Source organism: Lepidochelys kempii, chromosome 7, assembly GCF_965140265.1.
Source record: "Lepidochelys kempii isolate rLepKem1 chromosome 7, rLepKem1.hap2, whole genome shotgun sequence".
Taxonomy (NCBI): Eukaryota; Metazoa; Chordata; order Testudines; family Cheloniidae; genus Lepidochelys; species Lepidochelys kempii.
Genome location: NC_133262.1, coordinates 76,213,366 through 76,672,754, shown reverse-complemented (window position 1 = coordinate 76,672,754; position 459,389 = coordinate 76,213,366). Strand labels below are relative to the sequence as shown.

The window sequence follows — 459,389 nt, the reverse complement described above, 5'->3', positions numbered from 1 at the left end:
TGGGTATAGTTTGGTTATGGGCTGGTGTAATTGTGCCCCCAGTAATATGTACATTCCCAGCAAAACACCTTATACACAGTACACCCAATTGTCCACCCCTTGCATAGGCCATTGATCCCGCTCCTCTATAGTCATAGGAGAGGGGCACATCCAAACATCTTCTATTAATTTACACTATTTTACACACACCCCCATTGATTTCCAGTGAGCTCCTCCCCTTCTCATTATTTCCATAGGGCTTGTGGGGGCCACCTTAGTTGCCATTCCATTTCCAGGTATCACGGTAGCTATTACACAGGTGCTGGCCTCCTAGTTGAGAATTTGCATTCCCATACACATCTTCCCCCCCAAGGCCAGCCTTTGGAAGCCATCCCCCACCCACATCATGAGGTTTTCTGTTCATTAAAACACAACAATGCTAGCAACAAGACAAACACCACAGACAAACAACACAAAACATAGATCCATGGTATTCTGGGTTATTTTTCCCGCTGGCGCCAGCTTGCTTGTAGAGTGTCTGAAAAACAAAAGAAACAATTTCCTTCTCCATGGTGGGGACAGATTATTGCTTAATAATAATACCACTTTCTTTTACAAATGTCCTTGCTACTTGCAGGAAAAACAGAAGAATTACCTCCAGACTGTCCTTATTTTGTTCTATAGTCAGGCTAGTGAATTACCTCACTCACTGGTCATTTATGAAATTTATGAGATGGTGTACCTCAGTTTCCCCTCTTGTACAACAGACCAAGTTTGCAATAGTTTCTCTGCTGTACCAAGCTTTAAGTTTATTCTCAGGTAATAGCTGAGACACAGCTTCAGATTTTAGCACTGTACACACACACACACACCCCTTAAGGTTAACCTGTTCCCCTTATTTTCAGGCTTGACTTGTATTTTTCACCTCCCTTTCCTGAAGGGCCATAATCTGAGTCTTCTAGTAGCTTGTTTGCTGACTGGATGTATTCATTATTTGCAGCTCCTTTGTGCCCATCAGCTAGGTAATTTGCATTTACACACAGAGGCTTACTAGCTTGCTTTTGGATCCAAAGCTGTTAGCAGCTCAGACACTGTCTTAAAAGGGAAGCATTTTACTTCCACCAGAGTTCTGATTACTTTCCACTTTCATCTCCTGCTCCAAAACACAGCGATCTGAAAAAGAAAGCACAACCTATTGTGGCTCCTTTTGGAGCCCTATTAGGATTTTAATGAAGTACCATGTTTTATTTGCATTTCTTTTACTCCTTTTCCAATATACACTGCACATGTCCTGGGAAAATGCAAATTCCTTCCATATAGTTTAACCTCCATAACATCATATTAGCCAAATTAATTTTACACAAGGTATAACTGCCTCCCCCATGCCTACAGAGTTTTCATGCAGAACCCACCAAAGCAACAATCTGATCCCCCAGAGCCATCCCAAGGTTCAGTGTTCCCATCATTCCTCCCCTTTTCCTTTTCTTTTACCTGTGCACACATACACACAAAATTCTGTTTTGCCTAACATCCCTTGCACTGTAATTACTCTTTTTACATAACTGTACCCCGATTACACTTCCATCTTGTACAACTAGACACAACCAGGGGCAGCCAAGTTAAGTTCCAAAAGAAACCTCTTCCATCCTTTAGTGATTTTGATTACATTACCCAATAGTCAAATAATTTTGCTCAGATTCTCTCTCTACCTGCTGCCTGCAGCAGTCCCTTATAGACCATTTCTGTGGGAAAAGGGCCCATTTTCCCTCAGAATAGCTATAAAGGCTTCTGTGGACAGAAGCATAGTGGTGATAGTAGCCACTCTACCTGACCCCCTTGGATAATTTAATTACCAAGCTTCCATCCAATGTGACTGCACAGAGTTGCACATACAGTTACATGTATATAACTGGGTTTTATCATTAAACAAAAACTTCCTTCTTGACATCTCACATAAGTATCCAAAGTACCCTCCATTAAAACTTCAGAAAAACAAAAGAGTGTGGAAAGGCAGGTTGCACTTTGAAACTTTTATTTTATTTTTTTTTTCCTCCACTCCCCCAGGACCAAGTCTCAGATCCAGTCTCTAAAGGTGGTCTGTTAACTCTGCTTTTGACCTTAAACCCTTTTGTGCCAAATCATCTTTCACTACCCCTAACTAATTTACAACCCTTCAGCAGCCCTTGCTGAAGCAGCACCAAACTTGAAAGATTTCTGGCGGCTTCCCATAATACTGCCCTTACTTCAAACCTCTCAAGCAGACTGAAGTGCCTCTTTTCCCTGGGAGGCATTCAGTCCTGATGGGCAGGGACCTTCTTCCCCTACCAGTGCTTTTCAACTTGCTTTAAAAGGATTTGCTTAGGGTTAACGTTATCTACTAGGTCAGAGGAGGATTACATCAATTATAATTCTTAAACTGTTTTCATGTTCTTTTTTTAATTGGGCTGTGGGGTTTTGGTTTTTTTTTTTGGCTGAACCCCTGACTTCCCAAATCTATAGATAGACTTCACAGAACTCAATTTTTTAATGTAATTTTGATGGATAATATTTTTCCTATTTTATTTATTTAAACATTCAGTTACAGAAAGTCGTGGGTGGCTCAGACAATAATTATTGACACACTGAGAAGCAAAAAGCTAAAGCTTTATAATTGGTTAAACACATTGTTAACATCACATGTCAAAATATCCTAAGCAAACATTAAATACATTTTCAAGCAGCATTTTTCTTGCTTTGCCCATCTGTAAGTTTAGATTATCTAGGGAAATATTTTTTCATCAGTTTGTGTGTATGGTGAAATCAATATTTCCCAACATTTACCTCTATAAGCCTATCTCTGGAGCATGAGAGAAGCTGTTTCTAACTATGGTTTTAAGAAAGCTTTTTGTATTTTGGAAGTAGTAAGAGATTGGGAGAAGTTCCTCCAGTGATTCTAGCTCTAGACAAACACTGAGTAGATACACATCTTTCATTTCACAGACCTCCCCCAAGAACAAGTCTGTCTGCTTTGATTTCCTGATTGGGGAGCACAGGGAGACAATATACCCAGGTACAGGAGCAATAAAGATCTGTCTCCACCTTGCAATCAGGTAATTTACAACATGATAATAAGCAGAGCTGATCAAATAACGAAACACTGTTCAAACCCTGAAGGCTGTTTGGTTTGATTTTGTTTGGGTTACTTTTTATTTCCTATATTTACAAATGGATTTTTGTTAATACAGTGAGAGTTATTGCTTTTCTTGCAGACATCTGTATTTGCAAATGAGCTAGAATGTTAATCAGAGCTTGAATAATCCACTAACCCATGGCAAGAGCTACCACTTTCCACAGGATCTAGGTTTTCATTTAAAAAAAAAAAACAACTCTCTGGGCTCCTGGTCATGAAGAAAACCTTGCAAACATGAGGTAAGTGTAACCAATGTTAGAGATCTTTCTTATGTGCTGGTTGGGGAAAAAAACATTTCCCATGTCAGATTTATGAAAATCAAGAAAAAATGTTTGAGTCAAAACCTTTCTTTTGATATCAAACTAACCCCCCCCACACACCCCCCAAAGCAAACTGTTTTTGGCTTTCAGTTTTGGATGAAAGTTTCAGATTTTGGTTGCCTAACAACCAAAGGGTGTGTTTTGTGGAAGGGGGAGGGCTTTTGGATTTTTTTATGAGAATCTGAAAAACTTAGTCAAAGACAGACATTTCCTGCAGAAATTTCCATTTTGATAATAAAGCCATTTATTGGGTGTGTTAGGGCAAGTGGGGTGAGGGGGGCCTAGCCCCTCCTTCTTGGCCACCTCAAGCCCTGGAACACAAAATTGTGGGGTGGCATGTCACTGCCCAGAGCATCCCATATATGTAAGGAGGCTCATCCTTACCCTACCCCAGTAGAAAGCTGTGTTGGGGTAGCAGGAGAGGCTCATATGGGCAGGACTTTCTGCTGGAGTGGTGGGGGGGGACAATCCCTCACAGAGCCTTGTGTTTAGTGGGATAATGTCAGGATAAGATCTCCATATACATGAGCCCCCAGCAGGGTAAAAATATCTTTGTTTCTCTTTCTTTGAGTCTGCCTGTCACAGGGTAACTGGTTTTTGTCAGTAAACCAGGCCCCCTACTCTGTGCAAAGCAAGTGGGCCCAGCTGAGCCACTTAAAAAGAGCAGGGCTACGCCTGGGGCTATAAAGGCCTGTCAGAGGGCAGTAAGTGGAGGAGTTATTGGGGAAGACTGTCTTTGGGGAGGAGTCACAGGTGGGGAGCTGGGTGGGTCCCCAATGTAAGTGGCTAGGTATTCAGGGGGGTAGGCCTGGTGATCAAAAGGAGAACAGCTGGCTGACAGCAGATCTGATGGAATGAGAACTGGCTATGAGAAGGGAGTTAGCTGGGACTGAGAAACTACTAGAAGCAGAGCCCTCATATCAAACCTTATGATAAAAAGTAAGCTAAGGAACTGTCTTAGCTATTATGTGCAAAGGTTTAGATAAAGAAACCTATTTAAAGATGACTGGGCATGGCAGTGAGTGCTTGTTAGGCTGGGAAGAAGCCCTGCTGTGTCCCATATGGCTGAATATTTGAATGTCAGTGGTCCCTGACATGAGGGGAGATTGAGATGTATTTTTAGTGCCCTGTGAAAAGAAAGAAAATAGAGGTAAAGTACTGCAAAGCAGCCTCTGGCCAGGAGGAGTGCTTGGATAGTGGCTACTGTATTATGCCCCCCTGTCCTTTTCTCTCCCTGCCTAGCAAAGGCTCTTCATGTTTTTGTTACCTGTCCCACCTAAAAATCAGAAAAAACTTCACAAATTAAATGAGGAATGAAAGCACTTAACTAAAACTCTACATGTGTTTTGCCCCCTGCTTACTCCATAAATTCAGAATATGCTCTTCACCATTGTTTGCGGGTGGCGAGGACAATTGGTCAATGAGTTTGTTTTGTTAACATCTTGCATGTTAAAAAGGAAACTGAATATCAAATAATCAGTCTGAGTTTTCAGGAAGCTATGACATTGTGTGGGCGTTAGGTGCCATGGAAACATCTTTTGATAGTGCACTTGAGTGAGCTTTTGCCATATGACGCTGTAGCAGCAAGTGTTTACCATAAGGAATCCATGTCTACCAGCACTCGGTTTCTACCTTCAGTAGAAATCTGTGATATTCTAGACTAAAGTTAGAAATAGCAAATTAACTATCATCACTCTCCACGTGAACATTCTGAATGGCTGTGGTTAAGTTTGCATGAATGAACAGAAGCAATGTCTTCTGAGTGGGACATCTGAAAACGCAGAGCACACCAATGCAGGTCTAACATGGGAACAAGTGCCTCTCTTTTGGTTTGTGTAAGTGGATTTTCATTGGCTTATTTATTCTGTTCTGTGTCCTAGCTGCATTCACAAAAGCTGCTGAGAAATATGCTGGTTCCACCCCCCCGCCCGCCCAACTGTAATATGCAGCAGCATGGGAGGGAGAGATTGTTAGATTTGTAGGTTTTTTTTTTTTCAATACAATGGTTAATCTCATTCACTTTAAAGTCATTGTAGTGTGAATGGAGCACAAAATTATGGTTCTTTTTACATGTTAGTATTTGCTTTTTTAAGTAGATTGACACCAGCTCAATGCGACAGTGTGATTAAACTTGCTAATATACTTGTGGTAAACCCATTTTGTGCATACATGCCATGGCAACAGAATTGAACACAGCCAAGTCAAATAAGTCTTAACATCTGGCATTGTTAGAAAGTGAATTTGTGAAGTGAGAGAATGGCATTGCTAATATAAATTTTTATGGAATATTTTTTTAAAACATGGTAATAAAATAGTTGAAAAGATATTAGTTTTAAAGCCTTTTGGGATGAAGCGATGAAAATTTTAAAAGATTTCCTTTTCAAACAATGAAATATACATACTACATAAATTGTTCTGACCCATATCTGAAGCATTAGGATTTATAGCCTTTATTTTTATTTTGAAACGTGCCTCCTACCTAACCTACTGGTGATCATAGTCTGAGATAAGCAATTATGGTTTATTGCTCAACTAGCTAATTTTTGCCATCTCATCACCATCCTAGATCTTGCCTAATATGGATCACAGGACTACTGGCCAGTGGTAGTTCCCTCTGGTTAAAGAGGCTGCTGTTGATTGATCCCACTTCTCAGAAGTGCTGGTGCATCGATAAAAGGCCATGCCAGGTGAAACGGCTAGTGGTTTTGCCCTCCTACTATTACAAACATGCTATACTTTCTCCTAAATCTTATTCTTCCTTGTTACTCTATTAATGTGGCGTTACTGCTGCAGTCATCAGTTTGTGCTGATATCCCTTATTTGAAGCTATGCAATATGATCATGCTGAGCAGGTGTAATCTACTTGCTAAAGATGCATGTTTTTCTTAGGTCACAAAACGTACGGCTGTATAACCAGGATTACAATTTTGTATGGAAGTTCTCAGTAGCTGAGGTTCGATTTGCCTCGGTAGGGATACCATTATTGGGTTTCCTGACCTCAAAGGTTGGAAGTTGCAGTAATGTCCCTTTCTTGAAAACTTGGCATTAAATGACCTTCTATGCAGAAGCATTTCCCAGGGAGACCTAAGCTTTTGTGGCAATACTCAGGAGTTTTCTCATGTGCGGTAGCTTGAATGGGGCTGCAGATTTTCATTAGGTCTTAGAATGATTCAGACCTTTTAAAGCCTGGGATTTATTTGGGCTGGCCACGCCTAGTATGTTGCATTACTTGGATATGAACACTGACAGTACGGAAGCTTGTGTCAGCTCATGTTTGCTTGTGTCAGCTCCTTTCCTTACTACTAGGATAGGCTGCCTTTGGGAGTTACCTTGTCTGAAGTTTAACTGTTATAATGACGTTGCAGCCACTTGGTCAAAATTCCAATTGCTTTCTTTATTGCACCTCCCTTTTTATTGCAACATAAACTCATTCAATGGGACTTCTTCTGTAAGAGTTATATTAGTGGGCTGATCTCTAGTGGCTGTACACTTCTTGCAATAAATTTGTGTACAACGGTCTTTGCAAGAACAAATGGATCACCAATTTAGTCCAAGATCTGACTCCATCACAAATGGCATGTGAGCTGTAGACATGCATTACTTAGTCCTGCCATGAGTGCAGGGGACTGGACTTAAATGACCTCTCAAGGTCCCCTCCAGTCCTACAATTCAATGATTTCAATATACAACACTTCCTAACATCACTAAAAATCAATGTCAGATGAATGTGATATTGGAATTGTTATACTTCATCTATTTTATGCAAACCATGCCAGAGGTCAGATCATTCAGTCTTGGAAACTACCCACTTTCAAAAGTTCTCACATGAGAATAAATTTGCTATTCAAAAATAATAGCAAATTAAGCAAAAGTGGTACAAAAATGTTTAGCAGTTCTGGCAGCAATGTTCTTTCACGAAATTTGTAGCATACACAGGGTTCTTCAATGAATAAAATAGTTTGCAAATGATAGATTTGGGTTGGTAGAAAAATAAAATGGTCATTTTAAACTTTTCTAGTTAATTGTATAAATGCTATTTGTGTGTGTGTGTATAAAGGAGAAATTATTTCTGACCTGGAGTCAGGAGAACTCATTTTTACCATACATTCACTGTCCTCTAGACAATGGCGTTCATATTCATGGTATGAAGAAGATAATATGAGCAATTAAAACATCCATCTTCCTATTGAACAGTATAACGTGTTAACAGTAAAGAGAAAAATCTCACCTCGTACTGCACTTTTTAATAGTACCCATATGAAATATGCATCACACATCATTTTACTACAAAAAGGATTGTAAGACTCAATCGACACAGTTTAACTGCAATGCTATTTTCACTGGTTGTTGAACAACAAAGCAACTTTAAAAAGAAAAAAGGTTTGAGGGTAATCCTGCTTGTTTTACTAACATGAGCTGATCTCATTCTCAACAAGTAGTCTTTAGTAAGATAACTGGTGAGGAAGCATAGTCCAGTGGTTAGGGCTTGGGAGAGGTGGGATTAAATACCTGGTTCACCACAAACTTCCTACGTGTTGCTGGGTGGGTCATTTGGCCTCTTTGTGCCCAATTTCCGATAAGTAAAATGGACCTGATAGTACTTCCCTACTTTTAAAGGGGTTCTGTGAGGATAAATATACACACAGTTTGAGGATCTCAGATACTATAGCAACGGGGACCATATTAGGGCCTAAGATAGGCTTTCCCTGGTTCTAACTTGCTCAGTTCACAGGTAAGGTTTGACTGTTTGTAACCAATATCAGTTTTATCAAAGAAAGATGGTATGGTAGAGTAGATCAAACCCTCCAACAGATAGATAGGAAAGGGCTAAAGTGTATTTCCTGGGCTCAGTTAGCCCTACCTCACGACACCTGTGCTGAGTTCCCAGCAGGGGATAGCTCTCTGAGAAGGGGAGCAGACAAGCTGCTGCTGTGTGAGTTAAGGAGCCTGGCTGGGACCAGAGACTGCAGATGGTTTGTAGCTTGCCTTGGGAGGAGCTTGGCTTTTCCTGGATGACTGATTAGAGAAGAGCCATAGAGTTGGGTGTTAAATGGGAAAACAGGCTGTTCGTGGCTGGGATCCTGCCTGTGAGAAGGGGGGGCTGAAGTCTGAGCCTGGTAGGGCTGAGAATTCTCTTGTTTGGTATGTTTATTGGATTTGGACTAAGTGACTCTGCTACCCCAGAGAGGGTTGAATGCTTTAGAGTCAGGACTGGTCTTACCGTGAGGCAAACTGAGGCGGCCGCCTCAGGTGCCAGACTGTGGGGTGCGCGGGGCGCCACTAGGACCCAGAGTGTAGAAAATTGTCTGCTGCTGGTGCACATGTATTCTCTCCGCTCGAGATGCGCAGAGATGGTGGAGTGCTGTGCAGGAGGAAGGAGGGCACAAGAGACAAAACAGGCAGACAGGCGAAAAGGTGAGAGGGAATAACAGAAAGCTGCAGGGAGAGAGAGGAGGAGCTGCCTCTTATGTATCTCTCTAGCACCCCCAGGAGCCTGGACTGATTAACACCAGCTTCTCAGGGAGCTTCCTGTTTCCTGCAGCTTCCCTGAACCCACTTGAGGAGAACAGTCAACTGAAGTAGTAGCAGCCAGTTAGGCCCTTCAGATGCTGATATCTTCCCTCACTCAGGCCCTGCTACCAGCCTGCTTATTTGTCCCCCTCAATTGAGTGTTGAAAGCCACTCTAGCTGGCACAGAACAGCAGTCATGAGTGAAAGAAGAAAACGCCCCTCTGGGGCAGCATTCAGAAAAAGAAAGCAAGCAAAGGAAGCTTTTCTATCTAAGCAGGAAGGAGCTCTCAGGAGATACATAGACATACATGTTCACGGTGAGCCTTCCGTCCTAGTGAGGATGTGAGTGATGAGGACATGCCTGATCTTCCAGTTAGTCAGAGTGCAGGTGACCTGGCAGCTACTGCAGCATCCGTATCTCCATCTCAAATGGATGTAACCGTGCACATGCCTGAAGAAAAGTGTAGATCAGAGAAGAGTGTATTGGAGGCATAAAAAAACTGCTGCTGCTGAGTTTAGTTCCTTAAGTCTAGATGATCCAGGACTGTGGACCCACTTAAGCAGTAGCCTGAGGGACTTCCTTGTACTGCATGGGCCACAGCAAGTGAAAAAACTTCATGTTCCCCAAAGACAATGAAAATAGAAGTTACCATCCAACGCATTATTGGCATGAAATCCCTAATGGTGACAAAGGGGAGAGGCCATGGCTTTTGTACTCGAAACCACAGAATGCTGCATACTGTTTGTTGCAAACTCTTCCAGTCTAATGTTCCAGCCACATTGGGTTCTACAGGAACAAAGGACTGGAAAAATCTGGCTAGAAATCTGGCATGCCATGAGAAGGCAGCAAACTGCCAGAGAGCATTCCATAGGTGGAAAGAGCTTGAGATGAGACTAAGGTTAAAGGCCACCATAGATGATCAGCATCAAGAGAAGATTGCGTTAGAGTCTCTTTACTGTTAAAACGTTCTGAAAAGGCTCATTGCTGTTGTGAGAATGCTTGCTACCCCAAATCTAGCACTGCGTGGCACTTCAGATCAAACTGTATGTGCCAAACAATGGAAACTTCCTTAAAATTGTGGAGCTGATGGCCGAGTTTGATGCTGTACTCCAGGAGCATTGAAGAAGAGTCACCACCCAAGAAATGTATACACAAGATTGTGGCAGATCTGAAGTCAGCAAGATATTACTCTGTTGTTCTGGACCGCACACCTGAGAGCAGCCATACAGAACAAATTACTTGAACGGTGCATTTTGTAACAACAACAGAACCTAGTGAAAATGTCCCTGCAATGGTGACTGTCAGAGCATTTTCTAGAATTTATTGACATTGATGATACTACAGGAGCTGGTATGACAAATGTGCTTCGTAAAAAGCTGGAAGATACGGGAATTGCAATAGCTGACATGAGAGGTCAGGGCTACAATAGTGGTGCCAACATGAGAGGAGAAAACAGAGGAGTGCAGACATGGATCCGAGAGTTCAACCCTCAAGCTTTTTTGTCCCATGCAGTTCTAATTCATTGAACTTGGTGGTCAGTGATGCAGCATCAGCTTCTAGTGAGGCTGCTGAATTTAATATAATTCAAAGCATCTATGTATTTTTCTCCGCATCAACTCATTGATGGCAAATTTTGAAGCAACATCTGGGAACATCTTCTCTGACACTGAAACCACTGAGTGCCACAAGTGGGAAAGTGGAGTGGAGACGATAAATCCTATCAAACACCAAATTGGGAAGATAGATGATGCCATAGTTGCCATTATGCAAGATAATGCTATGACAGGAACTGTTTGTGGGAGAACAGTGGCAGAGGGACATGGAATCACCAGAAACATACATAACTTCAAATTTCTGTGTGGCTTAGTGTTGTGGCATGATATACTGTTTGAAATGTTGTAAGCAAGAGACTCCAAAGTGTTGACCTTGATATATCTGGAGCAATGGAACAATTGGACAAAGCAAAGTCATACCTACAGTCTTACCAGTCAGATGAGGGATTTCAAAATGTTCTGAAGAGTTCACAGAAGTTGGCAGAGGAACTTCACACTGAAACTATTTTCCCACCCATTCAAGAATACAGGAGTTACCGAAGAAGATGACATTTTGATTATGAGGCACAGGATAATCCCATAAGAGACCCCAAACAACAATTCAAAGTTGAATTATTTACCCAGGTGCTAGACTGTGCAATACAGTCAGTTGAACGTTTCATTCAGCTCAAGGAACACAGCAGTATATTTCGGATGTTGTATGATGTTCCAAAACTCCTCACTATTCCCAAAGAAGACCAATACCAGCAATGCAGGGCACTAGAGACAGTGTTGACACATGATGACGTGCGATATTGATGCGAGTGATTTAGGTGATGAACTGAAAGCCCTTTCAAGATACATTTCAGCAGGATCAACTTCAAAGGCTGTTCTAGAATATATGTGCACAAATAAGATGACCACCCTCTTTCCAAATGCTTTTGTTGCTCTGCGCATGCTTCTAACACTTCCTGTAACAGTTGCCAGTGGAGAACGCAGCTTCTCCAAGCTGAAAACACCTCTACACTCCACAATGACACAGGAGAGGCTGGTCGGCCTTGCAAACATCTCAATAGAGCATGAGCTGGCCCAGACTGTGGACCTTCAGGAAGCAGTCAAATCTTTGCAATCGAGAAGGAACAGAAAGCCCCACTTTGGTTATTCAAGCAGATAAAAATGCCAGTGTTTGCTGTGCAGACAAGAAAAGTTACATTTGCTGTTCAGGTGTTTGAAAGTTAAATGTTACTTAAAATGCCTTGTTCAAAACATTTTAAATTTGTTGGGGTAGGTAGGAGAGCAGTACCATGAGAGGAGTAGAACAGGAAGAAGGCAGAACTGAGACCTTTCAAAGTTTTGGCCCAAGCGAGGGGGAAGGAGGCGTCATTTGAGCTCCCCGCCTCACGTGCCAAAATGTGGGCCGGCCCTGTTTAGAGTGGCTTGACTGGAGGGCCAACTCATTTCTATATGGAAGGCGTAGGCTGAAAAAGTTGTGTGGAAACTGAAGCAGAGCTACCACATTGCCATGTCCAGCCCTGAGGAGGTGCACAGTGATAAGCAGCTTGTATTATCACAAAGGGGTTCTTTGTTTTTATTTTGCAGCAATCGCTGTCTTCAGTTAAAATTAAGCAAGGCACAAATAAAGTGGCACCAGATTTCCAGCTCACCAAGAGAAGAAACAACTTTGGTGTTCCCCTTGAGATTCTTGCACAAGAGGCAACACAATGCCAAGTTCCTTTTGTTGTGACACAAATGGTGGAATACCTAGAAATGTTTGGTAAGTTGATTACTTGTTCTGCTTTCTAGAAACTTTTAGTCAAAATAAAGAGCTATAATTAATTTGCTTTGGGTAAGCAGGACCACAAAGGAAAATTGCAGCTAATGGGAGAACATGTAAATTTCCACTCTTTTTATAAACAAGTCTAAGTGGATTTTGATTGGGTTGGTTTAGAATGAGGAAAAGTGACCTGCTGAGTCAAACTCCCTGGATATCAACCAAACCAGAGTTGAAAACTCCTTGTGGAGTTAAAGGGTGGTAATGAAGGGACAGTAATTAAAAACAAAACCAAACAAAAAAACCCTGGAAATACTGAATTAAACAACTCTCTTTTGGGGTGTGTGAGATTGAACAATTAACTTATTTGCTTCCAAAATGCAGTTTTCAGGTCTCTGGAGACACTATCTATAAACTGTGTTTTAATTTTCCTCCTTATGTATTTTATAAAAAATGGTTATTTCATTTTAATAGGCTTGGATCACGTAGGTCTATTTCGAATCAGTGGCTCAGTGAATAAAATCAAAGCACTGAAGCAGAAGTATGATCAAGGTGAGAAGGTGGACCTCATTAATGATGGTGACATTGATTCTGTTGCAAGCATCCTTAAACTTTTCCTCAAGGAGCTTCCAGTGGCTGTTTTCCCAGACAACTTACAGGCTAACCTTCTTAAAACCTTTGAAGGTAAAACAAAGGCTAAATTAATTTGAAACTTCCATGGTATTGCACCTGGGATTACTTTTTTTGTCCAGAAATGGCTGACTAGTGTACACACAGCAGAATTTAAACACTGTAATCAACAAATGTGCGAGTGTTTGCATAACTTCACACCTTAAAGGGTGGTCATTTCGTGGATTCTCCTAGTCAGTGTGTCCAATTGACTTACAATAGAACCTCCGTTTTGAACACCTGGGGAATGGAGGTTGGTTGTAACTCTGAACAAAACAGTATGGTGGTTTTTCAAAAGTTTGCAACTGAACGTTGACTTAATACCTATTTGAAACTTTATTAGGCAGAAGAAAAATGTTGCTTTTAACCCTCTTAATTTAAATAAAACAAGCACAGAAACGGTTTCCTTAGCTTGTCAAATATTCTTTAAACTTTTTCCCTTTGTTTAAAATAGTATATGCCGTATTTGCTTCCCTCCCATTGCTGCCTGATTGCGTACTTGTGGCTCAAAATGAGGTGTGTGTGGCTGACCAGTCAGTTTGTAACTCTGAGGTTCTAGAGTATGTTGCAAATGGCGTTCAATTTACAATTATCCAAGACCATAGTTATTGCCTTAGCTATTGCACAGTATTGAGCTAACACAGCTAAAGTATTTAGGGGTTTCAATCATTCTCATCCCATCCCTCCTATTAAAGTGAGTTGTGTTTGTGAACTCATATTTACCATTAAAATGTTCATTTTTGGTGCAGGGAAAGTGAAAAGATGAATGTCATTGGACTTGGAATTTTAAACCTTTTCTGTAACTGCAGTACTATATTTATGGTGGAAAATACCCTGAAACTGTAAATGTTACCAATTAGTAGGGAAATGAAGACTGATATGGTGCTGAAAGGGTATAATTTCCCAGCCTTTTCTGAGCATGAGTCACACAGCATGTGGCAGATCTCCAGCGAGAGTCACAGCTGACAATCCTCCCACGGCTTTTTCCATAAGGTCTTTGGTTATCATGTATAGCCAGTTGGTAATGTCTTATACTCTCCACTAGAAATAACAGGAAACGCTATATTTTCTTGCCAGGAGAGGAGGACTGCCACAGATACAGGATAGAGTCCAAAGACCTAGAGTGCTCCATAGGAAACTCCAGTAACTAGGGAAATGTTCATAGTTTAAAGCTAATGTGAAATAATTAGAGGATTAGTCTGAAAATTACTGGCTTTAGGCATATATGCTCTTTTTTCCCTTAGTATCTTTTTTTTTTGTTGTTGTTGAGGGAAACCTTTACAATAGAGTAAATTGTGTAGTAAAACTGGTATATACCTGGTAAGCTTGTATATATGTGGCCATGCTGGATGCTTAGAATACCCATCTGTTAGTAACTGAATTAAAACTTAATTCTTCACAGATAATAAGAACCACATGGCTGAGTGTACACAATATCTGAAAAGGTTATTAAGCAGCCTGCCTAAGGCCCATTACAGCCTTTTCCAGTTCCTCTCTACCTTTCTGTTGAAGGTGGCATCACACAGTGAAATGAATCACATGACCCTGGAAAACCTTGCCATTGTATTTGGGCCCACCCTTTTCCAGTAAGTATTTTACTTATTTAGATTTATTTTACAGCTGTTTTTGCTTGTATTCTTGGATCCCTCTCTTAAAAACAAGAACGGCAGTCATCAGAGATATTGATGAAAGAACCTGCTGTACACTGTGGAATGAATGAAAGAGAAGCAGAGCTATACAGAATGTTGATATAGAAGCCTCATGCCCACCCCAAAATCTGAGTGCATCTGCCTGGAACATCAGCACAGGTCCAAAGGCTCAGCTGACGTGGCTTTACCCTGCCCAGCATGGGCACTCTTCATTTGCCTCCTTGTTCTCAGGCTGGGGGTGGGTAAGTGGCCTATCCCACCTCTTCAGTGCCCTCATGGGTGCTGGAAGTTCCCCTTTTTCTGCAGGTGGCACCAGCTTCAGGGTAGCCACCCATTAAGGGTTCACTTCCCCCTCTTCTGATCCCAAATGTCTTCAGAGGTGTTAGGAAGCCACCAGACCCCTCTTTCCCTCTGAGGGCAGCAGAGGTGAAGAAACACCGACTCATGCCTCTAATTTAAAAGCAGCGGGTGTGGACATCCCAGAAACCTTTAGTATTGTAGTTAAGGAAACCTTAGTTGGTTCCCTAGCAAACGGTGTTAGTCACCATGGGGTACCTAAGAGTGTAAGGTTGCTAGGGAACTTACCTTAGTGGTTTACTAGCTACAGCATTAGGAATTCTGCAAAGTCCCAGGCCCAGCTTTCTCTGGGAGGAGGCAAAAGCTTCTGAGGAAGCCAGCTGAGGCTCTTCTGTGCAGAGTGATTCTCAATGGTACTGCCTGGTGTGGTAGATCAGATCCTAGTTGCCTTGGGGACGGTAGGGAACTTAAACCATGCACTATTCCCTGTATATTTCTCTGAGTAATACTAAGGCTTGACTATTAGTACACTCCACAACTGTTCTATAAACTGTCAGCCAATCAAGTTTCTGGAAGACTGACACTAACTCCATTTGGTATAACAAGGAGATCTTGACTTTTTTTTTTTTAAAGATTAACATTTACTGATTTGAGTCAACATGAAGATTTGTTTTCACTACTGTGTGGGTGCATATATCAGTCAGCTACTAAAAACTTCTCCCCTCTGGCCTTCTGCACTCCCTTTCCCCGGCTTCCTTTCACCTGGTACACAGTAGTTTTGCAAAACTGTGTGTAATGCTTTTGCAAAAATATCCATCTTCCTCTTTCTCTAAGAAAGTCCTGACCCTGTTTTGGTTCTCTCCATTGGTTTTCCTTAGCTTGCTGTATGTGACTTAAGCACCTTCTCCCCTTGCTTAATGGACCCTGCTTACCTCTTCCCTCTACCTACTTTTTTCTATCAAGTTCCCTATGGTTGGAACCACCTCCATAACCCCATCCTCTCCTCCCAGTCCTCTTCTAAAATAACTTTATTTCCAGAGGCCTATAAATCCTGGCCCTTTTCCTCCAAGGGAGTGGAAACTACCTTCTCACAATGAAAACTAACAGGAAAATAACTCAGGCTGTGAGACCCTCAAGCTTTATCCCTCTGCTTGCTGCTGCATTATTTGCTTTGCATATGGGCTTGAAAGCTCTTCAGGTATGGATCTTCTCTTGCTATCAATAAAGCAGAAGATACACTGATATTATATGAATAATAGAACTGGTTCAAAAACATGCCAACTGTTCTTCACAGGAATTTTTTTTGTATTGAGTGGAAAAACTAAACACAACCTCTTCCCCCAGCAACTTGCAATGTTTAATTGGTATTTGTGTATTCTATTGGATGCTTTTCTCTGTTTTTCTTTAGTTCATTAGTTTTTTAAAGGTATTTTAGTCATCTAGCTGCAGATGAGCACCTAGCAGCATTTTCAAAAATACCTGGGGTCCAGATTCACTGCAGAACTGCTAGGGGCCTTGCCACCCAGTGTAATGGAGAGCCCTCAGTTAGGTGCCTAGATTTCTCCAACAATACATGTGTGTGGGGGGCATCTAACAATGGGATCTCCAAAAACCAGCACAATTAGAGGGGAACTCCTAAGTTCATCTCTTGCAAATGTCTAAGCCCCACCACTCTGAGGGACTTAGTCCTAAGCCACTTTTCCAAGAGGCACCAGGGTGGGAGATGGTGGCAGACACCTCCCTTATCTTGCCCAGGATGTGGGAAATGCATTCGACTCCTTCCTCTGCAAAATGGCACAAGGATGTGGACTTGGGTTTACCACCTTACAGGTGACTGCCCTAACTACTGGGCTATGGACTCATTCTCACTTTCTCTGGCCCAACAAATATTTATACACCTTGGAAGTGCTTCCATAGGAGAGGATCACCCCAGACTGTTCACAAACTGGAGGCTAGGGCACTCACCTGAGCAGTGGGAAGGCTACATTCAAATTGCTGCTTTTTGGTGGGCAGAGTTTGAACCTGGGTTTTCCAGAGTCTGTGAGTGTGCTAACCAGCAGACTCAAGTTATGAGGGAGGCTGCTGCCTCCTTAATCCCCAGCTATTTTGTGAGGGTTTAGGTATATACTTAAAACACCTACCAGATCAGTAGTTGCAGACAAGAGGGATGGGGGAACACCTAGTACAGGATCCTTCTGGGGTTTAGGTACCCAGCCAGTGCAACTGAGCTAGCTGTGCCTATGCTCACTGGCAGAAATTCAGGCACCTCCAGTATTGGGCAGCAGCTGAGCAGGGCTTTTGGGGATCTCAACAATGTCTAAATGTTAGACTTAGATCCTTTTATGGATCTGGTCCTAGGCACCTATGTGCTCAACTTCATTGATTTTTAGGTGCTTTGAAAATCCCACTAAGTGCCTCTGTACGTCTTTAACCCTAAACACCTTTAAAAATCTGGACATGAATGTCACAGCATGAACTGGCCCTTTATGAGGATTGGGGCTCAGCTGCATATGGGCCATGTTTAGATTGCTTCTCTAGTGGAGTGAGTGAATGCTTACATCACGTGATGGTGTGGGGGAAGAGAAAGATGTGCTTATGATCAAAATGTGTGGAGAGGAGAGCTGGATGTCAGTGCTCTATAAAGAGCAGGAGAGGGGGGAGTACAGGAAGAAGCACTGGGAAGAAGCAGGGCAGCTTTCAGAAAGCCTTTGACGACATCCCTCATGAAGGGCTCTCAAGCAAAGTAATGGGGTCCTCTCATGGATCAGTAACTGGTTAAAAGATGGGGGAAACAAAGGGTAGGAATAAATGGTCATTTTTCAGAATGGAGAGAGGTAAATAGCAGTGTCTCCCAGAGCTCTCTACTGGGACTAGTGCTGTTCAACATATTCATAAATGATCTGGAAAAAGGGGCAAACAGGTGGCAAAATTTGCAGATGCTAGGAAATTACTCAATATAGTTAAGTCCAAAGCAGACTGCAAAGAATTACAAAGCAATATCATAAAACTGAGTGAGTAGGCAGCAAAATGACAGATGAACGTCAATATTTATAAATGCAAAGTAATTCAAACTGAAAAACATAATCCCACCTATACATAGACAATGACAGGGTCTAAGTTAGATGTTGCCATTCAAGAAAGATCTTAGATTCATTGTGGATAGTTCTTTAAAAACACAGCCTTTTTGGACTGCTGTTGTACCTTGAGCAAACAATGTTAGGAACCATTAGGAAAGGGATTGATGATGATACAGAAAATATGACACTGCATAAATCCATGGTACACCCCCACCTTGAATATTGCATCCAGTTCTGGTTGCCCCATCTCAAAAAAGATATATTAGAATAGGAAAAGACACTTATTTTTGTTGCCCTTCTCTGTACATGGAACAGTTTCTAAATGAGGAGAGATTAAAAAGACTGGAATGTTTCATCTTGGAAAAGAGAAGTGTGGGGTAGGGAATATGACAAAGGTCTATACAATCATGAATGAGATAGAGAAAGTAATAAGGAAGTGTTGTTTACTCTTCCCATAACACAAGAACTAGGGCTCACCTAATGAAATTAATAGACAGCAGGTTTAAAACAAACAAAAGAAAGTACTACTTCACACAACACACAATCAACCTGTAGAACTCCTTGCCAGCGCCTGTTGTGAAGGCCAAAACTATAAAGGGGTTCAAAAAGGAATTGGACCTGTCTTCCATGGACTTATCTATGAATGGCTATTAGCTAAGATGGTCAGGGATGCAACCTCATGCTCTAGGTGTCCCCTCTGATGGGAGTGGGCGCCAGGGGCTGGATCACTTGGTGATTCCCTGTTCTGTTCATTCCCTCCAAAGCACCTGGCATTGGCAGCTGTCAGAAGGCAGGATACTGGGCTAGATGGATCATTGGTCCAATCCAGTATGGCTACTATGTTCTTAGCTTGAATTATGAGGTGGAAGAAACCAGTAGTTTAGGGTCCCCAGGACTGGGAACTCATAGTGGAGGATGGATTTAGGTTTTTCCTACGCTACCACCCTCTGAGGAGCTACAGCAACTTATGCTACTGATTGGAGGGGGAAGGGACTGACTGACCCCCCAAGAGGTTTGGAAGCTGAGTGTGGGAGAAGGAGAGTGATAAGTGTGCTGTAGAAGAGAAGACCCTCACCAAGGAAAGGGTGGTCCCGGTGAAACTGGGGTGGAAGGTGTTTGGGTTTCTACTGACACTCAATAAAGGGTGGACCTCTGACTAAGTCACTTCAGCAGCCTGCGTGTACTGAAGGCTGAGAGAACTGTGCTGAGAGTGAGAGTAAACTGAGACTGTGACAGGCTCAAAGTCAGGCTGGGTAGATGCCTGTTCTACTTCCCAATGTCCGTTTCGGAGTTTCTTCTAACAATCCCAGACTGATCGGCAGAAATGAGCAGCTGATATTGCTGAAAATGGCTTGTGGACCCCCCTCCCAATTTTTAGTTAGTTAGTTAGTTCTTACAGTCATGCAGCACCCCATGTTTTCCTTCTTGTGTGTTTGAAGTTCTTCCACAGGGTATGGCAGAAACTTCTTTGTTCATCTGCTTTACTATTAAATAAACTAGATAGTTTACAAACTCTCCTGCTGCTTACAGTGTGCCCCACTTATGTTCCAGGTGCAAATTCTTGCCATGATGATCGCCTGTCCTAATCTAATGATTTCTATGGCTATAGACACCTGTCACATGCATAGAATCAATGGTGGGAGTTGGAGCTTAATATTCAGAACATGGAACGGAGGACACAGAGACTCAGAATATAAAACATGCCACTGTGTTTACAATTTACAATGTATAGAATCTGAACTGTATATCCTTAGTCACTGTGATCTAGTACAATTCCACTGTGGAAAAAGTAACACTTTGTAAGACTGATATTAAATGGGAAGACAGTCCCAGGATCATTAAAAATGTATGAACATCATGTGACAACATTGCACATTAAATTACAGGAAACTAATGTAATGATTGATGTTGAAACCCATGAATACTTCATAGGCTGATTTCTTCCCGAATTTTTTTTTCTCATAGTGCTGTAACGAATAATGAATTGACATTGTCTCATAATGCTTTGATGGTATTTGGCTGAAACGCTTTTCAAGTCACAATCTTTATATACAAATGGCAGCGGCTCCTGTACTTCCTCCCACTGCGCTGTCTGATGAGGTCCAAATCTGGGAACAAAACAAAAAAAAATTAAAAAAAATGGGAGGGGGGCATGGGGTGTGTCTGAGGGAGAAAGTGTAGATGAGAAGAGTGCTCCCAGTCTTTGTTTAGTCACATTGACCTCTCTGCAAAATCTGTCTCCTGCTTCTGTCACTCCTGGCCTTTTACTCCACCCGTATACCACATATCCTTCATAGAAAAATACCAAATCAGACTCTTCTCTGCTTTTACCCTTCATATAGTTATTTTACCACTCCCTGTCTCCTCTCCAACCACTTTCCTCTCAGCTTCTGACACCTGGCTTTGCCTCATCACCCTCTCCCTCATCCTTAGCGACTTCAGCTTTCCCTTCTGTGTCCTGTCACCTTCTTGTTTAGTGCTTGACGCTGGTCCAACTCTTCCATAGTTCAGACTGGCCATTCACTCAACCTTGTTTTTGCTAAACATTGCTTGTTCTCTGATCTTTCCCTCCCCAAGTTCCCTGTAGTCACCCTCTTCCCCCCCCCCCCAATCACCTAGTAATATTTCCCACTTGCTTTCATCTCTTCTCATCCCTTCTGTGTCCTCCAATCCATCCATAGCAGCTGATCGAAACAGTAGGTGGATCTCTCACTCTGCTTTTAGGAGAGAAGCATTCCTACAAGTAGCCCTTGACCTTAGCTCCTGCTCAACACCTCCAGATTTCTGGACTGGTACCAAGCCCTATGCCTTTACAAGCAGGGCTTGTCAAAATCTTTGCAACTTTCGTTATGAATAAAATTTCTATGAAGACTCTCCAAACAATTACCAGAGTGAAAACTTGTGAGGTTTAGTTGCCAAAAAGAAAAACTTCTCAATGTTGTGGGGCTTTTTGGTGTGTTTTGTTGACAAGAAGGAAACCTCCCAATTTTATGACCAGTTCTAGTTGTAAGATTACCAGTTTAGCACCTTTTACTTTTTGGCTTGATATCTAGGCACAGTCTCCACAGACTCACTAGGTTAGCACCGCTTCTAGCTTGTTGGGGTGATAAGGCACAGGGCTTGGTAAATTTAAAGACTTTTGGGTTCAATATGGCACATTTAATTTGGGATAAAACAATCTTTAATGATTCCCATGGATCCCTTTTTAATTGCCTCCAAACTATACATTGTAGTGGTGATCTCCTCCTAACACCATTTGTCTTCAACACAAATTGATAGTTTAAAAAAAAAAAGTCAAAGGCCAAGGGAGATTCTTAATCCTGTTTACTCAGTAGAACAACTTTACAATAGTTGTATTGTCTCTAGGAATATGTTCCTGGATCTGATTTGTTAACTAGATTCTTTTTATAAAACATGCAAATTTGCAGGTGTGTCATGGCTCTACTACTCAGCAGCAATATCTGAAAAGGAGTATTTTGTTCTTAAGCTACTTAAAAATTAGAGCTAAATAAATATCTTCCATGAATTTTAGAGTTTGAACTCTAGACCTGAACTAAGATTCACATTATGGGAATGTGGGAACTGTGAGCCTAAGAACAGGGTCTCCTGAGAAATAAAGTGGAATGGACACAGGCTTTTTCCTCTCTGTATGTGAAGAAACTGGACAAACTCAGTGTTGGGGCTCCTAGCTGAGGGAGTGGCATAGGATGGACTGTGGGGAAAAGAAGTTTGGGAGGGTATGTTTATGCACTAATAGCAAAAGCCTGGCATGGACTTTGGGCACGTACTCGACAGGAGTAGGAGCGTAAGGTCTGATCTACACTATTAAAAATTAGATCAACTTAGCTACGTTGCTCAGAGCTGTGAAAAATTTTGCACCCTGAGCACTGTAGTTAGGCCTATCTAACCCCTGGTATAGACGTGACTAGAATTGTTCCATCAACTTCGTACCGCCTGAAGGTGATGGAAAAACTTTCTATATCTATGGAAGAGTTAAGTACGCTACTGTGTAAACATGGCTTAAGTCTAGACAGGAGTATGTTCTGTGTTAGAGAAAGGGCTGCTTGTGTGGGCTGAACCATGCCGCAGCATGTGAAGGTTTTGGTGTTTGGATGGACTCTTTGAGCCCTCACAATCTGCAGAGAAGAATGTGGCCCAGGCACTGAGGACCTGGGTGAAGGACTTCTTTGTCTGAGGTAATTTTGGCTTGTCTGTCATCTTCTGGACTTCCCCGCCCTCCAGAAGGGGAGGGGCTTAGTTTGGCCAGAGGACTAACCTACCCAGAGTGAGGAAACTGAAGCATGGCAGTGTCCTGATAGTGAGAGGTAACGGGTCCCCCCTCAAATCCATATAGCCATTGTTGTTCAATCCTGAAGTTTTTCTAAGACAAAGTTCTCAGAGTTCAAGGGGAGTTTTACCGCAGGTAGACAGGAATTAGGCACTGGAACTAAGCCCCAATATGTACATTTGTATGTTTAAATCACATTTGAATAATCAATGTGCTTTCTGATTTGCCAAACAAAAGAGTGGTGTGTGTATTTGTACTTAATTCCCAAGAGTTTGTGAATTTCTTGTTGAAATATTAATATTTAGTGGAATCAGGAGTTGGTTTAGCACAGTGCATGAAGCTGAATTAGCTCTAGTGCTTATGTAAATGCCCATACCGTCTCAAATACTTTATGGGGAAAAATGTACAGTTCCTTCAGGAAACAAAATTACCATGGCACTAATAAATCCCTTGATTTTAATTAAATGATTCAGAGAATTATCTACAAGTAGATTTCTGCATGTTTCCATTATGTTTAATGATAACTTTATTACATCCATTATTAATATAATGCAGCTTCAGAGGATGCATTGGAACACAGCTTTTTTTTCCCTCATGCCACTTTTAGACTGTGTCCTGCATTGTGGTGCTTCCATGGAAGTTAAGTATGATTTGACAAGATTGCACAGGGTTGTTATCCTATGGACCCTCACAGAAAGATGTGTAATATGACTTTAGTGAGAAAAATTTGAAATCACTTTTTAAAACATTAAAAACTTAGCGGTGGTGGCTTTCTATATTTTGTCCTTTTAACAGTATTTTCATGAACAAGTTGGTCAGTGCCAGGCCCCTGCTAACAGGTCCCACTACTTGTTTCTTTGTACTACTGCAGTGCATAAAGGCCACCGATTGAGGATCAGGGCTCCTTTATGCTAAGCATATACATGCCTGTAATTAAAATATAGTCCCGGTCATCAAGAGCTTTTTAACCGAGATCATGTCCTAGAATATGTTGGAGAACTGGATAAAATCACTTGCTTTGAAAAATTCTCCAGACCACAAGAATGGGATTCGTGGATAACTGATCAATAGATCATAGTCTGAGCACTACGAAACTTAATCTATTTACTTTTCTCCTGTTTAGAATTCCTTTCAGTCCTTTGGCTCATGAAAAACAAATGCTTTGTAATGCACTCCTGCTGCATTTGCTCCAGAACCATGAGATGCTATTTGCAGACTCTGACAGCCATTTGTCACACACACAAGGAGACAACACTGAGGTAGGAAGATGATGATTGATTCTAACAGATAATCAAAGGTGCTTCATTAGGTTGTAATGTATTTCTACCTTAGGCTTGTATACAAGCAGTAATAAATCACTATAGCTATACCCTGACAAAGTGAATATCAGTTGCATGTCTAATCTACAAGGGAGACTTTATATGTTTGTTTTCTAAAGAATGTAAATGAGAGTTAAAGCTCAAGTATAAAAATCACCACATTTTTCTACTTGAAATATCCTATAGCAGCATTTTCTTGCCCGCAGAATTTTCATAGGTAACTCTTTTCTTTTATCTCCTATACAGTGATGACAAGCAAAGGCAGAAGAGTAAAAATGCCTTTTCAGAAGCTATTGAGTAAAGACTCACTTTGACTGTCCTTAGGCATGCACTGCTATAGAATAATATTGGTTCTTCAATGTCTCCTTGTTGCATTGTGTTTGTCAAAACAGTTATGATTTTGCACTTAGTATGGATGACTTTCCTTCTATAATAGTACTGGTCTATGTGGGTAGTTTTTTTCAAGTTCCTTCCATTATGTATTGTTGCTGTTCAATATAGATCTTTTTAGAAATCCATTGTAGGAGGGTAGAGTAGCCCAAGGTGTTAACATAGTGGTGAGATCTAGGTTCATAACCTAATGTTAAATCATGAAATTACTATACAGCGTGACACATCTGGCTGCTCTGGGCTGGTTTACCAGGGGCTTTGCAGATTAGGACTGAATCTTGCAATATAAGATGTGCCACACTATGAGAGATGTGTTGTCCAAGAGGTCTGCATTGTGTCAGGCTCTAGGCACTGCTAGAGATTCCTCACTTTCCTGAGCTCCAGCCATTGCTGGTATTGAGGGATGGGGGTGGAGGGAGGGCTAGAGCGAGGGCACCTAGCAGACTTTTACTTTAAAGCTAAGATTTATATTATTTTTCACATGTATTGTACAGTCCATCTCAGCACTGGAAGCATTAACTCTGGGCAACTATCTATCTGGGAATAATGTCACAGGGCATGTTAATTACTTGCTGGGGACAAAGGAAAGGTGAATAACAACATTTTAAGTTCTGTGTTTCCACGCTGTAGGACCTGGGTCTTAAGACCTCAAAATAGAATTGTTGCAGTCCAACATGCAGTATTCTTAGGCCCCAGCCTGATCCTGCCAAACTTTACTTCTGAAAGTAGCCCTTATTTACATTGCATTTCATTTCATCAACGTCAGTTGGGAATTCTTGCGTGAATTTGTACGGGATGCAGCATTAGGCTAATAGCTGCCTAGTTGTCTGCCTCTACCAACCAAAAGTGTCAAGAAGATAGGAAGTGCCAGCAATCAAAGCAAATCTGCAGTGAAAACACATAAGAAACAAGAGGCACTATAAAAGGCAGCTCTTTTGCTTTAAAAGTTAATTTGTCACCCCACCCCTCACTCCCCCCAAAATGTCTAGCAGTCACTTCAGTCTGTCTAGGATTGTGATGACAGGGAAGTAGGTCCACTGAAAGATCCTTTTGAGTTATTTAATGAAGCCCCAAAATAGGGCACAGCTGTAGGGTTCTCTCACTCTGTCTGAGGTGAGCCTCTCAAAGAAAGTGTGTGTTGGGAGTCGACAGAGTTTGTTCTGTGGGTGATCTAATTTTATTCTCGTAAGTTATGGCAGGAGCATGTAGAGTTTTGGATAGGCATCCCTTCATATATTATTTGTCTAAATAACTGCTTAAAGTTCTTTAGACCTAAAACCAAACCCGGTAAAAGTCCATGCACAGGTCTCATCAAAACACTAATCGGCAAACCAGGTACATTTCTTGGAATGGAACTTAACTTTCATACCTTCTCTTGCAGAAAGGATTTCTAATGCAGACTCTTTCCTTACACCAGTTACTCTCATAGAGGTTTACACCAAAAGAAGGGGAGGGTGTGGTGTGGTGTGGTGGGGAAGGGTTTTGTCCGCTCAAGGTGATGCTGCTAGTGTTTCTTTACATACCTATATTAATAGAGTTTTAACGAACTCCTACCACACAGAAATTCCAGACATAGGCATAGCTTTCTCCAGGCCCTGATAAAGAATCTGAGATAAGTAAAAAGGACTTGTCACTCTTTGCCTGGAAAAGTACTTAAGTATGCTATCCAATCCTATAACACCCTTCCTCCAGAGGAGTTCTGTATGGGCAAAAGACTCCCACAGAGTTCCAGGGAACTGGTGCAATTGGGACTGTCTGGAACTGGATGGAATGACATGTGAATCCAAGTGCTCTCCCACCACAGGCTCTGAAGAACTGATGCATAGAGATGACAATATTTTTAAAACCTGAAGAAACTTTAAATAATCCAATTTAAACAAAACATGTAGTTGCAAGTGTCACTAAACATTCCTGACCATTTCTGTTCACTGTGGTTGCCTGCAGGCATGGTGATGGTGTTGCATTACAATGTGCTGCCTGGATTGCATGGGCACTGAGTATCGGAAACCAAAGCTTTATAATCTTCGTCAACACTCACAAGTTGCAGGGATACTGAGAAGTCACTTCCTCTTCCTCACAATATTTTAGAAAGGAGACTGGACACTTAAGTGTGTGTTTAACCGGAGGCCTTTCAAGCCATGTCTTTGTTTTACCATATAGCATATCACTAGCTGCATGGGATGGACAAGATTAATTTAATTTCACTAGGTAGAATAGCTACCAATCCAACCTTGTTACAGCACTTTGTCATGCTCTTTTGTCCCCACTTCTCTGTGTGGGTGTCAGATTCTACTGCAATCTCTTTCCTACCCACTGCTGCCCTTGACCTGTCTAGAATACATCTCAAAAATCTAAATGAAGAGGTGAATTGCCAGGCTTGCTTGCTTGCTCTCCCTATCTCTGTACAACAGCCACAGAGATTCCTCCCCCAAAATAGTGTCAGTTAAGCTTTTGCTTAGTGACAGTGTCAGTTAGTGTCAGTTAATAGCTTTGGCTAGCTGGCAAGTATAAAACTGAGCAGAAATGTGACCTACCTGTCTGTCTTTCTGCATTCAGGAAAGGGAGCAATTGGAGGGAATGACTACAGCACTAGTAACAGGTTTCCTGGCCAGATTTTTCTCTTATCTTCCTTCTTATATATGTTTGGCCTCCTTTATCCTATGTTGGTAGAGTTGAATGTTGAGGGGACTGCATGCTGAGTTGGTCAAACCTCACTCATCGCTGTCGCGATTCCAGAACTCGTTACATGCCTTCTAGGAGACTATATAGACTATGATGATTCGAGCTGGTCAGAACGTTTTTGACAATATTTCACAGGGATGTATTGGTTTCAACAAAGTTTGGTCAGGAAGGCTTTTTGTGGTCCAGAACTCTGGTCAGAGACTGAAAACCTGAGCTGCTTGATCCAAGAACAGACATTTTGACATCATTCATTTATTTCATCCACTTCAGGAAAATGTCCAAAAGGTGTTTTCCTTCCAGTGCAGAATAAAACAAATGTCAAAACCTCAAAAATTGCCATGAAACAAAAGCTTCAACAATGAATCTGACATACTGCTGTGCCACCAGTCCCGTGGCAAGTTAAATACTCCTTTAACTACAAAATGGCTTTGAAAAAAGTATCTCAATTTTCCAGTGGATTGAATTTGTGGAGCTTGGACTCAAAACGCTTTTGCCTATGTCTCTAGACTTAGAAAGAGGACCTCAGAGCTATTCCGATTGACAGCTATTGGAAATGCTCTGTTAGTTTAAATGGCTAGAGATCCTGATCATGAATGAATGATCTCTGTATTAATGCTAATACACATCACCATGGGCTGCAAAGCAACCCACTAAATATTTTCATAGGGACAGCTGATGTGGTGTTAAGGGACTTAATTGCACCAGCAGTGATTTTTTTTTGTGGGGGTGGGGGCAGGGAGGAGCGAAAGTAAATTCTAGATGTATATTTCCTCTCACAGCTTCATTAACATAATTGCAACCAGGAATCATTTAACACTGATTAATTTTGTGTTCTGCCTCAACCAAACCACCAGATACAAAAGCCCTGAATTTGGGGGAAGGTTTGATCCTGAGCTGGATCCAAATTTTTTGGCCCAGTTCCATCTCTAAGCTTGGTTGAGAACCATACCTGTTGAAGTGAACAGAGTTCTTTCTTTGCCTATTGCCCAGGCATCAGGTGTTCGGTGGTATTGTGACCAGGGTAGGCCAGGCTGCAGAAGCTGCTCTGGAGGTGCTGCTGGTGGTGGTGATCTTTCAGAAGATTGGATCTGGTGTCCCCCATGAAGCTCTTAGATCTGTCTGAGGCTTCCTTCAATTTATGAGGCACTAAAACAGCATTAATTCTATTGCCAAGCTAGTCTCTCAGGATATATGTATATATATAATATATTTTTTTGTGGTAGCAGGAAGTAATTTGCCAGTATTTGAGAGTCACTTTGGTTATATAAGCTACTGGGTTTCTTGTTACTTGAAGGTACAAGTAGGCAATGGCTGCAGTGTGAGATAATGAAAAGGAAATATTGTTTTGTTTACACTTTTTTTCAATGGATGTCTGCATGCTGCAGAATCCGCTGCAGCTTTGTGTTCCAATCCAGTTGCAGAGTGGGACAGGAAATTTCTCTCTCTCTCATTGACTTTCTTTATATTTGTCCATTCTTTGACTTATTTCAGGTTAAGGAAAACATTTAGTCCACTGGGGGAGGGGAAATGTATCAGTGAAACCTACATGGAGGAAAAGTCCTTTGCTTATGCAGATCTATGGGGCATTGGGTCTTTGTTTGTTTTTCAAAGGTAGGAATATGTTTCAGGTAAATAATACTTTAGCTTGTGCAAGTGAGATTCAGACAGTAACCTGAATGTGTTGTCTTGCTTGGACATTTAAAATAAAAACTAATGCCTAATTTGTTCTTTCTCTCTGGGTGGAAAGGAGGGGAAAAACTCAGCCAATCCTTGTGGAGTGTGTGTGTGACAGGGAAGTGCCAGTTCAGTGGACTTATTCCTACTGTGCCCCTGGAACTTACAGCTGACCATCCTGTGTAGTGGGGTTGTGCACTCTGGAAAGGGGCAGCGCTAAAGAGCAAGGTGATTGGTGAGGGAAGACAAAAAGGCGACCACCTCCTTGAAATTCCCCAACTAAATTAATATTTCACTTCATCAGTACTAACATAGGTGCTCTCCCACTCTTGAGGAGGACTGTTGGGTTTCTCCCGCCTCAAAACATGATGATGGAGGATGAGAGGGAAATGCATGCTGATACAAACTGCTCTGGGAGGAACAAGAGCGGGGAAGTCTTGGATATTGGGTTTCATTTCATAGTATGTGCTTCACTTCATAAGCATGTATATTCCCCAAGCACAAAAAGGGCAAATTGTTCAAAATGGAATCTTGTAATTTTGTAAGTAAAATACTACAAAACTGATCAAATACATCAGACCAATAACTAATTAGGCTGACCACTTTTGTATCTGTCCTTTAAATGGTGATACAAAACACTGATAGAAAACGGGAATGAAAGATCCCTATGCAGGTCTGTCCTTTGGGGGACAGATTTCTGAACAGGACTTCTTAAAATATAGACATTTTAGTCAAATTTGGGGAGATTAAGGGCTATGTTGTGGCTATAGGTGCTGCAGAGGGGGTTGAGAAATAGAGGATCTTCATTTTCATTTTTAATTTTGTTTAATATTTCCCAGGACTTTATCAGTGTTTATTACAAAAATTAAAACAATGAAAGTTCGTCCAAAAATTAACTTTGCAGTTTTATGGGTAAATATCGCTCTTTTCTCCTGTTTTGTTTTGTTTTGTTTAAACTTTCAGAAAAACCCTTATGTTCTGAAATGTAGTCAGACACAGTCTTTGTTGTTCGACTTTGCTTCTGGAAACTCTATCTTGGTGATTACAGGCCAGTAAGCCTAACTTCAGCACCAGGCAAATTGGTTGAAACTATAGTAAAGAACAGAATTATCAGTCATACAAATGAACACACTATGTTGGAGAAGAATCAACATGGCTTTTGTAAAGGAAAAATCTATGCCTCACCAATCTGTTAGAATGCTTTGAGGGTGTCAACAAGCATGTGGACAAGGATGATCCAGTGAATATAGTGTACTTGGACTTCCGAAAATCCTTTGACGAAGTCCCACACCAGGTGACGTAACTGCCATCTCTCCTTCCAGAGCAAGCAATTGGGTCTGGGGTGTTCCAACACTTCAAAAAATTTGGGTGATGATTAGTGTAAAAACCCAGTCAATGGCTTTTGTAAAACCCAGGGGTTGTGTGTGTAAAAACATAAAATGAAGGCACTTAGGTATATTAGAATCCTGGAATGAAACTGACAGTTTTCTTCCACTTGGTGTCAGCATAATGTTCTTTATCTGTCCTAAGCTATTAATTGCATGTTAGCTTCAGATGGATCTTAAAATGTCAGTTGTGGTTCTGAATACCTGACTGAAATGATGCTGACTATATTTGCTCCTCATTTCAAGTACTTTATATACTACAAATAACCCATTTTTTTTTCCACCTCACCGCCAATGATACCAGAGTCTTACTGAATGGTGATTAGAGCTGTGCAAATAACTGACTTCATTTCTCTAGCAATTCTGAAAAAGTGAGAATTTCAGTTCAACCCGAACTGAAACCAGTTTTTTTTTTTTTTTTGGAAAATCGGAATATTTAGTTTCATTTTGGATCAAACAGAGTGTTTGTTTCTCTTGACATTAAATGTTTCATGTTTGGAAATTTTTAATAAATGTAAAGGAAACGAAAGGGCTGGACTCTCCACCATCAAAAGTGGCAGTACTCTCTTCTATAGCTCAGTGTTATGGCATTCACCTGGGATGTGGGAGACCCAGGGTCAAATCCCCACTCTGAATCAGGGATTTGAACCCAGGTCCCCGCTCACTAACAACCGGGCTATAGGGTATTCTGGTGTGGTCTTTCTCGATCTCTCCTACTGTGCAGAAATAAGCATTGGGCCAGAGAGAGTGACTATAGACCAGCTGTAGGGATACTCATCTTGGAGGGTAAACATCTGGGTTCCTGAACAGGGATTTGAACCTTTGTCACCTGTATCCCAGACAAGTTCCATAACCACTGGGCTATTGAGTATAAGGTGGTGGTACTACCACGGTTTCCTTGAATGCTGCCTAAATCCCTCTGTGAATCTAGTCTGAATGATTGTAACAGGTGAGAAATATCACAATAGTTCATTTTGATACTACCCTTTTTTTTCCCCCCTTGAAACAATTCACCATAACTTGACACACACCACATTTTTCAGAGTGTGTACGTGTGTGACAAATTTCATCCAGTTCTCTGGCGGTGATGCATTATCTTTCCAACAGTTACAAAATAAGAGTTCTGCCACTTTATACCAGGGTCATTACCCCTTGATTTTATGTACTTTCTGTGATGCCACCTGGAACTGGGGTACCACTGAACCCTCTGACCCACCAGACTGGGCTCCCTCTCACACTGTGCTGCTGTGACAAGTTGCAAAGCCCTCCGAGCTTGCATTTTCCCCAGCATTCACAATAGTGAGTTTTAATAGATACACCAGGAATCCTCACGTCTGAAGATTGAATTCATGGCCCATCCTGTTCCTTGCTGTCTATACAATTACTAGTCCTGTCCTAGATGTTTCTTTGCCCTCAGTCCAGATCACATTCAGAAGAAAATCCCAATGCAGTGACCTCTATTTCAGTTGCTCATCTGTCTCTCATGTTACTGAAACTTAACTCTTCTTCTCATTTGAAATTTCATTTGAATCCTGCTCTTCGCTATATGCCTGATGGTGGTCCTGAAAGAGTCCAGACGATCTGAGTCTAGCGGATGAGCTCCTCAAATCACTTGGATTTTGAGACAGCTCTTCAGCATGTGACTTTTAACGGGTTCAATAAAGAAATATATACAGATAGATTTAAAAAGGATTGGTAAACTTCTGCCAGTTCATTATGATTTCTTTATAGCCTATTGCCTGCAGTACAAACCTTTCTTTGTGTGTAGATTGTCTGTTCTGTCTGACTGCTTAAAACAGTCAATAAATATTCCAGATTAACTGAGAGTGAGAGGAATCCCTTACTTTTTCTGACAGTGGCATGGTTACTGTAACTAATGACTGGCATTTTGTGTACATGCATGCCGCTGGACAGCTGCCATGCCCTACCTCCTCCAATGATCCTGTGAAATAGTTGCAACTAAAGGGTTTTTGTTAATACAGTTTCACAATTTTTCTCCTGCCACAAGCACAAAGGTCCCTTTTCACAAGTTAATGGCTATGAAATTTGCAAAGTTTTGTCAGTCACCACATCAGTGGCAATGACCATTGTACTCCTGCGTGAAGTAAGGCAGTGGAGATTCTTACGACCATATTAGTGTTCTGAGGCTCAGCTTGGCAGCTGAAGCAGTGTCTGTTTTGATTTGTTCTCCACTTCAAGGCAAAATGGACCGTGTGCGCTCCCAAAACTTAAACTACTCTGAGTTTGAATTTCTGTCAAATAGCTCATGACAGCTCTGGAAATGTAAACAATAACTACCAAAATTCAGCGATCAGGTATTAATATGCTGCAAATACAAACAGTCCTAGACAACACATGAGGAATGGTGAAAGGCTAGGGTAAAGAAAGAGGAGGAACTTCTTTGTTTCTCCCAGGAACACGAGTAGCCCTACAGCTGCTGATTCCTGGGTTGTGAAGTGCAGCTTTAGTGTTGCTGATTCATTGAAATATTCTGCTTTCTTTTCTTGTATAGTAAGGTCTTTCTTCACTCTTTCCTAGACTTATTTTTCCCAAACATACATGCCTATGAAAATGACCTTTTAGAGGTGTTGGATAAAACAACACAAACTTCCAGACGCCCTTTAATAGAATTTAGGAAGGAAATGTGCTTCCCACTGAACAAAACAAACTCATTAGGCCATGATAACTTAAATACACACAAAAGATGGAAACATCTGACATTAAGGTTCTGCCAACAGCTTTAATTCTGACCTTTAATTTCAGATGGCCATCCATGTAATGAGTATTCTAAGTAGTACAAACACTTCAGAAACTTTTCATCTAGGTGATTAGAAATGAAAATGTATCACATTTGCTATATGCTGGCTACTGTCTCTCTCTCATCAGTAATGAAGCCTCAACCTGTTTAAGAATTACCAGAGAAATATGAAGGTGAATGAGTTAGAAACAGTGCGGTTGCCAGGGAATGATCTAGACTAAGCAAGTTCTAATACACCTACTGGAACACTAAACTGGGTACAGAGACAACATCTACCCCTATGTTAGAGATAAGAGAACCACGGCAGGAACATGGGTGGGCTTGACCCCTTAACTGATACCCAGATACTTGCCTTTGTATTTGTAAAGCACCTTCCATCTTGGCATGAGAGTGCTTTACAGAAACTAATGAAATGTGCCTTAAAACACCCATGTGAAGTAGTTATTATACCCTCTCTGCAAGAAAAGATTTGAGGCATAGAGGAGATGGTGTGAAATGACAAAGGTCAGACACAATGAGCCATAAACTGAACCCAGATCTTCTCAGTTCTTGCTTTAGTCACAGATGGTTGTTCCCCTGCTAAGAATTGAGATGCTGATCTGTGGACCACAGTGGGCCTGGGTCTTTGATCAGTATGTGGTCAGGTAGTGGCTTGTAGGTTGTCATGAAAAGTGAGAGGCGCAACATTAGACTATAGGATCTCTAGAGCATATTGGAAGAGTAGATGGATTAGAGTAGAAGGGGCTGGAAGGTCAGACAGGGTCATAGTTAAGTGTGTTTGTGTAGAATGTAAACTCCATAGTTCCTGACTGCCAAATATTTTAGGATTTTTGCTCACCAAAACATTCTGATACAGTTTTCTGTTTACAGTGTCAGAAATACATCTACTTTAAGGGACAGGAATATTTTGATACACCATTATGCCTAAAGGACTGTTGGTGTTAATCCTATAGATTTACCACGGATGGCAAAACACAGAAAAATGTCGATTTAGGACTCTCTATTTCTATCCTGTGTCTCAGCAATTGGATTTCTTAACTTTTTAATTCTATTTTAATGTTTTTGTCTGGGAATTAAATGAACAACTTTGAGATTCATAATCCTTTTCATCAGTCAGTGCAGGGGAGCCATTTAACAATAATAAACAGTGAGCTGAACTTACATCAATAAGTATTGCTCCTGTAACTCAAAACCACAGGGCTTTTTATATAAGAAAGCCCTAACTTTTGCATATTTCACTGTGTGTCTGGCAAGAAATCCATCAAATGAATCCCTGAGAAGTGACAGATGAACAGAGTATTTTCTTTTTTAAATGCCTGACTTGCTTCTTTATTTGTGTTACAAGTCTGGCTTTCAACAGCCTTTATGTTCAAAAGATGAACTCTGTTCATCTGTCACTTCTCAGGGATTCATTTGCTGGATTTCTTGCCAGACACACAGTGAAATATGCAAAAGTTAGGGCTTTCTTATATAAAAAGCCCTGTGGTTTTGAGTTACAGGAGCAATACTTATTGATGTAAGTTCAGCTCACTGTTTATTATTGTTAAATGGCTCCCCTGCACTGACTGATGAAAAGGATTATGAATCTCAAAGTTGTTCATTTAATTCCCAGACAAAAACATTAAAATAGAATTAAAAAGTTAAGAAATCCAATTGCTGAGACACAGGATAGAAATAGAGAGTCCTAAATAGACATTTTTCTGTGTTTTGCCATCCGTGGTAAATCTATAGGATTAACACCACAGTCCTTTAGGCATAATGGTGTATCGAAATATTCCTGTCCCTTAAAGTAGGTGTATTTCTGACACTGTAAACAGAAAACTGTATCAGAATGTTTTGGTGAGCAAAAATCCTAAAATGTTTGGCAGTCAGGAACTATGGAGTTTACATTCTACACAAACACACTTAACTATGACCCTTTATGTTCAATATAAGCAAATACATTCCCAGCTATTTACCCTCACATTTATATTCCATAATGGTTTAGATGCTTTACTAAGATGCCTGCAAGACAAATTTGTATTTAAAATAATATTAACAGTTTGTAGAACTGCTACAATGCAGTATCTAATTGCCCTCTTTAACCATTAGACATGGCACACTAGTACATGTATGAAGTTTTAAGTGAATTAAGAAAGTTGTGCTGTTGACAATTGAATAAACTGCTATGCACTAGATAATCAGTGAACTGTGTTTACCTTTCCCTTCACGTGCCCTTAGTAATTTTGGATATTACAGACAAAATAGGTTTTTTTTTCCTCCTCTCAGTAGATCTAGAATGAGGATACTTCTAGCAACTTCTCAATTACCAAGAGACTTGTCAGCTAAAACAATCTGTCTTTCGGTCTGCCTAAAATTTACTCTTAGCAACAGAAAGCTGCATTCCCCCCTGAGCTTCTAATCAGCTGGAGTTATGAAGCGATGAATGTCTCATGTTTTCGGACCACAGACAGCATAAATGGATTGAGACTTAACTCCAATTCCATGTAATTATCATTCCTTATGAAGCCTGGTATGTTTTGCTAGGAACATGAAAATACAGTGCAGCTGAAATGAACCACACTCAAATAAACCTTCAGTAATATGCAGTGTCTAAAGCGAATCATTAGGGTTCTCCTATGTTCATAATGACCTACGAGGAAAAATTAAGAGGGATTTTTTTTTTAATGTCACAACAAAGGTTGCTTTTGCTCTAATTTTATTTTAACACTTTGCTCTGACTTAAAGACTGAATTTTTAAAAAACTTATTGCTGCTTTCTCCTCCAGCAGAAGTTGCTGTCGGCTACATTTGTGTAAAGGAGGAAGGAAAGTAGCAACAGCAGCTGAGACTGGATCAGCATCAAGGATCAAATAAATCTCTTGTATATCATGCATTGCAGCCTCTTCTGTGTATAAGTAGGAGAGGGCATTTTTGTATTAAACTGCTTCTCTTTAGAGGTTCGCCATTGCCAATATTACTAGAAAAGGCAACTTTTCAGACAAAGTAGGATATGGAAGGTCAGGTCAGACTGTGGAAAGGGAGGAAAGAACTCCACATCTTGGTTTCTTCAGATGAGTGAATTCTAATATAAGCAGCAGGATCCTTTTTGAAAACTAATTACAAGCTGTTTAGGGGGAAAATTCTAAGCTAAATTTGAAGTCTAATCTTAGTCCTGGATTAAAAAAAAGCTTTCCATGGCTGGCATGCCACCATTGTGCTGAAGGCTTTAGGATCAATGGGGTATGTGTTTAAAGCCTCCAGTTGGGTTTTTAATTTTTTTTAAAGTAAATTGAAATGGGGGGAGGGGGAAATCAGTGGGTAAATAGTAGGGATAAAATTGTGCATATTAACTCTGTAACATCAGCCGACATATCAAGTAAATGCAGAGCTGAGGGTTGCAGTATCCTTAATTAACACTGCTGCAGCACATATGTAGTGAGCTGAATACTCAGTCTGGAGACTATTGAAATACCCTTATAGTATTTCCATTTCTTCTCTCTCTCTCGCCCCCCCCCCAATTCCTTTCAATTTTGTCACAATTCATTCTTCTCCCTCTTCTCTGAGCCTCTTTGGTAATAAGTAAAAAGTAAACTAGAGTTTTAGGAAGGAAAGATTCTCCCCCCCCCTCCACCCCAATGGAAAACAATGGGCCAGAACTGCTCCATTGAAATCAGTGGCTCCACATTGTTTTGCACCAGTTGAAGATTTGACCCATTGTTTTTCACTTTAGTGCTCAAGAAAACTCAGATCCCCTATCTGCTGACCAGATATGGTACAAATTTTGCCACTTTTGAGTTCTGCTTTACATACTCTAACAGCAACTTGGGTGAATTTACAAAAAGCAGCTGCAGAGTGACTCAGATTCAAGAATCTGCAATAGTTCCCGAAATAGCCAGAATATCAGCTTTGAAAGTCAATTGCCTTTTTTTTTAAACACAACTTTTGCGGGTGGGTGGAAGAGAAGGTGAGCAGGGAATGGAAGAGTTCTGAGAGAAAACAGGCAGAGTTCAAGCCAGTGACATTCCAGGTAATAGCAATTTATGAGGGCAAGCCTCCGATATTGAAACTAGAATGTCTTTTGCTCCTCTTGTGGTGGTCCTCTCAGATAGCTTGAAATCCAATGGCTGCTGAGGAACTCAGCATCCCAATGGATTGAGCGCTTAGAGCCTGATCATAAGGCCACTGAAGTCAATTTGCTTTAGATCAAATTCTTTACAAATACAGGTGTGAATGCAACATTTTCTTAGAAGGCTGTTTGCACCAATAATTGCAAAGTGTTTTAAAACACCAACATAATTCCCCAGCTTCTCTCCATGTACCCAAGTCTGACAACTACTCTTAAACAACTGAAATTGATAGTAGGAATGACCAATTCACTCAAAGTTCTCCAGAAAGGGCAGATGTAGGAGAAGGGGAAGATCCAGTTGCACCTCCTTCCATTATTCATTAAAATCAGTTCACCAGTTTTATTCTTTATTCATAAATTAACTTTGAGATTCAAAGAAGCAAATTGAGCTATTGGACACTGTCATTCTAGTGACCGCTATCACAAAACTTACCATGATGTTTTATGAAAGGCAAATCTTGTTCTAAACTGGCAATGCCATTAATATCCAAGGTGTAATACAGCAGCGGGAGGACTTTGAAACATAGAGGTGATAGACCACTGGGTTATTAAGCTTGGGCCTATACGGATGGATTGGATGCAGAGTGTAAGGATACTCTTCCTACATCTACCCTAGCTCCTGTTTCTGTTGTCGCTGGGCCTGCACCATCTGTTCCTGGCCTTGCTGCGTGGTCCTTTTAAATTTTAGCATCTGGATATTTTGAAGGGATTTGGGGGAGGGTCTTAATTCTCCTTCTTCCTTTTATTCACTTTTAATTTCTACATTTATATCTGTAACATTTTCTCTCCTACCACACAATCACCCACACAATTAAAAAAGGTTTCAGAGTAGCAGCCGTGTTAGTCTGTATCCACAAAGAGAAAAGGAGTACTTGTGGCACCTTAGAGACTAACAAATATATTTGAGCATAAGTTTTTGTGAGCTACAGCTCACTTCATCGGATGCATCACTTCTCTTCCCCCCCGGCCCCGATTGGCTCATATGATTTCTTTCCTTCCCAGGTTTGGGATTGAGGGCTAGATTCATAAGGACTTGATAGGCCTAATTTATGGTCTCTCTTGCTAAAGATTTACATCAGTGTAACTTTTCTAAATCAATGGAGTTATGCTGATGTGAATAGAGAATTGGACTCATGGTCCTTGTGACAATGAGTTGACAATCTAAGAGATGGACAAAGATCAAGCAATAACACTCTAGGAAACATACAGGATCGTGTTAAATTATAACTTAATTTTTTTTAATAAAGGGAAGTTGATGTTGGCTTAGCATTTGTAGGTTTCCTGGAAGAAGTAGGCTTGAATTCCAGGAGATTGAATGAAGAGACAGTTAAAGAGATTTTAGTGTCTGTAGGTAGGAAGGAAAAGTAGAGGGGGAGAAAGAAACTAACTGGAGCAGCGAGGTTGGCCTCCTGCATGAAGCAAAGCGTGAGAGAGCTGGAATGAGAGAAGAAACAAGAGCAGAGACTGAAGTTGTACAGAGCCTTGATGTGAGGACAAGAATCATCCCTTTGATCCCACAGAAAAGATGGAGCTAATATCACAAATGCAGGCTTAGTGAGACGGCACAGCCTTTACACAAAAGCTGTTAGTAGAAACTTTTTAAAGGTGTATTGTGACCATTGATGGCAGCAGGAGTTGCATGCAGAGATGAAGGGTATTAAAAGATGGGCCAGCATGGGAAAACAGATTTTAAAAAAGAACAGTTTCTAAAAAACAGTTTCCATTGCTATTAACTGTCTGTATTCTTTCTATTTGTGCAGAAGTACCTTCAATATAACAGGCTGAAACGGTAGTCTGGGGAGTTCTGTTGTAGTAACACAGTCAGTGTTGCTACAACATTTTATCCACCGATTTCTTGTGACACATCACATAATGCTTCACTGAGTTCTAGATAATGTCTTTTGACTTTCTATGTTTCCTCACTCTTTCCCCTGCCAAAAAAAAGCCTCAACCAGATTTGTCTGACAAAACTTACTCTAATAAATGTTTATATCCTACCTTTTGACCTCAAATGATTGACTTACATGTCTTGTAGGGGTGAAAGTAACTTAAAGGACTTACCAGTATGCAGGGTGGCTGGGGTCCTGGGCAAGGTTGTGGGGGGCAGCTCTGGGCCCCCGGAAGGGGTGTGGACTTGGGCAGAAGGGGCGGGGTTGGGGCCAGTTTTCCCCAGCCAGCCCTTCAGTGCCACCCGGCCTGCACCACCCGGGGCTCCGGTGGCGATTTAAAGGGCCTGGGGCTCTGGCTGCTTGGAGCCCTGGAGTAGCGGCAGCAGCTGCTGCGAGCGCTGGGGCTCCAGCGGCGATATAAAGGGCCTGGGGCTCAGGCTGCTGTCGGAAGCCCTGGGCCCTTTTAAGTTGCTGGGCCCCGGGGCAGCTGCCCCTTTTGGCTCCCTCCCCGCCCCCATCAGTGGTCCTGCCGGTACAGTTGGCTGTGTACTGGTGGCCACTTTCTTACTGTTATGCTGTACCGGACCAGCTTACTTTCACTTCTGGTGTCTTGCCTAGGCAAGAGGGTCACACTTACAAGGTCATAGTTACCAACTTTGCACCCTACCCCCCTCACTTTGGAAGAACTGGCACTATATTCTTGCCTGAGCTTAAAAATAATTTCTAAATTTCAGTGCGTGGTTCTGATAGCAGCTTACTGAGTTCCCTCATATTCCCTCAGTCTTGGGTTATTCTTCTCTGATGAATGAACATAGATCACTGCAATCAAACATAAATTTAATAGCATGGCTAGAATAAGTGGTTTCCCTCCTAATTTTAATCGATAACTCCTGCCCTCCCCTGTGTACTCAGTAATTATCTCTACTAGAGTGAAATACACTTACAAAGTAAACAACGTGCCTCTTAATTTTTTTTTGTCTCCTCCTCAGGATCCTGTGCCATACTTTAGAGATCTACTTTATTTTTAAACTTTCTCTCAACCCTTATGTTGTGGAAAGATTCTTCTGTGCCTACCCCCCTCCCTGCTGCCAAGTGTTGCGTTCTTTTTTCAAACATCCTCCCCCCAAATGAGGTGATTTTGCTAAAAAATGATTGATTCCTACTAGGAACTAGCATGCCAAGAAACGTTTTGTATGTAACTGATTTCAGAGATTTTTTCTGCTGGAATAAACCTCTTAATGAGCTTCATTGTCTTCCTTGGTCCATTAGGTGCAGTCTATTTGCATGTGACTCTGTAAATCTTCCACTAGAGATCTAAATGGAAGAGACAGCATTCTGGAATATCCTATGGATTTGTGATGCTCTTGAAGGACTTTCAGAGTAAGCAGTTGTGTTAGGCTGTATCCGCAAAAAGAACAGGAGTACTTGTGGCACCTTAGAGACTAACAAATTTATTAGAGCATAAGCTTTCGTGAGCTACAGCTCACTTCATTTGTGTCCATAAATCAATGAATGGGTTATACTTATCCACATACAGCAAGTAGCTTTTTCTTTGTGACAGAAATAAATGGATAATCTTTGATTTTTAGTAATTAATGACTTAATATATCTTTACTGAACTGTTTTAGAACAATAGAAGAGAACATACAGAATGGGAGAAATGTGATTTCTCAGTCTCACACCTTAAGATCAAGTAAATTGTGTTGCTTCCAGAAGCCACGGGTACCAGAACTTTGTAGGGGCATGTAAAGTGTTCCCACTGGAGCAAAGATAGCTGTAGCAATGCACTCGCTGTAGGGTACCATACCTGAAACTCTCCTGTCTCTAAATGTGGAGTTCAAAATTGGGACCTCATTCTCCCCTGCAGGACACAACTCCCATTGAAATCAGTGGAGTTGCCTCTGTGGCAGAATGGGGCCCCTGATGCCATCTCAGTCCAGCAAAGCAGCAGTGAATAGTTTTCTCCCTCACCTTCCACACTGCGCATGAGGGTTGGAGCTGACTTAGTCTCTTTTGTATTTTCAACAAAAGTTGGACATATTGGGCAGCAATCAAATCCTCCATATGTTCAACACATTGACAGAAAACTATAAATTAACTTAATTTCCACATAGATTTCTTTCTGGTTCTGTTGGTTCGTCTCTGCTCTGTCCCATTTTCTTTTTCTTTCTTCAACTCATTTTCAGTTAAAGATTCTTATCTTTTATTCAACATCCTATTACATTTCTTTCTCAATTCTTCCATGTCTCTCTCCCTTTCATGGTGGTCAGTGTGCTTTCATTTAACTTTCTTCAATTTTATCCTCATCCAGCTATCCAAGCCTTCCTTTAATGACAATAGAGCCATCTTTGTGAGTGCTGCTTTGGGGACAGTGGATTGAAGTTGTGGTTGGTTCTCGGTGCTGGTAGTGGTTTCTGTGTGGTCGTACTTTCCTGCAGGGAGGGTTCCACCATGTGGGATCTCTACAGGTGTGGTTCCTTTGGCTGTACAGGTGAAGGGAAGTCCATACATCCGAGAAATTCTGAAAACTATATGACTTGATGAAGAGCTGTAGAGAGTGCAAGAAATGCGTAAGAATGCAGAGAGTCTGGTGATGCTCTCTAGAGTAAAGCAGGAGGATGCCTAAATAAATGAATGAAAAATCAGCTTAAACAGTAAAAACCTACTTTAGGCCCTGAGTCTTGAATGCCTGTCTTTGGCTGACAAGTGCACAAATTCACTTGATAGCAGAAATAGCCTTGGTTCTTTAAGAAAACAACTGCCATAGAGTAGAAGACAACTGTCTAAATTTTAGAGGGAGTTGCACCTTCAGAGTGTAAGTACTTGAATGAACATTCCTGAAGAAAAAGTTAAATGGCTTAGCTCAATTAGTTGATTAGTTTACATTGTTAAATCTGGTTTGGACAGCACAAAACTGAGGAAGCTTTCCTCAAAAACAGCTGCCAGAAATATTGTAGCTAATTGTGACTAAGAGCTATAGGCAGTGATGAGCTGCCAAAAGCTAAAGAACCGGTTCCTTCACTCGCTCCGGGTCTTCGGCGGCACTTCAGCGGCAGGTCCTTCACTCGCTCCGGGTCTTCGGCGGCACTTCAGCGGCAGGTCCTTCACTCGCTCCGGGTCTTCGGCGGCACTGAAGGATGTGCCGCCGAAGACCTGGAGCGAGTGAAGAACCCGCCGCCGAAGTGCTGCCGAAGACCCGAAGCGCCACCGGGTGAGTAAAAATTTAAAAAGGGATTCTCGGGAGCCTCCCCAGCTGAGAGCTCAGGCAGGCCAGACAGGATGGTCCCGCAGGCCTGATGTGGCCCACGGGCTGGAGTTTGCCCACCCCTTTAACAACCAGTTCTAAACCGGCTTCAAAATTTAACAACTGGTTCGTGCGAACCGGCTCCAGCTCACCACTGGCTATAGGATCACAATCAAGACTCGAAAGTACTAACAGACCTCTGACACATGCAGAGGTCTGTTACTACTCGAGTAAAGAGTATGCCAGTAGGGGATGGCACTGTGAGTTTTACAAGTGTGTACCTTCAATTTGGAGCTGAGAGGGGAGACTCCTCCACCTTGTTTCTATTGTCCAGTTAGAGCTTGCCTCTTTTGTCAGTGTAACTTACATCGCTTAGGGGGATGGCTTTTTCACACCCCTGAGCAGCTTAAGTTATACCAAAGTAAGCGCTAGTGTGCACAAGCTCCTTATGCCACTGAACAGGAATTTCTTGCCACCTATCGTTTGTGTAGAAGACAAAGGAGCAGCTAAAAAGGAAAGATTAGATGTTCAGGATGAGGTCCCAGCATTATGTTCCCAGATGCATGTTTAGTGCAGTATCCAAAAGAGGTGCAGGCTAGTGAAAGATTGCAGGAAAAAAAGGAAAGTGTGTGTGTGGGGGGGAAACAAAACCCACCACCACCCACAGATTCACTTCCACTGTATTTCTGTTGTGATTTTTTGTTCACAAGAATTTTCACAGAAAGCAAAAGTTTCAAATGTTCAGACAAATATATTTATGCAAGAATTCATGCGTCAAGTTCTAGCAAGGCCATCTTGATTTTTCTCCTAGTTATGAAAGCTTCAGTTATCTAGTCGGAGCAGAAACACCACTACCACACAGCACAAATAGTGAGAGCAACAAAAAGTTATGAACCACTCAGAGGCTGAATCATGTTAGCACAATAGGCCAGATTTTCAAAGGTATTTAAGCAACTAAAGATGCAGATAGGCACGCTTGAAAAATCCCATGAGGTGCTTAAATACCTTTGAAAATCTGGCCCATAGGATTTGAACAATTTGGAACAAAGAATCTGTGAAACTCAAAGTCTTGTCTTGTATGTCAACTATCCATAAACAGAAAGCTAGCTAAAACCATTGTATCATTTGGTTTTCCCTGCAGGAACAGGGCCTAGTTTTCTCATGAAGCCTAGGACACTATCAGTGTTGCCAACTCTCAAATTAGCATCACAAGTTTCATTATATTTGGAGGTTTTCTTAAAGCCCCAGCTCCTGGATTCATGTGATTAAGTTAGAATCTTATCTTTCATTTAAAAAACCCTAAAAAAGAAATGTCTAGCCCTTGTGGTTTCTGAGGCTTGAAAATGTGTCTTGAGTGTACCCTAAAGTCTCAAACCAGAAGACAAACAAAAATTAGTCAAATTTATTATCATTTAAAAAAATCTCATGATTTTGAGGCCTGACTGTGATTTTTGAATGCTTAGGGTTGCAGATCCTGTTCTCTTTGCAAGAACTAAAGCCTATCTCCTATGGGCTAGGGATTAGTAGCATTGGAGCTAAGATTAGCTTTCTCTGTTAGGGCCTGATCTTGTGTCCTTTGAAGTCAGTGCAAACTCGCATTGGACTTGAGTGGTGCAGGATCAGACCCTTAGTTCACTAGTTTAAATTAGAAGACAATGCAATGAAAATCGTTTTCACTTAAATGATTCACTCTTTAATCTCACCAAGAGAACCCCCATGGCCTATACTGGGCAGATAAGGAATTGATGCTCTTTACAGCACAAGCTTACTGTAATTACCAAGGTACTCAGCAGAAATGCACCTCCATACAGAGCCTTAATTCGGAGACTTCAATGAAGCAATGACAGTTTACACCACATGAGGATCTGCCTCAGATCAGTGCCCCTTTAAAAATAAAGTAAAATAAAAACACAACACACAATCTAACCAATTCTTGTGGCTATTCTGATTACATAATTTTTTTTTACATTTGATGTTTTCCAAACAGAGCAACACACCCAGAGTTTAATTGACTGAAAAGGGAGATTTGACACATATGAAAAAGTAATATGGGAAGAAAGCTTACATCATGTTAGACTATTAATTCAACTCATTAGTCTGCAACATGCTCGTATCTGCCAGGCCATGGTTAACAGACAGTTTATGAAACTCGGAATGCAATTAAGTTTCAGAGGAAGCACAGTTGGAGGCTGTGGCAGTTTCTATAGCAACCCAAAGGCTCAGGACTAGGAACAGGAGATTAATTTAAAGACCAGATAAGTACATAAGTACAGCTCTCATCTACCATTTTTTTTTACCTCCAAACGTGCAACATATTATACAATTAAAAACCAAGTAATATAGTAATGCAGTCAGAACATCTTTCTCATGTTCTATTTGTCATTTTCTAGAGTGACAATAACCATTTGCAACATGCTATTTTTAAAATAAAATTTTGACTTAATTCTACAATCAGCTCAATCACCTAAAATTCATTAATTAGTTCAGTCAAAATTCTTCAGAAAAGTTTAGAAGGAAGCTATAAAATATGAAACATGACACATAATAAAAAGGGTTTGCTGATGCCAACGTGTTGTGCTTATGAACAAACCATCTTGACACATTATTCTGGATTATATTTTCAGGTCATGTTTTGAAAGCCTCAGGAAGGGGAAGGGCAAGAGAGAGGAAAATTTATGTAATCACCAGACATTTTTTATGCTCTTTAAATGTCTTGTTTAATTTAAGGAACCTCATCTAATCTTGCTTGTGTCACTTAAAAGCCCTTTTCAAACAACCTGCCATTACGACAACTATTTTTAAACACTTACTGACTCACTATAGAAAAGTACATCAACACAAAACTTTCTTCTTATCATAGAGGTTTGTTTTTAACCAGCTGGAGATAAAGCAATATCATCCCTGTGAAATCTTATTAATGCACCAGTAATAAATTTGTCATCTTCTGCTACATCCTCCACTTTGTCCAAATAAACTAGGTTGCATATCACTAGATCTGCATTTAAAAAAAACAAACAAACTACCACACCTCTTCAGCCAATCAGTGAATTTATATTGTTTATAAGTAACTCAGGAGGATATTCTCATGCAGTCCTAATATAAACTCTCCGGGGCTATTCCAAAAACCATTCAAGTCAATTTGAGTCTTTACACCAACTTCAATAGTCTCTGCATCATGCCCTCTACAGGTAACCACCACTTACCTACTTTGTTCTGTCTGAATATTTACAATTTGTGGGTCTTTGAAACTTATACCCAGTAGAGTTGTTTTTGCTCTTCTTTAAAAACAGTAAATGGGAAAGAGAGGTGTATCTCTATGCATGCTATGACAACAATGAAACTGCTACCATGTACTATACTGTTTGCCCCAATGTATCTGTGTCTTGCAAGTGGACTTACTATATTATACACCTGGTCAGCATTTGGCCCATATTTGTGTCTATGTATTAGTCTCCTCTGAAACATGTTTCGAGCACGTGCTTTGATTTGGCTGTCCAATCCAGAATGGGCTTCCTAATAATTGATTTCCTCACAGGTGGGCTAGCATGTAAACAATGTTATGTGAGCCATAATCGCTGTAGCCATTCTAGTATGGACTAGCCGTAAGTTTCAGCATTTGGTTAGGTTTTTGACTCACTCTACGGAATGTCACAGTGAAGAAAATGTCCCAGTTACTATGACTTCCGTTTGTCCATGACTTCCACGCAGGAAGGTGTAGCCATAGGTGGGTTGCTGGCCTAGTGCAGAGGGGAGGCTCTGTAGGGTGACTGTCAAAGAGTGAGCTCCCACTGCAGCAACAGCTCCTGTCCCCCACAGAACTCAGCCTGGCTTCCCACTTCAGGTGGTGTGAGCTGGTGCACAAGGTTGTAGTCCCACACAGGTTTCATGGATTCCAAGGCCAAATATTAGCAAGTAGCACTACAACCATTTGTACCAGGTCACAAAGCCATGACTCAAATTTGTCCCACTACCGCCCCGCCCCAAGCGCCTGTCATGATGATGGTGTGGCTGGGCCAGACCAGAATGGTGCTATGCTCCTGGGTGCCAGGTAACAGTGCCAGAGCGGGGAGCCATGAGCCAGCCCCGTGGAACACAGGAGCTGCTGCTGCACAGGGTGAATGTGGGTCAGGCTTGTGCTCCGGCCAGCCCCTCCCCTGAGGTGTCACCTCTTCCATGTGCTGGGATGAGGGTCGCAGTGCCAGGCAGAGGATGCTGCTGAAGGTGAGTGGGGCGAGGAGGTGATGGTGGTGGCAGTGTTGAGGGAGAAGGACATGGGGCTGCTAGGATTTTAAAGAGATTTTGTTGAATTTCATTTGTCAGGGCATTTTTTAATCAAAAATCACAGAGCAGGCACAGTAAATTTAGTACAAGTCAAGGGTTTAGTGACTGCTTCATAAGTTTTGATTGAAAAAAAAATGCCCCGTCAAATCTGCAGCCCTACTCTGAGGGTCAGTGTCTGCCCTATTTCTGTCTGGAGAAACGCACACGAAGTGACAGCGCTTTGTTTGCAGGCTTGGGCTGTATCCGTAGGGGCTCCGAATGAAGGCCATACCTACCTGTTTCTGGATGTTGAGAGCTGAACATCTGTTTAAATACAGTTGCCAGAATTCATAGAATCATAGAATATCAGGGTTGGAAGGGACCCCAGAAGGTCATCTAGTCCAACCCCCTGCTCGAAGCAGGACCAATTCCCAGTTAAATCATCCCAGCCAGGGCTTTGTCAAGCCTGACCTTAAAAACCTCTAAAGAAGGAGATTCTACCACCTCCCTAGGTAACGCATTCCAGTGTTTCACCACCCTCTTAGTGAAAAAGTTTTTCCTAATATCCAATCTAAACCTCCCCCACTGCAACTTGAGACCATTACTCCTCGTTCTGTCATCTGCTACCATTGAGAACAGTCTAGAGCCATCCTCTTTGGAACCCCCTTTCAGGTAGTTGAAAGCAGCTATCAAATCCCCCCTCATTCTTCTCTTCTGCAGACTAAACAATCCCAGCTCCCTCAGCCTCTCCTCATAAGTCATGTGTTCCAGACCCCTAATCACTTTTGTTGCCCTTCGCTGGACTCTCTCCAATTTATCCACATCCTTCTTGTAGTGTGGGGCCCAAAACTGGACACACTACTCCAGATGAGGCCTCACCAATGTCGAATAGAGGGGAACGATCACGTCCCTCGATCTGCTCGCTATGCCCCTACTTATACATCCCAAAATGCCATTGGCCTTCTTGGCAACAAGGGCACACTGCTGACTCATATCCAGCTTCTCGTCCACTGTCACCCCTAGGTCCTTTTCCGCAGAACTGCTGCCTAGCCATTCGGTCCCTAGTCTGTAGCTGTGCATTGGGTTCTTCCGTCCTAAGTGCAGGACCCTGCACTTATCCTTATTGAACCTCATCAGATTTCTTTTGGCCCAATCCTCCAATTTGTCTAGGTCCTTCTGTATCCTATCCCTCCCCTCCAGCGTATCTACCACTCCTCCCAGTTTAGTATCATCCGCAAATTTGCTGAGAGTGCAATCCACACCATCCTCCAGATCATTTATGAAGATATTGAACAAAACCGGCCCCAGGACCGACCCTTGGGGCACTCCACTTGATACCGGCTGCCAACTAGACATTGATCACTACCTGTTGAGCCCGACAATCTAGCCAGCTTTCTACCCACCTTATAGTGCATTCATCCAGCCCATACTTCCTTAACTTGCTGACAAGAATACTGTGGGAGACCATGTCAAAAGCTTTGCTAAAGTCAAGAAACAATACATCCACTGCTTTCCCTTCATCCACAGAACCAGTAATCTCATCATAAAAGGCGATTAGATTAGTTCTCAATGAAGATTAAAAAAATTGCACTGCAGCTGTACAGCACACCCCACCCCACTGTTGTTTAGCTGCGCTATAGAATGTGGAGCAGCCCCTGTGCTTAGACTCCCCTGCTCCATCTTCTTGGGTGAATGGGGGTTGTCTTCCTCTAGCTAAGGCTGAGAGGCCTGCTCCAAAGTTGGTATCTCCATGTGGATCCTGGGGAAATCTACATGGCTGCACTGGAATTTTGGTACTAGAGAGATTGCCCCTGGGCAAAGAGTGAGGAGGAAGGAGTGGGACTGCACTGATAAGAGAATACAGCCTGTGCCTATGTTGTCTTTCTGACCCTTAGTCACACTTAATGGGGCTGGTATGGGAACTCCTGGTGAGACACACAGGTACAGCAGTGACTTTATGCCATACACTCACATTCTCTGCCCTAAAGGGCATGGCTAGGGTGCCTCTCTGCTAAGGCTATTTCTGCAGGCTCAAAATGGCTTTTTGGGGTTGTATGTTAGAGCAGTCTCAGAGCTGTTTTAACTTCTACTGGGGTTAAACTGGCCCCAGACTGCCACACAATGCAGGATCCCTAAGAAGCTATGAATTATTTATTTGTATTCCAATAGCACCTAAGAGTCCTAGTCATGCGCTGGGATCCCATTGTGCTAGGTGCTATACCAATACAGAACAAAAAGATGGTCCCTGCTCCAAAAGCCATACGATTTAGGTGTAAGACCAGAGACAACAGTTAGATACAGACAAATGAGGGGCAGAGGGGAGAGTACAAGGCAACGCCCCAGGAACCAGAACTTGGCATTTTTCCCAAGATGCAATGGAATTCTGTTTTAGTGGCAGAATTCACCATTTTGTTGCAACAAAGCACCTGGCATGGTTTTCCTTCTCCCTGCCTCACCAACCAGGACCTCTCTTTGGGTGTTTCTTGCTCTTCAGCTTTCGCTACCAGGGGAACTGATTGGATCACCTGCATATACACCATGTCTATTACCAATAAAGGGGCAGAGAACCAGTGATATTTCTTTTCTAAGGCTATCAGTCTGCCCAGAGGAAACCCAATAACTCTTCTTTGTTGTACCCACTCTGATACTTCTTTAAAGAAATTTATGTTCAAACCTAGACTCTTTTTTTGGGAGTTGGAAAGATGATCTATAGAATAGTCAACATTAATATGCTTTTTAGAGGAACCAGACCTAATTTAGTTCTTATTGTCCCATTTTAAATATTTATTCCTACTTCTTTCCAGTGGCCATTAACTGAAGGTTTTGACCCATGCTCTAACTAGGCAAGTAATTTTACACATCCTTAGCAGGGTACAGTGGAAATGAGCATAGACTCTCTCTATTAATATCTATCCTTACACAAACAAAATGTATTTTCAGTTCTTCAGTTAATGAAGCACTGTGGGAACTAGGCAGGGAAGGGCTTGGGAATAACTCTACAAGGAAGAAATCTAAATGTTTGTTGGCAAAAGCTGCATAATGCAATAAGTTTGCTTGGTAAGAGCCAACAATAACAAGGACCTGGACAGCTTAAATAAAAAGAGGCACTGAAATTTTACATGCTGCCTGGATACAGAGAAATCCCAAACATCATTTCAAAGAATGCTTAATTTTTGTTTTATTGCAGTCAAAGTACTTGGGGAGAGAGGAGGGGAAGAGGAACTAGAATCCCAAATGGACTGTGGGAAAGCTCTTGTATTTCTCTTAGTTTAGTTCCAAATTTTCAATAAGAAATCTATCCTTTTCTTGCTACATCAGACTGCAGTAATAATAATAATAATTAATAAAGCATGTGTTGGCTCAAAGTCAGCAAGAATCAGTGTCTTAGCATCTATCACTATCAAACTTTAATAAAAGTTGCCCTAGAAGCAGCTGAGTATCGTTATAAATTGAGACTGCAATCAAACTTAATGTGCATCACCATTATAAGGATTTCAAAGGAATACATTCATTAAGGAGCACTAATTACTTTTACAATATATGTTAGAATTTTTTGTGCTCAAGGCAAGAGTTTTACAGGATTAAATGTGCTCGTCTGGATAGAATATGGACATTTAAACTGTTATATAATAGGGGTGTTGCAACTTGTGGACTTCTAGTACATACTAAAAGCAACTGCATACAAACAGTGTTGCCAGGTCCATGAAGGCAATGAACAGTTTTTTTTGGAGAAACTACCAAAAGGGAAAAAAAGGCAATATAGTGACGTAGCGCATTCTCCTTTCAAAAAAGGACCTTTTAGTTCTGATCCATAGATCGGTTTCAGAGTAGCAGCCATGTTAGTCTCTATTCGCAAAAAGAAAAGGAGTACTTGTGGCACCTTAGAGACTAACCAATTTATTTGAGCATAAGCATAAGCTTTCGTGAGCTACAGCTCACTTCATCTTTTTTCATGGTCTGTGTGTATATAAATCTCCTCACTGTATTTTCCACTTTATGCATCCGATGAAGTGAGCTGTAGCTCACGAAAGCTTATGCTCAAATAAATTGGTTAGTCTCTAAGGTGCCACAAGACTCCTTGATCCATAGATCAACGCTTTTCACTTACTTGTGACCTCTTATTAATCAGTCCCATCTCAAGCCTTGCAGTATCAGTCCTTATGGAGTCATAAGGTGATCTTGAGTATACTGGTGAAAATCCATGGGGCAGTCGAGCTATGGCAATTTACACCAGCTGACTATTTGCTCCATGGAGTTACTCTAAATTTATACTGGTACAAGGGAGCTCAGAATCTGGCCCAAGATTTGTAAGTGAATTAGATCTATTAGAATTGTGACTGTCTTGTGTAAGACTAAGAACACTCAAACTATTCCTAAAGACCTTGCCATATATAAAACTGTCATTGGGCTACTTGAATACTATTAGATCCTAATATTTCTGCCTACTTAATGGAAACAAAGATGGGGAAAAAATGAAGACACTTAGTGTCATTGATGGTGCCAATGGAAAGATACCTATGTGCTTCAGATCAGCTCCCAAAAGAGGAACTGGAGGAAATTTGGGTTTAGGACTTGCAATGCATTATATACGCTGAACACCTTGATGGAGGAGAAACATAACTAGTGCACCTTGTCTTTTGAATGTTAAATTAAAACTAGCATTGATGCCATCTGGCACTGTTGCTTTAACTCAGGAGGTGCCACTTAAATAGGCTTCTTCAATTTTTTTAATGTTGTCTGGGCCAGAACAAACATTTTAAGCATAACAGGGATGCAGCATGAGTCATGTTTGTACATATGATTGATTCATCTGTCTACATCCAAAGCTGAAACAGGAGAGTTTGCTTTGGGAATGATTTTTGTTTCTAGACCATAAAACACTTATTTAAGGTTACATTCTAGAACTATGTTCAGCCTTAGAGTACTCTATATTGCTACAAATTAACTAAGGAAGTCCAGGAATTCATGCAGTTTGCCAGTAGACAGTAGAGCTCTTTGCCTGACGATTATCTTCCACTCTCTCTTTCTTTGTATTTTATTAAGTAAAAGGCTGAGCTACACATTTCAAACTCTAAGAATATATGTGACCAAGTTACCTTTGCACCAAGTGCTAAGTACAGCCTTGTTTCTCTTGGATTGCTCTTTCCAAGAACCAATTCATAATATGTGCTGATAATATAATAATATAAGTTAATAGGGAGCAAAGAAGTTGCTAGTACATGCATTAGCCTACCCAATTAGACTTGAAATAAGTCTAGATAGCTAGCTGGGCTTTTCTATTCAATACACTTTACAACAGTTAATGCTCGTCAAGGTCAATTTGTTAAGTCCGTCATATGAATGCAACAATTAAATATATCAATCTTCATACCTGGAAGATAAAAGTGAAGAAAATTATATCATATGTGGCATTAGGAAAAATGGTTCATTTTTGGTTGCTGAGTCCAAAAATAAATCAATAATGCTGTCATGAGTTGGTTTTGCTGGGTCCAAACATAATATGTATCATATTTTGTTAACTGGTCACTTTGGAAACATTTTTGTGGTATTGGAACAGTGCATAAAAACCTGAAATACCCACAAAGGTAGAAAAGAAATATGAATACAAATAAAATTAGTTTAGTTAAGAAAATAATCAAATGAAGAAACAGTTATCTTACTATTTCATGGTGATGTGTGGTATGTTGAGTGACATAAAATAACAAATTAATATCCTAAGAAGGAACAACTGTGATAAAGTCCTTTAATTAAAATTATTCAGATAAATTTAATCAGAACACATCTTTAATGTAGCATTACACCTTTTCCTACACAATACCGTGTGGGACTGATTGTCTTTCTTCTCCCCTCCCAAGTGTCTGGCAAAAAATAGTAACAACTAGATCAGTATATGACTCTAATTTTCTCTTATCTGATCTTCAGTAGTGTGTGCTTCAAGGGTGCATATAAATACGGATCAGGTCTTTCACTCTTTTCCCTACTGCATTAAAAGAGGAAGTGCTCTCATTGTCTGATACTGGTGAAATTAGCTAGTTTTTTAAAATCTGTGATGGTTTCTGCAAAATGTGAAATTGGTTTTGTTTGTCTGCCAGGAACAGTGTTCCACTGAGACCCTATTTCCCTTCCATTTTCTTAAGCAAACTGATCAAATAACTTGGTTACTTCAGAAATCTGTTTTGTCCTTTGATTTAACGATATTCACTCATAATTAGTTGAACACCACACCCGGTGCTCCTGAGAGTAAATATCAGATTCTCTGGACTGTGCACAATTTGATACTTGACACTAGTGCATAATGAGGAAGTAAATATGTGCAAGCACGCATGGACACACACACACGCAATCAGTGGCAGGTACAGTAATGTGGTGATCAGAAAATCCACTAAATTAAAATAATTTCACATGAAAGGAGAAACTTCTTTAGTATTTCTTGGCACAGTTGCAGAACGTTGGCAGGCTTTTATGCCTTTCTGGTAATTTAAGGAGGGGAAAGTTATATATTGACAATATTGACAGTTGAGTCACTGAAGCACATCTAGGTCTGGTTCCTGCTGAGGTGAACTATGCAGGAATAACATTTAAGCTTGCAGTCCTGAAATGTAATGAAGTAGAAATTCCTGATAGTTTAAATACAATAGGCTAGCACTAATGTAGAACCTTGACCTGAATGTGACTTCAGAGTTACTGTGCCTTTTCTATTAATTTGTATGAGAGATGGGTATACAGTATGCCAGTACACACATTCATGGTATAATTCCTTCACAATAGATCCTGCTGCTGGCTGGAAAAGTAGCTACTGAGCAACACACACAATATTGGTTTCTTACACAATGTTACACCTGCCATGTGGTATACTGATGAGTTCACATGGCAAGTCTTCTGAAGTTAAATGCAATTATAACATAATTGGAATTACAAAATGTGATTATACTGACAAGTCTATTTTAAAACAAACAAGCAACCTTGTTAAATGGAGTCAATATTCATCAGATGTAACACTAGTTTGTATTTAAAAAAAAAAAAACAGCTAAACCAAAGCATTTCCGTAAAAAACCAAACACTTTAGAAAGCATCTACATTCATAGTTAAGGTACCACTTTGGAAACTATGGAAAATGCAGTTAATATCACCCAAGCAACTTTAACTGTGCCTTCAGATCTCCATGGTGAAAGCAATCAGAGATGGAAACAGCCTTATCCATCCATTACACTAGTTCCTCTCTTCCATGACTAGCAAAAGTTCAACTCTTTTAACTAGTTGAACCGTGTGGTACTTGTGCAGACTCCAAGCTTTTTCTGGTAATACACAGCCTGTGGAAAGATATAAGTTTACAAATTCCTGATAAGACAACCAGGTCTACTGTTCACAAAGATTCCATGTGCTACTAATTATGCAAGTGTCATAAGGTATAGAGTTAATGTATCGGGGGAGATTCTTGTGGCACAAAAGGGGGTTAGGCACTCAATTTATGACTTTCCATTAGGTTTTGATGCCAAACTCCCCTAGCCCTTTTGAAAAATCTCATTCCCTATATATGTACAAACCTTCTAAGGGGCAATCATGACAAGAGATTTATATGGAAAAAATAGAGCTCACTTTGGAGACAGTATTGGAGTAATGTACCTATGAAAGCATTAATTTGCTTTCCCACAGTTTCAAATGCTTTGTTTTGTTTTAAAGTTGATGAATTTCTGTGCTTTCATGAAGATTTTTTTTCCATTTAAATATTCTTAGGGTTTTCTTTTGCTTTTTTCAACAGAGGTTGCTGGCATATATGAAAAATTAATTCCAATTTAAAGGGTTGTGTTGGTTTTTTTTGGCGGGTGAAGGGGGTTTGGCCTGGGAACTTTTTTGTTTTTCAAAAATAGTTTACGAATTTCTCAGTAACAGAAGAGCTGGCAGACATAAATAACACAGGGACTCTAGTGGATCTCAGAACTGGAAGCTGTGCAGGGATGGAATGTATTCCAATCCAGACTGCTTCCTCTCCTTGCACTCTCCCAAACATTCTTCCCAAACCTGTGTAGTTTTCCTAGTTCTTCCAGACAGGAGTCCCTTGTCTCCAAAGTGATTCCTTGTCTGTCACTTCTCACCATGGCTATCCTCACCTATTCCAAGCAGATTTCATACAATTTTGTTGGTTACAGGCATACCAAGCAGTGTATGATACATATCGTATATCATGTTCTTAATTTTTTTCTTTAAATTGTGCTTGTTTTGGTATTTATGCAAAGACCTGTTACTATCTAGCTTCTTGCTGTCACCCCTTGCCCCCCTGCCGAAAAGTCAGTTATACTCCACTAGTGTAGCACAGCGAGATCAATTCTTGATTTTATAGGTGAAGCATTGTGAGAGAACTTCTCAAAGGTAGGTAACAAGAAGAGTTTGAATTCCCATATCTTCAAAATACCTTGTGTAATTTGTTTGAAACTTACCAGAAACATTCTATCCTGAGAAAGGGTCTGTTGTTTGAAGTTTCAAGTAGATGGGTCTGATTTTGAGTGGATTGAAAGTTGGTTTTAAGATGAAATTAGCTTCAACCTTAGCTTAAAAAGAGCCTAGCACCTCTCAACAGTATGGACTTCATGATAATGTTGCATATTTGAAATTTGCCTCAGCACAATTCTGTGGAGAACTAGGGATCATATTGTTGTTATGATGATACAATCTGAGTTTTCTGTACAAATCTCTGAAGTTACAATGAAATGAGATCCATGTATGTTATCTCAAGGTCTAAAAAGTATTTTTTTTTCTGTTTGCGGGAGTGGGGAAGGAGCAAGATGGAAGGAAAATTTAACACAAAGCCAAAGTATATTTTAAAATACATCCCCCAAAAAAGGGAATTTAGAATGAAAACAGCCCCATTTAATTAGGTCATTACAACAAAGCTTGTTTTGAGGTTCATAACAGTGTTATCTTGCTTATGTGCAGCAACAGTGAGACAAACTGTGCTCACAGATTTAGCTCAGTTTCAAGTTCTCTCTCACTTGGCACAATGCTGTGATTCAATTTTCACACATTGGATGGGTACTTTTTTTTAATTTAAAAACAGTTTCCATTAATTAAAAAAAACATAGATTTTTTTTCATTTTTTTTTTAAAGCTTACTTTTACAAACTTTTGGCCAAATTCAAACTGACAGTATCTCACTAAATTTCTTATGAACTTAGACATTTTATGACTTGGCAAGGTGGCATTGTATTATGAGAAGTTCAGAAAGGCTGTCCGCATCAAGTCTCATTTAAATCAGAAGGGAAAAGATGGCAAAAGCAAAAATACTTTGCGAGTAACAATTTGTAGTAAACTTTGACAACTTCAGTGATACTTAAATATCTTTTTCTAATCCCAGTATTTAATTGTGGTGGTAGATGCTAAACATCTATCTTTGAACGTTTGGTTATTTTTTATAAATCCATGTTTTTTCAGGATTGTAATTATAATGTCACCCTCTTCTCAGTCAAACCAATATAGACCTCTGCTTAAACTCTCTCAAACTCCACTTGTTTAATAACAAGTAATCCCAACAGCTAACGGGTACTCCTGAATTCTAATGTCACTAATTTATAATGCAAGTAGAGCATTGGCAAACGAATTTACACATTTTGGTGATGCATGACTTTCTTCTGCATCGAAATAATGCATCACAAGAAAACTGAGTGATAAACTAGAGATATTTGCCATGGGTGACTTAGTCTGAGATCATATAACCACAAGACTGCACTGACTATTAAATACCATATTAGACATAGTGATGAAATATTTTAAAGAGATCTCTAAAGGTACCCATCCATAAAAGATGCTTATGAGCATTATATAATTATATTCATAAAATGAAATCTTAATAAGAGTTTGTATTGATCGTCATCAACTACCTCCCATGGAAAATGCCTGCTGTTTTTGCAATACGAATCTAAATATTTGAATTTTGTCTCGAACTGTGAATATGAATATAAATTCTGGTTATTTTCAGTTCAGCAGTTTAGTAAATAAAGTGATGTGTTTGTGGATGACTGAATGTCTGGAGAGTAGTTGAACCAAGTGATAATTGCTAGTTAACAAAAAGAATACAAAGTACTGATTCAAAACATTGTGGAGAAGGTGGTGGGTAAACAAGGTGTGTATCTTTAGAGTGTGTTACAACTTCTCTAAAGATCCCACTCCTGCAGGTAAATTCATTAGCGTATATGATGGCTCTTGCTGGTGCAGATCCTGGCAGAGTGCATCAGTGGTGAAAAGTCCCCCTAGTTGCAACTCTTGGAATACTGGGATGGGGCTGAAGAGGGCCAGCACAACCATAAAAGGTGAGAGGTACTTGCTGGGGAGGGGATAAAGCTAAGGCAACTAAGGGAGGTTGCTAATTCAGCACATCTCCACTGTAAGCTCCAAGGAGGCTCATAAGGAAACCTTAAACTGGGGGTGAACCTTCCCTTACAGACCCTGCTATTATCTGATCATTTACCTCAGATTTAGTCTTCTTGAGATCCACACTGAAAGAAAATAAAACTCTTCTGGATCTTTTAATACCCTTTCCCCACAAGTGGGCAGACTTAGGTTTGTGCTGGTGGAGCAATCACTCTAGTTGTGCTTGACACCTCCATATGTAAATAAAATTTCAATAAATACCTGTCCTTAAGGGCAGATTTACCCTGTATTCCTGTGCTTGACAACACCAAACTTCATACACTGGCCCAGTTTCCTTCCAGTCTTCTTGGAACATCAGGATTCCTTCTCTGTTTCAAGGACTCCAAACACACTGTATTAATATACCATGTTCCAGCCAGAATCCACTCTATCACACAGGGATTTTCAAAAGATCCTAGAGGCTTTACTCATTCATTAGAAATGTTAGCTACAAAAAGGGCAGAAGGTTTATCTTGTGCTATTCAATACTAATAAAATAATAGTAATGACTGAAAGTAGCCCTTAGTTTTGCATTCTTACTTACAACAGACTGATTGCATTGAACATAGCTGAAGACTTGTCTTCAGCATATATGATTCTCAAATCTAATACTAAGCCGATCGCAAAACTATATGGATGCAAAGGGATTTTCCAGTTGGTTTCATGAACCGCATCCCTGATGGTTAACAGTCAATGCAAGAGGTTAAAAAAGCCTCTGAGCCGAAGCCTAGTTTGAAATGGGCCTGATAATGCAACTCTTTGGAAAAAATATTGTTGGACACAGAATATCATTTACTTTCCAAACAGATTTTAATCTGCAGTTAGTTCCAGTAAAAGAATGTGATATCTGTTATCTTGGCTTCAGAGAACCCATTTTTAAATTCTTGGAAGCAATCACTAATTGGCACAATTTCTTGCAACAGTTGCCAAGATCCTTGGAGAATCACCACTTTTACTTAGAGAAACCCATGTGAAATAGTAGAACAATTCAGTGTACTCAAGTTGATATGAAGTAAATGTTGAAATTGTCTGTTCTAATGATATATTGTTTATATACCTGTTCTAGTCCTACAGCAGAAACACAGTGTATTAATACATATTTCCAGTGTGGTCTGATTCCAGGAAGAATCTGACAAATAACTGCTCCAGTTCAAGAAAGTACTTATAACATAAGTCCATTTTATTAATCATGTGCTGAAGTGCTTTCCTTAATAGGAATGCTTTCCTGAATCAGGAGCAAAAAAGGTTTTGGTGAAGAAGCTGCCTGTGAAGCAACAGACTACGAAGGGGGCAAAGGCAGCTATTAAGATCTTTTGGGGGTATAACAGAAGTTGACGTCCTGCTTAGCAATATCATCTGATGTTCCATTTTTGGTCTGACCCGTGATAGCAGTTTGATTTTCATTGTTTTGGGCTTTTTTTTGGTCTCTGAGTTTAGCTGGGTCTTGTGGGTTTTCTTCCCTGGGATTAATGTGAAGAAAAGGAGCGGAAGTGTATGAACATAGTTTCATTTTGGCTGAAGGTTTGTTGGCTGTTACAGCTTGCATTCTCCAGCTCTGAAAAGTCGCAAATAGTAAGGTGTGAGGCTGAAATTTAAACAAGACAAATTGACAACTTCCTGTTTACGGTCAGAGGAATCTTTACTGTGGTTTTCTTATGGATGGACCCTGGCTGTGGCTTTAAGAAAGAAAGGGGAGGGAGGAAAGAAAATATGTAGTGCTGTAAACTTTAATTTCAAAGCTGAACATAATCAGTGCTCTAAAGCATTGAACTAAATGCTGTATTGACTACTGGACTCCTTATCTTCCTCTTTATCTGGGCATTATTAATATAACAATATAAATGAATGAAAATTGGATAGGCTTGTGCAATGTGTGAAATTCCTCTTAGCATACATTGCCTGGTGCGTATAAATCTAGGACTTGATTCAGCAAAGCGCTTACGCACGTGCCAGTCCAATTTAGCAAAGCACTTAAATGTGTTTAATTTTAAGAAACATGCTTCTTAAATTCTTAAAGATCAACATGTGCTTAAGTGGTTTGCTCAATTGAAACCTAAAGTAGAGATTTTCCGAATCAAAAATAAATTGTGTAAGATTGATTCACAGAGATTAGGATCAATTATATTGTGATCAGTCTCTTCTATACATATATGATTAAGTTCTTCCTGTCTTGTCTCTGCCTCACTAATAATGAGAAAGTTACGTTAAAGATTCTGTGATCATAGAAAAAATTATTGGAAAGAAATTGTCTGTATGTCCAAGTTATAAAATGGTAAATTGTTTTGGTTTCCTAACCTCCTTGTTGTTTACCTCACCAGGGATGGGACCCCTGGACCACCACCAAGATTTGCAGGATACAGTTCCAGCAATAGAGATATGGCCAAACCAGAACCGTTTATCCAATTTTCTGCCTTGCCCCTGAAAGTTGGTGGTTCAGGTGACACAAAATCTGAGTCCAAACTATACCTGCCTTTGGTTATATGAAACCAAAACTCTACTAAAGATGTTTAGAAAACAAAAACCTAGCCTAGCTATCTTAAATGGCAGAACATTCCAGCTAGTTTAGAGACTGCCATTGCATTGTCTTGCTTATCTACAGTTGTTCATTGGCCCTTCTCACAGATGCTTCCCTCATTCCCCTAAGAGTTTTTACATAAATTCAAAGCAATACCTCCAGTTTCTTACCAAGGTTACCAGTTATAGGACAATCAAATCTATTACCATTGAGAACACAAGCCTAATTCATGCAGGCTTTTACAGATTCCATGACCCTCTGGACATGGAACAGAAGAGATAAATGTATGTTATAGATGGGACTGATTTACCAAGTTTTGAATCTAGATTCAAGCTTTCCCTATAGTTGAGGACGATTGAATACAGGGTTTTGGCTCAGTCCACTAAAGGGCTAAAAGCCTGTCACAAATGCTGGACCTGGACTAAACTTTCAATATTGAGGGAAGTTCAGAACGAGAGTTTTAAAGTCTGAGCCATCTCTAATTTACTTAATACTAAAATGTAGACTAATAGAAAAAAACCTCTGATTTTTCTAATAAATAGGGCTCCATTCTATATTATTACTTCAATATAGATTCCATACAAATGCACTCTAATTTTCCGAGCAATTTTCTTGCACTTCTATTATTGTTGAGTTAATGTATTACTGTTCCATATGTAGAAATAATGCCATTAATAATAATTTGGTAGAGTTATTAAAATATATTTTAATATTTAAAATGTGATTGCTTTCCTGACCATTTCTATTGAAATGTTGTAAATGCGTTTTCTGTTCCCTCAGAAGGAATGTGAACTAAGAAAAGGATAAGGTGCAATCTTAGCTATTACAAGAAAATTACAAGCACTTGAATGAATAAGGAATGTTTATTAAAGCATTACATTTTCTCCTAAAAATGGACAAGACCTCAGGCAAGGTGGTCTCTGTCTGAAAGCGTATGGGTTCTGAATGTTCTGGTTTTTTTTCAGAAAAATAACCGAGAGGACGCAGAAAGAACCAGTTACAAGTTAAGGTAAGATGAAAACGCCAGTTATCTAAGTGTTGTTTCAATGGTTTTGGTACCATGCAATGGTGCATTGATTTGGGCCGGGGGATAAGCTGTTGGCAGCTGCTCTGTAACTAGGAAATTATTCTTAGTCAAGGGATTTACTGGTGATCGGCTCAGCATGAGTGTCCTAAAAATCAGGCTGTGAAGTCAGTTTCTCTGTCTCTGGCCTGGTGACTATTTATACATACAAAGTGGAACAACTGCAGTAGGAGAGGCTGAGTGAAATATACCCAAGAATAGTGAATAGCCTGGTGGTTAGGGCACTCGCCTGGGGTTTGGGCGTGACATGGACTAGATGGCCTCCTGAGGTCCCTTCCAACCCTGATATTCTATGATTCTATGCCACAATATGCAATCTGGACTGTTGGATTGTTGTTCCCCCTTAATTCTCCATTCTGGTGTGCACTAGGGTCTGCTTTGCTGTGTGAGCGGCCAGTCACCCCCATCCTCTAGTATGCAAGTTACCCCCAGCCTCTAGCATGCAAGTTACCCCCCAGACATATACCATATACCAGCCACTCTTGAATTACATATGGGGTAACCTCCACATCCCTGGTCCCAGCCTTGCATCCCAGAAATTACTTGTGAGGGCATTCTGCACCGAAAAATTAAAAATACTCCACTAAAAAAATTAAAAATTCTGTGCACAATATTTTAAAATTCTGCAAAATTCTGGAAATTTTATTTGTCAAATAAATGTGGAGGTTCCAGCATGGCATTGGGCAGCACAGGCCACTGGCTGCACAGAGGTAGAAGATCACTGTGCAGTTCTCTTCCCCCACACTGGGACATGGACTCAGCGATGAGGCTGCACCCAACTCTGATACAACGCAACACCCCAGGGCCCTGCCCCTCCATGCCAGATGCACCAGGTGTGAGCAGGCAGGCTCAGCAAGGCAGGATCCAAGTGGGGGGCGCAGGTGTGGGTTGAGAGGGTTCTGTGTGGGGCAATCTGCATGTGGGCAGCTCAGTGGGGGAGTGTTGAGGGGGGAGGAATCTGGATGCACAGGGGTTTGTTGGAGGGTGGTTCTGGGTGCAACAGTAATGAGACTCTGCAGGGGGTCCAGGTGAAGGTGATTGGGGCTCAGCAGAGGGAGAGCTGGGTGTGTGTGGGATAGAGCTAGGCAGGGGGGTCTGGGTGTGGGGAGCTCGGGGAGGGGGGGTTCCAGATGCTGGGGGAGTGGGGCTCAGTGGGGTGGGGATCCAGGTGCAGCTGGTTGTAACTTGGTAGGGTGGGGATCTGGGTGCAGGTGGCTCATTGGGGTAGTCCAGATGCAGGGGTAGTGGGCCTCGTGGGGGGGTGTTGGTGTAGGGGTGTGAGGCTCAGTGGGAGGGTCTGGATATGAGGAGGTCTGGATGTACGGGGTTGGACGGATTCAGGAGCAGCTCCCTGTAATGTGATCCCTCCACCTGCAGCTGAGGAGTGATGGGTGCTGGATGCACAGGGTGAGGGGGAGTTTGCAGAGCTTCCTACAGCTGGGGAAGAAATCTAGGGGTGGGTCTGACACAACCTGGGATGCTGTGCGGGGGAAGACGAAGTCCCATCCTCCCCAGCTCAACCAGACTAGCAGCTGAGCCTGGCACAGGGTAGGAGTCACCAGCCAGGTCTTCCCCAGCCCCTCAGTGATTTCCCTTTCTGCCAGCTGCCCTGGGCACCTAAAACATACTGCTGGGGAGGGTCGCATGACTGCTCTTGTGGCTTCCCTTTGCTTCCCCATCAGAAAATCATTTTTCTGCGGGAAAGCAAAGAAATCTGTGGGGCACATAAATTCTGCACATTTACAGCAGCGCAGAATCCCCTCAGGAGTAAGAAATGTACCATCTTGTACTGTTCAGTTACTTACTGAACAGTACAAGCTCCTAAGGTTCATCAGTTTGACAAAGAAATTGATCGTACACCAGTTCTGGTTAGCCTGAGTAGATTCCCCAAACACTTTAGCCAGAAACACACTGGTTTTAAATTAAATATTAAAAGCAGAAGGATTTCTCTCACCCCAAACTTCACAGCAGTTCTTTCTAGCTGGAGCACCTAGTTAGGATCAACCCCTTCCATAGTGTCAATGGAGTTTCTTTGTCTCCCCAGTGATCTGGCTTCCTTGTGTGGAATTGGAGGAGGAGAGGCAGGAGAAGTGATGTGTCTGCCCCTCATTTATACTTTTCTACAGGTGCTAGAAAAATCCATGCTGCATCATGGAGTTAGGCAGCCCCCATGGCCTACGTGAGCTTCCCATTGTCCTTCACATGAACAGAAAATTCTTGCTCATATCTTTTGTCCACTTGAGGCTTGGCGTGTAAGGCCTCTGTGTTTACAGTTTCTTTGCCCTCTCTGAGGGGCTAGTCTGTGGACATTTCCCAGACTCACAGTATATTTCAGTGACAAACATATAGCAGACTCTCATAACTCCATATATAATGATGATAATACACACATTTTGACAGAACAAGGATGCACAACAAATTATAACTTTCCAAATGATACCCCAGAAGGAATACTTTGTACAAAACATGCCATAATCATATCACAGTGGTGATTATGAAGGTTTTAGGTGCTATGTTGAGATAAGTGCATCACAGTGGGAGACCTGGAATCAAGTCCCTATTCCAAATTAAGCCCTGCTCTGCCTGAATGTGGGTGGCCAAATCCAGGGGAAGTGCCCTAATCACCAGCTATTAGCTATTCTGGAGTCTGTGGTGGGTGTCTCTTGTTTTTTATGACAAATATTGAAAGGTCTCAGCATCATCCTGAAGTGGTATGGGGAAAATATTTGAAAAATTTTGGGAAGAGAAATGCTTTTACAACAAATACACTGAGTGATGATTTAGCCACTGAAAAATTATTGTAAATGTTGCTTCCATTTTTGTTTAAAAATCCATTAAAGCACTATAATGGATGCCAAACTTATTATCCTCTATAATGAAAAACAATGGAAGATCTTGTGTGGTTTGGGGGCTGCAGATTATTTCCCAGAGTGCTTTGGAAAACCTGACATGCTGCTGCTTGCTATGCCAAATATACAGCACATTAATAAACTGCATTAGTTTGGAAATGGATTTGAGTGAACTAGGAATAATATGAGCTCTTAGAAAAAGCAATTAAAGAGAGTACAAACCAGCATCTCTCAAAAGCTATGGAAATGCTAATGGAGCAATGAGCAGATACAAAATTTCATTTGGTAGATAATAGGAGAAAAAATTCAAAGGATATTACCTCCAATTACAGAGCATAGTGCTGCATGTATTTAATCTTTAAATTGGTTTTGATCATTTTTATGGAGATAAATAAATCTTTGTTCACTGAGACCATATCTTCTAACTAATGTTTTTGTAGCCTAAATGTGTGGACTGTGTTTAGTAGGAGACTGTGGGAGTGTTCTTCTAAGGTTCTCCTTTAGCTCAGGGATATCCTCACTTTCATCTCTCCCTGCCCATCCAAAGATTCAATGGGACCTTTCCATGTCTCAGACACAAACACAGCTGCTGATTTGAGAGGTACATTGGTGCTGCAAACTCATATCATTTCATATCAGTCAGTCAGGCCTGTGTAAGAATGTACATGTGGCTGGAACAATCTAGACAGTTCCAGATTTGTAGTGTTGAGTTCTACCCAAGAGTGGGAACCTACAGAGTCAATTCTTGATGAGGAAACTGTAGATCAATTTTGAGAGGCCAACATTGAGTATGCCTGTTTATATTATTAGCAATCCAAAGTTACATGCTTAATAATTATTAATGATTTAACAGGTTGTTAGGTTTCAGAGTAGCAGCCGTGTTAGTCTGTATTCGCAAAAAGAAAAGGAGTACTTGCGGCACCTTAGAGACTAACAAATTTATTTGAGCATAAGCTTTCATGAGTGCATCCGATGAAGTGAGCTGTAGCTCATGAAAGCTTATGCTCAGATAAATTTGTTAGTCTCTAAGGTGCCACAAGTACTCCTTTTCCTTTAACAGGTTGTGATACAGTAAGAGCTGGCCTGAACATTTTCCCCTCTTGAGAACAAAACTAGAACTATGAAAGTTTAAAAAAGAAAACAAAAACAGAAAACCCCCACAAAGGCATCACATTAGTGGTGTCCACACATACTCCAGTTGAAATCTTTCTCAGGAGCCACCTTGTGGCCAAATCCTTGAAGATGACACAGTTGATAAGTACCAGTGGGTCTTAGTAATCTTTCCAGTGGGCAACAGTGAACAATAATGTCAAATGTAACGGCACCCTAAAGCTGTCCCACAAGTTACTCCTGATAGTACACCATCAGGTTGTAAAATCACAGCTGATCTTAAAGAGAAGGGGTGTATCATGAGACTAATTCCACTGTACAGATAGCAGGGAAGATCCAGGGTGCACTTTAAACTGTAAAATACAGGGCCCATGTGAAAGGACTATTGGGTCTGGTTGACACCTACCTGCTGTACTGGAGATGAGGGGTCAGCTATCCATCTGGCACTTGGTGGGACCCACTACTCCATGTGCGAAGCTGGCTATCTATCATACCAACTGCTTCACAGAAGAGACCTGTCACGTAAAAGTAAACTCTCAAGGAGTGAATTGTGTGGCAAGGGAAAGTTTTGTGGTATGCATCATTAATATTGACAACAAGGGGGAAGGAACATAAACCAAAACAGGGAAAGATTAGGTTAAAGGATTTTTTATATAAGTATTAAAGTCAGCAGGGCCTAATGCAATTCAGCCTAGCTAACTGAAGCAATCTCGGAAAGGTGAACAATTATTTTTGAGAACTCAAGGAAGATGGCTGAGGTCTTGGAGGACTGCAGAAGGGAAATCATAACACGTATCTTTAAAAAGTAGAACAAAGAGGACCCAGGGAATTAGAGACCAGTCATCCTAACTTCAATATCTGGAGAGATAGTGGAACAAATTATTGAACAGTCAGTTTGTAAGCACCTAGAGGATAATAGGAGTATAAGAAATAGCCAGCATGAATTTGTCAAGAACAAATTGTGCCAAACCAACCTAATTTTCTTCTTTGATGGGCCTAGTGGATGGGGGGAAGCAGTAGATGTGATCTATCTTGATTTCAATAAGACATATCTAGTGGGATCCCATGGGGTCAGTCCTAGATCTGGTGCTATTCAATATTTCCATTACTGATTTGAATAATGTAGTGGAGAGTTTGCTTATAAAATCTGCAGATGACACCAAGCTGGTAGGGTTTGCAGGGATCAGATTAGGTCTCAAAATGACCTTGACAAACTAGAGAACTGTAAACAAGATGAAATTCAATAAAGACAAGTGAAAATTATTTCACGTAAGAAAGAAAAATTAAATAAACAACTACAAAATGGGAAATAACTGGCTAGGTAGATAGTACTTCTGAATAGGATCTGCAGGTTACAGTGGATCACAAATTGAATGAGTCAACAATGTGATGCAGCTGCAAAAATGGCTAATATTATTTTGAACTGTATTAAAAGGAGTTTCATATGTAATATACAGAAAGTAATTGTCCCACTCTACTCTGCACTGGTAATCAAATGTGTTGCGGACACACAATTAAGTATTCTTAAAAATAATTATTTTAGTTAATGTCTAATCTTTTGATAAATACTGTGACACCTTGGCACTCCAATATTCAGCACTGTCATGTAATTAGGATATGTTTTGTATAAAGTATGCCTTGTGAGGTATCATTCTAAAGGTCTTGATCTGCTAGACATTAATATCTCATTGGATTGTATGTGCTTCCATTGTGTGTGAAGTTATGAAGTTGGCTGTGTATGTGCCACTGAAACATGTTGTGAGGTTGAAAACACCCACAAGCAGCCTTTCTGGTACAACAGTAAAGAGGCCAAACAATGTTAATGGCTTACTGAGGAAATGCACGCAAGCACAAGGATTACCCCAGGAACTGTATACAATAGAAACCTCTCAGAGATAGCACTACACAATGGGAACTCTTTGACCCAGGTCACAGTAAAAGAGCTTTCCAGCAAGTGGGAAGAAGAAATAAAAGGGGGACAATGACATCATGTGGGGACCTCAGTCTCCCTACAACAACACACCTGGAAACACTTGAGGAATAAAGACTGAAAAGGGGGGCAGTGATGGTCCCAGGCTAAAGGGATTTCTAGCCTGTGTATGAAAACCTGAGGAAACCCAAACTGAAAAGCCACGGCAGCTCATGTTTTAAGAATCTGCCAGCCTGTTTATCACTCAAGGTGAGAAATTTGCCAATTCATATCCTACCTATCTAGTATGTTAAGCTCAGCTTGCGGTTTTGTTTATTTGCTAGGTAATCTGCTTTGATCTGTTTGCTATAACTTCTAATCACTTCAAATCTACCCTTTTGTAGTCAATAAACTTATTTTATGTTGTAATCTAAACTAGTGAGCTTTGACTGGAGTCCTTGGGGAAAAGCTGTGGTTGGTTACCACAAGTGTGCATTGTTTTCTTCACATTGAGGGAGAGGCGGACCGGGTATTTAACCCATATACTGGCCAGATTTGACCAGGGCAGGAAGGTTCTGCTCTGGGGTCCCAGGCTGGGAAGCTGGTGGTTAGAGAGCCTACATGTAACTGCACCTGGGTGTGTCCCTATCTGTGTGAATGCTGGTGAAAGCTTGGAGGGCTTTGCAACTTGTCACAGCAGTACAGACTAAGAGGGAGCCCAGGCTGGTGGATCAGAGGGCTCAGTGGTACCCCAGTTCCAGGTGGCACCCCAGGGGGAATCAGTAACAAATACATCCATAAAAAAGAAATTACAATGGTAACCCCATTACGAAGATCAATTAATCACCTTGAAAGGGAAATACACCCGTTTCGGCTTCTGTGTTGTACAGCTGCCTCTGAGATTGATAATAGGGCTAATTATTGTTCACCTAGTTTCAGGACAGTGATACAATATGGCTACGTGTAACTTATTATATAATGCATTCATGTAGTGTCTGGGACAGGTTCCACAGTGCAAACCCATTGAGAAGAAACACTGTATGAGAAAGGCATAGCTTTCTCTTTTATATTCCTGTTAGAATGCTGCCTCTTTTTTTTTTTCCAGTTGTTACCCTAGTGGTCTGCTCTGAAGACATAAAGTTGATGTATGTGGCTGGAAAATAAGATTAGCAAAATGATATTTTCATTTTTGTAAATCTGATGATGAGTCAGACTGCCAGTTAGATAGCTAATGATTTCTGTTATTTTAACGTTATATAGCAGGGAATGTTTTTCATTAAGCTAGTATAATGTAATGCCCTTTAAAAGTGCTTCCATATACCGATTAACTGATTTTCTGTTTTACTCCAATGTGACTTAACTTGACTGCCTGTACAAATGGCATCGATTTAGGAATCTGATTTACAAAAAAGTGTTTGATGTCTCCTAGCATGCCTAGCTGGACAACTTCAATTGCTTTAATTAAAATTGTATACTGAGGACAAATCAATCAAGTGGTGGTGGTTGTTTTGTTGTTTGTTCTGGAGGGATGAAATATTCATGCACAAGTTCTACAGCACTTCTAGAAGTGCTGCAGTGTTTTCAGAGAGAATTCGTAGCAGCAGTTTCATTTCATAGGCACTAGATTGTCAATTTTTACTTGCTTATACATAAATATGAGCTGATTGGATTAGTTGCGCTGTCAGTTAAATTCAAGGGCATTTGGGGGAGTGTGCATGAAATAGTGCAACCAGTGTTTTTTGGAATGGTGGTGAGGGACAGGGATATGGTTGTAAAACAGCACAAAAATGGTGAATAAAGTAATTTGTGTTACTTCCTCTGCATCCACCATGCTTTCTGCACAGCCACCACTACTCCATGAATATGCTGTCCTAACTCTGACCATTTCCAGTAATCTACCAGGTTACAGCTCCAAAAAGTATCCAACAAACCTGCCTTTCTCATGGCTTCTGGTGAACCAGACAACCGTTTCTCCACTCAAGTCCTCAGATGGCACAAAGCACTTCTTGAGCATTGGCCTGCTAAACCCAGGGTTGTGAGTTCAATCCTTGAGGGGGCCATTTGGGGATCTGGGGCAAAAATTGGGGATTGGTCTTGCTTTGAGCAGGGGGTTGGACTAGATGATCTCCTGAGGTCCTTTCCAACCTTGATATTCTATGATTCTACCTATCACAGCTCATATTGAGAGGAACTGTCCAAGGAAATAGAAAGCAGACATAAGAAATCAAATTCCAGACATCTAACAACTATACATTGCACAAGATCTAGGCACAGGCCGAAAGCAGTCAGTAAAAAGCAGCACGAATTAAAGTTAATGATGATGAATGCAAAATCTGCCACTTACAAACAATACACAACCTTATGAGTAATGAGGCTAGATGACACCATGAGCCCTGTGCTACCCAACCTCATCCAACCAGAAATGGATATCCTGTCTGAGTTTGTGATGGGTCAAGAAGACAGACAGTGCTGCATTCATCTTTTCTGCAAACATCAAATCCAAGAGAGGTGCCTCAGGGAAGACAACTTTATTCAAATTAATTCATCTAGCAATAGAAACAAGCTAAAGCTAACAGATTTTTGTTATTATTTATGGACCTCCACAGACTAAAGGATTCATAAGAGTTCACTGATATCTTGTCAGCAATGGTGGTGAAATACCCTAGACATATTGTCCTGGGAGAATTCAAAATGCACATCTACAAGGCTGCAGATGCAAACACCATAAAATGTATCTCCACACTTACATCCGTAGGACTTTCACAGGTCATTGCTAGTACAGTCCACAAAGCCTGTCACAATCTGGATCTGATCTTCACAACCCAGCCACTGGTTTGGACAGACCATCGCTTCAGTGAGGCAGTGGTCAGAGATCATGTACTCCTAGGCAACAAGAAAGACCAATTACCCTGATTTGACAAGACTCATGGAGGCCAAAAAAATTCCAAAGCCTGCTAAAGGACAAGAGCATTTCACCTACAGAATGAGGAGTTGAGGACCTGATAAATCATTGTGCTTGAATGCTAGCCTCCACCAGCAACATGGTGGGCCCCAAATGGCCCCTTCCTCCCTATTGCCCACACAGATTTCCTTGATTTTCTGATATCCTGCACCTGATGAAAAGAAAGGGGCAGAAACTTCAGCACTGATGGTGGAAAAACAAAGGATGGTACAGACAGGATGAAATATAACAAATTCCTCCAACCCTATGCCAAGGCCATATTACAGACCAAAAGAACATTCTCATCAGCCACAGCTGAAGCTTACAAATCACACCTCAAGAAGCTATCCAATCTTGAGTACCTATATCAAAACCAAGCATCAAGTGCTGCTAAGTACTATCCTTTCTTTTCACAGAAAACATTCTAGAAGTCTTCTCAAACATCATGAATCTACTCTGCCTGTACCCATCAACTAACCAACAGCCCACATACATTCCTGGAGTTCAGTATATTCACTCATCAGGAAGTTCTGGACATCCTAAAAGAATCATGACCTAAGATTTGTGAATGTGACTCAGGTCTTGCCTGTTTTATGAAATAGAGTCCTAAACTCTTAACTGAAATAGCCAATGTGCCTCACTCAGAGAGAGAATCTTCCTTTACTCCTTCAAACACACAATAGTCCAACAACCAGCACTGAAGAAACCCACCTGGTTCTAGCCAGCTACCACCCAGAGTCAAACTTCCCATTCCAGAGCAAGCTCCTAGATAAGCTACCCAAAGGCTAACTCCAAGCTCATCTAATTGAAGCTAGACTAGACACAGTCTAGATTCAGACTAGGACCTAGAACTGAAACCACCTTATTGGCACTGATGTATGATCTCCTCCTATCAATGGTTAGAGTGCAGACCTCTAATCATCATTGCTTTGATGTCAACAGTCTACTGTCTCAGCATTTAAAAAACAACAATAATTGGCAATTGTCACTCCTTTGGTTTCTGAGATACCAGCAACCCTCTATACCTACAATAGGAGTTAGCCATGGTAACTATAGGGCCAATCTGTGGTAATAGTTGGTAAATGTGGACTTTTTAAATGGCTCACTAATACTGGACATTATCTTTTTTAGTTCATGCTTTAAACTTAGATTTTTCTCTCTCTGCTTTCAGGGTAAACATTGAGTTTTTTGAGACCTGTGATAGTAATGTCGGATTGGGTGCCATATCTTTTCTTTAATGCCTTTGGTTCAACACTAAGTTCTGTTTTCAGCGTTGGTAGCGTTCCTTTCACGCAGGAAATGTTGGAAGCAGAAAATCCAGGTTTGAATAATTTCTTGATAATGTGAGATTACTATTACAAGTAATTTGGAAATCTGATTTACCCTTCCCACCACCAATACCCTCTGTTACTGGTTTTAGTCTGAGATTTTCAAAGAAACATAAAGTCTTGTCTACACACATGCTTGCACCAGCTTAGTTAAAGAAGGCAAACCCTTACAGGGACACTTTTATTTTGATTAGGAGTAGCTTACTTTGGTTTATCTTCAACTTGCTTCTAATAGATTTATACTGAACTGAAATAAATCTTGCTAAACTGAAATAAATGCCCACACAGTCTTTTGCACTGATTTAATTAAAGCCGTTTTAAATTGCCCCATATGTTAAACTGATGCAAGTTTTGTGTGCTGACAAGGCCTTCGAGAGTTAGGTGCTCAACTTTCAATGGGAGTTGGACACTTAAATCTCTCATAGCCCTTTGAAAAACCCAGCCTTAATTGTTTTCGTTGTCCAGATTTACTCTTTTTCTATATTTGCTAGCCCACCAGATGTTCAAAGGAGACAAGTCAGGCAACTTTGAGGCCTAGGCATGTTGACTTACAGATCTTAACACACATGTAAAACTAGTCCAGCAGAATTAGGTGACAATGAAGGGGATATCATTAATTGTATAACTGCACCCACTTGCAAGAAATACTGTGCAAAATTTCTCGGTTTCATGTTTCAGTCTCAGGGTAAAAATGGAATCTTTCAAGCAAGTCACAAAATGAAAACTGAGAAACTTTCCCCAACCTTTTTATTTGTTGGCACTGAATATGGCAATGCCACCCTTTGAGAAGTTTCTATCAGCTCTCCTTACACAAGTGTAAACCAGTTAGTTCATTTTTGGTAGTGAGAGAGCAGAAGGGTACAGGTCTATCAATCCAACAAGTATAAACCTGTTGTGCGAGTATAGACCTCCATATTTTCCTCCACTCTCCTTGAAAAGTAGATAGTAAAATTTGCAGATTGATTCAGTCTAAACTTTCACCATGGCTCAGGTTAACACAACTTTCTTTGCAGAAAGCATGGCAAAATGTTAGGATGAGGAAAATGGGATTTTCCCAGAAATTTTGTCAGGGCAAGATTTTACCATAATTACAGATCCCCATATAATCAGTGCTGCGGTGGTATCTCCAAAAGCAAAAATAACTTTTTTAGGAGGTTGAGGTGTATCAACTGTGTAGGTGAGGTTGAAGGAATAGAATAACATGGACTATTATTTCCCTACTGATTTTAGTGTAATTATACTATGTTTTCATAAGTGCTTCAGGTTCTGTAGGTAGAGAGAGATACTAATCTAAATTGAAACTTACACTATAGATGACCTTGAGCTGCAAAATTCAGCACTTCCCCAAAATCAAGAGGGAATTGGGCTTATCTCTAGTTTGCATAGCACATTTTATAGCTTAGCACCCACATTCAGTCCTGGCGTAAACGGGCACCATTCTATCGACTACAGTGGAATATAGGAACTGCCATGTAGTATCAGGCCATCTAAGACCATTATGTTGACTCTGACAATGCTGAATACTAGATACTTCAGTGGAAGGTGTTTAAAAGAAACACCCCACCATTGTGAATAATTTCTTCCTAACCTCACGCATTTACTGATTGTCTTACGGTGCTGAGTATTATTCTAACTAGTGCAATTGCAGATTATATTCTTATTCAGAAATGTATTATAAATGGAATTGCACCTGTTTATGCCAGGGCTGCATTTTGTCCTTGGGTATCTGCATAATAAGTTGTATGCTGCTAGTACTGTGCATGAGCCATTTGAATTTTCTTCATGAGGGCCCCCCCTATAATGTATTCTCAATAAACCAGTTACATTTATTCTGTATGTCAAATCTTATTTCTGCATCTAGGTGTCCAAATAGTGTTAATGTTTGTGGGTTTTTCTTCTTCTTGTATCTTTCAGCTTTGAGCAAAAAATTTCAAAGCTATTTATGGATTATAGTAATTTTGAGGAAATCTAATTCCATCTGATTCTGACAAAACAAGGAATTTGCGGGAATTGACAAAAAGCTCTATTTGTTAAACACAAAAGCTGATTGAACACTGAAAATATGTCCTTTCCAACCCGCTCTACTAGACAGTAGTGTGCTCAGAATTTAAAATTAGTATGTAAAAGCATTCAGAATAAACTGCCAGAAGGAAGTGGCAAAATTATTCAAGTTCAGTCTTATACCAAGAGTATTGTCCAAAGTGTACTCTGATCTATTGGAAGTATCATAACTTTAAACTTGCTGCATGATTTATTTAGGCAGGGACTTTCAGATATGTCTAAGGGAGTTGGCACCCTACTTTATTTGAATTGCAGTGGGAACTGGGCGCCTGATTCCTGTAGGCTCCTTTGAAAATTTCAGCACTGTTTATTTGCACTTGTACTACATTCATTTCATATGCTAACACTAGAGCTGGGGAAACAATGGGTTTTTTGGTTCTCTGGCAATTCTGAAAAATATGTTGGGTTGAACAAATCCTTCTTCTTTAGCAAAATTAAAAAGTTTTGTTTCTATTTCTGCCACTTTTAAACATTGTTTGTTTTAAATAAAGTTAAAAGAAATTTTGAAATGAAAAGTCATTTTGAACGAAAAAATCAAAATGTTTCTTTAGAAACAATCAAAACAAAATGTTTTGATTTTGTCAGAGTTTTTTTTGTGGGGGAGAAAGGGGTTGTCCGAGCAATTTGGCAAAATTGACAGAAATTTGCAGGATGTTGTGATGTAGCTAATGCTGCATTATTCACTGAAGAATGTAATGAGAATTTTTTTCCCAGCTCAAGCTAACTCATAATATTCTAAAAGAAATTAAAAACAAAATAAAACTGAAAGCAAAACTCCCAGAGGCCTTCAGACCCCAGTCTAGGCTCTCTGGATAGCATTATCTCTATTAAACAGCAGGACTACATAATGCAGCCTCTACTAACAACTCCCTTATACTTCCCAAGCCAGTCTCCCTCATTTCTAACTCTCACGGTCTGTCTTCTCCAGAAAAAGCCTAAAAACAGGAATAATTCTGCCGTCTCTCCTAAGGGCATCCAAACCAAGCTCTGCTGAATTGGGGTAGGAAGCAGATTTCAAAGTTTAGACTGTTCTACAACCAGTCTCTCCTGTTTATACCAAGAGAGGGCTGATAGCTCAATGCCTTAGAATCATTACACAGGGAGACTGGCAGACACTAAGGTCGTCAGGAGGATGCAACCTATTAATCATTCTGTTTATTAAAAACTACACCTGGAAATGAGTTGGCAGCTGGTACAGGTTACAGAACACAAGCTTAATATGCTCTCAGCAGCAAACACCTGAGCAGGCCACCTCATTCTACGTCAGCTACAATTTCCAATTGATTTAAGGTGTAGAGCTCATTGCATAAACTAATTTTGATAGTACAGACTTTACCAGTCAGTGTGGCTGCAGTGTACTTAGAATATATGCTACATATACTTTTAAATTACTCACATAGGAGCATTTTTGTTTTCACTGTGGTTTATTGAAATGGGCATCTCAGCAGCATCATTCCTCTTCCTCATTCTAAAGTTCACTAGCTTTCCAAGGCAATTACTGTATTCCTGGGTTTGTGGAAACTTCATGCTGAGCTACTTCAGACTGGCCAACTCCACATATCACCTACATGTTTCTCTTGGCTGGCAAAACTGGCTGATTTTTTATTTAACCAGCCCATTGAATCTCCCTTTGCATTGATGCTAACAGCTTCCAGGTGGAAGACTTCAAATATTATTGATGTAAAGGATGGCTGATAGAATTGTAAATGGGACCTGGCTGCATCCAGTGCTAGAATATTCTTTTATTAAATCCAGTGTGATGTCTCATTTGTCTGCCTTGGTTAGCAATTCTGAGAAACATTTCTGTAACTTGGGTGATGAGTTGATATGAGTGGATCAAGAGGATGTAAATACAGAGGAGCAAACATATTACATGGCTTGTCTTCACAGTTCTATGAAGCAAAAATTAATATTGTGCAGTCTTAATGGATTAGATTAATCAGGAAAAGGACTAATAGACTTTTAGAGAAGGCTGTGAGAAAACTGCTGCCTTTGCTCACAACTTACTGTACTTAAGAGAATTTTCAAAACTGACTGTTAAAAACAACATCCAGATTGAAATTCAGTGTGCAGGCTGATTTGTCTGTTTCACTAACGTGCATCCATTTTCTGAAAAACCGCATGCTGGGTCACCCATGTCACTTATAAAGTGCAGGTTCTCATTCTTTACTTCTACAGAGTAAAAATGTAAAATAATAATGTAAGATGCAAAATTGCATTAAAACTGAGAGTACAACACAACTCCTGGAGCCTTAAAATTCTTCAGGGAGTGCTGTCCCCTCCTTGCCCTGCCTTTTTTTTTTTTTTAAATTAAATGGAATTTACCATGAAGGGCAGGAAATCCTCATTAGGTCAATTTGTAAGATCCTAGAACTCTATATACAATAAAATGGTAATTTAGGGTGTTTTTTTGTATAGTGTGATGGTCCTTGAGAATATTTTATGCCTTCAGGTTGGTCAATCTGAGAGATGATATAAAGGAGGTCAAATATTGAGAGTAATTAGCAGGATTGAAGATGTGGTATTACAGATCTTAAAGGTAATGCTGCTTGTAATACAGATATTGTGAAGAGGCAGACAGTGAAAAGTGTGAAGTGGGTAGATTACTAGAATCCGTCAAAAAGATTCTGTCCCCAGGTGCCATAAAGTTCTACATGAGAGACATAGGATGGTTTTTGTTTCTGTTGCTCTCTCAGTGAGTTTTAATTTTAAGTCTATGTTTTTGTCGTCCCTGTATGGATTTTAAAGCATTTTGTTGAATTAAATATTTCTCTTGGAGAGCTAAATATCATGTAATTGATGCAACGTTCCATCACGGAATGGCAAGATTTACAAGAGCAGTTAGATGCTAAGAGGACTGAATGCTTCCTTATAAATTCAGAATGTTCACTTATTAAATTAGAGAGTACAGGCCAGATCCTGGCCCAGGACCAGCTCTGGAGGAGTAAAGGTACTATATCATTGTCCTAACCCAGCACCTGTTATAGGGGAATCCACAGGTGGTGAAGACAGCACAGGGGGCTCCATACCTCCCTCTTCCACCCTCCCCACACCTCTTTCACTGTAGTGGGCACACTGGAGACATGGCCAGAACTTTGAAAACCCCTGGCTGCTGTAACAGTCCCTTGGAGGCAATGACCAGATGGCATAAATAAGTAGGTGTGGGGCTGCTCTAATTTATGCTGGGAGGCCAGCCAGACCCTGTCAGATCCAGGGACTGGAGCTGCACAAAGATTTACAGTCAGCGTTTCCTTACTCTGGGCCAGATTCCAAAGCTGCAAACCAACAGGAGAAAGGAAAAGGTACTCCATGTCCTGAGTGATTGTGTAGTGTAATTCAAAGTGTAGAGCTAAGCCAGATAATGTTGATATGCTAGCCAACATGTGGCTCCCCACTGCACACTTAGAGCATACCATGTATCAGCACACACAGTTGCTACTGGCAGCATGCAGGCTATCCCATCACCAGGTAGGTTGCAATGGCTCTGAACAAGGCGCATCATTACTCTGTGTGGGATTTTTTGTCTTGGGCTTTTTATTGCAGCTGGTCTGCATGTTTTGGGTTAAATGACGTTGATATATTTTACTAATTATCTTTTTGTTAAGATTTCATTTTAGCCTAATGTTACATTAACTTGCTTCTGTTTGTATGCTTAGATGCTTGCAACAATCACATCATCAGGTTGTAATGCTGGTCTTTTTGACTGGTCAATGGCCTATATGGTTCATAGGCCTTTAAACATTTAACCATTGCTGTCACATATTTTGTGTTCAGTACAATAGGCAGATATTACGATACTCATATTGTTGATTGTGCTCTCATTGTGCCTGACCAACCTGATTGCCTTGTATGATGAGATAACTGGCTCTGTGGATATGGGGAAAGAAGTGGATGTGATATATCTTGACATTAGCAAAGCTTTTGATACGGTCTCTCACAGTATTCTTGCCAGCAAGTTAAAAAAGTATGGACTAGGTGAATGGATTATAAAGTGGATAGAAAGCTGGCTAGATTGTTGGGCTCAATGGGTAGTGATCAAAGGGTCAGTGTCTAGTTGGCAGCTGGTATCAAGTGGAGTGCCCCAGGGGTCAGTCCTGGGACCGGTTTTGTTCAACATCTTTATTAATGATCTGGATGATGGGATTAATTGCACCCGCAGCAAATTCGCAGATGACACTAAACTGGGGGGAGAGGTAGATACGCTGGAGGGTAGGGATAGGTTCCAGAGTGACCTAAACAAATTGGAGGATTGGGCCAAAAGAAATTTGAGGAGGTTCAACAAGGACAAGTGCAGAGTTCTGCACTTAGGAAGGAAGAATCCCGTGCACCAATATAGGCTGGGGACCGACTGGCTGAGCAGCAGTTCTGCAGAAAAGGGCCTGGGGATTACAGTGGGTGAGAAGCTGGATATGAGTCAGCAGTGTGCTCTTGTTGTGAAGAGGCCAACAGCATATTGGGCTGTATTAGTAGGAGCATTACCAGCAGATCAACGGAAGTGATTATTCCCCTCTATTCGGCACTGGTGAGGCCACACCTGGAGTATTGCGTCCAGTTTTGGTCCCCCCTACTACAGAAGGGATGTAGACAAATTGGAGAGAGTCCAGTGAAAGGCAATGAAAATTATTAGGGGGCTAGGGCACATGACTTATGAGGAGAGGCTGAGGGAACTGGGGTTATTTAGTCTGCAGAAGAGAAGAGGTGGTGGTGGTGGTGGTGGGGATTTGATAGCATCCTTCAATTACCTGAAGGGGGGTTCCAAAGAGGATGGAGCTAGTCTGTTCTCAGTGGTGGCAGATGACAGAACAAGGAGAAATGGCCTCAAGTTGCAGTGTGGGAGGTCTAGGTTGGATATTAGGAAACACTTTCACTAGGAGGGCGGTGATGCACTGGAATGGGTTACCGAGGGAGGTGGTGGAATCTCCATCCTTGGAGGTTTTTAAGGCCCCTTGATACAGCCTTGGCTGGGATGATTTAGTTGGTGTTGGTCCTGCTTTGCGCAAGAGATTGGACTAGATGACCTCCTGAGGTCTCTTCCAACCCTAATATTCTGTGATTACATGGCAGTGTAACAGGGTCTCCTCGGTCCTGCTTCTGTCTCCATCTACAAACCATGCAGAGACCCTTGTGCTGGTTCAACACCTTGTGCAGTTTATTTATAATTGAGTCCCATGACCTTCACAGCATATGTGGCACCTTTACAAGCTGGGGGAGAGCAACTGCAATCTCCCTCTCCCTCTCTGCTTTCCCCCTTTTCACTTCCTTCCTGTGCCTATTGGTGGGCTCTGCCCAATGGCTTAATTAACCTTTCTGCCCTGTCCCACCCACAGATTAGGCACAGGTCTTCCTCTTCAGCTCTAATCTGGTTGGAGCTGCTGTGAACAGAGTCTTGGATGGTGAGCACCACTGTAAAACAAAACAAACTTTCAATGCGCCTGTACAAACTGTGATCTCTGCCTATAATTTGAAATAAGAGAGACTGTGGAACCTCCAACATTGCTGAGGAGAGAAGGTTGAGCTTTTACTGTTACCCACCGTATAGCTATCAAAGTGGACTGACAATTCTCATACAACATATTGATATTCCATAAGCTCTTCAGTCCAGGTCTGTCTTTTTGTTGTGTTTGCACAGCCCCTAGCACAGTGGGACCCCGATCCATGATTCTACCACAGTAGAAATAATGTATCCTTATCCCATGGTGAAATAAATTACAAAATACTCATGCAGAGATTAGATACATTATAGTGACTTAATATTACAAATGAATTCCTACTGTAATTGCAGTCCTTCTGACATTAGCATACACTTGGCTATATACTCTGGGTTAAGGGTCAGCAATATCAATCTATCTTCGTCTGTATTGGAGTCACTTAGCTCCCCTCTGGTAAAAACAAAGGGGCTAGCTGATAACTCCTGACAAGTTGGGGTTTCCTGAAAATACCACAATAGAGGGAAATTGGCAGCAACTGGACATCCTTTGTTTGACCAACTGCAGAACTGAAATAATGAAAGAGATGCAGAACAGGAGAACTGGAGGAATGACGGCTGCTCAGAAGGCAAAAGAGAGCAGACTGATTGGTTGATTTATAATTTATCTTTTTATAATTTTTTTGTTTTGCTGCTTAAAGGGCTTAGAATAGTTTGCCACATCACAAGATTATATCTATTTTTGTGCACAAGCTACGGGACTAATAACTAATGTATTACCCACAGCAGTAATAGGCAACCATGTATTTTAACGCAAGTAATATGCATATAATGTTACTTCAAGTAATAAGATTTCCATAGAAATGTAAAATACAGTATGTGTCACCAACGGTGATCCCCCTCAGAAGCAGTATGGGAAATCTGTAACAAGTCTTAACAGCTATTTACTAGCTATTGTCCTCCCCGAGGCTAACAACTTAAATCCCATCATGTGGGGATATGTTACCCATTTGTAGGGTTTATTTATTTATTTATTTTAAATAAAATTTAATAAATTTTAAAATCCCACTCAAATTAAAAAGAAACAAGCCTGAAAAGGCAGCTTCAAATAATTTCCAAGATAAAAAAGCCAGAATGAAATAAGCACTTATATCATTATATTTCAATAGTTTATTAATGCACAGTATCATTAGCATACCTTGGAGCATAGCACAGTAAGTGTTATAGTAAATGAGGGTTTATTGAATCAGGTCTTTGGCAGTGAATGCAGCCCATCTCCAGTTAGCTGTAGCTCTTTAACTTTGGAATATCACCAGCTCCAGAACATTGTATAAAACATTGCTGCCTCAGTATGGCATCATCCAGAGATTTAAATTCACTCTGTCTGTGATAGAATAAAGTACAGTAATGAATCATTGTAAAGTACGGGCTTGAACCAAAATCCTTTGAATTCAATGGATAGACTCCCATTGACTTCAATGAGCTTTGGATCAGTCCCTATCTTCATTACATGTGTGTATTTCTGGATATATATGCACCAGTGTTTATGGTAGAAGTGAAATCAAGCAGAATAATGTGAGACTTAAGTATATGGATCTGAAGAGGCCACCTTCAGAGAAAATCTGTGTTCAGTAAATGGAAGAAAAGAAAGAACACACAAGTAGTTTAACTAAGCTATTCCTGTCCATTACAGAGATTTGTTGTAAAGTGCATTCATTCCTTTGTATTTTAGGAGGGTTTTCAATGTGTCTCTAATCATACAACTCAGTTAATATACAGACTTCAGTTTCAAGACAGAAACTTTTTAATGTTTTAAGAGGTGACACAGAGCTACCTCAGGATTTTTGAAAGGTTTGCACATTTTAAATATGGCACAGGATTTTCCTTTGCACAGAGGAAAGTTGTTTGTTTATAGTATTACATTTCCTGATCTCTGACACAAATGTGATTGTCATCAAGTGCCTTGTTCAGGATAACACCCGTTTAGAATTAGATTACAGTGAGAAGAAAATAAAGGTTGATAATCACATTAAGGTCAGCCAATGGAATAACAGGTCTAGGACAATTCTGAAGGTCCCATAATGTTGACATTTGTTCCTTTGTGAAAGGGTATAGATACTTTGAATAAACTCTGTAGCTGCAGTTCAAGGGCTTTTGGTTGTCTGTTTAGAAAGAACAGATTGTATGTTTTGCACCCTTTCAAATATTAATGTAAAGACAAATGTTTGAGTAATTTGGGACATAAGTTTAGACATTTATGGTATGTTGGGAGTTCCAGCATTCAATAGGTTCTATTATTAAAGCTGGCACAAACCCTAGTATCTGATCTATGTAGTAACACAATGTCCTTTGTGACTCAATAAACCTCTCTATTGTTTAGAAAATCTGGGATTTGTGTATCCCATAACACTAGTGTTTGCTTACAAAGTAGGCTATACCATAGATCTGAATCTTGAAGCCATAAAGGGGGAATTTAGCTTCTCTCCTCTCATCAGCAGTGCAGTGTCTTGCAGAGGGTGTCGGAGGCAGTTAGGTACAAAAGTTCTGTTTGATGCCCGAGTAGCTTTTCAGCCTTTCACCATTACAGGTATTTGTATTTTATTCATACTTCCCTCACTTCAATATGGGTGGAGCCCTTTTTCCATAACGAAAGGAAGTTTCCAGTGAGAGAATGATGGCCTGTGAGGTTTTATCAATTCCAAGGTATGCACTCTATATATTATTGCATTTTGTGTGTGTGTGTGTGTGTGTGTGCGTGCGACTGTTAAACCATCAACTTTCACACACTGAGTTCCATTATCCATAGAACAGGTACAGAACGTGCTGCAGTAGTGCAAGCTTTCCCATAGCACTCCGACAGAGTGCTTCAGAGTCTTCCAGAGGGACCACTTCCGGGGCTTGGAGGGTAATTGCGTCTCTGTTCACAATTAAGTCCTTAGCCTTACCTTCAGGACTTTGAGAAACAATGCCAATTAGTTTGTCAAATGTGGTGCTGGTTTTGCGATGTGAATATTTGCCTACCAGGAAGTTGACATAGGGCTCTGTCCTGCAATGTGCTGGATGCCAGAAGGCCATTATGGGTAAAAGTTTTCATAAATGCCGAAGTCCCATTTTCAAAAGTGAGGTGGGCGCTTAGCTGCCTTCAGCTCATTGAAAGTCAGTAGGATTTAGGCTTTTAAGTCATGAAGGTGCTTTTGAAAATTTTATCCCAGGCTCTTGTAGGATCAGGCCGTTTGATCAACAGCTTATTTCACGTTGCCCATTAAGCACCCATTAATTGCTTATGAGCTTCTGTTGTGGGCAGGATTAGGTCCAAGTGGTCCAGAGGGCAAGACTTTGTGACATATTAATAGATGTCTGAGCCATGGCAGGATACATTTTCTTCAAACTAAACGATAGTGTGTCCTCTATTAGTTATCCTGAGACTTTTTTTATGACAGTAGGTTTGTGGAGAAAATAATTCTGTTATGTCAACTCAGTTCAAAATAGAAAAAAAATATCAATGGGAATAAATTAAATTAAAAACCTCTTGCTGTATTTGATAGAATATCAAAACAAATGATAAAATGGCAGTATACCTAAACGTTTCAATAGTGTCTCTCTCAGAAGCTTAGAAACTTACATTTTGTTCTTCATTTGTCATTCTGTAGTTAGCATCTTAAGTATTTTGGTTTGTATTTATTAAATTATCTAGTTTATTTTTTCTATTTGTTATAATTTTGTTCCCTTTTGAAATAATCCATCAGAGTTTCCATTTCTATATAACATCTGCTCAGATTTGCATTACTGTGTATTCATTGTTTAAACAGCACAGAGCCTCGAGTGGAATAACATTGGGAATTCTGCAGATTTCTGAATAACAGGAATATTTGATTTATACCATTCATATACTGTTTGTTATTTAATGGTAGGTTTTTATTTGCAACCTGTACATTTATAACCTGGTGAAAGGATTTAATTGCAATGTTTTTTGGTGCTAGAGTCACTGCCAAGAAAAGTGGCCAAAAAAGGAAAAAAGGGATATTGTAGTCTTTTCTGAGGTTTCTTTGTGGAACACAGTGAATTTCTATCTGGGACCAAAATCACACACATTCATGATGTTGGGTAATTCTGTAGTTTGTCAGTTGGAAACCAAATTTATTGGCAAAAAATGTGATTTTTTTCTTTTTTTGGAGGAAATGTGTAAATACTTAGGAAACTCAAATATATAAAATAAAAGATGTTGAACATGACTAATCAGAAGCAAACTGATTAAATACATTTTATGGCTAAGAAATTAAACCATTGAATTATTTTATATTGTGTATAGCAAGCTGCCTTTGTTTATTTTAAACATTGATGGTAGAACTGTAGAGTCTTCAGCTGGTGTATGGAATTCTACTTTCATTCTTATGAATTATGTTTTTAGTAAGGGGTATATGGTGGGGTGGGGGGTGTAGTTCATTAGGCACAAAAGTACTGTACTCTAGAATTAAGATAGTTTTTCAAAGTTTTAACCTAGATGCACATTTTAAAATCAGGATAATATACATTTAAGTAATATTAATGTTAAGTACTGTTGTATTAGTTTTGATGGAATAAATGGGTCAAAGGTGTTTAACGTAACCCCATCACTGTCCAACATCAACAGTGATAAACAAGGTACAGACACCCCAGCCTGCTCAGTACCGTGGCAAACACATCATTAAAAATTCTTTAAACCTTTTATTAAAGATACATAAAAGAAGGAAAAATATCTAAAGCATTTAAAATGTACAGTATTAAGCAAGGCTTTTATTTTAACAACATCTCTTGTTCTCTGTGCCTTTAGCTGGAGAGAGGTTTTTAGAAGGAAAAACCCTTGTTTGACATTCGATGGTATTAAATATGGTAATAACCATCATTTTGGGGAAAAGAGAAGTTAGTTGAGCTAGGCTGCGGCTGGCATTGTTATTAAAGTCTGATCTCGTTTCCTGTGATCCCATTTCCTGAAAAAACACACATACACACAAAGATAGAAAATGCAGCCTGTGTCCCTCTCATGTTGACTTTCATTTCAGCCACGCTGCTGGAGAAACACGGGCGCAGTACATTGTCTGACCAGCTCCTCCAAGACCTGGCAAACTCTTACCAGCGTTGGGCTCTTTAGAGCATTGCTTTTAGCTGCCTGTCTGGTTAGAGGCTTAGAGCATTGTCACGAGATATGCAGTGTTGACTGACTAAGACAGACTATTATTAGACAAGGCAAAAGGAGAGATTGGAAAGAGAAGAAATAAGATAGGGAAGGAAAAGGACACATTTGGGGGTGAGAGGAGACAAAGTCTCACATCCCAGGTGGTGGTTGGGATTCGGACAAAGCCAGTAGAAGTGGCAATGTCATCTGAGTCCCTCTCTTGGGTCAGGTTGGTCAGGACATCTTTTAGGATGAGGACAAAAATATGTCTGGGGCCCCAGGAGCAGTGGGGGTGGCAGTGATTGTCATGAAGCTTGCTCCAGTGTCATATTTTTCTCCCAAAGTCTCTTCCTTTAAGCACCCTAACAGGGAGAGATGGGCAGAATAGCCCATCCCCTTATTATCTTGTCAACCAACTAGGCCTCATATCTGACAAGCCAATTTTGGTTCATTGATTTTTCGGTCTCTCATTGTTCTTGTTAACAGGCATGATCTTAACACAGCCCTTGTTGAACTCAGTCTTTCTACTCCCATTTTCTACATTTTTCCATTAACAATTTTTGTTATGTTATTGTGGCATCTTCTCATAGAATCATAGGACTGGAAGTAACCTCGAGAGGTCATCTAGTGCAGTCCCCTGCACTCATGGCAGGATTAAGTATTCGCTAGACCATCCCTGACACTTATGAACTAATCTTACGAATTTACACTCACTTTTTACAGTTGAGCTCACAAATAGGGTACATTTGTAGGTCCAATTATCACAGCAGTGTTAAGGGTGTAACCTCCCTAGTCACAGCAGAGTTTACTATTATGTTATCTCAGATCTAATCTGCTCTGAGGCTCATGCTAAAAGAAGAAAAAAGACTTCACTCTGTACTGATAGATACTTTCTGTGGTGGTAGGTAGTCTTGTCTATTAAATTCAAGCATTACTTTAAATATAATTGAAACATAACTTCAAACTAGACTGAAGCTTGTTTTACCTAAAAACCTCTCATTTATTTCAAGACACATCCAGTGTTACAGTGTCAATTACTACTTAACAGTACCACAAGATATCTCCAGATTCCCAACTAGCAAGATCCCTGGAAAGCCTTGGATGTGAGCTCTCTCATTGGATGCCCTTTTCCAGTAAGAGGTAGGCCTATCACCCTTGCCCAAAAAAGAAGATACAAACCTGCTCTGGAAGCTGCACAGCTATTTGGACAGTGGAGAGCTGATCCAAATGAACTACTAGCTTCACATGCTCCAATTTCCACTCCTCAGCAATCACCAAGCCACTCATAACATTGAAATGATTATTTCCAGTCTGCAGTGACTGTCCTGTATGGTGGCTAGTGTTTGAGGAGAGTGGGTGGATGGATACACTCAATGGATCAGAATAGATTAAAATATAAAATAACCTCAGCATCTTGGAGGGGGGGGTGAATATACAGTAGAACCTCACAGTTACAAACACTTTGGGAATGGAGGTTGTTCATAACTCTGAACAAAACATTATAGGTATTCTTTCAAAAGTTTACAACTGAACATTGACTTAATACAGCTTTAAAACATTACTATGCAGAAGAAAAATGTTGCTTTTAACCATCTTAATTTAAATGAGACAAGCACAAAAACAGCTTCCTTACCTTGTCAAATCTTTTTTTAAACCTTCCCCTTATTTTTTTTACTAGTTTGCATTTAATACTGTACTGTACTGTACTTGCTTTTTTGGGGGTCTTTGCTGCTGCCTTCCACTTCCAAATGAGGTGTGTATTGACTGGTTAGTTCGTAACTCTCAGGTTCTACTGCAATGCCTGCCACTTACACTGCTGTCGTGGGAGCTCTTCAACCCAGATTGTCCTTGAGGAGCTCCCAGCATCTGGAGACTCACAGATGGCTGTAATCTACTTCCTCCCACGCCCCTCAACACACTGTCCTTTTTCTACGGCTATTTGAATGTCATGACCTCTTTCTTTCTTCTTCTGGCTGACCGCTGAAATTTAAAGCAAATAGTCAGGGAGAGCTCAGTAATTTCAAAACAATGCTCTTTTAAAATGCCTTTTGCGAATAAGTGACATACAATCATCTGAGGAAGAAACGGACTATGTGTTAGCCTGCCCAGGATCTCTGGGCAGTCCTCATTGACTCTGCCTTTCAGAAGGAGCTGATGGAGGGGCTTGATATGGTGGTTGTAGTAGTTGTTCTTCCTCTTCAGCACTGGGGGAGCAGCTGTGAGAGCTGCGGTGTCCGTGGAGGTCTCCTCTTAGCTGAATCAATGATATGGGATAGTCATGATACAGTCACCTTGTGCTGTGTTTCTTGTCTTCTATTATAGTTCCCTATTTTTTGAGAAACACTGATTTGCAGAATTTGAATTGAAGGAAACTAGGGGGATAGAGCTCCATTAGCTTATATAAATTAGTTTTACATCTCAGCAAAGACCGAAAGGGAAGAGAAGTTTCTGTTGTTTGTTCACCAAAATGAGCTGTGCTTGAATGGAGAATGGATTAAATAAAACCATTTATCGTCTAACTGTATTTTGCCTAAAGTAATGTCTCTGAAGCACATCAAGTTGAATAATTTAATATTTTTGGGACTGTTTCTTGTACTTTGGTGTATCACTGGGGAGATTTATCATTAGTTCGCATAGAGCCTTTCTGTAATTTGGAATGGAATGTATACAGTACACTAGCAGATAAATAATGTATGCCTGATGAAAATAATCTATCCAAGCACTAGCTGCTTAGCCTAAATAATAGAAGCCAAATCTTATACTCAATTTGTGTTTCAATGAAATTAGTGGGCCCAATCAGTAGCTTTTATAAGGGCACTTTACGCTTCTCTGACAGTGTAGAGTGCCCATAAACTAGCTGAATTCAATCCCATGGTGGAAGTGAATTCCCTGCACAACACACAGCCAGCAAAACAGCTCTTTACTGCTCCCTCGTGCAGCCCCCAGCACAGGGGTAGGGTGACCAGATGTCCTGATTTTATAGGGATGGTCCCGATATTCAGGGCTTTGTCTTACATAGGCTCCTATTACCCCCTACCTCCCCCGCATCTACATACTAATACAGTGGTCCCCAAACTTTTAAAGTTGCAACCTCCTTATCCTTAATCTAACCTGCCCGTGCCCCACCCCCCCAGGAGCCACGGTCAGGAGCAGGGGCCGGGAATGAGGCTGTGGTTGGCAACGGGGCCACGGACAGTGGCCAGAGCTGGGGGCAGAGCTGCTGCTGGAGGCACGGCAAGAGCAGAGCTGGGGGCAGAGCGGGACTGGGTGGCACTCCATCCCTGCCCTCCGTGGCGGCTGGTCTGGGCCCTGCCACACCCCCGGACGTTCCTCTGCCCACCCCACAATTTGGGGACTACTATACTAAGAAAATCCCTTTCTTTAATCGCCATTAAATCCACATATTTTGTTAATAAATGGAAAACAATTATGTACTTTTTGGCCAACTGCTGACAAAGCTAATAGTCAAAGGCAATAAGCAGTCTAGAATGGAAGCTGGGGGTATGAATGTTACCTGTATAATCTTATTTGTTCCTGTTTTATTGAACAAACACTCTAATGTGGAAATATTTCACTTTAATAAGGGTTATTTTGGTGTGTGTTTGCATCTGGTTACCATTCTTCTGCTCACGACTGGAATTTATAATTTTCCCTAAAATAATGCACATTGGAAAACATAATCCCAACTATACATATAAAATGATGGGGTCTAAATTAGCTGTTTCCATGATCTCTTCCTTGAGTGGTGTCATTGTAGATAGTTCTTTGAAAACATCCATTCAGTGTGCAGAGGCAGTCAAAGCTAACAGAATGTTGGGAATCATTGGGAAAGGGATAGATAATAAGACAGAAAATATACTGCGTCTTTATAAATCCATGGTACACCCACATCTTGAACACTGCATGCAGGTCTGGTTGCCCCATCTCAAAAAAGATATATTGGGATTGGAAAAGGTCCAGAAAAGGGCAACAAAAATTATTAGGGGTATGGAATATCTTCCGTATGAGGAGAGATTAAAAAGACTCAGACTTTTCAGCTTGGAAAAGAGACGACTAACGGGGGATATGATAGAGGTCTATAAAATCATGACTCGTGTGGAAAAGTAATAAGGAGGTGCTATTTACTCCTTCTCATAACACAAGAACTAGGGGTCACCAAATTTAATTAATAGGCAGCAGGTTTAAAACAAAAGGAAGTATTTCTTCACACAACGCACAGTCAGCCTGTGGAACTCTTTGCCAGAGGATGATGTGAAGGTCAAGGCTATAACAGGGTTCAAAAAGGAACTAGATAAATTCATGGAGGATAGGGCCATCAATGGCTATTAGCCAGGATGGGCAGGGGTGGTGTCCCTAATCTCGGTTTGCCAGAAGCTGGGAATGGGCAACAGGATGGATCACTTGATGATTACCTGTTCTGTTCATTTCCTCTGGGGCACCTGGCATTGGCCACTGTTGGAAGATATGATACTGGGCTAGATGAACCTTTGGTCTGACCCAGAATGGCCATTCCTATATTCTTATGTTTATACAAATGACCATGGAGTTCTGTTAGATTGACATATAGGGAGACTATAAACATTTCTTCAAGTGCTCATAAATTGTTTTGAACAAAACTTCCAGATTCTTCATCCCAGAGTAGATGTTACTTGGAATGAGAAACAGGAGAGAATATACTAGATAAGAAATAGAAAATGTATAGTTGGGGGGGGGGGAAAAGCATATTCAGTGCCTAGGGATTTATCACTGTGATGTGTTAAACATAAGTTTCTAAGAAGATGGTATTGGATGGCATTCAAACAGTGTTGATGCACTTCTAATTTGTTCTTTTTCGGATGTAAGCAGGAAGATGCTTTTATTTCATATTAAATAGATTTTTGTCTGCTTTTGATATTGCTTTGGGTCGACCTCTTTGAATTGACTATGGCTTTAAGACTCCGGAAACTGAAATATTTAATCCTTTTGGATGCTTTGCAGTTTGATGACTCCCCTGCACTAAGAGATGTGCCTTGTTAACTGAACTGATAGTGCAGATCATACTCTAAAATCAGCGCACTAGAAATACACACGACAGGGTTGGCTTGTTGCTGTGTGTTTGATTATGGAAGATTCCTGAATCTATTTGGGTGCATCACAACTTGATGACAGCTCTGTACAAAGAAATGGGTCATGCTGTCCACGCCAATAACAGAAAATGGTAAAGTAATAATCAAGTTGGCTTGTTGCTTTCTGAGTTATGACAAGATCTGGGAAGTTTGTAAATCTTAGAAGCTTTGGGATCCTTTCATAAATTGTTTAAATATTTGGCAGTCATTTTAAGTAATATCTCCTAAGGTGCACTGTAGAGGAACACCTAGTGTCTCCCTTCTGAGAACCCTAGGAGGCAAGGAACTTTGAAAGGCAGAGCTTGTGGGGATGTACGAGGCAATATATGAAGAAGTGCAGGGGACAGTGAGGCAACTGGAGAGTGTTTGTGTAGAAGAGCAATAAGCTCCTGGCTGGCACCTAATTCAGCTGCTGACTTACGAGGGAGTACCGGAGTTGGAAATCCCATTCTGTCTCTCATTAGTAGCTCTGCAGTTACCTAGATATGCTTCATTAACCCCTTGGGCATCCATAGTGATTTGTTCCAAGACGCAGCCCCCTTTCATTGCTCCCACTGCTCTCTTGCCTCTGAAGGCAACAATACATTGCAGGCTGGAAATTAGGCTGCTTGCCAACAGGAGACACAAGGGGTTATTGATGTCCCTGGGCCTCAGCCTATTTGCATCTAACAGAGTGTGCAGCAGTTGAGAGAAGGCTCCTGTGCCCTTCCTAAGGCATGCCGGGGGAGTCCTGCTCTGATGTGCATTACCTGGAGCTGTGCATCCGGAGGAGCTGTAATTGTATTATGTTGTGTTAGCTGAGTAACAGCATGTGATGGTGGAATTGAAGGCTGTACCATAATCTATAAACACAAGAGACAGTTAGGGATGTATTTAACTTTGGAAACTGCAGACTTCTTTTAACCATGCAACCTTAACGTTCCTTTATCATTGTTTACATCACCCTTCAGGGCGTATGCCTGGAATAACATTGGGGCACATTCCTGCATTATATTTAATTACATACACAAAACTAAAGACTTTGTTAATGGAAAAACTGGTTTGCCTAACTTTAAAATGACAATATTACTTATGCCATGTGGAGCTAGTGAGTTTGGGTTAAATTTATTTTTGGCATTGTATATTAATATACTAAAATACTTATTTTTCTAATGGATTAGTTTCTATACTAAGAAATTTAGTTCTCCTCTTCCTTTTTTTAATACTGTAGGCTGGTTAATGTATATTAAGAGCTGGGCGCACACACAGAGGATGTTGGGATTGTAGAGCTTCCTGTTCTTATTTTTGAGATTTTGAATGCCTGGTGCCTGAGGCAGACTGCTCCAGAGTGCTTAAAATAGTGAAAGTATCCTCTTTGGTCACAATTTTAATCAAAGAGAGCTATCTAAATTCAGTTTTAATTGTGCCCAGCTAATCAAAAACATACAAGCTATTTACCAGCTAGGCAAAAGTCAGTGGGGCATCTGTACTAGGGACAAAGCTGGAGGAGATTTCAAACCATCAGGATATCTTCTATCAGTGAGATTGGAAGGCCTAAACATAGGGACCAGATTTAACTAGATTTGCTTGGTAGACTTGAGTCTTTGTACCACACATGAATATTAAATAGGCCAATGGCCAGTAATAAATGAAGTGACAGTGCAGATGGGTTCTATGCTGGGGCCAGAGAGACATGGAGATGCTTCAACTAATTATTGACCTTCCTGGCAATGAAAAAAAGGCACAATTATATTTACACAAATACCTGGTATACAATTTTAATATCAACTGTGTCATCTCAATACATGATAATACATTAGTAGATAATGAGGTTAAAACTGGGTTTAGTCAATACATTAGATATTTCTCAATATTTATGTATAATAAATTAAAAACATTTCTAAAACTATATTTGGAAAACATCTTATTATAAAGGATAGTTACTTTTGTACGTATCGGGACATTACAGAAAAAGGATTATGATTGCTCATTTCAAGAGGCAGCAATGCAGTGACTCATCCTTTCTACAGGCATCATATTCTGCATCTACAATGTACTTTGAAAATAACATTACAATAAGAAATTTGAAAGAACCTGACCGTAAACCAGGAGTTAATGAAATATGTGATTGGTAAAATATTTGCATAATTGAATTCTCCCCAGCAAATAAGAATGACCGTCGCCTAAAAAATAATCTGATAAATATCTAATACTCAAATTTTGTTCTGAGCCAAAAATTATTTGGGTGGGAAGCTCACATATATGTGTAACAATGTAGTTGCACAAAAATAGAACAAGGTTTTTAAACCAGTTTAATTGTTTTCTGGAACCCTGCAGGGGCAGGGATTGAAGCATGAAATGAGAATCCTGAAGCCTCACATGGTTTATCAGAATTGACAAACACATTTAATTCTATTCAATTTATCATATTCTTTAACAACTAGAAATGTGCTGAGATCTGCAGGGTGCACAAGCAAGAGAGAGGATGCTGAGGATAGCTAGGAAAACTCAGTTCATCAAAACACACAAATACACTTTCACTGATCGTAATCAACTAGAAGTTTTCCTCCTGGAGAACGGGGGGAGAGAAATGTAACTTAAACTGTGATTGTTAAAATAAACAACCCTGGTATAAACAACTCCCTCCTCTCAGGGTGTGACTGTAGTCTCCTTTCCTGCAGCCCCTCTTTGCTACTTGCAGCTCCTAGGCTTTATACATGACCCTTACCTTCCTGCCCAGCTGAGCCTGCTTCTAGTTAGTGGCCTCCTTCATGCTACATCTCTCCCCTACTTGCAGCACAATTGGCTGATTAGACCTGCCTGGCCTAATTTACCCTCTCAGGGCCAGTGTGAGGAATACAGCCCATCACACTCCTGGTGACATCACAGCTTCTCCAGTAGTTGCTACTGACTGTGGATGGACGACTCTCAAGAACCCTGCAAAGGACTAGTGGACAATTTGTCAAGGGAGCAGAAATTAAATAGATTTTTCCAGAGATGATAACCTGAGAACAGGCTCTATTATTCCATAGGACAAGCTTGTCCTGCTTGATGCTAGCTAATCTTAGCTGCATGACACCCTCTGACCCTGGTACTGTCTTATCAGGCTATACTTAAGAAGGCAATTCTAAGTAATTTACTATGTGGTCCAGTACAGGCTCTTTCAAACAATGGGGCCTGGCTGGGGCACACCGATGGGGCCTGGACAGTGTCTGCCTGGGCTCTGAAAGTTGTCGTCTTATTGTAATTGCAATATTAAAATTAAGAAAATGTGACTCATTGGAAGGCATTTTCTGTTAATTTCTCTGTGTGATTACTCCACAGAGTCTAGTTCCTGCCTCATCACAAGCTTCCATCACAGCAAGGGACCAATCAGCATTTCCTTCTTATGACAAAACGAGGCCTGCTGGGGTTCTGGCACTGAGGGCAGGAATGCTATCACTCCCATGCTCCCCCAGCTGCTGCCAAACCAGTATGTGCCTCTATTGAGTGGATGAGCAAGCAGCAATGTCAGGGCCTTGCCAGCAGCAAGGTGAGAGGGACAGAACAGAGAGACTATGACTTAAGGGAGAATGGGCTGGGGACAGCCTGAGGGAACTGGAGCTCAAAGGAAAATGGGCTGCCCTTGAGCTTTTGTTCCACCTCCACTGTGTCCCACAGAGATCACTCTCCATTGCAGTTTGGGCAGCCTTTCTGCATCGGGATACGCTTTGCACAGTGAAACAAGCTTCTCCGTCTCACTGAAACACGTCCAGGTAAAGCTATGAGAGCTGTACTTTTGAAAACCACATTAAAGAACATTATTTATGTGGCAAAGTCTAGCACTGCAAACGTTAGGAAAAGCCAGAATTCAGGTTGCCTGTGCAACCTGAATTCTGTCCCCATTGCATATGCATTCTGGTACAGTCTTAATTACATAATCACACATGTGGTGCGCCCAGACGGGATGGAGGAAGTGGGTCCATACACTGATTCCAGAGTGAGTGAGGGGTTTGCGGGAGAGCCTGGCTCAGTCCCTTGCCCCAGTTATGCTGCAGCATTTGATTAGAATGTTTGTGTTCAGTTATTGCTTTGCCATGCTGCCAAAATGTTGTTGACACAAGCAATAGAAGGGAAATGGCAACTTTCAATGGTTTATAACTTGGCTAAGTCTGACTGGAATTTTCGAAGGAAAAAGCACTGCTGTTACCCTATTGCCAATTTGGTTGGACTTATTCCTGGAGGTGTCATCACATGACATAATCTTTAATTAAAGATTAAGCTTTAATTCCTGGAGACTCCAGGGCAATCCTGGAGGGTTGGCAACCCTAACCTGAGGGCTTTCTTCCTATTGAATTTCAGAGGCCTGCTGTAAACAATTGAGGTGTTACAGTCTTTTTATGATAATTTCTAAGAATCTTTTATAATGAAAAATGTTAAGCAACCTAAATATAAGGGACACTATGAGCTCTGCCAATAGTACTTTCATATCCAAGTATTTTGTTGAAAGTTGGTATGTATGTACATTATCTCCTGCATTAGGGAAGATGTGGCTGAGATTGTCTGTTTTGATAAAAGTTGGCCTGATGTTAAAAACTTTGAGAAGTTCCGGTCCATTGAACAGAGTATTGGATCAAGAGACTTGAGTTCTGTTCCCTGTTCTACCATTTACCTTCTGCTTGACCTTGGGCAAGTGACTTCATCTCTTTGTGTCTAAATTTCCCTCCTTGTAAAATGAGAATAATAGTAATTAGTCTATTCCACAGCCTATTCCACAGCCAGTGTTTCTATTTTTACAAACTTGTAAATAGTGGATTAATTTTACTGGTGTATTTATGTACTCAACTCCAAACAGAGTATACTCATAATGTATTAGACCAAACTCACACCCCTTCCATGGGTTCGATATTAACGGGAAATAAAATAATAGCATAAAACACATTACTGCTTAAACTTTCTCCCCAAGCTTAGCTGTTCCTAAGATTTGCCTGGAGGGCCTCCCTGTGCCGGACCTTAACTTCTGGGTGAGGATCCAGTTGCCCTTATATTTTGCTTGAAAGTTACTAAGTCAAACTAATATCGTGACTCAGAAGTGATTTACAGTGTACCTTTGTGCAGGGTTCAGGCACCTGATAATGGGGTGACTCATGAAAGTCGCCCTGCATCCACAGAGTCTGCCATCCTAGTTACACTTGCCTTTTACTCTTGGTTAAGAATTAAAGGGTTTAGTAGGAATCATTTTATGAATTAATCATAAAGGCATTTAACTAATACTTATTGTCCATTTTATGTGTTTACTTTTAAAACTTTAAATATATAATGTGCTACACTTCTGCTTTGCTAATCCATCATAAATTGTGTAGTAAACAGAGAGTCAGAGATGACAAACAAAATAGACCTCAATTTAAAAGCTGACATTTAAAAGAAAGCTATTAACCTATTTAAGTCCCAGCTTTGAGTCACTTTTACTGAGTCATACATTTCTACTATTTTTTGGTAGCTATAGAGAAGAAGTCTTTTTATTTTGTTGGCACATGCAGTTATGCATAATGTTATATCAAGAACTATTGGTCCAGCCCTACTTTGCATTGAAAGTATTTTCTCCAGTATCTAGGATGCATTATCTGAAAACATTTCCAAGATGAGGAAATCAGTAATGTCGCTGTTTGGCCCCTACTTTCAAAACATCGAACAATTGATGGAATAAAACAGTAGCAGTAAGAGATGTTCTAAGTCTTACTGTCTCTGGGTAGAGGAGAAAGACAACTAAGTTGGGGCGAAATTCATGACTGTGCAGAGAACCCACACAAAACCTGGTCACCATCTGCACAGGGATGAGTACCAGGTATTAATGCCAGCAGTAAGTTACTCTTGTTTTCTTTATCCAGCCTCAGAGAAGGAGCAGTCAGTGGGAGAGAAGTTTGTGGGGGACAGTGAGGTGGGAAGTGGTTAATGTGGGGCAGTACATAGAGGTGGGGTAGAGACTCCACTTGGGCTCTGCAAGCCCCACTTGTTCCCTCTTCAGACTAGCAAATTACATACCCCACCTTGTTACACTTGAGTGCTCAGTCCCCTATCTTCTGGGCACCTGCAGTGTACACTGATCTGCTGCCTCTGTGGAAATGGTTCACTCCAGTTCACTGGTTTCACTTTCCTTAGCACAAGGCACTTAGACAGGTTTCTAATAGAACCAAACTGAAGTGTATTTAACAGAGCTTGAGATAAAGATTCAAACAAAAGCAAGTGTAAGGATTTGGAAGCATTAGATTATAGCTAAAAATGTAAATACCATATATAGCTTATCCTTATTAACAAGTTACTTTCCTGTTTAATAAGATACATCTCACCCATCAATGTGTTCTTGTAGCATTTGTCCAATTCAGAGAGCTGGGACCCACTCTTCATGAGATTCCCCCAGCTAACAATCTCCTCCTCCTGTAACGGATAACCGCTTGGGCCATTTCTTCGGCTCTTAGCATAAGAACGGCCATACTAGGTCAGAACAAAGGTCCATCAAGCCCAGTATCCTGTCCTCTGACAGTGGCCTATGGCAGGTGCCCCAAAGGGAATGAACAGACAGGTTATCATCAAGTGATCCATGCCTTGTCACCCAATCCCAGCTTCTGGCAAACAGAGGCTAGGGACACCATTCCTGTCCATCCTGGCTAATAGCCATTGATGGACCTATCTTCCATGAATCTATCTAGCTCCCTTTTGAACCACGTTATAGTATTGGCCTTCACAACATCCTCCGGCAAGGAGTTCCAGAGGTTGACAGTGCATTGTGTGAAAAAGTACTTGCTTGTGTTTGTTTCAAACCTGCTACCTATTAATTTCATTTGGTGGCCCCTTGTTCTTGTATTATGAGAAGGAGTAAATAACACTTCCTTATTTACTTTCCCTATACCACTCATGATTTTATAGACCTCTATCATATCCCCCCTTAGCTGCCTTTTTTCCAAGCTGAAAAGTCCCAGTCTTATTACTCTTTCCTCATACGGAAGCCGTTCTATACCCCTAATCATTTTTGTTGCCCTTTTCTGAACGTTTTCCAATTCCAATATATCTTTTCTGAGATGGGGTGACCACATCTGCCCACAGTATTCAAGGTGTGGGCTTACCATGGATTTATATGGAGGCAATATGATATTTTCTGTCTTATTATCTATCCTTTTCTTGTTGATTCCCAACGTTCTGTTCGCTTTTTTGACTGCCCCTGCACATTGAGTGGATGATTTCAGAGAACTATCCACAATGACTCCAACATCTTTCTTGAGTGGTAACAGCTAATTTAGACCCCATCTTTGTATATGTACGTCAGTTAGGATTATGTTTTCTAATGTGCATTATTTTGCATTTATCAACATTAAATTTCATCTGCCATTTTGTTGCCCAGTCACCCAGTTTTGTGAGATCCTTTTGTAGCTCTTCGCAGTCTGCCTGGGACTTAACTATCTTGAGCAGTTTTGTATCATCTGCAAATTTTGCCACCAAACTGTTTACCCCCTTTTCCAGATCATTTATGAATATGTTAAATAGGACTGGTCCAGTACAGATCCCTGGGGGACACCACTATTTACCTCTCTCCATTCTGAAAATTGATCATTTATTCCTACCCTTTGTTTCCTATCTTTTAACCAGTTACCAATCCATGAGAGAACCTTCCCTTTTATCCTATGACTGCTTATTTTGCTTAAGAGCCTTTGGTGAGGGACCTTGTCAAAGGCTTTCTGAAAATCTAAATACACTGTATCTGCTGGATCTCCTTTGTCCGCATGCTTGTTGATCCCCTCAAAGAATTCTGGTAGTTTGGTGAGACATGATTTCCTTTACAAAAACCATGTTGACTATTTCCCAGCAAATTATGTTCATCTATGTGTCTGACAATTTTGTTCTTTTACGATAGTTTCAACCAATTTGCCTGGTACTGAAGTGAGGCTTACTGGCCTGTGGTTGCCAGGGTCACCTCTGGAGCCCTTTTTAAATTGGCATCATATTAGCTATCCTCTAGTCATTTGGTACAGAAGCTGATTTAAATGATAGATTACAGATGACAGTTAATAGTCCTGCAATTTCACATTTGAGTTCCTTCAGAACTCTTGGGTGAATACCATCAGGTTCTGGAGACTTGTTACTGTTTAGTTTATACAATCACAAGTTGTTGTCACTTAGCCTGCTCCCCCTTTCCCTTCTGAGACCTCTTCAGGAGTTTGTTTGTTTGTCAATATAAATCTCCAGTATGCATCTAGTCCAGTCTAGTAAACTTCTGCATCTAGTCCAGTGAACACAGGCTGTCTCCATGGATGTCCACAAACATCTCATAATAACGACAGTCAGCTAGTTCTTAGCTTTCAGCAGAGACCACACACAACCCTCCTTTTGTGAAATATTAAGAAGATGTTCAGACCTGCCTGGGTCTGTCTGTAACACCTAGCTCCTGGGGTCAATTGATTAAATGAGAATCTCAACTCTCATTTTTTTATTCTGAAGTAGTTTTCTAGCCCTTCTAGTTGCAGAGGAAAGCTTGGAAATGTGACCTGAGTACACCCTAAGGCTCAAATACCAGGAGGCAAAGGAAACTTTAAAAATCAGGAGGATTTTTAAGCCAATCTCATGATTTTGCTGCCCTGGCTCATGATATGTGGATGCTCTGGGTAATGGGGAAATAGCAGAGGGTCTAGGTGGAAGAGGGGTGGAGAGGGGTTTCAGGTACCTGTTGTGCAGAGGAACAAGAATTGGACCAGATGTGGCCTGGAGGGTGATACTGATTTCAGAAAGAGGGAAGAATTGCAGGGAGAGTGCTGTTCTGAGCAGCTGCTAGTTGGCAGACCTGGAAGGGGAGTCAGTCCCCATTGTGACTGCCTGCTTTGTTAATTCCTTTCTGTTCTATTTTTGTAGCAGATAGAAGCTTAGGCGTAACTGTAGTCTGTCTCAGGCAGAGCACCAGGGGCTAAAAACTATAATTACAGCTCCAGTTATGACCAAATAAAAATATTGGGACACAAGGGACAAAATTTTCAAATTTGGATGTTTTAAAATCTATGGATCTTCTTAACTTTAGGCACCCAGATCTGACAATGTTGGCCATTGCTCTTTAAATACTAGAGAACAGAAATGTGTTCCTCTAGTTCTGAACCTTTCTGCACATTCCTACTTTTAGATTCCAATATTCAGTACCAGTTTCTAAAAAGGATTGGAGGTATCTCCAGAAGAACAACAAAAACAAAAAACCCAATCCTCCTTTCCCTCCAATTTGTATAAAAGAAATAGACACCGTCCTTGCAACCTTGACTGTAATTTATTGTTTTTCATTGGCTCTGTTATCACTGTCTGAGTGTTACTGAAAATTGTGACTGTACCCAAAATTAAAAAGCCCTCCTATAAATTAAATAAGACCATCTGTCAGGAATGATCTTTGGCTGGTTGGTTGCAATACTGGGAGATGAAAATCATTTTTAAAATTAAGAGCAAAACTTTCTTGAGTTTACTTCCACACATCATGATATGAAACTGAAAACGAATTTCACAGCACAGCGGAGAGATTGGAGGGTCACAGGGTCAGCAGACACTGAGTCAGAAAATACAGTGTCACAAACAGCAGACAGCATGATTCACAGCAAATAATTCAGTTGCTCAGAAAAGGAAAAGTGATTTTCATATCGCTCCTGACTCAAAGCTAGGAGAACTGATAAGAAAGTGGCTCTACCACTTCCAGCACAAATATCTTTCCCATATGCTTCTGCTTCACTTCAAGCAGATCTACATAGGAAACAGCTGAGTCACAAATAGTTTTCATGAGACACAAGGATTTATGTGAGAAGAAATAATTTGCCCCAAATCATCAGTGGTTATGAAGCAATACTAGATCATGGATGAGAAAATTCTTATATTCCTTCATTGTTGTATGCCGTGTTTTTGTGGCTGTGTTGGTTCCAGGATATTAGAGAGACAATATGGTTGAGGTAGGGCCCTATGAAATCTTCATTAACGAGAACATGGATGGAATCGCGGAATCAAAACAATAACACAGAATCCAGTGCTTAAAAAAACAACAAACCAACCCAGCACAATACAAAAAATAAAAATGTCTCCTTGCTGCAGCCCCGGTGCCAGAGGAGCTCTCTCTCCCCAGCCCCTGTCCCAGGACCAGAGGAGATGGAATTAATATTTTTTTTAAATGGAAAAAACCAAAATCAGAAAATAATAAATCCAAAAATCCACAATAATGTACTCAGAGTGTCACAGCTAAATACAAGGTGGAACAGATGTTTAGCATAAGTAGTTAAAACATATTTCAAGGGACCAGGGCTGAGAGGTCAGATATAGAGTGATCACTTTGTGAAAAGTGTTCACCTGCAGGTGATGTGGTATTTTTTGTCTTTTATCATTTTTCTGTGTGAGTTCATTTGAGAACATGTCATGTTCCTGTTCTAGCTATGGACTGGCTAGAGCTTGCTTATACACACCAGATGTGTTTATCATAAGACTTTTTTAATGGTCTGCCAGGTATGGCCGAGGTTCATTTAAGTAAGGTGGTTTTATAGACAGTGCTTCCTAGTGGCTAAACAGTATAATAGTTTAGCATTCCGTTACATCTCCGCCTTTAAGTTCTACGTTCCTAACAGTTACAATATTTACACTATCAGGCTGTCTTTGAGGTTCACTAGAGATCAGTCTAAGTGTCTCTGAACAGTACGGATTTTCTAATTTCGTGACCCAAAAGCATAAAAGCTTGGTCATTTGACCATCTATTAGTTGTAGTGACCAGCTATGGTTGGTTTGAAATCCTTGAGTCGTCTTCTGCGTTGCCATGTGCAGAGTTTGCTCTGTTTCTGAGGAACAAACTGTAGATGTCAATGGTTTCTGCTGAAGTCTCCACTGTTGGTGTAGTGGGGCAGTCACCCTGCTCCGGCTCAGAAAGGGTTAAAAGCCAGCCCTTGGAGAGGGCTGGGGCAGAAAGCCAATAAGAAAAGGCTGGGAGGCAGCCAATCAGGGCCAGGCTGGGCCCTATAAAAAAGTTGCAGGGCCAGAAGGCAGTCAGTTTCTCTCTAGCTTTGGAGAGAGATGGATCTAGCTGCCTGAAGGAGCAAAGAGTAACTTGGACAGAGCGGTATTGGGGAATGGGTTGGCTGAGCTGTGGAGCTCAGGCCTGGTGACCTCCCAGGCTAAGGCCTGACAGAAAGGCCTAAGGAGGTACTGGGGCTGCAGAGGTGCAGCCTGGGGATAGGCAGAGGCAGCTGGTCCAACCCGCTTGCCAATGATGACTGGCCAACACAGACTGCAGTTTGCCCCAGAGAAAGGGGGCTAGATGACGACTGGCAGTAGCCACTGAGGCAAGGTGGGCATAGGGGGAGGGGATTTCCCTGGGAGGGAAGACCTAGAATGTGGGGGCACTGCTGTGGGGCAGCACCCCAAGATAAGAGGGTCTGGGGGGGATGCAGGGGCCTGAGGCAGGAGAGACACCAACCAGCAGGAGGTGTTCTGAGTACTGGAATTGAGCTAATTCCTGGGCGACCAGCAGGAGGCGCCACGCGGTGAGTGCTCAACCTGCTACAGCTGGTCTTGGTCACAGGTGATCTGGGTGCGAAGTTCTTTTCCTTTACAACAGCTGGAGTTGTCCATTTTCTCCATCCAATTTGTCATGAACATGGTCACCAGGTTCTGGACCTGGCAGCTCTCTAACTGAGTGATGTCTGTAGTAAAATTGTTCATAAGCTCTTTTAGCCCTTTTATCCAGTTTGTCTAATCGCTTCCTGTCTGGCCACTTTGGAAATTTGTTCTTTTCCAAAGCTGGGACAGTAGTTCTGAGTTGTGCTGGACTATATCCAGTAGCCACTAATGGTGTTGATCTGTAACTCAGAAGAGCAAGGAATAGATCTTCCTGCTTCAGAGGCAGCTCTGGGGGTGGGGGGGCTTGTGAAGGCTATTGCCATTCCAAAATTTACCTTAGTGCCCTCCCCCCCATAGCAGAGCAGAGAGAGCGAGCAGTGGCTGCTAGCCAGGTGCCCAGCCCCAGCAGCAGCGCAGGAATAAGCCTGCAAATGCTCCTATAGATATCACTGAAACAGACACACTAGAAAGGCAGCAAAACAGAGAAGGCCCAATTCTGCACTCAGTTATGCCCATGTACCCCTTGAAGCACAATGGCCAAAGTTAAATAGGCCGGATTCTCCAGTCCTCTAAGACCACTTTGCATCACATAAGCATAATCTGTACTATGTGACTTTAAAGCAGCCGGAGAAGGCCTGTGAACTTCACCACCTCCTACACCAGCATCTTCTTTAATCCCATCCAGTATAATGGGCAAAAGAGGACGTGTCAAGGGCCTGCTGGGTGTGGGCCATGGGCAAATCAAAGCCAGTGACTTTGCACAGATGTAGCTGAGAGCAGCATTACCTTAGTTTATTTCCTACATGGAAATGGAAACAAGCGAACTGGCTAGGATATAAACATATATTTTCAAGCTTCTAAAAGGGGTTCTCCCTACAAGGCAGTGGTGGAGGGGAGTTAAAATAAAGAACAATACATAGGTATGTAGTTACCAGGAGTGCCTTTTTAAATTTAAACAACTGAAATTAGTTAATCCCCTGTGTTCCAATGCATATCATTGCTTTCCATTGGGTGGGTCTCTCCTGAAATAACTAACTCACAAAGGAAAATGTTCGTATGTAATTAGGAGGCTAGTTCAAACATATCTAGATAAGAGATCACCACATTATTTACTTACACTGTCTATAGATTCCCTTTTTTGTGCTACAAAAATGGAATATTGTTTGAAAGGACTGTGCGCAAAGTTTTTATTTCAATAATGTGTTGTCTCTTATCCTAGTCATTTTACATTCTCTTTATAAGTAACTGTAGAACATATCCTGCTAAGAACCTGCCTTTGGGTGAACCAGAATTTCCTTTTTAAAAAAGTATTAGTTTTTTTGTTTTTTTTTTATTAAAGTGGGTTAGACACATTTTCAGGCTTTTCTGAAGAGCTAACTGATTATCAGTGCTAAACTGAAATGCATCTTCTTACTGAGAAACTGGATAATTAGTTGGTTTAAAAAAATAAACAGGCAATAAAAATAGGGATAAATAGAAATAGGAGAGAAATAAAGAAGGACAATTTATCATAAAGAAAATAAACCATTGACAGGATCATGGGAAAAAAAGTATTTCAGAAAAAATATTTGAAGACTTGCATAAAATACACACCAACATGCTTGGTTTAAAAAAAATATGGACATTTGTGTAGCCAGGGCTAAACCGTGGGTCTGGGTCTTAACTGAGTTTTATTCTTTACACAGAGTGAGGTCAATTAGAATGGATCTGACTAAAAACAGTATACGGGTCTCAGGATTTGTTGCTCAATTAACACCTTTAAAAATACTGTAAGGATTATCACCCTCAAAATATTGAAATACAAATATCTCCAATATGAACCACAACTACCAGATTCAATTTCTGATGACACCATGAAATATGTGAACAATCAAAAGCAGAAAATCTGACATGCTAATGAGAATTAAATAGTCGTAGAAGAATCCATATTTTACATGTGTAATCTCATAAACCCACTTACCTTGCCCAAGACTTTCATATTTTCAGTCACCTCATAAACTTGAATGAGTTGTCTTAAGTTCAGATGGATCAAAAGTAATAAATAATGAGGCCGTGATGGAGACAGGATATAACACGCAAGCAGTTGTTTGAAATAGCAGTAAGTGTGTACAGGGAACTTGACCACAAAAAGGAGAAAACATGTTGTCCCAGTGATAGGGTAAGCTCCCAGTTAAGTGGTTGAAAATATTAGTCTTGGGCTAGTGAAGAGGGTGTACAGAATACAAATTCAAGCCATGAATTCCACGACAGCTGATTATTTCTGGTCCCAGGTTACAGAAGCGAAATTGCCACAGGTTGTTTCTCCCAAATGTCCATAAAGGAAGGAAGAGCTGTCATTGTCACAACTCCCCTGGACCTGCTTGTGACTCCATGAACTAAATCCTTGGCATAAATTGAGTGACTTATTTAACTCAGTTTTTTTTTTTTTTAAAATCTGCGCACCAAAAGAGAGGCTTACTAAAAGGATGAGCAGGGTGAGACAGCAAATGTGCCGTTCCCAAATAATAACTTATTTGCTTGTAAAAAGCAAAACAAAACACAAAACGTTTAGTGCAAGCACCACAACAATTGATTAAAATGAATTATGGAAAGTCAGACGAGATAAAGCAGATTGAGCAGGACGTTAAACAAAGCAGTCAGTTGTTTGTGAACTCTGTGGTTCAAAGCATATAAGCTGTAACAGTGCCTTGGGCCTTCAAAAATGTATTAATTATAATGGAATCATTTCATTTTGCTGATATTTAGTAAGCAGGAGTTCACAGCTATCCTGTACAGAATCTGCACACACCTTTGTGTACATGTTTGTAGTCCAAACTTATACCCTTTTCTAGGGTTTGGCTTTATTAGTAACTAAAATAATAATAGAAAAACGTTAGCTTAAGCCTTTTCCCTGCAGGACCACCTGTGTCCCAGCCTTTAGTTGCTTCTGCGAGAGAGATATTCTGACCCTATCAAAGCCAGGTTGGAGTTAACAAAATATATTTACCACTCTACCTGAATCCTGCACTTTTATGTAGGGTTCAAGCACCTGACCTCAAGACACAAAACGTTCCTTCATCCCTTGGCAGGGTTTTAGAACCTATTTCAAATTTGCTTTACTAAAAGAAAACCCGAGAGAGCTTTTGACGCTGGACCTGAGACTGGTCTCTTATGCTGATTTTATTGGAACTACTGATTGTAGTAACTGAAACTGCATAATACTTCTACAGAATGGAGAAAGTAAATCCCATGAAGGTATGAGCAGAGTAACAGCTGACCACTACCCACTGCTAAAGATTTGCATTTGTACCTGAATGATGCACTAAAGCATATGTGATAACTAATTGAATTTTTGTTTCATGGGATGAGTCTCTGCAAAATTTGAGAAACTGATTTAGACCCACAAACTCCAAATACTATTTGAACCATACATGGTATAAGTTTAGTAAAAACAATTGAGGATAAGAATTGTGGTACTCATGAAATGTCTCTGCTATTATTGTGTCCTGTTTAGGGTGGGAGTAAGATACTCCGCGTATCAGGTATGGCCCAGCTGAGGGGCTTTTTTGTTTCTTCCTAGACCGTGTCAATAGGAGCAACAGTCTGTAGTTTACTGTAATTCATGAACAGGAAGGAGATTGTTACAGTACTGTAATAGCATATTGCAATCTAGCATTAAATGTATAGTCTCTGATTTGATTACATGCTGAGACGTTTAAGGTCTATCTTCACCAGCCAGCTATTATTGCTTTGCATCAAAGAGCTCTTGGGAGGAAGAGAGAAATAGGATAGTGAAGGGAGAAACTCTCAATGTGTTGGAAGATCAGTCTGACTTGCTGCTCTAAACTGTGAATGTGAATCAGATGGCTGGGATCAGCTAACTTAAGCTACAAATGTGGGCCAGATCCTCAGCTGCTGTAATCTGGCATAGCTCCACATGGAGCTACACTGATTTACCCTAGCTGAAAATCTGGCTCTGAGAGAATAGTCTTTCTTAGTATTTTGACTCCTCAGTTTCTGGTCCCCATCAGAACCAGGAAGGCTAGAGGTAAGTGAATATGAACATCAATGGAAAAAACAGACATCCGCAATTTTTCTGAGCTTAAAAAAAGGTTTGGGTTGAATTTTGGGTGAAGGTCTGCATCTGTCTGTACTTTATCTGAACTAGTTTATAAACATCCCTAGGACAAATCCAAGGCTGGAATGAGAGGGACAGTGGGGAGCAGAGGAGAAAGTCAAGTGCCCTTTGAAAATACACAGATCACTGGTACAGAACCACTAGCACATCAGAGAGGTTCTGTTTATACGTCACTACAAATAAACTCTGACAGTAAGCAGCAATTGTGCTAAGTACATATTGCTTTCTGTGCATAAGTTCTTCTAACATCATTCTTGCATTTGACAGGATTTATTGGTTTGTTCTCCTTAGAGTTCCTTTTATTGTGGCAGTTTGTCATGTACACTTTTAAGGTAGGTGAAACTATTGGTTGAGCAGCATCTTATTGTTCGTTATTTGCAGTAGTGGCTAGAGGCCCCAATTGGGTATTGGGGAGGTCTTACAAAATGCCTGATCCCACATAGGTCTTACCCTGACCCACTATGAAGAAAGGAAAATGTCCACATGCATTTTGATGTTTTTCCAAGTAAATAGTTTACTCATCAGTTCAGATTCTCAGATAACTAATGATTTAAGATCTGCAATGGGGCACCCAAAAGCAAAGTCTACCATTTAAGTAGGGTGGATTGTGTTGCGTTTTTTCTTCATAGAGAAAATTAAAGAGGATCTGTCAGCATGACCTTTATTTTGGATAAAGAGAACAGCAAAACATAAAACAACAAAAGTAAAGAGCCAAGAGAGAGCACATAGTGTATATGCCTCCTCTGTGCTGGTCTGCATTGAAATGAACACAAAATGGGTGCATGGCTCTGTAGAGATTTAAAGGTGCAATGCACTGAAAACAAAGGCATTAACGTTGTAATTATAATATACCAAGATTTACTTACGCTCTTTCTTGCTCTCCACCCTTCAATTTTTGAGAGCTTGAGTGACTAAGAGTTATCAGTTTCACTATTACTTTCAATTTTGCATTTGAAAATATTGGAAAAACCTGAGATACAAACTTAAATCTGGCATCCTTACCATATGGTTTCTAAGTACATGACAAATGAATAAATCAGGTGATTGCAAGAAGAAAAGGGATACTCTCTTGTGTTTAAGGCACTGGACTGTGCCCCAGGTGGAGAAATGTTTCTGTTCCTGGTTCTGGCACAGATTTTTCTGTAATGTTGGTCAGAACTATCATAATGCATACACACAATAAAGATAAATTAAAGATGCATGAGCAACCTTAATTCTGGCATGTCTTAACTTCTGACTGCTTGGCTTTCCAATTTTAATATATTTAATATATTTTATATAGATATTAATAATTTTGGTATTCCATGTCAATGTAATTTCTTTGCTCTTTTATGAAATCTGTAGCCAAATGTTAGTGAGAGTGTAAGGAAAGCATGTGTGACCTGTACCTTCACCATCAGAGACATTGGAGAGAACAGAGGGATGTAAATAGCTCTAGTGGTTTCCAGCAAATGCTGGACAGACGATAGAATAATTTTAATATTCTGATGTTCTGCTTGGCCGTCACCTGGGAAGAGCAGCCTTCTCCTCTTCTCTTCCCAACACACGCACACACATGAAGCGAGAGGGCCGACTGATGCTTCAGTCAGAGGATCCAACCACACAGAGTGGTTCAAAAAGGTCATTTCTACATCCTGTGATGATTTCTTTAAATGAGTCATGGAAAAGATCAATACTTTTCTGCCTTAAGTAGTAATCCTTTTTTCTAATGTTGTACTGATCTGCTGAGGCATTCTGGGCACATCACACAGCACTTTTACCATTTGTAAAGCACTGATCCAATCAGAAAAGTTGTTGGGCTTAAGCCACCATGGCATTAATCCAGTTTGAATTTGGTGTATCTCCCACACAAGCAGTATTGTCATATGTGCCTCCCTGTCGGTGACCACACCACAGCCCCTTTTGGGATGACTGCAGTCATGTTAGGGCTATTGGTTTGACCAGCATCCATTGTTTATCTGGCACAATGTGGTTTGACTAGAAACCCAATGCATGGTGCACTGGGATGCTTTGGAGTTGTTTATATGAGATATTTAACTCTTCCAAGGTTAAAGACCCATTCCCACAGTCTTGAGGTAGACAAGACTCCTTAGCATGTTAATTCAAGGCTCCAAATAATACAGGAAAAAGCATTATTTTTCTGGGTTTAATGCTAAGAATTTTTTTGCATCACCAGTGACAACATTTCAAATTTGTGGCAGTTATTTTTATATTTATTTGTATTGATGTAAGGTCTAGGAGCCCTAGACATGGACTGGGACCCTATTGCACTTGGCACTGTACAAATGCTGCTTCTTAGAGGACACATTTTCAGCTTTGGCCTCTAAGTACACAAAATGTTATATAAAATGTATATGCAATCCGAAACTCTGCAAACTGCTTAAGCAAACTTCAGGATGTAAATGTCCAAAGAGCAACTATGTCTGCTTCAAAATGTGAAATGCTTAGTAAAGTGCACATCAAAAGACCTTATATGTAAATGTACAGGCCCGGATGGTAAACCTTAAAGTCGCACACAGAGGTGAGATTTCATCCCTCCTGTATGGCAGAGTTGGGCAGCTGACTCCATACCACCTTCCCCCATTTCTATGCCATTCTAGTAGTTGACGGTTCAACTCTACCCCAGGCAGAATGATCTGAAACAAAAACCACAGGGGAAGAATGCTCTGGACTAAAGTCATTAATGACCTAATGAAACCTAAACCAATTTAATTAGGGAATGTACTTTGCAAACAGTGACTTTTGCTCTACAAAATAGGTTTATGCATATTTTACTCCAATATCTGTGGATGCTCAATCTTTAGAATTTACTATGCAAAGTCTGTTGGGGGCATTCTGTTCTGTGGAGGACCATTCCAGCTAGAACTGGTTGAAAATTTTGCAACAAAACAGATTTCTTTCTGAAAATGCTGATTCAATTAAATCAAATGTTTTGATGGAAATCAGGTTTCCTGCTCACCTGCATCCCCAGGCTCTACAGCAGCCCACTTGGTGAGGAGCTCAAATGAGAAATTTTCAAAAAATTCTATTTTCAGTTCTTCCAAACCAGATTTTTTTTTTCAAAAAAATATCCTTCATGTGAAATATGTTGCGTATCTGATTTCTTGTTCCATTTGGAATGAAAGTTTTTTTGAAAATGGAAAATTTCCCACAGAATGGGAATTCTGGTTCTTGCACGGTTCTAAGTCCAATACTTTCATACAGGCAGGTGTTAGATTATAAAAAATGTGTGCAGATATTGGTGAGCTGGCAGATGGAAAGTTCAGTTTCAAGTATGTGCCTGTATAATTTTTCATGTTCACTAAGGAAGACAGTAAAACACCCTGAGAAAATGTGCCCCTAAATTTTTATGGGATTATTTCTGTATAATTTTATGACAGCAACTCCACATGTAGGTTACACAGAAAGCTTGACTGTGTATCTTGTTTGAAGTGAGACAGCAAGAGCATCTGAGTGCTGTCTTCCATTGCTATTCACATGATGTGCTAATTAGGTCACTGATAGAATCAAAGATACAGAAAACTGGAGTCACTGCTCAAAACTGGCTTCCTTGTATAATCACTGTGTTTTGGTTTAATTTGTCTAAAAAATGTTCTCATGTCTCTGCTAACATTATCCCTGCAAAGCCAGGCTGCACATCAAGAAAGCAGAGCGGTGCACATATGAACGTTTTGTGCAGCTGGCAGAGTGTTCAGTATTTATCACTGCAGAAAACTGGCGTGTGATTGCTTACTCCCAAGGCTTTTGCTTGGTTTATACCTTGAGTGACTGGGGAATCTATCAAATTTGTTTTCTATTGAAACAAATATATTCTGTCATAACCATGACTAAAGAGGGAGGTAGCAAACAAACTGATATTAAATCTGCACCTCTGGGTCCACAAAAAGTATACTGTGTAGTACAGAAAAGTGCCCCACCAGTGTGATTTGAGGGACATAAGAGTGGAAGTAAAGACTTTGCAGGAGCATGTGGGGTTGGAAGCTGCTATTTGGCAAGACCTAGTGCATCCCAAAGGCAATTATTTGCTCTTTAGTATTTTTATGAGGTTCAGGGATAAATTAACTCTGGCAGGGATTATTTGAATCCAGAGGAGGGGAGGGGATCCATCAAAGACAGGGATATCATTCCAATTTCCCTTTAGTTTGACGATGGGATTTTAATAAGGTCCTCCCAGAAGCCCCAGGGAGTTGTCTTCAGTGCATCATTACATACATCCTGTTAGTGAGCATTTGAAGTGTTCTGCATTCTTTTTAACTTCAGTACAGTTGTATGTTATAAAATAGAGTGCTAAATGTAATTGCCATTTATGCAGCATTTCAGTAGGAGTAATCTTGGGCTGTGAGGAAAATCAGATTTTAAAAAAAGACTGCAATCACTGCTAATCACACTCTATAGGACTGTGCCGTACTTTGCATCATCTGACAACAAATCACCAAATGGAGAAATACTAACTCTCCCAGTGCACCAGAGAATTCAGATTTCCCTGTAAATATGTATGTCTCCTTCAAATGTTCCTGAAAAAAGAGTTTAATTCCCAGGACAAAATTGTCATTATTACAGACTTAAAGTTGAAATATTTCATTATTTACTTCAGGCAAAAATCTGTGGTGAGAACATGGTAGTTTTCTCAAAACACAAAATCATATCCTGGAAATTCCAAGGTAAGGTTCCACTTTGTAGAAGAAACCAAACCATTAGAAAGTCTGCGGATGCATGGTTAGTCACTTCGACAACCACAGCCTTGCAAACCAAGCACAAAGGAAATACATTCCTTCTCCTCACAACCTGTAGTTTCCATATGCTTTCATTCTTCCCTCCCATTTCAGATGATGTGACCTCCATTGGCTTTCCCTGTTCTGCTCTTCTCAGACTGAATCCACCTTATCCTCCACCTATGTCTCCCTGCCTCCCCTTGTTCCATCACAACCTGGGCCATGTACTTTTTGCAGAGCAGGCATTGGACTGCTGTGTGTTTCTAGTGCCTACAGATGACTAACAATGTTCATAATGTGCACATTGACCATGTGGCTTTATTAAATATATGAAAAGTGTGGTTAATATCTAAATAATTCCCAACCCGAAAACAAGTAAGATCAACAGAATAAAAATGAGGCTGCATATCGAGAAAGCAGAGCTCTGCACTTGCACACATGAATATTTTGTGCTTCTGGGCTAGTGTTTAGTATTTGTTACTGCAGAATAATCATGATCAACAGAATAAAACAAATATGGAGTTTCTAGTCAAAGCTGTTTTAGAGCTATGATAGGACAGAAATATATGAATGAATTTTCAGAAGTAAAATCTCATTTTATTTTTGAATACTCATCTCTCCAAAATGCACAAACTTACTTGCTTGAAAATTTCCAAAACCAATCCTCTGAGTGCCAGCATGTGAGATTTTAGATGGTTTGATACTATTTTGCCAAAATTGTGGTGGAATCAATAGTGGGTATTTAATGGGAAGGGTTGGCTTTTTTAGAGAGAATGTGTCTCTCCAAAATTATGATTTTACAAAAATATATAGAGCAGCGAAATTGTCTAAAGCTTGAAAATAATGCAACACAGATAAAACTTTACTTGCAAATAACAAGATGAATATGAATAATTTTAAAAGTTGAAGTTATTAAAAATAAGTCTTGAATTCTGTGCTTAAATCCAAAGCTGCATGTACAGTAGCAGATTTTTTTCTCAAAGCTTGAGAATGATAGGTACAGTGCCTTATCTATATGTTGCAGTGAAATGTACCTGTGTTTTAGTACATTGAATTGCCATTGTATATAATTCAGACCAAAACAATTCAAATAGCTATACTGAAAATTAGGAAGTAAGGTTTGGATTGTGACTAGCCATTCAAGGGACTAATGGAGAATAAAATCCCCACCATTTTAGGTGGTCATGTTAGTGCTCCACTCTTTGACGTTCCAGATATGGAGGGGAAAGGGGAATAAGAGCAGGGGCTGCATGCCCAGAGCAGGGGGGAGGGCATGGATGGGGGGAGAGCAGAGAGAAATTGGGAGAGCCAGCAGAGAGCCAGAGCCCGTAGGAAATCTAACGAGTAGAGGTTAGTTATTTCCATCTGGGAGCAAGGGGAGATCAGGGAAGGAATTATGAATCTGTGAATCACATTCCCTTCCTACAGTGGCTCCTGGGCACAGTGCAGCATAATCAACCCAACCCTAAACCTAGCCATAACACAATTAGTGATCCAGTTTTCACTAGAATCATAGAAATGTAAGTCTGGAAGGGATCTCAGTAGGACATCTAGTCCAGTCCCCTGTACTGAGGCAGGACTAAGTATTATCTCGACCATCCCTGACATTTGCTTGTCTAACTCAGTGCTTAATTTGTGCCAGGGCTTGCCAGGACTGAGCCCCGGCACCTCTAGCCGTGACGGTTTGTAGCCCCAGCATCTCTGGGTTTGCTGCATCAGTTATGAATGTAAAACAAATTGTTTTAGCCCCAGCATCTTTCATTACAAATTAAGCATTGTGTAACCTGTTCTTAAAAACCACCAATGACCGATATTCCACAACTCCCTTTGTAATTTGTTCCGTTGCTTAACTACCCTTACAGTTAGGAAGCTTTTCCTAATGTCTAACCTAAATTTTCCTTGCTGCAATTTAAGCCCATTACTTCTTGTCCAGTCCTCAGTGGATCTAAAGAACAATTTACCAACCTCCTCTTTATAACAGCTTTATAACACTTTTTTGTACTTGAAGACTATCATCATGTTCTTTTCTCCAGACTAAGCAAACCCAGTTTTTTCAATCTATCCTTGTAGGTCATGTGTTCTAGACCTTTTTAATCATTTCTCCAACTTGTCCACATCCTTCTCGATGTGTGGTGACCAGAACTGGACACAGTACTCCAGTTAAGGCCTTTTCATATCTTGCTTACAAACAGTCCTGCTACTACATCCCAGAATGATGTTAACCTTTTTTTGCAACAGTATTATATTGTTGACTTATATTTCGTTTTGATCCACTATAATCCCCAGATCCTTTTCTGAAGTACTCCTTCCTTGGCAGTCTTTTGTATTTGTGCAATTAATTATTCCTTCTCAAGTGCCCATTTGTCCTTACTGAATTTCATCCCGTTTATTTCAGACCATTTCTCCAGTTTGTCAAGGTCATTTTGAATTGTAACCCTGTCTTTGAGAGCACTTGCAACCCCTCCCAGCCTAGTATCCTCTGGAAACTTTATATGTGTATTCTTAATGCCACTATCCAAATCATTTCTGCAGATATTGAATAAAATTGGACCCAGGACAGATCCCTGTGGGACTCCACTTAATATAACCTTCCAGCGTGACTGTGAACCATTGATAATTACTCTGAGTATGGTTTTCCAACCAGTTGTGCATCCACCTTATAGTAGGTTTCAGAGTAACAGCCGTGTTAGTCTGTATTCGCAAAAAGAAAATGAGTACTTGTGGCACCTTAGAGACTAACCAATTTATTTGAGCATAAGCATTCATGAGCTACAGCTCACTTCATCTTTCGTGAGCTACAGCTCACTTCATCTGATGAAGGTGTAGCTCACGAAAGCTTATGCTAAATAAATTGGTTAGTCTCTAAGGTGCCACAAATACACATTTTCTTTTTGCACCTTATAGTAGGCCTTCTCTTCTGTGTATTTATTAATGTGGCTCTTTTTTAATAACCTGTTTTATAAGAGAAAGTTTTTACCAAATGATTTTTACAGCAGTAGCTTTTTCATGGAGAGTCTTTCCAGAAACACTGGCTAAAAGCATCCTCCAGTCCAAAATAAATTAAATTATGCCTGCAAATGAGTCACAAACCAGTGTAAAATATATGCTTGGAAAGCAATTTAGTAATAGAGGTTTGACATTAAAAATAGTTTGAGTAATTTAAACAGTTGATGGTGCCTTTCAATGTAGGGGTCCTCCAATCCAAATCACTGCGAATACTATGCTCCTTGAGGAAAATCACTCAGAACTCCATATTAAGGTCAAATTGTGCCTTAAGTAACAGCAATGTAATCCCATTTTATTTTAGTGGATTTATTTAGGGTATGAATCAGCAGGGAATTTGATCTAAATTTGTGTGTAGGAAAGCAGAGATTATATTTACGAGACCATTTTATGCCCATCCCCCCCAGGTTGTGAAACATTTTCAGCATGTCTGCGAAATACATAGGATCTGATTTTTAGCTCTGCCTCAACCAAGCATTTGTTTTTGTTGATGCAATTTACTGTCCATAAGTAATGGCTCCCACATTAAATTCAAATACCAGCAGTATTGTCAACGCCAAGCATTCAGAAATCAAGTCAGGCCCCCAAACACCATGAGATTGATTTAAGAATCATGGGATTATTAATCTAATTTAAAATATTTAAAATAATGCATTTTATGTTCTTTTCTTTTGCCTGCTGGTGCCTGAGCCCTTAGGCTCACAGTAGCTTCACATTTTCAAACTTTTCTCTGGAACCATGAGGCCTAGAAACCAACTTTAAAAAAAAAAGAAAAGAAAAAGAAAACCTGAGACTCTTATGCAATCCCTTGATTCCAGTATCTGGGGCCTTAAGAAAAACACCAAATACCATGAGACTTGTGATAAAATCATGAGAGTCGTAATACTCTAGTGGCTAAGCATCTAAGGCTGTGTCTACACTACAAACTTTGGTAGACGCAAGTTACACTGACATAAAACCACAGTTCGTATATCACTTGTGCATTTGCATACTTGGTTCTTTGCATTGTCACTGTGTGCACTCACCAGGAGTGCTTGTGTCGATACACAGTGTGGAGCACCATGGTAGCTATCCCAGTGTGCAAGCCGCCAGCACACTGTCTTTTGGGAAGTTTTGGCAATGCGTGGTGGGGCAGAAACAAGACATGCAGGGGTGACTGGGAGCAAGGGGTCAACTTCCCAGCATGCAACTGTCCCCATCACATAATGTCATCTATATCCCATAATTTTCATGCTTTTTAAAAAAAATCCCAAGAACCCACGTGACTCACCACCCCTTGCTGTCTGCCACCAGTGACAGAAGCATCTAACCTGCACAGCTCTGCCCTATTGTGAAAAGAGTTGCAAGAACGGAATGCATAATCCTCTGGTATTTGCAGAGTCGTAGGAAGAATGGCATCATTGGGGAACTTGACAATTTCTTGGAGGACAGATTGCTGTGGTGTTACCTGGGGTTCTTTCAACCCAGAGCTCTTGGTAACTTTTACTCTGTGTGAGGTGGTGTCAGGAAATAAATCAGGGGAGACACGACCGTCCACGATAGACGGCTGACACAAACAGGACAACACAAGCATGCTTTCACTTAAAGCTAAACTTTACTTAGTCTCAAGCACTTATACACACGTCTGCAACAGGTTAGTAAAACATCCCCAACCCTTGATAATTACCAAAGCTGAGTGTGGCTCTCGAGTGGCACAGCGGTAATCCATCTGCCAGTGGGAAACACAAGAGGCATCCAGAGAGAGAGAGTCCAGTCCTGAAGAGTCCCCCTACCTCAAACTTTTCCCCCTTATTTATACGTTAGTAATAGAATGACATGTCCCTTAAAGCAAACTTGTTAAGTAAGCAGTTTCAATGGTCAAGTGAGAGGTTCCTTCTGATTATCAATTAACCAGGTGTGGGTTTTTCCAGAGTTTGCAGCCCTGAGGCCCCAGTAGACATTCCTGGGGCACATTCTGCTCTTCTAAGATGCATGTATCAGCAACTTCAACACAATTCTTATCCGGAAGGACGCGGGGTCAAGCTGCCCTCTCTGTGGCACCCACCCCGCTTGGTTAAACTGAGACTGCTGGATGGCCAATTTACAGCCTGCTGACTTGGCTGCTTTTAGCAATAAGCCATAGTGATTTTAGGCACTTTACTGGTTTGCCAAAGTCTCCCTATACAGTGGGACACATTTGGCACAAAAAATGAGTGTGTGCTAATAAGATTTGTGTAAGACACAAAGCTGGGAAGTATTGCCAGCATGGCATAGCCAAGATGATCTTGAAACCTGGAGTAACAGAAATGGAATTAAATGTAGTGGTGCAAGGTACAAGATCATGCACTTAGGTACTTACGTTCTGGTTTATAGCAAAAATTCTTGTTTTATCAGTGACTGTGGCAGAGAAAGACCTGGGTTCATTGGTCAATGACAGGATGACTATGAGCCATCAATGTGAGGCAACTGTGAAAAAACCTAATGCAATTCTAGGATGCATGAGGTGAGAGATTTCCAGTAGAGACAAGGAAGTGTTATTACTATTATACAAGGCACTGATGAGACCTCATCTGGAATACTGTGTGCAATTCTGGTTTCCCATGGTTAAGAAAGATTAATTGAAAGTGGAACAAGTGCAGTGAAGGGCTAGTAGGATGATCAGAGGAATGGAAAACCTATCTTCTGAGAGGAGACTTAAGGAGCTTGGCTTGCTTAGCCTAACCAGAAGAAGGCTGAGGGGAGATACAATTGTGTTCTATAAATACATCGGAAGGATAAACACCAGGAGGGAGAGAACTTATTGAAGTTAAGGGTCAATATTGGCATTAGAACAAATGGATATAAACTGGCCATGAACAAGTTTGGGCTGGAAATTAGACAAAGATTTCTAACCATCAAAGGAGTGAAGTTCTGCAACGGCCTCCCAAGAGGAGCACTTGGTTCAAAAAACTAACTGGTTTCAAGACTGAACTTGATAAGGGTATGGAGGCCAATGGCATGTGGCCTGTCTGCGGCTGCTAGTAGCAAATATCTCCAATGGCTGGAGATGGGGCACAAGATAGGGAGAACTCTGAGTTACTAAAGAGGATGCCTTCCGAGGTGTCAGGCTGCTGGGTTTCAGGGTCTGACTAATCACCGTATATAGGGTCAGAAAGGAATTTCCCCCCAGGTCAGATTAGAAGGGACCCTGGGTTTTTTTTGCCTGCCTCTGCAGCATAGGGCACAGATCACTTGCTGGTATGAATTAGAGGAAATGGTGGATTATCTGTAACTGAAAGTGTTTAAATCATGATTTGAGGACTTCAGTAACTCAGCCAGAGGTTAGGGGTCTTTTACAGGAGTGGGTGTTTGAGACTCTGTTGCCTGTGATGTGCAGGAGTCCAGAATATAAGATCATAACGGTTCCTTCTAGCCTTAAAGTTTGAGTCTATAAAACAATATGCATTGGGTGAGTGAGCTCGGAAGAGACAAGAATAAGAGACCACGTCAATATTATTTAAGGGAAGGGGAATTCTAGCTGCCTTGTCCTGATGTGGCTTTGGATCCTCATTCGTGCTAACCATGATTGTAAACTGTGCTCACACATCATGCTAGCACAGGCTGCTTCAGTGAGTGGGAAGCCCCGCCTCCGAATCTCTGCTTGGTTTCTTGCTGTAGTCTGTGCAGTACCATCGTCACACATCAAGAATGCTCGTAATACTCCATTATTTGGCAAAACATGTAGCAGCAAGAATATATTTTTCTACTGTAGGATGATCTAGCAGTATATTTATCAGATTTCTAAGATGCAGGTAGACAGGAAACTCCAGGTTATCTCAGAATCAGCACATTTAACTGTATCCTGATCTGACCTCTCTAGATTTATAAAACCAGGTTTGCAGACACTTTACTACAGGGTTAATCTGGATTTTGCTATCCATTCCTCTTTCGCAGAAGCAGTTTCCATGCCGCTCATTTAAAAATCCTCTGTTCGTTTAGCACCCCTTCCTTCCAATTCAGATTAATTTTTTTCACAACTTCCCTTGGAGTTTGGCTATCAGCAGAATTTGTAAGAGACAACTGAAGAAAAGTCTCATGAGAACCTTAATTGGTCATCCCTATTTGAAGTAATAAACACAACATAGTGTATAAGGAGCAGACTGCTAATAAATGTTTAAAGAATCAGAATACCAAACACTTGTATCAATGTGCTAGAAACCCCAGTTGCTATTTAACAGCATAGTTGTAACTGCAGAGTGCCTGATCCCTTTCTGAGACTCTCCTGGCAACCTGTGTTCATATATTCAAAGCACTGCTGGATGGGCTTTGTGGTTTGAGAGTGTTGCAGGGCTAATCCCTCTGGTTCTTTGATTATGAGCATGTGCAGAGCAGCCCAGCGTACGGCATGTGCATGTAGAGCTAACACAGAGCCTTGTGTTGCAATGCCATGTTTCCGTATGTGTTCCAGCAACTGAAAAACATTTGGGGAGGCTGCCTGCTTTATTGACTATCTGATGTTTTCTTGTTTCTGTTTCAGCATTCAGGATCATTCCTTCAACAATACAGCATTAGCAGAGTAAGTGAATAAATATATATACCTGTACCATTAAATAAGAATATGTTAAGCAGGGCAGAGAATAATCTTAAATACTATTTCCAAAGTGAAAAAGCTTTTTGTAACATTTTATGGGGCACGGTCTTCTGTGATTTTAATATTTATTGAAAATATGCTGAATATGATATAAAACAATATTTACATATGGTTAACTATCCATTAGCAATGGGGTAGCATTATGAAAGAATATCTTTGTTGCTGTTTTCTGCCTTATATATCTTACATGTGTTTGAATATATGATTGTATGTATACTGTACATCTCATGAGAAAATATTGCTAATTCTTCTTACTGATGATCATGACAAGCAGAAGTGTCAGTTTTCTAAGAGCACATGGGCTATGCTTACTGTCAGCATTGGCAAAAAATATTTGTTAAGCATGTTTTGAGCAAAACACTACATTATTTAGACAGGTTCAGTATCTGAATGCAGTTTCCCTTTGCAATTAATGCAGTAAACTTTTTACACGCACTTTCCCCCCACTTTGGTTTTAAAGAAATATGTTTTGGCTTTTTATCTTAAGAAGGTGGACAGACAGCAGAACAGTAGAAAACATCGTAAAGTTACAAACACTGAGATGCCATTAACAATTTAAAAATTAAATATACTTCTGGTTTTCCTTAAAGGAACATGCTTTAATTTCAGATGTGATTATTCTGTATTATTCATTGACATTAGTATAGCTCTTTTTGGCTCTGAAAAATATGCATTGTGACCCTGTTTGTGTATTTTATCCCCAAATTTCACACACACTTGATTATATTTCAGAAGACTGCTCAGCTAAATTGTGGCCAGCAGTTTGTCAGAAGGGAGATAATTTTATAGATTAGCTTGCATGTAAGGTACATTTCACATTGCCGAAATGCTGGGAATAAAAAGCCTAAGTTGATTATGAGCTGTTTGCTAAAATGTTGCAGGGGATATTATATATTTTGAAAGCAGTGGAGGTTGTAACTCAGTTTGAGCAATCCATACGTGCTGTCAAACTGACTAGAGAAGAACGGATGTAACATTTTTCTAGGGGTCCAAACACCTTTAACCTCCTATATACCTCTCTCTTTGCTTCATGTATGTATTTTATCCCATTTTAGTAGTGCTACAGTAATCAGCATGAAATTAAATGGCATAAAAATCAGAAAATGGTTTTTAATATTATTTTTAATTAGTTTTGCCACTATACATTTCTACCTTTAAATGCTGTATTGTGGGACAGCGAGGTCTAAAATGAAGGACAACATGTGGGACTTTCCAAATGAGGGACGAAGTAGGACATCACATTTTTAATACTTTCCCCACCCCTTCTCAACCTCAGTCCTTCAACGGCTCCTTTCTCTTCCTCAGCCTCAGGGCTTCCCCCTGCCTGTGCACATCTTTGCCTTTCCCCTGGTCATGCCACTAGGACCAAAGGTGCAAGTCTTTCTCTGCCAGGCTTCCTGTCACCATCTAGAGGAAGCATTGCAGAGAGGCCTGCTTTGTAGTGCCAGTAAGCCCCACACCTCCTGGGTGTGGTGTTCTGTTCCATCTAGTGGGGGTGGGGGAAGAGACAGAGAGAGAGAGATTGATTTGATTGAGCTACAGCCTTCGCTAAGAGCTGGTTGGCTTTTAGCTCATGTAGTAGAGGCTCTTGCACTAAGCTCCAGAGGCCTCAGGTTTGATCCCGATGACCAGGGTCTTGTCGGCGTTACAAGCGGGGGCTTGTCCGGGATTTCAACTGGGAAGTCTCTGAAGCTCGGAACGCGCTTCCTCAGCTAGGGGAAATATGTAACCCACACACCACCTGGGTGTGGTGTTCTGTCCCATCTAGTGGCACCGAGACCACTTAGAGGTTGAGTCTGCTCTACAGCCTTAGCTAAAAGCCAAAGAAAAGGACTACTTGTGGCAGAAATAAATTTGTTAGCCTCTAAGGTGCCACAAGTTCTCCTTTTCTTTTGAGAATACAGACTAACACGGCTGCTACTCTGAAGCTAATAGTCAGTTGCCTTTTAGCTCATGTGGTAGAGGCTCATGCACTAAGCTCCAAAAGCCTCAGGTTTGATCCCGCCCGCCGACGACTGGGGTCTGTTGGCGTTACCCTTCCTCCTCCTTTTCCCTATTGGCAGTGCTAGTGTATGTGCACAGCAGCCACTACTGCAGTGGGACCTGGTGGCAACCGGGCGGAATAGCAGGTCCTTGGTCCAAAGGCATCTGAGAAATGGTATATCCCACTTAGTGTGGGGCACTGGAGAAGTTTGCTAGAGCACAGTAGAAACAGAACCCTGTTTTCACATCGAATTTGTCCTTTTTTTCTTTATTTTTAGCAAGTTGATAAACCCTGGGGGCTTGAAACATTCTTTTAAAAAACCTGCTTGGGCCAGAATTGTCAAACTTGGGTGCTAAAGTTAGACGCTTTTATCCCTACTTACGCATTGAAATAAAAGATGGCAGATTTTCAGAGGTTCTGAGAACACACAGCTCCCATTGACTTCAGTGCAAATTGTTCATGCTGCGCACTTCCGAAAATGAGGTCACTTCTATTTAGCAGAGTAAATGAGGATCTAGGTACCTAACTTTAGGCATCCAATCTTGGTCTTACACTCTGAAGCACAATTCTGTTGCAAGGGGCAGATGCTCCAGAATCCTACAGTACACAGGACCTTGATATAAAACATCAAATTTCACTTTTTTCCAGGGACCTTTCTCAAGATAAGCCAAAAGTCCAGAGCTGCCAGTCTCCTTGTGGACTATATGTGCATCTGGTGAATGAGAAGTTACTGTTTATATCGGGGTGGTCAAACTTTCTGGCCCAAGGGCCACATCGGGGTGCAAAACTGTATGGCGGGCTGGGTAGGGAAGGCTGTGCCCCACAAACAGCCTGGCTTCCACCCCTGCACCCTATCCGCCCCCTCCCACTTCCCGCCCACTGACTGTCCCCCTCAGAACCTCCAACCCATCCAACCCACCCTGCTCCTTGTTCCCTGACTGCCCCCTCCTTGGACACCCCCCCCCGCCACTCCCTGTCCCCTGACTGCCTTGACCTATCCACACCCCCACCCCCTGACAGGCCCCCTGGGACCCCACCCCCATCCAACTCTCCCTGCTCCCTGTCCCCTGACTGCCCCCCCGGGACCCCCTACCCAACCCCCCCACTGCTGCGCACCACCGCATCATGCCACTCAGAGTGGCAGGAGCTTTCAGCCCCACTGCGTGCGTGGCGACGTGGCTGCAAGGGGGAGAGAATAGCAGGGGAGGGGCTGGGGATTAGCCTTCAGGGCTAGGACCTCAGGGGTCGGGCAGGACGGTCCTGTGGGCTGGATGTGGCCCCCAGGCCGTAGTTTGCCCACCTCTGGTTTATATGCATGTCTTAAATATCATAGCCCCAAAATAGATACAGCTTTCCAGGTCCTCGGAAAGGACAAAGAAGGAACAAATCACAATACATCCACTAAATCCCACATTCTTTGGAAAAACAGTACATAGGAATTGCCATATTGGATTGGATCTGTCCATCTAGTAGCTCTGCTGTCTCTGATCATCTGGTGCCAGATGTGTCAGATGAAGGTCATTAATGGAATAACCTACCATTAAGGGACATCTCCCTGCTCTTAAAAAAAATGCTATATAGTGTAACAGTGGATATTTTCATTTTCCATGTAGTGCAATGCACTAATCCTTTTTAAAATCCTGCTAGGGTCTTAGCCTCAAGCAATATCTTGTGACAGTGCATTTCACAGATTAACTTGGTATTTTTTTTTAAACAACATTTTTATCAGTTTTAAATTTGATACCTTTTAATTTCATTGCCCCCTTGTTCTTATGAGCTGAGTAAATAGAAACACCCAATTGTCTTCTCTATGCTATTCATTATTTTGTGTATTTCTATACTGTCCCCCTGGATTAACAGTCCTCATCATATAATGTTCACATAGGTGTCTTATAATTCTGTTTTTATTTATTATTTCAACCAATTACCTGTACTGAAGTAAAGTTCAGTGCTCTGTAGTTCACAGGATCACCCCTGAGCAAACTCGGTGGAACCAACACACAGGGGATTTGCTTAGTAGAGGGGAGAATCCCCAGGGCGTTCAGTTGATGTATGTATGCTGCATCTCTCACAGTCCCTTCATGTAGGGGATGTTCCTGGTGAAGAGAGCCATGGCCATGAGTGCCTACATGCTCTGACTATTCTTGGCTGTCAGAGTGGTCCCTTAGAGCCACAGAGAGCCAGGTATGAGTAAGAGCAGCTCAAACTGGCCACCAGAACAGGAGAAATGTAAAGATGGTATAAAGCTACCTTTTCCTCTGGGTCTCTGTTCCCGTTACAAGCTTAGCTTGGAATGGAGAAACCAGGCCAGTGTAGAGCTTCTATTCAAAGCAGGGTGGAAACCCTATCTACTGGCATTCTTAATTGATTCAGATATGCCCCAGCCAAGCCACACAACCTCCCCACCCAATAATTGCTCCTCTCCTAAACCGGTCCAGGCCTCTCACTTATTTTAGTCTCCTGTGGGGAGCTTTGGTGGCATTCTGCTCCCTTCTGGTGTCTTCACTGGGCTGATTAGCAGGGCCATTCCACCTCTGTCAAGGAACATTATTCCTCTCTATCTCCTCTCCTTGTGTTCTCCCATCTCTTTCCTTTCCCTGATTTTCCCCTTCTAAGTTCCCAACTCCTATCCCCAAATTTTCCAACTGATTTTTCCCTTCCCAATTTTAGATGAAGATTTCTTCTGGCAAGTGGCTTTCTCCCTTTAACACTGGTTAGCTGGAGAGTGGCTCTCAGGGCCACTCCCCTACCAGTATCAAACCATAGGAGAATAGAGGAGGCAATACTCCTCTGACAACAGGAGCTCTATGGAGAGGCTTGCCATTGGAACTGTTTCTGCAACTGCAATGTATTACTCAGTATACATTGCTTCTCTTCCTTGTCTGCAGTTCTATAGGCAGAATCCAAGCATGGGGGTCATACTCATGCCCAATCAAAGGCGCTCAGTAATTTTAAAGAGAAAAAATATTTTTTCCTTTTAAAAGAAATGCACTCAAGGCATCCTCAGTGGGTGCGTTTATTAACTCCTCCCCCTCTCGCCCCCCCTCTAAAAAATAGGTAGGTCAATGTAGGAAGTGTAAACAGCTTGAGAGAGTATCCCTTTAAATAATTTCATCATCAGCTTGCCTGTTGATAAAGATACCAGCAGAAGACTGGCAGGGAGAGGAGCATATTAAAATCTTACCATCAAATTGCCATGCGGGGATACACGTTTATCATTTAACGTGTTCTTTCCAGAGCCAGGCGGCTTTCGTCAATAATTAATTAATCAATTGAATTACAGGTTGCTTCCCACATAATGAATAGATTCTTCTGCCAGCTAGCATCAAGTAATCCAGGCCTGTTAAGTGTTTGTGCAGTGTGAGTATGAGCAGAGGGTGAGGAGAAGGGAGTGGGGGGGCTGGGAGGGGCAAACATTTGTCCAGAATTAATAGAATGGAAGGTAGAATCTTCTTTATATCAGGGTCTAGATGGGAAGAGAAGCCCCCATTGTGCATTGCAGTTTGGATCAGCAGATTGTCTTGCACTGAGCATTGCAAAGTTAATCTATACTTGATGTCATTCTGAATCTCTGGTCAACAGTTGGGTATTTAACTGTTTTTAACTGTTTTTTCGGCATTTTCTCCTTATTATGCTAGTTTTGCTTTAGGAATACTTAATTCTATTGAGATTTGATCTCAATGTTTTGGATTATTTTTCACCTCAGTAATTTAATTTATACTGGGATTTTTTTCCAGTAGCATTACAAAGGCCAACTGCTCTACAACTGTTAATTTCTTTAATAGGTCTTGGAGGAAAAACTGCACTGGTGTGTTAATTACTGTTTATAATACTTTGAGCAAAGTAGGCTATTAGCAATTAAAAAGGAGGATGTCTCCTTTATTTTCTACAATTTTTACAGTAGAAGCTGCATTTTATTTCTAGTAAGACAAAGGAGAGAGAGCAAATGGTGTATCTAATTCTGTAGAAAATCAGATTTTAAAATATCACAACAAACTTTGCAAACAGAGAAACTATGCCATGAATTGACTTCAGTTAAAGCTTGAGAAAGAGGAATGTTTAGAGAATTGTACGTGTCACTTCAAACTGACCAGTTTTGTTACTGAAAAGATAAAGTGTACAACTGGCAGAAAGTGAATAATGATTTTATATCCATTTTCAAGGTGTGAAGAGGATACAGAGTCTGTACATGAAGACCAAGCAGCAAACTCCATCCACAGGTATTTACTCTATATCTTATCTGAAAACCCTTGGCAAGGGATCTGACTTTTCTCTTTCATCCCCATCTATCAGGGATCATCTGTTAATGGTACCCAAAAACTCAAGGAACATCATCGCTGTGAATAAAAATTCTTCTAAATTACAGAATAGTTTAGTTTAAGTATTTTTGCGATGAAAATCACCCACGGTATATTTGTGTATTTCTGCTTTTGGACAACACAGCTTAACATTCCAGACAATTTAAAATTTAGACAATTTAAAACCAACTGTGTTTCAATATATTTATAGAACTGTCCATACAAGAGAGAGCAATCCACCCAGTAACAATAATAGCTACCCTGGACCAAACTTTCTATCCACAACCCATTTCCCTGGGGGAAAAGTTGGGGTTCGCACTGTGCCTACAAGGTTAACACATCCGGGCTCTAGTGAGCCAAGCAGGGAAAAGCTGGTTCATTAGCTGGGGTCCCAACACAGAGAACGCTGTGTCAACAGACTACTCTCTATTAAACTCCTGAGGGGCTCCAACTGAAGCATCTCTGATAATCTCAGCTCTGGGAGTTCAGACAGGGAAAGAGGTGATCTCGCAGGTAGTCAGGTCACAGATCCTAGGGCTTTATTGGTTAAAACTGACATCCTGGCTTCTATCTGAAAACTGGCAGCCAGTGTAGAGTACAGAGCATGGCCAGTAACCTATTCTCTCATGATGCACTGCTTAATAGGTGGGCAGCCCTACTCTCTCACTAGCTTAAATTTCCGAATGGTTTTGATGTGTAGTTCTATACAGAGTATATTAAAGGAGTCTAACCTCGAAGTAACAAAGGCATGGATAACTACAGCAAAGTCTGCATCTGGGTAGAAAGGTTGTACTCTGCTTGCCAAAGATGGAAGACTTCTGTCCTAGCCCCAGCTTTTACCTGAGCTCTCAAGAGTGTCCCAGGGTCTAATTAAACCACCGAGACTGTGAGTTGCTGTTCTGCATGGTAACCCTTTCCTGCAATCGGGATTCTGATATAATTTTCACCAACTTATCCAGCTGCCTCCCACAAACTACCAACCTTATCTCATTTTTTTTTCTGGACTAAGATACGGGGTTGGGGTGGGGGAAAGGAGTGTGAGTGGTGGATGCCTTCCTCTAGGGAGTGACAATGACTGCCTGTGAGGGAGTGGAGGGAAGGGCAGCAGTATGGCTGGGAACATGTCTGGAAGCCCACGAGGTAGGAAAAATGAGACTGGCATGCTTTCCCGCCTCTCAGCTCAAAACCTAGCCTACTCTGGCTGTCCAAATCCTACTTCATGTGCCCTTCTCTCTCCCTTATTTCAATAGACATGGAGGAAATCTAGTAGCCCATAGGAAAGGTAAGAAACTAAGTGGAAAGAGCAAGAAGATATGAAAGGAGGGGGCAGGGAGTTTGCAGAAAGAGGTCATGGATGTAGGAAGGAACGGTTTGTGTGAGAAGAAAGACCAAAATACTAGAAGAGCTACAGCTCTGCTAAACTAATGGCTTCCGAAGCCTGTGGCATTAGGTGATTATATGGGAAAAGATGCTTTTGACTTTTAGTAGGGAAGGCAAAAAGTAGCATCTCTAAGGCCATGTCTATGCTACAAACATTGGTTGATGCAAGTTATGTTGGCATAAAGCTGCCACAGTTAGTATATCACTCATGCATGTGCACTTGGCTCCTTGTGTTGGCACTGCATGTACTCATCAGGAGTACTTGGGTCAATGTGCGGTATCTTAGTGTGCAACTCACCACCATCTGGAGCACTGTCTCTTGGGAAACTTTGGCACTGCATAGTAGGGCAGAAGTGAGTTGCATAGGGGTGACTGGGAGCAAGGGGTCAAGTTCACATCAATCAGCTTTCTCCATTCTATAATGCCGTCCCTACCCCATAATTTTCAGGCCTTTTTTAAAAATCCCACAAAACCCAGCAGCACTTCTGTCTGTCTGCCATCTCTGACAGAAGCATGGAGCCTGAGCTCCCAAGAGTGTCTCAGGGTCTAATTAAACCACTCTTCACTATTGCACTATTGTCATGAGAACTGCAAACACAGGACGAATGATCTCTGGTATTTGCAGAGCCATAGGAAGAACCTCAGCAGTGGGGGGACATGACAATTTTGTGGAGGACAGATTGCTGTGGGACATAGCAAGAACCAATTCAAGGTTGTTGGTGGCATTCACGGGGAAGCTGCAGACAGTAGAATGCTGCTTCTAGGCCTGAGAAACGATCTCTGACTGCTGAGAATGCATTGTAATGCAGGTTCAGGATGATCGGCAGTAGCTCTAGAATATTCAGATGTGAAAGGCTACGTTCCTGGATCTGGATGCTGAGCTCTTCCCAGCTCTAGTGCAGGGATACCAGAATAAGATGCACTGACAGTTGACAAGCGAGTGGCGATTGCACTGTGGAAACTTGCAACTCCCAATTGCTGCCAGTCAGTAGGAAACCATTTTGGAGTTGGAAAATCCACATGTCATACAAGTATGCAGGGCCATTAATTGTGTTGTGCTACGCAAGACTGTGACTCTCAATAATGTACGTGATATAGTGGGACTCCCGAACTGCGGTGGTGCAATAGATATCACGTGTATCCCTATTTTGGCAACAGACCACCTTGCCCCAGAGTACTTCAACAGAAAGGGCTACTTTTCTATGGTTATGCAACCCTTGTGGATCACCAGGGATGCTTCACTGACATCAGTGTGGACTGGTCAGGGAAGGTTCATTACACACACATCTTTGTGAACATAGGACTGTTCAGAAAGCTGCAAGCAGGGACATTTTTTCATGACCAGCAGATTACCGTTGGTGATGATAAAAGCCAGTAGTGATCCAGGAGGACCCAGTCTATCCCTTGCTTCCTTGGCTTATGAAGTCATACACCAGCCACCTGAACAACACCAAGGAAAGATTCAGCTACCAGCTCAGCAGGGGCAGAATGGCAGCTGAATGTATTTTGGTGGCTGAAGGGATGCTGGTGGTGTTTATGCACAAGACTGGATTTCTGCAAGAGAAAAAAACCAGTGGTTATAGGTACCTGTTGTGTCCTGCATAATATCTGTGAAACAAAGGGGGAAAAATTGCTGCCATGGTGGAGATGGAGTGTCTGTCCCCTGAGTTTGTACAGCCAGCCACAAAGGCTATTAGAGCTCAATGCGGAGCTGTACAATCAGGGGAGGCCTTGAAAGAGCACTTTAGCAGTCAGCCTCAGCAATGCACTGGGTGGACTGTGCTCTACGTGTCCTGAAATTTTGGGGGCTGTTAGGAACTGTATAGTGCTTGGTGTACATTTATTAATATAACACTGTCTGGTAATGTGCCTATTAATTATATGGTGCTTGCTGTGAATTTATAATTATTACACTATGTTTGTCACTGATCCTATGAGTTTTTTGACCTCTACAATAACAGGTAGTGGGAGCTTTCAGTAGTGCTATGCATTCTTCAGCATATGTTATGAAATAATACAGATCAATTATTTACCAAAAATAGATTTTTATTACATAACAAAACCAGTGCAAAAAAAGTGCAATTAAAAAGACATTCAATAAAAACTTCTAAAATAAATTAATGGAACAGAACTTAATAAGGGGACAGAACATTCATGTCCATTTCAGTCCATTTTGGCTACCCATACAGCAACTGTGACTCTCACAAGCTATGGTTTTCCTACTGTCCCTTGATGTGCTCCCTGTCCTTTTTCTGCTGGAACTCCTGGGCCTTTCTTCTGTCTGCTCTTTCTTTCTCCAGGCTGTCTGCAATGTTCACCCACCAAGTACTCTGTTCACGGTCCAATGCAGCACTGGTTTGCATGATCTTGATGAACATCTCCTCCTGTGTCCTCTTCTTTCTCCTCCTTATCATGGTCAGGCAATCTGTGGGTATGGAGGAATGCACTGGCAGCATCTATGGATAAACACACAGAGGTTTCATTGTATGTATAGTGACAGCAGAAAGCACAAGTTAAGTTTCAGAACTTCCTTCCCTTTCTCTCCCTAACATTTTAAACAAGACATGCTTATTGCTACTTCCGCCTTGGAGCACCTGTGCACGACATGGCTATCCAATCCCAGCCATGGTGAGTATGGCCAAGGGCAGGTGTAGGGAAGGGGGGGATATGAGGAAAGAATTGTTTGGTGGCATGCAACAGTAAAATTTTGGCCCTATTTCTATGTATATGAGTGCATGTTAATGGTAGTGAGCACCAGTGCTGTTCTTCCCAGGTGATGGTGATTTTAGCTATCTCACTCCTGAGAGTAACGAAGGCATAGAGAGCACAGCAGCTACTTGTGTTCCTAAGCCACCTGGACCCATACTCTGCTAGCCTGTTTACTGCATTGGTACCTGATGAAGTCAACAGAGACCGGTGTGGGAACGTGTCCTATCATGGAGCAATAAGGCTGTCAATACTAGAAACCTTCAGAAGAAGATTGCAGAGTACCTCCAAGAAAGTTGCAACAAGATCTCTCTCAGGAGAATTCAAGGCACATACCTGTGTCTATAAACCAAGTACTGCTCATGGGCAGCCCAGCTAACTCTGCAGGGAATGAAAAGCAAATAACAGCTCCGCCTCTCTTAGTTATATTGTTACCTCTTCTAGTATAAGTCAATACCTGTGTCCTGCTATGCTGGGGTCAGGCACCAACTTGACATTTCAACATTACAATGGGAAATGCCTGCATATGCTTACCTGAAGTTCCTTCCCCTGAATAGGGCTCACCCATAGGAAGTTACTGGACTGTGTGGAGTCTTGGGCAGATTCTGGCTGGAATCTGGATAGCTTAGCTGGACCCCACAGCTAGCATAGCTGGACCCCACAGTTGCTTGTCCCCCATCTTCCTCCTCCTTGCCATTCACAACAAGGGGTCTGTGTCTTGGGCTCATTGGAGGGATCCACGTCACGCTGTGGGATGCTGGTGGGGTCTCTGCCAAGTATGCAGATCATTTTAAAAACAGCAGGTCTGTGGCACCAAATCGACTTTTGAGCTCCCTGCCCTTCTGGCAGGCCTGCTGCAGTTCCTTTGCTTTTACGCGGCCTTGCTGCTGATCCCTGATGTGCCCCTTCGCTGCCTGTCGATGTCCATGTTTCTACAACTACTCCGTAGCTATGCTTGCACAGCCTCTTCTCCCCACAGGCCCAGATGTTCATCTAAAGCATGGCGTGGCGTCAGCATGGTCAGTTGGGCAGTTGCACACAAGAAGGAAGAGCTGCTAGATGTGCATGTCGAGCTGCTAGATGTGCATGTCGAGTTGGGCAATCGGGAAAAGGCATTTCAAAAATATGCAGGGTTTATAAAGGGAGGGGGGCTGGCTTCTGCTCCCCAGGACCACAGGGCTATAGCGGTCAGTGTCAGGCATTGTGGCACAGCTTCTGGACGACTGCTAGGGTTGGCATAGATCACGGTGTCTGCACTCACACTATGTCGAGCGCAGTAGATCGACCGTGGCTCAAAGCCATTTGGGGAGCTGGTGTTACTGTGTTGCTGGAACAGGACGCTTACATCAGCGAGAAACACATTTGAATATAGATGTATGCACAACTAGGTCAGTGAAAGGCAACTTATGTCGACTTACCTTTATAGTGTAGCTCAGGCCTCACTGAGGCCACATAGTTTACAGGCACCTAAATTACAGTTGCTTAAGTTACTCTGTATACAAATGTGTACTAATGCATTTAGCATATGGTCGGATAATAAACTCCAGACTATAATGGAGACTTGTTTTATTAATGTACACAATGTTTAGCTCGTATATGTCCTTACCCTGGCAATGCTAACATATCAAAACTGAGACTTTGGCACCAGTCCTCCTCAGTATTGTTCTGAGAGATGGCTAAAATCCTGCCTTACACCTTTTGGTTTTATTTTCTTCTAGAGATGAAAACAACAAAGAAAACTATCCCAACAATACTACAGTCTTAGAGGACAGCCAACCAGCATTACAAGACACCCAGCAGCACGTGGAACAGACAGCCCATGACTGCACACTACGGGTTGGAATGGGCAACTTAAAATTAAGAAAGCCCAAAACCATTGCAAAACTAGAAAATGGGAAGAACCATGAAGAAAGTCAGGTAATAAAATAAAGCTGATCTGTTTTTGCTAGATATTTATGGTGCAGTGTCATAGCAGGAATATGTTTTAAATGCAAAGTGATGCAAATGATAGCATTATTAATCCCTGCTCTGACTCACCTCCACAATGATTTGGGCCATGTATCTGGTACAAGTGACACTGCAGTTGAAGTAATTCTTTCACTAAGGGAATCATGCAGAATCAGTGAGAATTCCCTGACATAGTGATTGTGAATCCACAACTTCTCACTGCTGTGAATAAGGTTGTCACAGTATGGCCCATAGTGAGGATGTGCAAATTATTTCTCCTTCTGAGTTATCTTCTTGTATTTCCTGGATGTGCTGGAATAATGGCAAGATCTTTCTCTTTTGTGGCTTGTGCTAGAGATTTAAACTGGGGTCTATGTCAAACCTCTAAATGCTGTAACGTTTTATTAATTCTTAATTATTAGGAGATATTTGGTAAGGTGGCTGGAAGATGTTACATCTCATCCCTTTATCCCATTCAGTAGTATGAAAAATTAGTGAAAATAATATACTCGGGGTATGTCTACACTACAGCTGAGAGTGACTCTCCCAGAAAGGGTAGACAGACTCTCACTGGTGTATCAGGAAAAGCAGCTCATCATGAGGGCATAAAGTAAGGTGGAGAGATGATTGGTCTCTTACCCTCTTGTTAATGATTTTTCTTGCTACCCTGAGTCTGGAGGGGAAACCCCCCCAATAAACCATGACATTTTCCTGTGATACAGTGCTTGGATTGGGAAACAAAAAAGTGATGAGTTCCACTCATACCTGCTGTTCCCCAGGTCCTGTTTCCAATCAGTGAGAAGCGTGGGTACCATTCTGCCCCCACCTCTGAACTGAGCACTGATGCAGTATCTCAGCGAACAGAATTAGCACTATGAATATGATTCGTCCCCACATAAAATAAATGTTACTTCATCACAGAAAGTTAAAGTACGCTCATCACTGATTAGGTTATACTTTGGGCCCTGATCCAGCAATGAGCTCTCCAGGGGCAGACCTCTTTGACTCATTGATTTCAGTGGAGTCTGCCCACATGGAACAGTTTGCTGGATTGAGGCTTTCTGGGAAAAAGGCGCACATTTTACAAACTCCTAGTTCACTCTCATATAAGAGAATATGCATTCACTAAGCCCCATCTGCAGGCCCGGTGTGGCTGCATGAGCCTCTAGATTCGTTTTGTTGTTTTCTTGAACCAAGTGCACATCTGGCACCCAGGCTGTTGTTTAAAGTGCTTATGAAAAGTAAGGGCTCTGCTTGTAGAAATGTTCAGGGGCAGGTTTTCAAGTCAAGAGCTCCAATATACTATAACCTTCAAACTCTAAAGCGCTTTGTCTGTTTTACTAACTGATTGTATCTAATCTGCTTCTTTCCATTCTGACTCTCTGCTTTACTTGAAATTGAAAACAAAGTGTTGTTGTTTTTCTAGTAGCTGCTGATTATATGGCAAGTTGTCATTATCTTGAAAAAGGGGAAGAGACTGATGCTTTGAAACAGTGTGCTACTGTGCACGCCTGGGCTCCTTCTAAACATATTGCCACCACCAAGCCTCTCAGCAAGCTCACAACTGTACACATAAGGCAGCCAATATGCATCTGGCTGGCTCTGCTGCCTAATTTTGTTCATTTGAAAATGAGAATGCTCTCCACAAAATGATTGTCATTCTAGCTCAAGTGATTCCCTATTTTTATTGACACAGAATGTTCCTTTAATGACATCCTCTCCCCAATTTCACTCCTACAATGCGTAAAGAAGCATTTATTCAAATCATGACAATATCTAATTACAGATTTTGCTTTGACATACCAGAGATTTGATGATTATTCACATCTCTGTGTTAGTAGCTACTAAGCTCTGAGCAGTTACAACACCTTGAGCTGCTCCTGACAGAATTTAGCTCTTTAATAACAGAACAAGTATTGAGCTATTGAGAGTTAGGGACAGAATTGGTGCACTTGTTTGATACACAGCAATCTGTGTGCATAGGGCCAGAGTCTATAAGTTTCCATCAGTGGAAACCCAGATGCATGGCTATGGTAGTGGAAAGGCTGTGTAGAGGGAGCGGTATCTCTGTATACATAAAAGAATAGGGCAGAAATTACAGGTGAACTGGTGCTGGGACATGTTGCAATGGCAGAGGTAAATCCTAGAAAAGTAACAGGATGTCAGACTAAAGATCAAAATAAAAATAGCACATGGCCAAAAATAAATCTATAAATGTTTATATGCCAATGCACGAAACTTACAAGGATGGGAGTAGGTGGGAAAGCAAACTAGAATACCTGGCAATGGAGCTTGATACGTGATCACATTTCGAAAGACCTCAGCACTCAGTTCCCGTTCTTGCCAGTGGGAGCTGTTTAGCATTGCGCACTACTGAAAATCTGGCCATTCATTAAGATGTCCAAAAGTGAGCCTGAGTTCTTTTGAACATATAGCCCATAATGGGCATTGTGAAACTTGAACAAATTTCAGAGATCAGTGGGATACTGGGATATGTGGCTATGAACTGAACAGGAAGGACAGATGTGGGAGAGAAGCATGAAACCTAAAAGATTCTATAGAGCTAGGGCTGGTCAATTTTCATGACATTTTTTCTAGGAAAAAAATGGAAACAAAGCATTTCAGAGTGGAGCCCTCTGATTTTTATTTTGAAAGGACTGTTTTAAAAATTATTATTTTATATTGGTTTGTAGTTTGTATATATTAATTTTTATTTTATATTATATGTTAATTTAAAAACCATTATTAAGCCCTTGTTTTAAAATAATATAAAATTATATAATACAATAAAGCATGCAAATAAAACAAAAATGTAAAAAAGCCAAACATTTTTATTAACCCAAAAGAAAATTTTTCAGAAATTTCATTTTGTGGCAAATATTCAAACTTTGATTTTTTCATTCTGATAATTTTGAAATGCCAGAATTTCCTGTGGATAGAAATTTTGACCAGCGCTATATAGAATCTAATGTGATAACATGTCTGAGTGAAGAGGACTATGTAGTTGAATCTGTACAGACACAAATACCATGTGATAGACACAAATATACTAGTAGGGAGTATTGTAGCCTGCTATAAAGATGATTTAGAGACAACTTTGCACATAACGCAGAACTAGACCAAAGAATTTAATAGAGAATAATAGCCTTTCCATGGGCATTTTGAGCTGTACTGTAGATTTCAATAGCTGGTATATAATTCTCGATTAAATCCTAGTTGACAGTTCACAACAGTTATACAGAAATTATCATCTTCTGTTTAAAATCTATACATGTTTTTCTGTAAGGGTATGAAGACCTCGCATAAACCCCACCTACCAGAAAGGCTAAGGGGCGGGCAGAGTGGCATCACAACCTATCCTCCCTTAATGCGAATCCATTCTAGGGAATATGGGCAGGGGCATCAAGCACAGGGAGGTGAATTTACATCTCCATCAAACAGTTTGAGTGCATCAGGGAGAAGGCTCAGGGGAGACTTGATCAGACTATAAGAACCTACACAGGGAGCAGAAATTTGACAATACAGGGCTCTTCAATCTCTCAGACAAAGGTATAACAAGAACCAAAGGCTGGGAGTTGAACCTAGACAAATTCAGACTGGAAATAAAGTGCATTAATGGAGAGGGTAATTAACTATTGGAGAAACCTACCCAGGGTTGTGGTGGATTCTTTATGTCTGGAAATTTTTAAATCAAGATTGAAAATTTTTCTAAAAGATATGCTCTAGCTCAAGCACAGCTGTTGGATTTGAAACAGGAATTAATACAGGGAAGTCCTATGGCCAGATTTCAGCAGGAGGTCAGAGTAGATCATCACAATGGTTCTTTCTGGCCTTAAAATCTGTGGATCTATAAATGGTTCCTATGGTCTATATCTGTTTTGTTTCCCGGAGCCACTTTAGTGATTCTGAAGTATTAATCTACTATAAATCAAATGTTATGGGCCATTGGAATACCAAAATCAAGTATGTACAGTATATAGTCTGGAGAGACAATATAAGAAGTGAGGTTTTGGAATTCAAAGTCTGCTTTTCTTGATTAATCCCCTTCCTCTGTAGCTCATCTTTGATTCACATTAACATGAATTTGGATTATGAAATGATTCACCTTTAAATTCTTTACTGATTCTGAGCTCACCAGCTAATAAGTAGAGCAAATAAGTCCTATTTCTCAGTCTAATCACCAGGGTAAAGGACTAAGAAAAGTAAATGGTAACTTGACACAAATCCCAAGAAACAGAAATGCAGATGCTACATGAAATTCAGTACTTTGGTATAAATTAAATGGAAAAATACATTAATACAAAAGCACCCCTATTAATTCAACATTAAAGTTATGGTTTTAAACACACAAGAGTCAGAGAACTGAGTAATGCAGCTGTGTCAATATACACCGGCTGTGGGTGGCTTAGGCATGAAATTCTCACCAAGGTTTTAACTCTGCATCCATGCATAGATATATTTTTAATAGCATCTTTCATGACTCGATCATAGCTATTGATCAGTGAGGTAAAAAGAAAACTGGGTGCTCTGAGAAGGAGAGAGCATGTGGTTTCTGTCTCCGGCCAACCTTTTCTATGGGCAGGGCACCCTGCCTGTGGCCTTCTAGGACTTGTATGAAGTAAAAATGTTGCTGGAAGGAGTCCAGGGTGATCCTTGCATTGTTGTGCACCCCCAACATTTTCACTGTTTGATTTCCATATAAACCAGTTGCAGCGATTTGTAACTTTTTAAAGGCAATACTATAATGATACCTATTGGTACACTACCTATTTCTTATCCTGTTTGGAGTGGCTTGCATCCCAGGGGAGCTGCCAGCTTGGACCAGTCCCACGTTCAGGACTCAGAGCGAACAATTGCAATTGTGCCAGGTTTCTGAGTGGGAGAGCCAAAGAAGGAAGGCCTCAGCAGTCTCCCGCTTTGTGTACGGTACCTGTGCATGGGCTAGGAGTTCTTTGCTCTTTGGGCTAGGAGTTCTTTGGTGTTCTCACCTTTTAAAGAGCAAACAGTACTTTAACAGGGTACCATGTAGGCATGATTTTGCTAGTGTTAAAATTCACCACAAGAATGCAATTAAATAAGTGAATGTGGTATTCACTACTGATTCCTTAAATGAGCTGATGAGGATGAGGCAAATGAGTTGAAAGGTTCAGAAAACACCAAGATGCACTATTTTATGCATCCATTAACGTTTTAAGGACCTCCTCCAGTGCCTGGCTGTTTTTATCTTACCACCTGTGACATTGGTCTGGGTGATCCCCAAAATAAGAGGCCTTCTGTCACGGTCTGCTCTGTAACCTTGGGTGTGTTAATGCTGTGCTGCTATGGATCAGATCCCTGACATCAGCAGCAAAAAAGACTCACTCTGACATATACTCTCCTCATAATTTGCACACCAGAGACCTGCTTGGGGTAAAAAAAACACAAACCCTAAAAGCTTATTTGAGAGAAAAAAATCATAGATGAAATAGCAGGGGAAGCAAACATACAAGTTGCACAGAAAATAAACATAAAGACACAACCTCAGGCTTTACACCTCTATATTAGGTAAAATCTCTTCTCTAATACAAGTTACTTATTGCCTTTGAACAGTTTCCCAGTGTACCCCCTAATGTATAGAGGGGATACAGCATTTTACAGGCTCCTGCCTGACTGCCGACCACCCCACTGTGAGAAGGAGCTGAATGTTACAGCACAAATTATGAGCACCATTTATATATTCACTAATATTTTAAATTCATAACCACAGTCTGTAAACATATCTCATAATGATTGTTAAGTTCAGAACATTACCTGCTTTCATAAAAGGCCTTAGTTGACATATATTTATAGCACAATGACATTGTGTACGATCAGTTGATTCAACTGCTTTTTGGGGGAGGGGGGTTTCAACCTGCCTGTTCTCCCCATGGGGTGTCTGGACCCTGACTGACACTTAGCCATGACACCTTGTGCTTTGATACTATCAGATTTCATAAGTCAAAGAAAGTGGGTCCAGTTCAAGATTTGGATGGGAGATCTGTGTTAAATTGTACATATGGTTCAGCAGAAGACATTCTTCCCTCCAGGTCTGTACAAAACAGCCTCAGCATAATAGCAGGAAGGGACACTGCACTATCAGAGATGCTCTCTTTCAGGTGAAATGTAAAATCGAGGTCCTGAACACATGTGGTTTATAAGGAGCCAATTGCATCTTTCTAAGAATAGTGTACATCATCTTAGGATTATGGTGTAACCCTAACAGAAACAAACTTGATTTTTAGGCAATTTTGTACCAGAATTGTGCTTTTGTAGTGCAACAAAATCCAACCTTTGTGTGTCAAGGGCATCCAATAGTATTATATTTCATTGTAATGTATTTGTTTCTCCTTATCTTTGGGTTAAGATTTATGAATGTTGCGTGTGGTAAATGGCATGTGAAAAAGAGAAATCTCTGGTCACTGCCGAGAAGACACAGTGCTGTGTAATCACTACTGTGGTATTTGCTGTACACTTGACACACTATTCAGGCAACAAGAAAATTCAGGCAACAAGAAAACACTATTCAGGCAACATTCTTCTTAAAAAATCTGAAGATAAATCAGTTTGGGATATTCCTTTTTCCTTCCATGAGCTAAAACTTCTGGAAGAGACACACAAAACATCCTGATATGCTGGGTCCCCGTTCTGCCAGTGCTTTTTAATTACTGGGTAAAAATGAAATAAATTCTAAAAAATAAATGTGTACATGTTTAAGTGAATTAAGTTGGGTTTCTGTTGCCTTTCAATTCATTGCCCCAGTCACAACAAACTGAAACTGATGGTGGTGGTACCAGGAAGTCCGAGAGAAGATTGCATGGCTGAGGGTTGCTTATGAGAGAGAGGGAAGCCTTTTACAATTATACAAGGGGACAGATTTTGCTCTTCTTTACAAAGGATCTTCCCCATGTGCTGAACTCTTATGGTCCAACTCAGCCTTGGAAGGTTGAACTAGCTAATCTAGTGGTGGAGCATAGACAGTGGAGGACAGAGGGTTTTGTGACTTCACTGGAACTTAGGAGATGTCTGTGTAAGTGCAAATTCTGCTACAGACTTACTGCATGACCTTGGGCAAGTCACTAACTCTCACCAGGCCTCAGTTCCCCTTACGTAAAATGGTGCTGATAATACTTCCTTTCTTCCACACTTTCTCTTGTCTATGTAGATGGTAATCTCTTCGGGGCAGGGACTGTTTCTCACTACGTGTATGTACAGCATCTAGCACAATACAGTCCTTGTCTCATCTGGGGCCTCTCACTGCTGTTGTAACACAAATAATAGTAAAATGCCTATTCTGCCCAAGGACTACAAAACATTCCAAGGTTTGGGGGTAAATAGAGTCAGCTGAACTGGTTCAGCCTGCTTTTACCTTGAGCTTTAATTAAAACAGTTGTGTTGACCTATTCTGTCTCCAAGAGTATATCATCATTTTATATAACCCAGGGAAAATCTTGTTTAGCTAATAATGGAAAAACTGGAACAGCTGCAAAAAGTGCCAGTCACTGTAATGTGGATCTCTGTTACCATTTTTGGATAAAATATTAGTCATTCAATGCTAAACTAAATTAAATAAATACAGGGGGATCTATGTCATAAAGCTCTGAAGGACATTTTTTTAAAAAAAGGAAACTAACAAACAAGGTTTCTTAGTAACCCCATGAAAGTCAAGTAGCATATTATCTTGCCCAGAACAAATGGTAGTTGGCATGCACCAAAGCCGTCTTATACATGAATCAAAAATATTGTTATAGTGTCCTAGGCTGCTGCGGTAAACATAGTGACAGTAGATCTTGCAGGTTCTGAACGATCACTTCTTGGACTTGAGGTTCTATCCTGAAGTAGAAACCACAAGTATAATCTCTTCTTATTAGCAACTTGAGGCCTGATTCCTGTCCCACTTACTCCACTCTGAATCAGGAATAACTCAATTGAACTCATCCCTCAACATAAAAAACTTCAAAGGGACATCCACTGAGAGTATCTCCTAAGCAGAGACATTTTAGAAATTGCCTTAAATTCTGTAGTTTTTGAATAGGCAGCAGTGTGAACAGAAATGTGTTCATGTAAAGATGGGTTCCCAATATAGTGCACATTTAAACAAACCTCATGGGTAATGTGTCAGACACAGGACAGACAGAGAAGCAAATGAAAACAGGCATTTTTGCTGTTGAAGCAGTAGGGGTCTCTGAGGTATATGAACCCTACATGGCAACCACCAAAAATAGGTTGATGACAGTGCTACATTTGTAATGAAAGAGTTGCTGGGACTCCAGCAGTTTTTTTTTTTGTTTTTTTTTTACTTTTATAACTGATGAGGCAAGCCTAGAGGTGCCAAGACACCTGGCTCAGCCCTGGAACAAATTAAGCACTGGTTGATGGACAGAGTGTCTACCTCCACTCCTGTGACTAATTGCCTGAGTAGCAACAGCTGGAGTGAAAGCCTTCCACCTAGGCAGAAGGAATCAGCCGACAGAGTGGGTGAGGAGTACCCTGAGAAACTTCTCAGCAAGGGTTGGCAATGAACCACCTAAGGTACGGACCCAGCAACTCCCGCAGAGGGTAGGGTGAGATTGCTGGGAATAGCAGCTAGGTGTATTTCTTTCCCTCCACCCTACAAAGTAGGGGAAAGGGTTGGACTTAGAGGTCTATGTAGTCAGGCCCTTAGCTTAGGACAGGGAGCTAAAGAATAGCCAACATTGGCCAGAAAACTAGGAGAACAAGATCTTAAAGGGCCAGAGTACCTTTTCGTTGCTCCTGGACAGAGAGGAGGGGGCTTCATTCTGCAAACTCTTCCATGAGTAGTCTCACTGAAGTCATTCGGTGGATTTCTAGGGTTGGGCCCTAAAACAGCAGCAAAATAAAATACTCTAGCAGTGGAAACAAACATGTTACTGTGCAAAGTACATTTATTTTCAGATTTCTAAATTGCTAGCATAATAATGGAGAAGAAAAATAATAATGGAGAAGAAAAAATTTATTTGCCCTTTTAAATTTTCAGAACACTGTATCAACTTACTAATCTTTATAACACCCCTGTGTGATAGGGAGGTATTATTACTCCATTTTGCACATAACAAAACTGAGGCAGAGACTGTTTGAGTGACTAATTCAAGTCCACAGGGCTAGGTTTCGAGACCCTGAGCTAAAATTCAAGCCTTCCTAATTCCCAGTCCTGGATTCCATTCACGAAACCAACCTGGCTTCCCCACCCCCCACCCCCGACACACAGCATCCCCATGGCAAGGTGACTGAATCAACAGATTCCGTCCCACGCACCTTCCCTCACTCTAAAGTAAGATTTTTTTAGTAAATAAAGTAAATTAGTAAACTGAAAAAATCAGTTGCAAATTTGAAAGCTGATCCTACAAACCCTTACTCATATGAACCAAGATTACTTTTGTGAGTCAGGGTTTTCAAGATGGGGCCCATACTAGAAATCTTTCTCGTTATTTGATTGAATGATCTGGAATCAAATATAAATATTTATAGATAAACATATTGAGCAGTAAGTGTAGGACACACATTGATGTCTGCTGTCTAAATAATGAATGAATAGAAACAGAAGATTTGTCCCATTGGTTCTTTTTGTACACAATCTGCTTTCAGAAAACATTGTACAATGAAGAATGACAGTGGTTTGGGACCTTTTATAGTTATTGCTATCCATTTGTTATTACCATAGTCAGGGGAATAACTCTTTAAAAAATCAGTATAGAGCATTCTCTCCCCCTGCCTCCCGCCCCATGAGCTTTGTTTCCTTCAGCTGTTTTTTGTTTTTTGGTTTTTTTTTTAAAGCAAAATGTTCACATCAGCCAGGCCTGTGCTGACAGGGTGCTCTGTTGGTTTCTGCAGGAGAAGGAGAATGTATTGCCAGGATTCTCAGAATGTCAGGGGAAAACAGGAATGTCTGCTAATGACTACACCCAGAACGTGGCTTTCAGATGCCAGGAAACAGTCGTAAACCTTCAACCAAGGTAGGCTTTAACTGCAAGAAATGCCAATGTGTATGCTGCCTGCTGTATAAAATATTCAAGTTCCTGACTTTCATTGGCAGTTGTATTCTTTATTTAGAGTCCTAGAGCTGTTCACAGATAGTAAAGCGGATGGAGATAACATACTTCTTTAACTTTAAATTTCCAAGCAAGATGAACATCTGTTCCCTCATCTTAATTCAGAACTTTCAATTCCCTTGGGCCAGTTTCAGAAACATCCTGTCACTTTCCCCTCCTCCCTTGCCTCACTGATTCTCAGATCTGTGTTTCTACTGAGAAGTCAGGGAATGGCAAGCGCAGGCATAGTTTTGATACTGTGATTCACTTAGGGATAAATCAGGCCCTGAATGCAGTGGAATCAGTCTAGTTCCATCAGGGAGGGTCCCATGCAGTGCAGCCCCACCCCCTGTTCACCTCAGAGCTCAATGGGGATTCCTTGGGCCCTATACAAGAGGTGTTTGCAGTGCAGGGGACTACACAGATTCATGACCTAACTCACCCCCATTTAATGGGGCACAGCAATTTGGGAGCTACTGTAGCCAAAGATCCATAGCAGCTATGAAGCAGCCTAGAGGAAGGACTCCTTTCTGTTTCAGCCTACATAGCCTCCCCAGTGTCCAATGTGTTCACGTAGATTATGTCACAAGGAGAAGATTTGGCCCTTATTGACAGGATTGGATTCAGTGTTGAAGATTACACTGTGCTGAGCCTGCAGTTCTTAAGTCACCACTTTAAAAATCAGTCTGAAACACCAGATCTCTTACAGGATGGCTCAACACCACTAAGCTGGATATAATGGTTCTCTTGGGTGAACGTAGGAGGGACTGTCTTGTATATTTTCTTTTTTCACTGTCTCAAGTGGCACCCCGCGTTTAGTACTTTTAGTGCCTGAATCAGGAGAGGGTACCAACCCCAGTCACTCTGAAGTCCCTAGTGCCAACTGTTCATAAAAACACGCTGAGTAGTGTCCCTACTGCATCTTGCTGGAGAATATTATCCAATCTATGCAAGGGGCCAAGTGGCAAGAGGAGTCAGGAAAAGAATCACTTTTTAGAGGGCCTGTAGAAGCAGCTTTCTTCCCCAGAGTGCTGGATGGGTCAGGGGACAGCTCATGGAAATATATAGTGCTTTTCCCTTCTCAGGCACTGGTTCAAATTGGGACTAGGTTAGTAGTGACAATTCTAGTCTAATGGCAGTTTGGTGCTTTATGTGAAATAAGCTGATCGCCTTCAGTTATGTTTTTTAGTAAGCAACCATCCCAAATGACACTAATTCACACTCTTGGGCGCAGTCTTAATAGAGTAGCCGAGGATTTAATTGGCTTTCAAAGTGAACTGCTTTCAGCCTCTACTGCTGGTATCCCCAGTATAAGTTGATGCACAGTAATGTGGGCTAGATCCATTCAGGCTTCTGCAGGTCTAATACCTGAGGGAGGGCACTAATAAATTATCCAAGGGACAGTGGTGCAAAAATGCTGCAACTGGCTTATGGCAGGGTGGACGTAGAGGGCTAGCGCGGTGAGTGCTGCTGGTCAGTGGGAGTATGTGATCGTGACAGAAATCAGGGAGGGTGCTGATGTCAGCGGTACACCCTGGCATAGGCCTGGATCTTAAAGCTATTTAAGTGGCTAACTGCCATTGATTTCAATGGGTGTTAGATAGCTAAATACATTTGAAGATCTGGGCCACAGTTCCCCTGGCAGGAAGCTGCTGGTTGCCTTCACTGTGCTAGAAGGAGGAACTCAAGGAGGTTAGTCGCTAGAAGGAGGAACTCACTGAGGTGAGTTCTTGGGACTTACCTATCAGAGAAAGGTGTAATTCATAGCTCCCTGTACTACATTAAGTGAATCTGTCCCCTGGTATCTAACTTGTATAAGTTTTGCGAGCTCATGTTCAATCTCCCAATTTGAACCAGTGTCTTAAGAGTTGAAAACTACTATGCATTTTCATTAGGTGTGCCCTGACCCATGTCCTAGGTAGCTAAACGACGCTTAGGAAATTTTCTCTGACACAGAAGCTTAAATGAACATACCATAAGGCAGCAAGGCTAAGAAAATGACTTGTTATGGTCATTCCTCTTGTTAAAGTTTACTTAAAATACTGAGCACAATGGCATCCCTCATTTCAGAATTCAGATACTTATAGCACAGCATTTCTAAAACTCGGGTGCGTAGACCCCTGGGCTGTGGCTTCTAGGTGGGGGGGCAGAGGGGTCTCTGCACACTGCCCCTGCCCACAGGCACCCCCCACCCCCGCCACAACTCCCATTGGCCACAGTTCCTGGCCAATGGGAGCTGCAGAATCGACGCTCAGGGCGGGGGCAGCACGCCCCCCTGCACCTCCCCCCCACCTAGGAGCCACAGCCAGAGGAATGTGCCGGTTGCTTTCGGGAGCATCCTGAGGTAAGCTCCTCACCCTCTCCCACAACCCAACCCCCCTGCCCCTGCCCCAGCCCAGAGCCTGCACCCAGACTCCCTCCCAGAGCCCATATCCCCTCCTGAACTCAAACCCCTTCCCCAGCCTGGTGAAAGTGAGTGAGGGTGGAGGAGAGGGAGCGACAGAGGGGGGGCAATGGAGTGAGCAGGGGTAGGGCCTCGGAGAAGGGGCAGGGTTGGGGCACCAGGGAAGGAGTGCGGAAGGGGCCAGGCAAGGGCTGGTGCGGGCGGTTGGTGGTCCCTGAAAAATTTTTAATCAAAATGTGGGTCCTTGGGTTGCTAAAGTTTAACAACCGCTTAATATAGCCAATATTTATAGCTGAAGGCAATTACTCAATCAGTTCTGGATGGGATGAAGGAGGGGTCTTGTGATTAAGGCACAGGACAGGGGGTGAGGAGGTGCTGGCTAACTATGTCCCAGACTTTCTGTGTGTCCTTGAGCAAATCATTTACTTCCTTTGTGTCTCATCTTTTCTATCTGTAAAATGGGGATATTAATACTTACTTTCCTAACTTGCAGTGGTGTTATGAGGGTAGCCTCTTTAATGTTTGTGGGCAGGCTGAGGTCCTTGGTCTGAAGGTGCTGTAGAAATTCTTATTTACTTTGTTCTTCTAAGAAGATTCCCTTTATGGATGTGATATCATAGCTGTTCTTTAAAAAAAGAAGTTAAAGTGAGAAATGGTAATTGCGGGCAGAGCTGATAGCACTGCCTCTAGTTGTTTGCATAACACTTTCCACTACAGTAAAACCCCTATTTTATTAATTAACTGGGAATTGAGGTGTTCATAAAATTAAACATCTCAAAATTACAGTATGTACCACGTGTAAGTTAATTTAATATAATGATAATGTGTATATTTCTTACCATTCAATGCATACAGTGTGCCTATTACAATCTTGCTAATGGATTGCACTACATCAAACAGTACTATACATACATACCGTGCTGTTAGTGTCCCTGTAGTCATTGGTGAAATAAATTACTGAAGGTCAGTACACGCACACTCTGAGTGTGTGGCACCTCTGCTCACTGCTTAAGCACATACACATGTACCTTGTAGATCAAGAGATAAAAATGGTTTATCTAACGAGTCGTTCATATAATGAGAGTTCTACTATTTAAGATCCTGTTTTCAATTGTTTATAACTTTGAAAAACTTGAAGCATCTGGGCTGAAATATTCCATCGTGGATGGTTGTTCCAGGCCGAAGAAACAGTGGTGGTTTTTTGTTTGTTTTAACTTTCAACAAAATCGGTTCAGAATGAGGCTAAATGAAAATATATTGTATTTGCCTCACCTCAGGCAGCTCCTGGAAGCAGTGGCATGTCCCCCATTTGACTCCTACATGGAGGCGCAGGCCAGGCTGCTCTATGCAGTGGCCCGTCTGCAGGTGCCACCCCCGCATCTCCCATTGGCCATGGTTCCCGGCCAGTGGGAGCTACGGAGCTGGAGCCTGGGGCGGGGGAAGCGCGCGGAGCCCTCTGGATGCCCCTACATGTAGGAGCCAGATGGGGGACGTGCCGCTGCTTCCGGGAGCTGTGTGGAGGCCACAGCAGACAGGGAGCCTGCCTTAGCCCTGCTGCGCCGCTGACCGGACTTTGAACGGCCCAGTCAGTGGTGCTGACCAGAGCTGCCAGGGTCCCTTATTGACCAGGCATTCTTGTAGAAAACCAGACACCTGGCAATCCCACCTGTCTACTGTTTTCCACTAAATCCTTTCTCAAAAATCTTGTTTTATATAAAGCTATGTAAACATTGTGACTCCATGTGACTCCATGATCTTATTGTCTTTACCCTTATCCTTCCTCCACTCCCCAGTGTATGTCATCTCTTAATTTTTGCACTAAATTAGTACTTGATCATGCAATAGGAATCACCCAGGAGGACACTTACACTTGCATGTTCACAGTTCCAAGACCAAGAGCCTTAGTTTATAAACTCTTTGGGGGAAGAACTAGGGGTGAGATCTGTGCTGCATCTCTGAGCAACCCTGAGAAGTGGCTTTTAGCCACCTTTGCTGCTCTGCAATCATGGGCTGCTCCAGGAGCTGAGAGGCCTCCAGTATAATTAAGATCGCGCTTAGGTCCTGTTCAAGATATGGCAGACTCCCTAGAATCTCTTGCAGTTCTGCCTAGAATCATCACAGCACTGTTCTCTGTGGTCCCAGCCTGATATGCTCCTCCCTCCTCCAGTCCCTCTCCCAGCACACCCATAATGGCAGGGCTTGTCAGAGGGTCCTCAGAGAAGGCAGACTTATGCCTGCTTTCTTTAGATCTTACTGGGAAATCCTCCCCAGCAAGTCCTGGGGTTTGAGGGCCCCTTTACACTGCTCTGACCCTTTTAGTAAAGGGGCCAGAGCAGGGGTGAGAATCTCACTCTGAGCCTTCATCTGTTTTGTTAAGCAGCATGCATATCTATGATGTTATATAAATAATATGGTCATGTAGCACAAACGAGCTTAAAAACAATGACACTACCAACAGGAATGCTATAAACAAGTCATGGTAAGGAACAGTGGTCTGGACTGGTGATTGACTGATATTATAGCCATAATAGCACCGTGAGTCAGGGAAAATATTGTTGGATTGTATTACATTGCTTTGAGGGAATCAATTATAAATTACATTGCAGTTCTCTAAAATCCACTGCTGTGGATTAGATTGTCAGAGACAAAATTGCCAGAGTTAAATTTCCTTTTTGAGTCTTTGTTTGAGGACATTCATTTATCCATGGGTAGAGGAAGAGGCAATTCCAAGTGTCTGCAAATAGGTTGGGTGTTTGATGGAGGTATAGTCCTTGCTCATCTGAAAATACCTGGTGCTTTCTACTTGCAGTATTTTCATTCATCATCATTAGCAGAAAAGAGGTGGAACACCTTTGCTTGTGCAGGGTTGTCAACCTAAACAATCTGACTGAAAATATAAAAAACGGACATCAAATTTATAAATAACTAATTGAAACACATTGCAAATTCTGCCTCATAAAAATGAGCTGCATGTAATAAACACCAAACTAGGAGATATCCCTTTTCCAGCATTATTTACTCCTCCTTTAGTCAAAATTCAAGAGGATTTCTGCCAGAGAGGAGAATGTTATCAGTGGTTCACAGTCATGTTGGAAGGGTATAATGAGTGGGGTCCCACAGAGATCAGTTCAGGGTCTGGTTCTGTTCAATATCTTCATCAATGATTTAGATAATGGCATAGAGAGTACACTTATAAAGTTTGTGGACGATACCAAGCTGGGAGGGGTTGCAAGTGCTTTGGAGGATAGGATTAAAATTCAAAACGATCTGGAAAACTGGAGAAATGGTTTGAAGTAAATGGGCTGAAATTCAAAAGACAAATTCAAAGTACTCCACTTAGGAAGGAACAATTAGTTGCACACATACAAAATGGGAAATGACTGCCTAGGAAGGAGTACTGCGGAATGGGATCTGGGGGGTCATAGTGGACCACAAGCTAAATATGAGTCAACAGTGTAACGCTGTTGCCAAAAAAGCAAACATCCTTCTGGGATGTATTAGCAGGAGTGTTGTAAGCAAGATGCAAGAAGTAATTCTTCTGCTCTACTCTGCGCTGATTAGGCCTCAACTGGAGTATTGTGTCCAGTTCTGAGTGCCACATTTCAAGAAGGATGTGGACAAATTGGAGAGAGTCCAGAGAAGAGCAACAAAAATGATTAAAGGTCTAGAAAACATGACCTATGAAGGAAGATTGAAAAAATTGGGTTTGTTTAATCTGGAGAAGAGAAGACTGAGAGGGGACATAACCGTTTTCAAGTATGTAAAAGGTTGTTCCAAGGAAGAGGAAGAAAAATTGTTTTTCTTAACCTCTGATGATAGGACAAGAAGCAATGGGCTTAAATTGCAGCAAGGGAGGTTTAGGTTGGACATTAGGAAAAACTTCCTAGCTGGTTAAACTCTGGAATAAATTGCCTAGGGAGGTGGTGGAATCTCCATCGTTGAAGATGTTTAAGAGCAGATTGGACAAACACCTGTCAGGGATGATCTAGATAATACTTAGTTCTGCCATGAGTGCAGGGGACTGGACTAGATGACCCCTTGAGGTTCCTTCCAGTTCTATGATTCTATGTTGAACGGGACCATAAGCAAGTGAGACTTGTGGCAGCTGTGCCAATATCCGTTCGGTGCACAGACAGGTAATGAAGTCCCAAGTAATTACCAAAGATGTTGAAGGTAACACAAACCACGCATAACGTCTAAAGATATAAAGAAGAGTGAAGTGTACATGATTAAGAATACCAAGCAGACCAGGGATCCCCAACTAGCTAAACAATTTTACAGTTCACTTGTTAGTTCACCAGCTTTTACATCCTGGGCCTGATTCACCGCTGCATTTCTTCCAGTTCTGCACTAGTGTAACTCCAAGTCAGGCCCATTGTCCATCAGTATTAAAATGTACTAGAGCATTTGTTTTAGGTTTATTGCTTTCACCATTTCCAAGTGCACAGTGATTCCAGCCCAGCACTCACTTTTTAAATGAACAACAGACAGATTTTAATAATTCCCAGCTCAGTTTTTGCCAGACTATTGGTAAAAAGAATGAATGCTTAGATAAAATGAAACTTCATGGGCTGTCCATCTGTTGGACCAGGAGATTTTCCTGTCACCTGGAGCATGGGACCGGAACCTCAGACTGAGGGCACCCCTTTGCTTCCCATTGCTGGGAGACCATTGGACAGGCTGCTGTGTAGAAACCTTGGTGCTTTCATTCTCCTTATTTACAAGCACAGAATGGCACAAGAGTTGATGGTGTCTTGTGCTGTCTAGTATGGCTGTGCCACTAACGGTTCCTTTTTTTTATTGAGTTTCTTCTTTATGTTGTATCAGTTGTTTTCATTTTGGGTGGAGTTAAAAGTCTACAGAGTTCTGAATTGTAAATGTTTTTTCGTTACATATACTACTAGTCAATGGGTTGCAGATGCTCAACACTTCTCAAAAATAGGCCATTTTTATTTAGATGCCTAAATATAGATTAAAGAGCCATCCAGATTGGAAAGTTTGGGCTCAGTCCCTGCTCAGTAGAGAAATCTAAATTCATCATGACACAACAAGTGAGGTTCATATACAGATAAGCAGTAGGAGGAACGGGAGAGGGATGATGCGGTGACAATAAGATCACCTGTTAGCCCATGTATGCATCTTGATGGTGTCTGTTCCTTTACTGGGTCCTTTCCTCCCACTCATTTCTCATAGGCAAGACAGCAGAGGGTGAGTTTTAGGAGGTATTTGAATGCAGCAAGAGAGGTGGTCTGGTGAACAGGTTTGAAGAGCATATTCTAATTCAGAGTTTAGAGAAATGGTTAGGGTGATGGAGAAGTACTATCCTGTTGTAGCCTTTGCATATCTGCTCAGTCTTCAGAGCTGTCTGTCCAGCATATTTCATGAGCATTAAAGTCACTTTAAAATATTAAACACCAACTGCCTTGAGGAAACTGGTGCACCCCCATTAAAATTGAGTTTCTAATACTGTTAGTAATTACATTGAATACTATTCTACCAGCCACAAATAATTGGATTTGGATTACTGTAGAGTGCAATCTGCATCTTGGGGAGATAAAATGTATAAGCCCTCCCTAGCAGCAAATGTCGGGATTAGGGGATTTTCTCCTTAACCAAAAGGATGGGAAAGCTGTTGTGTGAACGCTGATGTACAATCCCAAAAATGTGCTATTAAAAATATTCTTCACATATTAAATGTGATTGGAAGTGTTTTAAAAAATGGAGAGCAATTGTAGAGTTATGTGCTGCATTTCTCAAATATGAGGTGGCACTTTGTTCTTCCATTGTTTATTACACCCTCTTTTTCAAGCTAAATAATATTTCACTCCGTACGGACCTACAGTTCTTCTTATCCTAAAGAATGGGAAAAAAAACCTGGGAAAACTTCGGGCTTACCATGTATTTAAAAGATCTGACTTACTTGAGCAGTTTGGGTCTGAAGCTCGTGGATCATTACCACTTTGACCATGAAATGTTTCCTCTCCAGCCAGAGATGCCTCTTTTCTCAGAAGACAGTGGGTGTGAAACGATGGGTAGCATGTGAATAGGGTCTACATATGCCACTGCAGTTTACGAAGTAGCTACTGCTACGCTGGCTGTGCTGCTTGCACACTAGAAATATACACAAGCAAGCTGTTTTAGGGAACGCACAAAGTCTAATCCGAAGCTGCAGTGGGCCCTTGAAAGCAGCATCAAGTCTAATATTTGAATTCAGATATGTATTTTTTTAATCCATCAATCCAGAGAATTTGCTTCATTAGTCCTTATGCAATTTTTCAAATTTCTCCAGTGTTTACAGCATCTACAATTAAAAGTCTGATTTTATTTCAAAATATGACATTAAGAATGACTTCATGCGTGATCTTTAATTCACCTCTTCTGGCCTTGTTCTTAAACAACTGCTCAGAGCTGTTACAAATTGACTCCACCCTGGTGCTGGTAGGAGCTGTATTTATTTTGATGTGTTTATCCTTTTTTTTTTTTTTTTTTTTTGGGTCATGCCCACAAACTTTGAAGATATTCCATATGGGCCTTATGTCATCTACACCATGATGTAAACCAGGAGTATCTCTGCTGAAATCAGCGGAGTTACACTCCTGTGAAGTGTAAGTGAGATCACTGATCAAGCCCTTTAAATATTTACTCTGCCGCTTTATAAAATATGAAAAGTAGCAATAACACAGAGAATTATATTTTCTTATTTTTCATGACCTAGATTACGTGGAAGGCAGAGTTGTCCCAATTATTTTAAATTTCTGTTAGCACTTAAAGCAATTTTAATATGTCAGCTCAGATGGAAAATAAGGGTTTCATCCTGCTGCTTTTGAGGATAGTGGTTGCTTTGTAACTCATTTAAATGAGAGCAGGGACAGGCTCTAAGTTATTAAATTACATGTACACTGTTGCCAGGTTACCATCAGTCAATTTGCATTTACCTAGCAGAGTTATTAAGCTTAATTGTAAAAAAGGACTATGGGGTGTTTTTAGCTCAACATGCACATGAACTACCATTTAAGTAAGTGGTCTTCACAGAGTGGAAAAAATATTTTGCTGGCTAGAGAAACTTCAGGAAACATCTAGTGTGTGTGAGGGTCTGAGGAACACAGCAGTGAGAGAGTATTAACTCCAGTATTATTTTGTACGATACAAACAGTGGAATGCAAGACCATCACACACCAAAAATGCAGACAATAATAGCAACTGAGACCGACAGATGATGCTTTAAGGGTGCTAGAAAGTTTTTTTCCCCCATGAGCTTAAAATAACTGTGGGGCTCATTAGAGGTGGAGCCATGAGTGAGCTAAGCAGGTCAGCCAACACAGAGCCAATACAAACTTTATAGAAGTCCACGCCACATCAGTTCCTCTCATGCTTCTTTTGTTTTTGACCTATGCCTGCCTTTTCTGTTTGAGACATTATGGAAGCAATGGAGCAATTGGTATGAGAGTAGCTTGTTGAATTCACAAGTGCAACATTAAGTCAATAGGCCAAATGAATTTGTCTTGTGGGGGTACTGCTCCACAGATGTCCATCAAGTGGTGCTCACTTGTACCATTGGTTAACTTGCTCAATGTATCTACTGGTTTGAAATTTCTACAAGAATCTGTACACTATAGATATTTAGAATCATACAAGTTAGAGATGAGAGAGACCTTTTACGACTTCCAGTCCATCTCTATCTTCCTGTCAATGCAAAATTGCTCCTTAGACTACACATACTAATGTTTTATCCAGTCTAGTTCTAAATGTCCCAAGCATTGGGGATTCTCCACTTTCCTTGGGAGAGTATTCCATAGCCAAATACACCTCTACCCCGATATAACGCGACCTGATATAACATGAATTTGGATATAATGCGGTAAAGCAGCGCTCTGGGGGATCGGGGCTGCACACTCTGGTGGATCAAAGCAAGTTAGATACAATGCAATTTCACCTATAACGCGGTAAGATTTTTTTGGCTCCCGAGGACAGCGTTATATGGGCACAGAGATGTATGTCTCACCATCAGGATACTTTCCCTGATATTCAGCCTACATTTTCCTGTTCTTTGTTTCATCCCATTATGCCTAGTTATAGCCATAGATACTGTATCACACCAAATAATTCTTCCTCTTCGGTACTTACTCCTTGACAGCTGCCCTTCACCCAGTTATTGATCTTGGCAAGGCCTATAGACTGTTTGGAGATGATGCTGTTTTCACTTAACGTGAAGGTGGTTTAGAGCTGTATGTTGTGGGACAGGATGAACTACAATTCAGCAGTCTCCCCTACCAGCTTCCCATAGAAGTTGGGCAGGATGAAGGAGAGGATCGAGCCCTGAGAACTTCCATAGCTGAAGGATCATAAAGATCTCTGGGTATGTCTACACTGCAATTTGACACCTGCAGCTGGCCTGTGCCAGCTGATTCAGGCTTGCAGGGCTCAGGCTATGGAGCTGTTTAATTGCGGTGTAAATGTTCCAGTTTGGACTGCACTGTGGGCTTTGTGACCCTCCCATCTCACCAGGTCCCAGGCTGCAGCCCAAGCCTGAACATCTACACTGCAATTAAATAGCCCCTTAACTTGAGTCCCATGAGCCCAAGTCAGCTGGCATGGGCCAGCTGCAGATTTTTAATTGCAGTGTAGACATACCCTCTGAGTGGAGTCAATTTCAGGGGTTACTGAAGTGCCTAAAATTAAGCATATCCATAAATGTTTGCAGGATCAGGGCCTGATTCTGTCATTCTTTAGAAAAGAAATAATAATAACTAGGGCTGTTGATTAATCACAGTTAACTCACGCGATTAACTCAAAAAAATTAATCATGGTTAATCACAGTTTTAATCATACTGTTAAACAATAGAATATCAATTGAAATTTAAATATTTTGGATGTTTTTCTACATTTTCGTACATATTGTATTCTGTGATGTAATTGAAATCAAATTCTCGATTGCAAATATTTGCACCATGAAAATATTATTTTTCAATTCACCTAATACACGTACTGTAGTGCAATCACTTTGTTGTGAAAGTGCAGCTTACAAATGTTAATTTTTTTTGTTACATAACTGCACTCAAAAACAAAACAATGTAAAACTTAAGAGCCTACAAGTCCACTCAGTCCTACTTCTTCTTCAGCCAATTGCTAAGACAAACAAATTTGTTTACATTTACAGTAGATAATGCTGCCCACTTCTTATTTACAGTGTCACCAGAAAGTGAGAATAGGCATTTCCATGGCACTTTTGTAGCCAGTCACAAGATATTTACACGCCAGATATGCTAAACATTCGTATGACCCTTCATGCTTTGGCCACCATTCCAGAGGACATGCTTCCATGCTGATGATGCTAGTTAAAAAAATAATGCGTTAATTAAATTTGTGATTGAACTCCTTGGGGGAGAACTGTATGTCCCCTGCTCTGTTTTATCTGCATTCTGCCATATATTTCCTGTTATAACAGTCTCAGATGATGACCCAGCACATGTTGTTCATTTTAAGAACACTTTCACTGCGGATTTCACAAAATGCAAAGAAGGTACCAATGTGAGATTTTGAAAGATAGCTACAGCACTCGACCCAAGGTTTAAGAATCTGAAGTGCCTTCCAAAATCTGAGAGGGATGAGCATGCTTTCAAAAGCCTTAAAAGAGCAACACTCCAATGAGGAAAATACTTTGAATTGTTATTGAGCAGAACTCGTCATCAGCATGGACGCATGTTCCCTGGAATGGTATTTGAATCATGAAGGGACATATAAATCTTTAGCACATCTGCTACATAAATATCTTGTGATGCTGGCTACAACAGTGCCATGTGAAGGCCTGTTCTCATTTTCAAGTAACATTGTAAACAAGAAGTGGGCAGCATTATCTACTGCAAATGTAAACAAACTTGTTTGTCTGAGGAATTGGCTGAACAAGAAGTAGGACTGAGTGGACTTGCAGGCTCTAAGCTTTACATTGTTTTGTTTTTGAATGCACTTATTTTTGTACATAATTCTACATTTCTAAGTTCAACTTTCATGATAAAGAGATTGCACTACAGTGCTTGTATTACGTGATTTGAAAAATACTATTTCTTTTGTTTTTTTTACAGTGCAAGAACTTGTAATAAAAAATAAACATAAAGTGAACACTGTATACTTTGTATTCTGTGTTGTAATTGAAATCAATATATTTAAAAATGTAGAAAACATCAAAAATATTTAAATAAATGGTATTCTATTATTAACAGTGCAATTAATCACACTTTATTTTTTAAATCGCTTGCTAGCCCTAATAATAATCAAGTTATTCTGGAAAGATTTATCTTTTATGGCTCTGATCTAGCAAAATACTTAAACCTCGGCCTAACTTTAAGCATGTAAATTAAGCATATGAGTAGTCCCATTGAAATAAAGAGGGCTAACCATATTTAAAGTTAGGCATATCCATGAGTGGTTTGCTGCCTGTTGCTCATGGTTTGGTCACCAGACAGGGTCCCTTTTGTGCACCCATTCATTGAAGGAATGATCCCAGATTTTTAGTGTTTTTTGGTTTTTGTTTTTTCCTCTGAATTAGTAACTGTGATAGTTTTCAGGACTGCATTTGTGGTATAAATGCATCACAAATGATTCCAAATAAAATCACTATTACTTTGAACAGTATTTCCCTTCATTGTGTATTTAAATGAGTTATACAGAATCCTGAGGTAAATTTAATGGGAAATTTTATTTCTTTTCAATACAATATTGTATAATCTTATCACAGAAACAACTACATAACTGCTGTAATGTAAATTCAGATATTCAAAGTCTAAATATTTGCAGTAGAGGAAAATGGGGTGTTCAATGGAATTTTTCTATTTTTTCTGTTGTAGAATAGATCAGTGCGCATTTCTTTCACCAAAGGAACCTACTGAACAACTGCAGAATTTAAATGAGGTAAGTTTAACCAAAACTTTAACTGCATAAATGCAGTGTTGCTAAACTCACACTGTATTTGACATTTAACATAGAACCCTTGCTCCTGGAAGCATGTGATTACATAAGAATTTTGGCTTTCATTTAAAAAAAAAAAGTAAGTTTCTAGCTTTCATGTTGGCAGAGAAATATTTGAAAATATCACCCAAGGGCGAACCCTAAGAGCTCAAAAACCAGAAGGCAAATAAAAATAACCCCAATTTTTTCAAAGTCTCATGATTTTAAGCCAATCTTATGATTTCTAGTGTCTGAATCATGATTTCTAAGTGATTGGTGTTAGCAATACTGAGAGAGATCTTAAGTTGCTATAATTTTGTTTGGTCCTCACATCACAACTGAAATGCATTAGAACAGCACTTCCATTTTGTTTAAAAATTAAGGCTATATTAAGGAGTGGGAGGGGACAAAGTAGTCAGGAAACGCCACTAGGCAAGATGAAAAAAGATTGATGCATGAGGTGCATTTATTCAGTGATCAGAGGAGCAGATTGTGGGAGAGAGAAAAGGAAGAAACGAAAACAAAAGGAATTGCACATATTTCTGACTGTTGAAATAATAGTTAGTTTTAACGTGGATGTCAAAGAATATGACACAGAGAAGCTCTTTGTGTGATAGCAAGCTCATACTAAAAAGAAAAGGAGTACTTGTGGCACCTTAGAGACTAACAAATTAATTTGAGCAGCTCGTGAACGCTTATGCTCAGATAAATTTGTTAGTCTCTACGGTGCCACAAGCACTCCTTTCGTTTTTGCGGATACAGACTAACACGGCTGCTACTTTCAAGCTCCTACTGTGTATCAAACAATGGGCAGCCTTATGTCAAACTCAAACAATTGAGTCAACATATTGGAAGCCAAAATACAGGCTGTGCAATTGGCCTAGGTAATGGGTAACCTTACAAAGCCACTTCACAAATAAAGGCAATCTCATACTAGTGTAAAGGCCTGTTACACTCTGAAAAGTTCTGAACAAGAGACTTTATTTTATAAGGTGTAGGATAAGGCAGCAGAGACATAAAAGGGGAAGGAAGATGAGGGGAGGGGGTCACTTTCAGGCCATGGAAGAAGATTGTTACCACAATGAGCCAGAGAACATCCATTCCTATTAATAGGGCCTTGACGTATATTAATAGAAAACCACCATCTGTCCTTTTAAAGAAATTCAGGTGTAATCAGTTCATTAGTCGGAGTCCTTTTCTGTGTGCTGATGTCACCATAGCTCAGATCAATATTAAAATTTATAATATAAATAAGAAGACACCATCAATGTCCAACCATTGGAAGAGAGGCATGTGGAAATGTCCTGTGGTAGTCTGGTGCCAGGATGTAAAGTGCGTGAGAAATTTACTTCAATAAATTGTTAGTTCTTCTGACAGCTCAGCTGCAGAAACCAGTGAAACTTCCACAATTAAAATATCAGAATTTAAAATTCATGCAGAACGTACTTCAAATGTTATGATAAACATGCAGTAAAGACAATAAATAAAAGCAATTAAAATATACTGTTAATATGGATCATGTTTACTTGTAATGGTAGAGGGATAGTCCACGGGAACATAATCAGAATTTCTATATTTCAGGACTGTTTCAGGACTAATGCAAACCCAAGTGGGCATGTGCCATACCAAGATAAATTCACTCCTTGGGTCATTGAGGGCATTCTGCCTCCTCACAGCTCACCCATGGCATGATACAAGCACAGTGCAGATCTGTGTGTGTCTTATTACTCCTGGTTTGTTCCACATAAAGGAAATTCTGCACTTAAAATGTCATAAGCCTCAAGACGCACAAACTGCCAAAACAGATACTGCAGCTCTCTATTGTTCTTTGCCGAGAATATGTATTGAAAACATTCTAATTTATTTTTAGCTGGAACTGTGATTTCAGATTAATAAGAGGGGCGGGATTTTTATATTGTTCTAATGCCACTTTTTATTTTCTTGCAATACAGAAATCAAACAAGTTGATACTAATCCAGTTCTTTTCTATATTAATTACTTTAAAGCAGTGGTTCTCAAACTTTTGTACTGGTGACCCCTTTCACATAGCAAGCCTCTGAGTGTGACCCCCCCCCTTATCAATTAAAAACACTTTTACATATATTTAACACCATTATAAATGCAGGAGGCAAAGCGGGGTTTGATGTGGAGGCTGACAGCTCGTGACCCCCCCATGTAATAACCTTGAGACCCCCTGAGGGGTCCCGACTCCCAGTGTGAGGGATAGTTCAGTGGTTTGAGCATTGGCCTGCTAAACCCAGGGTTGTGAGTTCAATCCTTGAGGGGGCCATTTGGGATCAGGGCAAAAATTGAGGATTGGTCCTGCTCTGAGCAGGGGGTTGGACTAGATCACCTCCTGAGGTCCATTCCAACCCTGGTATTCTATGATTCTATGAAAGGATTTTCAAGGTTGAAAGAGTGGTTTATCATGCTTTTTGCCCCAGACAATTTTACAAATCTGAAAAGTCCATCAATAATTAAACACAAATGTGCTATTTAAAAATAATCCAGATACAAGAGAATCCCCTACCTCTCGCACAGGCTGTATACTTGGGGAAGGGCAGAGCATGGCCATTTGGGGCCTATGGGGGTAATTGGTATGTGACAGGGAGGCCTGAAACGCCCCTGTCCAGAGAATACCAACTGGAGGTTCTGGTTATTTTCCAGTCTCCCCATTTGCCTTCTAAACTGAGAAAGGACAGACCAGATGAAGGGTTCATGCTCTGTCCCAGCTTTTGCTACCTCTCTTCCCTTCTTTTCCAGGTGTCTTTTCCCACGACTTTAAATTTGCCTGACTGGCTGCTTTGTGGCACTGGAGCTTTCTGGGTATCCAGTAACAATGAGGTTCACAGGGTTTAAGACTAATTTAATAATAATGGTGGATATTAGGGCGATTGATAGATCTTGCTCTTCAAAAACCAATATCTCTCTACTTTATTTTCCTAGGTACAGGGGGCAGGGGTCCAGAAACATATGTGATTTCTCTATGCTTCCATGACTGCTACGTGTGCAAATGGGCCAAGTTGTGTTGTGATGGTGGTGTTTTTTCAGTTCTGTGCTTGTTCTTAGTATCCCGAGAGTCCATTCTAGATGCAAGTGATCTTCTCTGTGAAATACGATAATTCCTTACAGTGAGAATTTCTGTAGCATATAAAAACATTTATGGTCCAGAAAGTTCTCAGGGGGGCGTGGCTTAGTGATCTCTGAGGCAGAGGAGAAGCAGGCTGTCTTAGCCTCCTTCACAGCAGTGCTTGAGGCTGTGTGTAGTTTAAGGGATTAATACTGATCCATCAAACTGTTCATGGTTTGGGATCTGTGTCTCAGATGCAGCCTGTCTTCCATTGTCCAACCCAGTGGTTTGGATCATCTGGGATGCTCAAGTGGACAGTTCGTACATCTGTTCAACCGGATGTTTGGGGAAGGATGTTTTCAATGGGGGACTCTTAATTTGCTCTTCAATAAAGGTATAGGGAAGAACTGAACCTGAGTTTGTTGAACTAGGTCATAGTATTTTCCCCGACTTTTCTTGAAGTGGCAGTTTGAGGGAAACATTAAAAGAGTCTTTGGTGGTGGTAGGGTTTTTTTGGAGTGGGGAAAGTCAAGGGTGATTTAATTTTTGATTGGTATTTTAACTAAAGAATATATAGAAGAGCTGTAATAGTTTGTACATGGAGCTAGAGGCTTTGGGCACATTTTTAGAAATGGGGGAAGAAGGGAAACTAAGATGTAAATAGACATGTCATACTAGGATAAAGTCACTTTTGTGTCACCGAAGTCCTTCTGCAACCTCACAGTTCCTCCATACCATAATATAATCAGAGTGCAGATCTCATTGTGTTTTTCATAGATTCATAGATTCATAGATATTTAGGTCAGAAGGGACCATTATGATCATCTAGTCTGACCTCCTGCACAATGCAGGCCACAGAATTTCACCCACCACTCCTAAAAAAGACCTCACACCTATATCTGTGCTATTGAAGTCCTCAAATTGTAGTTTGAAGACCTCAAGGAGCAGAGAATCCTCCAGCAAGTGACCCGTGCCCCATGCTACAGAGGAAGGCGAAAAACCTCCAGGGCCTTCCAATCTGCCCTGGAGGAAAATTCCTTCCCGACCCCAAATATGGCGATCAGCTAAACCCTGAGCATATGGGCAAGATTCATCAGCCAGATACTACAGAAAATTCTTTCCCGGGTAACTTGGATCTTACCCCATCTAAAAACCCATCACAGGCCATTGGGCCTATTTACCATGAATATTTAATTACCAAAACCATGTTATCCCATCATACCATCTCCTCCATAAACTTATCGAGTTTAATCTTAAAGCAAGATAGATCTTTTGCCCCCACTACTTCCCTCGGAAGGCTATTCCAAAACTTCACTCCTCTGATGGTTAGAAACCTTCGTCTAATTTCTAATCTAAATTTCCTAGTGGCCAGTTTATATCCATTTGTTCTTGTGTCCACATTGGTATTGAGTTTAAATAATTCCTCTCCCTCTCTGGTATTTATCCCTCTGATATATTTATAGAGAGCAATCATATCTCCCCTCAACCTTCTTTTAGTTAGGCTAAACAAGCCAAGCTCCCTGAGTCTCCTTTCATAAGACAAGTTTTCCATTCCTCGGATCATCCTAGTAGCCCTTCTCTGTACCTGTTCCAGTTTGAATTCATCCTTCTTAAACATGGGAGACCAGAACTGCACACAGTATTCCAGGTGAGGTCTCACCAGTGCCTTATATAACGGTACTAAAACCTCCTTATCCCTACTGGAAATACCTCTCCTGATGCATCCCAAGACGACATTAGCTTTTTTCACAGCTTTTTTTTTTATCATTGTCCGTAGGTTCCACATAGAAAGGAAATTACTACCTAGGAATGCCATCATATATCATTTCTATTTTCTGTCACCTTAATGCATTCTGAAAATTTCCTCATTTTTTAAAGTTATGAACTGTAATAATCTATTTTCAGTTTAATACAAGCAGTCAAGACATTTTTCTTTGATCTGGGTTAATGAAGCTTTTACTTTTTTCTTGTGACACTGCAATGGAATTAAATGGCACTCACTCCATTCTTTTGAATTGTTAATTGCTTTGAAAGGATGCTAAAGTTTGAATAAACTGCCTTCCAGAGGATATTAACTCCTTTCTCAAACTTGTAAAGCACAAACTCTTATTAAGGTGACCCTACAGTGAGCTTTCCAAAATATGTTTGAAGTAAAGATCTATATTCATGCAGATTTTCTCATAAATATTCTTCTTCTGACTTTAAGAAAGTTTAAAAAGGCATAACTTTAAATGTTACGATGTGTTCTTTCAAGGAGCTTGTGTTAGACATTCATGTCACACTGTATGGAGCCAGATTCTTATTTCATTGACACTGAAGTAAATCAGGAATAGTTGCACTGAAGTCTGTGGTGTTGCACTAGCATAGAACCATATGAGGTCAGAATCAGGTCCTAAGTATTAGCCTCAGCTGGTGTAAATCAATGTTGCTTAATTGTCTTAAGTGGAGGTGACTCTCAGTTTATAATCTTACCAAAATACTGTTAGGGTTGGTGAGCACGCTTTGTGACTTAACTTTTCTTTGTAGCTGTATAAAACTGCATCTAATTTTTTGTTTGCTTCTCTGACCAACCTCCTTCCCTTAGTAGCCTGGACAAAAACCTGGCAAATAGTCAGTCAGTCCTCTAGGAACTGGCCATTTTCCTAAGGGTTAGTGAAAGAGAGAATTTTAACTAACAAGCTATGTCTCCTTGTCCATGATCTCATGTAGGTCTCTAATCAATGCAAATGTTGATATCTCAGCTTCTATTTCTGAATCCTCAATGATTTCTGTAGCTTTCTGAATGTGTTCTACAACTCTAAAGCTAGTCCACTTTTTAATGGTCAGACAACTGGCGGGGGAGGTCCATTTTGGTGGAGGCTGTACATTTATAGGTAGAAATAAAATGTTCTTTTTGGCACATGAGGTCCACCCATGGGTACTTATTGGCTATGCCTAGCAATGGCCACCTTTCACACTGGGAGAGAAAAGAAAAGGAGTGAGGGCTTGGAAGCTGGGCTCAGGAGGAGGACTCCATATCGGAATGCTGCATTGATGGTACACCCATATCTCTAGGATAGTGACCTGTAGAAGTGTGAGCAGAATATCAGGGGCTGGCCTAGTATACCTCTTCCAAGCTCCACTCAAGCTAGCGCGTTAAAATAGCAGTGTGGGCATTGTGGTATGGGCAGTGGCAAGGGCTAGCCACCTGGGCTCAGACCCAGATGGTCAGGCATGATTGTACACAGACAGCTAACTAGTGCCACCTCTGCTGCAAATTTATTGCTGCTATTTTTAGCACACTAGCTTGAGCAGGCTGCCCAGTTTGTTGGTGGTAAGGGCAGATAGTTAGGCTGATGGGATATTTCAGTCTCTGCAGCACTCTGTTAACATTACACTAACCAGAATTATATATGCTGATATCCCTGTAACAAGTCGTTATCCAGGGCATATTCAGGAAATTATATAAGTGTATTTGTTGTTAATTATTTTTAGTCTTTCCCCAGTCAGTGAAAATCCACCATCCACCCACCTTCCACAGATGGTGAAAAATATAATTTATAGCAGCTGAATACAAACCAGCTGGTAAATTACAGCATAAGCGTTTCTAAAATACAATGTTAGGCATTGTAGTCTGTGTGAGTGCTTTTATATTGGAGATTACCGTAAGTGCTATGGGTAATTAAAAAAAAAATTAATAGGACGATTCTAAATTAAGGAGTATAATTTCCCCTTGTTATGGAAATAAGTTGTTTACATTCCCCTGGCCAACCATATTTACCTCTGCCTTCACCCTCAGTATTAGGCAAGTTGGAGACACTAAGTAGGTCTCCCTTGTATGCCTTTGTCATCAGGGAGAAGCACAAGAGGAAATTCAGTGATAGGATCAGACCCTCCATTAGCCTGCACTTTTTGCAGTCATTTACACCTGTGCCAATGGTAAAACACTACCATTGTGAATTGGTATTATTTTCCATTCACTTTGCACCTGTGTAACTGAGCATGAAGTTCAAGGGAGTGGAGAATCAGGCCCATAGCCTCTCCCAAACTCTTACTGGCTGATTGACACATGTGGAATGCCTAACTAAGCCACCATGGCCACTGAAGAAAGGCTATTGCCCACTAAAACTCATGATCCGCACCATTGGTTGTGGCTGTTTTCAGCTGGAGGGGGCCCTAAGGCAGAATCACTTACCAAGACAACTGGTAGCAGATCGTTTTAAAAAAGGTTTTCTTTAATATAATTAGCCACCTTGTTGTTTCCAAACATTATTCAGTGGGGGTGAAATTCAGCAGCCCTGGTGTGGAGGGCTAGCAAAATACTCTCTCCACCACCACTTAAAATGCACACAGGGCTGCACAGGGGATGATCACACAAGGTGCATCTCCTATGCACTGCAGAAAGGCTCTCCACTCTGGTGCCATGTAGGCTGATGAGGCTTTGGTGAGAGATACTGAGACAACTGCAGGTATGATCAGAAGCAGCCAAAGCAGGGACTGCAGTACTGGAGGGGTAGGTAGAGTGGAGCCCAGCTGGGCAGCTCGTCCTCCTGACACCCCTTGAATCCAGAACTGTGCATGGGAGACCCCACATACATTCACTCTGGAAACTCTAGGACCCATGTGTTATCTCCCTTTCCACCTGTCACATGGACTTGGGAGAAAGCTGCAGAGAGGCAGCAGCCTGAGATGCCCGCTGGTAGGTGCAGAAACAGCCAAAGCAAGGAACTTCAGATGTTTAAAGAACTTTATACGGTTTTGACTGGGCTTTCTCTACCGTGTGCTGATTGGCTGTTTTCTCTAACACAGCCTTCCTCACAGTCTTTTCAACCTCTGCATCACCCCACACCTGCCTGTCTTACCCTCTTTTCCCTTGTCCTGTGCCCTCACCCCCTCTTTCTTTCAATGTCCCCCTTCCTTTTCTTTCCAATTAGTTTAGCCCCTCCAAAGCATACCCACCTAAAGGAAAAAAATATGAAACTAACATGATGTTTGCCACCATCACATTGTTCACTCTGCTTGTGTATTCTACCCCTACCCCCACCCTGTGTCTGTCTATTTAGATTATAAGCTCTTCAGGACATGGATGGTCTTTTAGTTCTGTGTGTACAGCACCTAGCACAGTGGGGTTCTGATCACAACTGGGGCTCTTGGGTGATAGGATAATGTAAATAATAAGTGGGCTGCATCTATGCAGATCATGTAGCCCTAACACTTCATGGAAGTGGCACAGGAAGAGCTGTATCTACTATTTCAGACCACAGAAATCATATAAAATATATAATTTTTGAATGAATAGTGATGAAATTTAAGTAATTAATTCTGAATTAATGTCTTGCTCTTGCAAGCACTGTTACTGGATGCTTAATATTTGAAGTACTTATAGCAGGGGTGAAGACCAGCTGTTCATTAGACACTGGCTCAGAAGTCACCGCCAATGAATGAGTCACATTTTTGAAAATATTTGAAGGATAAGGAGCCAATTATACACAACACATATGTCTAATGTCAGCTAATGGACTGGCAATCCCAGTGCTGGTACGCCTCAAAGCAGACATAGAGTACATGGGTGAGACACCGCAAAAAAATGCATCTTCATCCTGAAAGCCACAGTCTCTGGAGGAAGTCCCAGAGATGGAGTCCCAGAGATTCTAGTGATGAACATCATTATTGAAGAGAGAGAACCAGGGGGGATGAACTGTCATGAGCACTCTAAGAAAAATGCTGCACTGAATAGAGTACTGGCTTGAGTGGAGAGAGAGTGTGATTCTCTGGATCCTGCTGGGCAGATCTGATATTTTAAAGTGGCCGGAAGACAGAAGTGGTCATTCCTCCCTAGAATGAGAAGATCATTGATGGACACTGCTGGGTATCAGGAAATATCAATGGATATCAAGTGCTTGTAGATCCTATGTCTGGGGCAAGCCTACCTATTGGATAGCCAATGTACTGGCTAATGCCATCAAAGGAAGAATACCAGTGAGACTTCTAAACTCAAATGTATAGGCTGTGGAGTTGTATCTTCAAACCAGAGTTGCAGGGGTACGTCGGTCTGAGGAAGTGATCTCTTAGGTGGAGGTGACCTTTGCAGAGAATTGAGATAAGCTGCTGGTGACAAGAAAGGAGAACAAGTTGCCTCTGCTAGAGAAGGACGTGGTAGGAAACTGCCCGTTCCAATTTAGGAGCTCCAAGGGCTGACTCCAGCACAGATGAGTGAATTAAGGGTGTCAGTAGAGAAGCAATAGAAGTCTTTTCTAAGGATGATCAAGACTTTGGTTATACCACCCTGGTTATGGGTTGTATACACACGGTGGTCACTAACCCAATACAGCAGAAACCTGAGAGAATTTTTCCACAAGTGTTTCAAGAGGTTAAAAAGCATGTCCCCAATCTGGTATTCCAAGGTGTTCTTAAGGAAAGCCACAGTCCCTGGGCATTGCCTGCAGTAATCATGATCAAAAAGGATGGCAGAGTGGTTTGGTTGTGATTTCAAGAAACTGAATGAAATCACATGTTAGGACATCTGCCCACTGCTCCGTGCGGAGAAATCATTAGATGTATTGGAAAATGCAAGAGTATTCTTAACCCTTGCTCTGACTTCGGGCTGTTTCCAAGTAGCAGTGGAAGCACAAGATAGGGAAAAGACTGCAGTACCGACTCCTTTCAGGCTGTTTGAATGGACATGATTACCATTTGGCTTGTGCACTGTGCCCACTACATTCCAGAGGCTAACAGAGGGAGTGTTGGCAGACTACATTCTGGACACCTTGTTGATATATCTAGATGATATTACTGTGTTCTCCAGAGGCTTCAAAAGTCATATACAGAAGCTGGATTTGATCTTCACATGTTTGAAGGAGCATGACTTGAAACTGAAACCTAGCAAGTGTTGCCTCTTACAAGTGGAAGTCAAATTCTTGGGCCATATGATGTTGACAGATGGCATCCAGGTAGACAAAGAGAAGACCAATACATTGAAAAACTGGCCTGTCTCTACTACAGATGGTTCATCCCCAGATTTCCACACATTGCTGCACCTTTACATCAGCTAGTCTGCCAAATGGGCTGAAAGAAGGGGAATGACCATGCACTACACTTTGTGTGGGATGTTGCCTTGTCAAGAAGCCTTCAATGAGCTAAGACTACAGTTAATGACACCAGCTGTACTCTCATATCCTGACTTCAGTCTGCCTTTCATAGTGACCAGAGATAAGAGCCTCCATGGCCTAGATGCGATACTGAGTCAAAAACAAAGGGGGAGGTGGGGCTGAACATGTGGTTGTGTATTCAAGCTGTAGGTTAAGGCATTCAGAGAAAAATGACAAGAACTACAGTGCCTTTAAGCTGGAGTTTCTTGCTGTTAAATGGGCTGTCACAGAAAAGTTTGATATACTCAATGTTCACGTTGGTTTCAGATCACAATCCTTTCCAATACCTGCCAACCACCAACCTGGATGATGTTGAGCATTTTTGAAGTGCATTACAAGCTGGGAAGACAAAACACCCATTCTGACTCATTGTATTGACTGTCCCTAATGGAAGACCCAGAGGTGAGTGAGGACTTAGAAAAGGATTTCCTAGTAATCCCTGAAGATGTCGTGCAGGTATGCCTGTGGCTGGAGGAGCCAGAACCTGAGGGTTATTAATGTGTGAGGAAAACTTCCCAGAATGCATCGGGGAGAAATCCTTTGTCTTTCAGGAATGACCTAATGATTTCAGTGTACTCCTGGGAAGAAATTCAGGTTCTGCAGCAGCAGGGTAACATCAGATTAGTCCTAGCAGAAGTTAGAACTAGATGTAACTGGACATTTGGAATCAAGGACCCACAATCCAGGAAATTAAGTCAGCCATGGGAACAGCTTAAATTTCACCGTGGAGTGTTGTCCTGGGTTTTATATGACCCAAGAGAAGGAGAAGTGAGGCAACTGGTAGTGCTGGTATCATTATGCAAGCAAGTTGATGAGGCTAACCATGACCACGGAAGGCATTTCAGAGATAGGGTACCCTGGAGATAAGTCATTACTGGCCCACAATGGTTAGTGATGTGCGGTCCTGGGTTAAGCAAGCAATATGCCCTAGCCAATGACATATTTCTTCGTACCAGCGCTCCTTTAATTTGCATCAATGTTACAGCCCCAATGGTAGTCTTAGCAATGTACTACACCCTGCAAGAGAAGAATGAAAATGTGTTAGTCCTCATTGACATGCATACCTAGCAACACATCCAAGTCCAGGAAGAAGATACTGGACTTGTACATTTGTTGTAACTGTGAAATTTACTGCACTTCAGAGACTACTGCATTGAACCTTACCAAAGCCAGTTTCTCACAATGTTTATGCTGTGCAGTGTTGTTTAATCCCCAAGAAATGGTTTTGGTGTAAATGGATTTTGTGTGTGTTTAAGTGAATTGCAGTGATTAAAGGGTTACCAGTGAGTTAGGAGTATCCTAGAATAGGGGCACCCTCATCCCATCCCAGAGGTGCCCATTGAGTACTGAGATAAATATCCAGGAACCCCTGAGCTCAGTCCTTCCTGTGTGATGTGAGTCCTATTCACTTGGCACCACGAGGGAAAGTAAAGATGGGCAGGCGCCAGGGAGAATAGGAATGGAAAGAACTTGCAGCCAGAGGGAACAGTGGATAGACCGGAGAATTGCACCGTCACCAGGAAAAGGCTGGTCTACGTGATCGGGGACTCTTACTGAGGAGAATGGACAGGCCTGTAACCAGAGCTGATCCAGAGAATAGAAGGGTGTGCTGTCTTCCAGGTGCTAAGGTACAGGATGTGGAACTAAGGTTGAAGAGGATCCTAAAGGGAGCGGGAAAGAATCCACTGATCATCCTTCATGTGGGAACAAATGATACCGGTAGATTCTCGCTGGAACGTATCAAGGGAGACGATGCCAGGCTGGGGAAGACGCTTAAGGAAATGGAGGCTCAGGTGATCTTCAGTGGGATTCTGCCTGTTCCTAGAGAAGGGCAACAAAGATGTGACAAGATTATAACTATCAACAGATGGCTCAGGCAGTGGTGCTATAAGGAGGGCTTTGGGATGTATGGCCACTTGGAGGCATTCATGGACAGAGGACAGTTCTCTTGGGATCTGAGTAGGGAAGGAAATAAACTTCTAGGATGGAGGCTGGCACAACTGATAAAGAGAGCTTTATGCTAGGAATTTGGGGGAGCTGTCCAGGTAATCTCCACGCCAGATTTTAGCATTGAGAGGGAAGAAAACTAAGTAAGAAAGGATACAGCCATGCTTAGGAGAATGGACATAAGGAGGAAGGGCAGTGTGGATACCAGTCTAATAGGTCATACTGGCTGTAGAATGTCCATGCCTAATCGGGTGAAGAATGTGAGCGAGGCCAAACAACAAAAATTAAGATGTTTGTACACCAATGCGAGGAGCCTCGGTAACAAAATGGAGGAACTAGAGCTATTGGTGCAGGAAGTGAAACCAGATATTATAGGGATAACGGAAACATGGTGGAATAGTCGTCATGACTGGACTACACGTATTGAAGGGTATGTGCTGTTTAGGAAAGACAGAAATAAAGGCAAAGGTGGTGGAGTAGCCTTGTATATCAGTGATGAGGTAGACTGTAAAGAAATAAGAAGCGATGGAATGGATAAGACAGAGTCCGTCTGGGCAAAAATCACATTGGGGAAGAAAACTACTAGATCCTCCCCTGGGATAGTGCTTGGGGTGTGCTACAGACTTCCAGGATCTAATTTGGATATGGATAGAGCCCTCTTTAATGTTTTTAATGAAGTAAATACTAATGGAAACTGCGTGATCATGGGAGATTTTAACTTCCCAGATATAGACTGGAGGACAAGTCCTAGTAATAATAATAATAGGGTTCAGATTTTCCTAGATATGATAGCTGATGGATTCCTTCATCAAACAGTTGCTGAACCGACAAGAGGGGATGCCATTTTAGATTTGGTTTTGGTGAGTAGTGAGGACCTCATAGAAGAAATGGTTGTAGGGGACAACCTTGGTTCAAGTAATCATGAGCTAATTCAGTTCAAACTGAACGGAAGGATAAACAAAAATAAATCTGCGACTGGGGTTTTTGATTTCAAAAGGGCTGACTTTCAAAAATTAAGCAAATTAGTTAGGGGAGTGGATTGGACTGAAGAACTTATGGATCTAAAGGCAGAGGAGGCCTGGGATTACTTCAAGTCAAAGCTGCAGAAGCTGTCGGAAGCCTTCATCCCAAGAAAAGGGAAAAAATTCATAGGCAGGAGTTGTAGACCAAGCTGAATGAGCAAGCATCTCAGAGAGATGATTAAGAAAAAGCAGAAAGCATACAGGGAATGGAAGATGGGACGGATCAACAAGGAAAGCTACCTTATTGAGGTCAGAACATGTAGGGATAAAGTGAGAAAGGCTAAAAGTCAAGTAGAGTTGGACCTTGCAAAGGGAATTAAAACCAATAGTAAAAGGTTCTATAGCCATATAAATAGGAAGAAAACAAATAAAGAAGAAGTGGGACTGCTAAACAATGAGGATGGAGTGGAGGTTAAGGATAATCTAGGCATAGCCCAATATCTAAACAAATACTTTGCCTCAGTCTCTAATGAGACAAATGAGGATCTTAGGGATAATGGTAGCATGACAAATGGGAATGAGGATATGGAGGTAAATATTACCATATCTTAGGTAGAAGCGAAACTCGAACAGCTTAATGGAACTAAATCGGGGGGCCCAGATAATTTTCATCCAATAATATTAAAGCAATTGGCACATGAAATTGCAAGCCCATTAGCAAGAATTTTTAATGAATCTGTAAACTCAGGGGTTGTACCGTATGACTGGAGAATTGCTAACATAGTTCCTATTTTTAAGAAAGGTTAAAAAAAGTGATCCGGGTAATACGGGCCTGTTAGTTTGACATCTGTAGTATGCAAGGTCTTGGAAAAAATTTGGAAGGAGAAAGTAGTTAAGGACATTGAGGTCAATGGTAAATGGGACAAAATACAACATGGTTTTACAAAAGGTAAATTGAGCCAAACCAACCCGATCTCCTTCTTTGAGAAAGTAACAGATGTTTTAGACAAAGGAAATGCAGTGGATCTAATTTACCTAGATTTCAGTAAGGCGTTTGATATGGTGCCACATGGGGAATTATTGGTTAAATTGGAAAAGATGGGGATCAGTATGAAAATTGAAAGGTGGATAAGGAATTGGTTAAAAGGGAGACTATAGCAGGTCATACTGAAAGATGAACTGTCAGACTGGAGGGAGGTTACCAGTAGAGTTCCTCAGGGATCAGTTTTGGGACCAATCTTATTTAATCTTTTTATTACTGACCTCGGCACAAAAAGTGGGTGTGTGCTAATAAAGATTGCGGATGATACAAAGCTGAGACGTATTGCCAATTTAGACAAGGACCGGGATATCATACAGGAGGATCTAGATGACCTTGTAAACTGGAGTAATAGTAATAGGATGAAATTTAATAGTGAGAAGTGTAAGGTTATGCATTTAGGGATTAATTACAAGAATTCTAATTCTAAGCTGGGGACACATCAATTAGAAGTAACTGATGAGGAGAAGGACCTTGGAGTATTGGTTGACCACAGGATGACTATGAGCCGCCAATGTGATATGGCCATGAAAAAAGCTAATGCGGTCTTGGGATGCATCAGGCGAGGTATTTCCAGTAGAGATAAGGAGGTGTTAGTACCGTTATATAAAGCACTGGTGAGACCTCACCTGGAATACTGTATGCAGTTCTGGTCTCCCATGTTTAAGAAGGATGAATTGAAACTGGAACAGGTTATAGAGAAGGGCTACTAGGATGATCTGAGGAATGGAAAACCTGTCTTATGAAAGGAGACTCAAGGACCTTGGCTTGTTTAGCCTAACTAAAAGAAGGTTGAGGGGAGATATGATTGCTCTCTATAAATTTATCAGAGGGATAAATACCGGAGAGGGAGAGGAATTATTTAAGCTCAGTACCAATGTGGACACAAGAACAAATGGATATAAAGTGGTCATTGGGAAGTTTAGACTTGAAATTAGATGAAGGTTTCTAACCATCAGAGGAGTGAAGTTTTGGAATAGCCTTCCAAGGGAAGCAGTGGGGGCAAAAGACCCATCTGGCTTTAAGGTTAGACTCGATAAGTTTATGGAGGAGATGGTATGATGGGATAACATGATTTTGGCAATTAATTGATCTGTAACTGTTCATGGTAAATAGGCCCAATGGCCTGTGATGGGATGTTAGATGGGGTGGGATCGGAGTTACTAGAGAGAATTCTTTCCTGGGTATCTGGCTGGTGAATCTTGCCCACATGCTCAGCGTTCAGCTGATCGCCATTTTTGGGGTCGGGAAGGAATTTTCCTCCAGGACAGATTGGCAGAGGCCCTGGGGGTTTTTCGCCTTCCTCTGCAGCATGGGGCATGGATTGCTTGCTGGAGGACTCTCTGCACCTTGAAGTCTTTAAACCATGATTTGAGGACTTCAGTAGCTCAGACGTAGGTGAGAGGTTTATTGCAGGAGTGGGTGGGTGAGATTCGGTGGCCTGCATTATGCAGGAGGTCAGGTTAGATCATAATGGTCCCTTCTGACCTTAATATCTATGACTCTATGAAAGTGCTTTCAGGTGGGGACTTGGATCCTTTCGTCACTTGGTTCAGCCAGGATACTGCGTACATAGAGAAATTTCCCTACTATGGCGGGACAAATCCCCCGCTTACACACAGACTGAGTTGGAGGCTGCGGAAGAGTGGCCTGGACCCAGATTATGCCAGTCTATGCCTGGTGGAGATTCCCCCTCCCTGGGTATACCCAACAAGGAGCCAATTTCCACTCCCTTGCACTGCCTGAACGCCACAAAGGGAGCAGATCAGAGCTGGGAATCTTCTGTCAAATTTCTATTTTATTGCGCACAGCCCAAATGTACCTTTAACAGAAAACTCTACTGACATGGGGTTTATAAAGTGGCTATGTCACAAGAGAGTAAAAATTGCATAGACTTATTAATTTGCATGATGCGTCACTGATTATGGTACACAGGGGAAGCTATAATTTGCATAGATGTTTGGGTCATCCCTGTTCAGAAAGAATCTACATCTTGATAACCCTAGCAGATGTAATTAGGGATATAAAATTAAGGGTACATAAGCATGAGGACAAATATTTTTGGGCAATGCTGATTTTGTCAGCAAGTGCTTTATTGTTTCACTTGTCTTGGTTTTATGTGTTTCAACTATGTGAGCTTTTAGACAGCCCTCTGTATTTTCATGCATCTTCCATTGCTATCTGTATTCCCCTTGAGGGAGAGTAATTGAACAGACAGAGTGTCAGGAGTGACTCATTTAATCCAGTCAGGTGGTGATTAGGCTTTCAGAGCATTTGCATCACAGCAAGATGCTTGTGTCAGATTGTACATCTGAATATTACACTCAGCATTGAAGATTTAAAATGAAAAATGGACCAAGCGTGGAACAGTAGCTGAAGGTACTGGTATAGATAAGCAGCCTTGTCCTCATTGAGTTGTCTGCAGTGAGCGACAAAGATCTGTTAATTTTGCCTTTGCAGCTGATGGAAAATGATATGATAGCCCGATAGAACCAGCGACAACCTCCATACAAAAAATGTCTGTACAAGAACAAATAAAATGCAACCTCTTCCAAGAACCCTGAGGAAGACTGTGTAGCTGTCTGTAACTCTTTGTTCACTGCGGGATGCTTCACAATATGCTGTAGAGAGGTTTTGTTTTTAGGGTTTTTTTTATGAATGGTAAACTGGGAGGGGCATAATGTCATCAGATCCTGATGTCAGCACAATGAATGAAATGCTTGCATAGCAGCATATTGCTCCAAGACCAAGAAAACAGACACCGTCTCAGATTGGCTTCCTAGAACAAATTGTCTTTTGCTGACGAAATCACCATTCCCCCCACGTGTGTTAAATTATCCATATAAGTTAGGATTTAGATAAGCAGAGGACATGAAGATACACATCGAATAATGCAAATTTGATCTCTTACACATCCCTTTAAGAGCTGTTAGTGGATCGCCCTTTCTGCAGATACTGCTAATGGACTCAGTGAACTGAAGACCTGTCGCTGTATTTCTGTTGTTTTCTATCTAGCCCAATGTTCTGCTTTTGTCTGCAGAATTCTGTGTTAAAGCTACAAGCCCTTGAAACTGACTTGTGCTCTGCCTTTTTGCCAACCCAGGAAGAAACTCCTCAGCTGCAGGCTTTCAGGGATCCTCCAGCCCCTTCTTCAATTCAATCCGGTGTGCAAGCTGATGGGGCCAGTTGTGGAGGTAAGCTGCTGTGTCATGATGTGTCCTCATTTGCAATTATAAGATAGTCTTATGTTCCAGTATAATCTAATATTTGCAGCCCCATGGAACACAGCACAGATTAAGTGTGAATGCTGAAGCACAATGAGCTGCTGCAAATGCTAAAAAATGTAAACAAAGGGATAAGATGTGTTAGTAAGGGTAGAAATAAATTGCAACAATCTTTTACTTTACTTAGGTACAGCATTTTGCTTTAGAGGCAATTTTAAGAGTCCAAATTCCTTCTTTTTCAGTTTGAGCTGCTTGTTTCTTTCAAGAGAGTACGTTCTTTATTTCTTTACTGTGTTACACTGCATTGTGATATTCTGCCGTTTCATGTAATTCTGTTTTGCAGTTTTTTTTGTCAGAGCAATGTCACTTCATTTCTCCTATTTATTGATTTTAATTTAATGCATCAGCAGAGAGATAGTGAAGGTGAGTTTTACAGCACATTGATTTTAATCATTCATGAATCTGCCTTGTCCATCTTGCATATTATGATGTGTTCCTTTTTCTTTTCTTAGCCCTACACATGGAAACGAATTCCTCCAAATAAATGGCCCTAACACTCGGCATCATTTTCTGTCTGTTCATAGCTTATAATCACAGAGATGGCAGAATCATGATTTTAGGCAGAAGGAGAATCATTGGCTCTGAAAAATAGGTCATAGTTAATGAGACTAACATACCCACATACTGGAATGATATGTAATCTTAAATTGTGTATGGTCCACATTAAGGCAAAATAGGTCAGTAATACAAGGTCTAAACCTAATTCTACAAGGTAATTTTATGGATAAAAGAAAGGTGAGTTCAGAAAAGCTTATGTCAGAAGCTGTTGTTTGTTTGGATTTTCTGTAAAATGCGATTATTTTATATTATTTTTATTACTTACGCTATTCCACTTTAGACATTCTCAAATGATGTCTATGTACTGCAAAAAATTAGGGTTACATGTACATGTAATTCCTTATCATTGAAAATCTAAGCAATGCAAAGGATGATGCATACTGTAGCCAAAAAGAGTGTGTAACGTTTTGGCTTCTGAGTTGATTAGGAATAGGTTGTTTGGTTTTGTGGGTGTTTTTTCTGGCTGCTGCAACATAGGTGGAAAAACACTTAACAGGTTTCAAATACAGCTGTAGGAATTCCTAACAAGCCTAGTTTCTCACCAGTATATTTGAGTCAAGAATGGAGACCATGCAAATGCTACACAGGCCAAAGGGGTTTTGTAGTTTGCACTAAAACTGCATTGGCTTTTCCATTCATTGGCAAAGTCAATTTTTTGTCCTTTTCCAATTTAACATAAATATTTTGCTTCTGCAGTTTCATAATTCATAATCAGAGAACACTTGATATTAAATGGAAAACTCTGCAATCTTTACCTTTGATTTGATTCTGACTGCATTTAAACTGTTAAAAATCTCCCACTTCAAATAACACTTACAGCATTAATCTGTTAATTTACATTTACACAGCAGGATACTAGAAGATGTAGCATTTCTCTCACACAGTCCAAATAGAGCATGATCTGCTATTCAGTTGTTTCCAACTTGTGCTTTAGGGGAAGCTTGGCTATGCATTGATATGCATTTGATATACATTGTTTTGCGGTAGCACCTGCTTCTTGCTGTTTTTGTTTACTGGCTTCTTATTTTAACATAAACAACACTGGTCCTTTTTCTCTCTCTTAAACTACTGGTGGAATTTATCAGTTCAATCAGTTGAAATACAGTAGTCGCAAAGGTCTAGATTCTGCTATCAGTTATATCAATGTAAATCTGGATGAAGTCAGTGGATTTATACCAGGATAACTGATAGCAGAATCTGGCCTTTAGGGTATATTTAGTGCTGGGCAAATAATGGATATTTCAGTTCATTGGAAATTTTGAAATACTGGAAAAAAATATGTTTTGGGTCAAACCAAAAATGTGTTTTGTTTTTTTTTAATTTTCACTGAATCAAAAAGTTGAAAAAATGTAGAGTTGTGTTGAAATGTTTCAATTTGGGGGCATTTTGCCAGAATTTTACCAAGGAGGACTAGATTGCCAAAACACATGGGCTAGGGAGATGGTGAAGGAGAGGAGAGAAGGACCTGCAGTCCCTTCTAATCTTTAGTAAAGTGGTGAAGGTACTCTCCAGGGATGTGGAAGACCTGGGTTCAGTTTCTCCTTCCGCCTTATGTGGAGACAGAGAGTGAAGTTAGGTCTCCCGGATTGTAAGAGAATGCCGTAGAAATTCAGAAACTGTTCCAAGTCGACCAAATCTGCGTTTTTTTCCGTGAATAAATAGCAATATTTAAAATTTAAAATGCATATTTTTTTAATTTAAACATGATTACGTAATAAATTTCACTTCTCATTTCACATTCCAATTAATAAAAGTAAAGGGAATACCATTTTTATGAACCAAGGCTAACTAGAACATACTGGCAAAACAATGGAGTGCTTAGGACAGCATTTTTTTCCTAGGGATCCCAAAATGTTTAGTGATTCTCATTATATAAGTCCCTGAAGACTGTGTGGGACAAGCATGTTCAAATTTACTTACAAACCCGTAACTCCTTGAACCAGTGTTTGTATAAGGAAGCTATGATGAATTTCAATGATCGTGTATTCAAACATATTAAAATAGGAGGAAATAAAATTAATAAATGTAAATTATTACTTAGCATAACTTTGGGGTATGTGGCTACACAGCTAACACAGAGTATGTATCTAACTGTGAGTGGTTGAACTATAAGAAGTTTTACACATCTTTTATGAAAAATGCTAATTCTCACAGTCACTGACACAGTATATATTTTAATGCATATGTATATTATATTTATATATGTGGTTTTTCACACGTAACAGATGTGGATAATTTTTATTTTATTTAACTGTTTAAGAACATCATGTGAGAACACAGACTTGAAATTGTTTCTATGGTAGTTTTGGTGTCCCTATTGATCAGGCATATTGCATGTTTTGCATGAGTTACTAGCCCTTAGCTTAATGTCAGATTATGAGCTCTGGTTTAGTGCTAACTTGTCGGATTAGGATAGATCTAGGATTGGAGCCAGTTTGCTGGTTTGGGTTAAGGATGGTTTTAGCTTTTGATTTTTCACTAAGGTTAGGTCCAACTTGTGAGGGCAGGCATAGGCACAGGCTAGAGTAAATGTTGGGCCCATTCATTGGTCTAAGCTAAAGCCTGGGATCCTTTTCAGGGCCCAGGCTGGAGTATAGAGTTGATGCGAGGATTTTGGCCTGAAACTGTTAAGATTGGGGCCATCTTGTGAACTTGGGCTAGTGCTAGGATGCCATGAGTTTAGGACTGTGGCTATGGTTGACTTGGGGCTGTTTTATGGGCCCTATTTAGAATTGTGCTTGGGTCCTGTGACAGGGGACACACTCACCTCTTGCAAGCACCTCTTGCCGGGTGGGTTTGAACCTGCACTCACTCTCTCTCTTCACGGTGCTCTCTAACTGCTGTTGCCCTTGTCAGGCGGGTCTTCAGTGGCTCAGCCCTCCAGCCAAGTCACACACAATCAATATGCATGAATGCACAAACCCCTTCCAGGGTAAGAGGTCCAACCGGGCTTGTCCCTGTGCCATTGGTAATGTCTTTAGCCATTCCTCTGGGCTCAGTTCTCAGCCCCTTCTGGGCTAGCTTTAAGTCTCTGTCTGCCTTGGTATAGAGCAGTGTCCTAAGGGCTTTCTCCCTGGAGACTTTTTAAGTCCTGCCGTTCACTTGGGCCTCTAAACAAGCCTTATCCCCTTCTTGGGGCTTAGGACACCCTGCCAATGGCCGGTAGGGGGACCTGTACCTGCCAAGTACTCCAGGTCCTGACCCAGAAACCCTATAAATATCAGCCACATGCTGCTTCCTGCAATAGTTGCTGCTGCTATTCTCTGGGCTACTTCCCACGTACCCCCTTTCTTTTCACCTTTACCTCATGGCTGAAGTTCTTCGTCGCAGAATGCCAGTGTCAACAGAACTCATCTTCTGGTTCTCCCTGGAGTTCCAGTAAGAAGCATCTTTCTTGCTCCTCTGGTCCCTGCCAGGAACTGACTAGCTCAGCCCCTGTAACTCCTTTTATTTGAGCCTGCTGAGCTTTGATAGGATGCTTCCCAGGCCAAGAGGACCCACCTTTACTGCTCCTTTTCTGGGGTGGGTTGTGGTAGGACCGCAACGCCTCTAGCAGGGCACCTCGAAGGGCCTGGTACATCCCATCATAGGTCCAATTTAGGAGCCCAGGTTACTTTTAGGGCCAGTTTGTGTGTTTAATCTAGGCTTAGGGATACGAGTAGTGCTGTGGTTGCCTTATGCCCAGCCAAGCTGTAATGAACCCCATTGTTCAAACTTTGTCTATCTCTGTCTGACCTCATAGTGCTGTGCACACTTCCACTTATGCCGTTGAAACTTATGTCACTCAGAGTTGTGTTATTTCACACCCCTGAGCAACATAAATTTTGCCGTCATAAGTGAAAGTAAAGGAGTACTTGTGGCACCTTAGAGACTAACCAATTTATTAGAGCATAAGCTTTCGTGAGCTACAGCAAAGTGTAGACATGGCCTTAGCTTGCCCTGAGAACAGTCAGTCTTCTTCCCCCCCGCCCCCGCCTCCCTGCCCCTCCACTGGGCAACAATGCAACATATAGGGAAAACTAAGACCCGCTCGGGACTCATAAAATATTACAAAAAATTCCCACTTCATCACACCTTGTATTTGGCAGAAGTACAGATTTGTGAACAGCCTCCACCAAGAGCCCCAAAATCAGAGTGCAAAATATGGAAATCTTTCTGCTGCCCTTGTGGTATTCACGGACCTGCCAAAATGTTAACACTGCCATTTTTGTTTGACAGTGCAAAACCCGGTACTTAATATGGTTTCAGAATAAGATGTGTCATAAAAATAAAGGGAAGAGTAACCACCTTTCTGTATACAGTGCTATAAAATCCCTCCTGGCCAGAGTCAGAACGCTTTCACCTGTAAAGGGTTAAGAAGCTAAGATAACCTCGCTGGCACCTGACCAAAATGACCAATGAGGAGACAAGATACTTTCAAAGCTGGAGAGGGGAGGGGAAACAAAGGGTCTGTCTGTCTGTGTGATGCTTTTGCCAGGAACAGATCAGGAATGCAGCCTTACAACTGTTAGTTAGTAAGTAATCTAGCTAGAAATGCGTTTAGATTTCCTTTTGTTTTAATGGCTGGTAAAATAGCTGTGCTGGATGGAATGTATATTCCTGGTTTTGTGTCTTTTTGTAACTTAAGGTTTTGCCTAGAGGAATCTCTGTGTTTTGAATCTGATTACCCTGTAAGGTATTTACCATCCTGATTTTACAGAGCTGATTCTTTTACCTTTTCTTTAATTAAAATTCTTCTTTTAAGAACCTGATTGATTTTTCATTGTTCTTAAGATCCAAGGGTTTGGGTCTGTGTTCACCTGAACAAATTGGTGAGGATTTTTATCAAGCCTTCCCCAGGAAAGGGGGTGTAGGGCTTGGGGGGATATTTTGGGGGAAGACGTCTCCAAATGGGCTCTTTCCCTGTTCTTTGTTTAACATGCTTGGTGGTGGCAGCATAGGGTTCGAGGACAAGGCAAAGTTTGTACCTTGGGGAAGTTTTCAGCCTAAGCTGGTAAGAATAAGCTTAGGGGGGTCTTTCATGCAGGTCTCCACATCTGTACCCTAGAGTTCAGAGTGAGGAAGGAACCTTGACAAGAGTACTTCCTTTTAATTATGCTAATAGATGGTCAGTAGCAGAAGCTATTTCCACCCCTCCCCACAATGATTCCTTATGTTTCTCAAAGCTGGAAAATTATGTGAAATTTGAAAGAAGTTAATACAGTTCAATCCAGAGGACAGCACAGTATTGTTTTTGAGAAAAAAAATGTAGGTTAGATTCATGTACTGTAACTGTATTATGTCTTCTAAACCAATGAAAGAATTCACTGCCAGAAGATAATGTTGTTTACCTTTGCTATGTAGCATTCATTAATCTCTGTTTATTTCACATGTGAATTGTTTGTGCAAGTCACCAACTTAGGCAGGGACAATGGCCTACATTTCTTCAAAATTCCTTTCTGCATATTTCACTGAAGGAAGGATTTGGATACTCGATAAATTCTGCAAAATATATGTCTTATAATCTGTTTTTTGTCAGTTGATAACCATGAAAGTTATAGAAGAAAGTGTAAACTTTTAATTTCATTTACATTTACATTTCATTATAAATCACCAACTTACACTATATTTGATGGGTTCACAAAATGTAAAATGGTCATTTATATTGAGCTACTTTAAAAGGATTCTATAGTGCTTACACTGTTAGCTAACAAGTGATGTTTTGTAACTCTGGAATAGAGTATTTTGTCATTTTTAACATAATGAAATGCATTTGTAATATTTTATTTTGCATTTTTATTTTACTTGTTTTCATTTTTAGGAGCAATATAAATAGTTCTGTTTGGAATATTAATCGATACAGTGAATAGAGTATCTGTTTACAGTTTACCACATTACTTATTCAGACACTATATGACATTAAAAGCATGGTAGAAGCATGTTATAATGGTTGCAAAGTGTTGTGCTAAATAATTAGAATTACGGTTGCCCGTTCAGCCAGGAATGCTGGAACAATTTTTGTAGTGGGGGTGCTGAGAGCCATTGAACCAAACTGTAAACCCTGTATATAATGAAACCACTTTAAGTCAGGGGGGGCTGCAACACCCACGGCACCCCTAGTTCCAGCACCTGTGTGTGCAGCTATCTGGCCAGGCCAACAATAAGCAGCAACATCTTCCCTGTGAAGACAAATTAAACAATATAGCCAGTTCTCCTACTCCACTGAGCCTGAGGAGCTACTAGTGTGCTGGAGAGGAGAATTTGACCAATGAAGTAGAAATTATTAAGCCAAAAGTTATTGGATAGAATTGCAAACAAGATACATTGGCCTTATTTGTCACAACTAGTGCTGGTCAGGAAATTTTTCAGTGAAATAGATTGTCATCAGAAAGTGCCAATTAGTCGAAACTGAAACTTTTCACAGAAATATCTTGGCTTTGATAAGTTTCCTTGGGAAGGTTTCTCTGTCCAGGATGGAATTTCTGGTCAAACAAAAGAGAGAGAGAGAGAGAGAGAGAGAGAGAGAGAGACCGACCCCAGAATAGGCAATTGTATAAGTAGGAGCATTGCCAGCAGATCGAGGGACGTGATCCTTTCCCTCTATTCGGCATTGGTGAGGCCTCATCTGGAGTACTGTGTCCAGTTTTGGGCCCCACATTACAAGAAGGTTGTGGAAAAATTGGAAAGAGTCCAGCAGAGGGCAACAAAAATGATTAGGAGACTGGAACACATGAATTATGAGGAGAGGCTGAGGGAACTGGGATTGTTTAGTCTGTGGAAAAGAAGAATGAGGGGGGATTTGATAGCTGCTTTCAACTACCTGAAAGGGGGTTCCAAAGAGGATGGATCTAGACTGTTCACAGCGGTAGCAGATGATAGAACAAGGAGTAATGGTCTCAAATTGCAGTGGGGTAGGTTTAGGTTGGATATTAGGAAAAACTTTTTTACTAGGAGGGTGGTGAAGCACTGGAATGGGTTACCGAGGGAGGTGGTGGAATCTCCTTCCTTAGAGGTTTTTAAGGTTAGGCTTGACAAAACCGTGGCTGGGATGAGTTAGTTGGGGATTAGGTCCTGCTTTGAGCAGGGGTTGGACTAGATGACCTCCTGAGGTCCCTTCCAACCCTGATATTCTAATAGCCCAGTGGCTATGGCACTCCCACATCCCAGGAGAATGCCCCAACAGCTCCAAGAGGAAAGACGGAGAGAGACCCACCCCAGCACAGCCAATAAGCCTGGTGGTTAGGGCAAACACCTGAGATGAGGGAGTGCCCTAGTCACTTCGCTATTGGCTATTCTGAGGTGGGGCTTGGTCTCTCTCTCATGCTCTCATTTGACCAGAAATTCCATCCTGGGCCATGAATCAGGTAGAGCAGGGACTTGAACCCGGGTCTTCTGTCTTCCACATCCCAGAAGGGTGCCATAAGCACTGGGGTATTGGCTATTTCCTTTCTCTCTGTGCAGCAGTTTTTTTGCAAGGTCTCAGTTTCATCCCAGTATGGACTGAGAACAATTTTGAAATCTTGAAATATTTTGCAGGACAGAAAAAACATTTTCTCCCCATTTGTACTCTCATCCCCTTAAATAATTCCCATGGAAAGAGGAACCAGTATGAACAAATTTATCAAAAGATATAAAAGCCATGCAGAGACTGTGCATGACCTGTGCTGACCCATAATTACACAATTTAGGAACATTTGGTATTGTGTTGCCTGTAACATAGAAACAATTGGACTATGTCTGATAAAATAATATTTATTTTGAAGGTGCCCAATTTTCTGCTTTCAAGGAGGGAGGCTGCTTGGAGCCACTATTTTCCCACTGCTAAACAAGCTCAGAGAGCTTCATTATCTATTGTGCAGATATTAATTAAAATACAGTATAACAGTTCCATCAAAATCTTAAGGGAAATGGCCTTTTTATCTCTGCAAGTCCTACCCTCCACCACGGGGAAATCCACAACGTAGTGCTCTAAATTAATAGGAGGTAGAGGTATGTCTTCTGAATTTTTGTAACATCATTGATTAAAATTTCATTTTTAATTAAAAGCAAAGGTGAAGGAACATTTTCAGATCTGCTGCTTAACTGGCATCTCCTTGCAGATCTGGGAGCAAATTAATGTTCAATTTCTCCTGCTGAAATATCCGAGAAATATATGCTATAAGGAATCCCTTGTAATGTATGTATGATACACAACTAATTCATGGTATGAACCTACATTAAATATAAAAATAATTGCAGACTCCATTTTTACATATAGATACAATTTTAGAGGGAAAATAATAAAATCAACTTTGCCTAGTTACACTATAATACATTAACTGTTAATATAGATGAAAATCTCTACCCATGTAGCTGAGAGAAAACTCTCTTTTGGCATTGAGAATTCTATTCTGGCTTTTGTAACTTGTTTGTACATATATTTTCAACAGGGCTTTGTAGATTGGTACAGGATTTCTCCATCATGAAGCAGCATCCTCATAAAAGCACTCCCCACAGGAAAAAAAAAGACCTACTTAAGGATGAAATTCTGGCCTATTTTGTGTAAGGTTGAGGAAGAGGGAACCGGGATTCTCACCCTTTCAATGGAGAGTCAGGGCAGGATATGGATAGTACAGTACCATGCAAGTCTTGTTGCCAATGAGCAAAAGGAGGGAGGTGAGGTTCATAGACAGATAGATTTAAGACCAGAAGGGACCATTATGATCATCTAGTCTGACCTCCTGCTTAACAGAGGCTGCAGAATATCACCTAGTGTTCCCTACATCAAGCTGGATCTTGTGTTTGAGCTACAGAATATCTTTTAGAAACACATCCAGTCTTGATTTAAAGACTTCAAGTGATGGAGGATCCACCACGTCCTTGGTGCAAGTTGTTCCAATGGTTAATTAAGCTCACTGTTGAAAATGCTCCTTTTGCATTCCCTCTCTTATACACTAGGCACAATCCGCTCCTTAGGAGCCTATGCGCCCATTAATGCCTGGGGACATTGCTAGCATAATGTCATATACCTAACACCCCAAGGCAACAGACAGAGTGCAGCACTTACATTTTACTGTTTACCCAATCAGTTTCAACCTTCTGTTCATATGCATTGATCTGAATGGGTTAGTAATACATGATGGGTTAGTAATTTTCTGCTGAGTGGCATTTTACCCTGAGAATTAAGAGCAGAATTCTACAGGATATGGGTCACCAGGCTAGTAGCACTCAATATGCTGCATGATAGGGTCCTAAAATGTGTTACTTCTGCAGATGTGTCCTATTCTCCTCCTGAGCAAAGGACTGAGCCCTAAATTAGGGAATGAGTCTTGTTTTACATCTATCTTCATATTCTTCTGCAAAGAGTGCATTTCAGCGAAAACTGATCTATAAAAACAGAGACAATGCTTTTATTCTGAGAAATTTACTATCTTTCTTTTAACAAAACCTTATGGTTTATTTTTACACACACAGACACCTATCTATATTCCATTGTGGACCTCAGAGTACGGTGTTACACCAGTCGTTGTAACCTATGTATCCTTTGTTATGCTCTGATTTGGTACCATGTTCTACCAGTATATGCTGCATTGCTATACCATATATTATTCATTGTATCAACTGAAAAGTTTTCAAGCAGCACACTTTGCTTCTATGAACACATTTGTTCACATAGATTCTTATTTACCTCTATAGCTAACGAATTAGGGTGTATTGTGAGAGACCTTCAGTCCCATATTGATTTGATCTTGTCGTTATAGAGCCTGTACCAGCCCATAGAGACTGGCAGAGTGATGCAGACAACGGCCCAGAAGATCATCGCTCCTTAGGGACCAGTAGACTACTATATCATATTACTGATGGAGATAATCCCCTTCTGTCACCACGCTGCTCAATCTTTAGTCAAAGCCAGAGATTTAATTTAGACACAGAATCGGCCCCTTCCCCACCAAGTGCTCAGCCTTTCATGATGTAAGAAAATACATTTTTAACTTTATTTTTTATTATGTTTGTACAGTCTAGAACATTTGACTCTTCGTATTTCTCATATATGGTCATGTCATTTGCTCTAAACAGGGATGTTTCATAATATAATATAATTTGGCATGATTAATTTGAAATACCATAAATATGACCTAACATTTTCCAATATGAACGAAGTACAACATTAGCTGCAATCTCAGTTAATTATAGTTTAGTAATGACATTTTTAAAGGTTAGTTCATAATCAGTCTGAAAAGTGAATACAGGGTAAAAAAGGTTATTAAAGGTCTAATTCAGAAAAGTTCAACTGCAATGGAATTACTGCATGAGTCATTCATTGGAAATGGAAGGCAATGTCACAAAACATCTGAATAGTCCTTGTAAGTCCTTTTCGGAAATTCTTAGAATTAATTTCATTCTGGAACTCTGTTTTCTTTAAATCTTAAAAATAAAGTTTAGGCAAATAGAAATAATCAAGCCTATTTATTCACAAATCTAAAACGTCTCACATGAAATATCCTACAAAATGTTTAAGCCTATTGCCAGTAAGGATAAACTCTCCATTGCAATGCTAAATTCCTGTAGAATAGAAGGCACTATAATAATGAAATAGTTAGTGCTTTTTCCAAGTTCTTGGCAACTTATGGTGACTAACTCTTAAATGAACACGTCTATGTTTTAAAGTCCAAAATTAAAATGTACAAATATTTTAACTTGAAATAAAACAAACTTTAAAAAAATAACATTTTTGTTCATCAAACCCATTTTTTTGGTGCATGGAAATTAGTCTGAATCATTTTCAGTGGAGCTGATTGAAAACTTTCTGACACAATATTTTCCTGCCAGAAAATGCCATTTTCCCAAAATCTAAACATTTTGTGAGAACATGTTGATTTTGACAAAATTCTGTTTAAAATTTAAAAGAATAATTATAAGGATTTTTGTATTTTGAAAATTAATTTTGTTTTGAATTTCTTTCATTATATTATAAATTATAATGCAATATAAAATAAGAAAAAAGTCAAAATTGGAATGTAACATTTTAATTTTATTGAAATGAAATATTTCAATTTACTCAACTTTTTTTCTGAATTTTTGTTCTATGGGAAATTTTTTAAAAAAATGTTTGTTCTGATTTGGAACAAAAATAAATTTTGAAATATTAATATTTCCTGTGGATTGGAGTTGTGACAAGCTTTGATTTTCAGTACTACATTTTCACCAGTTGGTGCCAGTAATTAATTCTAATCTACAGAAATCATGATAGGCTGCCCTAGGGTCTGATTCGGGAATTAGTATCTTCCTGAAATTGGCCCTAAATGCACTTCATATAAAAGAAGTGCCATTTTCTGTTCCCCTTATTCACATCGCATCACACCTTACTCCACAAAGAATTTAATTGAAGTCAGTGGGACTACTCATGGAGTAGGTGCTATTATTAAGTGTGAACAAAGGTATCAAAATCTGGCCTGTTAGGGTGGGATTTTCAAAACGATTTTCAAAAGTTAGGCCAATGCTGAGACCTTTTCAGAATCCCACACTTAATGATCAAAGTAAGGTAGGAAAGGTGGGTGCTGCCCACGAAACACTATGCCACCTTCAAAGAAAAACAGATATTTCATATATTTACTTCATAAAGCCTAACCATTTCTCCTTGTGCCTACCTATAGGAGAAACATCTGGAGTTCTAACACAATTTACATGTGATTTAGACTAGAGATGGTTCTGTGTGACTATAGTTCTGATTTCATGGGAGGAGTTCAGAAGTGTTGTTTGCATTAACAGAGACTTTATTACTTCTACTTTTGCAGGCCAAGAAGTTCTTCCAGGTGTAACTGTGAGGACTGCAAAGAACCGCAGACAGTAATGCAACTTACCAAACATCTTCAAAGTCTGAAGAGAAAAATCAGGAAGTTTGAAGAAAAGTTTGAAGAAGAAAAAAAATATCGGGTAAGAAAATAATTGGAGAAAATAAGATGGGGTGAATGCTCCATGTATTACGGATATCGTCCTTAAAGGTGTAGGAAGAATTGCTTCTTGCAAAATAATAGGGGAAAAAACGATATCTGAGTGATTACAGGCTAAAATTGTGAAGCTCTGTTTTGAGTTACCTTCATTGGGGAGTATCCATCAATCAGGATGGGTGATGGTAACATTTAACTACTTTAAAATATCCTGAAAATCTGTAAGACAAAGGAAAGTTCTGATACTTATAAATAGCTTCTTACTTGCATTGTAGATAAAATTATTTGCTTGGCAACTGTGTTCTGCTATGTAGTTTTTCTCATTCATGCAGACTGAGTTATCTTTTGAAAAAATCAACAAAACAATAACATTCTTTAGAAGTCATTTGTCAAATAAAAAATGAAGGCTCTGGTGTGTGGCTAAGTGGTATCCCTGTCCTGAGATGTACAATATATGGTAGAGAGAGCCCCAAGTATTGACTCTGGCTAAAGCAAAAGCTAAGGAGTCATTCATCTCTAGGGTATAGGATATTGTGTGGTGTGAGTGGAGGTCTGTGAGGTTTCATCCTCTTGTGCAGTTTCCCCATACACAAGTTGTGGCATCGGTAGTATCCCATCATCTGTCAGAGAATTCCGCTGGTGTCTGAAAGGGAAAACAGTTTCCTTGGAGGCCATGGTGCTCCTTTGCTACTACTATGGTATATTACAGCTACTGCTATAGTGTGTAAAAATAATAAGCACCTTCCAACCTTACTTTGTTGGAATCAGACCTCCTTCTCTGTTTGACATTATATTGCTCTCTAATGATTGGTCAGTAAAGAGAATATAAGCCCTAATATTACTGACATCTTCTAGAGATTCTCCTTCAGCTCAAATGGTGGAAGATAGCACTCTTTAAAGCAGAAGAACTTTGCTGCATCTATGAGATTTTGGTGGCAGCCATGGAACATAAAAAACAGACATATTTATCCCTTTCCATATTGAGCTTCTTATAGCTAGGTAGAGATAGATGTTGTAAAATAAATTTAAATAATCAGAATATTATGCCACAGCCTTGACCCCACTTCCGGACCTTGGGATTCATCATCTTCATCACTGGTCATTATTCAGCAACCTTTTTCAGGGCTACACCTCTGTGTAGTTTACAGAGAGAGGCACAGGATCAACAGACTCCACTCCCTCAAACTGGAGATTTCCCTGGAATTTTGTCTAAAAAGGGGAAGTCAGGGAGCTGAGTGGGGTTTACTTCCCCATTTTGTATGTCATGGGGCTGGTATAAGTGATAGTCAATGAAAGGTAGTGGGCATGAACGACTTTCATTGTGGTCTATATCTATTCAGAGAATTATGATTTTTTAGGCCCTGTATTGCTGCAGTCATTTTAAAAGGTATTTGAAGATCCTTCTGCCAGTGTATAGCTAGATGGCCAACATTGGGATTTGAATAACACTTGTACTTACTAGTTGGTAAACCCAAATAAACACCGGGGCAACCCTGAAGTAATAAAAATGAAAAGATTTTCATCCATCCCTTTTTGTATAGATACTTGAATAGGGTTGGGGGAAACCATTGATCTGGGAAGCAGAAGCGAGTGTCAAGTGTAGTACTCTTAATATTACCACAGCTAAATTAATAATCCTCTTCTGACCTTCAGGAGAGTTGATGAAGAAAGCACAGGGCAATCACATAGATAATATTTCTGTCATATAAATCATCAGGATCAATCCTGAAGGGTATGGTGGTGATCACATCACTGACCTCATAGAGGCTTGAGTAAGTAAGCAGTCCTTCAGGATACAGAGGGGTGTCCATCTAGTGACCTCACAAAGACCTGGGATATGTAAGCAGTCCCACTGGGTACAGTGAATGAATTAATAGTACTAGATACAGAGAGGGGAGCAGTGAGTGTGTGACCTTAAGACTCGGTCAGGTGGAAGGAGAGTGGATGAATCACTAGTCTCACTGCCACATACAGCAAGGGAAGCAGTTAAGTCACTATATGACTTTTTTAAAAACAGGCATGTGGCAGATGAACTAGGCAGGCGGGAAGGCTCACAGCATCCCCCCCTCCTCTCCCCTGCTTAACCCCCTCCCAAAGCCGTTCTCTCCTACACAATATGTTTAAATTACTGTGGGTGTTCAGTCTTTTTAAAAAGTTTCTGTTTTGATTCTGTGCAACTACCACTGTACAGTAAATGCTGACAGGAATCAAAAGAGGGAGGAGATGAAGGCAGTGAAAGGCTGTAGTCAGGAGCAGTCTTTTGCTTTGACAGTGGAGAAAAGCTTGAACTACATACAGGAGGGAAGTGGAAAGGAAGCCAGTAGAGACTCAAGGAGAAGAAGACATGGCTGGAGTAGGAGAGGAAGATTATCTTGGTAGCAGTGTTTGCACAGATTTAAATCACATTTTACAGGTTTTTCAATTAAATTGGGTGAAAAATTTGAGCTGAAATGCATAAAATATTACTTTTCAAAGATTTTAGGCACCCTGGTCTTAAGGACTGCAGTAAGGGCTCCATCCGGAAAAGTGTTGAGCATTTGGACTGCCATCCTGCAAATCCTGCACATGCTAAACTTTAAGCATGTAAGTAATCTCACTGAAGTCAATGAGACTACTCTCACATACAGTTTAGCATGTGTGTAAGACCAGGGGCAAAATGCTCAGCACTTTACATTATCGAGCCCCAATCCAAGAAGATAATAAACATGACAGATTAATAGCATAATTGAGCCAAACATGTCAAATGGACAGTGTATGTAATATAATGCTTAGCAGTGATTTGGGATCATAAGTATTTCTGGCCATATGATGTGTGGAAGAATCACCATCTACATGGACCACGGTAACCTGATGTGGCTCATATATAGGCTGTCACTATAAGGCACCTTGTCACAGTTCCTCACACCTGGATAGACACCAAAGTGAATCCCATGCAGTCTCCTTCAGTTTGGAAGAGTGTGGCTGTGAATGGGGGAGATCTTGCGGGTTCCGCTAGGGAATACTTTTTTGACCTAAGGTATCCGGTCACAAACTGGTCTCAGGCTGTTGTGACCACCCTGCCCTTCTCATACTGTTAAATGGGAGAGAGTCCTGAATAGATCCTGATAAATAACAATGAGGTCCTGGGAGGGGATCCTTGAATAGAAATGTTGACAATGACCACCCTATTGGGGGAGGGGGTGTAGAAGGATTAGGTAGATGCCTATTCTTTTTTGTATAAGGGAAAGAAATATATCTCATCCTTCACTATGATTCACATGGAATCTATGTTCTGAAATATTTTGTATTTTAAAGAAGCTATTTCTTTATTGGATAAGTATATTGGGAGTATCGTCAGAATTCCTGCTCCATGGAGCAGAAGTTTGATTTTTACAAACATAGGCCTGAATCTGCAAAGACTCACGCACATGCTGAACCTTATGCACTGTGCATTGACTCTCTTTGCAGGATCAGTCCATAGAGAATACAGGAAAAGGAACAGTCCCATCATCAGTTCTTTTCTGTTCTCTTATGTGCAGCCTTCACATGGTGACAAAACTTCCAATCCTGAAGTCCTGAAATGGATGAATGACTTGGCTAAAGGTCGTAAACAGCTCAAAGGTACATAATAGCGTATAGTTCCATTTTATTGCACAGTGGGGAATTTCATAATACTGGAAACTTTGTAAAGCTGTGCTAATGCAGTAGGAGCATTTTAGTATTTGTTTTCTGCTCTTTGCCCCCTACTTCTATTTCACTAAGGCTCCCTAATGACAAAAAGAAAGATGAAATGGCATATGCAGCGCCAATCTCTCCCAGCCATGCTTGGGGAGAGTCAGTTCAACCCTATTCAATAGAGCTGAAAAAGAGAGAGCTTCTTTGTAACTATCAACATTCTTGCAAACAGAGATACAATTTTAAATATTAGCCTCAATGTTTGTCTGATTGTTGTTTCAGCATCATTAGCATACTGTACATAATTGCCAAGTTAATGGGTTTGTTATACTGATACATTTCACATTGCAGTGGTAAAGGGGGTTTGTTGAATTTAAATTACAGAACTCCATTTTAAAGCACATATTATTTGGGCATAAAAATAGCCTCTTGCCTGAAATGAGATTTAATACCAAAGGTCAGATTTTTCCCTTGACAGCCTGTACGTGGCTCCATTGACCATGCTCCCTGGTGAGCAACATATGCGTAACCAAGGGGAAAATGTAGCCACTATTGATTTAAAAAAAAATAAAATAAAACACAAGCTATTTTTAAGTAATAAAAGAATCATTTTTGTGTTAGATCCATTTTCACCATTAAGTGAATCATAGTATTACACTTCAGTACTGTAGGGTGGGATTTTGATAAGTGGTTAAAGGGTCTAGAAACTCAACTCCCATTGACAGTGAGTGAGAGGTGGGCACCAAACTCTCTCTGAACTCATTTGAAAATCCCTCTCTTAAATATCAAGTGATTAGTCTGCATTGTCGCAAGACGTTTTTAAAATAAACCTTTTTTTAACTAAAGAAAAGCAAAATAGCTGTAAAATGGCCAAACTACACGCGTAATCTCCTGTAAATTGCCACTTTGAATTGATTATCTTTCAAAATGATAAAACCCAATTCTCATACGTAAATTTTCATACACCTTAAAGACCCTGATCCGGCAAACAGTTGAACACATGCTTAACTTTACTACCATGAGAAGTGCCATTGATTTCAGTGGGAGTACTCGCAATAGTAAATTTAAATGCTTGTGTGAGTTTTTTTTTTTTGTATTGGGTTCTTTTACAAAGAAAGTAAGACTTATTGGTGCTATTTTAGAATCAGGAAAAGTAAGGCAGAAAGAGGTGAAATGACTTGCCCAAGGTCAACCAGTAGACCAGTGGCAGATTCAGGAATAGAGTCCAAGCTCCGAAGGCTCAGGCCAGTGCCCTGTCCACAGCTCTTCACTTCTTCCCACATCCTAGGAACTATGGGTGTCTTTAAGTCATGTTTAGACTCAATCCAAGGCTGGCCAGGGTCCAAACTGGTCCCCACTGTAACATCATGTTACAATAATATAATGGATGCCTTGTCTGATGCTGGACATCATTCTGGCAGTGGAGATCAGCCAGGCATAGTGGCTGCCTGGCCTACTTCCTTGTCCATGGTCACACCCACTATGTAAGGGGCTTGGAAGGGTGGTGATATGGGGTAGCGGCAGCTCTATGCCACCTGGCAACTTCTGCTGTTTATGCTGCACCTGATTCCCGCCTGTTTGAGTGAATGCTCTCAGATGAGGGGCAGGGGAATTAAAAACTCAAATTAAGGATTATTAATTTTCCAAATGATTGTGGTATGTTAACAAACTAACACAGGAGCTGGGGTGTTTTTCCTATAGTGTCAGAAGAAACCTTTTGACAAATATTTATTTAAAAACTCATTTGCCAAGTAACTTGCTTTTTTGAACAGAGCTTAAACTCAAAATGTCAGAAGAGCAAAATTGTACCCCTAAAGCACCCAAAAGAATTGTGCAGCAGGAGAGCACTGGAATATATAAGGAGACCAGGAAGCAAGAAGCAGCAAGTACTGAACAAAGTCCATCCGTCGAAGAAACCATGGATATCGTAATGAAGCGATTAAAGGAGAAAAGACAACAGCTTAACCTCCCTGAGACTATAAAGGTATGTGTTTTCCTTGCAGAATAATCGCATCTGGGGAAGACCTCAAATATTGTTTTTAGCTGTCAGTACCCTACTCGGTGTATTCTGAACTGCCATGTTGCACTGGTATCCTACAGGTCTTACACCACAGTAGCACAACCCCGACAGCATATTTTTGCACTCACAAAATCACTGACCCTAGTGCACTTTTTCTGGAGTGACGATTCTAGGAAGAGTTACAAAGACAAAGAAGGGCTAGATTTACAAAGAAACATAGTGTGGTGATGCTCACCATCGCCACGCCTAACTTTTAGATGCCTAGAATATCACTGACTGGGATTCACGAAGCCTGAGTTAGGTGCCTAGGCTTCCTACGCAATGAACGGAGAGAGAGAGGCACCTCAAAAGGGATTCACATAAACCAGCAGGCGAGGCTGCTCCCCACCTGAACTAGAGAATGGGAGATGCCAAGTGTGTGACACAAACCCCACCCCTCTCACAGAGATAGGCACCTAAATTGAGGCTGCAGGGAGATGCCTCCCTCGGCTTGGGATTCCCAGCTGCAAACCCTCTCTTGGTGTTAGGCACCTATGCTGTTTTTGCAAGAAGTTGGATGGAGGAGGACGATGGGCGGGGGGTACCATCTCCCTCATAACTCTTAGCCCCGTGGTTAGAGTTCAAGTCCCCAATCCACCTGAGGGGAGAAGGGATATGAACTGGGATCTGCCACCTCTCTGGTGAGTACTCTAACCACTGCACTATGGGGTATTCTGAAATAAGGCACCCTGAGGCTCTCCTGTTGAAGCAGTTGGAGCAGGGGGATTGGATCCTGGGTCTCCCACTCCCACTACTGCGCTAGTTATGCACTACTGCGCTTCTCCTCTTCTCTAGCATTGCTACCTCTGAAATACAAAAAATTGGGACATCCAGGATGATCCTGAGCCCATAAAACTGGACAGATGGCAGAGTGTGTTGAGCCTTTACTTGCCTGAAGTGGCAGTTAGGCAACTAAGTTCTTTGTGAATCTAGCCTGAAGTGTCCATTCTTTTCAGCAGGGTTTGCAGGTAGCACTGAGTGCACCGTGTTTGGAGGTGAATGTCAATATCTGTATTAGAAAGGAATTGTAATAGCTTCACTATTTCAGATTACAGGTACATGAAAAGCATGTTCTCCAATCTATCAAAGCTGGTGATAGAGCACAGGCAGCCATATCTCCAGTCCACACAGACTGTGTGATGACAAAGAATCACTAAGGGCTTGTTTAGAAGGTGTGGTAAAGCCCACTTCAGGGGTGTGATTTATAGAGCTCTAACATGCTGCGCTCTAGCTGTCCCATGTTGACCCTGTTGGTATGAACTAAGCACCTGTTAGTTCATGCTAGCAGGGTTTACTCGGGGCAGTTAGTGTGAAGCACAGTAGAGCGTGCTACAAATCGCTAATGTGCTTTGCTGTGCTCTGAAGACAAGCCTGAAGAGGTTCAAGTGTCTATTCTGTGTCACACCCTGAGGCACACGCAAAGCAGTGTCATTGAAAACCATGGGTTTTGGCGAGATACTGTGGTGTGCAGTTAGTATTTATAGGCTATGGGCTCTGTATCCTGTGGGACCCCTATGAGTTAGAGAAAAGGACCATTTTGTGCAACTTTTAAAAAAAATGTCTTCTCCATTTTAAAATGCACTCCAATTTGGACACTTGATGAATCTTACTCTGTTGTTAAAACCTAGAAGAAATGCCACACTTACCAGCCAGTGATAAAGTATATACAGCAAAGTAGATAGTGATGCCACCACTTGTCTGTCGGTGGCACATACAAGATATATACAGCTATATCATAATACCACATTTACCATCAGGTAAAGTATACACAAGAATAGTGGGCACCAGAACTGTACACAGTATTCCCGCTGCAATCGCAACAGTGCCGATACAGAGGTAAATTAACCTCTCTACTCCTACTTGAGATTTCCTTGTTTATGCATCCCAAGATTGTATTAGCTCTTTTGGCCAGTGTCCCACTGAGAGTTCACATTCAGCTGATTATCCACCATGACCCCCAAATCTTTTTCAGGGTCATTGCTTCTCAGGATAGAGAACCCTATTCTGTAAAAAAGGCCTACATTCTTTGTTCCTAGCTGTATACATTTACATTTAGCTGTATTTAAAAGGTATATTGTTTGTTTGCACCAGGTTTACCAAGCCATCCATATCGCTCTGAATCAGTGACCTGTCCTCTTCATTATTTACCCCCCCCTCCCCCAATTTTTGTGCCATCTGAAAATTTTATCAGTGACGATTTTGTTTTCTTCCAGGTCATTGATAAAAATGTTAAATAATGTAGAGCCAAGAACTGATCCCTGTGGGACTCCTCTAGAAACACACCTGTTCGATGACTATTCTCTGTTTATAGTTACTTTTTGAGACCTACCAGTTAGCCAGATTTTACCCCTTTTAATGTGTGTGATGTTAATTTTATATTATTCTAGCTTTTTAATCAAAATATAGTGTGGTATCAAGTCAAATGCCTTAGAGATCTCTAAGTATTTTACATCAACACTATTACCTTTATCAGTCAAACTTGTAATCTCATCAAAAAAAGATATCAAGGTAATTTGACAGGATCTATTCTCCTTAAAGCCATGTTGGTTCACATCAATTACATTACATTCCTTAAATTCTTTATTTATCAAGTCCTGGATCAGCCATTTCATTATCTTGCCTAGGATCGATGTCAGGTTGTCAGGATGATAATTACCAGGGTCATTCTGTTTACCCTTTTTAAAACTTGGCACATTAGCTTTCTTCCAATCCTCTGGAACTTTTCCAGTACTCCAAGACTTATTGAAAAACAACATTAATGGTTCAGCAAGTTTCTTAGCCAGCTGTTTAAAAACTCTTAGTATCTGGAAGTGCTTATTTAAAAATGTCCAACTTCAGTAGCTTCTATTTAACATCCTCCAGAAATACTAGTGGAATGGAAAAAGTGTTATCACCATATGATGAGACTATATCATCTGTTTTTCCTCCCAAATACAGAACAGAAGTATTTATTGAACACGTCTGACTTTTCTGCATTATTATTGATAATTTTACCATTTCCATTGAGTAATGGACCAATATCATTCTCAGGACTCATTTTGTTATATATAGATTCCTAATTATCCTTAACTCTGCTGGCTATAGATTTCTCCTTGTGACCCTTTGCTTTCCTTATCCATTTTCTACAGTTCCAAACTTCTGATTTATATTAATTCATATGAATTTCCCCTTTCTTCCATTTGTTATATATTATTTTTATAGATACCTTCACTTCCCCTCTAAACCCAAGTTGTTGTTCTGCTTGCATGTTATAAATGTGATCAAGTCATGAGTACTTGTACCTAAGCTACTATTACATTTTAATTTTGTGATCAGTTCCTCTTTAAAGATAAGGGGCCAAATTCTGCTCCCTATTACCTCTGTATAGCCCCTTTGATTTTAAAGGGGCTTTATGGGGGTAACTCAAAGTGGAATCTGGCTCAAGGAATTCTTTTTTAGATTGTCTTTTTTGCAAGTAGACTTCTTTATCCAGAGCTGTAAAATATTTGAGCAGAGCCAGATATATCAAAAAATAAGTGACTACTAGCTCATCAATTCCAGCGTGTCTACAATAAGCTGTTTTCTTGCTGTCTCCTGCACTTATTAAACCACTGAGCAGAAAACAAGTTACTCTTTTGTATTATTTGCAGGTCCCCATGACTAGGTCACATGGCCTCTAGTATGTGGCCCTGGGGGCTAAAATCAATAGTATAATTAAAGATGGGCTTGAACTAGAGAACTGGATTTTAAACTCTGAACTGGGAAAGTTTGAACCTGAATTCAAACATCCTGACTTGTGCTCCAGGGGGCACATCTCAGAGGACAGTGAGCTAATCATTTTGCTCCCGTTGCTCAACAGTTAGATCTGTACTACATGTGCTTTGAATACACTCCACCCCATCTTTTTCTCCTGACTGCAAATCTGCTCATTTTATATTTGTGAATCCATTTAGGGTATTTATCTGTCATTACGCAGTTTCTTGTTTTTCTTTCTCTTCTCTCTTATTGAGTGTAATACTCCAGGGTCTTTCTCAAGTCTCAGAGTGCTTTGCAGAATTATAAAACTATATTATTGGAATCACTTCATCTATCACCAGAATGCAGCCACTTCTGGGGTGCGAGTCTAACTAACACCACCAGCAACTGAGAAACAGGAAGTCAAGAAGACTATTTGCTTGTTATTTTAATTGGATGAAACATAGAATTGATCTAATGAGGTCTAAAGATTTAATGAGATCACGTTCTATGCTGCAAACCATAGTTATTTTAGACCAAACTGATTGAGGCCAAACATTAAGGGCAAATTTCTGATTCTCTTATTCATTCAGAATAGTATTTTACTCCACAAATGGCCCCACTGAAACCAAGTGAGTCCCACTGAAACCAATAGACTACTCCAGAAATAAGGTACTGCCCAACTTGAGCAAATGTATCAGAATCTGGCTCTTAATGTTTTAATCAATTTGATTTTAGTGATATTTTATTACTAATAATTATAAAATGGGAATAACTGAGCAACTTGGCTGACTACTAGGTTCAGGGCTAGTTTGCTTTATGACCAGAATGGTGAAGGAGAATAGTGGAAAATAGGATGGGCAAAACACTATAATCAAATAATGGCCCCACCCGGCGGCATTTTATAGGACTATTCTAAGTCAAACCTGCTCTGGAATATCTAGAGCTCTCTTAGTTTATTCCACTTCCCAATTTCTGTTGCTCTTAAGAAACTTTCCCTGACAAAAGCCTAAACTTTTCCCTCCTTAGACTTGGACCATTGTTCATTCTCTTCTGAGACTATAAATTAAATTTCTGTCTTCATGTATATGCTTAGTTAAAAGATTTTCAGAGATGGTGACGGTCTCTCATTCTTGCTCTCACCTTTACTTTTCTGGGTTATATAAATGTTACTATTTTAGAGCCTTTTCCTGCACAATTCTGAGTCTCCTCAACTTCCAGTGAAGTCAGCATCTCACAGGATCAGGACCTGAGGCCTGGACTACACTGTGGGGGGATTTAAACTAAGACACTCAACTTCAGCTACACTATTCGTGTAGCTGAAGTCGAAGTATCTTAGTTTGACTGACCTGGCCGTCCTCACGGTGGCGAGTCAACTGTAGCAGCTCCCCTGTCGACTCCTCTTACTCCTCCTGCCGAGGTGGACTACAGGCATTGATTCGGGGATTGATAGACGCAATATATCAATCCCCGATAGATCGATCACTACCCGCCGATCCGGGTAGTCTCTCTTCATTCTGTTTAAATTTCAGTCATTGCCTCCTACTTGTTGCCCAGCTTTGTACTGTCTCACATTTTGCTATGCAGAGGAGTGCCGGAGGCAACATAACGATGACAAAAATAGGGGCATCAGAACTTGAATTGTGCTGAGGTGATCTTCATGTAAAGTTTCAAATGCGTTGCCTCAGGATTACGGAGAGCAATCTTCTTCCCTAATTTCATATGTAAACTCCCTAAGTATATTGAACAATGTTAGCCATGTTTTTTATTTCATCAAATTCATACTGCAAACCTGTGTTCAGTTAGCAAGTTTGCTATCTCTCACCCAAGGCTTTTCTCAAACTGGCTACTTTCTAGTTATCTGTCCCCTGCTTATATCTGTGCTTTTTATTTATTCTTCTCCCTCACTGCACAACTATGCATTTGTTTTATCAGCATTGAATCTCATGCTGTTGCACGCAGCCTACTGTTCTAAGCCATTGCAGTTTGGACTTTTTCTTCTCATTTGCTCCCCCTCTGATTTTTAAAATTGTCAGCAAATACAATCATGGTTGAATTTAAACCTTCTTCTAGATTGCTAATGAAAGTAGTAAATAATATAGGTCCACATGGGTGATCTGTGCAGTATCCCTTTTGATATTGGTCCCCGCGTGTAGGACTCAATATTATTGATCACACTCTGTTTACTATTAATCATCCAGCTGTCACAGGCACACTCAGAGGAGGATAGACATAATAGTTATTGGAAGAATTAACTTGTGTTACGTGTTAAACTAGTGATGGGGCAGCTTGCACTTTCATTAGGTGCCTGAATGCCAAATAGTGGCTATTATAGAAAAAAAAATGAATAGGAATTTTTTTAAGTGATCAAATTGTGCAGAGTTTTAAGACCAAGGTTTTCTAAAGTGATAAATGATTTTTGGGTGCCTTAGTGTCTGGATGGCCAACTGAGATAACTTGGAATTGTCCGTAAATAAATCAAAATCTGCTCCCATTGAAATGAAGGACTAAACTCTCCTGGACATCAGCAGGACCAGGATGGCTCCCTTAGCGGTTGATGATACAGGTCTAAACGCCACGTTTCACTATGCTTTTAAAAAGCTTCACACTAAATACAACTCTGTGTTCAGCAAATACTTTACTGAGTGGGGAATCACCCTCTTCAGCAGAAATATAGCACATGTGCAGTCGTGGGGAGGAGAGGAAAGGTTCTCATCACACAGTTCCTCCTATGTAGTGGGTGAATTCTCCCCTCCCTGACATGGAAAATGTAGGAGGTTTGGCCCCAACTCCCACAGATCTTGGGGATCTGCCAGAAGCCATGGCAAACTGCACCAGCTCTGCATGCTGCTCCCTACTGTGGCCCCACTTAGTGGTACAGAACAGCACTTTGAGAGACTGTGGCTAGGCCCTGCTCAGGACTCCCCCTTGAACGCTCCATTGAGAGAGGTTTCATGGGCTGGAGGTGGGACAGGTGATTCATATTGAATTAACATTTCTGTGGATTCCCTACTTCTTCCTTGTTCTCCACATGCCACCCACAGATCCCTGGAGCCACAGAGGGTGCTTCCACATGGGTGGGGGGGACAATGTTGCTGAGGAGACTGACTATCCTGTTTTGTGCAGAGGCCCTCTGTGCAAAGCTCTTGTGGGAACGACCGCTCCAAAGTAATTTTCATAACCATTTATAGTGAGTGTCATTCACCATGAATTAGAATCCGGATAATTACTAAAGTCTACGGTCCAGATCCCCAACTGGCGTATATTAGGTATATCTCCACTGACTTCAGTGGATCTGTGTTAATTAACATTAGCTGAGGTTCTGGCCTTATATAATTGATTTACAAAATTACAGCAGAAAATGCAAAGAAAATTGTTTTTGTGTTGGATTGCACATTTTAGGCCCAATTATGCAGCCTGTACTCAGACAAAACTCTCTATGGGACTCAGATGGGATTTTCCCTGAGTAAGGAGTGCAGGACTGGACCTTCACTCTGCAGCATATAGACACAAATATTAATATTTGTAGATTAGCATTTGCAAATTGTATTTGAAAAAAATCAGCTTCCCTGCATTCTTGGGAATGACACTGGTATCAGTGATCTGCAGAGATGCCTTTGGCAGTATTGAACAGTCTCTCAAGTGAGTCTCTGTTTAGTAGAATTCCCAAGTTTTGAAAATGAATAGTGTTGGGTGTTCAATAGACCACAGAAACCGTGGCCATGTGTGAGAGAGTGAGAGCCCCAGATCCACTGCAATTGTTGGAAAAGTGTTGTACATTTTCGACAGGGCTGTCCCAACTATGCTACAAACTCATATTCAGCTTTGCTGAATCAGGGTCCTCAGAAAATTTTACTTATTGGTAAGGACATAATTGTCCCAATATACTTTTTGGAGGTTGCAAGGTACTTAATCTCATTTACAAACTGGATATCTTGAAAGAAAATGAGTTAAATCAAAGGTTCAGATTTTTATAAAGTTATATACTTAACAAAGAAACTTCTGATCATTAAATACATTTTCCGGGGTCTGCTCTTGCATTCTTTAACTTCTCATTGATGTCCATGGGGATTTTCCTAAATAAGACTTCACTTCCCTAATGCAAAGTGAGTATAATATATTATTTCTCGTCTAAATGCCTGATCCAAAGCTCATTGCAGTCAAAGTCCTGTTCATTGACTTCAGTGGGCTTTGGATCAGCCCCCAAGAAATTAATACATGCATTTGATTCACATAAACTTGGGGCCTTCTCCCACTGATTTCAGTGCAAAGTTCCCATTGACTTCAATGAGAGCAGGAACAGGATCTTTTATATCAGTGTTTGGGAAAAGTACATTTTAAAACATACATTCCTACATCCTTGAGATGAAATCTTGACTCATAACCTTATAAATAACTCTTTTAAATAGGATATGACAAAAAAGCAAATGGCTTTGGAAAAAATCAGTCTTCAGAAATGTCTGCTATATTTTGAGAGTATTCATGGACGACCTGTAAGTATGCCATGGAAAGATAGGTAAATTTCAAATTATATTACGTAGAATTTCTTTAACAAATACTTTTGAGATTACACCTTAAATATATTTAGATCACTCTTACACATTCAACATTACTGTAGTTGGTTCAAAGCAATCTTTAGATGTAAATGTTCATTGCTTGAAAATGCTAAACTGTGACCAAGTTTTTTTAGAAATAAAATAACAAAGCCAGTGTTTGGTGGCATTATATTGGTCTTCAATAGCAAAATATTGCAAACATAATGGTAACAATGCTCAGGACCCCGTTCTGATCTTCCACAATTTGCACCTTGACTTAGGTGGTGTGCGGTCTGACCTGTAATTTGGTATTGAAATTTATACATTATTAGAGCATTTTACAGCATAGGAGAAAAGTTTTACAAGTCAGACCACACTACAGAATGTGACAATGTTATGAGTTATCACCTACATTTTCCTTTATTTATTGAAGATGTTAAGCCTATCCCTATGCTGAGAAACCTGCTAAAATAGGCCAAGATACAGCAAAGCACTCAAATACGTGGTTAACTTTAAAGTTCCATGGAACATGAAGTCAGTGGAATTACTTGCGTGCTTAAAGTTAAGCACATGCCTAAGCACTTTATTTAACCAAAGCTCATGGTGCAGGAATCTTAAGAGGATGTGGGATTGATGTGTCTGATATAATTTATATTGATTAAATGTTCAGTTTCATGATTTGGCATTTCTGATGTAACTACTTGTGAGAATGGCAAATTTATGTGTGTTGGAGATAAATATGCCTAAAATGATGGGCAGTTGACATTTTGTGAAGATATATTATCGTATCTTTTCATTTTCTTTTCAGATGTCAGGTGTTACCATCTAAAGATACTTCCTAGATGTGCAGTGGTCATCATTAGGAAGTTGTTATTGACCTAGTTACCACAGAAAGGAATCTGAAATGTGGCACTCATTATCCTATTCTGAGACGAGCAGTAGTCTCAGAACTACATTGTCATAGTTACTGTGGTCTAGTTACTGTGGTTTAGTTACTGTGGTTTACTGCTGGGCAAAACTTGCCTTTTTAATAGTAGTCACCATATAATGATTTTTTAGGATAATTACTAAAATATATACCTTAAGATTGTGCTGATAAGAGTTTTGTTAGACAGTTTTTTCTATATTTAGCAATTGTATATTGCTTTTAAAATAATTATACTCAAGAGGCTAAAAACCTCATACTTCAGTGCACAATCCAACCACTAACTGTCTAGGATTGGAAGAAACTTCCTCTAAAAGGGGTTATTATATAATTGTCAGTTAGGGAGTTTCTTGTACCTCCTTGAAGCATCAGGTAACAGTTATTGACGGAGGCAGAGTACCAGACTAGATGGGCTGCTTATTTTAACTGGTACAGCAATTACATGTTCCTGCTTCTTACCTGGTGGTATATATATAAAAATATTGAAAATTATTGTGCCAGATTCTCAGCTGGAGTAAACTGGTGGTGTTCTCACGACTTTATTGGAAGCATGTTGTTCAGTGGAGAATCTGCCTGTTAGACAACTAATGAATATTGTTGGGAAAAATGGACTTGTATACCTTAGTAGGCAAATTTCATGCTCTAGCACTGATCATAAATGCTACTGATACCATCAGTCCCTGAGCATGAAGAGCTGTCCTAATAAGGTGAGAATTTATCAATCACAGTGCTGCACTTCAGAGCCAGTAATTAGAAGTATATGTAACATTTTCTAGGGTGCCCTCTCATTATGTTTGATTTAAGAGTCAGCAGCTTCTACAAGTTGAGCTGTTTTTTTTTCAAATTCACCTAATTTAAGCAGTTCTTTGTTGCTGTAAGAAGGAAGGTCCCACAATTTCCCTTTTAACGTGGGAGCAAGATCAAGAACAGCCTACCACCAAAGTAAGTCTCGAAGAAGTAGCACTAAGAGATTTGTTGAAATATCAAATGGCTCTGTAAGGGTTCTGCTGTCTGTCAAAGACACAGCCCCACTGTTGGAGGAACCACAGAGCTACATGTTCCCAGTGGGGCCTCCACTTCAGGGTACTGTGGGAGTGCACTGATGCTACCCCTCTTTAGGAGGTGCAGTATATGCCCATGTTTGCCCCACCTTGTCTCCACTCTCTGTAGTTTGTGTATTGCCCGGTGAAAAGCATACCTGACTGCTGCACAGAAGCATAAGTAGAGGATATTTCTTGTCCTTTCCCTTCCTCCCTGTGTGTTTGTGGAGCAGATGACTCTAAGATTCCTGGAACATCGCTAGGTTTTCAAGTACATAGTCCAAAGCCCAGATAGGAAAAGCACCCAGGGAAACATGGGTTCTTTATGCAAGAAAGACAAAAAGTGAGAGTTAGTGTAGAAACCTGATAGATTTCAGTAGCTACAACCAGTGAGGAATGGACGTGCAAAGATGAAAGTGTCGCCTTCAGGAAGCAAGCAGTTTTTTCTTGGTATAGAAATTTATAGACAATCATAGAAAAATGTTATTTTGGTAAAAAATGTTGGAGCTTTTTGATGGAAAACCAAAATTTTCAGTAAAATTTTAAATTTGGTTTTCAAAAAATGATTTTTAAAGAAAATATTTTTCAAAACCCAACTTTTTTCAGTTTTTGTCAAAAGAAGAAAAATAGATTATGGGGAATTTTGAAAAAAGGGAAATTTAAAAAAATCCCATACAAAATAATTTGCATTTTTCAAATAGATCCAGTTATGAGTAATAACACCATAAAGACGAAAAATAAAACCACAGCTGAGTCATTACTGGTGAAACTGATGGTTGTGAAACTGGAGCATTTTGTGCTAAAGACACAGAAGGGCATCAAAGAAAGTGATTGTATTTATGTCCCCACTCATTACCAAGGACAAGGAAACCAAGTCCTTTTGTACAGAGTAAATGTTATGTTGGCTTACAGGAAGGGATATCACTAATGGTTGCATTAGGATTGTGGGATTTTGTATTAAAGAAAGCTGATGATGTCCATCCTGTACCCCAGATAGGGTTATTCAGTAGCCACAGACTGACCAAAATGTTCTGGTGCATGATCTGCAAATCCACACATCTGATAGAGTCTGCCTATCATGTGCCATATTTGTGCTGAGAACAATGGTGCTTTGAGACATGCATGCTAGAAGCAATTCTATAAAGTGGCCTTAGATCCAACTCTTTTCCAAACAGCTATGTCCCTTCTTAGCTGTTGCAATTGCCTAAGATATTCTCACTGTATATCCCTAGCATTGAACTCCTGGCAGTAAGTGGCAATGAATTCTCAGTGGTAGATCCTCAGCTCTAGAAAGTTTGACCTTTGTTGGTCTGCCAAACAACAGTTTGGCAACATTTAAAACTGTGTTTTCAGGTTAACAATCCCTTATTTGCAGTCATTTTTGTGACTTGCACCCCTATTTACATTTACTATAAGAGTAAAAAAAGTTTCAGTTATAACAATGATACACTTATATATAATTTGTGTGTTTTGAGAGGTTGACAGAGAATGCTTGACCTTGAAGGATAAGCGTATAGGGGAGCGAGTTTTTCTTTGCTGTAGATTGGAATAAATTTCTGATATCTTGCAACCCTCCCCCCGATTGCTTTAGGACATAATACAAACAGGTAACCTGTTGGAGTGGTTTGTTTTTGTCTTGGGTTGGGTTGGGTTTTTTAGGAGATGGAATGGAAGGGTGGTTAATTTCAGTGGCAAGCATGCAAAATGGTTTGGTTTTGTGGCTGATGTGTTTGGCCCTTGCTAATTATGGTTTTGTTCACACATCTACTTACTGTTGGATAGGCAGGAAAATATTGTCATATACAGTAATAAATAAAGCATCCTGGGCAACAGACTTCTTGAACGACAACCCTTTTTAGTAGGATAATAATGTACAGCAATGAGATGGAAAAGTCTTAAGCAAAGCTGGGCATTCTTTGCCTTTCGAAGAGACCTTAACAGTACCTATATTTACCACAGCACATTGTTCTGAAAGAGGTGAGACAGGAACTTGACTCTAACATCAGACGTGGTGCTCTTCAGTGGAAATAGATTGGACCTCTCTGGCCTTTTATCTGTGAAAGGAAGCCCCTCAAAATTATAAGCATGAATTGTGCTGGCCTCTTACCATCACATGGCCCAATTATCCTTCCATTTATACCAGTGTATATCAGGAATAACTGCACTAAAATCAATAGTGTTACACTAGTGAGAGGAGAATCAGGCCTTGACAGTTTAGCCTTGGGGCTAGAATATGATTTCAGTTGAACCAGTGTGAATTTGAAGTTATGCCATTCACTTTAATGGAGATATTCTGATTTACTCTGTAATGGCTGGCAGCAGAATGTGGTCTATGGTCCTTTCAGTTTTAAAATCTTGAAAGTATTCTTACATTTGAGTTTAGCTACAATATAAGTAGACTATGTAACCCTAAAATTGTGACTAAAAGGATTCAACTGACTATTGTCAAAATTGTTTTCAGTTTGTTGTTGTTATTGGAATTATTTGAATAATATTTGAAATTATTAATATGGGAAACCACCAAACACCAGTTTAAGCATAAATTCCTTTATTAAGTCCTGAGACCAAATGGTATTTTATACAGTTGCTCTAAACGTGTCTAAAAAGCCTAAATAATAAGCAATTTATTACATCCAAACAGTAACAAAACATTTATAAGCAGCATAGTTACAAACAGGCTAAGCCCAAGGGTGCTTAGATCCATATTGGTTGGCTCCAGTGTGGTCAGGCAGGCATTAGCAATGACCCCTTTGAGCGTTTACTTTTTATACCCTTTAACAATCAAGGGATGTTATTGCCAATTATTGATTTCAGCTAAAAAACAACTGGAGAGTTCCATTCCTCCCCTCCTTCTTGATGACCTACAGTTTTCCCATTCCACCTCGGTTCACACAGACTTTAACACTGGGGTGTGGGTTGGAAAAGGGGCATTTTGGCTCATTTTCAGACGGATTCTCTGTATTTGATTTAAAGCCTTTTGCAGTCACCCCTATGGTCAGAGGCCTTCTTTTTAGAAACTGCCTCTTATCTCATTAGTTATTCTTTCAACCAGACGTCCTCTCTGCTTTATTCCTTCTGGCTTTACCACTTTTTATTTTCAAGGCTTTCCTTCTATTTGCTGGTCAGGGCCTTTCTTTACAACACATATATAAACTCAGACTTTAAGGCCAGAAGGGACCTTTGTGATCATCTAGGTTAGTCATACATTTCCTTAACCAAACTTAAGCTAACTTTAATTCTTTACTTATCCTACAGTTGTATGAAGTAAAGCTGTACTTCACTTATGTGAAATGAGTTTGAAAATAATGTTTTTCAGCAGGGTCTCAGCCCAGCCTCTGTTCTTGGTGGTGTGATAACTGGCCAAATTTTTTCAGGTGCAATTATTAGTAGATCTCTACCAGTTTCTGTCCACCTAAATCAGGGTGGAGGGGGAAGCATAGAAAAAGGGGTTAGAAACTACAAACTACATCAGAACTGACTACTGATATGTGTGCCCACATGTTTTGATGACACAAAACGGAGGGCCCAAAGTATTTAATTTAAATTGGCCTTTCGAACATAAGAGCTGGCGGAGATCATTTTGTTTGAAAGTGCCATCTATGACACAAGCAGTATCAAAGACCCTTTGAGAAATGGTACAATGGGGTGCAGAAAAGATGTTTAGATTAGGCTAAACATGGCGAGACATGAGATAGCTGTTGCCCTACATTCAGTTCAGCTAATTTAGTATGTGTAGTGCTGCTTACTGGTACTGTCTCCCACCTAAAATCTGCTTTACTAATATTTTCAAATACAGAAGAGTTGTTTGCTTGCCATGCCAGCCTAACCAATTATGAAGTCAGGTGTTTATTTCCAGGAAGAAAATAACAGTGTGCTGACATTAAGATATTAAATTGCCTAATAAAATCCATGATTTATTTTTTACAAGCTAGTCATAACTTTAATTATATCAGAAGTTGGAGAACCAAGGGTGAACTTGTAGAGGATCTGGCACAAGGCTACAGTGTTTGGGTTGCTAACTATGCAGGAAAATGTGTTAATACCACCATAAAATCTGACTTCATTGACATTTTCAGCAATTTAATAAAAACATTTCTAGTATTGTAGGGTTGTATTATATGCTCTTTTAAAAATCAACTGCTAGCCCAGAATATTTGGCAGGGTCTCTTCACAGATATTTTGCTTTGTTGAGTTGCCCTTGCTGTCCTTTCTGGGCGTTGAACTCTTTTGAAGATCTCGCCCATTATTTCTACAAGTATACTTACAAGAGCAGCTATCATATCCCCTATGATAATCATATGGATGTGAGGGGGTGGAATGCAGTTTTCCTTTCCGTTACTTGGTTATACCATCTGTAATTATACCTAGGTGTTTTGTATTCACTCACTTTTTACAGAAAAAAAATACCATTAAGAAGAAGTTTGCACAGTGTATTAGTCAACATGAGGATATTTACAACAGTTGTTTCAAGTAAAAAATGTTACTCTTCTATTCATGGTGGTGGGTGGGTGAAATCCCCTCTCGTGCAGGCTGAGGCTTAACTGGGACTTAATTAGTGTATAGGCCATGTGCACGGGGTAAACTTCAACCAGTATCTCCTTTACTAAGTATAGCAAATACTGCTTACATTTAATTAGTCCAAAGGTATCATTTTAAAGATTTGCAAGGGCAACTGCTACACCAACTCACTTTGCGTGTTCCATGCTGGTTTTTTGCAGGATGTGCACACAACTGCACAACATAGATCTTCCATGTAATGCTAGAACCAGAACCTGGAGACAGCACTATAACGGAACATTACCTAGTAAACATTATAGCATCATAATAGAAAATCCTGCATGCTGATTGGATAACAAAACATTCTAAGCAGTGTTATCCCACCATACGACAGTTACTGAAAATCTTACACTTCATAACGGTAACAGCCAAATTGTCAGAGCAGGCCCAAGATCCTTACACAATTGTGCGATTACGTCTATATGTACAGTTAACTCGATTGCAAGGGCAAATCAGCCTTAGTAGCTATTGTGTGTGCAGGCATACAGCCTTAGTAGTTATTGTGCCATGAATGCACATTAATGGCAACTGCCTATGCATATATAGATATAGACCTGTACACAAATGTAGAATGTCCCTTTCTGAAAGCTTGGCCCATAGCAACCAGCACAACACATGCATTTGTATGTATCAAACAGTTGTATCAAATGTAAGGAATGTACTTCTAAGTACCTACCTTTGAAGGCTAACTAACTGCTTAAAAATGGAAAACACTAATTAAAAACATATTTAGTGAAAAAATTCAGAAACTCAACTTGTTAGAAATAAGATTTTACCTTTATATTTTTAGCAAATACTAAAGATCAGCCATAAACAAAATGTCACTGTTCTACAAACTTCACTGTGGAGGCAGGAGTGCAGTGAAAGACTACACTAAAGAAAACGGCCAAGTTGCTAATTACTATTAAAACAGCAGGCTTAGGAATGTTACTGGGGTCACCAGTGAGCATGCTGGGAAAGTCTGATGATGTCTTAATGAGAGGGGGGGATGGCTCTTCCCTCCTTATCTGAAAAGTCAGCCAGAGGAGAAGCTAAAAGGGGCTGTAGCCTTAAAAATATTTTTCTCCATTTTGTAAGTCAAGGGCAAGAAGGCCTGTCAACTGCAATGAAACTGAATGTGATGATTGGGAGTAAAAACAGCACCCACCTTCCCCTACAGAGGGCAACAAGCTAGGGTAGAAGTAGCACTCACAGACTACAGTGAAGGATACATTAGAGATACTCTATAACTGGATTAGATTAGACAGGCTGATGGCATACAGCAGCATTCCGCTGCTCTCTCTTCCTTACTCCATATACCTCGATAACTTTCCATTTCTGGGCTATTGCCCATGCCTGCAGCCTGTCCATATCCTTCCACTTCTGCCCCCACATACTCACCTGAAGTTGTGGAGATGATTTCTACACAGTAGAGTGGCAGCAACTCCCATGGGTGCTTAAATGGTCAGTGTGGGGATTGACAGGGATTTGAGAATAGGGTGTTAAGGAGCACAGGGAGGAGATGAACTCATTTGCAGGTGATTCCTTTCTGACAATTTTCAGTGTGGTAGCTGTGTTAGTCTGTATCAGCAGAAAGAACGAGGAGTACTTATGGCACCTTAGAGACTAACAAATTTATTTGAGCATGGACGATCCCTCACTCTCACAGATCTTGGGAGACAGGCCAGTCCTCACTTACAGACAGCCCCCCACCTGAAGCAAATACTCACCAGCAATCACACAACAAAAACACTAACCCAGGAACCTATCCTTGCAACAAAGCCCGATGCTAACTCTGTCCACATATCTATTCAAGGGACACCATCATAGACCTAATCACATCAGCCACACTATCAGAGGCTCGTTCACCTGCACGTCTACCAATGTGATGTGTGCCATCATGTGCCAGCAATGCCCCTCTGTCATGTACATTGGCCAAACCGGACAGTCTCTATGTAAAAAGAATAAATGGACACAAATCAGACGTCAAGAATTATAAAATTCAAAAACCAGTCGGAGAACACTTCAATCTCCCTGGTCACTCAATTACAGACCTAAAAGTCACAATTATTCAACAAAATCTTAAAAAACAGATTCCAATGAGAAACAGCGGAACTGGAATTAATCTGCAAACTAGACACCATTAAATTAGGCTTGAATAAAGACTGGGAGTGGATGAGTCATTACACTAACTAAAAACTATTTCCCCATGCTAATTTTCCCCCTACTGTTACTCACACCTTCTTGTCAACTGTTTGAAATGGGCCATCCTGATTATCACTACACAAGTTTTTTTTTTCTCCTGCTGATAATAGCCCACCTTAATTGATTGGTCTTGTTAAGAGTTGGTGTGGCAACCTCCATTTTTTCATGTTCTCTGTGTGTGTCTTCCTACTGTATTTTCCACTGCATGCACCTGATGAAGTGGGCTTTAGCCCACGAAAGCTTATGCTTAAATAAATTTGTTAATCTCTAAGGTGCCAGAAGTACTCCTCGTTCTTTCTGACAATGTTGCCCTACAACAGGTATGATGCAATCATAGAACCACAGAGTTGGGTCATCTAGTCTAATCCCCTGCCAAAGATGCAGGTATCGTACACAGTTAAATAAATTAGGTATGTTTTTTCCTCTTTGGGCTACTGTGACTGGCCAACTCTTTCTTTTAATAGAGTAGGATGGCCTGTTGTACAACCAGAATCCATAGCCTTATACATGACTTATGCAATTTGATAGGCTGTAAGTATTTTTGGTTGGATTGAGTTCATAGTACACAAACTAAAAAAAAAAAAAAAAGCATTATTCCTAAATTAGGTGCATCTGATGCTCAGGGGTTAACTAGAGAGAGAACAGAGAAAACTAATTCCTTTAACAATATCTGCATCTTCAGAAGGGGAACTGTAACCAGTTCACCCTTTTCCCAAAATGAATGCCTCAAGGAGGCAAAGATTCCACGTGGTATATTTTTCATTAGAAAAATTACATTACACTTTTGTTTTCAAATTGTACACTGTGATGTTTTATGAATTATGCTACTGTTACCATAAATACGCATAAATATTAACTGAAGCAATATTACATGTCAGACCAAATTCTCCTTAGCTACACTGGTATAAATGAGAGCAGAATATGGCCCATAATGCTTGTGTTTGAGAAGAATGTACTTTCTTATGGTTTCTTTTTAGGTAACTAAACAAGAGAGGAGTCTTATGAAGCCTCTTTATGACAGATACAGAATTATCAAGCAACTTCTCTCGACACCATCTTTGATTACAACAATTGTAAGTTGGAAAGAATTAGTATTTATTGTAAAGAAGCTATACGAGATTCTGAATTGTGCTTTGTATGCCAGTTCAGTGACATTCTAATCACTCTTACACATGCCGGGCTTATAGAATGCTTATTGATCAAATCATCCAGTTGATATTTAAAGAGGAGTAAACATCCTACATGATTCAACCCCAAAGCATGCCAGAGGTCATGATGTAAAACATCAATTTCTGAATCAATCAGTTTACATGGGTGGGGAAGGGATCAGATGAGGGAGTTCAGCTTTTAACCTTCACCATTACAAACAAATCTACACCACAAAATGAAAGCTGTGTCTATCTGTATTATACTGTTAATATATCCTCCTTGATCTTTGTTGAAAATACTTTTATTACTTAGCACATTAAGATCTTAGCATAACATTTTGATCAATGCTATACCAGTGTGAAAGAAAGAAAAAAGCTTTTCATGTATATGATTCTGATTGTTAAAAATAACAATGTTTTTTTTTAAAAAATATAAAATACATGTCAAAAATTGCTGAGGTAGAACTGGTCCAGAACTGGTGCCTTTACTCTCACTGGGTAGTGCTTTACCTTGTGAATTCCCCATTTCAGTAGCACTTCTTGCAGGATGAAGTACCACTGAATGTGAGCTGCAGTAGCCCTTTGTAAATCGCTTGTCTGGTCACTATAAAAGAAAATACTAATTACAAAGCCTTGTTCCACATCTTGTGGTAATGTTAGCATGGGACTTGCACATGAGCTTCAGGGAGTTATAGGCATCCTACTCTCATTGAATTTCAATGGGTTCATTGATTCCTTTGAAAATCCCAGCCATAACCTTATTACTTCAGAATCTCTTTAAAGCTTCCTTCATGTTACTTTGAATGAACTTTGGTCAATGCATTTTTTAAAATCTATAAATAACAGTTTTTAAGAAGTGGACAATTTCATCATTTTCTTGTACTGTAGTACAACTGTAAAATGTGTTGCAATATGGTCATTCTTTTTTGATTGCTAAAACCATTTGTAACTCTAAAAATACCTCTAGAATTATTATTTTATGCATATTGTAGCTTTAATTTATGAACTGTTGACACTAAATGGTACAAGTTTACTTTACGGACAATTAAACAAAGGGCTCTCTCATTGCAAACCTTACTCATGGGGAGTTTAATTGATTTCAATGGGACTAGTTTAATGAATAAGGGTTTCAGGATCATGCCCTAAATCCTATTTAAAAGCATGCTCTTGCAAATGTTTTGTTGTATGAGTAATCCACAGTAATTAGTAGAGCTACTTATGGAAGTAAGGGCCAGATTCTGCCACATTTAGTCATGGCAAGTAATGCCTTACAACGGAATTTGCCCCACTAGAGGTTGTAGTGAGAAATCTCAAAGTGTGTTTAGCTATTGGTTTTAATACCTGTAACCTCTTGTATTTTCAATAAATAGTATGTAGACAGCTAATTTGATGATGATGTTACATATTACAAGCAGGAGGAAGAAGATTCAGATGAAGACCGTTCTCAAAGCAGCCACGAATTATCATCCAGTCCGGCATCTAACCTTCCTGTAGATGACTATCTGTGTTGCTCGGATGAGGAGAATGAGCCTGCAATTGTTTCACCTCTGGATGAAAAAAAGGCAATCAAACAACCAGCCCCGTCTCTGTCCAATTTACATGAGGCCACAATGTGAGCGTTGCAATTTTTCTTCCTGATCTTCTCGCTCCCCCGCCCCCCCCAAAAAAAAACAACCAACCCAACCACGCACTTACATGTTCTAGTCACAGCAAGATCTGTATTTACTGTCAAAATCTCCCAAGGATCAGGAAGCTCTAGACCTTAAGGATTGAGTTTTATCCTTTTTATGAGAGAAAGCAGAGACAGGATATTTATGTGATCAGCTTACCTGTGCTTTGCCACACTTCGTGTAATTCAGACAGCTCTAGAGAGAACTGCCTAAATCCAGAAGGAGAGAGGCAGGGAAATATACATATATGAGAGAGAATGATATATGCAACGGAATCATAGAATATCAGGGTTGGAAGGGACCTCAGGAGGTCATCTAGTCCAACCCCCTGGTCAAAGCAGGACCAATCCCCAATTTTTGCCCCAGATCCCTAAGTGTCCCCCTCAAGGATTGAACTCACAACCCTGGGTTTAGCAGGCCAATGCTCAAACCACTGAGCTATCCCTCCCCCCAATAGGTAGAGCCCACATGATGACATAATATAAATGATTTGTCAACTTACCTATTTTTGTCAGAAAGTTTAGACATTTATCTACTTAGTTTCTTAAAAGGTATTTGTGGAATAACACACGTTGGATGAGGAGGCTTCAGTATTAGTGGTGGCTTGACCAACCAGGCTAGTTTTTTTTTTCATTTATATATTGCAGTTGTATTGGTTACATTTCATATTTCACAACTGTAGTGTCGCTGGTGTGAAAGAGGACACCTTTTCAACTGAAGAATCTGGATTATATTATCACATTTCTAAAACGTACAATAGTAGACTGTAAGAATTATTGTAAATTCATGGTCTGGCCTGGTATAATTGTTCATGTATTTTCACTACGTGTCAACATAATTCTATCTATATCTTTATTGAAGAAAATTATTGTTGTCAACAAGGGTGGTCAACAAACTCCTATAAGTGATAGAAACAGTGATTTGGAATCTTATGTTTTGTGTTTCTGTGAAAAGGGCAGTTTATGGTCAAGTTGTTTAGTTGTGGGAATACACGTGTGCTGATATCATTCAGCCCTGGTGCTCACTGATGAAAACAAACCCTACGGATGAATGTGATCTCATACAGTAACTCCTCGCTTAACGCTGTAGTTATGTTCCTGAAAAATGCGACTTTAAGCGAAACGATGTTAAGCACATCCAATTTCCCCATAAGAATTAATGTAAATATGGGGGGTTAGGTTCCAGGAAAATTTTGTTCACCAGACAAAACACAAACACACACACACACAGTATAAGTTTTAAACAATTTAATACTGTACACAGCAATGATGACTGTAAAATTTGGTTGAGGTGGTGAAGTTAGAGGGTGGAAGAGGGTGGGATATTTCCCATGGAATGCCTTACTGATGAATAATGAACTAGCTTTCGGCTAAGCCCTCAAGGGTTAACACATTGTTAATGTAACCTCACTCTGCAAGGCAGCACGAATTGAGGGAGGAGAGACAGCATGGCAGACAGAGAGAGATGTGCACTGCCCCTTTTAAGTACATTGCCTTTAAAAAGATCAGGAAGTTGAGATAGCAGCTACTGCCAGCAAGCTCTCTCCATCCTAAGCCCTGTCCAGTTCCCACCCTGCTCTATATGGAGAAGGGGTAAATGGGATCAGAAGCAAGGGGGAGGGGGACACCCTGATATTAGCCCCCCTCTCTTTCTCCCCTCCCCACAGCAAGCAGGAGTCTCTGGGAGCAGCTCCAAGGCAGAGGGCAGGAGCAGCACACGGCAGTGGGGGGAGGGACAGCTGAACAAGCCGGCAATTGGTAGCCTGCTGGGCAGCTGCTGCACAGGGAACTTAGGGGAGCGGGGAGCTGCTGGTCTGCCCTGGTTCCGAGCCCCCACCAGCTCGCTGCAACGGGCTGCTCTTCCAGCAAGTAGTGGACAAAGCAGGCGGCTGCCAAACAACGTTATAAGGGAGCATTGTTCCCTAATTGATCAGCAACGTAACAACGAAACGTTAACCGGGACAACTTTAAGTGAGGAGTTACTGTATCTTATACTATTCCTTATATTTCCCATGTGTTTTGATTGACACCTGAGAGTCAGAGACATGAATAAAGGCAGTTAGGTCCTATTAAGTGAGTGAAGATAAAAAGAATGTATGTTGTTCTGTGGAACTCTCACTGTGTAAATGATGCAGCATGGAGAAGTGCTGCTGAGATTTCTTAGCGCATCACATTATTATGGAACAGTATATTTTCGGACATATTCTGAAAGTGTTTTATCTTCTGCCTAAGGACCTTATCCTGCAAACGCTGCCCAGCGTAGTTCTTACTACAGTCTGCAGTTCCATTGACTTACAATAAACAGCACTGCATTTGATGGTGTTTGCAGGATCAGGTCCTATGCTGCTAATCGTGTATCCCCCTTTTTACTTACGGGCCTGAAACTGTAAGGTGCCAAGTGCTTCCTGTGAGATGCTGAACACCATGAACTCCACATAGAACTAAGGGTACCCACAAGATTAGGGTCGGAGTGTTTTATTGCTTCCTTCCATAGATTCTCTGCATTCCCTTTATTAGAGGAGTGTGAATGACACCAAAAGCAAGGAAATGCTGTAGATTTACACTTGTGCTGTCATAAGTCCATTACATCAGACTTGGAAGAAAATTTTAGGATTCCTTGAACTTAACAGGTCTAATTCTGCACTCAGGTGACACCTGTCACTGTGCACATTTTGAAGGGCCACATCCAGCCCTAATGTTTTAACTATTTCTAAGTCCACATAGGCTTCAACTTCCTCTACCTCCTTTGTAGGCCTGTGCTTCTTGAACATCTCAGAGAAACAAGAGCGGACAAGAAAAGGCTTCGCAAAGCTCTGAGAGAATTTGAGGAACAGTTCTTTAAACAAACAGGAAGGTAAACAAAAACCTCTTTCATGTATTTTAAGCAGATGTTTATGTTTCCATTAAAGAACATATTCTTAGGCAGCAGGGACTTACCTGTAGTAATTGGGCTGGGGGGAGGGAGGGGATGGGACTGTGTTATCTTTTGTGCTTTCAGAGTCCCAAGGGTAGCTACAGCCCAGGATTGGAAGGAGACTGCTGGGAGCACCGTGGAGGCATCGGGTCTCTATGGAGATGATTTTTTGCTCCGACAATTCCTCCAGGATCTATGCAGATCCTTGAAGTTCTTCCAGGTTTAGGATAGCCCCCATAACATATCCTGTGAGAGGGCAAAGATCCACAGGGAACTCTGCCAGAGGATCAGTCCAGAAATTTCCTTCCTTAGACTTACCGACAGAAGGAGCAATGTGACCCCCTAGTCAGGGGTTGGGCTAGCCCAGCAGCAGCTGTGTTTGCCACAAATGTACTATTAGGATCCCCTGATTTACAGAATTCATATGCAGACAAATACATATAGTGCTTTTTGATAAATGTAAAGTTGAAATGTCATTTTCCTGGAGACTTTTTACCATGACTGGTATGCTGGTGGCAGGCAGCTCTGTCCCACCCCTCCCCTTTCTTAAATGGGCTAGGTGTGGCCAGAGGTGCAGGTAGTGTGGGCCTGATCCAAAGCTCATTGACATCAATAGTCTTTCCACTGAATTCAGTGGGCTTTGGATTAGTCCCTATGAGCAGAGAGGAGCCATTTTGTTGTTTATAACACAGACCTTACCGATGAGGTTTTTTCTGTTTTTGTTTTTTGGCGGAGGAGGGTGTTTTTTGGGGGTTTATTGGTAAATTCCAGATTATGCCTAAAATAAGGTGAGCTTTCATTCAGAATTTTCAAAAATGTGGCCTCCTCACACTTTCACATCACAATATTGCTCATCTTAAGAGGAGCAATGTGTGAGGGTATAATATTTAAATTGTTCAATCTGCTTAAATGCTACTGAATTCATGACAAGTCCTGAATGAAAACAACTCCTTGAGTGATCTCAGGTAGGTCAGGATGATTTCCTATTGTGATGAAAGAACGTGTATGGTCTTAGACTCTATGGGCTCAGTCCAATGCCCTTGATCAATGGGAGCTTTTCCACGGATTTCCCTGAGTATTGGGGCTAGCCTATATATAGTTCAAAAAGAAAACCATAGTGTAGTACCATGGTAGTTATATTTTCCATAATCCTGTACAACAACATATCTGCATATTTTGGAGTGAAGTAATTATTACTTACACAGTTGACAAGAAATGTGATTACCTTGTATAATCTAAACTTCAGAATTCAGTATTTTAATTGCCATTCCTATAATCCTACTTCACAAGAGTGTGCTTTTTTCATATGTCTATGGGCATCTAAAATTAGAAAAAAATGTAAAAAAAAAATCACAGCAGAAATCATTTTAAACCTCATTTTTCTTCTGTGTCATAAAATGACAGAGCTCTGTTTGACTGTTTCAGGAGTCCGCAAAAGGAAGATCGCATACCTATGGCTGAAGAGTACTCTGAATACAAGCACACGAAAGCCAAACTCAGGCTTTTAGAGGTTCTCATCACTAAGCATGATGTCTCTAAAGGAATTTGAAGTCAATGAAATACATAGCTAGTGTTTGCTAGCAAAAACCAAAACAAACAAAAATAATTGTACAGGTCTGGGTCTTTCTGCACAGTTATTAGATACACTGAGAATCTGATGCACTTTAATAATCTTATTAACTGAGACTAGGAGAGGATGGCAATGTGTGTAAGAGTATGTAAACGGGAGGGAGTGAACTATATTTTTCCTTTTGGAATAGCCTTGAAGTGCACTATGATAATGTTAGAAGTTAAAGGGACACTGTAAAGTTGTTTTGGCCCTTAGTCTAACCCGCTTTATCTTAACATTTATAAACCATTAGGGCATGCCCTCCAGATTCTAAAAGTAATCAGAAATCCACCACTCTGTCTCGCTCAAAAGCAGTATAATCCACTATTTCTGTAGGCAAAACAACTTAGAACATCATATGTTAACTAAAAACCTGTAGATCAAATTCTACCCTTTGATACATAGGTGCAATTCCCATTGGCTTCAAAGAGAGGTGCATATACATGGACAAAATTGGGCCCTGAATTCTTGGAGTTGAGTAAATTGAGGCTGCTGGAGAAAAAGAAAGTGGTAAAATAACTGCCAAATGCAATCACATTTTTTGCAAATGAGAAAACATCTATTTGGCAAAGCAACAAGGACTCAGTGGTTAGGGAAGGAATGCTTGTTTCAGGTTTGCCAAAGGGAGTATAAGACAATGTAAAGGCACTAGGTGCTGGCCTGTTAAATATGGTTGGCAGTACTTTTATAGTACCCTAAACAAAATTCAGTAAAATAAATTGATCATACACGCTGATTTTTAGTTCTGTATTAAACTTAGCACTTTATTTTGCCTGAAGCTATAAAATTTTGCTTTTCTGACTACCAAAGCTTGTTTGGAAGCATGCACTTTGTAAAATGTTAAAGTATTTCCTGTGTTAGATATCTATATTAAAATAATGAGGAGAATAGTTTATTGTATTCTGACAAGATATTTTGGATAGATAAATGTATGCAGTATATAATTGAAAGTCATGGTTGTGAGATGAGGAACTCTGGCTGCCTTGCTTCCTAAAAGTAAGACTACAAAAATATTTTTCTGTTGGAATTATACATCCTTCAGCACACCCCACTTTGTAATGTAAAGGGATTTTCCTCACTCTTGTGATAGATCATTTCTGAGTAAAGTGCAATATTTCACAGAAGGATTGTCAGCATTTTGTATTTTTCATTACAAATCAAAGACATATAATGGGAAAATGTCTAAACCAAACATGAAGGAAGAGCTTGAAAGGGAAATTGTTGCATCATGTTTAGTGTTTTGTTTAAATTGCCATTTTGTATTAACTGCATATAAACCACCTGTTTTGCTATCTTAAGGAAATGTTCATTTTCTGAAGTCTATTCTATACCAACCATGTTTGTATTTTTATTGTATGTAATGTTTCAGCATGATTTTAAGTAGTACACATTTTCAAATGGTTTGGAGGAAAAAGTGTGACCACTACACAATGTGGATTTTTTTTTTTATTTCTATGAGGTTTGCTGTTTCACTGTATTGACTTGACAATTTATAACTTTTATGAATCGGAATGATCTCCTTTCTAAATCTGTTTAATTAAAGTAATCTAAGAGCAACAGGAACAGATACACAACTATTTGAAGTTTACAAACTACATCTTTGATAAGGGAAAATGGTTTCATGACATGTATACAATTGCTATTAAAATGTACTCTATATATTCTATATGATTGTATAATATTTTATACAACAGTACAAATAAAATATTTTTCTATTATATTTATGATGTTTAAACACAATTTTTGTTTCCAGTTAGCTAATATAAATAACACTGTCAAACAACAAGTTGGAAGTGCTGACATTTCTAGGCTTCGAGATTTAAATCATGCTGCAATTACAACCTTTCATGCTGTTTGGAGAGTTATCCCAGTGTTTGTTCAGTAGATTAAAATAAATGCATATTTAAACACCATTATAAGCCATTATTTTTATTTTGCTAAAGCGGTTTATATAGGTTTTTGTTATGTTTGGTCAGGAACAAACAAACAAACAAAAATTGCAGCATCTAGGTGTAAATGTTGTCAGAAAGAAAATCCAGGACTTCTGTTCCCCTAATGCTATAAACTATTAGAAGGAAGGAGGAAAGTTATACTAAAAATGCTATTAATGAATTTGAAAAACTGGTGTTTGCTTTTGGTGACAGCGGCATGTGCATGCTTCTGAAGAGAACGTCTGACAATGGAAATGGACAACAGAGGTTCAAAGGCTCCTATATATTGGGGTAGGGATTAACGTCCAACACTGATGTTGCAGGTCTTGCAACTGGGATCTTTTTTTGCATTTGCAGTAGACGAGCTCATTAGCTGATGACCAGTAATTTCTGCAACTGTGCCGAGGGAAAGATCCACAGGATCAGTGTAAATTACTTCTAAAATAACATCCTGGGCATGGTGATAAACCATGATGCCATCTTCTTCGGTGCAGGTCAGAAATTTATTATCCTCTGAATTTAGCTGAGGAAGGCGCTGCTTACAGAATTCATCTCCTGGTGACCCAACAGGGGCAATAACAAGAATGACATAGTGATAAGCTGTGTACATGCAGTAGAAGTCCCCAAAGTACAAGTTAGTATTTGGATTGAAAAGTTTTTCAGCTGCAATCTCAAACCTGTATCTTCCATAAGGTGAATCTTGTGGTGGCTTCCCCGTGTTAAACTCAGTGTTGCAGCTAAAGAAGATGCCTTCCAACTTCCCACTGATTGGAGAGCCATGGCTACCACTGTTATCCTTGACAGAAAGCTGCATTGCATTTCCATGTTGGTCTCTAAAAATGAATGACTATTATTGTTTGTTTTGCAGTGAAGAGCACAAGTTTGATTACTTATAGGACTACCACGTGTCACAAGGGACACAAAGAGAAGCCAGTCATCTGAAAAATAAGGTTAACGCCACCCCACTCTCAAGAGAAAGCAAAGACAAATAAATGAAGACATGACCAGGGTGAGAAGGGATTGCTTTTCCATCTTGTCTCTGCTTCTGGAGGTGAGTTGTGTGGATGAAGAGGTAAAAACAGTACAGGAAACCCCACCCACCATATTTTTCCTCAGCAACTGTAACAATAGTGGGATTTTAAGTCTACATTGAAAGTTACAAATTAATATATTTTTTAATGTTTTCAGTGGATGCTGTACACAAATTCACATGATAGCTAGTTCCCCCCCCCCTTTTTTTTTTCCAGTGACACTACGGCAGGGGAATACCCACATGCCCTCCAAAACCTGCGGCTTACTCTGCTCCTACTTACACGATCGGGAGTAATTTAAGCAGACACAAACAGTCTCTCTGTTTTATTTAAATAGGTCTTCACAGATTTTGTGCTTAACCACTGTGGAGTCCTGCTTGTGCAGCTCTGGAAGTTAGAAGTGGTGATAATAAAATGATAATCTCAGTCTAATAAATTTGAGGAGAATTAATCAGTTTTGGCCCCACTAAGACCCCATTTCATTTTCTTCTAAAGAATCTTTCTCTCCACATTGCTAATACATGGCCCCATTTGGCTGCCATTGACTTCAGTGGAAGCAGGACTGGGCCCAAGACGAGATATAATTTAGTTCTTTCCGACTGTAATTATCCTAAACCCAAAAATACACAAATCCGATCCCTTTTGCATTGCAGTTCAACTGTTAGTGAAGTGCACAGACTTTTTATATATATACACATATGTACACAAACATGTCCAGGGTGTATCACACTTTCTGTTTGCCTAAATGCTTTCAAAGTGCAATGAATCCTCATATCTAGAAAAAATATTTTACTATCACCACTTGGGTTAGGTCACTTCTCTTGTCAAAGCTATGACTGATTTCCTTTCGTTTTCTGCCTTGGTTGTAGGCTATTAAGTCTCAACCACAAGACAATTCCATCCCAGGTCTCATGTCCACCTACTCCTTTACATTTCACAGAACTCTTGCCACCTATCTGGTGTGCTAAACCGCCATCATCCCTTCATGCAAATTGACCAGTCTTAAAACAGTTTTCAGAAAGCTTTCTAACATTAATTCACCAACGAAAATTGCTTGTGTTAAGAACGCCATGCTCAAGTCAGGCCACCATCTGGTAGCGTGGGGCATGAGCTGTTTCTCAGGCTGGTGGTAGCAAGTGAAGCTCCAATGCCACTGTGCTATAAATATCACGTGAGCGCTTTTCAGTCACACACTCTAAGTATAAGGACAAACAGAATGGCTGACTGACTTGATGTAGCTGAAGGCTGAACACCGGGAAAGTCCCTGTTAACTGAGAAGCCCCTGAGTGAATCTCAGTGAACTGCAGAGAGGTATGGCCCAACCTCTGGGTCTGTGATGGAGCTGAGGGAGTGTCTAACTCAGCAAGACAGGAGTGGAGGGGCACCTGTTCTGGCAGGAGGGTTATTCTCAGTGGTATCCCAGCTCACTGAGTGACAGTCTTGAGGGGAGACAAATGGAAATTGATGCGCAATTTGTCCAGGAAAGGGCTGCACACCTGATCCTCAGACCTACTGGGTGGAGTATAAGCTTCATACAGATCTTATACACTGAGGTCTGGGTGCTGGAGCTAGGTGACCTGCTGAGCTGTTTTCAGTCAAGTCTGCAGCTTTGGGGGTGTGGACTAGACCCTGTGTCTGTCTTGTAGCAGGCTAGTGTGTCTGGCTCAACAAAACAGGGTTCTGGAAGTCCCAAGCTGGCAGGGCCAACAGGCTCAGAGGTAATTTCAGCACATCAGGTGACAGCCCCAAGGGGGTATCTGTGACCAAACCCATCACACAGCCTTTGTGAGAAAATTTTGTTTTCAGCCAGGCAAATACATCTGCATGTGCACTACCTTAGACTAGTGCCCACCTGCCATAGCTAGCGCCCAATACAGCACATACAAAACTCCCTTTGAATTCAATGGCAGCTGTACTCTTGTAAGGAATTTAAACATCAGGCAAACCCAGCATCGGATTTATCTGGAACCGGCACAGGAAAAAATTTGTTTGCTTGTAAAAATTGAACTACCCAACAGGCTAACAGACGACTCGTACCGGTTGCTCACTGCTTTGGCATACTGTAGTTTCAGGGGTGGGGTGGGGTGGATTTTTATTTTTTGCGACAGTCCACGGTAAATCCGACTACAAATTCTCGTTTTCAGCTAAACTATAACAATAGGCTGCTTCATTTTTTATATGCTCATGGAATGCAGGTTTAGTCCTTGCTGCTACTGAAGGGAATGGGAGCTATGCTACTAATTTCAACAGAAGCAGTGTTTCTTACATAGTTACTTTGTAAGACAATTGTTAACCCTGATGCTGGTAAATATACTAGCTGTCCAAAGATGGTTTAAAGTGGCTTATGGAACAATGGCTTTATCACCTATAGTGCTAGCACCTGAGAATTCTTACCATTTCTAATCATATACCTTCTTCCAACTACAATTTTTCATATAGCTGTGAGGCAAACTTCAGAAGCTTTCTGACCCTCTCAAGACCACCATCTTTATCGTTGCAGAAGTAATGCTCTGGGAAGATAGGGCCTAATTCATAGCAACTTATTCTCCTTTTCAAACAAATTCCAAAAAAAAAGATAAAGGTCACCTTCGCTGCAACCTGAAAAATGTGCTTGAAGCTGTATTTCTGTGACAAGATACTGACATCCAGTGGCCGATTACGCTAATTGTTAGTATTCGCTAGGGAGTTGATACTTTCTTTAAAGGAAGCAGTCATGATTAAAGTGTACGTTAATTATAAGCCACATTAAAAAAAACCAACCTGTAATGGTGTTGCAGGATCAAAGTTTACCTAGTAAACATGCCAAGGTCTTGTACGCTCTCTTGAGACACCCATCGGAACCCTCCCACTCTAAATGCACCACTCTGTGCACTACTGTTTACTACTTAAAAACCCATGGAGCCCATCAGAGGTCTTCTGAATCATAAGGCAAAACAACACTTTGAGGCAGGGAATGCTAGTTGAACGGTTACAAGTGATGGAATGATTTGTTTTTTAAAACGTTGTTGCCAGGTTCAGTGGTCACCAACAGCTTAGTCTAGAGCACAACATAGTACCTTTTGAGACAGAAATTCTTTGCCAACTGTTAAAAGACCCTGAATTTGCCTGTTTCTGAACATCTTCATGTATTCTATACTCCTGAGGGAATTATGCACCCAAATTCTGCAAATGTTGTTTGTCTAGAAATAAATGTGGCTCCAGCATGGCAGTGGGGAGCACAGGCCATTGGCTGCATTGAGGTGGGAGATCACCCTGAAGTCCCCACCTTCCCCAGTACAGGGACTCAGTAGTGAGGCTGCACCTGACCCAGCCACAGTGTAAGGGCTTGGCCTGCCCCAGAAACACCCTGGGGCCCTGCCCTTCTGTGCCAAGCGCACCAGATGTGGGTAGGCAGGCTCAGCCCAGCAGGATCCAAGTGCGGAGGGATCCAGGCATGGGGTGAGAGGTTTCTGTGTGTGGGCAGCTCAGTGGGAGATATGGATTTTCAGGGGCTCATTGTGGGGTTCAGGGGCAATGGGACTCTGCAGAGGATCCAGGTGATGGTGGCTGGGCTCAGCAGGGGTGTATCTGGCTACCTTCAGAGCTTCCAAAGCTCTGTGAACTCAAATGCGCACATACTGTGAGCTGTGACAGATTCACCCATGTGACCCCACCCAGTAGGTATGAGGATCATGTAAACCTGGGCATTCCAAAAGGATGATGTGCTCTTATTACAGGACTCAAAAGGCCTTATCCAGCACTCAGTCTGAGTGAAGTAACACTTGCAGAAAACTGGAGCAGCTGAGTTACATTTGAGTAAAACTGAGGTAATGCAGTGTTGACACAGGCCCAAAATCTTTAACATATGCTAAAATATAAGAAATAAGCATGTTTAAATTTCTTTAAGGCAAGTAATCAGAGATTCTACCACTGAAAGGCAATACAAAAACAGGGCTCTACTGCATTGCTTAGTGGATTGCAATGTACCCCCAAACCGGTTTTCTCTTAGAATACTATTCTTGCCACTTCATGGTGTCTTACTGTTTCATGATCAGTCAATATTCTGAACGCTAACCTCTAGCATGGGGGGTGATGGCATCTATATTTTGATTGGATAACTGTCTACATTTGCTGCCTATGCAGAAGAATATTGTAACTTCAGCACTATTACACAAAATAAGCAAATACATTGTATGGGTGGAAGTTAATCAAAAAACCCCCATCAAGAGACCATTAAGGTTGCACAGCAAGGCATTCAAAAGTCAGTAAGGAATAGATCCACAAAAAGACTTAGGTGCCTGACTGCCACTGTCAGCATCTACGTCCAACTCTTAGACACCACTGTGATCCTCAAACTCCCTGCACAGCTGCCGCCTAACCCTGGAGGCACCTAAAATCCCTATGTGCTGGAGTTTCCACCATTAACAATCCCTAGGCACCTGGCTTTCTGCCAGTGAACATGTGCACAGCCAACTTAGTTTAGGGAATCAGGAGCCTAAGCCCCTGCAGGAGCCTCAGAGTAGGCATTCCTAGCTATCGCACTTGCGAGGCCCGATCCAGTAGACATTTCAGCACCTACGTTTCTCTGTGGATCTGAGTTTAAATGACAGTATTCAGGTTGCATATGCTTGATTACAATGTACACATGCAGATACTTGAGACATACGTATACATCAAGTACTTGCAGGCAAATGTATGTGCAAAATTTTACACCCCCTATCTTTAGAAATCTCATTCTTAGTTTCTAGTACATCATCAATCATCATTACTTAGTCTTTAGATTATGATGGTGCCTAGAGGCTTGCTCAGTCCTGAAACGTCATTGCAGCAGGTGCTGTGAAAACACAGCTTTTACTCCAAAAACTTATTTCCTGAGATTCAGTACTGAATTGTACAAACTTACATAAATGAGTTGCTTTTGTGTATAGTTTTAATACTTAGATGGAATTAATGTGGACAATTTTGCATGTGTTTGTTTCTTACCTGATAGAATCAAAGTATTCTTTGTGCTGATTCCGATAAAAAACAGAAAGCTTAAGCATACGTCCTGCAATCACTTCAGCTTTTTCCAAAAGCTGTGTTAGATGAACTTTTGAATAATCTGTGAAGAGAAGACTATCTGCTAGTAAGAAAGAAACATCATCATCTCCTAAATAAGTCTAAACTTATTTTGATGACTTGTACAAAATAGACAAAGGGTGGGAAGGCAAAGAGCAGCAAACGGCCAGATTTTTGGGACTTAGGCATTAGAGCTTCAAAAATCTGCCCCAAAGTGACACCACAGGTCAGTGGCAGAGCCAGGAACAGAAGCCCCATTCACCAGACCACACTACTTCTCATGACTGTGATACGTGATAATTTTCACAAGGGGTTGTCAGCATTATCTCCTACTAATGGTATTTTCCATTAGAAACTGCTCCCTAATTCCCACGTGCCTATAACCTGGTAGCACAACACACTACCCCAGAGGAAGTACTAGGGCTCTCATACAGCCCAACCAATACAGGGTTAAACTCACTCCAGTGCAGGTAGCACAGACAAGGACTCACTAAAATTCTTAATGAGGAGTACAGGGCTTTCCTACAGGCAGGATCTGCACACTGGGGTGAATTTCATCCCAATGAAGATGTGTGTTAGTAAATGAGGAGACAAATGTATGCTCTGTGGCGTGGAGATGGTGGTGCTCTGGGGCTTTCCACAGGCAGACTGCCTAAGGGCTATAGGGTGCTGGGTGCAGCCACACTGAACAGAAGCACTTTCAGGAAGCTTCATAGCTCTTGAGGCTAAAGACAGGTGCAAGGATGGCCCTGCTTCAGTTTGGTTCACCACGCACCCAGAGTGCCACCAAGTGCAATGTTTGGTCAACTGCTCAGTATGCGGGTACACTAGGAGGACAGTGTGTGAAGTGTGCCAGGTGTCTCCCTCCCCACCTCCCAACAAGGCACCAACAAAAGAGCAACCACCGTTGAATTATACATTTTGAACAGAAAATAAGCCGCCTAAACCAACCCTTCCATTTCCAGATGTGACAGGTACTGACTGCTGCCAATTATTCTGTGTCGCAATAGCTGATCCAGACAGAAGCTAGTCCCTTTCATACAGCATGTCTGCTTTCTTTCTGTCCCTATGTGCTGTATCTTTTCCCAGCAATCTTACCTCCTGTACAAAACTCTATGATTTCACTCCACTCAGAAACCACATAATCCCCATCAACTTGCTTTGATGCCGTCTGTACTGCTACTGTATATTCCGTTCTTGGGCTCAAGAACCAGTGTCCACGAACAGTCATAGGGAGAGGAACAGCTTTTGCAACCAGTTTAGTGGGTACATCCTAATGGGACAAAAAAGTCTGATCAGTTAGTTGAGCAAAACTATATTCAGAAGGTCATATAAGTTAATTTTGGGGGGATGAAGTTCAGTAACCTTATTTTAAACCCCTTAGGCCCAAATTCTGCTAACTTTTCTCACACAAGTAACGCAGTGAAGTTAATAGGATGCCACACACATTAGGAAGGGGAGTGAGATTTAGCCTTTAGCTAAGTGGATTCTTTTAATATTGGGTCTATATGAACATAGAATAATAATATTACCTGCAGCATAGAATATACACTATAGATCAAGGATATCAATTTGTACTTAAAAATGCAAGCCTGTGGGGGTGAAGACAATAATTTGATCATGATACACTATCCTGCTAAGGAAATGTTAAGGCTGTCAAAACATAAGCTTAAAAAAGTCTCTTCTCACAGCTTTTAACTAAATGTAACTTCACTGACCTTAGTAGCTTACTGCTTGATTTACACCAGCATTAGGGAAGACCAGCCTTTCGCACAGCTCAGCACAAAATAAAGACAGTGACTCTTAAATATTTCAAAACCAGTGCTGTTTTTCTTTCTTTCACAACAAGCCTGTTTAAAAATAGCACACGGGAAAGGCAAATGCATGCCTTTATGCGGAATTTGGGCTGTAAGCTTTGTGTCTATCCCTATAGTCTTCTGGGTTCTATTCTCTCCCCCTCCCCCCCGCTGTTGTTTTGCTGTGGCAGAGCGTCAAACTACATTGTGCTGATAATGAAGACTCCCTTTTGCAGCTAGCGAAGCTCACAAGATGCTGAACTGCTTGAACTCCACAACATCAAGGACAGCAGCTTAGATCTCGCCACAAGGGAGTAGCTGGTATGCAAAGGTTTCCTTGCCAGTACTATGCAGGAAACATGGCTGATTTCTGCGTCGTTCAAAATCCTGCAGAAGATAGTAACAGCCTTGATCTTAGGAACAAGCTGTGCAATAATAATTAAACGGACTATACTGATTAACTTAACTGTAATCTTCTATTCCCCATTTATGTGTAAGCAAACTTAATGGTATGTGATATTAGAATAGCAGCATACTTGGGAACGGGCAGGTAATTTTAGAATTAGTATTATTTTTATTACCAGAGCACTGAATAAAAAAGAGCTGTGATGTATTCACAATGTTTCCATTCATCAGAATAGCAAATAGAGACCGTCAGTATTCATTGATTGAACGCTACAAGGGCTGACTGTCATTGTGGGAGCAGAAACTGGGGTGAGAGAATCTGCATTTGAGAAACTGCTGGGAGAGAACCGCTGCCTAAGGAAATAGGCAGAGTGGTTGCTTTCACCTGGATGGCTGTGAATGAGGGATTCAGTGTATCAAGGTCAAATGGTGAAAAGGGATCAGGGAAATTGAGGACTGGTTGGGGTTGTGGCAGGAGGGAATCCAAGCAAGAGGCAGTGGTGATGGATTCCCTGCACTGGCGTGGTGTGGGAGGTGGAGGTGAACTAGGTTCACCGGGGGAAGGAGACCAAAGGCCTGAGGTAAGTGGGGAAGTGGGATACCGGGAGGAAGCACGAGCAGGAGCGCGCAAGAGGGCAGGGCTCCTGCCTCATACTGAGAAAGAGAGACGACCAGCGAGTTATCTCAAGTGCCTATACACAAATGAAGAAGCAAACAGGGAGAACTGGAAGTCCTGGCACAGTCAAGGAATTATGATGTGATTGGAATAACAGAGACTTGGTGGGATAACTCACATGACTGGAGTACTGTCATGGATGGATATAAACTGTTCAGGAAGGCCAGGCAGGGCAGAAAAGGTGGGGGAGTTGCACTGTATGTTAGGGAGCAGTATGACTGCTCAGAGCTCAAGTATGAAACTGCAGAAAAACCTGAGTGGCTCTGGATTAAGTTTAGAAGTGTGAGCAACAAGGGTGATGTCGTGGTGGGAGTCTGCTATAGACCACCGGACCAGGGGGATGAGGTGGACGAGGCTTTCTTCCGGCAACTCACAGAATTTACTAGATTGCAGTCCCTGGTTCTCATGGGAGACTTCAATCACCCTCATATCTGCTGGGAGAGCAATACAGCGGTGCACAGACAATCCAGGAAGTTTTTGGAAAGTGTAGGGGACAATTTCCTGGTGCAAGTGCTGGAGGAACCAACTAGGGGCAGAGCTCTTCTTGACCTGCTGCTCACAAACCAGGAAGAATTAGTAGGGGAAGCTAAAGTGGATGGGAACCTGGGAGGCAGTGACCATGAGATGGTCGAGTTCAGGATCCTGACACAAGGAAAAAAGGAGAGCAGCAGAATACGGACCCTGGACTTCAGAAAAGCAGACTTTGACTCCCTCAGGGAACTGATGGGCAGGATCCCCTGGGAGAATAACATGAGGGGGAAAGGAGTTCAGGAGAGCTGGCTGTATTTTAAAGAATCCTTATTGAGGTTACAGGGACAAACCATCCCGATGTGTAGAAAGAATAGTAAATATGGCAGGCAACCAGCTTGGCTCAACAGTGAAATCCTTGCTGATCTTAAACACAAAAAAGAAGCTTACAAGAAGTGGAAGATTGGACAAATGACCAGGGAAGAGTATAAAAATATTGCTCGGGCATGCAGGTGTGAAATCAGGAAGGCCAAATCACACCTGGAGTTGCAGCTAGCAAGAGATGTTAAGAGTAACAAGAAGGGTTTCTTCAGATATGTTAGCAACAAGAAGAAAGTGAAGGAAAGTGTGGGCCCCTTACTGAATGAGGGAGGCAACCTCGTGACAGAGGATGTGGAAAAAGCTAATGTACTCAATGCTTTTTTTGCCTCTGTCTTCACGAACAAGGTCAGCTCCCAGACTACTGCACTGGGCAGCACAGCATGGGGAGAAGGTGACCAGCCCTCTGTGGAGAAAGAAGTGGTTCAGGACTATTTAGAAAAGCTGGATGAGCTGCATCTGAGAGTGCCAAAGGAGTTGGCAGATGTGATTGCAGAGCCATTGGCCATTATCTTTGAAAACTCATAGCGATCAGGGGAAGTCCCGGACGACTGGAAAAAGGCTAGTGTCCATCTTTAAAAAAGGGAAGAAGGAGGATCCTGGGAACTACAGGCCAGTCAGCCTCACCTCAGTGCCTGGAAAAATCATGGAGCAGGTCCTCAAGGAATCAATTCTGAAGCACTTAGAGGAGAGGAAAGTGATCAGGAACAGTCAGCATGGATTCACCAAGGGCAAGTCATGCCTGACTAATCTAACTGCCTTTTATGACGAGATAACTGGCTCTGTGGATGAGGGGAAAGCAGTGGACATGTTATTCCTTGACTTTAGCAAAGCTTTTGACATGGTCTCCCACAGTATTCTTGTCAGCAAGTTAAAGAAGTATGGGCTGGATGAATGGACTATAAGGTGGATTGAAAGCTGGCTAGATTGTCGGGCTCAACGGATAGTGATCAATGGCTCCATGTCTAGTTGGCAGCTGGTATCAAGTGGAGTGCCCCAAGGGTCGGTCCTCGAGCCGGTTTTGTTCAATATCTTCATAAATGATCTGGAGGATGGTGTGGATGGCACCCTCAGCAAGTTTACAGATGGCACTAAACTGGGAGGAGAGGTAGATATGCTGGAGGGTAGGGATAGGATACAGAGGGCCCTAGACAAATCAGAGGATTGGGCCAAAAGAAATCTGATGAGGTTCAACAAGGACAAGTGCAGAGTCCTGCACTTAGGATGGAAGAATCCAATGTACCGCTAGAGACTAGGGACCGAATGGCTTGGCAGCAGTTCAGCAGAAAAGGACCTAGGGGTTACAGTGGACGAGAAGCTGGGTATGAGTCAACAGTGTGCCCTTGTTGCCAAGAAGGCCAATGGCATTTTGGGATGTATATGTAGGGGCATTGCCAGCAGATTGAGGGACGTGATCGTTCCCCTCTATTCGACATTGGTGAGGCCTCATCTGGAGTACTGTGTCCAGTTTTGGGCCCCACACTACAAGAAGGATGTGGAAAAATTGGAAAGAGTCCAGCGAAGGGCAACAAAAATGATTAGGAGACTGGAACACATGAATTATGAGGAGAGGCTGAGGGAACTGGGATTGTTTAGTCTGTGGAAAAGAAGAATGAGGGGGGATTTGATAGCTGCTTTCAACTACCTGAAAGGGGATTCCAAAGAGGATGGATCTAGACTGTACTCAGTGGTAGCTGATGACAGAACAAGGAGTAATGGTCTCAAGTTGCAGTGGGGGAGATTTAGGTTGGATATTAGGAAAAACATTTTCACTAGGAGGGTGGTGAAGCACTGGAATGCGTTACCTAGGGAGGTGGTGGAATCTTCTTCCTTAGACATTTTTAAGGGCAGGCTTGACAAAGCCCTGGCTGGGATGATTTAGTTGGGGATTGGTCCTGCTTTGAGCAGGGGGTTGGACTAGATGACCTCCTGAGGTCCCTTCCAACCCTGATATTCTATGATTCTGTGAATTGGGATGGAGTGTGGAAGGAATTCCCTGCGCATGGACTGGGTGGCAGATGGGAGCCACAGCATCTTAAAGTGGCTGCTGCCATACGAACAGTGGACATTTTAAATTAACCTAGCTTCATCCAAGCACAAATGCCAGCTAGCTAGAAATAAAAAAAAAAACCCACAAGATTTTGCTTCTGCATGACCGATAAACATGGTCTGAAAGGATTTTTTTAAATTAAGAAAAAAGTTTTATTTTCCTGTTGTTTTTATATCAGAAATAACAGATTTCGTCTTCCCTGTTTGTGTAGGAGGATTATTTGGAAATGGAAAAACTAGCAGGAATGTGACACATCAAGAAAATTTCCCCCCTTAATACTTATTTTACTCAGCCTCCTAACAACCTGTTGAGGGAAAAACTCTTTTTGTCAGAGACTCAATTGCCCCGTCTCTTAAACTGATGGCTGAGAAAGCTCCAGTTCCAGTTTTTTCTATGGTTTTTGGGGATGATTCTCCCCTCACCCCAATGTGGGAAGTTTCAATTGTAAATTGGTGTCGTACTGTGAAATTTGGCATGGGCATGTAGCTACTGTAAATAGGGTGTCCGTCCTCTTTAATAAATGGAAAACATGCAGAATCCAGGCCAGGGGTACAGTGTGGTTAAGGAATCACAGCCATTGCCATACAAAACCAGTCACATATTTCAGAGTCCTTGACTCTATTAGCAAACTCTGCAAATAAAGACTTAAGATGTCCCTGGTCATAGGTTGTAAAGTCCTCCACACATACCTCATCATGTCACTACTCAGCATACAGCAACAAATAAGCAGGATGGGACAGTAAAGGTTGTTTGGTAACCTTCTTTGTGCATTTTCATATTTTAGTATTTGGGTTTATTTTTTAATGTGCAGCCTTAAACTTTGAGTCTCCAGACTGAAATGTGTGGATTTTGAGAAAACTACAATGTTCACTCATGGGATTTTCCCCTTAACTAAGTGAAACACAGCGAGAGGGAAGCAGAAAAACAAGGATGAGAAAGCAAAACAAGGAAAGAATTAAAAAATGACATTCATGTCCCCAGCAGTAGACCTTACACAAAACCACATCTTAACTAGCTATTATAGGACTCCAGCCAGACTGCACTCAGCAAAGCTAATGAACTCAGCAGTCTGCTAGCGATGCAATCATTATTTAGCCTCCTTATCATATTTCCTGGGGACATATAAAAATTGTCTTCATCTTGGATCTAGTTTCTGTGCACATGTCATAGAAGTGGTTATTGCCACCATTAATGCTGCCTTCTTGGGCTTGCCACTGAAGGCTCTACATCTTCATGCCTCTAAAATGTATATTCACAGCCATCACATTAGTGTATATCAGAAAATTCTTCTAGAGTACCAGAAAGGCCCTATCGACCTCCAGTCACAAAATGGAAAAAAAAAAATTACCTCTACTATATTTATGGGAAATAATAACCTTTATAAAAAGGACTAACATGATCACTTTTCTAATCCAGGGACTTTCTTCAAGACCGTTACCTTAACCTCAGAAACAAATCTTCACTTTGAGATGTCACTTGGCACTATTTCTTTTTTTTGGCCCCTTTGCCATTTGGCCCCAATGGTCAGCTGAGTCAGAATATGCAGAGGAGCTGAATGTCACCTTTGCACCATCAGGATTCTGTGGTTACCAGAGGCTAGTTTGGCTATCAGCATAAGATAGGACAGTTCTAGTATATGAGGGGCTGCAACAGTCCCCAAGAAATAGTCTGATGGCACAAAATAGTAAGAGCACTAGAGGGTGTGTGCAAGTCACCCTCCCTCCCCTTGTTGGAGAGATCTGGCTGCTTTTCAGCCCCTTTATGGCAGAGAAGAGTAAAAGGGGGCTAGAATGCACCTGAAAACCAGGGCTTTTGCCTTCTTTCCTTTTTGCCACCATTTCTTCTTGGTAAGCACAAGAGTGGAAGACAGTGGAGCTAGGTTCAATTCCTGGCTTTGCCAAAAATTTACTTGTGACCATGACAAGGCACTTAACCTTTTGTGCCTCAGTTTCCCCATATGTAAAATGGGAATAACAATATTTCCATACTTCAAAAAGGTGTGCTAAGGCTCAAGCCTTGTAAAGTGCTTTGACATCCTCTCATGGAAGATAAAATAGTATCATTGTTATTGCTAAATCTATTTTAGTAACTACAGACTTCCTCACGTACACATTTCCATTTTCTACAAATATGGTGACACTACAGTAATAAATAACAACATGCACTATCTTAGGAACTCAGTGTGATTTACAAATATTAATAAATTAAAGCTTAACATCCTCCTAAGGGATAAATAATATGTCATTTTTACCAACAGGGAAACAGACACAAAAAAGTTGAGGGCAAGTTTTTATGTAAGGGTGACTCATTAGGTATCTAAATAAATGACCTGATTTTTCAGAGGTGCAGCGCGTAACTGTTATGCAAAGTTCAAGATGTCTACATCCAAGCTCATTTTGGTTCATAGTGTGGACACATCAACACAGCTATAGCCCCTCGTTAAAGAACCAGGCAATCATCTGGGGGACTTCATTCTTCAAGGATTTCATTTTCTATCATTACAATTTCTGTTCACTTTTAAAAGTGTAGTTGGTTAAAGTATACTGAAGCAGCTGCAGTAACAGAGTACAAAAATTGTTCTGCCGGTGTCATTCCCCATTTGGATAGCGGGATATGGTGTGTCTTATCCCAGGTCCTGGAGGATGGGACCTTTGAAGAGTGATGAATGAGGAAGAGTTAGTGACCCTCCTTTGGACAGCACCACTGCATTAAAATAAGAATACAAAAGTATGTGCTTTATTTGCCTGATCCAAAGCCCACTGGACACAACGGAAAGACTAACTTCAGTGGGCTATAGAACAGGGTGTGATGGGATGTTCACTCCCCACCTAAGTGGAAGGGGTTAATGTAGGCCTCCAGGGCCTGCCATAGCCCCTCCCAGAAAGGAGTAGGGGAGGTCAGTCCTCCTAGCAGCCTAGGGAGGCTGCACAGGAAGCAGCCAATTGAAGGGAGGCTGCACGGAGCTGCCCATGAGGGCCTAGTGGACTAGTACAAAAGGAGCTGCAGGGCAGCGCAATGTCAGTTGCTGTGGGGAGCTTAAGGAGCGAGGACTGTGTTCCCAGTAGGGTACAGCAAGGGTGGCATCTTGGACAGAGTAGTTGCTGGCAATGATCGGGGGGAGCAAGAGGGAGCCACTGGGGCAGTAGCTAGACTGGTGGAAAGTGATACCTAGAAGGGGGAAACCCAGATGGAGACACAACTCGGGGCCGAGTCATGAAGAGCCTGCTGTGGTACTTGGACTGAGGTGGGTCTGCAGGTGGAGGAAACAACAGGAGAGGCACCACCTGGAGTGGGCGCACCGGCTGGCAGAGCTAATCTCTGTGACGGCCAGCAGGAGGCACCATTGTGGTGAGTAGACTCTGCCACACAGGGGCTACGTGACCATCTAAACAACAAGAACAAAACTTCATTCAAAAAATAAACTATTATTTGCATATGTTGTTATGGCTTTCTGGGAGTCAAGATCTTCCTCTTCACAATGAAAGGCAGGATAGATCAGTGGGTAGAGCAGTCAAGAGAGCTGAGTTGTGTTCCTAGCCCTGCTACTCATTGCTTTGTCACTCTGAGCAAGTCACTCAGGGCATGCCCACTCTACAGGAACTGCAGCAACAGCTAAGCTGACAGAAGAATTCTTCGGTCAACCTAGCTGCATCTACACCAGGGATTAGGTCATCTTAATTATGCCACTCAGGGGATGTGAATGTTAGTTAGGTCAATCTAAATTTTAAGTGTAGACCTCTCTGTGCCTGAGCTTCTTCACCTGTAAAATGGGGATAATAAGTTACTCGCCTTGGTTAAATGCTTTGAGATACTCTGGTGAAAAGGGGCTATAAGTATAAACTATTACAAATAATAATATATGGAAGGCGTTGTGAGTCGACATATAAAACACACTGAGTAATCCCCTATTCCTATTTAGCAGAGTACTTAAGCTTGTGCCATGCTTTTCTGAAACAAACTTATTTGTAGATATGGCAGGCGGCTTGAAACTGTTCTTAGCACTAAAGACAGATTAAATGAACCACAATGTCCTTTGACATGTACTATTATTAAACTATTAAAATAATGGTCTTTAGAATTCTCCACTAAAACCCTTCTAACTGTACTTATTTCCATCCATCTGAACAGAAGAAATCCAGCTTTCACACGCTCACTAACCAAATTAGTATCAACATGATTCAAGTTGCATGCAGCAACACAAAACAGATCCTATTTACCCATCATTTTAATTGACACCAACACCACTCTGCTGTTTTACAAAAGCAGTTATTCACTTCCTTTTGACCAAGTAGTTTACCTCAGTGAGGCGCTAGGCAACTGCTGAGAAAAACAAAAACAAAATAATGGCCTATCCTTATTACATTACTTGTATCTAAAAACAGTTTCTAAACTGATTTAAATGTTGACGTTAACAGGTACACTAATTTGCTATTGATCCTTTCTGGACAGTCACAGCTTTTATATCAACACATCTATATTAATTTGTGCTTAGAGGAAAAAAATATGAATTAAGAGAGAGATACCCAGAGGTCAAGCATCCACCTAACTAAGCATTTTATTAGAAGAAAAGTATGTTTTTTCTTGCAGCATGAAGTGGGAATTTAACTTAAAAAGGCTGCCAATGCAAAAGCAAGATAAACAGCAAGAAACCCTGTTCTAATTCATTTGGTGCCACAACCATAAATGGGTCATATCATTCAGTGGTGCAAATTGGCATAGCTGCACTGAAGTGTATGCAGCTATGCCAATTTACACCAGTTGAGGATAGGGACTGGATAATGTTTTAAAACTCACTCTTTAAAATTGCGATGATGGTTTTCAGGTACACAACACACACAAAACATTACTTCCAACCATCCTCATAAAACCAAAGGAGTATGGAAAACGAAAGGAGACAGGAAAAATGAAGGAGGAGAGAAGGGTTATAAATGTAAAGATAACTGTGGTCACAGTAAAAATACTTTTGCAGGTAAAAAGGTCAACATAAGTTACCGGAAATTTCCTGATTACCTCATTAGTTTATAAGCCCTGAGTGGTACAGGTGTGAGTAACATTAAAGATATCATGCTCTGATCTTGTCCCATTGGGTATTTGTGCTCTGATACCACTCATCTTTTATTGATCCTACCGACACATTTTAAATCAGCAGGTGATTCTGCCTTGATAAGGTTGTCCTCTCTTGACTTCCATCTCAGTCCATCCCACTACATTTCTAATGGAACTTTAAAATACTGTGAAGTCAATGGAAGTTTTGCTTGAGTTGAGGGATACAGGATCAGTCCCCATGAGTGCAAACAAATTCAATGTACCACCGAATAGAGAACTAATGGAAAGAATGGAGAGTAAGTATTCGGGTCAGAGCTGCTGAAATGTGTGAGCACGTGTGCTAAGTCATTCTGAACAAGCATTAAGAGGAGAAGAAGGACCTCTGGAAACCCTCCAAAAAGTTAATTCCAATTACCGAGTCTTGTGTCACGAAGACACGTACTGCTGTTGTGTTGGACGTCATGGATACACAGAGGTGCACAATACACAAACTGTGTAACAAAAAATAAGAGCTGTAGGGGAACCAGAACTTCTGTTTTGCAGGAAATTCTGTTTTCAAATCTGTTTTCGGTCTCAATTGGAATGAAAACAAAGAATTTCAACATACCTGCAAAATGAAATTTTCAAAAAATTATTTTGACTCAAAACATTTCATTTCTATAAAACTGAAATGTTTTTTGTTGCTTTGACTTTTAAATTTGAATGATAATATAATACAAATTACATGGAATGTTCTAACATGATCAAAATGTTTCATTTCAATTTCTTTTAAACAAGTTTTTCCAAAAATATTCTGTTGGAATTTTTTTAATCAGCTCTATTAAAAATTCCAGCCTTCCAGTGAATTCAGCATGTGGCTTTCTGGGGCAGTCAGGAGGATTGTCACAACATTTACATTTAGTTATTCTAAGATCATGCATTTCCACTGTTTGCTATTTAAAAAAAAATTACCTTGTGTTTAAATTTGTTGGAATTCTTGTTCTCTTTCTTGTTTAGATCAATAAAATAGTGAGTAATACGGTCCTTGGATTTAGAATCCATGTCCCATGAAATCTTGAAAGAATCACATGTGATGTTACTTATTTTGATGTTGTGTGGGACTGGAAGTTCCTCCATCTCTGCGATCCCACTATCTTGTGATTTATTCCCTGTGTAAAAATAAACATTGACTGCATTAGACAAATATGCACTAGATTATGACTGTTTCAACTTTTAACACAGGCAAACACTGGTCCCTTCCAACCATTCTTTTACAAAAGTACATACACACAGCTTAGGAGCACACTAAGGCCCAATTCTGTAAGTCATACTCGGGGGTGGGGGTGGGGAGAAGCACCTGCTCACATGAGCTGTCACCTTGAAGTCAGTGGAAATACTCACATTAGTAAATGCTCATCAATATGAAGTTAAGGGCTCCACAATCTGGATCATAGTAAATTATATAACAAAGATGTTGTGCCACTACATATATGGTTCCTCAGAGACATATGAAGTATTTGGTGGCCAATAGTGAAAAGTTAACAGGACCAGAAATGACTTAATTTCATAGTGCAGTTATTGACTGTCAAATGCAAGAAATATGATTAGAAATGGAATTCGTCCTAGCAATGATTCTCAAACATCAAGTATAAAACAACGCTTTCAACATTTACAAGAGGCATGAAAATATAAAATCTGGTACTGTCGTACTTGCAACAAGCACCAAATATTGACACTGTGATAGTCTCACTTCGTCCCTTGGTTCTATCTGTAATGTTTGTACACTTGAACTCCACTGCAGTTTCATCAGGAAGCTTCTTCTAACTTCTACAAATGCACATGAAAGAGAGAGAGAGAACAAATTGTCCACTGACCCCACAAGCAACACCTGAACTAAAATTAGGTATTTCCCTGCACTCCTAACGAGTGCTTCCCTGCAGTGGAGCCGCCAGCAAGTGTTAAGGGATGAGGTGATCTTTGCCAGACTCACATTCCATAAGACTGTAGAGGGATGCAAATCAACAACAGAAAAGAGCAAGAGAAAAACAGAGAAAAGGACACAGCACAGACAGCTAAAAAGCAGTGAAGATACATGGCTAGTATGGTGTGAAGGAAGAGACAGAGGATAAGAAACAAGACGATAAAGATGGGGAGAAAGACAAAGAGAAGAGGAAAAGAGGAGTGTGGGGGAATTACCACTGACAACTGCACTGGGGTTAGAGGCAGTGGTACTAATTAGGGGAAGCTAGTGGGAGGGCAAAAGGTTTTTGCCCTTGCTGAAAGTTTCATAGGATCGAGTGCTTGGGAGACGGTAGGGAGGGGCATGGCCTGACCATTTTAAGCTGTGGTCCCATACAGCATCAATACGACTGCTGCTGGAGCATCGCTCCGGCTACCTGATAGCAACGCCACTGAAAGTTGACCCAGATGCCCTTCCATCTAGACGAAGTACAGAAGGACCTAGACCAATTGGAAGATTGGGCCAAAAGGAATCTGATGAGGTTCAATAAGGATAAGTGCAGGGTCCTGCACTTAGGACGGAAGAACCCAATGCACAGCTACAGACTAGGGACCGAATGGCTAGGCAGCAGTTCTGCGGAAAAGGACCTAGGGGTGACAGTGGACGAGAAGCTGGATATGAGTCAGCAGTGTGCCCTTGTTGCCAAGAAGGCCAATGGCATTTTGGGATGTATAAGTAGGGGCATAGCGAGCAGATCGAGGGACGTGATCGTTCCCCTCTATTCGACATTGGTGAGGCCTCATCTGGAGTACTGTGTCCAGTTTTGGGCCCCACACTTCAAGAAGGATGTGGATAAATTGGAGAGAGTCCAGCGAAGGGCAACAAAAATGATTAGGGGACTGGAACACATGAGTTATGAGGAGAGGCTGAGGGAGCTGGGATTGTTTAGCCTGCAGAAGAGAAGAATGAGGGGGGATTTGATAGCTGCTTTCAACTACCTGAAAGGGGGTTCCAAAGAGGATGGCTCTAGACTGTTCTCAATGGTAGCAGATGACAGAACGAGGAGTAATGGTCTCAAGTTGCAGTGGGGGAGGTTTAGATTGGATATTAGGAAAAACTTTTTCACTAAGAGGGTGGTGAAACACTGGAATGCGTTACCTAGGGAGGTGGTAGAATCTCCTTCCTTAGAGGTTTTTAAGGTCAGGCTTGACAAAGCCCTGGCTGGGATGATTTAGTTGGGGATTGGTCCTGCTTTGAGCAGGGGGTTGGACTAGATGACCTTCTGGGGTCCCTTCCAACCCTGATATTCTATGATTCTATGACTTTGGACACCATGATCTAAACTTACAGAAGTGCACACCAAGTTTATGCAGTAAAGCAGAGGTTGTTTTATGTGTGCAAATCCCATATTTGTGCTTATGCATCAGTACTATGTATTTACTGTTGGTCCCAGACAAAACCTGTTCACAGGCTTTTGAAAATTTGGGCCTGATTGTTCATATTAGTAAAATGTTAAGCTGTTCATCAGGAATTCAAAATACAAGTGTGATATGAGCAGAATTTAAGAATCTAAGATAGAATATGACAACCTCTGATTTGTTAGCTGTGTTTCTCTGACAAATATTATTATTGATATCATCACACAGTTATAATGTTAGGGGATGTGGCGGATGTAAGAATTAAAACCACAGTAAAAATATTTTAGCTTTCTTTGTAATCTTCAAATAAACACACATGCAATGAAGAATAGAAAAGTCTAGCCTATAAAGTGCCTAAGCGGTAGGGGACAGGGTGAAGGGTCCTGGTACACTGGAATATCTAAGCCCTGGTCTACACTAGGACTTTAGGTTGAATTTAGCAGCGTTAAATCGATGTAAACCTGCACCCGTCCACACGATGAAGCCCTTTATTTCGACTTAAAGGGCTCTTAAAATCGATTTACTTACTCCACCCCTGACAAGTGGATTAGTGCTTAAATCGGCCTTGCCGGGTCAAATTTGGGGTACTGTGGACACAATTCGACGGTATTGGCTTCCGGGAGCTATCCCAGAGTGCTCCATTGTGACTGCTCTGGACAGCACTCTCAACTCAGATGCACTGGCCAGGTAGACAGGAAAAGAACTGCGAACTTTTGAATCTCATTTCCTGTTTGGCCAGCGTGGCAAGCTGCAGGTGACCATGCAGAGCTCATCAGCAGAGGTGACCATGATGGAGTCCCAGAATCGCAAAAGAACTCCAGCATGGACCGAACGGGAGGTACAGGATCTGATCGCTGTATGGGGAGAGGAATCCGTGCTATCAGAACTCCGTTCCAGTTTTCGAAATGCCAAAACCTTTGTCAAAATCTCCCAGGGCATGAAGGACAGAGGCCATAACAGGGACCCGAAGCAGTGCCGTGTGAAACTTAAGGAGCTGAGGCAAGCCTACCAGAAAACCAGAGAGGCGAATGGCCGCTCCGGGTCAGAGCCCCAAACATGCCGCTTCTATGATGAGCTGCATGCCATTTTAGGGGGTTCAGCCACCACTACCCCAGCCATGTTGTTTGACTCCTTCAACGGAGATGGAGGCAACACGGAAGCAGATTTTGGGGACGAAGAACATGATGATGATGATGATGAGGTTGTAGATAGCTCACAGCAAGCAAGCGAAGAAACCACTTTTCCCGACAGGCAGGAACTATTTCTCACCCTGGACCTGGACCAGTACCCCCCCCGAACCCACTCAAGGCTGCCTCTTGGACCCGGCAGGCGGAGAAGGGACCTCCGGTGAGTGTACCTTTTAAAATACTATATATGGTTTAAAAGCAAGCATGTGAAAGGATTACTTTGCCCTGGTATTTGCGGCTCTCCTGGATGTACTCCCAAAGCCTTTGCAAAAGGTTTCTAGGGAGGGCAGCCTTATTGCGTCCTTCATGGTAGGACACTTTACCACTCCAGGCCAGGAACACGTACTCGGGAATCATTGTACAACAAAGCATTGCAGTGTATGTTTGCTGGCGTTCAAACAACATCCGTTCTTTATCTCTCTGTGTTATTCTCAGGAGAGTGAGATATCATTCATGGTCACCTGGTTGAAATAGGGTGCTTTTCTTCAGGGAACACTCAGAGGAGCCCGTTCCTGCTGGGCTGTTTGCCTGTGGCTGAACAGAAATGTTCCCCGCTGTTAGCCACGGGGAAGGGGGAGGATTGAGGGGGTAGCCACGCGGTAGGGGGAGGCAAAATGCGACCTTGTAACGAAAGCACATGTGCTATGTATGTAATGTTAACAGCAAGGTTTACCCTGAAAGAGTGTAGCCACTGTTTTATAAAATGTGTCTTTTTAAATACCGCTGTCCCTTTTTTTTTCTCCACCAGCTGCATGTGTTTCAATGATCACAGGATCTTCTCCTTCCCAGAGGCTAGTGAAGATTAGAAAGAAAAAAAACGCACTCGTGATGAAATGTTCTCTGAGCTCATGCTGTTCTCCCACACTGACAGAGCACAGACAAATGCGTGGAGGCAAATAATGTCAGAGTGCAGGAAAGCACAAAATGACCGGGAGGAGAGGTGGCGGGCTGAAGAGAGTAAGTGGCGGGCTGAAAACAGGGCTGAAGCTCAAATGTGACAGCAGCGTGATGAGAGGAGGCAGGATTCAATGCTGAGGCTGCTGGAGAACCAAACCAGTATGCTCCAGTGTATGGTTGAGCTGCAGCAAAGGCAGCTGGAGCACAGACTGCCACTACAGCCCCTGTGTAACCAACCGCCCTCCTTCCCAAGTTCCATAGCCTCCACACCCAGATGCCCAAGAACGCAGTGGGGGGGGGCCACCGGCCAACCAGCCACTCCACCACAGAGGATTGCCCAAAAAAAAGAAGGCTGGCATTCAATAAATTTTAAAGTTGTAAACTTTTAAAGTGCTGTGTGGCATTCTCCTTCCCTCCTCCACCACCCCTCCTGGGCTACCTTGGTAGTCATCCCCCTATTTGTGTGATGAATGAATAAAGAATGCATGAATGTGAAGCAACAATGACTTTATTGCCTCTGCAAGCAATGATCGAAGGGAGGAGGGGAGGGTAGTGAGCTTACAGGGAAGTAGAGTGAACCAAGGGGCGGGGGTTTTCATCAAGGAGAAACAAACAGAACTTTCACACCGTAGCCTGGCCAGTCATGAAACTGGTTTTCAAAGCTTCTCTGATGTGTGCCGCGCCCTCCTGTGCTCTTCCTGGTGTCTGGCTGCGCGTAACCAGCAGCCAGACGATTTGCCTCAACCTCCCACCCTGCCATAAACGTCTCCCCCTTACTCTCACAGATATTGTGGAGCACACAGCAAGCAGTAATAACAGTGGGAATATTGGTTTCGCTGAGGTCTAAGCGAGTCAGTAAACTGCGCCAGCGCGCCTTTAAACGTCCAAATGCACATTCTACCACCTTTCTGCACTTGCTCAGTCTGTAGTTGAACAGCTCCTAACTACTGTCCAGGCTGCCTGTGTACGGCTTCATGAGCCATGGCATTAAGGGGTAGGCTGGGTCCCCAAGGATACATATAGGCATTTCAACATCCCCAACAGTTATTTTCTGGTCTGGGAATAAAGTCCCTTCCTGCAGCTTTTGAAACAGACCAGAGTTCCTGAAGATGCGAGCGTCCTGTACCTTTCCCGGCCATCCCACGTTGATGTTGATGAAATGTCCCCTGTGATCCACCAGAGCTTGCAGCACTATTGAAAAGTACCCCTTGCGGTTTATGTACTCGCCAGCTTGGTGCTCCTGTGCCAAGATAGGGATAAGGGTTCCGTCTATGGCCCCACCACAGTTAGGGAATCCCATTGCAGCAAAGCCATCCACTATGACCTGCACATTTCCCAGGGTCACTACCCTTGATATCAGCAGATCTTTGATTGCGTGGGCTACTTGCGTCACAGCAGCCCCCACAGTAGATTTGCCCACTCCAAATTGATTCCCAACTGACCGGTAGCTGTCTGGCGTTGCAAGCTTCCACAGGGCTATTGCCAATCACATCTCAACTGTGAGGGCTGCTCTCATCTTGGTATTCATGCGCTTCAGGGCAGGGGAAAGCAAGTCACAAAGTTCCATGAAAGTGCCCTTACGCATGCGAAAGTTTCACAGCCACTAGGAATCGTCCCAGACCTGCAACACTATGCGGTCCCACCAGTCTGTGCTTGTTTCCCGAGCCCAGAATCAGCGTTCCACAGCATGAACCTGCCCCATTAGCACCACGATGCATGCATTGGCAGGGCCCATGCTTTCAGAGAAATCTGTGTCCATGTCCTGATCACTCACGTGACTGCGCTGATGTCGCCTCCTCGCCCGGTATTGCTCTGCCAGGTTCTGGTGCTACATATACTGCTGGATAATGCGTGTGGTGTTTAATGTGCTCCTAATTGCCAAAGTGAGCTGAGCAGCCTCCATGCTTGCCTTGGTAAGGCGTCCGCACAGAAAAAAGGCGCGGAACGATTGTCTGCCATTGCTCTGACGGAGGGAGGGGCGACTGACGACACGGCTTACAGGGTTGGCTTCAGGGAGCTAAAATCAACAAAGGGGGTGGCTTTACATCAAGGAGTATTTCAGGCAGGAGTTCACGGAGGGTTCCAATAAGAAATGGTGCACCTAAGTTATTGTTCTTATTGGAACAAGGAGGTTAGCCTGGCCTCTGATTGATACATAGCTAGATTTACCTCGCTGCACCTTCTCTGTGAGTGACTGCAGTGTGACCTAGAGGCATGAGTCTGTAATCACCAACACATGATGAAAATCCAGCAGCAGAGCTGACATGTAAATAACTCCTGATAAAGTGGGCAAACACATACCTCCATCGTAAGTTACACTACCTCGCCTATAAAGTCCACACCACAGGAAATGGGAGATCCAAAAGTCAGTACCTATAATATTCTGTATAATAAGATGTTCCAAAGTATACTGCTGTCATGCCCCTTACTCCTATGTAAATACAATTCTTAACTATTTTAAATTAATTTTGTCTTATTAGTTTAAATACTGTTGATTTTTAAACTCCGTAGCATCCCAGGATTAGTACCAGGATACAGAACCTTTCACCTTTACAGGCCTGATCTTACCAGGTATTGAACACCTCCCGGGAGTTGCTGAGCTCCCCATGCCCACTGTGCAACGTGGTCTCAAGTGCAATCCAGTTCAGGTTGCTATTGAATTAAAGTCATTACCACCTGATGACATTTCAGTGCCTGAAGTGAAATAAGACAGCGGTCCAGAGCCAGTTTCTAGTGAAGAATCCACATCACCAGAAAGCACCATCACAACTGACACTAGTTGTCAGACACAGCAGAGAAACTGAGGATTGAATGGGCACTGTGACTAAATCTATCCTTTCACTCCTGTTTGTTGTCCCTCAAGGTCAGGGTTGAGGCACACTGGCAGAGCAGTCTGGGTAAGCTTGTGCCACCACTGCCTATGCTGTGTTTGCGGATGAAAGACTTCAGTCCCCAGATCTGTGCGTCCAACACCTTTCATGAGCACTGCATTCATTTATGACAATGCGCACACGAACACACACATTAAGATAAATGAATAATTTTATATATGTAACATGGCATCAAAATGCTGGAACCAAAATATTAAAAACAAATAATAAGTGCTACCCTCAACAAGGGATAGCCACTAATACCATATATGAAGAGTTAAATGAAAAAGACTGTCAGGATTGTAAAAGTAGCTGAAGCCTTGACAACCTGTACCGGTGCAGCATTGAAACTGAAAGCTGAACCTTTATAATTCCAAGTCTGATAGTTGTTTTAGATTGATGTGACTGCAGAAATAGGTGTTTCCAAAAAAAGAAACACATGGGGAAAAAAGATTATTTTTCCTCCTCTGAGGTTCAAAAGTCAGTTACGAAAAAAAAAGGCTGCTTTCCAAAAATAACGTTTTTTTTCTAAAAATACCTTTTCTACTGAAGTTGCAGACATGCTACTCCCAGTGTCAACATTTGTGTAGTGCAAACTGATATTTCTTTTCTTAACTCAATATTGAGTTTAATATACCTAAATTAACAACCATGCAGTTGTAAACACAATTAACACATCTCCTGCAAATAATGAGGCCTTGTGAGAGACTGAAAAAAATATTCTAAGCCATGACGTTCTACTTTATCATGTAATTATTTCACCCTGCTCTTTTGCTGATGATGGCTCTGGAGATCTGGTCTTTCCCCCAGGGCACTGCATTCCCCCATCTGAATTGCAAATGTATATTTTATATGTTATTATCTACGTCGGAAAAAAATGAAGAGACACAGTTTATGAACATGACAATATTTCATGTTTCACTATTGACTCACACTCTTCATTAAGATCAGACTTCCAGAATAAACACCCCTAAATATGTAAAACACTTTAGTAACAGGAAAAGGCTATCAAGGCATCAATCAGATCTTATCTGGTTGATTTGAATGGCACCTTTCTTCTTTTTTCAAAACTCTGCTAGTACAAGGTGGTAGTTTTCCCATTTTATTGCAGCTGTGCACTGTGAGAATTATTTCAATGTTTCTTTTACAATATCCACCCCACCCTCAAAATATTTTTATTTTTACTTATCTGTAAACTGGATATATTATACCAGACTAGTTAACTGGACATACTCCTTAGTTTGGTTCTTTGCACCCAGAATAATTATTTCACTTTTATAAGACTGACATAAGGTTCAGTGCAGACGAAAGTGAAATGGAAAAGACCTTTTACGTTAGTTTGTCTATTTTCCTGCCATTTAGTGAAGGGTTGCTTCTTACAATATATTCTCTAATGCTGTTCAATCCAGTTTTAAATCACTCAAGCAACGAGGCTTCAACTATGTAAACTGCAGAACAGTCTCCAAGAGGAACAGACCTCACCGTTGGGAACTTGGAAGTTGTTTTCAATATTGTCACCCAAATTGCTTCTACACGTTCGATGAAATTTAGCCCTCTTGAGGGGTAGTATGAGGGGTATGCAAAAGCTAAGCGGGACTGAAGTGGAGCCTACACACTTAACTGGAGCATAGGCATTATGAATATGCGAGGTTCTGCAACTGACCAATCACACTTGTAAATTTCCATTTAAAGCTTCCCATTGCCACTCACTCTTGAGTGATTTTTCTATCCAGCATCTAATTTGTCCCTTTATTCTCATCTCAGGATGTTACTGATACATGCCCACCCATTCATGCTGAAATCTAGTAGTGAACCACTCAAAGGATAGGTTAACAAAAGGAAATAAACGCTAGGGTAAACAGAAGTCGCAATTTAACCAGTAGATACTTGCTCTGAGGTAGTCCAAAATCACAATTAAAAAGAATTTACCACTTTGGTTTGGTAGCCAGCTGTTTTCGTATTTGCCTCTCTGTCAGTTCTTTATGGATGACTTGATCTTTCCTTGCTGAAACATCACTTAGAGGCAAAAATGAAAATAACCTACATAATGCTGGAATGGTGAGCTGTAAATTGAAAATTAAAATGAGGCAGCTTCTGTTTAAAGCTACCCCTTTCATTTTGCATTTTCCTGATGCTCCAACACTGGGAACGGCAACAGGGAAATATGAAAACAATACTGTTGTCACATGTCCTCTGGGTGAAAATTCAAAAGAAAAGACTAACAACCAAATGAACCCGCTCACCAGTGTCACATAATGGGAAATGTCTTCCCCTGAAACTAGAGACCAGACACTTCAGAAACATCTGTTTTCACAAAGTCTGAGTTTAGTTATTTAATAATTAAACAGTCCAAGGAATTCTTGATTCTTTCACGAGAAGCCAAGGAAGCTACTAATTTGTGTACTGTTCACACTTTGAAAGACTAAAATCTTATGCTCAAAGCCACAGAATAAACACGAAATGCCAGCTTCACTGACATCAGTTGGAGAACCACAAGATTAATGCTTTATGCTCCTATTCACAAGCTTATCTCTCTCTGCCACATCCAGAGTTAAATTTCAACTTAAATTGTCTAATCAATTTTAAAGCAGTTGTGATTGTCACAACTGAAGCTGAACCAAAATGCTGGCAATTGAGTAGAAATAAATTATATAAAATACATACTTAACTCAGTGTTTTCATTATATCCCCAATTCAGAAATTAGCTATAAATGAAAGAAAGAAAATAGCACTGATGTTTCTGTTGACCATTCATGGTTTTTCACTTGCCACTGTTGGAGACAAATGATAGAACTTGGGAAGTGATAAAACCAAGCTGAAAAGGACTTGAAAGATGTCTGGGATTGCTTTTGAATTTGTCTCACTACCTGGAAAACAAGCAGCTGAACCATTAGGTCTGCAGTAGAGGAAGAATGAAACAGAAAAATCCTATTGGAACCTCTTGCTGAAAAATGGTGATTGTGCATACACTGCATTATCTGATTTTAGTAATATGAACGCTCTTCACTTTCCCCTTAATACTCAAAAGACAGAAGTCCACAGCATGGAGAACTTGCCTATTGATTTTTCATTCAACACACAAAGGCTTTTTAAATTATCCACAAGGAGACCCTGAAGACATTCACTTCTAATACATTTTTTTTAAATATACACGGAAGAAATATTTTACAAAACTGGAAAAATAAAATAATAGTTGCTTTTGGACTTTGATATTACCCTAACAGTCAAATTAAACATTTAAAATGAGGCATTAACAATGGAAAGATATTTAACTATCGCATGACTAGCAAGCAAGTCCCTATATAAATTGCTTTATATATGATACGATTTCCTCACCTCTGTTTTGCATATAATTCATCATTTGGTCAACACATTAAAATATACACTCATGCTACGCACCAGACACACTGAAGTGAGACTACTGAGCATTCAGACTTGCTACAGAGTTGCTGCGATTTGTATTAGCAATCAAATCATGCTTTCACTTCCATAACTCCATCCCTAATGCAAATAGCTCAGCTTGCATGATATCCACCACCTCTCACATCAGTAACTGTGCAGTCTCCTATACTGTGTAAGCATGAAGAATTATCCATCAGTCAAACAAACCCATGGAAAACAGTACCTGGAAATGATTGAATACAATGAAATAATGAGCACCTATCAACAAGTAACAAACAAAACAAAAATCCCTAAAGCAATAATAAGCATGACTGTATTATCAAAGCAAAACAAACTTCTGAAACATTCACTCAATTGCAATGGCACTCTTTAAAACAGAGACAATAAAAAGAAGGCATAATAATCACTTAAGATGAAATCCTCCTGTGTGGAACATACTATTTGTTGTTTATGGATGGCCATGCAGGAAAAGACCAGTGGATATCTTTTAAAATTATCCTCTGCCTGCCCCCTGGACCTAGATGTTCTGGTTCCGGTTCTAGGAGGACTGTGGGAGGAGTTTTCATATTGATAATTCCCTGGCACATGATTAGTGTTCAACCCATAGTTAATTCCATATCTGTGTCTAGGACTTTATGTGTATCTACATATGCTAAACTGTCATATCAGAACAGAATTTGGAATTAAGCAGTTTTCCTGTGAAACACCTCACCAAATTCAGAGGTAACATAAATAATGGTGATAATTATACATCTCTAAACCAGTATAAATAGAAGTGCAATTTACATACTAGCAAGCATTAAACCAGGAAAAGCAACCAACAGAAGGGTGTAAGAAAGTGATAAAAGGGCCCTCAGTGTTGTTTTAAACCTTCCTGTTGGCTATTTCCCCTGCTACAATCCCATCCTCATGCCCCATCAGTGAGTAAATTATAACTATTTAACAATGTGTAGTGTACATTACCATTTACATCACCTCTGAATCTGGCCCACCATGTGCAGTTCCAGTGCCTTATCTGACTTCTTGTTGAAGACTTAATATGCAAGGGATATTGAGGTTTTCCTGCTCAGGGGTAAATCTCTGGTAATTTTTGAGTCCTGATGTGCGAAACATGGGTGCAATTTCCTGTAATCTTCCATGAGAAATGTGAGAACAGTATTACGTTTCCCAACCTGCAATGCAATTTCACAGGATCTTGGAAAACATGTCATTTAGGGAGCGTCAACAAACGACTTCGCATTCTGGATTACTTATTGTTCAGTTGTAACTTTTAACGTTACAGTTTAGATGTGGATATACATGTGACCATCCATGAGCCTGGTGTCTGCATCTAAGGTGTCTGCAGCATATCATTTACTCTGCTCAAGGGAATGGAATATCTTTTGCATTTAACATGGCCTGCATTTTGACAAACTTCAAAACTGGGGTGCCCAGTTTCAGTCCGATCACACTTCCTTGCCGAGATCCCCTGGGACCTAGGTATTCAGAAAACAGATATCCTTATTTGGAGCAGGAAAAAAAAATCTATAGAGAAGTCACTTTCCAAGTTGTAAAAGAGAAACAATGTCATGACTCCTCATCTCTGATCCACTCATGAGGATGGAATTTTATACATAAAGATGAACTTGCATTAGTCAAATAGTCAGGTTTGTATATAGCATATTAAAATGAACAAACAAAAAACCTTAGCCCATAAATAAAACTGGCATTTAGGTGAGGTAATAAAAGCTTGATAAGGAAATCAAACTGAATCATTTTACTGTGGTTGCAGGACGATAATATGCACAATAGATGAAACATAGCCAGGTGCAGAACTTAAATTCCACTTACGCCCAATTTTGAGGGTTTAAATGTGACATAAATGGTGCATAGGTCATTGTGCTGGCCTTCTGCACAGGGGTGAATTTCACACAATAGATTAGAGACCTACTGTTTGAACTGGCACATCAGATATTTTTCTTGCATATTCTTCCAATAGACAAAATCATTCTCTACATGGTTTTGTATTTGTACAGGCAAGAGTGACTAATGAAACGGCAGAATTTTAAAAAGCTGACACTGGTTGTCTAAGGTTCCCGTTGGGTTTCCCAGCCAGGAAACCCATAGCACTTACAAAAAGATATACCTTTAGGTTGGGAGATAAAAAACCCTAGTGGGAGGCAAATTGGCTACAGAAATAAATTCATTTCGCTTTTATTTGGAATAATCTGAACCATAATCAGAGTAGACTCACTGGGGAAAGCTTAGTGACTCTTCACAGTATCCCCAAAAAGGCTTACCCCCTTTTCCTATTTTTAGGGAGAAGAGGGGTTTTCTCCATCCAAAGGAACAACAAACTTAATCTGAAGAGAATAGTTTCTCTTTTGTCTCTTTAGATAAGTTACTACGAATGAATAGTCAGACTAGACTAAGGCCAGCTCTACACTACCACCTACTTTGGTATAATTTACGTCATTTCTCCTGCTCACATAGCTAGCGGCTCTTGTGGAGGTGGATTTATTATGCTGACAGTAGAGCTCTCTTCCGTGAGCACAGAGCATCTTCACTAGAAGTGCTGCAGCTTCTAGTGTAGACTAGTCCTAATATTGCTGTGCCTAACAGAACTCTTATGGGTGCAAACAGGAGCTTTGTTTCGTTTCATATTGTTAACTTTTGTGTGGACTCAAAGCAAGACCATTTCTCCTGAGCACTTTCAGACTTGCACTTCAAGAAAGAACAAGAAATGAAATAGAGATTGGACAGGGAAATTCCCTTTGAAAGATTCAAATCCCGACGCCACCACCATGAGGGGATGCTGGGCAACAATATTTATTAGTTGGTCCAAATTCTGCTTCAGCCCATAGAAGGCATGACCAAAGAGACCAGAGGATCATTTTAGCCAATCATTTGGCTTCCTTAGGGCCAAAAAAACTTGCCCGTGGCAGATGAGTTCCCTAAAGAGGTATCCACTACTATTAGAAATGCTGTAAGTTTGCATTTGGTTAAATTCCCCTCCAAATAAACTGCCCTGCGAGCCACAGTTAGTACAGCATTGCCACAGGTATATGGAATCTTGAAAGGCAACGCGCAAGTATTCTGACACTATATATCCTACAAATTGGAAATCAGCCAGGATATTAGGGGGAGAGAATATATTGGACAGAATAATCTGACTTTTTCCTCAACATTTATGAGGTAACTGTCCTGTCTTAGGTAGTGCAAAAGTGTTTTGTTTTCATATCTTTGTGATATTTTGGGATAGCTTTGGAAGCTCTTTAAGGACAAAATGCCTATCCAGTCAGGAACCTCCTTGAAGAGACAATCCTTATCAATATGATGGACATCAGTACATCCGTTTTGAATGAAGAAGTAAGAAAGGGATGACAGGTGAGTTAAGGTTACTTTCACTCTGCCTGACAAAGCTGATGAGGTCTAACTCCCTTGACTGCCACAAAAGCCCTGGCTATCAGAGAAGATAAGTTTGGGAGAAAAGAAGAGGGAAGAAATATGTCGTAGAAGTGAGTTCCATTTTTAAGGTCACACACAGGCCGAACTGGACTAGAGAATCTTATATGGTGAAAGGCTGCTCCTCTCCAGCTGCAGTTGTGCTGCATGGCTTGGAGGTTTTGATACCTCGGTGATACCTGTGCACTTTTGGCATGACAGAGTCAGCCTCACCACAAATGAGCACACAGATTTTGTCCCTGAGCATTCTTTGGCCTCCCATTAAGAGAGAAATCTAATGAAACTGGGAAAACCACAACAGTGAACATTCTAGAAGAAAGATCAAGACTAGGATACTTAATAGAAGCCTTGAGATAACCTGGTTGGGCTTAAAAATGCTGAGTTCTGTTAACCATTCATGCCTGCTCAAGTGGGATGTAAGCAAAAGCTCACTAGTCCGACTTACCTTGACCACTCAGAGAAAGACAACGCTCAGTGCAGTCTGTTGTGGCAAACTGTCAAGTATGTTTTCAGGGAGTAAAGCGATGCTATTGTAAATTTCCCTAACTTGCTCGTTTTCTTAAAGTGTCACTGAATATATACTGAACAACCAATCTGTTATCACACTAAATTGCTTTATTATAAGGTTATGCATCTGGCATGTGTGTACATAAAACAGCAATACAACAAAAATGATCTCTACTTAAACTTTTTTCTCTCTCTATTCTCCGATAATTTTTGCTCTTTTCCATAAATGGTACACCAGATGCTACTAACACTGTGCATCAGCATTCAAATCACAAACCAGAAGACTGAGAATTGTTTAGGGGTAAGCTTTCCCTCTGCTATACTGGTACATCTTAAACATAAAAATCCACTCCAGGATAACTCAGGAACACTGAAAACGGCATCAACAAAATATACAAATACGCCAGCATGAGGCATCTTGCACTACTCTTACTGACAAAACCAAACATCAACATCACATAGTTATTGTTACATTGTTTTAAATTCCTAATTCAGTAAATATTTTGCAAACAGCATGTTTCTCTGCAGTTATGTTTCAAAAGCAAGTGCATTCCACACATGTACAGCAATTCAATTTACCATAGACACACATTTTCCTAAAGATTTAGGAGTATAATTCCTTCTATTTGAAAGAAGAAAAGTCTATCTGCTCCATACAAAGGGTAAAGGATAATTACTTACCTTACAGTAACTGTGGTTCTTCAAGATGATGTAGTCACCTCGTGAGCACAAAACCAGATTATTTTGGGTACCATTATCTACTGGGGCCTTGCCATGTTCTTGTGCGAGGGCATAACGGGCAAGGCAGCTGCAATCTTCTTCAGTTTCTTCACAATTCAAAGTCTGTGGTGCTAAGGCCTCAAAAAAGCAGGAATGGAGGACAGACCAGGGATCCATGCTGACTACATCTCAAAGAACCACAGTTACTGTAGAATGAGTAACCATTCTCTCTTTGAGTATGTGTCAGCGTGGATCCCACTGTACATGACAGGCAAGCAGTATCTTCTTCCAGATTGTGGGACTGAGCAGTCATAGTTGATCAATCAAACAAAGATTCCAAACTTGGAATCTGCCCTGGCTGCCATGTCAAGTGCATAATCTTTAACAGAGGTCAGTGGGTTACTCCACGTGGCTGCTTTGCAAATCTCCAAGATTGGCACATTTATGATGCAGCCTGATGATGCTGCCTGTACTCTAGTGGAGAGAGCCTTGAGGTTTGGGGAGAAAGACTCACTAGCCAACTGGTAACAGGTGGAAATGCACTATGCAATCCACTTTGAATGTCCCCAGGAAGAGACTGCGTGATCCTTCAATACACCTGATATGACCATAAAGAGAAGGAATTAAGTACTATCTAGGTAAGAGTGTGAAGCTCTGAAGATGTCCAGACTGTGAAGTTTCTTTTCTGGAGGAGAAGAGTGAGGTTTCGGGAATAAGACTGGTAAGGTCACTGACTGATTCAGATGGAATTCTGAGACTGCTTGGAAATGTACTTTGGGTGTGGTCTTAACACCACTTTGTCCCTCTAAAGTGACTAGTACAGCAGTCCAGCTTGGATCTCGCTGACTCTGTGCTGATGTGATGGCAACTAAGAAGGCTGGCTTGATGGTAAGGTGGTATAATAAAAAACCTGACAGAGGTTCTAAATGGGGCTCCGTGAGCCAAAGGAGGACCCCACTGAGGACCCAGGTTGGAGTTGGGCCACTAACCTGGGGGCAGGTCTGAAGAAGGCCCTGCAGGTATCTAACACTAGAATGTATGCGAAAATGGAATGTGATTGAACAGGAGTATGATACACTGGGCAAGGTACCAATGGAGTCTGCTGCCATGTAGTCTATTCCTTTTTGCTCAGCTTCAGTGCTGAATGAGTTTTGGAGGATTTATCCCCTCTTCCCCCGAAGCCTTTCTGCATCTCTATATGTGAGAGGACATTGTGCTCTTTCTCCTGCCCCTGAGTTCTGGGCATCGTCTTTCTGTGCCGTGCTTTGACATCTGGGGCATTGCCTTCAGTGTTGATGGTCTTGATGGGTCTGGTGCCATGGTTGGTGCTGATTATTTACTCAGTGTAGACTTCTCCACTAAGGTCTTGGGCATCATCTGCCAGCTCAATGGAGCACTGGATAGTGCAGGTTTGACCATTAGAGTATCTAATCAATGGAGCCCAAGTCTTCTGCAGGTGATACCACTCTCATAAATTGTTCTAAGAGATGGAGTTTCAGTCTTGCATCTTTCGAATTTGAGTTCAGAACGAGAGGGAAACTGAGTACCTGCTTGGGATGTGGGATTCATCCAGGTAAAACAGGCACCTGCTGTGCCTGTCTTTAAGAAGAATTAGTCTGTTCAATCTGCCATCTCAAGGTCCTTCTTGAAGTACAGGGGGTCTGCACCATGGTGAGAGAGGGAAGAGGGAGGTGCTGGGTGATCCAGATGAGGACTGTTCAATCCATGATGCTGATATTAAAGGCTGTTCTGAAGGTTTTCAGAAATCTAAAATGAGAACAGCTTGCACTAGCATTCCAGTGAGTTGGGGCCACAGCCACTCGCACAGGAAGCAAAGGGTGTATATGTGGCCTGTTGTATTAATTTTGATGGAATTACTGGGCCCAAAGAGTCAAAGGCATCAACGTGACGCTGTCACTGTCCAACACCTTTAAATAAGGTTTGGGATTTGCTATACAGATACCTCAGCCTGCTTAATACCAAGACAAACACAGTTTTAAAAAATATTTTATTAAAAATACAAATGAGAAGGAAAAACTGGGAGGAGGAGTTAATTGAGATGAGCTGAAGCTCTTGTTGTTAAAGTCCGACTCTAATTCATAACTAAAACAGCAAGAGGGGAAAGAATAAAACAGCAAAGAAGAAAATACAGTTTCTGTTTCTGGTGTTGATTCTCACTTTCAATCTCACTGCTGGAATGACACAGGCATGGCTCATGGTCTTATTAACCAATCTGAGATGTGGCAAATTAGTACCAGCATCAGGCTGTTTAGGGCACTGCTTTTAACTGGCTCATTGCTCACAGACTAATAGCACGGGTGCAAAATACACAGTCTTGGATGACTCTTATTAGATGGAAGGAAAAAGGAGAGGCACAGGGAAGAGAAGAAATAAGGTGGGGAAAGGAAGAACACAAAGGGAGATGAGGGTGAGATGAGAACAAAGTCTCACATCCCAGGTGGTGGTTGGGATTAGCCAGAGCTGGAGCCCAGTCTGGTCAGCACATCTCTCAGGATCAGGTCAATTTGGCCAAATAGCATCATGTTGGATCGCAGGGTCCCAGATAGGTGGGGTTGGCAGCAATGATGGTAAAGCTCATACCTTTCCTTTTCTCTTTAAGAAAGTGAGCCAGAAAATGAATAAGAGGAGATACTAACCATTCAGGGCAACATGAAAAGCTAAACCTATATACTCAATAAATTCTGAAAGGAGATTTATAAATCAAAAATTGAAATAAATATTTAGAGATAAGAAGTAAAGAGTGGTTCCTTGTAGAGGAAAAGCAAATATCTAAAACCCTGAAGACAAAGGCTACAGTGCACTAGGATATCAATAGCCCTTCTGAGAATCACATTAACAAGCACAAACAGAGCTATCAACAGGAGTCTTTTCTGGCAAACTTTCATCAGGAATTAATGGCATCACATTGAAATAATAAATACACTAGCCTGAGGGAAAAAGAAAATGTTGTCTCCAGTCTCAAAAGGATGAGGGACATTACCTATACTCCTTATAAGCAAAAGAGCGTCATAAGAGGAAATCCATTTCTTAAAAAGGACCATCTGTATTTTGGGATGAGGAAGCCCCTTCTGATAAGCAACGAGGATTCTCAAACACTCGAAAGACCACGTATCCAAAATGGACTTCCCAGCTTCATAAAATAAATAAATAAAACTACTGTTTATAGAAGGACTGTGCCATCTTTTGTATGAAAGTCTTCTTTCCTGTCTTTGTTTTCACCATTGCTGATACATTTAAAGACCTGTTTTGAAAGGATCCCACAAATCAGACCTTTGAGAAGACAGAAAAATGGTAAATTACAGCAGGCAAAAAGGGCCAACACAAGACAACAAAAGAAAAGCATGATTTAGTTTTGAGAAAACCACTTACTATTCCAAAAAGAATTATAAGAGGACTCTGAAGTTGCAAGGTCAAGCTTCTAAATGTCAGGAAATGAGAGGCAAGGGTCAGGAAACTGCAAATTAAGGTTGCATGTGTTAAAGTTAAGTTAACTGCACAATACAATATGATACCTCTCCTTCTACAATCTGAAGATGATGTAGCTCTGGGCAGGCAAACAAGCCTAGCTGCACAGAGCACCTTACAGGATTGACACCATACATCTCAAATGAGGAAAGCATTTAACTTTAAATATGTGCTTATATCCCAAATATTTCAGTGTTATACCCTAGCCCATGTATGTCAGACAAATAGAATCACATACAGGATGTATAATAACAAAGACTCAGAACCTGGTCAAACCAAAGCAAATTTTCACTAGAGTACTGGTTCAAAGGTGTTTCTTCTAAAAGACAGCTGTTCCTATGTCAAACTTCAATTTTCTATCCCAACCAATTTAGCACCAGAGTGATTAAAAAAAAAGTTTAAATATTTTTTGAATAATTCTCCTCCTACCAAAAATGGATGTCATTTTTGCTTAAAGTCTCCCCAAATCCTGGGAAATGAGCTCCTAATAGAGATCACATACATAAAGCTTGTTTTATGAATCAGTACCATTGTAAAGCCAATTCATATATTAGATAAAAAAGGATGCCTAGCTACCTCTATAAATCCTGTTAGAAAGATAAACCTTTCTAAATCTTTTCCTGTTTTCCTCTTTATGTTTAATAGTACGGTTGTATTTTTCTCAGTGTGATACGGTATGTTCCCTTTTATGTTCTAAATAAAAAAATAGTCTTATTAATTAGCAATATGTTTAATGAATGGTCTTGGAAATCTCATACATATTTGTATTCTCCTGTTACCTTGTTTAACTAAGGGCTAAATTTTGCCCATACCTACCATGCAACCCCAGAAACTTCAATAGGATTGCACTGCTATAACCGAGAGCAGAATTTGGCTCTAAATATAAACTATATCCTGGTTCCAGTCTTTTTTTTTTTTTTGGCATGGTGCACAGATCCATGCCCAAAATATGAATACACAAGTTTGCATTCATGTTATGCAGCAAAAGGTAAGTAAGTTTTAGCCCAAAGAAGACAGGATCCTTGTTATACTAATCTGACAGTCTAAGTCAGATACAAACAATGTAACTACAGTCTAAATACAAGTGAGACACATGGACGGAATCTTGCAGTGTTCTATAGTTTATTTATTTGCCTACCTGGTGGATTATTGTTGAAAAGCACCAATACTAATCATTTTGGTGGATTATCACTAAGGTCTACATGTTCCCCTTGATACATGTGTATTCCCAGTGATGTTAGTGGAATTATTCACATACATATTTAGGGAGAATAGAGAAATTACATCGAAGTGAACTTTCCAAATAAGACATCTGAAAATGGTTTTCAAGAATATTACAAAGCAAATTTTGTCCAGGGCAAATAAAGTCTCAATCTGATTGGTCTGATATGAGGTAAGGTGACAAACCTTTTGGACTTTGTAGTGAAGAAACTTCTTGTATTAAACACCAATCCTGTAGGGTTCAATTCTGCCACCACCTCTCTTATGGAGTTGTAACTCATTCCATGACTAGCTCCCATAACTCAATAGGACTAATTACAGACAGAGGCTTTGATCCTGCAATTGACAGAATATGGACGGACTATTGTGCTCATGCAGAGCACCATGGACTTCAGTCCTGAAGTTGCCAACATACAGGTGGACAGTGAAGTCTTGATTTCAGTAGGACTGCTCGTGGAATAACTTACTACTCCATGGGCAACCTGGTGGCAGCATCCAACCTTACATGACTAGTTTTCAATGAAAGAAATATATTTAGTATAAAGTCTAAAAAGTACCGGTATGTCACCTGGTATATGACCAACCGGATTCAAACAGCTATTTTTCCTAAACAAAAGTGCTTGAATACTGTTTTCAGAGTCCATTCTGCAAGTTCACTTAGATGTAATATCAGGAGTCTATTTTCCCTAAATGTATATAAGCATGTTTCCCTAACATCAATGGGAACACACCAGATAAGTAAGTGTGGAAGAATCAGGCTTGTAGTAGTAAATAAAATCAAAAGATTACACTTATATATTTCTTATATTTTAGAATACAATTATATCAGCAAAGCTGCAGGGCTTTGGTTTATAGTTTATGCATTTAATCAGTGCAGGGTGAAGGCAAGATTAGATTAAACAAGAAGCAAATATTTGTTCATAGAGACAATCATTCTAATTACTCAACCAAAATCAAATAACGTAGTTCAACATTTCTGTGGAACATAAATTTTAATTTAAAAATTTAATTTACATGAGAAGATTTGTTGTTTCCAGGGCATATTTACCCCTTCCATTTAAAAGTTAAAGATGATAAAAGCCAGTATTTTTTTAGGAAAGTTTGATTTTATATATTTAAAAAGTGACAATATTTAAACGAAGAAGAAAAAAGCAGGAACAACTCATCCCTGGGGCAACTCCACTGTGGTCAGTTGAAATACACCAGGGGTAAATGTAATACATGAAGTACAACAGGGACATCTTCTAATCCAGTGGTTCTCAAACTGTGGGTCGGGACCCCAAAGTGGCTCATGACCTCATTTTAATGGGGTCACCAGGGCCCGCAGTAGACTTGCTGTGACCCAGGGCTAAAGGTGAAACCCAAGCTCCACCCCAACCCGGGGCAGCGGGACTTGGGCTGCGGCCCCCTCTCCACCCACCTGGTGTGGTGGGGCTCAGGCTGCGACCCCCCCCCCCATCCTGGGGTCATGTAATAGTAACTTTGTTGTCAGAAGGAGGTCATGGTGCAATGAAATTTGAGAACCCCTGTTCTAATCTAAAGTGAAAAATGTTACCCAAAAGATTAATTGTATTTTTTACAGTAGAGTATAATAATAGCATGCTGTTTTACTCTATAAACCACTAATAATCCTCGACATTAAATTATGCTTGTATATTGACATGATTATTTACAACAATCGGCTTCAATAATTTGTAGGACTCTCTGTAAACAGAAACAAGAAGAAAATCAAGTAAAAATAAGGCATATTTCACGATAAAGCAAATTTCTGAATTACCTGCCAAACACCACAAACATGATATTGCTAATGAAATATCTTCGAGACTTATATTTTAAAAGCAATGAACTTTCCAAGAACAATTACTTTGAATAATGGTTTTCAAAAGGAGGCTGGCTAGCCATCATCTTGGATGGTTTAGACACAAAAAAATCCTGCAGCTTGGCAAGGGGTTAGACTAGATGACTCTTCCAGTCCCTTCTAACCCTGTGATTCTATGAATTTCAGGATCAAATTTCAGATACCTTCACCATCTTCCCACAGAATGTTGTTCTGCGATCATAAGAGAAACACAATTCCCTCAACTCCACTCTAATCAGTAAATGTCCTTTTAAACTCACGTCATGTACAAGTTGTTTTAGTATTATTAAACTTAGTCTAGACATAATTGTTTCTGCTGTTTTATTAACATAAATTAAATTCCGTGATGTCCCTTTCAGGGAGCACAGAACCCACAGGCCTCACGAGATCTTATAATGCAATTATAACTATAATAAATAGTTATTTAAAAACTATTTGCAGAATAGCCTCTGTGTTAACAAGTACTTGTACCTTCAAGTTTGCACCAACTATTTATTAAGGGAGAAGAACTATTAGGCGTAAAAGTATCAAAAGCATCAAACTGCCTTAGGAGCCTAAGTCACATTTTCAAAAGTGATTTAGGCACTTAGAAACCTAAGTCTCATTGAAAGTCAATGGGTGACTTAGTCACGTATGTACATTTGTAAATTTGACCGTAGATGTCCAACTACTTGTATTTTTGACCCACAGTGAATTGTGGGTACAAAATTGGAACCCATAAAACCAGAGGCTGGGATGAAACCTGCTTAGCAAAATCCTGCACACAGTGACCAAGGTGGCTATAATGAACTTACTCCATTGAGAAACAATTCCCAGTGAATCATAGAAAATCAGGGTTGGAAGGGACCTCAGGAGGTCATCTAGTCCAACCCCCTGCTCAAAGCAGGACCGATCCCCAATTAAATCATCCCAGCCAGGGCTTTGTCAAGCCTGACCTTAAAAACTTCTAAGGAAGGAGATTCCACCACCTCCCTAGGTAACCCATTCCAGTGTTTCACCATGCTCCTAGTGAAAAAGTTTTTCCTAATATCCAATCTAAATCTCTCCCACTGCAACTTGAGACCATTACTCCTCGTTCTGTCATCTGCTACCACTGAGAACAGTCTAGAGCCATCCTCTTTGGAACCCCCTTTCAGGTAGTTGAAAGCAGCTATCAAATCCCCCCTCATTCTTCTCTTCCGTAGACTAAACATCCCCAGTTCCCTCAGCCTCTCCTCATAATTCATGTGTTCCAGTCCCCTAATCATTTTTGTTGTCCTCCGCTGGACTCTTTCCAATTTTTCCACATCCTTCTTGTAGTGTGGGGCCCAAAACTGGACACAGTGGATACTCTGAAAGCCTTAAAAGCTTTCAGCTTTTACATTTTTATTCAATAATGCTCAAATAAGCGTTTAAAATCTAAAACAAAGCTTTTAAAGAATCAAAAGCAGCCAGGAGAATTCAATGGAGTGAGTACTAAAATGGCACCTCAAGCAAGTCCCTGCAGCTACTTTTGAAGACTTTTAAAGCTTCTCCCTACCTTATATATTTTGGTAGATAGAAATTCTGACAATGGGATCCCTCAGCAATTCTATTAAGTATTGTTTATCACATGAAGTCAGGTCTACTGTATCATTATGGGGGGTTTTGTTTCCTTTTGTTTTTTTAATATTCTAATTGAGTTGTGTCACTTTAAAATTCAATGAAGTTGCTACGCTATACACACACACAAATTCTTCCCTTTTGCACTAAAAATAGGAGAGAAATTCCAAATAGAAAATTTTAAATGTGGAACAGGACATTTGAATAGAAGCTTGAACAATTTCTGTGGGTGCACATTTTTCCACTAAGGTGCAAGAAAATCCACAATTCAATAAAAAGAATGAGTCTTGGAGATTAGGTCAATATGTTGTAACATCTCTTTTTTCCCCGGGGGCCAGGGGAGAAAGGGAGGTACTTTACATCCTTACCAGAAGTATGTGGATCTGCAGAGATTTCCCCTGCTTTACGCAAAGCCCCATGTCAAGGCTAAAGAGGACTGATTAGGACTCCCTTTGTAACTCATCTGTGCCAAAAAGTAGTTTCCCTTAATTAGCCCAGCAAGTTGCAGGTGAGAGCAGCAAGGCACTCCAGCTGCAAACACAATGTTCTGCATCCACACCACTTCCAGGTGATCTCAGAAGGAAGGGACTAGGGCCAAGTCTACACTAGAATCGCTTTAGCAGTACAGGTATACTACAGCAGCATTGTGTTCCTAGTATGGACACCACTTCTATCAGCAAACAAACTATACTGGTAAAAGTGCAGTTTTGCTGTACAACTGCATCTACACTAGAGCCTTTTGCTGGCATAGGGATGTTGGTCAGGAATCATACCTCTGCACACCCCATCTGACACAGCCATGTAGGCAGAAGTCTGTAGTGTAGACATAGCATGGAATCAAACCTAAGTCTACCTCATGGCAGTCCATAACACTAAGCCACCTCAATATTCACTCTTAATTAAAGTAATGCTCCTATTTTATTCAGCACCGGAAGCAAACAGAGTACACTGTAAGCAGCTCTTCTGAGCATTTATTTACTGCAAGATGTATTTTTAAGAAAGTTTTAATTATTATTGGAATTTCTGCACTGCTGAAAAATATCAAAGATAGTAAGGAATCCCAGTGTAAACCACCTTCTATTCTACTTTAAAAGTGATTTTAAAATGAAATGAATTATATAGTTATTTAAAAACAGTAGAATTTCACAACTCATACTAATACTGGAAATCACTGGTAAATACTGAATTTTGCAAATGAGCAACTAAGCCAAGAAACAACATTTTAAAAAGTGAGAATAATGCATCACAACATACACTTTGTTCATTTATTAGCAAGTGAACTTTAATTATTTTTGATAATACCTCAGAATAAGCATGTAAATGGTCTGTACTATAATTTTTTTTAAAGTAAAGATGCTTTAGTAATACAAGACTTCACTGGAACGCTCCACTATTAAATCTTGTCTGGAAAGTGAAGAGTCATGTTTATCATTATCAATTGTGTGCATTAGTGAGGTGCAGATCGTAAAATGTGAAATGCTTGGGGCTTCTCATGACATGAGTTTTCAGATTACCGTGATGAATAAAATGGTACAGCCATCCTTTAAGAATATGTCTCAAAGATTAATAACAAAGAAAAACTGATGTAACAGACTAAGGCTGTGAATATGTGATCCCAGGCAAGCCACTTAGGGCCAGATTCTAATCTCAGTTATACTGGTCTAAATCACAGAATAACAGAAATGTAGGACTGGCCGGAACCTCTTTAAGTCAACTAATCGAGTCCCGGGCACTGAAGCTGGACTAAGTATTATCTACACCATAACTGACAGGTGTTTGTCAAACCTGTTCTTAAAAACCTCCAACCTCCCTAGCTAATTTGTTCCAGTGTTTAAACTACCCTTACAGTTAGGAAGTTTTTTCTAATGTTCTATTCTAAATCTCCTTTGCTGCAATTTACATCCATTACCTCTTGCCCTCTCCTCAGTGGTTAAGGAAAACAATTTATCACCCTCCTCTTAATAATGAATTTTTATGGACTTAAAGACTGTTATGTCCCCCCTCAGTCTTCTCTTCTCCAGACTAAAAAAAACCACAATTTTTTCAATCCTTCTTGTAGGTCAAGTTTTCTGTGCTATTAATAATTTTTGTGCTCACCTCTGGACTCCACAATACTCCAGATGAGGCCTTATTAGTGCAGAATAGAGTGGAAGAACAACTTTTCATGTCTTACTTACTACTCTCCTGCTAGTACATCCAAGAATGATGTTCGCTTTCTTTTTTTGCAGCAGCAGTATTACATTGGTGACTCATAGTACTCCTGAGGGAATTCTGTGCCAAAAAAATTAAAAATCTGCACACAATATTTTAAAATTTGGCAAAATTCTGAACATTTTATTTGTCAATAAATAAACGTGGAAGGTCCAGCATGGCAGTGGGGAGACCACTGGCTGCATGTAGGTGGCATATCACCCTGCAGCTCCCACCCCCCGGGACAGGGACTCAGCAGAGAGGCTGCACCAGACCCTGACACAGTGCAAGAGCTAGGCCTGCCCCAGAAACACCTCAGAGCCCTGCCCTTCTGCACCAGGCACACCAGGTGTGGGCAGGCAGGCTCAGCCCGACAGGATCCAAGTGTGGAGGGGCTTAGTGTGTGGGGATCCAGGTATGGGGTAATCTGGCTGTGAGTGGCTCGGTGGGGGATCCAGGTGTGGGGGGATTTGGATGCACAGGGACTTGTTGGGGGGTTCTGAGTGCAGAGGCAATGGGACTCTGCAGGGTGGTCCAGATGAAGGTGGTTGGGGCTCTGTGGGGGGCAGCAGTGTGAGGGGGCTCAGCAGGGGGTCTAGATGCTGGGGGAGAGGGTATTAGTGGGGTGGAGGGTGCAGTTGGTTGGAGCTTAGTGGGGTGGGAGTCCAGGTGCGGGGGCTCATTGGGCTGGTCCAGGTGTGGGGGGGGTGGGATTCACTGGGATGGGGGTTCGAGTGTGGGGGAAGTCTGGATGCAGGGAGGAGGGGCTCAACAGCGGGGGAGTGCAGGGGGTAAGGCTCGGCGGGGTTTGGATGCATGGGAGTTGGGCGGATGGGGGATCAGCTTCCCGTACAGTGACCCCCTCCTCTGCAGCTGAGGAGCAATGAGGGCAGGAAGCGGGGGCGAGGGAGGGAGTGGGAGATGCAGAGCTTCCTGCATCCAGGGGAGGTTTCTGGGGGGAAACGATGCGTCCAGGCTACTGGGGAGGGGCGTGTGACTACACTTGTAGTTTCCACTTGCCTCTCTGTCGTTTTCTGAGGCGAAGCAGAGAAATCTGCAGGGGACATGAATTCTGCATGCACACAGTTGCACAGAATTTCCCCAGGAGTATCATATTTAGTTTGTGATCCACTGCAACCCCCAGATCCTTTTCTGAAGTAAAGCTTCCTCGGGAGTAATCAGGAACAACAGCATTGTAACTCTTCATTTAGACGAGAGCATGGGATTAGAATCTGGCCCTTAATTTTCTACTGCTTGTAAAATTAACTTTAAAAAATTACATTATAGACATAATCATTCATTTACACATCATTTGTGTTTAATTTATTCATCACTAACATTATGTATATGTCCATACACAGAGATTTTGTCATTTCATACCTGTAAGCCATGTATTCTTTCATTTTACTTCATGTTAACATTAGTACAAACTAACACTAGTTTGCACAATTTTACCAGTCAAGTGGCAAACCCTGCCCCTTGTCTGCACTACGGGGGGCAGGGGGTGGTGGTAGGGGAATGGTGTTTTTAACTTGAGTTAAAACCCTAGTGAAGACATGGTAGTTGCCACTTACACATGAGTTAGCAGGTTGAGTTAAAACCTGTGCTTCCTCGTAGGCTTAAATTAACCTGCTAACTCCTGAGTAAACTCCAACTTCCCTGTCCTCACTAGGATTTTAACTTGAGTTAAAAACATACCCTTTTTTCTGCAGTGAAGACAACACCAAAGTGAGAGGTGGGACTTGTCACTTGGATACAGCAAAGGTGAGGTGGATGGAGGAAGAGCAGCTGGAACCCAACCTATGAGGACCTATTAGCTGTTCTCCTGGGAAAGGGTGGTGCACCATGTGGGCGAGCTACTGCCACACACAGGATTCACTGGCAGTCTGCAGCCTGCATGGAGAACATTTCTTCACTTCAATACACCCATAATTCCTATGCCCCAGCCTGTGTACCCAGACTTGTTCCATGGAATAGGATTTGGCCCTGAGCAATGATTTACACTGGTTTGCAAATCGATGTACTGATTAATTGTAGTTCGCTTCCAAAACATTTGTGTAAAATGAAGACTACACCTTCTTTATACCAACGCTAAACTTCATTTTTTCTGAATGGTTAAACATCTCTGTCAATCTAACTGTAACATGAAGGACACAGTTTAAAAAAAAAAAGAAATAGCTCAGTTTAATGTTTTGCACAAAGAGCTTCCTTTTAGAACACCCATCAACTCAAACTGAACTAACCCTCACAACTCATATCATGCTGACCACCAAAAAGCCATCAGATAGTAACAACTTTCTCTCATTAACAATTTAGGCCACCAGTTCAAATCCATCCAACAGAGGAAAGCTGCATAACCCAATACAAATTCACTGAGTAATCTAGTTCTCCTTGGATAAATATGTTCCTTTAAAATTATTAATATTCAGATCCACAGTGCATGTTTTTAATTTGTGTTCTTTCAAACCATCCTAGATAATATTTTCCAGTTTCATACTATGCAAACAACAGACACTACAATACGCTGGAAAAACAGAATGACCTCAAAGGATTTAGGTTCTCTGTATTGGCCTAACACTTTCCTCTCAACCAGAACACAATGACATTAAGACTGAGAGCCTCAGTAGAAAGACTGAGATCTTTGTTTACTTTACCTTCTGTATCTCCCTGATCCAGCGAACAATCCTGAAATAAGGTGAACACAGAATATACAAAAATAGAAAGTATACCTGATTCTCTTCCATCCTGCACCTTGTGTAATCTATTTACATCAAATCTGAATGGCAGCATTTTACTTTGTACAGATGTAAATGGCTGCACAAGATGCAGAGAAACATATAATTAGGCCCCTGTATTCTGGAAAGTATTCTACGTCTACATGCTGGCAAACCAAACATTAAAAACTCCATATATTCCCTAAACAGAATGATAGAGTGAAGTAAAAAGACATATATAACACATCCAATAGATCATCAGATGGCGTCCATACAGTAGGGTGACAAGATAGCAAGTATGAAATATCGGGATGGGGTGGAGGGTAATAGGCACCTATAGAAGAAAAAACCCTGCATATCGGGGCTGTCCCTATAAAATCGGGACATCTGGTCACCCTACCATACAGCCATATTGTTCTAAGAGACTAACAAACTTAGGAAAGAGAAAAGAAAGACCCTTAGGGTAGTGAAAAGAAAGATGAAGCAAATGAAATTTATGTAGTGTTTCAGATGTCTCCACCTACTGGTGGAACACAGAATAGCCTTAAAGTATGGATATGTTTTCAAAGACTATATAACAGCATGAAGTTCTTTTTGTAAAGTCCTGTTTCTAAAAATATGACCTTGTATGAAAGATAAGAATTTTGAATAATAACTAGAATCTTCTTACTAAAATTTAATATCGTATCAGAAGTGTCCTATACCAGGAAACTATATCAAACTATATCTTTTCTTCAAAGTAATGGACTTTGTGAATGGATAGGTTTTTCAATCTCTAATTGCCATGATGCAATGTCCTTCTTAAAATGACACTGCAAATTTAAAAGTCAAAAACCATATCAAAAGCATTAAAAATCTGAAATCTACTCTCATCTCCTGGTGAGTTTTATTTTAAATCACTGAAATAAACTCCATCCTAAAAGCATGCATGTTGAATATTATTTACTTTATGTTTGCAGATTCATTTTAATAGTATTAAAGTATAATCTGCTTTCACACTATTTTCTGAATTTTATGCTGAAGTTGGTACAAACTCATGCATAATTTCTCTCTGTAGAAGCTACATTAATCAGGTTAAGAAAGGACCAAAAACACAGTATGCAACACTCCATTGATGCATTTATTCTTTTAGCTGGCCCGCAATGAAACATTTAACCCATGTTTTATATTGCCAATTTTGTTCTCCATATGTCTCCATGTAAGAGTACACATAAAAATGAAATGTTAAAAAACAAACAAACAAACAAAAAATCCTTCAGAAATATATCTTCAGTCAGAAATCAAGCCTGGACAAAATTCCACTGAATAATAACTTGAAAGGAAAGAGCGGGGAAGGCAATATTAGAAATATACTTGAATAAAGCAGAAGCAAAAAAGAATACACACTACAAAATCAAATCTATAGGAAAAGGTGGCGGGATTAGGGCCCTGATCATGCACACTTATAGACGTGCATAAATTTACTCATGCAAGAAGGCTCATTGAAATCAATGGGGCTGCTCAGGTGAGTAAAGTTATGCAATGCATGTTTGCAGGATTGGGGCCTGCAACTTTCACAAATTTAGTGGGGTCCATTAGAGTGCAGAACCTAGTAGTTTCTCAAACCATGGCTCTCCTCCCAGAGCTACCATTTTTCGTCAGTCTGAGCAAGCATAAGAGAAGCAAATTCCCGATGTCAATCAATACCAAACACTAGGTGAGAGAATGCAGTTCTGGTAATACTTGCACCTGTAAAACAACAGAAAAATGAAGTAAAAAAGTAAGACCAAACTAGCTTCATGGTTTCACTTTTTAATCACTAGCTAAAAGTGTCAAGGTTCAGAGAAGCCTTCAGTAGTTTATAAAAACAATGTAGCCAATGGTTGTTTTTAAAAACATCCATGCGAAACAGCTTATGCATTGAAGCATAAATAAAACAAGAACACTTTGTGATAACAATAAAATAAAATTGATTAATGATTCAGCTACAAGCACCACAATGAAAATTGATTCACTGCAAACACTACAATGAATTTTAACCAAGTCTAACATGTTAAAAGAAAGAGTTTCAAGGTCAAATAAAAGGTGTGACAATGCATAACAATATATAGTACAAATACCTCAGAAACTGACATTGGGAAAGCTTTTTCTTTTGCTCCAATATAATTATTTTATCCATTCTTTTCATTTGCAACAGTGAAGTATTATATGTGATATATCATATTGACAATGATGGCACAATTAATTTTAATATGTTCCTAAATATTAGGAAAAATCAGTCTGTGCATTATATGCTCAGAACATATTTCAAACAGGAACATGAAAAGTAAATCTATGGTTGATTCTGGTCTCTTCAGCCAGAATTAAATGTGGGTTTCTAGGTCACACAAAACACAGAAGGCCATGTATGCTGGCAGCACAATGGGCCTACCCACTGTACCTTGTAGACTGACAGAAAAAAATCCAGCTGTAAGGAGTTTTGGAGAACATATCTCCCACTCACAATGGGTCAGATCCTCAGTCCTGATTAAGTCCTCTTCACACCATTCCAGTAGCACAGAGAGGACCTAAAGCTGCCTTAATCAGACAGCTGAGGAGTCACCCAGCACAGCAAGTCCTTGGTTGATACTGGCTACACTACTTCACATCACCCATTTCCTACCCCTTTTCCATATGCAGCATTCTGGTGTATGTTGGGGCACAGCAAGAGTGCCCAGCGACCCTTCCAGCCTGTGGTTCTAACGTTTGCTGAGGGTAACCTTTGCTTAGCAGCTTTGCCTTGCCCTGTCCCACATTGCACCTCCACCAAGCCTGAGCACAGTGCAGCTGAGATCCAACCCTAAATATCCTTTTCCTGTGGCTGGTCCTCTTCCCTATACTGATGCCCTGGTAACACTCCCCGAGCTGTCCCTGGCACGAGGGGATAGGAACAGGGTATAATACTTGTCATACAAACTGTATCCCAACATACTGTACAGAGATCATTCATAATAAAGAGAAAGAGAAATTAAGAGGAACAGGCAAATGAGAAGAGAAATCTTTCCAGATTTGAAAAAAAGATCAGATGGAAAATTAATGAGGTAGAGAAACCCCCAAAGGCCATGAGATTGTCTGAAGCAATTGAGTGGAGAGAGGAAACCAGTAGTATTATGAACAAAGAGAGAAGGGAGAGGACCAATGGAAAGTCCAGCTCAGCGAGATAGGTGAGAGCAAGTCTACGGAAAAAATTAAAAACAATGCATTACTTGAGCTAGATCCTAAAATGAATGGGGAGGTACTGGAGAGGACTGAAGATAAAGTGATGTAGCCACACTTCTTTGCACATGTTACATGGTAGGTAATACTATTTTCTGCACACTCTGGATTCTACAGATCTGGATTTTCAGAAGCTAATAAGAATACAGCTGCAACAGTCAAAGTGAGAGGCAATAAGAACATGACTGAAGATTCACCAGTGGTGGAATCAAAAAAGTGCTGACATGTACATTTAGATACATGTAAGGACAGATTCTGATCTAAATTATACTGGTGTAAACCAAGAATAACTTCAGTGAAGTCATTTAAGTTAGCCTAGAATATGATCTGTATGAGGTGGAAGAAGAAAGAGAGCACAGCATAAACTATGTCAGGTTCATGTGCAAAGGAGGCAAGCCTGAGGTCCAGATCAAGAAGGAAGAGAGAGGCGATGACGATGTGTTTGAAGATGCTTCTCTTGCCCAAGAAAAGTACTTCTGCCTTTTCAACACTTTTAATTTAAAGAGCTAAAAGAAATCACAAGTTTAAGTGATCAAAAAGGCCAGAGAGGCTGAACGGGGAGGAGGTGATAACCGATATGTAATTACTATAATCAAAGTACAAGAGATAAGTTTAAAGGTAGAGATAAGATGACCAAACACTAGGAGACAGATAGAAAAGAGGAGAGAGGCGTATCTGTCTTTTGTTTAAAAGATAAAAACAAAACAAAACATCTCGTGATTATCCAAGATCCCTGTTATGGGATGGTTTGAGATTCTTAATCCTCAGACGCAGAAGGCAGTAGGTGCCCTCTCCCAAAAATGATTGTGAAACCATGTTTCATGAAATCTTACTCAGCAGAAACACAGATACATGGACTGAAAATTGGCTGAGACAGTAAACAAAGGATAAGGATAAATGGCAAAGTGTCAAATGGGGTCAGATGTCTAGTGGGGTACCACGAAACTTGTGGCTAGTTCCAGTCTTAATTAACGTCTTACTTAATGATCTGGAAGAGAGGGCACATTAGTGAGATTAATAGATAATATTAAATTAGGAGGAGCTGCAAATACTTAGGAGTTTAGAAACGTGGGCAGAAAATGACAAAACATATTCCATTAGGGAAGAAGCAGAATAATACATCTGGGAAAAAATAATCTGAAACAAACATACTCAGTGGAAGGGAGAAATATGGAAAGCAGTAAAAAGTCCAAAATATAAATAGTGAACAGAAGTTAGACAAAAGTTTGCAGACTAACTGGGAAAAAAGATAATGCAGTTTTGAGCTGCAAACCCAAAGATATATTACAGAGAAGGGAAGTGACATACCCTCTCTGTGGGTGTGTCTACACTGCAGCTGGGACAGACCCTCCTGTCACACTGTCTGGAGTAGCTTACAACCACGAGTGACTATCTCAGGGCAGACAGTCAAAAACAGGGCAGACAACCCAAACTGGTGGTATGTATAATTAGATTTCACCAACCCAGTAACAAATGTGAACTCCTGGATCACTATACCAGTCTTACCATGGAGTCACAGACAGTGCCTTGGGCACTCCAGTCTATCTTGCAACCCAGGCATCCTGGACTTTGTGGTAAGTGGTCACTTTCACCAAAAAATCACAAAATATTCAGGTTGCTTCTAGTCCCAAGAGACCAGTCACTTACCCCAGATCAGTTGATACCCTAGATCTTACACCAAAGACAACACTGTAGCCAATCCTGAAATAAACTATCTAAAGATTTATAAACTAGGAAAAAGAAATTAGAGTAATTTACAGGTTAAAGCAAATAAACATATACACATAAATGAGCTACCATCTATGATTCCTAAAGAGATGTAGTAATATGTCCATTCAAAATGTCTGTCAGGGTAGACCCAGGTTGACCCTAGGGATCTCTGCTTTAGTTTAGTGTTTCTGGCCCTATGAGAGTTCAAACAGCAAGTAGATGATCATTTTTCCTTGTGAGGCATTTTTATATCTTCTTCCCCCAGACATCAAGCTGACAGAAACCGTTCCCACGGAGATCCCTTCTTCATGGAAGTGGGATGGGGAGGAATGCGCTTAAGTCTTTTATCCTTGACCTCGCACAATGGCTCATTTGTGTTTACTGGACAGGATTTAACATCTTATTACAGACCATCATCTGCATTACACAAGGCTTTTTCCCTGTTTGATGAGTTATGTAGTCACAGAGGTTTACAATGCAGATACTAGGTATCACAGTATAACATGGGGTATAGTTGAGTGAGAATACATACAGTTTCCCACAAACAATTTATAAAACAATAAACTCATTCTAATCAACTTACTATCTAGTATTTATTTTAGTAATGCTCACACAGGTAAGCAAGACTGGTTTCTAGCTATGCATCTGTAAGTGTTCAGTGAGGCCTGGGCATGAACTGGCATCTAGTCCCAGCTTGGGTAGAGACTCACACTAGCTCTGTTCAAGTTACCATGCCAAAAATAGTGGCATGGATATTGCAGAATAGGCAGCAGCATGGACAAGTTGCCCAAGCACAAGCCCACCTGAGCAGAGTTAGCATGTCTGTCTACCTGGGCTGTGAGACACGCTCCCCGCTGCAGTGCAGACATACCCCATGTGGCTTGCTGTATTTATACGTGGAATATTTAGTTCAGTTCAGGCACCTCTTTACAGACAAACTGGAAGCAGTTCAGAGACGAGTAAAAGAAACGAGCAGGGGAGTGAAGGGATTAATTAATGAGGAAAGAGTAAAAGAGCTAATTACGTATAGTTTGGCTACAAGACAGCTAATGTGGTTAATAACCAATTACAGGCAGTCCTCGACTTTACAGTGTTCGAGTTATGATGAACGGCACTTACGACGTGTCTACGTAGACACCCTGATTAGACTTATGACTATAGGTTTCGAATTTACAATGCTCGGTCCCGCAATGGAGATTGCGGTTCCGAGTTCCAATTTATGACGCAATTGTAAGGAACCAATTGTGTTGTAAGTCTGAGGACTGCCTGTACCCATATCTCAAGTGTGTATACAGCATTGAGGGAGACGAACAAGGAGGGAAAGGAGAGGAATACTATGGTACAAATGATGAAACTGAATAAAGAAGAGGACATTTTGTACAACTATTGAGAAAAAAAACTTCCTTACACTAAGGTCTTGTCTACAAATCCCCAGCCAAAGGCATTAGAGGGGTGCAATTGCAAAAGCGCTCTAATGTGTTGTGCTCCAGCTGACCCATGTAGAACCTGCTGGCACATGCATAGTTCTATTTTTCATAGGTTTTTTTCCACACTTTTTTTTAAAAAGAGTGCCCACTCTTTTAGCTTTATACAATTTGCATACAAAAAAACATTTTTAAAGGATTCAAAGTCACGTTTATCTGTAAGACACTTTGTCTGAGAAAACCCTCACTGACTTCAATGGGGGCACATTTCGCCATGAGCACCAAAAACCTTACAAGAAGGTGTATTAACATAAATCAAATAATATGTATACACACAAATGCACGGGTTAAATATAATTTCCAATTTAAATGCCTAAATATGTTCTTGCACTCTCAACTACACAGCTCAACGTCCCCAGGCTCATCTACTTGTTTTTGTGTTCACATTAAAGCATGAATTTTTGGTTTTTAAGTGCCACCTGTTGGAAATACTAAAGTATGTTCAAGTACAATTCTGTGCCCAATTAGGCACACAACTGCAGACTTTACATGGGCAATGCAGGTGCATCTTTTTAAAATTTAGATCTGTATTGCGTGAAGCAATGACGCAATCTCATATTGGGGCTTAATACGCATGGGGATTAGCTTGTAAAACCAGATCTACAGAAGCAAAAGTTGTTGTTTTCCAGTGATGACAGTTTAAACAGGAAATTCTTGATTAAAAAAAAAAAAGAAAGAAAGAAAAATTAATTATTTGGATCTGCTAGTCTGCACGAGACTCTTCCATAAAAATTGAGCACTGCTTAATTACAGTATGCTAAATCAATTAGAAGACTGCAGCAATTAACATAGCAGACTTTATCAGCCTAGTTTGGGGCAGGCAAAAATTAAAGATTACGTAATTTGTTTATTTCCAATATAGGGAATCACACATAAGGGTATTTTGTCAAACAACTGCAATTTATTCCTTCAGATTTAGGGGAAATTGTAACTGTAGAGTTAATTTTCTCACAGTATGCTGCTCCATCTATCAACATACAACCAAAGCTTTATTTTATCTGTGATCCACTCACATATATATACAATTAAGTTTCCCTAACCAGTGATTTAGGTATAAATGTAGCGATAGAAGCACACATTCTATCTTGAATTTAAAATATGTAAACAAAAAGAATTTCTTATGTTGCCATAAAAGTAACTGAAAGCTCTACTGAAATACCTTCTCAGTTTCTTTAACAACATTTTAAAAAATCAAGACTTTACAGATCCTCAACTTTGAGACAATCAAGTCTGGTTAAATCAAAAGTACTGAAACATTTAACAATAACATGCTTTTAACAGAATAGTAAAGAAAATCAGAATGATTATTTCCATAATCAATTGATATCTACAGTAATTTTGCTGCAAAAATATATCTATGTGGAAAAAAAGTTAAATTAATCCAAGCAGTATAACTTCTGACCATAATAACCCAAATGTTCAGTGAAGTCACTAAATAAGCCAAATTCAGTTCTGTTCTTTCACCACTTACACTGAAAAATACTATCAAATTATGTTAAAATTATTAATGCTTTTTTATGTCAAAGCGAGAAAACAAGAATAATTCAGTTAACTGAACACAAGACTAAATTTTGTTCTGCAAGATAATACTCTCAGATCATTTTTCGGAACACAAGTTTCTCTGTTCCTGATCATGTCACTCTTGGAAGTTAGACATAACTGTACATAGTTCATATTAACCTCACTTATAATTTCTAGTCTTCAGTATTTGTGCATCAGTATGTAAACTGTTCCTTCCTGGCTCCTCACTACAACCTTATAATTGTTTGGGCTACTTCAACTCAGCTAATCCTTAAAATTGCTTCTGCACTGTAAAACAAAACTTCATTTGTTTAACAGTCCAGCTATGCCATTTAGCACAACTACCTACATTGTACACCAATTTTGTTCCTACTTAGCTTGCATATCTGTTTTCTCCAATTCTATTGAGCACTAGACTTAGAACTCTATGTACAGAACAAAGGTTTTAATATTAATACACAAAATGTATAGCATCAGTCATGCATTATACCAGATGTACCAGGCCAATTCAGTGCAGATGCTTGGCAATTTTTGAAACACTGCCCAGAATCATGAAGGTTGTATCTGTCTATGGTGCTGAAATATGTAAACCCCTCCTTCCTTCCCAATTTCGCGTTACCACTCCAAACCCCATTTTGAGAAACAGATCGTTAGTTCATTCTCTGGGTTATTCTTCAAAAACAAACAAACAAAAAAAGGAATTGGCAACAAGTTTCTGTATTAGGCAACGAGAGCTACCAGACGCCCATGCCTATGTTCGGTACAAGCATTACCCAGTGATACAAAACGATACAAAGGAGTTTGAGCCTCAGCCTCGATCCTGGCTAACGGAAATCATTACAACCAATATCCAGTATCTAGACTCCGACTCTCGCTGCAAATCTACCCCTAGCTCTTTAATGTCTCTCTTGGAATAAAACCCACAACGTACATTCATGTTAAGGGCAAGACTGGGAAGCAGGCGAGCCGACAGCCCCACAGGTAAATGCACTGCATCGTAAGGGAACATTTCAAAGAGGGATGGGTTTCCCCCAATAAGGTGCAACCTTCTCCTTTTCTTTTGTTCTCCAACGGCAGGAGGATGTGTGTGTGTGTGTGTGTGGGGTCCTTACACCTACAAATACATGGGTGGGGGGTAACAAAGGACCATACGCCACGGGGATTAATTTGCATTAGCCTCCATCGGGCAGCGGGCAGCAGCATTTTGCGTCTGCGAGGATTAGCCCCATGGAGCCCGGACTTACCGTCCCTATCGCAGAGCTGAATCGCCTCCAGGCTGAGATTCTTGATCACATCCTCGCAGGGGCTGGTGGGGCTGCTCATGCTGCTGCGATCCAGGCGCGGAACCTCCATTGTCCCCTTCTCCTTCTCCTCCCTCGGCTTCTGCGGGCGGCCGCACGGTGGGCAGCGGCTCTGGCTCCCGGCGGAGAGGGGCGGACGAGCTGGCGCGGTGGGTGCAGAGCTGCGCGCTGTAGGGGGTGGAGGCAGAGCAGGAGCGAGCGGATTTGTCACTGCAGCGGAGCGGGGAGGGGAGGGGGCAGCAGAGAGACGCGCACTCATCACACCTCAGGCTCTGCATTTAAAGGGGCCGCCGCCCGGGGCTGCTGAGTCAAAGCCACAGCGGGACAAACACCTCGCTGTGCAGCGGGCGGCGGCCGAAGGCCTCCCTCTCCCGCTCCCGCGCCCTGCCTATGCGACGGCTCTGGCGGCTCGGCAGTCCCAGCTGCGCCAGCACCAAGCCCCCCCGCCCCATTCCCCGGGCGCCCGCGGCGGGAGGGGTCCTGCAGCCTCTCCCCCCAGGCCCAGGGCAGCGAGCAGCGGCTTCAGGCCGGGCTCACCCCGGAGCGCTGGGCGGGGACGCTGCAGCCCTGGTCCCCGCGGCTGCCACTCCGGGCGCCATCTCCTCCGGAGCTCACAGACCGGCCCTGGCAGTGCACAGCTCCCCGCCTGCCAGGACCTGGCTCCCAGACGAGGAAATCCACTCCCCCATCCTCATCCCTCCCTTCCCCCCTGCACCGCTCCCCAACTCACCCCATCTCCTCCCTTCCCCTCTGCACCGCTCGGCTCTCCCCAGCGCACCCCCTCCTTCCTCTCCACTCACCCCAACCCCTCACTCCTTCCCTCCTCACACCGACAGGCCCCCGCCTCACCTTCAAGCGCGCACGGCCAGCCCCAAGCATTCCCCACTACACACCATGTGAGCGCCCCTCCCTCACGTGGCCGGGCCCCTGCCACACGTGGGTGTGATGTCCCAGCCGGAGGGGGAAGCAAGGCAGAAATCCTAGGAAGGGCCAGGCCACACAGCAAAACAGCCTCCCTGGGACATTGAAGTGCCACCCAGCCTGAGCTAGCCCAGCCAGGGGCTTGACCTGCTCCTGGTACAGCTCACCCCAGCAGCCTGTGCTCCCAGGATTCCTGCTACACCCTTGCCCTTGCAATCTTCAGGCCTTTTGCTCCTGCTCTGGGCTCTGTGTCTTGCACATGGCTCTGTGTGCTGAGGGAGGTAGGTCTGGCCCCTCACAGCCTTCTAGGAGTACAAGGGAGGGGCAGGAACAAAATAACCCCCCAAAATGCTATGAACAATCCCCATGATAATCATGGTTGGGGTAGGGATTAAATACCCTTGCAGCACTTGGATTCACTTTTATCTCCAGTTTTTTTTATCTCCAGTCTTAAAACTGTAGCCCATGTGTACAATAGAGAGAAACCTCAGGTCCCTTTCATGTGATGCTGCAGAAGGTACTGGGGATTAAAAGGACAGCTGCGGTGTTAGGGTATGGTGTCTCCACAAGCTGTATCTCCAACTCAAAGGTGAGGGTGGGTGCAATTTCCTCTAGTTTAGGTCAGTTAAGTGCAGTCCATGTAGCTGCTAGCCTCACTAGACAAAGTTTAGGTAGCCCTACATGGACATAGGAAACTTCATTCTGGTTTTGGTTTGTATTTTTTGGCCTGCTTCCACACAGTGTGGTTTCTTATTTCAGGGTTACTCTCACACATGTATTTGTATTGATTTTCCATTTCTGAACAAATATGTTACTAACACCACCCCAAAATTACAGTGAACTGCAGAAGCACTATACCAGTGGTGGGCCACTGGGAGCTGTAGGCAGCCATGCAAATGTAAACAAATAGTCTGGCATCTTGCCAGGGGCTTACCCTGATAGGCCACTAGCAGCCTGTCAGTTGCCCACCACTGCACTATACACATTCAGGCCTGGTCTACACAAGGCAGCTTACCCAACCTAGCTGTGGATGCAGCTACACTTAAATTTCATAACTCCCCTGCTACACTGACTTAATAACACCACCTCTCCAAGTACTGTAGCATCAAGGGCAATGTAGTTAGGTAGATGCAATAGCAGTGTAGACACTGCATTACTTACATCGACTGTTATTAGTCGCCAAGAGCTGTTCCACAATGCCCAACAGTGACCGTTCTGGTCACTGCTGTGAACTTTGCTGCCCAGGGGCCAGGTGGCCACCCCTCTTCTTTAAAGTCCCATAAATATTTTAAATTCCTTGTCCTGATTGCCTAGCTAGCAGCTCCCCACTGTTGTGTGCAACTGCTCAGCTGACCATGGCAGCTACACGCTGCAAACACACTCCTGTCTGGAGTACACAGGAGATGTTTGGATCTTCTGAGTCTGTGGGGAGAAGAGGCTGTGCAGGCACAGCTCTGATCCAGCCCTGGAAACATCAATCTCTCTGAGCAGATTGCTCGGGGCATGCAGAAGAAGGGCTCCAAGAGGGACCAGCAGCAGTGCCATGTGAAAGCTAAGGATTTGTGGCAGGCATACCAGAAGGCGAGAGAGGCCAACAATCTATCTGGTGCTCAGCTGCAGACCTGCTGCTTTTACAAAGAGCAGTGTGCCATCCTCAGCAGAGACCCCACCACTATCCGCAAGAGCCCTGTGGATGCTTCGGAGGAGCCTGAATCACAGCCTCCGCCATGAACAGCGAGGAGGAAGAGTGGACGAGCAATAAGAGGAGTATGGGGGACAGGTGAGAGGGGGATACAGCCACGCAGTGAGCCAGGATATGATTTTGACTCCAGCGCAGTCCAGCCAGTCCTGACACTTGAGCACAGACAAGTCTGATGCAGAGGAAGGAACCTCTGGGTAAGTATGCAGGTTGTTTTGAAATTACAGGGATGGAACCCCCAAAGTAGCAGGACACATCTGTTGATTTACCTTTTTTTTTTATTTTTTAACTTCTGCTAGAAGAGGTAGTGAAACAACCGAGAGAGATAAATTTCAGAGTAGCAGCCGTGTTAGTCTGTATTCGCAAAAAGAAAAGGAGTACTTGTGGCACCTTAGAGACTAACAAATTTATTTGAGCATAAGCTTTTGTGAGCTACAGCTAAGGTGCCACAAGTACTCCTTTTCTTTTTGAGAGAGATAGAGTTACTATCTGCTTTTCTTTCCCTCTAGAGTTAAGCAGAGGGAACCACACAGAGCAGTTTGTTTATGTGCATTGGCATGTCCCGTGAATCCTCCGTAGAAATCTCAATTAAACTTTCATGGAGGTACTCTGTAATCCTCTGCCAAAGGTTGCTGGGGAGGGCTGCTTATTTCTTCCGCTGTGGTAGGATATTTTCCTGTCATTCAGTGATTATTTCAGCAAGCATCATTACAGTACACAGGCATACAGCATACAGGCCCAGGCAGCATCAGGACCCCAGCAGCAGCTGTGCTTTCTTGGCCTTTGTTACCCTCAGGAGTGAGAGATCAGCTGAAATCACCACTACCTGTGGAAAACTGTGCCTGTATTGAGCCCCATTGTCCTATGAACATATACTCATGCCTGTGAGCTAACCCCACACTCCTCTCCCCAGAGCCATACTCACTAGGCTGGTGCTCTGACTGGCACCGTGCTGTATCAGTCCCAAGGAGAAGTGAGAATGTAGTGCTTACAACTTTTGGGGATCAAGGGGGTGAGTTCAGTATCCTAAGTTTTGATTTCTGTCATGTATACACTAACAATGGTAGCTCTGCGGGTTGGGTTGTATCTGCAGCTGATCCTATTGTAGCCTTGAGGGTTTCCCCCTCCACACCCACAGAAGGCATGAGCCAGATAAAGAGAAGAAAGAAGAGAACTCAGGTTGACACATTCCAGGAGATGCTGCAAGCCTGTGCTGCATCAGAGAATGAGACTAGGGCATGGAAGTTGATCCTTGCAGACAGCATGGAGATGGAAAGAGAGGAGAGGAAAAAAGCCTGGGAATCCAAGCAAGGAAAGGAGAGGGAGAGTCCCCAGAACATAATGGGACCTCTCAGGCAGCAAACAAAGATGCTGTTGTAGACCTGCAGGTCCAAGAATCCCATGCTCACCGCTCTGCAGCCCATAGACAACTCAATGTCAGGATGTCCCTACACCTCCATCCTCAACATTCCACGTGACATCAGGAGTCACTACATTACCCCTACCACTCCACCTCAGGGGACATTAAAGACAATCAAAGCTCCACATATACTGACTTGTGAAAAGGACATGGTTGGTGTAGGTGTACCTGAAAATGGAAATGACTGTTCTTACCCCTTCATAATAAATTAAAGCAACTCAATTTAAGTTTTATAAAGTTCTAAATGTGTTTTAGTTACCTGGTTCATGTTACAGAATTAAATTCTATTTTTTGGAACATAATTCATCTTTATTAGGTCACAACATACACTGGCTGGTGCAGGGCAGATCTGACACCCCCAAATCGCCTGTTACTTCATTTTGACATGGAACCCATAACATCGTTCTCAAACAATATTAATAGGTGCATTGGCAGTATTATATTCTTATGCACACAGCACTCACTGCAAGATTCATACTGGGCTCCAAAAGAACAAGGCCAGGTAGAGCACACTACAGCAACTCATACTACTTTGGCTCACTATTAAAATGTTCCTGAGCCATACAGCTCCTTGTTGAAGTCTTTTTATAGCCCTTATATCTGGCCATTCAAATTCAGCAGACAGCCACTCCACTGCCACCTTCCACTTCAGCAGAAACTTTCCCCCTTTTGCTTCACAGATAATATGCAGGACACAGCAAGCAGCAATAACCATTGGGATTTTTTTCCTCACTGAGGTGCAGTTTCGTACATGGACACTGCCAGCAACCCTTCAGACGATCAAAGGCACATTCAACTGTCATTCTGCACCTACTGAGCCTGTAGTTGAAGCGCTTCTTGGTGCTGTCAAGGTGACTGGTGTACGGCTTCATGAGTCACAGGAGCAAGGGGTTTGTTCGGTCTCCCAAAATCACTATTGGCATTTCAACATTCCCAATGGTAATCCGTTGGTTGGGAAAGGAAATCCCTGCTTGCAGCTTTCTGAAAAGTCCTGTGTATTGTCATATGTGCGTGTCACGCACCTTCCCTGACCAGCCCACACCAATGTCAGTAAAGCATCCACAGTGATCCACCAGCGCTTGCATTACCATAGAAAAGTAGCCCTTTCTGTTAATATACTCTGTGGCAAGGTGGTCTGGTGCTAAAATAGGGATCTGGGTGCTATCACCCTACTGCCGTTTGGGAACCCCAAATGGGAAACTCGTTGCTGCAAAACCATCCACTATGGCCTGCACATTGCCCAGAGTCACAGTTCTGAGTAGCATGAGGTGATTAATGGCCCTGCACACTTGCATGACAACTGCCCCGTGGTGAAGTTCCTGACTCCAAATTGATTCCTGACTGACCATTCACAAAACATCTGTACCAAGTTTCTACGTGCAATCGCCACTCACTTCTCAACTGTCAGCATGGCTCTCATTTTGGCGTCAATGCACTGGAGAGCTGGGGCAAGTTCGGCACACAGATCCAGGAATGTTGCCTTGTGTATCCAAAAGTTCTGCAGCCACTACTTTATCATCCCAAACCTGCATGACAATGCGACCCACCCGTAAGAGCTTGTTTCTCAGGCCCAGAACCATCACTCCACCATCTGCAACTTTACTCCATGAATGCCACCAACAACTTTGAATTATTTTTTTCCGTGTCCCACAGAAATCTAGCCTCTAAGGAATCATGTTCCCTGCAGCTCCACAAATACTGTAGGATCAGTCACCTTGTATTGCAATGCTCATGACTAAGGCTGCGGATCAGTCACAGAGGTCATGGAAGTCACGGCTTCTGTGACTTTCCGTGACCCCCATGAATTTTGCAGCGCAGGTGTGACTGACCCCACGACCACCCTAGCAGCCTGGGGACCAGCCGCACTGGTCACTGCTCTGGCAGCCGGTCCCATTCACTGCCCTGAAGCAGCGGTCTGGGACCAGCAGCAGCGGTGGAGGGGCCCCGGGCCACCCCCCCCCCAGACCAGCAGCGGCAACCGCATGGCCCCAGGCCCCCCCACCCAGACCGGCTGCGGTGCGACCCCGGGCCCCAGTGATGGTGGAGCCCCAGGCCATCCCGCAACCAGCAGCAGCAGTAGGGGGGAAGGCCCGGGCCCGTCCCCCACCCAGACTGATGGTGGCGGTGGGGAAGGGGCCTGAGCTCCTGAAGAATGTTGCTGGGGGATAGGAGAGAGGCCCGTCTCCCGCCCGGACCAGCAGTGGCGGCAGGGTGGGTCCCTGGCTGCCCCGCACCTCCCCCCCCAGCAGCGGCAGGGTCCCAGGCTGCCACCGCCACCCCCACAGCAGCAGTCTTCAGTAGCGTCCCCCTCCTAGGAGGTAAGATTTAGTCACAGGTATTTTTAGTAAAAGTCATGGACAGGTTATGGGGCTGTGACTCTTTGTTTATTGCCCATGACCGGTCCATGACTTTTACTAAAAATACCCGTGACTAAAACGTAGTCTTACTCATGACAATAGTGCAGAGCTGTGCAGGCTTCATGCTTCTGTCAGAGATGGCAGACAGTGAGGAGGTATGCATGGGTTTGCAGGCATTTTGAAAAGAGGCATCAAATATTACAGATTGCAGCTGAAATTACGGGAAGGAAAAACACTGCATTATGGGAAGTGTAACCCATGGTATCAGTCATCCCTGCACAATTTGTTTCAGCCCCAAGAGGCATTGCAAAATCTTGTCAATACACCCCATGCTGGATGGTGGTTAGTTGCACAGTAGGACAACTACCCATGTTGCACTTCACTCTGCATTTATGCAAATACTCGTGATGAGCCAGAGGTTGGCCACCCCTGCTCCATGCTATTGTAACTGTTCATACTGCACAAAACTCTCCTGATTTCAAGGCTGAGTTTTACTTACTTCAGTTTCACATAATTGCTCCAGATATTTCCTTCCTGCACCACCCTGAAGAACTTCTTTTATTCCTTGAAGTTGATGCTCTTTAGTCTCTCAATCTCTCCTCCTCTATTAATTCATTTCTATAGCGATGAAAGACATTTATACAGCCCCCACAATCATATTACCTAGTTCTCAAACACAGTATTACAATTTACAGTTAATTTGAAGTTGTTCCTGTTCTTGAATACCTGGAGAATTCCTATTTCCCCTTGCCTCATTACCCCTCCCACACAGGTCTTTACTTCCTTCTCTTCCCCCCCATCCCCCTTTTCTGTTACCTACAGAAAACTTTTGAGCAAAGATGGATTTTGTACTGAGCTCTGAGAACAGCCAGCCTTGGGTGTGTTCCAATTCCCCCACGGCCATTAGCCTCTCAGCTGCCTTTTAGCAAACAGCCTCCAGTTTATCTATACCCATTTTTATACCAAAACTAGTATGCCTTTTTGAAGAAAAGAATGGTTAAGCCACAAATACTGGTGGACCTCAGTGCATTATTAGGGCAGCCAAACCTACCACAGCTCTTCTTTTCAGAAGCATGGAGCACACACTCTCTGGATCTGGCTGTGGCAGCATTTTGAGGGCACTTCAAAAATACTTGCCAGTGTACAGCCAATAGCCAGCCCCATAAAAGGACGGGCATCAAAGCATTTTTTAAAATCCAGGGGACAAATTCATCCCTAGGGCCACTCCACTGACTTTAATGGAATCATATCAGGGAATAATTTGTCCCAAAGTGTCTCAAAGCACACAGCACTTTCCTTAATATTTCTCTTACCTGAGAAAGTACGGTGCTGTGGTTGTCCTCCTAATAAGGAGTAACACTCAAGCCCATTTATGTTTGTCAAAGAAGACAAAGTCTCAGCATATAAGCAGAAAGTTTGTTCTATGACAGATTATCCCAGACAGTGTTTAGCAAAAATGTCACATACCACAAATATGGGTCAACATTACATAAGGGAAGGGCTGACAGTAGTAGTACAATATTAGAGACAGTACAGTGCTGTGTACTTAGGACTGCAAGAGCTTGCAGAGATTTTGCCACAACATCAATCTAGCTAGCTTTTAGCATTTTCACCAACAGAGTAACAGGATATTTCCAGACAGTGATTTATACAGCTGAACGAGGGAGCGCGCCTGTTATGCACTGCAACTTTATGCAGTAGCGGAGGCAGCATTTGGTAGCACGTGTCACGTGTATCAGGGAAACGTGAGACATGTCACACACTTTTTCTGGCTATGGTAAATCATCTCCGCTGCTGTTTCTTAGCCTGGGGGCCATGACTTTCAAGGTGGGTCACAATGCTGTTGGTGTAGGGTTTCCAGTTAAAAGAAAAATTCACACTGCTCTCCTGTGATCTGGGCACATACCCTCTACACACATGCTTCCTAGCAGAAAAGCCAGTCCCATCCAAGGATTCGGAAGCATGGGGGGAAATGAGATTGTGTACCCTTTCCTTCTCATTACTGTGCTCTGCTTTTCGTATGCTAGGTTACCACTACCAGTATTGCCAACCCCAAATGTTCAAACATCATGAGTCAGACTCACCAAAAACCATGAGTTTGGCTTTAAAATCATGACATTATGTAAAAACAACAGATTTGGTCTTTTTATTTACCTTCTGCTCTTTGAGCCTTTAGGATGCACTGGGGTCACATTTTGAAGATTTCTCCACAGTCATCTGGGCTAGAAACGTACTTTTTCCTTTAAAAATGAAGGCTGAAATAATCACCCCACACACACACACTTGACTCCAGGAGCTGTGGCTTTAAGGAAAACAATAATTATCAAGAGACCCAGGACAAATCATGACAGTTGGCACCACTGTGAGTTCAGTGGGCTCAGAGGCTGAGTGGGGCAGGGGGCTCCGTGGGGCGACTGAATTTTTGTAATTTAGAAAACAATTCCTTTCCATATTTTCAGGTTTCATTTACAGTTGGAAAAAAAAATCTTTTCCAGGCAATGGCGTGACCCCAAATTCCCAGGTCTTCCCTGCCCCCAGGTAAGAGAGGCATCTATTTATTATGCAGTGGGCTGTGGAAGCAGAGAGTGCACAGAAGCTATGTAGATAGCTTGCACGGGAGTGGAAGAAAGGGATTTTATATCCGTTTTCTGTTTATATTGGTATTTGCATTTCATCAGGATAAAAAAATTAAGTACAGAAATGTGGAAAACATCAAAGGTAGGGTCCTGAATTTAGGACGGACCCTAACAGCTATTAATCAAATGTTATATTTTATTTACCTGGGAATAAATATTTCTATCTTATAGTCATTCTTCATCTTTAGCAGCAGTTACATTGTAACAATATGGTTTATGCGATATCATTCCAAAGGATTGTGGGGGATGTAATCACAAAATAGTTTGAGATTAGGGTAAAAGCCAGATACTTTGACAGCTGATAGCATCACAAGAAGAAAATTTGAGACCTCTTAATATAAGGTGTGCCTGGGTACAATTAATTTATGGCATAAGAAAGCCTAGTTTTCACATCACAGTCAAAATAGCATGAACACAAGGACCTAGACATGCCATGACATGAGACTCCTCTGTTTTTTTACTCTCTTGCTTGGAATGGGAAGAAGCCCCTATTTCCACTCAAAGAGACAGGGGCAGTGGCATGGGTCCCCTTTCTTCCTCCAGGAATGGCAACAGAGGACCCTTTCCCCTGAGGTGCAGCACTAAGAGTCCCATCTCCCTCCCTCAGAGGTGGCAGCAGCCCCTGTCCCTCCCCCCAGTACTTAGCTTGGCAGCCAGGGTGCACCTACTTGGGTAGGTGGGCTGGCCACATATAGAGTCCTCTGCTGAACTGGTTGTTTGCAGGGTTCACAACTCCTAGGTGTAGTTAACTCTCCATTGAGATGCACACATCTTGAAGTGTTGTTTCAGGCTGGGGGAGAGCAAACCTATATACAAACCTATATAGTATGTATGACTTAATCTGGCCCTCCTATTCAAATGACATACATGACACCTGACCCAAAATACTGAACCCCTATTCTGTAATCTGGATATCCAATTTCCATCCCAGTGTGAGCACTGTAAGCAATTAAAAGAAAACTGTACCCATTCTGCTCACCTCAGACATACAGGAAGATGCCAAATTAATTACCAGTTTATTCATGCCACTTAAAGATGCTTCTTTTCTTTTGAAATTTCAATTTTCTGATGTGAAGGTCAGTTTTCCTTTATAAAACATGAACAAACTTTGGAAGAAGAGGAGGTCAGTCAAACAAAAATCCTATACTTGTATTTACATGTAATCTATTTATTGGCTTATGAACACACAGTCCTCAAGACATTGTGTTGCTGTTTAGAAATCTCATTCCTCAAATTTATTATTTTGCTTTTACACAAGTTAAACCTCATTTTATTAATCCTAGATCTTTAGAGAACCTCTAGATCCTTTTATAATTTTTCTATATCCCCTGTATTGTTTATCACTCTTCCTAGTTTAGTATCATTTGAAAATTTAATTAGTTCATTACCCTACACATAGTTTATGAAGATATTGAACAAAATAGGACCCCACATCGATCTTTGTAGGACCCCACGGAAAGCTTATCCTTGGCTATGTGGACTATCATTTATAATTAAGGCTAAGATTTTGTCATGGTTATTCTTAGTAAAAATCATGGATAGGTCACAGGCAATAAACAAAAATTCACGGAAGCTGTGACCTGTCTGACTTTTGCTGCTGCAGCTCCATGGTTTTCCCCACCACCTTGATGTCTGGGAGCTGTGGGGTTCCCCATCCGCCCACGGCAGCTGGGAGCTGCAGGGAGACCATATTTCCCAAAGAGAAAACGGGACACCCCAGGTGTTTGCCTGAGGCATCCCCCTTCCCCTGTGTGAGGTTGTCACCTGTCACTGGAACCCTCAGGAGGGCCCCCTCAGGAGTCTGTCACCTGTCCCTGGAACTTTGCAGGGTGCCCCCTGCCACTGCTGTCACTGGAACCCTGCCAGGGCCCCACTGGCTGTTAGCTCCAGAGTGCTTTAATGATGAAGCAGAGAATGTCAGGGAGGTGGAGCCCTCCCTTGGGTATGGCGAATCGGGGAGACTGCTCTGGGCCCCATGCTTTGGGGGGCCCCACAGGAGGCGGGTGGGGAGGTGAGGTGAGGCAAGGAGCCCCCCTACCAGAACCTCCCCCTCCCCACAGCGCCTCCTGCCTGCTGGAAGGCCCCACTGATCAGCGCCTGATCTTCCCTCTTAGCATCTATCATAGATCAGATGTTTTGTGGTATCAGGAGGCGCTAGGGGTGAAGGGAGAGGAGCGAGGGCGCAGTGTGCTCGGGAGAGGGGGCGGAACTGGGCAGGGAAGAGGCAGGATGGGGCCTAGGCAGAGCCGGGGAGGGGAGCACCCCCCGGCGGATTAGAAACTCGGCGCTTATGTTCTGGGCCCCACACCGCCCTAGGGACGGCTCTGCACGGAGGTCTCTGGAAGTCACGGATTCCATGACTTCCATGACCTCCGTGACATAAATGCAGCCTTATTTATAATTACTTGCTGTCGTTCAGTGATGAGCTTTTGATCCATTGAATCGTATTTCTGCTCAGGCCAACTGGATTAATTATTTCCCTTCGGCTATCATGCAGCACTGTATCAAATGCCTTACTGAAGTCCAAATGTTAACTCTATATTCTGTATATCTTCTAGCTTTGTCTACGAAAAAAACTACCAAAAAGGCTATCTAGTTTGTCTAACTTGATTTATTCTGTTATATCTGGTCTCATGATGCTATTCACCTATATGCAAGTACTTTTTTTTGCTTTGAATAGTTACTCCATTTCTTTGAACCTGAAAGTTATGCTCATAGGACAGTGGTTTCCAGAGTTACTCTTTATTCCATTTTTAAAGACCTGTGATATGCTCACACTCTACCAGTCCCCTGATGCCTCTCCAATTCTCTGATTTTTAAAAAATAATTACTAGCTGTTTAGAAAATTCTATAGATACCCTAGGGTGCACTTCACAAGGGCCTGTTCAAGTGCTTATTTTTAATTAAGTAATTCTGAGTTCCTATTTTCCAGAAATTCACAATTACATTGTGTATTTCTTAACCAAGTCATTATTCAAGGGTCTAATCCTGCTCTCATTAAAGTGAATGGCAAAAGCCCCATTCACTTCAGTACGAATATGACCTGTTTCCAAATTTTATCTACTTATTACCAAGTTTTCAAGTAAAGTTTTTTTTTGGTTAAACATTTTGTTGCATGTCCCCTTAGGAGTTACAAGGAGACTTAATATGTATCACCTTAACCCCCACATAGCAAATAGCATCATCTTGCTACCCTTGTTTTTTTCCTTCAGGACGCAACTCCTGCCATATAAAAGCCTGTTTTGCTCTCTTCAGTTTTCTTTTCTATTGCAATTAATTTTTATGGTTACTTTTGTAAGCACACTGTGGTCAATTGTCTTCAATTTTCCTCATTTTCACTGAAGCATAGTAAATTCCTGCTGAGTTTCCCTTGTAGTAACTTTTAGAACCTTTCCTTTCCCTCTTTTCCTCCTTCCACAAAGATATTTTTAAAAGTTGTAGTCTGCCATTAATAATTCTGTGCACCAAGTTTATTTTATAATACTGTAGCTATGTCATCCCTTTCTTTGGTCTAGATAATACTTAGCCCTGTCACGAGTGCAGGGGACAGGACTAGATGACCTCTCAAGGTCCCTTCCAGTCCTACGATTCTATCATTTGAAGATTCCAAAGCACTTTACAAGACAGCTGTAAGGGAGGTAGGAATTGTTATCCCCATTTTAATGATGGACAAATTGAAGCACACAGAGGTTAAGTGCTTTACCTGAGATCACCCTGTGGCCTTGCCTACATTCTACTTTTTCTTACTCTCTCCCACTATTGCATTAACATTAGTGCAGCTCCAATGATGGCAACAAGTGGGTGCTCCAGTGTAGACAGAGTGCTGTCGGCTGCCAGCGTTGTTACCATCATGCCATCTAGATTTCCACTGAGCAGGGTTAGATGAAACAGTGGTAAAAATAGTGGTACCTTGTCCATACTAAAACCACCACCAATCTACTGTGAGCCTAGCTGACTAGGTAGTAGTGAAATGGTAAGAGGAAGCTCAATGTCAACACATCCTCCAGAGCAAGGGATTGAACCCAGACCTCCTGACTCCGACTCTTCTGCTCTAACCATTAGACATACTGTGCAACTATTTGTTCCTAATTAGGTCTTAATCAGTTGAATTCAGCTAACGCACAATCATGTACTCAAAGATTGAGGTGTCATTAGAGGAGGTTTTGGAACAAATTGATAAAACAGAACCAGATGGTATTCACCCAAGAATTCTGAAGGAACTCAAATATGAAATTGCAGAACTACTAACTCTGATATGTAACCGATCATTTAAATCGGCTACTGTACAAGATGACTGGAGGATAGCTAACCTGACACCAATTTTTTTAAAAGGCTCAAGAGGTGATCCAGGCAATTACAGGTTGCCTGTAATTTCAGTACCAGGCAAATTGGTTGAAATTATAGTAAAGAACAGGATACTAAGTAGTGGACATCTGGCCCATGTGACAAAACCACCCCCTAACTTGGCAATAACCCAGTACTGGAAATAACTCATCTCTGGCAGGGGTGATCCAGTAGTATCCAGAAAAGGGGGTGCTCCTTTAAAGACTGGGAAATCACCCTTACCGTTTGGTTGCCTTAGGCAGAGTCATACCCCATGTTTATCATGATTTGGATTCCCTGTGCAGCAAAGAGGCATCTAAAGTTTGAGTTAAGTGCCAAAAAGGAAATTTCAAGTTTCCTACATATGGTTAAAGAACCCGTCAGTGTATTAAACCATCATTTCATTCTCAGAGCAATTGCTTTGCTAATATTTGTGCTTTTTCTTTATATTCTAACATGCATCAATTTACATTTTGTATTTTCCTCTGATTTAAAGACAGCAACTAGACTCAGTTTTTGCCATTCTCTACCTTGTAGCATCACCAGAACACAAACTCCACTCTTGGTAAGTGGGGGCTCTCTATATACTAAAACATGGTTTTGCAACATTCAGAGTTTTGCTGCTCATTGGGATGATATTCTTTTTATAGGAAGGAAGGAAGGAAGTACATATAATCATCTAAGGAACAAATACATTAACTAGATAGTCATGAAATGTAATAATTTGGTCAAAATTCAGAAATGCAATGGTATATTCTTCAATTTGCTATACATTATGCTAAAGAGGTAAATGATAAAACCCTAAATATGATGAGACTAGATTTCCATAAAAAACGGTTACCCACCTTTTCGTACTGTTGTTCTTCAAGATGTGTTGCTCATGTCCATTCCGTTCTAGGTGTACGTGCGTCTACGTGTAAAGTCATCAGAGATTTTTGCCTTAGTGGTATCTGTAGGACCGGCTGTGGTGCCCCCTTGAATGCCATGCTCAGGTGTTGTTATATCAGACACCGCCGGCCCTACGCCCTCTCGATTCCTTCTTGCCGACAACTCCGACAGAGGGGCAGGAAGGCAGGTAATGGAATGGACATGAGCAACACATCTCAAAGAACAACAGGTATGAAAAGGTTGATAACCGTTTTTGCTCCTTCAAGTGCTTCCTTATGTCGATTCCAGCCTAGGTGACTCACAAGTAGTATCAACGGAGCTGGGCTCATAGTTCACAGTCTTGCAGCTTTCAGCACTGCTCTGCCAAAGCCAGCGTTGTCTCAAACTTGCTGGGTCAGTGCATAATGAGAAGCGAACATGTGGATGGACGACCAGGTAGTGGCCCGACAGAGCTTTTGGATCGGTACCTCTGCCAGGAAGGCTGCCGAATGCCTGTACCCTTGTTGAGCGTACTATCACAATCGCCGGCAGAGGTGCCTTCACCGGCTCATAGCAGTACCAGGTACAGGCCGTGATCCAGAATGAGATCCTGTGAGCAGACACTGGGCAACCTTTCATCCTGTCTGCTACCACAACGAACAACTGTGTTGACTTACGACACTGCTTCGTTCTATCTGTGTAGAAGGACAGTGCCCTCTGGATGTCCAGGGTGTGTAGCCCGCATTCCTCATCTGATGCATGAGGCTTTGGAAAGAAGACTGGTAAGTATATGTTGGGGCCAGTATGAAACTGGGAAATGACCTTAGGCAGAAATGTCAGGTGTGGGCGCAGCTGGACCTTGTCCTTGTAGAAGACCGTATAGGGCAGCTCCGAGATGAACGCCCTGATCTCGGACATCCTGCAGGCCAATGTTATCGTGACCAGGAGCGAAACCTTTCAGGAGAGAAGCAGGAGAGAGCAGGAAGCCAAAGGCTCAAAGGGAGATACCATGAGCCTTGACAGCACAAGATTCAGGTCCCGGGGGGGAACTAGGTCCCGGACGTGCAGATAGAGGCGCTCCAGACCTTCAAAAACTGTGCCATCATATGGTGGGTGAAGATAGACCTGCCCTGGTACGGCAGATGGAACACTGAAATGGTGGCTAGGTGGACCTTGGTCAAAGAGAGGGACAAGTCTTGGAGCTTGAGGTGCAGCAAATGATCCAGGATGTCCTGCAGCTAGGCCTCTGAGGCCTGAATATGCCACTCCAAGGCCCAACACATGAACCTTTCTCACTTTGCCAGATAGGTCACCCTGGTGTAGGGTTTCCTGCTGCCCAGAAGGACCTGCTGAACATGGGGTCGAGCATGCCCGTTCATCCGCGCTTAGCCATGCAGTAGCCAACCATCAAGTGCAGTACCACCAGGTTCAGGTGCAACAGACTGCCGTGGTTCTGGGACAGCAGAGGCAGGTGTAGTGGGGCGGCTTCCTAAAGGCTCAGCAACATGCCAAACCAGTGCTGGCAAGGCCATGCGGGGGCTACCGGGATAATATTTGCTGTGTCTTGCTTGACTTTTACAAGGACCCTGTGAATCAACAGCACTGGCAGGAAGGCTCCTGACCATGGAACTACCTAATACTAACTACTAAAGAATTAACTATATACAAAGCCCAAAGACGAAAACCATTAGCCCTTGCTAAGCAAGGAAAAGTTCTCCGACTAACCACCATGGGCGGTAAGAAAGAACTGAGAGGGCGTAGGGCTGGCGGCACCTGATATACCAGCACATGAGCGCAGTACTCAAGAGGGCACCACATCCGGCCCTACGGATACCGCTAAGGCAAAAATCTCCAACGACCGCACACGTGGGCGCACACACACCTAGAATGGAATCGACATGAGCAAGCACTGAAAGAAGAACCAGTGCAGGAGTTATTTATTTATGAGCAGAACAGCTGACCCACAGGGAACTGGTAAGATCAGTACCACCAGGACCTACCTACCTACCTACCTAAGCTAAAAATTGGCAACTATATAATCAGAAAGAAATAAACAGATACAGACCAATTCAGTCAAATTAAATCTGTTATGAAAACTTACACAGATGAAGATGCCAATGTAATAAATAATGTAAAAGATGCAATTTATATGGCATTTATAGTAGATGCTGGGAATAAACACAGAGGAGGAGGATGAGAAGGCTGTTTATGTTTAACTAACAAGCTATCTCCTGAGAATGACGACACATTGCTAGAGTTTTGTTCATAGACAGTACTACAGAACATATTGCATGCATTTATTTTTCCTTTGAAAGAATTGGAGTACGATAGATTGAATATCAGCCAATAAAAATATCTGAGAACCAAGGGGCATCAGGGCTGCCTGATCTACACTACAGAGTTAGGTCAGTGTAAGCCACCTTGCATCAACTTAGTTGTGCGTGTGTTTACACTTAAATTTGTCTCCCACCAATGTAAACTCATCACAGCTGACCACACCAGATACCCACACGCTCTGAAGTAGACAGGAGATATTGTAGCTCCTGGGCATGTGGGGAGAAAAGGCTGTGCATGCACAGCTATGGACCAGCCACAGAAATGTGGACATTGATGAGCAAATTGTATGTAGAATGCAGGAAAAGAGGTATGACAGGGATCAGCAGCAGTGCTCCATGAAAGAGAAGAAACTGAGGCAGGCATACCAGAAGGCCAGGGAGGCCAACAGTCGATCCGATGCTGAGCCGCAGACCTGCCACTTTTACAATGAGCTGCTTGCCATATTTGATGGAGACTCCACCATCCTCCAAGACCACTGTGGCTACCTTTTTGGACCCTGAGTCACAGACCCCTGCCAGGAACAGTGAGGAAGAGGAGCAGGATGGGGGACATGCGACTGAGAGGTCCAGCTATGCCACAAGTCAGAATCCATTTGAGACTCCACAGTCTAGTCAATCCTGGCAGCTGAGCACAGATGAGCCCGATGCAGGGGAAGGAGCCTCAGGTAAGTTATAAATATATTTTCCATTACAATGATAACACCCCCAACTTAGCAGGACACCGCTATAGACTTTTCATGAATTTGTTGTACCACTACCTCTTCTAGTATGAGTAAAGAGGTAGAGTTTCAGCTTTTCATTCTCCTACAGAGTTGGGCGGAGGGTGAGTGAGGGGGGAGATGGGAAGAGCAGTTTGTTTATGAACAAAGTGAGATCTCGATGGAACTTCCATGGAGGCACTCTGGAATCTTCTCCTGAAGGCTCCTGGGGATGGCAGCCTTATTTCTTCCTCTGTGGTAAGACACTTTCCCACACCAGTTGGTGATAACTTCAGCAGGCACCAGTATATGGCGCAGTATATGGGCCAGGGTGGCTTTGGGATGCCAGCAACAGCTGTGCTCTCTGTGTCTTTGTTACCCTCAGGAGTGAGATACCAGCTAAAATCACCCTCACCCTGTGAAAAATGATGCCCGTGTTGAAGGCCATCACCCTATACTCAATAGCTGTTTTTGTGGACGTACAGGTTCAACAATCCTGGACTTGTCTCCCTTTGAAGTTCATGGAGAACTCAATTTCAGCATCTCTCTACATTCCCCACTGACCAACATTCCACATGGCAGCAGGAGCCACATCCCTACCCTTACAACTCCATACTGGGGTACGTTAAGGACAACCACAGCTTCACATACATTAGCCTTGGGTCTCTCAAGTCAGTGTATGTGTAGCTAACATGGAAAAGAATGTTCCTTCTCCTTCTTTAAGCCCAGTTCCATAAATTGAGTAAGATTTTAATGTACTTGCTTTTAACTTGCACAAAATGTTGTTAAAGTGTTTGTTACTCAAAAAGCTCTACTGTTTGGAAGATGAATTATCTTTATTAGTTCCCAACATATCCTGCAGAATGGCTGGCAGTATTCAAAGCACCCACTTAACATGTGATTGTGTACTTCGACACAACTCATAGGATTAGTGACCAACAGAATGTAATAATCATAAATGTACAGCAAACACCACAATATTAATAGGTGCACTGGTACAGTTACATTCTTAGATGTGTGCCAAGCATCACTCGGTTCCTAACAGGCCCTCGAACTTCAGAGCTTAATAAAGCATAGTACACCACAATGCATTGCTGGGGCTCGCTGTTAGTGTCCTCTTCAAAGCCTCTTTGAGCTGCATAGCTCCACATTAAGCTCTTCTGATAGCCCTTGTATCTGGCGGTTCAAACTCAGACAGCTGCTCCACCTCCACCCTGGTGGCAACTATTTCCCCTTTGCTTCACAGATGTTATGCAGTACACAGCAGGCAGCTATAACCATTTGGATATTTTTCTTACTGGGATCCAAGCTTGTGAGTAAACATGCCAGCATCCCTTCAGCCTACCAAAAGCACATTCAACTGTCATCCTGCATCTGTTGAGCCAGTAATTGAATCTTTCCTTGGTGCTGTTGCAATAGGCTGGTATACGGCTTCATGATCCAGGGGAGCACGGGTTAGGCTGGGTCCCTCAGGATCACTATTGGCACACTGGTAATCTGCCTGTTGGGAAAGAAAATCCCTGCTTGTAGGTTTCTGAACAGTCCTGTGCTCTTAAAGATGCCAGTGTCATGCACCTTCCCTGTCCAGACAATACTGATGTTGGAGAAATGTCCCCAGAGATCCACCAGCACTTGCCGAACCATAAAAAATAGCCTTTTCTGTTGATATACTCTGTGGTAAGGCAGTCTGGTGCCAAAATAGGGACATGCATGCCATCTATCACTCCACTGCAGTTTGGGAGCCCCATTGTGGCAAATCCATCATGTCCTACACATTGCCAAGACTCACAGTCCTGCATAGCAGGAGATGATTAATAGTCCTGCATGCTTGCATGACAATGGACCCCACAGTTGGATTTTCCAACTCCAAAATTATTTCCCGCTGACCAGAAGCAATCTGGCACTGCAAGTCCACAGCGCGATCACCGCTTGCTTCTCCATGGTCAGTGCAACTCTTATTCTGGTGTGTCTGTACTGGAAGGCTGAGGCAAGCTCTGCACAAACATTCATGAATGTGGCCTAGTGCATATGACAGTTTTGCAGCCACTGCTCGTCATTCAAAGCCAGCATTACAATGCAATCTCACGAGTCAGTGTTCATTTTTCAGGCCCACAAATGGCACTCCACCATTTGCAGCTGCTCAGAGAATGCCACCAACAATCTTGAACTATGTCCCGATCAATCAGACTCCACGAAACTGTCATGTTTCCTGTGGCTCTTCTTACGACGCTACAGATACCAGAGGATCATGGCATTCTTGCCCACAATGTTTCTGACAATAGTGTAAAGCTGTGTAACTTCCATGTTTCTGTCAGATGTGGCAGACAGCAACAAATCACACATGGGATTTTTTAGGATTTTCAAAATAGGTGAAAAATTTTTTGGGATAGAGATAGCATTATGGGGTGAATATGTTGCATGATGGGAACTTGACCCCGGAGTCCCAGTCACCCTTGCATGATTCAATTCTTCCCCACCACACATGCTAAAACTTCCCAAAAGACAGTGTGCTGGATGGTGATGAATTGCACACTGGGATACCTACCCCTGGTGCACACACTGTGCAACAAAAACACCTGGTGATACATGCAGCGCTGATACAAGGAGCCAAGTATGCATATGCACAAGTGATGTACTAACTGCGTTAGCAAAAGTTTATAGTGTAGACATGCGCAGAGAATAGTTTCATCTTTAGAAAAGCTCCACCCAGACAGATGAAACTACGTTCTTCAAATGAACACAATGTATGGCCCATCAGAAACTATTTTATTTGATGGCCAAGTCTCTGAAATGCAGTTGCTGAAGGGGGACAATACACATTTGAAAGGCAGGATTAAAAGCCACTGTATACTCAAGGGATCATCTTTTAGGTATTGGCTAGACAAAGAAGAAAATGAAAAACATTGATGGTACAGTAGGTCATAGGGGAAAATATGTTTGGAGAATGGGCATGGCTGCCCCAGATGATGGGCAACTGCTGTCTGGAAAGGAAAGAGACCCAGAGTAAGGGAAGGACAGGAGAAAAAGAGAGAGCTCTGAGCTTTGTGACAGAGGAGGACCTCTCTTTAGGGACTGCTAGAAGTTCAACACTGAGGCCAGAGTCACAGACTGATTTTTGGAATGTGCAAGCATTTCCATTTCTTTTCTATCAACTAAAACTGCCTTGCCTAGTTTAAGTGAAGTGTAAATCTAGGTATGTTACGCCAACTATTTCTTTGTTTTTACTCCATTTTCTGTTTTTAGTAAACCTTGTTATTAAGAAATCTGCAGTTGTGGGGGAGAAGTTTTTCTCAGTGCATCCTCAAGACAAAAAAGGCACCCTGCATCCTCAAGTAAGATGGGTACAGGAGGCGAGAGACATTCTGGAGCCTAATCTTCTACTCCTCAATTTTCATCTCTGTAAACAAGTTATGGGCAAAAGCAGCAGACAAACACCTAGGGAGATGCTAACAGGATCAAGGAAAAGATGAGAGCTGGTGGTGAGATTGTTACAATAGGGCTCGAGGTTCTCAGTGCTCCTTAAAATTAGGAACATCGTACATCTAGAAGGAAGCATTATGCAAGTTTTCCACAGAGCTGTGAATGCAACTCAGTGGAAAACCCCACTGGAAACAAATTATGGATAACTGTATTGTGGTTGTGGTTGTGATTAAATCAGAGGCCACCATTTTAGACAATATTTGGACTTCTCCCTTACTCTTTAGGTCCAACTCCGTGCTCCCTAGTCACACAGAAAACTCTTAGTGACTCCAGCAGGTGATTCGCCTCAGAAAAGGGTGCCTTATTAGGCCTATTCCCATGAAGTTTCATATAGTGATCCCCCCCTACCCCCCAGATTTGTAGGATTGGCTACGTCAGCACTGGTCATTGAAACAGTCAGGCTTTCTGAGCAGAGCAGCCTTCTCCTTAAGCCTTTGTACTATGTCCTAACTCCATAGACCCTGGAAGTCTTGCTACAATGAAAAATCCACATATCAACGTTCAGTCATTATAAAACTGTGGTTTTGTATTTTTCCCCACTTTTACCAGCTGCAGAGTTCTCCTACCACTTGATCTATCGGAACCCTATGGCAAAACTGTCAGCACTGGGCATGCTCCCACAGAGAGATTTTCCTATCAACTATAAAGCCATGCTTTTCAAATATCACATCAGTTCCCCCTTGCCTCAGGCTGTTTTCCTGAATGCTTATTCATCCTGAAATGGTAATACACTATGAAGTCATTTAGCTCTTTCAGATTTATACCCGATCTCATACCCGAGCTTCTCAAGGAGAATGAGCAAGAGCTAGCAAAATTAAAAAAACAAACAAAAACCTCATGTCACAAAACTTTCCATTGCACCATTTCCCCTAAGTGAAAAGATTACTTCTAGATAGATAAAACATATTTTATAAGCTCAGGTAATAACCAATGCAGCCCATCATTCCTATTTTCAAAAGATGATTATGGCATAGAAATAATTTCTGTAGCATAATCCCTATTTGTGTAGTGGTTGAGGGAAGTGGGGAGAGGGTACATGCAGAGAATGTACCGTTAGATGACCACAGCCATCTGTCTCAGAGAAGTCTTTTTCACAGAATCAGAGTGGGAGATGGGGTAGAGGGAGGTTATGCAGACCCTCTTCTGCCACTCCAGGACTGGGAGCTATCACATTTACTAACGCATATTTTTTATGAATATAATACAATTCTCAAAGAGAAATCTCTTTAACAAAATAAGATAGATCCCATCAACAACTACGGTGACCTTTGCGGTATAGTCTTGTATTTCAGTAACACCACAACTTCACTGAACACTGCACCTCCAGGAGGCCCAAGAAATACATTTGGGGTGGGCAGGGGGAACCGTGCACGAATCACAGCTGTAAGCAGAGCAGCTGCACTATGGGGGGAGGGGCCTGCATAGGTGAGATGGCTAAGTAGAAGCCACTTGTAGCTTTTTGCTTATTAAGTGGAGATACAGACAAAATGCTTTAGGGGTGCATGGAAGCTGGGGCAAGTGCCTGCTAATTTTTTTTTTAAGTGGTATAACCAGCCGTCTCCTTTCTCTACACCTGCTGGCTGGCGTCAGATGCCAGCAGGTGACTAGCAATGTGGATTCAAGGCACAGGCTATGATTCTAAGTCAGGTGGACACTGTGTGAGGCTTAGTGTGTTACAAGCGGTGCTAGCCAGCTGCTCCTTATACGCAAGGACCACTAACACTCTGTCCGAGTCCTGTACAAATTCAGAGGCTCCCTAGCCTGTCCCCCTTTCCTGTGCACATGCTGGAAGAGCCACATTTCGGTCAACGCTTGACCCTTGAACCACAGCAGGTAGTTGTCTTCTACTAGACACAGCAGTTAAGAGAGTGTTCACAGTCAGAGCAGTGAGCTCTTCTTTTCCAGTAGGCTAGCAAGAACTGGGGATCAGGTTCAAGACACAGAAGATACTTTGTACTGTGCAACCTTTCAGAGGCTGTGCTGCCTCTTTTCACCCCTCCCACAGCAGACAACAACAGCTGAAAGAGGGAGGCTGCAGAGAGCTCCCTCTGAGCTCTGCCTCTCTTGGTAGCTTCCAAAAAAAAAAAAAAGAGGACTTTGCTCTTCCCTTGGGTTTCTTTGTTCTCTCTCACTCACCATTGCTTCACCTGGGGAAATAGGGAGGAACATCAGGGAGCAAGTGCAACTGTTTCCACTTTCAGGGAAAATGCTGCACTAGTCAGGGAACTTAGTTCCCCAATTGTACACGGACTGTAATGCCTCTCACAGAGGCAAGTCACAATCTAGGTGACAATGAAACACAAAAGTGTTAATGTCACAATGGCCAAACCCTACAATCCTCACTCAATGAGCAGCACATACATCCACTGATTTCAATGCAGCACTCATGCAAGTGATCGTTTCTTATCGTAAGAGCACAGAAACAGGCCCCAAATGAGGCAATAACAAAAAATAGACTGCAAGAGGTTATGCAGTTTAGATGTAATATACTGACTATTTAAGGAATTGCCTGTCTCATTTGATTCTATTTTCAGAGATGTATGAAGACATTTGACAAAAATCTACCATTTCTCCTCAATCTTACTCATGAATCATGAGCAAACATAATCAGTTTCCAGCATGTACATGCCCCCCTTCTAACCCCAGGCATTTGATAATGATTCACCAGTTGTAGCTACAGTATAACATGGTTAATGATTATGTAATTTACAGTTCTCCATTATGTAATCTCACATTATATAACAACAAGGAAAAGGCATGTGTAAAGTGCAAAGTTTGAACTGCAAAATACAGAGGGATCGATGCCTCAATACAGCCTGGATATTGCCTTCCCCAACGTCCTCTCTGCTGTGCATCCAAAGCTAATAAATCCATAAATAAAATAAAAATGACCCATGTCCTTACCTATATATTGAGAGAGGCAATTAAATAAGGATTGTATCTTGCCACAGATAATCCACAGCCTGGTTTTTAGTTAACCAAATCTGATTCATAGGAAATTATAATGTACATCCTAAATTAAAAAAAAAAATTGTATGCTAGAAATTGAAAAGGGTTGTTTTAGGATTGGATTCAGGTGGGAGGAGGACTAATGAGAAATGTCCCTCCTGCTCAACCCTAATGGCGCACACTGACAATTCTTTAGCATGCTGGTTGATAAAGTCATGCCATACTACTAAGTCCCTAGGTCTTCAAATGTGCTGAATCCACATCTCATACTGCAAGCTTCTGACTGTCTGCTACAAAGAAGCAGCATTGCATCCAGGACTGCTCATTCATCCTCATTCAGGCTGAAAGGAAAAATGAGGGCAGAGTGGGTGACTTCAAAATAAGTTAAACATCTTAGTGGAGGAGAGGCGAGGAGGGAGAGGAGAACATGAAATAAGTGAAATGGAAAAATGGAATGAAGAGACTATCAGAGAAGGGATTAGAGGAACAAAGGGAAAATGATGAGAAACCCTTTCTCCCTTCTCTTCCATATTTATCACTTTCCCACTCTATTCCTTTCTTTCCTTGTCTTTCTTTCCACTCTCTTTTGTCACTATAGGCAATGGCTGGCTGGCGTGCAGATAAACTGGCAACAAGCCAGTACATGTGTAGCTGCTGAACAGCTCAGAGATTAAGCAGTGTTCAGGGATAGGGGTGGCAGATAGTGATTTGAGGAGAGTTTCTTTTTCCAGGAGGAAGATTCAGAAGAAAAACAATGATCTTAATATTTTGTAAGCTTCAGACATGTAGCATGAATCAGAACCATAAAGGAATCTTCCTCATGATGACTGTTATTACTAGGCATAAATCTGGACTTTTAACCTTGTTTGCAAAAGTCAGTTTAAGATGACTACTCGGAGTGTTTCCATTGACTCCAATGCACTTGGGATCAGGCCTGAATACAGGTGAGCAAATACTGCAACAAAAATGCAACTGATTTTTGTTCAAACTTTGTGAGTTAACTTCAACTGTGTTCATGCCCCATTTTGTATTTGCTCTTCATATACATTCTAGTGATGTTTGCTGGCAAGAATGTTTGCAGAAACAGAAGGCATTATGCAAATTATCTCTGAATAATGAGCAGGTTAAGACAGAAGATTCCCAATGGTAAGAATAAATTGAGAAATTTCACCCCTGTCCTGTGCCTCCCTGTATTATAGACTGAAGGACTATTAGAAGAATTCTGAGATGTGTTTCATGACTGATTTCATTGGTTGCCCAATTGCAAAACTTACACGTGTGCTTTCAAATTCTAACAAACTTGTCTACGCTTTTCTGTTTGTATTCATTTTTAATGAAAATTTAAAATACTGGAAGATTTCATTTAATTTTTGTAAGGTTAAGGCAGATGTGACTGGTTGGGTCACAGAGACCCCCTTGGGACTGCCACCTGATGTGCTGAGACTACCTCTGAGCCCGTTTTCCCTGGCAGCTTGGGACTTCAGTACCCTCTCTTGTTGAGCCAGACACGTTAGCCTGCTGCAAACATAGACCCAGGTCTGAACCATGTCCCCTACAAGCTGCAGACTTAACTGAAAACAGCTTAAGAAGTGCTCCTGTCTCTAGCACCCAGACACCCTGTTCCCAGTGGGATCCAAACCCCAAATAAATCCGTTTTACTTTGTATAAAGCTTATACAGGGTAAACTCATAAATTGTTCACCCCCTATAACAGTGATAGAGAGATATGCATAGCTGTTTACTCCCCCAGGTATTAATTACTTGCTCTGGATTAATTAATAAGCAAAAAGTGATTTTATTAAGTATAAAAAGTAGGATTTAAGTGGTTCCAAGTAATAACAGACCGAACAAAGTAAATTACCAAGCAAAATAAAACAAAAACACACAAGTCTAAGCCTAATACAGTAGGAAACTAAATGCAGGTAACTCTCACCCTCAGAGATGTGCCAATAAGCTTCTTTCACAGACCAGACTCCTTCCTAGTCTGTGTCCAGCAATCACTCACACCCCCGTAGTTACTGTTCTTTGTTCCAGTTTGTTTCTTTGGGGTGCAGAGGCTATCTTTTGAGCCAGCTGAAGACAAAATGGAGGGGTTTCCAGGACCTTTTATATTCTCTCTCTTGTGGGCAGAAACCCCTTTGTTCTCCTGTGCAAAATCACAGCAACAAGATGGAGTCTGTAGCCACCTGGGCAAGTCACATGTCTATGAATGACTCAGCTTTTTGCAGGCCGATGCCATTGTTTACATGTTAGTTTGAACATTCCCAGGGAAGCTCAGATGTGGATTGGTGTCTCCCAAAGTCCATTGCTAGTTAAGTACTCCCTATTACTTGAATAACCCCTTCACACTATGTTGACCAAATCTGCCTTATGTGCTTCCTACAGCAAACACTTTAAATACAAGCATAGAGCCAACGCTCATAACTTCAGATATAAAAATGATACATGCATACAAATAGGATGAATATATTCAGTAGATCATAACCTTTGCAAAGATATGTTACATTGCATATATAGCATAAAACATGTTCCAGTTATGTCATATTTACCCTCATAAGCATATTTCTATAAAGCATTATGGGGTGCAAGGTCACAGCAGAGATCAAGAAGAATATGGAAGAAGCTCCCAAATTCAGCTACATTTCGAAGTTACTACACATCCACATATCATAATTCTACAAATATGCTCTCCATCCTCTCAGATTAGCTCTGAAGCTAAAAGTTTTGGAGAATGGCCAAAGAGAGAAAGGAAGAGAAGTAATTATGGGGAAAGAGTATAAAAATGGATAAACCTCTTGAAATTTCTCCTTGTTCTTATCTTACAGATCAAAAAAACCTAACTGAATTGTACTGATGACCAAAGCAGAATCAGTCAATTAAGAAATATATAATGCTGGTTTAGCACATTTGCCATTGTACTGATGATCCAATATGATCACACGGTCTAGGATCGTGACCGATCAAATTAACATTAGTACTATTGGCTCACACAATACTATGTGAGTTTCCCATTTTGCCCTCACATATCCTGTAAGGAGTGCAGAGCAAGCCTGCTAACGAGGTTCCATGGTGCCATGTGTAAAAAGTGCAAGTGAATTCAACATGATTTATTTAAAAAGTGTAAGACAGAGCTTACAAAAGAGTAATGCATGGCATAGGAATGTGTATTCTAATTATTCGTAATATAAAAACACTTTTTGTTTATGTTGCTGACAAATAGATGTCTTTTCGAAAATCTCTAGACTTTCAAGCATTTCTTCTCAAATTTGACATTGAACAGGAGAAATGAAGAGACATGAACAACATTAGTGAGATAGCTCTATGCTCAAAAAAGACTTTCATATTAAAAATTACTCTTACGCCATAAAAAGAAAAGGAGTACTTGTGGCACCTTAGAGACTAACCAATTTATTTGAGCATAAGCTTTCGTGAGCTACAGCTCACTTCATCGGATGCATACTGTGGAAAGTAAGAAAAGGAGTACTTGTGGCACCTTAGACACTAACCAATTTATTTGAGCATAAGCTTTCAAATAAATTGATTAGTCTCTACACTTTCCACAGTATGCATCCGATGAAGTGAGCTGTAGCTCACGAAAGCTTATGCTCAAATAAATGTGTTAGTCTCTAAGGTGCCACAAGTACTCCTTTTCTTTTTGCGAATACAGACTAACACGGCTGCTACTCTGAAACCTGTCTTAAACCATACTATGCTTCCTAAGAATATGACTTCAGTGTTCTATTTCCACTTGCTGAATTGTTTTCCTTCAAGAGCAATAAGCTGGCTGTCCAGATATCTGTATTCTTTGTGACATTCGGGTACTTAAGCCTAAGGTGCCAACATCCTTAGAAAGGTTACAGAGAATGGTAATGCTTCGGCTCTGAAAAATTGCATCGAGGCACTGAAGTCTGGATGTCAATTATTTCATGACCTATGCTGTCAATTGGCAATATTGTTGCATTCCCTACACCCTTCCTTCTAGCTGCGTGACATTGTTATCCAAATATTTCCTTTGGCTGAAAATGCAGCTTGGTTGAGGAAATAACTGAATTTATATGAATGGAAGCTCTTATTTATGACTGTTCTGTTTGCTAGATGATTCATTGCCTCCAATAAGAATATTTGAATGTGTTGAGCTATTTGTATTGAAGGCATCATCTGTAGAGCAATATCGTTTGGTGGTCACTGGATGGCTGATTTTGTTTGGTATATGCCTCTGTAGATGTTATTACCTTGTTAAGAATCAAAGATGCTGCTTTGCTGGACACTGAATTAATAGCTTTTTTCTGCTTTTTTAATCTCTGGCTTTTCCTTCTACACCAGTGAATCATAACTCCCCTCTCTTCTCCCTTGTTTTTGATATTCCTCAGATGCCACTTCCTCAGCAGCCCCCATAAATAAATGCACTTTGCAGCATGCTCCAAAGATCTGATTTTGGGGGGTTCAATCCAGACCAGTAAGGGGTTGCATCACCACCTGCCCTTCAACTCTGGGTGTCTTACATGCTACATTGCTGTGCTCACAGCCCCGAGAGTAACAGCCAACACACAAGCATACAGGTCACACCCTGGCTTCCACTGTCCAGTTACTGTTTGCAGAGTAACCCCAACATCTCCTTAGTCCCAAATTTACCCAAAATTGTTTCTCACCCTCCCTCCAGTGTCCAGGTCTTTCCTGGAACAGCCACAGAAGTTAAGTTCCCTGCTTCTTTAAAGAGACAGAAACAGCAGCTTGTTATCTTGTCTGGAATTAAACAATCACTTCTATTCAGTCAAAGTACTTGGCTGGTTTAGATGAAAAATAAAACAATTTATTTAATCAAAGTATTAGTGAATGCAAGTATAAGGGATAAAGACAGAAAGGGTTACAAACAAAAGTAAAAATGGTTTTCTAATGGCTAAGACCAAATTTAACAAGCTACTGTCTTTGTTCAAGGTAGTTTCCTCACCAATCTTCCTTTTACAGCAATGGCTGAGTAGACCTTTAGTCAGGATCCCCACAGAGTTTAAGGCACTGGCTTTCCTTGTCTCCTCAGGTGAAGGAGAACTCAGCAGCTCTCTGCGCCTCTCTTTATAGTCCAGTGAACCTTTGAAAATTCTCTGTCAAAGTTCGTTGACCCTGCTTCAAGATGCAGGAAGGATTCCTAGGGCTACAGTCTTCATTCCACACTGAGATTGTTAAGTGATCAGTTTCTCCCTACTTGCTGACCCGATGGCTTTGTTTGCTTGGCATGTAATTGTGATTTTCTTTGGTCACACCTTCAAGCAGGCAGAAACACATTCCAGTGACTGGAAAAAAACTGTTTATCTACTCCCCCTGACATACCTGGTTTAAACACATTTTAGTCATAATTCCAGTACCTCTGTATAATCTTTTGTGGGCTGACTGTACATATGTCATGCAAGAATATTATGATCAGTGAGTTATTAGTTTTCCAGTGACATATTACATGCCACCTTTTGGGAATATATTGTGACAACAGTGTGTTAGATGTAGTGAGTAGGCCAGCCCTGACAAGATTTGCTGACAGAGTAGTGAACCACCAATAAGCATCTGTGTCACAAACGGTCAATAGACTTAGGCCATTTTGGACCAGGGAGAAAGCTAGTTTCAGAATTGTCTACCATAGACAGATAACACTATCACTTTCCTTGCCAGGGGAATGCAGGTCCAGTGACTGCTGATTGCAGTGTGGTAGTATGGCCTGAAGAGAGAAGTGGTCTCTCAAGTTGGTCCTAAGCCATTTTGATCTTTATAGATCACACCCAACATGTTAAATTCAGTCCACAAACTGAAGCAGATCTTGGTGCACAGATGACACGTGCTGTCATTGAGAAACACAATTTCACAGCGAAGCTGCTGCATTCTGCACCAGCTTCAGTTTCCAGATTGGTCCAAAGTGTACCCTCAAGACTGGGTTTCTGCAAAGAGTACATGGGCAGTTATGGGATTGCATGGATGTAACTAAAGAAAGCGATGCCTCCCACCCCCCAAATGCAGTTGTACATGTGCAACAAAGCAAAGTATCCACTACTAATGAAGAGGGGGAAATGCTAAAAAGAAACCAGGAATTTCCAAGATGTTCTTGTGGTTAAGGCACTGCACTGGGACTCTAGAGTTTTGAGTTCTTTCCCTGCTTGGCCACAGACATTCCTGTGTCTTAAGCAAGTCACTTAGGGCTTGATTCTGCTCCTGCTATAGTCAAAGGCAAAACTCCCATTGACTTTAACAGTTCAGGATCAAGCCCTTAATTAAACTCTGCAGCAGTTTCCCATAATTTTAGTAGTAATTCTCTATCTCACAGTGTTGGTGTAGCAAGCATAATTCCATTAATGTTGGGTGAGGTGTTTAGAGGCTAGAGTGATGAGAACCATAAAAAGCCTTTAAAAATAAAAAGGGTCAAATAGATCTATCTTGCCATCACACCAATAGTCACTCTGGTAAATTACCCCAATCTTACAAACTAGTTAATGGAAGAACAATTTTTAGGAAAAATATAAGCAAAGGGGAGAGACTCAATTTACTATGACTGGATAGTTTAATTAAGATTAAACTACCCCAATGTATGCTCATCATATTTTATGAGAATATTTTTAGCGACCACTTCATGCTTGTTTTAAATCTGAAAATCCTGACTTACTTGATTTAAATCTATTTTAACAATGCTTTTTATCTTTTATCTTTTTCATATTAAGAAAGCCAGCTCATTTCTGTTAAATAAACCAAAGACATAAAAGTAACAGTACTTGAGGGTTAACTGGATTAGAATGATAATTGCAGATGTAAGGAACAACAAAGGTGCCAGGCCTAGAGTGTATCTGTGGGCAGCTGGTATGGCAGATTTTGCCAATATTAGTGTTAATGTGGGAATACAACAATATGGTAGCTGCTAACATTTGATTCAATAAATCTCAGTCCATTTTTTAAGTCTAGCTAGCGTTTTGGAGAACCAAGCTCAGTATTTCATAGTGCCAAAGGCAGGATTTTATGTGAATCCCACTCAAATGGCAACAGGCATTCTTAGGGTTTTTAAAGTTTTTTTCCTCTGAAAATCTAGCACACAGCAAAAGATAATTCATGTCCAAAATATTCACAGAAAAATGGTGTAATGCTCACTATGGTGGTTTTTCTCAGATGATTCAAGCCCTAAGAGAAAACATGTCTGTGCTGTCAAAATCATTTGACAATGTTTTGTTATTATTATATTTAGTTTGTATGTAATTTTTTCTTTTAAATTGAGCTCTAAAGTTGTTTAGTACATTTTCTTTTTAAAGAACACTAGACTTTAAAAGTAAGAGCCACATAAATATTCACAGTAACTGTTTATATGAGTGGGCAACCTTCAGAAGTTATCAATTCCACACAAGTCTGGTACTTTTCACAACTTAGAAAATTACAAAAAATGCAATTAGAATGTATTTCTAAAACTACTTCTTGCAATTAGCTCTTCTAGAGATGGGTCCTTAGGTAACATGTTTTGGACCAGGAGCTCTCTGCACCAGATACACAGACAGATGTGAACACTGTTCTCAGAGTCTCAGAACTCTGTTCTGATCAAGTTCTCTCTTTGAGAACTATGTCTGTCTGTCGAAGATACTTCCTCCTCCATCTACTTTAGACACCCTTCCTTATTTTTGTGACTATCCTCCAGTGCTTAATTTGTAATGAAAGTGGTGCAGGGGCTCAAGCTCTTTTTTAACATTCATAACTGATGCAGCAAGCTCAGAAGTGCCAGGGCTATGAACTGCCAACCCTAGCGGTGGGGGGACTTAACCCTGGCACAAATTAAGCCCTACTACCCTCTCTACTCCCACACACTGTCACGCCTTCCCACAAAGAGTTTTCTTCTGATAAGGCTACCTCTCAAGTTTCTACCTGATGCTCACCCAACTCAGTACCCACGCTACTGATGGTCATCCAGTGGCAAGTGCACTCTCATAAGTTCAATGTGTTATCATAAGAATCTATAACAGCACGAACAACTACAACATCATTGTTTTGGAGGGCCAAGCACGATTAACACTTTAAAGGGAACTTGTTCAGGGAATAGCAAATCTTTGACAAGATGCACAGAGAGCAGCAAATTGCAACATTCACAGGGCTTGAGTGTAAAACGTACAAGATAGAGCTTGCTTAATCCTTGGTTCCATTTTGTTTTATGGAAAATGGCCACGCTGCAAATATTAAGATGATGCAATAGTGGATATTTATTATCAGTCGGGGTTGGAAGGCTTAGGTTTTTATCAGTAAATGTTGGTAAACATCAATTTCACCACACATACAATGAAACAATGAAAAAATATTTGCATCAGTGACAATCAACATTTACAGATAGGCAATGTTAGAAAAATGCTGTTTGAGAACTTATTAGTGTTTGATTTATGGATATTTACTTGGTACATTTTGACTCGTGATGGTGATAATTTGTTTTGTAATGGTTATAAAGGTTTAATATTTTTAATCTCAGAGTCTAGTGTCATTAAATAATTATTGTCTTCCCCCCCATTGTTTGACACACACACCCCATAATTCCCCCCAACTTTGAAAATTGAAATCAATATAGCTCAGGGAAAAATTAAAAACCCATCTTTTTCCACAGCTGTGAAAATTAAAAAGGATAAAACTTGGGGGAAAAAATAAGCTTTAAAATAATCCATGTGACCTGTCAAAATTATAAAAAAATATAAAAATTGAATCCCACTAAGCCTAATCAGTGCATATGAAAAAGTCCTGACTTAGAAAAATAAGAAAAGTGAACTTTCTTACTGTGCTACCCACTAATTTTGCACTTTGATTTCCCTATGCACAAGAAATATGGAATTTGAATGTTTAACACAGAAAGAAGACAAGACAAAATTGCACTGAAAAAATTCACCATTAATCCACAGCTAATCATCAGCACCAGCTAAACTACAAACATGCATTGAGAGGTTGAATTCAAAACCTCCAGCTGCATAAATACAGGCTACTATTTAGTGAACTGAAGAGGAATTTCCATTAACATTAAGTAGTAACATTGCTTATCTGGTTTCAGAGTAACAGCCGTGTTAGTCTGTATTCGCAAAAAGAAAAGGAGTACTTGTGGCACCTCAGAGACTAACCAATTTATTTGAGCATAAGCTTTCGTGAGCTACAGCTCACTTCATCGGATGCATCCGATGAAATGAGCTGTAGCTCACGAAAGCTTATGCTCAAATAAATTGGTTAGTCTCTAAGGTGCCACAAGTACTCCTTTTCTTATTGCTTATCTGCTTGTTAGGCTAACCTCCAGAGCAAGGGTTCCCAATTTTATTCCACCTGCCACCAAAATTTTACTTCTGTGACTACTAAACTACTCTATTTTTTTCTTCCATGGCTTTATATCTGCAAATCCTTTTGTGAACTTATGACAGAAATCTTAATATTGCTTCAGTAAAAGAAAACCGACAAAACTAAAAAATGCCAATGCTGTATTATGGACAAAGTAGGTTTTATATTCATATTCATACAAATGTGATAATTTCACAATTAAAATATCAAAACCTGTAATTTATACATTCTTATTGAAAATTTAATGACTTGCATATTCCCTAGTGAGATATAGTTAAGGCTAAATAATAGGCTAATTAACGCAGCTATTTACATTAGAATATTATTGTCACAAACATAAAGAAGAGAAACATTTTCCCCCACTGAAAGTAAAAAATGGTGGTCTGTAGAAAATTGTTGAGGCCAGGACAACAGATTCTCAACCCACATTTGGGTTACAACCCCAGACTTCAAAAATATTGCTCTGGAAAATGAGACTGTTGCAAACACGTGAGCCAGCTGGTTTCTATTAAAGATAGGGAAATGTTAAGTATGAACAAAAGCATGTTTGCAGTCAACTATTCATGAAACATTTGAACTCTGTCAAATAAACCTGTTTAGGTAGTGTTAAAAAAGTCAAAATCCATTCCTACGGTTCCCCTAGTTACAAAGATTTTGACTCACTTATCATTCACAATATCTAAAATACTATGGTGAAGGCTTCATTAGCAATATTAAATATACACACAGTTATGAACCCTGAATGTTTTTCTTTTTCAGATTATTCAATTATATGATTATATGCTGATTTAGGGCCTTCGTATTTAGCCATTCCATGTTCAGAATTTTCACTTCATTAAAAGCTCTGTGCATATTGGAACTCCAGAACAAGGCCTTAAAATATCATTTTATTGGTTCAAGAAGCCACAGACATGAATTCCAAGCACCAAAATGAATTCCGGAAACAACATGCCTGAACAAATGCAGTAAAATAAGATTTGAAATACAAAGTAACTTGTATATATGATTTTTTGTATAAGTTTGAGGCCAATCACTTTCTCAAATACTAAACACTATCAAAATAAGGACACAATATCACACATATATAGCATTCCAATATGAATTTAAATACAAAAAACAAACAGCATATGCACACACACTGACCTATATCAGATTAAGATGTTGGTTAATGCAGTATATATGTGAATTAGACATACAGAAAATGAAAAAAAAATGTGTTTAAGGTAATAATATGGCTGAATATAAGTATTACTTCAGGAGTACTATTTAATCTTTATTTTAAAGTGCTTCAGTGGTCACCAAGAACTTTACAATCATAAGGAGGCATAAGATTTATATTCTTAAATTCCAAAATACAAGCATCTACCTCTCAAGTTAAGGGTCACATGAGTAGGTCTGACATTCCATCCAGTAGTGCACACAGTTTTATGTAAACACTAACCAGTACAATAGAAGGCCCAGTTAGAAAAACCACTTGTCCTTGAGCATCTGGAGTTCCCTAGAGTTTAGCTCCTGGAGTTTGGTGCCAGTTATACAAATAAGAAATATTATTGAGTCATAACAGTGTTTGGGCTTATGACACATATTTGAGAGCAGCTCCGGCCTTCCATCCAGAAGAGGGCACCATCTCAGTCTCTCCCCCTCCTCCCCATCATACATACACATACAATTACATAAACAAACAATTTAAAAAAAAATCAGTAAAACTTACTTATTCCACAGAAGCAGCCATATATCTATGAACGGATGGGAAACTTGAGTTGATATGCAGCAAATCTCTCTCCTGTTGATTTAAAGAAAACACTTGCCTTTGAATGTTGCCTTTAGGAAAGTTTCCAACCTATTTCCATTACTTTGAGCGTGGATGGAGATGTGGGGGAGGGGTGCAATTTTATTATAAATTAACTTGAGATTTTCCCCAGACAAAACCTGCCTACATTGACAGAGTAAAAAACCTAAGAAAAATGCACATAAAAATTGTATATGCAAATTTTAAAATTCTGAAGTTGGCACCCTCCACATCCCTCAATTATCCCTACACAACTACATCAATCCACTCCTTCCCACTATCAGTTCTTTCCCCACTCCTCCTCCATCCATTAGTTATCTTCCGCCATCAATTTGATTTTGCCTACTATCCATCAGTCCCCTTCTTCCAACTCTCTTATTTTGGTTCCCCTGGTCTATTGATCCATCTTCCCTTTCTAGTCCCCCAGTTTCCCATTTCCCTAGCCTTCCTTTCCTCTCCTCCCTTCAGTTTTCCCTCCTCCCCTTTACCCCACTACCTAATACTCAGGCAGGGCTGGCTGGCTGGCCTCTTTGCTTAGCAGATGCAGTTGCTCGGCTTGCTGGTGTTGGTGGGCATTTCTCCCTCCTTTTTTCCTTCCCCTGCTGACTGTGCTCAGCTCATCTAGACCTGGACTCCTCCCTTAGCTTTCTCTGAAACTATCCTTAGAGAACAGGGGCATTGCTGAAGCTGGGAATGCAGCCTGACTGGCTGACAAGGAAAATCACCAGCTCCACCCACCTTGGCAACTAGCTAAAGCCAGACAAACCTGCTTTGGGGGCATGGGGGCAGAAAACAGACTGAAAAGCCATTGTTTCCAGCAAAAAACTAGGCAGATCTGGGTCTGGGGTTTGCATTATTAAGATAACATGCACCCCTGACTCTTCATAGAACTCAGTGCTTCTGATGTCCTTCTCCTCTGCAGAGGGCCTCACAGTCTCCCTACTACCAATCATGTTGGGCTGTGGGTGGAGGAGGTCTCTCTGTACCCAAACTGCACACTTTCCTGCTGTCATGATTTTCTCATGACATAGAAATTATTTGTTGGCCTTTGTTATGGCCTTTGGCACATGCCCAACTGACTCCCTGTGTCACTGCACACACTGTACTGCAGGAATGTAAGCATTGACTTGTCCAGGGCTTTCGCTATAATTCTGGAGGAAATCCATGGCCATCCAGTGTTAAAGAGGATGGGGCACGCCAATTTCAATGAGCCAGCAATTCTCCTTGTCTTTATTCTTTAGCTTCTGTCGGACCAGGGAAGTCCTTTCGGCTCAGAAAAGGAGGTACTATTGGATTTCGTGTGTATGGGACACATTTTCTAACTTGGTTCTTGATGCTACAAGGGATTGAGCACACTGCATTGCCACTGAAGTCAATGGGAGTGGAGGGGGCTTAGCATCTCAATGGCACATGTCCTTCCCACAGCATTGTGGTGAGAGATAAGCTGGGAGAAAAAGGAAGGGACCAGAGAAAAGAGGAAGAGGACAGGGAGAAAAAAAATTCAGGCAAAGGAATTAAAATAAATATATGGGGGAATGCAAATTAAAAGAGCTAACGTAAAATCACTGAATACATAAAAGTGTTGGAAAGTGTTATAGAAATGAAAAACTAAGGAGAAAAGAGATAGTCACAGGAGAAAAATATAATAGAAATCAGATGAGACAAACAGAGCAAAGAAAGTAAATAGCAAATTTAAATAGGTTTTAGAAAATATAATAGGAAAATATACAAAAGAAAAGAAAAAGTGAGGGGAAAAGAAAGAACTGAAAAAGACACATGGTAAATTATTCTTTTGAGCATAAGTGGTTGGGGTTTTTTTTAGTCAACATAATTAAAGTAAAAATATCCCAGGGGAACCAGTCCTGCTTTTTAATGATCAAAACTGTACACAATATAGGAATGATAAATGCTTTAATTTTTTTCCCCTAAATGCCTTCAGAGCCTACCCCCATTCATACAATTCACAGGTGCCTCACCTGAAAATGACCAAACTCCACCACAAAATCCCAAGATGTAATTGGCCACTACAACCAGGGAAGTAAGCAGGTTAAGTGCACTGCAGTGGTGAGTCACTTTTGCACACGCAGTTATTTGCACAAGTTAACTGTTTGCTCATGCACATTGAGCAAGTTAGCAACATAACTATTGGACCTCTTTGCACAAACATCATTTGCATGCTTAAATGGAGGTGTCTGTACAGGGCACAAGCCCCTTTGAAAACACAGCCCTTCAGCAAAAACCCATTATTGGAAAGTCAGAGTCTTGCACTGCATGCTTTTTAACAGTTTCCAGACTCTGAGGACAAGACTTGTGGTGCCTTTGGGGTGAGCTTTTTTTGGCGGTGAACAAAAATCACCTGAGATTATGCAATTTCTTCCCGTTTCCATGCTCTCAGAAGAGGGGTCCTACCAAAACACATTTCCTCCAGAGCAGAGGGATGGACTTCATTCTCTCCAGTCCCAATTGCTGCTGCTCCTTCATTTGTTTAGAAGGGCTCACTGGAGAGCGAAACAGAGTCTTCCTGTCTCCCTCAGGAGCCGAATACTCCGTTTCCTCACCTGCTATCTGAGCTGATTGATGACGCCAGAGCAGCAGTTGCATCCCCTGAAGCTACAGCTATAATGCTTCAGGGGCTACGTTGCTAGGGGAAAAGCAAACTCATACATCAAGGTCTTGAGACATTTAAAAACCATCTCTTACTGGCATTGAACAATAGCCTAGACAGAGCTGAGCACAATTAGTGTGATTTTTCTGAGTTTCACATATGTGTATCAGACTCAGATTTCTGTATGCTACATGATTTGAAGGTTTTTAGCCAGACAAAGGAATTTTATTCCCCAGGAACCTTCACAAATAGATTAAAGCTACAGAAGTTCCAGCCAAAAGGCTCACATGATTGCTCTTCATGCAGTACATTCTGGTTACCTATTTCTTTTCAGTGACAAATGAATACAATACCTTCTGGCTTCCTATATTTTGTTCTCTTTTGTCACCTTTGTCACCTAGATTTCGTGGCATATGTTTGTCCTTTCCCCTGACAGACCCAAGAAGAGGGTCATGCACTAAGACCTTGGCCTTAGTGAGAAAAGCATTTGTCAATACAGTACCCGCAATTATCATAGTGGCTCGGGGCTATGTAACTGCCCCATTCAACTTGTAAATTGCACTTCCATATAAGGTTACCTGGGTGTGGTTTTTGACAGTGCATATTTCACTGTTTTTACTGTACATGCATAAACATGTCCGACCTTTGTGGTAGGTTTTCACCCAATATGGTGAATTTGCACAAGGAGATCATAGTATTTTACACATTCTTCCACATGAGATCATGAAACATTTTTAGAACAGAAAACAGCCATTTAGCCCAATACACCTATTCTCAATTGGCTGATCATAACCTCATCTTTCTGCGTATTCACCATACACCATTTCCTCCTCCAGAAACAATTCTAATGTACATTTCTCTTGAAAGCAAAAATACATTGTTTAATTTATTCCATATGTTAATTACTCTCTCTGAGAGATAACAGGAACATAAGAACGGGCATAGTGGGTCAGACAAAAGATCCATCTAGCCCAGTGTCTTGTCTCTGACGGTTGCCCATACCAGAGCTTCAGTGGGAGTATACAGAATTCAGTGGGAGTATACAGGGGAGTGATCTACCACTGTCTTCCCCTCCTACCTTCTGGCAGTCAGAGGTTTAGGGCTGTCCTAAATTTAGACTGAGGTCACTATTTGTATGGTTTCCTAATTTTTGAATTATGTCACTTATTTAACCTTGCAGTAGTGAGAATGTTTCTATTTTAAATCAATATAAAAGGCCAAACAATCCTCTTCTATACAAATGTTCCTAAAGGGAAAATTACATCTACGTTCCCATGGCTCAGAAACCACTAATGTCAATCTCCTCTTAGCCAGAAGGATGAGTGTTAGCACGGAACGGATAAAAACAAGGTCTCATCCACACAAAAGGACTAATACTCTACTGCCTTGCACCTGGTGCAGCCATCAATACATTGTACTCACCTTACACAGCATTAAGTGACTATACAAGGTGCAAGGAAGTGGAGAATCAGGCCCAGGCAATCGAAAGAAATACAAGGGATAGCCGTAATCAACCTGGAAGATCTCTGGACTGGCAAGGAAGCTCTTCCCAGTTTGAAAATTTTCTGCTCTTAACTGCATTAAGAAACCTTCCTTGGCCTTCCTTTCTACTGCCTGGCTCTGTGACCACACTGCCATTGGTTCCCCCCTCTCTGCACATGCTCTCCATCACACTTCCAATGGAGCTCACACAGCATAGAGCAGAAATTAATGTTGCTTCCATGGCACTCACTGGAGAAAATCCACTAGTTTTAGAGGGAAACTTTGGCTTATTCCACTTCTGGCCTGACATGTCCACTGGTATCCCACAAAATCACAACTGCATTGTCCATGTTGAAGGCCTTGCATGAGTATAGATGTCATTTACACGTTGTACATGGCACTCACGCATTCTGCAATTTAATCAGGGTGGATAAAAATCAGGGGTTTTTTTTAAATTAAAAATGGATTTTTTGAAAAATTAAATTAAATACATGTTTATTTTAAAAAAACCTATTTAAAATTAAATTTGAAATTGATAAGTTATGTTAAGGCCTAAACATATGATGATCTAGTCAAATAATTTAAATTAAATTCAAGAAAGTATTAAGCGGTTCATGGTTTTGTCACATTTTAAAAAAAGTCATACTACTGAACTGGTGGAAGTCATCTGGAACCAGAGTTTGTTGAAGTGCTAAACCAGCTTTTGACAGCAATAGCCTCTACTGCAGATAAATATCTTCTTTATTTCAGCATATTCAACTAATTCATCCAAGTTAAGAAACCAATTGGAATTTGAAAAAAGCAGAAAAACTTGTTTTCCTTTCAATCTAGTAATAAAAACTAGGTATGAGTGGATGAGATCTGCTAGTTCTAAAATTCTAAAGGTTGTGGTGACCAGAATCATTTCAATTAACTACAGATAACAATTGCTTTGTTTAATAAATCACTTTTAAAGGCAAAACATGTTTTGGTAAACTTTTTTTTTCTTATGTATCCAACACATTTAAGGTAATTTTATGTAATAAAAATTTTTAAATGGTGTTTTTGTGCATTTTTAATTGAATTTCCATCCAAATAGAGAATCAAAAGTAAAACAGACATCATCTAGGTGCAGATTTTTAAAGGTATTTAGGCGTTGCTTGTGCTCAGCAAAGCAACGCCTATGTGATTTAAGAGTCCAAATCTCATTTTCAAAAAGAAATGTAGGCACTTAGGAGCCTAAAAAGTTCATCGACTTTAGAATTTAGACTCCTAAGTAACTAAATTCTTTTTGAAATGACATTTGGGCTCCTTGATCAGTTGATCCCCAGTGATCTCCTTGATCACAGCATAGCAATGCCTAAATATCTTTTAAAATCTGGGCCCTAGTAAATAAGAAATGCATCATTCACCATTTTCTAACATTAAAAAGGTTAACATTAAGAATCTGAAGCAATATAAGTTGTGCTATATAATTGCTTAAATGTGTATAGATCTGGTGTATCCCTCCTGGTTAGAAGAAAAGTATCGTAAAGGCTATATTTAACTGCAAATCACCATGTTTTAATGTATCTCATCCAGTGAGAATAAACCTTGCTTTAGTTAATTTCCTAAAAAGTATAAATGCAAAACATTAACATTTATTTAAATCAAAGGTCCTGCTGCTGATTTAAATCATAATTAAAATTGGCGATTAAAATCTCTTTGATTTAAATCAATCCACCCTGGATTTAACACAATTTTCTGGAGCAAGCACCATTTCTTCCACTCCCTGGTGCAAAATGGAGTGAAACATAGGGTTAAATATACGATGGGCCATTTTTTCAAAATGAGCCCCTACAACTTCACCAGCAGTTTTGTGAATACACTTACACTTGTGGACCAAATAACAGGATTCCAGTTTCTAACATCCTTATCATAAGAGTGCTCAGTCAAACATTTCATGGTAGATCCGTGTCTGGTATAAATTGTTATAGCTCCATTAGCTTCTGTAAAGCCATAATCATTTACACCAGCTGTGAATCTGTCCCCTCAAAACTGTTCTTTTTGCCCCACAAATGATTACATTTGTAAAAACTGCAAATACAAATTTAGAGTCTAAGTTGAGACCTCTTTGAACCTTTGACTTATAGCCTTATGGCCCTGCACAAATCTAAAACCTGTGGAGGCTTTTAGGAAAAGGACAGCTTCTTAAATTTGCTTTAGTTACTCACTCCATGAAGTTACCATGGGTTGGGGAGAAGTCATACTTTTCAGATTTCTTTCCCAAACCCCCAGCATTCAATTCAATAAAATTGTTCTCTCAAAGACTGCATTTCCTTTTCAATTACTCTAACATTAAACCCTAACTCCGGCCGTAAAGATATACTGCTCTAAGGAACAGAACTATCTGCATAAATCTTTTTGATAATGGTGCTCTTCTTTCCAAACATTTCCTTGATGTAGAATACAAACTGAGCTCCAGTGTTAAGTCAACTAGGATTTCAGCTTGGCCTTGAAACGTTGCCATTAATTAATTCAGTCCAAGAAGTTCAGACAAAGATACAAACAAAAAAGTTCTCTAAATATATAAAGCATTCACAATATTCTAATTCATTCCTCTCCAGGAGCCCAGCAGAGTCAAAGAATAGTGTACAAAGCATGTTTAGACACTATAAAAAGCACTAGAAAGTGTAAGAATAGCTTAAAAAAACATTTATTTAAAGGCTTGCATTTTGAGGGCGATTGTGAAGTATTTCCTAATCAATTTATGCTTCAGAGTGCTAAACAATTGCAAACTTAATGAAGGGTAGATTTCTTCACTTTAGGAAACAGGACAAAGAATTTCCTATTAGCAATGAGGAAAAGAAAACAGAAGATAGAAGACCTTATCCAAAAATTACAGGAGCTTTTCAGTATTTTAAATACTAAACACAAAGTCAGCAATTCCTGCCTGGGTTCCACCATTTGCACCAGCTAGAAAAAAAAACAATATGAGAAATCCAACTTTTTTTCTCCCCAACTACTTGTGCAATCAATGTAAAACCAAGTACAATAAAACATTGTATGTAATACAATGACAAACCCAGGCTACCAAGGAAAGCTCATAAATCCTTCTCCAAAAAGCTTATCACCACATTTATAGACATATTGCAAGGAAACTAAAACAAATGCCAGGAATTGGCCCAGTGCACAGTCAACTTTGAGACATGCTTCAAGCCCACTAATGTACATTGTATTTTGCTTAGGAATAAGATTACAGTATAGAAAAGTCTACTTTTTTATCAGGGGCTTGTGCAGGAATTTAAATTTGGCCACTTTTGCAAATGCACGTTCTGTGCCCTGCACCACGGCCCCAAGAGCTGGCTCTCACAGAATATCAGGGTCATCTAATCCAACCCCCTACTCAAAGCAGGGCCAATCCCCAATTTTTGCCCCAGATCCCTAAATGGCCCCCTCAAGGATTGAACTCACAGCCCTGGGTTTAGCAGGCCAATGCTCAAAGCACTGAGCTATCCCCCTCCCCATGGCAGTCCTGGGACTGAAGGAGTTCTGTGCCCTTGCCAATTATTGGGGGTGGGGGACTATGTCTCTGCTTGCCCCTGTCCCCCCTTGTGCATGCCCCATCAGAGAAAAAGAAGAATTTTCTTTTGAACAAGTCACTTAAACCTATAAGTATAAAAACATGGCGGGGAGGGGAGGGGGATGGAAACTTACCCCAAAATGTCTTCACCTTCCACTGAGACGAAAGGGATGAGGTAATATCTTTTATTGCAATGGTTCTCAACCAGAGGTAAATGTACCCCTGGGAGTACTCACAGGTTACATCAACTCATCTAGATATTTGCCTAGTTTTACAACAGGCTACATGAAAAGCACTAACGAAGTTAGTACAAACTAAAATTGCATACAAACAATGACTTGTTTATACTGCTCTGTATATGATATACTGAAATATAAGTACAATATTTATATTCCAATTGATTTAGTTTATAATTATAGGGTAACAATTTTCAGTAATAGCATGCTGTGACACTTTTGTATTTTCATGTCTGATTTTGTAAGCAAGTAGTTTTTAAGTGAGGTGAAACTTGGGGGTACACAAGACAAATCAGATCCCTGAAAGGTATAGTAGTCTGTAAAGATTGAGGGCCACCGTTTTACTGGGTCAACTTCTGTTGGTCAGAGAGACAATCTTTTGAGCTTACACAGAGCTCTTCTTTAGGACTGTGAAATGTACTCAAATATCACCGCTAAAGACAATGTATAAGTTAACACATATTTCAAGGGACCCTTTAAGATGAAGTGGCCAGTTAACATTTCTCCGGTCATAGGGGGCAAAGGTAAGAAAAAAAGCAGCGGGGGAGGGGGTTAGAGATTGTTGTAATAAACTATAAATCCAGTGTCCCTATTCAGTCCATGATTTTTAGTATCTAGCAAAGTTATGAATTTAAGCTCCCTAGCTCATCGTTTGAAGGTGTTATGCAGTGTTAGGATATAGATATTCAGGCCTGTCTGTAAAGGCCTATACTCTAAGAATTTAGGTATATTCTTATCACTTGGCTAATTATAGAGGTATAAAAGAGAGAATCAAAATCACTATCTGCTGGTGTAAGGGCCTTCTCTTACTGTGACAGTCTGAGGCCCTGTTCTTAGGCTAAGGCCTTTGGCTAAGCAGCAGAGGCAGCCATAAGCTGGGAAGCGACCGGTCACATCCTCACATTCCAAACTAGTCACATTGAAATAAGGTGCTATTGGGCTGTTAGGCACTATCAGGACAGGATTGTATTCCTATCACCTCTAGAGAAAGGGAAGTGCCTAGAAAATGTAAAAGGAAACTTAGTTTGATAGCATCCTGTCTGGCAAGAACTCACTTATCAATAGCTGGGATGTGAAATCCTCACTTCTGTATTGTCATGTCATTATAGTTTGCACTTTGCTATTGTTTGTCTGTATAATCTCTGTCTGGTTCTGTGATTGTTCCTGTCTGCTGTATAATTAATTTTGCTGGGTGTAAACTAATTAAGGTGGTGGGATATAATTGGTTACATAATCATGTTACAATATGTTAGGATTGGTTAGTTAAATTTCAGGAAAATGATTGGTTAAGGTATAGCTAAGCAGAACTCAAGTTTTACTATATAATCTGTAGTCAATGAGGAAGTGGGTGGGTGTGGGTGGGGGAGATGGAAACAGGGAATGGGGGTAAGAAAATTAGAATCATGTTTTGCTAAAGGGGGAAATGGGAACAGGGAATGGGAGTAAGGAAGTTGGAATCATGTTTTGCTAAGGGCAGGAATGGGAACAGGGACACAGGTGTAAGGCTCTGTGGTGTCAGAGCTGGGAAGGAGGACACTAAGGAAGGAAACTGGAATCATGCTTGCTGGAAGTTCACCCCAATAAACATCGAATTGTTTGCAGCTTTGGACTTTGGGTATTGTTGCTCTCTGTTCATGCGAGAAGGACCAGGGAAGTAAGTGGGTGAAGGAATAAGCCCCCTAACATGCAGGTTTCCTTTGAGAATGAGGACTGAATGGTCAGATATAGAATGATCACTTCGTGAAAAGTGTTCACCAACAGGTGATTGGGTGTTTTTGACTTATCATTTTTCCTGTGTGAGTTCAGTCCTAACCAAGAAAAGACCTATTATTTCATTCTTCTGTCTCCAAAGAGAAGTCTTACTCCCCACAATCATCCCCATGCTCTGGGTGTCCCTAAACCTCTGACTGACAGAAGTTGGGACTGGACAACAGTAAATGGGTCACTCTATAATTGCCCTGTTTTGTTCATTCCCTCTCAAGCATCTGGCACCGGCCCTGTTGGAAGACAGAATACTGGGCTAGATGGAACATTGGTCTGACCCAGAATGGCCATTCTTGTTTTCTAAATTCAAAGTAGATTATTATATAAACTTGGGAGTGGTAAGAGATAGACACTCAGTTTGTTCAAAGAAACAAGTTCCGTGCAAATATTGATTGCAATGTACAACTGGATATTGGGACAGAAAAAGGAAATCAAGCCATTTGTCCAGGAAAAGACACGTTCCTTAGTGACATCTGTGTCTACACTGTGGTTCCTATGTGAATACAACCTCGGAATTCCAGTCTGTATAACACCACAAATAAACCTTTACCTCAGAGATATTGAGGGATACATCATGAGGAGTTTCAGAGTGGTAGCTGTGTTAGTCTGTATCAGCAAAAATAATGAGGAGTCCTTGTGGCACCTTAGAGACTAATACATTTATTTGGGCATAAGCTTTCGTGGGCTATAACCCACTTCATCAGATGCATGGAGTGAAAAATTCAGTAGGCAGGTATAAATATACAGCACATGAAAAGATAGGAGTTGCCTTACAAAGTGGGGGGGCAGTGCTAACGAGCCAATTCAATTAAGGTGGAAGTGGCCTATTCTCAACAGTTGACAAGAAGGGGTGAATACCAAGGGAGGAAAAAGTGATACTGTATTTTCCACTCCATGCATCTGATGAAGTGGGTTTTAGCTCACGAAAACTTATGCCCAAATAAATTTGTTAGTCTCTAAGATACCAGAAGGACTCCTCGTTGTTTTTATCATGAGTGTCTCCAACAAGGGTGGTTGCTTCCTATGCTTATACCAGTGCAGGGAAGATTTCCGTGGCAGCGTTCTTCTGTTTCACAGTTATTTTTAAGACAAAGTTCTTTCTGCTCCCTAACTTTTGTGGGGGTGTTGTTGATGATATCAGTGCAATAAACTGTGGAACCATGTGCTAAACCAGGGATCAGCGACCTTTGGCATGCAGCCCGCCAGGGTAAGCCTCCTGGCGGGCTGGGCCAGTTTGTTTACCTGCTGCATCCACAGGTTTGGCTGACTGCAACTCCCACTGGCCATGGTTCACTGCTCCAGGCCAGTGGGGGCTGTGGGAAGCGGCGGCCAGCACATCCCTCAGCCTGTAACATAAAAATATGTTACAGCTTTAAAGCACAGTATCTCACTGCATTCCAGGGCTAGAAATGGGTGTTTAATACCATGAGAAAGGGGAGAGTCCTGAGATACAGGACTTTAAAATCATGTCATTTTAAGGTTTATCAAAGCTATTTTTGGTAATTTTAAAGATTTTTACATCTTCCTCTGGGCTTCCTGTAATAAGGCTTTTGGACAGGAAAAAGGGTCCTAAGGGAATTAAGCACCCAACTAAATGAATTTCAGTGGTATTTGGGCACCTACCTCTCAGACTCTTTATTTCCCAGCCTTAGCAACTAAGGCAGAAGGCTACTGCATGTGGAAGGATACAAAACATAGTCCAAATACATTTATTTTTAAACTCTCTAAAACATTCATAAAATATTTTAACATACATGGAATATACAATAGTGCTGGGCTTTATAAATATTTTATTGGCATGAGGAAGCATCTCTCATACAAACTCCCTTCACGACTAGTGAGTGAGTGAGAGGACTGCTCACACTCATTCCAATCAAACCATTACATTGAAGCATGCCATCATGTTCTCCCTGTGTGTGTGTGTATGCCCTTGAGCTTATATACCATTTACATACAATAAAATATCTCACTATTCTCTTTAAGGAGCTTTTGTCTTAATCAATCTGAATTTCAAAGCCTAGATCTAATTGCAGGAGGATTTTAATTGTATACAAGATTAGAGCTTGGCTAAATGCTCCTTAAGGATTCCTAATCTTTTGTGGGCAGCTGATGTTCATAATCAGTTTAAAATGAATTTTAATTTATAGACACAGAGAACTACATTAAAGAAACCAAAGCTTTTACAGTACCTGTTATTCAGATATACAGCACAGATAATCCACACTGATGAAAGGAAAAGAGGCCTGTTGCTTTTTCAATTCCTCTTCTTTCTAACTTTGGTCTATCAAGTTGCCTACCTTTCTCAGAGAATAATTTGAAAATCATAAGATATCGCTTAAACAAAATCATAGAGAACTTATAGAAAAAGATGTGATGAGAACAACACGAGTAGTCCACCTGGACTACAGGCAGGGATGGATGGATGGATGGGAGATCTAACCACACTTCTCATTCATAAAGCATTGCTCCAGCTCTCCTACAACCTGGTATTAGCTACATGGAATGTAGAGGGGTAAACAGCAACACTTACATGTATGACACTCTGGTGCATACTGTTCCATTTATGCTCTGAATAATGCAATAACAAGACACCTCAATGAGTGTGTTCTCCCTCATCCCCAAACATAGATCAATAATCTTACATTGTTGGAAAGCAATCCATCATCCTACAAGACAGAGACTGTTGTGTCATGAAACAATCTTCTCTTTTATGATTCTATGAATTTAATTATAAAAAACACTTTTATAAAATGTGGCCACGTGTCCAGTAGTAATAAATATAGCATTACATTTGAATTAGAGACTCATTCAGAATCTACATGAGCATAAAAACGAGATGCAGTATCTATGTCCTAACCATGCTTGGACAACTTCCAAGAGAAGAGCATTAGGTACTGTGCTATGGTTTGGTCTAATAACTATGGTATTAGGAAGTTCTCAGCATGGATAAACAGGGGCTAAGCGGGAGTCCATGTATCTGTAGTGCTGCCCAGTTGCCACATCAGTTATGAAAGTAAAAAAAAATTGCTTGAGGCCTGGCACCTCTTTCATTGCAAATTAAGCACTGAGTGTACCAAAGAACAGCAGATCCCTGCCCTGAGGGGCTGACACCCGCAGGCACAGAAATCCACAACAGGGTGGCAGCTGCCTTGGGACTCTCAGCAGAAAATCTAGAGATGCCAAGTGTGATGATATTGGTACTATTTATCTAAAGCTGTAGCAGGAAGCCAGAGAGGAGTGGGATGGGGAAGTTCTAAGTGACAGTTCTCCAGTGAAGCAGTGAGACAAGAGAAGTGTTTCCTTTATTTTAATAAAATTCCTTGTTCAGCATTAGAAGAAAAACTCTTTATTTGATTCTTTACCACTGTTATAAGACATCAGGGAACACTGAAAGGAGATACTTTGTGGCAAATGCAGTATTCAAATTTGCACCTTTTGTTAAGTGAGGTTTTGTCTTCTAAAGAGCAGATATTTGTGCTGGCTTCTGGACTAACAACAGAGCACTATATCATTCCCCTATGATAAAAACTGGGGAAGGGAGACAGTTTTCCTTTGTTTCACTTTCAAGCCTCATCTCACAGAGTTTCCTGCATATTAATTCCAAAAGAAAGCTGGTCTTTGGGAAGCCATGGCAAGTCAGGAAGTATGGCCTCCAGCCCTGCCGCACGGAGCTGAAGCCTGGGGCTGAAGCAGAAGCCTGAGCAATTTAGCTTCGCAGTGCCCATTGTGGTGTGGGGCCCCAGGTAATGCCCTGCTTGCTACCCCTTTATACTGTCCCTGGCTTTTATATGCAGAAAACCTGCCTTTGTGACACAGGTGGACCATGAAGTTTTTATAGCATGTCTGGGGGAAGAGGGGGGGCTCAGAAAGAAAAAAAGGTTGAGAACCCCTGACCTAATCAATGGGGTTAGCCGAGGAGAAGAGGACACAGTCTGCTGCCTTTCTGCAGTGCTACAAAAACTGCCCTTTCTGGCCTTGGTCACAGTCTTACTCATCTCTCTATGCATCCCCAGGTGTAGTTATGGTGCTCAGCACACCTTTAATTCCCATGTGTAATCACACTGTTAAGAGGAGAATGTGTTAGGAGGATGATACCAGGGAGCCACTGTCTCCCATCCCCACTGCCCCCTCTGTCCTCATCTGGTATTCATTTACTCTCTAAAAGTGCTCCTTAGAGTTTTCTCTACATCTTAAATAGAACTTCACCATTTTGTGAAGGAAATCCAAGTGGGCATGTTGATGCTGTTCATGACACATCAAATGGAAGACTTGCACTGTTGAGCAAAACACTGAGCCCCCCCAAAAGAGAATTTGTACTTTCTACTGCAGCCACAGCTCTCTAATCACCAGCATCAGAAAGCTTCTTCCTGCAGCTGGCAATGATCTTCTGTCTGTTCCACAGTCATCATTTTAAAATCATTTCTGAATATTTCATCTTGCAAAAACCATGGGAAGATAATCAAATAGAGGTCTGCAGTCAAAGGTAAAATAAAACTCAGTGTCAATAAGCTTATGCTTATGCTTAAGCTTATGCTACAAAAACTGCCCTTTCTGGCCTTGGTCACAGTCTTACTCATCTCTCTATGCATCCCCAGGTGTAGTTATGGTGCTCAGCACACCTTTAATTCCCATGTGTAATCACACTGTTAAGAGGAGAATGTGTTAGGAGGATGATACCAGGGAGCCACTGTCTCCCATCCCCACTGCCCCCTCTGTCCTCATCTGGTATTCATTTACTCTCTAAAAGTGCTCCTTAGAGTTTTCTCTACATCTTAAATAGAACTTCACCATTTTGTGAAGGAAATCCAAGTGGGCATGTTGATGCTGTTCATGACACATCAAATGGAAGACTTGCACTGTTGAGCAAAACACTGAGCCCCCCCAAAAGAGAATTTGTACTTTCTACTGCAGCCACAGCTCTCTAATCACCAGCATCAGAAAGCTTCTTCCTGCAGCTGGCAATGATCTTCTGTCTGTTCCACAGTCATCATTTTAAAATCATTTCTGAATATTTCATCTTGCAAAAACCATGGGAAGATAATCAAATAGAGGTCTGCAGTCAAAGGTAAAATAAAACTCAGTGTCAATAAGCTTATGCTGATAAAGTGAGACATGCTCATTGTATTCCAAACCAAGAAAAACTGAGCATTTCCTATGCTCAATCCATTCAAGTAATCACAAATAAAAATATTAATGTGCTGCAAAGGAAGATACAGAAAACACACCAGCGACACTTGGATATGCTGACACACGAAATGCCGACAGATAGCCTGGTTTTGAACTAGGCTAGTTAACCTTTCTTGAACAGCTTGCTCTCTGACTATTAATTTGTGGTCTGATTTTCAGACACCACAAAGTTTTAAGGAAGAAAGGATGGATGTGCTGAGCTCCGAAAATCAATGAGAGCTGCACGTCTCAGCACCTTTGAAAATTAGTTCTACTGAAATGGGTACTGAGCCACGGGAAATACTTATATTTGAAAAAAAATTCTGACTATTACAGGAAGGAGGAGGTTGCTGTTATTTTAAGGTCAATTTTACTTCCTCTATGCGAATGTCAGTGACCTAAATCAGATTACAGCAGATTTAGCATGTTTTCATTAAAAAATAAACAACAAAAACCCACTCAGATGAAATGCATAGTCACCATAGTATTCCATCTGCTCACATAGATCTTCCAACTACCATTTATGTTTTGGCTATTTGTTTCCTGCAAATGAAAAGTGTGGCAAACATGTGCTTTGTGAAACTTGCACTCTAAACTCAGTTTTTCACCAACACAATTCTATAGGAATTTGTGAAATCCCATAGGATCCTACATGTCATGTGTCTGACTCATTAATTTTTGTTATACCCTACAGTGTAAGCTACACATACAATATCTGCAGTCCATCAACAGCTCGTTTGCCCTTTTCAAGGGAACATGCATTTCTAATCACTGTCAGCCACGATCAATGGGAGTCTTTTCCTTCATTATTTTTAAAGGACCATATGATTTATTGATTTGTGTGTCAAATTTTGGCACATTTCTTTTTCTTCTTTGTAATCTGTTTCCTGAAGCAGTGAATCAGTGAGTCCAGCTATTAGCCAGTGAAGGAGCTGGGTAATAAGGGGAGGATAAATTAGGCAACCAAGAAAAATACTTGTCAAGTATACATTTATTTTTGTATGTGTTCTTTTCAAGTTTGCACCAATGTGAAAGTTCTCATTTAAACATAGTGAGGCAAGTTAATGCCCTAGTTAAAACATTAAATCCAAATGTCCTTGCTTTTATGGGTTTAGCAGCATAGGCCTTTATAGGATTTAGTCATGATGCAACATCTCTAGGTATTTAAAAATCATGTAAAAATGAAAAAGTTAATGCATAATGGAGCTGTGCCAGCAGGGAATGTGGACTGTTGATTTTCACTGGCTATTAGCTAATTTCAACTAATTATTAACTCTACAGGATGAATTAAGTTTAGGTTTTTAACAATGAAGTGATGGTGGTGTTCCTGATGTCATGGGCCAAAGGGTTCCACAGAAACAGAACAATGAAGATAAAAAATTGCATTTTTGGCAAATTTTATCATTTGACCTGAGCTGGCAACCAATAGAAGAAGAAGTTCCTAAGTGCCCATTGAAATTAATGAAAGATCTATCAGCTTTATAGGGCACTGGATTGGGTCCTCAGGACTGGATTGATTCAACAAAGCATTAAGCATGGGCCTAACTTCAACTACATAAGTAGTCCCATTGACTGACTTACATGATTAAAGTTAGGGCTTGTCTACACTTAAAATACAGCCATGGCACAGCTGTAGCGCTTCAGTCAGGACATTACCTATGCCAACAGGAAGGATTCTCCCTTCATCATAAGTACTCCACATCCCCAAGAGGCAGTAGCTGGAATTCTCCTGTTGACACTGCTGAAAGTGGAACAGCTGACACTGGAATTCAAATTCTCCTGTTGACAGTGCTGTCTACACTGGGGGTAGGGTCAGTTTAACTATGTTGCTCAGGGGTGTGGATTTTTCACACCTGAGCAACATAGTTATACTGCCCTAATTTCCTAGTGAAGACCAGGCCTTAGGCAAGTGCTTGAATACCTTACTGAATCTATACTGCTGTAGTGTTTCAGGGACAGTGCAGACACTTACTACAGCAACAGGAGGGGTTCTCCTATCACCGTAGGTAATCCACCTCCCCGAGAGCTGGTTATTACATCAACCTAACACTGTCAACACCAGGGGTTAAATGGGCTTAAATAAATTTCCTAGGAGGGGGGATTTTTCCACACCCTTCAGAGACAGAGCTATGCTGATGTAACTTTTCAGTATAGACCAACCCTAAATCAGGAAGGTAGCCAGATGCCCGTTTGTCAAGGGCTGTATAAATCACATACCTTATCTTATCCTAAAGAGGATTCATTAATATAGTGTTAAGAAAAAAGAGGAAGCCAACTGCTACAGTAGTTTTCACAACTGTGCTTTCAACTTCATCAACCATTCACATTCCTGGCAGAGGTGAGCGAATGCAGAATATAGCAGAATTCTTTCTAGTCACTAGGAAGGAAAAGCAGAGAGAATATCCATTGAGACTATGTTTACACTACACCCTATGTTGGCAAAATTTATGGCACTCAGGGCTGTGAATATTCCACCCCCAAGTCACATAGTTTCACTGACATAAGTGCTCAGTGCTATGTCCACAAGAGAGCTTATCCTCCTGACATAGCTTCTGCTGCTCAAGGAGGTGGCAGGTTTTTTTATGCCAACAGGACTGCTGCAGGCAACACTGTACGTATACACATGGCCTTAGAATTGGTAAAGGAATTAAGCAAAGTGTGGTTTCCAACAACTATTGGCCAGATACTGGAGATATTTTCATCAATTGGTGAAAGTACCTTTTCCAGTGGATGGATGGAATTCATTTTATCTGTTCTGCCCATTAGTGAAACTGGAATTCAAAAGCATAGTCTGCAGCTTCACTAAATAAACCTAAAAGGATGCCCTCTGTGGCCGATCCAGGATTTGTTGAGTTAAGTTGAATCCATGCTTTTTTCACCTAAGAAATGAGGGCATAACTTCTCTTTTCGGTTCGCCTTTTAAAAGATGTAATATCTCATCAAATGTGGACATCATTCTGAAGAAGGCATGCAAGAAGTTCTGGGCTATGTTTAGGTCAAGTGAGAAGAAATCCATCAAAAATCTGTTTATAAAGTAAGTAAACTACTAGATTAGAATTCCTCATGCATTCATCTTAATATGATAATAGGTGGGGCCCTACCAAATTCACAGTCCATTTTGGTCAATTTCACGGTCATAGGATTTTAAACATAGTACATTTCCATGATTTCTGAAATGTCATGCTTTTGTAATTATAGGGATCCTGACCCAAAAAGGAGTTGTGTGTGTGTGTGGGGGGGGGGGGGGGGTGTCACAAGGTTATTGTAGGGCATGTTATGGTACTGCTACCCTTACTTCTGCACTGCTGCTGGCAACGGTGCTGTCTTCAGAGCTGGGCAGCTGGAGAGCGGTGGCTGCTGGCCAGGAGTCCAGCTCTGAAGGCAGAGCCGCCGCCAGCAGCAGCACAGAAGTAAGGATGCATGGTATGTTATTGCCACGCTTACTTCTGCTCTTCTGCCTGCAGAGCTGGGCCCTCACTCTCTGGCTGCCCAGCTCTGAAGGCAGCAGGGCAGAAGAAAGGGTGGCATAGTATGGTATTGCCACCCTTACTTCTGCGCTGCTGCTGGTGGGGTGCTGCCTTCAGAACTGGACATGTAGCCAAGAGCCGCCACGCTCCAGCTGTCCAGCTCTGAAGGCAGCACAGAAGTAAGGGTGGCAATACTGTGACTCCCCTAAAATAACTTTGCAATGCCCCGCAACTCTCTTTTGGGTCGGGACCCCCAATTTGAGAAACGCTGGTCTCCCCCGTGAAATCTAGTCCTTTATGTGCTTTTACCCTATACTATACAGATTTCACGGTCCATGATGTGTTTTTCATGGCTGTGAATTTGGTAGGGCCCTAATAATAGGATGAGCTTGGACTAACATTTCATTTAATCTTTTCTGTCTGCTGCATTCTAGCAGCATAGCATTCTGAGGTCAGACTATCAGTCTGACCTAATTTTATGGAGGTTATGGCTGACATATAATAGAAAGGACATCATATATTTAAAATATATATTTTAGTACAAATAATAAATAACACCACATCAGCAAATAGGCTGATTTCCTAAAATGATTGGTTATTTGCAGGCTTGGATAAAGAACGAACATTACTGTACAAATGAATTATTTTGTTTCTTTTCCCCAACAAACTCCATAAGCTCCTAATTCAGCCTGCTACCTTTCCAGTTCCTTACAGACTATTATAATCTTTGTAGCATGCGTGACTCATCAGAAATGGGCTAGATCATCAGAATCTTACAACAGTTAGTTTAGGCAATGGTTTAAGCTCTATATCCTGAGTGTCAGTCTTTTAATGGAATACCTGGCAGACATTATTCGAGTTTTCACAAGTCAAAATGAAATAGAAAAAATACTGAGCAACAGACAGGAAACTTATATAGAGAGTCATGCATAACTGAGACAATGAGGAAGAGAATAGAAGCTTGAGAGAAAAGGCTCTTATTTACCATCAGCTCTTTAACCAACGGGACAGTGTTTCTCTGTTGGTTTTTGTTTCCCTAGACAACTTTTCTAAAAAAAAAAATGCAGCACAAATGCTCGTTTCCTTTTTGCTTCAGCAGTTCAAAAGTTCAACAATTCAGAGTTCCAGCAGGGAAGGGAGAGGAGAGCAGCCTGGCAAAACAGGCGCTTACACTGAAAAACAGCACATGTCTGCTCGCCTGCACACAAAATGCAGGCTGTGAAAATCATTTTAGGGAAAGAGTGCCTGACTGAGAAAACAGTGTTATATACTCCCAAGCCATAAAGAGAGACACATAACACATGATCTAGAACAACAGGTTTTCTATTCACCACTGAATAGTTACATAGGACTTGGTAACATTTTAAACACAAACTAATTAAATCAGTGTGGAAAAACAATTAGCCAAGGAAACACACTTAAAATTGATTAAAACTTTGTACTGTTGGAGTGACATGACAAAATAAAGAAAGGACACAATCACAGCTAAATAAAAGGAAAGGGATGAAAGCTGTTAGTGAAAAAACCCAACTATTTGAGGAAAGTCATAGAAGGCAACTGACAGTCTGTAACCTTATGTTCACACTTTTTTCAAAACTATGATACATTTTGTATAAATTATACCTTGTAAGGTATCATTTGAAAACTCATAATTTGCTGATCATTATTGTCCTGGTAAAATATGTGTGGCAACATTGTATGTAAAGTTATAAGTCTACTGTATGATGTTACTAAGTCATATTCCAAATCTAGGGAAGCAGCCACACACCAGTTCATTAGAGACAAAAAGCAAACTGATGCCTCTGCCAGGTGTCACAGATATCAGATGAACCATCAGCTGGCTAAGTGGCCATTCTTTGGCAGGAAAAAGGTGAGAGCAAGATATTTACATCTTGGCAAAGAAACAACTAGAAGTTCTTGTCTCCACAACTAAAGATGATTCTTAAAGACAAGGAAAAGTATAATAATGGGGTACAGATACCCCAAGTTCTCTCCCCCTCCATCTCTACTCATGACAGTGACAACAAAGGAAGCATAATTGGACTGAGGTAGGGAATCTTGACTGAAAGATTCAGCCACTAAGACTGCTAAAAACATGTGATGAGAGAGACTTTTGCTTTGAATCCACTTAGCTTGTTAATTTAGGTATTAGTTGAATTTTATTTGTTTTCTTGTAACCAATTCTGACTTTTATGCCTCATTACTTGTAATCACTTACAATCTTTCTTACTGTAGTTAATAAACTTGTTTTTATTTAAACCAGTGTGCTTGGATTGAAATGTTTGGGAAAGTCCATCTGAGATCAGTCTTTGTGCATACTATTTTATATTGATAAAAAATGACATTGTGACACTGCACCTCATATTCTTCATAGTGATATTATGATACGATGACAGTTATGATGTTATGCAACATAGGTCATGTGAGATATCATTGACAAGGTTATGATTTGCTGAATATGATTTTCCTATTTATATGCATGTATAATATTTGTATCTGAAGTTAGGAATCTTGATGATGTATCTGTATTTCAAATGTGTTTACACCTGGGGAATGCCCACTAGGCAAAAGGCTCTCTGTCTTGATGGCTGGCTGGGAAGGGCCCATTCAGGTTAAAGGGCCATTAGAGAAAACAACAGGCCTTAGAAGAAACTTATCTCCCACCTGTGGACCACATAGAGCATGCCTCATCCATCCAGAATGAATTCAAAAAAGTGCCTTAAAAGTGCAAATATCTGTAGTCCTTTATCAGCCTTCTGAGCTACCTATTTAAAATCTCTTCACTGTCCTGTTATGTTTTTCACATAATATGGATCAATGTGACTGATGAAAACAGATGCTGGTACAGAATGACATGAGGTCAAGACATTTTACAAATTGTTGTTTTAAAAAATGTTGTTCAAGAATTCTGAGGTTTAGTTAAAGTGCATGTAATGTTATTTTTTAAAGGAATACTACTCAAAACTTTCAAGTTGGATGGTCAGTATTTTTATTTGAGTCTTAAGTAATCAGTGGAAAATAGGAGTGTACACAAGCCAAGATTTGGTTGAGTATCTGGCTGGCAGTCAACACAAAGTCTGTAAGCGGCGCAGTGATCCATGGGGAAGCTAAACAGTAAATTGTTAAAGGATTCAATCTGTATAATTAAATGAAGGTGGAGTTCCCCACCCTTACCTCATGAAGCTGAGGGGTGAAGCTCTCACTGGAAACTTCTAACTTGAATGAAGTTATTTCCATTTTATTTTCCTTCAATAGTAGTGGCTAGAGCACTGGATTGGGACACAGGAGACCTGGGTTCTATTCATGGCTCTGTTACGGATGTGCGAGTGACCTTGGGCAAATCACTTTACAGCTCTGTGCCTCCGTTTCCCCATCTGTAAAATGGGGACAATGAAAATGACCTTACTTTATGATTTATGGCTTATAGCTAATGTGATGGGGCACACTCGCCCCACACTGGACAGGGAAGGGTTAACCCAACATTGTGGGCTGAGGAAACCACACCCCCCCTCAACTCTACTGGGCATGCTCCAAATGCACTAGTATAAAAGGGAGCAGCTTAGTTTAGTGGGCTGATCTTTAGACAGGAAGGATGCATGCTGCAGGTGCCAGCTGAGGATCAGCCAAAGCCTGAGCCCGTGGGAGCTGGAAATGGTGCAACCCAGGCAGATACCAGGGCATCCACAGAGGCCCCACAGATTCTGGAGTCTCTGGGGACAGTGAAGATGCCCAGATGGCAACAGTGGTTACCTGGGAGAATTTGATAAAGTTCTGGTTCACTAACTGGGCCACTGAATCAGTGTGTTTCAGTTGGGTCCCCCTGCTAACTCAGTGGCAAGCACTCTTGCCACTACCAGGGCCCTGGGGCTGGGGCCTGGTGGAGAGGGAGCGCTCAGGCTGCTGGGCCTGGGCTGCCACCCTCCCCCGCCCCGGCTTGTTGTGCATAGTGCCCCCCTTCCATGACTGAGGCCACTAGGGCGTACTGCCCAGTTAACAGGGGCAAAGCTGTTGACTTGGGCAGCTCGGCCTTACTGCCTTGATGATGGGGATGAATCTGTGGACTTTGGCTTCTAGGCCTTGTTGCCCTGCTAATAGGGGAGAGTATATTGACTTTTGCCAGAGAGACAAATGCAGGCTACTTACACCCACCCCCTAAGGGGGATGGAGCGCACTTTCCCCACACCAGATGGGGTTACCCCAACCCTGTCACAGCTAGGTCTTGCTGCAGTGAAGGAGCCAGCTTCAAGCTATCACCATGGGAGAGAGCTATGAAAAGTCCATGCAGCCAATGGACTTTTCTAGGCAGTCACAAAAATACTACATATCACTTCATGTGATTTAATATTCATTGTGCATTATCAGCTCGAGTAATTTGGTTTGTGTTAGATTAGAATGAAGCCAGACCCTACCCTTAGCTCAGGTTTCCTATCTCTGCCTTTAAACTGTCTAACTAGCTGAGAGACTACTGGTGAAGAGGTTTAAAAGAATGAAATACCTGTGGCTTGATAATTCTATGCCCTCAAATCCAACAACTATACAAACATGGCTATTAAAAAGGAAAACCTGTATCAAAATGGCCAGCTTTGGCTACTTTATCTGTATCACCTTTCAGACCTTTATCTATTTTAATACAGAATTTCCACTTAAAAACACCCAGAAAAATGGACAAAACTGCAGTTATTTTAAATAGACCCAGTGGCTCTTAAATTAGATGAGGATATTTAGAACCAATATTAGAGCAGATGAATATAATGACTTAAAATGATGCTAACAGCACAGATTTTACGAATGGATGAGTAACTTTTTTGTATCTTTTGCTATCTGCTTTCTCTCTCGCTCATTTTTCTCAAATTACTGTACATTTTGGATAAATGTCTTTACACTGATCAGCAACAACTCTGTTCAGGTTTATTTTCCTTTTATCACCATTGTAAAAAGACATTAAAGCTTGTCCTCCAAAAATGCTTCACTTATTTTATAATTAAAGTTTGAGATCTTCAACAGCACCTTCTAATGGCTTTATATTATTGTCATCAAGAAATGCAGGCAAGACGATCACTGGTAAGTGTTTGGTGGTGCAGCAAATCTGCTGCACAATATACTGCGATAAATTCAACCCTGGTGTTGAATACTATGCTAAAATTAAAATAGCTTCTTTCTAGATTTTCTGATTGCAAAATCGGATTGCAAAATTCTGGATAAATTCATCGAAGCTGACTCAACGAAGCATGTCCACTTCCATACACAATAGGGAAAGTGAATCAAGTCTGTCCTGACACATTGTTGTTCTCTGAGGGTTTTTTATTCTTTGAAGCTGAGAAAAAGAGCATTCTGCGGAGCAGTTAGTAATCAATGTTAGAAAAATACGCAGTGCAATCTCTACATTTGGAAATACACATTGTATTCCGTCTTTCAATAGTGTGTCATGAAGATCAATGTGACTGAATTTCATTTTTCCTGTTTCGTTAAACTTTGCGCACATATAACAGTGGCGTACTATATAACATATAACTGCCGTACTTCTCCACAGAGATTCATGTTCAAGTCAACAGGGTATGAGTCAACTAGTTTTTGGGAACTTTGTGAATATTGTTAGTCAGATCATAGAATCATAGAATCATAGAATATCAGGGTTGGAAGGGACCCCAGAAGGTCATCTAGTCCAACCCCCTGCTCAAAGCAGGACCAATTCCCAGTTAAATCATCCCAGCCAGGGCTTTGTCAAGCCTGACCTTAAAAACCTCTAAGGAAGGAGATTCTACCACCTCCCTAGGTAACGCATTCCAGTGTTTCACCACCCTCTTAGTGAAAAAGTTTTTCCTAATATCCAATCTAAACCTCCCCCACTGCAACTTGAGACCATTACTCCTCGTTCTGTCATCTGCTACCATTGAGAACAGTCTAGAGCCATCCTCTTTGGAACCCCCTTTCAGGTAGTTGAAAGCAGCTATCAAATCCCCCCTCATTCTTCTCTTCTGCAGACTAAACAATCCCAGCTCCCTCAGCCTCTCCTCATAACTCATGTGTTCCAGTCCCCTAATCATTTTTGTTGCCCTTCGCTGGACTCTCTCCAATTTATCCACATCCTTCCTGAAGTGTGGGGCCCAAAACTGGACACAGTACTCCAGATGAGGCCTCACCAATGTCGAATAGAGGGGAACGATCACGTCCCTCGATCTGCTCGCTATGCCCCTACTTATACATCCCAAAATGCCATTGGCCTTCTTGGCAACAAGGGCACACTGCTGACTCATATCCAGCTTCTCGTCCACTGTCACCCCTAGGTCCTTTTCCGCAGAACTGCTGCCTAGCCATTCGGTCCCTAGTCTGTAGCTGTGCATTGGGTTCTTCCGTCCTAAGTGCAGGACCCTGCACTTATCCTTATTGAACCTCATCAGATTCCTTTTGGCCCAATCTTCCAATTGGTCTAGGTCCTTCTGTATCCTATCCCTCCCCTCCAGCGTATCTACCACTCCTCCCAGTTTAGTATCATCCGCAAATTTGCTGAGAGTGCAATCCACACCATCCTCCAGATCATTTATGAAGATATTGAATAAAACCGGCCCCAGGACCGACCCTTGGGGCACTCCACTTGATACCAGCTGCCAACTAGACATGGAGCCATTGATCACTACCCGTTGAGCCCGACAATCTAGCCAGCTTTCTACCCACCTTATAGTGCATAGATAAGTCCATATTGTTTAGAAGAGAAAATCTACTTGATACTTCTTTGTACACTTCACCTCTCCTCTTCATATGAGGTTCAAGTGTATCAATTATAGCGTAGTAAGTAGATATATGAAATTGGTCTCTAGGATTCAATGCTGTTTCTATTGCACTGCTATCATTTGCTTGTTTTTTCCTGATTCTCTTGCGGACTGGGCTTCTTTGTAGTTAGTATCAGGCAAGATATCTTTTGATAGGTCTTCAAATCTTTCAAAATCATTCCTCAAAGCGTGTAAGTGGTCTGCTAATGATTGACAGAGGTCTGCACCGGTTTTCAAATCCAATTCTTTTTCTTGGAGAGCTTGACTTGTGTGGTAAAAGTGTTGTAAAATTTCATTCCACATGGTCAACATGAATACAAACACTAGTTCTTGCATCTTGTTTGCAATGTTTTCTGCCTCTCGTATAGTTTCTCCCTTTTGCGATTGGTCTTCAGCTATACTTTCTAATGCATCAACAATCTTTCAGTAGGACTCCAGAATTGCATTTGTTGCCACTGCATGTGCCTCCCAGTGAGTATTAGAAAGAGGTTTCAACACACGATCATTGCCCAAATATGTTTTAAGAACTGCCCCTCAGTGTGTTGAGGCAGAGAAAAATGTATAAAGTAACTGGACTGTTGAGGGGAAAAAAAACCAAACAAACAAAAAAAAACAACTTACTGCCACTGGACAACAATCAACAGCACTGCTGCCAATAGGATTGAGAGAGTGTGCAGCACATGGTATGAATATGGCATATTTGTTCGTTTCTAAAAGCTTCTTCTGCATTCCTTGATAACGCCCTGACATGCTGGCAGCATTGTCGTAAGATTGACCTCTGCACTTTGAGAAATCTCTTTTGCAAACTTGGCACAGATAATGCAGTACTTGATTTGCCATTTCTTCAGCAGTGTGGCTTTTCAAATTGAGGAATGTTATAAATCGTTATAAATCGTTCAACTGGTTTTCCATCTGTGGGAGACACATATCTTAGTACAATATTCAATTGATCCATATGTGAAAGATCAGGTGTAGAGTCGACAGATAAACTGAAGTACCCGGCAGTATTTATTTCATCCACAATAGTTGAACAAACTTTGTCACTCATTAGACCAATGAGTTCATCACATACTGTCTTGGATAAGTATGATGGGTTACCTTTGCCAGCATTCCCATATTTTGAGATATGGCCTACTAAAAATGGGTCAAACTGAGCCACAAGGTTTAACAATCCCAAGGGATTTCCATTCTGCAATGATCCAAATGTGTCATTTGATCCCCGGAAAGGCAGACCACATTCAGCTAATGTTTGAACAACAGCTATAACACGCTGCAAGACATGTTGCCAGTATTCATGCTCCCCTTTAATTTGTTCTTCCAATTTTTGTATCAATCCAAAGCCCTGTCTTAGATTTAAATATGTCAGCATTGAATCTCTGTGATTAGTGCTATTTTCATGTTGTTAAATTAAAACAGTATTCTGCCAATCACTAAATTCATCTACAGCAAACTGGGATTTGAAGGTTTATATGCAAAAAGTTTGCAAACAAAACAGTACACAGACCCTGCTGATGGTGAATACAGTAGCCATTCTAGAGTGTATTTCTCACCATTCGCTTTCATGCCAAAAAATATTTTTTGTGGACAATATCTTGTTTGCCATTGGTAAAAGTCCGATGTGATTTCTCAAATGGCCCAGTGTGGTGTTGACAGCCATTTGGTCCATGATCTATCCAGTAATCATTGGTAATGAAATCAACTCACATACCAGGATCTTTTCTCCTATTATTTACAGCATGAGGGATAAAGTGAGACAGGCTAAAAGTCAAGTAGAGTTGGACCTTGCAAAGGGAATTAAAACCAATAGTAAAATGGTTCTATAGCCATATAAATAAGAAGAAAACAAAGAAAGAAGAAGTGGGACCGCTAAACACTGAGGATGGAGTGGAGGTCAAGGATAATCCAGGCATGGCCCAAAATCTAAAGAAATACTTTGCCTTAGTCTTTAATAAGGCTAAAGAGGATCTTAGGGATAATGGTGAGGTGACAAATGGGAATGAGGATATGGAGGTAGATATTACCATATCTGAGGTAGAAGCGAAACTCAAAACAACTTAATGGACTAAATCAGGGGGCCCAGATAATCTTCATCCAAGAATATTAAAGGAATTGGCACATGAAATTGTAAGCCCATTAGCAAGAATTTTTAATAAATCTGTAAATTCAGGGTTGTATCGCATGACTGGAGAATTGCTAACATAGTTCCTATTTTTAAAAAAGGAGAAAAAAAAGTGATCCAGGTAACTATAGACCTGTTAGTTTGACATCTGTAGTATGCAAGGTCTTGGAAAAAATTTTGAAGGAGAAAGTAGTTAAGGACATTGAGGTCAATGGTAAATGGGACAAAATACAACATGGTTTTACAAAAGGTAGATCGTGCCAAACCAACCTGATCTCCTTCTTTGAGAAAGTAAAAGATTTTTTAGACAAAGGAAACGCAGTGGATCTAATTTACCTAGATTTCAGTAAGGCATTTGATACCGTGCCACATGGGGAATTAGTTAAATTGGAAAAGATGGGGATCAATATGAAAATTGAAAGGTGGATAAGGAATTGGATAACAGGGAGAGTACAGCGGGTCATATTGAAAGGTGAACTGTCAGGCTTGAGGGAGGTTACCAGTGGAGTTCCTCAGGGATTGGTTTTGGGACCAATCCTTTTATTACTGACCTTGGCACAAAAAGTGGGTGTGTGCTAATAAAGTTTGCGGATGATACAAAGCTAAGAGGTATTGCCAATTTAGACAAGGACCGGGATATCATACAGGAAGATTTGGATGACCTTGTCAACTGGAGTAATAGTAATAGGATGAAATTTAATAGTAAGAAATGTAAGGTTATGCATTTAGGGATTAATAACAAGAATTTTAGTTTTAAACTGGGGACGCATCAATTAGAAATAACGGAAGAGGAGAAGGACCTTGGAGTATTGGTTGACCACAGGATGATTATGAGCCGCCAATGTGATATGGTCAAGAAAAAAGCTAATGCGGTCTTGGGATGCATCAGGCGAGGTATTTCCAGTAGAGATAAGGAGGTTTTAGTACCGTTATACAAGGCACTGGTGAGACCTCACCTGGAATACTTTGTGTGCAGTTCTGGTCTCCCATGTTTAAGAAGGATGAATTGAAACTGAAACAGAGGAGGGCTACTAGAATGATCCAAAGAATGGAAAACCTGTCTTATGAAAGGAGACTCAAGGAGCTTGGCTTGTTTAGCCTAACTAAAAGAAGGTTGAGGGGAGATATGATTGCTCTCTATAAATATATCAGAGGGATAAATACCGGAGAGGGAGAGGAATTATTTAAGCTCAGTACCAATGTGGACACAAGAACAAATGGATATAAACTGGTCATTGGGAAGTTTAGACTTGAAATTAGACGAAGGTTTCTAACCATCAGAGGAGTGAAGTTTTAGAACAGCCTTCCAAGGGAAGCAGTGGGGGCAAAAGACCTATCTGGCTTTAAGATTAGACTCGATAAGTTTATGGAGGAGATGGTATGATGGGATAACATGATTTTGGCAATTAATTGATCTTTAAATATTCATGGTAAATAGGCCCAATGGCCTGTGATGGGATGTTAGATGGGGTGGGATCTGAGTTACAAGAGAGAATTCTTTCCTGGGTATGTGGCTGGTGAATCTTGCCCATATGCTCAGGGTTCAGCTGATCGCCATATTTGGGGTCGGGAAGGAATTTTCCTCCAGGGCAGATTGGCAGAGGCCCTGGAGGTTTTTCGCCTTCCTCTGTAGCATGGGGGACGGATCACTTGCTGGAGGATTCTCTGCTCCTTGAAGTCTTTAAAACACAATTTGAGGGCTTTAGTAACTCAGACATAGGTGAGAGGTTTATTGCAGGAGTGGGTGGGTGAGATTCTGTGGCCTGCGTTGTGCAGGTGGTCAGACTAGATGATCATAATGGTCCTTTCTGACCTTAATATCTATAAATCTATGAGCAGGTTCAGTCTCTGACACATCCACACCTTCTAGAACAAGGTCTGTTTTACCACCAGAGTAGGATGATCAATTACAGTCTCTGACACATCCACATGTTCTGGAATGGTGTTTGTTTCACCAACAGAAGAAGGGTCAGTCTCTGAAACACTTACAGGTTTTGGAACGATGTCTGTGCTACTGAGAGAAGATGTTACTTCTGATGGATTCACTTTGAAACATTTCACTAGTTTTTTGTTTCTTTTCTTCTGCCAGTTTATGTTTCTGTGCTCCACTCAGTTGGTTACGTTTCATCCTGCCCCTTATCTCAGTTATCTGAACTTAAAAAAACCCCAAAATTACACAACATACACTATTTTTGTGTGTGTGTGTATATATATATATATAAATAAGAAAGAAAAAAATGAATAATAAAGCAAATTTATTGCAATACATGACAGGATCTGATTTCCTCGCATTATTTCGATCTACATTAGTAGGATGCCCCCCTGGTTTAGGTGGGGATAAGTAATAAAAAGAACAGAAAAAAGGGGGAAGAGGGTGTAGTGGAGTGTAAGGAAGTCTAACAAAGTTCTGATTTTTCTCCATGATGACTACTTTGATGCTTTTTTTAAAATATCATATTTTTTCCAAAAAAACCCCAAACCTCATTGTTTTTGGTGCCCTCTGCTTTGCTGGTGCCCTAAGCACATGCTTAGTCTGCATATTGGGTAATCCAACTCTGATTAACATAGATGAGAAGTTCAAATTGTTCCTTCCAACATGCATTACATTGCACTTGTCGGCATAACATCTGTGGCTATGTTGTCCAGTTGCCTTGCCTTGTTAGGGTTTTCTGAAACTTTGTTAGGAAATAGGTTTAAAACTATCACCATGGGTAGCCTACTTAACTGCGTGAGTCATCTGGTTTTGCCACCTTGCTGTATGCTTTCTTCTGAAGATGAGGTAATATTTTTTATTGAATGAACTTCTGTTGGTGAGAGACAAGCTTTCTGTTATGCTTGGAGTACCTTTCCCAGACCTGAAGAAGAGCTATGTGTAAACTCACCCACCTTGTATCTCTAACATCCTAGAACCAACATGCTACAGCTATACTGGATCCTTCTGAGGATGTCATGTGCTACTTACTGCTTCATATTTACCACTGCATTGAACCTTACTTGTTTCCCATTACCACCATTTTTCCTGTGCCCATTCCCCACATTCAAACTGATTGGCTAGAGAAAAAGTTAGTCAAATGTCAGGCTGCTTCCCACCATCCACCTTTAAGGAGACAGTAATTAATATTAAAGCTATAATTCAATAACTTGAAACACATCAAGGGTCCAGGGCCCAATCCAACTCCTTCTGAAGTCAATGGGAGTTTCTGTGGACTTCAGTGTGAGCTGGATTAAGCCCTAACTCAGTTTAAAATTCAACACCTCTTATGAGTGGGGAGGAAATGCTAGTTTGATTTAAGTGTTGATATTTAATCTCATAAATAGGAGTTCTAATCTATTTAGGAAAGTCCAATCTACTTGAATAGCATCCACTCCTCTTGCTTTTTATGTTCTGTTGACATCACCCAATTTCCTTATTCCTCCTTTCTTTACATCTTCTCAGCCAACTCTTGTCTTCAGTTGTTTTTAAACCAATTTTCCCTCCCAATGAAGCATATTCTCAGATGGTGTAAATCAGTGTAGCTCCACTGAGCCAACAGAGGTATGTGAATATTTAACACCTATGGCCCTGGCCTGTTATCTCCAATGACACTAATTTTACTCGAGTGCTTCATTTACTTGTGGTCTGGAAGGTTCCTTTTCTAAATTATGCACTCCCAATTATGCAGGAGTCAGATGACCAGAAATTATATCAACGTATGCCAGCCATACAGTCTAACTTTTTGCCTCATAGTACTCCAATAGACTTTACGGTTAGAAGGGAGCATCATGATCATATACTCTACACATTGCCACAGAACCTCACCAACCTACTCCTGTAATAGACACCTAATCTCTGGTTGAGTTACTGAAGTTCTCAAATAATGATTTAAGAGACTTCAAGTTACAGAGAATCCACCATTTACACTAGTTTAAACTTGCAAGTGACCCATGCCCCATGCTGCAGAGGAAGGTGAATTTGTGAGCCTGTGTACACTAATCCAAATTGTGGCAATGGCCTAAGTTAGGGGCAGTGCTGTTGAGCATTAATGTCACACGAGGTGCTTGGGGAGGGACTGGGCTTCAGGAACAGACTGCAATAGTGGCTGGCTCTTGGGCAGGCTGTGCACGCTTTGTGTCCTTTTCTCCCCCCCTGCCTTCATGAAAGCACAGCCCACAATCTGATTCACTGTTTGGTCAGAGTCAGCTTGTTATCCATCTATGAAGTTGGCCCTCTGTTATTTTTCTTACTACAAAGAATGAAAGATATATGTATTTTATATATAGTTTGTAGATCAGAAATGAAAACTGTAGTGGCTAACACCCTCCGAAAGGGATGTTTTCTGACTATTGTTCTCTCATGAGTCACAGACAATAGCCACCTAGCATCATCTTTTAATCAACCACTTTACTTCCCAACTGCACTTCAAAGTAATTAGTCAACTACATTTTGTTGCCAAGTGGATTATAAGCCTAGGGACCTCTGAATATAAAGAGAAAAGACTGAGGGACTCGGGTGTTGACTGAATAAATACAGCAGAAGAAATTATGCAGTATTATTGAGTGACAGTTGTTTTTTTTCAAACAAATCTTATTTTGTTTATTTTTTTAGATCTGCAGAACAGTAAGGACTCTCCAGTGTAATTCATGTAGAGGCCAGAAACATAACTAATAAGACTTGTCCAGGTTGCTTTTAAGAGCATTAACATGTCACATGCGACAGTGCATTAGACTCCAACATTTGGCTGGTAGCCAGGTACGTTCACAAATGTTTCTTTCACCAGAATACTTAACTCTATTTAGCAGTCTTTCCTGCTTAGAATTATAGGGATACAAGGAAGATTTAAAAGAAAAAAGATTCAGACTTCACTTCTCAAATATTAAGTTTTTTCGGTTCAACCAGGTTTGCTAAGAAAATCTCTTTTACTGCTTTCCTGTTAGGGTATTCATACTGTTATAGTTACATAGCAGTGATTCATCTCCACAGATTGCATTCAGAGTTAGTTTTCAAGAAAATGAAAGAAGATTGTATGTGAGAAGAGCAATAGAATTCTACGTTTCTTATCTTTTATCCTAAGACTTGCTTGTATATCACTGGAGCCTAATGCTTATAAGTGTTGGTTCTCTGCACCCCTGCACATAACTATAGCTGTATTGTTTGGTTTCTAGTTGTTACAATACTACAGATGCATTAGGCTCATAGTGATAATTATGGGTTTTCTGCCTATGCCTCCAAAGTGCAAATTTTTCCCCACCGTCTCTTGATTTTAAGGGTTGTGATGTTTTTCAAGTGTTTCCCATTATTTAGTGTTTGAAAACAGGATGTCCCTCCAAGCATAAATCCTTGGCGCTATTACACCTTCTGGGATTTTATACAGTACATCGACTGGTTGAAGCAAAAATGATCCAAACTATTGTTCCTGATACAATTAGACTATATCCAGGTTTTGGATTTTGTTTATTTTGGCCTCCATGCAGCTGAAATTTTGACTTTAATCCTAAGTAAATATTTGCCCTTGTGGAGGTTGATTTTGACATTAGTCATATTCAATCATCCTGTTTGTTTGTTAATGGAGCACAGTGTTTATACATTAAATTAAATATATCATTTTGGTTACACAGTTATAACATTCATCTCTGTAGAGATTCTTTAGAGTCTTTATTTGATTTGCCAAATAATCCCCACAAGCTCTATAATCAGGCATAATTAACTTTACATATTTTCATATGCTAATAAACTATTCTCCATTATTTTCCATTAGTTTTATTAGCAAAAAGATACAGTATAACTGTGAAACCTCAAACATGTATACTCATTTCCAGTCATTTAAATGTCCAATCCAATGCTACATTTTAAAACTGTATAGCCTTCCACCTATCAGAGGGATTCTTTCAATTAAACAGTCTGAACATTTCATGGGTGGACCAGACCGATTCTCCAGGCCAATTTCTGCCCTTAGATATGTGCATGCAACTCACATTGATTTCAATGAAAATTGTAGGGGTGGGGTAGATTTTGGCTCTAAATTTGGATCGGATGAATAGTTGGCAAATTAATGCATATATGGTTTATATTAGAGAACAGTAAAGAGGAGCTCATTTTTCTGAACGGAAACAAAAGCCTTCTATGGATTGTGTTAGGTAAGATTGCTAGTGCTACTCAGCCCTAATCTAAATGTGTGCTTTAATGAACATGCATTTCATAGGGAACTAGATGATTTGAGGTAACAATATGGAGCCTTTCAACTCAACACTGCTGGTGTGAACCCAGCCCATGCTGGAGTTATTAAAGGTTGCTAGTGTCTGATGTCTGTTAGTGTTGTGCATTTGCTCTTTACATGCCATATGCAATATGAAGGAACTATACAGTTTCAGTGAGGCCCCTAAAATGGTTTACCCAACTATATACACTGCTGCTCCAGCAGGATTCTGATGGCTTCTGAAACAGTGAAATGAGTTACTTCAGCCTAGTTCCTCAGGGACAGGTGTCCACATAAAAACACCTACCACAATTCGCATTAATTGTTAGCTTTGTTGGCAGTCTCTGCAGCGTCAATGAATGAATGGGCTGAAAAGACTAAATTACCCTCTCAATGCTAGGGGTGGTCCCTGAAGGTTAGAGTAAAGATACATTGGTATCTACTAGCTATTCTGTGAACAGATGGAGAACTTCAGTATCACAACCTGAGAGCTGTCATTCCACTTCCTTTCAATAGGCACCAATTCCAAAATAAAAGCAAGCCATGGATTTACAACAAATATCCCACCCTGTATGATACACAGCAAGGGCTACTGGAGATTCTCACAGCTACTGCAGTAAGTCCTACTGTTAGAGAGTCAACATTTTTCTATCAGAGAATGTTTTCTGGAGTTCTGGAAAATGGCTGTTTTGACTAAATGAAAATCCTAATGAAAAAAATTTTCATGGTGAATTTGAGTTTGTCAAAAACCAGCACATTTTCCAAGAATTTTAGATGAAAACTAAAACTTCATTTTTGGAAAAAAAATTCATAGAAAAAAACATTTCCTTACAAGCTCAGCCTAGAGTTATGAAAATCTGCTGCAGAATTGAGCATCGTAACAGAAACGATGATGCTTCCAATGCTCTTCACTTGCTGTAAAACGTATCTGTCATAACAGGATATGATGATTAACAGACAAGTTGCCAACAAATCCCTCATTTAATTAATTTGTGACTAACAGCCTTTCAGATTCCAGTTTTCCTCCCAATATTGTCTGGATTCTTGGAGATGTTTTAAACAAATCTTGGCAACCAAAATAACCCAACCAATCTTAGCACTAATTGCACCCTTTTGCGTGACTAAAATTCTTGGTACTTTATACTGGAAAACTGAAAAATAACTTGTTTAGTCTTGAGAAAAGAAACAGTCTTCAAATACGTTAAGGGCTGTTATAAAAAGAATCCACTGAAGATAGGACAAGCAGTAATTGGCTTAATCTGCAGCAAGGGAGATTTAGGTTAGATAGTAGGAAAACTTTCTAACTATAGTTAAGAACTGGAATAGGCATCCAAGAGTAGGTTGTGGAATCCACATCATTAGAGACTTTTAAGATCAGGTTAGACAAACACCTGTCAGGGATGGTTTAGGTTTACTTGGTCCCATCTCAGTGCAGGAGGATGGACTAGATGACCTCTCAAAGCCCCCCCCAGCCCTACATTTTTATGATTCTATAGTACTGGATTCAGCAGCACATCACCTCCCTCCACGCTGGCTTTTGTGGAACTCATAGGCAGTCCCACTCCACACAGGGAGTGCATGTGGTCTGTCCACAACTGTCAATGTTTGCATAGTGCCACATCCTTGCATTCCAGTTAATTTCCCCCTTAGGACATCATAGCTAGGTACAGAAAGTTGCAATAATCTTTTTTATGAGTGACTGAATCTAACAAATAGTTCAACAAAACCGTCCGTCTTTGGGGTTCTCTTACTGCACTGATCATAAAAACTATCATTTGAACTCAGTAAAAAGCGTTTTGAAAAGTTAATTCTCTCAGCTAAAACACCAAAGCCATGGAGGACCTTACTGAAATATGGATCATTTGAATAGCTGTATATTGCAATTATAGTAAGTACTACAGGAGAGAATAACCATCTTCAAAGGTGTAATCTGGAAATTGAACAGATGCCCATTCACTAAATGTAGCACAGTAAAAGGAAAACAAAGGTTGAAGGAAGCAGGTTATTCAGATTAATTGTCCAGGAGTCTTAGAAAAATAAAATAAACTAGCAAAAAGCTTTATACATTTGTCAGCTGTCCCATTGTGGCCCAGACAGCCTGGTCCCAGTCCCTGCAGTAAGTCATGTTACATATATAGGGAAGGGTTGGCCAAAGTCTCCTTTCACCCCAAGATCACAGTCTCAAGGCAGAGGAGGAAAAAGGAAGGATGGGTACATGTTGTGGTGGCATGGGTAACCTGGAGACATGACACTGGGAGTGCGGGGCGGGGGGTGGGGTGGGGTGGGGAGGAGGAGATAAGGGGTCAAACTGACTGCCAGGAAACAGACACATGGGAGGGAGAGTCTGAAGGCCCCCTAATGGGGGAGGGGGAATTCCCCACTGAAGACACCAGGGTGGGGAAACAAATATGCTTCTTTCCCAGAACATTTGAGAAAGGAGGTAACAGGTCCACACAAAGCAGATGCAGGTGAGGGGAGCCTGTTGAGGACAGGAGGTTGTCTGAGGGCAGGGGTGCTCAAGGCCTCAATAGGTCTGGATAAGCATCCACACTTTGAAGGCTTATCTGAACCCTGAACATTAAGGCCCTGATAAATAAGACATTAATATTAAAAATAGCTTAACACTCAACAGGAGGGTGCACGTAACAACCCTTGGGATTCCTACAGTTGCCTACAGGGGCTTATTGATACTTTTCCACAGCATGACATCATGCCAATTGAGGGTCTTTGGTGCTAAAATAAGAAGGAGCATTTTTATTAGAATCTAATGGCATGACATTGATTGGAAAAGGCCAATGCATAATTATATAACTCATTGAATTCTACTTTGAGCATCAGCTGTTCCCTGAAAGCACTCCATTTCAACATCTCAGCAAGAGAAAATACATTCTTTGTTCTCAAGATCAGCTCCCCAGGAATTCAAACTACAGTATTACATATTCTGCAGGAAAGATTAAAAAAAAAATAGCATCCCCAGCTGCTCTGCACCATCAGGGGCTGAGAGCAAGTCACTAGCCAATTATTTTCAAAATTCCAGGCTTGCTGCATATGCACTTCACCTCAGCCTCCCAGGAATATACTGCACATAGTGGCAAGGAAGTGCACAGTCAAAACTGGTGAGCAATTTGATGCACGGCAGGATGGCAAGTTGAACAAAGCACCCAAAATGCTGCTGTTTGAATAGGATTTATTTGACATTGCAAAAAGATGTACAAGAGCTCAGACTGAAAAGACACCTTAAAGAAGGCAGCTGGGAATGATTATGTAGCAGTGAGCTGGCACATGCAAAGCACGGTGAGATCTGATAAAGATGAGCAATATAAGAAGCGTGAACTGCAAAAGACAGGTAATCATGGGACACTTAGTAAAATGAGAGATGTCAGGAAGGCTTCAAGAATGGATACAATCACAATTTTCCAGCATTTTAGCTGGAAAGCCTCAATTAGAACAGCAAAAGGCACAGTAGACATGTCAGACATATTGCAGAGAAATGAAAGAGAATCTATGGCTCTGAGGAGGAAAATGCTCTAAAGGGCAAGTGCCGGAGAAGATGAATTCCCCAGCCTACCTTCAAAAATTCAGTGTTGCCAAACCTAGTTCCTCTGTTAAAATAATGGCTCCATTGTGACATCGGAGCCAACACCAGCACTTTGTATTTGGTTTTCTTTTCTTTGCGTAGATGCTGTGATCAATAATTCAGATGAAGTTGCCGTGCTTTAATTAGCACTGTTTAATAAAGAGCACACATTTTTTATAACTCCATGTACACTTCAGGTAATAGAAAACTCACTCTGCCCCACTCAAGACCTACATACAGTTACTGTTCTAGAATGTAACTTTCCCTGTATTACTCTGAAGATCCTGTGACAGAGGGCTCCACTCACTGCTAGAATGGCACTTCCTCCTGGCCATTCTGGGGAATAGCTCACCAGGTCAACACCCCTGCCTGCAATTACACACCGTCTCTCTCTCTGGGTCTGCAGCCCCTCTCTTGTTCCCTGAGCTGCTGCTGCCTCTTTGCGACTCAGACCTCCAGCCAGGTCACTCTAAGCATTTTCCCCTTTCTCGGTATCAACATTCTTTTTTATTGCCAGCAGTCCTAGGCAGTTATACCATTGACTGACTTGTAGTGCCACTCCCTCAGTGGCTACCAAGGGAACCCAGGCCTGCCCTCTATTCCAAGTTGTGGCTCAGGGATCCTCTAGCCAGCCGCCAAGTTTTGTTCCCTTCTAAACCTTAATGCCTTTTCCTGAGCCCTATTCTACCTTCCTGGCTTTCCCCCTCTCTAGGTTTGCTAGAGCCAAAGGCACTTTATAGAAGCCCTGCCTGCTCCTGCACAGGTGAGCTTTCCCTAAATTAGGGTTTTCCTCTCAGCCTTCAGCCTAATAGGTTAATTGGCCCATCAGGCCTTCATTAACCCCTTCAGGGCCAGTGTGGGCGAACACCCCATCACAGATTCCATTGTAAATTTTGGCTGTTGTAAAAACATTTCACCCATGCTCTTCCGACTGAACTAGATACCTTCAGTTAGAAGACGCCAAACTTACCAGTGTTTTGAATATCCACCCCCTCTAAGCTTATGCTGTCTGAAGTATCACCGCTAGCAGAGACTGCATGCTTTCCTCCCACAATCCCCAGAAGTATCAGCCATGACCCACAATAATGAACTCCAGGTTTCAAAATTGGTACCTGATAGACACCCCAAGATGCCATTCTAAAATAGTTCTCTACAGATACAATAGAAAAAGCAACCCATGCTGTCATAACATACAGTAAAGGTTTTGAACCAGCAATGTACAAATTAACCATGTCTGACTAATGTTCTCTCGGGACAATCTTTAATTTAAGATGATTTCAATGCATCACCAAAACAGACCTTTCAGTCCCAAAAATAAGATGTCTCCATTTTGAGGAAATATTAGTGTTAGGAAGAGTGGCTTTACGATTAAGGCACTCAGGAGATCCGGCTTCAACTCCCAACCCTGCCACAGACATCCTGCATTACCTTGACTAAATCGCATAATTTCTGGGTCTCGGTTCTCAGTTTGTAAACTGAGACTACTACTACTTTCCTTTCTCTACCCTTGATCTGTCTTGTTTGTTTAGATTATAAACTCATTATGGTTAGCATTGTCGATTACTATGTGTTTTTACAACACCTAGAAAAATTAGGCCCCAATCTCTTAATACCAAATAAATAAGGAAGAAGGAAAAGAACAGTGCAACCCAGATATTGAAAAAATCTTGTGTATTGCTTTTGGTTATGCTTGGTGATTGCCCTACCCCATCTACTATTTCCCTCCTAATATCTAGTGCTCAACGTTGGTCTCCATAATGGAACAGTGATGCAGGCATGTTGTGCTTTATTTTCTAAATCTTTGTCTTATCCTTATAGTACATCGAAGTAGCAGTTCCAGCTTTCTAGTACCATTTGAATGATTATAGTATAAAGCTACTGTAAAGAAGTAACCACTCCTCACAAACAATAACTTATTCTTGGGGGCACATGGTCTGCCAATAGCCTGTGAAGCACAAAACTAAGTAAGAAAAGTGAACGCAGCCAATCCCCCCATGCTCCAAATCTGTGCACAATTTTCATGAGGTTTTTGTTAGAACAGGCAGTTATCAAAGATTCATTAAAGATGAGGACATCCTAGCACAGCCACTAATTAGTCTAACTCCCCAAGATGTGTTGTTTGTGAAGACTGAGACTTGCCAAGGAGTTCTCAGTTGAAATGTTTGCTGTATTCCACTCCTATCTTGTAACATTTAAGCTCTGGATATGAATTTAAGCACATAGTCTCTCGTCATAGGAGTTGCTACTGTCTTACCTTTATCAAGATGGAGATAATATAGCAGCTAAAAAGGGATGCATTGTCATGTTGTTGGTGTGGAACAATTTTAATGGATACCAATGAATTTACAGTATATTATGTTTCCATATTTTTGGATCATTTTGTAGTCACTTAGCTGATTAAGTACCTCAGTACACCCTCAACACCTAAATGGCTTAAGTTACAAAAACAAAGATGCTGGAGGACTGGTTAAAGTCAGAGGGACAATCTGGCCTTTTATTTGGAGAAAATTATCAAGGATCTTTTTCTTGATGAAAAAGTATTTTGAAATCTGTATTATAAATTTCTTTCTATGCTGGGAATTGGTACTCAGTGAAGTCAAACAGCAACTGGCATATTGTATTTGAGATAACATTTTTTAAAATAATTTTTCTTTTAATTTGCTAATGCTTTTTGTTCATGCAGTCAATTCCAATTTACACATGCATTCTTTAATTTCACTCTGCAAATTCTGTTAAATATGGCATGTATGGATGTCACTCAATCTTCACAAAAACACATCGAAGTTCATGATGAAGGATTTTAAAATGACTGACAGGCTCGGTCAGGGTTCTTTGTACTATTCATTTCTTAAAGGCAGGATACATTTTAGTATTGAGGAGGCAGATTTTGACTTAAATGTGAAATATAAAAATGTGTCTTTGGACATGTATCTTTGAAACTACATTTTTACAAAGCCTAACAACATGAGAAATTAATTTACTTTTAACTATTTCAGATCTAAACACTAGTGGAGATTTCAGAACTCGGGGAGATTTTCAAAAGGCACAGGTTAGTACCTATCCACCATTGGCTTTCAATGAGAGTTGGAGTTAAGCATTTATCCTTTCTCCGTGCCTTTGAAAATCTACCCTTCAAGCCCTCCCTCCTCCTCAAAACCAGATCAAACAGTTCAAAGATCATGCATAGATCTCAGTAGTTGAGATTCACCTGAGTCTACTAAAAACACCAACAGAACTTGGATTTGATTCTTTTTTGAACTCCTTATCTATTGTATTTCACATACATTCAAGCCTATCTTAAACTTCAGTCTCATTATAAGCACATAGACACAAATCTATGGCTAAGTAAGGGCCACAGAGCAGAAAACAAATGTGTTTGTGTTGAGCAAGGAACAGGCAGGGATGCAAACAACTGATCCAAGCCTGCAGATCCTCATGTGCTGCGGAACACTGATATACAGGGCCTACATCTGCTCTATAGTGGAAGGGATCACTTTATATATGAGGCTAGAGCCACGGAGCCCCTGCTTACAGTTGCAATTATGGAGCACTTTGTGGCAAAGGAACCCCTGCAGAACTCCCCTGTGCAAAATCTTTTTACTTGAGCGTTGCACATGAGGAAGTAGGGGGACATAGAATTTCAGCTATGTGCCTTTGTTTCCTGTTGATCATACTCAAAAACTGTACTAATAGTACACTGCAGCACATTTCCGCGGCAACACAGGCTACTGGATGCACAGTAAACTTGTCTTCCACATTTGGCACTGACTATCAAGTAAGTTAGTTCAAGGTTTTGGTCCTTATCTTCAAAACACTTAATGGCATGGGCACAAAACACTTAAAAGATGACCTAAAACTCCATGATAAAGACTATGGTCAACAACTCCACTCCTTAGGAACAGTGAAAGTCTCTATAATAAGAGTAAAACTTTTCTGATCGGAGACAGACCTTTCCTGGGTGCCAGCCCAAGACTGGAACAAACTCCCACAGGAACTAAGGACCATCACAAACCTCAACACCTTCTGCTCCAAGTGCAAGAAACACTTCTTCAACCTGACTTCACTTTGCTAACAAACTTAGAACAGCATGTTCATTTAACAGACAAAAAGCCACATTAAACAACACATACAGTTCTCCTCCTAGAGAGAGGACAAAAGAGAGAGGACAAGCCACATGTGACAGATGTTTGTCATCACTTTATGTGCTACTGAAAGGCATGCAGGCACTATCATGATGTAGCTGGTAAAAGAACCTATATAAAATAGAGTAGCTGGGTGAGCAGTGAGGGAAGTTATTCACAAACATTTCTCCAACTTCAGTTTGACAAACCATAACATGGCCCAAATTTTTACAGGTATTTTGGCACTGCTGCACTCAGCAACCTAACTTGGTTAGAAGCCTTAGTGTCATTTCAAAAAGGGACTTAGACACTTAGGAACCAAAATCCCATAGACAGCTAAAAGAGAATTAGGCTTCTAAGTGCCTTTTGAAAATGACACTTAGGCATTGCAACACTGAGCATGGCAGTTCCTAAATGCCTTTAAAAATCAGGGCCCATGCCTGCACCCATTCTTATTCAGCATTTACAGATATTCATACAAGCAAAGTTCTGGCTGTATGAATGCTCGTAGTAAGAGTTTCACACCCAGAGCTAAGACTCAATCATAAAATAAAAAATCATTTTGGGTGGAAGCATAAAGTATTTTATAAAGGTCATGCCATCCAATTAGGAAACAGGAATAATTACATGAGATTTAAGTGACCAATCACAGAGCTCAAATATTGGAACACTTGAATTTACATGTGCTGCAGACAGTCCAGGAACAATCTATACGCAGACATTTGTTCGCCCAGAATATTCATTGAACAATTCTGAATAGAAAATAAATTTGTAAAAAATCAGTCTGTGGACATTCACAAACAGGAAAAAGGACTATGTTTCCCTCCATAGGTGCTGGAACGGAGGGATGCGACAGTTTGAAGTGATTCTCATCATATACAGGGTATATAGTTTTGTTCAATGGTTTTCAGTATCCCCTGTATAAAAATTGTTTCAGCACCTATGTTTCCCTGAATACATTTTTTGATGTGGACTGTTTGCTTAGTTTTTGTTACTAATTAACGTGTGTGTGTGTCTCTGTGTGTGTGTGTCTGTGTAAAACCATAAGTCATTTAACATTTTCTATAGATCAAATATTTTTTATTAAAACCTATACTAATTTAGGGCGGTCATCCTACCCACTCCATCACCATGTGTGTCCTTCCTAATGTGAGGCAGAATGTCAGCCCCTAGCTTCAGGGGATCACAGGGATTGCTCCCTTATCACTCCCCGAGGGGTGAACGGTATCTCAGAGAAGGTTGGGAGGGGCAGAGACTGGGTGGAGCCACAGTGCTGGCTGCCTAGGAGGGTGTATGCTGTACCCTTTATAGAGGTTTAGCAATGTACCCATTCCCCCTGCACAGTGGGGATCCCATAGAGGCAGAAAGGCCGCCGGTACTTCTCCATGGGTGAAAGGACTCCACACCACCCCTACATACAGGGCTGTGCCTGACTAGCAATTTGTAGGATTTAATCAACAGATCCAATAAGACGGTTTTATTGTATTAACCTAGACATTGATCAAACAAGTACATCTGTTTCCAAAGATAATACGAAGCAATAAGAGAATAGACAGCCCATCTCCCTAAGATTCAGGTGACAAGCCCACTAATAAAAACTTCTCTTTCACAAATGAATCATTTACTGCAGACTGCTGGAGATGCAGAAAATCAGGATGACCAATATGAAAATGAAATTAATCCAAACAAGACAGAGGAACAGCAATCTATCCTGGGTGAGCTCTGATTAATGGGACTGATGAACTAGTTAGCAGTATTTAGGAAATGATAGAGGGCAGCAGGAAAAGAAAATGAATTTATATTTCAGACATAATACTCAGGCCAAATCTACACTAGCAAAGGTTTGCCAATTTAGCTACACTGGCAAACCCTCATAGTGTAGACACACCTTATACAAACAAACACACTTCTTTGCCAGTACAACTGCATCTACCCTAGGGCTTATAGTGGTATAAAAATGTCAATAAAAAAAACACACCCTGAAGGGACATTACTATACTTGCAGAAGTTTTAAGTATAGAAGTGGCCTTAGAAGGTCAGGAGCCCTTTACGTGAAAATAATGATGTGTTTGATATAAAGACCGTAAATATTTTTTCAGAGCTGTGTAAAGGAGTGTTAGGATTAAAACAGAATTAAGAAATGTTGAGAGGAACACTGATGGTGATTTAAAAGAATTAACATGATGAATAAAAACTGCCAAGAGCAAACTAACTACTCTACTGTTAATCTTCACAAAAATAAGCATTTACATGGGTATGGCTCAAATGAGTCAGGCAAGCAGGATTCAACTTTACAGGTATGCCTACACTGCGAATGCTACAGCCACACAACCGCAGTGTTGCCACTTTAGCACTACAGTGTAGACACTTGCTATAGCCACAGAAGGGTTTTGTCCATTGCTATAGTAAACCCACCCCCCACAGAGGCAGTAGCTAGGTTGATGGAAGAATTTTTCTGTTGACTTAATGGTGTCTACACCTGGGTTGAGCTTGGCTAAACTGCGTCTGTCACACCCCTGAGAGACACAGCTAGGTCAACCCAAGTTTTAGGTGTAAACAAGGACTATATCAGTAGATATTGCTCTCTTCCTTGTACTGTTGATGTCTGTATCCGTAGCTTACAATATAATGTACAATATCAACAACAGACCTTTTTCTCACCAGAAGTGCAAGGATACAGATGAGAGGAAGTATGTGCTAGTGCAGTAACCACTGGAAGAAACTTCCAGCGCGACTTTGGGCAAGTCCCTGAGGCCCAGATTTTTAAAAGGTACTGATTTAGGAGTCTAATGCATTTTCAGAAGGGATTTAGGCTCCTAAGTGCCCGAATCCCTTTTGAAAATAGGGGTAGGCACTGGTGTAGTTTGACTTCTATATTTCAGGGGGGCAGCTCCAGTAAGGCCAACAGGGCACAGCATGGGGGGAGCAAATTCCATGCCTGCCTAAGGCTTGCAGTTTTTTTGGGGGGGACATCCCCTCAAGCTTCCCCAAACTACACCCAGGGTTAGGCTTCTAAATCAGTTAGGCATTGTGGAGCTGAGTGCCATAATGCCTAAATACCTTTAAAAATCTCGGCCTTAACCTCTGTGCCTCAGTTCTTCATCTATAAAAAAAAGAGATAACAAAACATCTCTACCTCAGAGGTATGTTGTGAGCATAAATACATTAAAGAAGTACTCTCAGGTGAAATCCTGGCCCCATTGAAGTCAGTGGGAAAACTCCCAATAATTTCAGTGGAGCAAGGATTTTACCCATCATCTTTATTGTTGTTTTGCATATTAAGCTCACCCTCTGTTAAAGATAAACTATGGTTAATAATTATAATGCATCATATTATATTACAATCACTATGGTACACTACACTAAGTGGATGGAGCACATTGTAGATAGCCTATGGTATACAACTCTGTTTAAAAATAATCCATTACAGGGCCAGAATCTGCCACCCTTACTCTGCAAACCACCTCACTGAAGCCAGGGGAATATCCCTGGAGTAGGTTCTGCTCAGCATAGGCAACAGTGGCAAGAGCTGGCCCTGAATTACAGCAAGATAAAAAGATAGGGCACATTTTCGATACACTAGAATACTGAGCTCACTATCAGCTTGTTTCTTATATTCCACATCCCCTTTCTGGTGAATCTGAGGAAGTCTAGTTGGTATGCTGGTAATTCGGCATGTGTTACTGTCCTGTGCCAGTTCTTCAGAAGATAGCCATCACTGTGGGAAAATTAGCAGATGATAATTTCTGAAACTATTATTAATATTTATATGTACCAAGTAAGCATTGCTCTATGCAGAACAGAATGAGGGAAATTCTCTCCTTGCACCCAGCCAGAATAATTGTACGGGGCACTGGGCATCTTAACTGGACTGGGAGGGAAGATAGAATTATTTCCTCAATACATCCCAGGCTGTAGATTATGAGAAGAACCACTCCATGAAAGTTGCTTCAACCTAAATGGAGGTTTTCTCCACTCCTTAATGTCCCCCAATTTGCAGCTGTGGATGGAGCCCCCATGGAGCTGGGCTCCACACTGTGCAGACAGGCACAGTGTAGCCTTGTGTAGCATCTTCCTCCTTGTACAACAGAATTGCACAAGTTCCACTGCCAGACGTCCCTCTGCTAGAACGGAGGAGAGAGGCAGGTTCCATAGAAGTAGGGCCAAATGAATGGTTAATGAATGCCATGTCATGATCACGTGAATTCATTGTAGCTACATGATTTATCCACTGTAGCATTTAGTATCAGATCACCTACAAGTTAAATAATTTACGGTTCCATTTCCACAGAGGTCATCATATAGTACAGAATACACAGCAACTTTCTGTAGTGCACGTAGTCTCATGACTGATGGAAATCTAACCATGTGACAGGCTTTTTGTATTGCATGAAAATGAATAAATCATGTCATGACCATGGGAATTTACTGTGGCTACATTACTTATCCACAGTAGCATTTAGTATCATATCCCCTTTACAATAAATAATGTATCTTTCTGTTTTCATAAAGGACATCATACAGTAGAATATTAATAGGCTACCATGTATAGAGCATATAGTCCCATAAGGAATATAAACCTCGCTGTGGTATAGTATTCCTGCCTTGCTTACTGTTGCTACTGTACAGTCACAGAAAAACAAACACACTATATTGATTAGTTTGCTTTTAGAAGAGCATTCTATAAGCAGATCTATGCTTTGCACAGTGACAGACTAGAATTTGCCAGCAATGTCCCTTATTTGAAATGAGCCTTTACATGAAAGACTGGCTTGGCTTCTAAAGGTGAAGCTTGGCTACACTATGTTTGACTATCAAAATCTCCTCACAACACCTCACAGAAACCTCAGATTGCCACTCAGATCCCTATACGGTAATTGGAAAGGTTGCTTCTCTGTATGATCAAGAACAGATCAGCCCAGTAAATGTCTCCACTAAATATTTGCATGTATAATTATTATTTGTGGTCCTCCTACCTCAAGAGCATATCAAGAGCTAGACAATTAAATAAGAGACAAAATTTCTTATATATCATTAGAAGTCAGGTAGTGATTTAGCAGGGACTCATTGTGCTTAGTGACTACATCAGCAGATTGAGATTTTAAGGATTTCTATGTTCTATGCCAGAGGTGGGCAAACTACGGCCCGCGGGACCGTCCTGCCCGGCCCCTGAGCTCCTGGCCCGGGAGGCTGTCCCCCCTCCCCCACAGCCACGCCGCCACGCGGTGCAATGCTCTGGGCGGTGGGGCTGCAGAGCCTGCCCTGACCCAGTGCTCTGTGCTACGTGGCAGCTGGTCGGTACAGCCACGCCGCCAGAGCTCCAGACAGTGCGGTAAGGGGGCAGGGAGAGGTTGGCTAGAGGGCAGGAGAGTTCGGAGGATAGTCAGGGGCATGGATGGGATCAGGGTGGTCAGAGAGTGGGGAACGGGGGTTGAATGGGGCAGGGATCCCAGGGGGGCAGTCAGGAAGGAGAGGAGGGGTGGTCAGGGAACAGGGAGAAGCGGTGGTTGGATGGAGCAGGGGTCCCGGGGGGGGCAGTCAGGAAGGAAGGGGGGGTTGGATGGGGTGGTGGGGGGAAGTTAGGGGCAGGGGTCCGGGGGTGGTCAGGGGACTGAGAGCAGAGGGGGGTGGATAGGGCAAGGGTCCCGGGGGGGCAGTTAGAAAGGCGGGGGGGGTTGGATGGGGCGGCGGGGGCAGATAGGGGCGAGGGCTCTGGGAGCGGTCAGGGGACTGAGAGTTAGGCGGGGGGGTGGATGGGGCAGGGGTCCCCGGGGGGCCTTCAGGGAAGAGGGGGGGTTGGATGGGGCAGGAGTCCCGGGGGGGCCGTCAGGGGGCAAGAAGTGGGGGGGGGGTCGGATGGGGGCAGGGGCCGGGCCATGCCTGGCTGTTTGGGGAGGCATAGCCTCCCCTAACCGGCCCTCCATACAATTTCAGAAACCCGATGCAACCCTCAGGCCAAAAAGTTTGCCCGCCCCTGTTCTATGCTGTGCTTTGCCACTGATTACCTGACACTGGGCACGACAAGCGCTCTGTACTTCAGTTAAGTTGTCTGTAACAGGGGGATAAGACTTCCTTACTGCAAAGAGAGCTGCAAGTCTTAATTAGGGCTTGTAGAGCACCTTGAAAGAAAGACATTTTATAGGTGTAAATTATTACTAATACTTTTTTTTACATCTGATAAACAATACATTTTTAATGTATGATTTTTTTAACTGAATGAGGATTGACAAGCTTCTGCTATGCTGGTTTATATGAGCAGTTTCAATCAAATCAACGGGATTACTCGCATAAAAAAAGTAGTCCTCAGTATTAGGAAGGATGACTAACTGGGGGCTAGGGACCAGATCTTGACAGCTTTTACTCATGCTCCTTACTCCTGAAGTCAATGGGGCCACTAAGGGAGTGAGGTACTATACAACAGGAGTAAGGGTGACTGAATCTGCCCCTAATGAGCAGATTAATCCAATTTCTAATTTTTCTAAAGCACATTTTTGTTATGTACAGGGTACCACACACTTAGACAATTAAGATTATTAGTATCTACCCAACTAAGGTACTTAATATCTGCCATTTTCATGTGGCTCACATTGAGTTCCATAGGACCTGTATACATCCACATACAGAACTTAGAGTAGCAGCCATGTTAGTCTGTATCTGCAAAAAGAACAGGAGTACTTGTGGCACCTTAGATACTAACAAATTTATTTGAGCGTAAGCTTTTGTGTGCTAAAACCCACTTCATCGGATGCATGCAGTGGAAAATACAGTAGGAAGATATATATATACACACAGAGAACATGAAACAATGGGTGTTATCATACACACTATTGAAACCCATTGTTTCATGTTCTCTCTGTATATATATATCTTCCACTGCATGCATCTGATGAAATGGGTTTTAGCCCATGAAAGCTTATGCTTAAATAAATTTGTTAGTCTCTAAGGTGCCACAAGTACTCCTTTTCTTTATACAGAACTTAGGCCAACTAGTGTGGCTTCCCAATGTATAAGCGTGTGGTCTTAAATAGGGCACTTCAATTGTGCATACAGTGGAACTGATTTTCCTCTTACATTAGCTGCTCCTAATTTATGCTAGCATAAATAAGAGGAGAATCTGGCCCAGAATGTTTCAATATTATTGAAATTATAGCCCCAGCGGTGCATTGTAAGTGTGTGTGCACCATATGCTAAGGAATAAGTTGTTCTCTCTCTTTCCTACACTGCCACCAGGTCCAAATAAGAAACCCACTAAGGAAAATACAGCTGTTTGGAGACTTCAGAATTTCTGGTTCAGTTCCAGTCAGTAAAGTTGGTTTGTATACTGAAATGGACATTAATGATGTTGCCAAGTTTATTTTATTGACATTTTATGTTTTTACACAACTCTTAGGTCTCTAGTGGCTTCTGACTGAAACAGGTTCAGTTTTCATTAAATCCAGCAATAAATACTGCAAGCACTTCAGAAGAAATTTTGCGGACAACACTACTAGTACACAATCACATAGCGAAAACTATTAGAAGTTGCTGTTTAATAAGATGCATTACTATTAGAATACCTGTAGCCTGTGCATACTGAAATAGCAACAGGCCTCTACAATTACTTACTCCATAAATTATCTGTGAAATTTGGGCATATAATAAGCAAAATGTATATTGTGCTAAAACTATCTCAAAGTAGAACAAGAGAAAGATTCTACTCCTTGAGCTACTCCACACACATGCAAGTCAAAACCTTCTTTACACACTAGAGTAGGAGTAGAGCAGAAGTAAGCGAGTGGGTCCTGTGCACCTGCTTTCTCCCCCAAGAGCAGATAAAAGAGGAGGTGCTGGGAAAGGGGGAAAGCCACTTTGTAAAGTGCTATGCAGACACTATAAGAGATAGACTTTGTCTCAAAGAGTTTATAATCTGACAGACAAAGCAGACAAAGATAGGGAGAAAGGAAATTCTTATTACCCTCTTTTTGCACATAAGAAACTGAGGTTGAGTGACTTGCCCGAGGTCACATAGGAAATCTGTGGCATAGCTAGGTATTAAATCCAGATCTCCTAAATCCCAGTCCAGCTATTTATCCAGAAGGCTTTCTTTAAATATGCTCTATAAATCAACGTTTGTAGGTAATTTTAGCTCTATACAACTTTATTTTCATGATAAGCCATTTTCTCATGTATTCATTGTTATAATAAAAATTAAATACTTTACACATCAGACTACTCATTTTAAAAAATAACACTAAGAACTGTAAACCATTTTGCTAAATGTCAGCATATTTTTCATGTGAGTAGGCTTTTTCTTCCAGGCCTTCAATAGTTCTCTTCTTCAGCTACTCCCTGTAAAAATTCTTCCAAAAAGTCCAGGACAGAAAAGGGCGTGGCTTTAAAATGGTACAGTACCTGTGCTACTTCACAAAATAAGTGTGCATTTGCAATGCTCTTTGTGGTTACCAAAAGTTACTCCAATACCTTGGATCCAAGTTGAAATGCATTTAATAGAAGCTGACCTTAATAACAACTCAGCACATTTCATATTCAAAGCACTTCACAAATATTTTCTAAATACTTTAAAATACTTTTAATACTCCTGTGAAATACGTATGTAAGTAATGTTATTCCCATTTTCAGCTGGAGATAATAGGCAGACAGGTTAAGTGACTTGCCAAAGAACACAGAGAAAGTCAGTGGCAAAACTCAGACTTCAGTTTTGGATTTTCCAATTCCCACAAACCAGGAGCATTTTTAAAACTTTCAATTTATAAAATATCTGTCTCCATTGCTCTAGGCCAGGGGCAGGCAAACTTTTTGGTCTGTGGGCCGCATCGGGTTTCTGAAATTGTATGGAAGGCTGGTTAGGGGAGGCTGTGCCTCTCTAAACAGCCAGGCATGGCCCAGCCCCCACCCCCATCCAGCCCCCCGCTTCTCGCCCCCTGACGGCCCCCCCCGGGACTGCTGCCCCTTCCAACCCACCCTGTTCCCTGACGGCCCACCAGGGACCGCTGCCCGATCTACCCCCCCTTGGTCCCCTGGCCGCCGCCCACCGCCCCATCCAACCCCTCCTCTCCTTCCTGACTGCCCCCCCGGGACCCCTGTCCTCATTCAACCCCCATTCCCCACCCTCTGAATGCCCGACCCCTATCCACGCCCCTGACCACCCCCCAAACTCCCCTGCCCTCTAGCCAATCCCCTAGTGGGCCAGAAGCTCAGGGGGCGGGCAGGATGGTCCCGAGGGCCAGATGTGGACCGCAGGCCATAGTTTGCCCATCTCTGCTCTAGGCACTTAACAAGAATAGGACAATTAACTGGTTCAGCAAACACAAAAGTATTATCTGATCAGGATCATTCATCCAATGCATTTTCATGCCAAAATAAACATATAAAATAGCATTAGTAGTAACCATCACCCATCATGATTCATCATTAGCTATTTTCATTCTGTTTCTCAGAGAGATGCTGAGTTAAATTCTCTAAATCTGGTTGTGACCCTAGGCATGCCTGTGTCCACACCCTGCATATGACAGCAATAGTATCGGTACAATACATGCCTTGCAAGGCATTATTTGAAAACTCATTACACACTGTTCAATAATGTTATTGTGAAATGTATGTGATAATGTGGAATTATGGATACTCACTGATATTATGCTTTAAAATCTGTGACTAAAACACCCAGAAAGACTTTGGATTATCCGTCACTTGAGGAGATAAGAAACACCAGCACCTTGGACTCTGTGGGATCCTGGCTAAGAGTTAGCCAGCTATGACTGGAAAAGGAAGATTGGGAGGAAACTACCTTGAACGAAGACTGTAGCTTGATAAGTTATATCTTGGCCATTAGAAAGTATATTTTTCCTTTTATTTCTTTGTAACCATTTCTCTGACTTTATTCCTTCTACTTGGAATAAAATAACCTATGTCCATTGGTTAATCAACTTGTTTTATTTTTACTACGAACCAACTCAGTGCTGCATTTGAAGGGAAGGATGTGTTTACCTCAATTAGGTTAATAAGCTCTAATGTACTGACTCTAAAAGAGCAGCATACTTAATATCTTCTGTGAATGCACTTGGGTAAACGTTCATTTCAGAGGCACATCTCCGAGAAGCTTGGGGGTTGGAGTTCACTGATTGTTACCTGCTAGGCAAAGTTAAGACTGACAGTGTCCTGTGGACATGGGCGGCAGGTGACCCAGCCATTGGGGGAGGGTAGCCCCAAGCCCCTCCCCTTGTGCCCTCCCTATCTGCCCCCCATTTTCCCCCTCCCCCCACAGATGCCTAGAGCACCCCCACCGCAGCGCCATGCAGCCAAGGGGCAAGGCCACAGCCCCAGTGTGCCAAGCGGCAGTGCTCCTGGCCCCGTGCTCCAGGTGGCACGGCCCCAGCACCAGCTGCCCTGACTCCCTGTGGCAGGCATGCCAGACAGCCCTAGCCAGCCTGGGCCAGCCAAGGCAGAGCACTGGGAACTGCAGGAGGGGGCCTGCCCTGGCAGCGGAGCATAGGCAAGGCCAACATAGGCTGTTTGGGAAGGCACAGCCTACCCCTGCCTACAATACCCGCCGCCCATGCCTGGGGAGATTGCTGGTGAGGAAGGGAGACTGGTGTGGCAGGGGTCTGACACACAGCCTAATCTCCAGCAAAGCTCACTCTTGCTGAGGCAGAGAAGTAACACAGGGGCTTACAGCTCTGGGCATGTAACACTGGTTAGGTGGTGCCTTTCCTTTAAGGTTTCTGCTGCAGAGAAGGGTAGCTTTAGTTTGCCACCAAGGCTCCAAAGGTACCCTGATAGCAGAGACTGCTGAGTGACTGAGGACAGCCTGAGGATGTACTGAAGACACAAGCTTCCATAAAGTTTCCAACCAAAGCCATGTCCTGTTCCTGGCTTGTGTGGAGCAGTCTCCTGTTCCACATGGAGCGAACTACATATTGGAGCCTAAAAGCCTGCCAACTGGTTCTGATCAGAAGAATTATAAACCCGTTTCCAAACAAACTTGGATGGGTTTGCACAGCTCTTATGTCAATCCCTCAGCTGTACATTCACAACTTTGATGAGGAAAATTAAATTCAAGCCATAGAAGACCTTTATTATAAGGTACTTTTTAAAAGTCTTGAATTATACAATCCCTGCATCAAAGCCAAGATGCCTTTGGAAGTCAGAGGTTGGATAAAGACACTGTTCTTGTAGACAAAAGGGCTGGTCTTTGAAGAAGCAATTATTCTGCAGTGATGGATGCAAACTTCAAATTACATGACTCAAAATATTGTGCAATTTCCATCAAATTCCCTGGCAATTATAGCCTCTCAAGATGAGATTATCAAGGAGACAAACAAAAGGTTGGAGGAACTCTGCACATTTTCTCAAAATGCAAAATTATTCAACAATAATGGAAAAGTATTATCAGCAATCAGAGCTCACAGAATTCTGCGGCACTGTAAGGCCCAGTTCTCAAGCAGGCACTGCTGAATTCAGTGACTGAAAAATTCTGAGGACAGTTTCCATATTCCTTTCTCCAAAAGGCAGTGACTTTCATGTAAAAATTAACAAATCAAACAAATATGAAAAGCTAGTATAAAAATGAGCAGGGGCAGTGCTAGGGGGAACTTGCGGGGGCTATAGCCATCCCAAAATGTGCCTTAGCGCCCCTTCCCCCCCTTAGCTACCCCTCCAGGAGCTGGGCAGCCAGCCAGTAGCTGGTGCTCTCCGGTTACCCACTTCCTGCCTCCACAGCAGTCTTCCCTCCTTTGAGAAGCTGATCCATGGCTGGTGGGGAGCTTCCCTGATGCTAAATGTGGCCATGCCCAAGTGGGTCTCTGCTGAGCTTGCGATGGGGGACAGGGATCCTGTCTCTGCTGGTGCTTCTGGCTGAGGAGTGAGACCTGCGTCTGCTGCTGTATTGAACAAGCATTCAGGCTCCTGAGTGCTCTGCTTAAAGAGACAGCACGCTGGCCAAGGGCACTGGAACCTTTGGGGTGGGGGGCTGGAGCACCAGGAGGTCATGTCTGCCACTTTTTAACATGGGTGTAGTTTGGGGGTGGGGGGGCAGCATTGTTCCCCCAAACTGCAAGGCTCAGGCAGGAGTGGAGCAGCACCAGCGCTTCACAGTGGCATTGCCCCCCAAACTGCAAGGTGCGGGCAGGCGACAAGAGGTGCTGGTAGGGGCTGCATTTCACGGCGAGGGAGCTGATTACAGCCCTCTGCCTCCCCAGAGCGACTCAGACACACACATTCTCCATCATACACTCCCTCAACACATATTCTCTCTCTCAGACACAGTTGTATTATTATTGTAGTAGTTGATACTTCTTGGTATTTCCTGTCAAAATGCGCAATACACAAACATTTTCTGTAATTTTATTCTTTCTAAATGTGTTAAGGATTATAGTACTGTTATATTACTCTGTGTATTTCATCATTTTATTTCTCTCTCATGCTTAAATTTAATTCTTTGAGTAGTGAGTTCTAAAATGCCTAATCTGTCCTGGCTGGAGTAATTATCATTATTACTTTTACTACCATACTTTTGTCATTCATTATTTATAATGATACAATAAAATAATAGTATCCTTCTGGAATGTAAATGTAGCTTATACTCACCTTAGCAGTGCCAGGTTCAAACCCCCCCCCCAAATATTAGCAAACCACATAACTTCAGACACTGTGCAGATTAAGGTTGCTTATTTTCAAATTGTATTTTTAATTATATCTGTAAAATAACTTAAAATTCATACAAAAATAAATGTGGTTCCAAGTCTGATACTAACAGTAATGATGGAGTCAAATGTTAGTGAGTCATGTACATACCAAACATAAATGCCAAAATAATTAGAATACATTTCCATTCTTAATAAAAGAGAGAAAAAAATTAATCATGTATGTTAGAGTAAAGCAAATACATTTTTTGTGGAGTGAAAAACAATTTAGTAGAGTGTGTCTGTAAAAGAAAGTAAGCAGATTTTATTTACCTCTACAAAAAATAGCATACGAAGTATCAAACTTGTGTTTCTGACATCTGTGTTAAGATACCAAAACTGGTATCTCAAGGCTTGGGATTGGGAATCTTTTGCTGTATTATCTCCTGATTGTTCTGAATTTACATATAAATTTAAAATATGGCTTTAATTGGTGTTTGTGTATTTGTATTTGTGTATTTTTTTTCTCTCTTTATAAAGGAATTAGATATAATGCTCCAGTCAGCTAATTTCTAAGTTATCTGCAAAAAACAAAAACAACTCTAGAGTTTTCAGGTGCCCAAGTAGCCCCAGAATCACAGTGAAAGTTCCCTCCTCCTCACCCCAACCAAAATCTGAAATGGTGCCCCTGCTTCCTCCCCACCTGATTCAGCACGCAGTCCCTGCCATGTGCCTGCTGAAGCTGCACATGCTCTGGCTCAAACTGACAACGCTTAGGTTAGGGTTGCCAGGCGTCCAGTTTTCAACCGGAATGCCCAGTCAAAAAGGGACCTTGGTGGCTCCGGTCAGCAGTGCTGACTGGGCTTTTAAAAGTCCAGTTGGCAGTGCAGTGGGGCTAAGGAAGACTAAGGGAGGAGCCGGCATGCCCCTGAGGTCCCTAGGAGAAGAGGAAATCAAGGAAGCTCCACACACTGCCCCTACCCCCAGTGCTGGCTCTACAACTCCCATTGGCCAGGAACCGGGGCCAATGGGAGCTGTGGGGGTAGTGCCTACAGATGCAGACAGTGCGCAGAGCCTCCTGGCCGCTGCGCCTAGGAGCCGGACATGCTGGTCGCTTCTGGGAGCTGCACGGCGCTAGAGCAGACAGGGAGCTGCCTGAGGGAAGCACCGCCCGGCTGGAGCCCGAACCCCCACCCACACCCTAACCCCCAGGTTGAAACCCTCTCCCACATCCTAACTCCCTCCCAGAACCTGCACCCCAACCCCCTGCTCCAGCCCCCTCCTGCACCCCAAACTCCTTATCCCTGGCCCCATCCCAAAGCCCACAGCCCCAGTCAGAGCCCTCACCCCAACTCCCTGCCCCAGTCCAGAAACCCCCCCACACCCTGAACCCCTCATTTCTGGCCCCACCCCAGAGCCCGAATCCCCACCCAGAGCCCTCATCCCCCTCCTGCATCCCAAACCGCTTGCCCCACCCCAGTGACAGTGACTGAGGGTGGGGGAGAGTGATTGACTGAGGGAGGGGGCATGGTAATGGAGTGAGTGGTAGTGGGGCCTCAGAGCAGGGGCAGGGCCTTGGGGCAGGGGCATTTGGTTTTGTGCGATTAGAAAGTTGGCAACCCTAGCTTAGGTTTGCAAACTGGCTTGGGCTCAGGAGCCGCATAGACACAGCATCCACCCCCCTTTCCACCCACTGCTAAGGAGGAAGGACAGAGGGAAGGAATCCAGGTAATGCCTCCTACAGCAGCTGTGCTCAGTTAACTCTCTCTAGTACTGAGGTCCTCCAGACTGACCACAGTGAGAGTTGTATAATGGCTCTGAGTCTCCAAATCTTCCAAATATCCTACTTCGCCATATGCAGGTGGCTACTTTTAAAATATAATACAGTACATTCCAATTTAAAGTAATTAGCTATTAATATTATTCAACCAATATTTTTTCCAGAAGTTTGCATTTGTTTATTGTTGTTATTGTTAGTATTATTAGTTTATTTATTTCTTGGCTTTGTTTCTTCCCCATTAATTTTCTGTGAATAAATGTTGCACTAATAGGCTTCCATAGTTGAAGTTTAAAAGTGATCTGTCTATATAGTATTATTCCCCTTTTGAGGATAGCACAGATAAAACACACGTTTAAGTGCATATTGTTAAAAATATAAATGTGTGCCCACAAGATGTGTAGCACAGCCCGCCGACAACCCAACTGAGCTCCCCCATCCGGAAGCGGCTGGAGCCACCCCTGAAAATAACATTAACAGAAAAACAAAAAGTGGGGAAAAATAAAGGGGACAAATCAATTAAAAAACCCTGTAGGAACCCTTCAATTCCCCTGATAACAGTGTATCTGAGGAACACCATTAATAAGTGCTGCTGGTCTCTGTGACACTGCCTGCTTGTTTTTTTCTCACCTCGCATAATCTGTCAAATGACTTGATTAAGTGTGATAGCCATTTTGAAGGGAAGGGAGAAAAGGACCTTAAGAAAAAATTTCTGACCACAGAAATTAACTAGGACAAATCGTGAAATGCTCCATTCTGCAGTGTGGTGGCAACACTGAATTCTAGTATTAAATCATGATCCTGCAAACACTTATGGCCAGGTGTAACTTTATTCACAAGCTGTCTCATTGAAGCCCACAGGATTTCTCAAATGAGAAAAGTTATGCCTGTGTATGAGTGTTTGCCAGATCAAGGCCTTAATTTGTCAAAAGTTAGTAACTCTAATGTAATATATAGCATTTTATTTATTGACTTCTATATGTGAAGCTTATGGTAAAGTTGTAATTATTCTGAACCGGAAATGTTGTTAGAACTATCCTAGAAGGTGTTAATATTCAGTTTCTTTTCTGTTTACAGTTGCAGTTTCTGTTTTCTATTAATACCTTGTAATTTTTTTACCATTGTAATTTTGACTACATTATTCTTTCTAAAGTCTGGTGTTAAATGTGCATCTAATACATTTATTACCTCACACCTTCTAAATCAATTCAACATCTAGATACTAAGAAATGGCATTATTTGGTTGTTCCATTGACAAAAGTGATTTATATTCATTCATTATATTTAGATGTTCAGATCATTTTGTCTCATGCCTAAGAACATTTACAAAGTTAACGTTGCATAACAACAACTGCAGGATTACAACTGGAAAGGTGGCTCTGTCAAGGTTCCTCCCCCACTCTGAACTCTAGGGTACAGATGTGGGGACCTGCATGAAAAACCTCCTAAGCTTATCTTTACCAGCTTAGGTCAAAACTTCCCCAAGGTACAAAATATTACACCCGTTGTCCTTGGACTGGCCGCTACCACCACCAAACTAATACTGGTTACTGGGGAAGAGCTGTTTGGACGCGTCCTTCCCCCCAAAATACTTCCCAAAACCTTGCACCCCACTTCCTGGACAAGGTTTGGTAAAAAGCCTCACCAATTTGCCTAGGTGACTACAGACCCAGACCCTTGGATCTTAAGAACAATGAACAATCCTCCCAACACTTGCACCCCCCTTTCCTGGGAATTGTTGGATAAAAAGCCTCACCAATTTGCATAGGTGACCACAGACCCAAACCCTTGGATCTGAGAACAATGAAAAAGCATTCAGTGTTTTACAAGAAGACTTTTAATAAAAAATAGAAGTAAAGAAATCCCCCCTGTAAAATCAGGATGGTAGATATCTTACAGGGTAATTAGATTCAAAAACATAGAGAACCCCTCTAGGCAAAACCTTAAGTTACAAAAAAGATACACAGACAGAAATAGTTATTCTATTCAGCACAATTCTTTTCTGAGCCATTTAAAGAAATCATAATCTAACACATACCTAGCTAGATTACTTACTAAAAGTTCTAAGGCTCCATTCCTGGTCTATCCCTGGCAGAAACCAGCATACAGACAGACACAGACCCTTTGTTTCTCTCCCTCCTCCCAGCTTTTGAAAGTATCTTGTCTCCTCATTGGTCATTTTGGTCAGGTGCCAGCGAGGTTACCTTTAGCTTCTTAACCCTTTACAGGTGAGAGGAGCTTTCCCCTGGCCAGGAGGGATTTCAAAGGGGTTTACCCTTCCCTTTATATTTATGACAGGCTCACTTCTATAGAAACAAGGGAATAGACTTCCAGGCCAATTGCTTGCCTAACACATTAATCAAACAGTCTACATCTGTAGCTTCAATACAAGAAACCGAAACAGGTGCCAATATACCAGCTGAAATCAGTACATTTAAGATGAGCTTTGCTACTCAAAAATGCTACTGCTGCTTTGTAGAGTGTGAGGCTACATTAACAACGAGTTAACACCTTGAGGGCTCAGCCAATTGCTAGTTCATCATTTAGCAGTAAGGCATTCCCTGGGAAATATCCCACCCTCTGACTTCACCACCTCAACCAAGCTTCACAATCATCATTACCGTGTACAGTATTAAATTGTTTGTTTAAAATTTATACTGTGTGTGTATATATATACCAACTAGAAATTGCTTAATATATTTGAAAAAGTGTGTATTCAGAGGAAACCTCTCAGATTATTATTATCATGATTGCCAGGGATCACACTAATAATTGAATTTATTTTGTCATCAAAGCTGTCTTTGTAATTTAGCTGCACATTTACACATTACAGTAACTCCTCACTTAATGTTGTAGTTATGTTCCTCAAAAATGCAACTTTAAGCAAAACGATATTAAGCGAATCCAATTTCCCCATAAGAATTAATGTAAATGGGGGAGGGGTGGTCAGGTTCCAGGGAAATTTTTTTTTTGCCAGACAAAAGACTATATTTTATGTATAGTCTATATTTTGCCAGATTCTGTATACACTCTTTTTCAAATATATTAAGCAATTTCTAGTTGGTGGCTAAAACATACTGACTCTGCTAATTTTCCTGGTAGTAAGTTATGATAATTCAGTTTGATTTTTAAAAAACTTGAAATAACAGAAGAGAAGTCTTAATAAGAAATTCTGAAAATCAACTTTAATTTAGAAAGTTATGTCAGAAAAGCCATAATTTAAAAAATGTAATAAAATTAAGGGAGCTTTTAAAACATCCTGGAATGCAAAACGATTATATAGCAATAAGAGCTTAAATAAAGATGATAGCACACACATTATACATCAGAAACATAACTAAACGTGTCCTTCTTTCAATTATAAGTCCAGACAATTCTGTGTAATGTATAAAGTAGTAGTAGCAGGTCCTGATCTTAAAAGACTCAACCACATGTATAACTTTGCTTAGCTGGGTAGTCCTATTGACTCCAATGGGACTACACACACGTCAGAACTGGGGACCTCAGACTGCAACAACCTAAGCCTAACTAGCTATGAAACTGCAGCCTACTAAGGACGAACAGGTCTCCCTTATATCTGATATGAAACCGGAAACAGTCATTCTGAAACTTCACGCGAGACTTAGGGCATTCTCAGAACTGCTTCCACACCTTCTCTTACAGCCTGTAACTAGCATTAGTGCCTTTGGCTTTGTTGCTTAAAAGCCTGTTCTGAGCCCTTTTCTTTTCTAACGCTGTCAATGACTACTCTGGAACAGGTTTCAGAGTAACAGCCGTGTTAGTCTGTATTCGCAAAAAGAAAAGGAGTACTTGTGGCACCTTAGAGACTAACCAATTTATTTGAGCTTGAGCTTTCGTGAGCTACAGCTCACTTCATCGGATGCATACCGTGGAAACTGCAGCAGACTTTATATATACACAGAGAATATGAAACAATACCTCCTCCCACCCCACTGTCCTGCTGGTAATAGCTTATCTAAAGTGATCATCAGGTTGGGCCATTTCCAGCACAAATCCAGGTTTTCTCACCCTCCACCCCCCCCCCCCCCACAAATTCACTCTCCTGCTGGTGATAGCCCATCCAAAGTGACAACTCTTTACACAATGTGCATGATAATCAAGTTGGGCTATTTCCTGCACAAATCCAGGTTTTCTCACATCCTCCCCACCCCCATACACACACAAACTCACTCTCCTGCTGGTAATAGCTCATCCAAACTGACCACTCTCCAAGTTTAAATCCAAGTTAAACCAGAACATCTGGGGGGGGGTAGGAAAAAACAAGAGGAAATAGGCTACCTTGCATAATGACTTAGCCACTCCCAGTCTCTATTTAAGCCTAAATTAATAGTATCCAATTTGCAAATGAATTCCAATTCAGCAGTTTCTCGCTGGAGTCTGGATTTGAAGTTTTTTTGTTTTAAGATAGCGAACTTCATGTCTGTGATTGCGTGACCAGAGAGATTGAAGTGTTCTCCGACTGGTTTATGAATGTTATAATTCTTGACATCTGATTTGTGTCCATTTATTCTTTTACGTAGAGACTGTCCAGTTTGACCAATGTACATGGCAGAGGGGCATTGCTGGCACATATCACATTGGTGGATGTGCAGGTGAACGAGCCTCTGATAGTGTGGCTGATGTTATTAGGCCCTGTGATGGTGTCCCCTGAATAGATATGTGGGCACAGTTGGCAATGGGCTTTGTTGCAAGGATAAGTTCCTGGGTTAGTAGCTCTGTTGTGTGGTATGTGGTTGTTGGTGAGTATTTGCTTCAGGTTGTGGGGCTGTCTGTAGGCAAGGACTGGCCTGTCTCCCAAGATTTGTGAGAGTGTTGGGTCATCCTTTAGGATAGGTTGTAGATCCTTAATAATGCGTTGGAGGGGTTTTAGTTGGGGGCTGAAGGTGACGGCTAGTGGCGTTCTGTTATTTTCTTTGTTAGGCCTGTCCTGTAGAAGATAACTTCTGGGAACTCTTCTGGCTCTATCAATCCGTTTCTTTACTTCTGCACGTGGGTATTGTAGTTGTAAGAAAGCTTGACAGAGATCTTGTAGGTGTTTGTCTCTGTCTGAGGGGTTGGAGCAAATGCGGTTGTATCGCAGAGCTTGGCTGTAGACGATGGATCGTGTGGTGTGGTCAGGGTGAAAGCTGGAGGCATGCAGGTAGGAATAGCGGTCAGTAGGTTTCCGGTATAGGGTGGTGTTTATGTGACCATTGTTTATTAGCACTGTAGTGTCCAGGAAGTGGATCTCTTGTGTGGACTGGACCAGGCTGAGGTTGGTGGTGGGATGGAAATTGTTGAAATCATGGTGGAATTCCTCAAGGGCTTCTTTTCCATGGGTCCAGATGATGAAGATGTCATCAATATAGCGCAAGTAGAGTAGGGCTTTAGGGGACGAGAGCTGAGGAAGTGTTGTTCTAAATCAGCCATAAAAATGTTGGCATACTGTGGCATCCGATGAAGTGAGCTGTAGCTCACGAAAGCTCATGCTCAAATAAATTGGTTAGTCTCTAAGGTGCCACAAGTACTCCTTTACTCTGGAACAGCTTTGTTTCTTCTTTTAAACCATTTACTAACTTGTCCCACCTTCTATCCCAGCTCTTTCTGATCTGCATTCCGTTCACAAGTAACATGTGCGCTGGTTGTACTGGAGTATGCCAGAACACCGAAACACATATCTTATAGAGGAAGGCAGGTATTCCTTAAAACATCTCACATTCCAGAGACAATAATGGTTACAAACAGTCTTTGGGGACAGATTGTTAAGGGGTTTCTGTCAAATTAATTAAATTTTAAAACATGTTTACATTAAACTTTTTTTTGTTGGTATGGGGATTAAAGCCCTGAGAGTCAGCTAGGTACTTAATTATGTATAATCTTAAACACATCAGTAATACAAAATCAAAGAGATCACAAGGTCAGGCTTTACAAAGCCCGGGCTGGGATGATTTAGTTGGGGTTTGGTCCTGCTTTGAGCAGGGGGTTGGACTAGATGACCTCCTGAAGTCCCTTCCAACCCTGATATTCTATGATTCTATGACTCACATATTTAAAGTAACACAGACGGTTAAATACCTTTCTGAATTGGAGCCTAAATTCCTGATTCCTCTTACAATACGACTTTCAGTTATCCAATCGGGAATCAGAAATAATTCCACATGACTTAACTGACTAACCCCATAGCATAAACAGCCAAAGAAAATGTCAAAACTAGTAGTCCACAAACATCTAATAGGCTCGAATATGCTTGCATAAAAGTGCTCATCAAGCAATTTTAAATACTGAAAATTTCATTAAAATCACCAGTTCACAAATAATTCACAAACAGAGAAAAGGGGAAAAATTGTCTAGCAGATTGCTAACTATGAATCGTTTGCCCATTTCTAGTCACAGTCTTAATGATCTTTACACATTTTCAGGTTCTGAAGGCTTTATATAATTCAATATTGGCAGGAAAGGTGACCGTCAGAGAGGATGCTGCATTTACTTAACGGGCAGTCTTCGGAGTGGGAACTAAGGGCCATATCATGTACCCACTGACTTTGATGATAATTTTGCCAATGACTTCAAAGAGTAACAGGATTTTTACCTTATGTGACTCATCATGAATTGTACATGATAGAGAAGAAAAAGACTTATTAGTTCAGCTAGATCAATCCCCTCTCAGTAAAAGTCTGTTCAGTACTCTACAGCTTTATCGAATCCAGTTTTAAATGACTGAAGTACTAGGGCTTCCACCATTCTTTTTAGATGATTATTCCCTCCCTAGTCGGGGCATTGATGTTCATGGGAGTTTTTCCAAAGTGAACAATGCAAGATTTGGCTTTAATGCCCTGATTCAAAGCTCCCTGAAATCACTGGGAGTCTTTCCATTGACTCCAAGGGGTTTTGGATTAAGCCATAAGAAAACTTTACAAATAGATTTCTTACGGTTAAGATAAAGTTTTCAAAAGAACAGCTGTTTTTTCTTCTTTACATTTTGCCTAGTTCCTCCCACTGATACACATTAGCATGCACTATCTTGGCTTTAGGTCAGGGCTCTCAAACACGTGGCCCGCGGGGTTATTTTCTGCAGCCCGCCAGATCCCCACAGGCCCTCTCCCCCACAGAATTTACCTAGAGCGGCTCTGGCCCGGCACACACCAGGGTCAGGGCAGGCGGGGAGCCACTCCAGGAAGTGACCAGGACGGGAGGGTGGGGGGCACAGGGGTCTGTGTGTTGTCCTTGCGGCTTCTCCAGGTACCTCCTCTGAAGCTCCCATTGGCCACGGTTTCCTGTTCCCGGCCAATGGGTGCTTCGGGGGAGGTACCTGGAGGAGTGGCCAGGGCAACACACAGACCTGTGTGCCCCCCACCCCGCAGGTCCTGGCCGCTTCCCGGAGCAGTGTGGGGGCAGGGCAGGCTCCCCGCCTGCTTGCCTGCCTGCCTGCCCTGCCCCTGGTGCGCGCCGGGCTAGACCCGCCGCCCAAATTCCTCCTGTAGCCAACCCCCTGCCTGAGCCCTCTCCTGCACCCCAACCCCCTGCTGCACCCCAACCCCCTGCCCTGAGCCGCCTGCCACACCCTGCATCCCAACCCCTGCCCTGAGCCCCCTGATGCACCCTGCACCCCTCCTGCACCCCATGGGGGCAGGGAGGGTGTGGAGCTGGGGTAGGGATTTCAGGGAAAGGGCTGGAATGGGGGCAGGGAAAGGGTGGGAAGAGGTGGGGCAGAGGCAGGGCCTCACGGAAGGGGTGGAGTGGGGGTGGGGCTGGGGCAGTGGGCGGGTGGTCAATGGTGCAGCCCTCAGGCAATGTACTAGTCCTCATGTGGCCCTCATGGTCATTTGATTTTGAGACCCCTGCTTCAGGTAGCATATGAAGTATATGCAGTATATGTTGGGTGTATAGCACAGACTTTTAAGAAGAATAGAACTGGGGGGATCCCAGAGTTGACTTCTACATAGTTACATAAAATGCATTTTGTGATGGTCCAAAACAGAAGATAATGGGAGGAGAGCGTATGGGTATGTTTTCAGAATCACTGAGACAAGGTGAGGGATGTAATATCTTTTATTGGACCAGCTTCTGTTGGTAGGAGAGACAAGCTTTTGCAAAATCACTGCACAGTTAACACAGTTAAACAACTATAAAAAACCCCAGTGTGTGACTTTCTTTTCCACAAAAAGAAAAGGAGTACTTGTGGCACCTTAGAGACTAACCAAGGTGCCACAAGTACTCCTTTTCTTTTTACGAATACAGACTAACACGGCTGTTACTCTGAAACCTTTCTTTTCCACATACATCTCCTCCACAGTGATTTTAATTTAATAACATTTAGGAGGTTGGGGATGGAAATGCATGACAAAGGGAGAACGAAGTTTTGTCTGAAGGACCAAATGGTTTTCACCATATGGTAAAGGTTCTTTTTAGAGACCCAATCTGCAGTCCCTCTGCAGGCAAAGCACATTTGACTTTGGAGTATTCAACTGGAATTTTTCTAGCTAATGGTCTACAAGATCAGACATTGTTTTATTTCGGTATGGGAGGGTTGAGAGCAATTAGGTCCATTCAACTTACTACTGGATGCAAGTTTTATCTTATACCTGTCTCAGTGCCTTGACTAACTATGCTAACAACAATCCAATCTTGTTGTTGTCCTTAAGCAAAAGAGCAAATGTCATTTCAGGAAAGATAAGTGACTCTCATAAATTATTAAAATGACAGTACATCAGAACTACAGACAATAGGTCTGTTTATATATCTTATCATTTCTCATGAGCTTTTTATTTAGATGGCATTCTTCTTTCTTCTGAAACTACAAAGATGAGCAGAGAAAAAAAACCCTACCTCCTCCCATCATCAGCACTAATTTGTCATTTCCAAACATCCTTGATTAAAAACGTTCTTTTCAAAATGAAGATTTGGTTGAGTGACAAAATTGCTTTATTTTCTCTGCCACTTTGCTAATGCCATATAGAGCATGCTTATATTAATTTATTAGAATAAACATGCATTCAGATCACAATGTTCTCTGATAATTCTGTTCATAGTTGTTTCCCCCTACCAATGTGTTGTAGAAGCAGTGATAGATTGTTACAGATTTATTATGAGATAGAAAGAACTATCTTTACTATCATAATCAAGTACACATCACTCCCTGTCTCTTCCCAACTTTCGTTATGTCCTATTCATATACTCATGAGACTGAGGGAGTCAGAAATCATCTGACCGCTAGTTATTATGTTGTTACACAAAGGAGTTCTTCAGCCTGGAATTAGAGACTGAACATGAGTGTGTTGACAAATTATTGTGAGCCAACAAATTCACATTTAGAACCTCTGCAGCTGTCTGAGACTGAAGTTAGCATCTCAATTTGCATACCTCCAACACTATTTTAAAACATTAAGCAGAAAAACAAAAGCTTCATGCAGAGAGATCAGGTATCAGAAACTACAACTGTGTGCTAAGCTATCTAGCACAATCTCTTTAAATACTGAAAATTTTTCTAACCACATTTCAAAAGCTATTGTATGTTGGCAACAACTTATCTTTTTAGTAAGCTCCACTGAAATCACAAAGCTGAATATACTGTTATGCTCCAGTTAGTATGAGCGCTTGGGCCTAATTCTAGACCATTTACATAAAGCTGGTTTAGCTAATCATAGTAAATGTGAGGATGCTTCCAATCAGCATCTATTCTGCCCCATCATATTTTCTTGCCACAAACTATAAAAACGTAGGAGAAATATATGCAAAGTTTTATCATAATCCTGAATACATAGATATATCCCTTCTCAAAAATATGTATGCTGGAGACTGGGAAATGATGCAACTCTTCCAGTGAACATCTATGCATTATTATTGATGTCTGTTAGCAGCAAAATATGTAATACCTAGCAAATGGAACCAAACATGTCCTGTACCATTGGATCAGCTAAAACGCAGCTCTCATGCAGAAGTAACTTGACATTAAAAGTTACACTGCATTTGAAAATCAAAATGGATACGTAACATTTGGTTTTGATATATCTTTCATATAACTTTATTACTACAAATGTTTTATTAATTATATCAGGGGTGGTCAACCTGAGCTTGAGAAGGAGCCAGAATTTACCAATGTTCATTGCGAAAGAGCCACAGTCATAGGTCAGCAGCCCCGCATCAGCTCCCCGCGCCCCCTCCTCCAGGGCCTCCCACCCACTGTCAGTCCCACCAATCAGCGCCTCTCCCTCCCACACCTCCCGATCATCTGTTTCATGGCATGCAGGAGGCTCTGGGGGGAAGGGAGGAAGAGCGAGGGCACGGCAGGCTCAGGAGGGGGCAGGTAGAGGTGGAGTGGGGGTAGGGCCTGTGGCAGAGCCAGGAGTTGAGCAGTGAGCACCTCCCCTCCCCACCCCAGCACATTGGAAAGTTGGAGCCTGTAGCTCCAGCCCCGGAGTCGGCGCCTGTACAAGGAGCCGCATATTAACTTCTGAAGAGCCACATATGGCTCCAGAGCCACAGGTTGGCCACCCCTAGATTATATACATGATTAGTACACAAAGCTCTTATGACTCCCTGTTTCAAAATAAAGTCTAAAAGAAAGAGCTGAGACTACAAACAGAAAGTAATAGATTAGAATAGTAATGATTCTTATACTAATTAAGAGTCTTTCTTCAGTTCATTGTATGTGTTCTGTTTTGTACTTTTCAAAAAAATATAAACAATCAAAAGCTTAAACTAATTTATTGATCTACTCTTGCAAATTAAAATGTTACTCACTACAGAAGTTTACATTACTTCACTTTTGCAATTACTTCATTCTTATTATTTAAAATGTGCCTATATATATATAAAAGCAACAATGTCACATAAAAGATTAAAATATATAAAAGCTAATATATACATATGATGGATTTGAATTTGTCTGTAATAATTTATGAATGCTGTATCTTGACTAGGTTATTTGATGTTTACTTTATAAAATACTGAATTGATTCAGTAGCATGATTGTCAGGAAATGCACTCAGGAAGGTAGAGGTTTCCCGATATACACTTAGCAGCAAACACTTGAGAGACAATGCAAGAGACATTTTCTTCGATGCTGCTGTGGCTTGACCCAATATGGAGCTCCTCAAACTGGTTTGGGCAGCAGGCTCAAGCATGTGAGCTGAGAAAGCAAAGAACTTTGGCTGGATTTAAAGGCAGTCCCTCTACGAGAGAAGGACAGAGAGCTTAGGTGAACTAAGATCCAGAGGTTGGTATGAAACCTGAGAAATAAGAACTACTGGCGTCTCCCCATCAGAAAGACAGTTACACTCTAGGTAAGACAGACATGCCTATAGAACTGTTATTGTTTTAAAATCCCTTTTCTCTTATGTTATGCTTTGCTCCTAAGATTAAACATTACTTTGTTTTAAGAAGGCTGTCTGGTCACTCCATATACTATACCACTGGTAATAGACTCCTAAAGGGAACAACCACAGGTACTGAACCCAGCTGGACCTGCAGGGTAAGCATGGTCGATACACCGGGTGCTATCGCTCAAGAGCTGGTCTAACAGTGGGAGAATCATTGGATTCCTGAGAAAGATGAAGACATGAAGCCTGAGACCTGTGGGGGTGCACCCAGAGACAGCAGGGGGTCACAGGTACAGCTAGCCCTGTAACTGTGACAGAACTGTTCTTCAGATAATTGGCTGTACCATAGATTTTAAAAAAGGAAAAAAACAGTATGTACAGTGGCAAATAACCATCTTTTCAATCCTGCCTAAGACTGATGGGGAAGAGGATTTTTCATTCTCGGGGTAGTATATGACATATCCTGAAAACAATATGCTTTACTTTCAGACAAAGACAGCTACCATCTAGTAGATCTTTCCTTCACTGTTTCTCTGCACTAAGGGGACTTGCAATTTGGAGTCCTCTGTAGAGAAATATTTAGAAACCCTTTGACAGAAAAGAATGCTCTCTATATCAAGGGAGAGAAAGACTTCTACTACAACCGAATTCACAAAAAGAGAATAAGTTTGTCTTTATCACCAGAAATGTGGAAAGAGAACCCTATCACAAGGGATCACATGGTGCTCATGCAGACTTACCTGCTATGATTATTCAAACGGCCTAAGAGAGTCACTGAATGAGTTATGCTGAATGCACTGTTCTAATCATATTGCATTATTCAAATCAAATAAAGGCACATTTTTCTGGAATTGATACTGGTGAATTGGTGAGATGCTGAAAACGATGCATATGATTCACCACTGCATTACTCTAGCTTTTTACTGTATTACTCAAAATTTCAGCAACAGAGTGATGAATCATGCCTTCTGCTTGATAAATATGAGATCTATTCAGCCTACCATACCTGCACGTCAGCCCATTCAATGGCCAGTTGTGAGAACATATCAGTCCACCTCTATGGTGAACTGCTTTGATTATCCACCTTTCAGATTTATCTTTTTGCTATTCATAAATGAACTCCATTTTAAATGGCTTTAGGTGATACCCCAGTTAGTTTTAGCTTCAGTATGTGATAATGACTTTATTTGCTCATTGGGGATATAGACGAAAGAGTGTATCTGGTAAGAATTCACCATTTTAATAGTAGTTTGCTTTCCACATAGGGATGCCTGGCTATTGTATACCGACCAGCTATGGAATGAGGGCTGTAAAATATTTCCATGTACAAACAGGAAACTATCTCAGTGTGTAGTTGGCTAAACACATATAGATTTCTTAAAATTCTCCCCCTAACAGTTTATCTAAGAATGTTGCCATTGGGATCTCTTCAGCTTCCCTTACACGTTACCGTTCCCTGCTGTAACATCATCTTCAAACAGAAAATTAAAAACACAGAATGGGGAAAAGAATAACTATATTGAACCTAAAAGAAAAGAAGTACTTGTGGCACCTTAGAGACTAACAAATTTATTTGAGGATAAGCTTTCATGAGCTACAGCTCACTTCATCGGATGCATTCCGATGAAGTGAGCTGTAGCTCACGAAAGCTTATGCTCAGATAAATTTGTTAGTCTCTAAGGTGCCACAAGTACTCCTTTTCTTTTTGCGAATACAGACTAACACGGCTGCTACTCTGGAGCCTAGAGTTTGCCCTTGGAAATATAATAGACCCTCCTGGGATTGTTTCTCTTTTGCTTCTCTTTTTCCTGTTCTAAGAAGGATTTGCAGTTTGTTAGCATTTCCTCTCGAGGCCCCTTCCAGTCCTATTAGTCTATGATCATGCACTCAGAATGACCCAGGTGGAAGCAGTGAGGAGAAGCTGTCAGATTAGGGGGAAAAAAATTCTGAAGGAAAACAGGAGGGAGGAAAAATTATCCTTAATCTTGGGCTCACACTGAAAAAAGCTAGAGGAAAGAGGGAATAAATTTGATAACCCAAGACAGGAAGAAGAAGTTTCTCCAGCCTTGAAAAAATACACAAACATGCCAATATAAATACACCCTCCCCCTCAACTCCCACCAAAGAGAGACTTGCACAATTTGAAATTGGTGCATGAGAAAGTGGGATTTTCCTTGTCTTCATGACTAGAAAGCATTGATGCTGTTCTCATTGCCAGAGTTCAGATTTTCAGACGAGTTCAGCACCTTGCTCCTATTTAGGCACTTAATAAGTGGCTGGATTTTCAAAACGATTCAGCTCCCACTTGGAACTTCAATGAGAGCTGCTTGGTGCTGAGCACTCTTTGAAAATCTGACTGCTTCATTTAGATGCTTAAATGGGAGCTGAAGCTATTTTAAAAATTGGCCCCAATTATGGGTGCTGAGCACTATTGAAAATCTTGCCCTAGAAGGCGTGTGTGTGTGTGTGTGTGTGTGTGTTAAATTAGGAAATAAGTGTGATGTGGAAAGATGCTACCCCAAATTTATGAATGTACAGGCATGCCTTGAAAAGAGAAACTTGTGGATAAACTAAATACTGTAGCAAACTACTAGAAGAACTACATTAGTGAAAGTTATGTAATGATGGGGAATACGATTTTACAGAATTAATCATATCCACAGTAATAAGACTGGTTGGCCTATCGAGCAGCACTGGTAAAGAGAATACAGGAGAGAAGAAAGACTAAGTTGGATTGATATATTCCTTACTACATTATGGCAGTTACCTGTGGACTTCTGCTGTCCCATAAGTGCTGTTATCCTTACAGAGCCGTATTTTCCACTCTGTTGAGCAGGTTACTACATAAAGGCAGGAGTTATTGTGTACCACACCCATCTGTGTTCCAGAAGTGCTTCGAAAATTAGTTTAAAATCAATTACATTGCAGCAATAGAACAATCCAAGTCACCAGGTAGGATTGTGTGCTGCGCCCCCAGGAGACCCAGCACACATAGACAACTTTAAGTCATCTTTGTATCCTTGGGGTTCTGGGCTGGTTGGGGGGCTGAAAATAGCCCCGGAACAATTTAGGCAGCCCAGAGAGCTGCGCTAATGGTAAGTCTACACTGCAAAAAGAGGTGTGTGCTTAACAGAAGCCTGGTCTACACGACAGAGTTAGGTTGCCTTAACTCTGTAAGCGTCTACACTAAAATGTAGCTCCCACCGATGTAACTCATGCACTACCGACTTAAAAACTCCACCTCTGTGAGAGGCATAGTGCTTAGGTCAATGTAGTTACGTTGATGCAATGTCAGTATAGACATTGCATTGCTCACATTGACTGTTGCTGCCTTTCAGAAGCTGTGCCACAATGCCCCACTGACAGTTAAATCGGTGCAAGTACTCTTGGTGAGGACGCGCAACACCGACACAAAGAAGGTAGTGTGGACATGCAAAAGTGATTTAATTACTGCAATGATTGTATGTCAACATAATTTAGGTCGATTTAATTTTGTAGTGTAGACTTGCCCTCAAATTAGCTAACTCGTGTTAATCAAATTGGGTTAAAATGGTAGTGAAGACATAGCAACTGGGTTTTTAATTGATTAGCAGTTCAAGTTAAAACCTAAAGGGAAACCTAGGTTTGAACTTAAGCTGCTAACACAAGTTAAAAGATGAGGTGGTGGGTCTTCATTGCTATTAGCTCCCCTGTTAGCTATCCCAAGTTAAGAACATACAATAAACAAATACCCTGAAATACAGCAGCTCTATCTGGAGAACAACCTGCAGCTGCCCTGAATGGCTTTAGCCATTTGCCCTGCAGCCCTGCCCCCTCCCACCACTTACACACCCCCTCACATTCCTTGCTCCACCCCCAGCATGCCCTCTGTGCCAAGGCTTGTGAAGGGGCTTACAGCTCTCCTACTCAGTGCCTACAGTGGGGAAATTTTATCCAAGTCTGCTAAGGGACTTGCCACAACAGCAGCAGGGGCTGTGGTTGAGAGGAGAATCCTTCCCATAGTTTTAAAATAGTAAGAGTTCACATGGGAGAAGGCTAATTAGTTTATCTTAGTCCCTACATGGCTTAGAGGGACTGTAGACAAGTGACTCAGTGATCAGAGTGCCCCCTCATGGCAAGGTGTTGCATTGCTGAGCACTCCCCTCAGTTATCTCTGCCGAACAGAGGCCTTCTCCACTTCTGACTCCACCCAGGCCACGTTCAGTCCTATCTCTTAAGGACAACAAGTCCCACCAAACAATAGTCCAGTGATTTCAGGCCAGGTCTTCGGCCTGATTTTGGGTTCAAATAGTCCTTATGCTCCGTGTCTGAGGGGGCTTTCACACCACCTTCCTCAGTGTCTGGTAGGGAAACCCAGGCTCGCCGCTACTCTGGGTGCCAGTCAGGGACCCTGTAGTAAGTAGTTAAGGTCTGTTTTCTCAGACTCTGTGCAGCCACCCTGGACCATGTCCAACCTTGGCCTGGCTCTAGGACCTTTCTCCCAGGCCATTCCTGAGCTCAGTCCTCCATAGGCTCTTCTACCCTTCCCAGGCTCACTTTATCACAGTCTTGGCTGGGCAACATCACAGGTTTCCCCCTTGTTTTCCCCACTGTTTGATAGGAAATCTGTATTCTCCTAACTCTGCCACAAACACACACACCAATTTGGGATACATTCCCTGTTCTCCCCCTGGCCCGTCATGGACTGCCCCTCTTTCTGCAGGCACAGCCCTAGAGTTTAGGATAGGCTTGGAGGTGGACGTGTAGAGAGGTGAAAGACTGCACACTTAATCATAGCCTTTTGCACCTAGTGGCATCAGTCTTTGCACAGAGCCTCAGATTTATTTGACCCAGGCTCGGTTATGACTGAGTTTTCCTGAGGTGTTATTGAAAAGAATCTCTTTGTAGAGTCCAAAGAATTCAGTCAAGGAGCAAAGTGAAGAGCTAGGGATTCCTCTCTAATTTATCTGGCACTCAAAAGAAAACTGATAAGATTAATTAAACCATCCTGCTGGTAGACTGCATTGCATAATCTTTCATTTGTTATTCTGCAATCATGAACTAAACTCTGTACTAAGGCCAACATTTTCAAAAGCGGCCTTTGAGTGCCTGTTTTACAGCAGTGCTGAGGACAGGCATCTTGAGTACGTGGACTTTGATTAAAATTGTGGCTACTCAGATCTCCTGAAAATCAAACCAAGGTTTTCCAAGCATGGCTCCCAAATGAGGAAACCAAAAATCACAGAGCACTTTTGAAAATTCTCTCCTAGGCTGGAAATATATGGGAACGTTAATTAACAGGGAGTATGTGTTACGAGAACCCACCTAGAGAACTGAGCACAAGTGAAAAGTCCTGGAAGAGGCACCTAAATTCTGCTTTGCTTAGTTAGAGGAGTTCTAATTCCTCCCCAAAAAAACCAATCTGAATATGTTATATTCATAGTATACTCCTCATACTATCAGCTTTCTCTTTTTTGCCTTAGACTTCTCTGCCAGAATGCCCAATTCATGATAATCCAGCAATAAAAATGCACAAGTTCAATACATGCACATTGTTGCACTGTATCCTTTTAGGTTTCAGAGTAGTAGCCGTGTTAGTCTGTATTCGCAACAAGAAAAGGAGTACTTGTGGCACCTTAGAGACTAACCAGTTTATTTGAGCATAAGCTTTCATGAGCTACAGCTCACTTCATCAGATGCATTCAAGGAACCATGTGAGTTGTAGCTCATGAAAGCTTATGCTCAAATAAATTTGTTAGTCTCTAAGGTGCCACAAGTACTCCTTTCCTTTTTGTATCCTTTTAGGCATTTCATATAGATGCTTAGCCAAAAAGGCAAAAGGGAAATATCTGAGACTAATGTTTCTTTCCCTTGTACTTTTGCCCATGCTGCAGCTTTAAAGAGCTGTTATTGTGATTGTTCCCAGCAATTCAGTTCAGTAAAGGCTTTCATGTTCAGTACACTGCCTCATCTCCAGGGAGCTTCCTTAACAACACTTATAAATGAGAAAACAAGATAACTTTAGACTGCACAGCTGCAGGGTGCAGAAGGAAAGTGATAAAATAACACTGAATTAATCCATTCATTCAAAGGCCACTGAATTTTAATGCATGGATTTAATGAGATTGGACAGTAAATAGCTAAGAAGTATAAAACTTCTGTCCTGCCACCGTTCACCTCCCAAAAATGGTTACAGGCACAGCCTCTCCACATATGTAGGTCAGCATCTACTCTAAAATTCATTATTTTAAGTGAAACTAGAGGGCAGAAACTGAAGAGATGCTCCCCACCCCCAGCTCTTTAGAGCACCTACTGGCGGGTTGATTTTATTCAAGAGTTCATTGGGTTTTCTCATTATGAGGCTGGAAGTTAAGTTGCACCACATCGAGCATACTAAAGCTTATTCTCAAAGCCACAGATACACTACTTCTACCCTGGTGCTGTACTTTATGGCTACAAGGATGAACAGAGAAGATGTAGTTTAGATGTACAAACTGTTAATATTCTTTACAATACATTGTGATATTTGGTCTATGAGTAACGAGTATTAGACTATATTTTACAGAGACATTGATATACAGTAATATGTGCAGCTACTGTATGGGTGTTAAATTGGGTCATATATTTATGTAATAATGACCTGTCCGAAGATAGTTAAAATATTGCCTAAAGTTCCAGGATCAGTGCTGTGGACAAGACTGCTACAGCAGGAGTAAAGCTAACTTGTGAGAGAGACAGAGCTTTGTCAAGGGCAGGCGGAACAAACTACCCCAGGAGGCAAGAACTACTTCAAACCTCACCAGTCTCCATTCCATGTACACAATACACTCCTCCCAGCTGCCTTCGCTCACATAACCTCAGAGTACATCACACATGAACAAAGAATCCATGTTCTATGTCCCACCCCAAGAAGAATGAGAGAAGAAAAAACCATGTGTGGCAGATGCTAGTCGTGGTGCTTAATGCTTATGGTGTGCCGTGATAGTAGGCCTCAGATAAGTACCTAAACAGGACAGAACAACAACAGAACTTGCCCGCATGATATTTTTCAAAGTCAGGCTAAACATTAAAACACTGATGTGATAGCATAATGGTGGATATAGGACATCTTGTGTAGTGTGGGGATGAGGGTTTATAATAGGTGTTGCTCTGAATCAGCATTTGAGCCAATGCTAGTTGACATTAGGAAGCCCTGTATGCTGGTGATGCACTGTTTAAAACACGCTACTTGTGAATAAGAATTCTCCTCTGGCACTTTCTGTAGAAACAAGAGTGCTAACCCTCAATTTTCTGGACAAATTTCAATATGAGACATTCCATTTTGCCTTCCTAAAATTCCCCTGGAGTTTCAAATAGATGATGTCTTCTTCACTTCCTCTCATAGGTAGCTTTCTGGTTATTGTTTAACGGACATGTTTTATCCCAGAGGCAGCTGCATTTCAATGGTAGGCAGAGCAAAGCAATTTCTATGTACAAGGAACTGGGATAAAAGTCACTATACCGATGGAAGATCATTATGTCAAGTGTTTATATAAGGTGAATGAATTAGTCCTCTAGTGCAGACATAACAACTGGCTTTATTTCTTTTCTTTTTAAGTAGAAACTAGTTTTATTTTTAGTTATCAGCCTACATTTATCTCACTTTTTGTGAAATCATTATTTAAGTATGTCCTTTGGGATTGTGTCTCTTGTATTTAAATCTCAGGTACAAGGAGGATTATCAATTGTTATACTCAAGTATCTAAACTTTTCAAGTTGGAATATACATATGGTGACAGAAGACTACACCACCTTACGAGTATATACCTCCAAATACTTAAGGGGCCCGTGCTTACCTTCTACTATGCAACACAGAAGACTGCAAATCAGTTATGTATGTTCAATGTTTTCCAGGTATCCAATGAGATCATGCACGCTACATACCAGTGAGTGGGTCTTTAATGACCGTTTAGTGTCCAATCTAGTTTCCATTGAAATGGATAGAAACAGTGTCATTAGCTACAATGTGAGTTGGATCAGGCCTCTAGAGTTCTGACCTTCTTCCACTGAGCTGCAGGAGAAGGATCTAATGGGGTCTTGGTCCATGACTATGGCTTCTATGTGATACGGTAAGAACACCAATTAGCAATTGAAAGCCAAACATGCCCATTCAGAGTAGAGAAACTTAGAGGCCAGAAGAAAACGTTTTCTGTGTATATTTTTAACACCATGTTCAGAAAAACAGATTTCCCCAGTCAGTGACATTATGATTCTATTTATTCTTTATAAGTGACTGGGGAATTTGCAGCCCCTATTGTGGAGGTTGGGGTTGGGGCAAAGATGGACTTAAACCACCATGAACTGCTCCAGATGCTTCAATGGCCCCAGTGTAATTTAGAGAACACATAGGATCCTAAATCATGGAATCCTCCCCAGGACAAATCAGAATCTCCACAGCACTGTTGCTAGGCCCTCGCACCCCAAGTCTCATAGGATAGTTCTCCAGCAATCATTGTGCTGAGTGAATTCTCCCCAGCCTTGAACTAGGGTGTTAGAGCCTCTTTCTGTCATTCCAGCTTTTTTACCCCTGTGATGGGGCTAAAACAGGAATGAGGATCTTACCCCAGTCCTGCACATCAACACAGCTGGTTCAAAGTCAGCTAGACACAAAATGTTAGACCTAATTAGGTAAGTGGAGTCTCAAATTTTTGCCATGACAGTCTTAGAATCCTCAGCTGAGGCTAGAGTTAAAAAGACCGGTGATAACTCATACTAGGGAAAGACACTGCATCCTCTTAAAATCAAAGGAAATCTGTTTGTTATTGTACTGGATGGAACCTTGTCTTGTTTTGGAAGCTCAGAATGTCTTTGAGAAAAGCAAGGCTACCACTTGCTTATCCCCATCAGACTGGGCTGCACATCTTTCAAGTAACTTGTCATTTGTATAATCTGCTGCCATAAGAAGGATTATGCATAAGCTCCGAGGACATCTTGTGAAATTTCAGTTTATAATAAAGGCTGTACAGTATTCCATGGATTATGTAAGCAAAAATATACAAGAGGTCATATGTTACAAAGTGAATTCTGTATGCCCTTCCATGCCCAATATACATTAACCAGAAATCATTCTCCCATTAGAAAGCACTAAGGATAGCTTCTAAACTCTTAATTAATAAACACGGATGTGTTCTTTGGGAAACAGGACAACTACAGATATTAACCCATAGTAACATGATGGGATGACACCATTTGTTACCTCCAGGCTGGATTACTGTAATTCATTGTATCTGAAGCTGAATGTGAAGAGATGTTCAAGTTCCAGTTTAGTACAGAATGTAGCTGTCCACCTTCTCCTTGGTTTAGGCCACCATGAGCTCATTAAGCCCATGCTCAAGTCCCTCCACTGTCTCCTAGTCATTTATGATGCCAGTTTAAGGCCTGGGTAATAATTTTCAAAACAAGTAATAAATCAAGCTCCATTACATCAAAGACTGACTTTCAATCTATGAACCACTGTGACAGCTGAGTTCCTCTGGGACAATGCACATCCTTAAGCCCAGTACAACGCATGTGAGAGCTGGCGATAAAGCATTCTCAGTCGAGGGAATCCAACTATGGAATGAACTTCCAGAGGAGATCAGGAAAATCCAGAGTCTGACCATCTTTAGAAAAACCTTCCTCTTTGAAAAAGTCTTTCAAACATAAGAATGATACTCACAACACTGACAGACCCTTTTATTCCTAAACACCTACTAAAAAAGTGGTGAAAATAATAAAATCTGATACGAAACAAAACAAATAATTTCCCAACCCTAAGCATAGTTTTCACAACAAAAAAAAGGGAGAATGTCACAGACTTTGTAGGGATAACTTTAAATTGTTGGATGCCAACTAATTTTATTTTTAAAATTACTAAAAATATTTAGTCCAGAGAAACAAGAAATGGTAGACCGGCTGTTGCTGCTTGTTTCTCTTACTGCCAAGCCAGGGAAAACCAAAATTAAAAGATGTAATTATTGATACAGGTTATTTATGAGACCATCTCAGAGGAAGTGACTTCCACTATTTTATTCATTGGGGTTCTTTTTACATACCTTAGAGGACACCATGATTCAAACCAAGCAAAATAACCACAATTATGAACCATGGCTATTTTATTATTAAAGAAAAGCAAACTTTAAACAAAACAACACAAATGACAGTACACAGATGATAAACTGGTTACTTCTGTTACAGCCTCTGCTGTATGTCTCCCTGTGGAGAACTTTTAACAAAGATTACATTTTGGAGAGTGGACCACCTTTGGCATTCTTCATTTGGTGAGTTAAAACCAAATTATATGGTTTCCTAAATTTACTGTTAGCCCATTTTAGTATCTCATAAACACACAAACTGTTTATAACTGGGCAAAAGAATTTGTTTAAGGGCAGGTGGGCCCTGTTTAGTTTATCAGTGATAACCTAACAGGTGATAATTACGGAGAAGGGTTAAGCAATCTTAACTAAATTCCATTAAATCAAAGAAAATATTTAAATCAGTTACTTTAAAAAAGCCATGTAAGGAGCTGTCTTGAGACAGGCCAGCTACAAATATTAAGACTCTTAAATCCAATTAAATCCCACTATTTCTCTGTTTACCAATGTTTAGCCTCTCCAGGAGCATGTAGTCTAACCATTTGGTGATTAATAGGATAAACTGTTAGTATCTTAAGTTACAACAGCATTTTCATATCCCAATAACAGCATTGTAAGTGTTTTAATTCTAATCCCTTGGCAGTGGTTTAATTAACTTCCATTTACCAATCCATGCTGAAGTCTTGGGGATGTCTTCCTTGGGTTGGTCTTCCTCAGTTGGGTGAAGGAGTTGCTTAAGAACTACAACAAATTAATTAATTCTCCATTAATATAAATATTTATATTTAAATGGCTTTTTACATAAATAGTTTATCAAGATCATTAAATTCCATATTGGTACATCAAGCATTTTACAGTTTATATAGTAATTACATTAGGCATTTTGCATTTAGTTAAAATACTTGTAAATATGCCCTTTCAACATTTAAAAAATAATGGTTTAAAGTATTATCAACTACACGTATTTTTCCTAGAGGCTATTCTGAATGAAGTTTTCAGAGTAATTATAACATTTATTTCAACAAGGATATTTCTAGAATTCTTTGTGTGGGTTTACTGAGATTTTCTTGGAAGGGTGAAAAAGCCCACTTTAGACTAGATTTATTGGTCCGCTAACACAACCATAAATTCCTTTTCACAATCAGGTCTTTTCCTAGAAGATTAATGTTTTTCATGGTTTGTTTTCTTAAGATAAGGATTAACAAACTTACACGAGAGGGAGGTCAGACACTGTTAGGGGTATTAAACCTAGTTTTATGGCTAATGAGGGCTGTCCTCTTGGCACTGGCAGTCTTTGGGTGATTGAAAGCAAAACATTCTGCAATTTCTTTAACCAGCCTCAAAATTTTATAACATAACTAACAAAAACATACACAGGTATTGTATTTTAAAGCATCATGACTATAGCATACTTGTAGCTGTATCTTAATAGTTAGTAAATCTTCAGCAAACAAGTTGGTAATGACCTAATATTAAAACAAAGTTATAATAATTTTATTAATATCATTTCTGCATCAATATTGAGGTCTCAATCATAACTCCACTAGGGACTTCACTGATGGTATTGATTGTATGTGGAAGGCACTCAGATACCACAGTGATCCGCAATTGTATAAAACCCTAAGAGAGAGAGAGAGAGAAGACAATAAACATAACCTAGGTAGGTGGACTAACAAAGAATACCATGGCCCTCAGTGGAATGGAATTAAACTCTGCCCAGGAAGATGAACAGCTGGACAGAGCTTTTAAAGTCTAGAGCTGAGCCAAGCCAAATCAAGCTGCATCTGAAGACATATTTTCATAACTCTTTGTGCTCTGATGGAGGAAGGAGAAGGAAGATCTGATACAGGAGAGAGGCTCCAAGCGAATTCTGATGCCAACTCCATAAGTCCCACAGAAATTCTTGTTATAAAGTTTATATGAGCAGTCCGTCTCCAGCAGAGACTATAAATTCAATATGCTACTTGCAAATATACATATAAAAACCCTCTAAAAGGGTTAAGGGCCTAGTTGTTTATTAAATTCACTGGCATGTCAGAAAAGCATAACCTTACAGAGAGGACAAAGTAGAGTTGACAAATATTTGAAAACTACTTAGCAAAAGTTGCAATATATTTCACTGAAGAATCCACACTATGGGGCAGAGAGGAGGCAGTTTATGGACCATTATCTCTGAATTTCCAAATTTGGAATTTTCCGATTTTCATAGTGTTTGTTTATAATAAATCTCGTTCTAAATATATTTCCTTCCTTTCCAGTGATTGGTCCATTCTTGACTGGCTTTTGGTTTTACAGTGATGCCATTCCATACCAGGTTTTCAGCAGAAAAAAAAGACAGTTGCCTACGTTTTCGTAACTGTTGTTCTTCAAGATGTGCTGTTCACGTCCATTACAATTAGGTGTGCACACGCAGTGTACACGGACATTGGAAACTTTTTCCCTTAGCAACTCCTGTCGGGATAGGAGGTGAGCCCCACAGAGTGGCGCCCTCATGGTGGTGTATACATTACCCTGCCGGCCTGACCCCCCCTCGGTTCTTTCTTGCCATTGACTCCGACAGAGGGGAAGAAGGGTGGGTATTGTAATGGATGTGAACAACCCATCTCGAAGAACAACAGTTACGAAAAGGTAGGTAACCGTCTTTTCTTTTTTTGAGTGATTGTTCACGTCCATTCCAATTAGGTGACTTCCAAGCTTACCATAGGAGGAGGGTAGGAGTCATGGAACAATTGATTGGAGAACAGGTCTGCCAACTGCCGCATCATCTCTGGCCTGTTGGGTAATAGCATAGTGGGTTATAAACGTGTGTACTGAAGACCAGGTGGCAGCTTTGCAGATCTCGTGGATAGGGACCTGAGCCAGAAAGGTTGTCGAAGATGCCTGTGCTCTGGTTCAATGGGCCGTGATTGCTGGGGCTGGAAACTTGGCCAGCTCATAGCACGTGCGAGTGCAGTCTGCGATCCAGGACGATATGCGTTGCACAGAAACAGGAAGACCCTTCATTCTGTTAGCTATGGCGACAAACAATTGGGTCGACTTGTGGAAAGGTTTTGTTCACTATGTAGAACGCCAGGGCTCTCCGGACATCCAGGGTGTGCAGGCTGTGGTGTCTCAGGCTCGTGTGGGGTTTTGGAAAGAACACTGGTAAGCAAATGTCCTGACCCATGTGGAATTGGGAGACCACCTTGGGGAGAAATTTAGGGTGCGATCTAAGCTGCACCTTGTCCTTATGAAACACTGTGTAAGGGGGTTCGGAGGTGAGCCTCGGACACCCTCCTTGCTGATGTAATGGCCACCAGGAACGCCACCTTCCAAGAAAGGTAGAGGAGGGAGCAAGAGGCCAGGGGCTCAAATAGTGGGCTCATGAGTTTGGAGAGGACCAAGTTCACGTTCCAGTTTGGGACAGGTGGGCAAGAATATGGGAACACCCTTTCCAGACCTTTGAGAAATCGCCCCACTGTGGGATTAGAAAACACTGAGCGCCCAGAGTCATAGAATCATAGAATAACAGAGTTGGAAGGGACCTCTGGAGGCCATCTAGTCCAACCCCCTGCCCAGAGCAGGACCAATCCCAACTAAATCATCCCAGCCAGGGCTTTGTCAAGCCTGACCTTAAAAACTTCTAAGGAAGGGGATTCCACCACCTCCCTAGGTAACGCATTCCAGTGTTTCACCACCCTCCGAGTGAAAAAGTTTTTCCTAATATCCAACCTAAACCTCCCCCACTGCAACTTGAGACCATTACTCCTTGTCCTGTCACCTGCTATCACTGAGAATAGTCTAGATCCATCTTCTTTGGATCCACCTTTCAGGTAGTTAAAAGCAGCTATCAAATCCCTCCTCATTCTTCTCTTCCATAGACTAAACAATCCCAGTTTCCTCAGCCTCTCCTCATAAGTCATGTGTTCCAGTCCTCTAATCATTTTTGTTGCCCTTCGCTGGACTCTCTCCAATTTCTCCACATCCTTCTTGTAGTGTGGGGCCCAAAACTGGACACAGTACTCCAGATGAGGCTTCACCAATGTCGAATAGAGGGGAACGATCACGTCCCTCGATCTGCTGGCAATGCCCCTACTTATACATCCCAAAATGCCATTGGCCTTCTTGGCAACAAGGGCACACTGTTGACTCATATCCAGCTTCTTCTCTGCACTTGTCCTTCTTGAACCTCATCAGATTTCTTTTGGCCCAATCCTCCAATTTGTCTAGGTCCCTCTGTATCCTATCCCTACCCTCCAGCATATCTACCACTCCTCCCAGTTTAGTGTCATCCGCAAACTTGCTGAGGGTGCAATCCACACCATCCTCCAGATCATTAATGAAGATATTGAACAAAACCGGCCCCAGGACCGACCCTTGGGACACTGTGCTAGATACTGGCTGCCAACTAGACATGGAGCCATTGATCACTACCCGTTGAGCCCAACAATCTAGCCAACTTTCTACCCACCTTGTAGTGCATCCATCCAGCCCATACTTCTTTAACTTGCTGACAAGAATACTGTGGGAGACCGTGTCAAAAGCTTTGCTAAAGTCAAGGAATAACAAGTCCACTGCTTTCCCTTCATCCACAGAACCAGTTATCTCATCACAGAAGGCAATTAGATTAGTCAGGCATGACTTTCCCTTCGTGAATCCATGCTGACTGTTCCTGATCACTTTCCTCTCGTCTAAGTGCTTCAGAATTGATTCCTTGATTCCTTGAGGACATGCTCCATGATTTTTCCGGGGACTGAGGTGAGGCTGACCGGCCTGTAGTTCCCAGGATCATCCTTCTTCCCTTTTTTAAAGAGGGGCACTACATTAGCCTTTTTCCAATCTTCCAGGACTTCCCCCGATCGCCATGAGTTTTAAAAGATAATGGCCAATGGCTCTGCAATCACATACGCCAATTCCTTTAGCACTCTCGGATGCAGCGCATCCGGCCCCATGGACTTGTGCACGTCCAGTTTTTCTAAATAGTCCCCTGGATGGAAAGCTGAAATGGCTGCCAGGTGTACTCTGATGGAGGAAGGGGCTCGATCTTGATGTTTAAGGTGTAGGAGGTATTCTAGAATAACTGGGATGGTAACCTGGAGCTGTTGAAAGTGACTGGGTTCATACCAACAGGAAAACCTTTTCCATTTCGCCAGGTAGGCCACCCTAGTGGAAGGTTTCCTACTGCCGAGGAGAATTTGCCTCACCAACTGAGAGCACTGTCTTTTCATGGAATTTAGCCATGGAGTTTCCACACCATGAGGTGCAGGGATTGCAGGTTTAGGTGAAGGAGGTGCCCATGGTCCTGTGTGATCAGGTCTCGGTGGAGGGGCAGTGCAATTGGGGCATCCACGGACGACTCTATAAAAGTGTTGTAAACCAATGCTGACAAAGCCAAGACGGGGCAATCATGATTACCGTCGCCCTGTCTCTCTGAATTTTGAGGAGGACCCGGTGGACAAGCGGGATAGGAGGGAAGGCATATTTCAGACTCCTGCCCCATGGTATTAAGAACGTATTGGTGACCGAACCCGGACCGTGGTTTTGGAAAGAGCAGAACTGAGGGCACTGACTGTTGCTCTTAGTGGCGAAGAGGTCTAGTTGGAGATAACCCCACTTCTGGAAGACTGACTGTATGATGTCCAACCTGATTGACCACTCGTGCATGTGGTAAGACCTGCTGAGGCGATCCGCAAGCTCGTTCCGCACTCCTAGGAGGTAGGATGCTTTGAGCTGAATGGAGCAGGCCATACAGAAATCCCAGAGAAGGAGAGCCTCATGGCAGAGAGTTGAGGAGTGGGCTCCGCCTTGTTTGTTTATATAGAACATAGTGGTGGTATTGTCTGTCAGGACTGTCATGCTGTGACCTTGTAATATGGGGTGAAAAGTTTGGCAGGCCAGACGAACCACCCTGAGCTCCTTCAGGTTGATATGGAGAGGTATCTCGTCCCTCGACCACAAGCCTTGCGTCCTCAGGTCCCCTAAGTGTTCGCCCCAGCCCAGATCTGATGCGTCCATTACTAGCATCAGAGAAGTTTGGGGCTTGGTGAAGTGGACCCCTGCACAGACCACCGGTTGGTCCAGTCACCAGCGCAGGGATTCTAGCACCTGAGCCGAGATTGTCACCACAAGGTCCAGGAGGTCTCTGTATGGATGGTAAGACAGCGTGAGCTATGCTTGTAAGGGTCTGAGTCTGTCAGGCGTGCTTGACCATGTATGTGCATGCTGCCATATGTCCTATTAGCTGTAGGCAACACCTGACTGTAGTAGTGGGATACCGCAGCATTGAATTTACTATCTGCTCTATAGCCTGGAATCTGGGCTCTGGAAGGCTCGCTCTTATGTGTATTGAGTCCAGGACTGCCCCTATAAACTCTAATCTTTGGGTGGGTATGAGAGACGATTTGGGCACACTGAAGACAAGTTCCAGCCTGTGAAATGTGTCTATGGCCATCGTCATGTGGGACTGAACTTCTTCCATGGAACGACCTGTGAGAAGCCAGTCGTCGAGGTATGGGTGAATTCGAACATGCCTTTTCCGCACGAAGGCTGCCACCACCAACGTGTATTTTGTGAACACTCGGGGGGCTGTGGAGAGGCCAAATGGGAGAACTGTGAACTGGTAGTGATGCTGGTTTATGACGAACTGGAGGAAGTGTCAGTGTGCCGGATGAATAGCAATATGAAAGTATGCGTCCTTCATGTCGAGGGCAGCATACCAATCCTTCGGATCCAAAGACAGAGTAATAGTGCTCAGGGAAACCATGTGGAACCAGAGCTTGACCAAAAATTTGTTGACTCCATGAAGGTCTAAAATGGGTTGAAGACCCCCCTTTTGCCTTGGAGATTAGAAAATAAATTAGGAGTAAAACTTCTTTCCCCATAGCTCCTGTGGAACCTCCTCCACCGCACCTATCTCAAGAAGCGAACGAACCTCCTGCATAAGGAGTTGCTCGTGAGACGGGTCCCTAAAGAGGGATGGGGAAGGTGGTTGGGAGGGAGGGGAGGAGGAAAACTGGAGAGTATATCCCACCTGTACCATGCGTAGGACCCGTTGGTCCGATGTTATTTGGGACCACGCACAGTAGAAGTGGGATAATCGGTTTGAAAACCTTGGGAGTGGATCCGGGAACTGGGTTGGTAGGCTGTTCTCAGGCGTGCCTTCAAAACCCTTGCTTGTTACCGGGTTGAGGCTTATTCTGGCCCTGGTTAGGTGCATTGTTTTGTCTGCGCCTGTTATTTCTGCCCCGCCTGTGATACAGCTCCTGCCTAGGTCGGGGTTGGTACGGCCTCTGCTGCGGCAGCTGAGGCTTAAAGGGTTTTTTCTGGGTCGCCAGCATATGCATTCCTAGTGACTTCAGTGTCACCCTGGAGTCCTTGAGGCCATGCAACCTGGTGTCTGTTTGCGCCAAGAAGAGGCCCAAACCTTCCAAAGGGAGGACTTGGAGGGTATTCTGGACCTCTGGAGGAAGGCCAAACACCTGGAGCCACGCTCAGTGTTGCATGACTTCTCCCGAGGCGATGGTTCTGGCCGCAGCATCCACCGAGTCGAGGGAGGCTTGCAAGGAAGTCTTAGCTACCGTCTTCCCTTTCTCAACTAAAGCCGCAAACTCAGGGTGTGCATCCTGGGGCAGGCAATCCTTAAACTTGGACACTGCCATTCAAGAATTAAAGTTTTGTCTATTGAGGATCACCTGTTGGTTGGCTATGCGCAGCTGGAGGCCCTCGGAGAAGTAGACCTTTCTACCAAAAAGGTCCAAGTGCTTAGCTTCCTTGGTCTTGGGGGCCGAGGCTTGTTGGCCGTGTCGTTCCCTTTTGTTGACTGCTGAAACGACTAGGGTACAAGGAGTCAGGTGGCAGAACAGGAACTCGTAGCCTTTGGGGGGTGTGAAGTATTTCCTCTCTACCCCCCCAGCCATCAGGGTGATGGAGGCCGGGGTCTGGCAAATAGTGCTGTAATTTGACTGTATAGTCTTTATGAGGGGGATCGTGATTCTGGAGGGACCCTTGGAGGTCAGAATGTCCACCATCGGATCCTCGTGCTCAACCGTTTCCTCCGCTTGAAGGCCCATATTGAGGGAGATTCTGCAGAGCAGCTCCTGGTGAGCCCTGTGGTCTATAGGTGGCGGTCCTGAGACTGATGTACCCATGATAGCCTCGTCTGGGGAAAAGGAGGAAGTGAGGTGCTGTAAGTTGTCCTCATCTAGACCCTCCTATGCGTACCCACAGACCTGGGTCACCTCAGGCCCTGCGGGGCTGGCATTTCTTGAGGTGCTGCAGAGCTTTAGGTGGTGCCGGAGGCTTCTCCCTGCACGGGAGGGGGCTCGGTACCGACAACTCAGTGAGGTCTTTTGCGGACTTGAAAGTGTTGAGTGTGGAGGGGTGTTCGAGGACCTCCTCCAGCTCTTTGTCGGCACTAAATTGGCTGGGTACTGGACTCAACGGGGCCTGTGGCGCTGGAGTCAATGGTGCCAGTTCGTGGCTCGGGCCCGCAATACATCTTTGCATGCCGGGAGCGTCTTTGAGCAGCTTGTCAGCTCTCCGGGGTGAGCGCCCTCTTTCCCCTTGCTTGTGCCGCTTAGTTGGAGCCAGAGAAGTCGACCAGTGCCAAAGTTTGTCATCCTGTCTCAGTATCGATGATTTTCGGTGCCTGGGTGATGCCGGGTCACGCACGGATGCTGAGGCACTTTGCACCGAGGGCGCTGGGGCCAGTGCCGGACAGTCAGAGCCTGGAGGCTGTAACGTGGCCTCCATGAGCAACTGCTTAAAGCAAAAGTCTCTTTCTTTGTTGGTGCACAGCTTAAAGGCCTTGCAGATCTTGCAGCACTCAGCTTGCTGAGACTTTCCCAGACACCGGAGGCAGGAGTCGTGGGGGTCGCTGTTGGGCAAAGACTTGAGGCACGTGGAGCAAGCTTTAAAACCCTGGGCTTGTGGCATGCCCTGCAGCCCAAGGCTGGTGCTGGAAGTAGCTTCCAGACACCTGAAACAAAAGATTTCTAAACTACTGATAACTAACTGATAACTATGTACGAAAAGGCTAAGGGATCAGTTGCAAGCGAGAGAGCAAGAGAACATTCCAGCGCCACCACGGACGGTAAGAAGGAACTGAGGGGGGGTCAGGCCGGCAGGGTAATATATACACTGCCATGAGAGCACCACTATAGGGGTTTCCCCTGCCGTCCCGACGGGAGCTGCTAACGGAAAAAGTTTCCGACTTCCGTGCACGTGGTGCATGCATACCTCATTGGAATGGATGTGTACAATCAGTCGAAGAAGAACTGATACATCTTTGCAGACTCTTAATATAACATATTGTCTAGGCATTGCACATGGTTCATGAAGCAGAAACTATCCATGCTGTAACCTCAGCATCACACCAATCTGACTTCTTCTAAACATAGTCCATCCCTGAGATGTTTATCTATAACTAGAGCTCTACCAAATTCATGGCCATGAAAAACATCACAGACTGAAATTTGTTTTTTTGTGTGCTCTTACCCTATATTATACAGATTTCATGGGGAAGACCAGCGCTTCTCAAATTGGGGGTCCTGACCCAAAAATATGTTGCGGGGGGGGTCGCAAGGTTATTTTAGGGGGGTTGCGGTATTGCCATCCTTACTTCTGAGCTGCCTTCAGAGCTGGGTGGCTGGAGAGCTGCAGCTGTCAGATGGGTGCCCAGCTCTGAAAGCACTTCCCCATCAGCAGCAGCGCAGAAGTAAGGATGGCAAGACCATACTATGCCACCCTTTCTTCTACTCTGCTGCCTTCAGAGCTGGGTGGCTGGAGAGTGGCGGCTGCTGGCTGAGGGCCCAGCTCTACAGGCTGCAGCACAGAAGAAAGGGTGGCAATACCCTACCATGCATCCTTACTTCTGTGCCACCGCTGGCGGCGGCTCTGCCTTCAGAGCTGGGCTCCCGGCCAGCAGCCGCTGCCCTCCAGGTGCCCAGCACCACCGCCAGCAACAGCAGCACAGAAGTAACAGTACCGCAAGCCCCCCTACAATAACCTTGCAACCTCCCCCCCACAACCCCTTTTTGGTCAGGACCCCTCCAATTACAACACCATGAAATTTCAGATTTAAATAGCTGAAATCATGACATTTATGATTTTTTAAATCCTATGACCGTGAAATTAACCAAAATGGACAGTGAATTTGGTAGGGCCCTATTTATAACATATTTCTGGGTCTTGCTTACGATGCTTCACAGTAGCAAGGTGCAGATTGATTTAAAAAAAAAATCTCTGTAGGGGCACATATTCCAGCGTGGGTGCATATGTGAAGCCATCAAATAGGTCTGTCTGCCTGCTGGTCTGTGAATAGTGAAATTAATTCTGCATGAAAGGGCTTTTTTTGGTATATTTTTAATGACAAGCCCTTTCAGACACATGGGAAGTGTGTTATTAACACTGAATTATTCCACAGCTATCACATTCACCCAATCAATCTTTCTCTCCGTTTTCCTTTCTATAGTAGAAGCACTGTGCTACCTTTTCACCAGCTGCTATTGTTAATGCTGCTTACAGTGATCGAGCATGTAAGGCATGGGGGTTGGGAGCAAAGTAGTTATCACTATCCTCGAGAACATATCCCCACAGTACGGCACCCAGTCTCCAAAAAATGGTTACTTAATGTAGCAAATTTCATTGCTGCATGAAGCAAATGGCTTCAACAACTATTTTTAATAATATATTAGAAATCAATAAAACTAGCATTTCTCAAAATAAAAAAGGAAACCATAAAACTGATTTAAATCCATTGTAACAGCAAGCCTATACTGTAGTATAAAATCTTCAGGCACTACTGTATTTGCACAATAATAACCAAAGGGAAACTGAATGGGTCACTCTCAAGCTATCTATTGTGGCCACCACTCTCTCAGAAAAAAGAACAGGAGTACTTGTGACACCTAAGAGACTAACAAATTTATTAGAGCATAAGTTTTCGTGGGCTACAGCCCACTTCATCGGATTCATAGAATGGAACGTATAGTAAGAAGATATACTACAGGACAGGCCCAACAAAGAAAATAACAGAACGCCACTAGCTGTCACCTTCAGCCCCCAACTAAAACCTCTCCAACGCATCATCAAAGATTTACAACCTATCCTGAAAAATGACCCCTCACTCACACATCTTGGGAGACAGACCAGTCCTCGCCTATAGACAGCCCCCCAACCTGAAGCAAATACTCTCCAGCAACCACACATCAAAAACACTAACCCAGGAACCTATCCTTGCAACAAAGCCTGATGCCAGCTCTGTCCATATATTTATTCAAGTGACACCATCATAGGATCTAATCACATTAGCCATGCCATCAGGGGCTTGTTCACCTGCACATCTACCAATGTGATATATGCCATGTGCCAGCAATGCCCCTCTGCCATGTACATTGGCCAAACCGGACAATCTCTACGCAAAAGAATAAATGGACACAAATCTGACATCAGGAATCATAACATTCAAAAACCGGTAGGAGAACACTTCAACCTCTCTGGCCACTCAGTAAAAGATTTAAGGGTGGCAATTTTGCAACAGAAAAGCTTCAAAAACAGACTCCAACGAGAAACTGCTGAGCTTGAATTAATATGCAAACTAGATACCATTAACTTGGGTTTGAATAGCGACTGGGAGTGGCTGGGTCATTACACATATTGAATCTATTTCGCTAAGTTAAGTATCCTCACACCTTCTTGTCAACTGTCTAAGTGGGCCATCTTGATGATCACTACAAAAGTTTTTTTCTCCTGCTGATAATAGCTCATCTTAACTAATTAGCCTCTCACAGTCTGTATGGTGACTTCCAACTTTTATATATCTTCTTACTATATATTCCATTCTATGCATCTGATGAAGTGGGCTGTAGCCCACGAAAGCTTATGCTCTAATAAATTTGTTAGTCTCTAAGGTGCCACAAGTACGCCTGCTACTCTGAAACCTGTCATTCTTTCAGAGGATTTAGCTGTGATTAGCATTGCTGCTTGAGTTATGAGTCCCTCGGTTTCAAGAGATGGCATGGTCTACTGGACAGAGAATGTCAGACTGGAACCCAAGAGACATGAAGTTCTAATTCCTGGGTCTGCCTCTGACCTGCTGTGTGACCCTGCATAAGTCACCCTCTGTGCCGCTGTTTTCCCTCCTACCTTTATATCTGTCATGTTTGTTTAGTTTTTAAGTTCTTTAGGGCAGGGACTTTCCCTTTCTGTGTGTTTGTCCAGTGGCTAGCACAATGGGGTCCTGATCTCAGCTCTTGGTACTATTGAAATACAAATGAATAATAACTGTAATTACAAAAAGAGGGAGCTAGTGGAAGGATATTAACTATGAAGGTTCCTTGATGTTGAATTTCCTGCTTTTCCTGACACTGGAGACAGGATAGCTTGAATTCCTTCACCTTCATGGCATGCAAGGCCTTTGGTGAGGACAATTAGAGAAGGGAGTTGATAGTTTAGCTAGTTTATTGTTTCTGTTGTCATTAGGGGGTTGTTAAGGACAAGCTAGTTTTCTATTTTTTTAAATCAATTGTACATAGTTTAAAATTCATATCTGTGCCTAAGGTTTTTGCTAGGCACCATATTCCCATCAAAATAAATAAAATAAACGTACTTCGGATCATCTCAAGAGTGGAAAGCTGCTACATGTAAAAGAAAAGCAAACTAGGAATGTTTAAAATTATTCAGATCCACAGGGTGACTATTTTATACAAACGTGCATTAGTGAATCTCAGACAAAATTCCTGCAAAAGTTAAGAAACTCTCATTGATATCTACTGTAATACCCATAAAAATAACAGACATTAAATCCTATCTAGGAAAGAAAGATGTGAGGGACAGGGGAGCGGCTGAACACAGTTCATTTACAGAAAACAAAGATTCCTTTATTTTAAAAGATTCCTATGTAGTGAGCACTATCTTTGCCTCGAATCATTCAGTCTACTTTCCTTTTATAGCTCTTATTTCTTCAGTACATCTTGGCATCTATTCCAAACTATAAACAGAAACATCTAGATTGAGATTCATGTCATTTTTAGCCTCCAGGTAATGCAATCAGACATTATATGTCGCCTATCCCTGCAGAAAAGGCTCCTTATGTCATGGGTGTCTGTGAAACTTCTATAGCCTTGAATCTTCTCTTTAAAACAATTTTAAAAGATAAAATGACATATTTTTTCTCGTGCAGTTGGATGCTCCACAAGGAAGAAGAGTTTAATGGGAGGCATGTTTTATCTACAAACTGAATCTGTAAAAAAAGGAAAACATACACAGCTCCCCATGGTAAAACCAGGAATATATCAGAAGTAATAAAGGTAAAATCCTGGCGCCATTGAAGTCAATGGCAAAATTCCCATTGACTTCAGTATGGACAGGATTTTACCTTAAGCCTTCACAAAGATAAGGGTCAGAGCTTCGAAGAGGACAGAAATATTATATCAAGAACAGAATTGTTGTTTTAAAAGATCTGTAAAATGAATAAATTCTGAACTTTCCAGTGTATCTGAAATTAGTGACAAGGTTAAGGAGCTCACAATGACTGTGATCAACTCATTGGTAATATCCAGGCATGAAGGATCATCTGATATACGCCACCCTAAGGGATTCTACTATGATCCCAATTCTCTAGTGACCTCAACCCAGGAATAGTTTGACTTAATAAGGCCTCACAGTACACTGAAGCAGGACATTGAATGGAAAGAGGGAACCTTAAAAGAATAAAACAAAGCAAACATTAAACAAAGATTTGCTTCTGCTCTGCATGTTTCTGTCAGGTGATACCACACCAGAGAAACTATCCCTTTTGATACACTGATTGATTACACAGATATCATTCATCCCCAGGAAACTCCCCTCCAGCAAACATCCTGACAAGCCACGTCTGTAGTGTCTAAAAGAAATCTCAGTTTTGTGCTGTAGAAACAACCACCACTGCTAAAGAACCCTTTACCACCTAAACAATTCAGACTTGTTCTTCTAATGTCCTTCTAGAACCTATTCATGGGTCAACACCTCTAATCCAATTCCCAAATCAATGTTTTAGATATACCAACAAAACTCTTCCCTGCTTATAAAGAATTAACAATAGGGTGACATAGCTCAAACCTCTCCCCTACGGTCTCCCCTGAGCACTGCATCCAACAGGCAGTGGGTGTGATGGGCCCAAACCCTGTAAAGATATGTCTAACTTCAATCAGACACCCGCGGTTGGCCCATCCCAGCTGACTCAGGCTCGCGGGGATCAGGCTAATGGGCTGTTTAATTGCGGTGTAGTCTTTCAAGCCTGGGCTGGTGCTTAGACTCTAGGACCCTGCAAATGAAAGTTAACACTGCAACTGAACAGCCCCTTAGCCCAAGCCCAGGTCAGCTGGCACAGGCCAGTCTAGGACGTCTAACTGAAGTGTAGACATACGCAAAGAGTCCCAGAAACTTCAGCCAAACTTTTGTACTGGTGACTCCTTTCACATAGCAAGCCTCTCAGTGTGACCCCCCTTTATAAATTACAAACACTTTTTAATATATTTAACACCATTATAAATGCTGGAGGCAAAGCAGGGTTTAGGGTGGAGGCTGACAGCTCACAACCCCCCTGGCAACCCCTGAGAGGTCCCAACCCCAGTTTGAGAACCCTTGTAGGTACTTTAATATCCCTTCCCTATTCCAAGTATCCATGTCCCAGTAACTACCAACAACATTTAGCACTGATTGATGTAAACCATTATCTTTAATATACTTCATATTGTTCCACCTTTACCACTTCCTGCAAATGCCTATATATTTGTAACAGTTATATTTAATTAAGATTACTAACCAAGTAAGCCCTCCATTTTGGAGATTTATTTCCACCTTCCTGTTTCTCCCTGGTCTAACAGCTAGTATGTTGGACAGGTTTTCTTGAAATATCCTAATACTGTAACAAAACAGAAGCCACAAAAAGAGCACCAATGTGAAAACTACCAACTGATATTAGCTTTCAGATTATTATTGTTTTAAGAAAACTGCAATTTTTCTGAACTCCAGGAAGCAAGGCTGCAAGTATTTCACAGCAGCTTGCCTTTTCTTCTAGGAGTTTATATCAGGTTAATAACGTCATTAGTGGAGTTGAGAAATGCCACTACAGCTAAAAGAAAAGTGAGAAACTTCATACTCTGCATGTGAAAGTTTCTCCTTAGGAAATCCCTGTGGTTCAGCATTCCTGTCAGGCAAGGCAATGTACCTATAAATTTCACCAAATGGGAAACTCAAAGCATAGTGCTCAAAGTGGATTGCTGCGGTAGATCAGCACTTTTTTTCCTCTACTCTGTTGAAGTTGACTAACTCCAATCTCTGACATATCATGCCTGCTCGAATGACTGGATACTTTGTCAACTTCACTTTGCTTCTCCGCTGATGTATGAAGTGAAGCAATGGGGGAATTGTGTGATATACAGGATTTGCTAGCAAAAGACTACTCTATTTCTTCGCTTCAGTCATGTAATATTGGTGAGGCCTCCAAAATCTAATTCCAGCATTGCCAATGCCAAACAACCAAAAATGATTCAGGCCACCAAAAATAATGAGATTGGCTAAAAATCATGAGATTTCATAAATAATATACGTCGGGTTCTTTTATTCGCTCTGTTTTTGAACCTTTAAGGGGTACATTTGCAAGTTTTTTTCTGCAACCACATAAGCTAGAACTTCCTTTAAAAAAAAAATGAAAACTGAGTTCTTGTCTACACAAAAAAGCTGTACCAAAGTTATACCAGAATGGGTTATTCTTGTACAGGAAGGATACTAAGCTACACTAGGAAAAGCACTTTTTACTGGTATAATTGTGCCCACACTAGGCATTGTACTGATATAACTATATTAATATAAAATTATAGCCCTAATCAAAAAAGTTATAACAATACAAAAACTGTATCTAGACCAGGCTTCAAGTTCTCATGTATTCACAAGACTCTTGGAGCTGGGGCTTTAAGAAAAACACCAAATATCACAAGACTTGCACTAACTACTCTGTAGTGATTTTGCAATGCAGAAGGCACAGACAAAAAAAATCTCTGTACCATAAATATTGCTGTACCTCTTGTGATGGAGTGGAATAGGACTATCAAACTGTGAAGTCTGTTATGTTGCCCTGGCATGGAAAGGCCTTTGACACCTTATTGAAGGACCATAACTGATAGCTAGCAAGGCTGCAATCTTAAACTATTGACTGTGACTGGCTGTCTGATCTAGCCCACCCCATGAAACACTGATCTTTCTACACTGAGGTTGCAGGGGGGGGCATGACTGGTGGATATGAAATTTCATACTTTGAATGCATCCACAGATCATTGGTTCATACAAGGAGCCAGAGAACATCACCTTGGTCGGATGAAGGAGTGCATGTGGACAGACTGTGATACAGTGATCTACTCCCCCCATCCAAAAGATGAGAGGCAGAATCCAGTGGGGAGGAGCAGGCTACACTACCCTGCCCCAGAAGCTGTGTCCCAAACAGAGCTACAGGCCAATCCTTCCGCAGAGAAGCTGAGGGCTACTGCGGCCCACCCCAACTCTGAAAATCCTCTTACTGAAAAATGCATGGAGAGATTTCTGTGGGACAAAAGGCCTCCTTTATACAAAATGGATTCCCCCTAGGAGAGATTGAGACTTGGGGTATTAGGAATCAATTGGGTGGTGCCCCAAAAGGTACTTGTGATTGAACTTGGCACATAATATCCTTTTCTCATGACATTTGGGCAACCAGCACAGGAAACGTAGGCTGTTGCAGAATTTTTACTGATCTGAAGTTTTAAGACAGTTAAAAATTACTGCAAAATGTGATTTCTGCCAGAGGGCAGGAAAAGTCCAGGATAAGTGTAAAGCAGCCATGATGCTTCTACCTATATTATAGGAACCTTTACAGAGCATGGCCGTGGATACAGTGGGATGATGTACCAAGGTGACAAAAAAGAAATACTGTACATATTGGTGGTGATATACTATGCCACTCCCTGACCTGCTGTTATAACTCCATCCTCCATAGAAACTGACATGGTTGTTGATGCTCTTCTGACAATTTTTAGCAGGGTGCGTTTCCCCAGCAAGGGCCTCGCGGACCATAGAGCCAATTTCATGTCCATGCTTCATCAGGTCTTGTGGGAGTAATATGGGGCTGGACTCTTCTGGGCCTCTGTATCATTCATAAACCAATGGGCTGGCGGAAAGGTTTAACGGGACACTTAAAACGATTCTGAAAATTTGTGCAGATCAGCACCCATATGACTGAGATGAGTACTTACCTTATCTGCTGTTTGCCTACAGGGAAGTTCCCCAAGTATTCTCAAGGTTTTTCCCTTTAGAACTGTTCTCTGGAAGGAGGACCCAATGGGGCCTGATTGGCAGGGGAAAGCCGCTGCAGAGGGGAAAATCAGTGGTGGAGTAGATGTTGGCCTTTAAGGAAAGGCTAACAGGGCTCAAGTTTTTCCACGAGAAACTAGCCAGTGCCCATGATGAACAAAAGGTCTGATCTGGCCTCGCCACATATGCTAACACATAATAAAAAACACCATTGAAGACAAGGCCAATCATTCACTTTTCGAACTCTCTCTCAAGCAGTTATTTCCCTAATCCACATCTCCCCAGTAAGATCAGTGGAAAGACCAAGGGGTCAGCAGCAGCATGGAACTTTCAAATCCTCGTGAGCCAAAACAAAATATTTTCTCGTGTTGTTTTTTATACTCAGATGAAGCAGCTTTTGTGCTTATTAAATGCCCCCACTATGCTCCGACATTTAGTCATCCATATAAGCTGTTTATGGCATACTGCCTACTGTACTCTTCTACCATGATATTATCCCTTAATTTTTTCTGATGAATAGCACTTTTACTGTAGTAACCCATGCAGTAAATTATTTATGCTGGTTACAGTTGGTTGTTACAAAACAGTTACAAAAAACTGAAGAGACAGTGTAGTGAGCAGACCATGTTATTAAAAAATAGATTGGCAGTTCAGTAACTACCAGCAATTTTAAGCTTAGTTCATACTGTCATTTTTTAGCTTTAAAATGTCGCCAACTGGATTATCTGAAATCACAAGGGACTTGAGGTTACACACGAAAGGATTAAAGTCAGAACTTGTGACTGATGTTCAGCTTTCCTGTTTCATTCTCACCTCCTGCCTCTTGCAACCTCCCTTCCTCCCCCTCAGCAATACTGTTTCTCAAAAGAGCACCCCCGCCAGATATACCTTCTTCTGTTTTCAGAGACCTGTGCCCGGGTATCTTGCTCTGTGATCTCTAAGTAACAGACTCTCAAGTACAGCTCTGCAGTAGTGAATTAAATGTCCTGTCACAGTAGTAGTACAATGCAGATAAACCAGAGAGGACCAGCCTTCTGCTCTGCAGTGCTGCAATGAATGGGATCCTTGTGACTTTCAGACTGCAATCAGTGCAGCCCAACAGAACAGAGGCGCAGTGCCGAGACTGAATAAGCAATAGATGGTGGGGGAGCACTACATGTGAGAAGATGACTCTCTACTATGTGGCAGTATTATGGAAATCTGTACAGTGTACACTTCAGGAAAGTGCTGATCACAGCTAGAGGTGCCACAGTGAAGGAGGTACTGCAGTACTGTTTAAATTTTAATTGATGGATGCAACATTGTGTCTAAACCTCATCCTGCAGTTGGTAGAGAGCAAGTTAATACTCTCCTTTCTCTGTGCAAAGAAACAGCCACAGCCCCCTGGCCTCGCTGAGGAAATGACAGTGAGCTGGGGAAAGTTTTTGCAGTTCAGCTTCCAGCTGAAGTTTAACCTTACAGTTTCTCAGACGGGCTAGGAAATAGCATAAAGAGGGAGAGCAATTATTGCTGACTGCGGCTTAACATTGTTAGCTCAAGGCTGGGTAGAAGGGGATCCAAGTGTCTCTCTTTGGCAGAGGGAAATAGACTCTGGGATACAGGAGAACCTGTAGGGAAATCCTAGGAACAGCCAATCATGGGCTGAAATCTTAGGCTGAAGTGTAATGTTCTGTTGTTGGTATTTAAGATCCCTGTAAGGCCAAAGCCCAAGGAGAGGAGACTCTGGATTACATCAAGAGTTTGTATTTCCTGTGCACAGCAGAGAAGGAATGTCACTTGTTTACGGGGTCATTGCCCCATGTTGTTCCCCCACACTCCAAAACTGGCAGTTTGAGAGTGATGACATACATAGGGTGGCAATTTCTGGAAGGCTTTGGATGTGATTCACTGAAACTTTAACAGGTTTCCTGGATTGGCTTTTTCTGTGCCATCCACTACCACTTACATATCAGCTAAATTATAGAATGTCCCTATTCAGCGTGCAGCTGTGTGTGTTACTGATGTAACCAAAAATGCCAAATGTGTTTCAATTCAGGCTTATGACACTTGGGACATTTTATGTCAGGAACAAGCGGGCATTTGTCTGGGGTCTGCCCACAAAGGCACAACAGTAGAGATGTAGTAATTCTTTATCCGAGCTCCAGGTTTGGAAGCAGAAGGCTTACGTAACCCCCCAGCTGGGATTTCTGTATTCTCATTTAGCCATTTGCTGCACAGACATCTTATTGGAGACAGCCAGCAAAATAAGGGCCCAATAGAAAAAGGATCTCTTTTTATTTGGGAATGGATACCATTAAGTGCACAGTGTTAAACTGCTCTTGTGTAGCTGAACTATGTTATTTCCATACACAAAATTATAAAGATAGTTAAGGCTGGAAGGGTATTAAAAGTTACTCCAGCTGTCACCCAGACATCTGCAAACCTCCCTATCGCACAATTCTATGAACAGTCTCAGGCCCTCCACCAGAGAAAGCCTGAAAATGCACAGTTACAGCATGGGTTCACTTTTTATTCTTACTAGCCCGAGGGCAAGGAGGGAAAAAGGAGGGGAAGGTACCACCCCATCTTCCCTCCCTCTGAACAGCATGGAAATTAAATCCATTCCATGGAGGAAACAGCTAGTACTTTAGTGACCAGAGTACTGGGTCAGCTCAAGGTTCCTAGCACTCTGTCACAGGGCTCAACAATGGTTCAGATGCAGTACCAATTCATTTCAGGACTTATCTTTCTCAAAATTAATTCAGTCTGGAAATCAGCCAAACCTCAGTAATTAACAGACACTAGCTAATAACATCAGAAGGTAAAGGCTAGGTGATCGATTGGAGTTCTAATTGCATATTAAAGGCTGAAGAAGCAAATCTGTTTTGACTATGCAAATGGTTCTAGTGTTAGAAGTCAAGAAGATTGAAAACAAAGATATGAATCAGACATGTTATTCTATAAAAGAAATGGGAAATGTTCTTTGTCTAACTCATTAACAGCAACAAGAAGTTTCTTCAAAGCAACACTGGCACCATAAGCCCTGTGAAAATATCAGGCTTCCTGACCTATGGGGAGTTTGTGAGAAACTAAGTATTTACAATTCTGGATCAAACATACCTTGGGCCTTAAAGGAACACTATCAACAACTCAAAATCTAGTCACTTTCAATTTTCAGGTAGTTATCAGGTTGTAAATCTGCCCATACTTTCTGTTAAGTTACAATAACATTATCCTAACCTTTTTTCGTCCCACAAGCCACCCTCCCCACAAAAAGAAAAGGGGAAATTGACTCATTGACCATGCAGGGGAAACATTGAAACTGACTGTTGATAAAGTGCTGCCAAATGCATGAACTAAACAAACAAAAGAGGTAATTATTTTTCATGACTCTCTTTCAGCCATAGCAATCTTAGGTGTTGCTTGTAAGAGCAGCGTGGAAACATTTCCAAACAAGGTGAGATTTTAAGTAGACATTATCCCATTAAAAATGAGCATTCAAACACAGAATTTCAGAAAGCCCTTCGGGGACTAAGGAAGCTGTTGCCCTCAGACATTTACTTTATTTTTCTCCCACATGGTCTCTACAAAACCAGGTCTAGCCAGCACCAGGCCATACACATGGGTGATAAATATAAACACTCCTGTAGGATGGGAGCAGCACTCCATACCTGCAATACACTAAGATCCCGATCTCACAAATGACTTGCACTGCCAATGACCTCAAAGTGCTCTTTTTGCAGCCAGGAGGAGGAGAAGGCAGGGGGCCATTAAGCTGGTTCTGCACCTCCTATGATTGCCCATACACAAAGCTGACCTTATGGTTGCTTTGTGCCAGTGGAGCAGCACAAAGTACTTGTAGCAGGTACAAGGAACCAGCCTTTTCTCTTTAATATTGTTAGCCAATATGATAAGTTACTCAGAATGTTTTGCTTTCATGCTAAGCTGTATGACTATGACTAACATAGTTAGTATAATGTATAACTAACATTGTATTCCCCACAATGCTCTGTACTCACATTAAGCTTTATTGTGAAAACGTACTAGCTGGTAAAACTGTTTGTAACCTCTGTTGTTTGTGTATGCAGAACCCGTCAGAAGCAATGCCAAATATAAATGGTGTGTTAAGCACAGTTGGTTATCTTCTAGGGATAATTGGTACAATTAGTAGAGATGTCTTTCAAAATATGCAGAAAAGTAGATAAGAAAAGCAATGACAGGCTTGTGCTAATATAATAAAATCTGTGAAATCTTCTCTCTGTTGTAAACAAGTGGGGTATAAATATGGGCAAAATTTAGTTCAAGATTTTGGAACAGAGTGAAAATGTAAACAGCAAGCCTGTTCTCCAGATTGGGTGAAGTATTAACCCTTTCTGTATTGTGCCAATTTATCTATGCTTAATAACTTGATTGAGCTGAGTTATCTGATATCTTATCAATACAGAATTGAGAGCACTGGTATCAATGACATCCATAACAATATCCATTTTGGTACCTTTAAGAATCTAGGGCAGGGATTGGCAACCGTTCAGAAGTGGTGTGCTGAGTCTTCATTTATTCACTCTACTTTAAGGTTTTGCGTGCCAGTAATACATTTTAACGTTTTTAGAAGGTCTCTTTCTATAAATCTATAATATATAACTAAACTATTGTTGTATGTAAAGTAAATAAGGTTTTTAAAATGTTTAAGAAGCTTCATTTAAAATTCAATTAAAATGCAGAGCCCCCAGGACTGGTGGCCAGGACCCAGGCAGCGTAAGTGCCACTGAAAATCAGCTCGCGTGCTGCCTTTGGCACATGTGCCGTAGGTTGCCTACCCCTGGCCTAGGGAATATCCAAGTATGTGACTACATTTGAGCTCCCGTATTTCACTTTGTTTTTTACTTACAGATGTTTGGATTTAATGTTGAGACAGGCTCTCTGAAAATAAATTCCATTATATACTATATGAGAATCCTCATCTAATTCCTATATAAAAGGACTGTCCATCATCCAAGGCATATCATCAAATTAATCTACCTTGTCCGTATGGGTAAGAATGCAGAAAGAACATATGGTGCAACTCTGAGTTTGAAGTCTCAGCGCATCTATTTAATGGTAAGAAAATTTGCTTTGTAGGGGCAAGTGAAGAGTGACTAGGAAATCCCGACTGAGCCACAAAGGTGCTAGCTCAGGGAAAGGCATATACTATCGTAAGAGATGGTATCTGAGATCCCTTGTCATTAAAGCCACTACTGCCCAGTTGTTGACCATGGTGTCCATTATGAATGCTTATCTTTGGCTCAAGAAGTGAAGGACAGCTCACATTAAATCTTTGGTGGTACAGCCAGCAATAACAATGGATAATAGTTCTGCTGAACGATATTAACTACATGCATCTACAGATTTTCTGACAATACAATTAGGACAGATGTTCTAGAGTTGACTTCCTATCCCTTTCCCCTCAAAGATGAGTTCCAGTTCAATTGATAAGGTTCTTCCTGTGTGACGGGGTGTGGGGACTGTGTCCAGTGGGGGATGAGTATACCCCATCCTTCAAGCCACCCTCTGTCTCCAGGCAGTGAGGCCTAAGGGCTAATGTCAACCAAGTGACCCTTTTCTGCAGGGCTATAAAGCCTAGAGGCCAGAGTCAATAAAGCTACGCTGGTTTGCCGGGCAGCCAGGCCTAGTGGCCAGAATCAATAGAGATACCCTGATTTATAGGGTGGCATGATGGCCTGAAAAGGGGTGGACCACCACCCGGGTGGGGGGGGGCGGGGGAGGAGGGTTTGGTAGCTGGGGTAGGGGGACCTGGGCCCTCCCTACTCCCCGGGTCCCAGCCCAGGGCCTTGGAGGCAGCAAGTGATTTCGCCACTGAGTCAGAGGGGATCCAACCACAAGACACCGACTATGCTTGGGACTATGGCTAGTCCCTTCCCTGGGCTATTTCCTACTGTCACTCCTGCATCCGTGGCCTGGGTGACTTCAGGGTTCCCAGGTTCCTCTGCCTGGGCTGGTTGTGGTGGCGCCCAAGTCCCTGGGGTGTCTGCAGGTATCAGGGCATCTGCCGGGGTCTCAGCACCTCTGGCTTCCGCTTTCAGGGGCTGCCACTGCTCTGAGGCAGGAGCCTGCAACAGATGTCCTTCCTCTCCGGCGGTCAGCTGAGAGTGAGCTGGGCTGCTCCTTTTTAGTGACTTGTACTGCACTTGGTGCATGCCCAGTAGGAATGTGGGGGCATGGCTTCCTCAGCCCAAAATGAGGAGTTAACCCTTTCCTGTCCAGTGCGGGGTGAGTGCACCCCATCACACCCTGTATGAAAGGCAATGTGTTTCAGTGGATAGGAACTCAGTTGAGTTGGACTCAGAAGAGCTGGTTCTGCATTGGCTCTGCACTGATCTGCTGGGTGACTTTGAGCAAGTTTCTCCACCTCCCTGTGCCTCACTTTCTCCATATTTAAAATGGGAATAACCATACTTATCTGCTTTGTGAAGCTCTTAGATCTAGGGATAAAAGGCACTACATAAGACCTAGGTATATATATTTTTCTGCCTTTTGAGGTATTAAGTGGTCACAAGATGTTTCCTTGCACACAGCGATACTTACCCGTTCTTGTCTACATCCTGGGCAGTTGTGTCTATTCCAGGACTATCTCTAGCATTCTGGCACATCTGATCTACTTTCTTTCAAATCTCAACAAGGCTTTGCCATAAGTATAAGGTTTATATTATGAAGTGATGTTGTTATGAATTGAGGAAAAACACTCCTAGTATCTTTGATTCAGCAAGCTTGGAATAGATGTTACGCAGACACTGCTTAGCCTAAGGAAAGGGATTAAAGGACTCAGATGATTTACTCAAACAGTAAAAGATATTGAGATGTGCGTAGTCCTAGTGGCAAGTCTGAATACACATAAATTACCCTCCTCAGCAATGAGCAGAAATTAGACAAGGAGTCACAGATACTCATTGTTGCTTGTGGATATTTTCTTTTTCTAACACCTTTGACTTCCCAACCTCCATCCTTCATAATCTGCCTCCCTTTATGAGACATTTGCAGTAATAAAAATGCATAGTTTTGTTTCTGAAATTAAGTATATGCCAATCGTTAGATGATCATTTTTAACATGGATGAAACTTGTCTTGATTTTGTGGCCAGGGTATCTAGAGTGGCTACGGATAATCATAAGGCATAGGAACACATTTAACATATTCTTATTGCTCTTTTCTTAGCTGTCATTGATACTGAGTAGCTGAACTTTTATAAAAACATGTATCAGTTATGGTAACTGAATGAGAAACTGAACTCTGCTCTGCTGACTGTATAAAGACTGCGCTACATACAGATTTTGTACCAATATATCTAGTATAGTTAGGGGTGCCAAACTGAAATAAATATATTGGCATAATCTTCAGTGTGGATGCAGTTATACCAGTAAAAAGATGTATTTATATAGCTTGTTCCCCTTTCCATACAGGACTAGCTATACTAGTCTAAGCAGTTACACCAGTAAAACTATGCTCACATTTAGGGGATGGTACTGTGTTAACTATATTGATATAAAGTGGCACAACAGTTCTATACAGACAAAACCTAAAAGGTGTGCAAAACTGCTTTCAAGGATCTGTATCATGTACTTCATAGTAGTATTAGTCTGAAAAAAAACCATGCATGTTAATGGGTCACATGTCTATTCTACATAAGAACACGGTAAAGAGAAAGTCCTTAATAAATTCCTATTGCTGAGCTATCTTGCAGCAAGTCAGGATACACTCAGCACACTGCAGCCGCAGCAGAAGCTTTTCCCATGGTCTGTACATCACTGGTAATTCATCTGCATCTTTAACCAGTACCATCAAGTCATCCAATTCACCTCACGTTTATAGCTTTGGAGATCTTGTAAATTCACCCTACTTAATCCTATTGCGGTTTTATAATAAAGTGGGGTTTAATGCCTCCTTTCTGTGAAACTTTGACTTTAAATAAAGTTGAACTGGTAGTTAAATAACTGATACCTAAAGATCTTTGCTATCAACATTTCAACACTCATCTTTAGGAATATTCTCCTGGCAATAACATTAGTTTACTTGATCTCTAGGCTGGTCTGACTTTCTTCTGTTTTCATCATCAGCCTCCATCTGCAATATCTTCTTGATTTTATTTAACTTCCCTTGCCAGACTGGGATTTACTACATACTTTCAGCTTTGCCAAACATTATATAAATACTGTATCATCAAAATAGCTAATGGCTTAGCAGTAGCCAAATGGTGGTGGGCAAATCAGGAGAAAGTCCAGAGTATGAATTCCCTTCTGTGTATGGCCTGGAATCTGTTGGAGCAAAGATGAGCTTTTACATGCATGAACAGTTATAGGGCTTGACCATTTCATTTTTAGGCATATATTTAAATATTTACACCCTCTTTCCATTTTAAGAGCCAATATGTTCTTTAAAAAAAAAAAAGTGACTGTAGCTACTGCCAAGAGACCTGCACATTCACAGATCAGCGATCACACCCTTATTCCCCAATTGCTGCACTGGGAATGTGGTATGCCTGAGAATGACAGCAGACTTCCCGGTGCCATATCATCCTTCTCAGAAGAATCACCATTCAGAAGCAGTGCGTGCAGAAAAGATGCTGAAGAAGATTTCACAAAACACCTACCCGACAAGCATATCAGCCACTGATGCTGTGGTTGGCAGTGCCCGAATCCTTGCAAGGGAACTGTGAGATCTCTGTTAGAGTGGTGTAAAAAGATCTGAGTCATAATGCATCTCTTGCACATAGATGTGCTTCATTACCATCAAAAGCACCAGCCCTTCAACAATTTACACTCCCAGATAATCTAATGCAAGTGTCCCATCTAGTGGCTCTCTATGGTAATACTCCAGTCTCCAAGTGTATTGAATATTTTCTTGTACAGCTAATGGCCCAGATTTTCATCCAGTGTGAAGCAGTGTGGCTTCACTGAAATACATTGATTTCACTCAGTTGATTTAATTGGAGCTATGCCAATTCACACCAGCTGAGAGTCTGGCCCTCTGTATGATTACAACTCACTGAGCAGGAGAATACAGATAAAAATGCAGGGCTAACTTCTGTCTAATCTGTAAGGAAATGCAATGCTAGGAGATGTTCCCAACTATTTCCCAGTAATCTGCACACTCCTAACGGAGCACTGGACAAACAAGTATCCGTCTTAGCCGGTGCAGAATTGAATGCCAGCCTCTAATACCTGCTGAGCGTGAAACAATCAAGATGCTTGTCATCTAAAACTCAGGAATTATAATGGTAACGTTGACAAACCATTACTTAAGGCACCAGGAGTGGCTGCACTAATCAACAAAGGAAGTTGTTTCCCAGTGTTAAATTCTCTGTTACTGGGTTGAAAATATGACAGCCATTGCTAATGAAGCAACTTATTTAAAGAAAATGAACAACATCCTTTTGATGGGGTGGATTATAGCTGCATTAACTTTGATGCAAGTATGGTCTTCACAGCAGCAATCCTTTTAGTCAGGGCCAGATTACAGCAATCTAAACCCTAGGCACACCACAGCACAGGGTCATCCCATGGCTCCACCTCCATCTCCCTGCCCCTGAGCTGTCACCCTGTTCCACTGGGAGTGGTCGTAGCATGGGGTTCTCATCTCTGCCAGAGGAACCATAATGAAAACCTCTTTTGCTTGAGTGCAACAGGGGTAGCAACAAGAAAAGGAGTACTTGTGGCACCTTAGAAACTAACCAATTTATTTGAGCATAAGCTTTCGTGAGCTACAGCTCACTTCATTGGATGCATAAAAGTAGAAAATGCAGTGAGGATGTTTTTATACACACAGACCATGAAAAAATGGGTGTTTATCACTTCAAAAGGTTTTCTCCTCCCACCCCACTCTCCTGCTGGTAATAGCTTATCTAAAGTGATCATTCTCCTTATGATGTGTATGTAATCAAGGTGGGCCATTTCCAGCACAAATCCAGGTTTTCTCTCCCCCCCACCCCACTCTCCTGCTGGCAATAGATTATCTAGAGTGATCACTCTCTTTACAATGTGTATGATAATCAAGGTGGGCTATTTCCAGCACAAATCCAGGGTTTAACAAGAACGTCTGAGGAATGGGGTGGGGGGGTGTAGGAAAAAACAAGGGGAAATAGAAAAGGAGTACTTGTGGCACCTTAGAGACTAACCAATTTATTTGAGGGGAAATAGGTTACCTTGCATAATGACTTAGCTACTCCCAGTCTCTATTCAAGCCTAAGTTAATTGTATCCAATTTGCAAATGAATTCCAATTCAGCAGTCTCTCGCTGGACTCTGGTATTGAAGTTTTTCTGTTGTAATATCGCAACTTTCATGTCTGTAATCGCGTGACCAGAGAGATTGAAGTGTTCTCCGACTGGTTTATGAATGTTATAATTCTTGACATCTGATTTGTGTCCATTTATTCTTTTACGTAGAGACTGTCCAGTTTGACCAATGTACATGGCAGAGGGGCATTGCTTGCACATGATGGCATACATCATATTGGTCGATGTGCAGGTGAACGAGCCTCTGATAGTGTGGCTGACGTGATTAGGCCCTGTGATGGTGTCCCCTGAATAGATATGTGGGCACAGTTGGCAACGGGCTTTGTTGCAAGGATAGGCTCCTGGGTTAGTGGTTCTGTTGTGTGGTATGTAGTTGCTGGTGAGTATTTGCTTCAGGTTGGGGGGCTGTCTGTAGGCAAGAACTGGCCTGTCCCCCAAGATTTGTGAGAGTGATGGGTTGTCTTCAGGATAGGTTGTAGACCCTTGATAATGCGCTGGAGAGTTTTTAGCTGGGGGCTGAAGGCAACGACTAGTGGCGTTCTGTTATTTTCTTTGTTGGGCCTGTCCTGTAGTAGGTGACTTCTGGGTACTCTTCTGGCTCTGTCAATCTGTTTCTTCACTTCAGCAGGTGGGTATTGTAGTTGTAAGGATGCTTGATTGAGATCTTGTAGGTGTTTGTCTCTGTCTGAGGGGTTGGAGCAAATGCGGTTGTATTGTAGAGCTTGGCTGTAGACAATGGACCGTGTGGTGTGGTCTAGGTGAAAGCTGGAGGCATGTAGGTAGGAATAGCGGTCAGTAGGTTTCCGGTATAGGGTGGTGTTTATGTGACCATCGCTTATTAGCACCATAGTGTCCAGGAAGTGGATCTCTTGTGTGGACTGGTCCAGGCTGAGGTTGATGGTGGGATGGAAATTGTTGAAATCATGGAATTCCTCAAGGGCTTCTTTTCTATGGGTCCAGATGATGAAGATGTCATCAATATAGCGCAAGTAGAATAGGGGTATTAGGGGACGAGAGCTGAGGAAGCGTTGTTCTAAGTCAGCCATAAAAATGTTGGCATACTGTGGGGCCATGCGGGTACCCATAGCAGTGCCGCTGATTTGAAGGTATACATTGTCTCCAAATGTGAAATAGTTATGGGTGAGGACAAAGTCACAAAGTTCAGCCACCAGGTTTGCCGTGACATGATCGGGGATATTGTTCCTGACGGCTTGTAGTCCATCTTTGTGTGGAATGTTGGTGTAGGGGTAGCAACAAGGGTCCTTCTTGCTGCTCTTCCCCTGTGGAGGAGCAGGAATTGCAGCAGGGGGGGCACACGTAACCCAGCAAGTAGGGTAAATCTGCTTGGGTCTGGCTTGCTTCACTCTTCTCCTGCCACACGCCAGATTCCTCTGCTGGGCTGTCTAGTAGAGCTCCAGAGAGCAGAGGGAGTTATCACATCTCCCTGAGATCACAGGTAATTATTCAGACCCTTCAGAGCTCTTGTTTCAGGTTGTCTGCAGACTCAAGTAGGCATCACTGCACTGGTTACACTTAGGTAACATTTTCAAGCTTTTCTTTACAACGATGAAGTCTAGAAACTTACTGTGTTTTAAACTGAAACCTAGGATTCTCCCTCATGATATGACTCCAAGAGCTGTGGCCCTAGGCTTGAGCCTCTAGTGTCTATACCTTAATCTAGTTTTGCTTTCGGTCATTCATGGGCTTGATACATTGTTATATTAAAGGGACCACACACAACATCTGCCAATAAACATTTCCAGCGCTTCAACATACCACTTAGAACAAAATACTCCGGGAACAGGTTAGTGCTTCCTGTTATGAAGTGAAGAAATCTGACAAGAAGCAGTCACTGCAGGAAGGTAAAGATACACACAGAAAAATAAGAAGTCACTACAACGCATAGGCTTCATGTCTTCTGGATTCAGTTCTTGCCATCTCCAATTTATTTTATATTTTGAGATTAGTCATCCCGGTATATTCAAAACCTTAAATATATAATGCATCCTTTTTGTTTTTCATTTATGCTGATTACACTCACTTGTTTTGAAATTGATATCCTGGGAAATTTGCACTGAAGATAGTTGTGGCCAAGGGGATTTAATATCATGTGTACTACAACAGAATTCCTTGCTTATTAAAAACATTAATCCAGCAGCCAAAAAGTTTATTATCCTATTGTGCATGAGATTTCTCATTTTTTCCTTTTCCCTTTTAGAAGGAAATGGAGATATTTTTGCTTGGCCCATTACAATTCATAAACTTCCCGCTCCCCATTCTTCCTAATATGAACTAGACTGGAGTGGTTTCTAATGTTGGCTTTGTGAATTTTCCATAGGGAAATGGAAACCCTTTACCTATTCTTCATGCTGTGCAGTGCAATGGAGAGGTCAAACAGGGCGCTACATGGGTATCTAGCGCATGGAGTATGAAAATATGTGTCATGTTCAGTTTTAAACATCAACTTTTTTGAACATAAAAAGAATTATAAATATTCTCTTCTTTTAAAGGTACACATGCCATATGCTTATCTACACTGCACACTGTGTATATGCTGTTTGGTCTCTTCATGAGTAACTTGTATCGGCAGCTTCTCAGGGAACGAAGAACTCCTTTACAATCAGATTAGGTTTTAAATCAGAAAGTTTCGTTTACACCAGATGACAATGAAAACTCTGAAGTTAGCTAGCAGGATCTTGTCTATGCAAAGTTATTCAAGGATTACAACAAAAGTTACCATTAAGTTAATGAAGCATCCATCTTTCCTTCACAGCAGTCTTGGGTTCAAACTGGACATAAGTGAGGAAATACTTTGGTGCCTCATCGAGAGCTGTGCAAAATATTTTGTTGATAAATTCTAAGATGGGCAAGTCCCCTTATGAAATTCTATTCGGTTTTGCCAGGAAAAAAAAGCAAATTGTGGCACCGTAACTGCTTTGCACTTAGAGAATGCAAAAAGTGGTGGTGGAGAACTGAAGACCAAAGGAAAAATCCATTGGCTGACACATACTCTGATGAGCTAAGCATTATCCATGTGATCAACTGTGCTCATTCTTCACAAGGAGAACTTGGAGACAGAGGGAGGGAGCTCTGCCAGGTATCTGAGGGGAACAGCACAACTAAATCTACATCCATTTTGTTGTAGCTGTAAAGAGAACATAATGAGCCTTTTCAGGTTTTATTATTATTAGAGGCGGTGGAGAGCGGGGACTTGGGGAGCGTAAGGATGTGGTAGTGAACTTCAAGCACGCGAAGCAAATGATGTAAAAAAAATCAAATTTTAAATTGTATAAACATCAACTAACAGAAGCAAAACAAAAGGAGACCATTCATATCCAAGGGAAACGGAACACTAGGCTTCAGCTATGGAAAATCCTGGGCTGTCTGGCATTCAGAGAGCTGGTAACATAGGCCCCAGTCCAGCAAAGCACTCAAACAAGAGCTCAACTTTAAGCATGTGAATAATAACCATCCCTTTTCAGCAAAGCCTGTCTTTAATTTTGAGCCCTTCCTTAAGTGTCAGGACCCTGGGCGAAGGTAGGCAAGACTAGTGGCAGGAAGTTGAGAGCCAGAAACTGAAGCCAGGGTTAGAGCTGGTGTCTGAGTCAAGAGTCAGTCTGAGGGCAAAGCCGGAGTCCGAGTCAGATGTCAAGCTGAGAGTCAGAGCCAGAGACCATCAGGAATCGGGTCAAGGGTGAATACCAGGAGTTCAGGTTCAGGGGGTCCATCAGGCTTCAGGATCCAAGTCAGAGCTGAGATCAATACCAGGAGTTCAGAAGCAGAGTGGTCATGACAGCTAGTTAGGAATCCACATTGTTGCCTGGACACTTCCTGGTAAGCCCCATGGGCTTATATCGGATCAAGGAGCTAATTAGGGATCACTAAAACCACTCTCAGATCACTTGAGGTGGAACTTCCAATGGCATGCAATCCCTGAAAATTGTAGGTCACAGGCAGTGGCTATGTTACAGCTGCCACCAGGTGGCAGTGCAAGGTTGTGGGTTACCTAGTAGCTCTCCAGGCCTGGGTTCAAGTTCCACTGATTCTTACATCACCACCTATCTGGGTGGGCTGCATGGAAGGCTGCCATAAGGTCAGGTGTGTGGACCTGGAACATCAGCTTCCAGGATCAGTACTTGGGGCCATACCCTTCCCAATCAATGAGATACCAGATCACATATCTGTTGTGACTCTGGGCCTTTACTGCGGGGGAAGGTGGTTGCGTTCAGAGGGGTTATTGATATATGTCTACTGGGTGTAGTCTGAAAGATCTAGGTAATTGGAGCCAAACAGCCTTGAGGTTGATCACTTGGCTGGTATGGGCTGAGATAATGGTGGTCCAGTTGGGTATGAGCAAAAGTACTGGTGGTCCAATTTGCAATAGGGCTGGTCCATGCAGAGGAGTTGTGTTGACAGCTACTCATTCTGTCCCACAGCAAACACCAGGCCTCCCCGACATCGACAATCAGTGGGTCATTGCAGTTCTTTGCATTCTCAAGATGTATTTTAAGCTCCTCCTGGACCTCGTGCATCTGCCAGACCCAGCTGGTGGCTGCAGGGTTCATAGAGGTAGAACGTATGGCTGGATAGAGACAGGGATGGAACCAAAGTTCATTGCACAGAGATGCCCAAGGCTTGTGCCATATTGGCATCTATAAAATTGTCTGAGTCCTTGAGTGTCCTCTGCTGGAGTTTATTGAGGCTTCTCTGTGACATTCAGACAAACCTGGACTTGCAACTGGAGTGAGGGCTTGTGCCTTGGACTTGCTTCAGTAAGAAGTGGGGGGCAACCAGTGGGATGGAAACCGCAGGGCCTCTCAGGCCAACTCCCGCCTGCCACCACGCCTGGGCTTGGGCATTTCCTGATGTTTTCTGTGTAAGATCCCATGAGGGAGAGTCAGTCAGAGGAAGTTCGGATTTTTCTCTACAGTAGAAACACAAGCTGTGGTATAGGAAGTACTCCCTCTCCTCGGAGGTCATGTGACAATGGGCTCCATCGATTTGCATGTGTTCTAGGACTGGGCTGAAGACGGGCACTTGGGAACACCAGCTAGGGGGCAATGGAGCTCCCCCCCTTTCTTTGCTTAGGTCATGCAGCATGTTGTCTATGTGTCAGGTGACATCGAGGTTGGTGGAGGTTTTCACATGAGTTGCTCATCTTTGATCTCTCACATAATCCACACCAGAATAGGTAGGTCACTTCATTCCACTCTGTATCAGATACAGAGTCGCCTGAAGTGGGTGGCATAGGAAGTGGCCAGTCCCTGCCCTTGACATAGCTTTTGCAGAGCTGCTTTGGCAGAGCAAGCATAGTGGAGTAATCGAAAATATAGGTAAAGGAAAGCATCCCAGTTTGACGGTGTCGAGTTCTATCATTTGAGTTTGGGCAAAACCCAATCCAGCACTTCTCCCATCAGAAGACTAATTATGAGTCCTGCTTTTGCCTGGTCATTGCGGTAGAACCAGGACAAAGCAGGAACAGCATGTAACACTAATTGAGGAAATACTTAAATTTTTGGCAGTCTCTGTTGAAATGCTCCAGGAGGGGAACTATAGGCCCAGGGTCCAGATGCACAGCCACAGTGCATCTGGAGTGCTGTTTTCTTGTCCTGCACCTGGGAGGTCTGCTCTTGCAATGTCTGGTTCTTGGTGGCATACTCTGCCAGTTAGGCCCATAGCACTGTGTTTTCTTTGTGTAGCCATGGGATCTGTACCTGCAGGGCCCAGTTCTCAGATGAGACCTGCATAACTTGTGTTCCCAACATGAAAAGTTCTTCCTGGAGGCTATTACTCCATTCAGATGTGCCTGGTGCCCTTCGGACGTGCCAAGATGTCCCCACAGGGCCGACTTTCTCCACAGCTTATGGGGTGGTCCAGACAAACTGTCAGGATTCTGGACAGAAGTAGTAGCAGGAGCTTGGGAGCAAGGAACCAAAACCAGGGGTCAGAGCAGATGTCTGAGACAAGAGTCAACATGAGGGTCAAAGCCAGAGCCTGAGTGAGTCAGGAGTCAAGCCAAGGATTAGAGCCGGAGTCAGAAATTGGACTGAGGGTCAATACCAGGTCTCAGGGTCAGTGTTGGAGTTCTGTGGGTCAACTGGGAGTCAGGATCTAAGTCGGAAGCTCTGGTCAATATTGAGAGTTAGAGGCAGAGAAACAAGGTGTTCATGGCAGCTAGCGAGGGATCCACATTGTTGCCTGGACATTTCCTGGCATGCACGATGGCCTTATATAGGATCAAGGAGCCAATCAGGGATTACTAAAACAATGGTCCATTGGATCACTCAAGGCTTCCTTTTCTGCCAATAAACATCTCGGTGGATATTTTCAAAACCAACTCAAAGATTTAGCCACACAGATCGAATTAATTTCCATCGAGGTGGTATGGCTGAATCCCCTGAAAATCTCAACGTCTGGCTATTTGTTTTTTCTCTAATTTTCCCATTCCTTCAGCCTTCTGCGACAGGTTTATCAGATTCTGCCATTCCCTTACAGATGAGCTGCAACTGATATGTCATAATATATTCACTTAAAGTAACTGGGTACCTGCTAAAGAAACAAGAAAAAAAGATGACATTCACCCCAGCAGGAACCCTGAGAGCATCTGTGCCTGATGAATATACTGAGCTCAGCCAAAGGTGACAGTAATCTGTTTTACTGGTCTAGGAAGTGCTAAAGGAAAAGGGAACTTTTTTTAATAGACAGCATGCAGAGCTTTTAGATTTTGCCTGATTCTGTACTGTCGTATTTCCTTGATGATAAACTATTCACCTTAATGAATGAGAATTAAGCAGGTTTAAGAGGAGTAATACTGGTTATTGTCCTCATGAGATTGGCTGTACTGAGGCCCTTGAATTTTCCAGATTTCAAAGGCTGAAGGCATCAGATGTTATCTCCAGCCTTTTTCTGTTAATTCTAGCCATCTAAACAGATTAAGTGAAACTTCTCCAGAAAGCACTGCATGAAAATCACCATGCATCTCTGAAACTGCAGGGATGCCATTACTTGTCAATCTCAAGAATGTTTCTTTTTTTCAGAATGTTAAATGAATTATTCTTCATAGAAGATGCAGCCGTCAGCCCTGAAACTCTGAACCACTTTACCCAAGGAACATAAACAGCACAGACAGCATCACTGAAAGCTTCTTTACACCCCTCTGTAATATCCTTGTACCCATGTCTGGAGGGACCACTTCTGTGATGAAAGAATAATTCAGTCTCCTTGTCCATTCAGTTTTTAGCTTCTTAGTTCAGACTGTTAACAGACACCCGTCTGTGCCAAATGCGGTGGTGGTGTTTGTGGAAGGCACACTTTTCTACTACAGACAAGACTCGGAATTCTAACTCATAAACAGTCACACAGTCCTCAGATGATAATGACTTCCAGTCACGAGCAACGTGGGCCAAATTCAAACCACTGACCTAGAGGTGAAAGGCTCCACTTGGATGTTCCCCAAGGTTTGGTTTCATAGACAGCCCAAAGCAAAACTTTAAGTTACTAACAGATACTGATAGCTAATGGCTGGTAAGTAAGCTAAGCAACTCTGCCAAAAAGACAGACATACGCATGGCAGAGAGCTGTTGGCAGTACAGCAAGCAGAGATTGCGCATATTTAGCATCCATTGACAAATAGAACTACCCTACTGCAATGTCATGTTGGTTCAGAACCCTTTTTTGTTTCCTATAGTTCCATTGTGGGCGGGGGAGGGATAGCTAAGTGGTTTCAGCATTGGCCTGCTAAAACCAGTGTTGTGAGTTCAATCCTTGAGGGGGCCATTTAGGGTTCTGTGGCAAAAAAATGGGGATTGGTCCTGCTTTGAGCAGGGGGGTAGACTAGATGACCTCCTGAGGTCCCTTCCAACCCTGATATTCTATGATTTTTGCTTGTCTTAGAATCTTAAGAAGAAACATTTCTTAATGATTGTAAAGATGAGTGTCCCTCAGAACAGCGATGTCAGGATGAGGAGCACAAGAAAGTCTATGCTGGAACTTGCACAACAAGAAGGAGATTGTTACCACAGTTATTTACTGTGGTAGTTTTTGCAGCATTATTGCAACGTATCACTATACCAGTTTTATCCTTTTTCATTTGGCAAACACAAATTCCTTTCCCCTCTGCTTCTAATAGAGCATAAGCCAACATGATTGCATTTCAAATGGTTTCAAAGCAAGCCAATGGCAATAATAAAAAAATAACTGAAAAGTTCTCACAATTGCTTTAGCTTACCCAAAACTTAACCCCCCCCCCAATAGGACCAGCTTGCAGGGGTGGCACCAGACAGATAGAGGTTAGGTCTCTTCTTTCAAGCAGGTAAAACAAATAAAAAATAGTATCGGTAGGAGGTTGAAATGGGAGGGACTGGCTAGTCCCCTAAATAAATATATTACTTATGTGGTGGTAACATCCTAATTGTGTTATGCACTTTCCAAACACAGAGGAAGACAGTCCTTGCCCTGAAGAGTATATACACTAAAGGCTGGTCTACACTGCAGCTGGAAGGTGCAACTGTCCCAAGTACAATCCTGTTGACAGTACTTAGGTCACTGTAACTTGCCTTGCTCAGGGCAGTGTCTTTTTCACATCCCTCAGCAATGTAAGTTAGATCGATGTAAGCGGTAGTGTAAACCTGCCCTCTGTCTCCCTGTCTGAAATCAGGAACAGCTTCCATTAAGCCAATGGAATTACATTGATCTAAAACCACTGAGCGGGAAAACCAGACCCTTGGATTTAAATCAATTTAATCTGCTACTGCAACTAGCGTAGAGAGAGAAACATTGTGAAGAACACACAGTCTGAGAACGAGTGACAAAACAGAGAGTAAGGTTGCTTGGGGGAATGTCTCATAGGAGCACAGGATTTGAATCTATCCCACTCATGTGTGAGATGGCAGGAGAGGGTCTTGCTGTACCCTGGCCAACTTTTTATTTCTTTTTAAATGCTTGTCCTCTGCCATTTTAAACATTTATTGGACTTGCCAGGACATTTCGTTAACTGCTGGCTTTGCTTCTGGAGTCACTCCTGCTGGCTTCCTTCTTACAATACGGTCCTACATGCAGGTCCTAGGGGACTTTCAGACTCCACTCCTTCTTCCAGGATGCCCGCAAAACAAAAAAAGGGGGGAAAGAGCAATGCAAGAGCTCCTTCTTATATGGAAAGCTTAGGAACAAGGAGAAGCTGAGAGTCCGTCATTTTTTCAAAGGAATGTTGGGGATTGTAGATCCCTGGCCTGTGGACTGAAAGAGGTTCCACCCTTCTGTTGGAGGTCCTGACACATCAGAGAGAGTGAAATAAGACCCTATATATTAAAGGTCTCTTTCACTGTCCTTTAATATGGAGCAGGAATAGGGGGATGGAGAGGAGCACAATGGGATCACAAGATGGAGGAGGTAGCCTTTTGATGGGAAAAATAAATTGTCTGTACTTGATCCTGTTTAGGTTTGGTCCTTTTGTTATTTTCTTAGTTTAGACATCAGTATTTTAAAAAAAAGCCCATTATGTTAACCCTTGTTATCCCTACCTTTAGAGGAAAGTATAGGAGAGAAAGTGAATTTTGAATCTCTTATTAAACAGGTCTCACTCAAGCAATGGAGGACTCCCCCCAGGTCACTATGAGAGGATGCTGTTATAAAGAGGACAGTAAATTATTTTCTTATAGGACATTGATCTGAAACCTAGAGGGAGTTGTCTATAGCCCAGTTTGACTAGCCTGATTCTCAGATAAAATACTTACCCCTGTTAGGTATGAACTTCATGTTAAAATTGTACTATTATTTTTAAACAATTGTTGCTTCCAGAGTTTAAACTATATTGTGAATTGGGACTAACTAATAAGGAATTAATACATAAATACAGTTCTGTTGTTTATGTGACCTAAATTTTGAAATCTGGCTTGATTTAATATAACCAAGAAAAGCTGGCTTCTGAAATGCTACCAGCTTCTTTACTACATGTATTAACAAAATTACCAGACATTCTGAGGGAAAGAACTTAAAAAAGGCAAATAAAAAAATCCTCTTTTACTATACTTTTACTTGTCAGTGACATGACAAATCTGTTGCATATGGTGTTTCCAGAGTTAGAATTTGAAGCCCAGTAGTCTTACTGCAATAAAAAAATCCTGAAATTGACTTTAATAATTTGTTCGTCATCAGAATGATAAATCCATTCTTTTGATGTTCAATTATTACACTTTCCATGACAGAGGCATAATCTCATTAATCTTAACTAACTTCTTCAAATGAAACAATGGGAGACATTTTTTTCCTTTCAGCTAGCTGCATATATTATCAGCAAGACATTAATGAAAAGTGAGCTTGAGGGTCTTGGAACATTGGTCACTTGAGTACATATGGCTAAATGCAACTCTGGTGTCAATGGAGTTACACCAGCGATTAACTAAAGCTTATAGGCAACCAAACCTGTTGAATGGATAGCATAATCAGCAGCAAGAAGAAAAAAACACACACATTTTGCTGTACCCTCAACATCATCACAAAATAATAAGCAAAGCGTATTATATGCAGACATACCCTTCATCTAAATGGGCTCAATAGATTGACAGAAATTGTGGCTACAGTTCCTGCAAACACTTAGTTGCAAGAGAGACACGCATTCTGCCACCTCTGGTCTTTCCATAGTGTAGGGGGTACCAGCATTTCTCAGAAACATTGGCTGGCTGGTGCTGGGACATTATCCCCACAAGAAACACACTCAGGAGGGAGCTATTCCAAGAATAATTCCACAGTTCAGCTCTTCAGTGTATTCACATGGATGTGTGTACATGCACAGGTGAAGCAGATGGACGAAGGATGGTAAAAGTCAATTACTCAGCTTGTGTGCAAATGGAGTAAATTTTCATAATTGGAATGTGATGACTAAAAAAGGAGGATTTGCCACAATTTGCCTATTGGATGCTCATGCCTTTGGGTTTAAGCTAGTGTTCATCTACTGTATCCTCTGTGGTGGTTAATCACCTAACATACCTTAAACATGCTCAGTGCAAGGCATTGCAAATATCAAGGGTTACAGAAAACAGGTTTGGAAGTCACAAAAGGCTTTAAATAATACTTTTCAACCAAAAGCTCCTTTTTAAAATATTTAATACAAACTCAAGGGGAAACATCATGCAGTCAAGCTTTCAACTAAAGCGCTTACAGAATTAATCCTCAAGGAATTAAAGCTTTATGAAACTGGTTTTACCATTCTTATTTAACAACTTTGCAGTATAGTTCTCCAACTGCATTCAAACCTAGGAATATCTAGAGAGAGCTGAGTCAATAGAAGTGGTAGAAGAACGAGGAATGAAATGCCAGAGATACCCAGCCCCCCCAGCATGTGCTGATTAAGGCCCTGTTCCCACAATATTCTGCATAGCCCCAGGACTCCACCCCCATGTAGCATATTACAGAATTGGGGCCTTACTGAGCAGTCCACATTCACAAATAACTTTCAACTTGCCAAGAGAAAGTTTTGCCACAGTTCACTGATTGAAATACCATGAGGTTTCCTAAGAATTGGATGATGCTGTGGCAAGTACTAGAAATAGAGTGAGCTGCCTACCATATATTTTATGTGTGGATTATGTAACCTAGTAGAATTAGCACACGAGAGAAAATATTTTTAAAACTCCTATAGAAAACGGTCTCTCTCTTTAAAAAAAAAAATCACTGATGGAGTAAAGACTCTCCAAAGTTATGAGGGACAAGCGGAACTTTCACAACTAGAATATGCTGTAAGGATTTGAAAGTGCATCATAATTGTCTTGCATCTTACATTCTTGCATCTTCTTCTGCAGCATTTGATGTCTCTACTCTCTCTGACAGAATACGGGAACAGTGGATCCACTAATCTGGTTCAGATTAGCAATTCCTATTTTCCTAGCACATTTTGGGAAAAAAACAACTTGACAATGTCTCTTTAGTTTAATCCGAGATTAGACATTACCTGCACAATGCTGTCATGATTGGTGAAATCTTGAGTTGCTTGCCCAGAAATGCTTGCCTAGTTTTCACCCCCTTTTAGACCTGAGCAATACTTTCTCTTCTTCCAAAAATTACTTTCTTGGCTGCTCAGATTCAAACTGAGCCAGACAGAAAAGAGAAAAAAGAAGGAAGTAACAACATACATAGAAAAAACAATATAGGAGCAAACCAAAATAATGAACATGGAAGGGAAAAATGAACTAATATGTGCTATAAGGGTGAGGATGTGCTGGAGAGAAGCAAGATGTTGTGGTACATGTAGGTACTAGTGACATAGGGAAAGGTAAGAGATATTCTAGAGGCCAAATGTAGGTTGCTAAGTAAGAGATTAATGTCCAGGAGCTCCACAGTAGCATAATGAAATATCACTTGCTAAGTGTAGTAAAGATGAGTAGGGCTATTTTTATATGTAATAAGAAATTTCCAGGAAAACAGACCCATTGGCCATCAGCAAGGATGACTGTATAGTTAATGCCAGTAATTTGTAATCTTAATGAAAAACTAATTTTGAATTGATTTTTTCATCTGATAAAATAATGAAAGGGCTCAGGCCAAGCAAGCATTAGGCTCCAATCCTACTCCCAATGAAGTCAATGGCAAAATTCCTATGGTTTTAAAAGGAAGCAGGATCAGATCCCCAGAGATTTTGGTAACATGCAGATAAAAAACTGACAAAAGATGACAGTGAGACTGGGGATTGCTGCAGTTCCAATAACTGAAGAGGATATTTAAGGCAGTTCCTTTTAGAGATGTTAACTTGCAACCATTGTAAAATAGTCAAACAAATAGTTACAGGGGAAAAAAGTCTTATATAGACATTTCCTGCTCAGGTATTTCCCTGCCCACCCACAGGGAGATGCTTAGAAATTTTGGTAGCGTCTTCCTTGAAGAGTAAAATTCCCAAAACTGTGTGTCAAAAGCAGACTTTCAACAGGTGGCAGGGCAAGGAAATAGCTGCTTTGCTACATAGAGCATGAAATGCTAACCCAGAATCAGGTCGTGGTGAAAAGTATCATAATTATCAAACACCATAAGTTCATATTAAAGATAAACGTTGCCAGACAAGCACCTGGCTGTACTGAAAATTATTGCAATTTTAAACACAAGTGCAAAAGTAAAAAAAAAAACAAATGGATTGGATGGAATGTCATGTTTTATGCATTTCTGTAAGGAATCTGATATAGTGCTGGAAGATATCCTAAGGGAAACCATTAATTAAGTTGACTTTGACTGAAATGCAATTAAATGGATACAAAGAAGGCCATAAAAAAGTATAATTATAAATAAGAGTCTACATGGATAGGGATAAGCATCTAATGGAGTCCCCAAAGAGTGAGTTTGGATCCTATTTTAAGTTATGTAAATTACCTGAAAAATTAAGTAGAGAGCACATTCCATTCACAATGATACTAAACTAGAGGTAATGCTAAATGCCTGAGAGGTTATGAAAAATACAAAGGCACCTAGAGGTGCTAGAAGTAATACGGTGATATTTATCCACTTTACACATATTTATATATATTAAATTAATACACGTGGGAAATAAAAAGCTTAATTGTGAATATATAACCACAGGGAAAGGCTGTGAAAAAGGCAACACCAAAGACAACTATGGTGTGTTAGTAGATGGCAAACTACACACATATGCATGATGCAATTCTGCAGCAAAGTAACCCAAGTACTACAGACATATCGCTGCCTCTTTACACAAAATCTGGTTCATACACACAAGACTTAATTTGTGCTCTGGTACAGGCGTGTATCTCCAAAGAGCAGACTGATTTATGAGTTTGACTTTGTGCGTCTCTCAGCAACCTGCACAATAAATAGCTGAACTGCCAGTTTTCTTCTGTCTTTCAAAAACCATTGATGGCAGCCCAAAAGGGTAATTTGAGAACAAATGGGAGGATTTAGCTACAGACAAATCCTCACAGTCTTGAGGTTCCGTTTGGCTGCTGAACTTAACCAGAAATTGGCTGGAAATTTCACAAGAACATACTCTTTTGTGAGATTTGCATTGCTTCCTGGATCTGGTCATGGTAGAAGTATCTCAAGAAGAAATTTGTTTTCAACTGTTTGGCACTTTGCTTCTCACCCTGATGAAAATCAGGATTCACAGAGAAATGAAAACGATTATTATTTTTAACCTAGTTCATTGAGCATTGGCAAATGCTCAGATCAGCTCATATTTCATCGGAACTAGTTTGCCCTGGGAAACGTAACAAATGTATTTATCTGATGTAGAATTTTCAAAAGCCTTTCCGTAGGGTTGGTGCTCCTTCACTCACGTAGGAGCGTCATAAAATCTTACTCTTGGATTTCACACTAAAAGAAACCCTACACCACAAGGCCCCTGTCTGAAACTCTGGGAGCTCTTGAAGTTCATTTAAAACCAGCACTACTATATGAATTACAACATTTTAATCCCCCAGAGCAGGAGCACCACCACCTCTTCTTTCCACCATAGTGCACCTCATCTAGCTATCAGTCAGTAGACCAGTGCAACTGTCAAAACTGGATGTTTTTCTAAAAGACCTACTGTACGAATTATTTGGGGAATTACTCTGACCTCCTGTATAACAGGCCAGAGAGACTGCTCCCAATGGCCCCTTCTAGCCTTGGGATCTCTGAATGACTTAGACTCTCCACTCTCACCAGCCAAACCTTCCACTCTCAACTGCCTCAGACCGCCACCAATGCCTGTCAAAGAGATGGGCTTATTTTTAATGGACCAACTTCTGTTGGTGAGCGTGCCTGGAAGGTCAACCGATTTAGGCTGTTTTAGGGTTGAGAGTAGACTATTCCCAAGGAAAGGGGCCCCTCGCCAAGAAGCCCATGCTGAAAGCACCTTTCCTTTTATGTGATGAGGAAATATTGCTTTAAAAATATTCACACTTTTTTGAGTTAAGGGGTGAGATTCACCTTAGTGCAGAGACCCTGTGCAAAGCCCTTTGCAATATGCAAACACCCTTGGCTAAGTGTTTAGCAATGTGGATTAGGTAAATTCCACCCAATGCATTCTAATTTGTCTCAATGTAAGGTCCTAAATACTCTCTGAACAGAATTATTAAAAATGTTTAAGACATTTTTACATCTTTCTAATGGACTACATTCAGGCATAGAGAAATAAATTCACCTTCTGATGGGAAATAAGTGCTTGGTAAACTGCTTTTCTAGAAACACTGTGACCTGGTTAATGCACAGGAATGTAGGATCAGATCCATGAGAAGCTCCCCATTGTCAATGAAAACTCAATGCAAAAATAAAAAAATCCCAGAAACATTTTTTTTTTTTTGGTAAAAGAGGGTGCACAAGTTACACGCTAGCAAAAATTTCATTTTCACGCTTTATTTACTCTTTTTAACTAAAAATCTCAATACACACAACGTAATCCAGGAAGAAAAATCTGACATGGAAAGCTGACATTGTGCAATGTTTTATGGTTCATAGGGGTTGGGGGGTGGAGGGTGGGGAAGAGGCATATTGTGCTCCCAACTATATATGAAAAAACACAGAATAAAATAATCCTCTGCCTGTCCTCATCCAGTCCATCCTTTACATTGTTGGTGGAAATACAGCAAATATTCCACCCCGCCCCCCAAAAAACCACGGTTTACAAAGCTATTATTATTTTTGTTATAGTAGCATCTAGAGGCCCTCTCTGATATTGGAGCCTCATTGTAACAGGACTGCACAAACACTTCACAAGAGGCAGTTTTTGCCTGCAAGAGCTTACAATATAACTAGACAACCCAGACAAGAGTTGGGAGAAACGAAGTACTATTATCCCCATGTGGAGATATGAGAGTTTAAGTGTTAGATTCACAAAAGGATTTAGGTGCCCAACTGCAGCTTTAGGAACCTAAATCCCAGAATCAGGCCCCCATATAGGGGAGCTTACAAAAAGCAGCAGCAGCACGAGGGTACTATAGGATATTCTGACGTATGGGGCTCTCTCAGTCTGTCCTGTGGAAGCTGTTCCAGTGTGGACAAATAATAAAAGAATTATTGGGCCAGAGAGAGAGCATGAGAATGACTTTGTGGTCTGGCGGATAGAACACTGACTTTCCACCCGGGAGGTGGAAGACCCAGGATCCAGTCATCCTCTTTCAAACATAGGTGCTGGGACAGGGGAAGCTGCCACATCCCCCTGGCTTGAAGTGGTTTCCATTATATACAGGGTTTTCAGTTCAGTGCAACGGCTCTCAGTACCCCCGCTATAAAAGTTGTTCCAGCATCCCTGGTTCCAATTACCTTTTAAAAAAATTTATCCACAGTGATACAGCTTCAAGGGAAAAGTGGGAGAGCCCCCACATCAGAATATCCTATAGCCCAGTGTGAGGGCACTGACCTGGGAGGTGGCAGATCCCAGTTTAAATCCCTTCTCCTCTGAGGTGGATGGGGGACTTGAACCGGGGGGTTCTAACACATCTCAGGTGAGAACCCTAATCACTGGGCTACAAGTTATGAGGGAGATGGTACTTCTCCCCCCCCCCCCAGCTTCTTGTTAAAATGGCAGAGGCACCTAACACTAAGAGAGGGTTTGCAGATGAGAATCCCAACTAGAGGGAGGTGCCTCCCTGTAGCCTTGGATTGACATCTCCCATTGGCTAGCCCAGGTGAGGAGCCACCTAGGAGGCTGACCTTTGTGAATCCCATTCTGAGGCACCTGTCTCCCTCCATTCATTGTCTAGGGAGCATAAGCATCTAACTCCAACTTTCTTGGCACCTAAAAATTGGATGTGGCAACACTCAGCATCACCACATCTAAGTTCCTTTGTGAAACTAGCCCTAAGTGACTTGGCAAAGGTCACACAGGAACTCTGTAGCAGAATCAGGAACTGAACTCAGATCTCCAGCATCCAAAGCTAGGACCTTAATCACAAGACACTCATCCCTCTCAATAAAGGTGCTCAGAACTGAATGCAATGTTCTAGCCACAAGCACACCAATCATTTATGTAACAGCATAAGCTTTTCCAGTATTATTTTATATCCCATTCCTTAAGTAGCTTAAAGTTTTGTTTGCTTTTCACAGCTAGCAGATGATAACAGTTGCAAGTAAATTCCAGCTACTGACCATCTGACAGGCTTGTGAGTTTAAACTGATTAAAAACATGCTAACAAAATAGCTGTCTTGTTCTCTGAAAATCAGCAGAAAGATTGCCAATGAAATGCAGATTTCACCCTATTCTGGAAGGAAGCTTCATTCCTCAAAACCTGTGACACTGTCAATGTGGGCAGGTCAACAAATGTGATGTCTAGGAATACATGAGACATGGGTTAAGATGGCTACATTTCAGCAATTATCTTTTTTCACCAGACACAGTACAAACCATAATTGGTAGCAAATTACTCAGTCTACCCACACTTCTGTAGGTACCACTTTGTAATTTGATACATGATCTGCAGTTGAATTTTCATATCTGAGCTAGACTGAAAACACTTGATGCCTTTACAACGCAAAGTAGCACATTACAGCAGCTGCTAGTTTGGAATTTCTGCTGAGATACGAGCAGTCTACTATGTATCCATGTGGCAGTGAGTTTGTGATGGAGAGACCTCAAAAGCACCAGACGCTCAGTGGAGGAGCAATACCTAAAAACTGAGATCCTACTCTGAAGAGTTTGGGCCCATATATCTTCCATGCTCGTCTTCTAAATCAGAGTAAATTAACGAACTACATAAGTCCACCAGCCTTGTATAGGAGATGAGACAGGAGAGAATAATCCTTTTCCATTTCAAAATAGCTGGTAGATTACAAGGCCTGAAGAAAGAACAGTTGTGATTCAGACAGCGCAAATCTAAATAACAGCTGGCGAGTGGTAATGGCAACAGCTGGCTATGTGGTTGGGGAGAAACCGTACTTTTGAAGGACAATGATCATAATTGCTGCTTTGAAGCTCCAATTTCTCAGCTGCCTGTAGGGAATAACAAAAGGAAATGTTGTGGGGACAATAATGGGAAAGGGCAGAGGGTGCAGCTCTGTGGGCAACAGCTGGCAATGACTATGGCTGGTGGTGAGGCTGGAGACGCAGTTTGATGAAGAATGACTGAAATTATAGTCTTAAAGAGAGAAATCTGCCCCCACCCTCATCCACGCTCCCTACACCCCTGTGCTGCATTGTGACTGAAATAACAATGGATCTAAGTGTTGTGACTACATGGGGCTGCTTTTAGACCAAATACATTCTAGAGCACAGCTTGGAAAGACACAAGAAGCTTATGATAACAGCGTTTGCCAGAAAGGAACAGGCTGATGAAAAATGAGACTGTCACAGACTTCAGTATCCCTAAATAAAAAAGAGTTACTACCTCTCAGAACTGTTGTTCTTTGAGATGTGTTGCTCATGTCCATTCCAATAGGTGTGTGTGCATGAGCCGAGTGCACAATCATTGGAAGGTTTTTCCCCTAGCGGTACCCGTCAGGTTGGCGGTGTATATAGGTCCCTGCCAACCCACCACCTGCTCAGTTCCTTCTTGCCAGAATACGCTGACAGAGGGGAGGGATTTAGAATGGACATGACCAACATGAGAGGTAGGTAACCGTTTTTTCTTCTTCGAGTGATTGCTCATGTGTATTCCAATAGATGACTCCCAAGCAGTTTCCCTAGGGGAGGGATTGGAGTTCACCTGGTTGCTGAGTGCAGGACTGCCCTGCCAAAGGCTGCATCATCCCTCGCCTGTTGGGTGATGGCGAAGCGCGACGTGAAGTTGTGGATGGAAGACCACATTGCTGCCTTACATATGTCCTGAATAGGGACCTGCGCAAGGAATGCTGCGGATGAAGCCTGCACTCTTGTGGAGTGTACCATCAGAGGAGGGCTGGAATCGTAGTCAGGTCATAGCACGTTCTGATGCAGGACATGATCCACGACAACATGCCCTGGGAAGAGATGGGAAACCCCTTCATTCTCTTGGCGATTGCAATAAAGAGCTGTGGTGACTTATGAAATGGCTTTGTGCACTCAATGTAGAAGGCTTGGGCAAACCTGATGTTCAGGGAATGGAGCATTCACTCTCTGTTACTGGCATGTGGCTTAGGGAAGAACACAAGTAAAAATATGTCCTGATTCACATGAAACTGGGACATTACATTTGGCAGAAATGTGGAGTGAGGGTATAGCTACACCTTGTCTTTATAAAAGATGGTATAGTGGGGCTCGGGAGTCAGTTCTCTGAGCTCGAAGACCCTTCTGGCCAAGGTTATGGCCACCATAAAGGCCACTTTCCAGGAAAGGTAGGACAGAGGGCAGGTCATCATGAGCTCGAAAGGAAGCCTCATGAGCATGGACAGGACCAGATTGAGGTCCCACTGGGGGATGGGTTGCCACACCTGAGCATAAAGCCTGTCCAAGCCCTGGAGAAACCGGCCCACCATGGGATTCCCGAAGACTGACCTACCCGCTGTCCCAGGTGGAAGGCTGAAATGGCCACCAGGTGATATTGCCAACCCTTGCTGCTTCAGATACAGTAGGTAGTCCAAAACAAGAGGAACTGATGCTTGCTGCAAAGGGCTGCCCTGCTGCAGAGACCAGATGGAAAACTGCTTCCACTTCGCCACATACATGGCACATGTGGAGGGTTTCCTTTTTCCCATCAGAACTTCCCTAACTGAGTCTGAATGCTGGAGCTCTAGTGAGTCCAACCATGGAGTTTCCACACTGTGAGGTGGAGGGACTCCAAGTTTGGGTGTTGTAGACGGCCGTGGCCCTGTGTGATGAGGGCCGGGCACATGGGAAGGTTACTGGTCTATCCACTGAGAGGTTCAACAGCATGGTGAATCAGTGCTGGTGGGGCCACGCTGGCGCTATGAGGATCAACTAAGCCCTGTCCTGGCGAGTCTTGAGGAGGACTCTGTGTATGAGAGGGAAGGGTGGAAATGCATACAGCAGGTGACCTGTCCATGAAAGGTGAAAGGCGTCCACAATGGAGCCTGGGCTGTGGTTCAGAAAGGAGCAGAACCGCTCGCACTTCCTGTTGCTCCGCATCATGAACAGGTCTATGTGGGGAATGCCCCATCACTAAAAAAATCGAGAGTGATGTCCACCCTGAGGGACCATTTGTGATCGTGAAACGAGTGGCTAAGGAGATTGGCTAGCTTGTTTTGCGCTCCCGGAAGGTATGATGCCTCTAGGTGTATCGAGTGGGCGATGCAGAAGTCCCACAGCTCGAGGGCTTCCTGGCACAGGGGAGAGGAGCAAGCACCACCCTGTTTGTTTATATAGAACATCGCTGTGGTGTTGTCCGTCAGCACCGACACACATGTGCACTGAAGGCGGGCCTGGAAAACTTGGCATGTGGTTTGGCAAAGGGTACTCCCGCACAGACCACTTGTGGCTGTAGCCATCAGCTGAGAGACTCGAGAATGTGAAGGCGGAAGGTAATTATTCTGTCCAGTGGGTCCCTGCTGGGCCTGTACACCTGTGCCAACCATGCCTAGAGGGGCCGAATCTGGCACAATCTGGCATGCTGGACCATGTATGTGCAAGCTGCCATATGCCCCAGCAGTTTCATGCAATTTCTGGCTGTTGTTGTGGGGAACAGGCGGAAGTTCTCTTGGAAGTGCGGCTCAGGCAAGAATGCCCTGGCTTGCGTGGAGTCCAAGAGAGCCCCTATGAACTCTATTCTCTACGTTGGCACTAGTGTGGATTTGGGCACGTTCAGTATGAACCCCAGTCTGAGGAAGGTGGCAGGAGCCAAAGACACATGCTCCGCAGCCTGTGCTTGTGACTTGGCCTTGATGAGCCAGTTGTCCAGGTACAGGAAAACTTGCACCTGATGTTTGCGGAGGAAGGCTGTCACGACCGCCATATTCTTGGTGAATACCCGAGAGCCCAAACAGGAGTACCCTGGCCGCTGACCACAAAGTAGTGCTGGCTGCTGACCACAAAGTGAAGAAACCGTCTGTGAGCCGGGATAATGGAGATATGAAAGTACGCACCTTTCAAGTCAAGGGCAGCGTACCAGTCCCCCGGATCCAGGGAAGGAATAATGGAGGCCCAGGAGACCATGCAAAACTTCGCTTTCTTTATGAATGCGTTGAGGTCTCGCAGATCCAGGATAGGCCAGAACCCACCCTTGGCCTTGGGGATGAGGAAATACTGGGAGTAGAACCCCTTTCCCCATAACTCTTGAGGAACCTCCTCTATCACCCCTAGAGTGAGGAGCGATTGCACCTCCTGCAAAAGGAGTTGTTCATGAGAAAGGTCCCTGAAGAGGGACAGGAAAGGGACGGTGGGAGGAAACAGAATAGGGTAGAATATCCCACCTCCACCATGCTCAGAACCCAGTGATTTGACGTAATCTGGGACCAAACATGGTAGAAGTGGGATAGTTGATTCACAAAAGGGGGGGTAAGGATCTGAGCTCGGTACTGGTGCTCTGTCCTCGGGCGCACCTTCAAAAGTTTGGCTTTGGGCAAGGGGGCTGTTTGGAAGAATCCTGGCCTCGGCCTGAGGAGGGCTGCGATGGGTACCTCCTATTATTTCTGCCCCGTCTCCTGGATGAGTCCCACCTCAGGGGCCCAGAGTAGAAGTGGGAAGGGGGCTGAGGCTTGAATGGCTCTCTCTGGGGTGCAAGAGTGTGGATCCCCAAAGATTTCAGGGTCACCTGTGAGTCCTTACGACTGTGCAAGCGGGAGTTCGTATTTTTGGCAAACAAGCCTGCACAGTGAAAGGGCAGGTCCTGAATGTTGTTCTGGACCTCTGCCAGTATCCCCAACATCTGCAGCCACGTGCTACGTCTCATAGTAATGGCAGTGGCCATAGTCCGAACTGCCGAGTCTGCCGAGTGTAACACAGCTTCGAGGAAGGTTCTTGACACCTCCCTGTCCTCCCCTAGAAGCGCATTAAACTCCTGGCACAAGTCAGTCAGGAGCAACTCCTGAAACTTTTGCCAATGCGCTCCAGGAATTGAAAGCATATCGGCTGAGTACTGCTTGCTGGTTGGCAACTCAAAGCTGGAGCCCCCTGGTAGAGTAGACCTTCTGGCCAAAAAGGTCCAGTTTCTCAGTGTCCAGTGACTTTAGAGTGGGACCTGGCAGTCCCTGCTGCTCCTTATGATTGCCACATCAACCACTAGAGTCCCCGGTTGGGAGCGGGTGAATAGGTGTTCATACCACTTCTGCAGGACAAAGTACCTCTCTCCACCCCTTTAGCAGTGGGTGGTATCAAGGATGGGGTCTGCCAGAGCACCTTAGTGGTGTTCTGGATAGTTCTTATCAGGGGCAAGGCCACCTTAGACGGAATTTCCAGGGCAAGAATGTCCACCATCGGGTCCGACTCCTCTGTGACCTCCTCCACCTGGAGGTTTAGGTTTTGGGCCACCCTCCTAAGAAGGTCCTGGTGCACCCTGGTGTCCATCGCCAGGAGGGTGGTGGTGGTGCCTGCCACCGCCTTGTCCGGTGAGGAGGAGGAGGTGGTCCATGGGACCGGGTCTTCCTGACCTTACAGCTCCCTAAAGGCTGGGTTGGGTGTGTTGGTCCACCCTGTGACTGGAGGCGGCTCCAGTACCACTGGTGGTGCTGGCTCAGATGCTGTGCCTGGGTGTGAAAGCCCAGGATCCTTGTCCCATGGGGCGTCCCCCAGAGCCCTGTGGGCGTGGCATGACACCGATGTCACTGAGGTGGGAACACAGGGCACGGATGCCACCAATGCGGCCCTGTAGCCCTGTCCCTGAGCCTGATAGGCCCAAGGAGTCCAAAAGGGACATTGTACGCAGCCCTGCCACTGGGGTGGCCAGGATACCATCGGTGCCGATGAGTCCACAACTCTGTGCTGCCGGAACTGGTGCTGTACCAGCTGGGTCAGAAGACAGAAGACTCAGCCTCCAATTCGGAACAGTACTCTGAGCCTGACCATGGTGCGGGGCGGAGCCCGGTGGTGCCAGGGAGCGGTACCGGGGCAGTGGGGAACGTCGGCGTAACACTATGGGCTTGCCCCGGTGAGCAGGGGGCAGTGCGGCAAAAGGTGCCAGAGACGGTGCCACATGCTGCGCCGCCTCTGATGCTGCAGATGGTGCCGGTGCTGGTGCCGGTGCCGGAACTTGAGCCAATGTCTGGATCGGTGCTGGTGTTCGCGGCTGCAAGGCGAGGGACTGTGCTGTCATGGCAATAAGGTCCCGCGCTGCCTTAAAGGCATCTGGCGTGGAGGGGAGGAGAGATCAAGTTCTTTCTCCAATTTCTCCTGAGCCGGGGAGTCACTGCTACCTGACTTGAAGGACCTCCAGTCGGGACCAGAGTCAATGGTGCCGGGTCCTGAGGGCCAGGCCATGGGTGTCCCGATGTGGGACGCACCCCGCTGGAATCCTCTTGTGGCTTCTTGATGGGGGAACGACCCCCGTCTGCCTTCTTCTTCTTATACGGCACCAGGGACTACGAACAGAGCCACCTGCTAGAACTGGGTTTACGAGCTGGGGAGTGGTGCCGATGCTCCTTGGAGGAGTCCCTTCTCGATCCCGGGGTGTCCTCCACCAAGGCACATCAATGCTGCCGGTGCCATTTCCAGTACCGGCTGAGGGCAGAGGGCCGACTCCATTAGGAGGAGCTTCAAATGATAGTCCTGCTCCCTCTTAATCCTGTGTCTAAAGCTCCTGCAAATTGAGCACTTGTCTGTCTGATGACCTTCTTCCAGGCATTTAAGACAAGAACCATGCAGATCGCCTCGAGGCACAGGTTTCCCACACCTCTCGCACACCTTAAACCCCTTCGACCGAGGCATGCCCTGGTGTCTGGGGAAAACTAGGAGGGGGGACTCCCCAAAGTAAGCTTAGCTAACTAACTACTATAACTACGACTCTATGAAATTATTTACAACTAAGAAGAAGGAACCACTAGGTAGGCACTTGCGAATGCAAGAGACTGAGCTGTTCCAATGATGGTCACTGGCGGTAAGAAGGAACTGAGCAGTTGGTAGGTTGGCAGGGACCTATATACACCATCATGAAGGCGTCACTCCAGGGGGCTCCATAGCCGACCCGACGGGTACTGCTGGGGGAAAAACCTTCCGACGATCGTGCACGCAGTGCGTGCACACACACCTAGTGGAATGCACACGAGCCATCACTCAAAAAAGAACCAGAACTTTCAAACTTGGGTAACTAAGATTAGACACTTAGATAAACATGGCCCGATTTTCAGAGATGTTGAGCACCCGCAGCTCCCAGTGACTTAATAGGAGCTGTAGGTAAACACCACCTCTGACAGTCAATCACTCCACTTATATAGCTGCCTAAAGTGGGGGTAGGTGTTTAACCTTGGGTAACCAAGTGTGAACATTTGGGCTATGCTGCTTCCAAGAGCTGCTCCGCCACAGACAAAATCAACCGTGAAAGTTCACAACCACTTTACTACAGTAGAGATGGTGAAAGTCAGGTGAATTCTCATTTAGATTTTGGACAAACCGAAGTTTGAGGGTGTTTAGACTCAAGGTTTTTATTCGGGTTCATCTCTACTCCAAAGTATGGTTACAAACGACTAAGGCAAACACTAAGAACAGTATATGTAAACTGAAATACAAAGTGTATGCAAACTCAGGGATTACAAACATTAACAGGATTCAAAGTAATTAGTGTAGGAACATTACAAAACATGGGCACATACAAACCACAATTCTATATCTAGGGATGTAGACATACATCACTTGCAAAACTTATTTCAGTCCCCAAAGCAAAAGAGAAAACTCTGTGCAACTCAACATTACGAGAAAATAGGATCCTAACTATGGTCCCAATCTTGCGAAGACTTGTGTGTGAGCATTTTAGTACATGAAGTTAAGCACATGTGTAAGTCTTCAGACCAGGGCCTATATTCCTAGAAAACTGCATATTCCAATGTGTGTTAAGCTTTGCTGAGTGATCAGAAATTGTACAGCATTAGGAGTTCATTTTCTAATTTCTTACTGCTTTTATAGATTTATTAGTCAACATATAATTTGTTCTGACTTGCCAATTTAAGAAGTTGGCTATTTAAACCAAATTGAGTCATGACTCTGAAATGCCTGTTATTTCAAAATCATTTTGTAAACAGAGATTACCTAACCTGCTGTTGACATTTCCTATCACAATGGTTGATTGAGTCAGTTGTTATCAGTATATGTACTAACTGATTAAATTGCTGTTAGAATATATACCTAGAAATGAGAGGTGATTTGATAAGGGAGGAATTTTCCACACAGATCTTGGAATCATCTTTAAAAATAAGATTTATCAGTTACAGAATGGATTACTTTACAGCAAAGATGGTCATAGTGGAGTGATGATAATCTATAGCTGTATAAGCAAGCAATTTTTTTTGTGCTATAAAAAAAAGGGGACAGTTAACCCTCTGAAAACCAGTCTTCTTTTGTAGAGACAAGCAGATGTCCTGCTGAAAATTGTTAAGCACCAGCTCTTTGAAAATGTATGTTGTGTTTTTACTTTTCAGCAAATGAACTGAGAGCAGGTTCTTTTCTGGGAGAAAAAAAGGGTTGCCCAGTCTCAAGGCCTTTAGTCACGACATTAATCTTATCCACTTCAGTGCAGGATTGGTCCCTTAATGTACCTTTAAGAGGACTATCACTGAGGTTAAGAAAATAGACTTTGGTAAGTGATATTTGGGAAATATTTAAAAATAACTAGGACTTTGTTATGTGAATGTTCTATTGCATTTAGTGAACTAATTTGCCCTTTATTGTATTTTCATATGAACCTGGACCTTTCTGATTCATGTGTAAGAAGGAAATGTATAGTGCATTTGACTATTGCTGGGAAAAGTTACTAATGCTTGCATAGTCCCTGTTTTTCTGTTGCTCAAATTGTAAATGCTGGAAGTGGCCACATTTTACAATGTAATTTTAAGAACTTCAGAGAATTTTTACAAGCCACAAGCTACTGGACAGCTATGTGTTAAGTTACAGCTCAATATGTGTCCAGAGAAAATTGTCTCTGTTGAGAATTTTGGTTCTAGATAAAATATTTCTGAAATTATTAGGTATGCAGCAATTTGGATCACCTAGAAAGATTAAACTGGTGCCAAATACACACCCGAAGTACAGTGAGGAAAGTGGGCCAGGTTAACTTAACAGCTAATTGAGGATCTGAAAATATGGTATCCTTACTAGATGATATATAATGAACTATACAGCAGTTGTTCCAGTTAGTCATGAAAACAAAACCCTATCCTTCCCTCTGGGCCGCCTTGCCACAATATGCAAGATCAAATGATGCTACCATTCAGACTTCTTAGAATTACACAACAGTTCAAAGGAAGCTGGCACAGAACAACAGACAAAAGTGCAACTCAGGGCTGTAGATGACAGGGAACTCCATCCAGGAGTGGCCTGATTTGAACAGATTTGAATACTCCTGAATCCTGGAGAAGCTGAGATACAGATCCATACACTGAAGATGGCCTCTATGCCTATGAGGAGCCAAACAAAAACCCTACATCTAATCTTTGGGGAAAATTCGGATTTAAATCTGGATCAGTACTTTGTAGCGCAGACCTATCTCTAATCTAGATCTAGCAGAGAACATGAAGTAGAATGTCACCCAGATTTTCATTTTTGAAAAAAAGTCATTTACCATTCAAGAAAAATCTACTAGTCTATTATTATTATTACAGTATCCTCCAGAGGTCCCCAGCCCAGATCAAGGCACTGATGCGCTAGTGCTCTGTATAAACATATAGTAAGAGACAGTCTGTGCTTTCAGTCTAAACAGACCGGACAAAGAATGGAAGAAAACTAGTGTTTTACAGAGGAAGAACTGAGGCCTACAGAGGTGAAGTGGCTTGCCCAAGGTCACACATGGAGTACAGCCAGGAATCGAAGCTATATCTCCTGAGTCCCAGTCCAGTCCCTAAAGCACTAGACCTTCAACCCAGGTGCTGAGCACTTTTGAAAGTCAGAGCAGTTGTGTTTTATTACTGATGTTTCTGGTCACTGAACCAACACTACCGAGTTCAGCCTTTTGCATCTTGATTTTATGTAGATAAATGTAAGGTTTCGTGGTGTATGCTCAATTATATCTGGGTTCAAATTCTGTAGCGGTCACCAGTAAAAGTTAGTTATGTTGTCTCGTCCTCTCTACTGGCATATAGCACCAAATCAGCATGCAGTTTGGTATATAGTAAGCGTGGATGCAGTTCAGGATTGAGGTCTATTGGCAGTGCTATGTGGTTTATACCAGTAGTTCTTAACCAGGGAAATGCATACCCCTAGAGGTTCACAAAGGTCTTCCAGGGGGTACATCGACTCATCTAGATATTTGTCTAGTTTTACAACAGGCTATATAAAAAGCACTAGCAAAGTCAGTACAAACTAAAATTTCATACAGGCAATGACTTGTTTATAGACTTGATAATTACCTGTTCTGTTCATTCCCTCTGGAGCACCTGGCATTGGCCACTGTCAAAAGACAGGATATGGGGATAGATGGACCTTTGGTCTGACCCAGTATGGCCATTCTTATGTCCTTATGTTCTATGCTCTATGTACCATACACTGAAATGTAAGTACAATATTTATATTCCAATTGACTGAGTTTATAATTATATGGTAAAAGTGAGAACATAAGCAATTTTTCAGTAACAGTGTGCTGTGACACATTTGTATTATTATGTCTGATTTTCTAAGCAAGTAGTTTTTAAGTGAGGTGAAACTTGGGGGTATGTAAGACAAATCAGACTCCTGAAAGGGGTACAATTGTCTGGAAAGGTTGAGAGTCACTGGCTTGTACCATTCATGGCTCTAGACAATGCTAATAGTGCCCAAGGTTTTGAATATTTTCAAGTTAAAATTTTTATTAAAGCTAATGTAAAAAAAAATGTAATACATAGGTTGAGAAAAGATTGTCTGTATCTCTGGTATAATGCTTAGATTATCCACAAATACAGAGTTTGTTTTTAGAAGTCACATGACGCATAGAGTACTTAATCAGCAATAACCCAAATTTAGGTGAATAAATTTAAGAACAGAGTTTAGATATGAGCATCCAAGTATCTGGGTACATCACTCATGAGAAGTTGTACAGAAATTTGGTTGTGGAAAGCAAAATATATATCAATGAGTGGAGATTGTCCATCAGTAATTGAGAATTAGGGTAGGTTGTTCATTTAGGAAATATAATCTATCAGGGAAGTCTTTCAGTTACTTTCTTTACTGTGCTTCTCATCCACTGTCCAGCTCATCCCTCCTGGTATTGCCGATGTCCAGTGATGTGTTCTATGTAGATGTCCCTCAACCAGCTGATGGCGTCTGACACCATGGGTTGCCACATCAGATGAGCATAGCATTGACCAATTCCGCATTCCCGCAACTTGCTTGTTACTGGGGTCCAAGGCTCTGACAATCAGAGCGTGTGTCTGAACCTGGTAACTCTTAGCTCTCAAGATTTTGGCCAGAAAGGCGTATTTTCCACCTTTCGAGCTCGGGCATCGTGGAGGGCTGGGGTCCTGTTCTCAAAAGGCACTGTGAATCCACCATGATGATTTTCTTTCAGTCCTCGTTGCTGATGATGATGTCTGGTTGCAGTTGGCTGTCCACTCCGGGGATGGTAGAGTTCACGTCAACCTTCCCTATGGGTGGTGGGATGGCTCTGACCAGGCAATCACATTGTGTCGCAGCAGCCAGGCTCCGGAACGGGGCTTGCAGCTACACAGAATGTGGGGTAGTGTCTCATTGGCATAGCCGCACTTCCTACATTGCTTGTCCCGATTTCCATGGCTGACAGCTCTGTTCAGCGGAATGCAGTTGAGCCAGGCCCTGTGGATGAACCTCCAGTTGGCAAATCGGGTGAAGCTGCCCCCAGAGAGGAAGTGGTTGCTGGCGTCCCATTTGCATGTCACCTCGAATGCCTTGCCCTGATCTGGCTTCCGCTTCAGGTTTTCCACATACTGGCAGCAGATGGTATCCTTCAGGGTCCTTTCCAGCATGGTTGTAGATTTTGGAGTGAGGATTGTATGGTCTGTGTTCTTCACCTGTGACACCAGGACTCCTAGCTCCTGGCGTTCCTTGCACCACGTCCAGTGGCAGCCGATACGCTTCTCCAGTCGTCGTGTAGCAGTGAGGGCACGAGTCCAAAACTAAGTAAAGTCTCCCCATCTCTTCCAAATTTGCCTTCCAGAGAGCCGCTCAGGTAGGTGGCAACATCTTGGTTGGAGGGGGTCCTGGTTATTCACTTCTTGATGACATCCTGCATGGCACTTTCTGTGATGTTCCTCACCAGGGCGTCTGGGCACATCAGAAGGTGGAAGGCATGAGTGATCACTGCAACATCGCACAGATCATCCATATGAGGGACGTTGGCACCACCCTGCCTGTGCGAGATATACACCAGCTTATTGCTGGCTCTCCAGGGAAAAATCATCGACTTCTTTACTAGCTGCCTGATGGTGTTGTCTGTCTCATTTAGAGGAACCACAGAAGATCCCCTCAGGGCAAAGGAGATATGGGGGATCAGGAAGGTGTTCAAGGCGTTGATCTTGTGCCATGCTGCCAGTAGGGAGGAGTCAATCCTGGCCACATCTCGCAGGATCTCCGCGATGGTATCCTCAGGTGTCCGCTGGATGCGGGAACTCGTGGGCCTGCCAAGATGTTGGTACGCTTGCCCGTCCTCGACGAAGATCAGCGGTTCACCCTGGATCTGAAAAGATGTCGCCTGGACTGAGTCCCGTCTACTGCCATCGATATGCAGGGATGCGCCTTCCTAGCACGAAGCGGAGTCCCACCCAGTTGGCAGCCTGGCTGGTGATGTCAAACATTTGTTGGAGATACTCGGGGTCGTCTATGATCAGGACCAGATCCTCTGCATACGCCAAGATATTCGCGCTGTTGCCGTACAGATCAAAACCTAATAGCGCCCAAGGTTTGGAATATTTTTTACATTAATACTACATCAAAAATAATTCCAAATGGAACATAAATTGTTTTTATATCACACGCACTTTTCTTTTGTGCCTGCCATTTCAGTGCCACCACAGCTGCTCTTTCCTTTGTGGAGCGTAAGGTCGTTTGCTTTGATCGAGCATCTAAACAGTGGAGTCAGATGCTGCACAGCTTTAGGGGCCCCTTCTGATTGTAGGGCTGCCTTTTGGTTTACCTTTAAGCAGATACACATGGCTCTGAAAAGCGTTTCCCCTGCACGGCAGCCCAGTTCTCCTGTTTTATATCTTCGAGAAAGGCTGAATCAAAAAAAAATTGCACAATTTCTAATCCAAGCATTTGGATGTTAAATAAAAGCAATGCTGGCCACAGCCCTGACACTGCAGCCCTGTACAGAAAAATCCTAATGGAGCCCTATTAAACTGTCAGTTATCTCCATTGCTGATTAATATAGCATTGGAGCCACCAACAATTGTAACTCGATAGCATGACAGGTATCAAGCAAGGAGAGGGTATAAAGTCATTGTCTTGTATTAAGCAGAGCACCGGATTTCCTTCGTCCTGAGAAGTGCTGAGCACCTACAAATCCCTTTGGCTTCAAGGGAAGTTGCAAATGTTTAGCACTTCTAAGAATCAGGCCTTACATTAGAAATTTTGCCAGACCAGCTAATCATCATACAGAGTAAATGGAGTTAACTCTGAGATCCTGCATATCTCTGCTGGGCACAATAATTCCTATTATACTGACTGGGACTTTAAACAGGCAACTACCAGAGATAGTAAGTTATGAAAGTACCTAATACTATAAAGAGTTATGGTAAATTAAATTGGGACTCTATTTTGACTGCCACAACAGCAGCCATGGAATGCTGGGACCATTTACATTTATGTGGAAAGGTTACCACCCGAAAAATATTCTCCCCAAACTGACATTTTAGTTTGTTCCTTAACCACAGAAACACCTTGAGATCATGGGAGGCACGTGAACCGCTGGCTGGAGGAGGCTAGCACCCAGCCCTACCCCTTCTGCCCAAGACCCCACCCCCTCCACGCCCGAGGCTGGAGGCCAGAGCACCCTCTCCCACAGCTGGCTAGGCTAGCTCTCCCCAGCCCCGGAAGGGCAGGTAGCACGCTGGCCTGAGCGGGGCCACCCCACAGGGAGAGTGGAGCCATGCTGAGCAGGAAGCAGGAGTGAGGGGCCTGGAGGCAGAGCATGGGCAGGGCCACGTCTGACTGTTTGGGGAGGCACAGCCTACCCCAGCCTATGATACCCGCCGCCCATGCTTGAGATGACTTTAGAAAGATTTACTATTAATGCGTAAGAGAGACAGGATTCAGCCTCTCTAGCCTACCATTATATCATGCAGGTTTTATCTTGAAACACGAATGGTCTTGTGGCTCAGGGTCAAGAAGCTGACAGTGCTCATGGTGGTTGGATATCAAGCAGCCTTGCATGTGTGGCACGAGGGCTCCTTCCTGCACAACTAGGAAGCCAAACTCATGAGATCAAATTTCTTCTCCTAGCTTTTGCAAAGAAGCTTGGAGAATAATACTTAGCAAGTACAGTACACTTTATGAAAGTCCACTGAAGTTAATGGGCAAGCTCTACTGCCCATGGAACAGCTTTATTTTTCCCTCTTGACCCAAAGTGACTTATTTATTCTGAAACACTAAGGTGGTATTTTCCTCCTCCCCAGATTGGTGGGGTGGGGCAGTATAAAACATTTCCCCCCTTGCCCCTCCTTCTCTGCTTTTGGCTACTCACCCTGTGTGTGTGTGTGTCTTCAGGGGTATCACCCTTATGAGAGTTTCCTCAAAGCTTCCTTTGACTATTTCTGGGCAGGTCTTAGAGTGCCTTTGCAGCCACATGCTTGCTTCTTCTGAGCTCAGCTCTTACTTCCTTTTCCTGTCTCTAAACTCAGCTTCCAAAGTGCATTCCATTCCATTTAAAGACACAGTACCCTCTCCAGAGCCACCCCTGGAACTAACTTGGTGACATTTCCAACATTTAATAAAACATATTTATAATATTATTAATCATTTTAGGTGTTAGGAGTCTGCAGTTGCTACTTATTTCCCCAAGGTACTGAAGAAGGGTAAATGGTGATTTTATATATCAGGAATGCTCTAAGGTCGTCCCTTTGGGCAGCAAGGAGTTAGTAACTGAGTAACAGCCTACATGGAGCCTATCCCAGATCCAAAAATGCTTCTACTAAAGGTTTGCAAAATATTCCAAACATTCAAAAAAACAAAACAAACACACAGATGAGGACAAATTCATCCCCGGTGGAAATCCATGTGATTATAAATGTTAACTTTCATTGACATTCCACTGGGGATAAATTTACACTCAAAGCAAGGAGGAATGCCAAAACACTGGTAGAAATTGTAAATCAGTAAGCAAAATTAACCAGAGTGAATACTGTTCAGGCCTCAGAGACCCCTGGAAAATATAGAGGAAAAATCATATCAATTAAACCACTTTGAAAAGTTTGAAGTACTGCATGCTGTTTCTCGGAGACTTATAACTGAGCAAGGTCAGCATATTAAAAAACCTCTCTGCTTTGTAATCTATATGGTGTATACTTTTTGAGAGAGTTCTATGTGGTCAGTATGTTACTGGAGAATTTCACTGGGCTATTCTAATGTCTTTTGATGTATGTATTTCAGGGGCTTACACTTTTAAATTATAAAAATAGCCATCATTACAGTGAAATCAAGAAATTATATCAGCTATCTATAATAGATAGTTTAATCTCTGATGTGTCAGCCAAGATGCAGACTAAGGACCTGCTTGAGCTAAAGCTCTGTAGCTGGTGTCTCTGAAGGAATCATGGCCTATAGATCAGAAAGAGTGGACAGAGAGGGACTCAGACTCACCAGTGGGTTACATATGCACATGTACCCAATATATTATATGCTTACTCCACTGCTGAGAGTCCTAATCTCCAAATCTGTCTCATTGAAAGGATTTGGTAACAACAGTTTTGTGTAAAAAATCCTAATGTGTACTGTATGATGTTTCACACCCTCTTCTCCCTTTTTATTTCATTTTAAAAATCATATTATCAAGACTTTTTTTTTTTAAGGGGTGGAGGCTCAGGATGGTTTAGATTCTCTGCTACATTGTTCAGCCCAGATACCAGCAGGGTAACTGGCGTGGGCCCAAGCCCCAGACCACAGCTGAATAAATGCAATCTAGGACCCAAGGTGTGCACAGACACACCCCATGGACCCACCCTCTTGCACTGCAAGTTTGCCCTTATGTGGGGTGGCAGTGAAAAGAGCCACCCTCCCAAGAGCCATTTGCTATGGGGCATCCTTTTGGGGCAGGCTGGGGCCTTCCCCTCTCTGGACAACTGCTCCCTGTCTTCAGGTGGGGGTCTGTCCTGGAGGAGGGAGGAATCAGCCTCCTTGAAGCAGTGGACTCTCAAGGGGAGAGGAGAAAGAATCAATACCACGACAGTACAGAATGTACATGGATTCTATAGTGCTTAGGCCTAGTGGATTTCTGCATATGAGCAACAAGTACTAGGATGTGTGGGCTTCAAAATCTTTTATGTGAATTAAAATTTGCATAAAGAAAAATGCCTCAAACCTGAATAAAACCCCAGCCTAAAAGCACACGATGATTTTTTTTAAATGCAATTTCTGAGCTGACAGTGTTTCTTTAACTGCAACCAGCTACAGAGAGGAACAAATTGCACTTCATTCTCCAAGAGTTCCTCTTGAGATCATGTTATAATGGAAAGAATGCCATGCAGCAAGGTCCAGAGTTGACGGCCATCCCCTTGCGCTGTACAAGACTTTCCCATCCACACCACAGAAATGGCAACAGAAAAGAGAAATTCAGCTTTGACGAATTGCCAAATCTCAGGCAATAACAAAAGCCAACAGAAGAGGCAGCCAGCGGGTTGTCTATTAAATCTACTATTCACGACAGCGTGTTAAATATTAATAAACTACCACAGGGCTACATGAGGTGAGGTAAGGTGGGGTGGGAGGAGAGCCCAGCCTCCCCCCCTCCAGATCTTGGTTTGCCCCCAACCTTTCATAGAGTTTCACCAGCTGGTGCTGCATTATCTCGCCTGGGCCGGTGGAGGCTACCGTGGGGTGGGGTGGGGCTCCTAAGTGCCACGTTGTCATCACCACCTCCATCTCCCCGCCAGCCAGCCAGAAAGCAGAAGCAGCTGCATCTGGGCCACAGCTATGCATAGAGAGAGCTGGGCCTCAATCCCTGTCTCGGTCAGCCATTGGTAAGATGTGACCCCCCTCTCCCACCCTGTTCCTGGGATAGGACCAGCTTGCCACCCCCCTGCTCACCTCCGCTAACCCCCCCTCCGCACCCCACCCCCACAAGCAGCCACAGTCTCAGCAGGGAGGTGGAAGCAGGGGCACCGACACAACTTTGCCCTCCCCCCAAGAATTTTTCTGAAATGATGACTCTGAACTACAAGCACCTCACAACAAAGAGCAACAGTCTCCAACAGATTTTCCTACAATGCATTAACTGTCCAGCATTCAGAGCCCTATTACCTTTGAGACTGCACATGTGTGGGAGGGAAATTGGCCATGATCATAACGCACTTTGCCAGTGTGTGATTGTGAAATGCTTTTAAACCGTATTTAGGGTTATTAAAGTCCTCAGAAGAAGGCTGAATACATTTTCCCCTCCGTTTATGGGTTTGTTTGTTTTTTAATCTTTTCTGGCATGTCTTTTCTTAATTGGACCTTTCACGGTCTGTGTGAAAGAATCGGGTCAAAAAGATGGGAATATTTCACCTCCCTCCCAAAAGTTTGTGTGAAACACTCTCCCATTTCTTTTGCTTGTCCTCACTTTCTATTTATTAAAAGTGCTGCCTCTTAAAAGCCATCCTGTCCCACGTTTTAGCATGGAAGAGAGTCACTTTTAGAGATAACTATTTCATTGTTATTTTTTAATTCTGTCTCCTTTAGAGAAAGCAGCAATAATCAGTGCCACTCGTCAGGCCATGTGACTGCAGCCCATTTCTGAAGACCACAAGGAATCAGCTGAAAGGCTCGCATTCCAGTAACTCAGGAGGGATATTTGGAAAGGCCCATGCTGTGGGAGGATTTTCCTAATGTAATAGGAGCCATAAGACTCAAAACACATTCCTACTCTTGTGAAATTACTACAGCTAGACAGCATACAATCACAGGAAGACAAAAGCTTTCTTCTGTTGACTTCATCCCACTTCGGACAGCTGTAATCACCCCATGGGAGGAGAATAGGAAACTCTTAAGATTTTATGTTTTAAATGTTCAGAGTTTAATAGTTTAACCTAAACAACTGTTCTTTACAATTCTTCTTCTTCAGAAGAATTTTGCCCAAGTTCCAGTTCTGAAGAGTGAAGTGTCCCTATCATTCTTCAAATTAAGAGGGACGGAGGATGTACTGGGACTGTCTTTAATATTCCAGTCAGACAATACAATTTGCTTAGATGTATCCTTGGTGCAGATTGTAAAAATAAAAAAGATAACACTAACTCTGTTGGTCAGAATTGTACTCAGAATTCATTTAGGTGGTAAAAAATGTTAAAGAAATTAAGTATCAGAGGGGTAGCCATGTTAGTCTGTATCCACAAACACAACGGGAGTCTGGTGGCACCTTAAAGACTAACAGATTTATTTGGGCATAAGCTTTCCTTGACAAAAAAACCACTTATTCAGATGCATGGAGAATTAAGCTAATAGCTCCACACGGGGGCGGGGGTGATTAACATTGGGGTCTGAGGGGCTTAGCTAGAACTGCTGCAATAACCCTAGTACTTGGGTGGGGTACTACTTCATTGCCGTATTGCTGTGTTTTGTTTCAAAGACATGGTGGATGGGAGCGAGCAATCCCTTTGTCTGGCCAAGGAATCCCAGATGGGGCGACTCCAGTTGGACATTGGTTCTGATTGGATACCACACCAAGGGGAGTGGTTTCAAGGGACACATTCTCTATGCCAGACTAAGCACATAACAGAAAAAGGCTTTGTAAACTGTGTTTAGGGCAGGAGAAGGAGTCAGAGTTGATGACCCCCAGCCCTCCTTTTGCTAGATATGAACTATTTTACATACTAGTTGATAGCAAGGTGAGGCCTTCCTGACAAGGGAAATCCTGGCAGCACCTGTATTTAAGCATGATTGAAGTAGTGACGTTGTCACATAACTTTGCTGACCAGTGTTTAGTAGACAGGGCCATAGGACCACATCCACAAAAGGACAGAGATTCCTAATGGCATCTAGATGCCTTAGGCCCCTAAATCCAACATTTAAGCACCACTGAGTTTCTCAAAAACCCCACTCAGCTACCACTTAACTCTGTAGAAAACTAAAGTCTACTAGACACCTAAGTTTGTACAAGTCTAGGTGCTTATCTCATGCCTATGCCACAGCAGGATCCTCAAACTAGGTATCCCCAGCCTATCTTGTCTGCTCTGAGCATGCCTAACCCCACATAAATCAGCTGCGGATGGTGGGAACAACATGATGGTACCCCGACCACTGTACCCTCTAAGCTAAACCCCACACACACGGTGAAACACCACGCGCACAAAAATTTGCACAGAAGCCCAACAATTTGCACAGAAGAAATTTTTTGCACACACAGCTTGTCAAAAATTAGAGGGAACATTGACCCTGACCCTTCTAACTTTTTCAGACCAGTGGTTAGTGCACTGCCCTAGAATGCAGGGAAACTGAGTTCAGTTCCACTTCCCTTCTGCCTAATGCAGAGAAGGAATGTGAACTTGGGTCTCCCTTCCTCTGAGGCAAGTACTCTAGACACTGGACTGAAGGGTATTCTAGGGCAGAGCTCTGCTCTTGGAGCTGTTCCACTGATTCTTAAATATTCATTGGACCAAAGACAGAGTGTGAAAACTTCTCTAGAGCCCAGTGGGTAGTGCACTCACCTGGGAGGTGGGTGACCCAGGTTCCAGTCCAGGCCTCCAGGGACTACTTGAATACTGATACACAATGGAACAGCTTAAGCAGGATAGATTGAGAACCCTGGTGCATAATACCCAATGTCCTAGTGGTTAGGGCACTCACCGGGGAGGTAGGAGACCCAAGTTCCAATCCCTTCTCCTGATCAAGCCAAGGGGAGAAGTGAAACTAGCGCTCTCACATCCCAGGGAAGTGCTCTAACCAATGGGCTGAAAACTATAAGGGGGCACCCACTCCCCGCCCACTAGCGTTTCTTACAAAAAATTTCTTCAGGCACCTAACTGCAGGAGAGGTTCTGTGTTTGAGAATCCCAAGCAGAGGTAGGTGCCTCCCTCTGGGCCAGACTTAAGCATTTAGGTCCTCTTGAGGGGCAGGGTTTAGGCCACACCCTCTCCTCAGCATTTCTTATTGGCTAGCTTAGATAGCTCCCTGCTCAGTATGCTGATTTCTGTGAATCCCATTCTTAGGCACCTAACTCTCCTCATGCACGGTATAAGGAGCCTAGGTGCCTAACTCATGGCTGTGGGATTCCAGTGGGTGACAAGGTGCCTAGAAGTTAGGTGTTGCAATGCTAAGTGTTGCAACGCCGAAGTCCCTTTGTGGATCTAGCCTATAATGACTGATGGATTCAGGTAGCAGTTCTGTTACCACTGTACCATCACTTGCTTTGATACACAAGTCTTTGACCTAATGTTATATTGCCATTAAACTCCTAGTTCTCTACAGCAGCAGTTCTCAAACTGTGGGTCATGACCGCATTTTAATGGGGCCGCCAGGGCTGGCTTAGACTTGCTGGGGCCCAGGCCTGAAGCCTGAGCCCCACCACCTGGAAGCCCGAGGGCTTCAGCATTGGAGAGTAGGGCTCAGGTTACAGGCCCCCTGCCTAGGGCTGAATCTGAAGACCGAGAGCTTCAGCACTGAAGCATTGCATTGCACTGGGGGGGTGGGGCTCAGGTTACAGGCCCCCTGCCTGGAGCTGAAGCCCTTGGGCTTCAGCTTTGGCACCCCCACCCAGGGTAGTGGGACTCGGGCAGGCTCAATCTTCAGTCCCTACTTCTGGGGTCATATAGTCATTTTTTTTTTGTCAGAAGTGGGTGGCAGTGCAATGAAGTTTGAGAACCCCTGCAGTACTTCCAACCCCAATGATTCAAAAATCACAAGTCAGGCATCAAAACTCCTGAGACTGATTTTAAATTCATGAAATTAAAAAAAATTATAATAAATTTTGGGTTCTTTTCCTTTGCCTTCTGTGTTCTGAGCCTCTAGGGTGCACTGTATCATGTATTCAAACGTTTATTCACAGCCATGAGGGATAGAAACTTCCTTTAAAGGGGGAAAAAAAAAAAAGCTGAGATTCTCATGTAATTACTTGACTCCAGGGGATGGGGTTGTAAGAAAAACACTAAATACCATAAGACGGTTGATAAAATTGTGAGAGATGGTAACACTGTGTAACAATCTTCTGGAAACTATCTGAGTATTATGGTCACAAGAAATTTCCTCCTCCCCTGGCGTCCCAGAATCACAAAGGCTACACTTGATTTATTTTCAGGGGGATCCTCCTCTTCACATCAATGAACTCACAAACCTCTCTGCAACTTCCAATAAAAAGTAGCAGCAGCATATGGTGAAAACCTTTATTAAAACCCTAGATTTACAGCCAAAGCAGCCCACTGTATTTTCAGAAAAAAACCCAACACTAAATAAAGAGAGACTATACTATTTAAAAAAAATAAGCTGATGTCAGGATGTTAGTTCCCTTAATCCTCCTTAAGGCTTAGTACAAGCAGCAGGGGGATCAACAGGAGTTTACACTAAATCTTCAGTATCCAGCACTGTATTTTGCTTTCATGTTACCATAGAGAGAATTGGCAATAAGCAGGTGTACCCATGAGGACAATGGTGAGACCAAAAATATCTACCGTTTCTCAGAAGAGCTCCTTAGGTCTAACGATTCAGCACTTTACAGTATTGCAATGTCATCCACAGAAATAAACTACAAGATGCTGGTTATCCTAAATCCACCTGTACCCTTCTACATCGCTTTCTGAAATGGTGAAAGTCACCTGATCCAGTTGGGGAAAATAGAAATAATGAACTATAATATATGGACCATATACACAAGGGAATTTATCAATTATACATATTCACCATAAATATGTTTAACTTACATCTAATTTTCTGTTCTGTAAGACACCCGCTTTTTAAAATAGTATGGTAACATTGAAAGTATTTCTCCACTTAATTATCAGAGAAATTCAAGAAAGATATAAGATTCAATAAGCAGTAGGCAATTTTCTTAAACCATACTTGTAAGGAAAAGACAGGCCTTTAAAATATGTGGGTATTTTTTTAATGTGATCGATCTTTTAAAGAGAAGCTTTGAATTGCTAAATATCTACCATTTTTATATTGACCTAATGAAGGGTATTAGTTCAGCCAGAATTGTGTTTTGTAAAGTTATTACAGGGCATGTTTCCAGACTCTTATGAAATACATCTGGTTCATGATTTTCTAAGATTCCAGATGGATGCCTCCAGGCAGAATTGTCATCTCACAGCTCAGTGAGGGATTTTAAAATACAATTCACAGCTCACTATCCTCAGATGTGACTTAATTCAGATGTAAGTATATTGTGCTAATAACTGACACAAAACAGCTTCAACTACGACAGTTTGATGAAGTAGGATAAATCTGTCTCTTTAATAATTAAAAGAGTGACATTTATAGGGAGCTTTTAATTGTCCATATGACCCAAATTTGACCTACAGTGCTACTTTACAGACATTAGAAGTTTTTTAACCCTCCGTACTAGGTTAAAGATGTGATGGGCACATACCTCCCATTTGACTCCATACCAAAGTAGCTGTGAAATACTAGCATACCATCTTGGATCTGCTCCTTCACATATGCCATTCCTATGATCCCTTTAAAAACTTTATTTTCTATTTCAAAAAGAAACTTGAAAATACCTTTCCAAACTGATGATAAAGCTTTAGAAGTGGACAACAGCAAATCTTCCATGGTGTCTTTTCAAACAGGGCACTGTTAATATTCAGATAGGCTTTTGTGGTAGCAGTATCGACAACCCCCCCAAAATTCAAAATCATGAGTCAAGGCCCTCCACAATAATGAAATATTTAAAATAGGGCTGTCGATTAATCACAGTTAACTCATGCGATTAACTTAAAAAATTTATCGTGATTAATCACACAGTTAAACAATAGAATACCAATTGAAATTTATTAAATATTTTGGATTTTTTCTCCATTTCCAAATATAACAATTTCAATTACAACACAGAATACAAAGTGTACAGTGTTCACTTTATATTATTTTTGATTACTAATATTTGCACTGTAAAAATTATAAACAAAAAATAGTATTTTTCAATTTACCTCGTACAAGTACTGTAGTGCAAACTCTTTATCATGAAAGTGCAACTTACAAATGTAGGGTTTTTTTGTTACATAATGGCACTCAAAAACAAAACAGTGTAAAACTTTAGAGCCTACAAGTCCAGTCAGTCCTACTTCCTGTTCAGCCAATTGCTAAGAGAAACAAGTTTGTTTACATTTACGGGAGATAACGCCAACCACTTCTTAATTACAATGTCACCTGATCGTGAGAACAGGCATTAACATGGCGCTGTTGTAGCTGGTGTTGCAAGATATTTACGTGCCAGATGCGCTAAAGATTCATATGCCGCTTCATGCTTCAGCCATCGTTCCAGGGGACATGCTTCCATGCTGATGACGTTTGTTAAAAAAATAATGCGTTAATTAAATTTGTGACTGAACTCCTTGTGGGAGAATTGTATGTCTCCTGCTCTGTTTTATCCACATTCTGCCATATATTTCATGTTATAGCAGTCTCAGATGATGATTCAGCACGTTTTTCATTTTAAGAACACTTTCAGTGCAAATTTGACAAAATGCAAAGAAGATAGTGTGAAATTTCTAAAGATAGCTATAGCACTCGACCCAAGCTTTGAGAATGTGAAGTGCCTTCCAAAATCTGAGAGGGATGAGGTGTGGAGCATGCTTTCAGAAGTCTTAAAAGAGCAACCCTCTGATGCAGAAACTACAGAACCCAAACCACCGAAAAAGAAAATCAACCTTCTGCTGGTGGCATCTGACTCAAATGATGAAAATGAACATGTGTCGGTCTGCACCTCTTTGGATCGTTATCGAGCAGAACCGTCATCAGCATGGAAGCATGTCCTGTGGAATGGTGGTTGAAGCATCAAGGGACATAAGAATCTTTAGCGCATCTGGCATGTAAACATCTTGTGACACCAGCTACAACGATGCCTCGCAAATGCCTGTTCTCACTTTCAGGTGACACTGTAAACAAGAAGCAGGCAGCATTATCTCCTGCAAATGTAAACAAACTTGTTTGAGCGATTGGCTGAACAAGAAGAACTGATTGGACTTGTAGGCTCTAAAGTTTTACATGGTTTTATTTTTGAATGCAGGGTTTTTTGGTAAATAATTCTACCTTTGTAAGTTCAACTTTCATGAAAAAGATTGAATTGAAAAAAATATTTCTTTTGTGTTTTACAGTGCAAATACTTGTAATCAAAAATAAATATAAAGTGAACACTGTACACTTTGTATTCTGTGTTGTAATGGAAATCAATATATTTGAAAATGTAGAAAACATTAACACAATTTAAATAAATGGTATTCTATTATTGTTTAGCAGCGCGATTAAATGAGATTAATTTTTTTAATCACTTGATAGCCCTAATTTAAAACAATAGAGTGTGGGTCTTTTTATTTGCCTTCTTATTTTAACCCTTTAGGGATCATGTTGTAAAGCTTTTCTCCTCAACTATGTGGGCTGTAAAATTACTCTTAAGCTGAGACGGTCATGTATCACCTGATTTCAGGAGCTTAGGCTTTAAAAAACACTGAATGTTATGACTATTGATAACATCATGAGAGATAGCAATGCATCAATGTTGATAAAATTTCAGTTGACAATATGAATGTTTTACAAAACAAAACAATGCTGCAAAATTTAAAGTTAGATATTTTGAAATGTTTCACAAAATATTTCTCCTGCTTTTGACAGTTTTCTATAACAGAAAGGGAAATGGGTTCTCTCTCTCTAATACTGACTTCCTTTACTACTCAAATTACAGAATAATGCCTTCAGCAGGAGCCTCAGACAATTAAAGTTAAATGCAATGAATAAGTAATTCCCTGAGGGATATACTTTGCTATTTCTTTTACATTCAATTTGTCAGAGCTTCAGGACACAGCAAAGTTCTGAAACTTCAGCATGTTTTGCAGAAGTTTACAGAAAGCTGAAATGGAAGTTTTTTGTTTATTGTTAATGGAAACAGTTAATGGAAACCCATAATTCTGATTTTCTGGCCTGGGAAAAAAGTTACAGAGGGTCAAAAGCAGGGAAAACCCTCAAAACACCATTAACTGTTTGGTTAAATTTTTGTGGCCACTTTGGCATATCTCTGGCATTTCCCTCATCCTGACAGTGTTTGTTGTTGTTCCTCTCTTCCTAGTTAATGCACTTACCTGAATTTAGCTAATTAGCAACTCATCCGATGCAGCCAGCCCTCTGAAGTATGGCATACTATCAAAGCACTATCTTCCCTTCTTGCCAACCTTTCCATCTGCTGCCACAATAGGGGAGTTGAGAAAGCTCTGCCTAGCTCCAGCCCTGTTGCTGGAAACTCTCTGCCCTCTATTAACTCTAACTCTATCTCTTGCAGTAGTACTGGTGACTTTAAACATACGACAATCCTTCTATTGGATGTTTAAAATGATTATTTTTAAAATGTAAATGTTTGCTGTTGTGTTTGCACAAAAATGTAGCAAATAAGCACAGATTGGGGAATAAAGATTACTTGTGACCATTTTTACTATTGATTTGCATGGTGCATGTGAATAATGCCTGACTTCTCTCCCACAGTGCTGAGGTCTGATTATATCACAGCAACCTCATCCATGTAGAATGCTTCTGAACTTTAAAAACATATGGAACTGTTACACCACATGTGCATGAAGCATTCACTTTCTCAGTTTGTGCAGAATCCAGAACAATATGTTGGAATGGAGGGATTTCATTTCCTCCTCCCCCCATTTTGCTAATACTTGTTTTACAGTCATGTACTTTTAAACACAGTTGACAAACCTAGCCCTGGAATAGGGTAGTGTTGTTGTGTTTGTTATTAAATAAAATTCACAATAACATGCTATTTTTTCAACTAATTATATTAGCAGGAAAAGGCTCCTTGTTAGCATCCTAGTTGTGGCCCAAATATGGACACATGTGACCCCATAACTGTCTGCACAGTTAGACTAAGCTCTCTGGGGAGTGGATTATCTGTTTGTTCTGTGTGCGCACAGCGCCTAGCACAATTGGCTCTTGGTCCATGCCTGGGGCTCCCAGCTCTGACAGTAATACAAAGTATAATAATAATTATAGGGTTTCATTGCACATGTTCACCAATGTACTGCTCCTGAAAAGACAGTAACATACAAGCGGTTTTGTGGTAAGCACACATCTCCTGCACATGGGCTGTTTGAGTTACAGACAAAACCTAAATCTTTTCTTAAAAATTCAGAGCACTGTATCAACAGAACAATTACATTATTTTAAAAGCCCTATTGTGCTGAAATGGGTTCCCCCCCGCAGCAAAACCTTCACTTTCAAACATAAGTCTAGAACTAAGTAAACTCCAACCATTTTTACTGTCATACTCCCAGCCACAGTAAACTGAATCTAAACTCTGCAGCAATCTTCCTGGTTTCTGCAGCACCGAGGCGAGTTAGAAGAGAAATTCTGCAGCAGCTTCATTTACATAAAATTTTAAAAATCCATATAAGAATACAGTCAGTGCGGAAACTCCGGTGTTCTTTATGTTGCTATTAAAACTTTTATACTCTGTTCCATTTGAGTTTTCAGTAGGCCACAGATTTTTGTATTGAGAATTCAGTCACACATGCATTGTAGATATTGTCAGGGAAATTAGAGGACTGGCAGGTGGCTAGGGGGCAGAGTGGGGGCTTTTGGAATTTAGAGCTTGTCTACATATAATTTTTGTACCAATTAAATAAGTACAAAAAGTGTGTATGGGCCAGAGAGAGGATGTAGTCAACTTTAAATAATGGGATAAACAGACTAGTTGGATGTTTCTAAAATAATCAGCAGTGAAATGAGGAACTCTATCCTGGGAATCAGTCATGTGAAAAAGACTTGGAGATCAATGGGTATAATCAGCTGGACATGAACTCACAGTTCAATGCTGTGGCCAAAAAGTTTAACGTGGTTCTTGGATGTATAAACAGAAGGATCTCAAGTAGGAGTAGGGAGGTTATATTATGTCTGTATTTGGCACTGGTTCAACTGCTACTGCATCCAGTTCTGGTTCAAGAAGGATGCTGATAAATTGGAGAGGGTTCAGAGAAGAGCCACGAGAATGATTAACGGATTAGAAAACATTCCTTATCGTGAAAGTCTAAGGACCTCAGTCTATTTAGCTTTTCTAAGAGAAGGTTAAGGAGTGACAATTACAGTCTATAAGTACTCATATGAGGAACAGAAATTTGATAACTGGGAGCTCTTCAATCTAGCAGACAAAGGTATAACAAAAACCAATGGCTGGCAGCTGAAGCTAGACAAACAGACTAGAAACCCGGTGCAAATTTTTAACAGTGAGGATAATTAACTATGGGAACAATTTACCAGGGGTGTGGTAGATTCTTCATCACTGCAAATTTTAAAATCAAGATTGGATATTTTTCTAAAGAAATGTTGTAGTTGAATCAGAGCTGCAGGATTTCAAGCAGAAATCGATTCAGTGAAGTCCCATGGCCTGTGTTATACAGGAGGTCGGACTAGAGTATCAAACTGGTCCTTTTGACCTTCAAATCTAGAAAATCATGAATATCTATATCATATATATATATATGAGTCATCTTTAGGATTTTAAATTAACACCCATTTGAGGTGAAAGGGTCAGTTCACACCCTCTTGGGATTATTGTTTCAGGCTATCTGCAGGCACTGAGGAAACACTGCTCCATTTACACTGAGTCTGCATTTTTAAAGTTGACCTCACAGCCAAGAAGGCTAAAAACAATGTTTTTTCTTTTTTAAATGAGAGCTTAGATTCTAGAGCATAATTCTGTGGCAACAGGCAGAATTTGCAGAAAGTTCTATAGAATACACACACACACACGGCATGTCCAGGATTATCTATTAAGACTAACAGCATTGTGGTGAGAACAGTGAAAGGTAAAAAGAAAATAAATCTGTCCTCCCATGTCAGAGAATCCAGCCAGTAAGACCAGAAGCAGCCAAAGCAGGGACTTTTGCCCTTGGGGTGACAGGGTAAAATATGGCCCAGCTGGGGTCCCTCTCCCCCAGCTCCCCATGGACCCAGAATCCCACACCTACAATCTGGGGACACTAGGATCCACATGCTGCCTCACTTCCCCTTCTCCAGTGGCCTTTGGGAAAAACTGCAGAAAGCAGCCCACCAGAGACTCCAACTGGGACCTCTGGACATTCCTGCGAAAACTGTAGAACGTTCTCTCTCTGTGCCATATGCTGATTGACCGTTTGCTCCAACCCTCCTCCTTCTCCCACCCTCTCCCTCAGTGTCTCTTCACTGGAGCTTTATTTCACACCTATTCTATTCTGTGTAGGTTTTTATACCACACTCATCACTGTAGTATTTGTGCTGTGTCACTTCTTCCCTCATCCGTCTCCTTGAGTTCCTCTTCCCTTTCCTTCCATCTACTTGATCCCCTCATAAGTAAACTCACTGAAAAAAAACAAACAAACAAAAAAAGCCATCATGGAACTAACATGAATTTTGTTGCGAATGCATTGTTCACTCTGCTTCCCCCACCCTGAGTCTGACTGGTCTTTTTAGGCAATATTGTTTCCTCGTACTTCCCCATCTGTCTGTATCCATCTGTTATCTCTTGTCTAACCCTCAGACTGTAAGATCTTTGGGGCAGGGACTGTCTTTTCGTTCTATGTTTGTACAGTGCCTACCACAGGAGTCCTGCTCCATGACTGGGGATCCTAGGCATTACAACACCACAAATAATGAAGAAGACTATCATTAATAAATGGGTTTCTAAAAGTATGCTCAGTGTTGGGGACTGGTACACAGTCCATCTAACTTCCCACATCCAACACACACACACACCGGAATCTAGCAGTAATTAAAATGCATTCTTTAGAATGTAGACAATGAGAGATATTCTCATTCCAAAATACACTGCTATTTCATTAGAATTTGCCAGTGCTACCACTGGGATTTGGGAAGAGCTACCGAGGCAGATGCATATCCAGACTGATACATACTGAAGTCCATTGACTTCAATGGAGCTATGACAATTCGCACCAGTGGAGGAACGGCCCCTAATAGAGTGGGATACCACACCCATCTCCTGAAAATACCTGAGTGCAGATCTTAGAACAAGTTACTAAATCTCATGGCCTCTGAAATTCCTCACCTGTAAAATGGGGGAACTGTATACCTGAGGGGTTACCATGAGGCTAAATTAATGTTGGTAAAGTGTGTCGAGATCTTCAGATGGAGATTTTTATACACAGGCCACATGCAGATTTCGCTTATTAACTATAACCCTATTAGGGATAGGAAACATTTAGGAGTGCTTCTTTATTAAATACCAGGGGTGAAATTCTGGCCACTGCAGTCTAGGAGAGTTTCCCCTTTGACTTCATCGGGGTTGGGATTTCACCCCAGTTCTTTATAAGTGACACAAAGTTGATGTAGCCGTCATGAAAAGTTCTCTACCTCCTGAAGTCACTGACTTGGTGATATTTCATAAAACTTGCTTTGGGCTCCCAAAAGTTACTTCTACACAGCAGCTGGGAGCATGCCTCCCAGTGCAGGTAGTCAGACATACTCTAGCTCTGCTTGCTGGCACTCTAAAAACAGCAATGTGGCCTTGATAGCACAAGTGGCAGCTCGGGCTAGCTGCTTGTGTACATACGCAGGGGATCAGGCGGGCTTGTAATCTGGTGGCAAGCCCTAGCCACCACCCATTCCATTGTGATCGCACTGCTATTTTTAGTGCGTTAACTTAATCAGAGCTAGCCTGTCTGTCTACCTGTGCTGGGAAGCAGCTACCCAGCTGCTGTAGAGACATACCCGCAGAGATAGAGAGACTCTCAATTCTTTCCCTTTTTCACTTGGACAAGAGATTCTAAGATATACAATATATGCTAAAAGAAAAGGAGTACTTGTGGCACCTTAGAGACTAACCAATTTATTTGAGCATGAGCTTTCGTGAGCTACAGCTCACTTCATTGGATGCATTCAGTGGAAAATACAGTGAGGAGATTTATATACCCACAGAACATGAAAAAATGGGTGTTACCATACACACTGTAAGGAGAGTGATCACTTAAGATGAGCTATTACCACAGGAGAGCAGGGGGCGGGGACCTTTTGTCGTGATAATCAAGGTGGGCCATTTCCAGCAGTTAACAAGAATGTCTGAGGAACAGTGTGGGGGGAGGAGTGAATAAACATGGGGAAATAGTTTTACTTTGTGTAATGACTCATACACTCCCAGTCTCTATTCAAGCCTGAGTTAATTGTATCCAGTTTGCAAATTAATTCCAATTCAGCAGTCTCTCGTTGGAGTCTGTTTTTGAAGTCTTTTCATTGTAATATTGCGACTTTTAGGTCAGAGATCGAGTGACCAGAGAGACTGAAGTGTTCTCTAACTGGTTTATGAATGTTATAATTCTTGACATCTGATTTGTGTCCATTTATTCTTTTACGTAGAGACTGTCCAGTTTGACTAATGTACATGGCAGAGGGGCATTGCTGGCACGTGATGGCATATATCACATTGGTAGATGTGCAGGTGAACGAGCCTCTGATGGTGTGGCTGATGTGGTTGGGTCCTCTGATGGTGTCACTAGAGTAGATATGGGGACAGAGTAGGCAATAAGATCTGCTACTGGGATTGGTTCCTGGGTTAGTGTTTCTGTGGTGTGGTGTGTAGTTGCTGGTAAGTACTTGCTTCAGGTTGGGGGGCTGTCTGTAAGTGAGGACTGGCCTGTTTCCCAAAATCTGTGAGAGTGAGGGATCGTTTTCCAGGATAGGCTGTAGATCGTTGATAACGTGCTGGAGAGGTTTTAGTTGGGGGCTGTACATGATGGCCAGTGGTGTTCTGTTATTTTTCTTGTGGGGCCTGTCTTGTAGTAGGTGACTTCTGGGTATCCGTCTCGCTCTGTCAGTCTGTTTCCTCACTGCCCCAGGTGGGTATTGTAGTTTTATGAATGCTTGATAAAGATCTTGTAGGTGTTTGTCTCTGTCTGAGGGATTGGAGCAAATTCGGTTGTATCTTAGGGCTTGGCTGTAGACAATGGATCGTGTGATGTGTCCTGGATGGAAGCTGGAGGCATGTAGGTAAGTATAGCAGTGAGTAGGTTTCTGGTATAGGGTGGTATTTATGTAACCATCACTTATTTGCACTGTAGTGTCCAGGAAGTGGATCTCTTGTGTGGACCGTTCCAGGCTGAGGTTGATGGTGGGGTGGAAATTGTTGAAATCCAGGTGGAATTCTTCAAGGGCCTCCTTCCCGTGGATCCATATGATGAAGATGTCATCAGTGTAGCGCAATGTACATCCACCCTGATCGAATTGGCCCTTTCAGCACTGGTTCTCCACTTGTGAGGTAACTCCCTTCTCTTCATGTGTCAGTATATTTATGTCTGCATCTGTAACTTTCACTCCATGCATCTGAAGAAGTAAGGTTTTTACCCACGAAGCTTATGCTCAAATAAATCTGTTAGTCTTTAAGGTGCCATGGGACTCCTTGTTGTTTTTGTGGATACTTAAAGACAACTATACCTACCAGAACTGTGCTTACAACCAGAGGGGGCACTGTTTATGTGGCCCTTACACAGACATGGGTTTCATTTGGCACACTGGCAACCAGCTAACATCAGTACCTTGGCTGCTGATACTTTTGGAGTGCTCCAAGACATGCATCAGGCACCTTGATACTAATCTCTGCTTTCTTAATCTTGACTTGAAAATTTAAAGGGCTCTAAAATTTCCCACCAGCATCTGTCTGAAACTTGACTGCGAACCAAGAGAAAGCAGAAAGTTGGAGCCAATAACGGGAAAGCCAAGATCCACGAGAGGTGAGCAGACAACACCAGCAGCCAAGAAAATTAGTATTGCCAGAAGCATTATTTCATCTACAGTCATTATTTTTAATCATGTTAAAAAAAAGCATCCTGTAAAGTTTTCATCCATGTTGCTAACTGCTTTTGACATTGTTCTCATTAATCACTTCAAACAAAAAGTAGGCAATGTTGTGTTCGTACAAGCAAAAAGCTCATGAAGCTGTGTGTGGTTGCAATGACAGCTGTGTCCTTAACATTCAAAGATTAGAGGCAGGATGTACATATGATGCAAGAAAAGGGCTGACACAACATGGGAGAGTCTGCAACCAGTTTCAGTAAAGACAGAATGTGACGCTTTACTAGAGACTATATACAAGAGCAGCCTGCATACATGGCAGATATCTTGAGTTCTACTTAGTTGGCAACTGTTGCTGTTCTGCTGGAAACAGATACTGCAGGAACTGCAGAAATTATTTGTATGTGAAGATATCTACTGGCCCACACAAGATGAATATGCAGCAACCCATCTCCCTCCATCCCACAAACAAAGTTTAACAGTCAGTAACCTCATAACATTTACCCTAAGTTGTGAGTTTGGTCAGTATGTTCTGGATGTTGGAACAAAAATTACTTTATAGCATCTGAAAAATCAGCATTTGTAGCACTGAACTTTCATTTCCAGGGGTACAATATTGCATCCAAGTTATATTTCAGAATAGGGGTCCTAACTGGACAGTGTCAGGAGCGACTTTGTCATTACTGCACAGAGGTAAATGTGACTTTACTCCTGACATCCTAAAATATATTATTGGATAGAGTTAGAAAGGCGTACTCAAGGCAGTCACAATTTAATGTTCTCACACTTTTACTTGCCCTGTTTCCATATTATTTTGCCTTCTTACATTCATGTGCTATTTGTGGTAGGTTTTAGCATTCATATGGAGATTAAGCAGAATATAATCAAAATTAGTCTTGTTTCTGATCCCATCAATTATACCCTGTAGAAGGGTTCGGCCGGAGCTCGTCCCTCTCCGGGGCAGTGGGGAACCACAACGCCTTGTTACGTCGGTCCAGTTCTGTCGGGGAACTGGTCTGGCTGCGGGCTCTCGCACCACGGCCGTGGTAGAGGCAAAACAAGGGCTACGCACACCCGGTTGGCGCACAGTAGCGAGCCCCACGCTCTGGTCCTTGGACAGGGACGGAGCAAACCGTAAAGCAGTAAGCCGAGGCCCTGGGCTAGGGCGGGTCGCAAAGAGTCTGTGGCTCAGGCCCTCAGGCAGGGGCCGAGCAAACAAGTAAGTTTGAAAGGCCCAGGTCCTGGGTCAGGGCGGGGCAGTACAGAGTCTATGGCTCAGGCAGAGGCTGAGCAAACAGTTAAGTTCAACAAGCCCAGGCCCTGGCTCCAAAGGGCCTGGGAAAGGGGGAGACTGCCACCCACACGTTGGGGTGGCAGGGGGGACGCAGGCCCTCCCACTCCACTGCATCCCAGCCTGGGGCCCTAGCAGTGGAAGAAGGCCCGCTGCTTTGTCAGTGGGGTTCCTGGCCACAACACACTGACCTAGGCTCTGGATGTGCTGCAGCCAGACTAGGGTCGGCTGCCCCCAGGCTACTTCCTACCTCCCCCTCTAGAGGTACCTGCGTCGGGACGGTGTCCTCCAAGGAATCAAGCACCATGGGCTCCTCAGGGTACCCGGCGAGCAGTAGGCTTGGCAGCTTCTCTGGGTAACTTGCCACGTGCAGGCTTAACCACTTCTCCAGGGTCTGGTCGGCATCAGACCTCGGGTCGGTCGCTAGTTGCAGGAGTCTCCCAGCCGGGATCTAGGCCACAGGCATCTGGCTTCTCCGGCAGCTGGGCTCTAGTGAGCTCTGGGGTGGGGCTTTTGTACATCCTGTCCTGCACCTTGACCTCTGGGGGGCGGGTGCAGGTTCCACTGGCTCCGCCCACTTTGGCATCCCTCTCCGGGGTGCCGGGGAACCACACTGCCTCATTACATACCCCCAGAGAGATTTTTCAAAATCTGTACAATTTCCTATTTAATACTTAGTTGCTAAAATATCTCTACTATTTAACAGTAATACAGCAATTAGCTCTCAGGTAATAGGTAGTAAACTCCCCTTTCCCTATAGGTTCTACACTGCACATGCATGTGTCAGCTTCCATTCTCCTAGCTAGTTTCCATTTTAGCATTTTCCCTTAGCCCACCAAAAAAGTCAAGTTGCAGCCCCCTCCAAACCTTCCCTCTTTCACAGGCCACTAATTTTTCTGCCTTTTATAATGGCAT

At 41.6% G+C, this 459,389-nt stretch overlaps 2 protein-coding genes and 2 long non-coding RNA genes across 13 annotated transcripts; 1 reads left to right on the top strand and 3 right to left on the bottom strand.

The window, feature by feature from the left end:
• Positions 1-12,250: 12,250 nt before the first annotated feature.
• On the top strand, positions 12,251-213,204 carry FAM13C (family with sequence similarity 13 member C). Of its 7 annotated transcripts, XM_073353371.1 has the most exons (20): positions 12,251-12,286; positions 12,758-12,967; positions 14,355-14,538; positions 23,387-23,522; positions 59,852-59,895; positions 115,746-115,784; positions 122,007-122,063; positions 127,946-128,144; positions 138,042-138,163; positions 151,484-151,547; positions 168,832-168,922; positions 179,290-179,500; positions 181,324-181,462; positions 184,995-185,076; positions 186,903-187,114; positions 195,313-195,396; positions 205,122-205,217; positions 206,705-206,904; positions 209,714-209,815; positions 211,301-213,204. In XM_073353371.1, the coding sequence occupies exons 1-20, from the start codon at positions 12,262-12,264 to the stop codon at positions 211,422-211,424; spliced, it is 2,421 nt and encodes an 806-aa protein (XP_073209472.1). In that variant the 5' UTR covers positions 12,251-12,261; the 3' UTR covers positions 211,425-213,204. The 7 variants fall into 7 exon arrangements, with proteins under 7 accessions (XP_073209472.1, XP_073209475.1, XP_073209471.1 ...); XM_073353370.1 differs by lacking the exon at positions 12,251-12,286 and having other exon boundaries at positions 12,703-12,967; positions 206,708-206,904; XM_073353369.1 differs by lacking the exon at positions 12,251-12,286 and having other exon boundaries at positions 12,706-12,967.
• On the bottom strand, positions 82,346-113,041 carry LOC140914767 (uncharacterized). Its single transcript, XR_012159976.1, has 3 exons — positions 112,917-113,041; positions 88,600-88,692; positions 82,346-84,999 (listed from the first exon to the last, which is right to left on the bottom strand). It is a non-coding gene; the product is annotated as an uncharacterized lncRNA (long non-coding RNA).
• Positions 125,589-141,351, bottom strand: LOC140914766 (uncharacterized). Its single transcript, XR_012159975.1, has 3 exons — positions 141,121-141,351; positions 136,931-137,030; positions 125,589-125,977 (listed from the first exon to the last, which is right to left on the bottom strand). It is a non-coding gene; the product is annotated as an uncharacterized lncRNA (long non-coding RNA).
• On the bottom strand, positions 212,917-303,762 carry PHYHIPL (phytanoyl-CoA 2-hydroxylase interacting protein like). 4 transcript variants are annotated; one of them, XM_073353377.1, is made up of 6 exons: positions 275,883-275,988; positions 268,930-269,196; positions 231,254-231,450; positions 220,582-220,756; positions 219,409-219,526; positions 212,917-214,248 (listed from the first exon to the last, which is right to left on the bottom strand). In XM_073353377.1, coding segments are annotated over exons 1-6 (1,293 nt in total). In that variant the 5' UTR covers positions 275,884-275,988; the 3' UTR covers positions 212,917-213,713. The 4 variants fall into 4 exon arrangements, with proteins under 4 accessions (XP_073209478.1, XP_073209481.1, XP_073209479.1 ...); XM_073353380.1 differs by lacking the exon at positions 275,883-275,988 and adding an exon at positions 269,836-269,907; XM_073353378.1 differs by lacking the exons at positions 268,930-269,196; positions 275,883-275,988 and adding an exon at positions 303,692-303,762.
• Positions 303,763-459,389: the final 155,627 nt, after the last annotated feature.

Excerpts from the sequence above, each read along its gene's own strand:
- PHYHIPL (XM_073353377.1), bottom strand. Across the intron at positions 220,757-231,253 it reads CCAACAAATTTAAACACAAG|GATGTACCCACTAAACTGGT; the intron begins GTAATTTTTTTT and ends TTGTCCCATTAG. Across the intron at positions 214,249-219,408 it reads GAATACTTTGATTCTATCAG|AGACCAACATGGAAATGCAA; the intron begins GTAAGAAACAAA and ends ATTCATTTTTAG.
- FAM13C (XM_073353369.1), top strand. The coding sequence starts at position 12,721 with ATGTATTTTATAAAAAATGGTTATTTCATTTTAATAGGCTTGGATCAC. Across the intron at positions 14,539-23,386 it reads TTTGGGCCCACCCTTTTCCA|AATTCCTTTCAGTCCTTTGG; the intron begins GTAAGTATTTTA and ends TCTCCTGTTTAG. Across the intron at positions 115,785-122,006 it reads AACAATACAGCATTAGCAGA|GTGTGAAGAGGATACAGAGT; the intron begins GTAAGTGAATAA and ends TCCATTTTCAAG.